Below are 576716 nucleotides of genomic sequence, written 5' to 3' on the forward strand. Positions count from 1 at the left end.
TTGCCACTACTCACAAAGACTGGAGTTTAACTGGAAGAAGGGTTTTCTCAACTAACCCATTTGGGCGAGCACATCCCAGGCTCTGTGCCATGTGGTCCCATGATGACCCACCTGATTCCAGAGGGGTTCTGAGGTTACAGGCATTAGCAAAAGTAGTTCTTGGAGCTGAGTCCGTAGTAGTCAACCATGGGCTTGACTCAGCAAGATCAAGAGGCCAAGAGGTTCTAAGAACACAACGGAGCTAGACAGCCTAATGCAAAGGTGTTCTTCCTCACTGCACAATGTCAAGAATAAAATTACCCAAGCAATGCAGCTAATCCACGCTTTTTACAATGCCCCAAACTCCCACCATTGTAGTTTCATATTAAGGTTGTGTTGTGGCTTCCATAAGGTCTCAGTGAAATGTTAAATGAGAGAGTTAACATCTCTCATTTAGAAAGGGCAGGATCAAATGGTCTGAAATCTCCTGAATCTCTAAAACAAATATTCCAGCCCTCCATTCTTTCATTCCAACTGTGTTTTCGTAATTACAGAGTAACAGTGTAATAACAAGATTAGTGCCAAGCAGTAGACTGATAAGCATTTCAAGACTATAGTCTAACGCAAGCCAATCTAGAATCACTTAAAGTTGTTAATCATTAAGCGCAGCCGAACGGACTTTGATAACCTTTGCATATAAAATGTTTAGATTATCCAATGAATGACACATGCAAATTTAACTTTAAGGCTCTTTAATACTTCATAAGATACCTTGCAGCTGGAAGATGCTTAACAAATGAAAACAATAATTAGGATTATCTAAGTACACTGGACTCAGCAAAAATACTACATTTGCTCTCAATTCACTCTCTCTGACTGTGGGCAAGTCACTTTACCTCCCAGGCACCAAATGCCTCATCTACCATAAGAAGGGATTACGGCAAGGTTATCATGACCTCTTCTAAAGGCATAAGAATTATTTCAACTCATTCAACCACCATTTAGTGGAGTGTTCCATTTCACATATAATGTATCCTGAAAAACATGAATGTTCTAAACGAGAGACATAAAATGCATGATAATTTCAGCTAGGTTCAGAAGTGTGTGATTTCCAATCACAACTCATCTTTGCTGTTAAAGAAAAGCCCCCCCCCCCCCATTAAAGTAATATTACCTGCAAAAGGGCCATTTTTGGTGGGGACAAAGAAAATACAGATAAGCAGTAATCCCATTACCCAAGGGCAACCATCACTAACATTTAAATAAGACTCACTTAGAGTTTTTTTAATTTATATAAACACAAACACACACACAAATTTAGAAAAAAATTAGTAAATCACACATACACACACACACCACCAATTAAATAGAATAAACAAAAAAGGAAGTACTCAAAAAAAGCCAGGAGGTCCTCAAAAGTGCTCAGGATGAGTCAAAACTTGACCGGGCTCCCACTGGCTAAACTGGAGTAATTCGAATAAAAATAATATGGATAATAATCAATAGAACTAAATGAGAAATCCTACTTGTGATTTCTGTCTGTCAAACAAGTAAATAAAATCTTTAAAAAAAAAAAACTAAATGAGAACTTCAGTGCCTATTCTGATATAAATAAGTAAATAAGGAAGGCTTTTTCTTACATTAGGATTCCAACTAAGAAGAGTAAAATAAGTGAAGGAATTAGAAAATTACCATTTGGCAAATACCTGAGTAACAATTATTTTACCCAAAAACCATCAATGGGTATAAAACTTATGAGCGAAAGTACAATGAGAAACGAGACTGAGATACTTACAGTTTCAAAGAAAATCGGCACAAGTTACTCATTAGTTACAAAAAGAAACACGATTAATTCTACAAAGGAGATCAACAGGAATCGTTCTAAGCCATGACAGGACGGACAGTGAGCCTCCCGATGAAATGCACAGAGAGGAACACAATTTCACTTCCACAGCATTTCTAACAAAAATGAATAATCTGCATCTAGTTAGGAGGAAAAGAGCACACAAATCCAAACTGAGGAACACAGCTAGAACCAACTAGCTTGAATTCTTCAAAACTGCCAAGGTCCTGACAGGTAAGGAAAAACTAAGCCACTCTTCCAGATTAAAGACTAAAGAGCCATGAGACAAAACTCTTGCGTGACCCGGGAACGAACCCTGCACCAGGGAAGGACTTTACTGAAACAACGGACAAGATGCGCCTAAGGTTTGTGAATGAGGTAATATATGGAATCAGTGCAATTGTCCTGATTTTGATCATTCTACTGTGGATGTAAGACAATGTCCTTGGTTTTAGCAAATACACGCTGCGGTATGTGGAGGAAAGACAGCATCATGCACAACTTCATCACATGTTTCAGGGAAAAAAAATCAGATGCTAAGAGATACAATATATAGAAGGAGAGGGACAAGAATGATATAACAAGTGTAGTAAAATACCAACTAAATAAGTAAATTAAATAAGTAAAATAAGCGTCGTAAAAATCAGTGTAGTAAATTAATAGTAACATTTGGGAAAGCTGGGTGAGAGGTACATGGGATTTTTTCGTACAATTTCCCAGCGTTTCTGGATATCTAACATTAAATATGTTTCACATATGTACACATGTACGCATGCGTTGGTGAAGGTCTTTCTGTGAAAAACAGACACATCTCCAAATCACTATCTGCAGAGGCTGTGGAGGACGCCCTGCGTTAATTCAACATCCCCAACTCCCCCACCCGCAGGGCCTCAATCTTCGACCACACGCCGGAGTGTACTGTTGCTCACAGCCAAATTCCCAGAATACGATTCCTCTCTTCAAACAGGGATTTTACATGAACTTAAATCAAGTTTCTGTCAAGATATCTAGAGACACCAGACAACCTAACATGTAACGTAAAAATAAATCAAGTCTTTCAAATGCCTCACCCTTACCCACCTGTCCAGCTCGCGGGGCCCCGATAGAGCAAGGAAGAAAAAAACTGATGAGGATAAACCTTTATACTGTTACCAAGAGACCGCATACGGGTCTTACTTGACTTCCCCTGACGGGCTTTAAAGACAGAATGAAGGGTGTCTCAGTAGGCAGAAAACACGACCCTGGATCTCGGGGTTGCAAGTTCAAGCCCCAACTAGGTGCAGAGATTACTTCAACAAAAGATATTTTAAAAAAAAGAAGAAAAAAAAAAAAGAAGAAATTGAAAGTGAGAGCAGAAATAGAAAGAGAAAACAAACTACCCCCCCCTGCTTCTACAGAGAATGCAAACTGGGTGACGAAACAGCAGGAGTCCTGTTCATTTGTAAAATTACACACGAGCCAAGAAGTCAAAAGGAAGAGGAGAGGGATGGAAAGGATACTGCACGGGTCTCCACACCTGAGTAGACACAGCCCACGGCCTGAACCCGGTGGCCTGCGGAGGGAGCAAACGTTCCTGCTGAAGTGCTGAGGAAGCTCGGGGAAGGTAAGACGGGCCCTTCGGAGCGGCCGAGGCCCGGGGCGTGGAGTCTGCACAAGTGCATCAGAGAACACGCAGTCGGGAGCACCTGGTGGTCCACTCGGTTGAGCCGCCAACTCCGCCAACTCCTGACTTCGGCTTGGGTCACGGTGGGGGGCGGGGGTTGTGGGATCGAACCCCTACTGGGCTTTGCACTCAGAGCGGAGTCTGGGATTTTCTCTCTTCCTCTGCTCCCCTCCCCGCTCACACACGTGTGTGCACCCGTGCTCGCTCTCGCTCGTGCACGCTCTCTCAGATGATAGATATGGATAAAATCTTTTTTTAAAAAGGAGCACCCACTCAATGGTGACCATGACTTTCAGGAGGTTCAGAATTCTCATCATCACATGTAGTATTTGTGGGGCCTCTGAGAATGTAAGTGTAGTCTTATTCCCCAGTTTCATATAAATTAGCCACATAAACGTATGTGGAAACCATCCAACAGAAGCTCGTGTCAGATGAGGTGCCCCGAAGGCTGGTCTTACATCTGCCAAGCACGGGAGTGCCTAACTGGCTACATTTTCTGAATGACATATAGTAACATCTCTTGGTTGTGACCATGAGAATGAGGTAATGATGAATGATTCCACCATCTGAAAATACTATGTTGAACATAAAAGAACCAGCTTCAGAATTCAGTCTGACACTGCTTTTATAAAAGGAAATGGTTAATTTTTTGGGTGTTCATACTCTCAAAGTACACACAAACAGAAAATCTGGCAACTTATCAGTTAGAATTTAAATTTCACTAACCCCCCCCAAAAAGCAGTTAAATTTAGGAATATATACTTGCGTTATTCTATCTGTATGTGTGCCCATTGTATACGTTCCCCTAAAACAAAAATGGAACCAAATAACAGTACTGATTTTTAAGTTGCTTAATGCACTTATAGTGAACTGCGTCACGACCTATTATTATAGTAGTTATTATTTCAATGACTGCATAAAATAGTTTTAATCAAAAATATGTATCACACAATAAACATTAATTCAAAATCATTATACTAATAGAAGCTGCATGGAAATGAAGTTTAGACAGAATCTCCCAGTCTGAACTCCTATAATTAGAACTACGGACACAGATTTCTGAGTTATTTCCCAGCACTCATTCCTATCACCAGTAGAAAGCTTTCTAAAACACCCAGAGTTCTCAAATCCCGTAACCTGCTAAGAACAATTACATGGCATTTGTCCTTAACTATGATCACTCTTTCACCTTCCAAGTAAACTATGCTTTGCAAAGTAATCACTTCTCATATGCAGACTATCATGAAAATAAATCAATACCACACTCGAGTTTTTAAAACTCTGATTTAAAGGGTGGTCCAAATTAAGCTCTGAGGATGGGTATTGTCTACAGAGAATTTGGGTTCAACGGAAGGAATAACAAAGCAGATCAAGTCAGTGAGTTGATGCCCTTCTGTTAGGCAGAACTTGCCCTCTTCTAGTCTTGGCCTGTAAATGTTCACAGAAAGGCCAAAGACACCTGTTTAGTCAGGGTCCCGTGACATTCATTTTATTCACTGCCTCATGGGCAGTTCCGATTTACAAAAACCTGGTGTCCCGGCACAGTTATTAACAGCACTCCCTTTCATTCTCAAAAATATTCTGGTTTGTACAACACATTATCTGGTAAGTGACTTTAGGCTTCCAAGAAGTTACTAGGGACACTTGTTTTTTTTTTTTTTTTTTTTTTGTTTTTTTTTTTTTTAAAGATTTTATTTATTTATTTGACAGAGAGAGACACACAGCGAGAGAGGGAACAGAAGCAGAGGAGTGGGAGAGGGAGTAGCAGGCTTCCTGCTGAGCAGGGAGCCTGATGTGGGGCTCGATTCCAGGACCCTGGGATCATGACCTGAGCCGAAGGCAGAGGCTTTAAACCACTGAGCCACCCAGGCGCCCCGGGACACTTGTTTTGAGGTAACGCCTATATTACTGAGATAACGTGTATGTTACTGATAACACGTGTATGTTACTGTTATTGTTAATGCTAAATGGGCTCCTCTTCTCTACAAAACCACATGATCTCCAAAGATTAGATGAATCATTCTCTCAGAATTTCTTTTTTCACATTAGGGTACATTAACACCTAATTCTAGTTTTTATTACCATTTTAAATTCCTTCCATTTTTTTTCACATCTTTGATATGCCAACATCCCGGTATGTTGAATATAAACAAAAAAGAAGGAGGAAAAACACCAGTAAATGAGCTATTTAGGGTAGTTATTGAATACAGAGAGGTTAATCAATAAAATCAGGATCTCACCGTGGAGAAGCAAGGCTACCACTTCAGGGAGATCTACAGGTTTCCACTGCTGACCCACAGTAGAGGGTGCCTACGAAACCATTCACACCCCCAAATGGTGTAAAGCAAAGCAGCAATGACCATTTTGTAAAAGCCAAGATCCTCTTCCAATTTCTTTCCGCCAGCGAAAACTGGTCCTTTAAAGCAGGTCTTTCATAAAAGACAAGTGGTGTAACACGAACTTTCTGAGAGCAAGGGAAACCTGTACTCAGAACCTCAAGACTTCTCTCCTGGTAAATGTTCTCTCCAGACTGCAACTTCCCTGATGCGGCTGACTTCTCTGAGTCCTGAGAACGGTCTACATCGTGGGAATGAACTTCCTTACTCATTCCATGACTTAGTCATTTTTGAGAACAAGGTATGATAAATTACACCTACATGTTAATGATGAAAATAAGTGGACAGTTTGCTCTGCCCCTTTTCAAACTTGTGGTGAAAGAATTCTAAGTGCACACTGCAGGGCCAGAAAGTGATTTGTGGGCAGCAACTCACTTCTAATTTCTAGAAAAGTCATTTCTAAGTCCGGGGGTGCGGAGCGCAACATACCTATTTTCCAATTAGCTCTAACTGGCTTGATAAATGCTATGACAACTTGAATATCCAGGCCCTGCACCCTGGGGTGGGACTCAGATCCAGATACGCAGGGATGGGGCTGAGGGTCGACACACTATCACGGTCAACACACCACGTCACCAGGGCCTCCAGGTCCTTCGTCCCCCTTGAGGCAGGGCAGCAGTCCTGCAGAAGCTGCGGGGGAGTCAGCCTGCCCTGCCCTTCTAGGAGAGCTAGCTGGGCTAGTTAATTATAGATGTATCAATCTCAGGAGAGGGGCACTGTTACCTAATTCACCAGGGAAATCCTAGAAACACTTGTGGGGATACAAACTGATTAAGTTACTAGGCAGTGTTAGCTGGCTTTCTTTCCAAAAGCCACAGGTGTCAAAGGAAGAGCTGTGTATCTAAATTTGTCCTGAGATACTTGGGGAGTAGACCAGGCCAACCATTCACTTCTGTGCGCGGAGGAATTTTTTTTTTTAAATATTATTTATTTATCTATTTATTTGAGAGAAAGAGTGAGAGAGAGAGAGAGTACAGGAACGGGCAGAGGGATAAGCAGGCTGAGCCTGACATGGGGCTCGATCCCAGGGCCCCAGGATCATGACCTGAGCCCAAGGCAGATGCTTAAATGACTGAGCCGCCCAGGCGCCCCAAGAATTTTTTTTAATTTAGTGAGTTCTTCCAAGATAGAGGAACCAGGTATTTGCAAAGGCCCAGAAGCGCCACAGGTCACTGCCCCAGGCAAGTGGGTCTTCAAATGAATTAATAAGGGACAGAGAAGGCAAATTAAAGAAATATTTTTGCTGAAATTTCATGCGCCTGAAACATTTAAACAGGCAGGAACTGAGTAAAGCCAATACGCCAGCCTCCAAGAGAGCACGAGTGTCTACAGAAAGGCCATGAGAACGAAGCTTCCAGGGAGCCAACACCAATCTCTCCTCTGGCTCAAGTCTCCTACAGAAACAGGCATTTTGTTTTCCCACACTTTTTAAAAGTAATCTCTTATCAGCAAAGAGATACACCAGTTTTTCAAACATTTGTGTAAGTTGCTGACTTTATGCTTTTCCTTTTAGATTGCCTGAACTTGCTATTACATCAGTCACCAGGCTTCCTGACACAACCTAGTGGGTTTTCCCGCGAGCTGGCTGGCTCTGCCTAGTGCAGGCCTCACTCTGACCAGGTACCCCGTCAGGGCCATGTGTTTGCAAAGACCACTGGGGAAAAGGAAACAATCCCTTTAAATAGTCATCTTCCCTCTATTCAAAATGTGTAGCCTATATTAGATCAAGCCTGTAACTTTCCTTGTCATAGATTCATTCACTAACTACTATGTAAACCAGCTTCTGTTGACCAAAAAAGGCCAATCGTCTGTGCCAGATATGAACGAACTTCTGAACATGCTCAGAATGGCAGCGTCTCAGCTCTCTGCAATCCCAAATGAACTACAGACCTCCTTAAAGCCCAGGCTGGCAGAAATCGCACCCAATACATTCCAGAGAGCACGGAAAGGAACGGCACTCACCGTGAATCTATCCAGTGCCCTGGTCATGTGTCAAGCTAAGATGGGAATTACCCAAAGTTCTCCAAGACCACATACTTAGGATAAAGAGGAACTGCTAGGGGCGCCTGGGTGGCTCCGTGGGTTAAAGCCTCTGTCTTCGGCTCAGGTCATGATCTCAGGGTCCTGAGATCGAGCCCTACATCGGGCTCTCTGCTCAGCGGGGAGCCAGCTTCCTCCTCTCTCTCTGCCTGCCTCTCTGCCTACTTGTGATCTCTGTCTGTCAAATAAATTAAAAAAAAAAAAAAAAAAGAGGAACTGCTATTTGGGGGTTTTTCGGGCTTAACCCTTTCCCAGCTCTCTCCAATCCAATTCGTCAGAAGTACCAGGTGCTTGGGAAAAGATTAACAATTTCAACATTCCACTTGCAGCTGGGCTAGGGATTTTAGTCCAGATTTGGTAATAAAAACAGCACCAAGTATTAAACTGCGGAGAAGTCCCAGACTTTTATATGATATTCCAAAGTAGACAAAGGCTATATAAGTCCTACACCAACATCCTCACTACAGAATCATTTCACATATAGATACTTCACAGTACCACAATGATAGAGGAAAATACTAAAATTAGAAATAAACGTAATTGTAACATCTGTAGTAAAAGCCCAAGTCCAACATTAAAGAATTATTCATGGAAAAACATTTTCACTACCATGAGCCGAAGCTCAAGCGCTAAAAATACATGTAGTGTGCACACAAGTGCGCGTTACAAGTGCGCGGGTTTACTGAAGTATTCATTTCCCAGGACTTCGGCTGGAACTACACCACTGGATGTAGTTCCACCCAACCTTTCCAGGCTAAATAGCAACATAGGATTTGATCCACAGGACAAACCTGGAAACTGGTGAGGAATTACAGCGGAAAAGCTGAAAAACGGCGCCAGGCGAAGGAGCTGAAAGGCATTACTGGATGGGACTGCCTCCTTCCTCTCCTTTACCATCCCTGTTTCTAAGTGATCCGCACCGGTGCGGCGGAAAAAGGATGAAAATGAAGGCAGAAAGAGCATTCAAAAATAGGAAACACCTTTCAAAACGTAAGAGTCTGTGTAAGGAATGGGAAAATAATGGGTCTGATTTTACAGATCACCAAAAAAATTAACTGTATTAATTTATACTCATATCTACTGAACTGTTTAATTTAAAAGTTCCAGCTGAGGGGCGCCTGGGTGGCTCAGTGGGTTAAAGCCTCTGCCTTCGGCTCAGATCATGATCTCAGGGTCCTGGAATGGAGCCCCGCATCTGGCTCTCTGCTCGGCAGGGAGCCTGCTTCTCCCTCTCTCTCTGCCTGCCTCTCTGCCTACTTGTGATCTCTGTCTGTCAAATAAATAAATAAAATCTTAAAAAAAAAAAAAAAAGTTCCAGCTGAGCAGAGGCACCCAGGTGGCTCAGTCAGTTAAGAGTTGACTCTCAATTTCCGCTCAGGTAATGATCTTGGGGTCATGAGATCAAGCCCCAAAGACACCCAGCATGGAACCTGCTTAAGATTCTCTCCCCCTCTCCCTCTGCCCCTCCCCTCACAGGTGTGCTCTTTCTCTCACACAAAAAAATATTTAAAAAAAAAAAAAATTTTAAGTTCTAGCTGAGCAGTTAGGATCAGGGACCAGGAAATAGGTTCAAATCACCCACCCTTAACCAACTCTTGCCTTGGGCTGCTTAACTACTCTGTACCTCAGTTTCCTCTTTTTCAATAAGTGATAGCCACAAGGAGCCCAGCAGGTGGCACAGCAGGGACAGCCAGGAAGGGTGAGGGGCCCCAAGATCACCAGAAACTGCATCAGAGATTTACTCAACTCCAACAAGTGCAGTCTGGCCTTTGGTCACTTAGCAGAAGCCACAAATAAAACACCAGTGATTTTATAAATTTTGTATTCACATATTAGAAATTACAGTCCCTCCTGATGCTTCCAGTCTAACTTCTCAGCTGGTGAGGAGAAAAGCGAGGCTACAATTCTGAAAAAAGCAAACATGGATTCAGGCTTCCTATCAGCAAGCTAAAAGATCAGGGTCTGCTCCCAGCTCCACCAGGAATGGCTGAGCCGCAGAATAAAGATTTCAATGACAAAACACACTCATCCCGGTAAGAAAGGCAAAGCACTCCTTTTATTATTTTAATAATTCCTCCCCTCCCCTTCCCCTAGGTCTCTCTCTCTCTCATTGTTTTACAAGAAAATACATCATTTTAATAATCAGGAAACCACAAAATGTAACACCTAAATAACAGTAATTCCTAAATAACAGTAATTCCTTGAAGCATTCCCGTCCGTCCTCTCTTACTCAACTGCAGTTCTATGTGGACCCTCTTTTAATAAAAATGCAAATCCCGGGGGCGCCTGGGTGGCTCGGTGGATTAAGCCGCTGCCTTCGGCTCAGGTCATGATCTCGGGGTCCTGGGATCGAGCCCCGCATCGGGCTCTCTGCTCCGCAGGTGAGCCCGCTTCCCCCTCTCTCTCTGCCTGCCTCTCTGCCTACTTGTGATCTCTGTCAAATAAATAAATAAAATCTTAAAAAAAAAAAAAAAAAAATGCAAATCCCAATCCTGTCCTTTTTTCCTTCCTAAATTCAAAAATTCTAACAACAAAAGAAACAATTTGTTCAGATTAAACAGGACTGACTGTGATTTCTATACACACACTCCCGGGTACAATGATCTTCAAAAGCACAGACTCAAACCTACATCCCAACCAACAGCCAACTAGATGCCACATGTAGTGCAAAGGACTGTGGGTGATAAAAGTGAGTCAAACAAAGCCCATGACACACGTTTACACAGAGAGAGTGGCAATTCTCTTTGCACTCTAGAGCCTCAAACACCAACAAAAACTGCCTGGTAATTTTTACCTTTTCTTAAAAATCCTTCCCGCCCCAGGGAAGGGTTCGTTGGAGAGTAGACCTCCAGTCCTCGCTAGTCCTATATACTGCATTTTGAAATGGTGGGGGGAAATAACATTTAATACATTCCAGAACTTACCAAATTACTGCACTTTGACATCATAATTACACACATCATAAGAAAGACCAAAACTGGCATTCCATAAAATACTATCGCGTTCCCATTCGTGAAGCGAGGCTGCTCTGGCCAAGGAACTTCCATCTCATGACTTTCCCTCATGTTAGTATACGTCTTGCTATTACCAAGCACTCATGCTCCGATCTGCTCACATATTACTGAACATGCATATAAACCTGTAGCCATGGTCTATTCGCCACGAAGGCACGACTGGCTCACCCTGGCACAGCAGAACCATGAGTCTCTAGGTCCTGGAGCTGCAAAGAGCAGATGCTAGTCACTGACATACAAAGGACAGGCCACCACTTCAGAACTGGATGCAAGCAAACCCACGTGCCTCTGTCCAGGTGAGGGTGACCCTGCCTGCTCTGTGGCAACTCGACGAACCATCAACCAGAACGTTCCATCAGGACACCACGGATACAGCCTTTCACTTCAATTTCAAATGAGCCCAAATTTAGACTGTGCTCTGGAACAACATGAAAAACTATCTTGAAGCATGTTTTTATAGTTAGTTCTCTAATATCCACTGGATGACTCACAGTTATGTATCATAGAGGCCAGGTACTTTTATTTCTAAAAAAGGAATATGTTTGAGTGTTGGAGCGAAGGGAGGGGGGCAGCCTAGTGCTCTAAAGCTTGGTGACTAGGCAAGAAAAACAAGAGAGAAGCTGGTTCATCTCCTGCTCAGGAAAAGTGATTTTAAGGACCAAGGGCTTATTTAAAATGTCACACTTAACTCAAGTTTGCAATTTATTTTCCAGCATGGTCTCATGAATCTAGTCAACATTTAAACACTACTCAGTAGTGCTAATTGGTTCTACCTCTTAAAAGTCTGTTTAACAAGCTATTCAAAACTCCCCGGTCCTGAGTTGCCTAAAACAATATTTTGAAAGCATTTACTAGGGCACAACTAGGAATCAGTTTTTCCAGCAGTTCCTCCCAGGGTGAAATACTCAGAAGAGCAAAACTGTCTTCTCTGACTGAGAGAAGAAAAACTTCGCACTCCCCACCTCCCACTCATGTCTACCACCTAGAAGGGGTACCTCGAAGGGGTCTACTCACTGGGGAAGGTTTCAGAAGTTTCAAGGAATCATCAAGGAAGTAACAGTTGTCTATCTCACTTTACAAATGACAGAAACCGACCCTTTTTTTTTTTTTAAGATTTTATTTTATTTATTTGACAGAGAGAGATCACAAGTAGATAGAGAGGCAGGCAGAGAGAGAGAGAGAGAGAGAGGGAAGCAGGCTCCCTGCTGAGCAGAGAGCCCGATGCGGGACTCAATCCCAGGACCCCGAGATCATGACCTGAGCCGAAGGCAGTGGCTTAACCCACTGAGCCACCCAGGCGCCCCAAACCGACCCATTTTTAAGAGGAACAGGACAGATGTGTGCCTTGCAGTTAGATTTTCCAGAGATGCATACTCCAACAACGGGATTACTCCCTAACTATCCATAGTTTGGTTGATCCCATCAAAGCGCTCCTCATACAGTACGTCAAATATATCGCTCTCTTTGCTAACTCAAATCACCTGTAGGAAAGAGCAATTTATAAAACTATGAACAAGCCCTATAAGTTATCACATAAACCCTGGAAACAATTATAGCTCCTGTTAAAAGTTCTATTAGTGGCTGTGAAGTACTTCACACACACTCATAATTTTAGATAAGGCAACATAAAATGTTAGTGATATTAAACGCAAGGCTTAAAAACTTACCTGGCAAAAGTGAAGGCTACATAAACAGGCAAATGCTTTTTTGCAAGTGGCAATAAGAAAACACTTCATTTGAATTTGTTATGAAAATACATGTCATGAATTAGCCAAATTCAAGCAAGTTTACTTCTAATTAATTAAATCAGCTTCCAAATATTTTTTTTTAATTTCCCCATGTACCCCGGAAGTCACCTTCCCATCAGGTTGGTGTTCTTCCCCCTCCTTGTTCTCCCAGTTGTTCTTTCCACTTTTCTTTCAGCACCTCCTCACCCTTGCCTCGTGTTTGGCAGGAGAACAGCAATTCCTTCCTGCTCCTCAGCCTGGAAGCCGTCTCTGCAGCCACAGGTGCAGCAGGCAAGTGGCACAGGGGCAGGAGAGCAGGGGGAACAGGGGCAGCCGCGAAGCAGAGGAGGGGGCAGGAACACAAGGGTGGCGGGTGCGCACGAGGCACAGGTAGACACGGAGGTGGGGGGCAGGTGCGCATGCGCAGCAGGTGTGCACCTGGCAGGTGCGCAGAAAGGCCACATGAGCGCACAGGTGGATGGCAGCTGCACACGGAAGGCGGGTAGCACGGAGCCAGGTGTGGACAGTACTCCACCAGGAAGTGGTGGCCAATCTGGGCCTGGAAGCTTGCTCAGAGCCCAGCACACCTGTGCTTAGTGCCATGTTTAATAATTATATGCCAGTCATGTCTTTCAGCTGCTCGTGAGAGCTGGCCCACCATAAACAGAACGTCTATCCCACTTAGGACTGGGAAGGACATGCACTGCCAACGTTTTTATGTAGTTATTCTTCAGCTGACATCAACAGTCTTCAGGATTCAATGTGGAAGAAAACAGGACCAAGCTCTCCCATAATACTCCATAACTTCACTTTGTTTTGGCTTAAAGTTTGAGAACACTCGCTATTAGCCTTTTCAGTGGGGAGGACAGACAGAAAAGGATGGGTAAGAAGGCAGGGAGAGGGTGCCCTAATTTAATGGCAAAAAGGCGGAAAGATCCAGGTGTTCTGGATTCAGTCTCTGAAAATGACTAAAGTGCCTCCAAGATCTGGCAGCCCACTTACATTTTAGTAAAACGCAGCCACCCCACTCTCCCGTACACACACACAATCTCTCCACTCCATTATGTATCGATCATCTGCCCGAGAATCATTCCAGGGGCAGGGTTAAGCAGATTGCTTCATTCTTCTTCAAAGCCAATCATTTCAACAAATTAATTTTTTATCTCTTTGAGTAAGGATGCTATAGAACGTAGGGTGCACTAAATGTTTAATAACAGTTTTTGACTGGGAGGGGAGAGGATATTAACACGTTAGATAAACATCTGTATTGAAAGATGCACAAAGATTTCAGAAAGTTAGGGTAGGTACAGTTACTCACCACCTCAGATACTGATATAGATAGACACTGGGCTTATAAAAGTATTGATAAATTTTTAGAGTAAGTTTTATAAACACTAGAATTCACAGCAATGACCTAATGCGTAGAGCCAAGAAAATCTAAACTATAGGAATCGTGGGTGTAAACATCCTCCATCTGAACACTGGGAAGAAATTTTAAGTATATGGGCCAAAAGCAGCTCTTAAGTTTTAAATCATAACAAAAATCACTGCAACTTCTACAAATAATTATCATTAATGGTTTTAAACAAATGATCTTTCCCCCTTCCAAATGTCTGTATTTATCACTTCACTACACTCATCAACACCTATGAGTCCCTTAGGTATTTTTTCAATCACACACTCAAAACCCAAGACCCAATAGTCAAAAAAAAATTACTGTATTTTAGGGAGCACTTGGGTGGCTTAGTCATTTAAGTGTCTGCCTTCCGCTGAGGTCATAATCCCAGGGTCCTGGGATGGAGCCCCACGTCAAGCTCCCTGCTTGTCAGGAAGCCTGCTTCTCCACCTCTGTCTGCCTGCTGCTCTCTGTCTCTCTGTCAAATAAATAAATATTTTTTTAAAAATACAATAATTTAAATTCCAAACGAGCTTTATGATGTAAAAATGCTGAACCACCAAAGGCTACAGGGAACACTCACAGAAACAGACTGTGATGCCTACCCCTCCGTCCTGGGGTCCATTCCCAACAGCAGGACAGCTCTTGCACGTGGAGGCCCAACACCCCAGTGGGCCAGGCATGACTCAGGGGCCTCAACACCCCAGTGGGCCAGGCCTGACTCAGGGGCCTCACTGAGCAGGCTGCCTGAGGAAAGGAGGCTGCTCGCAGGACAAGCCTGACTTTTGGTTAGGATTCAGAAGAGCAGAAGTGGTTAATGAACAAGAAGATGACAAGTGATGTGGAAAAACAGGGAGATCGCAGGTAAAGCACGGTCGTGCCTGAAGAGTTTCAAAACGGATGAAAACTGACCCCCAAAGTGTCCGTTCTCACTCCCACTAACCGAACTTCAATATTCTCCTGAAACACCAAGAACCTGCCACACGCAATTTGGACTGAAAAGAGAGAACAAGGGTTTTACAACAGAAGTTTATTTCAGGAATATTTATAAGACACTAAGATGCAATTTTTCCTCTCCAACGCACATATATTAATCATCTGAGGATATAAACAGCCAAGGAAAGAGGCCTCCTCCAAGGCACTGAACCCCTGAACCCTAAGAGAGCTAATATTGAGTAAATGAACACATGATCCAGTCCAGTGACACGTTCTAGCTTTCTCAACATGACAAAAATCACAAGTTCAAAGCCTCAACAGCATCGTCAAGTACCTTTAGTACATCAGAGGACGGCGAAAGGCACCTTGCAGAATCGAAACTCTGTGATCCGAAGACTGGACAGAGGCCATGGAGCAGGGGACAGCCTTGCAGCCACGGGACACGGCATTTCCAGCAGCCGCCAGCTGTCTTTTTGCCGAGGGAACACACAAACAGTGTGCGGTATTCTCTTCAGCATCCAAAACGTTGCTACTGCTGCTAAGGTGAGCAGCAAAGCTCTTCCAACAAAAACATCTCAAAATCCCCAAAGGATCAAGTCTGCGAGGCATTCAGTTAGCAACGGGCTGGGTTTGTAGCAGACACGGAACCCAGCGACCTGAACACAGGGCATGCTCTGCGACGACTGCCCGTCCGCCTTGGGGGATCTAAAGTCAAGGTCAGTGAGAAGTCCTCCTCAGTAAAGTGCAGAGCACACAGAAGGCCGGACTGAGAACTGCGCATTTTTTAATTTGGGAGCTCCAGCTTTCCCTTACAAGCCATATCCTCTTGGGTAGTATTTTTTAAAAACAAGTGAATCCAAGTGAAACAGCCACCGTTTGTCTAAGGCGAAGCTGGCAGCGTCCCACAGGACCCCAGCTCCCCAGCAAACAACCCTCCCGAGGGGCTGAACGGTGCGACCGGAACGGCCACGGCTGGCCCTGTGCACCTTCCTCAGCAAACGGGAAGGGGAGGTGGCGCTAAGCTTTGTTCCACCCAAGTTTGAAACCGACGCCATCGTGGAGGAGAAAAGAGAAAGAAAGACTCTGGTGGTTAGCTAGCTAGATGTGATGAATTCAACTTTTTTCTCTTTTTAATTATTTAGGGTATCTTCAGGGTTAGGGGTGTTGGGGAGTTTTTTATTCGAATAAAGGAATATATAACAAATACTACTTCGTTTAAACTAGTAACTTTCCTTCTGAAAAAACACATTACATTTTTTAGTAAATTGATGGCTTTGTAACAGTCTTTTCAGATTTTTAAAAATTTTTTTTTTATTTGACAGAGATCACAAGTAGGCAGAGAGGCAGGCAAAGAGAGAGGGAGAAGCAGGCTCCCCGCTGAGCAGAGAGCCCGAGGCGGGTCTCGATCCCAGGAGCCTGGGATCATGACCTGAGCCGAAGGCAGAGGCTTTAACCCACTGAGCCACCCAGGCGCCCCTGTAACAGTCTTTTTAAAGAGAGGTCTCTAAGAACATTATCTTTTCCTGACTTCAATCACCACACACGTACAACGAAGTTCCACGCAGGCGCAGGCGCCCAGACACTGAGTCACAGCTTTCAGTCAAGGGACAGTAGGGAAGCTCCACTGGGACTGCAGCTTTACGACGTCTGCAAGCGTCCAGCCGACTGCCCTGGCCCGGAGGGAAAGGCCACAGAGGACAAGGCCTGGTCCCTGAACACACCTGTATTTGTCATCTCGGCTCTGAAAGGAGGTAAATGGCAAAGCAGAGGATCTCAGCAGTGCTTGGTTCCCACCTTCCTTACCAATCCTCTAAAGCATCAGCGGAGATTTAATTTAAAAAAATCATCCGAACTCCAAATTCACACCCAGAGACCACTTCACCTACCAGGAGAAATTAAGTGAATCCTTAAATTCTAGTGAGTTTTCCAATAGGTAATTTCCTACAAAGAAAAAAATGCAGAAATCTCATAAGACTTAATCATAGAGAAAAGGACATAAAGATTAACACTGTCCTTTCTAACTAGTGCTATTTTCTCACAAACCAAGCTCCCACATTTGACTTTCTCACCAATTTTTACACTTCGATCTTTATCAAAATTAAGGCATAGAATTTATACTACCATTTAATCGTATTGTATTACAAGGGAGCTTTTTAGCCCACTCTACTGGCAAGTGAAAAGGAATTGCATTTTATCTGATAAGCTAATCACATCTAAAAGGATGTCTCCTCGCTTTGAAAATTCCACTATTTCATCAAGCTCCACAACTGTTTCTATCAGCTCTAAGTCTGCCCCGAAGTTGAGGGATCTCCATCCAGCATTCCTCAGACTGATAATAAGATCCACAGGACCAAAGTCCTGTTTTGGTCCAAGATGGTACTGGCACAAGTCAGAGGAGGTCAGCTGGTAGAAGGTGTCCCACTTCTCACAGAGCCTCACCCAGGGGACAGGGGACAGCAAACAGCAGGTGCCTATACATTTCACTGACAGCCCCTCTACTTGGCACTTGCTAGCAGTGATTCAGATATTAATACAGAAGAGTCCTAGTGCTCAGACCTGCAGACCACACAACTCAGGGAAATCACTGCTGTGTTGGGTGGAAAAAAGTACGATCCAACGATCTGAACAGGAACAACTGAAAGAAGATGAAATTCAATGATATGTGTGAAGTTACATTTACACTCAAAATATGTATTTCTTTTTTTTTAAGATTTTATTTATTTATTGACAGACAGAGATCACAAGTAGGCAGAGAGGCAGATGGGGGGCAGGCAGAGAGAGAGAGGCAGAAGCAGACTCCCCGTGGAGAAGCAGGCCCGATGCACGGCTCGATCCCAGGACCCTGGGATCATGACCTGAGCCGAAGGCAGAGGCTTTAACCCACTGAGCCATCCAGGCACCCCGAAATGTGTATTTCTTAAATACAAAATCAGGAAGGACCTGATGAAAGGAAGGAGATGATGAAACAAAAAACACCAGGCATTCTGCAGAGTTCCAAGAGCCAGAACTCTGACAGCCACGGGTTGGAACAGTGCATTCTCTACAAGGTTCACAAAAGTCAGACCTGGGACCCTGTGAACCCACCTCCGTGCCAAGTGTGGAAGCTACTGGACAGTGAAGGAAAGTGTGGGTGTCTAAAGAAAGAGCACAAGGCCAGGAGGCAGCTGCTCCCACCTTCATACACTTCAAAGGCTCAGCAGAAAAGAGCTTTCGCAGTTCCGAACACTTGGGCACCAGCGGCCAGAACTAGAATAAAGTGAAGCTGTGGAGAAAGAGAGTCCAAGTTCTGGTGAGTGTTGAGTTGGGAGGGACAGGAGAGTAAAAATAAGGGGTAAGGGGACTGAAAATAAAAGGTTATGCTTGTATTTAGGAATGTCTTCCCCTGCAAGTTGGAGGCTATCTCTATGGCCCGCCGGTGATTCTTAACACGGAGCCCTGAGCCTTGGGTCCACCAAGGGGGTGAGACTGCCTCGCCTCACTGGTGTGCCCTCTGCCTGGGGCTCAAGACACGTCTCCAAGTTCCACAGTTTACAGAACAGTTTTCAGTCCGGCATTTCTACTCACCCTTTCTGTTGCCCCATTTCACAAGAAACCTCAGGCCCCTTTCCATGCAAAGTCAGCTCACATGTTACCCTTTAAACCATATGATCGTCATGAGCCCTTGAAAAAACCATTAAGGATACAACCGAAAAGAGAAAGACCACATAATTTTTTGAAAACAAAGCCAAAATTGGATAACTTTTCCTAAAAGGCTGTAATCACAAAAATGTACACACAGCCCAAAGTTCATGAACCAAAATACATTTCTGCCAAAATTGAACATGACGATTCTACACCAAGAATAAGGTAAATCCCAAAACAGAATTTCAGCTTCAGAGCCCTTCGCCTGGGCTGCAGAGTCAGCCTCTCAAACCTGCTCGGTGACCCTGACCGCACGCTCACTCTGCATCCCCTCACGGTGAGCACCACGCTTATTTTTAAAAAATGCTACCCAAGAGGATATGGCTTGTGAAGGAAAGCTGGAGCCCCCAAATTAAAAAATGCGCAGTTCTCAGTCCGGCCTTCTGTGTGCTCTGCACTTTACTGAGGAGGACTTTTCACCGACCTTGACTTCAGAGTCCCCAAGGCGGACGGGCGGTCGTCGCCGAGCATGCCCTGTGTTCAGGTCGCTGGGTTCCACGTCTACTACAACACAGTTCCAGAAAAAGAACACAATAAGCTTCCGAGTTAGACGAGCCAGCTCTAGATGCAACACTTCCACATCTCCTTGCCTCAGCGGCCTCTGCAAATTAAGTGGCTGAATGTCTGTGAGCCTCGCGTTACAGCCTTCTCGCGGGTAAAATGAAGAGCATGACGGCATCCGTACAGCAGACAGAATGACACACTGCACGAGAGGCTCATGCCGGGGCTCCACACGGACAGAAAACCCAGGAGCAGAACCTCGGTCCTCGCACTCCCAGGAGTGCGCGCTCCGTGAACACAGTTACCGGGTAACACGCCTTGAACCCCACAGCCAGGCCACTGCCCTCTTCCGATTTCCTGTTCTTTCCACCGTGCCCAGTTACTACTCTGCTACCTGTCCACTCGGACTCTGGGCTAAAACCTCTAACTTGTCTTTAAATACTCCCAACACTGACCTAAAGCAAAGTGAGGACGAGGGGGCCAGGGCGCTCCCTGTATGCTGGAACGGCCCTCCGAGAGGGACCTCGGCCAGCTGTGCACCTGTGCCCCATGTGAGGGACCCGTGCGCCATCTCGAGGACCACCTGGCCCAGAAACTCTCCACACCTGATCACAGGCTGCCCACAGCCCTCCACAAGTGGGTGCGAGGTCCGTCATAGATGCTCAGCCTGGACTGATCGATCACAGGATGACTGTGGGGTGCTAACGGCCAGCGCCAGGATCTCTGGGAGCCAGCGACAGTAAATGGGGACAGACACCTAGCTCCCAGGCTCACCCTCACTGAGGGACGCACCTCACTGCCCAGTGGTTTCCATAAGGTGTGGAGTGGCGCTCCACCTTCAGCCCACACCTTTAGACAAGCACCAACACCATCTCAACCGGGCCAATACCTGAGACGCTGTCTCCTTTTCCGTGTCCTCTCACATGCTTTAGGGCGTCTAAGAACAATCTAGTATCTTCAGAAATATCAACATTCATTCTATACCCCTTAATGAAGATGCCTTTCTTATTACTTGGGAAGGCTGGGGTGCCTGGGTGGCTCAGTCGGTTAAGTATCTGCCTTCGGCTCAGGTCATGATACCAGTGTCCTGGGCTCAAGCCCCGCATTGGGATCCCTGCTCAGTGGGGAGACTGCTTCCCCCTCTCCCCCTCCCCCCACTCGTGTTTGCTCTCTCACTCAAATAAATAAAACTCTTAAAAAAAAAAAAAAGGGAAAGGCTGTAATGTTAGCCACATATCCTACAAACAGTAAGAGGCTGAAACATAATAGAAGAATCAAACCAAAAAAATGCATTGCATATTCTACAGTCAATTTTTTCATAATCCATATACTGGAACCAAGGAAAATTCCAAAAGTGAGTGCGTATAAATACTATTTTCTTGCATGTTTTTTACACCTTTGGGGTTTTTTTTTTTTCCCTGAATATTTCACTGGACAAAATTATATATCTTAGCATATACAAAAATACTGGCCAACTCAAATTACAGATTTTATTTTTTTTAAATATCTCATTTATTTATTTGACACAAAGAAAGAGACAGCAAGAGAAGGACACAAGCAGGGGGAGAGGGAGAAACAGACTTCCCACTGACCAAGAAGCCCAATGCAGGGCTAAATCCTAGGACCCTGGGATCATGACCTAAGCCGAAAGCAGACGCTTAACAACTAAGCTACCCAGGCGCCCCTCAAATAATAGATTTTGGAAGAAAATTAAAACTATCTGGATTCTCATAGTCAAAGATCAGACAGTTCTAATATGTCCTACTTTTGAGATTTTTTTTAAAGCTAAAAATGAAATTCTAAGTCCAATTTAGGTTATATTTTTAAAAAAAACAAGCAAACCTTATTTATTTAGGTAAAAATACTGACAGTTTCCATGTAACTCAATACTCTTTGCATAAAGAAAACAGAGTGGTAAACTCCATTACCCTCTTTTGCCCCCTTCCCTTCAAAATAATCTTTTTAAATCCAATGAGAATAGAAAGCTCCAGGCAGTATGTAATGATGAGTTTGGAGATTCAGGCCACACAGACTGAAAATATCAGCATGTAACCAGCTTTTTATCTAGGTTATTTCAAGAGGCTGCACCAGAAAACTAGGGACTATAATGCACAGGCTTGACTACATCTGTATTACAGATAACAGTCATTCTACCCAACACACCTTCCAAAACCAAGTGAATTTGAAATATACAATATGTACAAAATTCCAGACTTTAAAAAAAAGATACCTTTTAACACATTACTTCCCTATTTATCCAAGTGCTTATACTACTGAAGAATTCAGAGGGCAAAGAAAGTAGAAAGAATATATTTTTATTTTAAGGTGGTTAAAAATGCATTTAACCGGGCGCCTGGGTGGCTCAGTGGGTTAAAGCCTCTGCCTTCAGCTCAGGTCATGATCCCAGGGTCCTGGGATTGAGCCCCGCTTCAGGCTCTCTGCTCAGGAGGGAGCCTGCTTTCCCCCTCTCTCTGCCTATTTGTGATCAATCTCTCTCTCTTAAAAAAAAAAAAAAATGCATTTAACCTAGCATTACAGAACTGCCCTAACGTTCCGTGAAGCAGTCTTGGGGGCAGGGGGGGGGGGTCCCTACTCAGGGAATGTAGCTGAAGAGGATTTTTCCCTCATTCTGGGACACAGACCCACTCAGGGGGGATCTCGAGGATGCCGGCCAAGAGGAGGAGAGGACTCTGACCAAAATAACTTCACTCATTCAAAACAGGAACGCAGTTAAAAAGCCCTTTTCACCACCCTTCTTCTGTGATTAGGGAGGGGAGGGTAGCACAAAGACCCCCTTCTGAGTGCGTGTAAAGAAGAGCGGGATGCGGGCCAGGCCCCCAGTGTTGACAAACCCTGATTCACTGCTCAAGTCACACTTAGCTCGCGCATAAAATAGGCAATTCACCCCCTGAGGCTGCGGGGCGGGTGGAGGGGGGAGGAGGGAGAGGATCTCTGAGCGCACCCCACACAGACCACTATTGACAGGAGTTCTGACTCAGCATCATCTCCTCGGACTACCCTTCTCTGCCAACTGTCAATGCCTTTATGTGTCCAATACTGAGTTAAATATCATTTGATCCAAGTTAGGAATGGGCCACGAAACACTCATCTCTGGGAGTCATGAATATCTTAACATGCCTCTCATCCTCTGTAGACCGAAATCACAGGCCTGGGGTCACTGAGTGACCATATATTCTGTTTCTACGGGGACAGCTCCAGTCCACACCTATTGTTCCAGAAGAAAGATCAGTAACACACTCTTTCACTCTCAGAAGCATCTCTTTAGACCACAGGTCAGCCTACCAATAAAAAAAAATAGCAAGCCAAGAAAGCATCCACATGTGATGGCAACACCTGTCACCTTTTAAACATCAAGCAGGGCGGTGGGATTTTAACCATGGCACAGAGCACAAAGTAACAACCTTAGGGTTTCTAAAGTTGAAGCTTGAAGCTTAGCAATAATCGCATCAGCCAACTTGAATGTTACTCATTTTCTCTAGGCTTTTAAGTGGCAACATTGCTGTGCCCACAAGTATCACCTACAGCGACCTCTCTTTTGAGCTCTGGCAGCATGAGGAGGCCTTTGCTGTGTGGTCTTAGCACAACACACACACCTCATCGCTCCACTTGGCAAACAGAGAGCATTAAGGGCCAAATGAAACCTCTGCCCTAAAAGAAGTGGTTTTAAGGAACAACAGTTTCAAGAAGTAGGGAAATGAAGAAATTCTTCATGTACCAGGAACATCATTGGGTAGAAGAGGAGTATTTGTAAAAAATGGAAATAAAAACAAGCACCACCCAGTAAGCAATAACCTACGGTATTTTTTTTTTTAAAGATTTTATTTATTTATTTGACAGATAGAGATCACAAGCAGGCAGAGAGAGAGAGAGGAGGAAACAGGCTTCCCGCTGAGCAGAGAGCCCGATGCGGGGCTGGATCCCAGGACTCTGGGATCATGACCTGAGCCGAAGGCAGCGGCTTAACCCACTGAGCCACCCAGGTGCCCCTAACCTACGGTATTAAATGGTAAATAATATAAATAAAATGGAAAAAGAAGACAACATTGACAAAACCCTTGCAGTGGGTTAGAAACAGAGCCAAGCCAGCACACAGCCAGAGCTGATTTTTGTTTTTGCGTTTAATCTGCAATAACGGGCCTGTGGAAATTCCAGGGAGCGCCTTCCATTTGCATACAGATGCAGAGCAGCTCTTCCTCATGCCTCCCATGAAATACTCTAGAGGTAATAACGCGCAATGAAGAGGGAGAAAAACTCCTCTGCGACCACCCGCAGTGAGGCGCAGTGAGGCCGAGATGCAGGAGGGCTCTCAGGAAAGGGAGCTTCTTGGGTCTCAGCCAACAGAGGGGAACCATTAGTCCCACAGTATTTACCTTCTTTTCTTTCTTCCTATCTCTTCCTCTCCTGCTCCACTAACTGTATTTTCACTTTTACTTTTTATTTTTTTATTTTTTTTAAAGATTATTTATTTATTTATTTGTCAGAGATCACAAGTAGATAGAGAGGCAGGCAGAGAGAGAGAGGGAAGCAGGCTCCCTGCTGAGCAGAGAGCCTGATGCGGGACTCGATCCCAGGACCCTGAGATCATGACCTGAGCCGAAGGCAGCTGCTAACCCACTGAGCCACCCAGGCGCCCTCCACTTTTACTTTTTAAATTTCCATTTGTTAGTAAACCAGCAGCAGCATGCCTAAAGATGTCAGAATCTTGGGCTGTTACAATCTCCAGGTTCTAGGCAGGAGCTCCAGCAAGGAAGGTACACTGCTAGTATTTGCGTATTTCAGAGCAAATACCAAGAATTAACATGAAATTCACACAAATACCAGAAATGCATGGCATTAAAAAGATCTATGTTTTTCATAATAAAAATGTTTAAGGGGCGCCTAGGTGGCTCAGTGGGTTAAAGCCTCTGCCTTCGGCTCAGGTCATGATCCCAGGGTCCTGGGATTGGGCCCCACATCGGGCTCTCTGCTCATCGGGGAGCCTGCTTCCTCCTCTCTTTCTCTGCCTGCCTCTCTGCCTACTTGTGATCTCTGTCTGTCAAATAAATAAAATCTTTTAAAAAAAAAATGTTTAAGGTACCCACTCATATTCCAGTTATTATCAAAAAATGGATAAATGGGATGACTACACCTTCCATAGTAAGCACCGAGTAATGCACAAAATTAAGTCATTACATCACACATTTAAAACTAATATAACATTGTACGCCCACTTCAACTAAAAAATAACATTTACGAAAAAAAATTAAGTTTGACCTTTAAACTTTGAGACCTTTGAGCTTGTGAAATACAAGCCACTAGAAACCCAATGTAAAATATGGCAATTTATTAATGACAGTTGTTTCAACATGCAGATGAGTTCCAGATAAATCATCTGTCCCACTCAAACCTCAGGGCACAGTTCATGGGACAGAAAGTGATATACAAAAGCAAAGTACCCTGAATGGGCTGTTTGGACCTACCTAAAAATACTCTTGTGAAAACTACATTTTTTTAAAGATTTTATTTTTAATCTCAACACGGGGCTCAAACTCACAACCCCAAGATCAAGAGTCCTGTACTCCACTGAGCCAGCTAGGCACCCATGTGAAAACTAAATTTAATGATGTTTCAGAAAACCACTACATTTATAAAATGAAGGTACCTAATATCAATCCTGTAAATATGTGCATAAAATGTCCAAAAGCCATAAAAATGAGTCTTAAAAACCAAATTTCAAATGACCTTTTTTTTTTTTTTTTGAGAGAGAGAGAGAAAGAGAGCGAGCGAGCAAGCAGTGGCCGGTGGGGGGGGCAAGCAGTGGCCGGTGGGGGGGGGAGGCGGGGTGCAGAGGAAGAATCTTTTCTTTTTATTTTTTAAGATTTTATTTATTTATTTGACAGACAGAGATCACAAGCAGGCAGAGAGAGAGGAGGAAGCAGGCTCCCTGCAGAGCAGAGAGCCCGATGCGGAACTCAATCCCAGGACCCTGGGATCATGACCTGAGCCGAAAGCAGAGGCTTTAACCCACTGAGCCACCCAGGCGCCCACAGAAGAAGAATCTTTTTTTTTTTTTTAAGATTTTATTTATTTATTTGACAGAGAGAGATCACAAGTAGATAGAGAGGCAGGCAGAGAGAGAGGGAAGCAGACTCCCTGCTGAGCAGAGAGCCCAATGCAGGACTCGATCCCAGGACCCCGAGATCATGACCTGAGCCGAAGGCAGCAGCTTAACACACTGAGCCACCCAGGCGCCCCCAGAGGAAGAATCTTAAGCAAGTTCCCTACTCAGCCCAGAGCCCCACATACAGTCGGTCTCAAGACCCTGAGCCAAAATCAAGATTGGGACACCTAACCAAGTGAGCCACTAGGGCACCCCATCTATATAGTCACGATAAAGTGACTATACTTTAAAGAAGAATTAGGGGCGCCTGGGTGGCTCAATCAGTTAAGCATCTACCTTCAGCTCAGGTCATGATCTCAGGGTCCTGCGATCAGTTCCTGAGAGGGGAGCCTGCTTCTCCCTCTCCTTCCGCTTGCTGCTCTCCCTGCTTGTGCTCCCTCTCTGTCAAATAAATAAATCTTTCAAAAAAATAAAGAAGAAATAAACATTTTGGCTATCTCTGCTTATTTGGCATTAAGTAAAAATGTTACTTTTGAAAGGCTCAACATCCCTAACCATCTTTAAAAGCATTAATGGGAATTTTTAATCCCCATTTTATAACAAGTTGTATTGCTAAGTTTTTTATTTATTTATTTGACAGAGAGAGAGAGAAAGAGCACAAGCAGGTAGAGCAGCAGACAGAGGGAGAGGGAGAAGCAGACTCCCCACCGAGCAGAGAGCTGGACATGAGACTCGATCCCAGGACTCTGGGATCATGACCTGAATGGAAGGCAGATGCCTAACAACTGAGCCACCCAGGCGCCCCCTAAGGATGGTATTTCTAAATTAGAACAATGCTTGGTATTTATTATCCCAAAAAATGCATCAATCCCCAGACATTCTTCACAATCATTATTTCTGATGCAAAGACAGACTCTTTTACTATAATGTGACATTTTGTGAACTTTTCTTTCATGAGCTTTGTCTCCCCAAACCCAGCACACAGTGGTGTAAGTATCCCTTGTGTTTTCATGACTCTCCTAAATGATGCTAAGCTCATGCTAAATGGATTGACAGCACACTACCTGAGAGACAGGCTACATTATCATCACGGGGCAGTTTCCAAAATATTCATGTAATCTTCAATGTGATAAAACTAGTTTTATTTAAAATGCCCTGGTACAGTTATGTAAACTCTCATCACCATACCTAATCTTGAGACACACAGGCTTGTAAAACACATCTTACTCCCATACTTTGAGGTTATATTCCAAGATCTAGTTTTACCCTGGCGTATCTCTAAACTTTAATAATGTAGGGCACCTGGCTGTGGAGCATGAGGCTTTTGATCTCATGGGGTGGTGAGTTCAAGCCCCATGTGGACATGGAGCCAATAAAATAAAATACTAAAAAAGAAATACTGTAATTTCCCGGAATCCTCAGCTCCAAACAATATACAACTTATGCAAAGGACAAACAAGAAATGGAATCCATTACTAGACTTTAAAAGATCAAAGAAGGGGCGCTTAGGTGGCTCAGTGGGTTAAGCCTCTGCCTTCTGCTCAGGTCATGATCTCGGGGTCCTGGGAGTCCCACGTCCGGCTCTCTGCTCAGCAGGGAGCCTGCTTCCCCCCCCCCTCTGCCTGCCTCTCTGCCTACCTGCAATCTCTCTCTGTGTCAAATAAATAAATAAAATCTTAAAAAAAAAAAAAAAAATAAAAGATCAAAGGAACTAAGAATTGTGAAGGGGAGAAAGGACTTCTAAGAATAGGGAAAACTGGAAGGAAATTGGAAAACTCTAGAAAACATCTGAATCCTGACAGCCATCAGAAGAACACTGCAGTCTCAATTCCAGCCAGCAATCTTTTAGGAGTTACTGTATTTCTAACTAGTGCCAGTTGGTGAAACTTAATGGACCTCTTCTCAGAATACTGTTTTTAAATGCATGAAATACAGAAACTTGGGATGCCTGGGTGGCTCAGTTGGTTAAGCAGCTGCCTTCGGCTCAGGTCATGATCCCAGCGTCCTGGGATCGAGTCCCACATCGGGCTCCTTGCTCGGCAGGGAGCCTGCTTCTCCCTCTGCCTCCATCTGCCAGTGCGCGCACACTCGCTCTCTCTCTCTCTCTGACAAATAAATAAGTAAATAAATCTTTAAAAAGAGAGAGAGAGAGAGAAATAAAGAAACTTGTACAGAAACCCATTTTTTTTTAATAAATTTACCAAAGATTTGAAAACATTCCTTCTTTACGGTAAGTAAAGAGACCTAGCAGTCAGCCCAGTAACGACTGCTCATTTTGCAGGAGCGATGAGTGAGAACAGTACTTTGAGAGACAGGCAGCAACTCGAACAGAATTTGAACACATCTGCAGTACCCACTGGAGACATCACAGACACTGCAGTACATTCATAACAGAAGGAAACACACTGTACGGAGTCCGAGAGCTGTGAAAATGAAGACGGGATTCACTTTCCCCACCCAAGTCCATGGGTCTCCAGACTCCTACTCCAGACACTCTGTTACTCATTTGGCTTTCTGATCTCTGCCTTTGGAGGGAATGTCTTAAGAACGTCACCGACAAACAGGTTCTTAACCGGGGACCCTATGCTCCACCGCAGAATCTTCTCTCAGGCAAGGGTTCGGGGCCGCTCCGCGTATGCCCCTGACCACGGCTGACCAACTGCTGGGAGCCGCTAGTCCACCTCCTTCTTGCACGATGGAAGTGAGGGGGAGGTGCGCTGGGCACACAGACAGACAGAAGCAGGCCTAAGGGGGACACGGGAAGCAGAGACAAACTCCGAGGGGCTCTAAGCAGCAGCGCCGGAGCCCCCACTGCCTGCTGCTCCTCGGGGCACGGTGAGGCCGTAGCCCTCCTCCCTCAGGTTGGCTGACGGGCTCCCCTACACTCAGGACGAATTCCCCCTTTCGTTCCTGCAACCAAAAGAGCCCGCGAAGTGTATGGTGCAGGGGGTAATGGCTCCAGGGCAGACCCCCCCCCCCCCCCACTCCACACCGATCGGCAGCGACAAGGGCTGACTTCGCCACGAATCAGCAGCACCAGAAAGCGAAGCTTCCTACTAACGCCAGGAACATCCACACCCTGGTGCAGCGGGAGCATCGGCAGGCGCAGTTCTCGCTCACTTCCCCGCAGCCCCTCGCCCGAGCTTCCCTGGGGCAGCTGGTGTCGCTGCCGGGCACGCGGGCGCATTAGCCGCACCTTCACGAGCCAAGCTGTGCAGTGTGTGTGGCTGTGCGCTGAGGGCAGGAGCTGCAGACCCTTGTCACTGACATGTGCAAGACAAAACGAAAACAAGACCCCTGTGCTTTGATGTTCAGTGTTTTCTTTTAATTAGCAACAAGCTAATTTCTTTCCTGTTTTTCTGATCTAAAGGGGAGGAAAGAAGTCTCCAACCAAGGAATATCCAGGAACAGCAATAGAACTAGTCCTTAAACCTTGTCAGGTTTCAGATACGTTGAGGGTCTACTCCAAAATTATGTTGGGGGGCAGTCAGTCAAGCGTCTGACTCTCGGTTTTAGCTCAGATCGGGATCTCAGGGTCATGAGACGGAGCCCCACATCCTACTCTCCGCTCAGCACACAGTCGGCTTGGGATTCTCTCTCTCCCTCCCTCTGTCCTTCCCCCGCCTCACTCATGCTCACTCTCTAAAAATAAATTAATTAATTTAAAAAAATTATTCTGGCACATGGGGCATCTGGCTGGCTCAGTCAGTGGAGCACATGACTCTTGCTCTTGGGGTTGTGGGTTCCAACCCTATGTTGGGTGTAGAGATTACTTGGGAAATAAACTAAAATCTTAAAAAAAAAAAATATCCTGGAGCAATCTATCTGTACCTCTGTGGGTGACTCCTACCTGTTCTCTTCCAAGTGATAAGGCAGCCTTAAGCACGGCTACTGGCTAAACCCTGCCTTTGTCTTCTATTATCCTTAATAATTTAGATTGTCTACTTTTGACCTCAGGCTTCTCGGTTTATGGTCTACATTCAAACGCTACAGAGTCTAGCTAGCCAGCATTACCTTAAATGGTACAATCTCAGTCCTTCAAATTCTGAGAACTTTAGATTGGCATTCCAATAGTTTTAGTCAAAAGTATGATTATTTACAGGGACCAATGAGAGATTTCGCCAACGGCCTTTTCTTACAACGGCACTATGTTGTTGGCAAATGTTATAAAATATTTGTTTCCTTTACAAGGATATAATTTGCTGTGTGTACAGTTTTTGCTGAACATAAGTCAGTTCTTTGTGGTCACACAAACTGAAGCAGTAACAAACCAGATGTTTCGTTTATTTATTTTCTTCAACAAATCAGGCCTGGTTCATTCTGGACAGTCTTTGAATCTTTAATACTCTACATTGTAAGACTTTCCAACCCTTCCCCAAAATACCTCCATGGTTCTGGTTTTAGGATAATGCCAGATATAATTTAAGAACTGGAATGCTAAAATAGGGTCAAGGTCCAGGAATTCCTCATTACCATAAACCTCCTAATAGTCTGTCTTCATTTTATCAAGTGCTGAAATTGTATGTCAAGCTGAACTAGGTATTTAAATTTTTAGGTTTTTAATGCAAAAGGTTGGAAAGTGACAAAATATGTGTCTGCATGTGTAATATTCTCCTTTAAGAACTTCAAATCAACTTCAAGGGAAGTTTTACTTTCAGTGACTACACGGAGGAGCTCATAGATGTCTTGTGCGTGAGTGAACGAGCACACGGTAAAGACTGTACCAGACAGTGATTAAGGTAAAGGGTAGGACTGAACAACCAGCTAAAGATTACCAAAGCACATTTCGAACTTCTAAATAAAACCCAAACGTTCTAACCACAGTATATACAAACTACTACACTCTCTGCACTGAATGTAGTTCTGTAATTTTAAGAAGTTAATAATAAATACTATAGACATCATAAGCTATCACGAAGAACTTTTCTATTATCAACTCCCTTGTATGTGTCTCATCTGAAACTCAAAACAGACTTCCAAACATGTTACAGCAACAGGAATCTCCACCAGTCTGGGTAAAATACAGAAAGCACAGCCAGGAGTATAAATGAGTTCTAGAAAACATTCCCTTAAGTCCCTAACATCCTCCTAACTCCTTCTCCTCTCCCTCTCCCCAACTTCATCTGCTTCCCATTTAATCACCCAGAATCCTGCTTTTCTCAACTGTTTTTTCTTTCGCCTATAAAAAAAATGGCTGCAAATTGTTTTTAATAATAAGCCCTTTCTAAAATGCTAATTACCAAATCACTCTACAGCTGGTGATAACACAATTGTATGATCCCAGCACTATCAACTTCCAGATATTTCCAAGCTAATCCTACAATACCATTAAGTACTTATCGCTTTTTATTTTCCAAAAGTAGATTTGAATCTACTGATGCGCAATCCTTTAAGAACCCACTGTGATTCAAACACAAAAAAATCATAATTAAGAAGTCTAGATAACAATTTTATTACCACCACTGCAGAGTAAACACAAACAGGTTACAATGCATTTCACCGATACACATTTTACGACAGTAACTCAAGCACTCCAGTGGAATAAAACAAAGAACATCACAGGCTTGATAATTATCCACAAAAGAAGCCAATGTATAAATAATTTACGAAACAAGGCAGGTTATTTTCTGGGAGTTAGTGGTAAAGCCAGAGCAGTAACCCAAAATTTCTACCTTTGAAACAAAATCTCTCATTTTAGTCACAAGTAAGACCTACAATCAAAAGGGAGATATTCAGACATGCCAATTAGCGATCACCAAAAATGACATCGTCCTACAGAAGTAAAGAGTATGGGAATGTGGGAACACTTTATTAAAAATATTAGTGTTGTAATGTCAAATAAAACTCTATGAGGGAAGAGCATGATGTAAAAATAAAAACGGGGACCTCCCCAACTGTAAGAGAAAAAAGAATGAAAAAAGACAGCCTTAATCCCCATTAACAATGTGACAGAGGTGATGAAGGAAAGTAGCCCAGGCTGTCTTGAATGTCCCTTTAACTCTGTCCTACACAAAGAACAAGAAACTTAATCCAGGCATTCACCTCAAATAACCTAATTAAAAAGAAAAAATCAAACAGTAGGAGTCAAAAGTCTCACCCTGTAAGGAGTGGCTCTGAGGAGGACAGACTGCAGAGGTCACCTAATGACCCTGAAGGACTGGCTGTCAGATCTGGACGGTGAAGTTGGCAAGGCCTCCCTGTTCCAAGGCTCTCTCCGCCCACTGAGGGTGGAGAGGCCATGGCGTGCCCCAGGAGAGGAAACCAGACAGCCTCAGATTTCTCAGTGACACTTCCAACAACAGATCTGCATTTAACACCGGTTACTCCAAAAATCAGGCTTCAGGGTCGATCAGTAATTAAAATGAGAAAGATAGGGCGCCTGGGTGGCTCAGTGGGTTAAAGCCTCTGCCTTCGGCTCAGGTCATGATCTCAGGGTCCAGGGATCGAGCCCCACATCGGGCTCTCTGCTCAGCAGGGAGCCTGTTTCCCCCCTCTTTCTCTGCCTGGCTCTCTGCCTACTTGTGATCTCTGTCGAATAAATAAATAAAATCTTTTAAAAAAATAAAAATAAATAAAATGAGGAAGATGGAAATGGAGGAACCTGAACTTGAGTATGTCTACTGCAAACGGGAGCACGAACTCACAAGCCCTGGCACCCACCAACAAGTCCAAAAAGCCCAAGAAACCAAACAAAGTGAAGGCTAGTTCCAAGGGCAACCTTCCAGATCTGGAGGAGGAGACAATATGCACGCACAAGCACTTCGAGCACTACAGAGCAGTCCGCAGAACAGCACAAAAGCAAGTTTTTCTGCTCTGGGGAAACAATAAATTGGATTAACCCTCTTCAAAATCAACTACAAGGGAAAAATTAACAGACTTACGCCAGGCTGTGTAAGCCACATTCTGTTGCCAGATCATTCGGATTCACCGGAGAGTCTCCCATTTTAGAGATACAATGAACGACGTATTCATGGAGAGCGTCCACCTATTGACCCGTGTGGGACTCCCCTATTCGGGGACCTCAGCATAGACTCTAAGTGTGTGTCTTGCCTTAGGCAACGTTAACAGTACAGAAAAGCTGGTTACGAGTAAACAATGGCCCTCCTCATGGACGGTGACACGAGCCCGGGACATCAGTGATGAAGCATTCACTGACTCCGGATGGCGCGCTGGCTGCGATGCCGTGAATGTGTACGCCTGTGAACGCAGCCAGTTTCCACAGCGATCCGGGTTCTCTTCAATTTTACGAACCTAACGGAGCCCTAGAAACGTCTCCAAGGATGATGCCAGACACTAGTACCGTTCTCGAAGGGCATCTACTCTCAGTAGACGTGAAGAACCCCGTGCAAATGCCTTCATGATTTCTCCTTTCCTGACTTGAGATGGCTTCCCGGGACCACACTGTCACCAGCTGACTTTACCGTGTAGGCAAAAAGCACAATCACCAGCAAAAAGAACTTACAGGAGAGATGTAACTCATTCTCTACAAGCCAGAAATGAATGTTTAGTAATTAGGTCAAGCAAGAGTAGTTGTCTGACTGAGAAAAAAGCTGTCTGGACTGCCCTCCTTGGGCAGAAGGCTGCTGCCAAGGGCTCCTCACGGCACACGCACAGCGTATCCGGCTGCTCCTCGAGGAGCAGGAGCTCCTAACAGTTTTCTCTCCCACAAGCTCCCAGGCCTCACGCCACATCCGGCCCCCAGCAGCCTCGCGCTGTGGCACCTGGTAGTTCACCCAAGGGAGGTCCCTGAAATCAGCATCCCCTAGTGCTGGAGTCTCATCAGGCCCTGGCCAACACTCCTCGTCTTTCCTTAAAATACCTTCTTTAAAGGATAGAGTATTTCTGAATCCCTTACTTTGTAGAAACATGTTGACCTATTTATGAAAAACTGGGTTGGCCTCATACTGATGTGTATAATTTTAAAAGGCCCTGTGGCCTGCTTTCAGATTCATGTAAATAAAGCCTTAAAGGGAATGGGTTGGGGATGGGGGGGGGTCCCAGAAATGGAAGTGAAGTATGGAAAAGGGACCTGAAACACTCTTAACAGGCTAATGGAAAGCCCTCCTATAAGAACATTCCCACGAGAAAATCTTACCCGTGCACTTTGCCCAACATGACCTTTCCACAATGTACTCAATGAGAAATCAACTCCTGAAAAAGAAGAACACTCAGAGGGGACTAGATTTTCAGTCTCAAAGGAAACCTGATCCAAGATGCCCCTTCACCGTCCACTGGGACTGGCCAAGCCCTGGAATCCTTCAGCAGATTCTGATGGGCCCCGCAGGGAGCAGCCTGAGGCCGGGGACTCCACGGAGCACAAGTCCCCAGGAGAGCAGCCGGGGCCTGAGTGCTCCCAAGTTCCTCCCGTCCACAGCAGCAGGCAGACCCAGAGCAGCAGCACGAAGCCGCCGGGCCGCACTCCATCAGCACACAAACACACCCCAACAGCAAGAACGTGGGGCTCTCTTCTTCCTCCTCCTTCTCCTCCTCCTCCTCCCACCATTTGCTACTGGAGAGGATGTTAGACCCTAAGAACGTCTGGGCCTCCAGCCCATGTTTGCCAACTTAATAGTTACCATTTCACGGCAGCCTCCTGCCATTGGATATGGGGGGGTGGGGGATGGGCATCCACTTTCTCATTCATTCAGCAAACATCCAGTAAGCACCAACTGTGTGCTGGGCGCTGGGGGTACACAAATGAGTAAGATTCAGTCTCAGTGTAGATGACAGCTTAGAAAATAAACTCTCAAAGGGGAAATTTTATGACGCGAGGGCCACTGTGAGTCAATGGAATTATGAGGAATAATGCACCACAGTTTAGGGAGAGGGATTAAACTACCCCCAAAATAAGAACCACCAGAATTATCTGCTAAAGCAAGTTTATTAGAATCATCATAAAATGCAAATTTTCCATTAGATGACACTGTGGAAAGGAGCAGACAGGATGGGACTCGGAGCAGACAGGATGGGTCTCAGAGCAGAGGAGGAAAGGGGGGCCGTCGGGGCTTTCCTTCCAGCTGAAGACTGCATTTAGGGGGCCAGCGCATAATCCACTCTCCACAGGGAGCATCCTGCCCCGGAAATCAAACTCTGCTCTCTGACTGCCTCCACCCTCCAGTCCAGCAACGGCCAGGAGGGACATGTCACTCTCAACTGGTCAAAGAAGGTAAACGAGAGGAATGCACGATAAAAGGAAGAAAAAGAGGGATTAAAAAGGGAAGAAAAGGGGCGCCTGGGTGGCTCCGTGGGTTAAAGCCTCTGCCTTCGGCTCAGGTCATGGTCTCAGGGTCCTGGGATCGAGTCCCACATCGGGCTCTCTGCTCAGCGGGAAGCCTGCTTCCTCCTCTCTCTCTGCCTGCCCCTCTACCTAGTTGTGATTTCTCTCTGTCAAATAAATAAAATATTTTTTTTAAAAAAAGGAAGAAAAAAGAAAAAGAGGGATTAAAAAGAGAAAGATAAGAAGCCCACTTAGTAAAGAAAGGCATTTGTCCATTTTAACAAGCCTGGAATCAGTACGTGCACCCCTCGCAGCCACCAGGCACCCGTTCTAACTGACTCGACCGGCTCTGGAAGCTAGAAACCCAGAGGCTGTTGGTGAGAGTTCACACAGCCTGAATGAGGGCACTTGACAGCTATTTATAGGATGCAGGGCCTTTCTGAAAAGCTCACTTCTGGGCAGGTGGGGCTGTGTTTGGGAAGGGCTGAGGCTGAAGACTGACCTCCGGGTGAGTCACTCCCCAACAGAGGAAAGTCCCTGTGAAGGGCACACAGAGACTCGAGCCCCAGGAAGAAAGATGGAGGGTCCACAGGAAGAACACAACAAAAACAGAGCTCCTGGGCAGTTGAGGGGGCACTGCTTTCATTCACCTGTGCTTCTTGAGCGCACCCTTCCTTCATTGAGACGGCTCACTCCACAAACACGGCACGTCCAAGGGCCAACTGGGAAAGGCCAATCTCTTCTGCGGCCCCTGCTTTCGGGGCCCCGCAAGCACTCGGTGCATTTAAGAAGCAATTCAATGAGCAAAACGACAGTGACACCAGGGCCTGGGCCTGCGTGCGAAAAGCTGAATTTGGTTTTACCATGCAGACACTCCAATGAGGAAACACCTCCCGCAGAGACAACAGACAAGGTAATAATTTTAGAAGATGATTAAGAGGAAAAAGACACTCACACCAACACCAATGGCTTAGCTGAGACAAAGGATCCGTGCCAACTCTGACCAAAGACAAAAGAGCAGACCTCCCTCCTAACGAGACACAGGCTCATGGAAAGCTGCCCATGGACTCTAAGATCCAGTGGGCTGGGAGGTCATGGTCCAAACCCTTGTAAGAAGCATCTCAGGAAAACAAGATCCTGAGCTTTGACACCAGGAACCTTTCTGCCCTTGAGGCAAATCGTATTCTGAGCAGATTCTCACTGTCAGTCTCATCTCCCCACCATGGCAGGTGGTTTTATGGGGCCAAAGAACCTCCCCTCAAGCCACACATTCTGCTAACTGGATAATCTTATCCCAATTCACTCAAGCCAGCGCCAACAGGCTGTGCGGCAGGCGCCCAGCAGACCTTGCTCAGCCCAGGCGATGGTTAGCAAAGGAAGTCAGCCTTCGTCCCACATGTTTTTCCTTACTCCTGTAATGAGTACACTGATAAGATGATTTTTCTGAATCAATCATCCCAAAGAAGGAATTGCTACAGCCAGTGGAGTCAGGTTCACAAGGGGCCCCTGTGTCCCACTGCAGGATGGCATCAGAAACGGCCATCCAGGGGCGCACGGGTGGCTCAGTTGGTTAAGCTGTTGCCTTGGGCTCAGGTCATGATCCCAGGGTCCTCTAATCGCGTCCCACATCCAGCTCCTTGCTCAACAGGGAGCCTGCTTCTCTCTCTGCCTCTGCTTGCTGCTCTGCCTGCTTGTGTTCTCCCTCTCTGACAAAATAAATAAATTTTTAAAAATCTTTAAAAAAAAAGAAAAAGAAACCGCCATCCACACAAGCAGCACAGGCTAGTGAAAAAGCACTCGGAGAAAAATCCAAAGACAGGTGCCCTGTACAGTTGAAAACACACATTTACACACAAACAAGTCAGGAATTGTCTGGAAGCTGCAACACTTACTTGTTAATTTCCTTTGCAAGTTACTATTAATGTATGGCACATGAAAAATGAGACTCAGGAAAATGCATGTAGGGGCAGCCTGTTCAGATTCCTGAATACCTGAAGAATGTGAGACTAAAGCAATCCAAAAATTATGTTAACATATGTGTAACTACAAGAACCTAAAAACCAAGGTAAGTTTTACTGAATCTTTAAACTACCCTAATGGGATTATCATTCCACTAATATGAAGTAGGTTAGGTGTATATCCACCCTGGTCATTTACACAATGTGAATAATAAGCAACCCTGTGTGTGTGTGTGTGTGTGTGTGTGTGTGTGAGAGAGAGAGAGAGAGAGGAGAGATGTGTGTGTGTGTGTGTGTGTGTGTGTGTGTGTGTGAGAGAGAGAGGAGAGATGCCGAAGGCGAGTCAAACTAGTTTCCCCAGAGAGACAAAAAGTCACTGTCCTTAACGAGGGATACAATCGAAGAGTTGCACATCAGTCCACAGATGAAAACAGGAAAAAAGGAAAAAATTCCAAAGAAATGTCTTACAGAAAACATCCTTTATGTGATCACATCTCAAACACTTTGAAAATGGGTATATTGTCAGAATCTACATGATCTTGTAATATTCCTTTGTGAGCAAAGCTCTGAGACCACAACTGAATTACCATCAAGCCAGGAGATATAAATTACCCCTGACTGATACCATCAAAATAATAATAGAGAGCATGAAATCTGGAACTGGAACTGAAAAAACACAGCAAATCACACATGGGTTCCAAAGCAGAGGTAGACAGGCCCCTCTGGTGCTTTCAACATTCTCCCCACCTCCCATCATGCCATCGTGTACTGTGTGTGACATATATTACAGACCCATTTTAAATCTTGGTATGAAGTCTGCCATTTTTACAGGTGAAAGAACAAAATAAGAACTGATATTTTTAAAGTGTCAGCACAAAGAATACGGGCTAGAGGAGTGTTAGATTACAAGCCATCTGCTCTGATAATTTACGATGTGATTTCTCTAATCTCCTTCAACACTACACAACATCTCTATGGCAACACAGTAACTTCAAATTCAAGTTTGGAGGGCTAATTGTGCCTTTAGTCTGTTCACACAGCAGAAAGGCAGACTGGTTGGCAAGCTCCTCAATGAACCAGGATCTTCTCCTTCAGGAAGGCTGTCCCTGTCACAAATGAGCGACACTCACTTTCTCTGTTACCGCCAGATACATGAATAAGACGATTCTGCAAACTGCACAGATCATACCTTCTACAGAACTGGCCATGGCCTAATAACCCACAACCAGTACGTATGCCTTGGCATAACTCAGTGGTCCCTACACAGGCTATGCACCTGAAATACCAGGACTTTCTCCAGGCACAGATTCCAGGGTCTTATTCTAGAACTATTAAGTCAGGGATTTAGGGATTCTGTCATTTTAAAAAAACTTTCCAGATGGGGCGCCTAGCTGGTTCAGTGGGAAGAGCACTCGACTCTTGATCTTAAGGTTGTTGAGTTCAAGCCCCCATGCTGGGTGTAGAGAGTGCTAAAAATAAAAAAATAAAAAATAACTTAAAAAAAAAACACCCAGCTTTCCAGGCAATTCTGATACAGTCTAGGTTGAAGAACCACAGGTATAAATCACAAGCATTTGTCATGCCTCTATTTGTGGTCCCTCCTGCTATGACAGCCCAGCAGCTCACACTCACAAAGAATTATCACAATCCAAAGACACCGGAACCAGAATGAGGTCTACACAAAGTGCCAGGCCAACACTGACAGCCCTTGAGGCCAGGAGAGGCCCTCCTCTCCTGGTGGTTTCCCCAAAGGAAGTGATCCTTGAGTTGGGTCAGGTAAGAACAGCCAAAAAGAAGAGGGAACACCCAACCCAGAAACAGGTGCGAGAGCACAGACACAGAATAGGGGGGCCAACGGGGACCAGAGAGGCTGACGGGGGCAAGAAAGACACTCCAAAGCTCCCCTTGAGGCTGGCCCAGAGAGCCTGGATGGACTGACGGGGTGGTTTGAATCTCAGAAACGCGTGTCTATGACTCATGCATGGCCTTGGTTTCTAGACCAGGCAAAGAAAAAGAAGAGTGTAGGTCATGGAGAACCTAGGTCATGGTTTCTGCCCTAGTCTTTACCAAATCCTCATCTATGACACAGGGAAAACACCACGTACGTCGATACATGACGGCTAATACACTGTCTTTTTAAGAGCATCTCAGACTTCATTTTCACCTTGAGAGCAATTCCAATTAGATAGACTTGAGCTAGTTGATCACCTCTTATAATTTTAATTTCTACATTATTCCCTGGCACATTTTTAAAAGAGGCCAAAAAGAAAATCTGCCTTATCATCTTGCCTCTTTGGAATACAAACTCCCACTGGTCAGAATATTATTTTTGTCTTCTCCAGCTGTATGGCACCTGGCATGTTGATGCTGCTCAAAGGATAAACAGCTCATTCATTACACAGTGCCATGTAGACTGAATAATGCCCATAAAGTCCTTTGAAGATGAAAGCCACTTCAAGTGCTAAGTAATTCTGAGCTGGGCGTTTGAGACTGGGAAACCAAGATGACAGACCAAACACCATAAAAAAGGTCACCGCCCAGCGGGAAGGCTCTTGTTCTGCCAGACCTCTGGTTCCTTTGCGGGCCTGCCACACAGCAGACCAAACCCCAACCTGCTTTACGTGTTTTTAATGTATATAATCAGGGGGAAAGAACAGAAGTCTTCAGTGGTCGGGGATAGGTAGAAGGCTATTTTCTAACTTTGAAACTGTCGTGTCAAACAGTGACAACAAATGAGCCCTCTTAAGTCTTCAGTGTCCCTTTCTTTCAGGGACTATCCCCTCAAGTCATTTCAAAGCCCCACAAATTCTTCCTTCTGAGAAGTCTCCTTTTGAGTGAAGCTAAAGTACTGTGCATGGACGGTCAGCCCAGCTCTGAAACAAGCACAATGAAAACCGCAGCAGAGCGTACGCGATTTTATGCAAATTCATACTTTCTGCTCAGAGTCCAACAGGTACTCTCTTCCTCAGTTGTGCACGCGAGTGAGCAGAGCGGCTGCCCGCGTTCACCAACACTGGACTCCCGCTAGCAGGCACACCCGGGCTGCAGGTTTTAATGTTACAGTCATGTTCAGTAGGAGCCCGGAGAACGCAGCCTCTTCCCTCAACTTCCCCAGCCTGTTTATTAGAAAGACTAAAGTACCACCAGTCTGAACTATGTCAGGTGCGCCCTCTGCTATCCCAAAATACACCATCCATGGGGAAGCAAAAGGTGCCCTTTCCTTTCTGATGGAAACTCCCTAAAACTTTCACCATGATGGTCCATCCAAAATTTCCCAAGAAATTACCAAATATACCAACAAATCAAGACGGAAACCCAATCAGATCTTAGCCATAATGCTCTCTTTCTAAAGTGATTTCCTTCTTTTCCCTCCCTGACACCAAAACAAAGCAAAACAAAACAGGAAGTAGAAAGCTCCCTAAGGAGCCAAAGAGCTCAGGGTGATATGCACAGCAGGACAGGGGAAACCATCAGCAGGCGAACCCTGTGTTCACCCAGACACCCAAGCTGCAAAAAAGTCACTATGCACCTGGCATCTTCCTGTCTGTCCCTAAGAGCTACCGGATCTGCAGCAAGTTAAAAAGCCTGGGCTCCCTTCCTCACTTATCAAATAGACGTCACTGTCTACCTAACGGGGGGGGGGGGGGGGGGGGGGGGGGGGCTAGGAAATTTAAATAGCTTGTGTGTAGCAAGCATCCCATAAGTGATGCTGTTTAAGAATATGAAATGTGGGGGCGCCTGGGTGGCTCAGTGGATTGGGCCGCTGCCTTCGGCTCAGGTCATGATCTCAGGGTCCTGGGATCGAGCCCCGCATCGGGCTCTCTGCTCTGCAGGGAGCCTGCTTCCTCCTCTCTCTCTGCCTGCCTCTCTGCCTACTTGTGATCTCTGTCAAATAAATAAATAAAAATCTTTTAAAAAAAAAAAAGAATATGAAATGTGGGGGCACTTAGATGGCTCAGTGGGTGAAGCGTCTGCCTTTGGCTTAGGTCACGATCTCCTGGCAAGTGCTTTCCAGTAAGTAGCTAAAATCTTTAAACGAAAAAATATGAAATGTGTTACCAATTTAGCCATGACCTTTTTTCTTGATTGATAAGTAACTTAGATATTACAAAATTCACCCATTTAAAGTATACCAGTCAGTGTTTTTTAGGATATTCGCAATGTGGTACAACTATCACCATGACCTAATTCCAGAACACCCTCATCACCCTAGGACTTTCCCCGGAAAGCCTGACCCATTAGCAGTCATTCCCACTCTCCCTAGGCATGACCTTTTATTCTCCAAATTTTCTGATTATCAAAAGCCTCTCCTTAAAATATTAATAAGCAAATTAAGATTCTTCTTTCTTGCTAAAATGTCTAGCTGTAGGAATTCTAGAAGTACAGAGGCTAAATTTTCCAGAACATGATCAAACAAGCATGAGGACATTTACAGGAAATACAGACATAATATATGAAATAGAGACTATCTCCCAAAAATCAAGGGTGTTTTTGTCATCATTTAACGGAGAAAAACACCAAATAGCAATTACTCTATCTGTAACCCAAGATCTTGTTCCATGATTTCTAGAACTGAGTACTCAGACCCTCTTCCAGGAAACCCGCACTAAGGCAGAAAGTATGCAGCCACGTTAAATTTACTGCAGGTGGGTTTCTGGGAAGAAACATTTAGTCAATGAAGGGCAGCAAGCAACAGTCACCCGAGTCATGACTCATGACTTACTCCAACTTGGGAACTCCGCTCCTTCCCCTGCTCCCTGATGTGCTGGCTCCCAGGATCCCACCATCCCCAGCCTACGCCGCGTCCTCCAGCTCCTCATTCATCCTTTACCTCTCAACGCTTTCCTCTCTCTGCCTCCGTTCCGGCAATTAGTACATTGCGATGAGGACGATAAACTGTCTTTCCCACAACAGGTGTCATCTTCATAAACTGTGCTTATCAGAAATTAATCTCCCTTTCTTTTTTGGCAACTCCTTATTTTTCAATTCTGTGCCTCACCATCATCAGAAAGTGAGCTGCTGATGGAGTCTGGCAGCTCTTTCCTTAAACATGCCTCTGGGGAGTTCCAGCGCGTGACTTCATCTGTTTTCTTTGGATGATTAACTGACAAAACTCTGAGCTGCAAAGCTGACCACTGTCAATTTGAACAGTTTAAACTTGAAGATATAGGTTCGCTTCTCGCAGTGCTGTGGCCGTGGCCTGGAACCCAAGGCGTGAGTGTAAACTCATGGTTTTTATTTTAGACAGATGGGAGCAGAAAGAGAGCGCTGCGTGCGCATATGAGACATGGCATGTGCGGGACTGCACATGCACGCGTGTGTGTACACACGTTCCTAGCTCTGTCCACTGAAAGGTTATAGAAACGATGAACACAATGAGGCCCCGACTGTTTCTAAAGACCATTCTCTGCTAAAATGAGAAACGGATGGTCGCACAACCACAGTAAGAAAAGTACAACATAAGCCTGGACCATCTTATTGTGTCAGAAAATAACTTAGGTGCTCAGAAAATAGTGGGGACAAGTCACAAAAGATAAAGGAGCCAGTCTGAGAGGACTCCCACTGGCCAAATCTTGGAAAATTTGAGCATCCAACAAAACAATGACGGCAAAGAATTATAACCCACTGAGTAAAACAGAAATCCATGAGAACATATTTATATAAATAAGTAGGGCAGAAGGAAACAGGGACACATAGAAGAAATAATGAAGTCAGAAAAATCACCATTTCACAACCAACAATGTAATCACTGATTCTGGCAAAAATATCAACAGATGCTACAAGCAGCAAATGAAAGTCAGAGAAGGAACACAATTTTACATGGTCTCAAAATTATCTCCCCACAAAACACTAATTACAAGGAAAAACCAGTGGAGAAACCTGGTAGTCACCACCTAAATGACCCACGCGGGACCCCTGACAGCTGCGCCCCTGACAGGGTGCTCTGGGACCTTCTGCCAGAAATGCATGACCTGGATCTCGTCAGGAGGAACCTTAAATCCACACATAGGGACGGCCACCTGAAGAACTGACTGGAACCTGCAAAACACCAAGGTAACGAGAGACTGGGAGAATGTTCCAAATTAAAGAAAATCTAGGAGACACAACAACTAAACGCTGTCTGTGGTCCTGGACAGAAGGCCAGACCATCAGTACCTTTTAATTGCCAAAAAGGACATTTCTGGAATTGGCAAAATTCTACTGAAGTCAGTAGATTTACATAATACTATTGTATCACACATAATTTCCTGATCTGGCTCATTACGTAGGGGAACACGTCACTGCTCTTAGAAAAGAAAACGCTTAGCCAACCACATGTAGAGGTAAGGGCATCATCACCTTTGCAACTGAACTCTCTCAACTGCTTCAGAAACAAAATACTATGTAAACTTTCTATGCATATAAAATGGACACACACACATAAAGAAGGGCAGGGAACAGTGAACACACATGCATAACAGCCGGGGGGATCCGAATCTGAGTTCTTGCAGTGTGAACAGGAGTTCAAAAATGAAACAGACTTACCTCGCCCCCCCGCCAATAAACCCAGCAAACTTTAAATTTTTTTTTTAAAGATTTATTTATTTGACAGAGAGAGATCACGAGTAAGCAGAGAGGCAGGCAGAGAGAGAGGAGGAAGCAGGCTCCCCGCTGAGCAGAGAGCCCAATGTGGGGCTCGATCCCAGGACCCTGAGATCATGACCTGAGCTGAAGGCAGAGGCTTAACCCACTGAGCCATCCAGGTGCCCCAACCCAGCAAACTTTAAATGTAATCAACAGTGAAGACAGGAACCAATTAAATAGCCAAATATAACACAGCAAATCTCAATTTAAGTTGATAATGGATTCGAGCTTGGTACCTCCTTTGTGGTTTAAAAATCAAAGATAAACTGTAGCAACATGTCAAAACTAATGCACAATCTCACAGTAAACAGCAAACCAATCCTATTTTTTAACTCTAGAAATTCTTAAAAACAAGAATTAAATAGGGGCAACTCAGTTGGTTAAGCATCTGACTTGGCTGAGGTCACGGTCTCAGTCAGGGCCCTGGGCTGGAGTCTGAGGGGGCTCCCTGCTCAGTGCGGAGCCTGCTTCTCCCTCTCCCTCTGTTGCTCCCCCTGCTCAGGGTCATGCTCTTTCTCTCTCAAATAATCTTTAAAAAAAAAAAAAAACAAAAAACAAAAAACAAAACAAACAAACAAAAAAAAAAAAACAAGAATTTGGGGCATCTGGGTGGCTCAGTGAGTTAAGGTTCGGCCTTTGACTCAGGTCATGATCCTGGGGTCCTAGGATGGAGTCCCAAGTGGGGCTCCCTGCTCAGTGGGGAATCTGCTTCTCCCTCTCTCTGCTCCTCCTCCCACTAGTGCTCTATCTCAAAAAAAAAAAAAAAATCTTAAAAAAAAAAAAAAAAAACTACTAAGAATTACAAAAATTAAATAACAATGAAAAAACCTGAAACGTGTAGAAACTCTTTGGGCAAACCAGGAGGAAATAAAAAGTGTGCATTTTTAAAGAGCAACACGCCTTCTGGTTATGTAACGTCTACACTCAAGACCCCAGCATTTCAATCATCCCCTGACTGAACTACACTAAACATCTAAGGAGACACGGAGTTACTGAGACACACGCAAAAACAGAACATGTTCCGGGTGTGGATATGACGCTGGGAGTTCCCTGTGGGGATAAACCTGACGGAGCACCCCGTCCGATCAGGCTCCAACACTGAGGGGCCCAGATGAAGTGAGATGGACAGAAATGCACCCCACAGACAGAAGAATCTGAAACACACGCCGAGTTCCCTCGCTAGCAGAGGACGGTGGAAAACAAGCCTATTCCCCAGGACCACAGCACATCATCATCTACGTGCACATTTCCACAAATAAGAGCAAAGAAACGAGAGGCTGGAACGAGATCGCTACTGGAGAACCCAGGAGTCACCTTATAAAACTGTCCCCAAAAGAGCACTGAGCAGCTTCTGCCCCCACCCCCGGCACCTCTCCACCCCAGTTCCCCTCCTCAGTGAGAAAGGAAGCCCCGGTAATCTTTATGTGTCAGCCACCGCAGCCGGCTGACAAACCTCCCTCCCTGGCCGCCTCCCCGCACCCTTCCCACACTTCCCTCTGGCCACCCCGACCGCCGCACACATTTCCCACCCAGCCCTTCAGTCCACGTCCACAGCAGCCCCGGAGGCCGAGGACCAGCATTTCCACCGGACGTCCCCCAAGACCGAGACGGGTGAAAGCCAGTCAAACTCACACAGCTAACACGCCTCAAATGAAAAGCTAGGTTACGAGGATTATTTATTTAAAAAGGAACATCACTTTTAATTAGGTGAGAAGAGGAACAGCATAGAAACTAAATTATAGGGCCCAGACCAACATGAAAAAAGAAAAAAAAATTGCCGGCTATATCCTGGAATCTCTCAACTCTGCCTGTGTGACTTGTAAGTTACAGCTTCGATCATCAACACACAAGGGCATCCGTCTTCAATTTTAAAGATCTGAAAATTACAACACAGAATCCTGTGGGAAGCTGTACAGGGTGAGGGTCCTTTCTACCCTCTCCCTCCTTTAGGGAAGGCAAGGGCATGAGGGGCTTCGTGGTCGAGCAGCCGGGGCGTCAATTCCCACTCAGACCCTTACAGGCAGCACAAACCAGGGCAGGTCATCCAACCTCCCCAGAGGCTGAGATCCTCACCCTAAACGGAGCATCCACCTGCTGAACGCTTGAGAGGGGGAGGGGGGCAGGAGGACTTGATTTTAAACAAGAAAACGTATACGAAACACCCTGCACAGTATCCAGAACCAGATACTCAGATGTCAGTCAGTGCTGGCAGCAGGAAAGACAACAGTTAACAGAAAGACTTTACCAGGTTTTCTGGAAGGACAGGATTGGCATTAACAGTATTTGAAGGAAAAAAATAAACATGATATTTTAAATATCATCCCCGACCTTCCAAGCAAGTTACTGCTTTCTGGATGCACTTGTTTTACTCTCTACGGAACAGGATTCCCAGGATGCTCTCTGAGCCCTGTCGACCGGGAGTCCTGGACCCTCATACCAGTCTGGCAGCGGCCGCTCAGGCCTCACACTCCAGAAAGAGCAAGGAGGGCACAGAGGAGGCAGGGCCGCTGCAGGTCCACCATCTCGCCAGCTTCCCAGACATGGCAAATGGCCTCATGTCCCCAAGGAAGTTCTCAGAGGAAATTTATGATCCTGCCTCAATCCTGGGACCTTTCACAGTCAAAGGGTCCCAATAATTTGCTTCAGGAGACAGGTGTCATCAGGGACAGGGGCTGCTCCCTCCTGGGAAGTCGGCAACCTGCAGGGTTCACGGGCACGGCCTTGAGAAAGGAGAGAAATGCTTAACGAGGAATCCTGCAAAGTTTCTGTCCTGAGGACCGCAGTGAAATACTGGCAGAGAAACAAGTACACAGGCCAGCTAACAAAATGCTGAAACTTCACGACTGCCGTGACGAGCTCGCTCTCCTGTGAGGGGCCATATGAACTCAACCGTCACACGAAGAAAATGCATGGCCTGGAAACCAGCAAATTAGCACCGGTTCTCCTGAACCCAAGATATATTAGGACAAGTGCAGCAAAATTTAGATGGAGGTGGAATAACTCCAAAATAAAGGTGCAAAATATATTCGGCCTCTGTGCAGTCTGGCTTTTCAGTTAGCAGTGGTCCCGACCGTGCCGACGACCGTCACTGCGGTACTGCAAAGGGCAGTGAGGACTGGAGATCATTTCTCGACTGCAAAGGGGGGTAAAAAAAGCTACCTACAAACAAGAAACATCTCTATGTCTAGCACTTGGCTAATGAGAAATTTATTCCAGTTATCTGGATGCCAAAAATATTAAATAATTTAAACTTTAGAGATTTCACAACGCGACACTAGTGAGAAATATTTATAAGAACGTTCTAGTCAAGTATTGTTTTCCCAGTATCTGTGTGTGCCTTCAGAATAAATAATAGAAGAACTGTTCTTTGGGGCCCTTGCTAAAACTAATAAAGTTACCCAAGAACTAACAAAATGTACATATTATTCCTGCAGATCCTAGCACATCTGTCATGCAGAACACGGACTAAGTAAAAGTAAATGCAAGTAAGAAAACATAAAACTTTAAGAATTCCAATGAGCCAGGAGTACCCTCCCACAGGTTTGCAGAGGTGGTGTTCCAAACACCTGGCAGTAAAGAAGGAATCCTTGAAGTATGGACCAATGTCAGAAAAGGAAATGGTGTAAAAGGAATAAAAATGGAAAACCTCTTATAACATTTCACATGCATAATTTGCAAATTAAAATTAAAACACTTTGCCCTAGGGGCACCTGGGCATCTCAGTCGGTTAAGCATCTGCCTTCAGCTCAGGTCACGACCCTAGGTCCTGGGATCGAGCCCCCATAGAGCTCCCTGCTCAGCGGAGAGCCCGCTTCTCTCTCTCTGTCTGCCCCTACCCTCACTCGTGCTCCGTCCCTCTCCCAAATAAATAAAATTTTTTAAAAATAAATAAACAAAACACTGCCCCCTAAAGCATACATGTCGTTTATACATGCCACTTCATATATACTAGGGAACCTGCTTTTTTTAAAACAGATTTCAAGTACTCGTCTCTGATACAGTCACTCATTCGCTCCTTCCTGCACTGAGACCAGCTCTTCTGCAGAATCCCAAAGTGAGGCGTTCTGTCACTTTTCCAAGACCACGCGAAAAAAAAGGACACCAAGAAACCTTATCTAGGGCGCCTGGGTGGCTCAGTGGTTTAAGCCGCTGCCTCCGGCTCAGGTCATGATCTCGGGGTCCTGGGATCGAGTCCCACATCGGGCTCTCTGCTCGGCAGGGAGCCTGCTTCCCTCTCACTCTCTCTGCCTACTTGTGATCTCTCTCTGTCAAATAAATAAATAAAATCTTCAAAAAAAAAAAAAAAAGAAACCTTATCTAAAAGTACTCAAGGATTATACTTTCAAATTTGAATTGTGTTTTTCTTAAGTTTAAGAATAGTTTTATTGTGCAGTTATGAATCTTCAATGTGGGGACTAACACTTTATAAATTCCTTCATTAACTATCAATACCGCAAAATCAGTAGCTGCAAAGTCAATTACATACATGAAGGCCCAAGAACAGAGGGCAAATGACCTCACACAGATACAAACGCAGGAGCACCACGGTCTCCCCGCAAATGGAACTCAGCCCTAGGAATTCCTTCCTCAGCCCAGGATTGCTGAGACAGTCTAGACCATCCTGCATGTACAATTTTTCTATTTGGACAGCGACAAAAACTCACCAGAGTGGGAAAATCTGAAGAAAAATGGTGGTCTTCATACCTAAAGAGAGGGTTTTCTTGGGACGCCTGACTGGCTCAGTTGGTTACTCATCTGCCTTCAGCTCAGGTCATGATCCCAGGGTCCTGGGATCGAGTCCCGCATCTGGCTCCCTGCTCAGCAGGAAGCCTGCTCCTCCCTGTGCCTCTCACCCAACTTAGGCTCTCTCTCTCTCTCTCTCTGACAAATGAAGTCTTGAGAAAAAAAAAAAGACAGGGTTTTCTTAAATCAGCAGACTTTGACTTCCATGCCATATGGATTGCTCAAGTTAACCCTTCTTACAGAACCCAAGGAAAGGATCTTTATTTTCTCATAACTATCTCTGACGTTACCCTAGGAATTACAGGGTTTGGTCCCACCCACTGGCAGGCAGAGTGACTACTGTTATCTTTCAAATCAACAGAAAACCTTTCCAAAATAACTGTTTTGTTCTAGTTTACCCAGAGAAATAAGTTGTGCTGGATTTTGGTTTTGTTTTAAAACTATTCACATATCCTTGATTACTGATGCAGCTGATACTTGTTTGTTGTCCTTCTCTGAATTATCTGTTTGGCTATTTTCCTTATAGATTCTCTTACTGATGTGAAGAAGCCCTTTTTTCTTACATGTACAGAATTCTTCGATTTGTAATAAACGTTTGCTCCCAGTTTGCTGTTAGTCTTTTTTTTTTTTTTTTTTTTGGAAATGGTATGTTTTTTTGTTGTTTTTCTTCTGTGTGTGTGGTTTTTTTAGATTTATTTATTTCAGAGAGAGAGAGAGAGCATGAGAGGGAGGGAGGATCAGAGGGACTCGATCCTGGCACTCCAGGATCATAATCTGAGCCAAGGCAGTCGCTTAACCAACTGTCACCCAGGCGCCCCATTGAATGGTACGTTTTAAATTAACACACAGTAAAACTGATGGGGGGGGGTACGGTTCTATGATGTTTAATACAGACAATCAGCACCAAAGCCAAAATACAAAACAGTTCCATCATCCCCCAAAACGCCGCTCATACTGACCCTCTATAGCCACACCCTCCCGAACCCTAATTCCCAGCAATCAACCAATCTGTTCTCTGTCACGGTTCTTTTTGAGAACGTCACCTAAGTGGAATGAGTGCGTGGAGACTGGCTTCCTGTACTCAGCACTGACTGAATGGATGCACCAGTTTACGTGTTCACACCTACATTGTCTGAATGCTAACAGCCACATCCGACCGCAAAGGGCCTCCAGTCCTTCCCAGCAGCAGCAGAACAGAGCCCATACCATGTACTTCTTTTCTGGAACTGCAGGGAAGGAGGGGAGGGTTATGGACCTGGCAGGATGCTGCAGAAAACCCTCCTAAAGAAAAACCAAGTGCAATTCATCACTGTCCATAACAGGCTGATTAGCTCACATGAACGCCACTAACCCGAAGTACCCTAGACCTGGAATCTATTCTTCACTTCGACTAACATCTTCATTAAAGCTTTTTCTGTCAGGGTAACTACTAAATGCTATTAATTTATGACAAAACCCAAACAGAGTAATGCTTACAAAATACAAGATTTGCTCCACAGATTTTTCCACATTCCTCACCAACCAGACAAGCGGAGACATGTGGTTAATTAAAATAGTCAGTAATCTAAAAGTCTAGTATATTTATCACCAAAACGGAGTTCTTTATTTCCACGGTACATCTGGCATTAGACCAAATATTACAGAGTCACCGGGACAAATCCCCAGAAGCTACACCCTTCCTCCAGCTTAACCATCTACACCTCCTGCTTGCAAAGTCTACACTCTGCTCTCCCGCCCTGGTCTTATAACCTTTCCAGACGGCAGGTGGTTAATAGTTTGGGTTTTGAGGGGCTCCCTCCCATGGAGAGTTAACAAAAAAGAGGAGATCAAGGTAACAACTAGTCAGTAAGCAAACTAAATGTCCCCACGGGTGAATGAGAAGTGAAAAGGAGTACTTAAGCACTTGCCAACCACTGAACAGGAGAGAAAGAATTTCCCAGAAACAAGAATGTCTGCAAGAAAGGCTCAATAAGGTCAAAAAGTTGGGAGACAATATGGGAAATTCTAGCCAGATGCCTCCTTCTCCTCGGCATTAACTGGCAGGGCCAGAGTGAAATCGGGGCCTTGCAGGGGCTGGGAACGGTGGTGAGTGAGGAGGCAGAGGTCCCAAGAGGAAAGGCCTCCACCACGGGCACAGGAGGCCCAGAGACGGTGGAGAGAGGGCAGATGGGAAGGCAGCAGCAAACCAAAGCCTTGCAAGGTCTTGTCCCAATCTCTACCTTCTTTTCCGCTCTTTGGTCCCTTTCCCTCAGCGAAGAGGTACTGCGACAGGAAACCCCAGAGTGGCTGCAGTCGAACGAAGAGCGCCTCAGCCAGAATCCCTAAGTGCCAGGGTCACTGGAGCAGACTCCCCGTCCGTACTCGTCTCCTTGCACACTGCTCTGCCAAACAGCTCGTCAGCAGAATCTGCAGCAAGATGGGAGAGAGCGAGCGAGAAGTCCGTCTCACTCTCGAATCTCTCCTACCCCCTCTCCAGCTGTGGGCCACCGGATCACTGCCTGTGATCAGCTTCCACCAGACTGAGAAGCGAGGAGAAGATATAAAAGCTGCATTCTTCCCCCACAGGGCAAATAACAGTCACCCCTGGCAGTGCAACCAAGTCCACGCAGCTGAACACTTGGGACAGGAAGGACAGGGAAGGGACATCAGAGCGAGCCACCACCTCCCACCCCAACGCACTGGGATTCTCGCTCAAATCCGTGCCTTCACTGACCATGGAGGAGCGACTGTTCCTACCAGCGGCACTACGAAAATCTGTCAAGACAGTGCACTTGAGGAAATAAAAACCAATTCATTATAAAACTGAGGAGGGAGGAAGGGGGTTGGTAAGACTACTTTTTATAGTAATACACAATTCATCCCTATCAACAGAAGTGATTTTTACTAGGCAGTAAAGTGTGGCTATTGATTAAGAATTTGACTTTTTTCTGAAATTCTGCCAAGGCTGTGAGATAAAATTTTATTTTCTCAGTAGAGGAATCAAGTAAATAAACTTAAAATAAGTGTCAGATGCGGCTGATTTACATTGTGACAGGTTCAAATACATCTTGCATTTTCAGTTAGAAACAGATCCCAGGGGCGCCTGGGTGGCTCAGTGGTTTAAGCCACTGCCTTCGGCTCAGGTCATGATCTCAGGCTCCTAGGATGGAGTCCACACGGGGCTCTCTGCTCAGTGGGGAGCCTGCTTTCTCCTCTCTCTGCCTGCCTCTCTGCCTACTTGTGATCTCTCTCTCTGTCAAATAAATAAATAAAATCTTTTTAGAAAAAAAGAAGCAGATCCCAAATTTATCCCAACATTTAAAAGGTCTCAAAAGACCACCCTAATCACTTATTTTTAATATACATTTGAGGAACATATTTAAACCACAGGCTTCATTTTGAACAGAACCACTTGTCACTTGTATCTTGGTTAATCATTTAAATCATTAAATGGCTTCATTTAAATCTTCATTTGAATCTTGGACGGTTAAACTGCAAAGGGAAAAATACAATATCCCATGTCAATAAGTCAATTTACAAGGTCTCAATGAAAAGTTTCTTTTAATGATTGTTTTACTGCTCTTTGATTTCCTGAAAGTCACTTACAGGATTATTTTTAACTCTCTCTCTACTTTCTTCTAAAATTGTGCCTCACTGCCACAGAAAAAGAAGAAACTGACATTCACTCTCAAATTACATTTTCTTCAACTCCCTTTTTCAAAATATTGAGGGTAACAAGGACCAAATCTGGAAAACAATCATCATCGGTGCTCACAAAGACCAAAGCTGCCAGACTTCTAAATATACAGACGCAGCATGGCAAACGTGCAGGCCAGCTGAAGGCCTCTCCACTCATGCGGTGTTAGAAGCATAAATATAAAGAAAAGCTTCCCTCAATGATCCGTGAGGAAATCATCATATCAAAATACAGAAAGACAAGCACGCTGCTCTGTCACTAAGAAACAGACTCCGTTTTCTTCCTGTATTCCACTGGGAACAAAGGCTGTAGCCAGGAGTCCAGAATAAGATCTACTAATGAAAGAAACCCAACACGATGGGCCGTGAGCTTCAGAATAACCACAAACCTTTATTCTCTGCACATTCATCTAATGCCAACCTAAAACATGCCAGGCAGGTTAAAAATAATGCATTTATGTAAGCACCCCCCCGCCACACACACACACTCTTGCAAGGTTAAATAGAGAGCTCTGAAAGAATGATTTATTGCCACAAGAACAGAGACCCAAAATAGATTGGCAATAAAAGTGATTGGTCCCAGTGGGGTTGAGAACTAATGTAAGCAAAGTCCTGGCCATGAGAGGCCTCCAGGAAGAGCTGGGGGGAGGGGGGAGCATGACTTCCGACCCTGACCCCACCTCGACCCTGACCCCACCTCGACCAGAGTTCCACATTCCACTCTGAGGGAGGCAAGCCTGATTCCTTTCCTGGAAAAACAAAAACAAAAAACAAAACAAAACACCTGAACCAGCGAGTATCTGTGATTCTCCACCCCCCCCCCTTTTTTCCCCTTTTAAAATCTGCTTTATCTTTTCTGGAGCTGAGGTCTGTGCAGAGGAGAAAAGTGAAGTTCAAAACACACAAACACGCAGAAAATCTCAGCTGCCATTTAACACACGATCACCACCTACTTCTGCTCAATCCGATTTGACACTAATTGACCTGCTTGCTGGTGCCAGGTTTATAATAAGGAGAATCAGGACTGTCAAAATGGATAGGTGGTTCCTGTGCCAAGGACCCGAGTGGGGGATGGAATGACAACAGACGAGGTGAGGTAAGACCTTGAGCAAGGGGACGCTGAGTGCCACCAAGCCGAAGCCCTACCCAAAGAAAAGTGGAGAATAACCAGTAAGTGCTGGGGGCTCACAGGGAACCACAGAATCTGAGAGAGGGAAACAGCCCCTGAGCCACTTCCCCCCTGGCCCCTCTCCAAATGCAGAAGTCCGAACTCCAGCACCCCACTCAACTTCGGCAGGTGGCAGCACCCCAACTTGACACTTCCAGCAAGAAAAAAAAAAATCACACGGCAGCCCATTCTATTCCTGAACTGCTCTGATTGTTCAAAAAGTTCTATTAAGCTAAAGTCTTTCTACTTCTTTCATCCAACCATGGGTACCAGTTTTCAATCATGACTACAAAGTTAAAATTTAATGCAGGACTGGGAAGGAACAAAAAGGACGAAAGAAAATAAGGTAGCCAAGCAAAGAGTTCCAGGGCTGAGAAATGAAAGGCAACCAATAGAAATGCTTTGTCTAGGACACGTTGGCAATGTGCTGCCAGGTTCTTTTTGGGAAAATGTTCACACCCTAATCTGTCCACTGCAGTCAATGAGAACCCTTCTGTGTTTCTACACCTTAGAAAAGAATTGTCAGATTTTACTGATGGACTTGGCCTCTCCATTCAGCCGTCTGTATTGAATCCAAGTGGCCGTAGAGCCTCCCCGCCCAAGCCCCTCTACCAGGTGAGGAACCTACCCACATTCCTCCAGCTTCATCCGTCCTGATGGTCCAAACACCTCCCCACCCCACCCCCACACATCCAACCAAACAGTCCCTCTCTACTCTCTGCTAGACATCACTGTCCTACATGCTGCAGTCAAGATCTAGGTCAGGGATTCAGAGCTGCCCAAAGGAGGGAAAAAAACACTTTAAAAAGATGTTCCAGACTACCCCTGGGACAGGCCAGGGCAACTGCTGCTACTGAAAATCCGCTCTGGCTCCTGATTCCAAGTGAGACAACTAAAAGCATGGTTTGTCAAATCATTTTGGAGGGTGGAAGAAAGGAGCAAACCGGTGAGAGCACTGCCTGCTTTTGCCCAAAACTGAGCATGAACAAGAGCCAGGGCATGGAAACAAGCACAAGGCAGAGCCATCAGGCATGGCCATCAACGGATCGACCGCCTCAGATAAACCCTGGGAGGGCGAGTTTTCTGTGGGCATCCAGTCCAACCTGATGTCTTTGGGCTCTTCTGAGAGAAAGAAGTAATTCTCCACTGTGCATAATAAAGATGTAAGAAAGTCTGGTCTCACAAGCACCAAAAATTCCATCTCCAGGGCACAGGAGCCTTTCTAACAGAAAGGAGCTGAATTCTGCTCAGAAATCTATTATTCTGTGACAGGTGGTAGAGACAGAGAAAAGACAGGCTAGACTTTAGCTTCAGGGCATGAAGGGAAGACGTCCCAGTTCTGCTATTAAGAGGTAAGATGAGGGTACACTATGGGGCTAGTTGCACCCCCATCCCACCCCCGCCCCGAAAAAAAAGGCTTTCATTTGAAGGAGTTCATGTTTCCCAAAACCGTTGCTTTCTGCAAGGACCTCACGCAGAGAGGGAGCACTCCCAAGTATATTAACCCCAAGCTGACACTGTGGAGTCGGTCTATGTCACTCCCAGCCACATCCAATCTGCTAAAATGACTCAAAATACAACCCCGTTTGGCAAAGATCAAGAAAACGAGGGGAAGACAGTACTACACCAGGTACCTACTGGCACGGCTAACTTCTGCCTCTGACCATCGCCCTCCCGCAGCAAACCGCTCCTTGTGACCCGGATTACCGGATTTGAAAGGGGCCATGAAAAACCGTGAGCCACCGGCCACTGGCGCGCGCCCCATCCCAGGCCGCTCCCCCGACGTCCCAGCCCCACTGTCCTCCCCTCCCCGGCTGCCACCAGCGCCCAGCGCACGCCCTCCCCTCGCCCGCCCCTCGCCCCGGCCCCGGCCCCGGCCCCGGCCCCGCGGCGGACCTGGCCCGCCCTCCTCCGCTCTCCAGCGCCGAGTCTGCATCCTCCCAGCCCCGCGCTGGCCCGCTCGGCAGGCGCTCCGGGTTGCGGGCCCCCGAAGCTGCCGCCGCCGCCGCCTGCTCCTCCGCCGCCTCCCGGACGCGCGAGCACACCGGACTAGGCGGGGAGGAGAGGGGGGGCGCGGGGGCGCGGGCTCGACTCACACGGGATCTGGGCCCGGCGGGGGGGTGGGGAGGCGCCGCCGCGGGGGTCCCGGGGACGCCCCGTCACGCCCCCCACGCCTTCTCCTCGCGGGCTAGCCGCCAAGCTCACCTCTCGGGCGGGCACCCCCTCCTCGCCACTGAGGCACCGGGCCACCTGGCACTGCCTCCACCTCCAAACCACCCAGGCAGTGCGCCGGGAGCGCTGGACGCGCGCCGTCCCCCAGGGCCACCGCGTTCCCAGATGTCCCACCCGGGCCGCCCCCGGAGACAATGGCTCACCCACCTCCTGGCCGGCCGCGCTTCACCTCCCCCCCTCCCTGGGCAGCGGGTGCCATGGCTGCCCCGTTTCACAGAAGCGTAGACAGAGGCTGGGGAGGTGACAGGCTAGAGGACAGAGCAAAGAAACGCGGCTGCTAATGGGGCCGAGGAAGGGCCAGGCACAAATCGGCCACTAAGACCGGCCCAGACGAGAGCCGCTTTCCGGGTCCAGCGCCGCCACCCCAGTCCCGGGCAGGGGCCTCCGCCCTCACCGTCCCCGCAGCCGATTCCTCCGCTCTCCCGCGAAAGAGACAAAGAGCCGGCGCCCCAACCGTAGAGCGGCGGCCGCCGGGGGCGGGAGACGGTTAGATTTCACCCTGGAAAGAGGGGCGGGCGCAGGGAAGGGCGAGTCGGCAGCGTCCGGGCCGAGCCACGACCCGCGGGGCGGCGCGGGCAGCGGACACGCCGGTGAAGGTCCGGCGGACCGGGCGTGGGGGTGCAGGAGCCCGGGCTAGAGCGCGCCGGGCCCGACGGACGGGCGGGCGGGCACCGGGTGCGCGGGGACTCCCGGACCGCGCCTCCGCGGAGGGCTTGGCCGAGAGTGCGGGCAGCGCCACAGCTGCACTCACCGGATCGGAAGAAGGCCGCGATGTCGGCCAGGTCCTTGGCAGCCTCCTCGGCCCCCTCGCCCGCGCCGCCCCCGCAGCCCGAGCCCGCCGCGCTGGCCGTGGCGGCGGGGCCGGAGGACGCGGCGGGGGCGGCGGCGCCGCCGCTGCTGCCGCTCATGGCTGCGGCGGCGCCCGCGGCCGCGCCCGGCTCGGGCCCCGCGCCCCTAGCGCCGCGTGCCGCCCGCTCCGCGCCGGGCCTGGCGGCGCCGAGCACCCAGCTGCCCGCGCCCGGCGCGCGGACGCAGAGCCCCGGGGCGGCAGCGGGCGGCGGCGGCGGCGGCGGCTCGGCCAGGGGAGCGCGCCCACATAGACGAGGACTCCGCCCGGTAGCCGCGAGCCGGCCGCGGGGCGGGGACGCGGAGCCACGGCCTCGGCGGCGCCGGCCGGAGCGCGGACAGCAGCGCGCGCCGCGCGGGACACGCAGTCGCAAGGGCGGGGGCCCGTGGCCGGCAGGAGCTCCGGGATCACGGGCGCCGGCGGCAGCCGCGAGCCTCCATCTTGATTTCAAATGGGGAAGGAAGGAGGGGGAGGGGGAAAATCACGGCCGAGGGAACCCGGGTGAAAGGAAAAGGGAGAGCAGGGAAAGGAGAGGAAGGAAAAAAAAAGAGGGGCTTCGGGAATTTCCGGCGAACATCGTCAGGGGCCCGAGCGTGGGCTCGGCGGGTGGGCGGGGCCTGGCGGGAGGGGCGGGGCCGCGCCCGAAGGCCGGACGCGCGGAGAGCCGGCGGGCGGCGGCGTGACGGCACAGCTGTGCTTCGTGTCCTCCGCCGGGGCAGCTCCAACCTTGGGAAGGAGTCGGAACGTTCACACACCAGCTGGGGCCGACCTTTCCAGCAGCAGGCACCGTCCTCCGAGCGCTCGAGCTGTTTGTTACCGATCTCGCCCGCAGAAACGGATGACTCGGGCACGGGGCTGGCAGTGGCACCTAGAGCGGGCTCCATAATAGTTGTTGAATGAACAGAGCTCTTGGCAACAGTCCCAGAGGCGAGTGGGGGCAAGCCTCGGAACTCCTGGGGGTACAGGTCTTCTCGTCTGTAAAATGAGATTCCATATTACAGCTCCTCTATCCTTAATCCACCAAAGCGTTGAGAAGGAGGAAGGTGATGGGGGCTGGGAAAAGCGAAGGAAACAGAATGGGTGACACCCAGCTTTATGGAAGTTCTGTGTCAAACCAGAATCGAGTAAAAACGTTCCTGACGTGACTACACGAGGAGGGAGCAGGAGGGATGGATGTCAGAGGTGAAAGGAGCCAATGCTGGGGAAAACAGGAGAGGCAGAAAAAGATGATTTTTTTTTTTTTCTTAATGGACGATAAAACCACTGTAGTGCATACCGGAAAGGAACAATTAGATAGATGAAAGGTGGATGGTGGACAGCAGGTTTATCACCGTGGGGGGGGGGGGGGTTTACAGGTAAACAAGAGGAGGCGGCTGGAATGAGCCCTGCGGTACTGGGTTATAGTTGGAGACATCTATGCTACCTCTATGAACCCATGATGAGCTTGCATAGACAGCGATGGAGAGATAAAAAGACGTACAGATATCTGTATACATGTGGGTTAGTACACATGAATGTAATTTCCCTGCTGTGTCAGCTGAGTGGACTTAGAAATAACCTCCAGGAACAAGGACTACGCCTCTGGCACTGAGCTCTTGTTTTTGTTTTTGTTTTTTTGTTTGTTTTTTTGGGTTTTTTTTAAGATTTTATTTATTTATTTGACAGACAGAAATCACAAGTAGGCAGAGAGGCAGGCAGAGAGAGAGAGAGGAGGAAGCAGGCTCCTTGCTGAGCAGAGAGCCGGATGCGATGCAGGGCTCATCCCAGGACCCTGGGATCATGACCTGAGCTGAAGACAGAGACTTTAACCCACTGAGCCACCCAGGCGCCCCTGAGCTCTTGTTTTTAACACCGTTCCCCAGTGAAAGGAGGTCTGCTTGGGGAAATGGACTGACTGCAGCAGGGGATCTACAAGCTGCGCCTGGAGCATCTTGTTCTGCCAGAAGGTAAGGAAGTGGTCAAAAAAAATTTTTTAATCAACAACAACAAGGAAGGAATCTGCCAAAGGGACACAGGAGCCAATTGAAGGAGTTCCCAGTGGCCAGAGCTGGAACAATTTGAGCAGCAAAATAAATAAAACAAGACTCGATTGTAACCCAAAGTATAATATAAATATCCACGAGTCCACACTGACCTAAATGATTAAATAAGTAAATAAATGGAGAGATCAACTCTCCTGTGAAGAATTTCAAATCATTTATGTAGATACTCCACCCTCAATGGGATTAGTAATTGAACTCTCCTGTCCTGAAAGCTGGGCGGTTCATAGTGATTTCCTTCCCAAGAGTAAAACATGAAAAGAGGGGAAAGTGACCTTACAGTGGAAAAGCCTGACAAACACTAATTTAGTCAATGATCAAAATTAACATCAATAGTGAGAAACCATGTGGATGTAGCCTTGATACGATGTGAAGAAAATGACACTTAAACTCTGTGGTCTAACTCCCAAGAATATATAAACCCCGGTCTAGTTGTGAGAAAAACATCACACAAATCTGAATTAAGGAACATTCTATAAGCTGCATGACCAGTATTTTCCCAAACTGTCAAGGTCATCAAAAGTAAGAAGAGTCAGAAAACCATCACAGTCAAGAGGAGTCCAAGGAAACATGACAACTAAATGTAATATAGTATTTGTGATGGGATCCTGGAACCAAAAAAAAGAAGAAAGGAAGAGAGGGAGAGAGGAAGGAAAGAAAGAAGGAAGGGAGGAAGGAAGGAATAGATTCAGTAAAAACGAAGAAATTTTGAGTATATGAACTTTAGTAAATAACATGCCAATATGATTTATTAATTGTGCATAATATGAGAAAAAATGTTGGGTATGGGGAACTCTAATATCTTCACAACGTTTCTGTATATTTAAATCTATTTTAAAATAGGAGTTTATTTTTAAATATTTTTATTATATGTGCAGTATCTCAAAAAGGAAGAATGCGATAGGTCCAAATTCCACATGCCATCAAATGTTTCTTTTCCCTGTTTTTCTGTAGGGTGATTTTTGTCTCCATCTCCCATTCTTCATGGCAGAAGCTTAATCCTAGTTCAAGGAAAACTTGATCTCTGGAAATGTTCTTTGTCGTTTGAGTGCTTTCCCCCTTCTGCCCTCCCCCAAAGACAGCAACCAACCTCCGAGATGTGTTCGTGATAGCATGGGGCTGGGGAGGGAGGTTGCATCTGGTCCTTGGTCATCATGGATTCATCCTGACACCAGGGCAGATGGGTGTCCCATTTCCGCCCCTCTCTTTGACACTTCTACCCAGACTGTGGGCCATTGCAATGACCTTGCTGCCTTCTGCTTATGTATGCTGCTCTCCTAACCATGGGGCATCTCCAGGTTTGCGGGTAATCCACACCCTCCTGAGATACTTCCAACCATGCAGGAAAACAGTCAGGTGCTCACTGGGGGGCTCAGACCCATTTTTTCCCCCCCACTCTGTCCCAGAAAGTGAGGCCAAGTCCTCTCTGCTCTCAGATCCCTCAAGCCTACCTAGGCGTAGACTGCCTTTCTCAGAGACATCAGGATCTAATGCTGTCCATCTCCTCTCCCCCAAACTGCAGAATCATTTTCTCTGAAGGAGTAAATCTCACTCCAGTTTCATCATGCTTTCTTCCAATCTATCATTTTTGGCATAACCTTTGTGTTCTTAAGGAAACTCAATTTTAATATTCAAAACCCTTTACCTCTGATGATTCCTTATGCTATGGGTGCCAGAGTATACCTAGAAATTCAGAAGCCAAGTGCTGATTTCTTTCTTTTCCTTTGCATTCCACCCACAGTAACCCTCCCCTGAAGGTAATGAATACAGAGCCACCACCCCTCCACCCCCACCTAAATGGTGGGGAAAGGTAAAAAATTCGAAAAAATAAAAACCACTGGGGTGGGAAGCAGATTGGAAATCGTGCAGCCACAAAAGGATCAGCAATACCTCAGTGCTGGTACCCTTGAAGGAACAATTGGAAAAAGCTAATTCTGTTGGAAGGTTCTTGGGTGGAGGCAAACTCTGGATGTTGGAAGTTGGCCTGACAGGGAATGTGCCTACATGGCATTGACCGCTAAGGGTGTGGGGAATCAGAGTGGAGAGGGAATGTATTTGGGCAAAAAGATCTCTCTAGGGTTGAGCTCCAGGTATCCACCAACTCCATCTCAGGTAGAGACATTCCCAAGAGAATGGTACCGAAGCCCTGTGACTAAGTATGGGACATGCATGAAGGCTCACCCAACTTGCAGTAAGGAAAAGAGGCTGCGCACAGGTTTTTCCCTTCTGCCATCCGAGTGTGTGTAGGGGGATCTAAACAGGGTTTCATGACAGCTGTTGTTGATCCTACCCAACCTTCAAAATTCAGCTCAAATTTCACCTCCTTTCAAGAAGCTCCTACAGCGCTCAAACTCCTCTCTCCCTTCTCTCTATTCTGCAGCCCCAGGCGTGCTGGCCTTTGAGCACATGCTGCATTATATTATTTACACGCCTCATGTTTAATGTCTTGCCCGCAAGACGAAGAGCTCCTTTGCAGCCAGCGTGCAAGCATCAACATGTCTCCCGTGTGCCTAGAACTGAGGCACAAAGGTGTGAAGCAAAGACAGGGAGAAAGCCAGCTGGGCTGACTCTGCAAGCTATCTACTCACCATCTTTTCTCCTTACCGGAACCCATGGCTTGCTGAAAAACCCCACTTCCCAGCTACGGTGGTTTTGTGACAGGGTGCTGGCCGATGAGATGTAAGTGCAGGGGACTGGGCTGGGCTCACAAGAAGGAGCTTAGATCCAGCGTGTGCACACCCTTTGAGCCTTGTCCTCTCTGGAACACAGACGAGATGCTGGAGGTGAAGAGGCCACCATGTGACTCCGAGAGGGTGAACATGAGGACAGAAGCACATGGGACAGATGACTTGGGGAGCTGCCCACATCCAGACTCCTTGTTACATAGAAACACACGAGAAAAAGAAGATCCTGAGTTAGTTAAGTTGCATGTTCAGTTTTGTGCCCCCAAACCAGCACCTAAAAGATAGCCACAGCTGGTCTAAGAGAGCTAAGTGCTTCTCACACTTTTCCAGCAAAGAAACTCTGGAGAGGGAGGAGGGTGAAGAGGATGGCAAAAGTTACATCCTGGAGAATCTTGTGCAGAGCCCAAGCAGCCCCATAAGACGAACACGTCCTTGAAATCTCTGACTTTTTCTTAGAAATGCATTTGAGTTTTTCCTTCTTCTTATACTCGGTATTTATTTTAATACATGGTTAATGTCTTAATTTATTTACCAGTTGTTTGGGGTTTACTTGTGCCCCCCAAAACACATTGATGTATTAGCCCTCGGTACCTTAAAATGTGGCAGTCTTTAGACATAGGGTCATTGCAGATAGATGTAGTTAATATGAAGTCATATGGCATAGGGTAGCCCCAAATTCAATATGATTGTTGTCCTCATGAGAAAATAGCCATATGAGGACACATGGGGACAGTGACACATGGAGATGGAAGATGGGAAAGGAGCGCCAAAGGTTGCCACCAAACCACCAGAAGCTAAGAGAAAGGCGAGGAAGGATTTCGCTACAAGTTTCAGAGGGAGCATGGCCCTGATGGCAACTTGAGTTCAGACTTTTAACCTCCAGAACTCAAGCAAGGAAGCCCTATTTCTAATACATATCTATTGTCTTAAGCCACCCAGTTTGTGGGATTTATAGTTATGGTGGCCCTAGGAAACAGACAACTTAATCCAGTCCTCCAAATTTTTGAGAGAAAATTCTAGAGAGAAATTTATACATTGATCTTATAGATAATATTTGATGGATGCTTAAAAGAACAGAACCCAGGGGAATGTGGAGAGTTCCAGTTTGATTAGCTGTGGGGGTTAATTAATATTAATGAGGGCATACCATGGAAATGTCCAGATGATAACCTGAGATATGATGCTTGACCTCTGGCCAGAGTTGAAACTCAAACTCTAAATTTGAGCTAAAGAGCATGAACATACTTGGAGCTTTAGACCTGAATGGGTTTGTGAAGGGGATGCGTGTAAAAAGTAAGTAGGGTATGGGACCAAGGATTGAGTTTTTATGCTGTGCAGTGTGTAGCATTGGATGGAAGTGTGACTTGAAATGCCCAGAGAGACCCCAGTTTGTCTTGATGCAAATTAAGAAGCAAATGGAAGGGGGAAACCGGATTCACGGGGCCAAGGCCTCTAATTCAACAGACAACCAGGCTGTGCTAAGTTGTCTCACAAATGACCATACATGAACTCAGTTTCTTGGATTTCTTTGATTTGGAGGGACCACCAGAAAGGTCCAAGCCAGAGCCTTACCTTACTCCAAACCCGTATTCACAGGCATTGGGCCCCAGGAATTGCTGACGGGCCTTGAAGATTGATTGGCAAGAGTCTCTTGAGCACCTTCACTCCAGGATTTTTCCAGTCATTGAGAGAGCACTGTGGAAGGTGGAAGAGGGAATTCAATGGAATAAGCTGGAAAAGAAACAGGATGGAATTTGGGAGGATTTGAGAGAGATGGGGGCAAAAGATTGTGTGTGTGTGTGTGTGTGTGTGTATGCACATCTGTGTATACACGCGTGCCTTTGCCTGCCTGTATTTGGAATGGGTGTTGATGAAGATCTTGATCTGCTAGGAAGGAAGCCCAAAAATACAGGAAGAAAAGTTAAAGACAGACTCAGCTTTGGAAAGAGCTCAAAATTGAAAGTCGCGAGGTTTTATTATTACTGATCTATAAATGAGAAGGGTATAGAGAAGATAGGGCAGTGTCTGTATTTGCAGCCTTGGCTTCAGATTGATCGATGTTTCAGGCTCATTGCTTAATAACTGCTTTCTGTCTTTCTGTTCCTGGCCGGGAACTCCAAGAATTCTAAATCGAGCCCCCAGCCCAAAATATACAGGTGAGATTTACGGATTCCGATCCCAGCCAACTTCTGGTCTTGAAGATTTCTCTTTAAAGGATAAGTACTCCTGGGAGTGCTAACACCTTAAACCTTTATCACTTAATGCCTTATAGAGAGGATTAGTGGATTAGCCCAGTGTTGGCCAGAGTAATGAGGGATAAAAGAAGGAAAAAAGCAATGGAAAGCACCAATAGGGGCGCCTGGCTGGCCCCGTCAAAGACTGTGTGACTCTCGATCTCGGGGTTGTGAGTTTGAGCCCCATGTTATGTGTAGCAGATACTAAGAAAATAAACTTAAAAAGGGGGGGGAACCAATAGAAGACATGCACTTTGCTTTTTTCTAGAGCCGGTCCTTTTGCTTCAGTCTAGTGCAGACCCTGAGAAAATTCGGACCTCGTTCATTTGCAGGGGTGGTCAGGAGCTATATTTTAGCGTCATCACTTATTCACTGGAAGCCTCGTATTGCACCCAGGAAGCCAGGTAAAGACTCAATGTCCAGTTTGGGGCTGTTCTAGAGGTCTCAGTTTATTCATGCAGTAAACACTTATTGAACCCCTACGATAGGGCAGACACTCCTTTAGGCTATAGTGACAAAACAAGCCAAAACGCTTGCCCTGGGGCACCTGGGTGGCTCAGTGGGTTAAAGCCTCTCCCTTCGGCTCTGGTCATGATCCCAGGGTCCTGGGATCGAGCCCCACATCGGGCTCTCTGCTCGGCGGGGAGCCTGTTTGCTCCTCTCTGTCTCTCTGCCTGCCTCTCCGCCTACTTGTGATCTCTGTCTGTCAAATAAATAAATAAAATCTTTTTAAAAAAACAAAAACAAAAACAAACAAACAAAACAAAACACTTGCCCTCAAAGAGTTTGCCTCCTGAAAGACAACACATAAATAAGTAAAATGCATGGTGGTCCGATGACAAGAAGCACAATGGAAAGGAATTAGGAAATGGGGAGAAGGTTGGGACAAGAGGCACTGAGCCATATCCAATGTGACACTTGAGCGATGATCAGAGCGAGAGAATGAATTGAGTGGATGTCTGGGGGATGGGGAGCTAAGGGAGAGGAAAGAGCAAGGGCAAAGGCCCTGAGGCAGCCCAGTATTCTCAGCTGCGTGAAGCATATGGGGAAGGCACTGGGATCAAGTTGCAGCGGGGTAGGGGCAGGGAATAGGAGACCCAGTCAGCGAAGTACAGGAGCCTCATCATGTAAAATCTCACAGGGGCTTTGTAAGGACTCTGCCTTCAAATCAGAATGAGATCGCAGATGTGAATTCTTGTATGAGAAGATTCTAAGTGCTTTCAGGTTGAAAGTGGGAGGTTATGTGAACTCATCAGGAGGTTCGGAAATACAGCAGAAGTTTGTAAAATGCGTTGTAGCACAGACATGCCCACCTGTGAAGGGAAAGCGGGGGACCCCTGGGTGACAGGCCCCAGCCAGCACTGATCCATGCATTCTGGAGCCATGCTTTGAGGACTTCTTTCCTCACAAGCTGAGGGGCCTGCCCATGCCTTCCTTCCTTCTCCCACCCACTCACCGTGCTTAGCGACCTAGAGCTGAGAAGAGACAAGGAAACCCCTTCTTAGAGAGAAACTGCACAAAGCAACAAGGGATCCCAGTTAGTAGCTTGGGTTTCTTGTCAAAAGCAGTGTAGTTGAGCGTGTTCGGTAGTAGACACAGTCACAGAGGGAAAAGCAGCGCCGACAGGAATGGGTTCTCAGTAGCAGCACTAACGCCCACCAGCTGTGGGATCCTGGACGAGTGCATGGAGAAAGGAATGTTGTCTGCCTGCTTCAGGCGCCGCCCTTCCCAGGAAGACCCCACATGCAGTCATTGCATCTCCCAGGTAGTCTGCTCGCTCCCTCCTCCGTCCCTACATTTCTTCATCAGAGGGGCAAGAAAACATCTGCAGACAAGTCAGACTGAACCCATTCCCACTGGAATTAGGAAACATGGGGACGGGAGTCAAGCAATGGGCATCTGGACAGCCAGGGGAGGGCAGGGAGTGATGAGGGAGGGGTCCCAGCCTGGACCACTGCCCTTATTCTGGTGCAGGCGCCTGTCCCCTTCCCTGGGCTCCTACAATAAACCCTTTTCCTGAGATCCCCTGGGGGTTCTCTAGTTAGAAGCACCTCACTGTAAAGAAAAATGAGTTCCAGCTTTTCACAGCCTCAGAGAACCAAGGAGAAGAACCAATACCTATTGATGGAAATCTATTATCTGGATTTTTCCAAGGTGGTGGGACATGGCGTTTATAAGCCATGCTCTTTCATCCACTTCCCTCCTGCCCAGTCCCCACCTGGGGAACATCTTCTGGGATCCCTGGTTTTCTTGCCTTCCTGTGTCTTCCACTCTCTCTGATATTACCTAATTGCTATCCCTCTATATCTAGTTTCCTGAGAGAGGATGAAGGAGAAGCCGATGATAAGATGAAGGTGAAGCTGTATGGATGGCAGGGAGGCAGCAAGTAACACACCCCTGGACACCCCGAGAGCAGAACTCCAAAGCCACTCTATACAGAGTATGTCTGGGTTGTTGTACCCTGGAATCCTACAGAAATCAGGAAGATTTAACATGACATGCTTTGCCTTTATTGGGACTCCTCTGCATTCGAAGATGCTAGCCTTATGTTATTTAATTTCCCTTTAATAAATAAAGACCCATGTGTTAGCCGTTTTAGGATTTGGTAGTACGAAACTTTGTCTCTGCCGACAGATGGTTGTGCTTCCTTTTATGAGCTAATGCAAACTATGGAACTCACCGTATTTCTTTTTATTCCTCGGAAGTCAAGATGCTCAGAATTAAGTGACATCCTTATTTGCATCAGTTTCACAATAATCTACTTGTTACATGGCTTTTATTCTTCTTATAGTTTCTACTTCTCTCTTTTTTAAAGTTCTCTTCTTTTTTTTTTTTAAAGATTTTATTCATTTATTTGACAGAGAGAGATCACAAGTAGACAGAGGCAGGCAGAGAGAGAGAGAGAGGGAAGCAGGATCCCTGCTGAGCAGAGAGCCCGATGCGGGGCTCGATCCCAGGACCCTGAGATCATGACCTGAGCCGAAGGCAGTGGCTTAACCCACTGAGCCACCCAGGCACCCCTAAAGTTCTCTTCTGAAGAAGGTTGGTTGGATGGATGGGTGGATGGATGGATAAGTAGTTGGTTAGATGACATATAGTTAGGTAGACAGACAAACAATCAGACTGAATTGTAGGAGAGAGACTGACTCCAGTACAATTCCATTCCTTCCTAATCTTCTTTTATGCCATAGACCTACCTTCTCTTTCAAGATTCCAGTGCTTTCTATATTTATAAACCTTCTTGAGAGGCTGTGTAGCATGGTAACTAAGAGTATGTCTCTGTAATCCAAGTCAGTTTCAAATTCCAAATTAGTTACTGTATCTGTGTAAATATGAGAAGCTTACCCTCAGTTTCCTCATCTGTAAAATGGGGATAATAGCATTTCCTACATTGTACAGTTGTTCTGAGGTCTCAGTCAGATAATACATGTAAATTGCCGAAAATGTCTAGCTAGCACATTGGAGAGGCTCAGTGAATGTTGTCATTATTATCATTATTATGAACTATTATTATTATTCAATTATGTGACCTCCTTGTCATCTTCAACGCTTCCTTTCCATGCTTTCATTATTGTACTTTCAGTCTTTTGCAGTAGCCTTTTAAATCGTCCTCAAATTAAGAATCTTACAGCCAAAAATGATTACCTAATTCAACACCCCCATTTTACAAATAGAAACTAGAGACTTGACAAGAGAAATGTTGTGTCTGTGTGATATAGTCTCATAACCTGGATTTCAGCAGATGGGGGTGCTTAGCTCGTCCAGGTCTAACCGGTGAACCACTGGAATCTTCCGTCTTTAAGCAACCACCAGGGAAGGGAGTAGAGCCGTAGGCACAGCTTGGGTATTTCTACGTACGGGGTGAGTGGCGTGTTGGTAGAGCTTGTCTGAGGATCCTCAGATGCCAGAACTAATCTGCAGGGGAGAAGAATCCAGGTGTGAGGAGCTTGAACTGGGAGCAAAACTGTGGGCAGAGAGTGAAAATTCAGAGAATGGGCTTCAGGCCAGCCTCCTGGATGCAAATCTGGCTCCCAAGTCTGACCAAAGCAAAAACTGAAGGCTCCGGTGAGCAAATCCGTTACACGTTCGAATTCAGGTAGCCGGTGGCTACGGGCCTGGTTCAGGCCAGAGGACGATGGTCGACCCTCTTCATTCGGCTGCAGGCCACACTCTTCTGGCCCTGGCCTTCCAGGGCTCTGGCTGGTGACTTCAGAGGTGGAGCTTCAAGAGGGACAGTGGCACCAGGTGAGATGCACAGGACAGCGTCAGGGCCTGCCAGAACCCAATGAGAGGGGACATACATCGGTGAGATCCCCTGGAACTCCTCCCCGTGCTTGGGGCAGGGAGCTTTGCTGCCTTGCAAGAACTTGAGACTCTGTGTGATAGTGGTGAGTTCAACAAGCCAGTGAGAGTTGAACTTACACAATAATGGAACATGATTGGTCTCTAGGGCTAGAGGGGCTGTGTCACGGTGGCAAATGGCTGGGGGAGGAGGCGTCTGTCTCTGGGCTCTTTCCCTGGACCTTCTCCACATTTCCGTGTCACCCCTAACATTGCTCCTTTGACCATAATCCCACTGATCTTCTTGAAGCAAAAGTGGATTGTGCCCCCCCCTTCTCCAAAACCTCCAATTCATTCTCTGCCCTTTAGAACACTCTTCAGACTCTTCGCATGACATTAAAGATCCACCTTGTTAGGGTCCCAAACCTCAGAATCTCCTGGAGCCTTTATTTCAAATTCACATCTTAGGGTTCCTGCTCCAAGAAGGTCTGACGGTGTCCCAGGGCCAAAATCCCAATATCTGTGCCTGGTGTAGGATCTGGGCAGGAAGGCCTCTTGGAGTGCCATGACCCAGTCAGACCAGCCCCTCAACCATTTATCTGTACCGGTCTGGAGGGCTACATCCAGAGAACACACACCATTCCAGAGTCTTCTACTAAACCCGCACTCACCACAGACCTTTGCTCTTGATGGCCTGGACCAAGCACCTCTCACCAACATTATGCTAACTTCCTCCTCATTCTATCTATAGTCACTTCTCCTTATAACCCAATGAGACGTTTAAATGACTGTCTTTCCCACTAGCTCCTTGAGCTCAGCCCAGTCCATCTCTGCCTTGTGTCCTTCACTGCATCTGCTACGCTGCTTTCCACATCCAGTTAATGTTCAAAACATACCCAATGAAATAATGAATTGCAAAATTGGATGTTTTGTCACTTACTTTTTTCAGTAGGAATGTTAGTCAAGCTCCTGCCTCCCACAAGACAATTGAAACCTTTTCTCCAATTATGCAGCTGAATCTTTTAAAGAGGTTCCCCACATGAGCCTGCACCGAGGTCTGAGAAGTCCTGGAGGCCCTCTCCAGGACCAGGGGAGCCACCCCACCATGGTCCAGCATCCCTGTAAGCCACATCCCCTTGGAAAAGAAAGGAAAGAGCAAAGTAAAATCTACCAAAGCAAGACTTCTTCATGGTTTTCACCCAGCCCAACCCCTCTCCTTTCCTAAGCTTCCCTCCTTTCCTTGCCCTTGATGATGGCCTCCAAGCCAGCAGCCAAAAACATAGGATGTGGGAAAACTTGAGTAAGAGAGCAAAACCAGAATGTTTTCAGCCTTTGGGAGAAAAGCCTTTTGTTGTCTTCTGCGTCTTAAATTTCAAGATTTAGTGGGCACCAGCTGAATTGTTCCATAGATATTTATTAAACCTCACTCCCTGCTAAGTATTGTGTCTCTAATGATTTCATGCTGTGGACCGTGATGTCCATTTCAGTGATATTTAGCTCTCTTTAACTTAAACATTTGTGCCTTTCTTCAAGGCCAGGGAGGAAGCACCTTCCTGATGTGAGGGTCTCATTCTGTGATGGATTCTGCTGGAGCTCTCCAGTGTTCACTTTTCCCTGCTTCAAAGGCCCCCAGACTCTAATTCCCAGAATTCCGTGCTGTTAGATGGGGCCACGTGACTCTATTCTGTCCAGTGAGATAAGGACACCCCCCTTTGTGAACTTCAGTTCTCTGTTCCCCATTCACATCAGCCTCGGGGGCCACAGGTCCTTCCTGGTGAAGGTACGAGATGGAGCAGACCCACCTGAGCTGTGATAGAGCAGGTAGAATGTGAGGGAGTCCTAATTTTACTTTTGCTAAGCCACTGAAACTTGGGGTCTTTTTAGAAGCACAGCTTTTTGAGTAATATATGCTCTTAATTCAGTTTAGTGGTACTTTCTTGGTTTGTTTGGTTGATTCAAAATCTTTCTGAAAAAGGGTTGCCTGCCTGGCTCGGTTGGTAGAGCATAAAACTCTTGATCTCAGTGTTGAGCTCAAGACCCATGTTGGGTATAGAGATCATTAAAAAAAAAAAAAAAAGTTTTCTGAAAAGCTCTGTATCCTTTTTCTCCGTTTTGTGAATCTGGCTCAATGAATAATCTTGAGAAAAAAGACACATGCCCTGAATATCAGTGGTCTTTCCCAGCCTGTCATTGGCGTTCCCTGATCTGACCCCCCGGTCGAGTCTCCCTGGTAGTATACTGGCTGCAAACCTCACAAAACATATTCCGTGATTTATTTCTTCTGTCTTTCCCTGGGAAGTTCATCAAGACTGTATTTCAGCTCCTCAAGCTTGAATTATCCTAAAATGTGCCAGTGTGATGAAACCGAACTCTGTCAACACTAGCCCACCCTAAAGGACGCCATTGTAGTCCCGTGGCCTGGTTGGCATCTGCCTCACGTGCTGTTCCAGCCCTGGACTGCTGCAGTTGGCTTTTCCTCCCCACCACGCCCACGGAGCTCACTATCACCCAACAGACATTTTCCAGTCCTCAACTGTAGGGGTGTGAATGGGAGGAGCAAGCAGACATGTGTTCCCCAGTCCCAGGGTTTCCTTCCATTCGGGCGGACCTACCTGACTGGTGACTTCGTGAAGGGAACCGGGCAGGTCCAGTCTTGCTGCTCCCTGTTTTTCTCTTGGGAGCAATTGCTGCCAGAGGCTGGCATTGTGCCCAGTTCCTCATCTACACCTGAACGAGGAGGCCCACAGGGCTCAGTACTGCTGTGCCCGGGCTGGTTAAGAGTCAAAGTTTCAGTACTGGGGATAGTTCACAATGACCACACTGAAGCCACAGTGCTGGCCGTCAGCTTGATCAATAAGGAAGGTGGTAGCCTTCAAGTTCATATTTACTTATTTATCTTTTATCAGTTCAGAATGCGCTTAGGGAAAACCAGAAACTTTTGTTGAGCACCCCAGTATAGTTTACCAATCTTCCTTTATTATCACTCGCTTCTCTTGGTTTGCATTCACCCGTATTTTCTTGCTTTTCCGACTAACAACCCAAGTCTTCTCAGGCTCTTCTGTGAGGCACCTCTCCGATCATTCCTTAAACTTAGATGCTGCTTATAGTTCTGGTAACTCCAGGCCGCTGTCTGTTCTCACTGTTCACGGAAATCTGTGGGAGGCTCCGTCTGCTCCCAGGACCTCTATTCCCCCAGGGGTGCAGATGACTCCTCTTTAGTGTGTCTTTGGTGCAGTGATCACTCCTGAGCTCCACAGCCACATGGCAGCCGCTTGGTGGTCATGTCCTCCTGGACATCAACTCAACATATCCATAGCTCAAGTCATTCTGCTTCCCTCTGCCTTTCGCCCAAATCTATGACATCTCAGTAAATGCCATGGTCATCCATCCAGAAACCTGGCCATCACCCTGACTGGTTTCCTTGTCGATACATCCTACTTCTGGTCCACCATCTGATTCTCCTCATTTTGCCACCTGAGTATCTCTTGGCTCTGTGCCCATCCTTCCATCCCTCCTGGTCACCATTCTCTCCTGAGTGAATGACCTGAGTGAATGACTGACCTGGGTCACTACAACATTCAACATTGTTGGCTTCCCCTAGAGCTTCCCCTCCCCTTTATTCCCTACACTGTGTGTATCTCAATCTCTTGAACTACACTTCTAATTACGCCACTGTCTTGCTTAGAATCCTTCTGTGGCTCTCTACTGCTAGCCTTAATCTTCTTCAGTTAGGGCGATGAGATCTGGCCCTTTTTTCCCCTGTAACCTTGTCTTTCCCCGTCGCCCTGAGCTACTTCTTCTCTGACCCTTTTCCTGTACGCTTCCCTCTTGTGTCACTTAGCAGCATCACACCTGTCACAGCTCAGCACCATGAGATTTTCCCCAGAGGAGCGTCCCTCATCCCCCAAACTGTGTACAATAAGTCAGTTTGATGACTACAGAGGCCCTGTATCTAACCCCGTGCCAATCTGATCACAATGCATTATGATTTCCTATGGATTTGTGAGTATCTCTCAACAGGACGGTGTATTCGTGGGGGGCTCTGCGTTGGCCATCCAGATCTCCCTCAATGACAGATTGGTTGCCTCAGCTGCTGAGGACAGTGACAGCAGGTGTCTCCATTGCCAGAAACAGTCATGCCTCTGCCTGGGGAGCCTGTATCCACATTGATCCTGGGGTATAAGGGCCTGGCCATCTCAGCCAAACTTAGGACAATACTTCGGGGCCATTCTAACTCCTTAAAATGGTTGAGACTGTCCTTGGGCTGGCCTTGCAGATGACGAATAGGACAGTCTTTCGTGTGACTAGTAGATGCACAGCGTCACTCACATTGTAAAAGGTCATTCTCTCTGGATGTAGGACCTGAAGGTAGAGGGACGCCTGGCTGGCCTTGTCAGTAGAGCATGTGACTCCATCTGGGGGTCATGAGGTCAAGTCCCATATTGGGCATAAAACTTAATTATTATTATTATTTTTAAAGACACGATGGGCAACTAGGTGGCTCAGTTGGTTAAGTTTCTTTCAAATAAATAATTTTTTTTTAAAGCATGAAGGTAGAAATAAAGAAACTAGTGTTGCTATAACCATCACGTGATCCTCAGATTAGGTAAAATTAAGTCTGCACTAAGCATTGCTCTTGTGAAATAAAACAGATCTGTTCTACCTCGCAACAAACTAGTTTCGAGGTAAGAGTTAAGAGCTCTGAGCAAGGTAAGAGTTTCTGCTCTGGGTTCTATATTTTGGGACACGTCTCTGTTACTGACATCCATTTGACTTAAATACTGTAAGTGACTTGGTAAACTTTATTTTTCAAATATCCGTAGGTGAGGAGTGTGTTCAGAGGAGCTCACTTAATGAAATAACAGATGTTGCCATATTAAGGGTGATCATTTGAGGGAGGGAAGAAAACCATGAGACTTCTTCTTTTTTTTAAATTAATTTATTTATTTTAGAGAGAGAGAGAGAAAACAGGGGGAGGAGCAGAGAGAGAGGGAAAGAGATCTCCAGCAGACCTCCCCACTGATCCTATGATCCTGAGATCATGACCTGAGCTGAAGCCAAGAGATGAGGCTTAATCGACTGAACCACTTAGGCGCCCAAAACCATAAGACTCTTAGTTAACGATAGAGAACAAACTGAAGGTAGGTGCAGGGAGGTGGGCAGGGGATGGGCTATAGGGTGATGGGGATGGAGGAGGGCAATTGTTGGGATGAGCACTGGGTATTGTGTGCAAGTGATGAATCACTAAATTCTACTCCTGAAACCAATACAACACTGCAGGTTAACTAACTAGAATTTAAATAAAATTTGAGGAGAAAAAAAAAAAGACTGATCATTTGATTTGAATCCGCTTTTTATTTTTTATTTCTTTAAAGATTTTATTTATTTATTTACTTGACAGAGATCACAATTAGGCAGAGAGGCAGGCAGAGAGCGAGGGAGAAGCAGGCTTCCCACGGAGCAGAGAGCCCGATGCGGGGCTCGATCCCAGGACCCTGAGATCATGACCTGAGCCGAAGGCAGAGGCCCAATCCACCAAGGCGCCCTGAATCCGCTTCTTTTTAAAGAGAAATCAGTTCTGGGGCATTTGGGTGGCTCTGTCTTTAGTTGTCCCACTCTTGGTTTCGGCTCAGATCACAATCTCTGAGTCCTGAGATCCAGCCCTTCGTGGGGCTCCTTGCTCAGCACAGAGTCGGCCTGAGATTTCTCTCCTCCCCCCTCCCCGGTCCTTCCCCCACCCCCACATGTTTGCACACTCTCAAATAAATAAAATAAATTTTAAAATAAAATCTTTTTTTTTTTTTTAAAGTAACAAGGTCCTATCAAATGGAAGACGAAAACAAATGCAAACAAGGACGACGATGCGAAACCTGGAAAACAAGGCTCCCCTAAGAGTTGAGACGAGTTGGCAGCACAGGCGCCCCGGGCGTCTCCCTTAGAGTTCTAGCTAAAGACACATTCGGAGAACTTCCCGTCCGAAGTAAGTACTTCAGGGGCAGTCTGGCTGATTGCGTCACAAATAATGATGGAAATGAAGGACCTTCAAGAAACGCTAACCCCAGTCGGCTGCGGTGTGGTTGAGGCCCCCTCGGCAATCTTGGCGCAGACCTAGGAGGACTTCTTCCTTCTGATGGAGGGTGTTGCATGGGGCCTGCAGGGTGTCCTGCTTTCCAGAAAGTCAACCTAAGAGCAGAAAGACGCTGCTTCCAGGCTAGGCTTCCGGTTAAAATTGAGTCAGTGCTTCCCTCATATTTCTACGTGTGTTGGCTTCTGGGTGATGTCCCTATGGGTGCTGCCTTTTAATGTGAACCCCTGTAGGTCAAGAACCAGCTCGGCGCCCCCACACTCAGGCACGCCTTCCCTCAACTGCTTTCTTGGCATCTGCTGTGTTGTGTTGTGTGCACCCTGCGTAGAGTGTAAAAGAGAGAAGATCATCTCCCACACTCATTCATTCATTCATCTGATGTGAATGCTGTGCGTGACGTGGATGGGATGCAGGGAAAAAAAAACAAAAGATTATTCAAGGATCCTGATTTGAATGAGGTTAGTGTCCAGCAGGGGGAAAAAACCTAAGTACAGATCAGTAATGGATTGTAAGAAGAATGTGATCGTTGACACGAGACAATTTGGAGGAGATGGAGTCCGTCTGGCCAATGGGGATGGAGATTCTCCAGCAGGTGAATGGAGTGTGGCCAGATCGCATCTGAAAAGGAGATTTCCTGACACTTGGGGAGACCAGCTTCTCTCTGGAGGGTGACCATTGACTTTCTCCTCAAACTCCTACTCTGGAGGGTGCCTTAGGAGAATGCCTCTGGCACCTTGGCATTGGGCACGTTCTAAGAGCTATTGTCTCAGCCCTCTGTGGCTGGAGGGATCCACAGGGGTGGGGTTTGTATGCGATAATCACTATGAACTGGGCAGGTTGGCCCCTGGAGAGGCCCACTCTTGATTTTCAGCAGTGGCTGGCTGGTGGGGGGCAAGGTGTGGGGGAAAGAGGAGTAGCAGGAGGGTTTGGAGCAGCAGCCCTTTCCCATCGGTATGGAAGCATGTCATTATTTTATTTTATTATTTTTAAAGATTTTTAAAAATGTATTCATTTGACACAGGGAGAGAGAGAGAGAGAGGGATCACAAATAGGCAGAGTTGCAGGGAGAGGGAGAAGCAGGCTCCCCACCGAGCAAGGACCCCGATGCGAGGCTCGATCCCAGGATCATGGGATCGTGACCGGAGCCGAATGCAGATGCTTAACCGACTGAGGCACCCAGGCGCCCCGATTTATTTATTTTTTTTTTTGAAAGATTTTATTTGACAGAGAGAGACAGCAAGAGAGGGAACACAAGCAGAGGGAGTGCGAGAGAGGGAAGCAGGCTCCTCGATGAACAGAGAGCCTGATGCGGAACTCAATCCCAGGACTCTGGGATCACAACCCGAGCTGAAGGCAGAGGCTTAACCCACTGAGCCCCCCAGGCGCCCCGAGTGTCATTATTTTAATAACAGATGAAGCTTCAGCAGACCGTGCTTTGCATATACCGGCCCTGTGTATCAGGACACTTGCCGAGACTCTTCCGTGCTAAATGCCCTTTATGTTCCTGCATTTTGCCGTGTTCTAGATGGCCAGCTCTGGCCCTCACCCCTCATGGTGCAGGCCAGCCCCGAGCCATGGCTGTGGGGAAGCCGGCATTAGTGAGCTGCCCTCACTCCAGGTCTTCGGCCTGCAAACCAGACTCTTCCGACAGCGTCCTTCAGGCGTGTCTTTAACCGAGGCGCTTCAGATATTCGAGGCCTAGAATTCCACCTGTGGTGGGAGAGGGAACCTTTGCGCCTGTTAATTCTGTCTTAATTCGCTATCACTTACCTCTTAGGAGTTTCTTTGTTCTGTTTGTTTGAGGAACCTTCCCCTCCCAGCCCTGAGTGAAAATAAGAAAACATCAGGCTGGGCCCATCCAGCGTGAGGTCATTCCCAACTTTAATCCTGGCGAGCACTCCCTGGACCCCCGTCCTTGCTGACCCCCGTCCGTGCCAACCCCCCGGGCCTGCCCCTCTGCCCCAGTGGCCCTTTTCAGGGCCTGTAGCACCTGTCAGGGGAGGGTTTCTGAGGAGCTGCAGAAACCGGGACGAGAAGGCTGCGGACGGCAGCTTGGAGTTGGTTTTTCTTTCTGATGCTCCTACACCACCTGTTTGTCTCTCCCACACGCTCGTCCTCTCCCTGCAGAGTGGCTCTGCCTGTGGACATCAAGCATCCGCCAGAGGCGGTGACATGGCCTCGGACCATGAGAGCGACACCTAGTTTCAAATGGTGCATCTACATTCAGACCTTGTTCTCCTTCCTCTGGGCCTTAGGGTGCAGGGCGAGGGGGTGGATAAGAGCCGCCGGACTCTGCACCCGCTCGTCCAGCCCGGGGAGGCCTGCAGGTGGCTGCCGGGAAGGCTTCCCCGCCGCTTGCTCGGGTTTGCCGGGAACTCTGGATGGAGAGCGTGGGACGCGGGGTAAATGCCAGCGCTGGGAGGGAGAAGCCACAGAGAGCTAATGGCCCATTGTTCACGCCTGTCGTGTGGTCTCTTCAGGGGCCAGGCCCTCTCCAGACAGAGCCCCGTTTCTTGGCAACAGTCCCTCAGCTGCTCCATCCGCCACTGGCAGCCACTCCCGGGGACAAGGCACTTCTGTGTCCCTCCCCACTAGAACGCTGCCACGGGCCAAGAGACTGACCCCGGAATCAGCAGCGGCTTTCAACTTGAGCCTTTTGTAACTGAACAATGGTTAACTCTGGCTCTCAGAGGACCTCCTTTCACAGTGGGATTTCCTTCCTTGTGGGTTTTCCCAGCTGTCTTTGTCTTGGGTCATGTCTAACAGATGTCTGTGGCCTTGAAGAGCCTTCTGAAAACCCAGTGACAACTAGACCTGGGGCCCTTCCGGGGTCAGCTGAGGCCTTGGCAGGAGCAGCCCTGGCAAATCGCAGGGAGAGATGCCTCTCTCCCCGGCCCTGTCCTCTGGGAGCGACAGAGCACGTTCAGGGAGATTGAAGAGGTAGATTCTGGGGCAGTCAGATGGAGATAAAAATCAAATTCCAAGAATTCCTCTTCCAGGGTCCTCCTGTAAATTTATTAAGAGCTCCCTGAGCACGAGAAGTATAACACTGCAGCATGGGTTTTAAACCGACGTGATAAACCTCGTACATTCAAATCAGAGCGATCCTTTGGAGACCTTCCCCGGGAATCAGAGAACGCGTTTCATACATACTTGAATCTCCTCTTTTGGAACTTACTTGATTCACTACTTACGCGTGGAAAACAATGCAAACAACCCGAAAAGCTAATAGCAAGGAATGAATGAGTAAAGAAGAGCACGTTATATGATCATTAAAATCTTGTTTATGTAGACTGGGGGACTGTGATTATCGGCAAAGTATGAAGTGAAAAAAGAATATATGAATATACTTTGGTGATTTCAAATTTATAAAAAAGTAAAGCAGGGCTGGCTGACTCAGTCGGCAGAACATGTGAATTAATCTCAGGGTCATGAATTCGAGCCCCACATTGGGGGTAGAATTTACTTAAAAAAAAAAAAAATGAGCAGACAAAGAAAACACAGGAAGAAAATCCCCCCCAAATGCTCACAATGAAGTCCGATGAAGCCAGTGGAATTATAGATGTATGATTAATTTACTTTTTTCTATTTTCTAAGTTTTTGGCTGCCTGATTATGTTCTTATGTAATCAAAAAATGTATAATTTTTAGAAGTCCTATGAAAATCATTGTCTCGGAAAGATAAGGTACAGACTTAGGAGAAAAATCACTATTATTAATTTATAATTATAACTTAGTTTAGGTAAAAATTGCTATCATATAGTTCATTGCATCTTCTCTGACTTTGGACTATCTCTAAAAATCAGATCTGCTTTAAAAAGTGGTAGAATTTGCTACCACTGGATATTTCCAAGGATTTTTGCCTGTTTTGCTCAGTGATACATTCCCAGGTCCTCGCCTAGTGCTTGGCACATAGCAGGACTCAGTAAGTATTTGATATATGAATTAATAGGCTGGAGGTTGTGGAAGGAGCTAGAATGAAAGACAGAGACTGCGGACCGTAGAATGAAAAGGCCAATAAAGATAAGAATGACAAGAATTGTCTCACAGAAGACAGCTGTGACACACACTCAGGACTTCCCCAGCTCCCCAAAAGGACCTTCTGTATCCCTGTTCCCGCCTCACAGCCCAGTGTGCTCTTTGTTTCTCAAGGCCCACACCTGCTGGTCTTCTTGGAGGACGGCCCTTGTGCTGCTGACTTGCCTGTCAATGAAGAGAGCCGGCAGTGCCCGGGAATTCTTTCCCCAGGGAAGCCCTGTGCCCTTGACGATGGGCGCCCACTTTCCCAACTCCCTGTAGGATGAGGCTGCAGCGGCCCTCCTTGCAACTCTGACTATAATTAGATCCCTCCTTGTCTCCGAGTCTGCTTCTGAGAAACGTGACCCAAGGCAACAAGGATTCAGCAGCAACAAAGGAAGCTGAACCTTTACGGGCTGCTCATTATGAACCAGGTGTCGGCTACCTCATTGAAATCGGGACTAGTATCTGCATTTTCCCTCGAGAAAAGGGAGCTGCTGAGTGCCCAAATGACTCACTTTCTGTGCATTTGAAGACTCAGGCCCACCTTGAAATGGATGTTTCGGGAAGTCCTTTTGCTGTCCTTTCTCCTGGTATAAAAACTGACCTGTATGAAAGCCGAGACTAACTTGGCGAGCAGAACAGGTTAGGAGCAGCATGGGAAGCATGGACAGGGCCCCCCAGCCCCACAGCGGATGAAGCAAAACCTGAATCAGGAAGGGTCGGTATGGAAGTATCCTCATCTGTGAATGCCATCAGAAGAGGCAACCCTGGAGGGCCGGTCCCAGGTGTGGCTGCTGAGCACATCCCAGGAAGATGGCGGAAACCAGCGTCCTCCTGCAGAAGCTACATTTGGGTCTTCGTGGACCAAATCTTGGTCTAGCTCCAAGACACATCTCTTCTGGTCTTCAAGGAGCTGAAATTGGGGCCAACGTTGACACACGATGCTGCTTTCCTTGGTGAGTTAATTTTGCTTGTGGACCTGGGATGATTGACTAGAAATCCAGAGTTCTGTTAAAACATTCTTTTGTTTTAGCTTGGGGAACTATGCCCAGTCAATATTTGTTGGATTAATGAATGGGTGAAGGAAGGGGTATGCCTGAACACATTTTCCTGAAGGCGAGTGGACCCTTTTAGAGGCCTAGGCCATTAGAGACAATAACAGTCTAATGAAAATGACATACCTAATCGCTCCAATTCAACACATGCCAACACGGGAACACCTGTGATGTGGGCGCTGTTGTGCTGACTTGTACCGGGACTGGTTGCAAAGGTAAGGGGAGGGAAGTAGGCAAGCCCGAACAGGACTGTGACTCCAAGAGACAAGGCAAGAGTCGGAGAGGTTCAAAGAAGAGCAGAGTTACACACATTTGGCAGGGAGTCAAACTAAAGGAAGTTGAATTTGCTGCGAAAGAAGTCACGTTTTGATAAATGGAGGTATGGGAGTGGCATCTGAGCTGCGGTCGGGGAAACGGTGTGTCAACAGAACAGACAAGGTTGAAAGACACAAGGTGACAAGTCCAGTTTGATTGGAACATGGTGCTGGTGGCAAATATTGGAAAATAGGATCTGAAAGACAAGTTGATGGTGAACTTAATAAAAAAGAGAGTTACTGTTGGGATGGATTTGAACTCATCTAATTGACATCTTCTTGCCTGATCCTCCTTAAGGGGCTGGGAACACAGGCATACACAGGTCTACTGCAAACATAAATCAAACAGTGGTGGCTTCCCCCATGCCCTGGGCCCCACGAGGACCCTTATCAGTGGGCCTAAATACGTGTTTGAATTAGAATAGCCTTAGGAGGTATAAAAGGGTATGAGCTCATAACAGTTAAGGCCCCAAATGTAACCTTGGCAACAGTTAAAAAAATAAATTGAATATTACTCTGTGCCCAATTAAACACAGAGTAACAGTGTGGAAATGGAAATTTATCTGCAGCTGGAGAGCTTCATTACAGGTTAATGACAGAACTGTGTACGGTAGATCATATTTTCCAAAAATGGCTTCCATCCCACATGGTTTTCAGCGATGTAACCTTCCCGCCCCCTCCCCCAGGAGGAGGGACACCTTATTTCTCCACACCGTGGAATCTGGGTGAGCCCTGTGGTTGTTCTCATCAGTAGAATACTGTGGAAATAATGTCATCACAGTTCTGAGTAAAGCCCTTCCCTGGTCTGGTAGCTTCAGCTTCCTACCCTCAGGGACACTCACTCCTGGAACGCTCCTCTGGAAACCCAGCCACCAGGCTGTTAGAAGCTCATGTCACGGAGAGAGGCTCCCACAGGTCAAGAGCCCCAGCCAGGTCATCATTGCTGTGGGCTGTTGTACGCCATGACAGGACCTTTCACGGTGGCCGGCCCAGTCGAGTCTTCCGGTGACCTCAGCCCCAGCTGCTGTGACACCGGGCTGGGGACCTTGAGCAAGAAGCACTTGGCCGAGCCCAGTCAAACTCACAGAACCATGAGAGATAATAATAGATTGTTCTTTAAGCTGTTGTATTTCAGAGTAGCTCAGCACTCAACAATGGGTTCCCCGAACACTAAGATTAGGGACCATACCGTGGGCCAAGGATAGCCGTAAATGGAGGCCCTGGGGTCATGAAGGGAATGGGGCAGTGGAATGTGAGTAGTTAGGGGACATCTGACCTCACAGAGCACAAGACACCCCAGGATAGATGCCCGCGGTGGGGCGGTGAGTGAGAGGACAGGAGACTGGTTTCTGGCTCTCACCTCAAGCCTCAGCTTTGTCACCTAAGGGGAAATAAATCCTACAGGGTGTTAGGATTAAACAAAAAGGCGTGAATGAAGGTACTTTACACTCTATGAGCCTTCCCCAGAAGGTATCATTACAATTTCCTACAGATGGTCGGATGCTAACAACTTGTTCGTATCTGAAGGTGGCGCATCCCACGCGGCTTTGTCATGAATGGGTTTCTTCTTGGAATGGTCTGCTCATAGCAACCCCAAGGAGCAATTCCTAAATCATAGTCATACACGCCCCCCACCAGGGCTCTGTTGAGTTCTCCACATTCATTCAGTCCGTCTTTCCTTCCTTCCTTCACTAATTACTCGAGGGCCATGCGGTGTTGTAGGCACTGGGCATAGAGCAGCGAGCAAAACAAAACACCCCTTCCCTGGGAGGGCCCTGCTGTCTAGCGTCAGTGTTGGTGGTATGCGGTGCCAACAGTTTTAAAGTTCTGGGGGCAGGATGGTGTGGGACTTAACCGCATGACAGAAACCAGTTCAGCCGTCGGATGGAACTGGGTTCACATCCAGATTCCATAACCGGGAGACGGGTCACAATAATGTCATTAATTATGAGTATCACTATCTTTTTTTTTTCTGTTGGAAAATAGTTTTCCTATAGCTCTTCTTGTTTTATGATTAATAGTATGCTTTGTTTTCCTTTCAGGGTGGTCATTTCCTTCCTTCCTTCCCTTCTTACTTGCTTTCTGTTTTTTTTCTTTTTTTTAAGATTTTATTTATTTATTTGACAGACAGAGATCACAAGTAGGCAGAGAGGCAGGCAGAGAGAGAGGAGGAAGCAGGCTCCCCGCTGAGCAGAGTGTGCCCGATGCGGGGCTCGATCCCAAGGCCCTGGGATCATGACCTGAGCTGAAGGCAGAGACTTATCCGACTGAGCCACCCAGGCGCCCCTGCTTTCTGTTTCTAGTGTGAAAAGGATAATAGATGGTTCATGATATTCGGTTACCTGCCAAAATCATACACGGCTTTCAGGTTTGAGAAATATGGCTTAAATTAGTCCCTCATAAGTTTGTAAAGCCACTGATTGCATTAATGATTGTTTGGTCAATATTTGAATCTAAAATCACCTTTTTACTTATTTCCCTGAGGATGTAACCCCAAGAAGGTCAAGAGGGAAGCAAGAAACTCTATGAAAGCAGGGGAAGCTAGGATTGTAGGGTCCAGTCAACCCTATAACATTGTAGTCCGTGTGAGAGGTGTTCACTGGGCCACAATGTATATGGTGTCCTCTGGAGTTATGGGACATGGAGGCCTTAATGGAGCTATTCTATAAAGTCAAGGAAAGCAGTGCTGACCACACTTCTTCAAGAAGCAAAGGCAGTTTTAAAGAGAAAATAAAATTCAGGGCACTTCACTGGGTCAGTTGGAAGAGCATGTGTCTCTTAATCTCAGGGTTGTGAGTTCAAGTCCCATGTCGGGGGTAGAGCTTGCTTGAAAAAGAAAGAAAGAAAATAGAGTTCTTAAACTCTAAAGTCATTGAGCTGGCTATATTAATGAGTAAATAATGAAAACCTTAAGTAAGAGACTTTCTATTATGTAAAAGAAATCCAAAGGCAGACAGTTTGGGTGTGTGACAACCACATTATCACCAGATGTGTAGGTTCCCTTTTTTTTCTTCCGCCACCCGAAGAGTGTGGTCTCCTTTCTCCATGTCTACCTTGAAGATACACAACGGCTGCTGAAACTCCAGCTGTCATGTTCCCATTCCAGGCGGGAAGAAGGAGGCATGAGAGGAAGAGCAAAAATGTGCCCTTCCTAGCTGAGTCAGCCCTCTTTAAGAACTTTTCCAGGGACTCTGTCCAACGAGTTCTATTTGTACATCACCAGTCATTTTAGAGTGGAGATATTGTCCCTAGGGTGTCACACTCCACTGAGGACAATGTTGAGCCATCTCTGATGAGGCTGAATGTTTTGGGGAACTGCAGTGAAAGCCCTGTGTTGGCTGAGACCTTGCCCTCAAAGTTCCTTTGTCAAAGTCAAAACCCATCAGGTACAACAGAAAATATCTGAAGTACTTAGTTATCATGACACTTTTGAAAGTAGGGAAACTTTCTCTGATTTCAAATAAAAATCATAAATATTTAAACAGTCTTTGTCTGCTCTCCTTTCCTAATTCCCTCCTACCCATTCTCCCACTTCATCCCCACACCTGAATTTCTTTTTTTTTTTAAGATTTTATTTATTTATTTGAGAGAGAATGAGTGAGAGAGAACATGAGAGAGGAGAAGGTCAGAGAGAGAAGCAGACTCCCCAAAGAGCTGGGAGCCCGCTGCGGGACTCGATCCTGGAAGTCCGGGATCATGACCTGAGCTGAAGGCAGTTGCTCAACCAACTGAGCCACCCAGGCACCCCCACACCTGAATTTCTGAACTAAATTTTTGTAAAGATCGTTCAGGGAAGAATCTTAGCTTCTATAATTTTTGTTTCTAAGTCACTATATTTCTTCACGCATTCCATACCTGGAATTTCAGATGATGCTTTTGGAGGATTTTTGGTATGAATTTTGAATCATAAAACCAGAAAAGTTAGTATTTCCCCTGAATGAGCACAGGACTTTCAAGTTCTGATCCAAATGAAGTCAATCACTTTATTTATTGAATTAGAACTTACATGAATGTATTCCTGAGTGGCCTGTAGGTAATTTGCAAAATTAGGCATAATTAAAAATAAAAATGTTAGGGTTAAACCAAAATAGATAGATTTTAAAAGGCAATTACCTTTCTTTTCTCTGACTTGTAAAAAGGAAATTACATGATGCTCCTTTGGCATACTACTGTGTTGAAATGTAATGAATATTTGCCAAGCGCTTTGAGGTCCACTGAAAGGTTTTATAAGCTTCAAGTGCCCCAATTACTAAGCACCATCATTTTAACACAGCTTTTAGCATTTAAATCCTACCTCTGATGTCATGTGAGCTGTAGGCATCATCTTTAGACTCAAAGGACAAATAACTTCCTAATATAATGACACATCCTGGCTCTTCCCTGACCTGCTAAGTAATTACGGCAGAAATGAATAGAATGTGCTCAGACCTATGCAGTAGCTAGCATGGATGGGCTTTGCTTTCTTCCTTTGCAATCCCTTCACAGGCACTTCTTAAAAGGTGCGGATGTGACTGCCTTCAGAAGCCCAAAGCCTGGCCAGCTCCTTAGGCAGGCATTATTTAAGCCAACCTGGTGTTTGCATTGCCTTCTTAGACTATCTTTAAAGGACGTGGACACACAAAAAAGAGCCTTTTAAGATACCATCTCTTGCTGACACTGCAGGTGGAGCAATAAACGGTGTTTATGGATGACCAGTGTCCTACAGGAAACACGTCCAAAGGGGTGGATTTTAGTCTCTCTTTTTTTCACCAGCTGGCTGCGGTCTCTTGAAAAAGTCACTCTGATCTTACTTTTCTCATCTATGAAATGCACCGGTCCTTCCAGCCTCATTAATTTATGAACTTATGAAACACTGAACTGTGTTAATTCTCCAGGAGCTCCATCTGCCCAGGTGGGAGAAGGGGCGAGGCTTTCCTTCCTCCCTGTGATGTGTCACAGCTTGTCTATTTCATGACTGTTCCCTTCCGGTTTGTAATCAGGGCCAATCAATGATTAACACTTGAGTCAAGCTGAATCCTGGGGTATCTTCAGTTGAGTACTTAAAAAATAACTGTCATTTGGTCAACAGTTACATTTTTTAAAAAATTTAAATGGAGGGAAGACGTAGGTGGAGATGGGAAAAAAGTGGGCAGGACAGGGTTTACTTTTCTCATTTGTGCTCATGAAACTTGAACTTGGGGAAGGCAAGACATTCAACCATGTATTACTGGCTTCTGATTCAACAGCACAGACCCAACACCCAGTCTGTGAGTACACTGTACTACTTTTTTAAAATGGGGGTGCAAATAGAATGAGGTCCTTCAGAGGTAACCTTTAAAAATGAACAGGTTGTGTTTAAATCCAAGAGATTAAAAATGTTCAAGTGGTTTTTGTCTTTGTTATTAGGCTGAAGTTCCTGTGCTTTCGTTCGTTAGTGGGGTTACTCATAGCTTGTGAGTGATTTACAGAAAGAGATAACTGAACTGTTTATTTATTTCTTGATCGGTGGGAGGTTTCTGTAAACATATGGCTTCTTTAGATTCTCCAAGGCTGCAGAAAAAGCCCTGGACCTAACAGGAGATTATGGGCACACCTCCCCCTACTGGGCACAATTTGCAACTGCTTACTTGTCTCTGCGGGCAGAGGTGTGTGGATGGTGGAGGGCTCCCTTGTCAACAATAACCTTGGGATTCTAACTCTTGTTCAGGAGGCAGGGGAGAATAAAGATAGAAGTGTGTGTGTGTTCGGGGCGGGGGGTGCACGTGCGCTTTCTACCAAACAGGAAAAAGCGTAGATAAAGGCACGGAAGTCAGCAAATAGACTAGTTTAGCTGGGGAAGAGGAGTTGTGTAGGAAAAAGCATGAGAATGCAGCTGGACGGCCAGGTTAGAGCTAGCCATGGAAGATTTTGAATAAACAGCTATACAATGGGAAACCACGGAGGCTCACTTTGAAGGGAGGAATTCACTTGCTTATTTATCTGCTCAGTGGCGGATTGCCAGCGTGTCCCACAAGCCAGCTGTTGTCTAAATTCTGCACACTGGCAAAGATAAATCTCGGTTGGTTCCTGACCTCAAGCAGCCTAGAGTTTAGGAGTTGAAATTAGGTATCTAAGTAACCATAATACAAACCAGAAAGTGATGTATCATCTCAAGTAAAACTCGGAAGCAAAAGGATTACTTTCAGCCGTGTCCTAGGGCAAAGTTTAATAGAAGCTTGTTGTGGTGAAGGGAAAGCTGACCTTGGCAGTCAGAACGTACTAGAGGCTGGAGTGAGAGAACCCACTTAAAGGGGACTGATTTTTTAAAAAACATTTTATTTATTTATGTTTTAGGTAATCTCTACACCCAACATGGGGCTGGAACTTACAACCCTGAGATCAAGAGTCCCAGGCCCCACAGACTGAATCAGCCAATGCCCTCCCCCCTCCCACTTTTGTATGTCATATCTCCTATGGAATATATACACTTACACAATGCAACAGTTAGATTATATGTATGAAATGAATGTGGATAAAGAAACTGGGATATATTCATACAATGGAATATTATTAAGCTATAAAAAAACCCCAAATACTGATTCATGCGACAATATGGATGAATCTTCCAGACATTATTCCAGACGAAGAAACTGGGCGCAAAAGGACAACTACGTGATTCTGTTTCTATGATAGAATTCTAGGATAGTCGGAACAAAGTATGTTCATAATTCAGATCGGTGGTTGACTAAAGGGTGATGGTAGAGTGTTGACTGAGTGCAAACAAGCAGGAGGAAACCTTCTGGAGAGATCTTCTATTTCTTAAATGAGGCACTGGCTACACAGATGAATTCAGAATTCAGCCATTTCCACTTAAATATGTGAATACTTCCCCTTAAAATATGGACTTTTATTGTATATAAATTACACTACAACAAAGTCTACTTAGAAATTAGGAAATGGTAGGGTACCTGGCTGGCTCAGTCAGAGGGGAATGCAACTTTTTTTTTTTTTAAAGATTTTATTTATTTATCTGACAGGGAGGGATCACAAGTAGGCAGAGAGACAGGCCAAGAGAGAGGGCAAAGCAGGCCCCCTGCTGAGCAGAACTCCATGCAGGGCTCAATCCCAGGACCCTGAGATCATGACCTGAGCTGAAGGCAGAGGCTTAACCTACTGAGCCACCAGTTGGATGTAGAGATTACTAAAATAAATAGATAAATAAACTTAAAAAAATTAGGAAATGGTGAAACATAAGAACTCACCATGGTAAGCAAGTTATTTAATTTGTAATTGGTCATTTCTAAACTGTAAATTAGGAATTGAAATGTAATTTACTTTAATAAAGTAAATAAACTCACTTTAGTAAAGAACTGTGTCTTTATTCAAAACAAAGCAAAAAGAGACCTAGTGGAATGAGTCATTCTCACACATTTCCTGAAGGGGTAAATAGATAGACGGAAGTAATGGGAATATTCAAAGAAATAATGATTAGAGAATTTTCCAGAACTGGTGAAAGACATGAAACTAAAGAAAACGTAGCATACACCAAGTATGGTTGATTAAAAATGCTTATCTTCATTCATAGATTAATCTGCCACAGAAAAAGAAGGAATACTAGGGATTTTAGTGGAAATAAAAATAAAAACAGACAAAACTGGAGGGATGGAGAGAGCAGAGCGATAATAAGATATGCAAAGACTGATCAATCATTTCTCCAATTGAACTTTTCAAATGCTTTCTACACCTGCCCAAGTTTTCATTATCCTTGGCACTTCTTTTGAAAACCAAAGTCAGATTTTCTCTGGTTTCTTAAAAAAAAAAAAAAAAAGTCCCTTTTTCAAATGCAGCTTGAAAGGAGTATGAAATTGTAAGAGAGTTACTTACCATGCGTCTGAAGAGCAGTTTGATTTTGCTATTTCAGTGGAAGTTGAAAGAAAATTCCTTGATAGGCAAAATTTCCCATAAAATCTTGCTTATAGAAATGACTATAGCAGAATTTTTTTTTCCTTCAGTATTCAGGCAAGCTCCCTATAAACTAGGAAAATGTTATAAAAATGAAATGGAGATAAAAGACCACAAGTAGATTTGAAGCTGCTTAAAAATAGAATGGGGAGCCTTGCCATGGGTTAGTGGTAATGGAAATCATCTACTCTGGATATCTGATGTTATTATTCTATAATCATTTACATAACTATCTGCTTAAGCCATGCATTTATACATGGTCCTCTCATGTATTCAGATTTAAGGAATAACTTTGTTTTCTAGAAATAGATAAGAAGGGTGAGGAGACATGAAAAAGAGAACACTAAATTCAGGTGCAAATTATCTTCCTTCATCCTGCCTGTGTCCATCCATATCCTTGTCCTCGTTCATCCCGCCATTGGCAGAGAGCCCAGAGACCACAGGTTCAGTTATTAAGCAAATTCCTTACTGATGACTCTTAGAAGGGATTTTGGTTATGTCTAATCTGGGAAAAATGTGGTAATTTCCATTTATCTGTTCAAAAGCTCTACCAAGGCTCGTGCCTATCAAGGTCATTCAGCGCTCTATGAGGAGTCACTTGCCCCATTTTCTCTCAAACAATTAAGCTTCAGAGCACTACCTGCCTTTGAGCAGATCAATCTCTCCATAAAAGTGGGTGGAGATCATTTCCTTTCCCTGAAAACTGGATCATGTTCCCCAACATGTGATGTGTACCAAATGGAGACGTTCTGGATCCTGTGTGAACAGGCTCACATAGACCCCATTCCATCACAGACCTTGGGTCAGTTTCCTTTACTTCCTGTTCAAGAATTCCAGTTTCGTTGCTCATTAGTCAGTGGGTCATTGTGAGAAGTTCACATAACTATACTATCCCCCTGGAGGCCAGGGAGAAGTGAATAAAGAGTAGGTTCTCCTCTTAAGAATAAACCCTTACAGGATGCCTGGGTGGCTCAGTGGGTTAAAGCCTCTGCCTTCGGCTCAGGTCATGATCCCAGGGTCCTGGCATTGAGCCCCACATTGAACCCCACATCGGGCTTTCTGCTCAGCAGGGAGCCTGCTTCCCCCTCTCTCCGTGCCTGTGTCTCTGCCTACTTGTGATTTCTGTCTGTCAAAAAAAAATAATAAAATCTTTAAAAAAACAAAAAAAAGAATAAACCCTTACAGAGCTATACTTTTCTTACTGCTGTGGAAAGATCATGGCCTGTACTGGTACCTTGGACCCAATTTTTAGAAAGCATTTTATTGTTTTACTCTTTTTTTAGTGTTTGGGTTGTTCAGTGCCCATTTGCATTAGTGAATGTGATCAATTGTCTTTTTTTATTCATTAAGTGACTTTTTAGTGTAATATTTTAATTCCTTTAGTGGTATTTTTCACTTTATTTAAAATTTTAAGGGTTTTTTGGGTGGTTTCTCCAGAATTTGCTCTACACATATTAATTTAGAATTGATTTCAGTTTCAGACTGATTTCAGAATTTTGAGGTATTTTGGGGTGGTTTCTCCAGAGTTTGCTTTATACATATTAATTTTCGAATTGAAATCAGATTTCAGATTTATACTAACTTCATTCCAGTTAGATATAGAAATATTACTCTTAAAGAACTCTATTCCCAGTTACTTTCTTTTTGGCTATTATATCTATATATACATATATATAATATTTATATGTTATTATTTATATATACAATATATTTATATATAAATATTAAATATATTTATTATACATCATATAATATATGGTTATATATATTTATATATTTATACATAAATAATACATATATATTTGTGTCAATATATATTATTAATATCTATATTTATTATATAATATAATGAATAATGTGTTCTATATAATTTTATGTCTTTTAAAGAAACAAAGAAAAGGAAAGCAGCATATTTATTGTTTGTTAAGTTTACCTTTTTATTTGTCATTTCTGGTTCTCTTTGTTTATTCCCAGGGGTTTATATTACCATCAAGTGTACTTTCCTTACTCCAATATAACTTTGCTCTCACCTACCCCTTCGTGTTGTTATTGTCACAAATATTACGTTCCTTTATTTTGTAACCCAATACACATTATTTTGTATAATTGCTTTTTGAGTTAAGAAAGGAGATGAAATATGCATTTATACCATTTTTATTACCTTTATCTGTATTGTGTATGTGCGCACGCCTGTGCGTGTGTGTGTGTGCATCTTTTTGAATTACCATCACAGTCACTTGCTTTCAGCCTGAAAACTTCCTTTAGTATTTCTTGTAAGGTGGGTCTGCTAACAACAGATTCTTTCAGTTTTTGTTTATCTAAGAATATCTTTGCTTTCATTTTTGTAAGGTAGTTTTGCTGGATATCACATATTTGGTTGACACATTTTTTTTGTACAGCAATTTGAATACATCACCTTCTAGAGTCCCTTGTTTCTAACAAGAAGTTTGTTGCTAATCATATTGGAATTCTTATATATGAAAAATTGCTTTTCAATCACTGCTTTCAAGATTTTTCTCTTTACCTTGAACATTTTCTCTTTCAAGAGAAGTTTTCTAACATCTTTAGTATGGTGTATGTAGGTGTGGATCTCTTTCTGTGTATCCTACTTAAAGTTGAACTTCTTGAATGTGTAGGTTACTTTTATTTGAAAGCAAATATGGGAAGTTTTCAGTCTTTATTTCTTCAGATTTTTTTCTTCTGCTTTCTCTCTCTTCTCCCCTTCTGATTCTCTGGTTCTATGTGAATTGGTATACCACATTTTTACGAGGTTCTGCTCCTTTTCCATCATTCTTTTTCTCTCTGTTCTTCAGATTGTATAATCTCTATTGATTTATCATCAAATTCATAGATTTTTTTTTGTTATGCCAGTTCAAAACCACTGTAATAAATTTTTCATTTAAGTTACCAAATTTTTTAACTCCAGAATCAGGATTTGTTTCTTTTTTAAAATAATTTCTCCTTGTTTATTCTATTTGATCAGACATTGTCATCATACCTTCCTTTGCTTCTTTTTTTCTAAGATTTTTTTGTTAAAGTAATCTCTGCACCCAACGTGGGGCTTGAACTTACAACCCTGAGATCAAGAGTTGTGTGCTCCACTAACTGAGCCAGCCAACAGTCCCCCAACCCTGACCCCTAGTTTTCCTTCTTTAAGCAGTATTCTTTAGCTCTTCCAGGATATTTGTAAGGACTGTTTCAGAGTCTTTGTCTGTTACATGTAAGTAACATCAAGATGGAGGCAGTTTCCGTTGTCTGCTGTTTTTTCTTCAGTACATGTCACACTTTTTGTTTCTTTGCATGTCTCAGATTTCTTATTCAAACCTGGAAATTTTAGTTAATGTCTCGTAGCCACTCTTATTATTGATTTTCCCCATCCCCTGGGTCATGATGTTGTTTGCTTGTTTATTTGCTCAGGGTCTTGGCTGGACTTTTTTTTTAGTGAAAAAGTGAAGTCTACTTTCTCTGCGGTATGAAGCTTCTGATGTCAAAGGGTATAGCCTTGGACATGTACTCAGTCACCCTAGCATGGTAGTAGTTTTAGCAGAGCTCTTTTTGTCTTTCATTTTCCCTAGTATCAGTCAAGCTGTCTGCCCCTGTTGGTATCACACTCAGCTGTTAGATTCCACTAATAGCCAGTCCGAGTGCTCTCTTGTTTTTGACAGTGTCTTAGATGCATAAATTGCTTATGGCTTGAAAATTCAGTCCTCTTTCCAGGGGCAGTTTTGAGGCCAATCTTGGAAGTTTGTTGTAACCCTGAGTGCTCTATTAACTGTATCTTTCCATGGTTTTCCTGGGGAAACTAGATGAGTCCATGGTTTAGCTTTACCTCTCATGAACCTATCAGCCTCCTCTTAATTGCATCCACCAAAAATCTCTCTCTCTCTTTTTTTTTCTTGAGAATGCTCTTAGGCTTTTACTTCCCCACATTCTGTTTCAAATAAGGTCAGTTCTTTTGGGGAGAACTTCAGAGCTCTGTTTTAATAGCCTGTGTCTTTTCCTTGGCAAATTCTGAGCTGTGGCTCCAGAGCTGAAGGCAGGGAGAGTGCCATACTTGTCTCTGAGTGACACCTGTTTTTGGAGCAGAGGGTTGGGTAGGGGCAGGAGCCTCTGATCCTCTCAGTTTACCTTTCTAAGTGTGGAACTTCTGACCCATGAGTGAACTGGGACGAATCCAGTCAGAGCTCCTATATTCTCAGTCTACCACACTTGAGGTAGAGCATTTGCCCTATGAGTGGGGTCTTGTGGGAGGAAGAAAGCCCTTGACCTCTCAGCCATACTTGCCTGGAATTCAGCCTCTGTAATATAGACCTTGGGCTGGAATGAGAAATGCTTGTGATCAGCCCCTCCCAGAGAGATGCCATAGCCTTGACTGGGAGCTGGAGGGAGAAACCTCATTTTCTTGGCCACATTCCCTTGGGATAGAACTTCCAATGTGCTAAACTGGCTGGCGTGTGGGTGGGGGAGCAGATTATAGTTTAGTCCCCTAGATTTTTACTATTCTTACCCAGGTTTAGGATATTTTTCTGATACATGTTTCCTAATTCCCTTAGTACACTTCTTTATGACAATTTCTTGAGACTTTAAATGGTTGTTTTGTTTTTCAAAAAATTTTTTCACCACTTATGGTTGTTGCACTGATGAGTGGGTACATGGAGCTCACATTGCTATTCTGCAAGTGGATTGCCCAATTGTCTTTTTAGCATAAAATTGAATTAAAAAAACAAGTTACATCTGCCTCTGTGCCATTAGTTCTACCACAGAATAAGATTTGAGATTGTCTCAATATTTCAGCTAAATTTTGCATTGATTTAGGTGAAATTGTATTGCTTAGGGCAATTTTATACACACACACACACACACACATATATATGCATATATATATAAAGAATTAGGTCACAATTATGAGACAAGTGTAAATCTCATCCTTACAGATTTATAAATTTGTGGCATTAGCAATTGTAGATATTTTCACACATTTCCTGACTTCTATTAAGCCATTTAAAGAAGAGAAATGATTTTTTTCCCCAGAATTATTAAAATGTCTGCTTTTCTATCAGGATTTATTTCTTGTTCACTTCTAAAATAATTCATAAAATTTTCTTAAATGGTGAATACTAAGATATTGTTGAAATTTTCATGAAGAATTAGATGAAACCAATTAAGATCTGGCTTCTGGTTGTCAGTTTGAGCCAGAGTTAACAAAGTTATAAAATATTAACATATCTGGAAGCAGAGCTGCTTGATTTTATCTTCTGTATGAAAATGAGTCTGCGATCATAGACGTTTTCATGTGAGAATTAAGAAACCTAAAATGTAGAATTTTATGAATACTCTAGTCTAGGCCCTAGAGCATGCCTGCTAGAATTTTTGACAGGTGACCCTTAGGAGCACCTTTGCTTCCTAACAAAGGCCAGCAATACTCTGATCGTTTCATGTGTAGAAGTCATTTCTTCTATTAGGCAAGATGCTCCCTTCTTTGGCTTTCACTGACAGTGGTAGGCCTGTCTTCAGAAAAACTCAGATTAGTTTCATATCATCTCAACAGGAGCACTCATGTAGAACTGAAAATGTAATTTTGTAAAAATTCACAAATAAGCCCACTTAAGAGGAAATATATCGATTAGCAGGCTCGCAGTCACATTGAACAGCTATCCAACACAATGTGGTTTAAACAATGGGGCTTATGAACAAATTTTATGAGAACTCTGGAGATAGGTGGTTCCAGAGATGGTTAACAGAGATGGTCATCTTCCTCGTGATTGTGCACCCACATGGCTCACTTCCTTACTAACAAAAAATCCAGAAGCAGGGAATGGAGGGATCTTTGTTTTTATCCAGGCCTTTTTATTCCACTGAGACTCTCAGCAGAAGATTCCCATTTCTCATCAACAGCCAGGGCTGGTCACTTGGCACCCTGGAACCATTCACTGTCACTTGATCAGTGACAATGAATCGACTAGGAGCTCATGATTGATGAGGAGTTCTGTCAGTCACTGCTACTTACCTGGGGTCAGGCCCACTGTTGCTGCCTCTGACTTGGACCAAACTGGGATTCAACTCCCAGAAACAAGAATGGTTGTTGGGTAGTCAACTCAGAGTGTCTCCCAGGGTATCTGAACCCAAACTTGAAAATTAAACCCTATGATAGATGCTTTTTAAAAATATATATATATTATTTATTTATTTGACAGAGATCACAAATAGGAAGAGAGGAAGGCAGTGAGAGAGGAGGAAGCAGGCTCCCCGAGGAGCAGAGAGCCCATGTGGGGCTCCATCCCAGGACCCTGGGATCATGACCTGAGCCAAAGGCAGAGGCTTCAACCCAGTGAGCCACCCAGGCACCCCTAGAATGCTTTAAAAAAAAACCTATGACAAAATACATTTTTATAAGATTTGAGATATATTTCACACACCATAAAATTCACCCATGTAAAGTATACAGTAGTTTTTTTAGTATATTCACAGGTGTGCAACCATCTTAACTTTATTTTGGAACATTTTCTTCCCCCAAAAAAGAAATCCCGTACATATGAGCGGTAATTCTTTACTCTCTCCCTCCTGCCTTAGCCCTGGACTCCCACTATCTCTTTTCTGTCTCTATGGATTTGTCAATTTTGGATATTTCGCATAAACGGAATCATATAATTTGTGGTCATTGGTGATGGGCTTCTTTCACTTAGTATAATGTTTTCAAGGTCCATTGATATTGTAACATGTATCAGTAGTTGGTTCTTTTTTATTACTAAATAATATTCCATTAAAAAATTTTTTATTTTTATTTCTAATTTTATTTATTTATGTATTAAAATATTTTATTCATTTATTTGACAGACAGATCACAAGCAGGCAGAGAGGCAGGCAGGGGGCAGGGAAAGCAGGCTCCCTGCCAAGCAGAGAGCCCGATTCAGGGCTCGATCCCAAGACCCTGGGATCATGACCTGAACCGAAGGCAGACGCTTAACCTACTGAGCCACCCAGGCACCCCTAATTTTATTTATTTTTTAAAGATTTTATTTATTTATTCATGAAAGACAGAGAGAGAGGAGAGGGAGAAGCAGGCTCCCCAATGAGCAGGGAGCCTGATGTGGGACTCAATCCTAGGGCTCTAGGATCATGACCTGAGCCGAAGGCAGGGGCTTAACCCTCTGAGCCACCCAGGCACCCTATTTTTATTTTTTTAAAGATTTAATTTACATATTTGACAGAGAAAATGACAGTGAGAGAGGGAAAACAAGCAGGGGGAGTGGGAGAGGGAGAAGCAGGCTTCCCACTGAACAGGGAGCCTGATACAGGGCTTGATCCCAGGACCCTAGGATCATGACCTGAACCGAAGGCAGACACTTAATGACTGAGCCACCCAGGTGCCCCCAAAATATTCCATTTTAAACAAACTTACATTTTTTTTTTAGTAGTCTCTACACCCAAAATGGGGCTCAAACTCACAACTGAGATCGAGAGTTTCCTGGTCTACCAACTTAGTCAGCCTGGTGCCCCAAACTCACACGTTTTTATCATTCATTAGTAGGTGGGTATTTACAACCACTTTTTGGCCAACATGAATAATCCTGGTATAAGCATTTGTGTGCAAATTTTTGTGTGAACATGTTTTCAATTCCCGTGAGTATATACTTAGGAATGAAATTGCTGAATCGTATGGTAACTCTATGTTTAGCATTTTGAGGGATCGCCAAACTATTTTCCAAAGCAGCTGCACCATTTTACGTTCCCACCAGGAATGAATGAGGGTTCCAATTTTTCCACATATTCATGAACACTTGTTATTGTCATCTTTTTTATTTTAGCCATCCCAGTGGGTGTGACATGTATCTCATTGTGGTTTGTTTGTAGGGTCCTTATAGCTAATGACATTGAACATCTTTTCATGTATTTGTTGGCCATTTGTATCTTTTTTCGAGAGAAATACCTATTCAAATCTTTGCCCATTTTTAAATTGGTTTATATGTCTTTTTATTGTTAATTTGTAAGAGTTCTTTATGTATCCTGGATATAAATCCTTTGTCAGATACATGATTTATAAATACTTTCTCTCATTCTGTAGGTTGTCTGAAGCACAAAAATTCTTAATTTTCACATAGTACAATTTGTCTATATTTTCTTCTTTTAGTGCCTGTGCATTGGGTTTGTATTTCAGAAATAATTTTTAATCCAAGATCACAAAGATTTGCTTCTGTATTTTCTTTTACCTTCTTTTTTTTTTTAAGATTTTATTTATTTCTTTGACAGAGAGAGAGACAGAGAGAGAGGGAACACAAGCAGGGGGAGTGGGAGAGGGAGAAGCAGGCTTCCCACTGAGCAGGGAGCCCGATGCAGGGCTTGATGCAGGGCTCCATCCCAGGGCCCTGGGATCATGACCTGAGCCGAAGGCAGACACTTAACAACTGAGCCACTCAGGCACTCCTACTTCTGTATTTTCTCTTAGGATTTTCATAGTTTGAGTTCTTACATTTAGATCAAAGATTAATTTTGATTTAATTTTTTGTGTAGTGCGAGGTAGGGTACCACTTAACTTTTTTTTTTTTTTTAACGTGTGAATATCCAGTTGTCTCTGAACCATTTGCTGAATACATTCTTTTCCTGTTGAATTGCCTTGAAGTCCTTGTTGAAAACCACTTGAGCATGGATGTAAGGTTCCATTACTGGACTTCATTTCTCTTCCATTGATTCATAAGCCTATCCTTTTGCCAACACTGCAAGCTTTCGAAAACTTGTGTGCCCTTCAGCTTTGTTCTTCTTTTTCAGAACTGCTTGTTTATGCTGGATGCCTTCCATTTCCATATGAATTTTATGATCAGTTTGTCAATTTCTGAAAAAAAATGCCTCTGGGATTTTGATAGGAATTGCATTGACTGTGCTGGTCAACGTGGGAAGTATTGCCGTCTTTACTGCATTAGGGCTCCTTGATTCATGAACATAGGATGACTTCCCTTTACTTAGAACTTCTAAAATTTGTTTCAGCAATGTTTTGTAGTTTTCAGAGTATAAGTTTTGCACATCTTTTGCTAAATTCATCCCAAATACTCTATTTTTTTATGCTATTGTAAATAGAATTGTTTTCTTTATTTTGGGGTTGTTCCTTGCTAGTGTCCGAAAATACAGTTGACTGTTGTGTATTGATTTTTGTATCCTACCACTTTGCTGAATTAGTTTATTAGTTTTAATCATTTTCTAGTGGATTCTTTTGGATTTTATATAGACGAGATCATAGCAGCTGTAAATAAAGATTATTTTACTTCTTCCTCTCCAGTCTTTTCCCTAGGACCTCTAGTACGATGGAATAGAAATGGTGAGGTTGGAGATCTTTGTCTCATTCTTGGCCTTAAGGGGAAAGCTTCTAGTTTGTCTCCATTAAACATGATGCTAGCTGTGGAATCCCATTCTCGGGCGCCTGGGTGGCTCAGTGGGTTAAGCTGCTGCCTTCGGCTCAGGTCATGATCTCGGTGTCCGGGATCGAGTCCTGCGTCGGGCTCTCTGCTCAGCGGGGAGCCTGCTTCCCTCTCTCTCTCTCTCTCTCTGCCTGCCTATCTACTTGTGATCCCTCTCTGTCAAATAAATAAATAAAATCTTTAAAAAAAAAAAAAGAATCCCGTTCTCAGCTGGAGGAAGTTCTCTTTTATTGCTGTCGAGTTTGGTTGCCAAAGTACTCTTTAGCTACCCTTTATAAAGGAAAGAAACAAAATCACTTTCTCTCTTCAAAAAATTTCCCTTTGTCCCTCATTCTCTTTCATTTACTCAGAAAATGTTTATTGGGCCTATATACAATAATAGAGTAATTTTAAGAAGTTACTCAAGAAACGAGTTGTTTAGTGGCATACTCTCCTTCTCTACCCTCTTCGGGCACCAGGATTTCTCTCTCTTTTCCCTTCCTCCTCAGGATGAGTTACTAATAATTCACTTACCTTAGAGCTAAATGACGTATCATTGACTAGGGAGATTGCATTAAAGAACCTTTGTCTAAAAACAAAACAAAAACAAAACAAAAAACAAAAAACCTTTGTCTAATTGATACATGAAAGGCATTTTCCAGTTATGGACCCTCAGGCTTCAGTCGTGGTCGCTGAGGCTGCCACCTGCTCTGGTCGAAGAAAATAAACCGATGCTTGCTACAACGTCGTCTTTAGCAAAATGGTAACACGGAAGCTCTTTCAGAGATGCCCAGAGCAACTCAGCTACTTCCTTCTGACGTTCCATTTCCCATCTGTTCATGCCAGCGAGTTTTTGAAACCAACATCCTGAGCCCTGGGTTTGGGTCCAGTAATAAAGTTTGGGTCATGTTTGGTCCAGAACAAAAGAAAACAGTGGCCCTGATGAGGGGGGCCAACCAGCTCTGTTTCCTCAGAGAGATGCTTCATTTATTTACATCCAACCTTCTTTCAGAAAGAATTAATGCCCCTTATATTAAGTGGTGAGGAAACTGGGAGGCCGGGAAGTGAGAACAGGTCTGTAGGTCTGTAGGTCTGTCCGGAGGGCAAACCCTGCCTGGGCTCCTGGAAGATGTTGCCTGTCCCAGAAATAGTTTTTCCTACCCTGCTAGCCAGGGGTGTGCAGGGCGAAAGAACATCCCCTCCTCAACTGGCCCAGAGGAGGCAGTTTGAGCCTCTTGGTACAGAGACACAGTGGCTGCTCTCCTAGGTCCCGCGCATGAGCAAGAGCTAGCAGATTCTTAGAACCTACACCTATCAGTAGTATATAATGAAGGTAATAAAACTCCAGTGCCCAAATGTCTACCAATTCCCATTTCATATCTACCCGTTTCCAGATTAATTCTGTTCTAGCATCATGAGAGTATTAGGTACGGAGGTCTGTGTTCCACATTACATATGTGACTACTGTTTCCTAGTTTGTTATTATAAACCGTACTAGATTATTCCCACTAAAAAGATTAATTCACGCTACCAATTGGCTAGGAGCTAGAAATATGAATTCCAGATGGTCTAATGAATTCTTTCTCTTAGATGTGTTTTTACGACTTCTTTGATGTCCAAGGACGCTGATGTTGATCTACATAACACTAGTTCCCCTGGTTTCTTAGTGCATTTCTTCCTAAGACATGTTACATAATTATGGGATAACTTACGTGTTTTCTGAGTCTTTGATGAGACTCCTGTCCGGCTTCATGAAGCAGTCTGCGGATGCAAATTTGCTGCCTCGTCACCTCTGATATGGTTTACATCTCATTGAAAGTTTCAACGTTTGGGAAAGATCATTCCACTGCAAAAGTGGTAAGGTCAAGAACTCACTTCCTTTCTTACAAAAATCAAAATCAACACGGCCCTGGGTCCTACTAGAAAAAAACTGGAGGCGTCAAATAGGGTCAGAGCTTGACTATTACGTCAAAATTGCTGCCATTATGCCTTTTTGTTTGTTTGTTTATTTCTTACCGAAGAGGCTTCTTGCATGTGCCGCAAAGACAAGTGAAGAATGAGGAGCGCCCCCCCCCACCTCTTTGGGGCTTCCTCAGGCCTTCTGTGAGCAGTGGTTTCGCTTCAGTCTTTGAAGCACCGTCTCCCTCTTCCCAGCTAAGATGGCGGACGAACAGGACTTTTCTTCGTGAGCGTTTAAGAGGAGACTATATCATCTAGCCCCTAAAAAGACCTGACATCTCTTTACTCTCTTACTGAGGCTCCATTCTTGGGAAATTTGCTCAAATTTTGACTTGACTCTTTCATGTCAGTGGGAGAGTTCTTCGCATTCTGATCTTCTAGAAAGGTTGTTTTCACTATTTCACCCCCCTCTTTGCTTCTCTCCTTAACCAGAACATGAAACAAAAAGAGCATTTTTCAGCTTTGTGTACAATATCACCACAGCTATTTTAAACTTCAGTTTCTGCAAATAATCTTCCTTTTTTTTTTTTTTTTTTTGTACAGGAGGGAGAAAAATCAGGCTTTCCTATTAGAAAATAGAGTTGTGTTTTAGGGAGTTGATCTTAATGTGTGTTTACCAGAGGTTCTGGGGGAGACAAAACTCCGGATTCTCACAGCATTACAGTATTATATTTCCCCACACCGTGCGTGTTTGCGAAAGCTGACGACTGAGCATTAACTTTTCACTTGTCCCCTTATTACTTTTTCTACTCTTTCCTCTCCCTCTCCCCTCCCCGCTCCCTCTTCATCTCACTTGAATGGATGCTGACAGCATTGTCCCAGAAGAATTAGCAGTGGCTAATTCTTTCTAGTGGTTCATTCTTTCTAGTGGTTTCTTTCACCAAAGTATGACTCTGCTTACCTCAAAGTCAGTCTGCTGGGAGACCCAGACACGGTGCAGTACCGAGTGACAGTCACAGCGTGACCCCTGTGCAACCATTCTCGGCATCTGCTTGTCACAGGATTCGGTCTTGAGGTAAATGTAACTTAGACAAAAAAAAAAAATCTCCTTTCCTGAAAAAAATGTCTCTTTTATTGTAAGAGAAAATGTTTCAGTAGGCAAAATTCAATTGGCAAAAATGTAGGAATCTCTTTAGTAATTGAGGAAAACTAACAAACCCAACGTAGCTTTAGGTTTAAGTGGGAAGTTTGCTTTGGATCCGAAATTTAAGAACAGGTGTAAATTTGCATCTTGGGTTCTGAGGAACGCTAAAACCAGAGAAGCAAAACACCTAAAGAAATCTATTCTCCTCTGTTTTAGGACACAGATGATTAAAAACCCTTGCAAGAAAATTCTCTCTGGTTTTTACAGCATTGATTTTTCCACCTGGCATTAGAGACTGGTGATTATTCAAACAAGGCCTCTACTTTGTCGCACTTGAAATCCATGTTTATTGAATATTTCTGATGGTTATTAAAGTTGAAACATAGTAGCACCATTTAACCAAGCTGGTAAACAGGAAGGTTAATTAAATAGGCCATGATTATCAATTAGTAAAACATGAAGATAAAACATACTTGCAATTTTTGCTATAATCATTTTGTATTTTATGATTCAGAAAGTATCTTAGGAGTTTTCAGGTCATGAGTTACCATTATGAATAATAGCAAGGCTATTCCTATTTGGAAATGCCCCCCCTGCCCCGCCTTTTTTTCCAGGGAGAGAGAGAGAGAGAGAGGGCATGAGCTGGGGGAGGGGAGGGGTAGAGGAGACGGAGAGAGAGAATCTCAAGCAGGTTCCACACTGAGCACGGAGCCTGATGCAGGGCTCGATCCCAGGACCGTGACATCACGACTTTAGCTGAAATCAAGAGTCAGAGGCTTAATGGACTGAACCACCCAAGCGGCCCCAGAAATACTCTTTAATAAAGGAGTGGTGTGAAGCACAACAGTTCTTGGTTGTTGAGCATCTTGGTTCCAACTTTTATTCTACGTGTGATTTCAGACACATTAGCTCTATCCATTACCTGTTACCACCCTGGTGTTATGTGACCAATGACCCTAAGACCCAGTGACACCTGATACCATGGACCCATGGGCTTGTTGGTGTTGGCTGATCTAGTCTGGGCTCAGCTGGGGCCTGTCTTCAATCTGTGAGTTAGGTCCGGGCCTACTTCACAGACTAATCAACCTCCTTGGCCCAGCAACACCCACCAAAGACACATTTTTCGTAGAGAGATGACAGAAGCTCGCAAGCGCAAGCCTCCCCCGCCATGCGATCTCATTTTAAGCTTCTACTCGTATCTTAGCTATGAACAGTCCTTTTCCCAGAGTAAGTCCCCGGCTGCTAGCCCAACAAATACAGGGTGGGGAAAGTAGATGTTCCTCACGGAGGTTGGGTGTGTGGGTGTGAATATTCCCTGAGTCGTCATCTAATCCAACGTTACTTCAGCTTTCTAAACCTTCATTCTCCTCATCAGTACAACTGGGACAGTAGGAAGCTCCTCAAGGACTGTGGTGAAAATTCCACGAGACTTTGTACCGTGAACTGTGGAGAGCAGAGAGGATGACCGCTAGGGCTTCCTGAGATGGAGCCGCTGTCACCATTAGACGGACTGTCGTAGACACACCGGCCAGCACGTGGGAGGAGAAGTTCAAGCATCATTTAATAATCTCAAAGGCACAGAGGAGCTGCAAAAATAGTACAAAGAATTTTTTTTTAAAGAGAGAGAGAGAGAGAGAGCATGCATGGGAGTGGCTGGGGGAGGATCAGAGGGAGAGGGAGAGAGAGTCTCAAGCCGACTCATGCCCTGCTTGGAGCCTGTTGCGGGGCTCAATCCCAGGACCCTGAGATCACGACCTGAGCCAAAATCAAGAGTTGGACACTTAGCGGACGGAGCCACCCAGGTGCTCCAGCCCAAGGAACTTTTGTCTTTCACCCAGATTCACCAATCGTTAACATTTTGCCACATTTGCTTTTCCTGACCCATTTGAGACTTAGTGGCAGACGTTATGGTCTTTTGTCCCTAAATGCCGTCAGTGTCTGTTTCCTCAGAGCAAGAACAGTCTGTTAAATATTACGTAGCTGGCACAAATACCAAATCAGAAAAGTTAACATGGATTCAATAATTATCTACTATATAGTCCTTATTCAGATCTCGCCAATAGTTTCATTAATTTTACGGCCATCCCTGTCCCCCCACCTCCCCCTCCCGTCTGCTATCTAAGAACCCACTCCAGAATCACACTCCGTATCTAGTCTTCAAGGTTGTTGTATTCACCTGTAATCTGAAACAGTTCTTCAACCTATTTCCTGTGTCATTGCTTTAAAAAAGATCAGTTATTGGGTCGATTGCCCCTGGGTTTGGATTTTCTCTGGTATTTTCTCAAGATTACATTACATAATGCAGCTGGGGCAAAACCCTTCACGAGCGGGATGGTGGGCTCCCAGCGCATCAGGATCGGGATACACGTGATGTCTGCTTGCCCTCTTACTGGTGAGTTTAGCTTCCATCCTCTGCCTGAGGCGGTGTCTCTCAGGTGTCTTTACTGGAAATCACTATTTCCCTTTGCAAGTTATGAGAAAGCTCCTATGAAAAGCTTTGGGACGATACACATACCCTACTGTTCTTCAGACACACCCTACTCCGCAGCCATTGGTGATTCTTCCTGAGTCGGCTAGCACTCCGGCGGTTATGAAAGGTTGACTTTTGAACTCCATTGTGTCTCCTACATTTACTAGTTCGCACTTTGCTATAAGGAATCACCTTCCTTTCATCCCCATTTGTTAATCAGTATGGACTTGTGGATTTTTATTCCATTTTGTGGATTACAGGATACAAGACACACACCTTTTATTATGTTTGGATGTTCAGATTGTCCCATATTTGGCCAGTTTGGGGCCCCTTCGAGCTGGTTCCCATGTCCTTTTGATCACATCCTTATTTTTTGGCCTAAAAGTTGTTGCAGGGCTCATGCTGTGCTCTTTTTGCTCCAGTTCGGGAATGAGCCATTTCTCCAAGGAACCCTGGTTTAATATGTTCTTTTGCCTTCAGGCTGAGTCCGGTTAATTCAGATGAAAACTCAACCATAAACTCAGTAACACACGTTTAATAATATGATCAGGAGCACTCTGAGGAACATCCACTCAAACGTTTTACTGACTTTTACAGAAGAACTGCAAGTTGATGATGTTATAAAATAGTAGAATTTGGCAAACTGACTAATGCACAAAAATCGCATTATTCATTAATTGACCATGCCAAGTACACTTTGAAAAATTATTATTTGTGTGTGTGTGTGTGTGTGTGTGTGTGTGTGTGTGTGAAGGTCTCTTACTGGCCTGGCTTCCATGAGTGGCCCCACCAGGGGCTCAGAGTAGGGGAACCGAACAGTTCAACAGCATCTGTCTTTGTCATTTCCACAACATTCCAGAACTAAATAGACAAGCACAGAGTCACTATTGTGGTTAGAAGTTGGCAGCATGGGAAAAGGGAGGAACAGGTGGGGAGTTGGGGTGTTGTTAAAAAAATACAGCCTTCCCCTGCAAACTGGGATGCCTGGGGGAGGGGAACTTGGTTTGTTTCAACCTAAGAGGAGTCAGAAGATCAGAAGTGGTTTGGGGAGGCCAGAACCCTCAGAGACTGGGGGAGGACAGAGGTCAGAGGAAGAGAGAGAATTATAAGCAGGTTCCATGTTCAGCCTGGGGCTTGCTTGATCTCAGGACCCTGAAATCATGCCTCGTAGCTGAAACCAGGAGTTGGAAAGCTCAACTGACTGAGCCACCTAGGTGCTCCCCTCTCTCTCTTTTTTAAGGGTAATTTATTTATTTTTTCTTACTCTCTACACCCAACACGGGGCTCAAACTCACTACCCAAGATCAAGAGTTGCATGCCCTGTTGACTGAGCCAGCAGATACCCCTCTTTCTCACTCTTTAAAAAAAAAAAAATCACAGTTAAATACAGTAAAGAATCTGGACATTGTCTTGACTGTTGTAGGAGAAAGGTGGGGTCTGTCTGACTTTAGTGACCGTATTAGCAAAAATAGGATGGCATGAATTAGGAACTCAGTAGGCAGGCCTATTCTTTAAAGCTTCCTACTAGCCAAACAGCCTTTTCGTGGTGAAATCCAGACATTCTGATGGGTTAGTCACTTATGAATTGACTGCCTTCTGCCTCCTTCTACTTGTCCTCTTTTCTAGTTTTCTGTCTAGATTCCCAGGGATGTCAAACCTAGCACGCTCTCTCCATCTCACATTCCTGAGGATGCTGACTTCTCTAAGAGGCTGGGTTTCTCTGGGTCTCTGCATGGGGCAGAACACTTCGGTAGTCATCTGTACATTCTCGTGTGACTCCAGAGCCACCCAGATAGTACGAGTGTTTCGACGGGGCCAGGAGCAGCAGCAGCAGAGAATCCAGCCCTGGCCCAGCTGAGGGGCGGCCCACCAGCATCATGTTACCAGCCTCCAGTGAGGGTGGGCTGCGGACTTGAACTTGTCTTCAGGCTGGGGCCGGGTAAAGAGGGTGAGAGAGCGTGCGCACATGCCCATAATGCTTTACCGTGGGCACCACAGTCCCTACAATGCCATCTCTTGGTGCATAACCTCGTGAGACCCTCCTTACTGGTGAATCCTAGGCACGTTTTTAGGGCTTTGTCTGCAATTGACATAATATGGTTAATCGAGTTTATATTATTGGTATGCGTGTGCTTATCTGTCTGCTTTCCAGATTTTTAGGCAAGGACCTTGAGATCAGGGATGTTTCCAGCTCACCTTCACTTACTGCATACGGTCAGTGAACAATGAAAGCGCTGAGTAACTATTTGTTGACCTGAAATGTGATGATCTCCTACGTCCCCAATATCTGACCGTTAGATGCAATCATCCACAGGGTTTTGTGCCCGCAGATCACTTCTCCTTAAACTGGCAACACTTAGACCACCACTTTGGCCACATTTAGGTCCAGCTTGGACTCTTACCACTTATGACAGATCACATTGTTTAAAACTGGTGATCAGAGATTGGAGCTTGTTTTAATAAGGGAGCACATTCCACACTCAAGAGGGCGCTATGGTGGCGGGACTTCCTGCTGGGGCTGGTCTGAGCCACCATTCCAGTGGGAAGGTTCCACAGAGGTTCACAAATAACCACCTTTCAGAATTAAATGTCTCATTGATGGTTCTAGAATAACGGCCTATTTATTTATATCTGTTTGATTAACTTCATTAAATCTTTAATCCCCAAAACATATGTGTTTAACATGCTTAGTCATTTACATGAGTGATTAAAATAAGAATTGAAGCTCTCTCTCTTTTTTTTTTTTAAAGATTTATATATTCATTTTGAGAGAGAGAGAAGGGGCAGGGCAGACGGAGAGGGAGAGAAGCAAACTTCCTGCTGATTGGGGAGCCCCATGTGAGGCTCAAACCTATGACCCTCATGAGATTGTGACCTGAGCTGAAATCAAGAGTCATTCGCTTAACTGACCAACCCACTCAGGTGCTCCAAGATTTGGAGCTTATCTTTTCTTTTTTAAAAAAATTATTTTTATTAACATATAATGTATTATTTGCCTCAGGGTTACAGGTCTGTGAATCATCAGGCTTACGCAATTCACAGCACTCACCATAGCACATACGCTCCCCAATGTCCATCACCCAACCACCTTATCCCTCCTCCCCACCCCTCTGGCAACCCTCAGTTTGTTTCCTGAGATTAAGAGTCTTTTATCGTTTGTCTCCCTCCTGATCCCATCTTGTTTAATTTTTTCCTTCCCTACCCCCCACAGCCCCCCACCCTGCCTCTCAAATTCCTCATAAAAGAGAGATCATATGATAATTGTCTTTCTCTGACTGACTTATTTCGCTCAGCATAATAGCCTCTAGTTCCACCCATGTCATTGCAAATGGCAAGATTGCATTTTCTGATGGCTGCATAGTATTCCATTGTGTATATATACCACATTTTCTTTATCCATTCATCTGTTGATGGACATCTAGGTTCTTTCCATACTTTGGCTATTGTGGACATTGCTGATATAAACATTTGGGTGCACGTGCCCATTTGGATCACTGCATTTGTATCTTTAGGGTGAATACCCAGTAGTGCGATTGCAAAGGTCAAAGGGTAGCTCTATTTTCAACTTTCTGAGGAACCTCCATGCTGTTTTCCAGAGTGGTTTCACCAGCTTGCATTCCCACCAACAGTGTAGGAGGGTTCCCCTTTAGACTTGGAGGTTCTTTCTTTCTTTTTTAAAATATTTTATTTATTTATTTACTTGACAGAGATCACAATTAGGCAGAGAGGCAGGCAGAGAGAGAGGAGGAAGCAGACTCCCTGCTGAGCAGAGAGCCCGATGTGGGGCTCGATCCCAGGACCCTGAGACCATGACCTGAACCAAAGGCAGAGGCTTTAACTCACTGAGCCACCCAGGCGCCCCATCGACTTGGAGCTTTTCTTAAAAGAGAAATAATAGTTGAGTATAAACCAGAAATACAAGTTTTGCTCCCTCAGCTCATTGTCTCTGAATGTGGGACCGCTCCAGGGCAGGCTCTGGAGACCAGCTGTCCTGCTGGGACTCTCAGCTCTGCCACCCGAGTGTGCAGCGGGACGAGCTCCTTACCCGCTCTCTGCTTCTACTTCCCCATCTTTGAGATGTGCCTTATAGCCACTCCTCTAATGCTGTAACATCGTCGTGAGGCTTAAATAAGCCAACATGTATTAAAAGCTCCCGGTGGAGCCTGGCTTGTGGCAAGCTCCGGTGACTGTGAGCAGTTTGGTGAGACTAGAAGGTGTGCGGTGAGCATACATGACAAGGATCCTTCAGGGGCACTCAGCCCTTTGGAGCCCATTTTCGTTCTTCCCCCAATAGTAAAAACAGCTGAAAGCTTTGCTGATTGTTGAGGGATGGCTAAATTAGCCTTTGGGGGCTCGGAAGTATTTCTGGGCTGAGGTTATATGTTTGTGGAATAGAGTTCCCTCCCCTTGGGTCCCTAAGACTCTGGGATTCTTGGAGGATGCAGCTGCTACCTCACTGGTGGACAGCTGCCTTCCGAGAGGACTCACAAGTGAGGGCAGCCAGGCCCAGGGATATTTGGATCAGGGGACTCATGAAGAAGAAAGCCACTGGGAGGACAGGCAGGAGGAAGGAGGGCCAAGGTACCAAATGTCAGGCTTTCAGCAGAAGTAGAAAGATGCTGCTGATGACATTAGCAGGAGCCGGAGCTTGTAAAGCCTTACTGACCAGGCTTAGGTGCGCATTAGGCAGGTGCAGGGGGACTCTGAAGGGGAGTGAGTGTCAAGGAGGCCGTAAAAGCTCATTTACAGGGCTCTCTGCCCGCCCACTAACATTGCCTGGTTTCCCTTTAGAGAGCCTTGTGACATCTTACCCTGTGCTTTCCAAATGGGGGCTTGCCCGACCGTCGCTTAGCAGCCAGGGACAAGTTAAACCCAATGCCCGTGAAAGGGAATACGGCACTAATATGGACGGGGGTAGCCTTCTGGCCACTGGCCAAGCCCTTCTGGTTTCTCCTGTGTATTTCCTTGGGATGCTTGGCAGTCTATAGTCTGCCTAAGGAGACCACTCCTGGGATATTGGGGCCCCAGATATTTGGAAAAAACCTGAAAACGGGATTTGATGTTCAGGCAGTTCCACAGTGAGTGAGTGGCGCGGGGTCTGCCGGGTTATTCGTTGTAGTTTCATTACCACGCTCATATTTGTTTGTTTCTCTTTTGACCTGTTATGCTTTAGTGTATTTTGTTTCAGTTCCCAGGCTTCCTTGATCTATACCCAACATCTCCAACACTGTGGAATAATTAAAATCAAATATTGCCTCTCTTCCGTAAGAAAAGGGATACATGCATTTTTTTTTTTTGAACAAATCGCGAGCACATTTACCTTGGCGCTCTCTGCCTTTGAGAACACCCATTTCCTTCACCTCCCATCATAGGAAAAAAATGAACACTTTGAATCCTACAGCAGATTTGTGGAAAGGTTTCTAATTCCACAATGCTGAATTGTTAAAATGGCATGGCCTATGAATGATCTCATGTCACTAATACAAAATGAAAATCCCCGCAGGCGACTGCTTTTCCTAATTCTGTTTGATTTTCTGAGAACAGACACCATTATTCAAAGCACACATGAAATCATGCACCTGGGCATTTAAATTTGGGACTGAATCTCCTACAGACTTGAGCTTGAAAAAGGGTTTCAGGGAATTAGCATTTCCCAGTAGCAGATTTAATAAGCCCAAAAAAAGATTTGTGAACCCTACTGTCCATCATGGAGCTCAGTTAGTTTAAAGCGCCATACAAGGGAAATAGATTTTATTAAGGGGATTTCTGTTCTACCGACAAGGTATTTGAAAATTGTAATAGACATAAAAAACCAATCATGTATTATGAGATGATTTGGCAGGTTTCTGCTAAGGTTTTTTTTTTTTTTTTTTTTTCCTGGTTTATGCTATTTGGTGCTGCAAATAAGCAGTGCTAAAAAAGAATGTCTTGGATAGCAGCTTGCTTTGGAAAAATGCAATCCAATCTGTGTGGAATCTAGAAAGGAAAGCCCCTTTCTACCATGACTGTGCTTTTTCCTTAGGCATCACTCATTCTTTCGCTCCTCATTTGGGTTCCATGTTGCTTTCCATGTTAAGAGCAAAATTCATGGCCCTTAATGGCTTTTGTGAGAATCTGGAAGGACAGCTGGAACGTCTTTCTCTGGTGCTTCCTTTTCTTATTCTAGGATCACTTGTTCATGTGCTTATATATCTGTAGAACCTTCATCTTGTAGGGGAAATTGCATCTGTAGCATGCTGGGGGGCTGGGGTGGGGCAGGGCCAAGGGAGGCAAGAGGCGGCTGCAACTGAACCACGGCACTTGGCCATCCAGCGGTGATCCCACACAGGACAAGGCTGTGATTTCTCCAGACCCCTGGGACTCAATCTCCTGCGGGTGAGGAGGCATCATCAGTAGAGCTCCTGGATTTTCTAGAATGATTGTTGCAGTTCCTTGCTTTGACTTGCTACTGGAAATTTCAGCAGTGTGCATTTTATGTGATTTTTAAAATTTATAATCACCCATTTCTTCACACAACAAGTATTTGTTGAGTATCTACCATAGGCTAGACAGGTTTCTGGTGCTGGAGATACGATAGTGGATACAATTCCAATAATAGAGATGCTGGTTTAGTGGGAGGGAAAATATTAAATAAAGAATAAGTTGGGGGGTTGGTGAAACAGGTGAAGGGGTTTAGAGTACACTTATCATGATGAGGACTGAGCAAAGCAGAGAATTGCTGAATCACGGTATTGTACACCTGAAACTAATACAACACCGTATGTTAAGTATATTGGAATTTTAAAAACAAAGAAAAATTAAAAAAAGAAGAAACACAAAATCCCCCATGATCTCAGTGCCTTATTTGAAACATTTAAAAGAGAACACTAATATATAATTACAGCAGGGTTTGGCTCTCAGAAAAAGAAAAACAAAACTGTGTGCACTGAGCGACTCTAGCAGGGGAACCTGTTTTAGAGCGGCGGGGACCAGAGCAGCCCTCTCTCAAAGCAAATTTAGGTCGAGACCCGAAGAATGACTGGGCATTGGCCAGGCAGAGAGTTGAGCACAAGAAGGTTCACGGAAGAAGGAACAGCATGTGGGAAGACGCTGTGTCAAGGCAAAGGAAGGGCTAGTGGGATGGGAGGAGAGTGAAGGCGATAGATGCTGTTGGCCGTCCCCAATCAAGGTCGTGTTATGCTTGTTATGCTTCCTCCAGCAAGGTTCTGGAACTCTCCATCTGACCGCACGTCTGGCATGCTCATCCTGTGTAATTCAGGGCGGCCGGGAAGTACGGGGTAGGGGAGGTCCTCACGAGCAGCCATTAGCCATCGGTGACTAGAGTCAGAGGATAAATGCCTCAGCTTCCTCATCCCTCCGGCTGGATGACTTGGAGCCATGTCCTCCTCCACTTCCTCACAGATCCCAGCAGGACTGAGCCCCGGCCATCTGCAGCGGTGACAGCTCATGTGCACGCCATGCACTGCTCTCATTCTTCAGGCCACTCTCCCATGGCCTTTCTGGTACTGCTTGGGGTCACCTCACAAATAAACTACTTGCCCTTGAATCCTTGTCTCCTGGTCTGCTCCTAGGGAAGCCCAACATAAGCTAGTGAGGGAGGAGGAGGCTGAAAGGAAGGCAGAAGTCAGAGGATAGAAGGCTGGGGTTCTCAAACATGGTCCCTGGCACCCCAGTGTTGCCTGAGAGCCTACCAGGGGGCATGAAAGCTCAAATCAATTTTTTTACAACAGCGCTGAGATGGTACTTACCTCTTCCATCAGGGTGATAGCTCACTGTCAAAATGCAAACCAAGCGTAGGTAAAACCCACGGAACTTTAGCTCACATCAAGGTTGTCCTACAATTCATATTATTTTCCACATGACATGTTTCCAAAAAAAAATTCACAAGTTTTATTTAAAAATGTCCTTGATGAAGCTGTAAAAATGACTCCTTCTTATTAAATGTCTTCTCCTGAGTATACTTAAAAAAAATCTGTGTAATAGAACGGGAAATATTCATACAGCGCTCTGTGAACACCACATGCAGTGGTTGTCTTGAGGAAAAGCTCTTGAGTTGCGAGCCGAACTAGCCTTGTGCTTCAGGGAGCACCATTCTTGCTCGAAAGAATGATTGGTGGATGATCAAACGATGATTATTCACACTTGGATATCTGCCAGACACTTTCTCAAAAATGAACAAAGTGACGTATTTGTTGCCAATAATAAAACGTGAGCTTCCAAGTGGAAACTAGCATTTTGGAAAACCTGTATCTGTCATGATTAGGTTGAGAGCGTTCTGATACGTAAAGTCTTTTCTGGGGTGATGCGTGGTGATACTAAAAGTGTGATTCCTTGGATCCTATATAAATGCACTATGGCAACCATATGGAAGATATGACTGACTGAGTGAACCAATATTTTCCAAATTATCAACCTGTGGTGGTTCAAAATCATACATGGTGATGGGGCACCCGGCTGGCTTAGTTGGTAGCACACGAAACACTTGTTCTCATGGTCATGTGTTTGAGCCCCATGTTGGGTGTAGAGATGACTTAAAAAACATCATTATGAGTGAAAGGTCTATACAAATGACAAGAGAGCCCAGTGAATTTGAGCATAATAGAGTATGAAAAGGTCGCTGATACGATTTCATATTCCACATTGCAACTAAGCATTAAGAAGTGACCACATGCTGTGATTTGGTGTAGCATCAAAAAAAGAATACCCATGGGCTGCCTGGGTGGCTCAGTAACCAGCTATATCTGATGCTTGATTTCAGCTCAGGTCATGATCCCAGGGTCATGAGATTGAGCCCCATGTCGGCCTTGGCATTCAGCATGGAGTCTGCTTGAGATTCTCTCTCCTCCTCTTGCCCCTCCTCCTGTTCAAGGTCTCTCTCTATGTAAAAAAGATCTTTCACAAAAAGGAACACCCACAGTGATCTGAAATGCCTCTTAAACAGCCCATTTTCCAACTGCATGTCTGTATGAAGCAGCTTGTCTTCAGCTTATCAACATAATCTATCACAACAAATTGAATGCATATCTGAGAATCCAGTTCTCTTCCATTACGTCAGGCACTGAGGACATTTGCAAGTGTGGGGGCACGCCTGGATAGCTCAGTTGTTAAGTGGTTGACTTTGGCTCAGGTCATGATGTTACAGTCCTGGGATTGAGCCCCACATAGGGCTCCCTGCTCAGTGGGGAGTCTGCTTCTCCCTCTCCCTTTACCCCCCGCCCCCACTCCTGCTTGTGTTCTCTCTCTCTCTCTTTTTAAAAAAAGATATTATTTATTTATTTGACAGAGACACTGTGAGAGAGGGAACACAAGCAGGGAGAGTGGGACAGGGAGAAGCAGGCTTCCCACAAGCAGGGAACCCCATGTGGAGCTCAATCCCAGGACCCTGGGATCATGATCTGAGTTGAAGACAGCTGCTTAATGACTGAGCCACCCAGCCACCCTTCTCTCTCTCTCTCTCTCTCTTTTTTAAAGATTTTTTTTATCTATTTGACAGACAGAGATAACAAGCAGGCAGAAAGGCAGGCAGAGAGAGAGGAAGGGAAGCAGGCTTCCTGCTGAGCAGACAGCTCCATGCGGGGCTTGATCCCAAGACCCTGAGATCATGACCTGAGCCAAAGGCAGAGGCTTTAACCCACTGAGACACCCAGGCAGCCCTCTCTCTCTCTCTTTTTAAGAGATTTGCAAAAATAGGAAACAACACCACCCTTTTCACTAAACATGGTTTGCTTTGGAAAATAGAGTTAGTCTTCATAAACTTGTTATCTGTGTAAATCATATGTACCATTTATATTTATTTATTTATTTTTTTAAAAGATTGTATTTATTTATTTGACAGAGAAAGAGACAGCGAGAGAGGGAACACAAGCAGGGGGAGTGGGAGAGGGAGAAGCAGGCTTCCCGCTGAGCAGGGAGCCCGATGCGAGACTCGGTCCCAGGACCCTGGGATCATGACCTGATCCGAAGGCAGATGCTTAATGACTGAGCCACCCAGGTGCCCCTATATTTATTATTTAATATGCAGTGATGTTATTATTACATAAAACTCAGTCATAATTAAAAATAACTTTTTCTCAGTTTAATTTTCTAATATGGTAAATGTTGATGGGTATAACCCACACACATAAAAATTCTTTGAGGTCCTTGATACCTTTTAGAAGTGTAAGGGAATTCTGAGATTAAGAAGTTCGAGATCTTCCGTAGAACTTTGCCACTGAGGAGTTTTAAGCAGGTGAGTTCAAGTTGAAGCAGATTTTAAAAATCCTTAACCTTGCACGTGTGTCTGTGTATGTGATTATGATCTGTTAACAATTTCTGCAGCAATGGAAGGCCGACAGACCCTCATGCGGGAGCCTAGACTCTGTTCCAGCGGTCCCTGCTCACCAGAGACACTTGTCTGTCCCAGTCTCAGGCAGACGCACACAGGGGTCAGCCCCGTGGTCCGCGAGGCTGCATTTCCGAGCCTTCTATACCCGCCTGCAAGCCACGTGAGGCACGGCCCCCGCTCAGTGAGCTCAGCCACTTGGCAGATGCCCGGGAGGAGCACTGTGGTGTCTAAGCTGGCGGAGGGTCCCTGAAAAAGATGATACCAAGTCCTCATCCTCGAAAAGTCTGAGTTTCAGGAAGGGAGAGCAAATCAGCTTTTGGAGGTGACCAAAAGGTCATCGTCCTGCCCTCTGTCTGGCTTGCTTCGACCCTGTGATACTGTGTCCTCCTAAATTTCTCCTGACCTTCCTCTGCGCTCTGGAGGCTGTGGTCCCCTTGAGCCAAAGGAGGGGGAGAGAGGGAATTTAAATGGGAGAAGTTGGCAGGAAAAAGAAAAAAGAAAAGGAGAAAGGCTTTCCGGCGAAGGGAGGGAATTGTAGGTAGCAAGGCTGTGTCGCTCCACAGTGGCAGCTAACGTTCTGGATGATAGCACAACTGGGTGACAAAGAAAGTGGGAGCTAGCGTGAACAGGGGCCACGCCAAGCTGGGCTCCGACAGGAGCATGAGCCCACTGGTCCCCCGCAGCCACAGACCTGGAAGGGGTCTTTCCCCTCACCTCCTTTCACAGCCCAGACGGCCCCTCTTGAACGAATCGATCCCTTTCAGCGTTGCGTTCAAAAATCCTTTCAGGGATAAGAGGCAACCTCTTCTTTCTGAGTGGGGAGCAGAATGGGAAGCAAGTAAGTGTCCAAGTTCCCTGGGCAGGGATGTGCAGAGGTGACCGCAGTGGGCGGTGGGGGGCTCCTGCCTCCCAGAGAGCTACAGTGTATCTGGTGAGGCCCAGAGCAAGTGTGGGCGGGAGCACAGAACTGGCACACGCGTTCCCAGAAGCCACCACGTCCAGCAAGGCTCTGCTGTGAATTTTTGTCAGTCCTGGAGCTTCTCTCTCGCTTCTTGCAGGAACAGAATGGGACTCCTGGCGCTCTCCTGCAGCAGAGTGAGAGCATGAAGCCTCTGGGGTATTTTTCCAAAATCCAGTCGTTTCTCTGTGATCCCTTTGCAAAAGGGGACTAGTCCCAAAAGAGATGTTTCTGGCTCCAGTTTGCACCTTCACCTCATTTCTAGGCTTCATTATGTGAAAAGACGTCATTAGCTCACGTGAGATCTGCAATAGGGACCGTTTTGACAAAATGATCTTGTTTTGGAGGTTTTTGCCTTGTGAAACTTGACAAACTCTTCAGAAGAATTTCTTCCAAGCAAAACGTATTCTTTTAATGTCATGATGTGAAACAATTGTTAAGTCAGGAAAGTGATTCCCTTTCCTTGCCCTCTGGCTGGTGGTCTAATTCTACCTTGGAAGATTTAATCAAACATGTTTCCTTTTCTCCTTTCCACTATAGCCTTGTTGTGGATCTTCAGCCTCTGCCCTCTGGATTTCTACAGCATCTTCAGTGAGGTCTACTGTCCTGAATCGTTTTTATCTACACCCCCCTACCAGGGATAGTCAGTAGTGGGGGTACTGATTGGCTGCTGTTTCCCACTAGGTTGGAGTGGGATACCCTTTTGGGTAGAGCACAGGCGGCTGCACATTTTTTATTAACATATAATGTATTATTTGTTTCAGGGGTACAGGTCTGTGAATCATCAGTCTTACACAATTCACAGCACTCACCATAGCACATACCCTCTCCAATGTCCATCACCCAGCAACTCCATCCCTCCAGCAACCCTCAGTTTGTTTCCTAAGATTAAGGGTCTCTTATGGTTTGTCTCCCTCTCTGGTTTCATCTTGTTTCATTTCCCCCCACTTCCCCTATGATCCTCTGTCTTGTTTCTCAAATTCCTCCTATCAATGAGATCATATAATAATTGTCTTTCTCTGATTGACTTATTTCATTTAGCCTAATACCCTCTAGTTCCATCCACGTCATAGCAAATGGCAAGATTTCATTTTTGATGGCTGCATAATATTCCACACTACATATGCACCATATCTTCTTTATCCATTCATCTCTCGATGGATATCTGGGCTCTTTCCATAGTTTGGCTATTGTGGACATTGCTGCTATGAACATTGGGGTGCACATGCCCCTTCAGATCACTACATTTGTATCTTTAGGGTAAATACCCAGTTGTGCAATTGCTGGGACATAGGGTAGTTCTATTTTCAACTTGTTGAGGAACCTCCATACTGTTTCCCAGAGTGGCTGCTCCAGCTTGCATTCCAACCAACATTGCAAGAGGGTTCCCCTTTCTCTGCATCCTTGCCAACATCTGTCATTTCCTGACTTGTTAATTTTAAGGCTGCACACATTTTTCGCATTCTTCTGAGGTCACTGATAGCCTGAATGAAAGGAAATGCACACCAACGGAAGCCATGGAGCTGGCCTTTGGCCAGGTGGGAAGTGAGTTATGTTTGCCTCTCCTTTTGGCATTCTAGTGACCCTCTAGTGAAGTTGTCTGTCTTCCTTATGGCCCTCATTGGTCCCTCACTTGTCTGTTAGCCCCATCCTGGCCTCTGGTGCCTAGGAATCACCCTTCCTTTTCCTATCCTATATCCCCAGGTGCCTTCTGGCTACTCACAGTTGGTTCATCTGTACACCAGCCTCTTACCCAGAGAGCCTTGATGATGACCCCGCTGCCATCCTGCTTCTTCAAAACTTTGTTTGACATCCCTAAGAGTCTGCTGACCTGCTCAACCGAGTGAGCCTCTTAGAAGCAGAACACTGGCTTTCTGGTGTCGATTCACCTGCCTTTTTGGGGCACAGCAGCAGTCCTGAGGGGATGAGCGCCATTGGAAAACACTTCTGTTCAGAAGGCTCTGCCCTCAGCCAACCCAGCTGCCGGATTCCACAGATTAGAAATTCATTTGTGTTTACAAATTTTCTTTTTTAAATTGATTTTATTTATTTATTTGAGAGAAAGAGAGATGGAGATAGTGAGAGAGAACAAGAGCAGGGAAGAGAGGGAGAAGCAGGCTCCCCATTGAGCAGAGAGCCTGATGCAGGGCTCGATCCCAGGGTCCTGAGAGCATGACCTGAGCCAAAGGCAGATGCTCAACAGACTGAGCCACCCAGGCGCCCCTACAAATTTTTTAAAACGAAATGCCTGCTGGGAGGATTGACCCTACACATGGTTATTACTCTAGTATCTGTGGTTATTATAATGTGGTCATTGGTCAGAAATGAAACTCCCAACTACAATATTGCTATTACGGGAAAGTTCCATCTATCTTACAACATTCTTCATATATGGTTTCCAGAAAAATGTTGTTGGGAAAGGGAAGGATTATTGTTTCTCAAAAATAATCTTCACTTCTCTCAGTGACCTACAATGGACCCATTATCTCTGAATTTCAAAGTCCTCCTAACCCTCTGTATTTTTGTTTGGCCTGCATTATCACCAGTATGTAAAACGCTTTCTTATCCAAATACTGGTTTCTGACTTGGACATTGTGGCAAGGGGTATAATTTGGGGGCATTCTGGGTATAAGCAACTTTGATTGGGACGGGGAGGCACACCCATAGTATGATTGAGAGGCAACCCAAGTGCTCCCCCTAAACCACAGTCCTCCCCCAACCCTGCATGTGTCCCTGAAATGGCCGTAGTGTTCATTCATTGGCTCAGGCCTTGAAGAAACTTGAAGGGGCTTCAGTGGTGGTCTAACTTCCGGTCATCATTTTTATGGAAGGGAAATCTGAGGTCCTTTGAGGTTGGTGTCTCTGCTAAGCACACGCTGATGTAGTGCTGGCTCTGGAATTCCAGTCTCCTCACTGGACAACTGTGCCCTTTCCACCCTGTGACCCTTTTAGTAAGGATCGTGCGCTATCAATGGCCATGGTCACCAGGCAAATACCATCTGAGAGGAGTAATACCTAAAACTGCTATTATCCACCCCTTGGCAGCATGAGGTTAATGTAGGAAAGGAAAAAGAAAGTCAAGGAGAACCACTACTGGAAATGAGTCATTGGATGGAGAGAGGCACTGCCCCACAGAAACATAATGCATGCCACATGTGATTTTATTTTTTTTTTTTTTGATTTTATTTATTTAGAGCATGAGCAGGAGGAGGGGCAGAGGGAGAGGGAGAGAGGGAATCCTAAGCAGGCTCTGCATTGAGCTCAGGGCCTGATGTGAGGGCTTGATCTCACAACCCTGAGATCATGACCTGAGCTGAAATCAAGAGTCAGATGCTTAACCAAGTGAGCCACCATGTGCCCCCAACATGTGTAATTTAAAATTTTCCAGTAGCCACATTAAGAAAGTAAAGGAATTTAAATAATGTATTTTAATTCTAATTATACTTTACTTAATTTTAATAAATATATTTTATTTAACCTGACACACCCCCAATATAATTTCAATATAAAAATTATTAATGAGATATTTTCCATTCTTTTTTTTGTACTAAATCTTCAAAATCTGGAGTGGTTTTTTACATATTCAGCAGAACTCAGGACTAGCCTCATGTCAAGTGCTTACTAGCACATGTGGCTATTGGCTACCATTTTGGACAGCACAGTTCTAGAGCAGTCTATGCTGAGTCACCATATCTGGTCACCTCTGTTTGCTGTGTGGGGGTCTATAAACTGGGAGGTTCAGGGAAATCACCCTGATGCTTCATAAATAAGAGTATCGTAAAACTTATTAAGTGGTCTTTATAACTATAATGAGACTCATATCAGAGGAGGCTTTGGCCATGTCCCTGGATGACAAGGTTGTCATAGAAATCGGCAGGTAGCCCTGGGTGGCCAGTGGGCAGCTTAAGAGATGGAAAATGCCTGAGCAAGACAGTGATGAGGCATCAAGGGGCCCCTGGGCAAAGTACTTACAATTTCATCCAGGATGCCAGAGGCTCTAGTCAACTGTGGAAGTACAAAAGAGAGGAAACAGGGCCACCTGGGTGGCTCAGTCGATTAGGCGACTGACTCTATTTTTTTTTTTAAGATTTTATTTATTTATTTGTGAGAGAGAGAGAGCACACAAGTGGGTTGAGGGGCAGAGGGAGAAGCAGACTCCCCACTAAATGGGAACTGATCCCAGGATTCTGAGATCATGACCTGAGCCAAAGGCAGACACTTAACCAACTGACCCAGCCAGGCACCCCATAACTCTTGGTTTTGGATTGGGTCATGATCTCATGGGTAGTAGAGTTGAGCCCCATGTTGGGCTCTGTGCTCAGTGGGGAGTCTGCTTGAGGATACTTTCTGCCCCTCACCACACCCCCCTTAAGTAAATAATTCAGTCTTTTTTTTTTTTTAAAGGGAAACAAATCTGAACTGTACAGTGAAAACTTTATGTCATACCTGAGAGGAGTCCCTGGGTGAGAAGGCATTTCTTTTTTCTTTTTTTTTTTTTTAAGATTTTTTTATTTATTTACTTGACAGATAGAGATTACAAGTAGGCAGAGAGGCAGGCAGAGAGGGGAAGGGAAGCAGGCTCCCCGCTGAGTGAAGAGGCCCGATGTAGGGCTCGATCCCAGGACCCTGGGATCATGACCTGAGCCGAAGGCAGAGGATTTAACCCACTGAGCCCCCCAGGCGCCCCGAGAAGGCATTTCTGACACTGGTATTATTAGTGCTGTGTCCCTTCTGGGGGAAGGAGCGTGCGTCCACTTCATCCAAGGCCAAGACCCACCTGCTTCAGGAAAGGAAGATAAATTAGCAGACATCTGAGCCCCCTCCAATTTTAGATCCCCAGATAAGATTAAACTATCGGTTGTTAGGAAATGTTCCAAAGATGAAAAAAAATTTTAACCAGATGAAAATTTGTTGTAAAAATTTGTTAGAGGGTAAAGCATAAATCTTGAAGAAAATAAGAAAAAAAGTCAATTTACATATTTGTAGTGTAAAAAAATGATTATCATATTTTATTTTTATAAGGTTTAAGAATTACCAAGAGAAAGAATCTTTCCCAGCAGGTTTTTCTCACAAATGTTACTTAAAAAACAACACAACAGTTTGTCTTGGGTATATATCTAAAGGAGATGGTGCTATTTCACATATTAAATCAAACCAAATATTTTCAGTTATAAGTTAATTGCTATTATAAAATAATACCAAAGCAAACATCTACATTATGCATCACATTATTCAAAAGACATTTATTTTCATGGATTTTTCACTTTAAATTAACTAAGGTTTTCATCATTTTACAACAAAAATGGTATTTTGGTATTCAGCTGATAGTCATCAAAATGGGTAAGATAATTTCTGCCAATTAACAGCAGCTGGTGAATGAGAAATGACCTGGCTGATAGGAGATTGGGATTCCAATTCCAATTTCGATCACACTACCAATGTGATGTAGAGCGAATTGCTTATCCTCTTGGGGTCTCCTCAGGGCTACAGTATTAGGAGCCTTTCTGCTGGAAGGGTAGAAACAGGAATCAAGATGGGTTAAGCAGGAAGGACATCTGGAATCTCACATAGGAGGAAACCTGGAGGCACAATGGCTCTAAGGAGAGTTGATTCTGAATCACCAAGACCAGATTCTCTCTGTCTCTCAGCTCTGCCATCTTGTGTCATCATCTTTCTCAGGCTTGTATTGGAAGAGGAAGGCTGTGGAACTTCCAGACGTTCCATCCAGTCATGGTGACATCCAGTGGAGCAACAAGAGATCCTTTCTTCCTGTAGTTTCTCTTGGATCACTCTTAAGATGTTTCTTCACATCTGATTGGCTAGTTTGGGTCACGTGTCTATTTCCGAGTCACTCACTGGTCGGAGGAGTGGGGTTACTCTGATGAACGCAGACAAATCACCTGGGGTGGAATAGATGATGGAAAGTCAACAACAGTTTCCAGGGGATGGTGATATCGTATGGTGGTTGAGAAGACCACCAGGGGATGGACACATCATAAATGGTAATAAAATCTAAAAATGCTAGGTGTCATTGTTATTTACATATTCTTAGTGTAGTTGTAATTCAGCTAAAAATCCCATAGTAATACAAGAGGATGCTTTAGAATGTCCAATATTTGTCCATTAGGAGAATATATGGTTCTAGATTTTCTTTCCCTGAAAATCCTTCAGGAGAGGATCATAATTTATAATGGTGAGATCAAGGAGACATCATATCACCCATCACACATCAGAAGGGAGTAGAGGGACATCACATCTTATACTCTGGTCTTGAATATGGTGAGGTTCAGAGCCCCAATATGTGGTTCTAGTCTGTTACAGTAATCAGCTCAGAGGCACGTAGTCAAGAGTGGCAGAATAAAGACAGTGAGTTGCTTGGGTAGACAGATGGGGACATAAATCCCAGTAATCCCAGATTTTCACACAGATCAATTCACTTAACCTCTTCGAGCCTCTATTGCCAGGTCTGTATAATGAAGCTAATAATATCTATTTCACAGAGTTGGGGGCATTTCATGAAATAAAGCTGAAAAGCATTCATCACAGTGTCTATCAGAAGAGCAGCTGCTCAACAAATGATAGCCATTTGGAGGTGTTTTCAAATGATTATTTAGTAGTAATGATACGATATCTCAGAAAACAAGTCTCAACAAATTCAATAAATTTAAGTCACTGAATATTCAATAAGCATCTACTCTTGGGTGTGAAAGATATTGTGTCACGTGATACCACATCCTCAATTTATAATGGTGGTTCATGCCTACAAATGCTAGCTTATGGCTTCTTCCATGCTCTTCAATCTAGATTCACAGCATTGGCAGATACATGAAATGATGAGAGTCTCTTTGATTGGCAGGAGTGGAGGAGTGGCAGGGGAAGCAGGGAGGTGAAGACTGAGCCTATGAGTCAATTAGTGGGGCCCATGACAAAATAACTAGATGTGGTTCTATGATTCTATGGACAGGCAGAGTGAGTGTGTGTATGTGTGTGGTGTGTGTGCACACTTGTATTTTCATATACAAAATAGATATCTTTTGCTATTTATTTATTTAGAGAGAGAGTGGGGGGGCAGAGGGAGAGAGAGAATCTTTTTTTTTTTTTAATTTCTTTTCAGCGTAACAGTATTCATTGTTTTTGCACCACACCCAGTGCTCCATGCAATACATGCCCTCCCTAATACCCACCACCAGGCTCCCTCAACCTCCCACCCCCGCCCCTTCAAAACCCTCTGGTTGTTTTTCAGAGTCCATAGTCTCTCATGGTTCACCTCCCCTTCCAATTTCCCTCAACTCCCTTCTCCTCTCCATCTCCCCATGTCCTCCATGTTATTTGTTATGCTCCACAAATAAATGAAACCATATGATACTTGACTCTCTCTGCTTGACTTATTTCACTCAGCATAATCTCTTCCAGTCCCGTCCATGTTGCTACAAAAGTTGGGTATTCATCCTTTCTGATGGAGGCATAATACTCCATAGTGTATATGGACCACATCTTCCTTATCCATTCATCTGTTGAAGGGCATCTTGGTTCTTTCCACAGTTTGGCGACCGTGGCCATTGCTGCTATAAACATTGGGGTACAGATGGCCCTTCTTTTCACTACATCTGTATCTTTGGGGTAAATCCCCAGTAGTGCAGTTGCAGGGTCATAGGGAAGCTCTAATTTTAATTTCTTAAGGAATCTCCACACTGTTCTCCAAAGTGGCTGCACCAACTTGCATTCCCACCAACAGTGTAAGAGGGTTCCCCTTTCTCCACATCCCCTCCAACACATGTTGTTTCCTGTCTTGCTAATTTTGGCCATTCTAACTAGTGTAAGGTGGTATCTCAATGTGGTTTTAATAATAAAAAATATTTTTTATTTTTTTTATTTGACAGAGAGAGAGATCACAAGTAGGCAGAGAGGCTGGCAGAGAGAGAGGGGGAAGCAGGCTCCCTGCTGAGCAGAGAACCCGATGCAGGGCTCAATCCCAGGACTGTGAGATCACAACCTGAGCTGAAGGCAGAGGTTTAACTTAATGAGCCACCTGGGCACCCCGAGAGATAGAGAATCTTAAGCAGACCTCATGCCTAGCACAGTTTGATGTGGGGCTCAATCCCATGATCCTGAGATTAGGAGCTGAAATCAGGAGTTGGATGCTTAACCAACTGAGCCACCCAGGCACCCCTTTGGCCTTTATTTTTGAGTAAACTTTGTTGAGATATGATTTACATGCATAAAATGCACCCATCTTAGGAATACACTTTGATGAGTTTTGAAAAACATATATACAGGCCCTAACACCACCACCACAATCAAAATATAGGGAAGTTCCTTCATCCCACAACGTTCCCCAGTTCTCCTCTCTGCCAGCTTTAGGCAACCGTCATTTGTCATTGTTCCCATACTGTGCTGAACTACCCTGGGACAGCCTGGGACAATCTCATAGGGACCATGAACATATTAAAATTTTGAGGGAAGCATGAAGACTTCTGTTGGGCACCTTGAGGACTTCCACTGTGAAATTAATTGGAACCAACTACTTAATAAACAGAACTGTTAGGTATTATTTCCTTTTCTTTTTAATTTATTTATTTAGTTTAGGTGGGGAGAGGCAGGGGAGAGGGAGAGGAAGAGAATCTCAAGCAGGTGGGGAGAGGCAGGGGAGAGGGAGAGGAAGAGAATCTCAAGCAGACTCCCCCACTGAGCATGGAGCCTGTCACAGGGCTTGACCTCATGACCCCAAGATCATGACCTAAGCTGAAATCGAGTTGGATTCTCAACCGACTGAGCCACTCAGGTGCCCCTGTTAGGTATTTCTTTTGGATTGGGTGCCAAGAAAAAGTGACTGGGACAACTAGCAATAACGTCCCCTAGCCTTATCCACACCCACGTCACTGTCCTATTCCTTTATATCGCTGAGCACCTGACTGCAGCACAGTTTCTCTGAAGAAAATCCCTCTGAACGTTCACATACAAATCTTGTAAGTACGTGTGTTTTCATTTTTCTTGGATAAGAATCTAGAAGCAGAATTTCTGGGTCACATGTTAAGTGTATGTTTAATTTTTTGAGAAACTGCCAAACTGTTTTCCAAAGCACAATTTTACACCCCCAGTTGCTCCATTTCCTTGCCAACGTGGTATTGCCAGGCTTTTTAATTTTAGCCCTTCTAGTGGGTGTCTGGTGTTAACTCATTGTGCCTTTGATTTGCATTTTCCCAGTGACTAATGATGCTGAGAATCTTTTCATGTGCATATTGGCCATTTGTATATCTCTTTAGGGAAGGCGGGTGCGATCCTTTCTGCCCATTTAAAAAAGTTGGCTAGTTTGACTTCTGATTGAATTGTAAAACTTTATATGTTCTTAAGACAAGTCCATTGTTTCCCCCGGTCTGAAGTTTGCCTTTTCTTCGTCTTAACAGTATCATCTGGGGGTGCTGGGCTGCTCATTTGTAGGAGCAGGTGACTCTTGATCTCGGGGTTGTGGGTTGGAGCCCCATGTTGGATGTGGAGAGAACTTAAAAATAAGATCTCCCCCCCCAAAAAAGCAAAGCACAAAACCCCCAGTATCATGCAAAAAACAAAAGCTTTTAATTTTGATGAAGTCTAGTATATCAATACTTTCTTTTATGATGTGTGCTTTTCTTTGTCCTAAGAACTTTTTGTCTATGCCAAAGTCACAAACATTTTTTTTTCTCCTTTTAAAAAGATATTTTAGAGTTTGAGTTTCTACTTTAGGTTTGTGACATGTAAGGTAAGGTTGGAAGTTCATTTTCTTCTTTATGGGTATCTGGTTGTTCAAGCAGCCTTTCCATGGAGAAAGACTATCCTTTCCCCATTGAATTACCTTGGCATCTTTGTTAAATATTAATTGCCCGTATCGATGTCAGTTTCTGTTGTTTCTGGACTCTCCCTTCTTTCCCATTCATCTTACGATTATCCTTTGCCAATACCTACACTGTTGATTACTGGATCTTTATAGTAGTCTTGAAATCTAGGTAACATAAGTGCTTCAAGTTTGTTCTTTCTCAAAAAGGTTTTGGCTAAATTATAAGTTCTTTGCATCTTTATATGAACTGTAGAATCAATGTGACATTTCTAAAGAAAAGCCTGCTGGGATTGATAGAATTTTCCTAGAGCATAAATGAGGCCGCCATGTTAACTTATGGTGTTTACAAGACTCAGGAGTAATAAAAAATAGAATAAAAAACATTAATGGTATTAACCAAAGATGGGTTGAGATGAGAAGGACAACGATAAAGTTGGAAGACAGTGTTCGTGAGGTAGAAAAACCCACAGGTATGGGAGCCAAACTGTTGGGATTCATGTCCTGTTCCCCCCCTTTTGGGCCATTTGGCATTCGGCCAATTGGACCACAAAATGGATTTTACAGTTTGCCATAAGGATGAAACACGACCTCTCCAGCTGCCACCTGGGGATCACAGGTACCTCACTTCCACGGAGTCCAAAACCGAACCTCTTGTTTCCCTCTAAACCAAGTCTTCCTACGGTTTTTCCTGTCCTAGTGACCAAACCCTCACACCCCACCAGCTGCTTCATACCAGCCCAGAATCTTAAGAACTCCTTTTTCACATTTTGATTCCTCCTCCCCCACATATTACTCAAACTTAAATACAAAACCCAACATTTCCCAGCGTCCTTCGGGGCTAGGACCAGACACATGACTTAGGGTCGACCATTCAGATGCAGCAGCAGGGACTTTGCTTCCCAGGGATGTTGCATGAGGGAAGATGCAGGATAGGGCATTGCCATCTTGATCAGTTTCCTTCTGGGTCTTGCTTGCTGCCTTCTCCAGACTGTTGTTCCTTGCAACTCAGCCTAGAACTTGATCCATTCTTCCTTCCAAGGATTCTCTTTGGTATCTAACACCCCATCATAATCCTCTCCCTTTCCAAACTAGCTACACCAGATTCTCTTGCTACAATTCAATCTCCAGAGAAGCATCCTGTAAACAATGTACCCTAAGGGCTGAAGCCTGTGCCCTGCCCTGAACCCTTTCTCTTTCTCTCCTTCGTAGCTCATCAGTTACTAACTCTTCCTCATTCTGCCCCTGCCACTCCATACTTCTGTATCTGTCTGCTTCTCTCCTTCTCCACTCTCCTAGTCCTGCTCAAAGCACTGCTCTCTCCCCTCTGGACCTTGACACTAGCTTCTTCTGGGTCTCTCCTTCCATAGTCCCTACCTTCCAGCCTCATCCTCCCACTGTATCCATAGTCGTCTTTGAAAAAAGGCAAATCTAACATCATCAGACCCTTCAATGGCTCCTTATTGTTCTTAGTGTAAAGTTGAAAGTAGCTTACGCAGCTCTGCCTAATCTCTCTCTCTCATCAGATCCGTCAGGCACCATTCCCTCTTCCCTCTGTCTCCAGCCACACTGCCTTGTTTTTTTTTTTTTTTAAGATTTTATTTATTTGAGAGGGAGCGAGAGAGTGAGCATGCCCGTGCGAGCATGAAGAGGGGGAGGTACAAAGGGAGAGGGAGAAACAGACTTCCAGCTGAGCAGGGGACCCCATGTGGGGCTCCATCCCAGGACCCTGGGATCATGACCTGAGCCAAAGGCAGAGGCTTAAGTACTGAGCCATCCAGGCACCCCCAAATAAATAAAATCTTTAAAAACAAAACAAAACACGTGCTCAGCCAGTGTTTGCTATTAGTATTACTTGTTTGATTTCTTTCTTGTTAGAATTCAAGCTGCCCAAGGACAGGAACTTCATCTCTCTTGTTCAGTGCTCTGTTCTCAGTGCTCAGCTTGGCGACTTGTACACAGTAGAGGCTCAGTAAGCACCTACGTAAGGAAGGAGTGACTACAGCAAGGACTTAACCTGGAACCAGGGCAGCGCTGGTGTTCAAGCACTGTTGGTTTTCTTCGCTCCCTCTTGTTTAAGAACAGTACTATGAACTCATTCTTAACAGGGCATATGTTTTGAGAGTCTCTTCAAAATTAAAAATGGGGGGACTTGATTTCCTTGGCATAGATTTTCAACAGCAGAATTTCCTAGCTAACCAGCATGAGCTTTATGGCTCTTAATACATGATACTAGCATTTTACATTACAGTAACAATATCTAGAACTTACAGGGAGCCTACCAGGGGCTAGATGTTTCAATGTAACCCTATAGTCTGCACCAGAACCCTAGCAAGAAGATGTTCCCCACTTATAGATGAAGAAACTGAAATTTGGGAGATTAACTATGTGGCCAACATCTAGCTGTCAGACCCGGAAACTGGATGCATGTACATTGGCTCCAAGTTCTGTCTTCTTTCTGCGAAGCCGCACTGCTCCTCGTGTGACCGGATTGCGTTCCACAGGTGCTAAGAGCAACGCCCCCTTACTAGATCCAGGTGCTACCCTTTCAAAAACATCGCTTCCTCACTCATTTGGCAAAAACCCATAACCATGAAAACACAGCGCAGCTGCTATGGTAAGCAGTTTGGACATTCTTTGGGGAGTTAAATACAGAATTAGCCTCTCACCCAGCGATTCCATTCCCAGATAGCTACCCCAAGCAGGTGAAAACAAGCGTTTTCACAAAAACGTGTAGAAAAGGTTCACAGCAGTCTTATTCACAATAGTCAAAAAGTGGAAACAACCCAAATGCCCGTTACCAGATGGACGGGAAAACAACGTGAGGCATAGCCGTGCCATGGAATATTATGTGGCCATGAAATGGAATGGGGCTGATGGATGTTATGGCAAGAGCGAACTTGAAAGACCTGCTCGGAAAAAAGCCAGTCATATGAGGTCACATCTTGTGTGATCCCCTGCATATGACATATCCAGGATAGGCAATCCATGACGACAGAAAACAATTCATGGTAGCTGGGGAGGGGGAGGTGCGGAGTGACTGCTAGCAGGCTCCTGTTGGAGGTGATGAGCACATTCTGGAGTTAGCCTGAAGGTTGCACAACAGTGGGGATGCAGTCATGCTGCTGAACCATACACTTTAACCTGGTCAATTTCATGTGCATTTCACCACAGTAAGGAAAGTCTGTAATAAATACAGAATACAATAGGGAAATGATTTTTCAGAAATATCAACATCTAGGCACTTTCTTACCTCTGCTCACCCCATGCCCTCCCCCCAAATAGTTAGCTTCTCTTACTTTACACTCGGGGGTTCAAATGGCCGGCAGACAACCTTTGTGGGCTGTGGCCTTCGGTGTCCTCTGGGCCTGAGAACACGGATGCTGCTTCCCCTGGCCATGACCACCCTGTTCTTCTCTGTCCTAAGGAGATCGGCCAAGCTTTAGCAGAGAGAAGCAGGCTTTCTGCTGATCCAGGAGGCTTTCTCACAACCACATGGCTTAGCTCTAAAATACCCTGTGAGCCTCCTGCTTGCTTTGTTTTTCCCCATGACGGGAGGGAGGACAGAGTTCTGTGGGCCACTTCTGGAGTCTGCGCCGACCCCCCATGACAATCTTTTTTTTTTCTAACCTGGAGGGTTTCCTTGGCAACCAAATGAATAGTCAGTCAGTCACCGCTTTCAGCACTTCAACTTATTAATGCTTGTTCAGTTTTGAACAGTTTGTCTTACTTGAAAAGAAACTGCAGAAGCTGCACTTTCGTTGTTGCTGATTTTTTTTAAACCTGGGTTCCTGCCAGGCTGTTTAAAGGGCCCATACAGATTTCCCTCTGAACATGTGAGCACACGCTTAACACACACCACAAAATTCTACAGGCTATGTGTCGGGCTTTCTGTTTAGTCATTCCTGCACCATAAGCCCCAAGATAGATGCAATTATTATTCCTGTTTTACAGATGAGGACATTGAGGCACAAGGGGGTCAAGTATCTTGTCCAAGTGGCAGGCAGTACCATTTTTAGACTATGTTGTGATTTCCCACACTATGTGGATAACTGCACTTTTATGAGAGGCCCTGCAGAAGAGGAAGCCTCAACACGAAGTGGGGGTCTCACAACGGGGAGCAATGGACATCGTTGTAGGGTGGAGGAGGACAGATTTGGGGGAAAGGGGCCTTTCAGCAGAGCTCCTCACTTCCCACTGTCTGGGTATCTTGAGGACCACAGCTAGATGGTCCCTGCTTTGACTGACCTTGCCATAGGACAGACAGGTTTCACAAGCACAGACTCTGGGGTCAGGCAGAGCTGGGAACAAACCCTACGTCTGTCACTTAGTCACTGGGCAAATGGCCTTGGAAATTCTTAAGCTGAAGCTGGCTGAGGCAGGAGGGAGTTTTTCTGAGGACAGGCTTGACCGAACGGGGTTTTGGATTGGACTCGGGTTTCTCAGCCTTGACGCTGCTGACATTTGGGGCCACGTAATTCTTTGCTGTGAGGGGCTGCCTGTGTGTTGGGCGATGCTGAGAGTTACTCTGGTTTCTACCCACTAAATGCCCAAAGGAGCCTCTCCCAGTTGCAACGACCAAATGTCTCCAGCCAAAGCCAAATGTCCCCTGGGGGCTAAACATGCCCCTGGTTGAGAACCACTAGATTAGATGCCCTAAAGCCCATTCAGAGATTATTTTGAATCTCTCCTATGACCTCAGCATATAGAGCTATTTAAAGCAACATCAGCCCTTTGACACTGAGTAGGATTGGAATTCAGAGGCACCATTCAGATATGCAGAAGGGTAATCAGACTTCTGGAATTCGTTAGAAGCAGCCTTTTCCTTCCAGTGGGAACAATCTCCATTAACAATCTTGCCCCGTCTCCACTCAGAAGAGCCACCTCGCCACTCAGAGTCGTTCTGCATTTTCTGGTTAAAAGCAAAAGTCTCTCTTGGGTGAATTTCTCTATCACCTCTAAGTTCACAGTTCCTATCAGGCCCTTTTCCACCTACATAACCTCTCCTCTTATCTTCCTCCTCCCTGAGAATTCCCTGGGGGCAGCAAGAAGCTTCTGGAACATCAGGGCACCCATGGTGGGCAACTAGTTCTCCTGAGGAGGAGAGCTGTGACTTCCTGCTCGGTCCCTGGGTGGGGCCTTGTCTTACTTTCCGGGCACAGTGATTGATCCTGGGAGCTCAGATTCCTCCCCCTGCTGCCTGGGCACCCAGCCACGGCCTTCTGGCTCCTAGCGCGGGGCGGTCATTCCTGGCCATCTGCATTCCTTGCACCAGTCCAGATGACCCCAACAGGCCCCAGATGGAATTCTCAGTTGCTTCTTGGCCACTCCAGAGCTATGGGAATGTCCCTGGAGTTCCATCGTGCTGGGTAGGGTGTGGTGGCTCTCTTAGGCCATCCTCTCTCCAGACCTACCCTGTGACCTTTTCTTCATGCATCCTGTTTTCCTCCCATCTCCCATCCATGTGTTCTCAGGCTGCTTCCTGCCTGGGCTCCAGATCAGAAGTGTGGCAGAGCTCACCCTGCTTGCAGAGCTTCAGCCTTGCCGTTCTGGAGAAAAACGGAAACGTGGCTGTTTTTGTATTTATCTTGCATAATGTTGACTTGAAGGTGTTTGGAATTGACTTCATTATTCCCTCTAGTGCCCGACTCCAGCAGTCCTTCAAGACCACGAGGGCCACAATCTACTGAACACCAGTGGTTTACCTCATGCTCATCTGGGGCCCTCACCTGCCTCCTTACCTGACTGAAAGTCGACCCTCTGTCAGGCTTTTCCAGAGAAACAGAACCACCAGGATGTGCATACATACAGAGATTTATTTTAAGGAATCGATTCACATGATTATGGAGGCTGACAAGTCCGCAGTCTGCAGGGTGGCCTGGCTCATGTTCAGTTCAAGTACAAAGGCCACTTGCTGAAGAATTTTTTCTTGCTCAGAAAATGTCAGTCTTTGTGCTTCAGGGCCTTCAACTGATTAGATGGGGCCCACCTACCTCATGGAGGGTAGTCGTCTTACCAAAGGTTGCTGATTTAAATGTAAATCTCATCCAAAAACACTCACACAAAAACATCTAGAATAACATGACCAAATAATCCACCAAATATCTAGCCACGGGAGTGCTACTAAGTTGACATAAAATTTACCATTACAGTTGCTTAACCTTGTTGAACCACTTGCTACCTGCTCTGAGCCTGTCCTCACAAAGTGGGAGGCAGAGGGGGCAAGATGCTCACCAGGTCTCCTTAGAAATGAGTGATCAGTTCAGTATCCCTCACAGCAGTCAAGCAGTGTGTACTGTATTCCCTGGGCCAGTCCCACCCCGCTCCTAGACGGCTGTTTCAAACCTCTTCTGCAATCATCGGTCTTGGGGGATGACCTTGCTCCCGGGGTCTCAGAGAGAGACTTTGTAGGTCCTCACGGAGCATCTGCCCAGCGACAGGCTGAATCCATGCTCGCACGCTGTCCCTTCTCCCCTCTTATGGCAGCTGAAATGATCTTATCTCTCTCCTCTGCTCAGGGTCATTCTCCAGCAATTCCTTCCTCCCTCCCCTGAATCATCGATTTTTTCTTTCCTTGTTCCTTCCTATCAGTGCACTTATTCATGACCTTGCTCAGAGCTCCTGCTTTATTTTTCTCCTATTTGCAGGACGACTGCCATGTTTGCCTCTCCAATTTCTCCCTTCCTGTTCACTTAAATATTGTTTTTTGTGTGGTAAAATACCTACAACATAAAACTGACCCCTGTAATCATTTTAAAGTGCATCATTTGGTGAGGTTAAGTACATTCACGGTGTTGTGCAGCCATCACTGCTGTCTGATTACAGGACATTTTCTTCCCTCCAAACGGAAACCTGGTACTCATCAGGCATTTCCTTCCCATTCCCCTCTCCTCCCAGGCACCCCCAGTCTCTGGCAACCACTATACGCTTGGGTATTTCTTTGAATTGGCATCACACAATATGGGGTCCTTTGTGACTGGTGCTACAATATTTTCTTTCTTTTTTTTTTATAAATATTTTATTTACTTGACAGAGAGAAATCACAACTAGGCAGAGAGGCAGGCAGAGAGAGAGGAGGAAGCAGGCTCCCCGCTAAGCAGAGAGCCCGATGCGGGGCTTGATCCCAGAACCCCGGGACCACGGCCCGAGCCGAAGGCAGAGGCCTCAACCCACTGAGCCACCCAGGCGCCCGCTACAATATTTTCAAGACTCATCTATGTTGTAGCATGTATCAGTACTTCATTCCTTTTTAGAGCTGAATAATATTACATTGTATATGTCTAATTTGGAGAGAGAGAGAGTGTGTGGGGATGGGCAGATGGAGAGGGAGAGAAAGAATTTCAAGGAGGCTCCATGCCCAGCATGGATCCCAACACGGGGCTGATCTCATGACCCTGAGATCATGACCTGAGCTGAAATCAAAAGTTGGATGCTTAACCGACTGAGCCACCAGGCGCCCAGACCATATATATATATTTTAAGGAATCTCTACGCCCAACCTGGGCCTCGAACTCATAACCCTAGATCAAGCAGCAAAAGCTCTACCAACCAAACCAGGCAGGTGCCCCACAGACTACATTGTATAATCCAGTCATCTTTTGATGGACACTTGAGTTGCTTCCTCCCATTCTCTTCAGATCCTTTCCAGCCAGGCTCTCATTTGGCCAGTCGACCATAGCTGCGCTTGTCCAGATCCCCAGCGGCCTCCACGTCACTAAATCTCTGCGCTGCTTCTCAGTAGTCATCTAGCTGGAACTATCAGCCGTGCTTGACCTGGCCAGTCTCTCTCTCCTCAAGCAGCTCTTCACTAGAGTAGCGGCCACTTTCCCCTCGCTGGCAGGTCCTTCTTCCTCCTCTGCTGGCCCCTTCTTCTCTCGGAACTCTTCATGTTAGCGTGTGCTCCTCGGACCTCTTCCCTGTCTACTCTCCCTCCCCTGGTCATCTCGGCCAGCCCCGTGGCTCCCAGGACCATCCATGCATTGACAACTGCCAAACTTCTATTTCCAGCCGCCATATTTCCCCTCCTCCCGACTAACCTGTCCTCCTGCCTGCTCACTGTCTCCACTGGGACACCTGAATGTAAAAATTTGCCTCAGATCTCAAAATTGTTGAGATCTCGCGGTCAACCTTGATTTCATTCTCTCTCCTACTCTGTATCTAATCCCTTAGCAGATACCTTCTGTTCTACCTTCACACATATTTAGAATCCAACCGTTTGCCCCCACTTCTCCGGCTGCCACCTGGGCCCAGACCACCAACATGTCTTCCCTGATGACTGTGTAGTCCTCTTCCTGGGCTCCCTGATTCCACCTGTTTCTTCCAGTCTAGTCCCAACACGGCAGTGGGGCGTTTCTGTTAGTGCGCAGATCAGACCACGTCCCTCCTCTACTCCAGACCTTTCCTATCTCACTCAGAGTGAAGGTCATGTCTTCCTCATGACCCCTCCCAAGTCCAGGCCAAGACACTGTGTCTTGGTCTTCGTCCTGGTAGCCAAGACGCATTGTTTTTTCTTAGACCATCCCAGAGGCCTCAGTTCCAGATCTCCACCTGGGACAGACCCGAGGCCTCTCCTGTCCCTGTGTGGCCATTCAAACATGAATTCCTGGACACCTGGCTGACTCAGTTGGTAGAGCGGGCGACTCTGGATTTTGAGGTTGTGAGTTTGAGCCCCACATTGGGTGTAGAGATTACATGAATGAATAAATAAATAAAAACTTAAAAAAAAAAAGGACAAGTGTTCTCCCAAAAGGATGGACATGGGGGGAGTCAGAGTGGAGAGAGAGGGCCAGGTGGCAATGGCCAAAGAGCTTGGAGTTATGTGCTTTGAAGACAGAGGGAGCAGTTACAAGGCAAGCGATACCCCTGGCTTCTGGAAGCAAGAAAAGGCAAGGAAGCAGATTCTTGCCCAGTGCCTCCAGAAAGATCGCAGCCCTGCAGGCAGTGACTTTATTCCAGTGAGACTCATTTCAGACTTCTGACCCCCAGAGCTGTGATATAACATCTGTGTTGTTCTGAGCCACTAGGTGTAGGCTAAACTGTTGCGTCAGTAGAAAACGAGTACACAAGGGTTCAGAGCAGCCACATGAGGGTCTAGATCCTCGTTCCTCCACGTTGGCTCTGCCAACAGTGTGAGGGAGCTGACCAGATGCTGGACACTGGCCTGTTGTTCATTCAGGCTGTCCTGGTCTCAGACGCCCCCAGGGCAGGACGCGTGCACTTGGCGTTGGGGCCTGGCTAACAGTGGGTCTGCTGCCAGTTCATCACCGGAAATGAAGGCGGATGAGAGCTGAGCCAGGAAGGGGGCCAAGTGAAGCCACCAGCTGGAGGGCTTCCGTGGGGGCCGTCCTGGCAGTGGGGAGGGATGGTCAGGTACGTGGCGGCCCCGACCACAGGAGGTAGAGCAGGTGGAGAGGGGACCTCAGCGTCCACGACTCTTCCAGGACCTGCTTTTTCTTTTCTTCTTCTTTTTTAATGTGCTGAAATACACATAGAACATTTACCATTTAAACCATCTTTTTATTTTATTTTATTTTTATTTATTTATTTAGTTTTAAATATTTTATTTACTTACTTGACAGAGAGATCACTAGTAGGCAGAGAGGCAGGCAGAGAGAGGAGGAAGCAGACTCCCAACTGAGCAGGGAGCCCGATGCGGGGCTCGATCCCAGGACCCTGAGACCATGACCTGAGCCGAAGGCAGAGGCTTAACCCACTGAGCCACCCAGGCACCCCTAAACCATCTTTTAAAAAAGATTTTATTTACTTTAGATAGAGAGTGAGAACATGTGAACGGGGGAAGGAGCAGAGGGAGAGGGACAAGCAGACTCCCCGCTGAGCACGGAGCCGCACTGAGCGAGGACCCAATCTCAGGACCCCGAGATCACAATCTGAGCTGAAAGCGAGAGTCAGGCGTTCAAACGACAGAGCCACCCTTAACCATTTGTATGTGCGCCGATCAGAGGCATTAAGGACATTCACAAGTTGTGTAAATATCGTCACCCACCATCCATCCATCTCCAGCGCTCTTTCATCTTCCCAGACTGCAGCTCTGTACCCATTAAACAAAAATCCCCATTCTCCCCTCCCTCGAGCCCTGGCATCCACCACTCTACTTTCTATTCGTGTGAGTTTGGTTATTACAGGTCCCTGTGTAAGTGTGGTCTGACTGGCTTACTTCGTTTAACATAATGTCGTTAAGATTTACCTATGGTGTAACGGGTGTTAGAATTTTCTTTTCCTTCCTCCCTCCCTCCTCCCTCATTCTTTATTTCTTTTTTCTCTCTCTCCTTCCTTCCTTCCTTCTTCCTTCCTTCCTTTCCTTCTTTCCTTCCTGTTCTTTCTTTCTTTCTTCTTTTCTCCCTCCTTCCTTCCTTTCTTCCTCTCCCCCTTCCTTCCTTCCTTCCTCCTTCCCTCCCTCCTTCTTTCCTTCCTTCCTTCCTCCTTCCCTCCTCCCTTTCCTTTCCTTCCTTCCTTCCTTCCTTCCTTCCTTCCTTCCTTCCTTCCTTTCTCTCTCTCTCTCTCTCTGTCTCTTCAGTTTTTTAAAGCTTTTTAGATTTCAGAATTGTTGGATAGAAATTGTGGACATACAGCAAAGTCTGTGAACATAAGAACTTACATAAAAAAATCAATGCCTTCACTTCGAATTCATTGCTGTCCCTTGCATGTAGTTTACCTCCACAAACATTTGGGAAGGATTAAGTGGTCAGTTCAGGGAAGCAAGGTGATCTAACTGAGAAAGGTGACTCCGTATTTGGTCAACTCCATCAGAACGGCTGGGGAATATTATGGGCGACACATCATCGCGTCAGTGGGAGTTGGGTGAACTTTTGACAAGCAATAGGGAGGAAGTGAGACAGGCTATGCCAACTATTTGAAAATGAAGATTCAGTGCTGTGGTCAGAGATGTACTCATAGCATTCATTAAAGAATGTTAATCAGAATGTAGCTGATGGTCTTAGCTTCGATGCACAGGATGCCTTGAGAAAATACACTCATTTTGAATTTAACCACCCAGTTGGGTTGGTTACACCATTTTTGAGAACTTCTTCTATGTGAAGCTTTGTATTGTGCACTTTAGATATATTCCTTTATTTAAACCTTGCAAAGCCCTGCAGTGTGTTTTTTCCTGTTCCTAAGACAGGCTATGCAATTTGTGGGGCCAAGTGAAAAATGAAAACGTGGGATCCCTTGTTTAAAAAGTATTAGGGGGGCGCCTGGGTGGCTCAGTGGGTTAAGCCTCTGCCTTCAGCTCAGGTCATGATCTCAGGGTCCTGGGATCGAGCCCCGCATCAGGCTCTCTGCTCAGCAGGGAGCCTGCTTCCCGTCTCTCTCTGCCTGCCTCTCTATCTACTTGTGATCTCTCTCTGTCAAATAAATAAATAAAATCTTAAAAAAAAAAAATAAAAAGTATTAGGAATTTCAAGATGGCGGGGCACCTGGCTGGTTCAGTTGGTAGAGCATGTGACTCCTGATCTTGGGGTCGTGAGTTTGAGCCCAACTGGGTGCAGCGATTACTTTACAAAAGTAAAATCTCAACAAGAACAAAAAAGTTCGAGATGGCAACAACAGAGCCTTGAATCAAGCTCAGGGCCCTTCTAAGTTTGGAACCTTATGTCACAGCACAGGTTAAAGGCTCTGAAGCCAGTTGTTATCATCCCCATTTCTCATCTGAGGACATCCAGTGTGAAGAGGCTATGTCTTGCCCACAGCTTCAGTGCTGAAGGCAGAAGACAGGGTGGGTCTTATTGGTCATGGTTCCAACGTTGGTCCAACGATGGTCAAAGCTCAGTGAGCATTAGAGGACAGAAAATCAAGACAATTCAGCAAGTACTAAGGAGTTCCTAGGACTTTCGTAGGTGTTCTTGGGAGCACAAGAGAGATCATGCTAAAATCTGACACCATATGTTGAAGGTTCATGCTGGTAAATCCCTGCACATACATAGGAGAACCCCCGCCCCTGCCTGGTTTCGCGGGGCTGGTTTAATTCCCCTGGGAGAGTAACGTGAACCATCTAACTCGTGAAGATTTCTCATTAAACAATTATTTGCCTAACTGGGGTAATTCGAACTAAATGCTAATTAGTATCTTCCAAAGAGTAAAAATAGATCTTTAATCACTCACATCATTGCCGAGCACAGAGTGCACCAGGGAACTGTGTTTGCCGAACCCCAGTATCGTTTAACGTGTTCAGGCCCACGCACTCACCCCACATGGCAGAGGCAGGGCAGTGGCTGACACGCAGCTGAGATGCTTGACGTGGTTGCTTTCCAGAGGCTGTTATCATGAGAAACCCAGGCCTCAGCGGCCCTCCTTGTTCTTGTGCAACTCTGACAAGGAATTTCCTCCACGATTATGTGGCTAGGGTTATGCCAGTGAAATTCAAGCAACAGCTGAAGACAAGATGGAATGAGAATGGCCGAAGGTATGACAAATAGTTATACTGACCACATATTGCAACTTGAGGAATGGCTTTGGCAGATGATGGCACGTTAAGACTTCTGCGTCCTGCGGGATTCCAGTGAGATGTTTCTGTGACAGCTGACATTTCCAGCTGACCTTTTACCTGAGGTTCCTGGCTTTGTTGGTCTGAAGTTAAAACCCTTCTTTTGCCTATTACTGACATGGATGTTCTAGAACATCTTGGGGCTCACTTAGGGTGCTCCAATGAACATGGCCTAAAGAATGGAATGGGGGCCTCTCTTCTCCTTCCAACAAGAATGAAGGGAAGGAGCCGGGTGGGGTTAGGGCATTTTGGGGATGTCACCAAGGACCTGCAGGTCTTCCCACGTCTCTACTTTGACATCCCCAGCCCGTTGGCTTAAGCTTTGTCCTCTCCAAGTGCAGGACATAAAACTTCATAAAAACTCTACGAAACTGTGTCCAGCCAAGGGTATTGTCTTATTTTGGACCCCCCCGGAAGGCAGAGCCTGATATCATTTATTTGGGAGCTGATCCAGGAAGCAGAAGTGAGGGACTGGGGACATGAGACAGGAAAGGAAGAAAAGCCAATATTCAGGTGTGTCATCGACCTGCTGCTGTGGGCACGTGGGGCTAAGTTCTGTGGGATCTCCCACAAGGCACACAGAGTATGGTCAGGATTGTCCACCGGGAAGACAAGGCCCCCGGAATCTTCGCCCATCGCTCCTGTTCCCCGGTGGCCGGGAGAAGCCACGGAGAGAAGACTCAGAGAAACAAATTAGGAAGCTCGGTGTGTGGGACACGGTCAGCTCCACCTGAGTGCGAGCTTGCCTAACGCCCACCAGTGTGGAAGGTCCAAGATTAAGGCTCAGTATTTTTTTTTAAAGATTTTATTTATTTATTTGACAGACAGAGATCACAAGTAGGCAGAGAGGCAGGCAGAGAGAGAGGGGGTGGGGTGGGGGAAGCAGGCTCCCCACGGAGCAGAGAGCCCGACGTGGGGCTCGATCCCAGGATCCTGGGATCATGACCCGAGCCGAAGGCAGAGGCTTAACTCACTGAGCCACCCAGGCGCTCCTAAGGCTCAGTATTACGTGCTGTCTCAGCCTCGGGAGCTGAGAGGGCAAGTCTCCCTCCACCAACTCTGCTTCCAGGAGTGAGTTCCCCGAGCCCAACGACCTCCTTATCACAGGACCAGCCACCGCTCCTGCTCATCCCTGAGCGCTGGCTTTGGTTTCCTACAGGACACAGAGTCATTCAAACAAGCTCTTATTCTCTGGTGGGAAGCAGGGGGACACCTCACTCTCTGACTAGGACAAGCCTGCCTCCTACAGCCCGCTCGTTCACTCCGCTCCCGAGGGCAGCCCCCTTCTTCCCTGGGGTACGAGTGGGTGTGGCTAGTAGACTGCTGCCAGTCTCATCTGTCCAGGGTCAGGTGTCCTTGTTCAGCCATCCCCATAACCCTGGGACAGTCCCTCCCTCACAAACAGAGTGGGGAGGAGGCGCTCAAACAGCTGTCACCAAGGACGGCCACGTGGCTGGGGCTGAAATCAACATGGCTGAGACATGAGATGCCAGGAACCAGATGCATTTCCTACCATAGGGAAAGTGGTCAGTGTTTCCTTTCTTGCCCGTCTTTTAAGTAGGCTCCATGCCCAGTGTGGAGCCCAACGCGGGGCCTGAACTCACGACCCTGAGATCAAGACCTGAGCGGAGATCAAGAGTCCAATGCTAACCGGACTGAGCCGCCCAGGTGCCTAGTTTGTTTTTTTACCAAGGTTGAGAATCGCTCCCAGAAGCCTCCACCGGTTGCCCCTCCTGTCTCACTGGAAATAACTGGGTTGCATGTCTACCTCTGAGCCAATCACCAGCAAATGGCAGTGGTATTACGGTGACTGGCTGGGGACTGGGTCACACGTGGTCCCCTGTGACAGGGGGAGGGCCCACGTTCCATGAGCACATTTTCACTCCATGCCTCTGTGAAACCAGAGCTTTATTAGAAGGAAGCAAGGGAGGGCTGGCTGTCGGGGAGGCAGCCACCGGTGTCTATTCTCACATTAGAGACCAACCACCCAATGGCTTAGTGCCAGCAACAGTGACATCTTTAGCATATTTTAACTCTGGTGACAGTTCAGAAGAGAGACTGAAGGGGCAGGAGATTAGGGCCGGCTAACCCATTAAGGGGCAGCTGCTGGACTGAGGACAGTGACTGTAGCAAATGGCCAACAGCGTGGGATGTTCACCACCCCGAGGAGGTGGAAAATCCCAGCGACTGCCTTACCTTGGCTCTTAACCTTCAGTTCTCAGCAATCCCCTCGGCCCCTTTCCAGGGATTCTGATTCCTAAGTTCTGGGCTGAAGCCCAAGAACGTGCAGTTTTAACTCCCATTCCCCAAGTGACTCTGAAGCAGGGGCTTGGTGTCCACACGTCGAGTATCACTCCCCTAGGGAGTTAAACACCCTGGACAGAGTTCCTGTGAACGCCGGGGCACTCCTGTAGGGGCAGGAGGCAGCCTTGACTTTCCTGGAGATTCCTGCAGAATCCAGGATCCGGGTCCGGGCCCCTGAGCCGGCGTTGGGGGTCTCCGTCGGCACAAGCTGTGCGGTCACAACGACAAACCTCTTAGCCCAGCTGGAGTCCTCCTCATGCGGCCCGGGGGCCCCCCCGTGTCGCCAGCGACCTTCATCCTCGCTGCATCAGATGTTCGGGCCTGACTTTCACCTGCTGCCTGACTTTTGTCCGCCTTCCTACCGAACTGCTTCTCGGCTGACTTGGCCGGAGCCAAACATCATCCTACACATGAGCCACTTCCTGCCTTCGTTCTCGAAGTGTTTATTGAGCAGCCACGTGCCAGGCATTGTTCTAGGCCGGGGGGATCCAACACGGAAGCAACCGGGGAGAGCGTCCCTACTCACGACACCTACATGCCGTGAGTCACGCAGGGAGCAGACGGACACAGAGTCTAACGGGCTGAAAGCTGCCTCCCTCCTACTGTGTCCAAGTCCTGCCTCCTGTGAGTGTGATCTTCTTTGGGAATAATATCTTTACAGATATAATTAAGTTACAGATCTCAAAATAAGACCTTCCTGGGTTTGGGACGAGCCCGGAATCCAATGACTGACATCTTTGTAAGAGCGAGGAGAGGGAGGTTTGGGCCGTAGAGCCCAATGGAGCAAAGGGAGGCAAACAGAGGTGACCCACCTGCAAATCAAGGGACAGCTGGATCCACCAGAGGCTGGAGGAGGGAGGAAGCAGGGTCCCCTGGAGTCTTCGGAGGGAGTGCAGCCCCCTGACGCATTCGGTTGAAGACTTCGGGCCTCTGGGATGTGGGAGCATACATTTCAGCCGTGGAAGACGTGGGTCCGCAGACTCTGTCACGACAGCCCTAGGAAGCTAATGCCTGCGGGAGTCAGGTCATCATGAGGCGGAGAAGGGACCTAACGCAGGGGAAGAGGACGGCCAGGGCCGGAAGGGTGGAGGAGGGGCTCCTCTAGGCAGAGTGACCAGGAATGCACCGAGCCTTGCTTCCTGCGTCTGCTTTCCCTGACCACAGCCTCCTGGACTTCATTTTTCTCTCACCTCCGTGCGTTCTCATGCCTTGGTCCTGATCTTACCTCACGCTCATCTGAAGACGGCGGCTTGGGAGGACCTACCCTCGTGGGTAGGTGCCGGGGTCACAAACTCTAGCGAGGGCCTGGGTGGAGGGCACCTGCCCTGCACCAGCGGACTGTCGTGGGCGGAAAGCCCACACTGCTGCATCTTCCCGCTTCTTGAGAGAAGCCAGGATCTGATAGACGTCTCCATGTACTTAAAAAAATTGAGGTGAAATTGACAGAGCATAAAATCAAACCATTCTATTTATTTATTATTTATTATAAAAGGTTTTATTTATTTATTTGACAGAGAGAGAGAGAGATCACAAGTAGGCAGAGAGGCAGGCAGAGAGAGAGAGAGAGAGAAGCAGCTGAGAGTCTGAGGTGGGGCTCGATCCCAGGACCCTGAGATCATGACCTGAGCTGAAGGCAGAGGCTTAACCCACTGAGCCACTCAGGTATCCCTAAAATCAAACCATTTTAAAGTGGACAAATCAGAGGCGTTTAGTCCATGCTCGGTGCTGTATGATCACCACCTCTATCTAGTTCCAAAGCATTTTCATCATCCAGACAGGAAACGCTATGCTCATTAAGCAGTCACATCCCCCCCCCCCCCCCGGCCCCAGGTAGCCGCCAGCCTGCGTCCCATCTTTATGGATTTACCTACTGTGGGTCCTTCATGTAAATGGAATCGTATACTTGACTCCAAATGTCTACAACAATCAACAACAACAACAAAAGACGCGACATGAACCAAATAAACTAGCCCTTGGATGTTCGGTTTCTGACTTCTGGCTTGGCCGTTGATGGGTAGCCCCTCATATCAAACCGATGGGGTCATTTGGAAACTGTCTCTCTGGCCAGTTAAGATGCTGAGGACACCAGGCTGGGTGGGGAGTGACTGGGAAGGCCTGCCCCGGGCGAGTGGTTTTGGGGGCTGTGTTCTGATCCCAGTGTTGTACTCAAGAGGCATCACGGCTGTGACCACTGGGGGTTAGAAAGGTTGTTTCCCTCTCCTCTGTGGCCTAGACTTTATGTGCTTCTCGGAGCGAGAGACAGCTCCCAAACGGCATCTGAACAGGAGGAGAATAGAAGGAACCTGGTGGCAGCATGGGATTCAGATCTCACAGCCGCCTGGCCCGTGTGTTCAAGAATTCCACTTTAGAGCCTGGAGTTCTGCTTTGGAGAACAGAACATGTACTGGTTGGTTGTTTTCCCCCAGGGGAGGTGAGGTCATACTCTTCCTTTTAGTTTAAAGCAAAAGGAAAAACTTAGACGTCAGCGTTGCAGGGCTCTGCTCCCTCTCCCCCAGAGTGGCTCGTTCCTTCAGTGCGTGGTTGCTGAGCACCTGGCAGGTATCCGGTGGGATGAAGATACACTGCCTGTCAGCCCACAGGTTTATTACAGGGTGACGGACAAGTTAAAAAAGAATGTTGCCAAGTGTCAGCAAGAAACAATGCGGGTAGGAGTAGGAGGAGATAGATTCTACCGGGAAGAGGGGGAGGGAAGCATAAAAGGTTTCATTCACATTCAAGTCTTCTCAGGTCCTGGGATGGTTCTCCGCACAGATGCTGGGGCAGCAGTGGCGGGGAGGGGAGGCTCAAGTGGAGGGCAGGAGGGAAGGGGAACCGAACCCATTTGCTCTGCTCATGCAGCTTGGCACACAGATTTCTGCCCCGAGGGGTGCTTTTTCCTAAATCCTTTGCCCTAAGAGGCCACCTTGGCACAACGGTGTTGGATAACCTGGGCTTCGGGCTTTGCACAGTTCTCGCCTTCCGTTCATACTTCGGGCTTCAATGTCGCAGCACCTTTGTTGTTGTTTTGGGAATATAGATACGTACAGGAATGGGCCTTATTACTGTTGCAAATAATCCTTCTCTGGCCAGCTTGGTAAAAATGATTCCTTCTCTTCTGGCAGGAGTGGGCTAGGTGTGGTGCTGTCTAAGGCGCTGAAGGACACAATGACTCACAGAGGTTCTTTTCCAACTTCTGATTCAATGAGTTAGGTTTTCTTCGAGCCCATGAGTCATTTTCCCTGCTCGGTGACTTGCATGACAGGGTGGTGAGATAACCAAGAACTCAGGGAGCCAACTGGTAGGTTTTAGAAAAGCTTGTAAAGAAAAGTAGGTTTTTATCAAAGACCGGAGGGAAATCCACAAGTGTGGAAAGCGCAGTCAGCTAAGAATACGGTTCCCCAAACAAGGAAAAACAGCTTCCAACACTCCTGTAATTTGTCGCCTTCTCACACTGCATTTTTGCCTAAGAATGAGGTCTGACGGGGGCGCCTGGGTGGCTCGGAGGGTTAAGCCTCTGCCTTTGGCTCAGGTCACGATCCCAGGGTCCTGGGATCGAGCCCCGCATCGGGCTCTCTGCTCCGCGGGGAGCCTGCTTCTCCCTCTCTCTCTGCCTGCCTCTCTGCCTACTTGTGATCTCTGTCAAATAAATGAATAAAATCTTTAAAAAAAAAAAAAAGAATGAGGTCTGACATCAGCCATGGGATTCGCCAGGTCGGAAAGGCTGTGGAGGGCCTTTGCCAGCAACTGTGGTCTTTGGGCTCAGCCAACTGAGCCGTGTGGGTGACTGTTTTGTCCACTGAGGTTCGAGCGATCCCCCTGCCCTCTCAGCTCCTCAGAATCCCTGGCTGGACTGTAAGACTGACCTAGAATCATAGTGTCATTGTGTCTTGGCGTCCTCAGAAGGTAGATGCGCACCACGTGAGAAATGACGTGTGTGCAAGAACTTGGGTATCTGCGTGTCAGTGAACGTGTGTCAGGACAGTGGAGCAAAGAGATGTTACCCCTTGTTTCCTTTTCAGCTTTGCGTCCAACAGTGAAAAAGCTGTTGGGTGTCAAAAATGGGAACGGTAAAATCATCAGAAGAATGTCTGTCCTCCCTGTCTCAGGCTGTGCTCTTGGGGACCTTGTCCTTTCTATCAGAGTCTGGTAACTCTCAAAGGAAGAATTATTTTGTGGGGGGCATTTCGAATGGGTCCATTGTTCTGTCCATTATTCTGCCTATTGTTCTGGTGTTCACTGAGGCTGCTCGGGGATAGGCAGCTGGTAGATGGGCTTAACTGGAGGGTTTCAGGCCTGCTTCGCTTGAGTCTGGTACCTCAGTGGGACAGCTAGAAGGCCAGGCTCAGTTGGGACCATGGACTGGAAAATGTGACCATCCGACATGGTGGCTCAGTGCTCCTGGGGACCCAGGTGCAAACATCAGGCTTCCTGGAACCCGCCCCCCTCGGAAGTTGGCAGCATCATTTTCCATGTGCCTCAGTGTCTGGTGCAATCCAAGTCCAGCCAGATCCAAGGGACATAGATACCTGGTCTTGATGGGAGGAGGGCCAAAAATATCTGGCCATCTTTCGTCCCCCACATGGTATAAGAGGTGTAGTTTTCACCCAGGCTCTCAGAATACTTGAAAATCCTTATACTTTATGCAGATTGGATCCTACCATAACCACAAAGCAACTGCTTGAGACATTTTCTACTTCGCTCTCTTAAGTATTTAGCCCAACACCTCCTGACCAGGAGATGTCTTTATTCCTACTTTCCTAATATAATGTGAGCTGTTAGGTAAAGGGGGAAAAAGCATGGAGTTTTGAGACAAAGAACCCACATTCAAGAGTCATAGGTCACACCCTTAGTTGCATTGTCTGCAGAAAGGGAACAATACACCTACAATCACTGGGCTGTCACTGATACTATGTGTACACAAAATGCTTTATACAGACTTAGTAAGTGTAATTTCAAGTGTAGATGCCTTTGAGCCCCATTCTGTCCAAACCTGTCTTGAGCTGAGCTATTTTCCTGACCCTGACATTTATTAGAACAAATCACTAAAACTCTGAGAATTTTCATTTTAATTACTTACAGTGTTGAAGAGATGATACCATAAAATGATGCCCGTGAAACCCTCTGTAGCTGTCCAATGACTTTAATGATGAATAACATATCAACAGCATCGGCCTCACGATCAACTCATGGTTTTATATGCCGTGTGGCCAGACACGATCACCCCTTACTCCGCCCAGCGCTTATTGTCAGGGGACCCCTGGTGTTGGAGAGACTGTGGAATGAGGAAGAGAGGAACGAAACTTTTGCAAGGGTGGAAACAGACAACCAGCACCTTCTATAGTAACTTATGTAGAATAAGCATATGTGCATAATTCACTATCGTAATGAAATAAAACCCAACCAAGTTCAACGGACACATCTAATGAAATACATAATCCTTGCTGTTACCTCATGGTAATTAGGCATAAAAAATAAGACTTCACATAAATAACTGTAATTAGTATCACTGGGATGCCACCAAAGCAAGCTTTTAATCTATTCTATCTTTTGGTATTTCTTTCTAGTATCCTTCATTAGCAACCATGCAAATAGTTTTCCCTGATAACCTGTACGGTTTAGTTCTTTTCATTCATTATTCATTCATTCATCAAACATGGATTGGGTGCCCACTGTATGCCAAGCTCGGCGTTGGGTTATAGATACACACATAATGAGGACACTGACAAGACAAAGGGATTATTTCGATAGTGTTAACCCTCCCCCAGCAGGGCAGTTCAGCACTATAAGAACATAAAAAAGGCACATAATCCAGCTTTGAGACTCCAGAGAGGACTTCCTGGAGAAGGGGAATTCTAAAATAATATAAGAAGAACAAGGGATCCGGTGAGGGAAGAAAAGCAAGAGAACACAGTGTGGTGCTTTGAGGTCAGTCAGTGTGGTCAGGGAGGAGTTAGGCAGGGCCAGATTAGGAAGCGCCTCACTGGCCACATTCAGTGTTGTGATCCTAGGAGGGGAACCAAGAAGGAGGTAGAGCTGGGGACTCACTGTGTGTGGGGCTGAGGAGAAGGGGAGCTGGGGAGGACACCCATGATCTTAGGGGGTGAAAAAGAGGCATTTTTCTGAGCACTTGTGATGAGCCCCGGAAGTGTGGAATCACTATATTGAACACCTGCAACTCCTACGACCCTCTACGTTAACTATATGAGAATTAAAGGGAAAGTCTCACAAGCCACTGAGAGGGCATGGAGGAAAAGGGCTGAAAAGAACCTACAGGGTTTAGGGACGCCTGGGTAGCTAGGTTGGTCAAGCATCTGCCTTCAGTCATGCTTGCTTCGGTCATGGTTCCGGGGTCCTGGGATCAAGCTCCGCATCTGGCTCCCTGCTCAGCAGGGAGTCTGCTTCTCCCTCTCCCGCTGCCTGCCCCCTGCTCATGATAACATCTTAAAAAAGGAAAAGAATCTACCGTGTTTGGCAACAAGGGGGCTGTTGGCAAAGACTATTTCGGTAAATGTAAGGGCAGAGGTGAGACCAGGCTGGGAATGAACAGTGAATGTGGAAATGGGGACAACTATGGTGGGAAGGAAAGAGAAAACCCATACTGAAGGCTTGCAGGCCAACGACAGGGCTTGGTCGCAGGATGTGGCATCGAGAGAGGAGGAGAGGAGATGTGGGATGGGAATACTTAGTGATGCTGTGCCCTGAGCTGGCACTCAGAGAAGAGAGCTAACTTTTTCAGATCTTCCTGGACACAGACCAGAGATGGTGTCCTTTTTGCTCCCTCAAACTCTGGCTGCAAGTGACTCCAATTTTTCACCTCTCGCACCGTCCAGGGACCACATCTCCCGCTGGAGAAATGTTAATTAAAGTACTTAAGACTGACACCTTTTGATGTACCCCCCCCCCCCATTTATTATAGACCGTTTCAAACATGCAGCGAAGCAGAAAGCATTTGACATTGATACCCACATACTACTGCCACGTGCTCTCCAGTGGCTCACCTCTCTTGCTAGTTATTCTGTGCATCCATCTATCCTCGGCCAATTTGTCTTATTTTCTTGATCGAGCCACTCTTTTGGATATTTCCTCATGGGGGTAAATGTATCAGTCTTTCAGTTTCCCGATTCCATATTCCTGAAAGAAGACCGGCCATCCAGGTCCAAGGTCACAGGGGAAGCCCACGCGTCTGTTCCTTTTAGCTTTGGTAGCCACCTCCGTGGTGTGATCACTGTGGGGGGTTATATGGAATCCTCCAGTCTGAGTGATCCCTGTTACCTCGTTGGCAGGGCTGTGAGTGGGGCCATTTCCATTCGGCGGCAGCATATTACAGTGGGCACGTTGATACTGCTGGCATAAGCTGCCAAAAGGTGCAAGAACTAAGGGAGGATTAAGGTAGAGAAATGATAGGCATGTCAGTTTTGTACTTGCTGGACTGCAGGTGTCTGGGGAATACTGATGGGCACTGGCTGTCAGGAACTTGGAAACACTATGTCTGAGGCTGAAAGTAGAGGTAAGGGGTGGGCATGTAGACTGGGAGTCATTTGCATTTGGTGGCAGGCCCAGTGTATCTATACAGGAGGGGTAGGAATTTGGCTGGAAGTAAGACAAGGGCACCACATTTGCCCAGCTCCTTACATAAAACAAAAACAATGTCACTTTCCTGTGAACAGAGGGGGAACTGATATGGATTATCCTCAGGCATAGTTATATTTAGAGATGACAGCTGGTGCTGAAAGGGTGAGGAAATTCCTTATAGATTTGTTGTGACATTTGTTGTCCAAACATGAGACACTTCTGTGATTGGAGATGGAAGAGTAGATATCAACTGGACCAAGAACACGGGTCTGGAAGGCCACCAGATCCATAGAGGATGTCCAAGTCAATAGACATTGACGGGACCAAAAACACTAGTTTGGAAGGCCACTGGACCCACAGAGGGAGTCCAAGTCAATAGACATTGGCTGGACCAATACCATTAGTCTGGAAGGCCACTGGATCCATAGAGGGAGTCCAAGTCAATAGACTTTGACTGGACCAAGAACACTAGTCTAGAAGGCCACTGGACCCATAGAGGAGGAGCAGAGAAGAATGAGGGTCATGACCAGGTATGCAGAAGCACCTGCAGTATGCCTACGCAGAGTGGCAGCGAGGAGATTAATGCTGCACGGGTCAAGGGTAGAAGGGAGTTTTAGGGAGACAATAATGAACGTAGACGAGTCAGTGGGGTCACGTAGGAAGAGAACCAAGACACGGTCCGTGAGTTTGCCCTTTAGGAGCTCCTCCAAGAAACATATCCCTCATAGAAGCATGAGGAGTGGGGGGCAGATTACGGGGCACAGGGAAATCATTAGGAAGGAGGAAGGGGCTGACCTACAGATCACTTTGGAAGGAGTTGGCTGTGAAGAGCGAGGGATAGAGAAAACATTGTTTTCAGTGCAGGTGTGCAAGAGAACACCATTCTAGGGAACTGTTAGCAGGTGCTCCGCAGATAAGAGAATTTGGGCAGCACCTATGTGACATTCCCATTTGAAGACTCACAAATGCTAATAAAATATTATTGATGTTAATGCACAATAATTACAATTAATATACAAAATACAGTACACATTAATATGAATACACAGTGATAATAATCACGAACATTTACAGAGGGTTTATGTGCCAACACTGTCTTAAATTCTTTACCCAGATAAATTAAAATGTATTATATCCTTATAGTTGCCCTCTAAGGTAGGTACTCTTATCAGCCCATTTTAGAGATAATGGAACTGAAGCACGGAGAGGTTCATCCTTGCTTAAGGCTGTAAAGCTGGTAAGAGGCTGTCCCAGGATTCGGATCTCCATCTCCCCAATAACCCACTTATTCTATAAGTGGTGGAGGCTGAGCCCCAGGGATGTTCAGGATTCTTCCCTGCAAAAGACCAGGAGGAGAAAGGGTGACCCAAGACCGAGCAGAGGAAGGGATTTGGGAGCTGAAGGAAGGGATGCCGGTGGAGTTTGCAGCCCATAGGTCTCTTAATTTTGCTGCAGGTGAAACCACTGTGGGGAGGGAAGGGGGTGGGGTGGAGGTGGAGAGCTGAGAGGAGGGAAGGTTTGTAAGAGCTGCAGAGAGAAATGGAAAGGAAATCATGGATGAAAAGGAATGGAAAGGATGTGAATTCTGTACTTAGGACGTCATTCCCTGGGGAGCCTGGGGCCATGGCCAAAAGCCCAGGAGGAATGTCCGCAGGGAGGAGCAGGGTGGGAAGAGGAGAAAAAGGAAGATAAGGCAGTCCCTTGTTCCCCCAGGTGCCAGGGCACCCCAAGCAATTATCATCCTGTGTCAACCTCCGTGATAGTGTCTTTCAAGGACATCCAACAAAAGATCACAAGCACTTGGTTTTGAGGCAGGTTAAGCTAATCCACCCTTCCCGCCCGAAGTAAAGGAATTTTACAGGCTTTGGCATGGGGTAGAATGTAGGAGTGCTGTTCCTTGTGGAGGAGTCCAGTAAGAGAGCAGACAATGAACCCACAGAGGAACAGAACCATTTCAGGGTCAGGAAGACATTGTTGGTAGGTCCCTTGGGGGTTCCCATTGTTTTAGGCTGACTGCTGATCCAGTCCTAGAGGATAAATAAAGTTGGAACATCAAGTGAGAGGTATCTGCAAATCATAGAGACTCTACAGCATGGAAATGACATCTGGGGATGGACCAGATTGAGACGGGAGGGTTACTGGGTACACAGAAACACCCGCTAGAACCAGCATGAATTGGGATGACAAAAAAATCTGGCTGTACCAACACAGAAACCATTTTGTTGCTCCTCACATAGTTCCTAGTAGGGAAGTCAGAAACTACTAACTCTGAGTTGATTTCCTCCTACTCTATATCATTATCGTCTGGGGTGTGTAATTATGCTTAAGTCAACTGTATTGTAAACTACACTTAGTTTTCATTCCATGGTGTGAATTCCGTCATTCTTACCCAAACCATAAGTATTGTTATGGATAATTTCATGATTTGGGTGGCTCCTTCCTATCTATCAAATTCAAGATTCTAATTCCCAGAATGGACCAAACAAGGAAACCTGTTGCCATTAGAAAAGGTGGCTCTTGGGGTGTCTGGGTCATTCACGTGGTGAAGCATCTGATGTTGATTTCGGCTCAGGTCATGATCTCAGGTTGTGAGATAGAACCCCCCGTCAGGCTCTGAGCTCAGTATGGAGTTTGCTTCTCTCGCTGCTCCTCCCTCTACTCTCTCTCTAATAAATAAATAAAATCTTAAAAAAAATAAGGAAAGTGTTGTTCATATGATGTTTATTTCTACTGCGGGTGTTATTCATAATGTTACTATTTACATTCAAGAACGTGTCTAACTAACTTGACCTTAAAGCATAGGAAGTATTTCCCTCTCTCTCTTTTTTACAACTTTATTGATATTTATATTTCATATACCATGAAATTCACCCATTTAAAGTATACATTTCAATGATTTTTAGCATATTTGTAACACTGTGCAGCCATTATCACAATCTAACTATAGAATATTTTGAACACTCCAAATAGAACCCTCTTCCCACTAGGAGTTGTTCACCATTTCCCTTACTCTCCTCCCCTGCCTGAGGCAGCCACTAATCCACTCTGTCTCTGAATTTGCCTAGTCTGGAAATTTCACCTAAATGGAATCATACACCATGTGGTCTTCTGTGACTGGCTTCTTGCACTTAGCATTGTATTTTCACGATTCATCCATTGTCCAGTGTATATTGATGGTTCTTTCCTTTTTATCACCAAATAATATTTCATGCTACAACCGTCCCACATTTTGTTTATTCATTCATCAGTTGGCTGAATAACATAGCATTTCTGTACAACAAAATACTATTCAGAGACTTATGTCATTTCCACTTTTGGCTATTATGAACAGTTGTGTCCAAGGTTTTGTCTGAACACATATTTTTATTCTCTTGGGTCTACATTTAAGAGTAGAGTAGCTGGGCTGTGCCTGGTTGGCTCAGTCGGTTAAGTGTCTGCCTCTTGATTTCAGCTCAGGTCATGACCTCAGTGTTGTAAGATCGAGCCATGTGTTGGCCTCTGTGCTGGGTGTGGAGTCTGCTTAAGATTCTCTCTCTACCTCTGCCTCCCCTGCCCCACCCAAAACCCACAGTAGAATAGCTGGGTTTGGGGAAACTATCAGACTGTTTACCAAAGCGGCTGCACCATTTGAAATTCCCACCAGTGCAATGAGTGAGGTTTAGAATTTCTCCACATTCCTGCCAGCACTTACTATTGTCTGTCTTTTTTATTTTAGCCATTCTGGTGTGAAGAGCTATCTCACTGTGGTTTTGATTAGCGTTTCACTAATAATGAATGATACTGAGGTCTTTTCATGTGTTCCTTCTGTCTCTTTATCTTCCCCCTCCTACCCATGTTTCTGAAGAGACTTCAATGCATAAAGCATGGGTGACAAAATATCACATTCTCCATGATCTTACAGTCTTGTCAAGGACACAGGAAAGTGGCCAAAGATTCCCAAGCACTAAAGGGATTAGAAGTTCAGGAACATGGGTGACGTATGGGAGCCCAAAGGCTGAAAAAAGACGATGGGTTTGAGAATCCAAAGGATGGGGAGTATATGGACAAGGCAGGGAATGAAATGATTTCCCTAATTTTGGTTCAGGTGAAGTAGTTTATGTTTACCTTTAGATGCCACTGGGAAGCAAAATCTCCATGCCTAGATCATCAAGAATAACTTGTTTGTTTGTGTATTTATTTGTTTATTCCATACTTATTTAATGCCTTGTGATTTCAGTCATCATAGGAAAAATTTGAGTTAGAGAAAATTAGCCCCGGATTTATTTATATACACCATGTGCTGCTCTCCCACCTAAACTAATTTACAGTCTTCCACCCAACGGATAACAGATGTTCAAACATCTTTGCCTCGTTATATAGATGTGTTCAGAACTAACTTCCCATTTTCTAATGTTCTTGTTACCTTCTTTGATCTCTGTACCTTGCATATATGTACTCGTATTATTTAAGAGTTTCACTATTTTTTATTTATTGACAGACTGTGGGTTTTGAGTCTGTGTCATACAAGTCCTAAAAATGCTGAATTACAACGAGGAGTCAGAGACAGACATTATTCTGCTCAGAAGTTAAGACAGAATTAAACCCTCTGTTGAAAGGCATCTCCTAGGAACTGGGAAACAAGGAAGAATTTTTTTTTTTAAGATTTTATTTATTTATTTGACAGAGATCACAAGTAGGCAGAGAGGCAGGCAGACAGAGGAGGAGCAGAGAGCCTGATGCGGGGCTCGATCCCAGGACCCTGGGATCATGACCTGAGCCGAAGGCAGAGGCTTTAACCCACTGAGCCACCCAGGTGCCCCACAAGGAAGAATTTTGATGGTAAATTGTTTTACTGACATTGATAGGCTCACGAACATACACACAGACTGATGGGCAGTTCCAAGGTTCTCCAGTGTAGACACATAAGGCCCAGGTCCTGAAGTGCCTGATGGAACAAGAGAGGATCCTGGTCTTACTGGGGGGAGGGCCAGATAAGGCAGGGGCACCAAGTTGGCTCAGTCAATAATACATGCAACTCTTGATCTCGGGGTCATGAGCTCAAGTCCCAGGTTGGAAGTAGAGCTTAATTAAAAAAAATAATTAATCAGGCAAACAACAAATAAGATAAGGCACTCAGTGAGGCAGAGGAAAAGCCCAGTATCTACAGAACAAGAGTGAAGCCGAGCAGGGCCAAGGCTTAGTTTTGGTCTGGGATTCCTTGTGGTTCTTCTAGTGATTTCGAGGTCTGGAAGGCGCTGCAGGTGGGGCGTATCCATAGGCAAGAGTGTAACAGGCAAGACAGAGAAAACAGGTGGAATGTATAGAAAGGAGCAGTAGTACCAGGCAACCCCAAGGCAAAGGGCTCACTCTGGCTCTAATAGTTGACTCATTGCCATATTGTCAGACATGAAAGGTCAAAGGCACTGCTGATTCTGACTTTAACTATAATGTGTAGGTTCTTTCCCCCACACCAAGCAATTCTCGGACATCAGCTATGTGTCCTGCAGTTCAGCTCAATTCTATCTCCCTGGAGGTGGTGTGAGATCCCACAGGTTCAAGGGCTCAGTCCCACAAGACTTGCTTGCCCCACCTTCCTTTTCTTCTGAGGCCAATCACAAGTACAGGTTGTTGCTTGTGCTTCTGACCAGCTGGCTGGCTGTAGTTCAGAGGTTCCAATGATCCCCCTCTTGGGATTTGATTAATTTGCTGGAATGGCTCCCAGACCTAGGAGAAACATTTTGCTTACTAGATCACCAGTTTATTATACAAGGATATAACTCGGGAACAGCCAGACGGAAGAGTTACATTGAAGAGTTGCCATTCTCTCTGCATCTCCAGTTCACCACACTGGAAGGTCTCCAAATCTGTACTTTTGGGTTTTTATGGAGGCGTTGTTGCATGGGTGTGATTGATTAAATCGTTGGCCATTGGTGACAGCATTCACCAGCCCCTTTCTCCTTCCTGGAGGTGGGAGTAGGAGAGTGGAGTGGGATTGAAAGTTCCAACCTTCAATCACATGACTAGTTCTCCGGGCCACCAGCACCTATCGTTAGGTGTTTCCCCAAAGTCATCACATTAACATAACAAAACACACATTTATCCTTCTCATTTCAGGAAATTTCAAGAGTTTTAGGAAAGAAGACCAAAAATATATTTCTTATTATAAACTACAATATCACAAAGGGTCCTGGAAAGCTCCTCTAGAACGAGTGAGGAGATGCTACTGAACTTCTCTCCCTTTTTATACTGCTTTTTAAAGAAGGATTTTATTTATTTGAGAGAAAAGAGACAGAGTGACAGAGAGCACAGCAGAGAGGAGAGAGAGAAGCAGTCTCCCCACTGAGTACCGAACTTCTCTTCCCTCTGTATACTATTAAATTCTGCCGAAATGAGCAAAGAAAGTGGAGAGGATGAGTCTTTCACAGAATAGACCGATGTGTTGTTGAACTATGATGTCATCGGCTATTAACTTCTTGTTCCAAAAAAGACACACAAAGCAACAGTATAGTGAATGCTAATCCAAATAGTATTTGATGTTTGTAATTGGGCTGAGCACTCATATGTGATCTTTCATCCATCACAATTCTTACACTTAATCAGCCATCTGTGTTTCTCCGGATTTTAAATCACATCTTGTTAAAATATGCACAAAGTAGCTTGAACATTAACCCTCTTCTTCACATCCCCTATTGTAGTGCAGCCTTTGAAGCAAACTGGAATAATTCTCTGGTAAATTGAGAGCCTGGTATACACATTCTAGTACCTTCAGCCTGTGGAATTTGGGAAATAGGTCTTGCTGCATTTCAAGGGACACGTGCCATTTGGTATGAATGAAATTGTTATCGGAGGACACATGTTTCTTAGAACTAGAAATTCTTTGGAAATCCATTTACTAAAAGCTAGTTTTGAATGGAGTGATATAATCATTGCATTTCTGTCATGACTCTAAGAATGGAGGATCCTTGGGGAACCTGGTTCGCTTAATCGCTACAGCATGCAACTCTTGACCTTGGGGTCCTGAGTTTGAGCCCCACATTGGGCACAGAGCCTACTTACAAAAATTTAAAAAATAAAAATGGAGGATCCTTTATTTAACTCAAATCAGGTCTACAACTTCCCAGGATTTGGACCCTCATTAATTATTATTCACATTGTGAAATATAGACAACCACCTCTGCAATGATTTCAAGGAAAACAAATGAACATTTTGGAAGAGTGAAGACTAACGGAAACATTGTATGCTCATTGTCCAGCAGCGAATTTTCCCAAATACTGGCTTCATTCAGTAACTTAGTTTTTAACAAAATTTTAAAGGGACCCATATTGATTTCCTACACCAAGAAATGAAAACAAAATAAATAAGAGGGGCGCCTGGGTGGCTCAGCGGGTTAAAGCCTCTGCCTTCAGCTCAGGTCATGATCCCAGGGTCCTGGGATCGAGCCCCGCATCGGGCTCTCTGCTTGGCTGGGAGCCTGCTTCCTCCTCTCTCTCTCTCTGCCTGCCTCTCTGCCTACTTGTAATCTCTATCTGTCAAATAAATAAATCTTAAAATAAATAAATAAATAAGAATAAAATTTTTAAACAAAGGAAAACATTTTAGCTGCCCTTCTTCAAACAGTTCAAAGAAACGGTTAAGGGAGCAACTGGAATGGCTCCGAGTGAGTTACTCCGTGTTTACCTGCTATGTTTGTTTTCAGCTGCTTGAACCAATGTCATCTGTACGACTAAGACTGCTAGAAGCCCCAAAGAGGCCTTGGTTGCTTGAATTTCACCTTCTCACACCTGCCCTAAAGGTAAGTTGGAGTTCAAGTGAGGGAAGAATTTCATTCCTTTTTTGGGTGGGGGGAGGGGTGTGATTCTGTCACTGGAAAACATTTCTCTTAGAAGGTTCATTCATCTAGATCGCTTTTGAGCTATCTTTTGAAGAAGTGGTCAAGGGCTCCCTGAGTGCTCCCCAAAACAGCCTTGAGCGTTCCAGAAGAGTTTCTCCCAGAGCCTCCTCAAACTCAGTGCCCTTTCCTGCTGTCCTCCAAGGGCCCTCAGCTTTCTGGAAAAAATTCTCAGTCTGGATCCAGAATTCCTTAGGGCTGACTAACTCGAACTTCCCCTCTGTGGCTCTTTGGATGTCAGCTTTTCTGCACTTTTGTGTTCTGCCCTCTCCGCTCTTGACCCGGGTGTCTCTGGGTTCCTGCAGTCTAGAGCAAGCACCTCAGCCCAGCTGCTGGCCGTGTCGTGTCCTGGTTGGCTGGGTTCCCCGTCCTCACTCCCGCCAAATTACTATGAGAGGGACAATTGAAATAAGGGAAACCGAGAGGAATTTCCAAATATTTACAAACACAAAACCACACACATCTGTATTTTTCACTAAGCCAGACCAATGAATGAACATTGGCATGTTAAAAAAAAAAAAAAGAAGTACAGTGTTTATTACTTTTAAATACACAAGCATTTAGGCCCAAGAGAGGAAAAGTATTAGCTAGCAGGAGTCCCGAGGGAATCATATTTGATAATATATAAGAATGCTTTCCAGTTAACGAATCAGTGATTTATGAATACATAGTTCTCTGTGGTACTTACAAATATTTGAAAACCATAATTACGGAAGGATTCAATAAGCTAATTTCTCCACCTCAGATAAATTTTGTATACACCATTTATTTACACAGCAGATGCCTTCTTTATAAACAATGAAAGGACAAGCTGGCGCCCAGCCTTTGTTTACGTTACCCTAAATGTCCAGTTTGTGGAATCTGAATCATGAGACTTTGCATGTCTACAGTCTTGAGGTTGGGGGTCAATCCCCAATTTACCTAAATGCGTTGGATTTCTAGGGTCATTTCTGAAGAAGCAGCATTTCCCCAAGATCTTATCACATATTCTTGTCTTGGTGAGCCAAACCCAAGAGACTGGACTGTGATGGACGGTGATGGTTTCAACAGTCCTAATGATGAGTGGCCTGAAATGAGATTCATTTAAGTTTTTTAATTCCATTAAAGTAAAATATTAATTTTATTTAAGTCTTTATTTACTGCCTAAGTCTCTTAAAGTCCAACTTTGTAACCAAATTACTTTAAAAAACCATTTTTCTGTCCAGATTGACCTTGATTACCTTAATTTACAAGCCCCGGGATATAGAAGATGCTAGTTGCTGCATTGTTGGTCATCTGCAGTGGCCACGTACAGTCTCGATGGATCAAATAAAGTGCTGGTTTGAGAGAAATCTGAAGTTTTAGTGTGTACAGCCATTCAGGAGAAAAGACATACCTTGAATCAAAAATGTCTTTATTTGTTCAAGGAATTCAGTGGACTTTACAAATGTTCCCTCACTGACAGTTAAAAAAGGCAGGGGTTCTTTCTTATTCATCTTTCTTTTTCCCCGAGTACAGCTGCTGGCACATGGCCCAGCCTCATTACATGTTTGATGAATAAAACGATACGCAGATGAAGAGAGATGGAATGTTTTGGCATAAGATGGAGTCTGAATGAGAAGAAAGTTTTCGCATCCTTGAAGAGGTCCTTCTTGGATGGTCCAAGTAGATACCTGCTGGGTGTCTTCCTGTTTCATGCCCGTCCTTGCTCCAGTAGGGATGGGATCCTAGGTCTTGTCGGATCCACTGGCCAGAGCTGATCGGACCATGGTGCATGCTGGAGCTAAGATTCTCTGTCCAGGAATTGGGGTTAAGACCAGCATGTCAGTCTGCATAGTGCTTGAACTAAGGACTATAAACTCGGGAGTCCTGGGGCGGCAAACTGCTGTGTGCACAGAGAGGCAAAGCCCCGTAGGGAGAGCCATTTAGCGAGAGGTAGAAGCCATGTTGCCAGGTCCCATCTCCTGCCCCAGGTTCCTGAGATAACCCTACAGCCTTCCTGTCCCTCATCCTCCCTGCTTGTGCCCATTAGCTTGGGCTTTCATTACTTTTCACCAAAGCAACTTGACAAAGATGAAGCATTTTGAGTCATTTTCTCTTTTTGGTTTGAGTTTTCAGAAAGGACAATAAAGACAATGAAGCATGTCAGAGGCGTGTGACGAAGTCTCCTCTTGATTGGCAGGAGAAATTTTTAAGTGCCCAATTCTAGGAATTCATTAGCATGTACTCTTCCTGACATTCCTCGCCCAGGATAATCCAATGAAAGAGTGTAATTCTATGGTTAGTTCTGTCAATTGATGGTAGCTGGTATACATTAGCATCTTCCAAATTCAAAATGGCAGCTGAGACAGAAAACTGTCCCAAGCTACATCTGTTACAGACAATTTTTACAGACATAATTTATGACTCATTCTGGGAAATCATTCACATTCTTTTTTTTTTTTTTTAAGAATTTATTTATTTGAGAGAGAGAGAGCATGAGGGGGAGGGGTCAGAGGGAGAAAAGCAGCGCACTGCTAAGCAGGGAGCCCCATGTGGGACTCTATCTGGGGATTCCAGGATCATGACCTGAGCCAAAGGCGGTGGCTTAACCAACTAAGCCACCCAGGCGCCCCATCATTAGCATTCTTGAGCAGTTTTCTGATAGACTTTAAGGAGCTTTAGAAATCCTTCTGAAAAGTTATGTGCCCACCTACCCACTCTCTTGACCGTCTGGTTTTTGAGGAGTCTGATGTCACCAGGAATATTTTGCATTCTATCATACCATTGTATAATTGAAAAAAATCTCAAAGTATGACTCTCATATAAACATAAGACGGCACAGGTCAAAGATTTATTTAACTTTAAATGAAAGATACAGCTAGTTTAGAAAATTACCGGAAATACTGAACGCCATCAGCGGAAGAATGCCGAAGTGAGAATGCAAAGTTAGACACAAACTTGGCTAATGTCCTACGTGACAACGAAACGGCAGCTCTTGTGATGACCTTTGCTCCCAGACAGACGTCATTTTCATTTTCACTGGACAGAAGCCTGCAAGTTAACCTGTCCCTTCGGAGACTGTACCATAATCAGTGGTAAATAATAACTCAAGCAGCGGTGCATTTCCCTGAAAATTAAATAATCCTTGAGCGGATCAGTTATTAAACAATGCCCCAACATGGGACTAAAAAGTCATGCAAGCTTCTTTCTCTCTTATTTCCAAGTGTTGGAAAATTTCTCTTAACCACCATTTCCTTTTTTCTGTAAACATCTCTAACATTCTCTTGTGGAAAATTTGAAATGACATTTCGACACACGTTCTTTTCAATTTGGCTAAGAAATTGCCTTAACTCTTCAATATTAAAAATTATTAGGGAGTGCCTGGCTGGTTCAGTCAGCGGAGCGGTGGGCTCCTGATCTCGGGGCTGTGAGTTCAGGCCCCATGTTGGGCGTAGAGCTTACTTAAAAAATATATATATTTTTGGTAAGGTCATCCAAATGCCAGAAAGTAGCTCTTTCTTTGATAGATTGTTTCCTTTGTTTTTGATGATCTGAAGCCATACCTAAAGGCTCAAACTAAAATATACAATGTAAAGGTAGTTTAAGTAACAGGGAGCTCTTCCTGAATTTTAACCATTTTTATGTTTCATCGTTAGTTTTTTCACTCATTTAAGTAATCAATTGACTCAGTTCACATATGGGTAGAAAATCTTGTTTTGATCTATAACAAGGTGTTATATGCAACTGATGAATCTGAAACTAATGAGGTACTGTATGTTGGCTAATTGAATTTAAATAATAAAAAAAGAGAAAACTTTATTATTTTATTAGAACATTGTACCCTGGCAAAAAAATGTAATTTTATTATATATATATCTCATGCTAGCATTTAATACTTACAGTAACTGCATACCTCATGTTACGTGTAACATTTCTTTGCTAGGTGGTGAGGTCTGTTTGTTGTTTTGGTGGGTAATACTTTCTCCATTTTTGGACAGAAATACTTTGGCAAACCATGATTCTACAAATATTAAATACAATGGAAAAGTCTTTTCTGTTTCTTTTTTAATGGATGCCTTTTTTTTTTAAGTGAAATCCTTCTGTGGCAATTTTATATTTGCTCAGACAGATAAAAAAGCATTTATCCCGTGTGCTTAACTTTTTTTATTTTATCAGATTTTATTTTTGGTGGAAATCAAAGTTTTAATTATGAAAGAATTTGTCTCACTAAAATTTTGCAAATCGTGCCACTTGAAAATATATCTCCCTTGTGTTTGTTTTTTATCAGATTACTATTGAACAGCGGGTAATTGTTTAAAGGCCTTAAGAGTAAAGCTGAGCCTTCCATGGGAAGGAAGAAATTCTGCCTGGGGGACCGAGACTTCAGCTCCAGCTCAGGTGTTTCCAGCCTCATCTTCCTGAGAGCGGGCCCTCCGGATTTCAGACCTGCCCGCCCCCACAATCTTGGAAGCCAATTCCTTGGAACAGACCTCTTTAATATACATAATACATAGAGTGTGTGTATATATGCGTGTGTGTGTGTGCATGGACTTCCATATGTATGTGTATGTATATATTCTACTGGTTCTGCTTCTCTGGTGAAACTCTGATTGCTACATTTTTTTTTTTTTTAATTAAAAAAATTTTTTTTCTACACCTTAAACATCAGTGAACAAGGCTAAGGAACTAGCAATTGTTCCTCTTTTCCCTTTAAGGAAACTCCCTTTGAAGAGCTAAACTTTTTATTTTATTCATTCATTCATTCATTCATTCATTCATTCATTTATTCATTTGCAAGAGAGCACAAGCGTGAGCCGGGAGTAGGGAAGGGGTAAAGGGGGAGGGAGAGAGGGAGTCTCAGGCAGGCTCCACGCTCAGCGCAGAGCCTGACATGAGGCTCGATCTCACAACCCTGAGATCATGACCTGAGCTGAAATCAAGAGTCTGGTGACTGACTCAGTCAGCCACCCAGGCACCCCAAGAGCTTAACTTTTTAAAATTTGCCCCCCAAACCTGAGAAGGTTGTATTTACTAAGCTACTTTGAATCTTTATTTTCTTACTTCTGTAATTCCTCTGTTCACTAGGATTTCCAAACTTTAATAAATTTCATCGCATACCCAAAAGCCCCGTGTTGATGTTGTTAAGGGAACTTCCAGGATGGGCGATACGGAATGTGTCGCTGTCTCCATCAGGGTTCTTAATCTCAAGCAACACAAACTCACCTACAACAGCTGGTTGAAGTAAGAAAAAAAAAGAGAGCGAGCGAGAGAGAAGATATTGAGAGGATATTGGGCAGCTCAGAATAGGTGGGAAACATGGACAGTGAGGCTTGGAAAGTGGCTAGGAGATCTACCAGCAGGAGCCAGGAGCGGGTCAGACATGCTGTATCAAAACCAGCCGGTGGGGGATACACATTGCTCCCTCCCCAGCTGACTGCTGGCTGCACAGGCGGGAGGCCACCTGCCATAATTGCCTCAGACTGTATTCCCTATTGTCCTGGGTTTTGAGGTCACCAGCTCCTGGTTCAAGTGCGAGTTTGGTGCAATTGATTAGTTTTGCCTAGTTGACCTCTTGATGTCCTGGCAGTAGCAGGATCTGAAAGAGTATTTTGGTGCTTTTGGGAAAGAGGGGCTCTGCTTGGTGGGAAATTCTCCAAATATAGGAAAGAAATCAAAGAAGACAAATGTCTAACACAGTGGCTTCTGGCACTAGCCCTCTGGGGAAGCCAGCATCACTGCGGCAGCGGAAACTCCACCGGCCGCTCCTGCTGGGACCCCGGGCTGTTAGCAGCAGGGAAGCAGCACTGCATAATGCAGAGAAGCAGCAGAGAAGCCAAGTGGCTGGAGGGCACCTGCGGATGGTGTCCTTGGGCTTTGTGGACCATGGAAGACCAGAGGGAAAAAGGGCATCTACGGAGTTGCTTGGCTCACACCCACAGATCTTAGAGGAGCATCTCTGAATGATGAAGAGGAGCCATGCCTGCAGCCCTTCTCAGTACCATCAGAAAAAAGCATTCCAAGGATGACTGGCCACCGGGCATCTGCTCATCCTCCAGCAGGACTGATACCCACTTGAGCTGGGAGGCTTTGTGCAGCTCATTAACCTACATGGGGTAGACATCCCTATGATGGTCTCTAAGCCCTCTTGTAAGCCTTCTTATACTCTACTTTTGAAATAGGGGGGTTCTGGCCACCAGGAAGATGGTGGCAGTCACAGAGTGGACATGACGCCACCACCCAGCGCCCGTACTTGGGTGGCTCTCGGCCAAACCAACTGGAAATTCTATTCACAGATCGTTGGACTCCTGACACCTCCTCTTGGGTTGGGAGTTACCTCTAGCTTGGGACTGTCCCATTTATAACTCTTATATTTATAAGAGAAAATCAACCCACAAAAAAATCTAATGGCTGACAGCTGCCATATCACGTAGGAATGTTTTCAGTTGCAAGGAACAGAAAACACACACAAAGCTTTAAACAAAGAGAGTTTTTTTTTTTTTTAAAGATTTTATTTATTTATTTGACAGAGATCTCAAGCAGGCAGAGAGAGAGGAGAAAGCAGGCTTCCCACGGAGCGGAGAGCCCGATGTGGGGCTCGATCCCAGGACCCTGGGATCAATGACCTGAGCTGAAGGCAGAGGCTTTAACCCACTGAGCCACCCAGGTGCCCCAACAAAGAAGGGTTTAACTTCTCACATAACAAGTGGTTCTAGGGTGGCGGTTACTACTGTTGGTTCAGAGACTCAAAGATAGAAACGCTATCATTTCTGTAATTTAAAGGGCTTTTCCCTCATGGTCATTACAATGGATTATTAGTGCCCCCCTCAACTTCCTCTAGTAAAACCCTAATCCAAATGTGATGATATTAAAGGATGGGGCCTTTGGGAGTAATTAGGTAATGGGAGGCGGGGTGGAGCCTTAACAGATGGGATTAATGTCCTTATAAGAAGCGGCCAGAGAATGAGCTAGTTCTTTCTGCTGTATGAGGATACAATGGCAGACCGTACCGCAAAGAGAGCTCTCACCGGAGCCAGATGATACCGGCAGCCTTACCGCGGACTTCCAGCCTCCAGGACGATGAGAAATACATTTCTGTTGTTTCGAAGTCACCTCCTCTACGGCAGCTTGTGATAACAGCTCGGACTGACGGAAGTGGCCCTAACGTGGCTGATGGCAATGGCGTCGTGCCTCATGGCTGTGATCCGGCTGAAGAAAGCAGCAAAGGGACAACTAAGTTTGTGTCTTTCATGAGGGAAGCAAAAGTGTCCACGGGAGTCCTAGCAGTTTGTCATTTATGGTTCATCAGCCACACCATGTCCCCTGGTCCCCTATAACTGCAAGGAGCCTGGGAAATATTTACCACTTCCTGCATATGTAGGAGAGGCAGGCAAAGAAGGTGACTGAAATGTGAGGGGGTTAGCGAACCAAGAGTCACTTCTTCTAGTGCTGGGTTTGATCAATTACATTCACACTGATTCGCGAACTGCAAATTCCTTGACTGGCTATTGTTGCTTGCTTGCCCACAGCTTAGGACGGACAACGAAAGTTTCCCCCCCAAATTAGGGAGCTAAGATAGTCAATAAAATTCTACCCAGAGTAGAATTTTTTTTTTAAATCTATTTTTAAAAAGTAAAATTAGGGGCGCCTGGGTGGCTCAGTCGTTAAACGTCTGCCTTTGGCTCAGGTCATGATCCCGGAGTCCTTATATCGATTCCTGCATTGGGCTCCCTGCTCGACGGGAGCCTGCTTCTCCCTCTCCCACTCCCCCTGCTTGTGTTCCCTCTCACTGTCTCTGTGTGTCAAATAAATAAATAAAATCTTGTTTTAAAAAAAGGTAAAATTAGAGGGGCACCTGGCTGACTTATTTGGAAGAGCATGCGACTCTTGATTAAGGGGTCATGAGTTTAAACCCCACGTTAGGTGCAGAGATTGCTAAAAAAACAACGACAACAACAAAAACCCTTAAAAAATAAAAATAAAAATAGAATAGTTATTTTTAACTACAATATAAATATATTAAAATATATGTATATATATTTTAATTTATATTATAAATAATGTATTATTTATTTATATTATAAATATAAATCATATAATAATAATAGTTATTATTATATGATTTTAGTTAACAAATAAATCAATTTCATAGAATGCTACCCTGCTGACAGAACACTATAAAGCAGTGTGATTTTGAAAATCAGACCCAGAGAAGGAAATGTAAGATTTTTAAGTCTTTAAATATATTGTGAAACATAGTACAGAAAAAATATTTTGTTCTTAGTCCTGTCTCAGTCAGGAAATAGCTATATGGCCTCTGGTAAGTAGGTTCTTTTCTTTTACATAAAATCATAATCTTTTCTACAAAATGAAACCATAGTTGACATTGGTTATCATGAGATTTGGAAACTTAAAATCCTATGCAATTAGTCCTGATGTCTTTGATTCTATGTGGCTGGACAATAAATAAATCACCATGTGTTCATTCATTTGGTCTTAAATTCAAGAGCTATTTTTTTGAGCACCTACTGTATGCACTGGGCATCAGAGGCCCTGGGGATGAATCTCCTTTTAAAAGACAAATTTAACTGAGAGGTTTACTTTAAAATGTTTTAGGAAAAGAAAGACATTTTGTTTTTCCCTGAAACTGGTTAGCCTAATTCCTTCCATGGTGCGATCATTTTCGGCTATGGTCAGAGCAGGCAGGATCTAAGGAAGCTACAATCTCCTTCAGCTTAAGCATCTTCTCAGCTGCTCTGTCATCTCACTCAAGATTGCCATCACTGAGCGGACCCCTTCTCCGGAAGGTCAAGTTTGAGTGCGGCTGTGGGAGAGGGTGGAGAGCAGGCTGAGACAGCTACCTGCTCAATAACGAGTAGCTGCTGGAATGGCAGTCAGGAAGCCAGGAGGGGGTTCTCAGAGGGTGGTGCCCAGGGGCAGAAAGTCCTGGACCAGAATGCTGGGGAAGATCTGGGATCCAGGCCAGACCCAAGAAAGTCTGCTTTAGCTTAAAGGTTTTGAAAACATACACTGTGCTGGGAGCAAAGAAGAGTTTTTCCCAGGAAGAGTAGACTAAAGACAAATGTTGCCTGAGATGACGTGGACCAAAGAACTAGGGGGCGGTACTGACTGTGTTAGCCCTGGCTTTCTTTCTGGAACTAGCCAGATCTGTGCTGGTGTGCCACCATCTTGGAAGCGTCCATTCTTCCTCCCCGCCATCGCCTCACCTTTCCTACCTTCTGTCATTCCCTTATAGTCTAGAGGTTAGATACCAGTTGGGGCCAAATTGCCAGGGCTCTCAAAATCATTCTACTCCTCCGGTAATGTGGTTCTGGGCAACACTTCATCTCTCTTTGCGTTTCCTCTGGGGACAACCCAATGATGGCCTACTATAGAAGGTTCTTTTTTTTTTTTTTAAGATTTATTTATTTATTTGAGAGAGAAGGAGAGTGAGAACGAGAGTGATAGAGAGAGAGAGAGCAAGAGTGCGGGAGCACAAGCAGGAGGGGCAGAGGGAAAGGAAGAAAAAAATCTCAAGTAAATTCCGCACTGAGCGAGCAGCCAGACACAGAGCTCGATTGATCCCATGACACGGAAATCACAACCCCTGGGGAAACAAGAGTCAGACTTCCGCTGACTGTGCCACGTAGACACCTCTAGATGGTGTTTTAAGATAAAATACCTTAATGCACAATAATTACCTAGAAAAGCGCGAACTCTCGTTTCCCCTTCTCAGACCAACCATATAGGGACACCCTTTTCCCCTGGGGCTGTCTTCCATGGCCAAGCTGACTTTTCACCTCTATTAAAAGGATAACTTTTTCTTTGAGGGCCTCGTCCTAAGCTCTTCTAAGGTGATTAATAGGGTGCACAATTAACTCTGACATATGCTAATGAGAGAGGATGAAGACACAGGGCAGTCCGTGAGAACCGACAGTCCCAGGCCAGCCTTCTCCTAGGCTAACTGGCAAAGCATCACGGGGCAGAGAGGCCCATTTTAGGCAAAGCTACACAAATTGCCAGAAAATCAGATGGCTAAAATGTCATTTCTTTCTGCTCAGTATTGTAATCGTGAAACTACTCTGAAAAATACATTTTATTAATTAGTGAGAAAACAGATAGAACCATGGGGCGCCTGGCTGGCTGGTGGAGCACGCTACTCTTGACCTTGGGTTGTAAGTTTGAGCCCCACGCTAGGTGTAGAGAGTCTTAAAAATAAAATCTTTAAAAAAAAAGAACCAGAAGAAAAAGGTCATTTCTAGTTTTCTTAGTTTCTGAAGAGTGTTGAGTGTACAGTACTTGAGTATTTTTTTCCTAGTGAGAATTTAACCATTTGTTCATAGAGCTCATCCGTATTTCACCTTATGAGCAGACGTAATAATCCTTTCCCCCCTAAGGAGATTTGGGGCTGGTCTTCCTAGAATTTACAGTCTAGGTGACCTGCTCTGCCTAACGCGGTGACCACCAGACCTACGGGCTATTGATCATTTGAAATGTGACTAGTCTGAATTGAAATGTGTTTGTATTATAAAATATACATAATATATACAAAATATACATTGTGAGGACTAAGTATGATTTTTGAATGAAAGCTATCTCATGAATAATTTTATGTTGATTTGTAGAAACAATATTTTGGATATATTGGATTAAATGAACATGTTATCAAAATTAATTTCACCGGTTTCTTTCTACCTTTTAAGTGTGGCTTCTAGAAAATAGAGATTTACACATGTGGCAAATATATTTCCAATGGACAGTGCTAGTCCCAGTGAGAGAGGAGAGACTGCAGAAATGAAATACTTGTAATTCTCTTTTGTAAGGTCCTTCGAGGCAAAGTTCACACATGCCGACACAGGCCTGGTTCCGACAGGCACACAGTGTTTCGGAACTATGTTGCGTCACCGCCAGGTTAAGACTCAGAGTTAAGGGGCGCCTGGGTGGCTCAGTGGGTTAAAGCCTCTGCCTTCGGCTCAGGTCATGATCCCAGGGTCCTGGGATCGAGCCCCACATCTGGCTCTCTGCTCTGCGGGGAGCCTGCTTTCTCCTCTCTCTCTCTCTCTGCCTGCCTACTTGTGATCTCTGTCTGTCAAATAAATAAATAAAATCTTAAAAAAAAAAAAAGACTCAGAGTTAAAACTTCCCACTGAGTTCGAAGCGGAAGAATCGGCTCTGAAGGTGCTCGACAAGGAAGCAATGGGCGAAAGCAGCATGCCTCGAGATTCCAGAAAGATGTGCGAATGAAGTTCAAAACTCCCTTTCGAATTTTTTTTTTAAAAGATTTTATTTATTCGACACACACAGATCACAAGTAGGCAGAGAGGCAGGCAGAGAGAGAGGAGGAAGCAGGCTCCCTGCGGAGCTCGATCCCAGGACCCTGAGATCATGACCCGAGCCGAAGGCAGTGGCCCAACCCACTGAGCCACCCAGGCGCCCCCGAATATTGTTCTCCTTAAGCTGGAAGCACCAGATGTGGGTATTTCAACTAAGTCCAAACCAGTGGGCGTGGCTGATGCGAAAAGTAACCCTCGGCTGAGCCCTAAGGGGAACGTGGGGGACAGTCGAGAGGCGGCGGCTGCGGCTCGGTGGCCCGGGCTCCGGCTCCCCAGGGGCTGCGGTGTCCGTCGCTCCAGGCGGGAGCGCGGGGAGCCCGGGGAGGGAGCCGGTCCAGGCGGGGCTTTGCTCGTCGCCATGGCAACGGCGTGAGCCGCAAACAGCCGCGCGAGCCGGCCGACCCGCGACCGGAGCGGACGCCCGCGAGAGCGCGGCCGGGGAGCGGCGGAGCAGCACGGCGGGGCCCAGCACCGGCCGGCCAGCCTCCACCGCCGCGTGTCCCCGAGGGGAGACGGGGCGCCGCGCCATGGAACAGCCGGTAGGGAGGGTGCGCGCCCCGCTGCGCTCCGTCCGCGCGGCTCCCACGCCCGCCGGCCCCCGCGGCGCATGCGCGGCACGGTGCCGCCGAAGCTCCGCGCGGCCTGCGGGGGGTGCGCGCCGTGGCGGGCCGCGCGCTTGGGCTCCGGGCTTCAGCTTCGGGGCGGGGGCCTGAAAGGGTTTACGGGAGCTTGTGGGGCTGGAATTGCTGGGTGTTGAGTTTGGCAGCTTTTCGGGGGCGGGGGGGTGGTCAGTCCTGTCCGTCGGGGCTCCCGTGACCTGCAGAAGCCGTGGGTTCAGGGAGAACCTCCTTCCTGCGCCTTCAGCTTGTCCCCCGCGCTCTTGCTGTGGAAGGGCCACTTGGAGGCCAGTGACGTGGCCCCGAGCAACCCGCTGTCCCACTGCGAGCATCGGACATATCCAGGTGTGGCGGAGGCTGCTTTTGTGCGGAGTTTGTTGGCTGTTACCAGCTCCCAAGGGCCCTCGGGTCTGGACACAAGCGGACGTTCGGTTCCCTTGGTGCGGGCGGGGCGAGGCGGAGGGAGAGGGACGGGGTGCGGGGCAGGCCCGGCGGGTGCTTTCCTCCCGCCTTTTACTTACCTTTGCCTTGGTGCACAACACGTGAGATGTCCGCGCGTTTGAACCAGCTTTCCCTTAAAACGGCTTTGTGTTCTCTCTGTCTCCCCCAAATGAATATTCTAAGTGCGAAAAACAAAAAGAAAAGCAACCCCCCCCCCACTTGTTTCTGCATTTACCTTCAAGGGAAGTTGTGTTCTTATGTATTTTTCATTTACACTGTAGCTCTCTATAGCTAGAACAGTCTATTAATGCTAATCATAAAATATGCACCCTAATCAACAAAATATGCATCACGATGAACGTAATGTGTACTTATTTAATTAAGAGCAATGTATGTAGTTTATGCATACTTAAACGTTTTCCTCCTCTCTGTGGTTATTTACCTTACTCAGAATTAGCGGTTTCCTTCTTATGGTATTCGTGGTGGTGTTCTTATTGTCATATGATTTATATGTCATAAGTACGTGGAGTTTCCATTATATATCTGTTTTGTGTTTCATCAAGACAAATTCTCACTAGTTCTTTATAGTCTTTTTACTGACTTCCCCTCCGTTTTCTGTAAAAGAAAAGAGGGACCTTGAAATGACAGATGGCATTGCTGTATGTAATACCAATAAACCAATGACTTTTGTTGAGTCTTAATTAAAAAAAAACATGTTGTATAATCTTACATAAATGTATCAAGTTTTATCCTCTCAGCATATAAAGCATAGCTATTAACCTTGTATCATGTTCTTATGATTTATTAATTATGCTTTTAATATTGAAAAATTCAGTCACTAAAGCAATATTCCAAATTTTAAAAAATATTTTATTTATTTATTTGAGAGGGAGAGTAAACGAAAGAGAGTGCGCAAACAGGGTGAAGGGCAGAGGGAGAAGCAGACTCCCCGCTGAGCAGGGAGCCCGATGTGGGACTTGATCCTAGGACTCTACATGACCTAAGCTGAAGGCAGACGCTTAACCAAACGAGCCACCCAGGCACCCGATATTTTTCCAATTTTATAAAAATAAAAAAAGGTGTGTAAATATGTATAGGAAATAGAGTAAAAGGACACACACCAAAATATTGGTACTGATTATCTCTGGCTGGTGGCATTGAAGAATAATTTAATTTTTCTTTAAACATTTTCCTTATTTTCATAGTGAACATACATACAATAAATATGTAAATATTTATACATTTAAATATAAATCATTGCATATTTAAATTCTTTTTTTTTTAAAAGATTTATTTATTTGACAGAGATCACGAGTAAGCAGAGAGGCAGGCAGAGAGAGAGAGGAGGAAGCAGGCTCCCCGCTGAGCAGAGAGCCCGATGTGGGGCTCGATCCCAGGACCCTGAGATCATGACCTGAGCTGAAGGCAGAGGCTTAACCCACTAAGCCACCCAGGTGCTCCCAATCATTGCATATTTAAATATAAAAATTATAGATTTAAATAAAATATAGATATATTGTTAATTACAAATTATAAATATTTACATTTATATGAATTTTGTAGTTAGAAAAACTTATAAGGAATCATGTCCCTTAAATGCTTACACAACTTTCTTCTCCAGAGACACACTGAGCATTCCTTTGGTAATTATTCCTGCTCTCAGTGCACAGGGATCCCCTTGTAAACACTACTTTGTGTGCTCTCTCCCCCAGCTAAGGAGCAGCCTGGATTTTATGTAAATTAGAAATGGAAGGTGGTAAATGAGCGTGCCCAGATCCATGCGAGGAGCAGCAAGTACGAAACACACGTGTGCCTCTGTCAGCCCTAAACAGTTTTCTTACCCTCATCCAGGCAGCTTATTGCCCTAACCCCACGCTCATGTGGAAAGGACTTTTAGCAGCCGAAGTAATTTATCATGGAAGCTGCAAATATGGTTTCTGTGGGAGAATGGAGACAGGTAGATACAGAGGCAAAGTATAAGGTATACAAGTTGTTACATCTGTGAACTGTGACCTCAAAGGAACTTTAAATAGCAGGGGGGAAGGAAGGGGGCCCTGCTTTTCTCCCAGGTGCAGGTGAGGGCATGCTTGAGCCAGTACCAGCCGCAGAAAGAGGCTGCTAGAGTGTGGATATTTCGAAGAATTGGTTCCCGCGGATAAGGAATGCTAGGAGGAAGTTTACCGGTTACGTTTTCTCCTGTCGTCATGCTAAGCTCTTTCCTGGCACTGAGCTCTGTGGCTGTTTATTTATACCTCTCTGCTGTTTGCTTTTGGCTTTACTCTTTGTAGCCTTCCTTTTTACAAACAGAAAAAAAAAAAGGCGGAACAACTGTTCACTCATTACTTTGTTTAGGGATAAAAGCCAGCAGCTTCAGCTCAAGAGTAGCTGGCCTGTGGAGGGGCTCGTGGTCTCCCTGACGGCTGAGTTATTGTCGTGCCAGGAGACTAGCGTTGGACACAGTATCTGGGTGGATTTGCCCTCCCTCTCCTCTCAGGGACAGCCCCACCCCCTGCCAGCTCCCGGGCGTGGTTTGATGGTGTGGAATCTCCTGGAGGAAAACATCCTTTGAGCATTCACTCCCTAGAGCAGATGCTTTGAGTGAGGCTGGGGTCGGGAGGTGGTGTCTAAGATGCTTGAGCAGTTCGGTTCTATTCTATGAGGACCTCTTGAGGGACCCGCTGTGTTTCGAGCACTGTGGGGAGAGCACTGAGGAATAGGAACTTTGCTTCTTTCCTCCCTTCCTCTGTGTTTCCTTCCTTCCTTCATCTCTTCTGCCTGTCTCCTCCTCTCGTCCTTCCTTCCTTTCCTCCCGTCCTTCCTTCCTTTCCTCCCACCCCACCTCTTCCTTCTTTCCTCCCACTGTTTGTATCGAGCGCTTTCTCCGTAGGTCTGCCTGGCAGGGGATGGGTCATTCCCTATGGAGAAAGGAGCGTGGACGTGTGACACTTGTCAGATTCCTAGGAGGAATCTGTCCAAAGGCTATGCTATTTTAATAAGTCTGTTTAGAAAAACCCCGCCATCGTACCTACCGTGGATGGGGTAATAGAATTATGACTGGCTTCGCATGGGCCGGCATTTCTGCCTCTAGGGAGTTAGTATGTAGAGTTCAGAATGTCTTTCTTTTTGGAAGCAACTTCCAGATAGAGCCAGTAGGGTGTGGCTGTGGGATGTGGGCCAAGACCCCTGTGTTTGTCCCCATGGAAGTGGTTGTAGGCGTCCTTGGAATACTTGGACATTGAGGAAAGTAAAAAAATAAAAGAAAATCATATTCGTGGAGGGCCAAATGCGGTGTGGGCAACTTCTGAACATTGTTTCGCCTATTTGGGGTAAAGAATGGAAGGTGTAACTTTTGTAGCAACATGGAAGGGACTGGAAGAGATTATGCTGAGCGAAATAAGTCAAGCAGAGAGAGTCAAGTATCATATGGTCTCACTTATTTGTGGAGCATAACAAAGAACACGGTGGACATGGGGAGATGGAGAGAAGTGGGAGTTGAGGGAAACTGGAAGGGGAGATGAACCATGAGAGACTATGGGCTCTGAAAAACAACCTGAGGGTTTTGAAGGGGCGGGGTGTGGGAGGTTGGGGGAACCAGGTGGTGGGGAGTAGGGAGGGCACGTACTGCATGGAGCACTGGGTGTGGTGCAAAAACAATGAACACTGTTACGCTGAAAATAAAAAAAATAAAAAAAAAAAGAATGGAAGGTGTGAAGCTTTGGTGTCCTGAAATGTCCACGTTATTGTTCATTGCAAAGAAACGCAGGAAAGCCTAGCTCAGAGGAAGCGGTCATCACCTACTCCGGCAATGTTCCCCAAAGGGGGTCCCCTAAAGTGACATGAACTGTGGTGGGGTCTGGGGAGACATTGGGGAACAAGCAGACCAGGGTCCTCACCTGTGTGTGAAGCTGATAGCCTGGAGGGGCAGACAGTGTGAGAGGGCACGCAAGGGGGCCGGCGAGAGGAGGCAGAGGTCAGGCAGACAGAGCTCTCCGGCCAGACGACATGGCCCTGAAGACCAGAGCCCGACGGCCAAGGTGGAGAAGAAGCCAGTGTGGAAGGAGGCAGGAGGCAGTGCTGCGTTGGTAGAGACAGAGTTGTCAAAAGGTCATTAAGGTCAAATGAGGTCAAATAAGTGGGGCCTAATGCAGTGTGACCCTTATAAGAAGAGCACATTAAGACACAGACACGGAGAGACCCCAGGAGGACACGGTGAGGAGACTGCTGTCTGCAAGCTGAGGGGAGAGGCCTCGGGAGAAACCAGACCTGCCAACAGCTTCGTCTTGGACCTTTGGACTCTGTGACTGTGAGAAATCCATTTCTGTTAAGCCTCCCATCTGTGGTATTTTGTTACGGTAGCCCGAGCAAGCGTGCTGTGTGCTAAATGGCTTGGACAGATTATCTCCATTAATCCCAATTATGGCATGGCGAGGTGGGTGCTGTCGTGATCTTCACGTTCACAGACGAGAATGTGGACGTGCAAGGTAACCGTCTCACTGGGAAGACGGGCATGCCCCACGCCGAGGGGAATCCTATACAAGTTGAAATGAAAACCCACTCAGCCCACAACGCCTGCGATCGTCATGGTGGCAGAGCACAGTGGTGTCAGTGGGAGGGGGTGGAACCTCCACTGGCCCCTCGGAGTCCTGTCTGATGTCGGCCGTTGGACAGGGAGCTCCCGGAATGTGGTCAGTGTGGCTGCATCGACCCGAGTTCACTACCACGTGTGTGATGGACGGATGCTGCTGAGGACGGAGCGTGGCCATGAACCTGTTCGGCTCCTCCATCTGCACCTGAGGAAGTCAGCAGCCAGCCACACAGGGAGATGAAACGTTGCAGGTGAGCTGGTTATGGCAGCAGACAGAGGAATTAGGGGAGCGACAGTCTTGGAGCAAAGAGGCAGAGGCTGGTGAGAAGCTTTCAGATGGAGGTCCTTCCTCTCCAGCCAGGTTACGATTTTCCATCCGAGCTTGTGCGTGAAGACGGTCAGACCTTTGGTGGCTCCGTTAGTAATGATGCTGAAGAGCAGGAAAACCTTGTGTTCTGTGTCATGCCAGTTTTGATGGTAGGAGGTTGTTGTGTCTGGGGTCTGAGGTTAGGTGTCTTTTCATAGCCGCAATGTATAATGAGTCATTTTTCTGCAGGATTTTATTCTTTCCTCTTCGCTTTTTATGGTACAACGGGCTGTTTTGCTGACATTTCTTGTAGTCAGGGTTTAAAAGGTCTGTATTTCTTTCATGTATCCTACATTTTCGGCTGGTGCAGAATTGAGGATGGTACTTTTCCAGGAAGGTCAATATAAATAATTAATGATCTCAGCGGCAGAATTCCTTTTCAGGGAGGAAATTGTCTTTGTTTGGGAAAAACAAACAAACTCAGTTAAGTCACTAGAGAAAGGAAATGAGGCCTGAGGGGAAGCTAGAACAAGGCAGGAGAAGGCTGATGGCAAGTTCACTGTCCGGGGGTGGTGGGAGGTGTGGGGTGGAGGGAATTTGAAGTTTCTAGAGGGAAGGCTGGGGTGTCTGGGGATAGGCAGGTGTGGAGAAGTCATAGAAGGATCCCCCGGGCGAGGAAAGCTTGGAGAGCTTCCCCCCTCTGACCTCTGGGGAGGTGGGCTTGATGCATGAACCATTTTTAGTTTCTGGAGTTTGAGCAATGGGCGGTGTTGGACGTTTGCCCCCTGGGACCCGGGAGGAAGAAGCTCAGAGCTGGAGGTGATCCTGTGCCCTTCAGCCCCTTGGGGTGAGGGGGAGGGGTTTGCTGAAGTCTTGGGGAAGGCCCAGAATGGGTACCCTTGCCAGGTTCACCTTGATCTCAAGAGGCTAACACCTGACAGCTGACCCACTTCTGGGTCTCTCATTGCAGGGATGTGACTATGAATTAGTGAAGTGGATTCCAGAACCACCCATGAAGCAAATCTCTTTATAACCAAACTCATGCTTTTTTAAACTTTTTTTTTTCATGCCAGACTCTGCTTTTTTAAACTTTTTTTTTCATGCTGGACTCTACAAAATTCATTTTATTTATGGTCATATGCTATTAGGGGAGACACTTAGGTCTATCTCTAGCTCGATGCTGAGTATAAGAGACAATTAAAAATGTTTAACTGAAGAGTCTTTTCATGAGATCAAATTCTATGTAATGCACAATTTGTTACCTTTGCAGTTAACAATAGAGCGGGTGAGATATTTTATTTTCTTTTTGCTGAGAGAATTAATCCCAGAACCCTTGGCTATTTAATGCCCTTTCCCCAGGCTTGTGTACACCTGGAAACAGAACAATGAGAAGTCCTTCCCATCAGTTCATTTACTTTTAAACTATGTTCTACCTGCTTAAAGAGAAAATGTAGAGAGAGTAACGCACAGTATATTTAACTTGTTTTCAACCGTGTTGCAGCGTCTGCGTCATGATTACATTTGTTCATTAACTTCATAATGACTTAAGGACCTGATTTCATCTTTGTTAGAATTTTAAATTCTCTGTTCGAAAGCTGAGCATGTGCAGACAGGCGCCACTAAGGAAGCAGGTGGGCGCCCGCTGCCTCTTCATCGAGGATGTTGATGTCCGTGTTTGTGACTTCCCACTGCCCCTTCCCCAGCTTATACATGCTTCCAGGGTGTTAATGAAGAGCAAAAATAGATTTCCACTTCTCAAAAAAGAGCTTCAGTGTTTCTGGGATAATTAAGGCCTCGAAAGATGCAATTGGGCCACCGTCCCGCCGTCTCTGTGGTGGTAGTGGGTTTAATAGGGGACTGAGAACCCGGCTAACCTTGGGAGCGTGATTATATCTCCGGGACCGCTTGCGAATTTCCACCGGCGAGCTAAGATTTTCAATCTTATGATAAGATCTAAAAATGGCTAATAATGTACTCATACATCCTTGATCTGCTCTTAGTTTTGGGCAATCACATCGGGTGAGCGTGTACACGGAGCCTAAATTTCTTCATTCAGCACGGGCTGTGCGCACCGCGCCGCAACAAGGGAGTCCCCTGGAGAGAGAAGTGCATTCTTGCCGTGGAATTTCTTACAGACTTTTAAAGTCCAGTTTTTAGGCCACTGGCACCAAAGTGGTAGGAGACAGGGCCCAGCACATCACCAGTGAATCGGTAAGCGCAAAGAAATAAGGCTGAGATTTTTAAGCGTTTTTGTGGAAGGCGAAAGAGCAAAGATTAGGTGCAAATGATCTGTTGAGACAGTGATAACGACAATTCTGAAAAGAGATGTCACCGGCTTTTTTTCCTTCTCACTTTCTATCGATCCTTCTCTGAATTTCTTCGGTGCGCTCTGTGCAGTTTTGTGGGTAATCTGGGACTACAGTGGGCGTCGGTTGGGGTCTGAGGTTCATGGTAGGACCAGTATGCCAGCAGGGGAGAGGATGCCCGGTCGTCTTCGGGAGCACATCGGGGTTTGAAGGATTCCAGGTAGCTCAGAGCTGCTCAGTTCGGTAGCCCCCACCCAGCCAGTGTCCGGGGATGCCCACCAGACAAACCCTTCATCCTCTGGAGTTGTCCAGACTCCTTTTAACAAGACCCGCCGTTTGCAGGGACATGAACAATATATTTTAAAACTGTTTAATCCCTTATAAAAAAAAAAAAACCAAAAAACAAAAACCGGTTTAGTCCTTGACTGTTTAGAAATAGCTATTTCCCGGAAGGTAGGTGAGCAGGTGAGCTGAGAGGACCACGCACGCGTGTGGTACTCGTGGGTTTGCGACACCACCATGCCACTTCGGGGGCGGGGGTCTTCATTTCCCAAAATTCAATCTCCTATGTTGAAATTCCCACTTTGGGTGCTGGAGGATCCTTGCAGTGAAGCAAAGGATTTTGCTCACTACTTGTTTCCTATGGCACCCGGACTTCTTTACAAAATTTGGTCCTTGCCATGCTTTTGAGACGAAGATACATTCACCACTTTTGCAGATGGGGATTTTTGCCCGAAGTTGTGCTGCACGACAGAGGAAATAAAGAAATGGTTCTCTTCCTGTTTTTAGGCTTCCTGAGTTTCCACCGTGTTTGTGTCCCCTTCCTCAGCTCGGAAACTCCAGCCCTGGAAACGTGAAGAGCTTCCTGTCACTCCCTGCTGACTCCTGTTCCCCTCCTCCTTTGCCACAGGCTTCTTTCTATCACTTCTGCCCCCCCAAACCTGCCCTCTTGGCTCTGGATCTCCCTGCAAAGCATCAACCCCCTCCCCCCAGGTGGGGTCCAAAGGATTCAGGGGATGTCCCCTCCTCTCTCTGTGCTGAGCGGAGCCGAGCAGCCATTCTGGCTGAAAAGATTGGTTTGGGCCTTTTTTGTGGCACAGACATGTAGATTTCATGGCTTCACTTTCAGCCCTAGGTCTTGAAGAAGACACACTTAAAGAGGGCCAGCTAGCTACTATTTAAGGGTTGTCATATTCTCAGCTGGGCATGACACCTTCTCCAGTCTTTTTTTTTTTTTTCTAAACACAATTTGGTTTTCTTTTACTTAGTTAAAAAAAAATGAGAAACAAACTGAGGGTTTTGGAAGGGAGGGGTGTGGGGGGTGTTGGGTGAGCCTGGTGGTGGGTATTAAGGAGGGCACGGATTGCATGGAGCACTGGGTGTGGTGCTTAAACGATGAATCTTGGGACACTGAAAAAATAAAATAAAATAAAATTAAAAAAAAAATGATGCCATTCATGCAAGTCAGGTTGAGGCATGCTTGAGAGAGACACAGTCCAGACTTGTAGGGTAGAGATGGGAATCCAGCCCCTAGACACCTAATGTGCTCTGAGAGGGGAAGCAGCTCGTGTGAAGTAAGAGGTGAAAAAATAAAAAGGAAAAAAGAGCCTCTTATTTAAGACATTTCACTTGCATGTCTCTGGATTCCTTTGGTTAATTTATTCAGGATTAACCGTTTCCATGTTTGCTATGCATTCTTCAGTTTACGTTTTTTCTTTTTCCTTTTTAAGAAGCAAGTTCCCTTTAATAAGAACATTAAGACACATAAAATGATCTTTTTAAGTTTGTTAGAACAAATGTGTATTGTTCCTGTGGCACACGGTTTCCTTCCCTCTCCTACCCCTCTGCTTTCATCATTCCTTCCTTTCTTCCTTTTTTTGGTTCCTTTCTTTTTTGTTATGCTTTTTATTTATTTTTCTCTTGTTTTATTAGTTAAGAACAAAGACTCTGGAGCCAGATTTCATGGGTATGTTTCCTGGCCGTACTGTTCATTAGCTGTGTGACCTTGAGTTGGTAACTTGATCTCTCTGTGCTTCAGGGTTATAATCAGTTAAAAAATGGGAATAGTAATAGTAACTACTTCAGAGTCATGTTGTGAGGATTGAGTTGATATTTTTAAAGTGCTTAGAACAGGGCCCAATAAAGAGTAACATCAATAATTAAAATTAAAAAAACGACAGATTTAAACCCAGGAAATATAGATAAAAATAGCTTAAAAATAATATGTAGGCCTACCTTTCAGTCTCAGGAAGGTATCAATAGTCATCTCCCCATGTGTATGACCGTGTAATTTATTTTTATTTTAAAATTTGTTTATTTTTGAAACATATTTTTAAGTAATCTCTATACCCATCGTCGGGCTTGAATTCACGGCCCTGAGGTCCAGAGTCACGTGTTCCACTGGCTGAGACAGCCAGGCGCCCTGTAATTTATTTTTGTTTTGAAAAAAATTTATTAACAAACATTGATTCCTACTTTTGGAGCCTGATTTTGTTTTCCATTTTATAACATATCATAAACATGTTTCTGTTTCATTAAGATGCTTCTTGAGGGGCTCCTGGGTGGCTCAGTCGTTAAGCATCTGCCTTTAGCTCAGGTCACGGCCCCAGGGTCCTGGGATAGAGCCCTGCATTGGGTATTCCCTCGCTGGGTGTCTCTCTCTCTGTCAAATAAATAAAAAGAATCTTAAAAATAACTAAATAAATAAAATGGGGGCTGCCCAGATGGCTCAGGCCTTGAGTGTCTGCCTTCAGCTCAGGTCATGATCCCAGGAAGCCAGGGGGATGCCTCACCACCTGTTGTTCCAGATGCCGGCTTGTGTTCCCTGTCTCACTGTGTCTCTCTCTGTCGGAAATAAAATCTTAAAAAAAAAAAAATGCTTCTTTAACACAATTTAAAAAAAAGTTATCTCTAGATCCAATATGGAGCTTGAACTCATGACCCCTAGATCGAGAGCCACTGACTCGGTTCCACTGACTGAGGCAGCCAGGCACCCCAACACCAGTTTTAATGGCTGTGTAGAATTCCGTTGTACAGCTCGACAGCAAGTTATTTTATGAATTTCTTATTGTGAAGGTATAAAGTATTTTGTTATAAGTATTCTCACATTAGCAATGATAAAGAAATGACTATATATGTACACACACGTATGCATATATCTGGTGACCACGAGATGTCTCTGCTTCTCCCAGCCTGCACACAGCACGTCCTGCACTCCTGGGCACTTTCTACCTGCTCGGGGTCTCCAGTGAGCCAGCTCAGTATTCAGCCTGTTTCTGCCCTGGCTTCGTCTGAGAAATGCTACTTACTCTAGGACAGGTTTGAGTTCATAACACCTTGTTTAAACAGCAAACACACAAACTCCTCCAAACTAAAGTAAAACGGAACTAGAGACTCATCAAACCCTCTATGGTAAGAAATGCCTCCATCTCAAGAATAGGAGGCTTAGAAGTAGTAACCAAAAACACGTGGCTAATGGACAAGGAAAAAGTACTCTCTGATTTAATAAAACAATTTGCAACTCTCAAAATTGAGAGATTTCTTAAGTTCTCAGGTTATTGTGAATAACCGTCAGTTTGTCAGAATAGATTCTTACCGACTGGAATGAGGGCAGAGCCAAGCCTGGAGTGAATCCTTTCCCAGATAAGGAAATCAACGGATGGTTCAAGCTCGCCACCTAGTGGCTGCTTATGAAGCGGCTTCCTCGAATTGGGTGTTACTGGTTGTTGTTTCCATGGGACAGGTTTATTTCGTTCACCGCTGTGTTCATTTTCCTCCCGGCAAAAGTCATCCTTATTTGAGGAGTCCTTTGAAGCCTCTGATTACATTCTCTCATCTTTGGTGGATGATGATGCATTAAACTCCGTATATTTGCTAATAGGATCTTTTGTGTGAGAAATGGGGAAGGAAGGGGAGTCAGCGCGAAGCTGTGTTTATTTAGTTGGCTGCTTCCAGGGTCCAGCCTGGTGGGACTGTCAGCCACGAGGCCACATGAGCCTCAGACAGTCAGTCCAGGGGAGGGAAGTGAGGGAGAATTTATCTTGTGCTTCATTTCCCCACTGGGGGATGTTTGCTTCATTGGCTTTCGTTCCCTGGGTCTTCTGGTCGGGCATCAGGGCCAACAAGCCGACTGCAGGTGTCTGGAAGTGAGAGGCGTGGAGCCCAGGCACCAGCAAGAGATGTTGTGGGCAGTGCGTAGGAGAAGGTGCAGGCATCCTCTAGAGCGGGATGCAGCAGGGACAGCTGGGGCAGAACCAGTGGCCCAGGGCCCCAAGGACAGGGGAGGCTGGGGGATGAGAGATGGCTGATGAGAGGGACTCGGGGCGCCTGGGTGGCTCAGCGGCTTAAAGCCCTCTGCTTTTGGCTCAGGTCATGATCCCGGCCTCCTGGGATCGAGCCCCACATCGGGGTCTCTGCTCTGCTCTTCCCCCTCTCTCTCTGCCTGCCTATCTGCCTGCTTGTGAGCTCTCTCTCTGTCAAATAGATTTTTTGAAAAAAGTGTGGGACTCTACCACCTGGCTTAGTGTGTTCACCCCAGATCCTGCTCACAGGAGCCTGCCGAGGCACTGACTGAATGCTGGGTGTGGATTTTCATATGTGTTCTAGAAAATGTTTCCTGCAGGATTCCTGCAAGATCCTTTTGGTTGCAAGAAGCATGCACCCACTAAGGCAGGAAATGCAAATGGGCCAGGAATAGGCTGGGGTTGTGTCAGGGAATCACGGAATCACCATGTGGGTGGTGATGGTTCTTGGAACTGAGAAAGTTGGCAGAGTCAGGACCGGCAGGGAACCTTACTCTGATCTCTGCACTCGTGGGTGTTTGCTTCACTCGTGTTCCTCTCTTTCTGAAGACTGGCTTTGTTCGCGTCCTAGCCTGCCTGGAGGCAGAAGAAGCCAACCCATGGTTTCTGAGCCCCCACATGTCAAGCAACTCAAGAGACAGATTCTCTCTTAGCTCTAATTCTGAGTTCCGAGGGGGCTGATACATTGATTGATACACGATTTTCCATCCCTGGGCTGCTGGGCTTCTCAGAATGGACACACATACTCCTTCCGACATTCATTCCATACGGGTGCATGGCCCCTCCTCCCCCAGGAAAAAACCTGAAGCTGTGTCCACCTTGTGCACCTAGTGCTCATGTCTCCAGGTCTCCTGGAAGTGGTCACTCTGATGTGGCCATGATCCAGGCTAAGGGAGTGTCTCTATGGCTGGGGACAAAGGACTAAATTATTAGTTATTCTCAAGTCACCTGATGTAGCATGGTGTGGGGTGGGGCACAGGGCTGCTAAAACCCAAATGCCCACGAGAAAAACACTGGAAGGTGTAGAAGCCTCAGTGAAACCACTGCAGATTGGCCTTCGGTCCAGAGCATAAGCCAGCGGACAGGCAGAGACGGGGATGGTGGGCCTGGGATTCTGGTGGCATCTTGTTGCTGGCTGGCGGGTGCCCTGAACCCCTTGCTGGGTTTGATTCTGCCACGCTTCACCCATAGGAAGGTATCCTCTCCTTCAGGATCCTTCTGGGCTGTTCCTGGTAGGTGCAAAGCTCAGAGGCTGTGCAGCTTTAACAGGCGAGTTAATGTCCTGCGGCTGTTGTAACAAACAACCACAAACCTAGTGGCCTAAAACACCAGTTTGTTACCTAAGAGTCTGTAGGTTGCAAATCTGATGTGGGTTTCACTGGGCTAAAGTCAAAGCATTGGCAGGGCTGCATTCCTTCCTGGAGGCTCTAGGAGATACGGTTCCCTCGCTTTTTCCAGCTTCTAGAGTCTGCTCACGTTCCTTGGTTCCTTGGTTGTAGGCTCTTTGAGACAGCAACACCATGTCTCTGATCATTTCTCAGTCCCGTCTCTTTCTCTGACCCCCTCTCCCGTCTCTGTCATCTACTTTCAGGGGCCCTTGTGCCCTTGTCGTGACCCTGAGCTCACCTGCAGGATCCAGGATATGCTCCTTATTTTAAAGTCAGCTGATGAGCAACCTCAATTCCATCTGCACGAATTCCCTTTGCCACGCAGGCTAATACACTCGCAGGTTCCGGGGTTCGGGTGTGGGCATCCTCCGAGCTGTTATTCTGTCTGTTCTATGGGTGTTTTTCTGTGGGTGCTAGTACTTGGGTCTGACGTTTGTCCAGGGGATTGACCCGATTGATTGCCTTGTAGATTTCACGTCCTAGGACCCTCCTTGCTTCCCACAAAGGAGGAGCTACCGCCAGCAGGAATGCCTGCCCCACAGGAGGCCTGGGGATCCTGTCCGTTCTCCTGCACAGAGGTTCTCTAAGTATCGTCAGGGATCCCTGGGCGGGGGCACTCAGAATTGTTCCAGGGAGTCCCTGAGGCCAGAAGCACGTGCATACTAGTCCTGAGACATCTTGCACATGGAGCTGCTTTCCAGTGGCTTCCTGCTGTGAGGCAGTGTTGTTGCTGGGACAGTCGATGGATCGCGTGCTGGAGTTTTCTTGTGTTTTCAGCACGTCTCAGTTTTGATTTCGAATGCAGTAAGCATCAGTAGACATAACGCACAGGCACACAGGCTTTGGGTTCTTGGGGGTTTTTAAGAGCATAAGGGGTTCCCGAGACATAAATGTTTGGGAACCACCACCCCAGCCTACTTATGACTTCAGCTCTCAAGTTTGGATGGGAGCCGACGGGGGTGGGGGGGTGTCACCTGGGGGCTGCACCTGCTTGTAAGCTCAGTTGAAGGGGAGTAAACTCATGGAACGTGTCCTGGCCTTTTTTGGGTCTGGGCGGGGCTGGGTCTGTCCCCACAGCCCTGTCCCGCTGGTGCTGGGAGGCGGCAGTGGTAACTGGGACTAGGGAAAGGTACTGCTTCCTGGGTCCTTTGTGAAGTGGTGCTGACTCATGGCTTCACAGGAGGCTTGAGAATCTGTATTTCTCTGCAGCACCGCAGGTAACTCAAGTGCCCTCCGGGTTTGGGAATGACTTCCGAATCTGCCAGAGGTACCTGGTTTGGAAAAGCAGGAGATGGAGTTTGTTTACACAGACACCCAAAGTCTGAGCTGGCTGGGGATGGGACAAGGTGGAGAGAAAGAGAAGACGGAGCGGGGTAGTTGGGGAGCGAGGGGCTGACAAATAATCGCTCCCTTTCCCGCCTTCACTCAGAAGGCTTGAGCGAGCCTGACGCTGTCGGACTAATGAAGACGGAAATTTTTTTTTTTTAAAAGATTTTGTTTATTTATTTGACAGACAGAGATCACAAGTAGGCAGAGAGGCAGGCAGGGGGGTGGGAGAAGCAGGCTTCCTGTGGAGCAGAGAACCCAAGGCAAGGCTCGATCCCAGGACCCTGAGATCATGACCTGAGCCAAAGGCAGAGGCTTTAACCCACTGAGCCGCCCAGGCGCCCCTGAAGATGGAAATATTTACCCGCTGTTACTGATGAAGGTGGTGGGCAGCGGCTTTCTGTGTGCAGCCACTCAGGTCTCCCTGCTGCTGGGTGAGGGATGCCTCCCTTGGAGCTGCCCCTTCCAGCAGGGACGCAGCAGCCTTGCAGAGGACAGGGAGGAGGATGGAGAGAGAGCCAGCATGATCCTCTTCCCTCCAATTATGTAGGTCACTCCTCCCCGAAGGCAAGAAGGAATGAGGGATGGGGAAGAGGCCAGGAGTGGGCATCTGCCTGATGTCCTTCCACATGGAAGGAGGAGGTGTGGGGAGTAACTAACGTTCCTTGGTCTCTTCTACAAACGTTTATATGATCCAGTCCGAGCTGGGCATGGTGCTGGGGCCCCGATGCAGCTGGGAACAAGATAATCCTGGCTCCAGGGAGCTCACGAGTTGTCTTCAGAAGCATATTTCCTAGACCGCTGATGTCCAAATCATCCGAATGTTCACTCTGTTGTGTGTTTATTCAGCACCTGCTATGAGTCAGAAGCTATTATAGGTTCTGGGATTCAGGAGTGGACTCCAAATCCCTGCTCTCCTTAGCTTCTATTCTGGGGGGATAGCATGGACTATGTTAGCCGCTGATGGACAAAAATCAGTGAAGCAAGGGGGCTGAGAACTCTGTGGTGATGATGTGGTAAGGATTGTTATTTTGTATAAAGTGGTCAGGAGTTGCCTCAATGACAAAGGGCATTTGTCCAGGGTCCTGAAGGACTTAAGAGAATCATGTGGATATCTGGCAAACAGGGCACCAGGGAAGAGGAACATCATATGCAAAGGTCCTGTGGCCTGAGTGTGACTGTTATGTTAGTGGAATAGCTGAGGGAGGTCATGTACCTGGAGGGTAGAGGACAGAGAGGAAAAGGGGGTTGGGGATGAAGTAAGAAAGATATGGAGAGTTCCTGGGGGTCCGAGTAGGATGAATATGTTTTGACCTCCATTTTGGGGGGGACAGTTCTGGCTGGTGTGGGAAAGTAGAAGCATTTGGTAGCTCTTGTCATAATCTGGGGAGGGGGAGGTAAGTGTGGTCTGGGCAGGAGTGCTAGTGTTGGATGAGCTAAGAGATGATCAGATTCTGGATGAGTTTTGGAGCAGAGCTGGTGGGATTTGATGACAGATTAGAACTGAGAGGAGGTAATGAGAAAACACAGTCAGGGTTGACTCCATGTGTTTCTGCCTTAGTGCCTGTAAGGACAGAGTTTCTCTCCCCTGAGGTGGGGAAGACGCTGAGAGGAGCATGTTTAGGAGGGAAATAGGGCATGATTTGGGAAGTGCTGAGTTTGACTCCTGCGTGGAGAGCATGGCTGTCTATTGCTGGAGTTCAGAGGAACAGTGAAGTTTGGAGAGAGGAATTTGGAGGTTCAGTGAGGTCATCTAGAGATGAGTGTTAGTGGAAATGAGGATTGAAGTCTGGGTTTTGAGACATCTTGACCTTCCCACATCTGGGAGCCAAGAGAAGGAGCCGGTGGTTTAGGGCAGAATTAAGAGCAGATCCCGAGTCAAGTGAACAAAGTGTTTCAAGAAATGGTGACCAACTTTGTCACATACAGCTGCAAGTGAAGATGGAGACAGAACTGCCCACTGGACTTAGCCTCATGGCGGCCCCAGGGCCTTTGATTAGCTGTATTGGGAGTTGAGGGGCCAAAAGCCAGATGGGGTGTGTTCACAGGGGAATGAGGAGGAGGGGCACAGTGAGAGAGGACAAGGAGAAGCCATTCTTTAGAGGTAAGATTGGATGAGAGAGGGGATGTAGCTGGGGTCAGGTGGTGACATGGGAGCATGGCACTGGGAGTCTGAGTTACGTCAGAGAACCCAACCTAAGTGTCCTCACCCTGGTGCAGCTTCTGTTCTAGTCAAGGGAGACAGTAAACAGTGAGATTAAAGAAGCACATTTCCTTGATATGTTAGAAGATGACCAATGCTGTAGCTTCAGAGGAGAGAGAAGAGTAAGTAGCTCCAAGTGTGTATGTTGGGGGGCGGGGGATGGAAATTTTAACAGCGCGGTTGAGTAACCCTGACGATGAAGGTGATGGTTGAGGGAGGACTGGCAGGAGGTGCAGACGCTGGCCGTGTGGACACTTGGGGAAGGACCATTGCAGCAAAGGGGACAGTGAGTGCAACAGCCTGAGGCTGGGGTGTGGTTGGTGGGGAGATGAGTTGGTGAGGAGATGGGACACAGGGGTGGTGAGGGGCCAGGAGGTTTGTGTAAATGGGGTGGGAATCCTGGAGACCTTTGTGAAGGTTTTGGCTTTTACTGAGTACAACAGGGAACCAGTGGAGATCAGAGGAAGTTGGCTGAGTGAGATTATCAGGTTCGGTGGTTGGGGCCAGTAGTTGTACCAGGGTTCTCCAGAGACACAGAACCAATAGGATAGATGTATCATCTATCTACCTATAGATCAAGAGAGATTTATTTTAAGGAATTTGCTCTCACGATTGTAGAGCCTGACACGTCCAGTATTTGCAGGGTCTGCCAGCAGGCTGGAGACCCAGGGAGAGAGGGTGATGTGAAGTTCAAGTCTAGAGATTTAAAAAAAAAAATAGTCCAGAGGAATCGTTCTCTCTTCCTTGGGGCGTCTCCAGCCTTTTTCTCTTGAGGCCTTCACCTGATTGGATAAGGCCCACCCACAGTATGGAGAGTAATCTGTTTTATTCAAAATCTACTATTTAATTGTGAATCTTATTGAAGAAGTACCTTCACAGCAACATCAAGGCTAGTGTTTGACCAAATATCTGGGTTATGTGCCTAGCCAAGTTGACATATAAAATTTATCATCACCATAGTGTGAAAAGATGTTGGCTGCTGGTACCCAGGCATCTATCTCTCTAGGTTCTGAGAACACGGCTGGGAGATAGGTACTGTCACAAACTAAAAACCATGGTGTGTCTGTGCATGATCCTCCTTTTATGAAGGATGGTGCTCAGTCCCATCAAAACTGTATCAGCGGGGCGCCTGGGTGGCTCAGTGGGTTAAAGCCTCTGCCTTCAGCTCAGGTCATGATCTCAGGGTCCTGGGATCGAGCCCCGCATCGGGCTCTCTGCTCAGCAGGGACCCTGCTTCCCTTCCTCTCTCTCTGACTGCCTCTCTGCCTACCTGTGATCTCTGTCTGTCAAATAAATAAATAAAATTTTAAAAAAACTTAAAAAAAAAACTATCAGCGGTTCCCCTCAGTTCTTAAAGAATCCCCATGGAGCTCATGTGCAGCCCCTTCCCACAGCCTAAGCCATGGTTTAGGGCATGAACATTATCTGGGAGAGTTGTCCTTCCGATCTTCCCTCCCTGGCTCTCCTCTGCGATTCTGTGGAATCTTCAGTGATCTTATTTCTCCATTGTTCAAAATGGGGGAGAGAGAAGAAACCCCCCTAAAGTCCTTATGTAATTCAGCTCTTATGAGTCACCATCCCTGAGGAATTCCCCATCTTATTTCAAACATCCAGATGCCATATGTGTTTGACTCCCATTTGGCTTGAGCTGGGACCTGGGATCTCTAAGGACAGATCTGTGCCAATGGCATCCACCGTCCAGGGAGACTTGGAGTTGCCAGCCTGGCAGTGAATCAGAGAGGCAGGAAATGGGTAAGCATATGTAGCTGGAATTAGGAAAGAGGGAAGTGGGAGAGGAGAGAGAGGAGCTGTGGAAGTCTGTGTGTGAGGAATCCTGGAACAGCACTGGGGTGAGAGAATGGGGCAGCAGAAGTTTGAGAAAAGTTTGAGAAACTTTTCTATGGGCTATGAGTTGACTCCCCTTTAATGCTCTTAGAGATATATAGGCAATAATTGGATGTTTTCAATTACTGAAGTGTAATTGACATATAATGTTATATTAGTTTCAGGTGTATAAGAAATAGAATTTTTTTTTGGAAACCACTTTTGGCTCTAGGGCTATGATATTTTATGTGTAGGACTCCATGGGGAGATGGAGCCATGTTGCTTCTAGCCTTTTTTTTTTTTTAATATTTATTTATTTATTTTTGGGGGAAGGGGCAGAGGGAGCAAATCTTTCAAGCAGACTTCCCATCAAGTGCAGAGCCCACCATAGGGCTTGATCGCATGACCCCTGAAATTATGACCTGGGCTCAAACCAAGAGTTAGACACTCAACAGACTGAGCCACCCAGACGCCCCTGGGTTCTAATTTTTTACACAGGGTTATAAATATCTACATATCATGTGTGGCAGAAAAGTAAGAAGGCTTTGTTGTCAGACAAACTGTCCCATTCCAGCTAGGCAACCAAGAGTGAGTGGGCAGAAAGGGTGCCTGGGTGGCTCAGTCGGTTAAGCGTCTGCCTTCAGCTCAGGTCATGATTCCAGGGTCCTGGGACAAACTGTCACATTCCAGCTAGGCGACCTAGAGTGAGATGCTGCTGATTCTTCCCCTTTTTAAAAAAAATTAAAAAAAAAAAAAAAAGTAACCTGTGTACCCAACATGGGGCCCAAACTCAACCCTGAGATCAAGGGGTCATAGGCTCCACTGACTGAGCCGGCTTCTCAAAGCTGTAGTTTGTATCTTCTGTTGGGTGGGGTGATTCAAGCCCCCTGTAGGGTCACTGCCAGGATTCAATGAGGTGAGGCAGGCAGAGGCTTTCCCGGCATAGGGCTTACCGTAAGCCATCCTTCCGTCTTCCTACTTTCCTGCCTCGCGTATCATCGACATAGACTTGAATAGATTTTCTGCCTCCCCTGAGTTAATGGAGATCTTCTAAAGACCTCTGACTCTTGTCGTGGCATTTGCTTCTGAGGGGATCAGGGGCTACGGGGTGCCAGTAGAACAAGGACGGAAGAGCAGCCGGCTTCCCGTGCCCTTCACACTGGCCTTCCCGGCAGACTCAGGAACTGGGAGATGGAGAGGGCAAGCCTGGGCTGGAAGACCGTTTCCTGAATGAGCAGAAGCTGGGAAGTTACAGCTCCTCATATAGTGCTAGAAATATTTTTCCTCTATCTTAATTAATGATTCCTAGAGTTGCTGTTAATGGGCGAGCCTATCAAGAATGCTCATGGGAGTTACACTTTGCAATCAGACATTTCCAAATGCCAGCACGCCTCTCTCCTCAGCAACAGAATTGCTTAGAGATTAGCCCCACCTTGTGGAGAAGCCTAAAAATAATGAAGTGACATATTGGTTGAAGGTGAGGAATTGAGGCAAAAGAAGCTTGAATTTTAATTTTTTTTTCAGAAAATACCTATAAGTTTTACATACTCAGACCATTGATTTTTGTGTGAAACTTATAACTATATTTTTAAAAAAGTTTATTTTTGGGGGGGGCTCCTGGGTGGTTCGGTTGGTTAAATGCCCAACTCCTGATCTGGGCTCAGGTCTTGATTTCAAGCCCCATGTTGGGCTCCAGGCGGGTGTGGAGCCTACTTTTATATATATATATATATTACTCTACACCCAATATAGGGCTTGAACTTGTGACCCCAAGATAAAAAGTCTCATGCTCATCTGCCTGAGGCAGCAAGGCACCCCTTTATAAATATTTCTATAGGTGATGAAGTCACTTCATCAGGTGATATTGACCTGTAATTGCGCTACTATCTTAAAAAAACAAAATAAGACCCCTCCACATAGTTTAACCTTAATTTCTTTTAAAATTTTTTATCTATTTATTTATATTATTTACTTTATTTTGGTTTTTCATTGAAGTATACTCTAATCCCTCTGTAATTAAGAATCTCTTTCTTGGTTTCTCTTTTTCCTTTTGCTTATTTGTTTTGTTTCTTCAATTCCACATATGGATGAGATCGTATGGTATTTGTTTTTCTCTGACTGACTGGTTTTGCTTAACATTGTATTCTCTGGCCCTATCCATGTTGTTGCAAATGGTAACATTTCATTCTTTTTATGACAATAACATGCACACATATACGAATTACACCACATCTTCATCCATTCATCTGTTGATGGACACTTGGGCAGCTTCCATATCTTGGCTGTTGTAAATAGTGCTGCTATAAACATAGGGGTGCATGTATCCCCTTGAATTAGTGTTTTTTATTTTGGGAGATAAATACCTAGTAGTTTGATTACTAGATTGTAGAGTAGTTCTATTTTTAACTTTTTGAGGAACCTCCACACTGTTTTCCACAGTTTACATTCCCAAAAGCAGTGCATAAGGGTTCTTTTTTTCCCCACATCCTCGCCAACAACACTTGTTTCCTGTGTTTTTTATTTTAGCCATTCTGACAGGTGGGAGGTGATATCCATTATAGTTTCAATTTGCATTTTCCTGGTGATGAGTGATGTTGAGCATCTTTTCATGTGTCTGTTGGCCATTCTTTATGTCTTGTTTGGAGAAATGTCTGTTCATGTCTTTTGCCCATTTCTTATTATTATCTTCTATTATTTTTAAAAAGGATTTTATTTATTTGACAGAGAGAGAGAGAAAGAGGGCACAAGCACAGGGAAAGGAAGAGGGAGAAGGAGGCGCCCTGCAGGAGCCTTTCCTGGGGCTTGATCTCAGGAATCTGGAATCATGACCTGAGCTGAAGGCAGACGCTTAACAAACTGAGCCACCCAGGCACCCCTTCTGCCCATTTTTTAATTGGATTTTTTTTTTTTTTGTATGGAGTTGTATCAGTTCTTTATATATTTTGGATATATCATTTGCAAATTTTCTTCTCCCATTCTGTTGCCTTTTAGTTTTGTTGATTGTTCCCTTCACCATGCAGAAACTTTTTGATGTAGTCCTAATAATTTAGTTTTGCTTTAATTTCCCTTGCCATATCTAGAAAAAAAGTCGCAGTGGTCGATGTGAGAGAAATTACTGCAGGTGCTGGTTTCAGGTCTCACGTTTAGGTCTTTAATCTGTTCTGAGTTTATTTTTGTGTGTGGTAAAAGAAAGTGGGCCAGTTTCATTCTTTTGCCTATAGCTCTCCAGTTTTCCCAACACCATTTGTTGAAGAGATCACCTTTTTCCCATTTTATATTTATTCTTCCTTTGTTGAAGACTAATTGACCGTATGACTGCGGGCTTATTTCTGGATTTTCTTTTCTGTTCTCTTGATCTGTAGGTCTATTTTTATGCCAGAACCATACCATTTAATTACTACAGCTTTGTAATATAACTCAAAATCTGGAATTGTGATACCTTCAATTTTGTGTTTCTTTTTCAAGTTTCCTTTTGCTATGTGAGATCTTTTGTGGTTAGGTGAAAATTTTAGGATTGTGTGTTCTAGTTGTGTGAAAACTGCTGCTGGTATTTTGGTAGGGATTGCATTAAATGTGTACATTGCTTTGGGTAGTACAGACATTTTAACAATATTTGTTCTTCCATCCATGATCATGGAGTGTCTTTCCATTTCCTTGTGTTGTCCTGAATTTCTCTCATCTGTATTTTATAGTTTTCAGAGTGCAAGTCTTTACCTTTTTGGTTGTTTATTCTTGGATATTTTGGTTCTGGTGCAATAATAAATGGGATTATTAATTTCACTTCCTGCTGCTTCACTCAGTGTGTAGGTATTTGGGTGCTCCTGTGTTGGATCCATAAATATTTACAATTGTTATAGCCTCTTGTTGGATGGCCCCCTTTATTATTATACAATATCGTTCTTTGTCTCTTGTTACATTCTTTGTTTTAAAGTCTATTTTGTCTAACGTAAATATTGCTACCTCGGTTTTCTTTTGACATCTGTTTGCATGATAAATATTTCTCCATTCCCTCACTTTCAATCTGCAGGTCTCTTTTGGTCTGAAATGAGTCTCTTACAGATGGGTATTGTTTTTTTTTTCTCCACTCTATCACCCTGTGTCTTTTGATTGGAGCATTTCACCCATTTATATTCAAAGTATTTGTTGATAGATATGTATTTATTGCCATCTTGTTATTTATTTTGTGGTTGTTTCTATAGATTTTCTCTGATCCTTTCTTGCTCTTTTTCACGGTTTGTTGGCTTTCTTTAGTGATATACTTGGATTTCTTTTTCTTTATTCTTTGCATATCTTTTGCTGGTTTTTGATTTGTGGTTACCATTAGGTTTTTATGGAACATCTTCTGCACAGAGCAGTCTATTTGCAGTTGATGGTCACTTAAGTTTGAACCCATTCTTTACTCCTCTCCCCAAACATTTTTGGTATATGGTGTCATATATTTTATACCTTTTTATTTTGTGAATCTCTTGACTGATTTTTACAGATATTCTTGCTTTTCCTGCTTTTGTGTTTTCTACTTTTCTTACTCTTACTTATGGTCTCTTCTTTTCACTCAAAGAGTCTCCTTTAAGCTTTCTTGTAGGGCTAGTTTAATGAACTCCTTTAGTCCTTGTGTCTTGGTGGGGACCTCTTTGGGTTGAATTTTGGGGGAGATCTTGGGGGAGATCACAGGGGAGCCTCCTGGATCTGGATATATGTTTCCTTCCCCAGATTAGGAAATTTTTCAGTCATTATTTCTTCAAATAAATTTTCTGCCCCCTTTTCTTTCTTTCCTTGTTCTGAGAACCCTATAATGTGAAAGTTATTATGTTTCATGGATTATGGGCTTACCCTTAATTTCCTGCATAAAGAATTATTTTCACAATTCTAATGTATTCCCTTGTGTCAGTTTTTTAGCAAATCTAGGACAAAGTGTGCTTATGATTACCCTGGACTTGAGGAAGGATTCCTATAAGCTCTGAGAGGCTAAGTAAACCATCTAGGGATAGAGACAAGAAGCAGAGAAGAACTGATGGGAAGGTTTTGGGTTACATAGTCAAAGCTTCCTCTATTTTTGTAGAAGTGTAACAATGTTGTGAAATGCAACAGACTGATAAGTTTTCTTTCTCTGGGTCTGACAAGTGTCAAGGAAGGGGCTGAAGCAGGATGCAGAATCCATTCTTATTCAGGAAACTTAAACCAACTCTTTACCTTCAGATATGCTGAAAGACCACGAGTAAGGGGTCTTAAGTTCTTGCCCTAGCCAGTCACCACCTGCCTTTATCATTTTGAGGAAAGGACTAAACTTCCAGGCATGAGTTACCTAATCTGTCCTGTTAGGAAGTTGGGAAAAGAAGATCTTGTAAGAGTCCATCTTTTAGGTTCTAGGATTTGGGTCAAACCAGAAGCATTGCATGATGCACGGGAGGAGGGACAAAAGTGACCTGCCTCCCAAGAGGTGCCAGGTGTGGGTTGAGAGAGAACAGTTCACAGGTGTAGGTTCACTGGGAATGTGAGCTTCCTGCTCACAGAATTTACCTGTGCCTTCGGGATCTGGTGGACCCTCATTGTGTAAGTCTGAATTTGTGACCTGAAGGATCAGAAAACACTGGATTCATAATGCAATTTCAGGTACCATGGATACTATGAGTTTCTGTCAGACCTAGTAGCAAGCCGGGAGCTGTTTCAAAAATGAGTTATTTCAGGGCACCTGGGTGGCTCAGTGGGTTAAAGCCTCTGCCTTCGGCTCAGGTCATGGTCTCAGGGTCCTGGGATCGAGCCCTGCATCGGGCTGTCTGCTCAGCAGTGAGCCTGCTTCCTCCCCTCCCCCGCCTGCCTCTCTGCCTACTTGTGGTCTCTGTCTGTCAAATAAATAAATAAATAAATAAATAAATAAATAAATGAGTTATTTCCAAAATAGGCAATATGTTATGATTTTTTTTCCCCCTGAGATCCTCTTCCCCAGAAACACAAGCTAGGTTAAATGTTCAGAAAGTTTTGCACCAGCTGGAGCTGGGGCTTGACCTAGGCCACTCGAAGCTGGGAGTCTTAGACGTTATTGAGTACATGGCAGGAACAGTGTACCCCAATATGGGACATACTGCCTCCAAATCCGAAGAGGCTCAACAAGAGTTGTGTTTCTTTCTAGTTCAAGAAATCCCACTTGGAACAGCAGCTGTAACTGGAGTCAATCCCTGATGGATCTTCTTTCACATCGTCTCAGTGCTTCTCTCCCAAGAGCAGTTTTGGTCCCCAGAGGACATTTGACAATGTTTGGAGACATGGTCACAAGTGGGGAGGCTGTCCTAGTGGCATCTCGTGGCTAGAGGGCAGCGATGCTGCAACGAATTCCACAGCGTAAGACTTGTCCAGCCCAGAATATCAATAGTAGCAAGATTAGCGCCCTGCACTCTTCCGGCTTGAGATAGGTCCTAGCAGAAGAGGCAGTTTTAAAGGACTTGTGGTAGGGATTGCCACCTGCATCTGTCAGGTCTTTGACTGTGGCCCGTTTTCTGTTTTCACGGGAAGAGATTGTTCCAGGAGAATCTGTACCTGGAAAAATGGGGGATTCTGCCATTTGCCAAGGTTATCTCTTGTGATTATACACTTAGGCATTGTGGAAGTGACCACAAGATATGTTCACCTATCTACTGGGTCACAGAATGAGTTTATGTAGCTGCTGGGTCACTGTGTGGTAGATACAGTTTCAAACACCATTTATCACTAACTCAACGCTCCCCCGTTTAACTGGTAGCCCACACCGCGTGCTTTGCCAGCTCAGAGCTGGATCCGGTGATTCCCAAAGGTTTGGGACTCTTTTTTCCCCCATGCACTATCGCATTGCTTGGTGGCTGCTAATGACAGATCTGTATTCTTCATGTTTCCTGTAATTGGCAATTGCAGGTGGCCTTGGGGCTTCTAAATCCAGGGGCATTCAATGTCAACTTCATGCCAGGCAATGAAAAATGACAGCTTAAGCAACTGATTGCCCCCGTGGGCCGTGACTGTCAGTGTCCCAGTGTCTGAAGGCAACTGGATACAAGCCAAGCTCAGATTCCAGTTCCCGTGAGGAGCTGTTCTCCGAGTTTACTTCTGGTACCATTTGGCTGTTGTTCTCAGTTATAGATATCAGTATTCACTTTAGTTGTTTGAAGTGCGATGGACTCTTTTAGAGGAAAAACTACCAGACTGAATCATTAGAAGTTTTGAATGAAACAAACCTCGGCTGATCTTCTGAAACCATACTATAGACCTGGGCCACTGTGGGAAATGACTTCTCCCTGATTAGTGAGCTGGCTGGGTCTGGCTCTGGAAGCTACTGCCTTGGCCTTAATTTGCACTAGCAAAAGGGATGTCCCACACCCTACCTTGCCCCGAAGCTCAGTCTGTCTAAGATCTCCCACAAGTTTGTCTGAATGGAAGAACCTGAATTACATATGTACCTCTGGCTGGAAGAGAGCTACAGAGCGGTTCTGTGAAATGCAGTTTTTAGCTTTCAGGTTACTACAATGCAAAAAGCAAGAAGATACGGTATATATATATATATATATATATATATATATATATATATATACATATATATACACACACACACACACACACACACACACACACACACACACTGGAATATTATTCAGCTTGAGAAAGAAGCAAGTCCTGGTATTTGCAAGAACATGGATGGACCTTGAAGATATTATACTAAATGAGGAGTCAGACAAAGAAAAACAAATACTGTAAGATATCACTCGTGGGATGTGGGATCTAAAAAAAAATTCCAAGTCATAGAGAAGAAGAGTGAAATGGTTACTAGGGATTGAGGTTGGGGGATGGAACAGACATTGTTTAAAGGTACAGACTTGGGGCGCCTGGGTGGCTCAGTGGGTTAAAGCCTCTGCCTTCAGCTCAGGTCGTGATCCTGGGGTTCTGGGATCGAGCCCCAAGTTGGGCTTTCTGCTTAGCGGGGAGTCTGCTTCCCCCTCTCTCTCTGCCTGCCTCTCTGCCTACTTGTGATCTCTGTCAAGTAAATAAATAAAATCTTTAAAAAAAAAGTACAGACTTGCAACAAGTGGTAAATAAGCCCTAGAGAGCTAATGCGCAGGATAATGAATGTCAAAAACAATACAATACAATACAATAGTATTGTAATCACTAAACTAGCTAAGAAACTGAAAATATCGCAAACGCGAAAAAGAGACGATTATCATCTAATGTGACAGAGGTGCGAATTTTGTGATCATGGCAATCGTTACCATATATAGATACAGCAAATCAACATGTTGTATACCTTCAATTCACTCAATATTACAGGTCAAATAAGTTTCAATAAAAAGTAAATATGAGAAGCCCAACAAAAATTCAGCAAACAAATACGAGTAGTGGATTGGCATGGGTGTTGAATGAGCCCGTTTTCAATATCCACTTCGGTATGCAAACCAGAATTTTATGTAAGGCGGAGATGAGTGAGCGCGTGCTGGTATAGCCATACTAGTTACTGGAAGGTTGAGTGCCTTCATTTCCTATGTAAGTTACCCCTGCCTCAGAATCCCCAGGGCCCCATTGTTGCCATGGTCACCATGTCCCCTCACTTGGAATCCTCGAACTTCTTCAATTTTCCAGCAATTTAAGGACTACTGCCTGGCACAGAGCTAGGGGCTGCCATCTGCTCTCTTTGTGTGTGTGTGTGTGTGTGTGTGTCCCTCAGTGTCCCTATACTTCTGCCTCTTGGATGCCTGCCATTTGCTCCCTTCTGTGGACTCCAGAGGGTCGGTCGGCTCCACCGATGGTCACCAGCTCCTGGGAAATCCCCCTGCAGCCTGCCATAGGGATGCCCTATTCCCTGCAAGCGTCCTACCTGCCCAAGCCAGCTTACCATAGCTTCTGGGCCATCCATGTGTCTCCTTCTGGCCAGGCGGGCTCAGAAGTGGTGGGGAAACAATGATGGTGGTGCTGGCACCCCAGTGGGCAAGTGCCTGGTGCCCTCTGGGCGGGTAAGCCTGTGGTCGTGGGCTCTTGCAGAAACTGTGTTCTCCTGAGGACTCTGGCTCTCAGAAAGCTGGGGTAAGACATAGAGCATTGCTCTGAGCCAACCATGTTCTAAAAGAAGATTTGTTTGGATACTATAATTAGTATCCCGCGCCCCCCCCCCCCCCCCCGCCTCATTCACAAAGGAGGACGCTGAAGCCCAGAGAAGATCCTTTATACCAAAGCTCCAAAACTGTCCTTAACCACATGAACGCACCATTGCTTATGGAACCTGAAAGGTTGGGTTTGATTTTCAATATGACATACCAGCAAATACCCTTGAAGACTTACTTGCTTATTAGTTTTCTCTTGCTGCTATAACAAATGCACAAACTTGGTGACTGAAAACAACCCAAATTTATTTTCCCACTGTCTTGTAGTCAGAAGCCCAAAGTCAGTTTCACTAGGCTCAAATCAGGGTTTGGGCATGCATTCTTTCTGGAGCCTCTAGGGGTCAGTCCCTCTGCTTTCCCGTTCCAGCTTTCGTTAGTGTATAGGTTGTTAAATATTATTAATATCCCGCAACAGCAAATACTTAAAGGGCTCATTCCAGGAGAGGAGGTGAGTCATGGGAACACATGATTACTCTGTGTTGTGCTCTGCGAGGTTGGAGGGAGGTAGAGATGGAGACCAGGAGTGACATTCGGGAAAGCTTTACTGTGGAGGTGGGTGAGTCCTAAGCAAGCTGGAAGCAAAGAACAGGAACTTACCAAGTGGAAAAGGTACAGGGCATTTTTCATGAAATAGCAAGATTGGAACCCCAGTGTGTTTGGGGCATTGTAGTATTACTAGAGCAGATGCTGACGGGTGTCAAGGGAGGAGGTTTGGGGTTAGGAGTGAGAAGAAAGCCTGGAGCCCCAGAGCAACAAGGCAGTGTGGTGTCTGCTCAGTTTACAGTATTCACACCAAGCTGTCACTCTTCTCAGGCCTTATCCTACTTGGGCTGTGTGTAGCTTGAAACACTATAAACCCCTGAAAAATTCTTAGTTTTTTATTATGGAAAATTTGAAGAATACATGAAAGCAGAATCATCCAATGAAACCCCTGTATTACTGATCACCCACCTCAACAGTTAACCACATTCTCTGACGGTTTTGGAGAATGGTTTTATTCTTCTCCGTTGTTGTGGCTGGATTTCTTTTTTTTAAATTATTTTATTTATTTTGAGAGAGCAAGTGAGAAAGAGAGAGAGAGAGAGAGAGAATGAGCAAGGGGAGGGGCAGAGGAAGAGGGAGAGAGAGAATCTCAAGCAGAGTCCAAGCTGAGTGGGGAGTTTGACATGGGGCTGGTCCTACGACCCTGAGATCATGACCTGAGCCTAAATCCAGAATAGAACACCCAACTGATTGAGCCACCCAGGTGCCCCATGGCTGGAGGATTTTAAAGTAAATACCAAACATTACAATTTTCCACCCACAAATACATCCATATGTAGCCTCCTTCCTCCCTCCCTCCCTTCCTCTTACTTTTTATTTCATAATTTCTCAGTTCATTTCAGTAAAAACATAATAACAAGGTATTGCCTCACTCTTTCTCTCCTGGGGGTGACCCATCAAGACTGTCAGTCTGGGCGGCCCCAGTGGTTCATAGCTCATCGAGGGATATGTACAGGGCATGGACCCATAGATCTGTTCAGCTACAAGAACACTTGTCTTTCACGTCGTCAGCCTCTTGGGAATAGAATTCAATGAGTTCACCCTCCTACTCCTCCACAATACTCTCACTGGCAAATTTGAGAGTTCCCCTGATGTCTGAATCAGTCCGGATGGCCTCTAGGTCCAGTTCATTGGATTCTCCATTTTGGTGCACTCCATGGACATAGTTCTTGCAGTGGGTGGAAGGGTCAGTCTGATCGCCATGCTCCTGCAGCCGGTCAGCAGCTCTGTGAGACGGGCCTCTGCACGAGCAATAAGGCACCTTCACCCCTGACTGTGATCATCTGGGTTGATTTGGAAAGAGCCCATCTGAATGGTCTTCTTGGGCAGTTTCCCACTCTAGTTCATCCATCAGGGCCCTGCAGCCTCCACAGTGTAGATTCTGGCTCCTCTGAGCCTCCATTACTCCCAGCGGGGCCCCTAGAAGCAGGGCCAGCCAACCCCAATCCCTTTCATCTGTAACCTAATGGGGTTGCCCCACCTCTGCTCCTAGGGCCGCCATTGTGGCCCAACACTGGAAGACGCAAAACTCACTTTAGCTCCCAACCCTAGCACCTGGAGTATGTAGCTTTGGTAAATAAAGATTTAAAAAAATACATTTATGGTATTATACCCATCCAGTAATAATTTCTCAATATCCTTAGTATTCATTCCATGCCCACCGCCCTTTTTTTTTTCAGAAAGAGAGAGTGTGCACACCAGCAGGGGTGGCAGGGGAGGGGCGGATGGCAAGGGAGAGAAAACCCTAAGCAGACTCGACCGGCCCAGCACAGAGCCCAATGTGGGGCTTCGTTTCTCTATGCCGAGATCATGACCTGAGCTGAAATCAGATGCTCAATGAGCCACCCAAGTACCCCTCCATGCCCTTTTGATTTGAACGTTTAAAAAAAAAGTGTCAGTTTTTTAAAAAGCGATTCCTAAAAATGGGAAATAAATTGAAAAAGAAGTAGCTCTAACTATGTCTCAGGTTAGTGGCTTTAACCACAAACAGAAGAATTATTTTAAGCAACTCAAAATGCAGTAAAATATTTGTGCATATCTAAGATATATCTTAAAGACTGAAAAAAAAATAAACCACAAAGTACTAAATTGTTTTCAGTGATAATTTGCCATAAGGATTAAACAAGATCTCTCCAGGGGCTCCTGGAACTCACAACCCCTGATGAGGTCACATTGGGTTCCCTGCTGGGCATACAGCCTACTTAAAAAAAAATAAAAATAAAACTAGAATTCTTCTCTAAAAACAACTCTCATAAACTGTTTGATGGCTGTGAAATGCAGTTTGCTCTGGAAAAGCAGGAACAATGATTTTTTCCCCCTTTATCAGTTTTCAAAGTAGGTTGGTGCCCATTGCAACCACCAGAAGTGACTAAAATGTTTTTTGTTTCTGTTTTTTAAATATCAGTATGAAATCATGGATCTTATATATTTTTCTGTTTAAATCTATTGCAGTCATTTTGTTTTTATTTACTTACATTTTCTCTTTGGTCCATGGAAGTCACTTCAGGTTGGCTCCTGTGTCCTTTGGTATGATCCCACTTGTCTTTGACTGCTTCCTTGCCTTCTGGTATGAAGATGCGGCATGACCCTCTTGTAGGTTTCCTGCCCTACTCTAGAAATTAGTGACGTCCTTAAGGAGCTCTCCTTCTATTTCATGGGAGATGTAGCTAGACACTGTAATCTGGGTGCTAAGGGTGTTCACTGCTACTGAGCTGATCATACTTTATTTCCATTTCATTGGATAGAGCAAGGAAAATAGAAAATATTTTAAAAAATATTTTATTTTTAAGTAATCTCTGCATCCAATGTAGGGCTTGAACTCAAAACCCTGAGATCAGGTGTCCCAGACTTTTTACACTTGATCTTAGCCAAAAGGCTGAGAAGAGATGCCTCAGACTTTTTAAAAGAGAAAAATACTTCATGAGTTCATGATGATATTTTCAACTCAAAATTAATCAGTTTTTACTTACTTGATTTTTATGTTTGTATCCCTTTTATTTTATACTGAAAATTCTAGTTCCCAACGATATTAGCCAACTTAGTTATTTCGTTTATCCTACTATATGGTAGGACATATATTATTCATTATTAAAAATAATAATCCCATTATTACCAACAATATGGTTGCTGAAAACAACTTGCCTTTTTTTTCAGTCTTTAGGATATATCTCAGATATGCAAAAAACTTTACTGCATTTTGAGTTGCTTAAAATAATTCTTCTGTTTGAGGCACCTGGGTGGCTCAGTCATTAAGCCAATGTCTTCCATTCAGGTCATGATCCCAGGGTGCTGGGATTGAGCTCTGGATTGGACTCCCTGCTCAGCGGGGAGCCTGCTTCTCCCTCTCCTACTCCCCCTGCTTGTGTCCCCTCTCTCGCTGTCTCTCTCTGTCAAATAAACAAATAAAATCTAACAACAACAAAAAAATTCTTCTGTTTGTGGTTAAGCCACTAACGAGACATAGAGCCACTTCTTTTTCAATTTATTTCCCATTTTTAGGAATTGATCTTTTTAAAAAAATGATACATTGTGTTTTATGATTACTATCCAGTGGTCTTGAGTTGATTCTAGTTGTTTGCAACCAGGAGTTATGGTTGAGCCAAGTGGTAACAGGAACATTAGAAACAGAAAGAGGGGGAGAAGGTTGCTGAGTCATTGACATGGCAGAATACTTGGGTGTGGAGAACGATCCCTGTTCCCACAGCCTGACCACTGAAGACAGATGCACCCCCAGAAGCCTCTCGCTGTGAGGCTGGCTGAGCAACTACTGAGACAGTTTTTCATTTGCTTGTGTATTCTTAAACTCCCATACCTGTGACAGGGACTCCTTCCTTGACCAGATGTTCATTCATCAGGTTTCTGAGCCCTCTCATTGACTTGCTTTGTCATTGGGCCTGCCAAGCCCAGGTTTTGCAAGAATCCTTTTGAGACACTGTACCTACCCTTGATTTCTAATTAAGTTCCTCTATTAGTAATTTTCTACCCATTGAGCCCTGCATGTTGGCTATAGATCCCCAGCTGCACAGGCTGTATTTGGAGTCAGGCCCTATTCTACAGAAGTCTCTCTTCTGTACTGCAGTAGCTTGAGTAACATCTACTTTGCCCTTTCCAACGAGTGTCCATTGCAGTTTTTCTTTAATACCTGTGTTTATAAGTGTTTTTCTATTCTTGGGGCAAGTGGGTGGCTCAGTCAGTTGAGTTCTGACTTTTGGTTTTAGCTTACGTCATGATCTCATGGGCCATGGGATCAGCCTGGCGTCATGCTCTGAGCTCTGGAGGAAGTCTGCTTGAAGATTCTCTCCTTCTACCCCTCTCCTGTGCATGTGCCCTCTTTCTCAAATAAATAAATAAAATCTTTTAAAAAAATGCTTTTCTGTTCTTACAAAAAAAAAAAAAAAAAAAGCCTTGGGATACCTGGGTGGCTGAGATGGTTAAACATCTGCCTTAGGCTCAGGTCATGATCCCACGGTCCTGGGATCGAGTCCCACATCAGGCTCTCTTCTCAGCGGAGAGTCTGCTTCTCCCTCTCCCTCTGCCTCTCTGCTTGTGCTCTCTCTCTCAAAAGAATAAATAAAAAATAAAAAAAAACCTTAAAAAAGTTCTACAGTATTAAAATTAAAATCTGAACACATTGAATGTGTTATTAGATGCTTACTGTTTTCTAGGAGATCAAAACAATTTTTCATTATTTCTTTTAGTCACTTTTTTCTGTGTAAAACCAAAATTATGAGATATAAATGAGAAAATATAATTTGATTTCTGAAACCCATTTTACACACAGTAATTCTGATGCTTGTCTTTTACATAAAAGTATCTGTACATTGGCACCTGCATTGAATTCAAAACAAATACATAAACAGATAACAATATAATATAAACAAACAGTGAAAGTTCTAAGGATTGACTTCTATGTAGAAGAACACTCAGGGTCAGGAGATGGTGTCAGTCAGGGTATCCTCCTTGGAGGAGGTACGTTGTGAGTCAGATGGCAAGCTAAGTTGAGAGTCAAGAATTAGTAGAAGGAATGAGAGAAGCAACTTTAAGAGAAGACTTAGAACGCTGTGTGTGAACAGGGAGACACTCTGTCTTCAGGCTTCTGACAAGTCCCTTTACCTTTTTGGCTGTGATTCTTCACGTTTTCTTCTTCATGTTTTCTCTTCTACTCTGAGCCTCATACTCAAGTGAGGTATGGCTTGAGTCCAGATCTGGGATGCATTTCTTGGAGAGGGTAATGAAGAACCTTGATGGAACACACCTAGAATTCCAGAGGGAGGTCCTGGGAACCAGGTAAGGGATGACCGAGGAGATCTTAGATGGTTGCACCAGTTCCCACCTGTCTTCTCTGCCCTGGACCCCCCCTTTGTGTGCCATCCCTTCTCTCAAGCACTTGGGGTGCTCCAGGACTCGTCTTGGGTGCTGAGCTGGTCCTGAGAGACTTGCACTCAAAGCCCCAAGGGTCAGAACCCCTCAGGGGTGGTTTGGCCAACTCAGCCTGACTAGGCACCCCCCGCCCCCCAACACTCTCTACCTGCCTTTCTCAAGACCCTGGAAGTGAATCCACATATATCCCTCTCAATTTTCATGTTTATCAGTCCTCTTGGGTCTTTAGTAGGATTTATATTCCAAATGTCTTGTTATTTGCAGTTTGGAGTTCTGCAAGGATCCAGTAGTAATTTACAAGAGATTTTTCTAAATTGTTTTTTTAAAAAGATTTTTTGATTTTTAAGTAATGTCTATACCCAGCATGATACTCAAACTTACAACCCCGAGATCAAGAGTTGCAAACTCTGTTGGCTGAGTCAGCCAAGTGCTCCAAAATTTTTCTTAAAGTAGTCAAGGGACATAGAATTCCTTCATGATTAATTTGCAATATATAACATTATTGTAAGAGATTGTGACTTGTGTGACTTTTGTTCTTTACAACGTATTAATGTTTCCTTGATCTAACTAGTTTTGTTAACCATCTATGGCACTATGGAGGAATAGTATTATTTGGGGACTGTAAATTTTAATATATTTCAATTAACACATTGTTTAGAACACCCTTTTATTATTGTTTTTCTGTTAATGTTGCCTCTTTTTCTAACAGGCTTTGCTTATTTTATGTCAATACTGTTTTTTTGTTTGTTAGCTTTTTTTTTTTTTAAACACATAGATACTCTATACTCATAGCGGATTATACCTTTTATAAAAATGAAGTATATGTCTTGGTCCAAGTCTTTAATTCTACTTTATATGATAGCTTGAAGCTGCTATTCATTTTCTGTATGTGTGCTGTATCTTTATCCAGTCTTAGAAAGAGCAATTACAAATCAACAGAAAGAAAATTACCAGGAGAAAAATAGGAAGAGATAGAACTGGAAATCCACATACATACAGCCCCTCCCCCCACCAAATGTCTAATAAATAATTTGTTCAGCCTTATTATTGCTAAAGATTTACAAGTTATAGTAGCAATGAGGTTACAGTGGCTTATCATTTTCCACTTCTCATGTAGGCAAAGATAAATATATTTCTTATGAGAACCAAAGGGTATAACTTTTAGGGAATACTTTTTTCTAATAGCTTATTGAAAAACTTTTTAAAATTAAAAAAATACATATAGATACATATTTTTGAATCAATTTTTTTAAGAGAATGGGAGAGGTGGGACATTTCTCATAGAAAACAGACTGGCAGAATATATGTTAATAGTGCTCAGGTTTTATTGATATTTATTTTTACTTTCTTATGTTTTACTTTCACTTTCTTATATTTTCCACAATAAATGTGCACTATTTTAATAATAAAATAATCCAAAGGTATTAAAAGTAGTTCGTATTAGAATTGTTCATATTAGAGTAAATTAAGGAGTAAGTGAGAGAATGATATTACATTTTACATAACAGAAAATGATCAAAATCATTCAAAGTGAGTTTGCTATGAAACTATCAGGCTTGGGATCACTATATGGATAATTTCATGTTTTTCTTCTTTAGAAATTGATATAAATTTTTTTTGTCTCTCTGATATTCCTTCTTTCATGCAGTCGGGTCTATTTTATCTTTTATAATTATTTCATCATTTAGTTTCATTCATATGATACAGGTAGGTGAAGTTTCTAAATTGGGGATTTTTGAAAGGGAAACGAGTAAAGATAAATTTCTTATGGCTTAGAATTAGAGAAGAGGAGACTTTGGCTTCTCTCCCTTTAAAGCATTTGACAATTTCCCCATCTTGTTTTTTTTGTAAATATGGGATGGTAAATGTAAGTTACCGGGGCCTTGTGGTCACGAGGCACGGGTCCACTCTAAACTTCCTTCGCTCTTCTGGTAAGTGAGTTCTGTTTCCAGCCACTGGATGGCAGCTAACCTCCATCCGTAGTAAGCTGTTTCCAGAACCCTCTTCCATAGAGGAGACCGGCATCATTTAACGTATTGTGTTTGAAAGGAAAAAAGGAAAGCACTCAACATGTAGTACCTCTGGATTAATCTCATTTTATTAACCTCCAGACGTAAGATTTTATAGGGCATAAGATTGACGTGCTCCGAGTCTTGTAACTGGAATTCTGAGGATTTCTTTTTAAAAAGGAAAGAGAAAAGCCAGATAAACCTAAGCCTGTTGATTGCAGGCCCAGTGCTCCCTCCATGAGTCTGGAGATCCGTTATTAATAGTAGAGCTTTGCCATTTTGACATCCCACACTACAAATAATATTGCAACAACAGTCCCCTATAAGGAAATGTTTGTCAACCTTAGCTGATCGCTAAGAGCAATGGTAAGCGGCTGCTCTGTATACTGAAATTCATTCATATGAATAATTCAGTTCACAAAATTCCGGTTTGCAATTCTGTCCCATCTGATAATCACTCAGTAAAATGATAATGAAGAAGAGCACCGGCTTGTATATTCCAATGCAAGAAAAAAATGTGGAAGTTGATCATGGTGTATCCCTCATGCTTCAGTCTAGGCTAATAGAGGAAAATGGAAATTCAGAACAAGCAAGTGTACGTCCTCTATTCGACTAATGGCACAGACCAGACAAGGTGACATGTATAGTAGGGGTTGGAATTTGCCCTTCCCTCTCACCAGTGATTCCTTGTACCGCACACCCCAGACACCATGATCACGACCTGTTACCAACAAGTTAAAAAAGAAAACCAACACCAAAAATGAGAACAAAAATGGTGTGAAAAAGGAAACCTTCAAGAAGATTAAGAAATAGAAGTATTGCTTAACAAAAAATACTATTTTGGTTTGTTATAGAATAAGTGATTTAAAAAATGATCCCTTGGGATATATATATATATATATATATATATATATATAATATTAACCTATTATGTGTCAGATGCTGTGATAATCCAGTTATTCAAAGGTATTGTTGAAAAAAATCCTAGTACAATTTATATTTCTAAAATGTAATTATTCAGGATGAAAATGATTCAATTTAAGGAATGAGCAGTAGAATTTCAGAGAAGGAGCTTCTGAGACTTCACAGAGGAAAGGACTTGGGAATAGAGTCTTGCCACATGCATGGGAATTTGTCCTGCACAGAAGGAGGGGAGTGTGTTCTGAGACACCTGTACCCCTGTGGCAGGAGTGGATGACCAGTAGAGTCCTTGTCCCAGCGGGTGTTTGCAGGGAAGGGCAGGAGGCAGCTTGAGGCTTTTTTTTCAATGTTGCAGGCTCTTGGCAAGGACCTTTCTTCCTCTGTATATTAGAATAAATATAGGTCTTGCCTTTTCCTGTATATTGTAATAAAATTTTAATATTTAAATAAGAGTTTTGAACTGAGGTTCACAAGCTTTAATCTGTACAAGAGTTGGATAGAACTAATTAGGGAAAAATGAACTCTAAGGCAAATGCTTACCATTTGGAAAACTTTCCACAGAACAAACTGCTGTGATTTTAAAAATGTTTTCCATTTCATTAATTTTCTTTAAAAAGAGAGAGAGAGAGAGGAATGTAATTCCCAAATGGGGATAACAGTTTGGAGAAAAATTGCCTTCAGCTATCGTTCTTTTTGTGGTAATTACCTTAACATTTTCTCTTAGGAGACTGCTGTTTTGAGCTTTGTGTATTTCCTGGATTAGAAAAGCGATAGATTTTCTTCCATTGCTCTAGATCACTCAGTGAATTAACACCTTCAACTTCTGTTTTTTCCCCATTTTGTTATTATTATGTGATAAGCAATGGGATATTCCTGTTTGCATCCTTCCACTGTTTGGTGGAGGACCCCCCCACCCCCCACCCCATCACTGCTGGGCTCCCACAGTCGGCCTTAGCCTCAGGGTTGATGGTTTGGTCCTCCTTTGTTTCAAAATGATGCTCTGAATGGCAGGGAGACTGGTGGTGATGTGAAGGAGATTGTGTGAGATTTGGTTGGGAGATGAATTTCCTTTAGGCTTTCCCATAAAGAAGGAGGGAGATTGAAGCCCAAGGGGAGGTTCTGGGAGAATGAGGGTGACCAGGAAGTAGAAGGTGGAATGGCCCCACTGCCTTAGGAAGTAGCAGTGATATGGTGGTTCGCAGGGTGGGGTGGTGCGCAGGGAACAGGGAGACACTGTTCTAGAATGTTCCATTGCAGCAGATTCAAATGTTCACCCTTTACTTTGGGAAAGGGGAAGGAAAAAAGTAAAAAATCAGAGAGGAAACATTTTGTTCCTGGCCTGCTGTAGCTCACTTTCAGGACACTTCCCTCAGGAACATATTTCACCTTTTTTTCTTAGGTTATGAAAGGAAAATAGTAGAGACTTTGTTTAGCTTTTTAGTTTTTCCCTTTTTTGTGTGTGTGCTATTGGTCTGAAGTTTTTTAAAAAAATATTTATTTATTTGACAGAGAGAGAGAGAGATTACAAGTAGGCAGAGAGGCAGGCAGAGAGAGAGGAGGAAGCAGGCTCCCTGCTGAGCAGAGAACCCAATTTGGGACTTGATCCCAGGACCCTGAGATAATGACCTGAGCTGAAGGCAGAGGCTTAACCCTCTGAGCCACCCAGGCACCTTGGTCCAAAGTTTTTAAAAGTGATATAAAGTAATTCCAAAACTGAGTTTTATGAAGTGTTTTAAGTTTTAAATCTTATTGCATATTAAAGGTATATTTTAATTGCATTGGCTCATGAGCTTTATATAACCACCTGGATTCTTATGTGCCTTGATAGGTCCTTATAGTTTAGTACTTTATTGTTGACTAATGATGGTTTTATCTCTTTTGCTAGATTATGAACTCTTTGTATCTTATATTTGAATAACATTGTGCTGGGCATATCAGAGAAGCTCAATAAATACAATGGTGGTGGGCTTTGGTGAAATTAATGAGCTATACTAAAACATTTCCTTAAAATATTTAACAGTTCTTCTTCAATCACATCTAAAATATAGAATTAATTTCCTTCACACCTAGAAAAGGAATTATACCACAAGATTTGATCCTTAGGGTCTTTCTTTGTTACCTTTAGTTCTTTTTGAAACAAGAAACCTCCCACATTTTTGATGGTGAAAGTTAAAATAATCCCAAGAAAGTAATTGTTCAGATTAATTTCATGTCAAATACTAAATCACCAGTAACAGCTATGTGCTAAAAAAATCTTCTCTTATCCTGGCCTTTGTGTTTTCACACCTGGTATATTTATATCCCCATGATATAATCCAATTCACTTCAATCTATGGAAATTGATTTTTATAACTAACTATACCAGTTCATTTGGATACTTCAAAGTATAAGACCTGATGTTGACAGTTTTCCGTGGAAGACTTAATAATAGAGAATCAGGAATCTGGCAGTTCTTTAAGAAGCGGAAACTAGATGTTGCATTATGAAGCATTGTTAAACGTACTTATGATAAGAAATGTATATATATGTTAATAGTAATTGGGTCCTTTTATCTCTGCTGTCAGGAAAGTTGTGCTGGTTTTGGTACGAAGTAAACACTGAGGCTGATCCTTACAGAAGCTTTGGAAGAACGTTTGGTCTGCAGAGTTTTGTTAGCAATAAAACCAAGCAATAAAAACCAATTTATTCTTTACATATGCAGTAATAGACTTTATGTTTATTCTCTGAAATGATATTTTAGCATTTTTGATACGGAAAGAAACACCAGTGTTTGAAATTTGCCTTGTGAAATCTGTAGGTAGTGATGATCTTTATTATAAATTATGTCACGGTCTTTAAGAATGATGAGATGTAGAATACAGTAACAGGTGAATACGCTGGGTTATTTTTGTTTTCCTTGGCAATACACATTTTGCTTTGTTGATAGCAGAGTAACTAATACGTAACTGTGGGTTGGTTTGGGGTTTTAAGAACTAATTAGCTCCTGAGTGAGGTTTAAATAGACTGTTCTTCGTTCACTGAATGAAACAGTGTGAAGACCCACAAATCCAGTTGCGACAAGACAGATGCATTGCTGGTCTCTAGGAGCTGGCAGCGGTGGTCAGGGGTGACCAGAAACAAAACATCTCAGTTTCCCATTGAAACTCCGATCTGCCAACTGTTCTCTTTCCAAGGTGATCAAATCATTTTTGGCTCTGACTGGAAAATCTTCCTTTGATGTCCCCCCCAAGTTTATCCTTAAGCTTTTCCAAGAAGGGCAAAACATTCTTTCCAGAAATGACTGCTTGGCTTCAGTTGCGTGGATTTTCTGTATTTGATCACGTGCTTGGAGTCAAAGCTTTTCGGTGTTACAAGTCAGTGCATCTCACGTTACTGCCAGACTCCTTGGTATGGTTGTGACTGCTAACCTTTGGTTAGCATATTTATAAATATGTCTTGGTTATTTTCATGCGTTTATATTTATGATAAAAATCAGAGTAACTGGGTTTGCAATGTCAAGCTATCGTAAGTGGGGGAGTTCCTCTGCATGGCAGTTATTAACATGCTACCGACAGGAGGCTGGTTGAGGTCCCGGGCTGGAGTTACTCTTCGTTGCCTCTAGCGTCAATCAACTAATAATTTCTAACATCAGGACTCGATTTTACACTGAATGACATTGGATTCACTTTTCTCGTAAACATTTCTATAGAAAAGGGACAGAATTTTGAGGTTACCATGTTACAATATTTTGGCACAAGAGAAAAGCTAAAGAGGGACTGAGTGCAGTATTAAATGAGGTTTTGTTTGTTTGCTGGTGAACCTAACTCTCTACATTCTCTTTCCCTGTTGAACCAAAATAAACACAAACAGCAGACATCCTCAACATGACCCCCCAGTGAGACCTGGGCCCCGGGGCCTCATTTCTGCAGCTGTAGTCATGGACTCCCGCGGAATTGTATGTGCCTGTTGTTGGAGTCAGCAGGAGCAGGCGGATGTGAGTTGAGGAATTTCTCAGTAATATTTATTGCTCCTAGATGTCTTCGATGCTAGAGATCAGATCTTAATATGGGCAGTGACTTATGTAAGGAAATACAGTTTCCTCCTAAATCCATACCTGGTAAACTAAATCAGAACCAAAAAACTGGGGCCCTGAGTTAGAGTTTTTGTTGTTTTATATTTGGAAAACTGATCATGCCTTTGTGCCTTCGGTTGCCTATGATGAACCATAGCAACTGAAAGGTAACATAACAGTAAATATCACTTGCGTCTACTGTTTTCACAAAGCAAGAATTATCACATTAGTAAGGCTTCTCTTCGTATCTCTGTAATTAATACTGGTCTTCTATTTGCTTGGACCTTGAATTTCTGAAAAAACAAGTAATTAAGGATCATTCTCAAGCGGTTGATTATCATTTAGATTATAACCATAAACAGAGTCTGATTAAAGAAGGGTTATTTTTCTCAGTTGTATGTGATATGATACTGAAGGTTTGGTCCTAAACGAGGACTGACTGGTGTAACTGAGCTAGGCCATATGGTCTGGAAAGGCTCAACATGAACAATTATAACCATGCTAAGCAGTCAACCCAAAAGCCCAATGCTAGAAGGACTTATCATAAGGAACTCCATGATATGTACCTAAAACTTGATTTCCATCTGTCCATTCAGAGTTCCTGAGCCTTACGTTTAGGTTTGGGAGAAGAATTTTTTTCAAAACACTGTAGCATTAATACACAAGGAACTAATAACATGGCCCAGGGAGCATCATTTGTTCAAGCTTTGGACATCTAGAATGGAAAAAAATTCCTACAGGGAAACACAATATTATTAAAATGTCTTAGCACTGCAGTGTTAAAGTGATCAAACTCATTTCATATGATTCCGGTGATAACAGAATTTCCCAGTGTTTTGTATGACATTGTTATAAGATTGTGCATGAAGAATTCATACTAAGATAACATTCCGGTAACTTGAAGCGTGCTCTGTGCATGAGGTCCCGGGGACAGAGATCACTCACGTAGGCCGTGCATTTTGTTTGGAGCTAGCTGGAGCCTGCAAGACCGTCTGGCCACCTACCTCATGTTGCTCATGGGGAAACTCCGGCTGGTGTGGCTGCTGCGGCTGCTGGTTTATCAGTGTCGCCCATGTGGGAGTCGCGATCAGAAGTGTGGCTTCCCAAAGCCAGGACAACGCTAGTCCTAAGGAGCGAAGCGGAAGTGTCAGCAAGGAAAAGACAAGAAAAGGCAGGAGGAAGTTCCTGAGATTCTCTTTCCTTTGGCATATCCCTCTTCTGGTCCCGAAAGTTCCTAATTCTTACACTTTCGCCTTGAGAGGCTCTGTACGGAACGACATAAGGAAGGGACACTCAGCACAGAGCCTCCGTCCTCCAGGCTCTGCCTCCAGAACCTGGATGTTCCTTTTAGCGTGTGCCTGACTCTAAATGGATCAGCTTTCTGAATCCTCCTCTGGGGTTTTTTCCTCCCTTCCTCTCGTTTGAACTTTGGCAGATGAAGCTTTCAGTAAACCTATGCATCTTTCTTAGGTGTTGCTGTACAATTTCAAGCCATGGAAAAGGGGGCAAAACCAACAACCCATACCACTTCCTTTGAAACTTTTAAGATCATTTATCTTTGAGGGGAGGCAGCTCAAATGATTATCGAATGAATATATTTTTAGTTTCTTTTTATAAAGAGTTTTTCTCTTCTACTGTGATTTTTAAAATTATGATAGAATCAAGACAAAAAATATTGATGGTTTCCTCTTGCAGATACAGAGTTTGTGTTTTGAAGATGAAAAGCACCATAAGAAAAGTAAAGAATGAGAACTTCATTACATTTCTTTAGTCATCCAGTCTCCAAAATGTTCTTTCTCTAGATTTCCCCATTTCTGTTAGAGTTATTACGGTTCTTCCCTCCACCCATGCTTGACAAAAGAGAACACATCTCTGACACCTGGGTCTTCAAACCATCCCTGACTGTCAAGGGATTCTTCAGTCAGGATTTCTATGGAGAAATAGTTCGGGGGTAGCAACGTGGAGGCTGGGACAAGAGGACTTGCCTCTATTTATTTAGCTGGTTCGTTTGCTTTTTGAGTAACTTGGGTGACCCCTTGCTTCCGCCCCTCTGTTAAATCCTGAATTTCCTCATGCCCAGCGCGCTTTCAGTCTTCTTCCATCCCAGTCCTTCCTACATACAGCTCTAGCATAACCTTCCTAAGTAGGGCTTTAACCAACACACTCTTCAGTGACTCCCGAAGGCCTGCTAGGGCCAGGCCAGCCCCCTGAGGTTGACACCCACGGTTCAGCCTCCAAATACCTGTCAGAGATGAGTCAGTCATGTTTCCTCACAACTGTAACACTGGACAGGCTCTCTTTTGAGTTCTGACCTCTATGCTTTGTTCGTGATATTTTCCACATGTTCGGCCCTACCTTTTTCAACTTGAATTTCACTCCTCTACAAGGCTTGACTTAAATCTTATTTTCTTCAAGAGCTTTTCTTTTTTTTTGAATTTTATCTATTTATTTGACAGAGAGACACAGAACGAGAGAGGGAGCACAAGCAGGGGGAGTGGGAGAGGGAGAAGCAGGCTTCCCGCTGCAATGGGGGGCTGGATCCCAGGATCCTGCGAGCACGACCTGAGCCGAGGGCAGACGCTGAACAGCAGAGCCACCCAAGTGCCCCATCAAGAGGTTTTCTTTGATCATTAGGTAACATAAAATTGTTTTTCATCTGATCTAAGTCAACATCAGATACAAGACGTTCACCAGTAAGACGGGAAAACAGCCGTCAATTAAACTAAGATGCATTGCTTTTCTAGAATTTTAATTTAATTGAAAAAGTTCTCTTACTTAAACGCAGATCAGAAAACCATATATCTCTCTTGTGCATCCACACAAAAATAAGGGGAATGAATTGACGAAGAAATTTCTAAAACTTCTTCCCATTCAGGGTGTGACTCTTCTGGGATTCTTTCCCTCCACGGTCACTCATTCTGTAAGTTGGGATGCTGGTGTTTTCTTGATCTTCCCAGAAGGTGTCAGTGGAAGATTTTCAGAAAACAGCCAGGACATACATTCCTTCCTCAAATGCGTCTCCAGTGGTTTATTCGCATCGAGGTGCTGCTGCGGCCCCGTCACGCCACCCGGAGTGACAGCCGAGTCTGCACAAACTCTGTAATGACAACTGTCATGATGGTGGCCGATCAATGGCAGTAACAAGGCTGCCTATCAGATGCACCCAGTTTCCATACAGTAAAAAGTGCACAAAAGGCGCAACTCAGGATGGGTAAAATATGGTACTTTCTCATCCCACTGAACGCATCCGCCCTTCTTATATGCTGTCCCCTGTGTCGTTGTTTATAAGGTCCTTAAACTGATGAATGCGTTTGGCTCTGCTGGCCTCCGTAACACATTCCTAGGGATGGAAATCTGCGAAAAATATGTAGATGGTGACTGATAAAACGGATCCATTCTTGTCTTAGAAGCGACTCAGAAATCAAGACCAAATTTTTCAAGCAGCACTAGACTGGAATTTGTGGGTTATGTTCAATTCCTTGTGAATTTTCCCCCATCTTGATGTTATCACTAATTGTAGCTGTAGCCTTTTTGCAATTAAAAAATATAGTTATATTTTTCATCCACGAGGCACCTGTGAGATTCCAGGGGTTCATGTCGAATTGAATTAGAACATATTTCTTGGGCAGGTGGGTTTATTTCCTACTTTACAGCTTGGGAAACAAAAGCTTTGATGTCCTCTTGCTGGAAGAGGACAGAGCTGGGGCTTAAATCCAGGTCTGTCTGACCTCAGTGCTTGGACTGTCCTACATCACCGCACTGCATAGGTTGTACACACAAAGCCGCAAAGCCCACGGTAGGTGACCCTCCATAACTCAGGGGTGGAGAGTTCAGGAATTTAAGCACAATGTGGTCATAATTCAGAATCCAGATCCCGCTGAAGTTTGCACCATCGTTTCTTTCTCTAAGGCACGATTCACAATTTATAATTATGCCTTATTTATCACTATGGGTTTGTCATTATGTTATTTGTTTACTATTTTCCCTCAGCGAAGGCAGGACTGACGGTTTTTCATTGATTCTGAGATGTACATATTTCACATTTTAATATCTGTGATTTCAGAGTGCATCTTAAAATTGAGGTTGTGTTTAAGCTTAATTGGCAGCATCTTATCTTTCTCTTTGTTCCATAAGATAATTATGCACGTCACAACTAATTTTTTGCTGTTTGATTAAGTGTGTTTTAATCAGCTGCACTATACTTCGTGTGTAGTATAGTTGTCTTGCCCCGTATAAAGCATCACAGACCTCTGTGGAGTGGAATGGACTTATAAATGAAAGAAAGTGGAACTTTATTTTATTTATTTATTTAAAGATTTTATTTATTTATTTGACAGAAAGAGACACAGCGAGAGAGGGAACACAAGCAGAGGGAGTGGGGGAGGGAGAAGCAGGCTCCCCACCCAGCAGGGAGCCCGTTGTGGGGCTCAATCCCAGGACCCTAAGATCCTGACCTGAGCCGAAGGCAGCCGCTTCATGACTGAGACCCAGGCGCCCTGAAAGTGGAACTTTAAACCTTGCCTGAAGGTATTTGGATTTCTGGATGAAGTCTCCTGCCTCCGTAAGGCCCACTGTCCACTCTCATTTTCTCATCATGTCTGATTTAAGATCTGTTTATAGCCGGCATTCTCAGCCTGGAAGAGTGCCTTGTCTACTCAGCTAGGGCTGGAGAGACTGTGGCCTGGGAGTTCCTGTAGGAGGGGCCTTGCCCACTGCTGCCTGGTGGAAACTACTCATACGGAAACCCTTGAGGCTCCCTCCAAGTAATGTTGGGTAACTCTTCTCCAGAAATCAATTTTATTTCAGGCCAGCTGTGAAGGGGCAGATGGTCAGATGGAGATTCAGGCTGGTGCTTTGCCTTGTTTGTGCTGCTAATGACAATTCTCAGGGAGCCGCCTTCATTGGAGGGAAGCCCTTAAGACACCTGTCTCTGCCGTGCCCAAGGGGGTTGGAATTCAGCCACAGAGGTTGGAAGACTTTGCAGTTTACCACGAAGCCTCGAGAGAGCCCTGGTTACGTCTGCCAAACACAGAATGAATGCCATCAGCCATGTGTGGAAATTTTTCCAGAACGTAATTCTCCCCAAAGAGTTACTGTTGTAAATGGGCTGCTGGAATGAGGACGGAGCCTGACATCCCATTAGGGAAGAGCCATGTCATGTAACTGATGAAAAGTAAGCAGACATATAAGGAAGTGCGACCTCTGTCCCGAGGTCACACGTTGACTGAGGATTCTTGGGACGAAGATGCTGAGCAAGGGGGATGGGAAAATGCTGCACTTTGCCGGTGACCTTCTAACACCACGCAGAGGAGAATGACTCGTAGTCTGGAAACCGTTTCATTCACGATCAGAACAGGGAATAGACGCTCACCAATACCCAGAGGTTGATTTTCAAAATGTCCCATACAAACTCTACCTTCTTATGCTCTAGTTTTGTGCTCACCAAATACCCTTCAGGTTTGACTGCTGTCTCTTGTGTTAACCCTACATGTGGAGGCCCCTCCCTAGTGGCTGGTGTTGATGGTGACGAGGTGAATCTCCCAAGTTCAAGTACCAAACCAACCTCCAAATGAGCAGTAGGTGTTTTAAAACCAAATTAGCTTCTTCGCTTTCCTGTTAGTCTTATAAGGTTAGTTAGCGGAGTATTAGCAGGATGAGTCCCCTATTTCCTGATTGTCCTTGGGATTTGAGTTCCCGAGACTTGGAACTCCAGGGTCTAAATCCTAGATTTGACATGCCTAACCTTAAGTGTCCTGCCTTGTATTCTTCTCGATGACAGAAACCATCCATATTGGATCTCTCAAATCACGCCGGCTGTGGCTTCCCATCCCTGTCCTCCCAGTAAGGATGATCAAGATGTTTAGTCACACAGAATAAATTACCTCGGTTTATTTGTATGTGCAACTGGGTGAGCAAAAGTAATTTATGGACATCATTTGCTATTTGCATTTGAAAGAGGCTTCCGTTCTTTATGGAGAGAAAATGGCTCCTTTGGGTCACAATTAGCCTATCTGACAATTAGTCACAATTAGTCACAATGCTGGCAGTTAATCGTGCACACAAAGTTGTTGAGGCGAAGTACTCCTGAATTTCTTGACTTGAGCAATTTATTCAGAGTGGCATTCTCTGCTTTCTATTTTGATACGGTTTGAAGTTTCTCACTGTTCAAAGAAATTATTCAAATATCTCTATTGACTCCGAGCTTACTGTTAGGCAGCGTCTAGAATTAAAGGAACCTCAGGAGTGTTGTAACCGAGCAGTTACGAGGCTTTGATTGGCTCATAAACACACCTGAGAGTCACGGTCAACCTGCACGGCTGTCAACAGTATCTCCCTAACAACACAGGCTTTGGAACCGAGGGGAGGTCCCAGGGGAGACACTCTAGAAGGAGACCTTGACTAGTATAGGTGTGCTCGGAATTTTTATTCTGTGCGTACGGCGAGCGGTACATGCAGAGTGGAAATGGGGGGCTGAATTTCTGGTCCTTCAGAGAAGCTTGAGCTCGAAAGCCTGTTGGATGAGGAGTAGCCCTCCCCGGGTTAGAGCATCCCTTCAGGAAGAGCTCGGGCCCCTGCGTGCCCTGAACAGACCTCGGGGATGTTTCGGATCGGTAGGAGACAGCTCTGGAAGCAGAGCGTCACCCGCATTTTATCGGTAAGCAGCGGTGGTCCGTATACTTGCAAGGGGGTCTTGGAAGATCATATTTTGCGCCCCAGGGAGGAGGGGAATACCTAAACACAATTCAAAGTCATGTTCTCATGAATTTGTGAGAAACGGGTTTGTTTATTAGTTTTTGGATAGTTCATAATGCTATTATGAATTTGACATTTCAAATACGCAAAAAAGGGGACTGTGTCTTTCGGCTCTTGTGCACATTGCCGCCCAATGGTAACTACTTGTAGGGATGCCTGCTACTTCTTTGGGGCCAATGCTCCTCTGAGGGGGAAAAACGCCTTCAGGGCACGTTGGTGACTTTGCATTCTTTCACACCTGGAAGGTTTTGTTGGTAATTGGAGATAGTTAAGGCCGATTCTGGGCGGCAGGTCTTCTAGGCTCTTTGGAATCATTCCCCCTTTTCTGTAGGCCTGGAAATGAGGTCACAGACCATGAGAGATGCAAGGCTGTGCCTTTGGAATCACATTGAAGAATCAACTTCCCTGGCAAAGGGCTCAGTTCTGCAGTTTTTATTATGCAAATGCAGAGGTGGGTTTGGAACCTCTTCGCTGCCAATTGATGTTGGGAGAAAGTGGAGGTTGCTATAGGACTCTGTTCTTGACATTAACCCATGCTTCCTGAGGGCCGGATCTCTGGGTCTGCTGTGCAGCCCCAGGAGCCCAGATGGTTCTGGCCAGCCTTGCAACCTCCTCTTTCACCACCAGACAGCAGGGATGCGGTCTCTGCATTGTTCAGCAGTCCGCCACCGGCCACCCCGCACTTCCCCAGCCCCCTATTCTGGTACATCCTTGCCAAGGTCAACATCTTCCAGCTGAGCTCTGGAACTTGTTCGCCTGCACTCATTCTTTAAGACCAAATGCCAGCAGCGCCTCCTCTGAGAAGCCCTCCCAGCACTTGGCTTCTGCATCTGCCAGCGCTCTTGTCCTGTCACTGCAGGGAGATGACATTGGTCTACGTATCCCCTTCTCTCACTAGACTGTGCGTTCCTGGAGGATAGCGGTGACGGGCTTTCCAGCTTTAGAGAGCCTTCCCCAGCGTAGAGCCTGGCACTAATAGGTCTTAATTTTATGTTCAGTAAATACAGTGAATGAGTTAAACTTCCTACGTGTCTGACTCCTTTTCCTGTCTCTTTTTTTTAATTAAAGATTTTATTTATTTTATTTGACAGACAGTGATCACAAGTAGGCAGAGGCAGGCAGAGAGAGAGGAAGGGAAGCAGGCTCCCTGCTGAGCAGTGAGCCCGATGTGGGGCTCAATCCCAGGACCCTGGGATCATGACCTGAGCCGAAGGCAGAGGCTTTAACCCACTGAGCCACCCAGGCGCCTCTCCTTTTCCTGTATCTTACTACCAAGTTGTAAACATTAAAATTGATGATTTTGTATCTTGACCCAGATATGGTTTAAGGAATTATATTCTTTGGCACGAGCTACTGCTTGGGAGTAAGCTTTTGGGGGGTCTTTTATATATATATATATATTTATATATTTTTAAAGATTTTATTTATTTATTTGACAGAGAGAAACACAGTGAGAGAGGGAACAGAAGGAGGGGGAGTGGGAGAGGAGGAAGCAGGCTTCCCACCGAGCAGGGAGCCCGATGTGGGGCTCGATCCCAGCACCCTGGGATCATGACCTGAGCCAAAGGCAGACGTTTAACGACTGAGCCACCCAGGTGCCCCTCACTTATATATTTTGGGTGCTGTTCTGTTCTCCACACTGATGAGTGAGATTAATAGAATTACCTCAATAAGGTTGCAGTGCATTTTGTAAATAATTGTACATTTTCTATATAGTACACTGGTATGACAATTTATTAAATTATAACTTTGTAACCTAAAATAATCGATGACCAAGATTCTCAGGTTACTTAACATAAAAACGATAAATCTCCAGAACCTTTGTCTGGATCCATTACTGCAACGATGCTATATTATAATATAATAACTGACTTTATCCAGATTATACATACAAATAACAACCAAAGGTACCAAAAGCTCCTTGGTTTAGAAAAGTGAAGCCATACATCCTTTCTGTTGTATGATAAATGCAAATGCTCTCCGTGAAAAAAACCTCAAGTAATTCTGTACAGATTCACTCATTTACAAAAGTATGGCCCAGGTAGTCTGCCTTCTTTCTGCTTTTCTCATAGATGAACGATGTTCAGTACAAACTTACAAGTGTACAATAGGCATGAGCTCCAGACTTTTGGATTCTGTTTTCTTCCCTTTGTTAAAATGAACTGAAATATGTAATTTTGCTGGTTGGCTTCGTCGACTTTCAGAAGAAAACTCGAAAGATTTGTGATGGTCCTCTTGACTTAAATTCACCTGCTTGCAAGGCTGACTTAAAATGGAAAAGAGGGGCACCTGGGTGGCTCGGTGGGTTAAGCCTCTGCCTTCAACTCGGGTCATGGTCTCAGGGTCCTGGGATCGAGCCCCACATCAGGCTCTCTGCTCAGCAGGGAACATGCTTCCTTCTCTCTCCCTCTCTCTGCCTGCCTCTCTGCCTACTTGTGATCTCTCTCTCTGTCAAATAAATAAATAAAATAAAATAAAATGGAAAAGAGTTCTCTCCTATCTGCAAGGAAGTGTATTTGCCCTGTACATACTTGTGCGAGGGAATATTGTTGCTCATCGAATTTCAGATTGCTAGGCTTCTCCAAACAGTGATTCTCCATGGTAGAGACTGGGGGAGGGGGGTAGGGAAGAGCAAGGGCAGGCCCCTGGGGGGGGGGGGCGTAGTGCCTTCCCTGCTGAGAAACTCTGCAGGTGAGGCCACCTCTGTTCCCCTGGGAGTGCGTGGGTAGAAACCAAGACAGAAAACCTTTGCGCTCATATATCTTTTGAAAGCTTAAAGGGTGTGGGTTTTGTTATCCTCTGGCAAAACAGCCAAACAGGTCTCAGTGTCCTCTGTTCATCAGGCCCAGACATGTTTGGCTGGTGAACGCATTTCACACACACAATACGGTCTACAATATGAAAACAATTCTCTAGCAGCTGCGGGAGGTAAAGGGCTCTAGGATTCAGCTGCAGAGGGGGGAGGGGACAGGTGCTGCTGGCTAATGCTCAGGTGCGAGTATTCCTGAGCCAGAAGGAGTTAATGCTCAAGATGCCCACATCATCATGATGCCATAGCTAGACCCTGGGAAGGTGCGGCCGGGTGGAAAATCCAGCCATTCCACGAACACCTGTGGAACGCCTACTTTGTGCCAGTGCCGCTGTGCTCCACGAACTACCTGAAGTTTAGAGCTGAAACTACTGCTAACGGTCAGTGTTGGCATCATGCCCGTAACGAAGAAGGGGAAAAAGCGGTCTAGAGTTGGTGAGATTCCAAGTTAATGCTCCCGGACTTTCTCTGCTAAGGTCCTACCTCAAGTGAGAACCTGGTCATGCTCATCAATGATGATCAATTCATAAAATGATTTCCTTTGGGGCGGCGTTCTCAGCTGAGCTGTAGGTCAGAATTGCCTGAGAGATACCCGTGCTCAGGCCCCCCGTGGGACAAGGCCAAGAGTTTGGGGATGAAGGCAGGCATCAGTAGTTTAAAACTCCCCATGACTGTAATGAGCAGCCAGCTTTAAGTACTCTGGTTTATTGCGATGCAAAAGGGAATTTTTGAATTTCGTTCCTGTGCCATAGGTAAAGTGAATGGTGGCATCATATATATTTTAGCTTGTGGGTGAAATTACATGGCTACTTGAATTATATGGCCCCTGCGGCCAGAGGGAAATCTTGGAATTCTACAAGAGAGGTATTCCTGATTCGGAGTAAAACCACCGTGGGATGGGAGGGAAGATAGAATCTGTGGCCTTGTGCAGGTCCATTAAGGGCCTTTGATCAGATCCCAAGGTTTAGTGTACAGAAAACAAGACTAAGAATGTGGATGATGGAATGTTGGGGGCAGAGATGGTTGTGGATCCTTCCAGCAGGTTTTTGGATCGATTTACCACATATAGTAAAAGGTAAAGAGGGGATTTTCTTTTTTAAAGATTTTATTTATTTGACAGACAGAGATCACAAGTAGGCAGAGAGGCAGGCAGAGAGAGAGGAGGAAGCAGGCTCCCTGCCTAGCAGAGAGCCCAATGCAGGGCTCGATCCCAGAATCCTGGGATCATGACCTGGGCCGAAGGCAGAGGCTTAACCCACTGAGCCACACAGGCACCCCAAGAGGACATCTTTTACTGGCCTGGAAAGAATGGCAGATAAGGGAATGAATAAATGGGAGCAAAAATAGACAAGATTCCAGAACTTACTTTTAGGATAAGAAGGTCGATGGGATCTTCTCAGTTTAAGTGCGGTCTCTTGGCAATGGAGTGGCGCGCACAGCTCTTGCTGAATAGAGGACTTCACTGTAGCACCTGCTGTGAGTGGAATTAGCCACAGTGGAGTGTCTTTCCTTCCAGAAACCACTTTGCTGGAGTGCTCTTTGTGTGGGAAGGATGTGTTGCCCTTCCTCTGCGGGTGTGGTCCTTCACCGGGAGAAATGAAAGGAAGGGGTAAGAGAAGGCAGGACGTGAAGAGCACAGTTAGGAGTGGGGAGTTCCTGGGCTCTGGGTCTCCCAGCCCATTAGTGATCAGGTTTGGATGCTCCAGGAATCACCACGGAGTAGCCGTTCCCAGAGGAAATAGGGCCCTGTGGGTCAAAAAGAAAATGCTGGAAAAGAGGAAGGTTTTTCTTTGTTTGGGAGACATGGAAAGTGGGTTGACTTTGTAGAAAGATCTCTACATGGAAGTAAGCAGGAAGACCTCTGCCTCTGTTTTCATCACTCAACACACTGAAGTAGGCTATAGGCAAAGTGAGCTTAGTCATATTTGCTGTAAACTTGAGGGAGAGAATATTCCACACTCATGGTGGGGTTTTGTGCAGTGGTTTATACCCGGGACACAATAACATTGAAGACCTAGGAGCTCATTCACTGAATTCCGAGCCTGCAATCACGGGCTCAGGCTGCACTAGAATAAAGTGTTCCTGCTCTTAATTACTTGAGAGTGGCTTGTAAATGATTGATTTGGTTAATTTATCCTCTCATTAGACAACAGTTGACGCTCTACTATGTGCCAGGGACTGTTCTAGGCACCAGGGATATCGCAAAAATTAAAATACAAAACATCCCACTTTGTGGAGCTGCTGCTCTTACGAGAATGATGAGACTGAGTTGGTATTTATTTTATTTTAACCCTCAAGAGCTAAGAAGAACAAGTTATACACGTGGAAGATTACCAATAATGAAGCATTTCAGCTGGGCATACGCTTCGAATAATTTCTTCATCCCTTCGTGGATTTGCCCTGATTCATCCACAGTCGGGGAAGATGATAGAAAGTGAGGCTAACCGGCCCGAGATGATCAAACCCATGTTCTTGGCCTCTTTAGTACTGTTTCATCAAGGGATTAATTATCTGTGGACTTGAAGGTGATATTGAGAGCCAAAGCAGAATCAGTCTCAGAGGTACTTACTTTGTGATTTAAGATGAGGGGTTTCATCTGTAATGCCTGGACTCACCTTTGCAGTTATCTCCAATGAGGATTTTAATCTCGTTTTTACGCTCCTTTACCATATTTGTTACATTGCTGCATGAGTCTGTATACATCAAAGAACGAAACATCCAAATCAAGAAAGTAGAAACACATTCATTCAAAAGTACGCAACTGACTTTCAGCAAAACAGATCTTTTTCTCACGTTCAGACTTGCAACAGGGCTGATCGTGTCACCTGGAAAAACTTTTTCTTTTTTAAACAAAATTTTTTTTGGCTGCAGAATCCATTCTGTGGCCCATACACTTTGCTGTGCAATGGTGTCCTGTGAAGACCTGGGGTAGACAGGATGACGTAGATAAGAGTGAAGTTGTTCAGACAAAACCAGCAGCAGCAGGGAAAGCATAGAGTCCAGCCTACTGGCCGCCCAAGCAGGGACCCCACCTTGTAGGCACTCTTAGGAGTTGAGGAAGGAGGTTACCATTTGGTGGGACACAGGAGTGCAATGAGAGAGCTGGACTCAGGGCATGCCAGCTGGAAGCCAACTGGAACCAGTCTATAGTGGCACTAAATGTCTCTGGTATAACTCAGAAAATGGTGCCAGTTAACCCCTGTTTACACATACACATACACACACACAGCTTCTTCTCTAATCCATGCAATGTATATGGGGACTCCCCCCCCCCCCAAGAGTGCTGTAGATGATCCTTGAGTGGAAATTTAAAGAAATAATGTTTATGGAATAGCAATTTGAATGGATGCAAAACTCTAAGTTGCCTAGGACAACCATGTATTGGCTTGGTCCTGAAAACACGACAGAGCTTGGTTTCCCAGCCCTGCCACTTACTGAGCTGTGTGCCCTTGAGAAATTGGTAATGGTCGGTAGTCTCTGTTTCCTTGTGTGGAGATAGGAATGTCTGCTCATGGGGCTTCTGTGACAATGAAATCAAACCACAGTACGTGAACGATGACTAGCAGAGCCATAGTTGGCTGTCACCAGGGCAAACAGAGCAAAACGTACTCTGGCATTGTCGCTGCTCAGCCACAAGGGGGCTCCTAGACCCGACATTCACTTCCGGCTGCCAGTGATGTCAGTGGGATAGATCTGAGTCCGAGACACACCTGCCAAGGGAGCCGGGCTTCCTAAGGGTGGAGGGAGTTTAAACATTTGCATAATTAAGACATCATTATTGAAACAATTTCTTCCTCCTGAATTTTGATGTCCAGGGTCAATGCCTTGGTCATACCATTTTGATTCAAGTGCTGGTTGACTTAATATTATCTCAAGACTGCTCCCAATTTCATCTTCACGATTACCTTTCAGGTTTGGACGTGTATCTTCATTTTACTACGTATAGTTGGGAATTGTCCACCTGGAGCCAAAATGAAGCGTGTGTGGTCTATATACAGGCAGGCAGACTTATGCTTAACTGTAGAGTCAAAGGCAAAAGTCAGTATATTAAAAAAGTTGAATGGGTAGTTTTGTCATGAAAAAAATGTCATAGAGTTTTATTATGAAAGCACACACTTTGGGTCTTTGTTGGGATTTGTATTTTAAAATCTCAAGTCTCTTGTCTGTGTTAACTTTTGATCCAATGAGAAGGAGCTCATGGTAGATGGTGGATGGTAGAGAAGGATTGGTGCTTAGTTGTCAGCTCGTCTAATGCTTGGATTCTAGAGTTCAGGAAATGGAAGTCTAGAGGTGTTGACTGACAGATGCAAGTGCCATAGCCGGGACTGGAACCCGGGACTCTTCTGACAACCAGGACTCGTTGGTCCACATGAAGTCGGTGGCCTTAAGGCTGCGCTTGTTTCCTGTGAGCTAGCGTATTAGCTACCCCTTTCTTCTAGGCTGGCCACAACATACCTTGTCACCAAATGGCAGAAATGTTTGACTACTTTCTAGATTTCTTTGGCCATCAATCCAATAGGTTTCCGGGCTCCTCCCTGCCTCCATCCACTGGTGCTTGCTTACACAACACGGAACAATTTTAATGTGATTCTTGGAAAAAATATTCCATTGTCTACCTCTTGCTGTTTTCATCCCCTTCCACCCTCCCACACCAAGTGTCCTCCATGTTGAAACATGGCAGCTGACAGGACAGCCACCTCCAGACCACCGATCACCTGACTGCTGGTTGCTGCCATTCCTTAGTAGCCAGAGAGCTGCAGGCTCAAGTGTATGGGCTGGCAGTGCTCCCATCTGGCCACTCAGTACTCGTTTGATGTTACTGACTTCTTGTGGTAGGAAAACCCCAACTCCCTCATTGTACCAGGATACCTTAGGATACTGCAATAAGAGCTAACATCGACAAACGTGTGGTCTTTCCTTTCCACGGCTCCTTGGGCTTGCTTCGTGTTACTTGTCTTTAGAGAGACAACAGTCATTTTATGCAAGACCATACTTGTTGCTTGACATGCTTTTTAGTGTAGCTCTGAAAAATTTACTTTAAGAACACATTGATAATTTTCTTTGTACACGTACGTGACACTTCTTTGGAATTTTTCTTCCTACGTGATAGTTAAGTAAAAATAGAATAATTAGCGTTTTGTTTTAGGGAGCAATCTCTCCTTTCCGCCACTAGAATATACATATATATATATATATATATTTTTTTTTTTTTTCCCTTTGGAGTCTTATAAAATCAGGTCGTAGAGAATGTGTTGTCATGGTAGAGTCTTATTTCAGTTTCTCTATTCTTCGGAAGCCTTCAGTTACTTCACATCCGGACTCTTCTTGTTCTCCAGTTCTTTTCTTTCTTTGTTGCTACCCAGCATTGGCCATCTTGTTTTGATGCCTGATTCCCGGCTCCCCTGGTTGCCCACCATGTTCTCAAGCTGCTGAAGCCATTTAGTACAAACCCTGAGAGTTCACTTTGAAAAGCGCTTTATTTCTCCCTGCCAAGAAGGAAGAAAACAGTTGAAACAACAGGACATTGTCCTTGTTTTAGCCACATTTGAAAAGAGATTTAGAATTCTTTCTGTTTGATATTTATGGAATGTGTACTTTGTGTTAGGACCTGTGTTGGTTCCTTTAGGGAGAAATGGCAAGAAAATAGGTTTATTGTTTATTGTTTTTTCAAACTAATCCCCCCTCCCCAGTTCTTCTTTGGAGCAGTCCCTTCAGGTTCTGAAAGGCAAATGTTAATTGCATGGGTCCAGGGATGGCCTTTCAGTGCCTCTGAAATCCCCAACTTTTTCTCATCACCGTTTTTTAAGTTCTTTTTTGTGTGTTAAAAATTTCTTTCTTTTTCTTTTTCTTTTTCTTTTTTTTTTTAGAGAGAGAGAAAGAGAGAGAGAGTGTACATGTAAATTGGGGAGGAGGGGCAGAGGCAGAAGGAGAGAAAGAGAATCTTTTTTTTTTTTTCTTAAAGATTTTATTTATTTAGGTGTGCCTGGATGGCTCAGTGGGCTAAGCCTCTGCCTTTGGCTCAGGTCATGATCTCAGGGTCCTGCAATCAAGCCCAGAATCAGGCTCTCTGCTCAGCAGGGAGCCTGCTTCCCCCTCTCTCTCTGCCTGCCTCTCTGCCTACTTGTGATCTCTCTGTCTCTCTTTATCTCTCTGTCAAATAAATAAATAAAAATCTTTAAAGATTCTATTTATTTATTTGACAGAGAGAGAGCATGAGGGGGGAAGGATCAGAGGGAGAAGCTTGCTTCCTGCCGAGCAGGGAGCCGGATGCAAGACTCAATCCTGGGACTCCAGGATCATTACTGAAGCTGAAGGCAGTTGCCCAACCAAGTGAGCCACTCAGGCACCCAGAGAAAGAGAATCTTAAGCAGGCTCCATATCAGTGCAGAGCCCGATGGGGGGATCCAGCTCATCAGCTTAAGATCATGACCCGAATTCTTTCTTGATTGTAAATTCCCCTCTATCTACTAGTGCCACACCTCTTTCCTTTATGGTCAAGCTTCTGGAAAGAATAGTTTATATTCAGTATCTTTATATTTCTCTTCTCTCAATTATCTTTTCTCAAGCCTACATCCAACATTTGCTTTCTGTCCAATCAGTGAAATTATTCTACAAGGATTACTCTGTTATCTACTTCTGCATAACAAACCACACCAGAACATAACGGCTCACAGTGGCAACCACAATCTATTATTATCTCTCTTGAGTATGTGGGTGATTGGGCTCAACTGGGTGGTGGTTTTGTTTCACATGGCATTGGGCTGGGTTGCAGTCATTTGCAGACTTGACTAGGTTGGAATGTCCAAGATAGCTTACTCATGTGGAGGAAAGTTGGTTCTGGGGTGTTGGCTAGGTTGGCTGGGGCTGTTGGCCAGAACACCTTGGATTTTCTTCCCTGTGGTCTTCCCATGTGACTTGGACTTCTCACAGCGTGGTAGCTGGGTTCCCAGGGGGAATTCCCAAGCACAAAAGCAGAAAGTGAAGATCTAAGATCTAAGGATTAGCCTAGACAGGTTTGTAGTCTGCACTTTTTTTTTTTTTTTTTTGGTGAAAACTGATCATAGGGCCAGCCAAATTCAAGAGGAGGGGAGGTTCATGTCATGGTCATATTGCCAAAGAGCTGTGGGATGCTACAGCTACAAACACAGTTAGTTACTAAGGATGTCCTAACTGGTGTATCCATATTGTTGAAAATTTTCCAGCTATCACACAGATATGAATAACCTATATTCAAGTAGAAAAAGGTTTGTGCTGTATTATTAAAAGAAAATACACAAAAAATTTTATAGTAGACTATAGAGATGTGTGTCTACATCTGTGTATGTTAGTATGAGCATGGTGCAAATGGAAGGATATACTTCAAACTGCCCACATTGGTTCTATTGAATATGCCTTAATATTTTAACGACTAATCAGTTTAAAGGTAAGCAATGGTACTCAGAAATCGATTTCAAGACCAGATAAAATCTGTAGACAAACAATAAAGTTAGGAGGTAATGTAGGAGAATATTACTTTAAAGGCTTAGGGAGTGTTTATAAAAAATAAGGATCTCTTTTTGCATGTCTGTTGAATGTTTATATATGCCTAGAAATAAATCTGTAAAGATTTAGAACAAAATAATTACCACAATAATTTCTGGATGACAGATGATTTTTTTTTCCTTTTAGCTTCTCTGTATTATACAATTTTAAAAACAATGAGCACATTTTATTTTCATGATAGAATAACAGTATTTCTGAAAATGGAAGATAGTACAGAAAAACTGGTACCATTCAGGGGTCTGTTACCAAATACTCAAGACTTGAAAAAGCAATAGTGACATGAAATTATCATAAAATGAATCCATTGAGAATAGCAGTTGTCATGTAACATTTTTGGTCCTTTCTTACAGCAAAGACTGAAGGAAGAGAAGGAAGCCAAACGGGCACGTTTGGATGGTAGGCATGCCTACTTATTTGCAATTGTAGCTTCCTGCATAGACCTGGACAAAACTGAAGTGGAAGATGCCATTCTTGAGGGGAATCAGGTGAGATGCATTTGAGTTCTCACTGACTTAATTATGTAGGGCACAGAGAGTCTATTGACTCAGTCCTATGGCAGGGTCTGTGCTGGGCTGTGGAGGGGGTGTCTGTTCTAAATGGCAGGACTCCATTATGATGGTAACAGGTGATGGCAGATTGACTTTAGGGCTCTCCAACTCTTTATGTTGAATGGGGTACTTATAACTGTCATTGAAGTCCAATGATTCTGACAGCAATTCTATATATTTCTGAATCCAGTGAAGCTGAGTTCAAGCGCCATCTTGGAACCTGAATTTAGGAATGGAATCTTCTCTCAGCTTCTGATTTATCATGTTTTGCATCTATCCTGTTCTAACCTGGGTGGTTTAATTGTGTCATAGTTCCTTGGCTTTGACTTTGGTTTGGCAGCTGAATCTGGTTTCTTTTGTTCCCGAACTTAACTTCTATTTTCTACCATGATTTCTTTCCCAAATCTGGGGTATAATTTGATTTTGGAGAGGGAAGATCAAAATATGGGAGGATATAATTTCCTGAGCACCAAGGAAGGCATATCAGGAGCCCTATAATAGTTGCTAAATGGTTTGTTGTTGTTGTTGTTGTTGTTGTTTGTTTGTTTTTTAGGCACAAAAATGAAAGGGTGAGTCCTTTCTGTTGATAGAGATGTCACAGTATTGATAATGTTATTTGGTGGTCCACTTTTAAATGTTTAACAACCAGCTTTGAGGAAGAGGGTAGAGGGAAGCACCATTTTGAGTGTTTGCTGATTCCTGTGGTGTTAATAATTCCACCATGGCTGATTCCAGACTATCAATAAGATGTTCCTAAAGGCTTAGTTGGAAAGAGCTGTGATTAGTTGGCTGTCATGACGAGTACGAGTGGTCTCCAGCACTCCACTGGCTGTGTTCCTTCCTCACATGTCACTCTGGTGGGTTCACTAGGAGGCAGTAGAACAGTTAGGGGTGGAGAGCACAAAACAGCCCCCCAAAATGGAGGCATAAAAGTAGACAGAGTCTACCTAGTTCAGTCTTGAAGAGATTGTTCCACAGGTAAAACGCTTAACTCTGCCCCACTCCCCAATTCAGACATCTGGATTTGGGATTGCACAAGTGGAATGAATGAGTAGAAGTTCTGAACTGTAGGAAGCCCAGTTTAAGCTGCTGTATCATCTGCAGGACCAGGAAGTTCAAAACCTGGGGACTGAAATAAAACATCCCGGCTTGGGCTCACAAGCAACGTAGAGGGGCAGAAGTTTCAATTGGAAGTACCTCCTTCACATTCTTGGCTTGGAAGTTCATCTCAATGAGGGCCTCCCACTTGGCCCCAAAGCATCCTCTATCAAAGAAGTCTAATGAAGGAAACAGGGCAGCTTGCTCTTCCTTATTTATTATAGTTTTGTCTATAATATGGTAGAAATTGAAGGGGGCTTATTTATTTCCATAGTTAAATTTTCAGGCTAGAGTTTTTCATTTGGAAACATTTTATTTTAAATTGTGGTAATGACATAGGATATAGAATTTACCATCTTAAACTTTTTTTTTTTAAGTAGGCTCCACACCCTTTAACACTGAGATTAAGACCTGAGCTGAAATCAAGAGTCAGACGCTTAACCAACTGAGTCACCTAGGCGCCCCATTAATCATTTCTAAGTATACAGTTCAGTAGGGTGAAGTATGTTCACATCGTTGGGTAACGAATCTTCAGAACTCTTTGTCTTGTGAAACTGAAACTCAGTATCATCAAAAAAAACCATTTCCCTAAGCCCCTGAATCCCACTATTCTATCTTCTGTCTCTATGAATTTGATTACTTTAGATACCTCCTATAAGTATAATAATACAGTATTTGCCTTTTTGTGACTGGCTTATTTTATTTAGCAAAATGTCCTTAAGGTTCATCCATGTTGTAGCATGGGTCAGAATTTCCTTCATTTTTTAAGGCTGAATAATATTCCATCATCGAATATGCCACATTTTGCTTATCCGTTCATCTGTTAATGAACAGTTGGTTGCTTCCATCTTTTGCCTGCTGTGGATAATGCTGGGATCAGCAAGGTACACAAATTTCTCCGCAAGACCCTGCTTTCAGTCCTTTTGGGTATATACCCAAGAGTGGAGTTTCTGGATCATAGAGTAATTCCATTAATATTTTGAGAAATCACCATACTGTTTTCTATAGTGACTGTAAAAATGGTACACTCACCAAAAGTGTACAAGGGTTCCAATTTCTCCACATCCATGACAACATTTATTTTCTAGGTTTTTTTTTCTTCTAACAGTAGCCATCCTAATGGACATGTAGATTTTTATCCTTTTTCCTCTAATATGAATTTAAAACTGTGCCATTGGTAGTAGGCCATCTGGTAGACTTCTAGTTATACGGCGAAGCTCACGGACTAAGTTCTGGACTGCTCTTGGATGGAGTGAAATCATGTGTGTTCTTCTGGCATTTTTCAGTGATTATTACAATTTAATATTAATTGTCTCTAGTGCAGTGGACTGGTTTTTAAAAGGTGTTCTCTCTTTCTGATCTGCAATTGAGTGAAAACAAAGCACCTCTGTATTTATCTCCTTTCAACAGCTCAGCACTTTCAGAAATTAGCAAAACTGGAGAGACAGTCTCTTTTCAAATGTGTATAGGTAGCAAATATTTTCATGATTAATTGAATTTGTTCATTGAATTACATTTTTATTATGGTGAGGCACTTACTCTCTTTATTTTTATGTCGCAAAAATATGATACCTTCTCTATGGCTTGCATTAGGTGCGGTTTTATCGGAGAAAGGAAGGTGATAGCAACTGCTGCTTCAAGTATGGTTTCTAATTCAGCACGAAGTTGTGACCTTGCCTTTTCTTTTTCGCAGATTGAAAGAATCGATCAGCTTTTCACTGCTGGAGGTCTTCGTCACCTTATATTTTATTATCAGGACGTGGATGTAGCAGAAACAGGTATCCAGACTTGGTGTTATGTTACCCACAAAGGTGTTGCTAGGTTCATCCAAGGATGGCATGAAGCTGAAGGCCACCCTTGGAGCTGACATTTCCACCTTGGCCCATGGGACAAATGGGCCCGGGTGAGGCCCGGTTTCCATTTTACTTGAAGGAGAAGGGACAAATAATGATAGGTATGAAGCCTGGTTGTTCTAAGTTTATTTGAGATATTTGGTTTCCCATTTCAGGTTGTGCTGGTGACATTTTGAGGCTTCATTTCTGTCCATGCTAGTCCTTCTATGCAGTTATGTTCTAGAACTTTTTATGGACATCTGCTTCTTTTCTATATAGACACCATTTATTTTTAACATAAGAATTGTTGCCAATGAGCATAATGAGTTTTCTGGTTAAATACCACATTATGTTTATTTTCTACTGTCGATGATTCAAACGAGTAATATGGAATGACAAGTTTAGTTATTTTCACTTAAGAAAAATTTGCAAATCTTTGTGTGGATTCAACTGGCATAACCCATTCCACTTTTATGTGAATTCAGATAATTTTAAAGCCAAACTAGGGACATAAACAAAAATATTATGATTATATTAAAATATTATATTCATCCTTTTATGACCTTTTTGAAGAAAGGGAAAGTAGTTATTGCTGTTGGCATATAGTATGGTTAATGATTTTTTTGTTTAAAAATGGAGAAAATTATGAATATGTACTCAAAGTGATTGGCATTTTTCTAGAATTATTCACCTGAAATTTTGTGGTCAGAAAGTTCATTACACTTTGAGTGAAAAGTCGAAATGCAGACATTTCAAATTCTATCCCAGATTGCAAAACATAAAGTCAAACGAAATGTTGAGTTTGTCCATGAAATGTGTGCTGGGTAAAGTAGGCCTTTGTGTGTAAATATGACCTTGAACAAGAAGGGTTCATAGGATGTAGACACGACACAAGCTTATTTTCGTTTCCCACTCTCCCTCTAAATGTTTTTGGTGGGACCGTCTTTAATCTTTTGACCTTGGATTAGAATTCCGACCATTCCATGACTTTCCTGGATATTCTTGGGTAAGAAAAATTCCTATTGTTGCTTCACGTTGTGAGTACTACCTCAATTCAGAAACTAAAAAAAAAAACAAAAAAAAACCATCCAGTTGATCAAAATTACTTGGTCTAAAGTTCAGTCTTTTTCACTCCTGGTCCTCTCCCTTCCTCCCACCCCAGCAGGGATCTGAGGAGGTCAGTATTTGCTGCGGGAGAGAAGCATTTGGTCCTCCTCTGCTTCTTCAGCTTATCCTTCTGGAAACTCCTGTCCACACTATGTAAACCACAGTTGCTGACTGTGTCGAGTTTGAAGCAGAGCAGGGACAAGAGCGGACACGTGGCAGGAGAGCTTTGACTTGACTGACATGGTCACTGTCACAGTTGGCTGAACTTGATTCTCTGGATCTTTGCTCTTGTGGGCACGAGGTGGATTCTCCAGAGAGGGCCACTGGTGGCTGTGCATCCCATGGTGAAATCCTCTGGTTATTGCTATTGGACGCGTTCACCGTCAAAGCCTCAGTCCAAGTCCCCAGCCCAGCGCTGTTGGGGGAGAGTCTAGGAGAGGGTTCCTCTAAGAGGTTCTAGTCCCAGGGTTTTAGGATTCAACTTCCAGTCCATGTCCTTCCCCAGATCTCTCCCTTGGCACTGTCCTCCTCCCACCCCAGTAATCTTGCTTGAGCTACTGTGTCACACGAAGAGCTAAAACTTCCGTGGGCAGTTAAGAGCACAGTGGACTAGCTCTGCATACTTCAGTGGTCCGCTCAATGAGCTGCGTGCTTAGATGACCAAAAATGAATTTAAAATAACAATACTGAGAACACTTAGCGAGCAATGATTTGTATGTCCTTTTCTAAGGTCTTCACACGTATTAGCTCCTTTAATCCAGATGCTTAGATCTAGTATTAGTATTTGAATTTTTCAGATGAGAAAATTGAGGCACAGAAAGATTAAGGAACTTGCCCATGGTCTCATGGCTGGGAAGTGCAGCCCAAGTCTCAAGCCTTGGGAGTCTGGCTCCATTCATCACAAGCTCTCCTGGGTCAACAGTGTCCTGACTCTAGCGCCATACTGACGGGGCAGCAGGGGTCTGGAGTTTTACAGTCAGAGCTGGTTTCTGATCTGGGTTCTGCCACCTGTTGGCTGGGACTCAGGGCAGGTCACAGCTGCCTTTAGGGTTGTAGTGACTTCAGTAACGTCGACAGGGTACCAAGTAGGGGAATGGACACACAGCATGTGCAGTAGATGCTGTCCCCTCCCTGACTCACCCCTTCTCAATGGCTCTACTGTGTGACCTGGTGGTGGGTGGAAATGCCTTTTGTAGCTTTGGCAAGAATCTACTTCAGACCAAACTCTCATTTCTGGACCTCTCATTCCTGTTTTTTGCTAGAGCAATGATTTTGAGATAAACCTGTGATCTGGAATCACTCAGCTCCTTTTGGATCCCTTCAGGCCTTTGGCTAGAGACTGTCCAAGCAGTGGACCTTCCAGGGCACATGGATGAGTCAACATGACAATATTTTCCCGAGGAGGCTTCATTCCAAGAGGCAGGCACATGGCTATAGATAGTATTGGTGAAACTAAAATTCTTCTGCCCTTGTAGGACAGCTTGGCGCTCCAGGGGGAGTAAATCCTCTTTCTGAGAAGATTAAAAAACCCAAGGTGTTCGTGACCGAAGGAAAAGATGTTGCTCTTACCGGAGTATGTGTGTTCTTCATCAGGACTAACCCTTCCAGAGCCATCACCCCTGAGAACATCCATCGGGTAAGGGGCAAGAGCAGTCCTTTACCCCAAATTGCCAAAACTCACATAAATTAAAAAAAAAAAAAAACCCTCCCTAGAGAGTTAACCACTGTGTTCATCAGCTATCTAAAACTACTTTCAAAGAAATATTTCTAAAAGCCTTCACAGCAAACAAGAGGATGTTTCCTTTAAATCTGTTGAGTCAGAGGACTTCATGTTATTATCACAAATGGATATGATATTATATGTATGCGTGTGCATGCCTGTGTGTACGCGTGGGTAAAATAGGGAAGTCTTGCCTTTTAAACATAATTTCCCGTACATTACTTACTTAATGGCAAATTTCACACATTTAAAGTAAGACTTACAATGATGGATATATAATTTTATTTTTTGTGCGAAGTAAAGTGTAAATCTCCTCTGCCCACATTGAGAGCATTACCAGCTTGGAGCAAATGAACTGGTAACGTCTCGGGTTCTGTTTAGTTCGTGATTTTATTTTGAGGATTGAAATTTAGAATAGTAGAAAGCTTACATCTTAACCAGGGTATCAGAAAAGTAATTTCCTGGACTTAGAGACTGAATCTACGGCACAATTCAAGGCCAGTCCGTATAGAAAACAGAATGTTGACCTCCAGCTGGCAGCCACCTGCTCAGAAACCAAGCCCCTTTTCTAGGAAACAGCCCGGGTGGCCGGCCTGCACCGTGAGACTTGCAGGAGGCCAGCGAGAAGGCAAGCAATAGTCGCGCTAACGATGGGCCAGCATGGTCAGGACCTGGGTCATGACTGCCAGCCTCCTTCCCTCTGTCTGTAACAGCATACTTCCCTGGGGCCAACCAGAGAAAGCCAAAGATATGCCCCTCAGCCACCCCACAGGATGGCCCGCTTCTCGGAGCTGCCTCCAGCTCCCCCACAGCTGCAGCTGTCCCTTTCCGCCACCAGGAGGATTTCCTACTCCCCTGCCTGCTTCTGAGCCTCTGCGGACATGCAGGCCATGGTCACCGACTCTTGCTGGGGCCGGCTCAGAGCTTTTGCTCTTCTCTTCTGGTCCATCTTCATTTACTTCGCAGAGTGGATGAACGAACAGCATTCAGAAACGACTCGGCAGCCATGCTGCCGTTGCAGGTGATTTTTACAGCAGAGCGTCTCCTAACTGTTTTCCAGGAGGTGAGCTTTAATATGCTGGACACCGCGGATGGAGGCCTGCTTAATAGCATGAGGCGTTTGCTGTCCGAGATCTTCATTCCCGCTCTCAGGGCCACGAGCCAGGGCTGGGGTGAGCTCGAGGGTCTTCAGGAAGCAGCCAGCGTTCGGCAGGAGTTCTTGAGCTCTCTGGAAGGCTTTGTGAGTGTCCTGTCAGGTGCCCAGGAGAGCTTGAAGGAAAAGGTAAGGGGGAATAAGTTATTCCTTCAAAAGTTATTAGGTGGTGAAGAAATCAGCATGTAAGTATGTAAAGCTTCCCTTCGATGGTCTTAATTCTGTTGCCCAGCAAGTCTGGAAAAACATTTTGTGGGTGTTTTTATTGCCCCTTCAAGAGGTGGTGGTGACTAGATTTAAGGGATCAATGCATTAGGGGGTCCCTTAGAAGGGTTGGCCATGATGGAGGGTTTTAGTCAGTAATATCAAGCGTTTGACTGCAAAGAGGAGCACGTGGAATGCTTGTGGCATCGTTCTGCATCCTAGAAGGAAATTTGGAACCGGGGTGTGTGGCACGTGTCTGTGTGTCCATGTGTGTGCACGTGTGGGTGCGGTGGGTGGGGGATGATGGGTTGGCTTGGAGGAAATCCCGAAGATGAGACAGACAGGAGAGAGGAGTTGCACAGCTGGAGGGAGCGGATTGAGTCCTGTGGCTCAGCCTGTGACCAAAAGGGCCTTTAAGAATAAGTTGGGCAAAGGTCAGGTTTAGCTTCCATAAAATTTGTGTGCTCTACGGTAAGCCTGTGTTACCGGCTCCTTGGGGCAGAAGACGTTGGATGCCAAACCGTGGCGCCAACAGCCCAGATCAGGCATGTCTGGGAGACAGAGAAATGCAGCCTATGATACCAATGACAATGTATTTTTTTTAAAGATTTTTTTTATTTGAGAGAGAGAGAACGAGCAAGGGGAGGGACAGAGGGAGAAGCAGACTCCTTGCTGAGCAGGTTGCCCAACGTGGGGTTCATGCCAGAACCCCGAGGTCATGACCTGAGCCAAAGGCAGATACTTCACTGGCTGAGCCACCGAGGCGCGCCCACCAATGACAGCGTATCACTCACTTTTCTCCAGAGAATGCTGAGAGTTTTGGACTTAGTGGAATAGTGCGGAAGGGAGGCATTGGGCTTTCCGAAGGATGTGGAATGCAGAAGTGGAGTTACTTTCATCCAGACAGGAGTGGGATGATCGCATGTCATATCCGAGTTCTATCTGCAGTGAACGTTGATGCAGGCCATAGTGAGATGCAAGTTGAAGCGACTTAAGTTGCTGTTCTACCTAAAAGAGCAGTGCTTTCATAGGGTTCCACCTCCTCTCCTCGAGATATTCGGAAGCGTAGGTGGACCGCCACCTAGTGGGGAGATTGTGCCACTTCATGAAGTACAGAGCCCGCCCCTAGGAAACCAAGGATCTCCTGAGATGCGGCAGGTGGCAGGTGCTGAGCGGGAGAGGTCAGGGATGGAGGTGTGCTGGGGAGGTTCTTCCAGACTGGGGACAGCGTGAGCACAAGCCCAGAGGAGTGGGGCAGGTGCCTGCCCTGGTGGGTTTTCAGAACTCTGCTGGAGTGAAGCCAAGTGAAAAACACAGAGTGGGGAGGCTAGGTTCTGGGAGAACAGACTGGTGTCTCTGAGCCCCACGTAGATGGGACAGACATAGAGCTTCTGAGCGTGGGAGCCAGGGCTGGAGGCCATCAGATAAGGTTAGAGCTGGCAGGGCTGTGGTAGGAAGCAAGTGAAGGAAATGGGAAAACTCTGGTTCTGCGTTGGTTACCAACAAGCCCTTAGGGCCTAGGCTTTGTCTTGTGGCTCCTTGGCCATATTGGCATTTGAGGGTGACAAACAGCCACACGCCTTCCTGCTGGTTCTGAACCAGTTGAGAGAAATGTACTTGTTCTGTGGTTGGTAAAAGCCAGTTGGGCCTGACACCTGTATTCAGGTGTTTCTAGTGGCAGGTGTACGTTTACCCAAAGGAAATGCCCTTCTCAAATATTGATGTCCATTTACGTGTGCCGGAAAATGCACCGTTTCTTTGTGCAGTCAAAACTGAACACACCTCCTTCCCTAAGCTCATTTTCCTCCCTCCCCTGAAATGAACCCATGTACTTGCCATTGAACTTGCTAACTATAAGGATGTTATTGGGTAAGGACATGAGAGTCTTTTCATCTGGTTAGTGTCAAAAAAAATGTAATGGATTAGAAATTACTCTCCCTGCAGTCAATTTCCTTGAAGCTCTCTCTCCCATAATTCTTTGGTTTGTGAGTTGACTCTTTAATTTCTAAGTAATTTCCAAGTTCCTTGTTAATTCCCAAATTTTGTGATGTTATGATGATTCTCTCTTTCTCTAGTACACCTCCTTCCCCCCCTTTATTGTTTGTTTGGACCCAAAGTCTGCTCTCTGTCATCTCGAGTGGCACGTCGGTTCGTAAAGGAGGATTGAGCTGCCAGGGAACAGGGTAGTTTAGAGAAAACCTTGAGACCCTTCTAAGCCTAGGGGTCAACAGAAGTGTGTGTGTGTGTGTGTGTGTGTGTGTGTGTGTGTGTGTGTGTGTGTGTTTTAAAATTAACATCATCTTATTATTTAACTTTCATTCTAAATTAGGTGAACCTTCAAAAGTGTGACGTATTTGAACTGAAAACTCTGAAGGAACCAATAGACTACATGACTCTAGCTAATAACCCTGAGACTTTGGAGAAAATAGAAGGTTGTGTGAGAATATGGATCAAACAGACAGAACAGGTAATTTCCAGAAACCAGAAAGAACAGGTAACTGCCAGAAAATCTTCAGTTTCCGATGCCACGCTACTGAAGTAGTCACTGGAAGAGCATACCGTATGCTGTTCCCTTTTTCTGGAGTACTTAACCTCAAGCCCCTAAAAGGAGAGAATTTCAATGTAATTTAATTTATAGTCATTAGTTAAGAAGATAGAGTAAGAATTTGAAGAGATGAAAGCAAATGGCTTTAAATACTTATGTCCAAGAAGACTGCACTTTGCCAATTGTTTTCTCAACGTGTATTTTACTTGAGATAGGACATCTGTAGAAGAACAAGGAGTTTTCCAAACACTGTGCCCTCCGAAAGGGAGCTTGAGACTTAACTTAAAAAAGAAATATTTTCAGAAAAGTCCTTAGTGAAGGTGGACATTGAGTTGGAAAGTAAGCACAATGAAAATTAACCCACTTAGGGCACGGGGGCTTTCCAAGGTTCTGTTGCTCGAAGATTAAACAGTAAGGGGATAGTCAAGGAAACTTTGTGAAGTCAGGTCCTGCAAAAGTTCATTCAAAAACTACTTTTTAAATAAGTAGTTTTCAGTTAGAACAAGTCAACTAAATTTTTGGTGAAGCATTAAAAATGGATACAAGTAGAAGGCTGTCATTTGAAGCATGCATGTGAATGAAAATATATCATGATTCCAATAGCATAATTGACTTATTTCCTTATTTTTCTTTGTCTACGTGTAACTTTCGTACTGCCAGTCCAAGTCAGAGGTCCAAGGTTCTGCTGTGCCTTTTCAGGTCCTTGCGGAAAACAACCAGCTGCGGAAGGAAGCGGATGACCTCGGGCCCCGAGCAGAGCTGGAGCACTGGAAAAAAAGACTGTCCAAATTTAACTACCTCTTGGATCAGTTAAAAAGCCGGGATGTGAGGGGTGTGTTGGTCGTGCTTGCTGCCGCCAGGTCGAAGCTTCTGAAGGTTGTCAGCCATTTCTTTTTGCTTTGTGCCACGGGAGTGAAAACTCTGTGTGCATTTTCATCTCGGGGAGTAACTAGGCACAGGAAAATGTTATTATATGTTTAGGAACAAACTTTAAGATTGGATAATGTTGCCCTTTTATAATTCTGTGGAAATAGCCTTTAAACCAACAGTATCTCTTGGCCGCCGTCCATGTAAGTATACGTGTTATTAGAGGGCATTGCACGTAATTAAGATGTAGCACAATATCACGATTATATATATTTTTTGAATTTGGACCAAGCAGGAGTAGTAAAATAAGAACGTAACTTGAATATGGGTTTCTTTTATTTTTTATTTTTTGCCCTAGAGTATTGCTTTTCTATCCCTGTGTAACAAATTACCCTACAACTTAGCAACTTAACACTGTGGACATATATTATGTCACAGCCTGTGGGTCAGGAGTTGGGATACAGCTCAGAGGGCTGCCCACGACTCAGCATCTCCCCTGACATTGTGGTCAGGGTCTCGGCTCATCTGAGGCTCGCCTGGGGAAGGACCTGCCTCCAACTTGCTCGTGGGCATCTTGCTGGGCTCTGTTCCTTGTTGGCTCTTGGCTGTTACCATAGAAAATGTGGGATTGAGGGGCCAATGGATCCAGGAGCTGGGGGAGGAGAGAAGGAGTGGATTCAAATGGGGCGCCACCCTCTTGATGCTGTTCTAGTTACTGAGGAGATTTTGCAAGAGAAAGCCGTGAGGAGATCCCTTTAAAACTTCAATCAAAAAAATCTACATTGTTCTTCAATGTGGCAATACCCCTCTGTCCTGTGGCTTCAGCTTCCTGCAAGCTGCAGAGGATAAACTAGAAGTCTGACACAGGGGACTTGTGGTGACTTTTAGCAGTTGTCCTGTTGGAAGTTCCTCTGTAATCAATGCATTAACAGTGCTTTCCTGTCTTGCCTCAGACGTGGCGGGAGATGGATATTCGAGTCACTGATGCAGCGAATGAAGCCAAGGACAATGTCAAATACCTGTACACACTTGAAAAATGCTGTGACCCCTTGTACAGTAATGACCCTGTGAGTTAAAGGTCTCTACTTGCTTCGTCTACTGATGACCCTTTTGCCCTGGCTGAATTGAGTGCGGAGTTTGGTTCATTAATATTACAGTCTATTGGAAAAGTCTTTGAAATATATTTTTACTCTCAAGAAAATTATATATGTAGACAGTTGACCCTCGAGCAATATGGGTTTGGACATTGCAGGTCCACTTACGTGTGGATTTTTTTCAATAAACACAGTATAGGGTTGTAAATGTAGTTTATCTTTCTTAACTATTTTTCTCTCTCTGGTGTATTTTATTGTAAGAATATAGTATATAATACATGTAAAAAACAAAATATATGTTAATCAAGCTTTCATGTTATTGATAAGACTTCTGGTCGACAGTAGGCTATTAGTAGTTAAGTTTTTGGGGAGTCAGAAGTTAGGCCTGAATTTTTAACTACATGGGGGTTGGTGCCCCTAACCCCTGTGTTGTTCAAGGGTCAGCTGTACTCATGTCTATCTAGATCTGTCTGTCTATCTGTCTATGATGGATAAGAAATATTATATTTTAAAAACCTTTATTGTATATTCCAGTTTCCATTGAGTATTGTAATTGATATTCTGGATGATATTCAAAGAAGTGTGGGAAGCGTTTTGGGCTGGTGTTTTATCTTTTAACTTTAGGGAGTGCCTGTTTTTATTTATTACAAATTCACCATTAACCTTATCATTAACAGAAAGTTAATGTTTCTTGCATTGAAACAAAAGTTGATTAACTGCATCTGACTAAATAATACAGGGGCGCCTGGGTGGCTCAGTGGGTTGAGCCGCTGCCTTCGGCTCAGGTCATGATCTCAGGGTCCTGGGATCGAGTCCCGCATCAGGCTCTCTGCTCAGCAGGGAGCCTGCTTCCCTCTCTCTCTCTCTGCCTGCCTCTCTGTCTACTTGTGATCTCTCTCTCTGTCAAATAAATAAATAAAATATTTAAAAAAATACAAATAAAACTACCCTTGAATACATTTATGTGAAATGTCACTTAATATGTTAGTGGGAGTGTTAATAGTGTTAAGTTAGTTGTTTGTTAGTAAGTAGTTCAATAGTAAGTGTTTAGTAGTAGTTCGTTAGTAACTAGTTAGTAGTGTTGTTAATATTTTAAAAATTAAAAAAGCCTCTTAGCTAGAATTTTGCTGAATTTGATACTTGTTTCTTTGAAAACTTTTGTGGTGTCTTCCAGATATCCATGATTGATGCTATTCCTACACTTATAAATGCAATTAAAATGATCTATAGTATCTCTCATTACTATAACACCTCTGAGAAGATCACATCTCTGTTTGTAAAGGTGAGTGGATACCATAGAGTCTGTCCGTGGTAACATGCATATTTTTGGCAATGGTTAATTTTTTAATAATTAGAAAATATTACATTGGCATAATTCAGCATGTATGGATCCTACAATGAAAGAAAAAAATTTTAATCTCTCAATAGAGATACAATTTAAGTGTATTTGCGAGGCTGACTCTCACAAATCATAAAGCATTTTTTCCAAAGATAATAAATATGGTGTTATTTATATAATAAAATGAAAAAATAAAGATTCTCTTTGAATTTCTTTCCCTGTGTTATTTAGCAACATTATTTATTCCTATTGGGTAAATTTTAATTAAGAAAAACTATATTTAACTGGCTTTCTCCTGCTTTATATTTTATGTGCCTCTTTTCCAAATTTATCTGATGCCACAGTTGTTTACTTGGTGTTATTAGAACAGTAATCATGATAATAAAAGCCACTTGCAACGTTTCAGTAATCCATAAAGCAATTATAATGATTCTGTCAAAAAACATAGCGATCTTTAAACCTTATGTCCTAACTCGTAACTGTTTATGGTGAGCACTGTTGTTTTTCCCATTTTGAACAGTCTCTGAGAAGTAAATGACTTTCATTCCCAAGGTGAAGATTTTAAGTGTTGTATTAAGACGGAGGCATTTGTGCCTCATCTGGGCTTGTGTTGTGAATGCTAACGTAGTAGGAGGCACAGGTCTTGCTGGGAAGGGGGACGTCCCCTGCAAGAGCTGGAAGGGAGACTCCCTTTCTTCTGCTCTCAGTCAGGCACTTGGGTAGAAAAGGAGGGAAATCCGCGAGCTTCTTGCCACACTTCTTTCCACGTGCAAAGGACTTGTTAGGGTCACGAGGGGCATTCCCTGGAGTAGGAGACTCAAAAGTCAGCTTGTGTCATCACTCCAGGCTTCATGCATCTTACCCACAAGGCCTGTTTGTGAACAAAATTGTGAAATCATCATTTATCTAATTTTGAAAAACCTTGCCCTATGGAAATTTGGAGGCAGGTACAAAAGGAAAGAGAATGGTACACCAACCCACCAACCCCCCAGGTACTGGTCCCCCAGGTTCTGCCACACGCTGTCCATTGTTTCATGCGCACTGCTGACCTTTGCATACACGTCCCAGACATCATGTCTTTCTACGTATACTGTTTGGTCATCTGACTTTCCTTTTAATCTGTTAAAAAAAAGTCATAGGAAAATTCTGAAGAAGTTTTTACAGTTTGGAGGGATGGATAAAATGTGAGTGGAAATGGATGTTAGCTTGACTCCCTGCTGCTTCTGCTTTTGACATTTCTGCTCCAGCTCCTGGTGTCATGAAATGACCAGGGTGGACAGGCCTTCTCATGGCACTTGGAGACTGTGAGTGACATGTTCTAGCAGGCTGCCTAAGGACACTGGGGGAACCCTTAACAGATAGGGAAGTGAATCAAGCCCCGCATCGGGGTCTCTGCTCAGTGGGGAGCCTGCTTCCCCTCCTCTCTCTCTGCCTGCTGCTCTGCCTGCTTGTGATCTCTGTCTGTCAAATAAATAAATAAAAATCTTTAAAAAAATTTAAAAAGAAGATCAATAAGTTCTGGGGGTCTAATGCACAGCGTGGTGACTATAGTTAATAATACTGTATTGTGCACTCAGCAGTTGCTAAGAGAGCAGAACTTAAGTCTTTTCAACACAGTAACTGTGAAGGGGTAGATGTGTTAACTTGATTGCGGGAATCATTTCACTCTGTCTATGAATATATATTTAAGTATATAAATATAAGTATATATATTAAATATATACTTAAATAAATACATATTTAAGATATCATAGTATATATATTAAGATATTCATAGATATCAGGCATCATGTTGTGAATCTTAAATATATACCATTTTCGTTTGTCATTTATACCTCCATAAGGCTGGGGCAAAAAAATGTTGGTGCTGGGTCATAGTCGTGGTGGAAAAAAGTAAACCTAATGTCAGGTTCACAGACTATACTTGGAGACGTAGAGGAGTCAAGGATCCTCTAGCCCAGCTGGTGACTGATGACTGTTTTATGTACTTAATGCCATTTTATTGGGACATTCCAGGTGACTAATCAGATGATATCTGCGTGTAAAGCCTATATTACCAACAATGGAACTGCTTCCATCTGGAGCCAGCCACAGGATGTCGTGGTGGAGAAAATATTATCCGCAATTAAGCTTAAGGAGGTAATGGTCAGCTTAATAACATATTTAGCTAACGTTTTATCCTTTGTGTGTTGTTTTTGCCGATGCATCTTAAATCACTGGGCGGTTACCATATTATTGGTTGCTCAAAAGTCATTCTTTTCGTAAAAACAGTAATTCTTTATTGTTAAGAAAATTGAATGTTAGCAAATCTGCTCTCACAATTTATTCACTTATGTTACTGTTTTGGGGTCCTGTTAGGTCCCGACACCATACTCAGTAGGAGAGATGCAAAGATGCGGGAGTTTCTTCAGTTTCTTAGGACGAATGGGGAGCTAGTCATGGAGTGAGGCTACTGTTGGCCGGGGTGACCAAGTGGAAAGGCTCTGCCATTGAGTTAGATCATGAATAATTAGGAATTTGTCAGATTGGGATTTGGGAAACGATGACATTCCCAGCTGAAAAATGGGTACACACAAAGGCATGAAACTTGAAGGGTTTGCAATTCTGCTCTAAATTTGTGGCTGTCTCCACTTAAGAGAATAAGGTTGATATCTCTGTTCTGTTTCCTGCCTAATATTTTGATTTTTGATTTTAAGGAATACCAGCACTGCTTTCACAAGACGAAACAAAAGCTTAAACAAGACCCAAGTGAAAAGCAATTTGAATTTAGTGAGATGTATATTTTTGGAAAATTTGAAACTTTCCACCGACGTCTCACCAAGATAATAGACATCTTTACAACCTTCCGGACATATTCAGTCCTGCAAGATTCTAAAATTGAAGGGCTGGAAGACATGATCACTAAATACCAGGTTCTAGTCTTTCTTTCTTCTTCTTTTTAAAGATTTTATTTTTATTTTTAAAATTTATTTATTTATTTGAGAGAGAAAGAGTGGGAAAGGAGCAGAGGGAGAGGAAGAAGCAGACTCCTTGCTGAGCAGGGAGCCTTGATCTGGGGCTTGAACCCAGGACCCTCGGATCATGACTTGAGCTGATGGCAGATGTTTAACAACTGAACCACCCAGGTACCCTAAAGATTTTTTTTTACACCCAGCATGAGACTGGACTTAAAGACCCAGAGATCAAGAGTCTTGTACTCCACCAACTGAACCAGTCAAGGCTCCCCCCCCTCACCCCCCATCCCCCGCCCAGGTTCTCTACCTTAAACTAAATTTGCTACCCTCATCCATAACTAAAACTTTGACATTTTGTGCAAATATCTATATTTAGAGTGACTCAAATAATCCATCTGTAATGTTAGATAGAGGCTCATGGCCCTTGAACAATAAAGAATTAAATCTATTTGAGAATTGTGTAATGGTGCTAATATGTTCTTTTCAGGTATGTGATTTCGAGAATGACCTCTCAATACTCTAAAATTAATCATCATTAGTAAGAGTATTTTCATTAGGAGCACAAGAAAAATGTTTGACTATAACTTATTATTTCATCTATTCATGCAAGAAATATTTAATGAAGCATATACTGTGTGTCAGGCACTAGCTAACACCAGGTTCTGAGTGTATCCAATTGTAGCCACACTTAGCATTTTATTTGGAACTATGTCAACCAAATAAAGGGACCAGATTTTAATTTAGCTCGACCGCTCCCAATTATTTTTATTTTTAACTGCTTTATCATATAAAGGTATATCTTAGTTTTTAAAGTGGGCACAGTGATCTAATACTGTTTTGAAGATTTAAAAAAAAAACCAATTTACAAACAAAATGGGTTTTAGATTCTTAGTCTAGATACAGTCAAGTCTCTCTTGTTTGGGGACAGGAGTATGTACTTGCATTTGAAAGGGATCATAACATTTACTGTCCCACGTTGGTTTTTGTCCTCTAACCGCTTAGGCTAATATCAGGGATCTTTTTCATGTCCCGAGTAGACCAGATTTTAGGAAAAGAAGAAAACAGACCTTTGTTATACAGCAGGAAACATTTCAGGTGGGCTGGGTGTTATCTCCCAGTGGGTAACCTGAATCTGAAACGACAGTTTTGCAAAACAAAGACAGAATGTGTTCATTTACTTTTCAGTTCGGAATTTATTTATTTTCTATTCTTAATGAAAAAATAACTTTGGAGCATATGTCAAAGCTTATTTTTGAGGGAGAAGTTGAACTATACATCTAAATGCAGATAAAGACTGTTCTAACCTGATAAAAATACTGGGGAGAGAAATAGCTTTGAAACTCTAAAGTGAGATAGGGAGAAATGGATGTTCCAGAGAGTAGTGACATAAAATGCAGACGGTGCATGAAAGCATCAGGTGAGATTTTTGTGTTGGGACCGGTGTCAGAAGTTCAAAATGGTGACCATGGAAGTGAAACTCAGGCTCCTTGCCTACCTGTCAGGGTCCTGTCCACGCCTCCCACCTCCTTGCCTGCCTCTGTTCTTCGATGTTCTCCAGACACAGGTCAGTTCAGTTCAGTCACGCTAGGGCTTATAGAACTTTTTTTTTCTGGAAAGTTCTGCCTCTGGATCTTCACATGGTTATTCCTTCTTGGCTTCTAGATTTTCATTTAAATGACCCTCTCAGTAAAGTTTTCCTTGATCTCTGTTCCTCTCAATCACTCCATGTCACATTGCTCATTTACCACGGTGTGAAATTAACATGGTGTGAAATTATTTGTGCTTTACATAGATTCTGACCCCCCTCTGCCACCCAGGATGGACGTCCTCTGAGGGCAGAGTTGTTTGTTCCGTTTCTTCCTGTGTCTTTAGCGTTCACTAGTGTATAATAGGGGTGCACTAAGTATCTGCCAAGTAAATGATTAAGTAGATCGAGCTTGATGAGTTGGTTTTAGGTCATGATTAATCAGTTTATTAACTTAATACTCTTAAGTGACCATTTATATACAGGGCACATAACATGATGGGCGGCATTATATGGATACAGTGTCTTCATGGAACTAATTTTGTAACTATCCAGCACGGAAAGCGTAGGTTCTAATTAGTAAACTTGACTCAAGAAGTTACGCAGTTTATACACTTTTGTCTACTGAGAGATTTGAATTGATGTTTAAATGGAAATGACTTTGAAGAGGAGATGATGGAAGGAGGCTCAACTGTCTTCATAAAAATTATATGCCTGTGTCAACAGTGCGGGCACCTGAGTTTGGGGATGGCTTAGTACTTGGTTAAGAATGATCCTAGAGCACGATAGCTCATTATTCTGAGCAAACAAAACGTAGGATAATAGTATTCTCAAGGAGATGAGTTGCCAGATTTGTACTTTTGTAGTCACAGACTGTGGCTTTGCAGGGTGGGAGGAAGCAGCAGTTAATTCTGGAGAGTCTTTAAATGGCAGATTGTGGTTTGATGTTTTATTTCAGGCATGTGAGGCTCGGAAGATAGTTTTTCATCTCTAGATATTACAAGTGTTTTCTTCCTGGGCTGTTTGGGTTCTGTTTATGTTATTTATTTTCCGAGAAGGCTTAAACTTTTCAATGAAAAATGTTTTAGTAAATTCTACTCTGGGCTTTAAAAAAAAAATTTAGGTGTCATTAGTAAGAAATTTTTAGAGAAAACATCTCTCCTACTTTTCAGATGTGATTTTACTTTCTGTTTTTCTTTAGGAATATGTAAAACCTCATGAAAATGCTTTCTAAATGATTTCTTTGGATGCACTAGGCAACATTATATTGCCTCTGATAAGCATGAAGCAATGCAAATAATTAAAGAAATAAGGCTCCTTTTAAGTTGGTTTTTGGGGAATGATTATACAGGTTCTACATTTAAAGGTTATATTTAATTAAATAATGCAAGAATATTGAAATATTGTCTTACTTCTCTGATAACATTTCAGAGTATGGTGGCTACCATAAAGAAAAAGGATTATAACTTCTTAGACCAGCGGAAGATGGATTTTGACCAGGATTATGAAGAGTTTTGCAAGCAGACTAATGACCTTCATGTAAGTCATGTAATAAAATTCCCGTTGACAGTTGTGTGTTTATTTTTTCCATTCTGTATAATGCTGCTAATCATTAACCATTCAGAAGGGAGAGGCGTCTTCGTCACAGAGGTGACCGATTGTAACCTCAGTCTGCATTTTGTGATTTCACATTAATAATTGAAGGCTCTTTTTCATGGATTAAAGGGTCATAAATATAGCTTTGGATAATGATCTGTAATCACAGACTTCTGCATGTCTTCCATCTTAGTTCTTAGAAAATTAACTTTCATCCTCTGTTGAAATGTGGGGTTATTAGAATATAGAAATTTGTTTCCATTTGTTTGTTACTTTATAGCTATGATTCTGACCAGCTGTCTGGTAGATTGCAAAGGCAGGGTTGCAGCTGGCCTTAGAAACAGTGGTACCAGGACCCACTCAGTGGTACCAGGACCCCACCTGTGTCCCTCTTGGTCTGCAGCCTCTTTCTCTTTTCCTTCTCCCCCCAGCCCCCACCCCTACTCACCACAGACCAGCCATCTTGACTTCCAGTCCATATGGGCAATGAATGCCCATTAGCAACTTCTGAGAATATATATCAGGACCAGCCCCAGCTTCAAATCCCTAAGGAAGGGGTTGGGTTGGCCAGTTCTGGTGGAGTGTCTAGCCCTGGACCTGTCACCTGTGGGTTCTGTGGTGAAAGTAGGGGGGTTGGGACCTCTGGGTGGGGGGTAGGTTGGGAATGTTTGTCGTTAGAGGAGGAAGATCAAAGAGGGTGAAGGGGAGATGACCCCGTGGCTGCCTACCATAGTTCGGATTCAAACTTTTTTTCATCCTAGTGAAGTGCTAAGTGTATGCCTTTCTGATTGTGAAAGGAAAGTGGTCATTCTGTTACTTCTTTCCCAACATTTTCGATTTGAAGTCAATTTCTGCACTTGAAGAAAAAAGAACTCTGAGGGGGTGGGTTCAGTGGTAAAAGGAATTATAATAGAATGAGCTAATTCTGTATGTTAGGTATTGTCCTAGCACTTTATGGGTGTCGGCCATGTAATACTCACAGTAATCCTTTAAAGTGGGTACTGTTATTACCCTCATGTGCAGAAGAAGAAAAAGGCATGAGAGGTTACATGACTTGCCCAAAGTCACAGGGACAACAATTGGGAGAGTCAGGATTAAATCCAGGGAGTCTGGCTAGAGGATTCACGTTTTTAACAATTATGTTGGAAGAAACGTTTCAGTTGATGGGGAGATACAGTGCCTATGATAACTTATGCAGTCATCTCTTTTGCGGCTTGATTCAGACATAGGGATATCGGATTTTTTTTTTTAAAGATTTTATTTGTTTATTTGACAGAGAGTGAGAGAGAGCGCAAGAGAGAGTGAGAGAGCACAAGCAGGCAGAGGGGAAAAGGAGGGGGAGAAGCAGACTCCCTGCTGAGCAGGGAGCTCAATGTGGGGCTTAAGCCCAGGACCCTGGAATCATGACCTGAACCGAAGGCAGATGCTTAACCCCAGATGAGCCACACAAGGCCCCAAGGACAGTGGAACTTGATCTCTTTGGAGACCAATGGGCAGTGGCAGTCCTGATTCTCTTCTCCCTCTGCACTTCCTAGCAGTTTCGGATCATGTGGTAGTTCAGTCAGTGGCTTGTATGTGGGATAGAGGGGGACAGCGAACACCTTGCACGGCGGGAGTTATCTTCATTCCTGTTTCTGTCTCCAGGGCACCTCACGTAACTGGAGAGCAAAGAATGTTTGCCAAATTATTGTGTGAGTCATGAGTTAATAGCAATTAGATCTGCTGCAATTAAACAAGTATTTACTGCATATCAGTTAGGCATTGTGCTTCTATGCTGTGGGTTACCAGGACAGAAATAACTCATGTAGATTTGCCCTCTGAGTTCACAGTCAGACAGAGGAAGACATGTGATATGACTAAAACGTACATATATGTTCGAATAAAGAACACGTCATTTTAAAAAGGGTGAATAGTGGCTAAAATAGGTGAATAGTGGCTAAAATGACCAATATAACAGTGTAATATTCTGATCTAGTCCTGGAAGTGAAGATTCAAAGATAAAAGGACATATTCCAAAGAAGTCCTAAGGAAGCTTACTGGGAGGACAAGCTGTAACACAGGATAGGATCATTGCAACAGCAGGTGAGGGTAGGATGGGAGCCTAGTCTACCCTCTGCTCGGCTGGGATTAGCAAAGGCTTCAGAAAGGAGGCTGTACCTGATGCTGGAACAATACGTTGTCCAAGTGCATGGATGGGGGTTGTGAGAGGAGTGGGGAGACCTTGTCGAGACTGTGCCCACTTTGTGTAATACCAAGAATACAATTTTATTCATGCCCTACAGCCTGGTTTTAAGGCATTCGTTACAGATGCTAGTTCCTATTCTCGCTAATCTTGTATTTTTTTTTTTAAAGATTTTATTTATTTATTTGACAGATAGAGATCACAAGTAGGCAGAGATGCAGGCAGAGAGAGAGAGAGAGGAGGAAGCAGGCTACCCGCCAAGCAGAGAGCCCGATGCGGGGCTCGATCCCAGGACCCTGGGATCATGACCTGAGCCGAAGGCAGAGGCTTTAACCCACTGAGCCACCCAGGCGCCCCTAATCTTGTATTTTTTGAAGTCAGCGCTATTGTTTATCTCATCTTACACCTCAAACATGGTCACCATGTCTCTTTGGTTGGATAACCAAAGTTCCTTTGACTTCTTTGTCGCTTTCTCCATTCTCTCCCTCTCTCTCTTTTTTCAAAGATTTATTCAGTTATTTGAGAGAAAGAGTACACAAATTGAGGGGAGGGGCAGAGGGAGAGAGAGAGAGAGAGAGAGAAGCAGACTCCCCGCTGAGCATGGAGCCCAATGCAGGGCTTGATCTCATGACCCCAAGATTATGACCGAGTCAAAATCAAGAGTACAGTGCTTAACCTTCTGAGCCACCCAGGTGCTGCTGCTGCTGCTGCTGCTGCTGCTTCTTCTTCTTCTTCTTCTTCTTCTTTTTTGAAGATTTTTATTTTTAGGTAATCTCTACACCCAATGTGGGGCTTGAACTCACAACCCTGAGATCAAGAGTCATACGCTCCACTGACTGAGCCAGCCAGGTGCCCCTCCATTCTCTTTCTCTTAATCAGCCCCTTTCTCCTTTAAATTACTCATCCACTCTCATGAATTCAGCCCTTGTCTATATAATCAGGGTGAAAATACTGATCTTTTCATAGCTCTGGTTGGAGTTAAGGGCAGAGGTGGTGAAACTTGGAGACAAGGGATGGAGGGAACCAGTAACCGCGGTGTCTCCAAGATAGAGACTGGAGCGCTTGTGGGTGGGGTAGGGGTAGGTGAGTGGTTTGGATCAGGGCTGTGTCCAGCACTGTACTGTCCAGGGGATCAGAGCCCGGAGTCCTACCCAGGTTGAGGGTTCCCGCTGGTGCTAATCGGTCAAAGAGAGGGAATGTCTTGGAACTAGGTAGAGTGCTGGAAGTCTAGAAGCATAGTTACTCCAGCAGGCAGATAAGGCAGTATTTAGTAAAGTATGAGCTGTTGAGATGTCAAGCTGAGAGGAGAAAAAACTGAGCAGGATCTGAGAGCCCAGAACTAATAAGAGGAGTAGTGTGAAGATTCCAAGACGAGACTCCACAAGACTAAGACAGGACGTAAGGACGAGGGGAAAGAAGACGAGTTCAGTGTCTTAGATGTTCATACAGAGCTTAGTCCAGGCCATTGTGAAGCCACAGGGCAGAAATACAAGGAAAACCGGGTACAGGTGTTGGGGTTCAATAAAGTTGCTGGTGTCTGAAGTTTGAGGGAGAGGATGGAAACATTGCACTTGTTCTAGTTGTGCGTATTTATACGCAATTTTTTTTCTGTGAATGTGGTGGCCACATTTGAGTGTTTATTTAGGTAGGGTAACTCTCCTGTCCTTGAGTGCAAGACAATTTCTGAGTCTTAGGATGTGGTCTTTGCAGAAATAACATCGATCAGTCAATATATATATATTTATATATTTCCTATATATAGTTTCAGTGGGAGTAGTGAGAAGGACTGAGAGCAAAAATGTATTATCGTAAGTATAGTGATCCTTCAACTTTGGGGCTCTGCTGAATGGGGCAGGGAGCATTCCTACTTCCCTCAGGTAGCAATGTCTCTGCAAATGTTGAGTGTTTCCAGTGGTGTCCTGGATATTTCTAATTGGTTGTCTTATCAAATTACTTGCGTACTATCATGCTCATCTTGGTACTAATTTTCACTGCATATGAAACTGGCTTCCTGGTTTTATCACTACGCAAGTTAATGATTCCTTTAGAATGGTAGAGGCTCAAAACTTCTGTCTGGTAAAATTGACAAAAAAAAAAAAAAAGGATTGATTGAAACTTTATAATGTTCCAGAAAATAATGAAATAATTTTTCTGTCTCTGATTTACTCAGTTTAAATTTTTAAAAAAAGATTGCATTTATTTATCTGACAGACAGAGATCACAAGTAGACAGAGAGGCAGGCAGAGAGGGGGGAAGCAGGCTCCCTGCTGGACAGAGATCCCGATTGTGGGGCTTGATCCCAGGACCCTGAGATCATGACCTGAGCCAAAGGCAGAGGCTTAACCCACTGAACCACCCAGGTGCCCCCTCAGTTTAGATTTTAATGACAACTGTACTAAGTCTTACAGCAAACAAAGAAGTAATCACATGCTTCATTTTTGGGTGCAATTTTATTTTTGAACAAAATTATACAATAGTATAAGATGTGTGAGGTCCTCAAGACAACCATAATAAAGAACATTTTGGAAAACTGATTTGAGGGATGTATGAAAGAGGTATTTCTTAAAACTTTGATATATTTAAGTCATTCCTTTTGAAATTCTCAGGAGTTATTTTACCAGTTTTTCTGTACTGGTCTTGTGGTCCTGGGCTATGGATGTGTTTCCATAGATGAGCTTTTTGCTTTCCTTCTGCTGGGGCCCCAGTGGTTTTGGCACTCCAGACTACCTGTTATATTAATTTCTTAGGTTAGACCCTCCCATGTCATGCATAGTCTAAACTCAGACTCCTCTCCCAAGTGCAGCACAGACACAGGATTTCATTTGCTCTAGGGCCGAGGTCAGCAAACCATGCCCAAGGGCCCGATCTTGCTCTGTGTCTTTTTAATGAATTGTCTATGGCTGCCTCTGCATAAGTGGAAGATGAGTAGTTGTGAAAGGTACCTGCTGTACAAAGCTGAAAATAGTGGCTGCCTGGCTCTTTATGGAGGAAATATAGGATCATGATGGCCTGTTTCATCCATTCACAGCTCTGGGCAGTTGGCAAGCCCCCTTGCCGCTTTCCCCACCTTGCGGACAGAATCACTGCTTGGCCTGGGCTGCCTTTAAAGGGCCCTGGCTTTCTGCAGGGATCTCTGGAGAGTGTTAAGGCCCCACAACTTCTCTGCCCACCCTGTGATAAGACCCCAGTGCTAACCCCCAGGCCCCTGGAGTCTGCCATGGTGCCAGCTCCAGCTCCTGTGACAGCTCGGGCTTTCAGGTCCCTCTTTGTTCTGACTTCTGGGCATTTATCTTTCAAGCTCAGGTGAATATTAAGTTTTCTGTTGTATTTTGTCCTATATTGTATGTGTTCATAGAGCATGGGGAACTCTTTTGACTTGCTGCTCAATAAGACTTTTTTCTCCCTAATATTGTAATGATTTATGGTGACAGAGGGTGACTACACTTACGTGGGGAGCACTGAGTCATGTGTAGTGTTGTCGCATCAACGTGTTGTACCTGAAACTGACGTGACGTTGTATGTCAATTTCACTTTCATATAAAAGGCATACTCTAAAATTTTTTTTTTTTTAAAGATTTTTTATTTATTTATTTGACAGATCACAAGTAGGTAGAGAGGCAGGCAGAGAGAGAGAGAAGGGAGGAAACAGGCTCCCCGCTGAGCAGAGAGCCCGATGCGGGGCTCGATCCCAGGACCCTGAGATCATGACCTGAGCCGAAGGCAGAGGCTTTAACCACTGAGCCACCCAGGCGCCCCTAAAATTTTTTTTTTAACAGGGCATTTCTCAATGCGGATTCACTATTTACAATCAGACTTTATTCTATTTTAGAATGAGTTGCAGAAGTTCATGGATGTTACCTTTGAAACAATTCAGAACACAAATCAAGCTCTAAGTATGTTAAAGAAATTTGAAAGGTAAAAATTTGAAACAAATTCTGTTCTGTCTTCTAAAATGGGGGTCATATGAGCATAGATTAGTTTATTTCATTCTTATTATTTTCTCATATTCGAATGGAAAGAAAATCCTTTCTTGTCATTCTGCATAACAAGGTCTCAGTTTTTAAGTTCTTAAGATACTTAAGAATTTGTTTTATTTCCTGTTAGCTTTGAAGTACCTTGTGACTGCTTCTCATATTAATGTTTAAGTAATTTGAAAAAATTCTTACCGGGTTAATGGTTTTGCCTAGATTTTAAGGATTGACACTTTTTTTTCTTTTTTTTCTTTTTTTAAGTAAGCTCTGTGCCTAACATGGGGCTTGGAACTCACAACCCTGAGATCAAGAGTCATATCCGCTACTGCCTGAGCCAGTCAGGCGCCCCAATCCTACTTTTTAAAATCACTTTATTGAGATATAAGGGATGGATTGATGCTATTTTGTTTTTTTTTTAAATGCCAAATAAATACCTCATTCTTTTCCACTACCTTATATTTTTTAAAGGTTTTATTTATTTATTTATTTGAGAGAGAACGAGAGTGAGTGAGTGGGGGGAAGGAATAGAGGCAGAAGCACAACAGACTCCGTGCTGAGCGTGGAGCCCAGTGCAGGGCTTGATCTCGTGACCTTGATCATGACCTGAGCCGGAACCACGAGTCAGACACTTAACCGACTGCGCCACCCAGGCGCCCCTCCATTACCATAAGTTTTTTTTTTTGTTTTGTAAAGATTTTTTATTTATTTGACAGAGAGAAATCACAAGAGAGGCAGGCAGAGAGAGAGGAAGGGAAGCAGGCTCTCCGCTGAGCAGAGAGCCCGATGCGGGACTCGATCCCAGGATCCTGAGATCATGACCTGAGCCGAAGGCAGCGGCTTAACCCACTGAACCACCCAGGCGCCCCGACCATAAGTTTTAAAATAAGTCTTAATAAAGAAGGTTGCTAGGTATCTGCTCATTAATTCAAAACATTCACTTTTTAAAAAATATCAGATTGAACATACCTAATCTTGGTATCGATGACAAATACCGGCGTATTCTTGAGAACTATGGGGCTGACATTGACATGATCTCCAAGCTGTATACAAAGCAGAAATGTGATCCTCCTTTGGCTCGAGATCAGCCTCCCATCGCCGGGAAGATTCTGTGGGCCCGTCAGCTCTTCCACAGGATCCAGCAACCAATGCAGCTTTTCCAGCAGCACCCGACTGTGCTCCAGACGCCTGAAGCCAAGCCCGTGATTCGCAGTTACAACAGGATAGCCAGAGTGCTCCTGGAGTTCGAGGTTCTGTACCACAGGGCATGGCTTCAGCAGGTGAGTCTCTACATGTGCGCTCTTCCAAGACGTCTTCACTGTCAAAAGTGGGGGCCCCTCTGCTAGCACTGGACAGTTTCATTCCTGTAGGAAGTTGGATTTGTGGGTAGATCCTAAGGCAGGTTTGATTGAGTGTAGATAATCAAAGAGTATAATATGTCTATGAAGAAAAATAATGATCAATTTTGAAAAAATAATTATAAGCCAGGTAACAGAAACTCATTTTTATTTAACTTGCAGACTCCTAAGGGAGAAAGAAGATCCTGTTTATTGGTTCTTTTACCTAGTTGATTAGGATTTCTGATTTTTTTTAAAAGATTTTTTATTTATTTATTTGACAGAGAGAGATCACAAGTAGGCGGAGAGGCAGGCAGAGAGAGTGAGAGGGAAGCAGGCTCCCTGCCGAGCAGAGAGCCCGATGTGGGACTCGATCCCAGGACCCTGAGATCATGACCTGAGCTGAAGGCAGTGGCTTAAACCACTGAGCCACCCAGGCGCCCCAGGATTTCTGATTTTTTTCTATCAATTAAATTCTGTAATGGGTCAGTGAATACTAGTATGTCTCTGTTAAGTGAAGTCTTAAGTTTTCTTTGGTTATACTAGGTTCGTCAAATTGTATTTCATACCCTCCCAACACTTGTATCTCTTTGTAGATTGGCAGGAAGTATTTTGGAGGATAGAATTCAGACTGACAAAGCCTCTAAAATGGTGTCTCATTTTCCTGGTTCAGCTTTTGGTGCCTGAGCCTATAACAGACATGTCTCCATAGTGGTATTCACTGTTTTTCCAGATAACTGAAAACGGAGTTTAGTAGATTTTATGAAACTTGTATTAGGAAAAATAACTGAGTAGGCATGAAGGTACCACAGAGCTAAATGGCTTTTGAGAAGCCATCACTATTTCCGTGTCTACTTACCTGTTGGGTGTGAGAGAGTCACAACCCAGCTGTTCTGTCAGATTGACTGCGTGGCCTCACTGCCAAGAGCTTGGCCCTTTTCTGAAAGTGACCTTAGAAGAAGAGTGTTGTTTTTAATTTGAGAAGAATCCATCCATGAAACAATACTTACTGGTCATTGTTCCCAGAAATGGCTGAGCTAGATACCCTGTGTAGGCACTGAACTTTCTACTAGTAAAAATGTTGATCTCTTCACACAGATTGAGGAAATTCACAGAGGACTCAAGGCGTCTCTATTGGTGAAGTCTCCACGTACAGGGGAATTGTTCGTAAACTTTGACCCTCAAATATTAACCTTGTTTAGAGAAACAGAGTGTATGTCACAGATGGGTCTAGAAGTTTCACCATTTGCAGCCGCCCTGTTCCAGAAACGAGATGTATACAAAAAGAACTTCAGTAACATGAAGGTATGATATTTTAATTTCTTTCCCCTCCTTTCTGGCTAGCCCCAGTTTGTACTAAAAACAAAAACGTGGTGGTGTGTCACTGTTGAGGGGCAGCAAGTACTCAGGATGGCTGGACTAGAGACAGAGGGAATGAGACGGTATGGTCGACAAAGGCCATGTCGTCACCGATCTCATAAACCCAGGGTGTAAGTCTGAATGCACCAGGAAGCCATTGTAGGAATTGAAGCAGGAGAAAGAGGGAGGCTGCTTTTTTTTTTTTTTTTTAAAGTAATAAAATTTGTTCTTATTCCTGGTAGAGAATAGATATTAGGGAGACAAGAGTGTCAGAGTGAAGGCGGCATGCAGGCTGATGTAGTGGCTCAGGCTGGAGATGAAGGTGGGTTAAAACAGGGTGGCAGCCGAGGAATCAGCGGATCAGAGAATAATGCCAATAGCAGGTTATGAGGGAACTCAAGGATGATTCCTTTGTTTTTGATGTGAGCGATTCAACGGATTTACTAAAGTAGGGTGATTATGTATTACTGTGTAGGTCATTTTTCTGTACAATGTGCAGTGGCCCAGAATGAAAGTTCCATTTACAGAGATGGCAAAGACTGGGCCTACTGTATTTTGGGAGACAGGAGGGAATGAGTAATTTTCCATCTGAAGCATAAGATGATTTTTAGAGCTGCCTGGTGTTATCCAGGCAGATAGATATGTTAAGTCTGGAGTTGAGTGAAGAAGTCAGAGTGGAAGGCATAGTTTGAGAGTTTAATTTTATTTTTTATTTTTTAGATTTTATTTATTCGAGAGAGAGAGGGGGACAGAGGCAGAGGGAGAAGCAAACTCCCTGCTGAGCAGGGAGCCTGATGCGGGACTTGATCCCAGGACCTGGGATCATGACCTGAGCCAAAGGCAGACACTTAACCATCTGAGCCACCCAGGCACCCCAGTTTGAGAGTTTTAAAAATATAGTTGGCATTTAGGGGCACCTGGCTGGCTCAGTCAGAAGATTGTGCAACTCTGCAACTCTCTCTCTCTCTCTTTTTTAAGATTATTTATTTGAGACAGAGAAGGAAAGAGAGAGAGCGCATGAGAGGGGGAAAGTGCTGAGGAAGAGAATATCCAAACAGACTCCTGCTGAGCTCCTGTGACCCAGGAGTTCAGGATCTGGCCCGAAGCCAAGAGTCAGATGCTCAACCAACTGAGCCATCCAGACATCCCATGAGCATACAACTCTTGATCATGGGATCATGAGTTTGAGCCCCATATTGGGTACAGAGATTACTAACTAAAAAAAATAAACTTGAAACATAGTTGGTATTTAGTCATGGTCCTGGGTGAAATCACCAAGGAAGAGAATAGAGGTAAAGAAGAGTAGAGGGTCTCGTCTAACCTCTGGGTTGTCTCAGTATTAACAAGTCTGACAGAAGAGGATGATTATGCAAACAAATTAAGGATTGGTCATTGAGGTGGGAGGAAAGGGCAAGAAAATCCTCATGCAGGAAGGGATGATCACCAGGGACAAAGGCAGCTTGAAGGATGGCAAGATGAGTGCAGAGATGCCGCTGTGATATTTGATGTGGAAACCCTCGTTACCATCTTATAGTGGATAACCTCATAGGATAAGACCAGTGAAGCCATGCCTTTGCGTAATGCTTTACATTTTAACTATTCATTATTCCATGTGATCTTATCCATAGCCATGGTAGGTAATTGGGATAGAATACTATTATATTATCTTCTGACAAAACCATGACTCAGAGTAGTTAAATGACTTAGCCAGGGTTTTATATCTAATAACTTGCAGAAGTAGAACCTGAACCAGACCTGGAGTCTATTGTTTTCCACTCCTTCATGTTATATTAAAAAACTGATATTGCCAGTGGACCAACATTCCTCAGGGGTGGCGCCGTCAAATATGGGTCAGCATGTTGAGATTCCCCTTTAGTCTTTTCTTGCCTGTTAGGAAAACCACTTAGTCAATTTACAGATTTGCAAAAAAAAAAACTAGTATTTTTTACTGAGAAATAATATTTATCAGAATATAAAGTTGCTAAAATAATTTTGTTCACAGAATGATTATTTCAGTGTTCCATTGCAGGTAACAACCAACTTCAAAATACAGTGGCTTAAAACAACCATTTCATTAGATTTCATAATTTTGTGGGTAAAGAATTAAGCAAGTCTTGACTAGGTGATTCTTCTGTTCTATGTGGCATTGACTAAGGTTATTTAGTTTGGCTTGCAGGTGTGTGATCTGGAAGGTCCAAAGTGACCTCATTCTCATGTCTGGTTCTTTGGTGGGGAAAACTGGAAGTTTCACTCAGTTGGGACTAAGGATGGGCGCATTTTGTGTGGTCTTTCAGGATGGAGGTCTCGGGGTAGTAGAATTTCTTATGTGTTCATTCAGGTCTGAAGAGAGGGCATTGCAGCAAACACGAAGGGATGTGCATGGCTTTTGGGAGAGCCTCATGGGTCTTACATCACTTCTGCTGTAATCAGATGGGCTCCATAAGTCGACCCAGATTCAAGCGGAGGACATAGATCCTACACCATGAGGGAAGGAGGGTCAAAAAAATGTTTTAAAATGTTAAAATGTCATATAAATGATAATTTGGGCAAGTAAATTGTTATCTGACTGACATTTATTCTATCTGAAGGTTGAAAGAGTGAAAGGTCCCTATCCAACATGAGTGGCTGGTAAGAATAGATCTTTTGGCATGTTTCGGGGACCACCCCCCAATTGCAGAATTATTGTGTGGACTATTTAACAGAACTGTCAGGCTCCCGCAGATATACCAAAGTAGCTGAGAGATTGTTTTCTTCATCTTTTCCTTGGAATGTAGTTCAAAAAGCAAAGAGCCTGCCTAGACTAATAGTTACGTGTATACATTCTAAAGCCAAATTGAACTGGATACAAACCATTATCTTTGGGCAAATTATTTTACCCTTCTAAGCCTCAGTTTCTCATCTATAAGATGAAAAATATCTCATGGGGTTAAGAAGGATTAAGGGGAGAAGTAGAAGGCCTGCTGAGATGCTTCCCAGGTAGAATAAGGGATGGACATTGAAAGAAGCTAAGCCGTGGATAAGCGCTTCAGCACATGTGTCAGTGGGTACTAATAGAACCGCCCAACGTAGGCTTTTCCAAAGTGGCTTTCATGGAAATTGAAAGCATATAGAGAAATTGTGGAAAAGAATTGTATGAGGAAAGGATTATGTGGTCCATCTGGGAAATGTTGGGTTTAACAAAATTCACAAACATCCTTTGGGCTTCTTACTTCCTTCTTGCAGTTTTCTCAGAATCATTAATATTAATTGTGATTGTCCAAGAAGGGAGATAGTGTATACAGTGCTTTTCCAAACTTTCCCATCCGGGGACCTTTTATCTTACAGGATACCTTAGGGCTAGTATTTCAGGGCAAACCCTTGGGTAACCATTGATCTAATGACAAAGTAGTACCAACATGCACATTACAAATATGAACTTGAGAAAAACTGTATCTGAGAAGTGTGTTGAAGGTACTTTCTTACAATTAATTATCATTATTATTTTTAAAGATTTTATTTATTTATTTGAGAGACAGAGATCACAAGTAGGTAGAGAGACAGGCAGAGAGAGGAGGAAGCAGGCTCCCTGCTGAGCAGAGAGCCTGATGTGGGGCTTGATCCCAGGACCCTGGGATCATGACCTGAGCCGATGGCAGAGGCTTAATCCACTGAGCCACCCAGGCGCCCTTATATTTAATTATTATTAATACAAACATTACCAAAAAAGGTAGGCTGGAAGTGCTTTTAGTCTTATTTAAAATGATAATATATGAAAAAAATACTGACATAGTTCAATATTGTACAACCTGTAAACTTCAGTGTAGGAACAGAATCCATGAGTTTCTAATCACAAATGCTCCTGATAACAGTTAATTAATAAATGAGGGAAATATTGATTGATCATATCCTCTGTGCCAGGTACTGTTTGAGGCTCATTGAACAAAACACACAAAGTTTCTTGTTCTTACAGAAACTCTGGTCCCTATATTCTAGTTGGCTTAGACAGCAAATAAACCGTGAACAGTGCCAATATGTAAGTTACACAGTCTATCAGAAATTGATGAGTATACAGAAAAAATAGGGCAGGGCAAAGAGAGAGAGTGTGTAGGTGGTTTTTGGTGATGGTTTACAAACTTACAAACTTAAATAGATATTTAGCATAGGCCTAATTGAGAAGAAGGCATTTGAGTAATTATTTGAAGGGGATGCAAAGTCCCTGAAGCTAGGGACCAGCAAGGAAGATGGTAGGGCCAGAGTAGGTAAGGGATGAGAAGAGTGATTACAGATGAGATCAGAGACGTAATGGGGTGATCTTTGCAGCCTCACAGAAGAACTTGTAGCCCTAAACGTGATGGGAAGGCATGTGGCCATGTAAGCAATGGGGTTAATAGTCTGATCTACATTTCGAAAGGATCCCTCTTACTGCTAAATTGAGCATAGACTGTAGGGAGCATTGATGGAAGCAGGGAGACAATGGTAGATCACTAAAATAATTTAAAATAATTTAGAGGAGAGTCAGTGATGGTGAAAGCAGTGCATATGGTAAGCAGGTCAGATACAGATCTCTTGAATATGGAGCAAACAAGATATCCTGATGGATTGCCTGTGGGTGTGAAGACAGGAGCCATCAGTGGATGGGATGGAGAGTGCTAGTGGGCAGAGAAGGTTTGGAGATGCTAAATTTGAAATGTCTTTTGTATTCAGTTGGAGATACTAAATATTCTTTCACCAGATATGAATCTAGACTTTAGGAGTGAGATATGAGACGTGAATTTGGTTGTCTTTGGCGTATGCATGATACCTAAAGCCGTGACATTTGCTGACATCAACACTGACTCCTTTTATGCTTTGGGTCTTACATCAAAACTTGGCCTTCGATTTCAGCAGTGGCTGAGGCGGACTTCTGGTGACCCCAACACTTCAGGTGATGAGTATGGTCCCAGGAAGTGCCCAGAGGAGCAGGCAGGGCATGGTGCCCGCGTACAAAGCTGAATGAATGAGCCTCGTGATGCACAGGCTAAGGCATTGGTAACTTGGTTTAGAAAACTCACTTGACCTTAGAACTTTTCTCCCCTTTTGGACTGGGTAAGGGGTGAGAAACTCCTACTCTTAAGTTCTTTTTTTCCTCTTCTTCAGCTGTATCTTATTGGATTAGGAATTTTTGTTTAGGGAGTGATTTCTCATCTTCTATTCTTGTTTTGTTTTTGCCCCTGTAGCTGCCAGGCTGCTCTTGGAGCCCTACAGCTGGACGCTAAATAGAGGCCATCCTTTTTGACCAGAAAACCCGAGATATTGAAAGTGTGATATTAATTGATCCTTTGACCTCCATTGCATTACAGATGATGCTGGCCGAATATCAGAGAGTGAGATCAAAAATGCCTCCCACTGTAGAGCCACTGATGGCCCCTCATCTGGCTAAAGTGGACGAAGCTCTCCGGCCTGGCCTGGCTGCCCTTACCTGGACCTCACTGAACATTGAGATGTACTTAAAAAATGCTTTTGCAAAGATCAGTAAGTCTGTCTGAATGGTTATTATTTCTCATTTTGAAAGGCTGAGTTCTTAATGTCTACCGTATAATTTCTTCTAGAGAACTGTGATGTAAATAATACAATGGGAGGGATATTCTTAAAGTGTTCCCAAGGGAATTTTATCAAACTACATGAACTTTTTGATTTCCTGGAAACTAGGTATATTCACTATTTAATTTTATCCCCAGAGATAAACTACATTTAAAAATTATTATTATTGGACACTGGACTTTAAATATAATGGGCAATTTAAAGTTGGAAAACTGTGATCTAGAGATGCTGAGTGACTTCTGATGTGACAGAGATAAAGCAGAAAGGACGAGTTTGGAACCCATCTCCCTTGCCTCTAAACCAATAGTCTTCCCAAAATACATCTTCCTGGGAACTAAAACAGGAGGAAATAGGCTAACATTCTAGAAGGAGGTATTAATAGAAGGCATAAAAACTTCATAGAGAGAGTTTTCCAAACCAAATTAGAATAGGCTACCAAGGTAGACTTCAGTACTATTCTCCCTAGAGAATATTAGGATTAGAATGTTTACACTTGAATGTTTTATTATAATGTTTGTTGGAGACAGGAGCTAGTTTCTAAAGTTCTCCTTAGTTCTCTGATTTTGTTTTCTTTTTGTGATTTGAGTGAAATATCCAAGATGGAGGTCAGAAGTCCAAAATGACTCTTTGAGAGTTAAAAATCAAGGTGTCAGCACAGATGGCTCCTTCTGGGGGCTCTAGAGGAGAATCTTTTCCGGTGTCCAGAGGCCGTCTACATCCTTTGGACTCATGGTCACTCCATCCTCAGAGCTAGCCACATATTATTCTCAAGTATCTTTCTCTCTGTTTCTTTGCTTTCCTGGGTAAATTGTCTTCTGTCTGACTCCAACTCTCCTACCTCCCTCTTACAAGGACCCTTTTGGCTGCAGTGGCCCCACCTAGTGTAGATAATTCACACGTAGACAATTAGGCTTGATCTCTACATCTCACATCTGCAAAGTCCCCTTGGCCATATCAGGTAGCATGGGGGTGTGGTGGGTCACAGATGTGCTTGAAGGAGCTTTCAAGAATCAGAAGAGGGAAGAATTATGTAGAGCACGCATGCTCATGTAGAAGTCTGGCTCTCTTTTAGTAGGAAATAAGCTTACCAGGCAGAACTTTTTGGTATCTTGGTATTAGCTTAGAGATGACTGAAAACTTTTAGGGCCTATTTCTTGAGAAAGCAAAGGTATTTATTTAAGGGAGTATTTTATGCCTTTGATACATTATGAGCATATAACATGGATTCAATTTTAACTTCATTCCCCGACAAAAGCCATATCAGAATGAAAGAGAACTCACTTTATGGTATCCGTTGAAATGGTATCATCCCTTAGCTGGAGCTTTATTAACCATCATTCCGACTTTTGACGTAAAAGTGTTAATTTCCTCTAGAATTAACCTTTCTGTCCATGGAACTTAGTGTTCAGTACTACTTCAGCACAATTCTAAAAAAGGTTCCTTATGATAGTAACTGTAAAGGAAAAATTGAAGAAATTTCACTTCGATAGTATCTGCTGGGGTACCTGGCTGGCTCGGTCGGTACATTCGGCGACTCTTGGTCTCGGAATTGTTAAGTTTGAGCCCGACGTTGGGTGTAGAGATCACTTAAAAGTAAAATCTTAAAAAAAGATCATCTGTTGGCTGCCTTCTGTGGAATCAACTCTTGAGGAATCAAGGATGACAAAGAGGAATTCCAGAAGGAAAGACATGTGACGAGTCCATGAGGAGGCAGTATGGTACATGCGGCGATGGAAGGATGCTCTTGGGTCAGTGCCAGGGCAGAAGGATGGGGGCCGCGGGAAACAAGTGCAGATTCCCAGGAAGCCTCCTGGTGGTGCTGCATCTGAGCCAGCTCTTCGAGTCCGAGTCAGAATGAGGGAGGTGGAGGGAGCCCCAGAAGGAAGGAAGCTGGTTAGAGGAAGGACAGTGTGCGGAAACCCAAGTGAGAAATAGTGGTCTGGAGTGACTTTAATCCTGATTTCACTACTGCAGTTTAGCCAGGTGGATTTTTTAAAAAGGTTTATTTATTTAGTTTAGAGAGACAGAGAGAGAGAGTGCAGGAGAGCAGGGGGGAGGGGCAGAGGGAGAGAGAGAGCAGAGCCTGGTGCGGGGCTTGATCTCATGACCCTGAGATCACCACCTGAACTAAAACCGAAAAGGAGGCTTAACCAACTGCCTCCCAGGCCCCCCAGTCATGGGCATTTTTAAAAAACAAAATGCTTAATCTCTTTTATTCACTTTTATTTTTCCCAAAGAGGACCTGGAATTGCTGCTTGACAGGGTCAACGATCTGATGGAGTTCCGCGTCGATGCCGTTCTGGAAGAAATGAGCAGCACGCCGCTTTGCCAGCTCCCCCAGGAGGAGCCACTTATCTGTGCAGAGTTCCTTCAAATGACAAAGGTTATCAGGAAATCGATGTGTTTTTTTCTTTTTTTTTTTTTGAGGGAGTGAGAGGTGGGGGAGGGGCAGAGGGAGAGAGAGAGAGAATCTTGAGCAGGATCCACACCCAGCACGAAGCCATGACCTGAGCCAAAATCAAAAGTTGGAAGCTTAACCAACTGAGCCACACAGGCGCCCCTTTATTAAAATTTTTAAAATAAAGGGCATTTTTTGATGCCAAAATTACATTTTTTTTCTGTCTGTGATTGGTTTGTGATAGTTGTGATCAAACGCTGAGCCTTCTGACAGTAATTTGAAACCAAAGTGGAACATATAAGGCATCACCTAGACATGAGGAACAGACTGTTTCTTTTCATATCAGTAGGAGAGAAATTGTTATGAGACACATTTCTCGTTTTTCCATATTTTTTGAAGAATCGAGCTATTTTGTTGAAGTTTCCTGTAAGCTAGTGTTAATTAACAAGACATTTGTTTTAAATCTCTTCGGGACAGCATTTCTTCTTTAAACATTTCTGGAGAACACCACTTCCCAAACTGGTGTTCTGTGGTACACAGTCCTGCAGCCACTGCCAGGAAACCCAGAAGGCTGGGTCTATGTTCAGACTGCTCAGGGTAAAGACTGGACCCTCCTTTCCCCTTGCAGAGTCTTTACATATTAACAGTTAAAATAAAGGGCGTCAGAAAGTCTCTTACGTAAGAGCCCATTTAGCTTTCTTTGGCCCACTATTTCTCAAACTTTTTTTGCAAAAGGAACCCTTGCTCCCCTATGCTGGGATTAAGATCCTAGAAACTGTGCTGTCTCCATGAAGCAGCCTTTTGGGAATGTCATTTTGGCATCATCATTTGCAGTGTCCTGTTGGGCATCCTGAGTATAAGAATTCATCAGGGATGATTTTAATATGGCATGTCAGGAGTCCCTAAGGCAATCACCACCAGAAGGATGATTTATGAGAATGGTATATTAGGATTTAAGATAACATTTTTAAAAAAAGATTTTATTTATTTACCCGACAGACAGATAGGCAGAGCAACAGGCAGAGAAAGAGAGGAGGAAGCAGGGCTCCCTGCTGAGCAGAGAACCTGATGCGGGGCTCGATCCCAGGACCCTGGGATCATGACCTGAGCCGAAGGCAGAGGCTTTAACGCACTGAGCCACCCAGGCGCCCCTAAGATAACATTTAATCTTAGATTAATCTTTAAGATAACATTTAATCTTAAGACATAAAATTTGTAAGAAAGTCTCCTGGAACTCAGCATTTAGTTGCACTGAGGATTGAGATTTACTGCAGGGATGTGGCAAAGATGCTCAGTCAGTCAGTCAGGGAAACGAGGTAGGAGTTGGGAGGACTGCTTATGTAAGCTTCCTTGCGCTGTCTTGCTATCATGCGGGGCCACAGCGAGTTTACTCTCGCCCCAGCATCAAAAATGTAGCAACGTGCTTGCAACACTTCTGCACAGGGAAACTCAGTGCCTGGGGTTTCTAAAGGGTCTGGCCACATAGGCGCCCTCTGCCTAGGATGGACCCAAATTCCAGATACCCAGAAGGAAGACAGGTCGGCAGCATTAGCCGCACCATTTTCACAAGCTGTGTAAGGCAGTGTGGGAACCTTCATGACATCCAGGCCCCCAGACACCAGCTAGAGACCAACCTGGCATGCAGAGTTTCAGTCCCAGGCCTGTCCTGATAACCCTTTTCTGGATATGCAGTAATCTTCAGTTTACATTAAATTACTGTTAGATAATCAAAATTAAATGTCTACATTTTAGAAATTCCCATTTCCTCCTTTACTCAGATTTACAAACTCTGTCCAGACCCCAAAATCCCCCGGTCTCCCCTGCTTATTTGTCATGATCTTGCCCTCTGGGCACAACTTGGGTCCATGGTTTTAATATTGCCCCTATTCTTAGTATTATTTTATAAAAATGTTCCTTTTCAATGTAATCCCAAGTTTTAGAATATTTTTAAAAATGGAAAGAAGTAGGATTTTTATCAGTTAGACCGCCACTGTTATAATTTTGGTGTATTGCCTATTTATATATGCCTCTTAATAAAGTTGCAAATAGTGTTTTTCTCTCCCACTTAACATCTTTTCAAGAAATATTTTTCATGTTGCTATGTGGCTTTCATAGTCAACCTTTTCAATGATGCCTTCAGAATATTCTATTGAGCTTATGTGCTTTAATTTACTTACTCGTTCCTCATTGCTGGACATTTGGATGGCTTCCAAAGTTTTGCTGTTTTTGCCAAGAGCTATAATGAATATATTTATATGTACCATGTTTTTCCCCTCTGGGAGTATTTCCTTCTTCAAAGTAAAATTATTGCATCAAAGAATGTGGGTTCATATAATAGCTCTTAATATTTGTAGCCAAATTGCTTTTCAAAAGGATGGCATCAACTTACAATGCCATCAGCAATATGAGAGTACCAATTTCACTATCTTCCAACAGATACTGTTTTATTGTAATTGTAATGAATTGTAATAAAGATTTTATAATGAGGTATATAATAAAACAACTAAATTTATTGTAATAAATAATCAGAAATTCTAATTTATTAATTTTAGTTTAAGTAGTAAAATCATAGAACCTAATTTTAATTTGCATTTTGATTACCAAAATCAGTGATTACCGATTAGATGACTGCTTTCCCTTGAATTTGTTTATTTTTTATAATTCATTTATTCCTCAACAATTTTTATGGTGCTTCTATGCAAACCACTGCTTGGGGATACAGCTGTGAACAAACAGATGAAATTCCTGCTTTCATGGAGCCTTTTTCAAGTGCAGGATACAAAAGAGCAAATAAACAAAAATTGCAAAAAACCAACAATAAGTCAGGTGGTAATAAGCTCAATGGAGAAAAATTAAGAGGGTAACGAAGAAAAGGCATAACTGACAGAGAGTTGTGATTTATGCTGATGGACAGGGATGACTTCTGTGATTACATTTGAGCAGAGGAAGTGAAGGAGCAAACCATGTGAATAACTTTGGGGAAGAGAATTCCAGGCAAAGGGAACAGTAAGTGCAAAGGCCCTGAGGCAGAAACTTGTTATGATAGTTGGAGGAAGAGGGAGATGTTGCATTGAAGTTCATCTAGTATGTTCTTATGCTGAGGGGGAAGGAGAAAAGGAATGGTTAGTAAGCATGGTATCTGGGGAAGCAGATGAGTCTGTGATTTAGAACTCAGGTTATGGGATAATTCTTAAAGAGAAGGGGAAATACTGTACTCACTGAAAAGGGGTTAATGAGAGAAGCCAGTTTGTCTTCAGGGTGAGGGCATGGGGTCAGGGAGTTGGGTGAGTCCCTGTGTCATTTGCTTTGTGCTGTAGAAATCAAGGCTATTAGCTGAGTATGTGGGAGAAGATGGTGTAAAGATTTGAGGATACAAGGATTTGAGCATACAGCTGACATGGGACCTAGTAGAGGAACATGACTGTGGTCAAGTAGAATCATTCTGGGGTAGTGTTGGGGGCCTGACTGAATGTGGGGAGCACGAATTCCCAGTACAACACCTGCATTGCTTTAACTTGTGTATGCAGGTGGAGAGGGTTGATTACCTGGTTCATGTGGTTTGGGCTTCTCCTGAGTGGGGCAGTGGAAGGCTGAGGGAGTGATGGAAGTAAGGATATTTGCAAAAGAATGGTTGAACTGAGAAACCAAGTCATTAGGAAACAGTGTGTGGAGTGAGGGATTTATGATACAGATTTTAAAAAACATAGAGTGATCTCTCAGAGGATAAGGAACTGGTTTCTGTGGCATGAGATGAACAAGCCTGGGCAAATGTAGGTCTTGTGATTATGTATGATTTGCTGACAAAACAAATACTTTCTGAATACTTACCAGTCTCTGTTCTAGTGTTTTATGTACATTATCTTACGGAATATTCCCAACAACTTGGTAGGTTCAACCATAGTCACCACTTTTCAGATTGGGAACCAAGGATTTCCCAAATCATGCAGAGCTAGGATTTGAACCCAGGAATTTTGGTGTCAGAGTCTTATATCTTATAGACTTATAGACTATATCCAGTCTTATTACTGGATGGTGCTAACTCTATTCCATGTCTTACCCAGTCTCCAACCCACCTTTTTTTCATGATGGTCTCAAGGCTAGGGATGGAGTTTGGTAGTTGGGTGAAGTTCTGAGTTGGGAGTCAAGGTCTTATATTTTATTTGATGATAAAGAAGTTTAATAGTTTATTTCAGGACACATCAGAATGTTCCTATGTCAATGGTATCAAAACACCATGTGCCCTGCAGCAGTAGAGTGGAGGAGAAAGTCATTGGTGATGAGGAGGTAAATGACCCACGAAGCTGACGTTTGGAGTAGATGGTCCACGAGCACATTAGAAGAGTCTCAAGATGAGTGATGGTGGGGCTTGGAAAGGAACTGGGGCCTGTGACCAACTAACAGAATCTATTCTTGCATGGGCTTATTGTCCAGCCCGGTGGTTAATTGCTGACTGTCTGTATCATCTGTCTCTATCTTCATCCATCTGTCCGTCCGTCCATCCATCCATCCATCCATTATTTATCTGTCTATCTGTCTGTACAGAACTGATTTCAGTGCCCCAGTCATATTAGTTTATATTTGTTAAAAATAATTCTTGAAAAAAATGGGCTCTCCTGGGAGGGGAGAGGAATCTGAAATTAATTAGGGGCTGACTATGGCTTGTTGCCAAAGGTGAGGAGAGAAGGAAGGCTGGCTAGAGCAGACTGATGTGAAATAAAGGACACTTCATGGAAAAAGAGGCTGCTGATAAACTTTCAGAGGTATTTCCCCCACTGTTGGAGAAGTAAGTGTAATTTTGGTCTGTCTGTGCTGTTTGGTTGGTTCCCTATCTTTGATGTGTTCCTTTACAGGATGCCTGGCCCAGGTTCATGTGAGGGGTGTGGCCAAGCATCATTGGAGGCCAGAATCCCATCTAGAAGCTGAATCTATGATATGACTATTGTTACTGTTGTGGTCTCAAGAGCTAGACATATATGACACCATGTTCTTTTTTTTTTTTTTTTGACAGGACCTTTGTGTAAAGGGTGCTCAGATACTAAATTTTAAAAGCTCATTAGTGGAGGAAGCAGTGAATGAGCTAATAAATATGTTGCTGGATGTAGAAGTTCTATCCAAAGAAGAAAGTGACGTAGTGTCTAATATGAATAGTGCTGACTCAAAACACGAAAGTTCAGGTAAGAGATGGAAGGGTCTTATTTTTCTAGGACATTACTGAAAACTGAAATTTCACTTTCTATGTAGTGATTAATTTCACCCCTCTGTAAACACTCTCCTAATTTTATAAGGATATTTATAAATCTGAAATTATGATTCTGGGCATATTGTCACACCATTATTTTTGGTTAAACTACACACATGTACCTTATCAATAGAGCAGGATGGTTGATGGGTTGGAATTACCATCGGAGCACCTCTGCCTATACTAAAGCAGAACTTCTGTAGGACTGATGAGGACACTGAGAGGCAGGGAAGGAAAGTGATTCTCCCAAGGCTTTAATGGCTATTGATGGGGGGAGAGAGAGCATCAGAACCCAGGTCCCTGAGGTCTGGCTTTGCCTTTACAGCCACAGCTCCTGTCTCTCCTGTTTCCTCACATTGAGTAAGAGAGGCTTTCATCAGCCTATCACGTGCCCCAATTTCTTCTTCCTATTCTTTGATGGACTCACCTTCTAGGAAACCTGACATTTAAGTATTATTCAACTTGCATATAATGATCTGAGTTCTCTTCTCTTTAATTACACTAGATGGTTCTCTCTTTCTCCATCTCTCTCAATCTTCTCATCTCGTAATAGCAAAGAGAGAAGAAGGAAAGTCAGACACCTTGACACCATCCCGCAAGGCCCCGGCAGGCCTCCTGCCTTTGGGGACAATCCTGAGAAAGAAGAAGGAGACTGAGATGTTAGAGGAGGAAGCCTGTGGGCTGCTTTCCCATTTCAACCACCAGAACACGGATGCGCTTCTGAAAGTTACAAGGAACACACTAGAGGCCATCCGCAGGCGTATTCATTCCTCCAACACGACGAACTTCCGGGGTAATAATTCCGCAGTTTGCCTCCTGGCAGCCCAGCTTGCTGCTTCAGTGTGTGTGTGTATGTGTGTGTGTGTGTGTGTGTGTGTTCCTGTTATTTTTAAATAATTTTAAAAATCCACCATTTATTGAGAGCTTCCGTGTAAGTTTATACTTTATGAACTTTGATTATCCCAACACTTCTGTGAAGTAGATCTTATTAATCCGTACCCTTCAAAGCAGAACATTTCTTTACTACTTTGGTGTCAATTTAGTACTTCCAGCTGGTTTGTTCCTTCTTAATACAATCATTTTCTCGACAGCAAAATTCAGAAATGGGCGTTGCGTCTCCCAGATGAGCCACAAAAATCCATCAAATCTAGAGACATTCTGAAATTAAATTTTCAATTAAAAACAAATTGCAAAATGAAAGGGTAATAAACCCTATTTATTTTGAATATTGGCTTTTCAGGGGAACTGTCCCTAATATTTAATTAAAAGTAGAATAAAAGTGGATACATTGAAGAGATTTTTGATTGGTAGCACGGAACAGAAGATAGTGCTTTTATCTAACAAAGCGATATTATTAGAACTTGTCAAACATTGGTTGATGTGCTGAATATTAAATCACACATCTTCCCCAACGTTATATATTGCAGGTATTTTCAACTATATAAATTTACACGCACATGTATGCGTGTGGACAGACACACACACACTCTCACACATTTATGTATTTATGCCTATACCAATAGTTATACCTATATGCAACTTGAAAAGCCCCTTGGATATAGATGGTGAGTTACACTTTATTTCATCTTCACTCTCTTAACCGCTCCCAGTTTGGGTTATACACACTGTGGTAGAAAAGGTATATGTTTTATGCGAAATTCCAAACCGGTTCTTTGTTGTGAGGTTGGCTTATTCTGACAACTCTTGTTATTCTTCATGCCTCGCTTCCTTACTGCACATGTAACTAATTCGTTGGGAGGCTGGTGTGTGGACAGCCTCATTTGAGGTGTTTTAGATCAGCAGAAACTGTTGAGTTCCACTGAACCGCGTTACATTGCACAGAATGAGTTCCTCCGTAGCTTTCATTCATCCCCCAAATATTTGTCTGATAATGTATGTCCTATGTGTTGTTCCAGGTGCTTTAATTTTCCTGGCTTAAAAGAAAATAAACCCCATTTTAAATTAAAAAAATTGTAAGCCTTCCCTCTTTTGTGTTAACCCAGACAGTAAGAGTGCATCTAGGCTGAAGCAGAACAGCCTGCCCATTTTCCGGGCAGGCATCACTCTGGCCATCCCCAACATCGCCATGGTCCCCGCCCTGGAGGACATACAGCAGACGCTGAGCAAAGCCGTGGACTGCATCGTCAGTGTCTCCAAGGGGGTCAGACAGTGGAGCAGCGAGCTGCTGTCCAAGGTGGGCATGGGGCGAAGGCATCCCTGCATAGGGAAGGTGCCGCTTTTGTAGATGGGACTGAGCTGAAAAATATCCTTTTACTTTGTAGAAAAAGATGCAGGAGAGAAAAATGGCTGCTTTGCAGAATAATGAAGACAGTGATTCTGATGTTGAAGTGGGAGAAAACGAACCTCAAGGTGAATGTTCCTTTGGTTCTTTTGAACCATGCATCAAAAACCAACGTTGAAGGAGCTCAAATGGATTTTTCCCTCCATGCAATTTGTAAATCAGTGTTGATTGGAATATTAATTTACGAGCCTATTTTAAGTTAATGTAGTATAAAAATCCATGTGTTTTAATGACTCCATTATAAATTGTGTTTCTTTAGTGTATAAGTCCCAGATGTGCCTGCCTCCCTGATTTCTGGTCCAATGTAATGCTAGGAACAGGGGGATAAGAAGGACTTTAGTCTCGCAGTTTAAAGAGAAACTTGTCATCTCACAATGAATGTTTTCTGAGATTGAAGACACATTTTGTATCTTAACCCATTATGTGCCCTGTTGTGCTGACGTGTTGTGATTTTTGCTATATATCTCATGGTTTTCATTTGTAGTCTGTCAAATTAGAGAACATATGCTATCCAAGTCGCTAATGACATTAAATGTTGCCCTTAGTCCTGCAAACTCTAAGGCAACCCTGCAAAGGCAGACCCCATATAACTTTCAATTTTTGCTTATCTCCCTGTATGATAAATCAATGAACCATGAGAAGAAACTGAAGCAGGTTTCTCTTTAAAATTGTCTGTTACTGAGGAGGATGAAAATAGCTCAAAGCAACTTTGCCCACAACTTATGGAATTATTTATTTAAGCCAAAAAAGCAAATGTTATTGTGTTCATTTCAATTTTTATATTATTTGGAAACATAGCTTCGTGTCCTAGAATAGTTTAAAATTCAGAATTTTCTTTTCTTTTCTTTTTTAGATTTTTATTTATTTATTTGACAGACAGAGATCACAAGTAGGCAGAGAGGCAGGCAGAGAGAGAGGATGGGAAGCAGGCTCCCTGCTGAGCAGAGAGCCCAATGTGGGACTCGATCCCAGGACCCTGAGATCATGACCTGAGCTGAAGGCAGAGGCTTTAACCCACTGAGCCACCCAGGCGCCCCTAAAATTCAGAATTTTCTAAGCTCAAACAATGCTCAGTCAGGAGTTATATCTAAGATTGCAAAGAAAAAAATGTTTAATGAGAAGCTGTATATATATTTTTGTCATGACAAAAGAGAGTTAAAAAGAGAAATTGTCAAAATTTATGAAATGCAGTTAAAGCAGCACTTAGAGGGAAATTTATAACATTAAATATGGAAGTTACAAAAGAGGAAATACCTCAAATCAATAACTTCATCTTCTATCTTAAATTATCTTCAAGGTTACTAATTTTTTTTTCTAGTGACAAATCTGCTGAGGTCCTCTCGAGAATTCCATTTATGTTCTCCACCTCAGAATTTGCAGTTGACGCTTGTTTTTCTGTTTCATTACCAGTATTCTCTATTTTGTGAGACACAATTCTCACGCTCTCCTTTAATTCTTTAGAATAAGTTTTCTTTCATTCTCTGAAAATTTTCTAAAAGCTGATATAAATTTTGTCTAGTAATTCCCATAGTTGGGTTTTCTCATGTATAGTTTCTGTTGAATGCTGTTGTTACGTGTGGGCCCTGCTTTTCTTTATCTTTGCATTGCTTACTGGTTTTATTTTTGTTGAAAACTTGATATTTATTTATAAGGATTTTATTTATTTGTGTGTGTGTGTGTGTGTGTGTGTGTGAGCTTCCCACCGAGCAGGGAGCCCAATGCGGGGCTAAGGGGACCCCGAGATCATGACCTGAGCCAAAGGCAGATGCTTAACCAACGGAGCCACCTAGGTGCCCCCCAAATTTGGTATTTTTTTAAAAAGATTTTATTTATTTATTTGACAGAGATCACAAATAGGCAGAGAGGCAGGCAGAGAGAGAGGGGGAAGCAGGCTCCCCACTGAGCAGAGAGCCCGACGTGGGGCTCGATCCCAGGACACTGAGACCATGACCTGAGCTGAAGGCAGAGGCTTTCACCCACTGAGCCACCCAGGTGCCCCCCAAATTTGGCATTTTAAAGAATATAATGTGGCAGCTCTGAAAATCTGCTTGTTTTAACCCGCCCCCAAGAGTCTGTTGTTACTGTTTCATTACTGACTGCATTGACTTTCCTGGACTATTTCTGTAAGACTGGTCTTTCCTGTGGTGTGCACTACTGTAGACTCTGGCTGGCTAGTTTGAAGGTCAGCTAATGATTGTACCGCGACTTGCTAATCCTTTCAACTGCTAAGGCTTACACCCTTTGCCTGGGAACTGTATGGGTGCTGGAGCACCCTGAAAACTCAGGAAGTGTTCAACACTGCCTTAGCTTTTATTTACTTGATTGTGAAAGGCCCAAGTAAAAGACTGGGGCATTTCAGGGCTTTCCTGGGCATGTGGGTAGCTCTGTACAAGATGCGTGACTTTCTAGAGCCCCAGGGGATAAGTCAGGGCTTTCCAGTGCTTTCCTCTGTGGATCTCTCATTCCCCAGATCTTTAATTTTTTTGGTCAGCCTCTTGTTTGGCTCAGCTAATATCAACGTCACAGTCATCTGTGAAGTTAATTGTTGCTGATGTTTTCTAACAAATGCCTTGTTGATAGGGATTCTTTCCCCGCCTTTACTCAGTGAGTTCTGAGTCAGGTCAAGTAACAATAAACTCTGAATGGGTCTTTTCCAGAGAACCTCTCAGTGGGTCAAAGAGTGACAATTCTCCCAATGCAGTCTGGCCCCTCCGGTGACTGCTAGGTTGTCTAGGTTGCGGCTGTGTTTCTCAAGGCTACCACATTACCAGGGAGGGGGCCATGGGCCTAAGGAAGTTAAAACACCTCAAACTCACCATTGTTACCACAATTTTAGCATTTTTTTTTTCTTGAATAAAGAAGCACCATTTGGCTTGTTGCTAGCTTCGGTTAATGTCCAGAGTTCTGAAACACTGATATTGACAAATGTTCCCCATTTTCAGTTGCTTTTGCAAAGAAGCAGACTGTCAGAGGTCCTTCCTTTACAGAAGTGTCTTCCTTTCAGAAATCCCCTTAGTGTTTTAAAGCATATTCTCTTTGCTGTTGAGATAAATGTTTTTCTTTCTCTCTCTCTCTTTTACTTTTTTTTTTTTTTGCTTTTAGATACCTTCGAGGTAGCCTCTGTAAACTTACCCATTCCTGTACAATCCAGGAACTACTATAAGAACGTGTCTGACAACAAAGAGATTGTGAAATTAGTCTCTGTGCTGAGCACAATCATCAACTCCACCAAAAAGGTATGTCAAGGGGCGCCTGGGTGGCTCAGTGGGTTAAAGTCTCTGACTTTGGCCCAGGTCATGATCCCAGGGTCTTGGGATTGAGCCCCACATTGGGCTCTCTGCTCAGCGGGGAGCTTGCTTCCTCCTCTTTCTCTCTCTACCTGCCTCTCTGCCTACTTGTGATCTCTCTGTCAAATAAATAAATAAAATATTTAAAAATAAAGGTATGTCAAGAGGGCTTGATGTCAGAGCCCTGTGCTTTACCATGTGTGCCTGTGTGAGGTCAAAGGTCACAAGCTTGTCCTACACACAGCCTGGGGATTAACCACTGTGCCTTCAGGGCCGGCAGGGAGGGAAGCTAGGGAACCTGGGATGTGGTCAGCAAATGTTCGTTTTAACTTACGACTTTTCTTCCTAGATTTCAAACTGAAAAAGAGTGATTATTCCCACATTTCACATTGTGTTCTGTCTAATGCTGTAAACCTGTGTATTCACTGATTTAGTACTCATAGACCTAGTTGTTAAACAGCTTGGTACGTTTCAAAGTTGCAATTCGCTTTCGGACAATCAGTGATACCAGTAGTGACTAGTATCATTTGAAACCTAGTAAGATTTATCGTCAGTTTTTCAGATGCGTATAGTCAGGTAAATCTCATAAACCATCAGCTGAAAATTTGTGTGTGTTGCCACGTGGAAATAAGAGAATACAGAGGATAGAGCAAATAGTAGTGCTGTTGGTACAAACTTACACTCAACAGGGGTGTAAATTCAGGTTAACTTTCTCCCACCTGGTTTTCTCTCAGTTTCCCTGTTTTTATTCAGGCGAGTCGGTTCTTGTCAGAAGGGTTCAAAACCCTGAAGTCAATTTCTCCTTAAAAACAGTCTATATTCACATTACCCCCAAGACCTGTTGACTCTTTAAAAACGTCTCTCAGTATTGTGGGAATGGTTGTCACTCAGCAAATACAACTTTTCTGTTAGTCAGTTCGGAGAGAATGAGCTTCGTTTGTTTGGAAACATTTTGAAAAGCTGCCATTGCTCTAACCATGTGAAGAAATATGATTAAGTTTAATTTTAATGTGTTCCTGAGGGAACCGGAAGCTTTTACATGTATGCATTTTCAATTTTCCTTTCTTAATATATCGTTGATCCTATATTTAATTTTGCCCTAGGGACAGTGTTCACATAATTCAAGTTAACAAATATTTATCTAGTGTTTACTTTGTCAAGCTCCACAGAAATGATAAAGGTAAGTAGTCTATGATGATAAGAAACCTTCAGATATATTTTTGAGTGTTGCAGTAATCATGGAAAATACAATAAAATAAATCAATAATGAAGCTCATTACTTTCACTGAATATAAGCAGCCATGATTATGAAAATCTCAGGGTAAGTCATCGCAGTCGAAATTAGCATACTGCTGGCAACAAAATGGTTATCTTTGTGTTATTTCTGTTGCGTTGGCTTTTCTATTATATGAAGGAAGTGCAAATCTTAGGCACTTGGAATAACTCGAAGGACTTTTTCTGGATTGACGAGATGGATGAATTGCTTCCGGAAGAGTAAATGCACACTTGGTCATTGTACTAGACATGGCCATTTCCCTGCAGCCAAGGACCCCTCTGGGTGATTCTGCCTCAACCAGGGAAAATCCCACGATCACAGCCCTTTTCTTCTTGCCACAGCTGACTGGATCAGAATGTAAATCTGACCTACTTTCAGCAGATCCATAAGCCAGCCATCAACTTACAACCCTGCCTGCCTTGAAAGGATGAGCAGGACTGAACCATCGAAATAACCTTGGCAGGAAAAATAAGCAGAACAGCCGTACACATGCAGTGCAGGCAATTCTTCCTTAAAGCACCAGGTTACCTCCCCTTTCTTTTATTTTTTATTTTTTTAGAACTTTTGAAACTAAGTTTTTATTTTAATTCCAGTATTGTTAACATAGAGTGGGTACCGCCACTTTAAAAACTTCCGATTTAATAACGAGTGACACTGTGAGAAAAGATAAGTGAGAGTCTAAAACTTAGTTAGGGTATATTCTTAATATTATAAAGATTATAGAATGTTGAAAGAACTCAGGGTTCTGGATTTCTACCCATATTCAGGCATCTTTGATAATCTGTAATTCATTCACCAAGACATCATACACTTGTGAAGTCCCCATGCTATGGCACTTCTTCCTGGGTTTGCATGTCAACGTCTCAGCCCGTGCCGGGGGACTGGTTTGGTGGGGTTAAGTAGTGGCAGGCTTAGCTATGTGTATTTTCATGAGTGGGAAGTCCAGTAGCAGTTAAACCTGAAGCTGTGAGGGACATTTTGGCGGCCTCTGGGGAGTGGTGGGGTGAAGCTGCTTGGTTTTCTTACAGGTTGGTAAAATTTGCTGAAGTGATTGGGCCATTGAGAATGCTGTTGGTAATGTCATTTTTTTTTTCCAAATAATGGCATTAAAAAAAAAGATTTTATTTATTTATTTGACAGAGAGAGAGCACATGCAGGGGGAGCAGGAGAGAGAGAGGGAGATTCCCCTGCTGAGCAGAGAGCCTGATGCGGGACTCGAACCCAGGGCTCTGGGATTGTGACCTGAGCTGAAGGCAGATGCTTAACTGAGTGAGCCACCCAGGTGTCCCAATACTGGCATTTTTAATTCCATCTCAGTTGAGAAATCTTTTTCTCATGTAGATGTAACGTTGAAATTATAAGCCAGTAGGAAAAGTTGATTCCCAACAGGTATAAACATTAGCAATGAGGAGCCAAATCTTTAATTATTCATAAATAATGATTTTCTGTTATGTAAATTTGTGAGGCTAATCTGAAAAAAAATATGGCTCAATGAGAGTTAAGTTAGTTAATTGAAATTATAGGCATTTCTGCTGTAATACAATAAGTGTATTCCTGAAAATCCTCTTTTGCAAGATTGCACGTTGAATTTAACATGGATTATGAGAAAAACAGGCTTGAGGATGACCATCGAAACCAGGAAATTTTGTTAATCACTATAGTTACAAAACTATGACAATCACAGTAAAATATCCACCCATTTAATAAGGGTAGAGTAAGTAAAGAACTTCATTATCAGAAAGTGAAAGAAACTTGGTAAATGGGTGGGTTTGAGAAAGTGTTGAAGCTGCTGTTACAGATACAAGGATACGATATAGAAAGACCATGTTGGATTGTGCAAAGGATATTGTTGAAATGAAGTGGTGATCAAATTGGCCCCAAAGGAAAACATGGTGTAAGGACTGTGGCTCACAAGATTGTGCCCCTCCTTGGCTGCTGCTTTAGCTCGTACCGAACAAAGTGCTGGGAAAAATAGCATTTGATGTGACCTCTTCATCATGTTGGCCTCTTCTCTGGTTACAAAATGTGAGTGAGCCGGTTCATCTCACAGCACACTTCATAGCAAAGAGGACTGTTCATTAAAAAATGAATTTTGGGGGTGCCTGGGTGGCTCAGTGGGTTGGGCCTCCGCCTTCGGCTCGGGTCATGATTTCAGGGTCCTGGGATTGAGCCCCGCGTCGGGTTCTCTGCTCAGTGGGGAGCCTGCTTCCCCTCCTCTCTCTGCCTGCCTCTCTGCCTACTTGTGATCTTTCCCTCTGTCAAATAAATAAATAAAATCTTAAAAAAAATAAATAAAAAATGAATTTTTAAAACTTACATGCCATCCATAGTCAGTTATAAAAATAGTGGAAAAAGGTCCTGTTTACAATAATCATTTCATTGAAAAATACCTAGGAACATACATGATAAAGAGTATGTGAAGTCCCTATGAAGATTCCTGTAACAGTTAACAAGTAATTAAAAAAATTAGAATATTTGGAAATATATACTACGTTCCTGGATGGGAAGATTTAATATTGTACAGATGCCAGTCGTAATCCAATGGGTGTATACATTTTATGTGATTCCATGCAACCTTCCAGTGGAGTTTGATGCTGGATATATTCTGTTTGCCTCCCCAGACCTTACCTCTGCCCTCTGACCTTGGGGAACAGATTAATAGATTTCCATGGAGGCTTCCAATAGACTTGACGAATGAGAGAGTCATGGGGGAGGTCTGATGCTGGTGGAAGTGTGGAGGAAGAGGGAGGGGAAAGAGTGACCGCAGAGTGATTCTTCCCATAGCACCTTTGGTGTGGCATGATTTCCAACAGTGGTTTCTGAACGGAAGGCCAGCTCCAATCAAGAGGCTTTTGTCCAAGAGTCTTCATGGACTCAATTTTTCTAATTTCTAGAAACGATCCCCCTCTCCTTTTGGCTAGGAAAGCTAATAGTTTTGTCATTGCTGCTCTTGACTTACCGTGTCCATGCTGTACCTAGTTCCAGTTCTGTGGCATTTCTAACTACCCACACAGCTCACTAATTAAGGATTGTAACAGACTTGTGGGAACCAACAGCAGCTGACCAGCATTCACATATACATCCATTTCCACATCTTTCCTCTCAACACAAATCTGTTATTTGTATTCTAGGAAGTTATTACATCTATGGATTGCTTTAAACGCTACAATCATATTTGGCAAAAAGAGAAAGAAGAAATGGTTATGACGTTTATTACGAAAAACCCCTTGCTCTCTGAATTTGAATCTCAGATCCTCTATTTCCAAAAGCTAGAGCAGGAAATTAATGCTGAGCCGGAGTGTATCTGTGTGGGTGCTGTTGCTCTGTACACAGGTTGGTTCATTTTCTCTCATAAAAATTCAACAGTATTGTTCTGTCTCTTTACCAGATTAGCATTCCAGAGAATTCTAGCTATCTTTAAGATTGACTTTCCTTTTATGGTCTTTAAGTTTAAGACCAATTTGTAGATTTGTTTTTAATTCCCTTCTGCATAATTATATATTCTGCACTATTTTGAACACATTGCTGCTAAACCTTGAAAATAAATGCTAATTCAGAGAAAGAAGGTATGTATGTTGTATTTGGAATCAAAATTTACCCTTCCTTTAATAAATAATTATAAACAGTTGAGGCTTATCTCCAATGGTTTTGTTAACGTACTTTTTTCTTTAGCATTTCGAAATATGTTCCGAATTGTTGTAAGACAAACTTTATAAAATGAATGAATACATAATGAGTAGGAAAATCTGATTTTTTTTTCAGTTTAATTTTCTTATGTACTACAAGGTAAATTGCAAAGTATTTATTATTGGTGAACAACAGCACTCTGTCTTTTCTTACTGGTTTAAATTTTTCAAACTGATCTGTGGACATTTGGGTTTTGTAGCTGACTTGAAGTTCACTCTGACTACTGAGACAAAGGCCTGGATGGTTTTCATCGGCCGTCACTGTAACAAAAAATACAGGAGTGAGATGGAAAACATTTTTACACTTGTTGAAGAATTCAGTAAGAAACTGAATCGTCCGATTAAAGACCTAGATGATATTCGGATTACTATGGCGGCACTGAAAGAAATCAGGGAGCAGCAAATCTCCATTGACTTTGAAGTAGGACCTATTGAGGTAACTGATAATCATTTGCTCATTTTGGAAATATCTTCACATGTTGAGTGATATTAGCTGAAGTATTGTCTAGGTCTGGACTATAGTTACAAATGGATGTTTAACTGAAGAACAGTTTTGGTAATGACAATATCTAACTTTATAGGGTACCTTCTGTGGGTCAGTTCTGGTCCTTTATGTGACATCTAAGCGTTCTAAGTGCAGAGCCTGGGATGGGGATTTCTGCACAAGTAATCTGTTGATGCGCGCTCACAGGAAAAGGGGGTGAGAGAAACAGGAATGATGAGGTTGGGTGAGGAGTAAGGTAGCTAAGTGGGAGTGTGATATTAGCTGTAGCCTGATTTCTGCTTGATCCCATGAGGTGCTCTAGAGCATGAGTTATATCACACAGTCCTAACTTGAGGGAAGGAAGACTGCCCTTTATACCCACAAGTCAATTTGTCATTGACTGTAATTTTCCCCTGAGGAGGCTCCCACTTAGTGGAGAACAATTTTGCAGGGAAAGAAGCGCTATGATCTCCACAGACAGCACTCTAGCAGTCTGTGATAGGAATACCAGCTGGTTAACAGGACCTGGATGGAGCTGTAGGGGAGGAAAAATTCATCCTCTACCCTTCATGGTGTTCTAGCTGATTTTAGAATAAATTGACATGAGACATCATCAGGAGAAAAATCAAAGTTTTATTATTTATATGCAGAGGCCCAATGATGAAATTATTAGTAATGAAATTATTTAGTAATGAAATTACTAAAAAAATGAGCAAGACAGGCAGTTTTTATGCTTTTTAGGCAAAGAGACAATAAATCTGTGAAGAATTGACAGATCAAAGAAAACTTTGTGAACTTCAATTAGTAAGGAATTCTAAATGGCATTTGGTCTGTGGTAGTAAACCAGTAAGAAGTAACAGGGGTTGTTTACATAGTTTTTTAAGCTCTAACTGTCCTATTTTGGTGATTAGGATGTCTCTTTACCTCCTGGTTCAGAGAGAGTACATTTCACACAGAGGACTGATTTTCTGCTTTCTGGTGACAAATTGGGACGGGGTCAGAGTGTTCTTTTTGCATTAGCTGATTCTTAAGTGACTCCGCTTTAAAATAATAAATGTGGCAAAGTGGCACATTTTGGGGTAGCCTGCTTTTGGTCCCTACAGGTGCTAACAGTGTCTGTTCATGTATTTTGTATAGTCTCATTTAATCCTTACCAAACACCTACTTTAACATAAGGAAACAGAGGGTCAAAGAAGTGATGCAGATTAGTGTTACACATTACTTTGGTAGTTTTACTGTATCATATTTTCTCTTCTATATGAATATGTTTGCTCAGGAATGGTTACTGTGTTATTCTTTTTAAATGAGACCACTATGATTGTAGCATTAAAATAATTCTAGAAAAAAATATCTCTTTATCACACCATAACTTAAATGTCTGGACTTAAATTCTGATGGTGAGGATTGTATACTAGTCTTACATTTTCTGCATCCCTCTTTGAATTTTGGAAAATTTCAAATTAGTGTGAAAATGAGTCAGATGACCATGTGTTTGCACCATTGCTGTGTTGGGTCAGGAAAATCATATGGTCCTCTGTGCCCTTTTTGGGAATTGAAACATAAGGTAAAGAGTCCCTGCTTTAGGTAGAACCAGGAGCATTGCTGGGGGTTTGAAGGGGAAGCAAAGTAACTGACACCTCTGTTTGCCCCTCTCTGTGAATTCGGACAGAACTATAGTCAAGTCAAGATCAAACAAACAACTGTCATCAAGATCAAAATACAATCTTTATTCCTGATAGAATTATTTGGAAGAAGATGTGACTTACTTAGTGTACAACTTCCATATTCCCATTACCACCCAAATCCACACACATGCACAATGGGCTTGTGAACATTATATCAACAGAATTGAAGAAACTCCCACATCAGAGGCAGAATTGGAAAGCTGCAGGCCTCTCTGTTACCCTGCTTTACTTTAAGGGTCCTAAGGTGCAGACCATGGGGATGCATTCAAGGAACAAGAAGAAAGAGGGAGAAAGGCACTGGGCTAGGTTTGTCCAAATCAACAGTCTCTTCCCCAAATTAATGCTTAGCTCTTCATTCCACCTGTATGGGGAGAACTAATGGTGGGAGAGTAGGGCAGGGATATTTAGGGAAAACCCTTTCTCATGAAAACCAGTTTTTATCTTTTACCAAGAGAGTAGTTTAGGGTTTTGCATCTTGAGGGCAATGACTTGGCTCAGGCTTTGATGCACAAGTTCCTTCTTTTGTCTTAATATTGGAACCTCTTGCCAACACAATGAAATGGGATAGAGTTAAAGCCCTGATTTATTTTATTATCCTCATATTAGCAGTTAGATTAATTTATATTTTTTATTTACTTGGTATAATTTTGAAATCTTGAAATACAGTTTAGGGGCCTAAGTAAAAATACCTTTTACTTGTATAATGATTTATAGTTTTTATGGTGTTCAAAATTCATTTAAATTGCTCTTTTTTGATATTTGCAAAAATCCTGTGAGGCAGTCAGGGAATTCTCCCATTTTGCAGGTGAGGAAACAAGCTTAGGAGCTCAGTTGCTCATTTCAGCTTTTATCATTTGCAAGAGGAATTGAAGAACTTTTGGGGCAGTTTTCCAAGCATTCTGGTCTTTTCCATTTTAATGTTTTAAATGAGCGTGTGTGTGTGCATCCGACTGGCAGAAATTAAATTTTCCTTCTTCTGTGTAGGAATCCTATGCCCTGCTTAACAAATATGGGCTTCTGATAGCAAAGGAAGAGATGGACAAAGTTGATACTCTGCGTTATTCTTGGGAGAAGCTTCTGGCACGTGCCAGAGAAGTTCAGAATGAATTAGTCTCACTGCAGCCTGGTTTCAGGAAGGAACTTATCAGCACCGTGGAGGTCTTCCTCCAGGACTGTCACCAGTTCTACTTGGACTATGATTTGGTACAACTCCAGCTTTTTCTGTTTGTATTTTTGGGGAAGAGTGAACAGAGCATGAAAAATGTTCAAAGATTTATGTCAAGTTTAATGAAATTCCCCAGGAGTGGGAATTTTGTTTTAATGAGAGCAATCTAAGAAATGAGAATTTTAAAAGTGCTGTCCATGTTATATCATTGGTCTGTTCCTGAGGTTGTCTGATAACTTTCTAAACTTGTGTGGGCAAATACTATTCACATATAGTTAAAACAGACCTATAGCTTTCCTTGGTTCTGCACATACTGCAGAGTTCCATGCATGTGCCAGGCACTGTCCTTGGTGCTGAAGACAGTGCACAAGGCAGATGGAGTTCATGTTTTAGTCATTCAAGAGTTTCAGTGCCAACTCTCCTACTGGGAATATGCTGTATAATAAGACACATTTCTAGCCAATTATAATATACTACAGAAAGGAAATATGTAGAGTAAAGGGTACAATTTGTGCCTACTATATAGGAAAAACACACCAAACCACAAAGTTGGTGGAGTTATGAGATTGGATCCATGAACTAACTTCATGGATGAAGAAGTGCAGAAGTCCACCCATTGTAGATGTTTAATGTAGGAAAACCTGTTGGGAATGTTAAGGTTATAGGTCACTTTGCAAATAGATATGAGAACCGTTAAAACACATTAGGGTTTTAGTTGAAAACCAGACATATGGGCTTCTTATCGAGTGCTTATTGACATTTCTTTGCCTGTGTCTCCTAAGAAATGAATAGTACTAGTTTTTAATTTTCAAAATTTCTTGAAATTTAGAGTTTGTGGTATTTGTTGTGGTATTATTTAGAAGTTGTGATTTTTTTAGACTTGAAAATATTTTCAAATGAGACACTTTCCTGAGTCCTTTTCTACAATTAAAAAATGAAGTTTCCTGTCATTGATGTGACATGCATGAAAGCTAGCTGTCATACACAAATACTTTGAGCTCATAAAACCCATAGGCAACACTTCATTCTATTTTATATTTAACTTTTTGTTTCAGAATGGTCCAATGGCCAGTGGCTTGAAACCCCAGGAAGCCAGTGATAGGCTTATCATGTTTCAGGTAATCTTTTTCGTTTCTATGACCTTCTAAACAACCAAAACCTTAAGGTGTTTTGGACACATACATCCCCCCCCCTTAATACAGAAAGGTCTATTGTAGAATATCTTTAAAAATGTGATTTGGGATGATTATAATTGGAGTTAGTTTTTATGTAATTAGCTATAGTTATTCTTACTTGTCTGTGCTCAGAGATCATACATGTTTGCTTCTTTGCCAAGATTTTGAAATTTACATGTTTATTCATGTGTCAGTCATCTCGATGAGTTTCCTCTTATGTTTTCTTTAGAATCAATTTGATAATATCTATCGGAAGTACACCACCTATACTGGAGGAGAGGAGCTTTTTGGGCTGCCGGTTACTCAGTATCCTCAGCTTCTTGAAATAAAGAAGCAATTAAATCTTCTACAGAAAATATATACTCTATACAACACCGTCATAGAAACTGTAAATAGCTATCATGATATCCTTTGGTCAGAAGTGAATATTGAAAAAATCAACAATGAACTTTCAGAGTTCCAGAACAGGTGAGAAATTAAATGTTTAGCACGCCCAGAGTTATTGAATCTCAAATGCTTTCTTTTTTGATAGGCTGTCAAGTTCTCTTCTCACCCCAGATGTTTTGCAGGCCCATCTCGTGCTGCCTTGCTGTTGTCTGTTGACATCACCCCTGTCAGACACTATTTATTAATTACCCCTGTGTGTGCGTGGTGAGACAAGCACATCCTTTAAACCTGGATGAATCTGGTCAAGGGCTTTTCTGCATCTTGGAGGGAGATGATCTCTATTTATGTTATACTTAACAACATTTGAAGTTTATGTGAGATGACTTCCTATAATAAAAACAGGAGCCCTCTGATTTGTCTTTATTCTTTTAAGTGTTGAACCCAGCGAAAATAGAGGGTTATTTGTTACATTTTTTGGTTGACAGCCTGATACACTCTGTTGTGCTTTGTACTTAGAAGGCTCTTAATACCTGTTAGTAGAATTGAGTTGAATTGGAGTCACCTCTATCCTTTAAAATAATGGCTTTTTTTTTTCTAGTTAATTTTTATGAGGAAGTTGAAAAAAATCTTTCCTTATTGGGAGGAATAATCTTCTATGATGTATAAGTTTGTTATATTAACAGATATCCTCTTAGTCATAAGATTTGAAAATGTGGTAAATACTCAAAATGACAGTTTTTGATAGAAATGCTTGGAGAGAGTCTTGGATGAGATACAGCCAGGCTCATCTTTGAATGACTGCTCATGGTGACTTCACTTTGCAGGTGTCGGAAGCTGCCCCGAGCCTTGAAGGACTGGCAGGCTTTCTTGGATCTGAAGAAGACCATTGATGATTTCAGTGAATGTTGCCCACTCCTGGAGCACATGGCCAGTAAGGCTATGATGGAGAGGCACTGGAAAAGGATAGCTGCTCTCACTGGGCATAGTCTAGATGTGGGGAATGAAGCCTTTAAATTAAGAAATATCATGGAGGCACCTCTTCTGAAATACAAGGAGGAAATAGAGGTACAGTTGATAGAAAGCATGATGCAGTGGGGGGATTAAAAGGTCCTGTAGGATTTATTTTGATAGTATTCCTACATTACAGAATGTTGGATCAGTAAACCATATTAAGTCAATTAAAATGCTTTTCAGTGCATTCAGCTCTTCATTCCTTCAACAAATGTTTACATGACAGGTTCTGTGTTAAGTGCTGGGAACATAAGGATGCATTCCTGCTTTCATAGATCATTAAATAATTTGTGTAGTGAAATCATTACCCAAATAAAGGTATAGTTACAAGATGTGGTAAATACCATTGAAGTAAAAGTATCTGCACTAGGACAGCCTATAATAATAAGCTTAACCTCTTTGGGGGTGGGGGGTGATAAAGTAGGGAATGTTGGGGTGCATATCCATGACTGCTGGGGAGTATGTGTCCATGTGCTTGTGTGGTAGGGCAGGGAGAGGTTTGGAAAGTGCCAGAAGTCAGTGTCAGGCAGGTGAGGCAGCATGTGTAAAATGTCTGAGGTGTGTTTGAGAAACCAGAGGAAAGCCAGCATAATGAAGGTGTGTTACCAGTTTTGGTCTTTGGACCAATGGGGAGCCATCTGGGAGACATATTTTGAGCAGAGATGGCATGGTTGGGTTTGCATTTTGTAAAGATCGCTATAGTAAATGCATGGAGAAAGGATTGAGGGAGGGCCAGTGGGAATGATGGGACAGTCAACTGAGGGTTATAAGAATATCTCAGACAGGAGATAATGGTATCTTGGACGAGAGGGCAGGTAGTGAAGCTGGAGAGGAGAGAGAAGATTGAGAAGATCTTTAGAAGGCAAATCTGGGTAGAATTTGGTGAGGGGGGGAACATGGTAGGAGAAAAAAGGTTAAGGAGGGACCCTAGATTTCCTGCTGAGAAATCTCACTGGATGAATGTGCTAATCAGTGAGATGGGGAATTATTGGAATGGAATCAGTTGGATGACAAGGTGCAAAGAACTTAGGGCATAAATTTGATATTTTACAGACAGTGTTTGGGATTCTCTTGATAGATCGAAGTACAGAGGCCCAGTCAGCAAATGGATATGGGTCTTATATGGAGACACAAAAGGTTACAGGCTATGGGCATAGATGAGCTCACCCAGAGAGGGAGTGCAGCATGACAGGAGAAGAGGGCAAGGACAGGGTTTGACTCATAATCCAGAAATAAATGTGGCTGCAGAGGAGTCTGGGATAGTCAGGTTTCTGTTAATTCCTCCTCTCATACTGCATCGATTTGGCTCTAGAGTTAAATCAGATACACAGTAAACTTTGAGTCTTTGACTAGAGTTTCAAAATTTAAAAGGTTTTTACATGATCTGTTTTTATCCAAATGGAGAGATAATTGACATATAACATCGTATAAGTTTAAGGTATATCATGTATTGAGTAGATACACTCATATTGCTGCATGACTGTCACTGTGGGTTAGCTAACACCTCTGCTCGCCACATAGTTACCATTTCGTCTAGCAGTGGTAGCAGTTAAGCTCTAGTCTATTAGGAAGATTAATATTTGCAATATAGTTTTATTCTCTATAATCCCTATCCTGTGTATTGGATCTCCAGGCCTTATTCATCTACTGGTTGCAAGTGTGTACCCTTAAACATCTGCCCTATTGCCGCTCCCCCAGCCTCTGGTAACTACCATTCCCCTTGGTTCTTTTTTGAGTTTGGTGTTTTCAGATTCCACATGTAAGGGATATCATAGAGTATTTGTCTCTGTCTGACTTATCTCAGCCTAATGCCCTCAAGTTCTGTCCACGTTGTTGCCAGTGGCAGGATGTCCTTTCTCATGGCTGAATAGCATTCCGTTGTTGCATGTCTTTTCTGTCATCTTTCTTTCTGGTAGAGTTTGATGGGAAGTTTTCCAACTTAAGGTTCTGTTGTTTAGTAATAGCTCCATCTTCGTCTCTTTCCCTAATTGTATATCTTCATACACATGCACCATTTCTTATATTGCATTTTATAGCTGGAAAAAAAGTATAGGAATGTACGAGGCAAATAGTGAGGTCAGGACCTTTGCTGAATCTGGACTGTTGACGAAGGATGTGTGACTTTCGTGTGATCCAACGAGAGCTTGCAATTTTAATAGGACATCTGCATCAGTGCAGTGAAGGAGAGGGACATTGAGCAGAAGCTGAAGCAGGTGATGAACGAGTGGGACAGCAAAGCATTCACCTTTGGTAGCTTTAAAGCCCGTGGAGAGCTCCTCTTACGGGGAGACAGCACCTCAGAAATCATCGCCAGCATGGAGGACAGCTTGATGTTGCTGGGCTCCCTACTGAGCAACAGGTAAGAAATCCATCCGTCTTTCCCCTGAGATTCAGGAAACACTGGAACGAACATTTTTTTTTTTTAAAGATTTTATTTATTTATTTGACAGAGAGAGATCACAAGTAGGCAGAGAGGCAGGCAGAGAGAGTGAGAGGGAAGCAGGCTCCCCGCCAAGCAGAGAGCTCGATGCGGGACTCGATCCCAGGACCCTGAGATCATGAACTGAGCCGAAGGCAGCGGCTTAAACCACTGAGCCACCCAGGCGCCCTGGAATGAACATTTTTAAGGGAAATTCATTTTTAAGACGCATATCATTTAAATGTTAATCCCCATATCATTTAAATGTTAAACATCCTTGTTGTAATTTTCGCCTCTGCCCCAGCACGTATAATCCTGTTTTTATTACATTATCCCCTGTTTGTGCGATGTGTCTGAGACTGTCAACTGTACAAAATAACACAACATGTAATTAGCCATTCGGATCTTGCAGAACGTTTCAGCTTTGCTGCTGACAGGCCTCGCTGCACAGCTGACAGCTCGACCGGCTCCGGAGTCCAGGGGAAATTAGGCTGAGTTTCAGAATAATCATCTACTTGGGAAATCATTGTGCCAACATATGTGGACTAGAAACTCTTAGTTGTGTCCATACTTTAATGAGATGACAGATTAAGATGGAGAAGGGATTTAATTCATAAAGAGAAGTGAAACAGCGCAGTCAGATACTAGTCTAACACTTCTACCTGACACTTCCCAGCAAAGCCTTCACACTTTGGACACAGGAGCGTTAGACTCATGAACTGAACATTTCTTTGGTTCATTGCTTGCCTTGGCTCTTTCAGAAATAATTTCTTGTTCTCCAGCATCTTCTCAAATCTTTGGTGATAGGATATCATGTGGGTATCTTTGAGATATGAGTTTTTGCATTCTTTCTTTCAAATACCACTCTACTCTGTGTACATATGTGTTTTAATGTAAGGGTTAATAACCCCTTAATACTGCTTGCATAAAAATTTCTCTCCTTCATATTTACTTGGTGACTTGAGTGTTTGAAGTGAGTAATCTGGAATATACAATTAGATCTTAGAGATTTAGACCACTGGCAATCTTGACTCTGAACTGCTCAGGATTTGAGGGTTTTAATGAATTTGGTTGTGATTCATACCGAAGTAGGATAAAGGATAGATGGAAAATAACACTCCTTAGGGAGGTAGAAAATGTAGACTTATAAATTAAGTAAAAATTATGTATGTTAAGTATCGGTCAACTCTCTTTACAATGACATTGAATTCACAGACAAGAGTTGTGTGAGGAACACATATTCAGTACAAGTTTGTTGAACATCTACTATGTGCCCTGTGCTCTTCTAAGTGCTATGGAAAGAAGAGTGAATAAATCAAAGACCTCTGTTGCTGTGGAACTGCATTCTAGTGAAAAACATAAATACCACCCCCCGAAAATGTGCAAGAATATTAAAACAGTTTACTTAACAATTAAGACTATGGGAGTGAAAATTTCATTCATGAATATGACTCATATTTGAGAAGACTTCAAGTCCATAGCCTGTTGGAATAGGGGTGTCAATAAGGGAGAAGAAGAGGGAGAACAGTAATAGGCAGTGGAATCATTTAGAATTTTATCTGCGAATAATAGAGGCATCACATACAACATTATGTGTGTCAGACTGAGGTTTGTGTGTCTCTCACATAAAGGAATCTCTAAAGTTGATGAGAAGCTCCACCTCATCATCAGGGACCTAGGCCTTGTCTGGCTTCCTTTTCTGTCTTGTCCAAGAGTGGTCCTTCTCTACCGTAATTCCCCTTCTGTCCCGTGCTGCTACTGCTCATCCAGGAGATTGGTTCTCAGAGTTGGCTATAAGCTGGACACACCTAGGGAACTCACATCCCAGTGCCTGGGCCACATCTCAGACCAGTGGAATCAGAGTCTCCAGGAGGTGGGGTCTGGGAGGGCATGAGTAGTTTTTAAGGTCTGCTGGATGATCCCAGACTGCAGCCAAGGTTAAGAACTACTGATGTGGAACTTAGTCCTGGGACTGCACGCTGCTGCAGAGGAGGCTGGGAAATTCAGTACTGTAACTGGGCAGTTCTGTGTCCAGGGAGAAATGGAGTTCTCTATCCAAAGAGAAGGAGACAAGACATTGCAAGACCATGTCAGTTTCTGTCTCAAGGAAGGAAAAGGGGAGCTATAGGTTAACTATAAAAAGTGGCTTTCAGAGTGTACACGTACAGATGTGTAAGCCCTAACACATGCACACTTGCGTGTGCACACACACACGCAATCATGAGTGGGTGGATATGAATGAGTGGGAAGTTGGAAAGAGACCCAGAAAAGGGGAGACTAGAGAGATCGCAGAGGTTGTCATATTTGAAAATTGAATTTGTTGTTTGGTTTCCACCAGTGTCTCTGTAATTACTCCATTTTATATGAAAAACCAGAGTTCCTGGAATAAGCACAGAAGGTCAGCAGAAAGAACATTATGCTCTTGACTGTAGCAACACTGACTCGAATTTTATTTCTCTAGAAGTTGGGTGGAGTCAAGTCTAAGTTGCTAACAAGTTGAGCAATGTCCAATAAATAGTGATGAATTCGTCACTTGGTAGCATCATTTTAGAAGCCAGGAACAGGGAGCAGCTGGCTGGCTCAATCTGAAGAGCATGCGACTCTTGATCTCAGAGTTGTGAGTTCAAGCCCCACGTTGGATGTAGAGATTACGTAAATAAATAAAACTTAAAAAAAAAAAAAAGCCAGCAACATAAAGTCCTAAAGAAGTGGGTAAAAATTAGGATAAAACAAATCTTTCAGTTAGAAAACTACAACAATAAAAAGAAAATACTTAAAAAACAAACAAACAAACACAAAACCCACCCAAATGCTGAACATCTTTTCCATTTTAGGTACAATATGCCATTCAAGGCCCAGATTCAAAAGTGGGTGCAATGCCTTTCCAACTCAACAGACATCATTGAGAACTGGATGATGGTACAGAACTTGTGGATTTACCTAGAAGCTGTCTTTGTCGGAGGAGATATTGCTAAGCAGCTGCCCAAGGTTTGAATATTGTCCTCAGGATTTCATCAGAGCTTTAGCTTAGAGAATTGTCCACTAACTAATAATTCCTTTAAAAGTGCAATAATATCTCAACCTCTCTTGAGCCACACCCCCCTTCAATCTTTTTGTTGTTGCCTTTGAACTGTTTTTTAAAGAGCAATTGTGAAGAAGAAGGGATGCGATTGCTAGATGACTGGGCCATTTTGTAGGAAGCGGAGGGTTAAGAAAACAAAGGACAGATGCCGGCATAATTGATACGTTTCTTCAGGTAATTTGAAGGTAGAATTTGGAACAGTGTAGAATTATGGAATTGTTATCTCGACAATGGTAGGATAATTTCTTCTGCTATTACTGACAGTTTAAAACAACCATGCTGAACGGTGTACCCAATTATATCTGCACTGGAAAACTGGGGGGTAGAAACAGGCAGGAAAAATCTCTAGAACAAAAAAAAGACTTCTCAGGATTGTGGATCATGTTTCTGTCACCACATTAAATCTTCTCACGGGGATGATGGAGGGTAGTATTTTGAGATTTTTATTTAAAAAAAAAACATTTCTACCAAATCTCAAGGATTCTTATTCAATTACCTTAAATTGTTCGCAAAATTGCAATGTTTTAATGATATGCTTGGGTTTTAGAAGCACGATTTTGTTGAGCGCTCTCTGTGCTTGGCCTTCCTACTTTTCCCTGTGACGAGTTTTCAATGTCATTATAGAGGACAGATCTGTTGGCCTATGTATTTTTTACCTACCAGTGAAATGTTTTCGCACACTGAAATGTTAAGTATTTATATTTATTTTTGTTTTTATATTTGGGCATGAGTTTCTTCTTGCTGGGTGGAGGTGAATCTCAAATTGGACTTAATAGTAGAAACTTGTCACATACAATATTGAAGGAACTGGGTGGGGTGTCTGGGTCTTCTATTCGACATTACATGCTTATTGGTAAATTATAGAAAGTTTTAGGGAAGAAAAAATTATTTCTACTCTCTCAAAGTAATCTCTGCATTTTCCACTTTTTTCTTCTGAAAAAAAATCTACGTTTAAAAATTTTATAGCATTAGGGTTATACTGTAATTTTGTTTTATTTATTTATTTATTTATTTTTAAAGATTTATTTATTTGAGAGATAGAGTGCACACAGATGGGGAGGGGCAGAGGGAGTCTTTTTTTTTTTTTTTTTAAAGACTTTATTTATTTGAGAGAGAGAGAGAGCAAGAGAGGGGTTAGGGGTAGAGGAAGAGGGAGAAGCAGATTCCCTGCTAAACAGGGAGCCTGATGTGGGGCTTGATGTGAGGCTCGATCTGGGGCTTGATCCCAGGACTCTGAGATCATGACCTGAGCTGAAACCAAGAGTCAGAAGCTTAACTGACTAAGCCACCCAGGCATCCCCTAATTTTGTATCTTATTTTTAAATGTTTGCCTTGTTTCCTAGATATACAAACAATTCAGTGTTCACAATAGAAAAGTTGAAAAACATAAAATTCACTTTATTTAGAGATAACTGTCAAAAATGCCTGGGAGTTTCCCTCCCAGGCTGTCTTATATTGTATTTTCATTTCTGTATCTGTCTTCTTTTAGTTAACATAATGGGGGTATCTTCTTTAAGGAAGGGGCTGGGATGGTGCAGACAGAGAGTTGAAATAGAACACAAGGGACATTTCAGGCATGTACAGTTGGGCTGTCCAGACTGGTCAGGAATCTGGTCTCAGTGGAAGGTCTGTGAGATGCTCTGACCTTGAGCTCACAGATGTGTCCAAGCGTGTGTTGTTACCTCATTCTGTAGGAAGCCAAGCGCTTTTCCAATATCGATAAATCTTGGGTGAAGATTATGACTCGGGCCCATGAAATGCCAAATGTCATTCAGTGTTGTGTTGGGGATGAGACCATGGGGCAGCTGTTACCACACTTGCTGGACCAGTTGGAGATGTGCCAGAAATCCCTCACCGGGTAAGTTAATTGGCCCTGGGAAACCTGCCTTAGCATCCTAGAGATGAACAGGACCAGAGGGACTAGATAGCATTAGGGACATTGATTTTCTTTTGCTGAAACTTAGTTCATGTCTGATGTTGTTGTACAGATAAAACTGGCGGCTGCACCTCATGTTTTGGAATAATGGGACTTAGGGCTTCTTCCATTACGGGGTCAAGATCTTGCAAACATGCTCAGGAAGCTTTTGCTTTTTAAAATTAATACACCTACTTTTCCAGTTTCGTCTTGTAAGAACATCTGAAGAGACAAAATATTTCATTATATGCAACCAAGAACAATATGAACAGTGTAATACACACACGTAGTCAAGATTATATAGAAATGAGGCTTCATACATCTGTGGTGTACACACACCACACACACACACACACACACACACACACACACACACACACGTATAGGAAGCAGGTTGGGTGAATCCCAGGAGCAACAGATATTTTTCTTTTCCTTTGGCTAGTCAAGATCAAGTCACGTGAGCAGAAATATGTTAAATAGTAATATTGTAAAAACAGTTAACTACACATGCTTTCATTTATAATTTATTCTTACTGAAGTATAGTTGACACAACATTACACTAGTTTTAATATACAACAAAACTACTTGCAAGCAAATCCTCCAAAATAGATTTTTTTTAGAAAAAATAGACTCTTGGGTATGAATGATTTGATACATTTTATGAAATTGTTGAATGAAAGCAAGTGACTGTTGAAAGACATTTGATGAAAGGACTTTTGTTTTCGAGTGATCATGTACCATTCTTTTTAACCATAATGATTAGCACGACCAGCCGTGTTGCAGCACCTGGAAAGGTTCTTGGCTGGAGACCTAGCTTGATGGCCACGCAGTCTACCACCAGACGCAGGCCAGAGGGAAAGAAGAAAAGGATTAGAAAGCTTCCATGCTCTCAGAGCTCTTCATGTTGGAAAGGCTGAGGGGCACGAATCACTAGGACATCATGCAGGACTCAGTTGCCCCTGAGAAGCTTGCTGAGGAGTCATATCCCTGGTCTTTCTGCAGCTGAATTTGTTGCTTTTCTTTGCTTCCTCCTCTCCCAACCCTCCATTGTACATACACACTCATGCACGCAAACACACTCCTTTTTTCCTCTTTTCTTTTTCATTCTTTTTAAAATTGCGATCTATCTCTTTGACATTGTTTTGTAACTCCTTGGAGGAATAAGTCCACTCTGAAATTATTCATAGTTTTTACTGAGCTTTTCATGACTTTTGGTTCCCTAAGGGTTATAGGCCAAAGCACATAGTCCTTGTATAAACACTGGAGTATTAATGTTTACACAAAAGAACACTCTTCCCAGCTGATGAGGGTGTGCAGCAATTAGAAGGGACTTCTGACAGGTCCGGAATAAATTGTCTTGTCTACTCTGTCACAGAGGTTTGGTCGTCACGTACCATGTGCCTCTTTTCAGCCTTGTCTCACGGAGAGACATTACCTGATTCCTCATCAGAATCAGACTAGGTTACTGTGAAGGGTACAACAAGTAAGGGGGACGAATTGGTAAGAATGTTTTTACTCTTACCAATAAGAATAAAGAATAAGGAATTCCCAATTCTCAATAAAGAGTAAAGATTAAGCTTCTACGAATAAGATAGATTGGGATATTTAAAATAAAATTGGCCTGTTAGAGTAAGGAAAGAAAAGTTAAAACAAACAACATAAAACACTCTGAGCATAAAAGTAAGACTTTAGGAAAATGAGGAGTATGGAAACAGAGACTCTTGGGTGGTCTTATTCTGTCCCCTCTCTGAGGCCAGACTTTGTATTTTTTTTCACATGCCCGAAGTAAATAAATCCAGATTGCCAAAACGGTCTCTTTTACCGAGTATTTCATGAGCGTTGAGGAGTAAGATTACATTGCATACAAAGCTTGTCCATTTCTGTCGCTTTAGAGGCACCTCACTTCCACAGTCTACCCTTCTGTCTCCTTCCTTTCTTTGCTTCCTTCAGCCTGTGAAAAAAGTCCTCTCTTTTGTCTTAAGGAGTTTAGCTCCTGCCCTCATGCTGGGCCTCCCACCCAATGACACACAGGTCTAGCATTAGACTAAGTGTAGCCGGCCAAGCGTGGTCTAGAGGGTGCAGCTGGCTTGGCTTCTGGTCTGCACCGTCCTTAGTAAAAACTCTACCTTCCTATGAAGGGACTCTGCCTATATGCGCTAAGAACATTTCCCCCATGATTTTACACAGGAATGAAACAATAATACACATGACAAGGAAGGAACAGAAATTTTAAAAAAAAAGGTAAAAGTTTAAAAAGGATTTCTGGTAAGATTTTACAATGTAAGGAATTACAATGAAAACTGCAATAATTATATGGAAGTATGCAAGGAAATGAAGTTACAGTGGTACTGATATGAAAATAACAGAAAAATTATATCCATAGTGTAAGGGGTCGCCATAAAATAAATAGAGAAATGAAAGCACAGTTGAAAGCAGAGCAATGACGGGAACATTTGCCGGGTTTCAGTACATCCTGGAGCAGAGAGCAAACCCAGAACCTCTTCACATGGTTTATTCAGAGCTGGATTTTACTTCTGCTTGGTGATAGATTCATTGTATTCTTTAAGATGCAATCCAAGAATGAGACGCAGCCTTTCGCTGACACAGCACTGTGCTTGCAAACAAATCTAACCCCCCCCACCCCCCCAGACTCCCGGTGTGTAATTGCTCCCGTCCTCCACCAAGAAAGTACAGTTTTCCAGATGAAGTCAAATGTATGCCTTACCCTTGTAAAAACTGAAGAAATTCACCTATCAATCCTGTAAAAAAAAAATTTCTCGTCCAAATATGGAATGTTACTTGGCAAGAGGAGGAATAAAACAAAACAAGACATTGAATGGTATATGGGAAAATGAGATTGTCTCAAGATCTTTCCCCACCCAGATTAATTTATTTCTAGAAAGGCCTGCTGTGTGTGCTTATACAGTATCTCTTTGGCTCTCCCCACACAGGTACTTGGAGAAAAAACGGCTGTGTTTTCCTCGGTTTTTCTTCGTCTCAGACCCTGCGCTCTTGGAGATCCTGGGGCAGGCGTCAGACACACACACTATACAGGCCCATTTGCTGAACGTGTTCGACAACATCAAAACCGTCAAGTTCCACGAAAAGGTTCTCCTACTTCGAACTTCTGGCCAACACTTGCCATTTCTTATACTTTCACTGTCTTTATGAAGTAGCTCTCTTGTCGGTACAAAGGGTGACTTCCCTGTCTGTTCGCGCTCTCAGCCCGTGATGAAAAGCGAACTTTTGGGCCCCACTTGCCTTCAGAGCTGTGTGATTTCTTAATCTCCAAAGTGTAAATTTGAGTAACAACTAGTTTGAACATGATTAGGAATGCACTATATGTAACAGTCACGGTTTTGCGTGCCAAGCTAGGTGTTTAGAAATTCGACAAACCAAGAAAGCATTGTTCAGAAAATAATGCCTTCACTAAACAGAATTACCTCAGTGATTGGATTGTTTTAATCAGCTTTCAGACGTTTTTGGCACGATTGTAGTCCCTGTTTCTCATCATGCTTGATTGAAACCTTTTTTTTTAAACACTTCCAAGAAGTTTCTAGAATCATGGAGTTGCAGGGAACCTAAGAGAAGCCATTCAACGTGAGGATGTTGCCATTTGTACAGCTGCCAGGGGATGCTACCTGATCCATCCCGTCGCCCACAGTTCCCTGAGACAGTGACCCTTCTAGTTTGACAGTGTGTTCTGTCGTCCCCTGGGGCTTCCTGTAAACCCTCATTTATTCATCCTGGTGTGCGGTTTGCTCTACTGAGCAGCCTCCGTGTGCCAGACGGCGTGCGTAACACGGGAATACGGAGGACTCGGGGAGCTGTGCTTGGGTGGGGTCTTTCTAGAGCGCGGTCGCTGCGGTGGTGGGCCCGTCGCATCACAAACAGTCAAAAGCTGGTCCTGTAAGTTCACACCGCTGGGTATGTGCCAGGCATGGTGCTCGCCCATGGGATCAACATGATTATGTTGATCATAATCAACACTGAAGGCATTTTTATGCAATACAGCATTCATCAGACATTTGACAATTTAACAGTTGATAATTATCGATTGGCTGCGCTTGTGCACAGAGCACATGGGGATGCTGTTCGGGGCCTTCTCCTGGTAGTGTAAGGGAAGGCTTTCCTGCAAAGAACGTGGTGCTTGAACTGATGATTTTAAGTGAAACACAGCTGGGCAGATGGGGAGGCAGAACATGGACCGTTCAGAAGGAAGGGCAGGCGCAGGGGTCTGAAGATGGGGGCAACCGGGGTGTCAGAACTGTGAGGAACTGTACTAGTTTGCTAGGGTTGCTCCTGATTGACAACAGAAATATATTCTCTCACAGTTCTGGAGGCTGGAAGTCTGATCTAAGGTGCCAGTGGGGTTAGTTCCTACAGGAGGCTCTATAGGAGAGTTTATTCCATGCTTCTCTCCTACGTTCTGGTGGTGCTTGCCAACCCTGGATGTTCCTTCACTTAGACACCTGTCACGTTGACATCTGCTTTTGTCTTCCCATGATGTTTTCCTTGTGTGTCTGTGTCTTAGTTTCCTTCCACTTGTAGGAACACCAGTTCTTGGAGTAGGGCCACGTTCATCTTACTTGATGACTTCTACAAACACCCTATTTCCAGATAAGGTCCCATTTACAGGTACTGGGGCTTAGGACTTAAACATTTATTTTTTGGGGTACACACTTTAACCTGGAAGAGGCAGTGATGAGCAAGGGGAAAAGGGGAGAAGGAGATATGGACCAAATTCCAAAGGGCCAAGTGCACCACACTACAGAATTCCATTTCATCGTGAACTTGACGGAAGGCATGGGAGGTTTTTACATAGGGAAGTGACCTGATCTATATTTCAGAAAGATTCTATGGCTCAGTGTAATGGGGGTGAATAGAAGGGGGCACATGGAAACCAGTATCAGAAATGATAGCACAGTAAGGATGGAAAAGACTGAGCTGCTATGACAAAGCCTTGAGAAGGAGGGTGGGCAGAGAGGAAGGGAGGACAGGGTGGACTTAGTGGTTGAAAATCACATTTTTAAAAAAATTTTTTTAATAAACATATAATGTATTTTTATCCCCAGGGGTACAGGTCTGTGAATCTTCAGGTTTATACACTTCACAGCACTCACCATAGCACATACCCTCCCCAATGTCCATAACACAACAACCCTCTCCCTACCACCCTCCCCTGGCAACCCTCAGTTTGTTTTGTGAGATTAGGAGTCTCTTATGGTTTGTCTCCCTCCTGATCTCATCTTGTTTCATTTTTCCTCCCTACCCCACAAACCCCCCACTTTGCCTCTCAAATTCTTCATATCAGGGAGATCATATGATAATTATCTTTCTCTGATTGACTTATTTAGCTCAGCATAATACCTTCTAGTTCCATCCATGTCATTGCAAATGGCAAGATTTCATTTCTTTTGATGGCTGCATAGTATTCCATTGTATATATGTACCACATCTTCTTTATCCATTCATCTCTTCATGGACATCTAGGTTCTTTCCATAGTTTAACTATTGTGGACATTGCTGCTATAAACATTTGGGTGCACATGCCCCTTTGGATCACTACATTTGTGTCTTTAGGGTAAATACACAGTAGTGCAATTGCTGTGTTGTAGGGTAGCTCTGTCTACAACTTTTTGAGGAACCTCCATGCTGTTTTCCAGAGTGGCTGTACCAGTTTGCATTTCCACCAGTAGTGTAGGAGGGTTCCCCTTTCTCTGCATCCTCGCCAGCATCTGTTGTTTCCTGACTTAATAGCATTGCTTTTTTTTGTCCTTTATTCTTAACCATAATGTATCTACAACAAGGGGCAGATCCTGTTTTTGTGGGTCCTCACTCTTATAAAATGATAAATACAAATTTATATTCAGGACTTGGAAAGGGACTGTTTAAATGACAGGCCATAGAACGTCTGTCTTATGAGCTTCTTGGTAGATCACGTCTACAAGTAGGGAGGGTTCATTAATATGGTCCTAACTCGAAGCTCAAGGGAACGATATTCTACTTAGTAAAGAATGATAGTGACAACAAACATTCATATTTACTTGATAGTTTGCCCTATTTGATGTACTCGTCATCAGCCTGTGAAGTGAGTGGGAAAGCAGGACAGGCGTGGTTTTTAATGGACTAGTTATAAGCGTGAATTAGTCTCAGAGATGTGTCCCCCATCACTGCATGGTCAATGAGTGGCAGAACGCCATTTGGGCCCATATTTTAGTAAACAGGATTCTATTCTCAAGAGGCCATACTGCGTGGGGGCTGGCGTGAGACGACCAGTTGAAGAGCTGGGTTTGAATCAGAAAATGTTCTGTGCTGCCAGGAGCTCTCCTAAGGAGAACGGCATTTCCTACAGGATTGGGCTTACCTGGTAAGGTGTTTGCATGGATCATACTGACCCCGACATTGCCAATGTCGACTTGGTAAGCTTGTGGTGTGGATGGCAGGCTCTTACGGTGCCCCATCTCATTTGGGGGAAACTAGACGTCTTTCGATCATCACCTTCGTACTGAGTGTTTCTCTTAGAAAACAAGCTTTCCCCTCTCAGGTATAGACTGTTTGGAACTGATTTAGTATTCCCTTCTAGATTTCATGGGAAGCTTCTTTTTGTTGGCTTGAAATTGATTTTATATCATCTTTTGCCTTTTATTTTATAATCCATAGCTTAACTTCCTTTGGGAAGGATAACATTGCCAAGAGAGCAGCAGAGGTATTCATTCTTTATATGAATATAGCTGGGTTTTTTTTTTTTTTTTTTTTGCTTCTACCATAGATCTATGATCGCATTCTGTCAATCTCCTCTCGAGAGGGGGAGACCATTGAATTGGATAAACCTGTGATGGCAGAGGGTAATGTGGAAGTTTGGCTTAATTCTCTCCTGGAGGAGTCTCAGGCCTCCTTGCATCTTGTGATTCGTCAGGCAGCTGCAAATATTCAAGAAACAGGTTTCCAGCTGATTGAATTTCTTTCTTCTTTTCCCGCTCAGGTCAGTGTATTGAAATTGGAAAGTATTTTCTACAGAATAGTCATTGGAGATCTCATACATTGTCTGTTGTAAGCTACACAACTGGCTATAATTTAAGACTGGACCAGAATTAAGATTTTCATAAGGATTTTTTTTTATGTAGATAAGCTTAAAGGTTTCAGCTACAGATTATTTGGTTATATATATGTCATATGTATAAACACATATTGTCTTATGTATGTTTTTGTATATGTTTTCTTTATATTTTTTTAACTTAAAAGGTTTTTTTCCTTGCTGAATGTCATTAATAAATAAATCACAAAAAGGTACTGAGTGTATGGTTTACTGGAAAGACAAGAAATGGATTTTAGCATTAAAATGGAGAAAATGTTTTCTTAGCTATTATGATCAGTAAAGATTTTGTGAGTATTCACCATGTGTAGACCTTGTATTAGTTCAAGAAAAACAGGTTTAAGACATATTCTTTCCCTTCTAGTAACTTGAAGTATATCTAGCAAGGAAATACGACTTTAACGGTAAATGATTTAAAATTATAAGGAAAACATTGTGGACACCTCATGAGTCTCTATGTACGTAATCACCAGGTGGCTGGTATGAATAGAATTTCCATAGGTTTCCAAATCATGAATCAAGTTGATGTAATCAAGGATGGCCTTATATTTGCATACTAATCACCATTATCCATGGTATTGTAACTTCTATTTAAATATATTAATATGCCATAAACACTCATAAAGACTTTTTTGTTTCCAAAAGGTTGGATTATTGGGAATTCAAATGATATGGACACGGGATTCAGAAGAAGCCCTCAGAAATGCCAAGTTTGATAAAAGAATCATGCAGAAAACCAATCAGTCTTTTCTGGAGCTACTAAACACATTGATAGGCATCACAACAAAGGATCTGAGTTCCATGGAACGGGTCAAATATGAGACTTTGATTACTATTCACGTGCACCAAAGGGACATCTTTGATGACCTGGTAAATGCTTTATAAATGCTATGGCATATACAGAAAAGCAAATACTAGGTATTTTCTGTGTTTACTCGTGGGAATTGGTTTGAGTGAATTCAAAGAAAAGGTCAGGCAAACAAAAGAGTCAGGCAAAGGGTCAACGTCATGATGAGACATCATTGCTCAGATTTTCTTTTTCAGTCCCATTTTGATGATCTCTGCTAAGATGTTATTGAGCAATTCAGATTTCTTTTTAAAATTCTTTATGTGATCACTGTTAACACTAAACTGCCAGGTAGCATCCCGGAAAACCTTTCATTTGTCTTATGCTCCTATAGTTACTAGGCAAGGATTACCAATTTCTTGTTATAGAAAAATGAGTAACACTGCTAGTACAGTGGCTTTGTGCCTCCTCCAAGGCTTTTGATAAATCCTATCTTGAACAAGTTTTGCTACCTTTTGTGTCATTGATTGCCAGTGGCCTTTCCTAATATGGTTGGTGACATTCAGGTGATATGCAGAGTTTTGCCTTTAAGGAGAGGACAGAGGGGCAAACAGAGTTCAGTAGCGATAGAAAACAGGAAGTGTGAAATGAAATTTGTCCTCTACTCTAAAATAGAACACTAGATAAGAGGCAGGAAGCTCTTATTTTCATAGTAATTTGCTGGATCGTGTCTCACCCCATTATGTAAAAAAGATCATAAAAGATTGATTTGGATGTACTGGGAAGAAGCTCTTTTAAGCTGCTGTGGTCTAATCTCTCTTAACAGTTAAGCACAGCATTTGCTTCTCTGAGAAATAAAGGGGTCTGGATAATTTTGGATTTATTATTTGTCAAAGAAAACGATTAAAAGGGCCTAAAATTTTGGTTAAAAAAATTAAGGGAAAAACATTGCTGGACAATAACCTACCATTTAGATGGTAGACCTTTTGGCCTGCTGCAAATCCTAGGAAAAATAATGAATGGATTCGGGAAAAAACCCAACAGTGTACTTTGTCATAATCATAAGAGATGCCTTTTCCCCAATGAGATTGTTTGATTGTATGCCAAAACATGGTTTTTGTAGATTGTAACTTTTATGGCTATGGAGGGCTGCAGTAAGGGCATTGCAGAAACGTGCAATGTGAGAAATGAGTATCTTACTATGAAAATACACCCTGCTACTTAAATTGGTGGGCACAATTAGGGATTTCTCTTGAATTTTTCTATTCCCATAACTTCTAAAGTGTCCTTTCTGCTGATCAGTGAATGAACAGATTGGTTGGTGATGTAGTTGACGTCTCCGAACCAGTGGGGTTGACTCTGAGTTCCATTTGCATCCCATTAGGATCTACAGGAGTGCTCACGTGCACACTTTACACGCGGTTCTCATCTCAGCTGTAACGTGTATCTTTTGCATTTCAGTGTGACATGCATATCAAGAGCCCTACAGACTTCGAGTGGCTGAAACAGTGCAGATTTTATTTTAACGAAGATTCTGACAAGATGATGATCCACATCACAGACGTGGCTTTCATATACCAGAATGAATTTTTAGGTTGCACTGACAGGCTTGTCATAACTCCACTCACAGACAGGTGATGGAAGGATTCTGTGATTCTACAACGTCTCTCCCTCCGCCCCCTCCCCGACATTTTTATTCTCCTGAGTTCCTCTGGGAACTTCTGCTTAATGTCTCGTTAGGGTTTAGAGGCTCTTCGATACCAGTCTTTGAAATTCAGTATTTTTAGCTGTACCCACGGATCTTTGCTTGGGATTTAGGTTTGTGACTGAAACGCTTTGCTTCCTTTACCTTCAGTCTTAGAGGGTCCACGTTTAAAGGACCTCAATGGACATCAAATGGGCAAGGAAAGGAATTAATTGTCACATGTCAATAGGTACAAATCACAGATGGCCTTCAGGGCTGCTTTGGGGACGGTGGCACCTACTGTTATTACAAAGAATTAAGATGGTGTTTTAGCAGGAGTAAAATTGAGTATCAGCTCAGGTGAAAAGTGATGGGGAGGATGGTGGCTTGGACATCTGGCACTCTTCTCTGTCCTCTGCCTGTTATGTTAGCAACTGTGCTAGCCAGAGACGCCTCACACCTTTCCGAGACTCAGTGTCCTCATCTGTGAGATGAACTAGGTTGCCTGCGAGAGTCCTTCCACAGCTCTGTAACTCCCTAATCCCTTTCAAACTTCAGGGCATCTGCTAATTGTGCAGACACTCTGCTCAGGGAGGCAGCGGATACCTGTTTTGGACAAAAGGGCTGAGTGCTAAAATCAGGATTTGGCCCAAGTAGAAGTTGAAGCTGAATCTCATTCATTTTCATGAAGTGAATCTCTGGGCCATTAGATGAAAAGTATCAGACCAAACATAAAAGTATAACATAATACCCCTGTTCCTTCCCAGCTGCTTGTTCCTCCCGCTTGTTTGTGATGCTAAGTACAGTGCTGGCTTTCAACCGAGAGATTTTTATCTTCACTCTCCTCCTCCTCTTTCTAGTCCTTTGTATGCCTGCATTGAAGATGGTTTACACTGGATGTACTTGGATGTCCTTTGCGAGTGTTTGTCTCTGTTTTGAAGTGCAGGGGTGGCTAATCACCAAATGTGGCAAATCCCTTGAAACATCTGTGGCTCGGGCAGTGATTTCCCACCTTTTGCCTCCTCAGACCCCCAGCACTCCTTTCCCTCCCTCTCTGGTGAAGACCACTTTTCCTGTTTGAGGGGGAAGGTGCTGTCCCAGGAGACACCGTGCCCTCACTCCCCTCTCGTGCCTCTGCTGACCAAGGTGTCTGCCTTTGTGCAGTCAGCTCTCCGGGTGGACGTTCTGTGCCATCCTCCAAAGCCAACCTCTCCACCGACAGTGGTTTTCTCTCTGGGAACATCATCGGTTTTCATTTCCAGCTGGATCGTTCTCATCATCGTACAAATCTGCTGTAATTGCTCTCAGAAAGAAAATCCTACAGTGAACCCTCGGGGTTTCTTCCCATTTCTGTGCTCCCATCGAAACTCCTCAGAAATACCTGTTCCTCTTCACCTAGTTTATTTTGAACTCACTCCAGTTCGGCTCTCCGTCATTTTCCATGGATCACATAATGGCCCACCGCAAATTTGGAAGGTCGAACAACACAAATGGATGATTCTACGGTCTGCGTGTTACAAGTCTGACCTGCGTCTTTCTGGGCTGACCTCAGGTATCCACAGGGCTGTGCTCCCTCCTGGTGTCTGTAAGGCAGAACCTAATTCCTGTGTTTTAGGTCATTGACAGAATTCCTTTCTTGGCAGTGGAGGGCCCCCAGCTGGGTTTTCTTGCTGACCGTCAGCTGAGGACTGTTCCCAGCTTTGGGAGGCTCCAGCGTCCCTCGGTTCACAACCTGGTCCTCCATCTTCACAGTCAGCCGCAGTGGGTTGAGACCAGTTTGTGCATCGACTCTCTCCTCTGGCTTCAGTCCTGTGTCTGACCCAGTCTTCTGCCTCCCACCTCACCTCTGAAGGACTCGCGACGTTAGATTGGGCCCAACAGGTAGTCCGGGATAATCTCTCGCCAGGCCTTCGACATTATAGCTGCGAAGTCTCTGAGTCATTCAACGGAACCTATTACAGGTTTCAGGGATTAGAACGTGGATCTCTCTGCTAGGGGCAGGTTATGCTGCCGCTCACGCTCTCTCCCCTCTCTGGGCAGACGCCACGCAGATCTTCAGGTTGTTCCATGCACTGGTCATTACGCATTCTCATCTTTCCCGGTCTGTCAGAAAACGCAGGTTTGCCCAGGTGAGCACTCTCTTTTTGATCCACTTTCTCCACACACTTCTAGGACACCACACTCTCCTGGCTCTTCGTGCTCTTCCGGTTGTCCCTTCGTACCCCTTCTTCGGGTTCCTCTTTCTCTTCCTCGTCTAAATGTAGAACATGCCAGGACTGTCCATCTGTGTTCACTGCTCCGGTGATCTTATGCGGCTTTAGGTGTCATGCAGATGTGGACTCCCTAGTCCGCACCCAACCAGGGCCTCTCGCCTGAACTCCAGACACATATATCCACTTGCCTGTGCAACCGTGCTCACTTGGGTAGGTGCAGGGAATTTACACTTACCACGTCTGATCGTCCCCCTGCAAACCCGCCTTCCTGTAGTCTTTCCCATCTTAACAAACGACGATTCCGTCCTTCCATTGCTCAAGCCGAAATCCTGGGAGTGTCCTTGGTGCCTTCCTTTTTCTCTTGCTTCCTCATCCCATCGATCATCAGGCTCGCTCGGTGCCATTTTCAGAAATCGTCCAGGATGTGACCAATTCTCACCTCGTTGCTGTTGTCACGCTGTTCCGAGCCACCATAATCTCCAGCCAGGATTATTGGGGCAGGCTTTTAACTGGTCTCCCTGCTTCTGCCATCCCCCCCCCAACCCCCTCAGAGTTTGTTCTCAAGTCAGACACCGGGACATAAGTCATATTCTGTCCCCTCTTTGCTTCGGTCCCCCCCCACTGTCTTTCTCTCTCACCCCAAATGAACGCCAGTGTCCTCATGTTGGTTCGCGGGGTCTGGCATGAGCTGGCTCTGGCTGCTTTTCTGTTTCTTTGTCCTCATTCAGCTTCAGCCACTTGCTCCTTGGCTGTTCCTTGAGTAGCGCACCCTTGCTTCAGAGCCCTTGCACTTGCTGTCCCCTTGACCTGAATTCTTTCTCCCGTCAGTACCGGCAGAACTTGCGTCCTCACTGCCTCCCGCGCTCTGCTCACATGTCGTCCCAGAGCTGACTTCATATCCCCTCCCTGAAGCGGGGATCCCCACATCCCTCGTCCTCCCAGCCAGCTTTATTGTTTCTGTTTCCTATTTTTAAATAACTTGTTTCCTTCCTTTAGGATGTCTGCTGAAAAGCCAGCATGGACGTCCCGTGATTGATTTATGGTCCTAGAATAGTGCTGTCACATTGCAGGTGCTGAAGAAGCATTTCCCGAATCAACGCAAGAAATGCTTATTTTCAGAGTCACAGCTTTGTGGTGAAAAATTTAAATAGGACAGAAGAACATACAATTGAAAGTATGAGAGTAAAATTTCCCGTTTTTTAAAAACAGTTTATTTCCTTTCTTTCTAGAAATGTCTAATGCTTGTATGTTAAAATTCTTTATTTTTCACATATAAGTCTCAGACTATACAAACTTCTCTGCACCTTCATTCTTTCACTGTGTTCATTGTCTTGTACATCTTTCTGTATCAAAAAAACTTGAGAACTTTAAAAGCAAAGTAGGTGTCTGTAAGTTTGTCTCAGCCTGTCTCCCCCTAAGTGTTCATTTGCTTATTTTTCTTCATCTTGATTATGGGAGAAGTGAGTCACCATTTTGTTGCTGTTGTTGAACCCTGGGATTCCACGGCGAGATTTGCTGCCCTTTTACCGAAGAGCCCCTCACTAAAATGAATACTTACAGAATAAAAAACCAGAGGCATTGATCTTCTTGTCAGTCTTTTCCTGATTGTCCTGTGGCAGTTCAACAATGTTGGCAGCTTTAGTCTCTGGGAAGTTCACCATGAGGTGGAAGGAGGTGCTGATAATCCAGATGATAAAATAGTTGTTCTAATGCGCTAAGAATATGTAGCGCCTTTCTCTGAAAGCTCATGGCGTTTTTTCATGACCAGTCCTTCCTTCCATTCTGGGCACAAGCAGAGAAGACAGAAGTCATCTTTGCTGCCCCTGTCACTCAGGCAGAGGGCGGCGGAAATCAAAGGCTGGTAGAAGCTTCTCGTCTGCTTGGTAAGAAATGTAGATGGGTCTAAGCAACCTGCGCCTTTGTCTCAAGTATTCTCACGGCTCTCATGAGTCACACTTGCATGTTGAGCCCTGGACTCTGCCCACCACAGCTGTGTGGTCTTGGCCAGGACACCTAACCTCTCTGATTCCCTTCTTTTGGAATCACTGTGTGGACTAGAGGTGATGGATGTACGTACCCAGGCCTGGCACCCAGTAAATGTTAGTTATTATTATTGTTGCTATGACTATGCTTTCTTTTAATCATCAATATCAATGTTTCCCTTTGTTTCTCCTTAAGCATGTTCTATAATCAGAGTCTATAACCAAACCAAAGAAAAGGAACAAAGAAAAACAAGTTCCTGATGTCTGTCTCCTTGCCTTAGGAGGTTTTTAGCATTTGGGAATCAATACTCTTTAAGAATAGGAGCTGAAAACACTATGAATGTTGGTTTTTATGGTTGGATTTGGTTAAACTGAATTCCATCATAAGACCTGGGTCATGGGGCTGGCCATTGTTGCTTTAACGTGATAGTCAAATTCTACATCTCTCTCTCTCTCTCTCTCTCTCTCTTTTTTCTTAAATTTCTTGATAGATAGGAAGGAATGCAACTACAGTTGCATTCTTTGTTTATAAATAAAGAATATTCTTTAGAATATTTATTCCTTATTTATTTTAAATATTCTAAAGAATATTCTTTAAAACATTCTTTATCCTATTTATTTATTAAAGAATATTTATTATTAAAGAATATTTATTCTTTATTTTTTTTTTTAAATTAGGCTGCATGTCTAACTTGGGGCTTGAACTCACAACCCTGAGATTAATAGGCACATGCAATATCAACTGAGTAAACTGAGTGTCCCCACATTGTACATCTCTAATTCCAGTAGCTGTTGGGAGAGGAGGAACCAATTAAGACTGTACAGCTGGGCTGGCACAAGTCATTTATTTAATAAGAGTTCATAGAGTACTGGGTGCCAGGTTTAGGGAAGTAGTTGAAGGTACAAGTATGAACGAGATCCCATTCCTGAGAGCAGAGAGCTGAGGGCAGTCTGCTGGGGAGATAGAAGCTGCAGAAAACCACTAAGCACATAAAAATCCAAATCCTGTTCCTGAATGATGAGATTTTTTAAATCAGCCAAGAGACTGGAAAGGAAAGTAGGAAAGAGGAGGAGAGGTGCATGTACATCTAGAATACTTGCGAACATCACATGAATGTGGACATGAAGATCCATGCTTGTCTCTGAAAGGCAAGTCCTAGAGGAGTCTGGGGGTCAGCCTAGCAGCTGGGCTGAAGCCTCACCCAGCAGAGGAAGGAAGGGATCAAGCACCTGGCTTTCCCACTTATTTTTCGTGTAAGTAGGATGCCTTTAAGGCACCTTAACAACTTGCCGGTACTTCAGTAATATAGACCCAAATGATCCCAGTTGTAAAGAAGGGTTTGCAAGACGGAGTAGTGGGTGACTAGAGTCCCTGGAGATTGATTCCTTACATGATAGGGTGGACATGTTCTAGAACCCGGCAGTGTCAGGGCTTGTCGCCAGACAGGTAAGTTGGAGTCTCAGCTCTGCTGCCACAATCCCGAGGAAAGGAATCCCATCTCTGGGAGCCTTTCCCCTCGTCTGCAAAATGGGAAGAACAACAGTAGCTTCCCTGCAGGATTCTCCGCTCCGGGATTATGTGAGATCTTGTAGGTGGAGCCCATCACATGAACTATTATTACAGAGACGTCTCTGCCAGGGATAACAGAAGGTCAAGACGAGAAAGAAAACCTTGAATTAAAAGGCAAAATCAACGTGAGCTTGGGAGTCCTCCTGAGTTTACATTGTCTTCTCCCTCTCGGGCTCTGTGTACTTTCAGGGCTCAGCCATTTACTAGCCTTTTTTAGGAGCCCACTTCTGATAAAATACAGACTCTAGAGGACCTCCAGTTGGTGTGCTCACTGTTTATTTCCACCCTTCACGCTGGACAATCACTTTATATCCTTTGAAATATTTTTCGAGTCCAGATGAATGCTTTACAGAGTTCAGCCACAAGAAAGCCCTAAACTGCATCACTTTATAGACTTCCTTTGACAACACAGTGGGTTGCTGGGGGATCAGGTAATTCATCAGCGAGTTATCAGGTTAGTTTTCTCCTTCCCAGGCCCTCTTGTATTTTCTTCCAGAATCTTCTGTTAATATCAGGCAGTAAGAGACAGTAGAAGGTATGTGTAGGGACAGTAGTTGTTCCCAGAAATAGATCAAAGATGTGATTATTTAGCAATGTGTGATTCAGATATCAAATATCATGCCCCAATACATCAAATTATTCATTAGATTCAAAAGGGGATTAATCTTTAAAAAAAAAAAGATTATTTGAAGCGGTCATGCCCATACATCAGATCATTCATTAGATTCAAAAGGGGATTAATCTTTTTTTTTTTTTTTTAAAGATTATTTGAAGCGGGTAGGGGCAGAGGGAGAGGGCAAGAGAGAATCCCAAGCAGACTCCACGATGAGCACAGAGCCCCACGCAGGGCTCCATCTCACGAACCTGAGATCATGACCTGAGCCAAAACCAAGAGTCAAATGCTTAACTGACTGTACCACCCAAAAGGCAATTAATCAAATGATGTCCAGTCTGTTCTATAGAATACGATTCTTTAAAGGTTGGTAGGTTTTTGTGAAAAAGTTGCCAAGTAAGTTTTGGAAATGCTACGTACTATTTTTCATGCTTGGAGAATCTCACTATACATTATCCTCAGAAAGCCCGTTGGACCTTTTTAAGAATTTTCAAACTTACTTGGCCGTAGGCCATCCTCTCCTTTTTCCTCTACACATGTTTATATCTGTAAGAAAAGCATGTTAAGATGCAGTTTGGGAAATGTTATGTAGGGACAGTGGCTTGAGTTTTCCCTTTTTAAATCTGGTGCAGGTTTCATTTTACTGTGGTGTCTCAGAAGTGTCTTCTGGGTGCTGGTGGAATGGTTCTAGTGATGTGTCTTTTCCTCAAGGTGTTACATCACATTGGCTCAGGCTCTGGGAATGAGCATGGGAGGCGCTCCCGCCGGACCTGCAGGAACAGGGAAAACAGAAACGACGAAAGATATGGGACGATGTCTTGGGAAATACGTTGTGGTTTTCAATTGTTCTGACCAGATGGATTTCCGAGGCCTTGGACGGATTTTTAAAGGTGATGGTTATAATTTTTACTTGATGAAAAACTTAAGCTAAGGTGGAATATCTTGGTAAGATTTATTTTCTTCAACCACTGGCTACATTGTAGTGTCATTTTTCAACTTTGTGTAACTTTTTGGAAACTGAACCTTGCAGTGTTGTGGGGATCAAATGTCCTCCTCACTCGCCTTCATCCCCGCAGGTTGGCTGTTTCCAGATAAAGTACCACATGGTGAGTCATTTTGGGGGCACCCTGTGCATAGTCTGTTTGTTCAAGTTTATTTTTGAACAGACTTATCTCTGGCTTGTCTTGGCAGCTGCAAAGCGCCCTTTTCCCTGGCTTTTTGAAATTACATACTAATTGGATTTTCTATTTAATTTCCCTTCGAAGGACTGGCACAGTCTGGATCCTGGGGCTGTTTTGATGAATTTAACCGCATCGATTTACCAGTTCTGTCAGTGGCAGCCCAGCAAATTTCCGTCATTCTGACCTGTAAAAAGGAGCGGAAACAGTCTTTTATTTTTACCGATGGAGATAATGTGACTATGAACCCTGAATTTGGACTTTTCCTGACCATGGTAAGGAACCACAGGGAGAGCTGCTGAATGTCAGACTTCTTATCGCAGCTTTCATGCCTTGCCCGGGTCTCAGGGCCCTTCGTTTCCATGGACGGAAATTGGGACGGTATTTTTATCCCCTGTGTTAAACACAGGGTTCGTTTAACCCTTGGGTGTTAAACAAAGGTCATCGTAATAACCTGTGATGTTGTCTCTCCGGTTAAAAGGGGAATAAGATAAGTAAATGCGTTCTCCAGTGATCAGTCCAGATTCGTTGCATGCGCTCGATGAATCTGTTTCTGGCATGCTGGTGGGTGTGTACTGCCCATGACCGTGTCATTCACCCGTGGTGTTTATTTCCGTGTAGAATCCTGGCTATGCTGGGCGGCAGGAGCTCCCTGAGAACCTGAAGATTAACTTCCGCTCCGTGGCCATGATGGTGCCCGACCGGCAGATTATCATAAGGGTGAAGCTGGCTAGTTGTGGCTTCATTGACAACGTTGTTCTGGCCAGGAAGTTTTTCACACTCTACAAGCTGTGTGAGGAGCAGCTTTCTAAGCAGGTGTGAGGTGCTGGGGGGCTCTCTGAACTTAGGCCCATTTAGTTCTTCTCTTCTGTGAAATTTGCTCATTTTGAAAAATTGTAGACTGGGGCTGTTGGCAGATTACGTTAGTGATACGAAGTTGAAAGTCATATCGTTACAAAATTAATTTTATATGCGTAGTTTCTTTAAGTGCTTTTAAATAAATTAATATTTGTGGTGTAAGAAATGAAGTAAGTACTTTTGGAACTGATTGAAGTGCCAAAGAATTGTAAATATGAATATTTGCTCGTTATCCCACTGGTATCTTAATCATAATATGTGCTGTGTGTCCTCATGGTTTTCAGGAACCTCTTAGTCATTGCTCTGCTCACTTCTGAGTCCCCTCATGTCGCAGCCATGCCTTGCTAATAATAGTCTATTTTATCTACTGTCACTTTTTAAAAAATTTATTTCTCATTTTTATAATTTAAATGCCATTAACGTATAGTGTATTATTAGATTCAGAGGTAGAGTTGGGTGATGCATCTACTGTAGCTTTTTTAAAAAAGATTTTATTTATTTATTTGAGAAGGAGAGAGCATGAGCAGGGAGGAGGGAGAGGCAGAGGGAGAAGCAGGCTCCTGGTTGAGTAGGGACCCTGACAGGGGGCTCCATCCTAGGACCCTGGGATCATGACCTGGGCCGAAGGCAGATGCTTAACTGACTGAGCCACCCCGGTGCCCTCCTGCACTGTTTAGAGTAGCAGTTTCTGACATCATGCAGTTTTTCAATTATGAGGCATGAAATTAATCTTACATTACTTTTGTAGGAGTTAATTTGCCAGCTTAAAACAATACATAATTAATTATTTCGTGTTTTCTGTGGGTCAGGAGTCCTGGTCCATCTTGGCTGGGTCCTCAGCTTATAGGATAACAAGGCTTCAATCAAGCCTTGGGCCCGTTCCTGACTGGGGGAGGACTTACTTTTACGCTCACTCCAGTTGTTGGCAGGATTCTGTTCTTGAGGTTGGAAGACTGGGGGATTCGGTTTCTTCTGGCTGTCAGCTGGACAAGGCCACACCATCAGTTCCCACAGGCTGCATGCTGTTGTCTGCCACAGGGCTGCTTGCCTTCTCAATGCCCATGAGGGAAAGAGGTTCCAGCAAGATGGCTGCAACAGTCTTGTATTGGGATTCTCCAGAGAAACAGAACCAATATGATACATTCATATATACCTATAAAGAAATTCGTTATAAGCTATTGGGTCACACGTATGTAGGTAGAGAGGTCCCATGATCTATTGTCTGTAAGCTGGAAACCAGGGAAGATGGGGGTGTAGTTTGAAGGGATGATGATGTAGATTCTAGTCCAGGTCTGAAGGCCAGACAACCGGGAGCACTGAGGACAGGAGAAGGTTGATACCCCAGCCCAGCAGTAGGGCAGAGTGAGTGAATCCAACCTCTTCTGCCTTTTTGTTCTATTCAGGTCTCCATCAATGGGGTGGTGTCCACCCACACTGCGGAGGGCCATCTTCTTTATTCAACCCACCAGTTCAACGCTAATCTCTTCCAGAAACTCATTTAGAGACACATTCATGGATAATGATCAATCAGCTACCTGGACATCCTGTGGCCCACTCAAATTGACACATAAAATCAGCCATCACAAATCTTAAGTAATGTGACCACAGAATCACATATACACAATCACATATGACCTGTCACCTTTGCTGTATTGTGTTGGTTAAAGCACATCACCACACTCAAGGGGAAAAGATCACACCAGGAAGTGGGGATCATGGTACAGATTGTTAGGACATATAAATAGAAATTGCCAAAAGCACACACCAAATAATAAAACACTAAAATAAGCATAAAACTATAACACAAATAAAATTTTCTTAACATACATAACTTCTGTCCTTCTCTTCACTTGCCTCCGTTCCCAACTTCCTTGACTCTATTTTTTTATACCCCCAGCCTCTGTTAAATTACGCCTTCACTAAAAATATTCTTGGTTTCTTCTGCTTATTGCAGCCTTTACTCACTCATTCTTCTTCCTCTCTCAAGTATTTTTCCATGCTGTTTCTTGCATGTAGAAAACTCCCACATCACCTACTCCGGTCTTCTTCTCTACTGTCTCCTTTCTGTTTCCTTCCTGCCCACAGCCCTGCTCACAGGGTCATGGTCCGACAAAATGAGTCAATGCACCCAAAACAGTTGGCCTTGTCCCGATCTCTGGGTGAACATTTTGTGAATCTCACCTCATGCCCACAAATTAAATGAGTCCAGTTCTGAGAAGTTTTCCTTAATTAATTCCACGCCAGCACTTTCAAGTCATTGTTACTTTTTGGTGAATTTGCTTACATTTTTATCATGTTACCTCTATTAGAATTTAAACTCCTTGAAAGTAGGAACTCCATCTGAATATTTTTCTGGGCTCCATCCCCCATTGATGAGCATGAACTGATGCATACAACTCCAGTCACCTTAGCAAATAATTGTTGTTTTTCACGTGATAAAACATATATAACATTAACTTTACCACCTTACCCATCTTTAAGTGTACAATTCAGTAGTGTTAAGTGTATTTACAATGTGGGACACCTGAGTGGCTCAGTCGGTTAAGCTTCTGCCTTCGGCTCATGTCATGATCCCAGAGTCCTGGGATGGAGCCCAGCATTAGGCTCCTTACTCAGCGGGAAGCCTGCTTCTTCCCTCTCCCTGCCATTCCCCCTACTTGTGCATGCTCTCTCTCTCTCTCTGACAAATAAATAAAATCTTTTAAAAAAGGTATATTCACTATGCTATGAAACTGATCTCCATAACTTTTTCCTCTTGCAAAACTGAAACTCTAAACCCATTAAATAGCGATTCCTCTCTTATTCTTACTCTCAGCCCCTGGTAACCCCCCTTCACTTCTTGTTTTTATGTATTTTACTGCTTTGTATTTTACATGAGATACCTCACATAAGGGGGATCATACAGCATTTGTCTTTTTTTGACTGGCTTATTTTTGCTTAGCATGAGCCTCCAGGTTCATCCGTGGTATCGGGGGTGACAGAGGGTGGGTTCCTTTTTATTATTGAATAACATTCCACTGTACGGATATGCCACATTTTTTCTTCCATTCATCTATCCATGGGCATTTGAGTTGCTTCCACTGCTTGGCTACTGTGACTGCTACTGCTATGAACATGGGTGTGCAAATATCTCTTTGAGCTCCTGCTTTCGATGACTTGGATCTATACCTAGAAGTAGGATTTCTGGATCATATGGTAGTTCTATTTTCAATTTTTTGAGCAACTGCCATACTGTTTTCTATAGTGGTTGGTAATATGGGACACCAGGGTGACCCAGTTGATTGAGGGTCTGACTCTTGATTTCAGCTCAGGTCATGATCTCAGGGTCATGGGATCAATGAGCCCTGCATCAGGCTTTGTGCTCAGCTTGGAGTCGGCTGGAGATTCTCTTCCTCTCCCTCTGGCCCTCTCCCCACTTATACAAGCTCTCTAAATAAATAAATAAATAAAATATTTAAAAAAATTTATAGTGGTTGGATAATTGGGTTTTAATTATTCACTTTACATGTGATGAAATTTGGTGTGGTTGAGCTTTTTTAAATATATATTAAGGGAATAACAAAGCTGGGGGCTTGGCTTTCTGATTTGTCCTTATTTCCCAGTTGTATGTAATCCTAGAATGTAGCTACTTTTCTTCTTCCTTAATACCTTTGTCTTTTTCCTATCATATAAAAATATATACACTCCTGGTTCAGAATTTTAGCTTTAGATATATGAGGAAATTTTTCTATGGATGACTGATTAAGAAGAGGCTCAGGGGGACGCGTGTACTCCAAGAGGAACTTTGTTCCTTTCTCCCCGTCAAGATATATTTATTAGTTCTGACCTAAGAGCTTAAATTAATGGTCGTCTATGAGAGGACTCTTTTGGATATTCTCTATTTGCTCCAAAAATATATTGATAAAAATTTATTGCTCCACTAGCTGTACAACTTTTTTTCTAAAGGAAAATTACAGTTTATTCATTATTGTGAATAGGTCTTTTGTCAAATGTATAGTTTTCATGCATAAACTAATGTTGAAAATAAGCCCTGTGTACCTCATGTGCTCCAGGTACATTATGATTTTGGTCTGCGGAACATTCTGTCAGTTCTGCGAACACTGGGAGCAGCCAAAAGAGCCAACCCCACCGATACGGAATCAACGATCGTCATGCGCGTTCTCCGAGACATGAATCTTTCCAAACTGGTAAGATTCACAGATGGAAATATTCCACCCACTTAAATATCAGCTAACTAAGCACAAATGAGATCTAGACATATTTATTTAAAATACTCATTTAAAATGCTTAATTATCAGCTAAAAGTGCTGGAGAGCATAACTTTAAATTAGACTTTTTCGGAAGTTATTTTTGCGGTAACTCATATCTAGTATAACATACGCCAATTTCCATAGAATTGAAATGGATTTTTAAAAATCCACATGTTAAGTTTCCAAATACCTTGAAATACTTTTGGATTTTAGAGCTAAAATCTCACCTTCTTTAAAGTCTGTAGAGCCCAGCAGGAAATTATATGTAAATTTAACAAGTGTGTAATAATTTCACACTCTTTCATTTCACAGTAGAGACTGAAAATCCTTTGTTCAATATCAGCAAATCTATGAACAGGGTGACAGAATGATATATTTTTATTTCAAAATAAAAGTGTGAGGCAAATTCTAATTCCTGAATTTGTTACTATCTCTTATTTAAATTACTTTTTAAAATACAAATTAGAAACTTGTAGGTTATATAGTAACTCCCCAAACTGGTTATTTTATGGGGAGTTTGTTCTGTAGGCAAATTTTTCCTTTCATCTACTTCTTTCCATTTTCTTTTTCCTCTCCCCCCTTTCTATAAATAACTAGCTTATGGGTAACGTGAGAAAATATTCCTCAACTTCAGCGAAGGTGGTATTTTACATTTTAATTAATTAATTTATTTTTCAGCATAACAGTATTCATTGTTTTAGCACAACACCCAGTGCTCCATGCAATACGTGCCCTCCCTATTACCCACCACCTGTTCCCCCAACCTCCCACCCCTGCCCCTTCAAAACCCTCAGGTTGTTTTTCAAAGTCCATAGTCTCTTATGGTTCGCCTCCCCTTCCAATTTCCCTCAACTTCCTTCTCCTCTCCATCTCCCAATGTCCTCCATGTCATTTGTTATGCTCCACAAATAAGTGAAACCACATGATACTTGACTATCTCTACTATCTCTGCTTGACTTATTTCACTCAGCATAATCACTTCCAGGCCCGTCCATGTTGCAACAAAAGTTGGATATTCATCCTTTCTTTTCTTTCTTTCTTTTTTCTTTTTTTTAATAAACATATAATGTATTTTTATCCCCAGGGGTACAGGTCTGTGAATCACCAGGTTTACATACTTCACAGCACTCACCATAGCACATACCTTCCCCAATGTCCATAACCCCCTCCCCCTCTCCCAACTCCACCTCTCCCCAGCAACCCCAGTTTGTTTTGTGAGATTAAGAGTCATTTATGGTTTGTCTCCCTCCCAATCCCATCTTGTTTCATTTATTCTTCTCCTATCTCCCTAACCCCCCATGTTGCATCTCCACGTCCTCATATCAGGGAGATCATATGATAGTTGTCTTTCTCCAGTTGACTTATTTCACTAAGCATGATACCCTCTAGTTCCATCCATGTCGTCGCAAATGGCAAGATTTCATTTCTTTTGATGTCTGCATAGTATTCCATTGTGTATATATACCACATCTTCTTTATCCATTCATCTGTTGATGGACATCTAGGTTCTTTCCATAGTTTGGCTATTGTAGACATTGCTGCTATAAACATTTGGGTATACGTGCCCCTTCGGATCACTATGTTTGTATCTTTAGGGTAAATACCCAGTAGTGCGATTGCTGGGTCATAGGGTAGTTCTATTTTCAACATTTTGAGGAACCTCCATGCTGTTTTCCAGAGTGGTTGCACCAGCTTGCATTCCCATCAACAGTATAGGAGGATTCCCCTTTCTCCGAATCCTCGCCAGCATCTGTCATTTCCTGACTTGTTAATTTTAGCCATTCTGACTGGTGTGAGGTGATATCTCATTGTGGTTTTGATTTGTATTTCCCTGATGCCGAGTGACGTGGAGCACTTTTTCATGTGTCTGTTGGCCATCTGGATGTCTTCTTTGCAGAAATGTCTGTTCATGTCCTCTGCCCATTTCTTGATTGGATTGTTTGTTCTTTGGGTGTTGAGTTTGCTAAGTTCCTTATAGATTTTGGATACTAGCCCTTTATCTGATATGTCGTTGGCAAATATCTTCTCCCATTCTATCAGTTGTCCTTCGGTTTTGTTAACTGTCTTCTTTGTTGTGCAAAAGCTTTTGATCTTGATGAAATCCCAATAGTTCATTTTTGCCTTTGCTTCCCTTGCCTTTGCCAATGTTCCTAGGAAGATGTTGCTGCGGCTGAGGTCGAAGAGGTTGCTGCCTGCATTCTCCTCAAGGATTTTGATGGATTCCTTTCTCACATTGAGGTCCTTCATCCATTTTGAGTCTATTTTCATGTGTGGTGTAAGGAAGTGTTTCAATTTCATTTTTCTGCATGTGGCTGTCCAATTTTCCCAGCACCATTTATTGAAGAGGCTGTCTTTTTTCCATTGGACATTCTTTCCTGCTTTGTCGAAGATTAGTTGACCATAGAGTTGAGGGTCTATTTCTGGGCTCTCTATTCTGTTCCATTGATCTATGTGTCTGTTTTTGTGCCAGTACCATGCTGTCTTGATGATGACAGCTTTGTAATAGAGCTTGAAGTCCGGAATTGTGATGCCACCAACTTTGGCTTTCTTTTTCTATATTCCTTTGGCTATTCAAGGTCTTTTCTGGTTCCATATAAATTTTAGGATCATTTGTTCCATTTCTTTGAAAAAAATGGATGGTATTTTGATAGGGATTGCATTAAATGTGTAGATTGCTTTAGGTAGCATAGACATTTTCACAATATTTATTCTTCCAATCCAGGAGCATGGAACATTTTTCCATTTCTTTGTGTCTTCCTCAGTTTCTTTCATGAGTACTTTATAGTTTTCTGCATATAGGTTCTTAGCCTCTTTGGTTAGGTTTATTTCTAGGTATCTTATAGTTTTGGGTGCAATTGTAAATGGGATTGACTCCTTAATTTCTCTTTCTTCTGTCTTGTTGTTGGTGTACAGAAATGCAACTGATTTCTGTGCATTGATTTTATATCCTGACAATTTACTGAATTCCTGTACAAGTTCTAGCAGTTTTGCAGTGGAGTCTTTTGGGTTTTCCACATATAGTATCATATCATCTGCAAAGAGTGATAGTTTGACTTCTTCTTTGCCAATTTGGATGCCTTTAATTTCTTTTTGTTGTCTGATTGCTGAGGCTAAGACTTCTAGTACTATGTTGAATAGCAGTCGTGATAATGAACATCCCTGCCCTGTTCCTGACCTTAATGGAAAAGCTTTCAGTTTTTCTCCATTGAGAATGATATTTGCGGTGGGTTTTTCAGAGATGGCTTTGATAATATTGAGGTATGTGCCCTCTATCCCTACACTTTGAAGAGTTTTGATCAGGAAGGGATGCTGTACTTTGTCAAATGCTTTTTCAGCATCTATTGAGAGTATCATATGGTTCTTGTTCTTTCTTTTATTAATGTGTTCTATCACATTGATTGATTTGCGGATGTTGAACCAACCCTGCAGCCCTGGAATAAATCCCACTTGATTGTGGTGAATAATCCTTTTAATGTACTGTTGAATCCTATTGGCTAGTATTTTGGTGAGAATTTTTGCATCTGGGTTCATGAAGGATATTGGTCTGTAGTTCTCTTTTTTGGTGGGATCCTTGTCTGGTTTTGGGATCAAGGTGATGCTGGCCTCATAAAATGAGTTTGGAAGTTTTCCTTCCATTTCTATTTTTTGGAACAGTTTCAGGAGAATAGGAATGAGTTCTTCTTTAAATGTTTGGTAGAATTCCCCTGGGAAGCCGTCTGGCCCTGGGCTTTTGTTTGTTTGGAGATTTTTGATGACTGTTTCAATCTCCTTACAGGTTATGGGCCTGTTCAGGTTTTCTATTTCTTCCTGGTTCAGTTGTGGTAGTTTATATGTCTCTAGGAATGCATCCATTTCTTCCAGATTGTCCAATTTGTTGGCGTAGAGTTGCTCATAGTATGTTCTTATAATTGTCTGTATTTCTTTGGTGTTAGTTGTGATCTCTCCTCTTTCATTCATGATTTTATTTATTTGGGTCCTTTTTCTTTTCTTTTTGATGAGTCTGGCCAGGGGTTTATCAATCTTATTGATTATTTCAAAGAACCAGCTCCTAGTTTCATTGATTTTTTCTATTGATTTTTTGGTTTCTGTTTCATTGATTTCTGCTCTGATCTTTATGATTTCTCTTCTCCTGCTGGGTTTAGGGTTTCTTTCTTGTTCTTTCTCCAGCTCCTTTAAGTGTAGGGTTAGGTTGTGTACTTGAGACCTTTCTTGTTTCTTGAGAAAGGCTTGTACCACTATATATTTTCCTCTCAGGACTGCCTTTGCTGTGTCCCACAAATTTTGAACCATTGTGTTTTCATTATCATTTGTTTCCATGAATTTTTTTCAATTCTTCTTTAATTTCCTGGTTGACCCATTCATTCTTTAGAAGGATGCTGTTTAGTCTCCATGTATTTGGGTTCTTTCCAGCTTTCCTCTTGTGATTGAGTTCTAGCTTCAGAGCATTGTGGTCTGAAAATATGCAAGGATTGATCCCAGTCTTTTGATAGCAGTTGAGATCTGATTTGTGACCCAGGATGTGATCTATTCTGGAGAATGTTCCATGTGCGCTAGAGAAGAATGTGTATTCTGTTGTTTTGGGATGAAATGTTCTGAATATATCTGTGATGTCCTTCTGGTCCAGTGTGTCATTTAAGGCCTTTATTTCCTTGTTGATCTTTTGCTTGGATGATCTGTCCATTTCAGTGAGGGGAGTGTTAAAGTCCCCACTGTTATTGTATTATTATTGATGTGTTTCTTTGATTTTGTTATTACTTGGTTGATATAGTTGGCTGCTCCCACGTTAGGGGCATAGATATTTAAAATTATTAGATCTTCTTGTTGGACAGACCCTTTGAGTATGATATAGTGTCCTTCCTCATCTCTTATTATAGTCTTTGGCTTAAAATCTAATTGATCTGATATAAGGATTGCCACCCCAGCTTTCTTCTGATGCCCATTAGCATGGTAAATTGTTTTCCACCCCCTCACTTTAAATCTGGAGGTGTCTTCACGTCTAAAATGAGTTTCTTGTAGGTAACATATAGACGGGTTTTGTTTTTTTATCCATTCTGATACCCTGTGTCTTTTGATTGGGGCATTTAGCCCATTAACATTCAGGGTAACTATTGAGAGATATGAATTTAGTGCCATTATTAGCCTGTAAGGTGACTTTACTATATATTGTCTCTGTACCTTTCTGATCTACTACTTTTAGGCTCTCTCTTTGCTTAGAGGATGAAGGTGGTATTTTATTTATTAAGAGTTATGATAAAATAATTTGGTATGTTCAGCATTTTCAGTTTATCTGTACATCGTGCCAAAATAGGTTTCCGTTGCTTTTCTCTTTTAGATTGATGAGGATGAACCCTTATTTTTGAGTTTGATTGACGATCTCTTCCCAAATATTCTTCTGGACAAAGCAGGTTACCCTGAACTGGAATTGGCGATTAGTAGACAGGTAATACATTTCTCAGGGCATCCAGGCCTACATCCCTCCCGTCGGAATTTCATGGGCATCAGGAGGCACTGATATATTCCAGCTCTGTGGGTTCCAAGAACAGCCCCCAGGGCTGTGGCCAGTGTTTCAGGACAGGCTTTTACTCACCACTGACAGAGCTCCTCCAGCCAGGGAGTCCCCCACCATCCCCCAGCCACATGTTTAGTTGGCCATGTGCCCAGGGTCCCATTATTGATGGAAACTGTTCCACACCAGATTCCGAAAGAGATATGATGAGGGAGTGGGAGGAGTGGGGCTGAGCTGGCTGCCTTGCCTGGCCCGGCTTGGCTTTGTCTGTGGCCCTGGTGTTTCCACATGGCCTTGATCTCTGACTCCTGCCCCTGAGTGTCATACACAATGATCTCATGAGGTTCCTCACCTGTCATTCTTTTCTCCCAGGCCCAGGATCACTTGCAGTTTCTTCCTGGGGCCCTGGGGGATCTACCACATTATATGTATCATTATGCGTCTGGATTTCCCATGACACTTGATAGAGCTTTGCTTTCTTTCAGTTTTCCTAGGAGTGAAAATGAACCATGTAAGCCTTATGCTTCTGTATCTTTTCCTACAAGGAAGAGTTTGGAAAAAAAAATTTATGGAAGTGGCGATTAGCTCATATTTATAAAATACATTTGAATTCTTTGAAGATATTTGTTAACAAAAATCAAATATGATAGAATTTAATGGGTATTTTCCTTTTAAAAATCAGTATATAAAAATCTTTATCTCCGGACCCTGTGGATGGTCCAGTTAAGCGTCTGACTCTTAATTTTGACTCAGGTCATGATCTCAGGGTCCTGAAATAGAGCCCTGCGTGGGCCTGTGTTCAGGAGGAGTCTGCTTGAGATTCTGTCTTTCCTTCACCCTCTGCTCACCCCCTAAAATAAAGAGATAAAATCTTTAAGAAAAATCTTAATCTCCCGATCAGCTAAGAGTGATAATTCATTTTGCAAATGGTTTCTTCATCATATGGCTGAATTAATTATAGCATTGTCTTAAATAACTTAGTATAAAGTAATTTATAGGGTGACTAACAGCATAATTTGTAGCATATGAACAATTTGAAAAACATAGATACATGACATAAAATGATATATGATTATTATCCAACAGTTATTTAAGTAAAAATAAAAGCATCGTTTATAGTGTGTTTAAGCATAACACTATAGTACAGACCATAGAGCTGAGTTTCCTGGGCTCACATCCCCACTCTATCTTTATAAGTAATAATCTTGGGAAAATTGCTAGGTCCCTCTGTGCCTCAGTTTTCTTCTCTGTAAAAGAAAGATATCGATAGGACTAATTTTATAGTGTTATGAATATAGATCTTAGAATAGTGTTTGGCATGTTAACTTTCATGCATGTGTGTACAGATTAAAACTACTCAGTAGATTTATAGACAGTTGGAACTTTCTATGGAGTATCAGTCAACTTGGTATGCTGTAAAGTTTTTCAGTTACTGAATATCACATTTTAAATTAAAGATTCAAAATGTGTATTGACATTTGAGTCTTTATTCTTAAGTTGTTCCTAGGCATATATTCAAGGATATATTAATATAAATGTATTCAATTGTCAAAGGCAAATGCAGATGTTTCTTATTGGCTTGGGATAACATTTTGAGTGTTCAATTTGCTCTTTGACTTTGTATATATATATTTTTATGCAATATATATGAAAATTTTCTATTTTAAATAAACTCCATGCTGCACTTGGGGGTCGAACTGACAAGCCTGAGATCAGGAGTTACACTGACTGAGCCTTCCAGGGACCCCAGCAATATATCTTTTTTTGTGGTAAAATCCATAACACAAAACTTACCATTTAACGATTTTTAAGTGTATTTTCCAGTGGCATTAAGTACATTCACATTATTGTTCAAAACGTCATTACCATCCATCTTCAGAACTTTTTCCACCTTCCCAAACTGAAACTCCATGCCCATTAAACAATAACCCCTATTTCTCTCCCCACCCCCACTCAGTGTCTATGCTTGTTTTGAGCACAATGGTAAGTCCCAGTTGCTGTTGATGTGGCCCAATGTGGGGCTTTTATGTTTTCAGGTTGAAGAAGCTGGTTTAATCAACCACCCTCCTTGGAAACTGAAAGTCATCCAGCTGTTTGAGACGCAGAGAGTGCGCCATGGGATGATGGCCCTGGGGCCCAGTGGAGCAGGGAAGACCACCTGCATCCACACCTTGATGAGAGCCATGGCCGGTAAGGGGGTGGCCACGCCGCATTGCTCTGGGTGACCCATTTAAATAGTTGTGACCCATTTGAATATTCCAAGAGGGACACAAAAGTCACATACATTAATATATTTGTGTAGGAGAGAATACTGCTTTACTGATTATTGGGTACATTTTAGACATAACATAATAATGAACTAGAAGGGAAAAAGCTTTTTCAGCTTTATTGAGATATAATTGACATATAACATCATGTTTAGTGTGTACAGTGTATTGACTTGGAACATTTGTATGTTGCAAATGATTACCACCATGAGATTTGACCCCCATCTTGTCACATAGGACCATTTCTTTTTTGTGGTGAGAACATTTAAGATCTACTCTTCTAGCAACATTCAAGTATATGATACAGTATAATTAGCTATAATGACTCTACTATAGTAGGCTATAATGTACATTAGACCCCCATACCTATTTATCCTTTAGCTGGAAGTTTGTACCCATTGCCCAATATCTCCCCATTTCCCTACACTTCAAATAGTGGCACCATTCTACAATCTGTTTCTCAGAGTTTGGTTTTTTTAGATTCCATATATAAGTGATACCACAAAGTATTTGTCTTTCCCTGTCTGACTTAATTCATTTAGCATGACGTTCTCAAGGTCCATCCATGTCATTGCAAGTGGCAGGATGTTCTTCTTGCTCATGATTGAGTAATAAATAATTAATTATACATATATAAAAATAAATATATGTATATATACGTACACACACACATACACACACACCACATTTTCTTAATCCATTCATCTATTAATGGACATTTAAATTGTTTCCATATCTTGACTTCTGGGAATAATGTTGTGTGAAAAAAATTCCTGAACAGTGACTTTACATATTGTGTTATATGTTTTACTCATGTCATTTAATTTTCACAATGATCTTGAGATGTGGCTATTACCATCCCATTTTATACAAAAATTCAAGGCTCAAATTCAGAAATGCTCTGTGTTGCAAAGATGGTAAGTGATAGGATTCGGAATTAATGTCAGGGTCCACTAATGAAAAGCCCAGACTTTTTCCATTATAATTTGCCACACTTCCCAGTATGACTTAGTACAACCTCCCAGTACATAAAAAATCATTGCAATTTCAATTCCTAAAATCATCCTAATCACAAACTAATTTCCTACCTAGAATCAGATGTTTTTCTGGTGAAGTTAAATGAAGGCATTTAATTTCCAGATCTCCCTAAGCCTTAGATAGCTAAGTTCCTACCTAGCGCTAGGTCGTCTAAAGATAATACACATTGCCACATTTGTGATTATTCTTCTCTTTCCTGATTGGACATTGATGTCTCTCATACTGAAAGTACTGTGTTGGCAGCTCTTGGCCATGGCAGATTTGGGTTCCCAAATTGCACAGAACTCTGGCCGTTGGAATGCGCAGACATGGTCCCACAGGGAAAAGGTGCCGGGCTGGGTTTCCAGGCAGCTCATGCAGCCCCAGTGCACCGATCTTGAGTTTATGGTTGTGGAGACTGTTCTATATTGCTCTAGGGTCCTGCACGCATTGGACATAGTCTAGGTATCCTCAGCGATTGAACCCGGTGAATTCTGTACGTCAACACTTCAGCAGGGAGTCTCCACATTGAGAAAGAACTGTGCTTCCGGCTCTCACTCATCTTGCCAAAACTGAGAGCTCACACCTGCAAGACTTATCATGTGCTTTTCACGTGCTGTTAAGATTGTGTCTGGGGATTTTTATAGTGCTTTGAAATGATGTGTTCTCTCAAATTATGCCTAATAATACTTTCTTGTTGCTATGTAGCTGCCTTCTGTTTACAATAAAGTACAAATGCACCTGGTAAAATGGCTTGAACAAAGGAGTACTAAATATTAAACAATAGTGATACATTATGTATAATACGTCTAAATTATGTAACCCATATGGCATCACTGGTTTTGGAGAAGTTCTTTGCAAAGATGAATTAATCATTAGCTGTTGATTAACCTATTCTTGGTTTTAATATGTAGGGAAAATAGTTATTATTTTAAGCAATGCATTGTTTCTTGCTGAAACCATTCATTATTCCAAAGATCGAGAAGGTAATTGGGTTGAACTTATACTAGGCCTACGTATATTTGTTTCCTGATTCATCAAATTTCTCTAATGTTTGAGGTCCTGCTAGTTTCGGTAGTGGAAATGGGAAAGCAGGCATGAAAACAAAAGGCTTTGTCTTCAAGGAACTTATAACTTAATGGAGTAACACAGATAGTTATTAGTCAACACGGAATTGCTTTGAGGAGGTTTGGACAATTACATAGTGAGCAGAGGCAAAGGAGATCAGAAGCTTTTTAAAGGAATTAGAGGAAGGCTTACAGAGCATGTGCTAGGTTGAGTAGCATTTGGATAAAAGGTCTTCTTCGCAGAATGAAGAGCCCATGCATGTAGGGGGAACTGGAGAGAGCATGGCATACCCAGAAATTGCTTTGGTATGGATAAAAGTTATTTGTGTGTGGGTGGGAGTAGGGGAGGTCTAACAGAAGCTACTGGAACCCAGCACCTCATCCCTTTGGCCCTCTCCTGGTACAGGTGCGGCTGTTGGACAGCTTCTCCCACAAATGCCAGTGGTGTCCCCTCTACCCACAGTTTGGTAACTGTGGACATTGTGCTATGAACATTGGGGTACATATGGCCCCTCTTTTCACAACATCTCTATCTGTGGGGTAAATGCCCAGTAATGCAATTGTTGGGCCATAGGGTAGCTCTATTTTTAATTTTTTGAGGAGCCTCCACATTGTTTTCCAGAGTGGCTGCCCCAGTTTGCATTCCCACCAACAAGAGGGTTCCCCTTTCTCCACAGCCTCTCCAACATTTGTTGTTTCTTGCTTTGTCAACTTTTTGCCATTCTAACTGGTGTAAGGTGGTATTTCAATGTGGTTTTGATTTGAATCTCCCTGGTGGCTAATGAAGATGAACATTTTTTCATGTGTATGTCAGCCATTTGTATATCTTCTTTGGAGAAGTGTCTGTTCATGTCTTCTGCCCATTTGTTGATATGATTATCTGTTTTGTGTGTGTTGAGTTTGAGAAGTTCTTTATAGATCTTGGATATCAGCCCTTTGTCTGCAGTGTCATTTGCAAATATCTTCTCCCATTCCTTGGGTTGTCTCTTTGTTTTGTTGACTATTTGCTTTGCTGTACAGAAGTTTTTTTTCTTGATGAAGTCCCAAAAGTTCATTTTCATTTTTGTTTCCCTTGCCTTTGGAGAATGACTTGAAAGAAGTTGCTGTGGCCGATGTCGAATAGGTTGTTGCCTATGTTCTCCTTTAGGATTTAGATGGATTCCTGTTTACATTGAGATCTTTCATCCATTTTGAGTTTATCTTTGTGTATGGTGTAAGAGAATGGTTGAGTTTCATTCTTCTGTATATAACTGTCTATTTTTCTCAGCACCATTTATGGAACAGACTGTCTTATTTCCACTAGATATTTTAAATTAAAATGATGCAATTCTACCTACTACCATAATGAAATAATTTTTGACAGTTTTTCTTATATGGGCAACAGACCAAATCCAGTTTTTACCTATGACACTGTCATACTGAGAGTTTGCTGGCCTTTTATAAAGTGTGATTAGCTTAAAAAACAGTTTTGCCTGTCTTATGGATATCATTTATTGAAAAAGCTGAATTGTGACTCAGTTTAACTTCAACATCATAAAGTATTGCAGATAATTACTCTGAGTCTTTTTGTGATTTCAAAAAGGAGAACTAGGGGTGCCTGGGTGGCTCAGTGGGTTAAAGCCTCTGCCTTTGGCTCAGGTCTTGGTCTTAGAGTCATGGGATCCAGCCTTGCATCAAGTTCTCTGCTCAGCAGGGAACCTGCTTCCTCCTCTCTCTCTGCCTGCCTCTCGATATACTTGTGATCTCTGTCAAATAAATAAATAAAATCTTAAAAAAAAAAAAAACAACTAAAGTGGTATCTGGGTAGCTCAATTAGTTTAGCATCTGCCATCGGCTCAGGTCATGATCCCAGGGTCCTGGGATCAAGTCCCACATCCAGCTCATCTCCTTGCTCATCAGGGAGCCTGCTTCTCTCTCTCCCTCTGCCTTTCCCCTGCTTGTGTACTTTCTCCCCCTCTCTGTCAAATAAATAAATAGAAATCTTTAAAAAAATAAAAAAAGGAGAACTATGGTTTAATTTTCTAAATAGGTTTAAATATTTTTAATTTTTTATTTTTTAAAAGATTTTATTTATTTATTTGACAGAGAGAGAGAGAGAGAGATCACAAGTAGGCAGAGAGGCAGGCAGAGAGAGGGAAGCAGGCTCCCTGCTGAGCAGAGAGCCTGATGTGGAACTCGATCCCAGGACTCTGAGACCATGACCTGAGCCGAAAGCAGAGGCTTAACCCATTGAGACACCCAGTGACCCTGGTTTTAATATTTTTTAAAGATTTATTTGTTTATTTAAGAGAGGAAGAGCGAGGATGAGAGAGTGAGAGAGCAGGGTAGGGGGCAGGAGATGAGGATGGAGCAGAGGGAGAGAAGCAGACTTCCCGCTGAGCGGGTAACCCCACAGAGCTCATGTTGGACTTGATCTCCTGACCCTGACATCATGATCTGAGCTGAAATCAAGAGCTGAGCACTTAACTGGCTGAGCCACCCAGGTGTCCCAGTTTTAAAGGGTTTTTAACACCTTTTTCAGAGTGCCTGGGTATGTATGCTTGCCTGTGTCCATCAGTTTTTCACACAATATGTAATATTTTAGCATCCATTTTTATGATTTTGTACTTTAAACCTTATTCTTCACCTTTCTGCTTATTAACCACAGTCCCTTATGTACAGCTGGTGCATTCAGAGTGGTTTTAGGGTTTGAAGGATCAAAGACATTTTTCTGAGGTCGGCCACAAAGAAGAAGTCCTCAATTCTTGCAGGATTAGTTTAATGGACTTTTTCCAAATGAACAAGAATACATCTCAGCAAATCGAAGCCAGTAATGGAGAGAATGAGACATCTTCTGGGTGACATTTCCGGGACCAGTCTTAATCTGGTATACCATAAATCAGAAGATTTCTGAGCTGTGAAATTTGAAAGATTTCCAGGTCATATTAATTTATTCATTAGTACCAATGTGGTATCTTTCCCCCCTTATGTTTCCTGAAATTTTCTTCTACAGAAGGATAAAAACAAAATTATGTTAGTCCATAAAATATGACAGTGTTAATTATGATAACTTGGCATGCAGTAAGACATATATTCTCCGTGTAATTTTGCCTTTTTCGTATTTTGAACACCCACTGATGGTACATTGCAAATTAGTTCAGTGTTACCTAACGATGGTTCACTCTACATGTGAGTCGTTTAAAATCTGGATTTACTTGGTACAGATTGTGGAAAGCCACACCGGGAACTGAGGATGAATCCCAAAGCGATTACGGCCCCACAGATGTTTGGTCGGCTTGATGTGGCCACGAACGACTGGACTGATGGAATATTTTCAACCCTTTGGAGGAAAACACTGAGGGCTAAGAAAGGTAGAAGATGAAGTATTATTTTTGACATGTCCTTCTAAATAAAATCCTTGGTGCCTATTTAGAATTAGTAGAACATGTTCTCCATATAATATCTGAGCCAAGACTAAGGAGTCCTAAATCAGTATATTTGATTAAGGTATTTAAAATCCCCCATCTCCCACTTTTTTCCTTTGTTGTTGTTACAAAGGGAATTATTTCCCTTTTGAATAAATATTTCTGTTTCCCTGTGGTATCTTAGAATAAAAGAGAAAGAAAAAGCTGTTAAGGAAAATTGATGGTGTTGAATAAAGTGATTTTACTACAACTATTTCACTGAATCTTTTAAAAATGTTACTTTTATTTAAGTTCAGGTTATTTTTAGAAGACTGATTCTCCTATAAAATCACAGGAGGAAATGGTCTTCTTTGGGAAGAAGATTACGTATACCAAAAATGAAGTTTATATTGAACTAAGAAATTATTCTGTTTAGTTATACCCTGGTGTTTGGTTGTCCTGTGAACCAACTTGTTAAGGGCTATTGGTTCACTCTAAATTTATGCTTATTTATGGAGTCTGGAAATTCAGCCCCTTGTTCCTGGAATATAAGCTCAGACGGAAGAGGTGACATTAACTCTGCTCCCATCATGCTTCCTCACTCCCGAATAAGGAGGAGAAAGGCATAGGGAATGCACTTGAAGAGAGAAAGAAGGATCCAGGAGAAGGACAAGACACTGGGCCTATTTCTTCAGGAGTCTTTTTTGGAACACTTTCTACTGATAAATCTTTAATGTGGTGACATCCAAGTTCTCAGGGAATGGAGCTCATCAACCTAAAATCAGTTGTAGAAGAGACGTGAAAACTTGGGGTTTCAAAAGTGTGTTCATATTTGGAATTATTGCTTTACTGGAAATCAAATTTTGTTTCTGACCTAGTTTCAATAGTCCTGTGTAAACAGAGACCCAGTGTCCAGTACTCCCAAGAATGGGAGCTCAGAGAGGTGGCTTCTTCCCTTCCTAAAAGGGGCAACATGCTTTTTCTAAGTGACCTTGGTGTTTAGATCATCATTTTACTTAAATTCAAGTCAAATGAGCATAATGAAGATTTTCAAAGCAGTTGATTTGACATTGAATATATTATAGGTATTACACAGTAAATAAAAACTAGAGTCGCAAACTTGGTCATGGTGTCAATAAAGAGAAACTAGAGATTAGATGATTAAGAGGAACTATTAAGCAAAATACCTCAATTTATCATGGCCTTGTGGTCGACCATTCTGCTGCTGCTTGTCACTTTCTTTATTTCCAAATATCTCCATACATGACTCCCATTAGCTTTTGTCCCCAGTGGTCCTCCAAAATGACTCTTTCAAGGCCACTCAGATATAAATGGTCAGTTCTCAGGCTAGTCTGGCTCTCATAGTACTTGGCATGGTTGATCACTCCCCTTCTTGAAACTCTTCCCTTGCTTGGCTTCAGGGAAACTTTACCTGTTGGCTCTGCTTCTACTTCTGCCTCCTGAGCGGTCTGCCAGGGAGAGAAGCCAGCAAAGGAGATACTACCAGGAGTCTGAACATCGACATGGCTTTGTCCTCAGACCTCCTGTTTCTGTCTACTTTTACTATCCCCCAAAAAACATACCCAGTCTATGGTTTTAAATGCCATCTCTAAGCTGGTGGCTTCTACATGTTCATCTTCAACCCTGACCTCTCCCTTGGACCTCTAGCTCAATGACACTATGGGATGTCTGTGGGACTTCTCCAATGTAAGACAAGCAAGCAAGAGTTGATTCTGTGGTTCTGCCAGTCCTTCTGACTGTACTCACATTCTATTCCTTCATCTCTTCTTGCTTACTACGTTCAACTTCTTGCTCTTCCTGGGACACCCTGTGCTTACACTCACTTTGAGACCTTTGCACTTGCTATTCCTACTACCTGGAAGATTCTACCTCTAGATCTGTCCATCAGTTCATTCTCCTGAAATATTTTATTGACTACCTTATCTAAAGCAATGCCCCATCCTCTTATCCTTCTTAATTTTTCTTATCTTGCATATTTCTTTGCTTATTGGTTTGATTATCATCTCTATCCCTTAGAATGTAAGCCTTGTGAAAGCAAGACATTGTCTTATTTACCACGATATCCCCAGACTCTAGAACAGTGCTGATTATAGAACATGCTCAATGAATATTTGTTCAATAAACAAATGACTGTTTGCTTTGATTATGTGCTTTAACAATCGGTATATAAAGAACTGGAAAAGTCCTATGGGATAAAATAAGATAATCATGTCTATCAAAGTTTAATGACAATTACATCAAGTTATAGTACTTCTTCAGGTATAATAGTTATGGGTCTACGTATATATGTGTATGTATGCTTTCCCCCCCACCTTTGGTGGAATATTGTAGGCGAGCATATCTGGATAGTTCTTGATGGTCCAGTTGATGCCATTTGGATTGAAAATCTGAATTCTGTTTTGGATGATAACAAAACTCTAACCCTTGCCAATGGCGATCGGATTCCCATGGCTCCCAACTGCAAGATCATTTTTGAACCCCATAACATTGACAATGCTTCACCTGCTACTGTCTCAAGAAATGGAATGGTTTTCATGAGTTCGTCTATCCTCGATTGGAGTCCTATTCTTGAGGTATGAGTGGAGTCTGTCTTTTGTGCTCTTAGAGTAGAAAACGGATCTTTAGCATTCGTGTAGAGCGCGTTCCTATAGAGTGCGTGCTAATTTTTTCTGCAGACCTGTGGTGTTGTTGCCTCTCATCGCTGTTTTTTGTGGCAGCTCCTTGCCTGCTCCAGGACGTTGGAACCCTGACTGTCCCTTACAGCTTCCTTAAGCGTTCTGGTGTCTGCAGGGATCTTCTCATCTCTGTAGACCTGTGATTTCCACTGTGGGTCATGGAGTAATTGCCAGCCATCACTGAATCAATAATCCCGCCAAACTGTGAATAAGTAAAATTTAATTTGATCACTTTGGGACTTCATGACATTTTAAAAAATACTCAGTCATGTAAAGTTTGGGAGCGATCATTTTAGATATCAGCTTGAAGAAAACAATTTATTGAAATTCCATCTAAGGGAAAAATTACATACAAGCAACTTCTTTGAGATCTAGTAGTCATTGGTTTTAGGTTTGTTCTTGGAAATAGTATTTTGGATAATATCTTCAGTTCATGAAAAGGTATATTATTTTCTTATCACTAATACATTCTAGAGTATATTGATTATAATCAGATTATAGTTAAATGCCTAGCACACTTAGATATTTTACTAAGTAAATGTTATAAGGCAAAATGTTTATTAGATAAGCCAGATGTGAAATCTTTTTTGACATTGTTGGTGAAATTTATTATTTTATTTACACATTTTTTTGAAGAAGATTTCGATTGAAAACTTACAAAATATAATTTAATTAAGTAGATGTTTGCTTTATATTGTCATTGTTTTGTGCTTCTCTTTCTCTATGAATATATACTAGCTTTTAATAATATCTTCTCAGAATTTACAGAAACCTGGGTTGCAAAATGGTTTAGGTTTCGTAAAATGTGAAGATATGAGAAAAGAGGGAATTATAGGGAAAAATGATACTCATATATAATTGGATATGTCACTAAATATGCTTCTAAAGATTTCAGATTTCACAATCAAATTATCTGCCCATTAAGGAGAATACAGGGCAAGGGCTCTGAACCCTGGCTTTGCAAGAATAATCATCATCGACATTCTTTAAAATACAAATGAAGGGGTCATACCCCAGTCTACCAAATTAGAATCTCAGAGTGGGGGAATGTGGTGGGGGGAGGTTCAGGAATTGGTTTGTTTTTGCTTTTTTTTTTTTTTTTTTTTTAAAGATTTTATTTATTTATTTGACAGATAGAGATCACAAGTAGGGAGAGAGGCAGGCAGAGAGAGAGAGAGAGGAGGAAGCAGGCTCCCTGCCAAGCAGAGAGCCCGACGCGGGGCTCGATCCCAGGACCCCGGGATCATGACCTGAGCGAAAGGCAGAGGCTTCAACCCACTGAGCCACTCAGGCGCCCCTTGTTTTTGCTTTTGTTTTTAAAAGCACCATAATAGGTCCAGATTTGGTAACTACAGCTACAGCAGCAAGCTCCAAGTAGAAAAGTATTTCTGTGATTTGCCCCAAGTACTTCACATTCACAAAGGCTTTTAAAGAATGCTTTTATGTGAGTAGCTAATGAATATTTAGACTTTGATATTTATGAAATAAGCTTCTATTATGTTCTATGTTGAGGCTGAATAAGGTTCCTACATTAAAGCTACACTTACTGGGGGCACCTGGGTGGTTCAGTGGGTTGAACCTGTGCCTTTGGCTCAGGTCATGATCTCAGGGTCCTGGGATAGAGCCCCACGTCGGGCTCTCAGCTCAGCCGGGAGTCTGTTTCCCCCTCCCTGCCTGCCTCTCTGCCTACTTGTGATCTCCGTCTGTCAAATAAATAAGATCTTTAAAAAAAAAAAAGCTACACTTACTGAAGTTTTGTTTTTTTTTTTAAAGTGGGTTCCATACCCAGCATGGAGCCCAACATGGGACTTGAACTCACATCCCTGAGATCAAAACCTGAGCTGAGATCAACAGTAGGACACTCAACTGACCGAGTCACCCACGTGCCCCTTACCTAATTTTTTATATGTACTTATTTATTTATATATTTATTTTTTGTGGCTCCAATTTTGAAAGTTTATTTTGCTTTTTTTTTTTTTTTTTTGGTGAAGTGTTCAACGATTCATTATTGGCTTATAACCCAGTGCTCACCTTAAATAACGCAGTTTCTTTTCACGAACACTTAGCAAGAGGCAAGACTGACAAAGAATCAGACTGGAAGTATTGAGAGCCGTTCGAGGCAGCTCTGAGGAAGTTGTTAGAGGTAGATGGGTGGGAATCTGTCTGCTCCTGGGAGCCAAGCTGATTACTTGACCCTGTGCTATGACATAGTTTTTGGTTCCATCAACTTGAAAGTGCTACTTTCTGTTTTTGTGGCTGTGGCACCCTGGTAAATTCATGAATTGATGAGTAATTTGGAATCAACATTTTATTGTTTCTGTGTCTAAGAACGAGCCAATCTCTTGAGGCTGAAGGAACTTGCCTCAGCTTCAGAGAGTATTTTGTGTCAGTAGTATTTTGTTAGAAATCACACACACCTTTCTAATAGTGTATTCACTAAATGACTAATTTCTCCATTTTCTGGAATATTCTTGGATATTTTTCTACACTGGTTATTAAGTTAGAAGACATGAAAGGAAACAACTAACTTGATAAATCCTTCTCCCCATTTAAAACAATGTGGGTGTGGATTTCCTTTGTTCTTTTATTCCTTTTTCTTTTCTTAAATTATTTCCCTATAAATGCCTCCATATTTTGTTCTAGAATATTTTCTTTTTTCTTTTTTTTTTTTTTTTTTATTTTTATTTGTTTATTTACAGCATAACAGTGTTTGTTCTAGAATATTTTAATTAAGAGCTTAAGACTTTTTCTCCCTCTCCACCTAAGCACACGTATAGGGAGGTAACAGAACGTGTGTGTCTGAATGTTGGCCTTGGCACCCACCAGCTGTGGGATCCTGGATGCATTACTTCAACTCTTTGGGCCTTGGTTTTCCCATCTGTAAAAAGAAGATAAGAATAACGCCTACTTCATAGCGTTATCTTGAGCATTAAACAATTTAATGAATGAAAGCTTGGCTAGCGAGGCCTGACATCCTGTATGCACTATTATAATTAACTACCATTTAAAAAATTATTGTTCCATTATTTTTCCAAAATGGACATTCTCTTGGTGTGCTAGTAAGTTTATTAATGCATTCATCTGTAAACGAACAGGGTTTCCTTAAGAAACGTTCGCCTCAAGAAGCTGAAATTCTTCGTCAGCTCTACAGCAAGTCTTTTCCTGACCTCTATCGCTTCAGTATCCAGAACTTAGAGTACAAGATGGAGATCCTTGAGGCTTTTGTAATCATGCAGAGCATTAACATGCTTCAAGGGCTCATCCCTCCAAAGGTAAATTGTTCAACTTTCTAGAAGTTTCTCTCTTAGAACCATGTTGTACAGAGAGTACAATATTTGAAATTGGCTCTGTTAGACCCGTGATTGTTTTAAACATGCACATGCATCTTTTGCATTTTTCTCATCTCTTTTTTCACTTAGGAAGCCATTACTCTGTAATTTAGTGGCAAGTTCACTGTCATCTAATAAGCATCCCGATTTATTTTGGAGACTGGCTTGGTATTCCTGGAGATCCATTTTGTATTTGTTCCCAGTTGCATGCATCTTTCCCTTGTTCTTATCTTGGGGAAAACCGTTGTCCATTTTACATATTTGTTATTTTCATTGAAACCTCAGAGTAAAATATTAGTTGGAGAATCAAGCATTAAAACAAAATGTTTCTTTCATGCTCAGGAGCAAGGCGTAGAGGTTACCCCCGAGCACATGGGGAGACTGTACGTCTTCTCCCTGATGTGGAGCATCGGCGCCTTGCTGGAGCCAGAGGGCCGGCGCCGGGTGGAGCACTGGCTGCGCTCTCAGGAAGGGCTGACCTTGGATTTGCCACCTCTGCAGGGGACGGAGGACACCATGTTTGACTACTACGTCTCATCCACTGGTGAGGGTCCTTGCTTCCATGGCCTCATACACAGCACATGGGAACAGTTTTTTTTTCCACTGGCTAATATTTACATAAATTTTATTTTTCTAAATGGCAGTTAAAATACTTGGCTGTAAAATTAAAATGGAAGTTTTCATGTGTGAAGAAACCTAATTGTTTCTTTTTTGAAATTGTATTTCACTTGTGTTCCAAATGCAGATCTTCCCCTTGTTAAGTATATCGCTTACTGAACTTTCAATGAAGTAAAAACAAACTGGTGGCCCAGTGGGTTAAGCATCTGCCTCTTGATTTCAGCTCAGGTCATGATCTCAGGGTCCTGGGATCCAGCCACTAGCTCACTCCTTGCTCAGCGGGAAGTCTGCTTGAGGACTCTGTCTCTCCCTATCCCTCTGTCCTATCCCCCCACTCATACTAACTCTCTCTTTCTAAAATGAATAAATCAATCTAAAAAAAAAACAAATTAGAGAAATATCTCTAAATCAGATCTGTTTCAGTCATGTAATGATCAGCAGTTATATGAAAATTACAAAATGTGGAGTATATTTTTACCAAATATGTGCCTTCATCTACACATGCATATCTACATATCTATCTGCATATTCTTCTAGTTTATTTAATGTGCCTACATATATATAAAGTACATACTACTAAGTATATATATACACACACACACGCACCTATACACATACACACACATACACACTATATATATATCTTGTATTTTTGGTTTATAATTAAGAAAGTGTATAATGTAAAAAAACAAAAAAGTGTATAATGTGGGGCACCTGGGTGGCTCAGTCATTAAGTGTCTGCCTTTGGGTCAGGTCATGATCCCAGGAACCTGTTCCGCAGGGAGCCTCTCTCTCCCTCTCCCACTCCCCCGGCTTGTGTTCCCTCTCTTGGTGTCTCCCTCTCTGTCAAATAAATAAAATCTTTTAAAAAAATGTAATGAGGGGTGCCTGGGTGGCTCAGTGGGTTAAGCCTCTTCCTTTGGGTTGGGTCATGGTTCCAGGGTCCTGGGATTGAGCCCCACATTGGGCTCTCCGCTCAGCGGGGAGCCTGCTTCCTCCTCTCTCTGCCTGCCTCTCTGCTTCCTTGTGATCTCTGTCTGTCAAATAAATAAATAAATTCTTTTAAAAAAATGTAATGAAAACTTGTGAGATTAGGTATTTTTAAATGGCTTTAGGTACATACTGCTATCACTGCATTCTTCATTTTTATATAGACATTATTAAAGCCTGACATATTTAAAAAGAAAATTCCAGGGTGCTTCTTAATATTTCCTAACAAGACCACTTTGGAATTGTTCCTTGGGAAATTTTGACTTGGCTAACACATTTAACTACCACTTAGATCTATGGTTTTAATGATCTTCATTTCATGGAGAGTTTTTGAAACCTTCATGAGACGCCAGGGACGTCTGCCGGTTCCAGGTCAGAACTCAGGTGTTCGCAGGCATGAAAACGTACGTGTTCTCTGCTCATCTCAGGTGAGTGGAGGTACTGGAGCGCGTGTACTGAGGAGTACGTGTATCCGCCTGACGCCAGCCCGGAATATGGCTCCATCCTGGTGCCCAATGTTGACAACGTGAGGACCGACTTTCTAATTAAAACCATCGCCAAACAGGGCAAGGTGCGGCTCCTTAACTTCCACTGACAGTAGCATATTTTAAAATGTCTTTTGAAAACACCAGGCCTCTCGCCTTAATCTTGGAATGTTTGGTTTGCTGTTCGAGTAAGTGCAAGTATTACCCAAATTAGTATATTCTTTTATTATTCTCCAGTAACAGTGTTAAGAGTGGAGTAGTTCCGGCGCATGATCAAGTCATTATTTCTCACATACTAGTTGAGAGAAAGCCAGCTTTGACCTGTTTTTTCCAAGGAGAAATCCTTCTCTTCTGACGACTGTGTTAGTTTGCTGGGGCCGCCATAGCAAAGCACCACAGGCTGAAGGGTTTAAACAACAGGCATTCCTTCCCCCCCCCAGTGCTGGAGGTCGGGAGTCCAAGATGGAAGGTGCCGACAGGTTTGATTTCTGCTGTGGCCTCTGTCCTTGGCTTACAGGTGTCTGTCTTCCCACTGTGTCCTATACTCTTTACCTGTGTGACTCCCTCCGTGCTGTTTCTTTGTGTATGTGTATCCAGATTTCCTCCTCTTCCACGGATCCCAGTTAGACTGAACGAGGGCCCACCCGAATGGCCTCATTGTCGCCTGATCATCTCTTAGAAGATCCTGTTTCCAAATACAGTTAAATTCTGAAGTACTGGGTGTTAGGGCCTCAACATGGGGATTTGGGGCGTTGGGGGGAGCCCACAGTTGAGCTCATACTCATCGTATTGCATTCCTTGAATTTCTTTTTCAATGTCTCTTTTAGGCTGTGCTGCTGATTGGTGAACAAGGAACAGCCAAAACAGTCATTATCAAAGGATTTATGTCGAAGTACGATTCTGAAAGTCACATGGTCAAGAGTCTGAATTTTTCTTCTGCAACCACCCCATTGATGTTTCAGGTACTGGCTCTTTGGTGTCACCATGAAGACCAAATGTGTGATCAGCTGTGGCAGCTCAGCTCTCCGCACTATTCTGCGCGTGCCCGTGAGCTTCATCTGCACTTTCCCGGTGGTGATAAATCCCCTGCGTATACCTTCCACTATTCACCTGCAGCAGAATATCTCCCTCGTCGGATTATACTGTATAATCGTATATTGTGGAGACATAAGAAGCTTATCTAGGGTGTTAATAGTCTCAGTAGTGTTTAAAATATCTAGCAAAGCCTGTGAACATGTAAAATCCCAAACTGAAAGGAATATCATTTATTCCTGCATCCAAACCTGCATGCTCTCCCTACTACCTGCTTTTCTGTGGGCGTTAGTATTATTCTAGGCTTTAGGCTAGACACATGGGTCATCTTTGATGGGTCTCTCTTGAATCAAGGGCTGTTGGTGTGGCTAAAGAAATACTTTCCGTATCTCCTTTCTTCTCTTCGTTCTCCCTGTGAACCTCTGCATAATTCACATCCTCATGGTCCACACCAGGGAAGTCGCCTAGAAAGACCGCCAGCTGGTCCAGTCTATTTCTCTTCCAGTCTTGCTTTCATTCCTCTTCCAATCTCTGGTTCTGGTATTTCCAATTCATCTTGTTGTTCCCTGACTGAACATTTGACAAAGACTCCTATCAGTATTGCAGGAATAAATCTCAAGAGTTATTGTATTGACAATTTTAACCTATCATATCATTGGGGAGTAACAGAAAAAAATTCCCGCAGATTTCCTTTGCTTTTGTCAATGGAACTGCCAAGAATGACCTGGGTTTGCCATGGTGGTCTGGTTGTTTTCTCTTATTTCCAAGTTGTCTAAGACCCTTCTGACTCTGGGGAGGGAATCCTGTGTGTGCTCTCATGCTTCAATTGTTTTCAAATCATCTCTCATATCTGCTAGAACATTAATAACACATTTATAAAAAGGACACATTTCATAACATTGAAAATGGAAGGGACATTTTTAGGAGAATGCCAACCCAAAGAACTTGGCTCTTGTCTAACTTTGTTGTTCTTTAGTTGTTGGAATTAAAATATCAAAGAGCTGTGAAAATTGTTGACGGCGTGGCTAAATCATGACTTTGTATCGCTTAATGTAATTGGTGACTGCGGAGTGCCAAAAAGCTAAGACCATTGATTAAGTTTCTAAATAAGACTGTCAACTATATTATGCTCCTCTGTTAGAGATGGAATTTCCAATACCGGCTGGCCTTCTAGCAGATGAATGCCATTGACAGTGTGGTGATGGGAAGGAAGGTGTGAATGGAAGGTCAGCCGCAGATTGCAAAGACTCAGCTGTGGTATTTTTTCGTTTGGGGAATAGCACATTAAATTACCCTAAGCTGGCAGGATGCTAACATTTTACACATTTCTTTGTTACTAACATTAGCCACTTTCCCTCAATATCGTTTTACATTAAAAGAACTTTTGTTAGTTTTACTTTAGGAGAACATCCTCTTAAGGTTATAATTTTAACTTTATCGGTCAATGCAGGTTTTAAAACCTTAAATCAAAGTGTGACTTTTTTTCCCCCCACTATGTGGGGTAATTATCTAGCTCTTCACGTTTCTTGAGACTGGATTATGTCTTTAGCATTGTAATGCAATCCTGGCAATAACTGCCTGGACCTACTAAAGACTTCACAGGTGAGGGGTTCAGCCCCCACAAGCCTTCTCTCACTTCAGATATCTGTCCCGCGTCTGCGTTTCCAGGCCACCAGCACTTCTGAAGAACTGGCTAGAAATTCAGGGATTCCTATGACTTGCGGTTTCCATAATTCACCAGAGTGACTCTCAGAATTTAGGAAAGTGCTGTGTTAATGATTATGGTTTTATTATAAAAGATATGAATCAGGATGAGGCAAAAGAAGAGACACAGCAAGTCAGTGGTTGGCAGGGTCCCAACTGTAACCATTCTGTGTCCTCAGAATGCATTGTTCTCCAGGCCCATCAGTGTGTATCCCCAACCAGGAAGCTCACCTGAACCACAATCTCCAGAGTTTTTACTGGGTTTCATTACATAGGCATGATTGATTGAATCATTGGCCATGTGACTGAACTCAGTCCCCAAGTCCCCTCCCTTCCTAAAAGGTCAGCCAATAGCACGTGGTTCAAATTCCCAAACCCCCAATCACTTGGTTGGTCCTTCTGGCAAGAGTAGTCTGAGAAACCCGCCATGAATAACAAAGAAAATCCTGTTACTTAGGAAATTGGCTGGTGTTTAAAGGCTCCCTCCTGGGAACCGTGGTCAAAGACCAGCCAAATTATTTAGTGTATAACAAGACCTTGTCACTGTATTTTTATTAGTAACTCTGGTATTGTTTACTCCATTAAGGTGGTGAAATCTGTAGGCTGTATCTCTTTAACATGAGACATTTATTAATTTCCTGGAAAAAGGTATATTTTATGTAGAAAGCAACTTGTTTGTTGATATAAAAACTCATAAACTAATAAATTTCTAGAAGTCATACCACATTGAAAGATAATAATTAGGACAATAATAAAGCAGGCTTTCAAAACACAAACATCTGTGTTCTTTAGGATCCCATTATCTGATTCGCAAGTACATTAGCCCTGTTCCCTTCTACGTGGTGTGAAGGGGGCATTGACAGTTCTGCTCGGAAGCATCGTATGATCGTGTACTGTTTCGTGCCTCTTTGGACTGCTGAGTAGCCAAGCTTTCTACTAAGCTAGACTCATTAATTTTAGAGAGCTTCCAATTAGCCAAACTGCTGGAATTAACTTTCTCGCTGTAGCTTTCAGCCGTTCATGCTGGGGTGAGTTCTGATAGAGACGAGCATTTGTCTCGAGATCTCCCACTTATCCGGATCCAAATGAAACTGAGATTGTAGATGGGAAGACAGATACTGGGCGTCCCAGCATGTCTGTGGGACCGTGATGGCCTATAGTCCAGTCAAGGCCACACGTCTGTTTTTTGACAGTTGTTTTCATTCGGGTTTCTTTTGTTTATCCACGGGGTCACGTTCACATCTTTCATCAGTAGGATGACTGACTGTATGTCCCCTTTTCTCTGGGAAAATCTAGCTTACTTCCATTGTCTTGGACTAATAATGGCATCCCCGTCACTATCAAAAGTGAGTAGTTTGGGCAAAAATTGTACGGTCGCCTTATTGTTTTGGATGAGGGAATTCAATTGGTCTTTTAAGAGAGAGATCTTAATTTTTTCCATAACAAATATCATTTTAAGGGTTTTTCCTCCTATTTTTGAAAGTAATCTATACATATCTTTAAAAATGTGAACAATACAGAAAGGTAAGAAGAAAGTTTCTTTACAGAATTTCTGAAAAGATTTCTTTTCTAAAAATAATCTTAAAGTGTTTTGAATAAAACGATTTTATAAATTGTTGCATAGCAATAGGTTTTGTTTTTAAAAAATGAGAATCATAGAGCCTCGAAAGAAATTCCACATTTTTTTTTCTTAGAACCACTTCTCCCAATGAAATCTTTTTTTTTTTTTAATATTTTATTTATTTATTTGACAGAGAGGTCACAAGTAGGCAGAGAGGCAGGCAGAGAAAGAGGGAGAAACAGGCTCCCCACTGAGCAGAGAGCCCGATGTGGGGCTCGATCCCAGGACCCTGAGATCATGACCTGAGCCGAAGGCAGAGACTTAAACCACTGAGCCACCCAAGCTCCCCTCCCAATGAAATCTTATGCAGAAGACTAAGCTATAGAACAGATAACCACAGATTTGCTTTGATGGCATTGAAGCTAGGCTCCTGAAATCCTTCCCAGCTTTATCCTTGCTTCCTTCAGAGGCCCCTATGATTGCACAGATTTCTTTTGACTCCTTAGAGCATTATTTGAAGACTAGTTTCCAAAGAAGGATCACAAGAGATTATACGTGAAATTATTTTTCCAGGGTAAAGTTCTCTAAAAATATCAGGTTCTACTGTTACTGTTATTGCAGTCAGGTGGAGGGAGATCAAGTACTTCTTGGTGTTCACACGGTTAGCTGGTACCAGACCCTGGCGAGAAACCGGGTTCCCATATGTTTTACTGTGCTTTTCCAGTTTACCCCTATGTCTCCTTCCAATGGCTGTCCTTTATCCACATTAATATTTAAAAAACAGTGATTTATCACTTAGTGCTCTTGTTTTATTTTTAGCTTCTATTTATGTGTTATTGTATTTTCATGTTGTTTTAGATATTTTATTTTTTTTAACAACATGCTGTTGAGCATTTTAAACTTTATTAATGGAAGACTGTTTTCATTTGGTTTTAGTAACTTATAATACAAGGGGAAGATCTTACTTAGGCAGTAGATGTCTTAATAAAGTACACAAGCTCTCAGTTTTTATCTTTTAGCTAAATAGCAGATATACAGAAGCCTAAAATTGAGCATACTTTATTTTTATTTATTTATTAAAGAGCAGATGGAAACCTTTATTATTCTCAGAGTTCTAAGGTATTGTAAACATGAAATAAAAACAGGGTGCTATAAAAAAAAAAGCATAGAATACCAAAGAGAAGTTACACAAATGTCCAGTATTTTCTTATAATATCTTTTTAGCTTACTTTTTACATTTGTATCTTAAAATATTTCAATTTAATTGGGTGTAATATGTATGAAAATGATTTAAATGCTGATATATGGAGATACCTAAAATAATAATAAAATACCTTTCATCTTTGTAATGCATAAGCTCATCGAATGCTTTCACATATATCATTTATGGATAATACTCTCTTGTGCATACACACACACACACACACACATAAGTATTTGTTATTTAAATATCTTTATATGCACTCCCACTTGTGACCATGCAGGTTATACAGATCTGTGATATGTCTTATTCACAGAGATAGTGGTGTGAATGGTAAACCCAAAAACTGGGCAGTGTACAACCTCCACAACTGCACGTGGCCCGTCAATATCCCTTCCAATGCAATGTTCCTCCTTCTGTGTGGTTAGGGAAACAGACATATATACAATCAAGTATAACTGATGTGATAAATGTTAGTTATGGTGTAGAGTCCAGAGGGGGAAAACAGTAGTTCCTTTAGAGGATTACAGAAATCAATGTAATGAAAGAGTTGACATTACTTGAAGAAATTCCATATTTTTATTATACCAATATGATATATTTTTTAAGGAATTATAGAGGCTGAATTGTCTACCAAGAAATTAACTCAGAAAATTGGTTATCTCTGGTTTTAGGGAGTCCCAGCTTAGAGTGGACAAGAGCAGCTTGCCTTATCTGCCTTCCCGAGTCTGTCTGGATTTCTAACCCTCTCGTTTTTATTTCTTAAAATGCCACTGTCACTACTTGGGTTAACCTTGATATTCTATGTGAGTGTGAGATAGATAGACAAGAAGATCAGAATCTTTTCTAGGTTCCATAGATTGCTTAAGATGATATCACACGGACTACCATTCCCTGATTTCAGAGTAAAGTTTTTGTTTATTCTCAGAGAAGAGCATAAACCGCCCTTAGTTCAAGTCCTTGCTAGAGATTTCAATTTTATTACTCAATAGCAGGGTTGAGAGAAATGATATTTATGTACCATCATTCATCTGAATCAATATTTGACAAATTGTGTTTGGCTGAGGCTAATCATGAGAGATTTTTTGGCCCAGAAATGACTACTCTAGGAATATGTAAATAAGGATCTCTTAATCTTTTTTTTTTTTTTTAAAGATTTTATTCATTTATTTGACAGAGAGAGAGAGATCACAAGTAGGCAGAGAGACAGGCAGAGAGAGAGGAGGAAGCAGGCTCCCTGCGGAGCAGAGAGCCCGATGCGGGGCTCGATCCCAGGACCCTGAGATCATGACCTGAGCCGAAGGCAGCGGCTTAATCCACTGAGCCACCCAGGCGCCCCCAAGGATCTCTTAATCTTAATGTGCATTAGCTGGTGAGCTGAGCATCACTTTATGGTGTATGTCTTCTTGTTAACTGAATATGAGTGAATGAAGACTACAAGGGCCAGGACAAAGAGACTGAGGAGGGTTTAGAGGTGAGACTGGACGTGTTAAGTGGGGACATCATGGAGTTCCTTGTAAGTCACTCCTGGGGAACCAGTGGAGTTGTGTGGGGTCACACTGCCCTTCAGAAGGTTCATTCTGGCTGCAAAGTGGACGAAAAGATGGAAGAGATATGGGTGTCCTCAGAGAGACCCAGAAGGAGAGGAAGGATGGGCTGGGCCAGGTAACAAAGGGCAGAAAGGAAGCAGCATGAGGATGAATTCAAGTTGTGATCAGGAAGCACAACCACTGTGGGCTAGGAACATGTGGTTAAAAGAGAGGGACAGAGGGAGAGCAGGAAGTCACAGATGGCCCCCAGGTTTCTTTTCCTCATTTACTATGTACTACATATATGGCTTTAAAGATTTATTTATTTCAGAGAGGGAGAGAGAAAGGAAGAGAGAGAGAGAGAGGGTGTGCGAGCAGGGGCAAGTGCAGAGAGAGAGAATCTCAAGCAGACTCCACACTGAGCATGGAGCCTGACTCAGGGCTTGATGTCATGACCCTGAGATCATGATCTGAACCAAAACCAAGAGTCGGACACTTCTCTGAGTGAGCGTCCCTGTATCAAATATTTATAAATCAGTACAGTGTGCCAGAGACCTTTCTAGACACGGAGGAGGCAACGATGAGCAAGATAAACACAGTGCCCTCCCTTTTCACATTCTACTGGGAGAGACAGACAATACTCAGATAAACATATACTTTTTTTGTTGACTGGACTGCGGTTATATCACCAAAATGGTGGTTGGTGGCCTCCCCCAGATGAAGGAGATCAGAGAGAGTGTGGGTGGTGGAACACTACAAAGATTAGCAGTGGTTCTTTAGATGAATTTTTTGGGGGAGGGGAGACAGAAAATTCTGGATAAAATTGTAAATCACACAATGTAGACAGTGTATATGTTTTTTAAAGAAGTTTCCAGGACTTATTGGAGGAGGCCCCACTGGGGGGGAGGGCCGTTTAAGAGATTGTGACATTAATTCCCATGAATTCCCAGGACAAGTAACAGTCCTCAGGCATATCACTGTTCAGGGAGGAGATACATTCAATAGCAATATTGACATTTTAAGAGAAGGGATGTATTGATGTTGGATGGAGAAATGTTCAGATGGGGCATTTGGGTGGTGCCATTCCCTCAAATGAGCACTTAGCGGGGCGTGCAGATTTTGGGGTAGGAGGCATTTATGTTCAGATATATTGCTTTTGTGATTAAATAAATCTTAAAAAATTAAAAATACATATTGATTTTTTGATGCTATGGATCATTCATGTGGGGAAGTCCAGCTGGAGAGACCAGTCACTTAATGTGGTTTCCCGGGACATTTTCCAGTAGATAAATGATGGAGTAGAAGGTGCAGTTATTGCATTTCAGGCCTTTAGGAGGTGTCCCCAAACTTCAAATCACACATTAATGGGTAGAAGTTCTAAAAACAGAAAGGTCTCAATTCCAGGGTCACAAGGCTATTTCATGTCACCCCTCCCTTGTTTTTGCTTTAGTCAGCTCAGCTCTTTTATGACATAGATAGCTTCCTAGTAATTTCCCCCTTATTTGGAAAAAGAAATAGGGTTACAATGAAGGGAAAGCAAGTGCACATATGGGGCTATTACTCCATATTATCCCACCTATGGCCTTTTAGCTCCTAGACGGCCCCTGAGACATAAAATCTTCATGTGCCTGTGAGTTCTCATTAACAGACAAGGGAATGTCTGGAAGGCTCTGGCTTGCTGTAGGGAGGTGTCGGGAGATTATTAATTGCCTTATGCATTTAAATTCATTGAAAAGCAGAGCTAAATTTAGCCTAGTACATTACTTTAAACAGTTTGCTTTTATGTCAGGGGAATAGGAAATTCTTTCTGCCGTTGCACTGTTGTCTTGAGAGATTTATTTTGTAATTGAATGAGTTGTGATATATTTATATATCTTTATATTTGGAAATGGTGAAAAACTTTTATGTTTCTTGCCATTATTCATTAAAATGGTGATGGAAAATTACAACTTCAAATTACCAACTGCAAAGATTTCCAAGGACAAATATATAGATTTTTGCTTATATGTTGGCCTTATTTTGTGGTTGTATCTTGGATTATTAAAGTCATTCTTAGCTGATTTGCTCTTTATCATGAAATAACTAAACTTTTTTTGGATAGGAGGAGAATGTATTTTATTGCAATAAACCCCTGCTTTCTCCTACATTTATACGTCACCTTTAACAGGACTTAAAATCGTGAATCAGTAGATTACTACAGTAATAGGAACGGAATGAGGCTGAGTTTCTAGGGGCGCCTGGGTGGCTCAGTGGGTTAAAGCCTCTGCCTTCAGCTCAGGTCATGATCCCCGGGTCCTGGAATCGAGCCCCACATTGGGCTCTCTGCTCTGCAAGGGAGCCTGCTTCCTCCTCTCTCTCCGCCTGCCTCTCTGCCTAGTTGTGATTTCTCTCTGTCCAAAAAAAAAGACTGAGTTTCTAGAGCATGAGAACTGTGAAGTCTTTTCTGTTTTTTTTTTGTGGCCCTAGCTCTGGTTACTCAGTTCATGCATTTTGAATGATGGTTGATTTCTAAGCCACATGGTACTCTTATGGAAATGATCATACCGTGATCAATAGTCTGGATCAATCAATGAATGGGGAGACTGGGTATATTGATTTTATCTCCCCATCTTCCCCCGTACCTCTTCCAACACTCCTTCCATCCGTTTTTCTTTAAATTGAGGAATAGTTGACCTGTAACGTTACATTAGTTTAATCAATTGTCAAGTTCTTTTTCATATTGCTAGGGAAGATTTGTTGTTATTTTTAATAGAGCACAGTGTAGTTTTCTTTACCACCTAAGCTGAGAATGGAGCAATGAGAGAGACACAGATGATGTAGTTTGCAGTTTTGTCTCAGGGGCTGAGCGGGCAGGGGATTCACTGTGATTCCGTCTGCCCCAAAGCACTGAATCTGGGTTGTGTTTGGCTGCAGAGCCACTGGCAGCTTCTCAGTGGAGAGCAAGCCGTCTTCCAGTGGTGGCAGGCTGTCTGGCTCAGAGCACAGACCCAAGAAGCTTCTTGGGCAGTGCAGGGAAACTTGTGGAAGGGCTAAATTATTCTTTGAATAATGGGGTTGGGGGATACAGTGTCATCAACACAGGAACAATAAGGTAAAAATCTGTAGAAATGGGACCAAAGAGTCCCATCTCACTAAAATATCCACCAGTTAGAATTCCATTTACTCCTAAATTAAAGCAGATTTTCAGGGGTTAACATTATGGCAAGATAATTTAGGTACTTCATGTCCTGGTTTCCAGAACTAAAAAGAGTTTGGGGAGTTTGTGAGTAATTCACATCAATTCCAGTGTTCCTAGATTTAAAAATCATTTACCGTGCCTTAGAGGGTATTCTCACAGATCTTTCTGTTGGTTTTCTCGTTTCACAGAAGACAATAGAGAGCTATGTGGATAAACGCATGGGTACAACATATGGCCCTCCTGCAGGAAAGAAGATGACTGTTTTTATTGATGATGTGAATATGCCAATAATCAATGAGTGGGGAGATCAGGTATATTGATTCTATCATGTGGTTCATTTCAATTCAACATTGATTTATGCCTTGAGGAGTAAATACTTTCCCACTTTTTCAATATGCAGTTCCTCAATTCCAATAAATTCCATTTATCTGGAAACACTCAAGGAGTTAGTTGCTGGGATGTAAAGGAGTGGCCTTTTAATTCTGAAAGTTGTCTTTCTTAGGTTACTAATGAGATAGTACGACAGCTGATGGAACAGAATGGATTTTATAACCTAGAGAAGCCTGGGGAGTTTACCAGCATCGTGGACATCCAGTTTTTGGCAGCCATGATCCATCCTGGGGGTGGACGCAATGATATACCACAAAGACTCAAGAGGCAGTTCTCTATATTTAACTGCACGTTGCCTTCTGATGCTTCCATGGACAAGATCTTCGGTAAAATGGTGTCAGGGGGGCTTGGGGAAGCAAGAACATCTGCTTCCATTCCAATCAGAAAATATGCACCCAGAAGTCAACACTGAAGGGGCATTGGGTGGGTCCTTAGTCTTTACCCTTATCACTCATCAGTTGTGTTTATTTTTATTTTTAATTTTTTAAAGATTTTATTTATTTGACAGAAAGAGAGAGAGAGAGAGATCACAGATAGGCAAGAGAGGCAGGCAGGGGAGGGGGAAGCAGGCTCTCTGCTGAGCAGAGAGCTGGATGTGGGGCTCGATCCCAGGACCCTGAGATCATGACCTGAGCCAAAGGCAGAGGTTTAACCCATTGAGCCACCCAGGTGCCCCGCCAGTTGTGTTTATATCAGGATTTTGTTTCTATAAGGCTTTATTATATCCTGAATTGGGTGCCTAGGCAGATCTTTTCTACTTTTGTTCTTAAAGTAACTGTTGCTGGCTTAGGCAAGGAGGTGAAACATTAAATGAACAAGGAGATGATGAGATTGTTTCCTCATGGATATACCTATATGAGGTCCGGATTGATGGAATACCGTTCCAAAAGTTTGTGTACTTTCACCAACCCATATAATGATTTTGGCCAAAGAAATAATTTTGCCTATAGCAGAGATTAGCCAGAGTTTTATCTCAGAGTAATTTATAAGATTGAAATCAGGTTATTGGTTGATTAATTTGGTAGTATTTCAGAAAATATCATTGAAGAAACACTGGTCCAGTAGGTAACTATGATAGTTTAAGAAATGAAAAGAGTTTGTAGGGGCGCCCAGGTAGCTCAGTGGGTTAAGCCTCTGCCTTCGGCTCAGGTCATGATCTCAGAGTCCTGGGGTGGAGACCTGAATGGGGCTCTCTGCTCATCAGGGAGCCTACTTAGCTCTCTCTCTGCTTGCTTCTCTGCCTACTTGTGATCTCTCTCTCTCTGTCAAATAAATAAAAGAAAAAGAAAAGAGTTTATAGTTGATTTTGTAGTTAACTCTTTGCAGAAAAAGAGTGTAAAATTAGGTATACATCATGTTAGGTATTAATTTACCACTTCTGAAACTGCTGCTGAGAGAAAACTCATTAGGATTACCCTAATTAATTTCTGGCAGACTAAAATGTCCTCTCAGCACCCCGAGCTACTGGAGTGTGGAAGTATCTGCCTTTGATTGCGGGAGTGGGCAAAAGTTTGGAAGCCAAATGATATGTGAATGATCTAAACCTGGGAAAAGTATAACGGACCAGAAAAAATGACTATTATCAATTTTAATTATTCTTCTTTTTGCCTAGAAAGTTTTACATATAAAGCAAATTAAAATATTTTATAACACATGGAAAGGCAACAACAGAATGGAGAAATCTTAGGGTTCATGAGACCTCCCTGTCTCTTATGTCTTTGTAAGGCAACTTTATATATTTATCGTCACTCACTTAATAATACTGAATTTGTTCAGCTAGAGCTTGCAGTGGTAATTCTTAACCTGCCAGTAGTCAAATGCTAACTGACTTGCACCTGTATCTATTTTTTAGGTTAAAAAAAGAGAACATTAATATAAATTTCTTTGCTATGTGGCCATCTATTAAAATGTGTATAATATTTGTGCTAACTCTATAATGGTTTTCATTTTAATTTCACTGTCTTGAACCATCACTCAAAATGTTAATGACTTTGTTCCTCTTTCAGGTGTTATTGGGAGAGGCTACTACTGTGCTCAGAGGGGATTCTCAGAAGAAGTGAGAGATTTAGTGATGAAATTGGTTCCCCTGACACGCCGACTGTGGCAGATGACCAAGATCAAAATGCTCCCTACACCAGCAAAATTCCATTACATATTTAACCTTCGAGATCTTTCCAGGATCTGGCAGGGTATGCTGAACACCACCTCGGAGGTTATCAAGGAACCGGATGTGAGTGATACATAGGGGAACAAATGGCATTGTTATTTATTCTATGCCCTAAATACTATTCATAATGTAATTTTTGTGGAATGATGAGATATTTTGGGATGTTTTAGCATGGATATTAATTTTTTGGGTTGTTTTCAACTGATATAAAAAAGGGAAAAGTATGTCAGAATTTCTTTTAAAAATTCCATTAAATTAATTTATGTTTAAGGAAACAGCATACACAGTTATTTTCTAATGAATGGAATAAAAAAAGCAATTGATCTTATTTTCCCATTAAAAGCTATTCTCCTTATGCTAAATAACAGAAAGAACCACTATTGATTTTATTATGTAATAGTCTTCATATTTTAAACTTGACATTTTTAACTTTAAAAAAGTAGCTATCTTTATAAACACTCAGAGTTGAAGAGACCATTTTATTGTTCTTCATCCTCGATCTTTCCTTTCTAAGTAACTAGATGGATTAAAAGAATTACGTCTCTTGGTATAACTGAAAAGAGGCAGAAAAGTAGAAAGTTCATTTGGCTGAAAAATGAGCATTTATACACACACTTGAATATAAAAGTTCCTAGCATTAATAGAATTCTCTTCAAACTAGGAAACTTGCGGGAAAATCCAGTATTTTTTTTACCCGCCGAAGCACGGCCGGTGTGCTCAGGCATGGGTAATGTCGGCTTCTCTAATAGCTTTTCACGGAATGGAGGGGGTGGTTAAACAAGTAGGTTTTAGGGCTTTGTCCGCATAAACACACAGGGAGAGTTGAGATATCCACCAGACTATCACTGGGCATACCAAGTAGTGGCTATAAAAAAAACCCCAACGTTGCCCCAGATGCCCACAAAAGTAGGTAAGAACAGCGACCGACTCCAACACCAGACACTCCAGGGAAAACTCGCTCCTCATTACCGAGAACAGAGAGCCATTTTACCAGCAGGGAACATTTTATCTTGATTTTTCCCCCTCAAATTTATTAACAAATTAATGGTAATACAGAATGCATGTCCCAAATATTATTTTCTTGAGTAGCCAGTTTTGATGCTTACTTTAAATTACCATAAATAGTTCCAGCAATCATTGAATATATTTTACTAAGTTCCTTTAATATTTTGGTAAGCAAATAACACTTTATCATTAGTAATCGAAAAGCTTAAAAAACCTCCTAACTTGCAAAGTGCTAGCAAGTTAAGGAATTTCCACCAGTCTTTCAACTCCAATGAGCTTGCAACATAGAGGGGTGGGTAGAGCAATCAATTTCCTCAACTTCCAGTTAACTTTGAAGCTTGGATTATGGAGAATAGGTGATTGCATTGTTCAGATAATCCAGATTTTTGCCACAAATTTCCTTCACATCATGGTAAGTAAATATACCTTTGTAATATCTCCATTGTGTACATGAGAGTTGTTTATATACTATATTTTATATTATGCTCTGGCCACATGAATATAGGTGTCTTATACAAACAGACTCATTTATCACAGACTTAAGACTTTCACATAAAATATTACCTTGTTGGTTAATCAGAGTGGTTTTAGTAATTTGTCAAGGGATGTTTTCATTTTAATTTAAAGACCGAAAATGAATAGACATTACTCTCTATTTGATATACTTGAATGAGACCAATATGAAATGAAGTTAAGTATGTTTTAACCTCAGGTTTTTAAAATATAATGTCTTAGATCAGGAAGGATGGTGCTCTGTAATTCTGTCAACTTGATTCCCAATTGTGACAAATAGAAACGAGTAACACATTTTAATTATGCTTTCGACAGGAACTGTTAAAGCTGTGGAAGCACGAGTGTAAACGTGTTATAGCTGATCGTTTCACGGTGTCCAAAGACGTGACCTGGTTTGATAAGGCGTTAGCCGGTCTGGTGGAGGAGGAGTTTGGTGAAGAGAAAAAACTCTTGGTGGATTGTGGAACAGATGCTTATTTTGTGAATTTCTTGAGGGACGCACCTGAAGCTACAGGTAAACTATTGAGTGGAATTTGAAATTCTCCAAAGGGATACCTGAAGACAGAAGGTTCAGTTTAGGCGTGTTGAATTTCTGTCTAGTAAGCTTCACTGAAACAAGCCAGGGACATAGTACACGCTCAGTAAATAGAGACCGAGTGGATACTTACTGAGTTCAGAGGTTAACTATTTTTTATGCATATTAATCTTTCCTATTAAGGTAGATTTGGAAGACAAGACAGGGTAGGAGAAAGTGCCCAGGACTTAGAGCGGTCACACAGTGGTAGGTTTGAGGAAGGGATCTACCACATGGTAACTGGGCGAGTCTATGAACTTCCTTGAACCTCATTCTCCTCATTTATGAAAATGCAAATATTAATATATGCACCCTGGGGCACTGTGGGGAATAAATGAAATGTTATCTGGAGAGTGGCTTTGCAGTCTGCCAAATGAAAGGTAGCAAAAATAATGATAATTATTATTCAGGTCATCCTGACTGTTTGAAAATAGATAAACCTCAGGTATCTGAGAAGACCATTGACTATAATTGCAAAGAGGCCATGTGGACAGAAGCTTCCGTGTTTATGGTTCTATGAAAAACGAAGATGTATATTACTTTTCTTCTTAGGAAAAGAAGTAGTGCTCCAGTTACTTCTTTCCCTCAGAAATAACTGAGCTTAAGTAGACTATTTTCTTTCATTTAATTACCTCTTTTAATACTGAGGGTGAATTTTAAGTTAATTTCCATATTTAAAAAGGCGTATTTAAATATATGCTATTGATATCTTGTATATGGTTGAAAATGATCAGCAGCGCCTTTCTAGTTTGGTAAGGATGTATATGATTTATCAAAAGTTTCTGAGCAACTGTTGCAAAAGGAGGATTCCTGCTGGCTGTGCAGTTGGAGGGATCCTTCTACAGAAAGAAGCTGACACATTTTATTTTAAACGAGGTCACACACATACAAAAATCCTGTAAATGTAAGAGCATTTAAAATTAGAATTTATGTATCTCATTTCCTCTAATTCACAAGGATAAAAAATTAGAATTTATGTATTTTATTTCCTTTAATTCAGAAGGCTAAATAATTAGATGATGGTTTTCGAGGAGCAAAACACAAGTGCTTTTTTGTGGGGCAGTTGCTTTGGAGGCAAACACATAACCTTTTTTGACTTCTAAGCACTTTGTTTCTCGAAGCTTGAGTTGAATATTTATGAAACACTGAAGTGACTATTGAAATTCAATTAGAGAGAGCTTTGCAAATAAGCCAATCTTCATGATTATGTTAAATCAGTTTTCTTGCTTTGTCATAATAAGGCTAATATGCCATTTTATCAGGACAGGGTCAATGGAAAATAATTATGAGGTTTGGAAGAGCCACTCCCTCTTCTAGTACCCAGCGAATTCCTAAGCTGTTATTGGGCATATTCAACTCATGAATCACTTTTTTCCTGTTACTAATGTTAACTGCTTGTGAACTTCTCTATGCCCAGTTTAGCTTTTCTTTTGGCATTATGCCTTGTAGTCAAAGATAGAATAGCATTATGCTGGTGTATTAGGTGTTTCTAATTCTTTTTAGAAAAGCATACTGATTTTGGGGCATCTGGGTGGCTCAGTTGGTTAAGCCGTTGCCTTTAGCTCAGGTCATGGTCCCAGGGCCCTTGGATCGAGCCCTGGATCAGGATCCCTGCTCAGTGGGAAGCCTGGTTCTTCCTCTCCCATACCCCCTGCTTATGTTCCCTTCCTCACTGTGTCTCTCTCTGTCAAATAAATAAATAAAATCTTTTAAAAAAAAGTGTATTGATTTTAAGACATCTTTTCCCAGTGACATAATTCACTATGTTTATTTAGGAAATCACTATTCTGTTTTCTCTCAGCCCTCTCCCTCCATTCCCCAAATTCACTTTTGTCTTCACCATTAGCCTGAAATTCCTGATTCATAAGAATTTCCTAAGTAAATACAATGACCTTTTTTCTTTTTCCTTATTGAAAAATCTTTTAACTCTTGACCTTTTTAGCTGATTTTAACATTAAATCCCTACTTTTTCGACCTTCATTTTGACCATTAAGTGAATACCTCGAAACTTCCTTGAAATGCCAATATTCAAATATAGATTTGAATTAAATTCAATATATATATATAACTTTATTTGAAATTGGCCCTTTCTAGACTGTAAAGAACTAAGACTAGGTAGGATGACAAGAAATCCAATGCTTTTACTGTTGTTTGCTTACTTTCTTTCTTTTTTAAAAAAATTATTTATTTGAGAGAGAGGGAGGGAGGGAGGAGGGCATGCAAGTGGGGGGAAAGCAGAGGGAGAGAGAGAATCTCAAGCAGACCTCCCACTGAGCATGGAGCCCACTGGGGCTCTGTCTGAGGACCTGGAGATCCTGACCTGAGCCGAAATCAAGAGTCAAACGCTCAACTGACTGAGCCACCTAGGTGCCCCTGCTTTCTTTTCTTTTCTAAAAACATATAATATGGCATTCAGATGAAATCAGTATCATTGAGTGTGAAAATGTTGAGTTATGAGTATATTAATTTAGGTTGAAGGAACTAGGAAAACCCAGTGATTTGAAGAAAGCAAATTGTTTTGCCCCAACCTAGGTGAAACGTCCGAGGAGGCCGATACTGAAATGCCCAAAATTTATGAGCCAGTTGAATCTTTCGATCACCTGAAAGAGCGTTTGAATATGTTCCTGCAGCTATATAATGAGAGCATCCGTGGCATGGGCATGGATTTGGTCTTCTTCCAGGACGCCATGGTTCACTTAGTCAAGGTCAGTGGCCACACCCAGTACCCCTCCCCAAAGTAATGGATGCTTGGCTTCACACCAGAGTTTTTTCTCTCTCCTCTTTCCTTTCATCTCCTGGAAGAATATTCAATTTGCGAATAAACTTAATGCCATATTCCAATTCCATTTCCAAACGGAATGCACCATGTCACACCTGTAGGCTGAAAATCAGCCGGAATATCAGAGCATGGATACTTTCCATGTGTGATATAATTTTATTCAGTGTTGTTATATGGCTTCCAGCTCAGTGTTTTCACCACATTGAATGAATGCAGTTGACATCTGAGTTCAAAGCACAGGCAAAAAGTCTACTTATTTTTTTGCATTATGCAAAAGAGAGCTGTAAAAAATAGTGTGCGAACTTTGAAGACATTATGCTCAGTGAAAGAAGCCAGTCACAAAAGGATAAATACTGTTATGATTCCACTTATTGGAGGTACTTGGTTTAGTCAAAATCATAGAGATAGCAAGTAGAATGGTGATTGCCTGGGGCTTGGAGGTAGGGAGAATGGGGAGTGTTTATGGTCCAGAGTTTCATTTTTGCAAGATGAAAAGAGTTCTGGAGATGGTTGGTAGTGGTGGTCACACAGCATTGTAAATGTGCTTAATCCCATAATCCCATTGAACTATGCACTTAGTAGTTAAGACAGTAAATTTTAGGGGCGCCTGGGTGGCTCAGTGGGTTAAAGCCTCTGCTTTCGGCTCAGGTCATGATCCCAGGGTTTTGGGATCGAGCCCCGCATCGGGCTCTCTGCTCCGCGGAGAGCCTGCTTCCTCCTTTCCTCCTTTCTCTCTGTCTCTCTGCCTACTTGTGATTTCTGTCTGTCAAATAAATAAATAAAATCTTTAAAAAAAAAAAGACAGTAAATTTTATGTTATATATATTTTACCACAGTTAGAAATGATAATTTAAAAAGAATGCATAAAAGATTGAGTTTGAGTTGGGTAAAAATTCTGTTAGAATAAAGTCTACCAGGAAAGTACATTTTCCTTTCTACTTTGTCACAGGAGTCATTCCAGTATCTATTCATAGGATAGTTGACTCTCAAAGGTTGGAAGTAAAATATGTTATTTATTTGATAACTTATGTGACCTAATTTATCGGTGGATAATGTCATTTTAAATCTGTTGTTGATATTCTCATTCTCTTGATGTCAGTTACTTTTTTAGGCCACGTCCTTTTAGTTAGAAAGGGGGTAGCTCGAGACTATCTTCCATTACTTGGGTTTATCCATAAGGAAAAAGTCTCATACTTACAAAGTGTCACCTCTGATAATTACTGAAGCTAAAGTTCATCTAGTCGATCCTTACTCTGAAAGTAGAATAGGGTGGGGAAGGCTGGAGTATGTCAGGGAGAGGGAGGAAGACAGAGTGACTGTTGTAGATTGAGTCTCCCCGAGGGCATATAGCTTGGACATTCTAAATTCTCAGAGTCTGAAACATCTCTACTGAATGGTGAGCACAAATGTTCTTCCAAATATAAATAATGATTCTGTCATATTTAATGATTAAGAGGAAGAAGAAAGAAAAGAAAATAAATAATACCAAAGGCAACTTTATAACTAATGTCTTTTGGAGACAAATCTGACTGGCCTAGGATTTCATAATTGCTCAGATTAAAGATGAGACTTTATGTTAGTCTTATGTTTGAGGAAGTTCTCTAGAACTCTCTTGTTTCTGTGTTTCATGAACAGACCATGAAGTGATGACCATTTCTTCACAACGTGGGGACATGACATTTGAGGCACATATGACTTAGCATAGGGTCTTTGACTGCTTTCCCTCAACTTCCCTCTTAGCCTCTTGTGTCTGCTCTGGAATTGGGTGAGGAATTCATGACTGGAGTTTTTAAGTAAGGTATTGATTACATTCCTCATGGTCTCCTAGGCTGACCCTCTCTTTTATTCTTCTGTTTCCTGGGACAGTACATCCCAGCTGTGTTGTGTGAATGTGAACCTTGAAATGTGTGACTTAGTCATAAGACATGACAGAAGCCAAGAGACAGAATTAAGATGAAAACTGCCGCAATATAGTGTATGATATGAGACCAGACATATTTCTTGGTTCCTTTCTTCATTAAAATAAATATTTTCTTTCAAAACACAGAGTACCTCTGTGATAGCTCTTTTGCATCTTTGGTAAAGATTCAAACCATGGTGCATGTGGCTTTTCATGGTCTAGCCCCTGTGTAGCACTCTGGCCAGTGGCTTGTACTCTGCTTAGCATGTAATCCGGAAAAATCGGCTATCCCTGATGAAGCACACCCTGTTTCCAGAGCACTTCACCCATACGCTGACTTATGTGAAATTTGTCAGTGTGTGTGTTTGTCTTCCTTATTGGGCAATAAGCTCTGTGAGCATGGGCACCCAATTTATTCACCTCAGTATTCACAAGATGGAGAATAGGCACACTTGAGATACTAGATAGATTGGTTTGGAATTTAACCCCATCCCCGGTGTGGCCCTAAAGCACCCTTTGCTGCCTCATCTCCTGATATTTCTTTTCTTTCTTTCCTTTTTTTTTTTGTGCTGGGAATACTTATTTATTTGGTCTATTAACACCAAGATCTGCAAAAAAAAACAACTTCTAAACACAGGATAAGAAAACTTGAACATTAACATTCTTCAATTTCGTGTAAGCTCTGCAGTACGGAAAATATACAAACTTCAAACAGCTGCAAAAATAGTGTCTTTGGGAGAAAATAGAGTTTCTACATCGATACAAGAAAAATAGGCATTTTTCTAATCCACCTCAGTCCCAGGGCAGGTGGGGGGGGGGGTGTGGAGTCGCCACTTGCCACCGGGAGGAACGCCAGATCTCCCTCTCCGCCACCACCCAACTGGGGCTGGGCAAGCCGGGCTGCCGCTGAGGACAATCCTAGGGTGAAAGCGAGATGAAAATGCCACTTGGGAAAAACGCTTGGTTCCCCCCTCTGCCAGCAGCTGGATTGGTCAAGTGTTTTGGCCCCTTTAGGGCTGCTTTGGTCAGCTCCTCCAGTGAGAGGGAGGCAAGGGGATGGGGGCTGAGAGGATGGGGCTGTCTCTTTTCAGATCTCCTCTTCCATGTCTGTGGAGGAGAGGGAAGGAAATCTGTGGGGGTCTCTCTCCTTCCATCATGGCTAGCTTGCTCTATGACAAGGTCAAGGGCCCCACAGACAGTCCTTTGGACTCACACCCCAGGGTGGGATGACTCAAGACCTTCAGGTGAATTTTCCACCAAGTGAGAGAGGCGGCAGGAACACAGGTGTGACTTGTGAGCTGCCCAGCTGCTAGTGGAGAAGGCAGGTCCCCTCACATTCGGAGGGGCTGGTGTCCCTCAGGAGGAGGACACAGGGCTTTGACACAATCAATGAAAGTGCTCGAAGGCTGCGAGGGCCTAGTACCTCGTACTGGAGCTCCATTTCTATGGGGACACTTCAGCCCTTTTGCTGATTCTGAGACTTACTGTAGCCCATCTCTTCTTCTTAAAATGTAGCTCAGCTCTTGCCCAGCATGCCCCCTTCTTGATTTCAAGTTATATCAAGATCCAGATCAGTCTCCAGCTCCACACCCAAGACTTGCCTCTACCCAGCAGCACTGTTTCCTTCATTATAGTTCTTACCTGTTCCCACATTCACCGTGGACGGTGCATCCTCACTTTTCTCTTAATAGGTCTCTCCCCTGCTAGCATGTGAGTGCCTGTGGGGCAGGATGGGCATTATTCATTTTTAAAATATTTGCTAAAAGAATTGAAGAATATTTCTATCTCACAGTTTGTATAGAGTAAGACGAAAGAGTCCCATTTAAGTCCCATTAAAGGTTTTACTCAATTGTGTTTTCTCATTTAATTTTAGTTTGTAATTAGATTATGAGTTTTTGAGTCTCTTTTAAACCCTTCTACTGTTTGTTCACATCTACGTTCATTTGTTGTAGAGGGTTTTTTGTTTGTTTGTTTGTTTATTTACAGCATAACAGTGTTCATTGTTTTGGCATCACACCCAGTGCTCCATGCAGTACGTGCCCTCCCTATTACCCACCACCTGGTTCCTCAACCTGCCCCCCCCCTTCAAAACTCTCTGGTTGTTTTTCAGAGTCCATAGTCTCTCATGGTTCATCTCCCTTTCCAGTTTCCCTCAACTCCCTCTCCTCTCCATCTCCCCATGTCCTTCATGTTCTTTGTTATGCTCCACAAATAAGTGAGACCATATGATACTTGACTCTCTCTGCTTGACTTATTTCGCTCAGTATAATCTCTTCCAGTCCCGTCCATGTTGCTACAAAAGTTGGATATTCATCCTTTCTGATGGAGGCATAATACTCCATTGTGTATATGTACCACATCTTCCTTATCCATTCATCCGTTGAAGGGCATCTTGGTTCTTTCCACAGTTTGGCGACCGTAGCCATTGCTGCAATAAACATTGGGGTACAGATGGCCCTTCTTTTCACTACATCTGTATCTTTGGGGTAAATTCCCAGCAGTGCAATTGCAGGGTCATAGGGAAGCTCTATTCTTAATTTCTTCAGGAATCTCCACACTGTTCTCCAAAGTGGCTACACTAACTTGCATTCCCAACAACAGGGTAAGAGGGTTCCCCTTTCTCCACATTTTGCTAATTTTGGCCATTCTAACTGGTGTCAGGTGGTATCTCAATGTTGTTTTAATTTGAATCTCCCTGATGGCTAGTGATGATGAACATTTTTTCATGTGTCTGATAGCCATTTGTATGTCTTCGTTGGAGAAGTGTCTGTTCATATCTTCTGCCCATTTTTTGATATGATTATCTGTTTTGTGTGTGTTGAGTTTGAGAAGTTCTTTACAGATCCTGGATATCAACCTTTTGTCTGTACTGTCATTTGCAAATATCTTCTCCCATTCCGTGGGTTGCCTTTTTGTTTTGTTGACTGTTTCCTTTGCTGTGCAGAAGTTTTTGATCTTGATGAAGTCCCAAAAGTTCACTTTCGCTTTTGTTTCCTTGGCCTTTGGAGACATATCTTGAAAGAAGTTGCTGTGGCTGATATCGAAGAGGTTACTGCCTATGTTCTCCTCTAGGATTCTGATAGATTCCTGTCTCACGTTGAGGTCTTTTATCCATTTCAAGTTTATCTTTGTGTACGGTGTAAGAGAATGGTCGAGTTTCATTCTTCTACATATCGCTGTCCAGTTTTCCCAGCACCACTTATTGAAGAGACGGTCTTTTTTCCATTGAATATTTTTTCCTGTTTTGTCGAAGATTATTTGACCATAGAATTGAGGGTCCATATCTGGGCTCTCCACTCTGTTCCACTGGTCTATGTGTCTGTTTTTATGCCAGTACCACGCTGTCTTGATGATCACAGCTTTGTAGTAAAGCTTGAAATCGGGTAACGTGATGCCGCCAGTTTTGTTTTTGTTTTTCAACATTTCCTTAGCAATTCGGGGTCTCTTCTGATTCCATACAAATTTTAGGATTATTTGCTCCAGCTCTTTGAAAAATACCGGGTTTAAGCATTTACTGTGTGCTAGAGACTGGGAACAGAAAATTTTAATATAAGACCTAGGACTAGTTTCAGGAAAAGATGTGGGGTGGAGGTTCCCAATACCTAATTAATTAACAACAATTATTTAAACCCTTACCATATTCACCAACACCACTGAAAGGAAATGGTTATGACAAAATCTTTATATTTTGAAAAATGTTAATTAAGGAAAGACACAGAAGATTCTCATGTGGTTTTCAGTAGCTCCTTACCTGCCGTATCTGTGACCCTTGAAGGAATATCAGGGAAATAATACAAACAGACATTGGCAAAATCATTCTTGCCAGTACCGTTCCTCCCCTGCCTATAACAACTTTACAGAGAATCACGAGGGCATGCCGAATAGGAATGCCATGGGGGTATCCCCCACCCGGTCCACAGGCTCTCAGGTCCCCAGGAGAGACAAGAAAATGGTCTCCATTTCCCATGCTCACACTAAGCTGGGGGAAATAATCTAAAAGACAAGCATAGTCCCAACATTTTATTAAACCTCAATAAGAAGAAAATAGGAGACGTCCCCAAAAGAGGGAAGTATAGCCCCTCCCAGAGGAGGTAATCCTGAGAAAGGGTGTTTAGCAATCCACTGGCAGAATACAGAGCCCGGGTTACCCCAGGGAGTTTCCACCAGCTGCAGAGAAGTGACTTTCTCAGCCCTGTCTCACGCTCTGTCATCAGTTTGCAGACAAGGGGGTATCACGGTAATTCCCCAGGCTCAAACTGTAGTTAGGAGGGGAAGAGAAATAGTTATCATGTATGGAGATGGAGAAGCAAGCATCAAGGAGAACCCTATACTGAATCCCCTCTAGATGGGCGTTAGAAGCTGGGTGGTAGAAGCAGTTCATCAATAACAATAAAGGGAAAGAAACATGGACTTCTGCCACGAGGGGAACTTGAGCTAGTCTGGGGCTACTGACTCGCCCACCCATATTCACTTCTTGAGCAATTCCTTAGGTCTCACTGTGCCAAATAATGGGACGGTGTTTACGCTTGTTTTCTTCCTGTTCCTCCTCCTCTTCTTTTAAAAAATTCCATCACCTATGCCACACTTTGGGACTTTAATTCCCTTCAATTTGAGCTCTCAGCCATTTTTCAAATGTTGAGGATATTCTCATCAACCGTGTGTTCTGTATTCCAAGAATACACATTGCCTTGAAATTTCAGTCTCTTTCCTGTCCCACTGCAATAGGTTGGGAGACTAAAAGGAAACCTCCACGTCCTCTTTATTTCTCTCCTTTAAAACTCAGAACAGGCCATAGGGGTAGCTTGGGTTGACTTTTCAGTACTGGTCTCCTCTAGTTTCCCAAAGGCGCCCCCCAAAACACACCTTCTTCAAACAGCATTCTCTTTCAGAAATAGCCTCCTTCGTCCAGCCAATGTATCTCTCCATGCTGATCCTGAGACACTTATGTCTTCCCAAATGCTTATATAGGAAAGAAATGGAATATTTGCACATTGAACAATGATATGTCCCTTTTCTATTGCACATTCTAGATCTCACGTGTCATTGGCACGCCCCGGGGAAATGCCCTCCTGGTCGGAGTGGGCGGATCAGGGAAACAGAGCCTGACAAGGTTGGCTTCGTTCATTGCCGGTTATACTTCCTTCCAGATCACTCTGACAAGGTAACATGCTTTCACTTTAATTAACCTGAAATGGGTTTTGATAGCAGGTTTTCAGAGGCCACTTGAGCTAAAGAATGCATTTTTCTTATCCATGAGGAATCAATCACTTCCCTTCCTAAATGTAGACTTATTATCATCTCCTTTCAACTTTTATTATAGATTATGATATTTTCATATTAATAATTTGCTTTTGAAGTATTTCAACCTCTCTCATTGTAATGAATAGATGCCCCCTTGTTTTTATGTTATGCATGACATGAATATTATGTGTGTTCCTTGTGGTGTATTTCAGAAGAAATTTATCTCTACTAAATGTTACTTCAGATTTCAAGAATGTTAAGAAACTAGAAAAGTATATGGAAAATTTATATCAATTCACTCATTCATATATTTAGAAATAGTTATTGGACACCAGCCATGTGTCAGGCACTGCCTAGGTGCTGGGGAGTTCATGGTGACCAGGATAAACCTGACTCGTGTCATCACAGAGCTTCTAACAGTCAAGGGGGTCAGGCAGAAGAGCAATTCATTCAGGAAGGTGTCATACATAGGTGCTGTCTATTGGAAAAGAATAAATGAAGACCAACCAGCTCCTGCTGTAACATGGGGGAGGGAGTCCTAACTTAGTCTGGGTCATGGTCAGAAAAGGCTTCCTGGAGGAAAAGATGTTTAAACTGAGACCCAAGTATGAATAGGAATTATCTCAGAGAAGAGGTGAGGTGCAGAGTGTCCCCGGCAAAAGGGTCAGCACACGTGAAGTCACATTGAGGCCCTGGAAGAAGTTAAATATGGCGGGGTGTGTGGCGTGAGACAGCAAGTGGGAAAGGGATAGAAATGGAGGCTATTGAAGGTATGATAAGGAATAGGGACTTTATCCTAAAACAAGAGGGAACCATTAATGAATTACTGTTAGGAAGGGCCTGTGGGTTTGTAGGTACAGAATACGGATGGAAGGAGCTAAATGGGAAGAGTTACAAGGCTGTCTCAGGGATTGAGGCAAGAGATGATGGGTCAGGAGTGGGGGCAGTGAGAACGGAGAAAAAAGGACAGACTCAGGATCAATGGAAGTTGAACTTTTGAACTTGGTCCGTCCTAGTTGTGGCTTGGGAAACTAGCTGACTGATGTGTACAACTCATCAACGTACAACACCCCCTGGGGGGGGGTCGTCCTTGGTCATAAGTGTGTAGTGTGGGTGGAACAGGGAAGTGAATCTCTCTCAGCATGGAGAGATACACAGGGGCGACCCAGAGAGGCTGAACAGAATTTCAGGATTAATCAAGATGAGAGGCAAGAAGCCAGTTTGGAAAGTTTAGTTGGGCTGAGAATTACTAGAGGTTAACTTGTGGGTGGGAACAGGAAGTCTTGCCTCCTGGCCTTGCTGTAGAGCTTTGGCTTGGCCCAGTCAGGCAAAGCATCCCTCCATCTGTTCCTGATGGAGGCCCGTAGATACCCGCTAGGACAATTGGTAACTATCAACGCCACATTTAAGATCCCGTTGTCTGGGTTGTCACACTTTTAATTTGGTCAGAATTATAGGCTTCTGCTTGGAGAATAAATCCAAAAGGTTGCTCTTTGTTTTTCAAGTACTAGGACAGAGAGAAATAATTCTCATTGCCTTGTGTATAATTCTGGGAGTTTGTGGATAGCAGTTGAGTTAGGTAAAAGATAACCCATGCAGGAAAGAGACTGGACTCTGACATTTTTGTTCCTAATATTCATATAAAGCCTTACAGTTTTCAAGGCACTTTTATATGCATAGGCTAGTTTGGTCTTCGAAGGAACTTTGTCAGTTAGCAAGGCATATAGTAATATTAGCCTATCTTACAGCCGAGACTCAGAGGCTATCACTTATCTGAAATCCCACATCTGCCTGGGAATTGATCACAGTATTTCTGGTTTCTGGTCTGGCTTGACCTTCACCATACCGTACTGCCTCAGGAAAAAATGTCTTATGGCTCCTCTCTCAGTGATCAGTTAGTTTCTCTGCATGTCATTAAGGGTCATAGTCACCACCATTACTGATGAAGAGGAGGGCCAACTCCTTTGCCTTTTCACACCTTCAAGAGACCATCTTACTGTCCAAGCCCGGGAATCACTATGTGGCCAAGAATCAGGAAGCAAGAACCTCCCATTTGGGAAGCACAGCCATGTGTTAGAGGGCTGAGGCCATTATTTGAGGCAGTGGGGCCTTGATCCACAGACTGGGTTGAAAGTTTTCCCAAGTCAGGAAGAGCTGATGTGAGGTCTTTTCCTTTCTCTCTCTCTAATGGGGAACTGCATCTTTGAAATTCTTTTCTAATCTCTCAGATCACACTTCTGCAGACATTTTCTTAAAATATTGATGCATTGTGAGGGTTTTCTGGTTCTAGGATTTAGGTTTTAGATGATCAAAAAGCACAGAATATAGAGTTAAATAGTAGCTTTAAAAAAAATCAGAAGGCCATTTGCTCTTGTGCTCTGAACTCTGAGTTTATTTAATGCGGAAAATTCAAAATTCAAATAATGTTTCAGTAAGTCTGAATCTCCAGGATTGGAATATCTTTATTTTTACTTTCGGTGGTAATGAGCTACTCTGTTTTGGGACCTCTCTAATATTTCAGTACTGCAGGCTGATTTCCACTAAAGGATTGCTTTTGACAGTGAAAGAAGATTTAGAGTGAGATATTTCATGTTTCCAGCTGTTATATTACATATACTGATTGCTCAGAAAATTCTTACAGGGAACTCAAAGATGCAATGAAACTGTTTTGGGGGATGAGAGGCCACCATTTTTTTAAAAATATTTTATTTTACTTTTTAAAAAGAATTTATCTTATTTATTATTTTTTAAAGATTTTATTTATTTATTTGGCAGACAGAGAGAGAGAGAGAAAGAAACAGGCTCCCTACTGAGCAGAGACCCCGATATGGGACTCAAACCCAGGACCCTGGGATCATGACCAGAGTCGAAGGCAGAGGCTTTAACCCACTGAGCCACCCAGGCACCCTAAAGGTTTTATTTTTAAGTAACCTCTATACCTAGTGTGGGGCTCAAACTTACAAACCCTGAAATCTAGAGTCATACGCTCTTCCGACTGAGCCAGCCAGGCATCCCAAGAGGGCACCATTTGAATTAGAGCATCTTCCTCAGCCTATATAATTAAGGCCGGATATGATTTAATTTAGATTGATTTATAAGGTATTTTCTAAAATACCAGATGCAGGGACACCCGGGTGGCTCAGTCGGGTAAGCATCTGCCTTCAGATCAGGTCATGATCCCAGGTCCTGGAATCGAGTCTCGCATCGGGCTCCTTGCTCAGCAGGGACCCTGCTTCTGCCTGCTCTGCTTGCCACTCCCCCTGCTTGTGTGCTCTCTCTCTCTCTCTCTCTGACAAATTAAAGAAAAAATCTTAAAAAAAAATACCAGCTGCAGACAGGCACATAATAAGCATTCCAATTAGACTCTCGTGTTAGCCTTACCAACGAATATTTTCAAAATGAAACAAACCCATTCGGATGACATTTAGTTGTGGTAAAAATGGTATTTTGGTTTCAGGTTGACTTTTCACTCTAGATTTTTATTTTGCATGTAAAAAATTAATTATAACAGTTAATGAAATCTGGAGTTAAAAAGCCAGTTTCATATTTTCAGGTAAATATAAAGTTACTTGACTTGTTAGCAAGACTTATTTGTGATCATTTTGCAATATATACAAGTATGGGAATACTATGTTGTGTACCTGAAACTAAGATAATGTTATAAGTCAGATATTCCTTAATGGGAAAAATAGCTCTTAACTTTTGTGAATGGTGAAGTACTCAAAATTTTACCAAGATGTACCTCTATTACTCTCAAAGAAATAGCTATTAGAAAATGAAAGAAATTTTTTAAAAATCAGTTTCATCTTTGTAAGGAAATTTGATGGACGAGTAACATTCACATACAATAAAGTTCTTATCTGATGAAACAACATCCGTATTTCTTTTGATTAACCAAATGGCATAAAGCATTGTTGTAAGGATCTTTCCTCCCCATCAGAATAGTTTAGCTAATGACACAATGACAATATCTCTTTAGATCATACAACACATCAAATCTGGTGGAAGACTTGAAGATTTTGTATAGAACGGCGGGGCAGCAAGGCAAAGGAATCACTTTCATCTTTACAGACAATGAGATTAAGGATGAGTCATTTTTGGAATACATGAACAACGTTTTATCGTCGGGTGAGGTAGGAGCTCATTTATCTTCATGAATTTTGACTCTTCAGATTATCTCCAACTTTAGAGCTATTTCCTTCCATTATTAGGGTTTAGAAAATCAGTAGTAGGAAGAATTGATTTTTCTATTGGGGTTTAGAGAATAAAACGACTGATTGGATTTTTGATATGTCCTTTTACCCCTTTAAAAAGTCATGAAAATGATAGAATCATTTGTGTATCATTTGTGTATTTAAAATCTGGGGTATCTTATCTTGAGGACTTTGGTTAGTCTTTTTAAAAAAAAAGATTTGCAAAAGCTTGTTATTTTGTTGTAGTCCCCAAAGTTTATTTTTGCTTTTGTTTCCCTTGCTTGAGAAGACAGACACATCTAGAAAAAAATGTTAGCATGGCCGAGGATAGAGAAATTATTGTCATCGTTCTTCTAGGAGTTTTATGGTTTCAGGCCTTACATTTAGGTCTCTAATCCATTTTTGGTTTATTTTTGTGTATGGTATGAGATAGTGGCCCATTTTCATTCTTTTGCATGTCACTGTTCAGTTTTTTCAGCACCATTTATTAAAGAGATGGTCTTTCCCCATTACATATTCTTGATTCCTCTGTCATAGATTAATTGAACATGTAAGTGTGGGTTTATCTCTGTGCCCTCTCTTCCGTTCCATTGATCTGTAGGTCTGTTTTTGTGTCAGCACCATACTGTTTTGATTATTATAGCTCTGTAGTAAATCTTAAAATATAGTATTGTGATATCTCCAGCTTTATTCTTCTTTTTCAAGATTGCTTTTGTTATTTGGGGATCTTTTGTGGTTCCATACAAATTTTAGGATAATCTGTTCTAGTTCTTTAATTATTTAATAATTTAAATATTTAATATTTAATAATTTAAATATTTAATTTAATAGTTCTTTAATTCTTTTAACCTATGAGTGTGGAATACCTTTCCATTTGTTTGTATCATGAAGACTTTGGTTAATTTTCTAAAGATGAGTTTAAGAACATAAATGGAGGAAAGATATCATATGTACTAAGCTATGTATTTTGGTCTCTTTTCATTTGTCTGTCCTGAATTTGAATGTCTACATTTCTTTTGAAGGTCTCCAACCTATTTGCTCGTGATGACATTGATGAAATTCATAGTGATCTCCTATCTGTCATGAAAAAAGAATACCCCAGGCGCCCTCCTACCAACGAGAACCTGCATGACTACTTCATGAGTCGGGTCCGACAGAACCTTCACGTTGTGCTCTGCTTTTCACCTGTGGGGGAGAAATTTCGAAATCGAGCATTGAAGTTCCCTGCCCTTATTTCAGGATGCACTATTGACTGGTTCAGCCGGTGGCCTAAGGATGCCTTAGTTGCTGGTTAGTGTGGTGGAAACTTTGGTTAGAGTTTTTGGTTAACTGTGTGTGTGTGTGTGTGTGTGTGTGTGTACGCGTGTGTGTGTGTGCGTGAGTGCATGCGTGAATTTACTTTCTATGCTATTATCTGGACTGAGCCCACATTCACTTTGTCCAATATTTGAGGATTTTTGAAAGATGGTGCTCTTTTACCAACGGGGCAAAAATGAGGTAGCTAATTTTTTCCAGAGTGCGGTTATCAGACTCTGGTCTTTTTTTTTTTTTCCAGACACTGGTCTTCAATGTCATACTCCCTTGAGTTAATTTCCAGTGACTGTAGTCTTTTCAGGGATGCTGGAAGGCTTTGTCTCAGTTGGATACTCAGACATGTTCCAGGATGTGCCAGGAAGGCACTGAAGTTTTAACTACTTTGATAGCATTTGTGTTCTTTTCAGAGTGGGCTGGTCAACCTCAGAGTAGTTAAAGTCGATTGTCTCTTGGACATTTTGTTCTTGTGGCTGCAGGGCTGGACCTCAAAGAAGAACACCTTACCCGGCAATGCTCTTGCTGGCTTCTGTCTTTGAAAGAGGATGTGATACTGTTCTGTGATTTGGGTCCTTGATCATTCATCCTGCAGAACATGAATGTCTGTCTCGCTCTAAATGAAATTGAACATGGATGTGGTAGAGGAGATGTTAGAGATCATTTTGTTTATGGTTGTCAGCTTTCGGTGAGAAGTTACTTGTGAGTATTTTAGATGGTAGGGATGTTTAGGAGTCTCCCCTGACCAATTGTATCAGACCCTCAGGGGGTGTCCTGGTTCATGGCAGTGGTTTTCAAACTTTTTATCTCGTTATGTTTTAATAATAATTAGAGTCCCATTTCTCAGTAAAACCTTACAGTAGCCCTAATAGATAAAACAAGGAAAAGCAGAGGTGGGGAAGAGTTCTGGAGCCTCCCCCTTAGCCCACATCTGTGCCATGTCCACATCTGGCTCTCCAGGTCCATGGAACCCACCGTGAGAACAACTGATTAACCCATCTCCTGCCCTTGATAGATGGAGACATTGGGGACAGCTGAAGCTGAGGAGATTGTCAGAGATGTAAGAAGCCATAAGGATCAATACTGGGGCCAGAACCTGGGTTTATTATGTATACGGATCTATTCTTAGCCTCTGGAGACATTCTCTTCTCTACATACTGCTGTTGACAATCATGGTCTTCCAATCTGTGGCTTTTAAACACAGAATATTTAAACATGTTTGAAATACACATATACAGTTTTTTCTTTTGTCTTATAAAGTTTGAGAAAAGGCCAGTGACTTACAATTTTAAGTCCTATTAAAATGTGATTACAGCTAAAGGTAAAACTTAAAAATTCTTTGAAATAGGATATAAATGCAGAGCACAAAATGACAGAATTTCAGAGCTATATTAAAATTAACTATGAAAGATGATAATTAGTGTAGAAGTACTGTGTGGAGTATCATGTAAGGCATTATTACAAACAATAAAATAACAATTTCAGGTGACAAACATTGTAATATACCATAATTAAGATGATTTAATTTACATACGGAGCGCTTCCTGTGAGGTCTTTATTTCAATCATCTCTTCTACTACAAGATAAAGGCCTTATTGATCTTCCCTTTGTTAATTTCTCATAAATCTGCCCCTTTCTTTAAAATTTCATTGTAAAAAATAAAATAAAATAAAATAAAACAAAATCTCATTGTATCAAGCCAAGCCAGGATTACATGGAGGTCAGGGAAACTTTCATTTCTATGTCCTTGTTTCCTAGCAAGTGTCCTGACTTCCATGGGTGCCTCTCCCTGTTTGTTTATTGAGATCGTATTTATTGAGCTCCAGGCTATTTCTGGAACCAGGCACAGGGAGGGCAAAGCAGACTCCTTTCTCCACTCCAATCTTCTTCCCAGGCAAGCTCATCCTCAGCCTCCTGGGTGATAGGCCCCATCAGCTTTTCTTTCCAGTCTGGCCTGTCTTTTGGCTTGAGATCTGTGCACTTGGCTTGTCCGGCTTGACCAGGGTGGTTTCACAGATGCTACTCCAAGTGCCTCACACCGAACTTCCTTTCCTCTGGTCCTTCGTCCAGGATCCCGCCATCATCCACTAAACTACACAATCAGAGCTTTGTCTTGAACATCTGGGCCTCCCTCAGCTCTCAAGTCGGCTTGATCTCCAAGTCTCGTCGACCCTATCTTTCACATATTGGAGGATTGTCTCTAGCACTTTCCCTCTCGCAGGCAGACTTCCTAGGCCAAGCTGTCATTGTCGCTCACCTGGAAAACCCCAATAGCTTTCTGATGACCTCTCTTCCTGTTTCAGCTGTCTGCCATCCAGCTCACATTGCTGACAGAAGAACGATGAAAACACAGACCCAACCACACTGCTTTCTACTTCTATGACCATCCGTTGCTCCTGGGAAAAATCCATGGTCTCTAGCCTGGCCTTGAGGCTGGGAAGAGTGGCCTGGCCCGCCTCCCCCAGCTTCCCTTGAGGTTGCTTTTTCCCCTGCTCTGTTCTTCCCGATCCTTGAACAGGCTGCTTTTTCTTCCCATGTGATGTCCTCCTTCTCCATCTGACTGGGACCCTCCTCCCTTTGTTTGGGTGATCCTGGCTCAGTCAAACATCCCTTCCTCAGGGGAGTCATCCCCTTTCTCTTTCTTCCTATGGAGCCTGTTTCCATGTTATCACTTCCTAGTACTCTGTGATCTTCCTTCCTGGGGCTGATCACAGTTTGTGGTTTCTATACTTAGTTGTGTGTGAATTTGATTAGTGCTGATTTGTCTGACTCAACTCAAAGGTCCATGAGGTCAAGGACTACCTATTTTTCATTCACAATCGTGGCTGCTACCAAGTGTCTGATGGTTGTAGTGTTGAATGAATGAGTCAGTCTGTTGAAATTCATTGTCCTTCTGTAGTATGGCCACGACTTACTTCCTGTCTTCTCTAACCAAATGTAAACCCTCCCTCTCTTTTCCCCAGATATACCTCTTTTGTTTGTGCTCTGAACCTGCCCTCCCTTCCTCCTTCCCTCCCTCCCTCTCCCTCTCTTTCTTTCTTTCTTTTGCAGGGGGTGGGAGGAGCATGCAGTGGGGAGGGACAGAGGGGGAGAGAGAGAGAATCTTAAGAAGACTCCACACCCACTGCAGAGCCTGACCAGGGCTGGATCTCACAACCCTGAGATCATGACCTGAGCTAAAATGAAGAGTTGGATTCTTAACTGACTGAGCTGCCCAGGTGACCCTGAATACACTTAAATCATCCTTATCCTCCACACATTAGCCCACTTAGATCGAGAACATTCTCTTCCATCTCCTTTGTTTATCTACATTCCAAAGCTTAATCAGAACTCATCACATCCTTCACTCTTTCTTTGTTCCCTTAGGAATATTTGGTTCCCCCCCCGACAGGCCCCTTCATGGACCTCCTGTATCTATAGTACTTTATATCATGCATCTGGGTTTTGAAATGTTCTTAAACCTTTGATAACCTTTAATCTTTTGTGGTTACATCTCCAGTCTAGTCTGATAAGTGTTTACTGCGCTCGTCACAGTAGTGGTTGAAATAATTATAAGATATGAAACATAACTCCTTTATGCAAGAAATATAAAATCTATATATCTATATACCTAACATTAACCTAGAACCTGGCTAGTGTTATTTTGAATGAATACCATCTGTGGGTATTGGAAATACTTAATATACTTCGGGATTTAAGTGTTATTTATTCTTTTTGGAAAATTAGTAACAAGGTTTCTGGAACCAACCTTAAGTTGTCTTCAGGATGCTGATTCTAAAATAAATTATTATATTCAGCCATATTAGTAAAGGAAGTATACAATTTTGTTTGTGTTAGTATATTTAGATTCTACGGAATATTTCCCATAAAAGTACTAAATTATTATAAATTTCTAAAATTAATAATATTAATTAATTTATAATTTAAGATAGATTTTAGTTTTGTTTTTAATCCAGCTTATTGGGGTATGAATGATATACAAAATAGCGTACATAATTAAAATACACAACTTGATGAGTTTTGAGGTAAGAGAGTACCCACGGGACCTTTGTTGTAGTCTATGCCATAAACATATCCATCACCTCCAAAAGTTTCCTCCTGACTTCTTCAACTATTATTGTTATTATTTTGTGATAAGAACACAGCCAAAGATCTCTTATAGCTAATTTTAAGTTTACAAACAGTATTGTTAGCTATTCTTGCTTTACACTAGACCTCTAGAACTTACTCATTTTGTATAACTGAAACATTGTATTTTTGACTTTTTGACTGGGAGGAGAGGGAAGTGGTACCTCCTTCCCTTCCCTGTGGCAGTCAGAGGTCTACTTTCTGTTTCTATGAGTCTGACAATTCTGATTTCTCCTGTAAGTGGTATCATGTAGTATTTGCCCTTCTGTGTCTTGCTTACTTCACTTTGCATAATGTCTTCCAGGTTTCATCCTTGTTGTTGCAAATGGCAGGATTTCCTTTTTTTTTTTTTTAAAGCCAAATAATATTCCATTGCATGTATATCCAATCGTATATCAACAAACATTTAGGTTGTTCCCATGTCTTGGTAACTGTAAATAATGCTGCAGTGAACAGGAGAGTGCAGACATCTGTTTGAGATAGTGATATTATTTCCTTTGGATATGTGCCTGGAAGTGAGATTGTTGGATCCTATGGTAATTCTATTTTTTATTTTATTTTATTTTTTAATTTTAATTTTTTTTTTTTTTTTTAGATTTTGTTTAGTTATGTGGAGCGGAGAGGGGAGAGAGAGAGTGTGTGAACATGCATGGGAGCAGGGAGTGGGGCAGAGACAGAGGGAGAGGGAGGGAGAATTTCGAGCAGACTCCATGCTGAACACAGAGCCCCACGCAGGGCTTGATCCCACAACTGTGAGATCATGACCTGAGCCAAAATCAGGAGTTGGATGCTTAACCAACTGAGTCACCTGGGGCCCACCTACTTTTTTTTTTTTTTTTTTAAGATTTATTTATTTATTTGAGAGAGGGTGGGGAGGAGCAGAAGGAGAGGGAGAGAGAAACTCAAGCAGACTCTGCGCTGAGTGGGGAGCCGATGTAGGGCTCAGTCTCACCACCTTGAGATCACGACCGGAGCCAAAACCAAGTTGGATGCTTAACCGGCTGCACCACCCAGGCGCCCTCTATTTTTAAGTTTTTGAGGAACATCCACACTGTTTTCCACATGGCTCCACCAGTTTGCATTCCCAATAGTGTACCTGGGTTCCCTTTTCCCCACACTCTTGCCAATGCTTGTTATCTTTGGAGGTTTTTGTTAACATTCATCCTGACTGGTATGAGGTGATATCTCACTGTAATTTTGGGTTGCATCTTCCTGGTAACTATTGATGTTAAGCACTTTTTCATATATCTGTTGGCCATTTGTATGTCTTCTCTGGAAAAATCTCTTTTCAGTTCCTTTGCCCATTTTAATCAGGTTACCTATTTTTTGTTACTGAGTTGTAGGAGGTCTTTATTTTGCATATTAACCCTTTATCAGAGGTATGGTTTGCAAATATTTTCTCTCGTTCCATGAGTTACTGATTCATTTGTTCTTTCCTTTGCCATGCAGAAGATTTTTTTAGTTTGATGTAGTCCCATTTGTTTTTGTTTCTGTTACCTATGCTTTGGTGTCCTATCTAAAAGTCATTGCCAAGATTGATGTCAGGGAGTGTTTACCCGTTATGGTTTTTTTTCTAGGAGTTTTATGGCTTCAGGTCGTTAACTGATTTTGAGTTGACTTTTGTATATGGTGTTGGACAAGAGCCCAATTTCATTCTTTTGTCTATAGATACCCAGTTTGCCCACCACCATTTATTAAAGAGACTTTCCTTTCCCCATTGTGTGTATTCTTGGCAGCCTTGTTAAAAATCAGTTGCCCACATATATATGGGTTTATTTCTGTCTTCTGTTCCATTTTCTATAGGTCTATTTTTAATGCCAATATCATACTGTTTTGATTAGTGGAAAATTGTAAGATATTTTGAAGTCAGAAAATGTGATGCCTCCCCCTTTGTTCTTGCTCAAAATTGCTTTGGCTATTTGGGCTTTTCTGTTGTTCTATATGAATTTTAGGATTGTTTTCTATATTTCTGTAAAAAAGTCATTGGAATTTTGATAGGGATTGTACTGAATCTATAGATTGTTTTGGACAGTATGGATATTTAAAAAACAATAATTCTAAGTATGTGATATCTTTCCATATGTTTGTGTTTAATCTCTTTCATTAGTATTTTATAGTTCTAGTGTACAAGTCTTTCATCTTCTTTCATGGAGTTTTTTCCCATGTATTTTATTCTTTTTGATGTAATTCTAAACTAGATTGTTTTCTTAATTTCTTGTTTGGATTGTTGTTATTGTATAGAGTATTTTTTTCATTTAAAGATGCTAAGGGGGTTTCTGCGTGGCTCAGTCGGTCAAGAGTCTACCTTTGGCTCAGTTCATGATCCCAGGCAACTGGGCCTCCTGCTAAGCAGGGAGTCTGCTTCTCACTCTGCCTCTGCCCTGTCCCCATGTCTCCTCACTTGTGCTCTCTCACTCTCTCTCAAATAAATAAAATCTTAAAAAAATAAAGATGCTCAGAAAGCTAATCCTAGATTTTGTAGTATTTAATGACTAAAGTGCTATTGGAAAAAAATGTAGGGTTTTTATATATGTGAATTTAAATTAACTAAGTCTCTTGATGAAGCATTTAAAGAAAAATATGCTTTGTTTAATGTTGTAAAAGCATGTCTTTTCCACCACTTAATAATCTCCATTTTGGCAAATCTTTTTTTTTAAAGCTATATATGGAGTTGTTTTGAATTAATTATTTCTAAGTGTCTTATTATCTTCATTCTGGTGGTCCTGACTTGTTTTTCTTCTCCACCCCCCTTCTTTGGTCCTTCCTTGTTGACCTATTTTAGTCTTCATTTCTTTCTTTTTTTTTTTTTTAAGATTTTATTTATTTAGGGGCACCTGGGTGGCTCAGTGGGTTAAGCCGCTGCCTTCGGCTCGGGTCATGATCTCAGGTCCTGGGATCGAGTCCCGCATCAGGTTCTCTGCTCAGCGGGGAGCCTGCTTCCCCCCCCACCCACCACCTGCCTCTCTGTCTACTTGTGATCTCTCTCTGTCAAATAAATAAAATAAAGAAATCTTAAAAAAAAAAGATTTTATTTATTTATTTGACAGAGAGATCACAAGTAGATAGAGATGCAGGCAGAGAGAGCGTGTGTGTGTGTGGGGGGGGAGAAGCAGGCTCCCTGCTGAGCAGAGAACCCGATGTGGGGCTCTATCCCAGGATCCTGGGATCATGACCTGAGCCGAAGGCAGAGGCTTAACCCACTGAGCCACCCAGGCGCCCCATATTTTAGTCTTCATTTCTAAGCTGGTTTTGTCTTTTACTTTTTACTTCCTGAGTTCGATCAATTCTTTTTGCATTTCTTCTTGGTACATTATTTGATCAGTTTCTTTTTAATTTTGAATTTCTTTTTTTTAAAAGATTTTATTTGTCAGAGAGAGAGAGAGCATAAGCAGGAGGAGAGCATGCAGATGGAGAAGGAGGCTCCCTGCTGAGCAAGGAGCATGATGTGGGTCTCAATCCCAGGACTTTGGGATTATTACCTGAACCAAAGGCAGACTCTTAACCGTTTGAGCCACCCTGGCATCCCTAATTTTTGAATTTTTAATTTAAAGCAGTTTCTCCTCTTTCAGAGGCTTGTTTGAGGATATTGTCATCAATTTGTAGTGTTGTATTACAATTTAATTTGTTTTTGTTTTTGTTTTTTGAGACTGAAGGGCAGAGGTTTCTATCTGCTGAGGCATTTTGATTCTCCTTTTGTATTACATTTTTTATTAGGTTTTGTCTTTTAATTCCAGCATTGTTAAGATGATAGTCCTGTATTTCTTTTTTTTTAAATTTATTTGTTTATTTACAGCATAACAGTGTTCATTGTTTTGGCATCACACCCAGTGCTCCATGCAGTACGTGCCCTCCCTATTACCCACCACCTGGTTCCTCAACCTCCCCCCCACCCCCCTGCCCCTTCAAAACCCTCTGGTTGTTTTTCAGAGTCCATAGTCTCTCATGGTTCATCTCCCCTTCCAGTTTCCCTCAACTCCCTCTCCTCTCCATCTCCCCATGTCCTCCATGTTATTTGTTATTCTCCACAAATAAGTGAGACCATATGATACTTGACTCTCTCTGCTTGACTTATTTTGCTCAGCATAATCTCTTCCAGTCCCGTCCATGTTGCTACAAAAGTTGGGTATTCATCCTTTCTGATGGAGGCATAATACTCCATTGTGTATATGTACCACATCTTCCTTATCCTGTATTTCTTAATGATATTCTATGATTCTAATGTTACTACTAAATCCATGAACTTCATTTAGATTTCTCTAAGGTAGAGGCAATTTTTAATGTTCTTCTAGATTACATTTTAAACCTGTCCATTGTTATGAGAATAGGCCATCTTCACTTGAAAATGAAGTCTCAAGCAAAATCAGTAACACTTATATGGCATTTTTTTTTCAAGGTAGGCCATTTTAATTATGTAAATAAAATGGCCCTCTTTGACGATTATTACTTGATAAATGATATACAAGATTTTGGTCTTATGAGTTAGCCTTCCCTGCTTCTGCCCCTGCTGGCCACTAGCGAGAGAGCGTAAAAGAGGCAAGGACACCTAATATACCCCTCAAAAAGTAACACCAACCACAATAGTACCCGTGGTTTCCCAGAAAAATTAGCACATTTTATTTATGAAGCACAGTAGTCAATAAATGTTTTTGAACTTTTAGTTGGCTGCAACTAAACACGTTTCCTTAGACTACATAGTTTGGTTCTCTTTAAATTTCTCTTTGAATTTCTGCATCAAGGTGACGTGGACTTTGGAGTCCATCACTCTTGGGTTAGAATCGCACATCTGCCATCTGCAAATAAACTTCTCTAAGCCTCATTATTCTTATCTACAAGAGGTACATATTAAAATTCATCACTTAGGGATGTTGCAAGGATTAACTGATACGGTTCTGTGATTTAGGATTTGCCAGGATCAGACTTGCTTGCCCTCTGACTGTATCGGTTAAGATGTGTTTGGCTGTAAGAGAAAACCAGAGAAGTCATTGCTCAAACAAGTCCTTTTTTTTTTCTTTTTTTTTTTTTTGCCTCTCCCTTTTTCCTGCAACCAAGAGAATGCAGAGCTGTGCAGTCCAGGATGATGCCTTTGGGGGACCTCGCTCTCATCCTCGGGGTGTGGCTCTTACTCTTACAGGCACAAGGTGGCTGCCGCATCCCCAAGCACCATGTTTGTCAATGCCGTGTGAAGTTTGCCTTTTGTTTCAGGACAATGTTCTTCCTCAAGAGCTTTTGTCTGCATGTCATTGGCCTGAACTGAGTCACCTCTTCTTATAACAGAGTCCAGGGAATCGAAGGATTCTAGTTGGGCAGATTGTTACCCTGAGCAAAAAAGAGAGATTCCTTTAGTAGCAAAGGCAACCAATGTGCCTTTTTCACTTTGTGACTTTAGTTCTTCTAATCTAAATGAAGTAGAAATCTGAGGACACCAACATTCAGTGATGGAGCCCAGCATTCTCTTCTCTATGCCACTCATCCCCTACTTCATTCCCATCAGGTGATATGAACATATATGACCAAATACAACCCACACCAACCTCAAGCATCAGTCTGAAGGTGGGCCCCCAAAACTGGCATTGCTGCTTTGGTAATTGGATAATGAAGATGACCTTGGAAGGGTTTTCCGAGGCCTCTTGCTTGAGTCTTAGCAGGTGTAGGCCACTCTAAATGAAAGTCTGAAAGTCTGAATTCTGATTCTTTTTGTAACCTTTCTTGCACCAGAGATTGGGGTCTTTGGAAAAACATACTTTGAATCCACACCATTTTTATTCTCTTTGACTGTTTGGAGAGATAAAAAGAATACTTGCTATATAAAGAAATAAGTTAGCATTCATGATATCCTCTGTTCACATAAAAAGGAAAGAAATCATTACATGGTAAATACAAGGGAGATTTCAGAAAGTGGGAACTTCGCTGAGGATACAGCATAATGCAAGTAGCGCACTTAATACCATGTGTAGTACATGGTGAATATTGCATCTGTTGGACTGAATACCTATAAAAACGTCATCATAAGCAAGGATTTTTCCGATGTTTCCAGTGCCTAGACTTAAACTTCCTGGAATTTAAAATATTCTTTGTAGAGGTTGCCTAACTCATGAGAAAATATGACTTCTGAGTCTTGATTTATTGCCTTTCACTGTATATGGTAAACTATGTTTATAACCAAGCTGGTAGAGGGTACCCATTATTTACATAGATGTAAATACTGCTCCACAATGACTGCATTAATAAATTAATTTAGCGAGTGATTACTGATCATTTTTTATATCTTTGCCAACTCTCACCTGATAGGTTTACTTGATTCCTTCTCTTTCCTTCCCTTTTTATTGGTCATCGTTCTATCTGCAACCCTTATGTACATTATTTAATACTCTAAGTACTTTTCAAGCAAATCCATAGGCAAATTTTTCCAAGCTATGTCAAGATGGTTATAATAATTCTTAACTGCATCATGCGTAACTTTCGTCAGTTCTTTAGGGTTGAGACCACGCTTCATACTATAGTCTCACTTCGTGGCCCATCACGGGGTGAAAGGGCAGCAGATGCCGATGTGTACGTGGTGATTGATGAGCTCTGACTTTATGGCCTATTCCTATAATAGGAAATGCCGCCTTAGGATTGGTCCCATGATTGGTGCTGCTGGGAAGATAAAGGTCTCCAACAGGAGGTTTTTACCCAAACAATTTTAAAGGGCACTGTAAATTAGAATTGACTGCAAGTGGCTAGCTGCCACTTTTGAGAACAAGATGGCCCAGGCATATAAAAATTTAGTGACAAACATTCCACATACCAAATGCAGTCACGGCCTGGGGGAATTAAGGGTATGACAGGTTCTGCATTTAAAAATAAATGTGTTTGTTAAATATGAGTACCAGGTGGGCACTGATTTCTGAGTTATTTGTACCCCTTGGCCCTTCTGTATAGAACAGCATAGAATAGTTTGGCTACTGGGCAGAACCCGCAGCCAGGCAGAAGAGACCTCTTTGCATATGTACCAGAAAACAAAGACTGATGGCAGGCTTGAGTGCTGTGATAGTTTGTATATGAAAGGGAAAATAAAATTGTTGAAGTCCTAGGCCTGGGGCCAAAAATGTCAACAGATACCTACCTAGCTGGAGCTAATAAAATGGTCTGCAGTCCTGAGAAATGTCAGAATCTTTCAAACATAATTAGTTAACTCTTAAAAGGGTGATTCACATTCATATTTCACACGCTGCCATCATTATTCTTTCTAGTGTCTGAACACTTCCTGTCCTCCTATGACATTGACTGCGGTCCAGAAACCAAGAAGGAAGTGGTCCAGTGCATGGGCTCCTTCCAGGATGGGGTAGCTGAGAAGTGTGTTGACTATTTCCAGAGATTCCGACGCTCTACTCACGTGACTCCCAAATCGTACCTCTCCTTTATTCAGGGATATAAGTGCACATACAGAGAGAAGCGTGTGGAAGTGCAGACTCTGGCCAATAGGTAAGTGTGAATTCAGGTCAGATACAACGTGATTTTACAACAGTGCCTCTCGACGGGGGGCACATTTGTTCCTAGTGAGCGTTTTGCAATGACTAGAAGCATTTGTGTTTGTTACAGCTTAGGCGGTAGGGGCTGGGAAGGTGTGCTACTGGCGTCAAATGAGGGGAGGACAGGGATGTTGCTGAACATCCTATGGTACATGGGATAGCCCTCCACAGCAGAGAATCGGCCAGCCCCAAATGCCAGTTGTGCTGAGGCTGAGACACCCGCTCCTCAGGCCTATTCAAAGGATTATTCCGTGATTGCTAGGAGCTTTATTCTTGCCCGGTGTTTATGTGGCCTACCATTTTTTATAATACTGAGTGACATATGGTAGCGATGCTTCCTGCCTCCCTCCTCTCATCCTTCTCTTCCCGTCCTTTCTGGTGTCTGGCTGATGCTGATGTCCACTGCATATTCACCACACTGAATACCCTACTTCACCGAAGCCTGTTCCAGGTTTCACTGTTCTGCCTGCTTTTTTCTGAACACTTCTAGCTTCTTCTGTGTATGGCCAGGACCAGTCGGCTGCTCCATAAGGCACCCTGGATGGAAGATTGGACTAGCTGACTCTGAGTGCTCTGGTCTTTGAGGGACCATTATCTCAGGTCCAGACCGTGAGCGGTCCCTTCACAGGCTTGTTCCAATGACTTCAGACTGGTTTCTTCCTTGATCCCAAATCTTTCTTCTTTTAATTTAATTTGTCTTTTTTAAAAAAATATATATATAAATTATTTATTTTCCTTCTTCTGTGGTAGGGCTTCAAGCATTTGAAGTCTATTGCCATTTAATTAAACTTCATTAAGCATGTATCCTTCATGATACAGCTTCTGGACCCATTCTTCATGTTCTGCAGGGTTGTAATGAGTTCATGCTCCCATACGCGGTCTATGAAAAAACATACACATGGGCTCAGTCCAGCATCAACCCTGGGTGCATATTCTTTTTGTCAAGCCCTCTGGGATTTGTTATTTGCACATACCTCATTCTTCAAATATGACCATTACTCTCCATATTAATGGATCAGTGCTTGGAAAATGTGGCCAAATATCACACATTTTAACATGGCTTGCTTGGCTGTTTAATCCTAGAATGAATACTGGATTGGAAAAGCTAAAAGAAGCCTCAGAGTCTGTTGCAGCCCTGAGCAAAGAACTGGAAGTGAAAGAAAAGGAGCTCCAAGTGGCCAATGAGAAAGCTGACATGGTGCGTGGGCCCTCCTGCTTCGACCGTACTGCAAGGTGTATTACCGGGTTTACATTCCTGGTAATAAATATTAACAATGTACACATCTTCACTACATTGTATCCATGAAAGGATACATTATTTCCAATAGAACACAGTACTCTTCATTTTCCATGAAATCCCCTAGAAGTGGGCAAAACCAACAGATCAAGGGAAAATGTACATTTTCAGCTTGACGAGGTATGTTTGACAAGATTTTCTTGTTTTGTTCTATATTGAATTAGGTCTTAAAAGAAGTGACAATGAAGGCGCAGGCTGCCGAAAAGGTCAAGGCTGAGGTACAGAAGGTGAAGGACAAAGCCCAGGCCATTGTGGACGGCATCTCTAAAGATAAGGCCATTGCCGAAGAGAAACTGGAAGCGGCAAAACCAGCTTTAGAAGAAGCAGAAGCAGCCTTGCAGGTAAATCTGCGCCATGTGGCAGATGTCACGTGTAGTGCCTGGGACGAGGGACGAGGGCAAAGAAAAGATGTGTAACAGCAAGGAAATGCTTGACTGCTTCAGACCCACTGAAACCATTCCAAGCAGTGTTTTCTGCAGGGAGGTGTTATTAGCCCCTTAGAGATTTTTCACTTGCTGCTTCCCATTTCATTTTCTTCACTCATGAATGCTGGGCAGCGTCCTATGTTGACGGTCAGGAGTCCCAGGTTCTCATTTCCACCCTGTCGACAATAAGCCACGTGGCATCGGGAACGTCCCATGAAATTTCTAAGATAACGTTTCCCTCCTCATTCATTGAGGTCACTGGAGCAGGTCTGTGAGATGCAGTGTGTCCTGTGTTTATCTGTGAATTACCCAAATGCAGAACCGCTGACGTCGGGCAGCTCGTGAATGGTGGGTTTTGAATGGCCTCTGACAATTCTTCAGTGCAGTTGTGCGGCAAGAACAGAAATGGGGAAATTAGAGAAGGTTGGATTCTGAGAAAATATGATGAGTTTGGTGAAATGGGCCAAACTTAAGGGGCTGGTTGAGTGTTGAAGACTCACTGTAAGATTTCTTGGGACTCAATTTAAGATTGCTTTTACTTCAATCTTAATCCTCTGTGGCCCTCTGTTCCAGGAGACAGCTGGAGAGATGAAGCCTGCTGCTCTGTCCACTGCTAATTCAGGTTCTAGAACCTCAACTGAGCGTCCCTCATTACTTGATAATGCAATTTTTTAACCCCTTCCTGATATCACTGCCTGAAACTTCTCAGTCTTTTTGACCCAAGTTGAGTCTTTAAGTTTCCTGAGTAATAGACAAATAGGAATTTCTGCTCTTTTGAGACAGTGAAGATAGCCTTCTCCTGTATCTCTCCAACTTTCCACACTACTCTTACCGGGGTACATCTTCACTTATTGATCCTCTGTCCTTGTGCTGTCTAAACTGGGCTTCTTGATCCCCGGAGCTCTGGGGGGTCTGCAGGAGGTTGGGGTCCTCCTCATCTCCCCCGACCCGTTTTTAAGACAAATTTATCGGCACACGATTGGTGTGTAAGAAGCCGGGCATGTGTATACACCTCGGGGAGTGTGGGAATAAGTGTGTACCTGTGAAACCATCCCCACTTTCAAATCCACTGACATGTCCACTACTTCTCAAAGTTTCCCTCTGCTCCCTTTAATGTTGCTATTATTTTATATGCTAAAGACATTTAGCATAATATCTAAAATCTACCCTCCTCACAAATTTGAAATATTTAATACAGTATGAACCACAGGTACTGTGCTCTGTAGTAGATATCCAGAACTTTTTTATTTTGAATAACTGAGAATCTGTACCCTTTGACCATCAGCTTCCCTTTTCCTCTTCCCACTAGGCCCTGACCACTGCCATTCTACTCTCTTCTTCTATTCTTTTGTTCTATAAAATCTTGACTATTTTATATTTCATATAAATGGGATCATACAGTATTTGTTTTTCTGTATTTAGTTTAACTTACTTGGCAAAATGGCCCCTAGGTCTATCCTTGTCTCAAATGGCAGGGTTTTCTTTTCTTTCTTTCTTTTTTTTTTTTTAAGCCTGAATATATTCCATTGGACACAGGCACTCACACACACACACGTGTACATACACACGCACACACACACTGTGCATATATATGTGTCTCACATTTCTTTATCCACTCACCCACCGGTGGACCCTTAGCTTACTTATAGGTCTTGGCTATTATAAATAATGTTGCAGTGAACATGGGAGTGCAGATATCTCTTCAAGATCCTGATGCCCCTACATTCCACTTTTGGGGACATCTTGGCTTTAGACTGAGAGTCTCTGATCAACAGAGAGAATATATTGATAGTGTAAAGAAATCTCCATACCTAATGGCATCATAGAAACAGATCATATGGCCTCTTAGATCATGCTTAAAGGTAGACATTTTCCCAGGATTTTAAAAAACCTTGTCATCCTTTTGATATTGTAAAATATTTTCCTTTATCCTCCTAAGTTCATATTCTCGACCACTAAGATATTCTGCATTATATAATTAATTTTCAATGCTGAAATGGGTGGAAACAGGGGTGACATGATGAAGTATTGGAGAGATTTTTAACAATTTCCTTTATTGATTCTGCCTCCATTTTATTGCTTTTTTGTGAGCTTTTGAAATTCTAAAATGTAGTACTACCGACATATTCTAAGAAGTTCCAGACCCAGTCAAACTAACTTTTTGGCATCAGGTCATATAAATCTGTACAACAAATAAGGTAATAGCCAAGATTGTTTCTTATCCTATCTCAAAGCTAATCTGACTCCATGCAATCACACAAAATACCTCCAGATGTTAAATAACTATTATATTGCAAGGATATCTAGGAAATTCTGTGGCAAGCATATTGCTTTGCCTGCAGAGTAAAAGCAGAGTCCAATACTTAGCTGAAATAGGTTGGACTTTAGATATACCTTTTCCTCCAGCTCCTTTTACCTTGGCGCCTAACATAATTGAGCCCAATTCTGTTTGAGAAGGCTCCCTTTTAAAGCGAAAGTAAAATAAGCATGTCCAGCTCTTACAGCTCATACAACGCTTATTCGACCCTACTTTCCCCACTGGCTGCTGTATGTCTCTCCTTTCTTTTCTGGGCACACATCTCCTGTCAAGATCTACCTGCCATTGCCAGCTCTTCAACACAAATTCTCCTTCACTTCCAGTCATCTTGTGTTCACAAAGACTAATCCTGAAGCAAACATTTTCAAAGTAGTTACATTTCTAATTAACAAGTTCAGTGGTTTTCATCTTCATTTTTTTTTCTTAATCCTCAGAGAAAAGATTAGTAGCTTTGATAAGAAGGTCATTGGTCACCTTCATTTGATGGGGGGTTAGACACACGCAAATAAGATCTGGAAGGAATGAGTGTACACTATTTATTCTAGAAATAAGACTATATCAGATTCTCATAGTTTATATTTTTCCAATACTTATTCCATAAAGAGACTAAGAGATAGAGCAGTGATTAACAATCACAATCATTCTATGTGACTATTAAATAATTTATTCTTTTAGAATCTCCATACTAGAAGTGGGACAGGACTTTTCTGACTTAGTGAAATCCGTATTGCTTCAGTTCCATAAGTTAAAGGTCATTTCCCAGCTCTGAAACCTCTAATTATTCAATCTGTCAGCCCTGGGGCTACCTGCGAGGGTTAGTCCACCGTGACAAGTCTGGGTTGCTAAAGAGAGAGGCAGATTCTTGACCTACATAACTAATGAGTAAAAAGCACTGCACCAGCCTTGAGTTTTCCTGGTTGAGAATTCCTCATAGCTCCTTAAGTGCTGAGTATTCTTTTTCTTTCAGATTATACTCATTTTTTTCTGACACAAAGTGGGCTGTATAATTTTAGAGAAGTCACAGCTCCTTAGCTGCTCACCGACATTTCCCTCACTGTCTCTCCTCTTGCTGCCAGTTTGAATTGTAAAAGTTTGAACTTTTGGGGACATGGCGTTTCTTGGGGTTTAACTATGCATTTAAGCTTTATGACTTGGCATCTAACTCAAAAAATGCTTGCTTTCCTCTGCCCAAGTAGCATTTAAAGATGAAAAGTTGGTCCACATTGTCTTATCTGAGGTGGGATGATGACCTCCTGTCATCCCGCAGACCATCAAGCCTTCAGACATCGCCACTGTCCGCACGTTGGGCCGACCCCCTCACCTCATCATGAGGATCATGGACTGTGTGCTGCTCCTGTTTCAAAGGAAAGTCAATGCAGTGAAAATTGACCTGGAAAAAAGCTGTACAATTCCATCGTGGCAGGAATCTTTAAAACTCATGACTGCAGGAAACTTCTTACAGAACTTACAGGTTGGTAGTTCAGTAACGATGGGTTGAGTGAGAAGGGACTGAGACTTCATTAGAGTGTCTGAGTCCTTTAGTAAAACAAATTTCAGAAAAAATTTCACAGATTTTTACTTTTTCTAAAAAAATTTACATATTTTTACTTACTCAGTTTTTTGCTATCTTTCTTGAGGTATAATGACATATAAAAGTTTACTCTAGTGGGGTACCTGGGTGGCTCAGTGGTTTAAGCCTCTGCCTTCGGCTCAGGTCATGATCTCAGGGTCCTGGGATCGAGCCCCGCATCAGGCTCTCTGCTCAGTGAGGAGCCTGTTTCTCCCTCTCTCTCTCTGCCTGCCTCTCTGCCTAATTGTGACCTCTCTCTCTGTCAAATAAATAAATAAAATATTAAAAAAAAAGTTTACTATAGTGATCTAGTAACTTATTTTACAAATATATAAAACAAAGTTTCCAAACTTACATACATAAAGTTTCCCTGCGTGTCTCCTAGCCACCTCTGCCGTCCACACTGTTAATCCCCAGTCCTTATCTTTGGTACAGCCACTGGGTTGGCATTAGTGATTGGCTACCTTCAAAATTCTCTTAAAGAGTTTGAGAGAGAATATAGATTTATATAACATGTATAAAAGTTTTCTGAATGGCAGGATTTCCTGGGTGGCTCAGTTGGTTAAGTGTCGGACTCCGGATTTCGGTTCAGGTCATGATCTGAGGGTTGTGGAGCCTGCTTGGGACTCTCTCTCCTTCTTCCTCTGCCCCTCCCTCAACACCCCTGCTCACTCATGTGCTCTCTCTCTCTCTCAAAAAAAAAGGGGGGGGGAAATTCTCTATATTAAGGTGTACAACTTGATGTTTAGAGATTTGTATTTATGGTGAAATCATTGCCACAGTCAAGCTAAGGTTTCCATGACCTCATGGTCGCCATTTTCTTATTTTGTGGTGAGAACACTTAGAAAATTTGGAGTATGCAATGTTGTTAACTGTATTCATATTGCCATGCATGAGGTCTCCAGGACTTACTCTTCTTGTAACTTGATACTTTCTAACCCCTTGACCAACATCTTCCCATTTTCTCTTCCCTCACCATTGGCAACCACCATTCTACTCCCTGCCTCGAGGAGTTTGACTATTTTAGATTCTACATATAAGTGAGACATTGTAGGATTTGTCTTTCTGTGTCTCTATTACTTTGTTTTGCATAATGTCCTCCACAAATGGCAGGATTTCCTTCTTTTTCAAGCCTGAATAATATTCTACATACATATATTGAACACATAATTAAGTATTTTTTCAGAATAGAATTTTCTCTTTCAAAACCAAGACTTTAAAGCTTTAAAAACAAGCATTAGAGCCTTGCTTGACAGATTTTAGACATATTAAAGCATCATCAGTGATATATTTCAATAAAAAGTTTAAAAAATCATATTAAGGGGTGTCTGGGTGGCTCAGTTAGTTAAGTGACTGACTCTAGCTCGGGTCATGATTCTAGAGTCCCGGGATCGAGTCCTACATTGGGCTCCCTGCTCTGCAGGGAATCTGCTTCTCCTGCTGACCTCTCTCCTCTCATGCTCTCTTTTTCTCTCATCCTCTCTCTCTCTCTCTCTCTCAAGTAAATAAAATCTTTAAAAAAAAATCATATTAAGAAAGCAATGCATATGTGCATATATTATATGCATATGAATACAAATGTATGCATATTTATATGTTGCAAGTCTCAATAGTGATTTTTTTGGGGGTAATTTGTAAGTTTTTAATTTTAATGTAGAATTTACATATGATAAAATGTACATATTTTAAGTAAATAGATTAATAAATATTTACATATGTTTATACCTGTTAATGAGCCCTGAAATCAAGATTTGTATTTCCAGGCCCCAGAAATCTCTCTTCTGTCCCAAGCCAGTCAGTAACTTTCCCTAAGATAACCATTATTCTGATCTTTATCCTGATAATTAATTTTGTTCATTTTGAAATTTATAGATATGAAATCATGTCATGTGACCTATTTTGTTTTGATCCCTTTTATTCAACAAGTCTTTGAGATTCATTCTTATTTTGCAAGGATAGTATTTCATTCTTTTTTCATTGCTGTATGGCTGTTCAGTATCCAGAGCGGTAGTATGTGGTAATTATTTAAAACAATTGTTTCTCGGGGGAGAAAAAAGAAAAAAAAAGAGTAAGAAGTCTGATTCGTAGTGTTTGCTAATTTCCATGGTGTAAATATGCCCACAATGGCCAATTTCAAACTACCAAAATGATCTTGTTGAATGGAGAGCTGGGGAGAGGTACATAGTAGAATAGTAGCAATGTACCCCCATATACGTATGATAGATATAAATGACCTGAAAACATAGGGAGTAAAATGCAATAAAATGATAGACAGTGATTACTTTGACTATGCATTTGAAAATGCATTTTATTTTAAATGAAATTTGTTTAAGTGTAAGTATATATAATATATTTTTAATAACTGTTCTATTTAACATGCAGTTTATAAAATTCCTGAGAATTTAGGAATGATTCCTCATGAGTTTGTATGAACCAGCACAGTGTGAAATGCTATCATATGTTTTAGTTTATTTGTCCATTGTACTGTTGATGCGTTTCTGCGTTGTTACTGGTTTGGGGCTATTATAAATAAAGCTACTATGAATATTGGCCTATAGGTCATTCAGTGGGTGTATCTGCATTTCAGTTGGCTTTGTACTCAGGAATGGAATTTCTGGGTCTTAGGTTCTACATTCTTTAATTCTGTAAATTTTTTTGATTGAAGCATTGTTGACACAATGTTAACATGAATTTCAGGTGTACGAAATACTGATTGGACAACTCTGTACATTGTGGTATGCTCACCACACTGTAGCTACCATTTGTATACATTTAAGCAGCTTCATAGATAGTGCCAAAGAATTTTCAAAAGGAGCTGTGTCAGTTTATACATCTGTGAGCAGAGTTTAAGTTGTTCTATGCCTTTAAAAAAAATTTTTTTTTGTGTTAAATTCTATTTGGTTAACATATAGTATATTATTAGTTTCAGGGGAGAAGTCAATGCTTCATCAGTTTCACCCAACACCAGTCCTCATCACATCACGTGCCCTCCTTAATGTCCATCACCCAGTTCCCCATCCCCCTCTCCCCTTCAGCAACCATCAGTTGTTTCCTAGAGCTAAGACTCTCTTATGGTCTCTCTCCTTCTCTGTTTTCATCTTATTTTATTTTTCCTCCCCCTCCCCTATGTTCAGGTGTTTTGTTTCTTATAGTCCACATATAAGTGAAATCATATGATTTTTGTCTTTCTCTGATTGCTTAGCGTTTTACCTCCTAGTTCTACCCATATCATTTCAAATGGCAAGATTTCACTCTTTAAAAAAATTTTTTTTTTAAATTTTATTTATTTGAGAGAGAGTGAGCACAAACAGGGGAGAGGCAGAGGGAGAGACAAAGGGAGAAGCAGACTTTCCACTGATCAGGAAGCCTGATGTGGGGCTTGATCCCAGGCCCCTGGTGACATGAGCTGAAGGCAGATATTTACTGACTGAGCCACCCAGCTATCCCAAGATTTAGTTCTTTTCGATGGTTGAGTAATATTCCACTGTGTATATGTATACCACATCTTTATCCACTCATGTGTCAATGGACATTTGGACTCTTTCCATAGTTTGGCTATTATGGACATTGGGGCTATAAACATTGGGGTGCAGGTGCCCCTTCGAATCACTATGTTTGTATCCTTTGGATAAATACCTAGTCATGCAATTGAAGGGTCATAGGGTAGCTCTATTTTTAACTTTTTGAGGTACCTCCATACTGTTTTCCGGAGTGGATATACCAGTTTGCATTCCTACCAGTAGTGTAAGAGGGTTCCCCTTTCTCCACACCTTGCCAACCTACATCTGTGGTTTCCTGACTTGTTGATTTTAGGCTATTCTAAGTTGTTCTACATCTTAACTATTTTTTCTTTTTCTTTATTCTGATGGGTTTTTAGTAATGTCTTATTATTGTGCATTTAGTTTGCATTTCCCTGGGGAGTAATGACGTTCAGAATCTTTCATCAGTTCATGAGCCTTTTGGGAATTCTTCCATTAAGTGCCTGTTTAGGTCTCTTGTCCACTTAAATTTTTTATTAATGGGTAGAATTACTTTCTATAAAACATGAGTAACTTGCAAATACCTTGTTGTACTTTCTCCCTTAGTTGTTCATTCTGTTAAATGTGTCCTTTGATTCACAGACATTCTTATGTTTAACATAATCCAGTTTTTCACTGTTTTCCTTAATCGTGCTTTCTATGGTGTGTTCGGGAAATTTTTGCCTCTGAGGAAGAATAAATGGTTCTGTGTTTTCTTCTAGAAGTTTTATCTTTGATACTTGGATCTTGCCATAACTACCTGTGAATACCAAAGTCACTTCTATTTCCCAAGCAATGACCTTAGCACTGCCTTTCACTCAATTTTCAATGCCATATTGTCCAAGTGCCGTGTGACTGGGCCATCTCATGAGGTACCTTCCAGCAGCCGCGGTGGTGAGCAGCTTACAAACTGGTGGCCGTGCAGGCCTGCCCCAGATAATTAAAATATGGGGCTTTGGGATGTCAGTAGCACCAAGAAGGAATAACACGCTATTTGTATGGAGGGAAGGTTGCGATGAACTCTGACTGAGGGAGCTAGGTGACAGAGGAGACTTAAGAAGCTTTCACCGAAAAATGTCACAATGGAATTGGACTGCACAGAGGATACTGGCAGGTGACTCGAGGCTCCTGGGCTATGTACCTGGTGGCAGGGCCCCTGGTCTTGGAAGCTCCCTTGCCATTTGCCATCACTGCTGCCCTTCCATGGCTCCCAAATATTCTTCTGGCTCTTCTTCTGACTTCACTATTTCTCAAGTGTCATCAAAGAAACTTGTAGTGGAAGATGTCTGAATGAGAGTGTGGGTTGCACCCTACCTCACTGATGTTCTGTGAAAGCTTTTATGCAGGTGCTGCATTCCTGTCTACTTGGAGAAGATCTAGTCATCTTCTTTGAGAGGTGCAAATACCTCTTGAGAAAGGTCCAGGTTCGTTGGTTGGGCAGTTGTCTCTTGATGTAAGAAAGCATTCGTAATCCACTTCTGATACTGTTTTCAGTATTATCCCTTCAGAAGATACCAGTTCTCCCACATTCTGGATAATTTTATGATTAAAAATTAATTCAGTGCCCTCAAGACCTAATGTCCAGGTTGTTACTTTGTAATTCAGATGAGTTTAATAGAATCTCTCTTTGAATGTATTAAGCATTTAGTTGCTGCTAAATGCTAAATAGATTTTATCCTTAGGCAGAGTATACCTGACTGTATTTGTTTTCCATTATTGATTTTATGGGCTTACAATTCACCTATTTAGGATTAATGACATGAAAATGTTATTGCTTTGGAAATTTTAGCAACCATATTAGTATTCATCACCTAAATAATTTACTCTTTCCCTGGATCCCAGAACATTTACGGGGGGTTGGTATCTCTCGTTCACAGAAGCTAAAGTTTGCTCTGACTTCTTCGCTGTCACTGCTCGCTCTTGTTTTCACTCTCAGGACTTTGGCCCCATATCCTGAGATATCAACAGAATATGATGTCATTCATCCTTTCTTGGTTGTTCAATAATTGCAGTTGCATTGTAAGCATCGTGGGAATATGACTTCATGGAAATAAGTATTTTGACTTAATTTTACTCTTTTCTTTCATAGCAATTCCCCAAAGACACGATCAATGAAGAAGTAATAGAATTTCTGAATCCTTACTTTGAAATGACAGACTACAACATTGAAACTGCTAAGCGTGTGTGTGGGAACGTAGCTGGTCTCTGTTCCTGGACCAAAGCCATGGCTTCCTTCTTTTCTATCAACAGAGAAGTCTTGCCTCTGAAGGTGAGCCTCCTACATAGAACCACATGTTATGTGCCTGTGAGAGCCCTCGAGGTCAGCTGGTCTTGTCTTTCCATGTAGCACAGGAGCCTTTGGCCTCTGGTATGGTTGCATGCAAGTCCACGGGGAGAGCGAGTGACAGAAAGGCTGAGCACAGGATGTTTCTCTTCTCCGTAATAACCACTGCAGTCTGAGTTGTGCAAGCCTTTAAGCATGGACTCTCAACAAGGATGCCAAGTCCACTGTGGGCTGTGGATATTCTCCCTCCACAGTGTCAACTTGGAAAAAAGAGACACAGAAAACGATAGCATAGAATCCCCCGATAACATCCAAGATCTCCTGCCAGGGAATCTTATGACTAAGGCAGATCAGCACACGGCTGGTGGCTGGTCTTGGTGGTAAGGTATTACACAGTACTCCTGTTCTCCTTTTCCCCTCAGGAAGGACATTGAATGGCATCTGTTCTTTAATGTAATTGGAGAGTAGGACTGTTTCCCTTTGAGTAATTGCATTTCTAGACTTCATATGCACACCCGTGCCCTCCCCCCCACCATCAGTGACCGTCTTCAGCAGACAGAGAGGCAAATACTTGCTTTGAAAATGGAATACCGATGTCTCAAAGAGTGCACGTGTGGCCTGTTTGTTATTTTGCTTTTGTAGGAGTCCGATCTCTCTCAACATCAACTGAAATCCACTAATGCTTATAAACTATGTGAGGAAATTAATAATCGTGATACAAATAATTTAGAGTGGAAAGAAGATAGGGATCAACTTGCAAGTCCCATTTCGTTTTCTATTACCATACCAGGGTCATTTATTCAGTGGCTAAAGCCCCTTGGGGTCTTAAAGCAACTTAAAGAACAAAGACTCAATTGGTTTAGGGGATTTCAGAACCAATGATTGATGTCATGCTGTCAACATTATGAATTTTGGGACCGTTGGAGACTCCAGCATAGCTCCAAAATGGGCCTTCTGATACTGGCTGAATTGGAGCAACCTTATCAAATGAAACATGCAGGACCTCCTTTGCAAATTTTTCCAGTGAGTGAGCATACAGTGTTTTTAAGGGAATTACTGTTGAATTCATGATGGACAGCTTTTATGTCACTATAACTATTCTAAATAAAATGAGCCAAAATCGATACTAAATAATGGCCATTCTGAACAAGGTTTACATAAGAACAAGGAAATCCCCTCCCCTATTCTATGACATTTTAGCCTCCACCTGGTCTTAGGACACCCTTGATCCTGCAGTAGGAAGTGAAGGGAACACCGTCAGAAGGGGGTATGTTTTACTGCTCCTAGAACCTCTGTTTCTCTTTCTGAGAAGTCAGTCCCGGAAGTGACCTCCTAATGTCTTATGAGCTCCCAGGCCCTGGGAGGCTTGAGTGCATCAGGTCCTTCTGAATGTTCTGTCATGAACAGAAGTGCAGTGAGAGCCTACACAGTCACTGCTTCGGAGAAGGCAAAGATGGAGGGGGAGTGCAGGTTATTGCTGGGCAACTCTGCTAATGGATGCAACAACCCTGACCAAGGCCTCTGATTTTGCGTGTTCCCAGAGGGGCTTCCCTGCTTCTGAGTGAAGACAGATTAAGGACACTCCTTACACTCCAGCTGGAACCTCCTCAACACTAAGCAGTGATGAGGACCCTGAGGGGCTCTTCTCCTTCGTCCGGAGGACACCCCTGTCAATGGGCCAAGTGACATCTAGGAGAGAACGAACTTAAATACCACCTAATAGCAATTTAGCCTCCATTCAAGTTAATTATAATGAGATTTCTCTTTGAAAACCATGAAAACCAGTAAATATCCGTTCACAGAAACAGGATGTTTATAACAATAGAGCCTTAAATACTCAACTCGGACAACAACAGCTGTTATTTATTGGATTCTTGCTCTATGCCAAACGCCAGTGGTGTGTTTACATGAGTTATCTTATTTAATCCTCTCACACACACATCGTAGGAGGTAGATCTTCAGCATCTTGTGGATAAACCGAATCTCACAGAATGTAAGCGATCTGCATGGAGGCCCACAGTTCCCAAGGCGAGACGCTAGACTTGAAGGATTCTATGCCTTTTGGTTGGCGACTTTCGAGAGCTTCATGAAAAATTTTCTCAATTTATTTTTTTCTGAGGAAAATTCTAGAAAATATTCAAAATCTCTGGAGCTGTGATGTTTTGACATCAGTGTGTTGCTTGAGCGAGTTGTTGGGCTTTGTTACCTTGCTTTTCTTTTATGTTTATACCATAGCCACAGGTGTGGTTTACAGCAGACCAGAGAAGAAAATGTCCCAAGAGTTAGATCCTTTTTAAAGTGTAGTTGTTAAGCCGTGCTTTTGCCTGTCATTGGTCCTAGTAAGTTATAGAACTTAGGCTTTCCCTTAAAGAGTTATTCTTCCAAAATTTGGGAGCCTGAGGTTTTCAGACAGGAAAATAATTTATTTCAAAACATTTTTTTCAGATAATCTTTTCTTCTGAAACACCCCAGAGAGAACGTGGCCCTAATAGTGGATTATCCCCCATGAAAGTCAATTTTAACATCTTAGAGACTTAAAAAGGAAAAATTTGATTCCAAAAAATTGTTTAAAGCATCTAAATTCCTGTAAGCAAGAACTGATTTCTATATCTCCTCTTTTGCTAATACTGCTTTTGAATATGACTTTTGAGTCAAATTTAGTAGCTTCCTTAAAAATAAATATTTTTGATTAGTCACAGCTCAAGGTACCAATTCTTTTATGGAAGGCAAGCAATAGAGGAAGACTACAAGAACAACATCAAGATCAACACAGCTCAGAAAATCTATATTTTATATTTTCAGTGAATAATTAGGTTCTATTTTTTATCTAGTTTTAACATCCTCATCAATAGTGATGAGTCTTACTAGGCAGATGGTTATCAATATTCATTTTTTTCTTTTTCTACAATAATCTTACAATGTTCTGTAAAGTACCTATGTGCTTTTAATACCACAATGTCTGCAGACCAAATCTAGCTCACAACCTCTATGTGTACAGCTTGTGAAATAAGAAAAATTTTTACATTTTTAAATGGTTTTTAAGTAAGTGCCTGAATAATAGCCTCATTTTTGCCCCTCGGCCCAAGACATCTAAACTATTTATTATCTGGCACTTGACAGAAAAAAGGTGCTGACTTCGAATGAATTACAATTTTCTGCTTATAAACATTTATGTCAAGTCTACACTGAAATTTGGTCTTGACTTAATGCCAAGACTCTAGGGGTAGAGCAGAGAACAGGTATGAGCATGGCTGAGATCTCAGATGAAATGCCTGCTGTTTGGTTGGCTGTGCCTGGTCCCTCATTCACCCTGGGTATGTCCTGTGCAGGCCAACTTGGTGGTACAGGAGAATCGTTACGTCTTGGCCATGCAAGATCTGCAGAAGGCCCAGGCTGAGCTGGATGACAAGCGCGCAGAGCTCGACGTGGTGCAGGCTGAGTATGAACGGGCCATGACCGAGAAGCAGGTAACTCCTCGGCACGGAAGGGACGGTCATACACCAATATAGCTACTGTAAACCCTTCCTTTGCTCCTTTCTCTCTCCAAGGGTTTGGTTCCCAGCAGGGATTGATTCAGTGTATACATAGTACATAAACAACACCGCATCCCTCACTAAGCCCTGAGGACCTTGGTGAGAGGTCAGGATGGTCAGCCAAGCTGGGAGTCAGTTCTGGAACATAAACATTCTGAGTCCCCTCAAGGATGGTGGTGAAAACAGCCCCTCCATGGAGCATTTTCTGTTTTTCAAATCATGTCTTCCCTCATCTCATTTAAACTTTAAAGTAATCTTACAGGGTAAGCAAGATGGCTTTTTTAATTGTCATTTTGGAGAAAGGAGCTGAGGTCCAGAGGACGGCTCCTGGTCGTAGGGCTGGGCAGTCAGAAGTAGATCTTGGTCTTCTGGAATCCACTTCAGGCTTCTCTGCTGGACCAGTGTTATGGCCACATGGTTGCATCTGATGACAGTGACCCTCTATGGTCTTCTCAACCTAGGCTGCAAATAGCAGCTGTAGAACCTTTCAGAATCTGGGTTCAGACACTTCTGATTCACTGGGCAATAGGTTCTTTATCTTATTTCTATTAATTCCAGCTCCATAGGGACTTCTTTCCTCAGGAAATTCAGGCAGCTTTAACACACAACTAATGTAGCTTAAGCCTCAGAGCTTCTCATGTGCACAGGGTGCTAGGTGCTGGGGATCCTGGGAGTTGTAGGGTGAGAGGGAGGCCAGGTTATGGTTGGCAAATATTTGCATGTAAGCATTTGGATAAAATGCCTAGAAATTTCAAACGAAAGGTACCCAAGTTTCTAAGACACCAAGACTTTTTTTTTTAAGATTTTATTAATTTATTTGACAGAGATCACAAGTAGGTAGAGAAGTAGGTAGAGAGAGAGAGGGGAAAGCAGGCTCCCTGCTGAGCAGAGAGCCTGATGCGGGGCTCGATCCCAGGACCCAGGGATCATGACCTGAGCCCAAGGCAGAAGCTTTAACCCACTGGGCCACCCAGGCACCCTGACACCAAGACTTTGTAGTGTTTTTTTTTCCCCTCTCAGTCTAAACACACATTCACCTGGGTGTTTTGTATTCATGAATCTCTAATGATTTTCTTAAAGCGACAGATTATGTTAGCTTTTGGCCCCACAAAGTCTGTATCTGGCTCTGGTAAATCCTGTGTTTGGTAAATAAGAGATAGAGAGAGACCCTTTTCTTTCCTCCATGATTTTATGGAGTTTTCCTTCTGCCGGCTCTCAGTCTTCACCGGTCAGGATTGTGGTTCCCGCTCTGATAGTCCAGTTTCTTACCGGAGTCCCAACAAGGGAAATTAGATGAACGCTTAAATTTTTACTATGTAAGAATGTGTGATACTTCCACTCCGGAAAGCAAAAGAAGAGCCTTTTAGAAATTTTAGAGAAGTATTTGTATATCACCTATTTGGGTTTGTATATTATGCTCTTTGGGATTCACCTATCATCACCTAAAGAGAAAATCAGCCTTGCAATTTGAAAGAATCTACTTCAGAAACTATGGTGAAGGTGTGATAATTATTTGCCATGGGGGACACTCCCATCCATTTGGAGGCGCTACTGAATACACTGGAAATATTTTAGTCCCATGTTGTTCTGTTTCAGTTGGAACATTTTTGCATCAGTTCATTCAATATGCTTTTTTGGTTTTTGAGCATCTCCTGCTTGTTAGGACCATACAAGAAGTGCTACTGTGAAGGCATGGCTCTGACTTTAAAACTGGTTTTGACAAAGGTCAAGTTTTTTTAATTAAAAAACACAAAATCTGTCTGTGAGTCCACCTGCCTCCCACATGTTGGAGTGAAGATGACCTTTAGTCATTCTGTGGCTCCTTCCCCCTCCATGAGCGCCATGCAAGTCCCGGGTGCTTATGGACTTACAGAAGATCGGAGTGGGGGCAGGGACCTTGAATCCACAGTTCACCACGGTGGGACCCATAACCTCCTGCCCCAGGTCTGTGCTGTCTGCTGAAGGAGCGTCTGCCCCGCTCCTCTCTGCATAGGGTGGTGCCTTTGTGGGACCTACTTCCCTAGGCCTTTTGGATGTCTAGTTATCCCCTGAGAACATCAACAGAGAGTGGCCTGGGGCCCTGCCCAAGGAACCCAGGGAAGTCCACTCATTGCCCCAGCCAGGCTTGGAGGGAAAAGCTGCTCCTGACTCCTGTACTCTCCGACCTCCTCTCTCTGTTTTTGATATTCCCATCCCCTAAATAAGCGTGGGCTTCCAGGAAAAAAAAAAAAAAAAAAAGCTAGAGAGGAGGGTCCTGGCCATTTTCTTATTTGGCCAGTTGGGAGTGGGATGGGGGAATTTTGGGAAGACAACTTAGTCTTTAAAATATCTTTTATATGAAAAGTTGGTTTCAAATGTAGGCAGAAATAAGTGATTCGTAGGATCACACTTCCTAGCTGACATCTTTCTTCTTGGGGAGAAACAAGCAAACAAATATGGCCAACATAGATGTGGGGGTACACCTCAGCTGGGCTTTTAGGTTTCCTGCATTAACTCTGGGGGAAAAGGAAACAGTAGAATAGAGTCTCAGAGAACAAACTAGAATAAGTATCTTACTTTTGAAAAACACTGTGTTGTGTTATTATTACAAAAGCAACTCATGTTCTTTCTGGAATATACACATAGAGAATCCTGGAAATGAACACTAAAAGTATTTGCTCTTTTTCATTTCCTATCTGAACATCTTCCTTGCTTTACATATATTTTAAAATACATGTAAAATATAACATTTAAATACATAATATAATTCAATGCATACTGTTTATAAATTAAATTTTTAACTTAGTAATATGAATATTTTCTTGGTTATAAAATCTTTATAAGATAATTTTAATGGCTTTAGAGTATTCTTATTCATTGGTACACCATAATTTATATAAACGTTTCTCTATCATTAGACATTTAGCATATATAACATAATTATATATTATGTGTAATATACACATATGTTATAAATGAATTTCCAGTGACTGGTCCTGTAGCTAAATCTTTTCTCTCCCCACTGTTATTTCATACATACACATTTTTAGAACTAGAATTAGCATTTGTCTTAAGGAGAAAGAGGACCATTTGTTTTTAAGAATGGAGACTTGCGTGGCAACAGCGTGTGGAATTCTGGTTCAAGGTCTTTTACTGATGCACCGAGCACCAGAGAGGGACCTGCTGAGTCAGGTGTCACCGGGATCTGTGAGTGAACCTCAGAATAGCACAGTCTGAAGATAATATAAAGTTTCACTTCAAGTCAAAGGAGATGTGCACTTACATGAAGTATTAATGATGCGAGAACTGTAATAGGAGAAATATTCCCGATTTTCAAGTAGGATATGTATTTTACTTTTTCTTGTGCTATATATTAGTAAGTGCTTGTATTTTATCTCTAGTTTTCTTTATAGCGAAGTCATAAATGACGCAAATTTCTATTATCTTCTAGTTATTAACACCTGGGGAGAGTGTGACCCGTGGGCTCAGGACCCCACGTAAAGGTTTAAGAGCTGGGCTTTGGCTAACACAGGCACACAGGAATTGGATTTTATGCTTCCTGTGAGATAAATGGCTCACAGGTCTCAGAAGGGCAGATAATATATAATGGTTTAAAATTATATTCCTCAGCCAGAGGCTGTATTTTTCTGAACAGAGTTTTCTTCTGATTCTGGCCTTTTTTTAGACCCTGCTTGAGGACGCGGAGCGCTGCAGACGGAAGATGCAGACGGCCTCTGCGCTGATCGGGGGCTTGGCGGGAGAAAAAGAAAGATGGACGGAACAAAGCAAAGAGTTTGCTGCACAAACAAAAAGACTTGTAGGTATGTAAAGTCTTATATTAATCAGATTATGTGTTGACTCTGTTAGGGGGTTAGGAAACTGAACCTTTTATCAGAATACAAACCAACCCTCTAGTCCTTCAAATTCCTGTGTGTGTGTGTCCAGATATTTCAGAAGGATGAATACTGGTCTGGCATCTGTGCAGCCCTTATTAGAGAGATGTACTATTGACCTTCAAAGGGTCACTTTCAAATTTTCCCATGAGTGAATGGTCTTATTGATCAAGGTCACTTAGAATGGAGGCTCTGTCTTCTCAGGATTTGCATCCCTTAAGCTCCAAAGTCATACTCTCATATCCAGCAAGAGTCAAAATAACCTAGTTGTCGATGACTGGCTGGTGTTACTTGGTGGACCATTTGGACCCTGTTTAACAATGAGCTACTGCTTATTCACCAAGACATAGCAACATGTGGTCACGGTCTGGTTTCTGGAAGTTAGTTTAAAAGAGTGGTTGCCTTCAGAAAATGTTTAAAATTCTGCACAATTACAAGGCTGATTATAAAGTATTTCAGTGGCATTTTGTTTTCTCTTTTAGGGGATATATTGTTGGCTACAGCTTTTCTATCTTATTCTGGTCCATTTAACCAAGAGTTTCGCAGTCTGCTGCTCAATGACTGGCAGAAGGAAATGAAAGCCCGGGAAATCCCATTTGGAGACAACCTAAATCTCAACGAGATGTTGATTGATGCTCCCACTATTAGTGAATGGAACCTCCAAGGTCTGCCAAATGACGACCTGTCCATTCAGAACGGAATCATTGTCACAAAGGCATCTCGCTATCCTTTGTTAATTGACCCACAGACTCAAGGGAAGATCTGGATTAAAAACAAAGAAAGCCAGAATGAACTCCAGGTAACTTGTGTTTGAGTCCATTCATGCTACCGAGAAGTTTTATTGCCACAGATGAACAAGAGTCTGAGAAGAAAGGAATATTTGAAAATAGTAGCAATTGTAATCCTTGATAGAGCAGTAGCAGATGCAAGCCTAAACTCTAATATTAAAATCTTTTCTAAAAATTGTGTTCACATTTGTATGGATCTCTACTAATGCCATCTTTCAAAAGTTTCAGATTCCCCTGTTAGAGCCTAAATCCTTCCTTGATGAACAGAGCAGGGTGGAGTTGTACCACGCCATGTGTGTAGCATTGTACTAGGACGCTTCGTGATTATTCCATTATTATTTGTCACAAAAATGGTGGTGATGAGGAGAAGACAGGTTGCACTGGGGAATGACAGTTTGCGAAGGAAAAGGATGGAAACAGTTTAAGCTTCCTGTACAATCTCACCCACTGTGGGTTCCAGATAAGGTTCTCTAAAGATCTCCGTATTTGTGTCCCATGACAGAATGCGCAGGCGCCATTTAATGTCCATTCTCTGTGTGCGTGACATCGTGATACTGTCAACAGCAACCTTTGGGTCTTATTTCTAGATCACATCTCTCAATCACAAGTATTTCAGAAACCATCTGGAAGACAGTCTTTCTCTTGGAAGGCCCTTGCTGATTGAAGATGTTGGGGAAGAACTAGATCCAGCGCTGGATAATGTTTTGGAGAGGAACTTCATTAAAACTGGGTCTACCTTTAAGGTAGGTTAAACCTGTTGAAAATAATGTGTGGAACCATTAGCACGAGGCCAGGTAAATGTGACATAGACATAGATGAAATTTTGTCATTAGGCAACAACTGAAATTTGAGTCATGGGAAGAGACATTTGCTTTTCTTTTCTACACTTCCTGAGTTGGGATTAAAGTTTTAAGAGTAGTCCTTTTAGAAATATCTACTTCTTTTGTGTGATGGAATCTGACTCCATTTTGATTATTGACTGTGGGGACATCTTTCAAAACCCATCACGACCTTCACCCTCCCCGTCTGTCTCAAATCTGGGCAAGCTGATGAGAAAACCTGGGGCTTTTGCCTTTGACAATGGTGGGAAAATCAAACCATACAATTCTCTATTGATGCCTTGTGTGGGAACCTTTATCCCAGCCCAACCTCCTAATCACCATAAAACCCTAAAACAGCTACTTTTCCTTACTCTCTCAATCAGTTTTTTGGACTGGTTGGAGACGTACTATAATCTCTCCAGAAATCTCATTATGTGAGTAATAAACATTTTAATACTCTTTGGTACATATGTGATATCATCAGTCTTGATCTCTGAACCAAATTTTGGATGGGTTATCCATCTCACTTCTGTGGTATGAGCACACCAATTTTGGTGCTAAATTCTAATTTATGGTATATCCTGGCATACATTGAACTTCCTCCCTCCTTCCCTCCCTCCCTCCTTTCTACCCACCTTTCTTCCTTTCATCCTAGCGGTTTGAAGCCCTGTGAATGCCTAATGATGACTTCTTTTTCAGTATACAAAGATCTCCAGTTATATAATTACTTAAAGCAATGCTTGATCCTTTGCAGAAAAGGACACAGGAAGATGTATGACTGTTTTATTACTTTTGACTTTATTTTTATAATAAAGGTGAAAGTTGGTGATAAGGAAGTAGACGTGTTGGATGGCTTCAGACTCTACATCACCACCAAACTGCCCAACCCCGCCTATACCCCCGAAATCAGTGCTCGGACCTCTATCATTGACTTCACTGTCACCATGAAAGGTCTGGAAGATCAGTTACTGGGGAGAGTCATCCTCACAGAGAAGCAGGTGAGTGAAGTGTGACCACCTCCTTTTCGGCATTGTGTTGTGATTCTTTCATTGACGAAAATAATATGATGAAAGTTTTAATAGGATTAAGGCCCCCCTGCCTTTTATTCCTGTGGTTTTTTCCCCCATTATTCATTCCCAGGTGTCTTGGGTAATTACTAACCGATTACCCTCTATGTTTCATCTGTCTCATAAATCATATATATCCATTGATTTTGTGGAGCCTAATGACGGGACTATGAGAATATCAGTCTCATGCCCGGCATCATTATTCTGGTCTTACATTGCTTCATTTTTCTGAAGAGTTTGCGTGATCGTGAGTTGTTTGCCTGTTAACTTTTAGGTTTCTAGGATACAGATAGGATTTTTTTTTTCATTCAATTCATTATTATGCTTCTGGAGTATAAATGTAAGACTAGTGACTTCAAACCACTGGGATTAAAAACAGCTAACAGACAACATTCTCAGGTCTTCTTTGTTGCCTATGAGAGAGCTCCGTGTGTGTTGTGATGGGACAGACATTTGTGACTCTGGAACTTCCCTGAGCACCTTCTGGAGGCTCTGGCTTGGTCATGTATCTGTTTTCTCTACTTCTATTTGGTGGAATAACTTAATGATCAATAAAAAATAGCCAATAATTTATAAACCTCCTTGTTTTGAGTCACCCTTCCTCTAGGGAACCTGTGAGTCTTAAAGAAATCTAGAGGATTTTAATATGACTGTTTTGGTAGAACTGCCTGAACTCTAAGAGTCGCCATTGATTTTCCCCAGTAGCAAGAGGAGTCTACGTTGTTTTATAGTCCCCTTTTAGACTGACTTCAAGATTTATTTAGGTTAAAACCTTTGGCAAAATCTTTGGAATTTGTCCTTCCTATGATTTTGAAAAAACATTTTTTGTGTGTGTGCTTCATGTTTGGTCTTGGGAGTCCTTCCGTATGTTTATCTCTTGCTTCTTCACTACTTCTTCCCCTCCCTCCTTTCCTTTTTTATGGATAGTCTCTTTAGTCTCTCTCTCTTTTTTTTTTTTTTTTTTAGTTTAGAATGCATGAATCATAGAGTCCTATGGTTGGAAGTTTTATTAGGAGCATTAAATTTGACTTTGTAGATTCACGTAGTTAGTGACCTCAGAATGCCAGGAGCTGAAGCCGGAGTTCCTACCACAGACTCGCTGCTGAAGTAATAGCAGCCTTCAGAATATGTGCTTCTTTATTTTGCGAGTCTGAGTCGAGCTGGTTGAGGAAGCCTAGCACTGCCATATCCTTACTTAGGAAGGACTGGGATTCTTGATCTGCCACATGCAATATCGAGCAGGGAATCCCCCAGAGTCTTTGGGGGCAGCAGCCATTACCCGTGTGTTAGGCTCTGCTTTCACCTGTGGTGTTGGCTTCGGGCAGATCAGGAGTCCCAACAGCAGTTTGAAACATAGGCTTGTCTTTGGTTTTCTTACATTCAGCTGAGATGAATATAGTTTCCTTGGAAGAAATAATTTGTTCTGACAGATTTTATTTGCAGCAAAACAGCTCCAGCACTGAAGCCATAATTGTTCAAACAGAAGTTTAAGAGGATGTGAGGGGCACTTTAAACTCCTTTGTAAAGGCTTTCAACAGCCTTGAAAAGCCAGTATGGATCCCAGGCTGGGCTTTTTCTTACCCCCCCGAAAAGTGCCTTGAGTGTCTTGAGAAAAGATACTCCTTTACTGTTGTCTCATAATCAGAATACATTCTAGGCTCCGAGTAGATAATTCTTGGGAAAAGTATGGCCATACGAATGAGACCCTCACTCTCTTAGAGTATTCGAGGGTCCTCTTACCCTGAAGCACATGATTAGACAACACGTAACCTGTATTTTCTTCCCTCTAACACAAGGTCTCATGCATGAAGTGAGCTGTTGAACTTACTTTCGAAGGCTTTTCAGTAATATACATCCTGCAAAGCCTTTTCTTTTGTAGCATCTCGTCTTCCCACCACACTCCTGAATTCACTCACATTGCAGAATCGCCTTAGCCTGGGTGGTGGCAAGTAGTCTGAGTTGATCTCTGGTGCTTTCTGGAGATTGAGTAACTCATTTGAAAAGAGCCTACAGGTTCAAAACGTGTTCCTTTGGCTTCTGTGACAATGCAGTCTCTCTGACTCTGATCTCTTCTTAGGGGATTACTGGGTATACACCATCAGTATAACATGCTACTGAGCCAAGGGTGGGTATTGAAAGCAAGGAAGACCCCGCGTAAGAAGCTGGTGTTGGAAAGCATCTAAGAAATTCCCTAACGCATGAGCTGAATCCAGGTGTGGGTTCTCTGTAGTCAGGATGAATCCAACCTTTACCGGTCTGTCGATTCTTCTTCTGAAAGGTGGCTGGGAACAATGACTTATGATGCCAGGGAAAGGCTGTTCTTCTCTGAATCCATAAATTCACCAACTGTCCAGTGTCTTGGAGATACTGGCAGTGAGGAGCCTTGTTATATCACGTGGGATCTGGTCTTGTCAGTGCTCTGCTGTATAGACTGCTGGTTCTCGGGGTTTGTTTCCTTTCAGAAACAGATGCAAATCTCAGAGCACAGGAATGCAGGGAAGGCAGATTTTTAATGATTCTACATTTTCTGTGTGCTGCAAAGCAGTCGTTTTTTAAATGTGTGAGCTGTTCAAGGTCGCATCAAGGCCATATTCAATTGCTGACCTGGTGTCCCTGTGAGTAGATGCAGGCCGCCTGCTGTTGCCACCGGAAGGCGAGGTATCAAGACCATTTTAAACAGGCAGCAAACCAGTAGTTCTCCAGCAACTATCTTTAAAATTTTTTTTTAAGATTTTATTTATTTGACAGAGAGAGAGAGAGAGAGATCACAAGTAGGCAGAGAGGCAGGCAGAGAGAGAGAGGGAAGCAGGCTCCCTGCTGAGCAGAGAGCCCGATGTGGGGCTCGATCCCAGGACCCTGAGATCATGACCTGAGCCAAAGGCAGAGGCTTAACCCACTGAGCCACCCAGGCGCCCCTAAATTTTTTTTTTCTTAGGTTCACCCTTACCTTGATCCCAGAGAACAAGACAGAAACTCAAAGAGAGCTGTATACTATTAGGAGAAAAATACTAATCTAGATTAACAACTTCTATTGATCACACAACACAAGGCCTCAGGGGTCACCTTGTTCAAAATCCCAGAGGAGTCAACAGATGTGTGATTTCCTTTGGGGGTGGAAGCACCCAAACTTGGTGGATCCAACAGAAGAAATCATTTAATGAGGATCCGTAAACAGATGTCGTTCTCACCAGCTCATCGGTATAGAGAAAAAATAAACCCGGATGCTATTGTTTAATCTTTCTATTTTAATTGCCATGGAAGGTACAAAAGAGAAGGATCTTTGGATGAAAGCCTGGGTGATCTCTTAGAACTGAGAACTCTGAAAGGCTGTCACCGGTTTCCTTTTACTGATTTCAAAACCGTCGTGACAGATGCAGTTTAGGTACACAAATAATTTTCGTTGTCATTTGCATCTTTGTTGAGCTACTTAATTTTTTTTTTAAAGATTTTATTCATTTATCTGGAGATCACAAGTGTGCAGAGAGGCAGGTGGGGGGTGGGGAGCAGAGAGCCCAGCGCGGGGCTCGATCCCAGGACCCTGGGTTCATGCCCTGAGCCAAAGGCAGAGGCTTTAACCCACTGAGCCACACAGGCGCCTCGAGCTACTTAATATTTGATCACTTAATAAATAGTGTGTTTCCTGAAATTGTTCTGAATCACTACTGTACTTTTTTACCCACTTTGGGTATTATCACAGTTTCTATAAGAAAATTTACATGGCAGCCTTAGTAAATAAAATACGTAGCAGAAATGTTTATGTGTGTGTGTGTGTGTGTGTGTGTGTGTGTTGAGGTAATCCCTTTGATGGGAAAATGCCTATAGACAAAATGATTTTGATTAATTTTACTCCTTATTATTAATTTCAAAAAGAACTATCTTCTTATAGCTTGGGGGACCTAAAGTCATAGTTCAACAGAACCGTGTTTAAATCAGCCATACATGTGAGCATACACCGAAAACCTTATCCCAAAGTAGGTTTTCCGTCTTAAAATCCTGAATGAAAAGCAAGTCGCAGGGGTGCATGGGTGGCTCAGTTGGTTAAGCATTGGCCTTCTGCTCGGGTGATCTCAGGGTCCTCAGATCCTATAGGATTGAGCCATAAGCCTTGCTTGGGGCTCCCTGCTCAGTGGGGCGTGAGCTTCTCCCTCCCCCACTGCTCCTACCCTCTGCTCATGCTCTATCTCTGTCAAGTAAATAAAATCTTAAAAAAAAAAAAAAAGAAAAGGAAAAGAAAAGCAAATAGCTGTTGTTTTCCTTCAGAGATTACTTTCTTTTTTTCTGTAACTCTTGTCCCATTGTAGTGATTGGCTATTTACCCACTATTTAGTATACAGGTTGCTTTCATAATTCCCAATTGCTTTAAATTATGCTGTTTACTTTAGGGGATATTATTTTATCAGTTTCAGCCTTTGGGAGAAATGTACTTCTTAGCCTCATTTTAATCCTTTAGGAATACAGGCAGTTACTTTAATTGACAGATTTGTTGGTGTTAACAATGATATTGAATTGACTCCAACCATCTCAATAGTGTTCAAGCTTTTACTTGCTATTTTTAAACTCAGGAACTGGATGATTTGCCCCTTTGTATACATTATATTAGCTGTTTATTTTGTGAATAACAGTTTTCGTGAGTCACATGGGGCTGTGATTTTAGTACTGATTCTGTAGTTCTCAGGTGGAGATGAGAGTGGAAGTGTAGGTTATAATGAGTCTTGTAAACTATGTTAAGAATGTTGGACCTTTCAAAACAGCTGAGAGAGATCCCCAAAGGTCTAGGAGCAGGAAAGGGTGTGATGACGGAGAAGAGGGTCAGCAGGGAGACCAGTTGTAGTTAGACTAGTCCATGAGGAATAACGAAAGGCGAAACCAGGGCCCTGGCTATGGGTTTGGAACCCATAGATGGAGGAAAACCTACGGTGCTGGAAGAATCTGTAAGACTCGGTACAGTCTGGGATTTGACAGCCCATGTTCTCATCCTAGCAGACATGAGACCTTGCATCCTTAACATAAGTACAGGATTGGAAAGTTCTCTTTTGTCCCATTTCAGCCACTTTATTAGGCTATTGTAATGATATGTGAAATTCTAAAGTAGGGTTTATTTTGTGCCAACCTATAATTTTATTTTCCATACTGCTTATTTCCCCAATAACTATTATAATGCTTCTGAAAAATCCATGCTTAGAATGAGTCAAAGAAAGGGAGAAAAGGGAGAGAGACGTCTTTTGAGCAGTTATCGTGATTCAGTTTCTGTTGTAGCTGCTTTACTAGTTATATCCTGACAATCACTGTCTGAGCTGTTTCTATATCCATCTCACACATAAGGAAACTGAGGCTCTAGGGTTATATAACATGGCTAACACCACGTGGCTGATAGATCCCAGGGGCTGTGATTCAAACATGCCTTCCTGTTGTCAAAACCATCATTCTCCCCAAGGCTTTACATTCTTTCCCTTACCTATCTTCTTCAAGAGGTGAGGATATTTAGACCTATTTAGGATATTTGGATAGATATTTAGGAACTCAGACACGATAGTGGTAGTGTGGGAAATGTGGGACTATGACAATAAAAAATACTTGAATTTTTTCCCTTGAACTTTATTACTTTATTTCTTAGTGTAACTGTAGCGTAAGTTCTCTTTTTTAACAGCAGCTTATGGAGAGGAATTTTGCAGGTGTCTTAAATGTCACTTTCTGTATTCATTTTTTTGTTCGTTTGTTTGTTTTTTTAACATTTTCTCCAATTTGAGATTCTTATCTGGTGAATAAGTGAAATGAAAATAACCACGAAGGAAGCTTTTCAGTGTAACAGTAAAAGGAAGCAAAGGCGATAAAGGCAGGTTGTGCTGGAGTTGCTTTGTCTCCAAGAATTAAGCAAGTTCTGAGATTTTGCTCCAAGTCTAGTAGGGTTCTACCCATCGTAACTGTTGGGTCAACGCTGATTAGCTGGCTAGAACATAACGCAGTGGCCAGTGGCCATTGTTCTTTGTCTTCATGCAGTTTTGTTTCTACCACCTTTATTTTAGATCTGTGGATTTCAGTTACAGCCACTGGGCTTTGTGCTGCCTTTGGCTTGTTCTGTGTCATGGCCGTGCCCGCTTTCTCCATCCTCCCCAGTTCCATCCTTTTTTCCTTCTGTTCCACAGACTCTCCCTCTCCCAACCACCATGAGGAAGAAGTAGCCAGTAAGGACAATAACCTTCCAAAACTGTTCTCTCCCCAGCTGTTCATAAAGATCCTTCAGGAAAGATCTAGAACTTTCCTTCTCTTGGAGAGAATAGCACATTTTCAGGCCAAAACCGTTTCCCATGTAAAGGTACTTGCAGCAGCCATGTGGATTGTTTGCCTAAGTTTTTTGGACACTTGCTTTTTAGGGAATTGGATACCATTTCAATCAGCTATTTGACAATAATCACATTCAGATAACGACAGAGCTCTTACAAACAGAAACTAAACAGAAGAAGATGTATTTAATCCGAGAGATCGATATGCATCTTCAAATATATTCCAATATATTCTCAACTATTTTTCACCTTCAAAACAAGCTTACATATAATCCCAGAAGTCACTTAAAATGATTTGACTTTAGGAAACAGATAGATGGTCCAGGGATGTTGGTAGTGTTTTTAGCAAATTTCTTGTTATTTGCCATCCATTCTTCCTTCTTCTATTCATTCTCCTCCTCTTCTTAATTTGATGTATTTTCAGCAGTCCAGTATGATAACTACAGTGGAGGAAGGCAGCCCCATAGGTTAACTTTTTCAGGAATGGCCAAACAATAGTTGTTAATTAAGGAGGAAAATATCTTTATGCAAATTCACAGGAATTGGAGAAAGAGAGAACTCATCTCATGGAGGAGGTAACCGCAAACAAAAGAAGGATGAAAGAGCTAGAAGATAATTTGCTTTACCGACTGACGAGTACCCAGGGGTCCCTGGTGGAAGACGAGAGTCTCATTGTTGTGCTGAGTAACACAAAAAAGACCGCCGAAGAGGTGACACAGAAGCTGGAAATTTCGGCCGAGACAGAAATTCAAATTAACTCAGCCCGGGAGGAATACAGACCTGGTAAGTTTGGTAATGAAAGACAAATGTCACAGGAAAAATGAAGAGAGAAAAAAATCTGAACATCTGAGAAATTAAAGGAACGAAGGACATTAATGAAAATGGCGGCACGAGGCGGGGTGGCCATTCGCGTTTTGTGGCATCACTTTGGGACGGATTCGGTAAAACTGAGGTGAAAAAAATTTGCAATGGTGTACATTTTCTAGGTGCTTATCGTTCCTGTGAGTTGGCAAATTCTTTACACTTAGAAAGTAAAGAGGGAGGATTTTTAAAGAATGTCTGACAACCGTTTTGAAATCTGAGGTGTTAGTGCAGCATTTATGGGCTGTTCACTAGTTTTTCATCATTTGGTAGCAATCAGCCAGTATTCTGTTTGCAGTCTTTGTATTAAGAAAGTAGCTCCTTGGTCTTACCGGAGTGCTTGAGTCTTACCCAGAAATTTGCAAATCAGTGTTGTTTATGGGTTACAAGAGGGACCTGCTGAAAGCATTGTTTCCTTTAGAAATATATCATTCTTCTTGGAGAAATAATCAAAGTGGTATCATGTGCGGGTGGAGAGTCAGAAGCATCATCATTTCCATGCCTTGTTTTGCCAACCTGAGGCCACACATGGTTGGGGCTTCCTCTGGAGCATAAGAAGAGGTCCGTAAGATGCCTACACAATTTGCCGGGTGTTACTGTTTTTGCTTTGCCATCGATTGCCTTTTCTGCCAATGAAAAAAGAGAGTAAAATACATTTATAAGGGATCTGGAAGTTCTAACATGGAAAATTCCACTTGATAAACACCAACAACAGACTGCTTCCACAAAACTTATGAATAAGAATTAATTTATACATCATGAGACTTGCGCCAGACTCCCACTGCTGGTAGATAGTCATGGATAAAACAAAAATAAGACCTGTTTTCATTTAGAGTTTAAGCTGGTCTGTGCACGGGTCATTCACTGTCCAACCCCAGCACATGCAAGCCTCTTCTTTGTTTTTCAGTGGCGACGCGAGGCAGCATTCTGTATTTCCTCATCACTGAGATGCGCTTGGTCAATGAAATGTATCAGACCTCGCTCGGCCAGTTTCTTGGCTTGTTTGACCTTTCCTTAGCCAGGTATGTCTGTACTCGGGAAACCAGGCTGAATTTTCTATCTGCGGGCTCCAATGATGACCTTATAACTTCTTTTCCCTTTGCTACTGAGTCTTCTTTTTTTTTTTTTAAATCTAAGCCGAGTGTAATTACCAGCATGTTGGCACATCATTCTCATAAATCCTCTGATGCTCCGAGACAGCTCTACCTACTCTTCATCCGTAGATTGATTCCTTGAGTTTCATCTATTTCTGTTAAACAAGAGAATTCCCAAGACCTTGTTGTGAATGATAATACCCTGCGGGTAAAATTGATTTAGACAACATTGAGGATTCTGTTGTGTTACTTTATGTTGAGAGAACGCTTGTTATTTTCGATTTAGGATGCTTATTCTTATGCGTCAAAAAGAACTGGCCTTCCAAAGCTACCTGTTCCCCACTAAAGACACTTTTATGGGCAATGGAAAAGGGGAGTGGGATAAGCCTGATTTGAGTCTGGTTCTCCCCACCAGGTCTGTCAAAAGCCCAATTACGAGCAAGAGGATTGCTAATATCATTGAGCATATGACCTATGAGGTTCATAAGTATGCGGCCCGGGGCTTGTATGAAGAACACAAGTTCCTGTTCACCTTGCTGCTCACCCTGAAGATCGACATCCAGAGGAACCGAGTCAAGCATGAAGAGTTTCGCACCCTTGTTAAAGGTCAGTATCACAATGGAAAGGTCCAGATGTAGGAATTACTTGAAAGTGCAGAGCAGCAATTTTTTTTTTTTTTGGCTCTAACAGTTGTCTTGCATTTCACTGAAGATTGCATATATGTGCAATATTTTATTTGTTCATTTATTGCATAAATATTTATTGAGAGCCTCCTGTGTGCTGAGTCACAGACTAGATACTAGGCACATCATGAAACAGTAAATTATGTAGTATGTGGGAAGCTAGTAGGCACGATGGGGAAAAGAAACAGAGCTCGGTAAGGGAGATGGGGAGTGAACAGTGTATGCAGAGTTGGGCAGGTGAACAAAGGCCTGGAGGGGGAGGGGGCGCTGGCCCTGGGGGCAGGCAGAGGGAGAGTGTCAAAGGGAGAGGAACGGGCATCAGGGTGCCAGTGAGGGCAAGCCTGGTGTGACAGAGGTGGGAGCCGTGGGCGGGGCAGTCGTGGAGCTCATCCTGTGGGTGTTTTTTCTGTATCCCTTGAAGCATTGCTCACAGGCAGATCCCTTGTGCCACTGCACACTACAGCCCTGGGAAGGCTGGAAAACACATTTGCTGTCACATTCTTGAATGTCTGGACAAAGCACTAGTGGAAATGTTGCTGAGTCTAAATGGCTTTATTTACTGTATCTTTCTAAGCAAAGGTTTATCTTTACAGAGGAGACATAGTTTTCTCTACAGTGGGTGGGGAGAGATTTGCACGTTCCCTTGGAGGTAGACTTGCAGAGGAACTTGAAGACAACCCTGAAGGGGCAGGAGGGAAGGGGGGTGGCTCTGCACCTGTCGTGCCCTGGGCGGCAAAGGTCTCTGTCCAACGTGAACAAATGCGTATTCGTGTTTGCATAAATATGCATTTGCATACATATCTTATAGAAACAACCAAGACAACATTTGGTTAGACTTGAACTTAGGAATGTATGAGTTACATCTTTTTCTCTCTCTATTCTTTGTCTCTAACTCTTGAACTCTCACTCCTTAGGTCTCTTTATTTTCCAGGTTTTCTAAATCAGAGCATGTGGATGATGAATGAATTGGGGAGACATCCCTCAGGGAGATGTGTAGGTGTAGGGGTTGACTTCTTCACTGAGCCCTTCAAATAGCTGACTCGTGGTGTCATTGACTGCTCCTCCGGCTGATGGAGATTTCCTGTGGCAAGTTGTCCCTGACATCTCAGTCCAGGCATGAAGTGCATTTCCTCATAAAATGCATCCAAGTCTGGTTAAAATATTGGGAAATGTGTTGCCATTTGACGTGGTCATAGCAACGTGGGATTTAGGGTTAGGATGACTCCAAGTGAAAATAGTGGCTTTGCTTTATTTCTTGGTGAGTGTCTCAAGCACGTTTTTCAAACTTTTCAGGCTCCAGCCTCCTCTGCTGTAAAACAAGGGTGGTCAAGTCTACACCAGGAGATTATTGAGAAGTCACACGATTTGTGTAAATGCTGGCACGTAGGATATGTTCAGCAAATGATAGGCATTGTTATATTATCTGTAGTATTATATTTTATTTTTTTATTAATCTGAGGCTCACATATGCTGGACTGGTTTTTGCGGGGTTTTGGCATTCAACAGTTTTGTGACCCTGCTTTATGAAACAGAGTCGGAGGAAACTTTGCAAGGCAGCTCTGTCATAAGATTGCTCAATGAGGGACTGAGATGTTGGTGAGAAGGACCCAGTGAGGGAACTTCCTCTGCAAGGACTTTAAAATCATTTGTTTGAAAATCTTATTTAGAGAGTGACAATGTTTGGATACTGGTCTTTTAATTTTCTCATCTCTAAGGTGGAACAGGATCAGCCCAGGTGACTTTCTAAATCTGCCTTACCTATACCACTTTATGATTGTGTGATATCACTTTAGAAATATTTTGTTGTAAGAACATACCATTTTTTTACAAAGTGTTATGGTATAAATTCAAACTTACTTCTTCCCAGAGTAAGGGTTCACAGAATGAAGGCAATGGTATAACTCTCAATCACCTGGAGAATTTATTTTGAATTATACCTATTCCAATTGTTCATTCATCAGAAGTACATTTAATCTGGTGCCATATCATCCAGGAATATGTCTGCCCCACCCAATACCATCATCCTCTGTGGCCCGTTGTACAATTTTGAGGCAGGAAAAATATTCATGCCACAGTTACCCTCTGCTAAACCATGAATAATGCTTTGGTTGCAAGGACCACCCTTTCCTTCCTATAAATGGCTTCTCCCTAAGTCTCTGGTGACTGTCTTATTCTTTTGAGTTTGTTGGAAAATGGACAGTTTCCATGGAAATTGGTATGACATATTTCAACACAATGCCATTGTCCTCAGGTCTTTAACTGCTCTCTGCCATTGCAGCAATCTGTTTTGATTTGGTGACTTAATGATCGTATCAAAATTGCTTCAAGGCCATACTTTACCTTGTTGGAAATATACTAAGATGGATTTGGCCAAAAGATAGTAATTTAGTAGGGTCCATGGCACCTGGATAAAGTGGATATTGGTTCAATAAATATCTGGAGTATTATTATTTGTCCTTGACCTGCTGTGTTCAAAAAAAGGATTTTAACGTTAGCCAAATGAATTGGTTATATCCTTTTAAGAATTATACTTAGAGTGTATTTTCCTTGAAATATTTTAATAGATGGTGTTTATTAAACAATATATTTCATCCTATAATATTTCTTTGACTTAAAATATGATTGTTTACACATTTAGTTCTTCTGAGATGGGCACAATAACATTTTAAGGTGTCATTTATTTTATGGTGTCGTGGGAGTTATATGAGTTACGTGAGCTTAGGTAAGTCAGCAGCAGCGAAGTAAGAGTCATTACCCAGTGGGGGCGCCTGGGCGGCTCAGTGGGTTAAAGCCTCTGCCTTCAGCTCAGGTCATGATCTCAGAGTCCTGGGATCAAGCCCCGCATCGGGCTCTCTGCTCAGCGGGGAGCCTGCTTCCCTTCCTCTCTCTCTCTGCCTGCCTCTCTGCCTACTTGTGATCTCTGTCAAATAAATAAAGTCTTAAAAAAAAAAGGGTCGTTACCCAGTGGAAAGGTTTGCTGTGGTTATATTGACCAAAAGTAAATGACAGAGCGCAGGATCCTTGGGTGTGCTCGAACGGATATAGATAATGCACTGATTCATAGATGAGACCCCTTTAAACACGTGGGCACTGCTGACGTTTCTAGATAAACCCTCTCCTTGAAAGAGCTTGTGCCAGTGTTGACAATAGCTTTTCATTTAGTGACCCTCTGCTGTAGTCTTGGTCCTGTTTCCTGTGCTTTACATACATATTTTCTCTTATTCTATCACCATCACAACACCCAGGCTTCTTTAATCCTTGTGTACCAATTTGGAAACAGAAACCCAGGTGATGAGCTGCTTCACACAAGATGACCTTGACCACACAGAGCTAGGACAGAATCCAGCCGCCCCCTGGTCCATACCTGTGTTTCTAATTCTTTTTTTTTTTTTTTTTTTTTTTTCATTTCTGCCAGAACTTTTTTTTTTTTCCATTTTATTTATTTTTTCAGCGTAACAGTATTCATTCTTTTTGCACAACACCCAGTGCTCCATGCAAAACGTGCCCTCCCCATTACCCACCACCTGTTCCCCCAACCTCCCACCCCTGATCCTTCAAAACCCTCAGGTTGTTTTTCAGAGTCCATAGTCTCTTATGGTTCGCCTCCCCTCCCCAATGTCCATAGCCCGCTCCCCCTCTCCCAATCCCACCTCCCCCCAGCAACCCCCAGTTTGTTTTGTGAGATTAAGAGTCATTTATGGTTTGTCTCCCTCCCAAATGTGTTCTTCTAAAACCATCGATTCCTTTATTTGATTTTAAAGCTTGTTCATTACTATGACATATTTCTGAGCCTAAAAATTGACAAGGTAATGCAGTGCCTGGGAGGCTCAGTTGGTTAAGTGTTGGACTTTTTTTTTTTTTTTAAGATTTTATTTATTTGAGAGAGAGAAAGAGAACATGTAAGCAGAGGGAGCTCCAGGCAGACGGAGAAGCAGGCTCCCCACGGAGGAAGGAGCCCACACGGGACTTCATCCCAGGATGCTGGGATCATGACCTGAGCAGAAGGCAGATGCTTAACAGACTGAGCCACTCCAGCATCCCTAAATGTCGGACTTTGGGTCAGGTCATGATTGCAGGGTCCTGGGATCCAGCCCTGTGTCGGGCTCTCTGTTTTGTGTGGAGTCTGCTTCTCCCTCTGCCCCTCCCCCTGCTCATGCACACTCTGTCTCTCTCAGAATAATAAAACCTTTAAAAAATGTCAAGGTGGTAAATAATTAAAATTAAAAGTGTAAGAAAAAGTTGGGGCGCCTGGGTGGCTCAGTGGGTTAAAGCCTCTGCCTCTGTCATGATCTCAGGGTCCTGGGATGGAGCCCTGAATCGGGCTCTCTGCTCAGTGGGGAGCCTGCTTCCTCCTCTCTCTCTGCCTGCCTCTCTGCCTACTTGTGATCTCTGTTTGTCAAATAAATAAATAAAGTCTTTAAAAAAATGTTTCCGAAAAGGTTTTTGCATATAAATAGATTGTTTTAGAGTAAAGAAAGAACAATCTAGTAACTTTCTGTGTTTAATTTTAAAGGAGGTGCCTCCTTGGACCTTAAAGCTTGTCCTCCTAAACCAGCTAAATGGCTCCTGGACATGACCTGGCTGAATCTTGTGGAACTCAGCAAACTCGGGCAGTTTTCAGACATCCTTGATCAGGTAACTTGTGCTTTGAATAAGTTTACAGCAGTGTCCCAGGGAGCAGCTTCCTGATTCATCACTAGCTACATACGTATTTGTGGAGGAAAGAAGTTGTTTAATGTTGTCCCTCTTGCCCTGGTGCCTGACCTTCCTCCCACCCACACGCACTCTGATGAAGCAAACTCCACCACGTTGAAGTGGTGCCGTCCAGTGCCCTATGTCAGTCTCACCGACCAGAGAGCCATAAGTGGGAACACTGAGATTTAATGAAATCACTCGACATGTTTAAGAGGTTTTGCCATCTTCCTGAAGATTAACGAAAAGAAACATGAACAGCCTGCCTCTAAATGCTGGAGATGATTTTCTTGCCTCTTGTTCTTCTCTTCTTCCTCCTCTCTTGTGCTCCTATGATATGGCCTTAGCCAGGTGTCTGGGCATAAATCTGCTGCCGGTCCTTGGCCCCTTTTACAAGTCATTATCCTGTCATAACCAGCCAGTTCCTGGTGAATTGTCATGCTGGATCATGGAAGTTGGGTCTGGAGAGCTGAACTGGGACAAACTAGGGAACAGATTCTTGAGAATCAGATGAGCAGAGAGAAGTCACACTGAGAGCAAGGTGGCTTTATGCAGCCACAAGCTATAGGCTTTTTATGACCAGAAAACATGCTATTGTTGGTTCCTGACTTTCCCGGTTTCAGCTGACCAGAAACTTACAGTTCAGCTCTATCTGTATGTGTTGGCTTTATGTCTGGTGATCTGCATTATTTCTGCCATACAGTTTAACCCACTCTTTTGTGTTAAATAACTTTCATTTGGGAGGTTTTAATGCACTCGAGTGTGTTCCCCTATGAGATGACTCCGTGACCTTTCACCAACTGGTATCTGTTCCTGAGGTTGCCGTCCTCTGGAGATTGTCTTATGCCTGAAGTCCCTCCACATCATGTCATCTTTCACGACAGAGGGAGGTTTTTACTTTTTATTCTTACACAATACTTTCTAATGTGGATCTGGCATGTTTTTCCCTTTGATGAGGCCTCCAAGAACTAAATCCGGGGCTTTAATCAAGGGGAATATACCAGAGAACATTGGATTATATTTATCTGCAGACGTTATTTGTTCTGTGTTTTAGAGATGAATGCCCGTGGAATGCTGTCCCTGATTTTAAGTTCAAAGGATAATGGACTGTGTTCTCTTCCTCTTTATCAATCGCCTAAAGGAAGCATGTGTGTGTCGTTACTCATTGGATATGATATTAAGTCGTATATTTCAAAGTACTCTAGATTAATGGAGTATTGACCAAAAAGCTTTTCGCTCAATAATGAACATACATTAAATGTCTTCTTTTGTGCCAGGAGTGGCCCTGGGAAATGAGGAAACATACGTGAATAATGAGTGAATGGGTTCCTGATCATGAAAGGATTTCATGGAGCAGATCAGATTTCCTTAAAACAATGAAAATGAGTTTTCATTGATTTCTTTATTCCTCATAAATTTGTTAGCACAAAGGTATGAGAAGAAACTAAACAACCCAAGAACCTCCCTACTTCAAAAGCTACCGCACGCTGGCATTAATGCGGACTGACTTCAGAGAAAATCACATTTGATTTTAGACTGGCACACTTTTTGGTAGTGGAATATAAAATTAAAAAAACAAAACAAAACAAAATAAGGGCTATCATTCACACGTGTCTGGAATAGTCAGAAGATCTGATGAAAAATATCCGTGAACTACTACTGAAAGGTTTTTCTGTGCTGTGATGCAATTCTTATCCCCTGGTATTTTCAGATATCAAGAAATGAGAAAATGTGGAAAATTTGGTTTGATAAGGAAAACCCTGAGGAGGAGCCCCTTCCAAATGCCTATGATAAATCTCTTGACTGTTTTAGACGTCTTCTCCTTATTAGATCCTGGTGTCCTGACAGAACCATTGCCCAGGTAAAAAGTTGGTATTAGAAAAAAAAAGAATATTTTTAAAGGTGTTTTTATTATTTTTAAATAATCTCTACACCTATTGTGCGCCTCGAACATACTACAACTCTGAGATCAAGAGTCACATGTACCACCAACTGAGCCAGCCAGGTGCCCCCTAGGAGAATATTTTTCAGGAGAATTTCCATTTAAATTCCAAGAAATATTGAATATTTTAATCCCAGTCAGAATTGGAGGCGTCTATGGAATTTTCTGGCAATATCCATGTGACAAATGGAAAGTAAACAAATGTAGCGAGGTGTGCATTTGGGCTAAGTGATTTAATAATCTTTGGTCTAAATGGTACAAGAATGAATGAGAAAGCCGTGTTTTTAAGGTCAGCATATAGGTATGACGTAAAGGTAAGGTATTACTCCTCCATACCATTTTTATATTAACTCAAAAATGATATGGCTGCTCCATTTTGTTAGTAGTAAAAAAGTAGGAAGGATGTGGAATTCTGGGAGGAGAGGGAGATGAGAGGGAGGAACAGTATTCCCAAATCTACAGTTATAATCCCAGAAAGTCTCAGGAACCTTGATGCAAGAACTGGCCTAAAACTCTTTGAATTTTACATATGGTTTAAATGTGAATCCTGCCTCCAGAAGATCCATCTTCTCAAAGACCTTTAATCTGCTGGCCTCCTGTCATGGAAATGTCACTGCTGATAAGACTTGTGTCCTGCCTTCACAATGAAAAGTTTAGCTTGAATATTCAGCTCAGGTGGATTCCTTCAGGCCCTCCCCAAACAAGCCATGGAGTAACATAGGCTGGTTTATAATAGAGTGTGGGACGTGCTCCCCTCCACTCTCCAGACGGAGTGTTAAAAACAGGGAATAACCAACTCCAAATCCAGGTAGGTACCAAGGAATCATGAAAACAATGAGATTCGATGATTTATTGAGAAAAGAAAAATGAGTTTTGCAATGCAGGGCAACTGAGGTCACCCTTCCTTCAGTTTTTCTTCTCAACTTCATTACTTTTATCCCGCCCTAAAGAATTGTCAAACTGTTGCCTTAAGGGCAGTGTAGAAGTTTCAAGCAGTCCTTCCTTTCTCTATTTCTTTCTTTCTTTCCTTCCTTCCTTCCTCCCTCTCTTCCTTTCTCTTTCATTTCTTCCTCCTTCCCTCTTTCCCTCCCTTACCTATCTTTCTTTCTTTTTCTCTTCCTTCCTTCCTTTCTTCCTTCCTTCCCTCTCCTCCCCTCCCCTCCCCTCTCCTCTCCTCTCTCCTCTTTCTCTCTCCATCTACTCTCTTCCTTCCTTCCTTATGTAACAGTTCATTTGGTTCAATACTGAATTTAAGTCTACAAAGCTCCTTTGTAACTTTCATCTCCGTCCTAGTTTCTGTTGTTTATACATCAACTATAGCCATGGCTTCCCAACTGGGGTCTCCCCTTGTTCCTTCTTGCCCACTCTAGTTGATCCTGTATACTCTAGAAGGAATGGAAATATGGTTATGCTATTCCTTGCTTTTTGAAGACTTTCAGTGCCCTCCCAAGGCCATTAAAGCACGCAAGTCTTAAGATCTGCAAGGGCCCTCTGGAAAAATGCCCTCTCCTCTGAAATTCTTATGCTCACATTACATTCCTTTTGTGCTTTTCAACCAGACACCTTCTTGGGTAGCATATTTGAAGGTCTACAGCGTGGGTATATGCGGTCCCCATTCCCCATAAGCAGCATCAGGCTTGTTCTCAGTATTTTGGCCGAGCATGACTGCCCATGTCAGGGGAATTTCAGCTGCCTGGTTGTAAAAACAGACACCCTCAGAGGTTATCTCATGTCTCATACACATTTGTGTCTCAAAAACAATGAAGAGGGTTGGAACAGGTGCAGAGGTTTGTTGATTTTTTACCCAGACTCAACAACTGAGTCTGTTTCACTGAAATCAGATATTGAGGTAAAAATGTTCTGCACAGGTGTGTGAAGAGTAAGTTGTGACGATGTGGCCTTCTATTTCCATTCATGTCGCTGAGGTATGCGGAAGCCTGGATGTCCCACAGCTGAATCTTACATGAGTTATACTGGATGTCCTTCTGGCCCTTCTTGGTGACTTGCTTTTTTCTCTTTCAAGATCTCTGTGTGTATGCTCTCTGTGTGGAATGCTCACCACGCTAGCTCTCCTGCCTGTCCTCTTTATCTAGATAAATCCCGCTCATCCCCCAAAGATCTGGATGATTCTCTTACTGTGGCTACCACCTTCCCACTCTAACGTGCAGCGGGCAGACATGAGTGGGGACATCATCCCAATTTGAAAGCTCAGAGACCTGGAAGGTGACAATTACTTTGAGAACGCATAGTGCATAGCTGGATATTCAAAATGGAGGAAGAGCCTGTATTACTGACTGAAATCGAACCTTGGGTGTTTTTAAGTCAAAGAAAACTGTTGAACCAGCCCCACTCTCGCTTTGACCCAAGTCTTTCTCAAGTCTCTCTGACTGAAGGAAGACCATGACTACAACTGTTTTGTGTGTCTCCAGAAATGGAAGTGGGGTCCCGCCAAGGCCCATCTCACCAAGGCTGATTTTGCCCAGCCCCTGGAAAGGTTAAAAGTCATGTTGCACCCATAGCTGGGCTCTGATTATTATGTGAGAGAGATTCTTCTGGGGAATCTCATTGGGTACCCATGGGGTAGGAGAAGAAAACAGAATAGGAAATTTTTCTTTGAGGGAATCCAGTTTTTACCAGAGGGAGACCATAGACTAAAGATCATACTCACAATAGTATTTTATTGATTAATTATTTCACTTTGTTGGAAAAGGGGTGATGTTTTTACTTGAAATATTATATATGGTTGATAATATAGTTGAAAAAGTCTGTGATATTGTGAGCATGTATTTCAGTCAAAACAAAATTAAAAGGAGATGAGCCAAAAATGGAAAGGGATTCTAAGAATGATTAGGAGAATAACTATGGACTAAATCTTTAAAATATTAACTAACTTATTCAGTAAATATCTAGTATCTAATATCTAAATATCTAATATATTTTATTTAATTAGAAGTTATTCAGTAATTATCCGTTGATAAGTATCCATTAAATCCTAGGCGTTGTGCTGCTTATTTGATTATTAGAATGCATATGTATTTCCCTTAGAGCATTCTGAATAATACAGTGTCTTAATATGTTAAATTTCTTAGGTATCAAGAAGTAGCCAGCGTATAGAAACAGGTTCCAGACAACTGGTCAGCCAACTTGGGTTCTGGTCTTGAACTGTGTGATTGTGTGTTGGCAAAGAACACACAGCCTCTCTGGTATTTATAGAGTAGAGATACAATAAGGAAAATGTCTCTGTCCTACTTCCCTGGCAGAGTTACTGTGAACATCACAGACAATCTACCAAAATGAATTTTGGAAGCCACCTTGCATCATAACGCATGGAGGAGTTAGGATCCGTTTTGGTTACTCCTGTACTGTTGTTGGCAGGCCCGCAAGTACATCATGGACTCTATGGGAGAGCGCTATGCAGAAGGAGTTATCCTGGACTTGGAAAAAACGTGGGAGGAATCTGATCCACGGACACCACTCATCTGTCTCCTGTCTATGGGCTCAGATCCCACGGATTCCATCATTGCCTTGGGGAAGAGATTAAAAATAGAAACCCGTTATGTGTCCATGGGCCAAGGCCAGGAGGTCCACGCACGCAAACTCTTACAGCAGACCATGGCGAATGTGAGGCCAAATGTCTACTTTTATGTTATACTGTTATTACAGGTTATAGAATAGCAATGCAGAAAAGAACTTATGAATCATTAAGAGTTTAAATTTACATGCTTCGTGATGTTCACTAAACATGGAAAAGTTTAATACCCACTGGAAAAATTTTCATGGAAAAACATACAATTTTTTTCTGCTGAGCCTTGACTTATGGAAAACTTACCCAACTAGAGCATCTTATTTCCCAACCAAGTTGCATAATGTTAAGCCCCACTCTAGATCCCAAACCCTCAGTGTGCGGGGAAGGTCTACAGCCTTACCCCTTGTGCCATACACTCCAGGACCTCAGCCATGCTTCAGCTCTGCTCTTATAATCCCCAACACTCCAGAATCCACCACACCATGTCTTTCTTGAGTTCAGAATGTATACTCTGTGCCCTAGAGTCCCCTAGGCTTGGCCCAGACCCCAAAGGCCAGGAATCTGCTGTTACCCTGTGGTGGTACCAGAGATTTTAGGAAACCTGGCTTATTGCCTTCCAGGCTGGGGCTCCTAGAACGCGTTGTGGCTGCAAATTCTGTAGCATGCAGAGCATGCCATGCTCAGGCCTCACCGGGGAGCACTGGAAACCAAATGATAATCTTGCTAATAGGATAGTCAAGTCCAGAGCTGGGGCACTTCCAGGGACCTAAATTAACTGGATGCACAAGGCCTTCCATTTCTTCTCTAGAATTCCATCTCTAGGACAGGACACTGACGTGTTTATTCTGGTCTAGCCTTCTCTGGAGTGTCCAACTCTGTCTGGAGGAACCCTTGCCCCTGTTTCCCTCTGCCTCCACAGTTTGGCCAGGCAAGTGGGGCAGAATGACTTGGCTTCATATTCCTACTGGAGAACATGCGGTCTTGATCTAGATGCCTTTCTGGCCTTTTTCTTAGATCGGACCCTATTCCTCCTTCCCTGAGTTTGAGCTCTCCCCCGCCATATCTCAAAACTCCTTCTGTGCTCTCCAGGGAATCTCCCTGCTAAGGACAGAACTAGCTGTCTTCACACCACTCTCAGCCTCCAACCACGAGGCCCACCACGAAACCAGTGGGTTCTAGGTCCTGGCCACTGAATCTAGAACCTCACTATTGTGCTGCAGTCTAGTCTCTTTCCTCTCGTCTAGAACTGAGCCCATTGAGTTCTAGAACCTCCATATTTACCTAGCACCTCTTTAATCTCCAAGTACAATGTGCCCCACCCCCAGTTTTCATGAAGGTTGTAGGGAGGCTCACATGTGTGTGCCTCGTCTGAGCACTTGCTATGCAGTTGGGAGGGCAACAGGGGTGGACTGAAGTGTATCCAGAGATGAAAATATGCATCTATACTTAAGAATGCCAGATCAGGAAGGGGCACCTGGGTGGCTCAGTTGATTAAGCATCCAACTCTAGATTTTGGCTCAGGTCATGATCTCAGGGTCCTGGGATTGAACCCCATGTTGGGCTCTGTGGAGTCTGCTTGAATTCTCTCTACCCCCTCTCCCTCTGTTCTTCCTCCTGCTCATGCTCTCTCTCTATATAAAATAAATAAATAAAATCTTAAAAAGAATGCCAGGTCTGGTCTGACATGAAGGCTTAGTGGACTTCTACCCTAGCTTCTCCCTCCTTTTGGCCTCCTCTGCATTCTGTCCTCCTTCTTCTTGGCCTCCTCCTTTTTCTCCCCTCCCTCCTTTTCACTTCCTCTGTTTCTCCCTCTGCACGTTACTGTGCTTAGAACAAAGACACCAACAATAACAGGACACCTATTTAAGTCTAATTTAAAATAAATAAGTGTTTAATAATTATAGCTTCAGGCAACTAAATTGAGTGTAAGTGGAATAATTTTAGCCTTTAGTTTATTCATGTTTTCTATTTCGTAGTTTAGTAAATCAAGTAAAAGAAAAAAAAATCTTATTATTAGCATGCTTACAACTTGTCAGAGATACTAGGTTTTTTTTTCTTTAAGATTTTATTTATTTACTTGACAGAGATCACAAGTAGGCAGAGAGGAAGACAGAGGGGTGAGGGGGAAGCAGGCTCCCCGCGGAGCAGAGAGCCCGATGTGGAGCTCTATCCTAGGACTCTGGGATCATGACCTGAGCTGAAGGCAGAGGCTTTAACCCACTGAGCCACCCAGGCGCCCCAGAGATACTAGTTTTTTTAAAGTTTTGTATGAAAGATTGGAGGCAGGGCACCTGGCTGGCTCAGTCAGTAGAGCCCACTACACTTGATCTTGGGGTTATGGGTTGGAGGCTCATGGTGGACGTAGAGAGTACTCAAAAAATAAAATCTTAATAAAAGAAAAAAGGGAAGGTTTGAAGCACTATGACAGAATGAACCGACTACCCAAGACTAGCAATATGGATGATCTCCTTAACACAAAACATTTAATACAGAATATGGTAACCCCACAGAAACAGCCACAGATAACAGATACCAGGGGAGGGTTGAAACAGCCCACTTCTCACCTCAGATTCCCCAGCATGCTGGGAGACAGAGTGGCTCAACCCTTTTTGTGGTTTTTATGTTTTATATCTAATTTTTTTTTTTGAATTGTGAACGGTGCCAGTTGAATTTTTGAAGGGACAAAAAATAGTTTACTTATTCAGCAGTGCTATATACTCCTCAAGAAAATAGAAGGGGATATGTGAAATTTCACAGTGATCCGTTTTATACCAAGATTTTAAATTTGGTGCTTGGTTTGTTTCTCGGAAAGAGAAATAACTCGGGCTGCACTAGTCAAATCTAAAACCAGCCAAAGTTACAGAGTCAAGAAAACAACTCGAGATTATGATCTGGATATTATAGATCATTCCAGCAGAAATATTCTATAGATTAGGTATTGAGTAAATTATTACAACATGATCTAAAATATTGTCTCTGTTGCTTTATACAAGGAACATTCTTAGGCTCATAACATGTGTCATACAAAAGATAAATCTTCTTTTCTAAGGCTCTTGTTCTTAGGGTATGTAGATTCTCCCACTTTCTAGATGGTGTACATCCTGCCCAGAGTTTTGGGAACTCCGTGGGAGAAGGGATGAAATAGGTCTCGAAATTGAGTAGGTAGCCTTTCTTTCACCTGTCTTCAGTGAGGTTCCTAGACTCTCAATGTGCTGATGTCCTCCAGTCCAGGCCCTGTCCACTGTACCTTTCAAAGAAAATCAGCTTTCCCTCTTTCTTTAAGGGAGGCAGGAACATGTTGGGGGGCTGGGCTTTCGGTCTCACCACCCGCTCTTGTGTGTTTGGGGTTATGTGGCATAAATCAGGTTACTTCTTAGCTTTCCTTGAATGCCAGTTGAGGATTTAGCTTTCCTGAGTCTGTTTTAAATGTTACTGATATTGTCTTCACCCTCACTGTCCTTGTTCTTAAGAGCTCATGCCTTTTTTTTTTCAATATTTTATTTAAGAGCTCATGCCTTTAAAAATGTCCCTTCTTTGTACTTCTCATGGAACATGGGAGGAAGCTGAGGTAAATGGACGTTTCACTCAACCATCTGTACAGGACAGTGATGTTATTTCTTTTGACACCAACTCTGGTTATTTTCATGACTCCTACTATATATTATTAGTTGGCGTGCTAGTATGCTGTGGGACAAATGCATGGAACAAGAAAAAGACACACTTAACCTCAAGTCAATGTCATTGTATCTGTAGATTTGACCTGGACTCATTTAGTGGTTAGTGTGCTTCTCTGTTAAGTTTTGATTACCTACTTTCTGAAGAATATATTAACTTAAATCTCTGGGTGCAACAGGAAATAGTGTCTCATTTCCATTTACTGTTGTTGACTTAGGGAGGATGGGCACTTCTGCAGAACTGCCATCTGGGGCTCGATTTCATGGATGAGCTAATGGACATAATTGTAGAAACCGAGATGGTGCATGATGCTTTCCGCCTATGGATGACCACCGAAGTTCATAAGAACTTTCCCATTACGCTCCTTCAGATGGCCATTAAATTTGCCAATGAGCCTCCACAGGGCCTCCGGGCAGGCTTGAAAAGAACATATGGTGGTGAGTTGAGGGGACTTTTTGTGCTTAAATTTGTTGTCTTAAAGAAATTGCAAAAGCCATGAGTCAGGATAGAGCTGTAGTGAACTATACTATTATTTACCATGATGAGGAGAGGACGACACCTTGTCATGCCCCACATGGAATGCTCTCTGGTGGCCTTAGGACATCAGAGCTCATGGTCATCCCCCTTGAACTTTTCGCGTATTCCCTGTATTGCTCTGCCTTGGCCTGTGCTCTTCTCCAGCTAGACACCTGCCTTTCTATGTTAACATTATTTTGCCATTTATGGTCCTTCATACTTCCTACCTAAAGTTGGCCAATAGCCTCTTTCAAAAGCAGAGGCTGAATTCAAGTTATGACCTGCCTCCATTTCATGTGGCCATCTGAACAATCTACAGTTTTTATTGAGTTGCAAACAAGGCTCAAATGCTTGTCAGGCTGCGAGGTAATGTGAGGATAAATAGATGGGGAAGGATGAGGGTGGTAAAAAAATTCTAAGAAAAAAACGTACAAATGTAATATAAATACATAATAATTATAATAATAATTTTATTATTATGTTTTGTTAGTCACCATACAGTACATCATTAGTTTTTGATGTCGTGTTCCATGATCCATTGTTTAATGTACAACACCCACTCTCCATGGAATCCGTGCCCTCCTTGATACCCATCACCAGGTTCACCCATCCCCCACAACCCCCTCCCCTCTAAAACTCTCAGTCTGTTTCTCAGAGTCCACAGTCTCTCATGGTTTGTCTCCCACTCCAGTTACCTCCCTTCACTTTTCCCTTCCTTCTCCTAATATCCTCCATGCTATTCCTTATGTTCCATTAATAAGTGAAACCATATGATAATTGACTTTCTCTGATTGACTTATTTCACTTAGCATAATTTGGGGAATATACTCAGGTGTGGTGGGCTTCTAGACACACTGTCTTAATTGATATTAAATTGTGAGTGGTATATACTGAAGTTCATTGCAACTTGAGTACAGATTCCAAATAATGATAATAATAACAATAATAAATAATTAGTAGTACTAGCAGTTTTAGTACTAGCAGTTTTAGTTTTAGTAGCACTTATAATACTAATAATGGTATTATATTAAATGATATATTATTAGGTTACTAGTAATAATAAATAATATTAATAATAGCATTTGAAATACTAGTATTTTAGTAATAGTATTCATTTTACTGCCATCCTTCTTCTACCTCTAGTTTATCCCCACAATATCTTGTCAGACTGGCAGGAATTTGACCCCTGTTAAGTTAAGTTAAGTTAACCAGCCCCCAACCTCCTCACCCAATCTCTGCAGATTTTTCAGCGAGAAACACCCTCTGGACACCCAAAAGTTAAATTATAATTGTCATATGAATGTGATAAAAATAATTCAAGATAAATGAATTTTACTATCAGAAATTTACAAAAATAATAACTTATAAGTGTAATAAGAAGTCGAGGTGTGTGAGTGATGATACAGGTTTTCGCCCCACCGGCCGTGACAGGTGTGAGCCAGGACCTGCTGGATGTGAGCACCGCAGCCCAGTGGAAACCCATGCTCTATGCGGTGGCTTTCCTGCACTCCACGGTCCAGGAGAGGAGGAAGTTCGGTCCCCTGGGATGGAACATCCCCTATGAATTTAATCAGGCTGACTTTAACGCCACCGTGCAGTTCATCCAAAACCACCTAGATGACATGGATGTCAAAAAGGTACTGTGTGTGCGCCGCCCTGTGCTGCCAGTGCCTGTGGGCACAGGGCCTCCTCTTCATACACCTGCCCAGCTTGGGGACTGATCCTGTGACAGTGAGGGCCTTCTGTGCTTGCATAGTCCTACCTTTGAGTCATGCCAGCTGGGTCACACTTGCCTCTGGATTTCAGATGAAAAAAAGGAACCAGTTTTGTTTATCTTTGTATTTCTCAAAGCTGAGCTGAAATTACATGCAAGGCAAAAGGGTTGAATGGGGGGGGGATGAGAAAACTCGTTTTTTAGAATCTTAAAAAATGAAAATGAAAGTATAGGTCACTTTTGAAGCATGTGTTTTTTAGGGAGCTGCCTCAGTATTCTCCAAAACTAGCTTTTTTTTTTTTAGTTGAAATTAAAATATGAAAGCATAGGAATGCACCAAAGGGGTCGATTTCAAATCATGTACAGGAGCTTTGAGTAATCCTCAAGGTTCGTCTATGTCATTTTCTTCCTGCACTTTTAACATTACTGATGAAGAATGAATGAATGACTTTGGTGATCACAAATACACAGCTGTTGCTTGGTGGGGAAAACCAGGATGAACTGGTAATCAGTTCTCCACAACGGTTCTGTCCATGTCCGCAGGGCGTCTCCTGGACCACCGTCTGCTACATGATAGGAGAGATTCAGTATGGGGGCAGAGTCACCGATGACTACGATAAGAGGTTGCTGAACACATTTGCTAAGGTCTGGTTCAGTGAAAATATGTTTGGATCAGATTTCAGCTTTTACCAAGGGTATAATATTCCGAAATGCAACACAGTGGATAACTATCTTCAATATATCCAGGTTTGTCCGCTTCAGAATTATATGCATAGAGCACATGTCTACAGCCTAGTGACCATTTTGATATTTATTTGCACTGCAAACACTGCTTTTAAAATAAATTTTAATGGTGATGCATACTCTCACTGTAAGTGCTTTCTTCATATGTTTATATCACCTCATGATTGCAATGTTTATATTTGTTCTGAGTGTGGGTTTTGTATGAATTCCCTCTCTTCCTTCTCTTTTATTCTTCGTGAGGAATATTCTTTGGGGATATGACAGACTGGACAGATTTTGAACTAGGGAAGCTACATAAGTCCCCGGGAACTCTCGAGATCTCAGCTCCTTATGGTAGCAGGGCGAAGGCCACCTCTGGATTCATCCTGAGACCTCTGGTTCTCAGTCCTGGCCAAATGGATAGAACTGAGGATCTTCAGGAACCTTCTTGGCCGTGGGGAGCTATCTTGTGTCAGTAGGCTAGCAGCAACCCTGTCCTCTCCTCCCTAGATGTCAGCATCCCCCATCCAGTTGTGACAACCAAACATGTCTCCAGACATGCCAAATGTCCCTGGGGGGCAAAATCGTGCCTCGCTGGGAAGTGTTGCTCTAAGAGGGAATATGGTAGATTTTGACAGGAAATTTGCGGAAAATATCTGAATTGTGTTTCAGGGTAACTACATTTTCTGTCTCTATACCTTGAACTCATTAGATCATTATTTAGAAACCTCTTTTGGGACTCCTGGGTGGTTCAGTCAGTTAAGTGTCTGCCTTTGTCTCAGGTTGTGATCTTGGGGTCCTGGGATCTGGCCCCCCATGGGGCTCCCTGCTCAGCAGGGAACCTACTTCTCCCTGTCCCTCTGCTGCTCCCTCTGCTTGTGCTCTCTCGCTCTCTTGCTCTATCTGTCAAATAAAGAAATAAAATCTTAAAAAGCAAAAAGAAATCTCTTTTGCCTGTCTCTGAGATTCACCTCAGAGTGAACAAACTAAAACCCAGTGGCCCCAAAGGGCTCAATTTATCAGTACATTTAGAGGTTCTGTGATATATGAATGTAATGAGTTTATCATACATTACCATCTCTACACTTGTATTAATTCAGATCAACAAATATATTTGTCTTAACTGCTCTATAGATGTCTTTAAATCATTAGCACTGAATACAAAAGTGCCTGTGAAGATATAAATTTAGATATGCCCGTACATGAGTTTATTTACATATACTTCATTTCACAATGAACTTGAGGTGGTTCATGAGAAGACGTTATGTAAAAAGGAATAAAATAAGGGAGGAGATTGCAGGAAAAATATGAGACAATAATGAGGTTTAGGATACAATTCACACATTGAAACCCATGTCAGATTTAGGTACATTTTTTTTTTCTTTGAAATAGCTGTGTTCTTTGCCTGCTTATGCTGCTTCTGATCGTCTCTTGCTGTCTGCTTTTCTCTAGCACCTGGTCGCTCTCGGTATTCCTCTTTTCCTAGTCTCCATCTTTCTCCCTGGGAGAGTACAGTTCCTACCTGTGGCCCTCTTTGGGCCATAGTTGCTAAAACTATCATTTTCTGGTACCTTAAAACATAGAAACCATTAGTTATATCACATTTATTTAAAAGATTGGTTTAAATTAGACCTTCAGAAAACAAAATACTAATCCAGAGCTCCCTTTCTATTTCACATTTTCTAAAACAAGACAGTGTCTCTGATTAAACTTGCCGGAGGTGGAGACGGTAAGGACCCCTGACCTTACTGTCTTTCTCAGTGTTCATCCTCTTTCACGCCAACTTTTGACTCTTTTCTGGAGAAATTATTGCGACTGCAGCCTGACACAAATAAGACATATCGTGTAAATACTTATCTTTTTGGTGGTGGTGGGGATAGTATTTGATGTTATTTATTTATTTATTCATTTAAAAAGTCGAGTGTAGTTGACAGCCAATGTTACATGACTTATCTTAATAAAAACATTTCTTTCCTAAGACTGTATAATCAAAGGGGTGCTTGTGTCAGCAATGTGGGCTAATGTGGGGTACTTGTTGTTCAGAGCTTGCCTACCTACGACAGCCCTGAGGTGTTCGGACTGCATCCCAATGCCGACATTACTTACCAGAGCAAGCTGGCCAAGGACGTGCTGGACACCATCCTCAGCATCCAACCCAAGGACAGCTCCGGGGGAGGGGATGAGACCCGGGAGGCTGTGGTGGCTCGGCTGGCCGACGATATGCTGGAAAAGCTGCCCCCCGACTACAGCCCATTTGAAGTGAGTTGATGACATTCTGACAGGATGTCAGCAGTGGGAGGCATCTGTTCCGTTGGTGGGAGTGAAGAGTTAGGAAGGAGGGCAAAACATGATTTTTCTGAAACTAAAAAAAACATTCAAAAACTCACTTCCTGAAGAACCAGGAAAAGAAGTTTTTAAATCTATAAATGTGATCATTTTGAAATAGAAGCAATAAAGAACCCTGGCAAGAATGTTCATGTCGGCGACTAGGTTCTAAGTGTATACCGAGGGATTAGGATTGCTTTTCTAGAACTTTCCTTTGAGGTTCTTCACATTGTCATTCGTTCAAAGGAAAGTCATGTATTTTGAGAATCAGGCACCTGGTCAATGAAAAAATATTGTGTAATTTAATGCACATCTTAAAATTCAGGCCATCTTAATTTCAGGAATTATATCAGTAACTCTACAGCTTCATAGGTTTTGAAAATTGATTTGTCTTTTTAATATGTAAGTGACTTCTAAGCCAAATTTATGATTAGGAAAGTTCATTTTTTAGACAGTTTAGCAGATGTTAGTGAAAGGATTTACCCTGAAAACATTTTATTTTTTTTTATTTATTTTTTTTTAAAGATTTTATTTATTTATTTGACATACAGAGAGATCACAAGTAGGCAGAGAGGCAGGCAGAGAGAGAGGAGGAAGCAGGCTCCCTGCAGAGCAGAGAGCCCGATGCGGGACTCGATCCCAGGACCCTGAGATCATGACCTGAGCCGAAGGCAGCGGCTTAATCCACTGAGCCACCCAGGCGCCCCCTGAAAACATTTTAAAATCTTAGATAAAAGCACCAGTGACTGACTAACTTTCCATGTAGCCTTAGCAGACGCCCTGGACTAACCCTGGGACTCTCCTGTCACAGGACCCCCTGGCCCTTTATATACGGCCCTTCGTTACCCAGTTTTCAAAAAAGAAACCTGCAGTGTTTTGTTTCTTTAACATCTTACTATTTTCCACAAAGCAGACCCTTTTGGTTGCTGGTACTGTACACTGAACTCAAAGACCCATTACCAAGGGAATAATTTCCCCTCGAGAAAACTGATCACTTGCTTGGAGAAAATCAATACCATTATCAGCTTTCATAAGCACCTCTCATTGTAGTATCGGGAAAGAGGTCATTCATATCTAACAGTGGCTGAAATATTTATGAAGCAATAAAAATATCTAAAAATGGAATAGCAGTTCCATAAATAAACGTGGTGAGTAATGGGGTTTAGGAGAGTCTCCTTCCTTTGTGTTGCCTTGGGATAAAGCAACTCAGCCCAGCAAGATAGCTGATCCATAGAAGACGCTCTCGATAAATACTTGTAGGATGGAAATGGGTGGGTGGCTGGGGGGATGGTCGGATGGATGCTCTGATGGAAAAAACAGGAAGCTTTGAAAATAGGAGTCTAGTATTGAAGCAGCCAGCAGGATGGGCATGTGCATGTACACATCTGTTTTTTGTGTGTCTGTGTGTGTTTGCCAGTCTTAGGCCAGCAGGTACATGAACATTTCCCGACGAGCGCCGCTGCTGTTTGGAAGGCTGCATGGTTGCAGTCATGTGTTCCTATTCTTCTGGGAATGAATGGTTGCCTGTTCTCTTCCACCTGGGACGGGAAGTCAGCTGGTCCCTCCACAGATGTGTCCTTTTGTGTTTCTCCTTTGTTTTCTGGCAGTGGGAAAAAAAAAATTAAAAGCTTGCCATTAGCGGAATTGGACAATCGGGGGCCTTTCAGCAACCCCAGGGAACCAGTTACATAAATAGCCGTCACTGTCACGTTTGTAACACGTGCCGAATGTCTCCGCGACAGGTGAAAGAGAGGCTGCAGAAGATGGGGCCGTTCCAGCCGATGAACATTTTCCTCCGGCAGGAGATAGACAGAATGCAGAGGCTGCTCACCCTGGTCCGCAGCACCCTGACCGAGCTGAAACTCGCCATCGACGGCACCATCATCATGAGCGAAGATCTGGGAGATGCGCTGAACTGCATGTTTGATGCCAGAATTCCTGCTCGGTGGAAGAAAGTACGGTTACATGTGCTCCCTGTCTGCTTCCTCACTTTATTGTTGTCAGGAGTCGGGATTGGCAGGTGGAAAGCAGGCGAGCATAGTTTACTTAGAAGGGTTCATTTTTTTAGGGTCAGATCCTCTGTAGGCCCGTAATTGTAGCTTTTCATGTGAGAAGGAGACTACTTAGCATCTCCCACATATCGGGCCCTCTACTAGGCCATTTACACGCATGATTTCATTTAAATTTTTGCATTTTATAGACTTCATTTTGCAGGTGAGGGACTTGAGATTAGGAGACACTGAGTCTTTTCCCAGATCCCATGCCTAAGAAGTCCAAGGGTCAGAAATTAAACCCGGGCTCTAGAGCATCAAAGCCCATGATGTTAGCTTTGTAGAAGGAAGTTTTCTTACACACACACACACACACACACACACACACACACACTGCCAAAGTCACACCAAAGAGAAACATTTTTCATGGCTTTGCCTGTGGATATGTGAGTATGTATGTCTCCAGGTAATAAGATAATGATTTAACAGTATGCTTACCGATCGTGTGCTGGTCCTTGTGCTAAATGGCAGATACACTTTTGACAAATGCTTGTCTACTTGGAGAAGAAGAGGGAGTACCAGAGTATCGTGGTCCAGGGTTCCTGCATTGTGGCCGACGGTGAAGATCTGGGTGTATGATGGGAGCCCTGGGGAGGACAGAAAGCTGGCGCTGGGCCAGGCGGGGGAATGCACCGGGAGGGCAGCATCAGGAGGTGGGATTGGGTCAGGCAGTGACTGGGGTCTTGGCCTTCTGGAAGCTACTCAGGGAAATGGGAAGGTGAGACGTAATAGTGTTAGAACTGAAAGAGACTGTTTAGCATCGAGACTCCGGTATCTCACCCTGGGCCTTAGAAACCCAGATCAGCCTTGACCAGACTCCATCCTCTCTTAACCTTCTATGAATTCATCCCCAAGGCCAGAGAGTTTTCTATGTGAACTGACTGTCCTTGTTGCCAGGGACAGAGGGAGAACCTACCTGGGCATTAGTACCATTGCAGGTTCATTTCCCACCAAAGCAGCTCACCCAGCTTGGTCAGCTCCTGGAAGGCTTTGGAGCAGGGATCCTTGCCAGGAGGGACCCTCGCATGAATGGTTCCCTGTGCCCTCAGATCAAATGCAGTATAAACACATCTTTTTCAGTGAACACACCTATAAAGATAGGATGGAATGAGTGACCTAATTTTAAAATGATGATTTTTTTTTTTTTTTACCGTTTTTTTATTCTACTCAACTTATTGTCAGTCTTTGGAATCTCATTTTTTATAGGCAAATTAATTCTTAAGCATTTGAAATCCAAGCAATATATCTACACAGTTTGATCACTACATTCATTCATACATAAGGTATTCCAATTACAGTAAAATGATGTAAAATATGGTTTGGAGATATCTACTGGTAGAGTTACCGCTAACACTAATGACACACCCATGCCAATTGTAATAACGGAAGTTCCACGCGGGAATTCAGGTAGAACTCAATTCAGGCAATGAATACAATTAATTTGTTGGTGGTAAGGGACCTGTGTTTCCATTTCTGCTCCTTCATCAGAGGAATAAAAGTTCATTCTCAGGGACAAGAACTTCAGAAAATAACTGTTGTTCTTTCCTCATTAAAAATGAGAAGTGGAGGAAGGCTTCTATCATTTTTCATCAACAGAATATATTTCATTTTTTTAACAATATATTTTAAAGAGACCATGAGCACATTTATGGAAATGGAAACCCTGTTTTATGGTGTCGCTGTTAAAAAAGTAACTTAAGGAGAAAAAAATGTAAACTAAGGAAAAATAGTTGAGACCTATTAAATTTAATTCAATTAACTATTTTAGCTGCTTTATAGCAGAATTGGTAGTGAATGTATTTGTACTTGAAGAGCATACTGAGTGCTAGATTGTTCTGGAATTCATGTGATGATCAGCTGATTCTAGCGTATCTTAATGTCAGGAGGAGGAAGAATAATTTGAAAACTTAAATGTCAGAACCCAAGGGAAATTCGTGTCTCAGAGACTTTTAAGTTCTAACAGTGAACTTGGTGTTTCATCATTTTTTTCCTGTGCACATAGCTAGTCACACAGCAGAATGAAGCCTGTATTAATTAATTATTTCAATGTATGCATTTCAGGCATCATGGATTTCTAGTACGTTGGGTTTCTGGTTTACCGAACTTCTAGAAAGAAACTGCCAGTTTACCTCCTGGGTTTTCAACGGCCGACCCCATTGCTTCTGGATGACAGGCTTTTTTAACCCCCAAGGATTTTTAACTGCAATGCGCCAGGTAAGAGTTTTGACTTACACCAGGTAAGAGTTGACCTTACAACTTACACCTGTTGTGTTATTATGATTTTCTTTTACAAAGTTTTCTTCTGTCACTCTAGTTGTGAGACTATAACGAGACAGAGAATGGCTGTCCCTTTGTGCCACCAGCAATTACGTTGTCCTGAAAGGAAATCCAGCAGCTTGTTCTCAGGCTGCTAACTTGACTTTCAAAGAATTTATTTGTTATCTTTATATTTGATATAATTTGATATTTTTTGTAATATACAACGGTTGAATTAGGAGATGGGTATTGTTTATGAGAGAATCTTTTTAACTGTAAAAGTACAATTCTACTTTATCCAAATTAGGGTAATTGGGGGTTACCCTTTCATCCCTGTTACACTCTTTATGTTAAGATAAACCTCTAATCACTCTCTTCGTCCTTTGCTCTTGTTCTTGTCCTGAGCAGGAAATAACGCGGGCCAACAAAGGCTGGGCCTTGGACAATATGGTACTTTGCAATGAAGTCACCAAGTGGATGAAGGATGACATTTCTGCCCCTCCCGCTGAGGGTGTCTACGTCTACGGCTTGTATCTTGAAGGTGCTGGTTGGGACAAGAGGAACATGAAGCTCATGGAATCCAAACCGAAAGTGCTCTTTGAGCTGATGCCTGTCATAAGGATTTACGCAGAAAACAACAGTAAGTTGTCTTGTGCATTTAGGGATGGTTGGCATCAGACTGGATAATGTTATAAATGCAAGATCTCATATATTTGTTATCATGGCATGAAGATTTTACTATTTTATCAGCATTCGCATTCACACCCATGTTTAATGAGTGCTTGTTGATTGCTAGGTGATTTTTGGGTATTATGGGGAGGCCACGAATCTAGATCATTCTTGCCTATTTACGAAAGCAGGTCAAATATCTAGGGATACCCACGAAATGTTCAGTGATGAGATAAGAAGCAAGTGTTTGCAGGGTCCTAGGGAAGCTCTATTTTTAATTTCTTGAGGCTTCCCTATGACCCTGCAATTGCACTACTGGGTATTTAACCCAAAGATACAGATGTAGTGAAAAGAAGGGTCATCTGTACCCCAATGTTCATAGCAGCAATGGCCACGGTCGCCAAACTGTGGAAAGAACCAAGATGCCCTTCACTGGACGAATGGATAAGGAAGATGTGGTCCATATACACGATGGAGTATTATGCCTCCATCAGAAAGGATGAATACCCAACCTTTGCAGCAACATGGACGGGACTGGAAGAGATTATGCTGAGTGAAATAAGTCAAGCAGAGAGAGTCAATTATCATATGGTTTCACTTATTTGTGGAGCATAAGGAATAACACGGAGGACACGGGGAGATGGAGAGAAGGGAGTTGTGGGAAATTAGAAGGGGAGGTGAACCATGAGAGACTATGGACTCTGAAAAACAACCTGAGGGTTTTGAAGGGGCGGGGGTGGGAGGTTGGGGGAGCCAGGTGGTGGGTAATAGGGAGGGCACGTATTGCATGGAGCACTGGGTGTGGTGCAAAAACAATGAATACTGTTACGCTGAAAAGAAATTAAAAAAAATTTGGAAATACAAAAAAAAAAAAAAGAAGCAAGTGTTTGGAATAGTTAACAGAGGATGGGAAAGGAGGGGAGATGGGAGTGGGAAGAAGTGGTCAGGGGCTGGCTCTTAGGAGCGGAGCCTGGACGGGGCCCAGAAGGCTTGATAAGATGAGGTAGGACAAGTGGTGGAAGGGAGGCAGGGAGACTTTCAGGCAGGACAGCATAGGACCCCCCCGGAGGTGATGACTCTCCCAGCGTGGAGATTGAAGCCACGGCATGAAAGCCAGATCGAGTTCAGGGCCATTTGGCTTAATCCAGTAGCTAATAGTAAAAACCTGGGTTCATATTCCAGCCTACGAACATAATAGCATGTGTATGAAGCAAACATTACTGCACTTTGACAAAGTTCTGTGTGGTGAGACTAAAAACACCGAAACTGGTTTCCACCATTGGACTGATATGTTCTGGAGGCTTTTGTTTTTACATTTCACTCAGCTAATATCTCCTCTGCGATAGCCTCCTTTCAGCACACCTGGGACTTCCCTGTTCATCTCATTTTTTAAAAATGTATTTTATCTTTTTAATAAAAATTGCATATACTTAAGGTGTACAACATGATGATTTGATGCACACACACATACATGTGGTGAAATGATTGTTGTAAGCCACGCACTTTGGAGATGGCCGCGATAGTGGATTTCAAGGAAAAACTGATTTTGTGACAGAAACAATAGGTTTTTCTTTAAACAAGTAAGGAACAGACCATCTCTTTCTGAAAGACAGCTTCTAGGATTCCTATCTCTTAGATAAATATCACATTTGGGAACATGGGTCAAGGGAAGAGAGTTTATAAACCATGAATATTTATTTTTTAAGCAAGTATTGCTGGATGCCTGATATGGGCCAGCCACTGTCTTAGGTGCAGAGGACACAAAGATAATGATGAGCCAGATCAAGCCCAGAAGGGATTCCCTCTAGTTAGGGAGACTGCCAAGTAAATCAATAATTGAAATGGAATTTGATACATGTTAAGATAGAGATACACTCAGAACGCCTAGGGAGCCAAGAAGCACTTCATAACGAGGTGTGCTTTGACGCTAAGAATGAGTGTGAGAGGAGTGGGTGATAGACTTTTCTTAGCAGAGGGAAATACTTTAGCAATCAGTCATCCAGTATCTGTTTGGTATTGACCACGCGTGTCCTCTGCTCTGGTGCTGGGGATGCAACAGGGAAGAAAGACCAGGCAGCATCTCCATTCTTAAGGAACCCAGTGTCAAGGAGGGCAGGCAGGAAAAAGGAAGCAGATATAGCTGGTCCTTGTTACTCATGGATTCTGCACTTTGGAATTCACCTGTACTCTAAAATCTGTCTGTAACCACCGAATCCATGCGTGAGACATGGTCATTTGCAGGCAGAAGAAGGCTGTGACGTGCCTTATGGAGAAAATACGTGTCTAACACAAGTTTCACTGAGGCGTGAGTTAAAGTACCATGAGTTCAATGTTCATTAATCAACAATGTATATTAAAAATGTGTCTTTAAACAAAAACACATCTACAATAAGGTTATGTATTGAGGGGTTGATGAACATATTGGGACCAGAGGCTTGTAGGAAACCTGCCCTCGGTTTGGAACCCCTTGGAACAATGGTTCAGTAGTTGCTAATTCCCTGTTCCTAGAGATTTTATGTACTGAAGTCCCATGATAATGAGAATCGACTCTAAATTCACATACTGGTTCCAGATAGTTCTTTTCTATGAAGGAAACACACTCGTGTCATGCTAGGGAACGGGTAGTTTAGGGGTTCGGGGAGAGGCTCACTGAGGAGAGAACATTGAGCTGAGATCCAGGTGACGGAAGGCAGCTCTGCGAATATCCAGGAGCAAAGGTGAAACCCAAAAGCGCAAGGTAGCGGTGGATATGCTGTGAGTGAGGAACAGAAAGAAGGTGCGTGAAGGGAGAGGAGCCTGTGAAGAGAGGACGGCATCAGACAAGAAACAGGAAGGTGCTCCATATACCCCAAGGGAATCTGACAGGATAAATGTGTCTGGCTGAGCCTAGGCAAGCAAGCCGCCCGTGGCTTCAGATTTATTGGTTCTTAGGGTGCTGTGAAGACCTGGGGCAGTGGTTACTGTGTAGAAATAATCATTAAGTGGTCTTTTAACCAAGATACTATTTTAGAAATTTTGCTTGATATATGGTTGAGCCCAGTCAACACGTTGCAAAAATGTTTCCCTTATAAGGTAAAAATAAAATAAAATAAAATCTTCTTCACATTCACTTAGGTGTTACTTTTATATATCTTATGACTAAACTATAAAACTCCATTGCAACATGATTTTGAACATCTCAGCATGGTATCAATAAAATAATAATTTCACAATACAGGCCGTTCTTTATTGTTTAAGAACACATTTTAATAGAAGAACTGTACTCACCCTGCTGGGAATTAGTCAGTGGTGATGTTCATTAGCAGCAGGTTAAGCGAGCAAATAGAATAAGCAAAGGAAAAAGTGACTAATTTCAAAGCACTGAAAAAAAAAAACTTTCATTCTTTTTTTCTTTTTCTTTCTCTCATTTTTTTTTATTTCAATAGCAGTTGGTGGAAACTTGTTTTGCCAAATAGCTTTGTTGTCAGAGAAGTGTTTTTTAGTGATGAAAAGCTAAAATTCCATTGCTGTTTTCATACTTTAAACTTAATTTTCATTTAATTTTGATAACTGAATAGGGCTCTATTTGAGCTAACGGGGTATAGCCTTGTTAATAAAGCTTTAAAGTTTAAGGTTAAAATTCTTTTTTTTTTTTAGGTCTTCTTTTTTTAAGGTTAAAATTCTTATAGTAAATTGTTTTTATGTTGACATGAAGGGTAACTTTTAGTTTAAATAATAGTTTAAATAATTCACCATTGAATTTTCCATATAAGACTGGTTTGTTTTAAAAAAGAAGTCTAGATATTTATTGTAACTTTAAAAAATTGCATAATGTGTCCCCAAATGCTTAGGACATCATAAGAATGTCACCCAAATACTATGAAATTCACCAAAAGGGCAAAGCCTCCCATATCAACTCTAGCTCCTTTGCTCTCAAAGGAAGTTGCAAAGAGACAGACATAGGAAATGTCGATCTCCCTGTGGATTACATATAGATAGAGTGATGCTTCCCCATGAACTTCAGTGCTGTAGGCAACGTGATGGGAAAATGGTAACTGGAAACTTTGGGGGGGACAAAGCAAGACTTAATATGTACCTTTGGGCATCAGTAGGGTGAGAAGGATCTCAGGGTCTCTGCAGACAATGAGGAAGAAGGTGTTTCTAGAACACCCTGTGAGGCACCCTGGTCCAACACTGTGCAGACATGGGGCCGGGGGTGGGAATAGCCCCATGCCGGGACCAGGAGGTGGGGGCCTCCTGACTCTTCAGCCCCATGGAATTTAAGCCGCCTTCAGTTTGTAAGCCTGGGACTCGTTTAGAGTCGTGGGAAAGGTGAATCGGGGGAATTTTTTTTTAGTAAAAAGATAAAGGTGGGTGTCGATTTGTGCGTGTGTGTGTGTCTGTGTGTGTGTGTGTGTGTGTGTGTGTGCATGTGTGTGTGAGGAGAGAGAGAAAGGAGAGATCTAGCACACCTTGGGCATCTGCCGCATTTCAAGTATTATGCTATGCTTGGGGGGTCATTCCCATATATTAACTTTTTTAATCTTTACAACAACTCAGTAATCTATACCATCCCTGTTTTGCAGATGGGAAAGTTAAAGGGTAGAGACATATGAAATTGGCCTAGGGTTTCCAGCTACCAAAGCTGGTATCAGAATGCGGGATAGGGGGCGCCTGGGTGGTTAAAGCCTATGCCTTCAGCTCAGGTCATGATCTCAGGGTCTCTGCTCAGCGGGGAGCCTGCTCCTCCTCTCTCTCTCTCTCTCTCTCTGCCTGCCTCTCTGCCTGCTTGTGATCTCTGTCTGTCAAATAAATTAAAAAAAAAAAAAAAAGGATGCGGGTTAAATCCAAACCTCCGGGAATTCCTGTGTTCTACTTAAGACTATGAATTTAGGGAGTCTCTCTGGTGTCTGGGTTGAAGTTTCAAATTAAAGTCTAAATTACAAATGAGGACAGCTTCTTTGCATTTTGAAGTCATGAGTTTATTTTTCTCGGGTATATGGTGAAGTAGACACAGAGTCTGCCCATTTGGATGAGCGCTCTCACTTCCTGTGGCCTCCTCCTCTGCATGCTGCGGGCTAAAGGGCTAAATGTGGTCACCTCCCCTGCCAGGTGGCAAGGGTTGGAGGGGTGGGGGGGACACATGGGCTCAGGTAAAAGGCAGTGAGCCAGGAGCCTGGATATTTGAGTTGAAGTTCTGATTTTATCACTCCAGTAATTAGTCATGTGGCTTAAAAAAATTTTTTTAAAGATTTTTTTTATTTATGTATTTGACAGAGAGAGAGGGATCACAAGTAGGCAGAGAGGCAGGCGGGGGCGCGGGGAGCAGGCTCCCTGCCGAACAGAGAGCCCAGTGTGGGGCTCGATCCCAGGACCCTGAGATCATGACCTATGCCGAAGGCCAAGGCCCAACTCACTGAGCCACCCAGGTACCCCAGTCACATGGCTTTGAAGGAGTCTCAAATATGCTTTAAATGAAGTCAGACACCTAATTGTCATCTCCAGTTCATTTTCACCTCCTCCTGCTAAGACGTAGAGGTACACACACTTACAACATTCTGACTATTGCTGAGATTAAGGGCATAGGCTCTCGACCCATTCTGGCCAGGTTTGGTTCCTATCACCGACAGGTTTGTGACCTTGGATGAATAGCTCACCTTGCTGTGCTCCAGTTTTCCCACCTGCAAAATGGATTTCGTAATGGTACCCATCACATAGGGCTGTTAAGAGTGTTAAACTGACAGGTGGCTAGCACCCAGTTAGCATACAATGAATCATTTTGTTATTATTGCTGTTATTAATATGCTAACTCACATGTTTGTTGCAGGATTAAAATACACATTTAAGAGTCCCCTTTTAATCACTTCAATGTTACTCACAGAGAGGAGTTAAACAAAGGAATGATTTAAAGGTTATATAGGGAATCTCTACGTACCTTGTTTGTTTTGGCTATTGGAAGGAACCTACGATGTAGTGATATACTAGCACTTGGATGAAAAGTGTAGGCTAGAGAGGGAAGTGACATAGTTAGAAAGTGCAACTCCCTCAAGGTGTTTAAACCTTTCAGGTCCGAAACCATAGCCTCTCCCCGATTTAGACAGCCTCTTGTCTCGGATCCTCCTTCTGGGACCCTAAGGCTTTCGACATGATTAGCCGATTTGCTTTCTCTACCTAGCATGTTTATTTTTGTCTTCAAAGTTACTTGTCTAACTAGGGCTAATGGCTTTGAATCATTTGTTGACGTGGGTGTTTAGCATCTGTTAGCACTTTGACCCTGATATGACACTTTGAGCAGCTTCTAATCCTGCTGCGGAAGTTGGCTGCCTGCTGTAGTTTGGCTTGGGCACCATCAGTTCTGCAACAATTACAAATAAACAAAATTGGATAAATATCTCAGAGAACTGTTCTTTACCTGTCTATTGAAAAGAATGTTATTTCCCACCCCACCCCCCAATTTGTCTTTGCTTTTGGGATTAAAATCCAATAGTCCTATACTTCCCAAGGTGTAATTATTACAATTACGTATATTTATTATTACATACATACTATAATTACATTTGCGCCAAATGTGAGACTACACTGGGTTCCTTCAAGACTTATAATGTTAGTCAAATTTGCATCAAGAAGAATAATAGTTAACACTTATTGTATATTTACAGATCCTAAGATTAAAGGATTTGATGATATCAGTCAATACTGTTAGTATTAACTATGCTTCATGAATTCACTGTGATTCATTTGTTTCGTCAGAATTTTTAATATATTTGCCTAATAATTATTATGAGTGATAGTCTCATGGTAATTTAAAAAATAACACCCAGATTTAAAAATTACGTGTTAAATTAATTTAGATTCACTCTCATGATTAATTTCATGGGACTAAGAAAACCCATAGTTTTAAAGTAGTGTAAAGTACCCATGAGTTTGTTTTAGAACAGGGTTCCCTGACCTTGATATTACTGATACTCTTTGGGGGGATGCGGGGGTTGCTGTCCTGTCCATTATAGCACATTGACCGCATCTTTGGCCTCTGACAACTAGATGCCAGTAGCTGTCTCACAGCTGTGGTAAACAAAAATATCTCCAATTAGTCACAAATGTCCCCCACGAATGAATTCATCCTTGGTTAAGAATCACTGCTTTAGAATATATACTTTATATTGAAACCTAATGTATAATATCATCATATTCAAGTGTTTAATTTCTTCCAATAAATTAATTACAGTGGAGGTATAAAAACACATGGCAAAGCAGGTAGGAGGTTTTACTGGGTCAGAAAATGAGATCTTAACTTTTGAGAGTGACTTGCTTTTGGAATTTGTTAGAAAAAGATAAATTGTCATGCAAGTTAGTTTGGGGACATAAATTCAGCAATATATCAACATCTCACATAGAGCATTGGGAGTTACTGCTTCCAAGTTTCACATGCGTGCATCACACGAATTCACCAAAGCAATGTTCTCCTCTTCATTAAACCTGCTTTGGTCTGAATGTTTATGGGAGGGTCATGTACAAGGTTGGCTTTCCAGAGGGGCACAAGGATGGGCGCAGATACCATGTTTGTGCAGAAAGAGTTTAGGAAGAGAAGAGAAAATAATGTACTGCTTCCTGAGATGGACGTGAGGAGACGGGCAGATAAATTGTGCGGGCGGTGTAGAGTGAAGGAGAAGCTGATGGAGTTCATGTTCCAAGCTGTTCCATGCAGAGGCTCCTCCCAAAGCCTAATTTAGTATTTGTAAATTTTTACTCTTTTTCTTAAAGGCTTGTGCCACCTGTAAGACCTGCCCCTTGATTATGGGGTTTCCAAGACTGGAGAGAACGTGAAACTTTGGTTAGGGATGAATATATTAGCAAGCGTCTTTGAAAAATGGACATGCATAAGTTGTCTTTGTTGCAATAGTTTGGAAACTGTGTGTTCATCTACTCCAAAATAGTAGATTGCATCTCAGGGAGATGAACTGTGCCATGGCTGTTTGCTTCCCAGCCACTTCTCTTCCTCTGTACACACGGAGAACTCACAACCCCTGATAAGGGTGGGGAAGATCCCCTGTCCTGTGATTTCGAATATCCTTTAGACTATGGGTCAAAGGCAGAGATTTGAAATCATATTCTTAATATAATGAAATACTAGTGAGCCTTGGTGCTGGGCGTCTGATTAAAAGTGACAGGTGCCTTGTGTCAAAGGCAAACCCTGAGAGGAAAATGGAGAGGGTGTCCGTACACAAGATGGGGTGAGGAAGTACAGGAGAAAGAGTGGAAGGGCCGCGTGGAAAGGAAGCAATGGGAGGTCCATTGTCATTTCATGTGGGCAGGGATTATCATCAAGAACAGGGGACAAGGGGGCAGTGGGATAAACTTGAAGATGTCTGGGTGTTTCGTTATACTCCCTGGAAACCTGCAGTTAAGTCTGTCTCACATCTAGGGACGGACTGACCTCAGGAAGAATCTCTCTCGTTCTACCCAAACTTTGGAATGATCTTTAAAATGCACAGATTTGACTCTGCGTGCTGTTGGGGCTGCTTAACTTTGAAATTCACCAAGTTTTTTTTATGGATTTTTTTGTAGCTTTAAGAGATCCTCGGTTTTATTCCTGCCCCATTTACAAGAAGCCAGTTCGAACGGACTTGAACTACATCGCCGCTGTGGACCTCAGGACAGCCCAGGTCCCTGAACACTGGGTGCTCCGTGGGGTTGCCCTTCTCTGTGATGTCAAGTAACATGGGGTGTGTCCCTACCGAAAACTTCAGAAAATGCAGGGTCCGAATTACCCTTACTTGTCTGTGAGTGTTGAACAATGTTGATTACGCAGGTTGATCACACAGCTAAGGAGCTGTGGTTTTCCCTACTCCTGAGTTGGACGCTTAATTACTTTTAACCTGCTTCATCCTTAATGACCAACCCTTGTGTTTATTGAAAAGTTATTTGGTGATTTAAAAGCAAAACTTACAACTTCCTAATGAAGTGTGACCTGCAAATCCACAGTAATGCATTCAGGTCCAAAGACAGGGTAGGTCAAGCAGACATTTCCTTGAACGGATTATTCTTCTGCTAACGTGGTTCTGGAAACTGCCCTGTTCACTAAGGTAACAGGCAGGTTTGTGCTGATTTTGCTTCTGTGGCCTTTTGCATTTAGGTCAGGTTAAGCGATTTGTTTTCACAGCTCAAGCAGCCATTTGGGAAGACCTTTTTAAAAAATGGAAGGAAATAGACGACTGGGTTAAGAATGTGAATCGATGAATAGACCATTCATGTAATCCTAGAGAATGAACATATAGAATGATGTTCAACCCCACTGATAATTAATAATGAGATACCGATATTTGTTATTATAAAAAATATGGAGGCTGGAAATGACTTGTGGTGAGGTCTTTGTAGAAGAGATTAGAGATTCCTAGAGCGATGGAAATCAACCCATTCTTTTTGTCAAATAATTAAATAGCCAAGCACAGAAAGAGCCATAAAAATGTTCATATGCTTTGAGTCTTATCTTCTCTCCTGGAAATCTATACCAAGAAAGCAATTGAAGAGGCTGAAGTAATTTATACATCAAAATGTATTTAATAACAGAAAACAGTGGGAGCCCCCTGCGTGTTCAATACTAAGTCTGTAGTTATGGAAATTCGGGGATGTGAGGCAGCCACGATAAACAAGATCAAAGCTTTCTTAGCATGGAAATGGAAAACATGTAGTATGAGGTGAAAGATACACCTCAGAAAATATCGGTTGACTTGAAATGGTGTAATGATTGGAAGACCAGGCAAAGAATAGAAGTCAGTTGGTGTGCAGGCCTTTTATTAATAAAGAAAATACTATCTGTGGAACTCTCCATATGTTTTTATTTTAAATCCTGGTTGTGAATTATAAACTGCTTCATCGATGACTTATTGACTAGAAAACTTGGTCAGAATTAAATTAGAGCTGTGGTCTGCAAATGATTTCTTAAATTCGTGCCTAACTTTGTGTTTCTGGTGATAAACCATTTTATAGGAAGGAAGGGCTGCAAGGAAGCAGGTGTGGGTCCCTCTCATTTTATGTTAATTATGGTCAGAGCTAGGCCTGGGGGGTTCATGGGAACCCACCCATCTTGGACAATACTCTTTTCATTTGAGAAGCTTCTGCTGGTCTGAATTACTATATACTAGTTGATTGTGGGAATCACAATCAACTTGTGAGTTGATTTGACATCAAATTGTGGGAATTGTATCTTGAAGAACAAATAATAAGATGTAGAAATGATGTGAATTAATAAAGAGCTGTTAATGAATGTCAAAATTATAACTGCTATTTCTCAGCCAGGGAACAAGTGCCATTGAGTATCCAGAAATAAGCTTTCAAAACAAGGTTTCTTATCAAGTTAACTTGTTGAAAATGCATAATTCATCTAATTCATCTAATTTTGTGAAATGAAATTGTTGGTGTGTTTGTACAAGTCTTTGAGACCCAAAGTGGGAAAGGACACCATGGGGACAACTAGAAATTTTTAGGGACAAATTCAATAAGGAATGTTGTTGAGGAAGTGAAGAGCCAATGATGCCCCTTTCCAAACCACCTCCAGCTCTCACCCTGCAGCTCCCACCCACAGAAGGTTCTCGGCTTCTACGGAATTGGGAGTGGGGGAAGAGACCAACTCATTGACTCTTCCCAGTGATGGAAAGAGTTGCCAACTGCTTGCGTGAGGAGAAAACAACACCTAGTGAGGGTACGGGTATCGTTGCCGAGTCTTTGTCATCATCTCGGTATTGATTTACTTAAAAAATTACTTCAGTGTGTCTGATTCCTGTGTGTCAGGAACAACGGTGGGGAAAAAAAATGCCCACATTCCCTGACTTCAAGGACTTCACGTAAGAGGACTAGACACAGAAAATTAGCGACTATTCAGGTATGTAACTTTACATGATCTCAACGTATGAATGTATAGTATGACACATGTATGAGATTCATAGAGGGACGTATAGAGGTTGGAGTTCTGCACTCCGAAGGAAAATGCCGGGTGCTGGGAGCGAGGGAGACCACAGCCATTCAGGTGTCATGGATTAGTAGGCAGAAGCCATACTACAGCGTCCCTGTCTAACAGAAGACACCAAGTGTACCAGCAGCAAGGAGCTCCCCTGAGCCAAAGCAGCTGCTGTCTGACTTTTCCTGGTCCCCTGGTTCTCCTGGGCAGGGGGCAGGTATTGGTGACTCTCTTGATGCAAATGAAGTCCTTCCAGAATTGAGACAAAAGAAAACACTTTGCCACATCAGAACTGTCCTGATGTGTGGGGCTTTCCACTTACCTCTGTCTCCTCTGAGCTTCCCTTTAAGGGAGCGTTGGCAAGCGTCGAACCCATTTAGCAGCAGCAAGGCCAGGTCCCCATCAGGGGACGTGGCAAAGCCACAGCCCAGGTGTTCTTGAGCAACCTCTCTAGCATGGGTGGTTTCCCTCCAGAGACCTCATGGGACTGGGCCCTAAGGAAGGGCAGCTCTGGAGAGGTGACATCTAAGTTTAGATCTGAAGGACGAGGGAAAACCTCTCCCAGCTGCCAGCACTGGCGAGTCTTCTCTTGCTCCCTAATGAGAGGAAGTGAGCACAGGAAGGGTGACAGGAAACCCAGCCTGGGGTGGGAGGGCTGAGGAGGGCTGCTTCCTAAATGGAATTTCCAACCTTGTTTGACTGCTGCCAGCTACAGAGCAGTGGCCCGTGGAAATCCTGTGTTCCCAAGTCACTAGAGTGAGAAGCACTTCTTAGTGTTAAATGCTCTTTGTGATGGAAAAGTCTTGTCAAGAATTCGACAGTAGGAGACAGGATGAGGCCAATCAGGAGTGTTATGTAGTAAAATGGCTTGCAGGAGTCTCCAGTACATACTAAATGCACGGCATCGGCGACATCTTTATTAGTGATAAATTTGCGCTCAAAGGTGTAGAATTACAAAAAAATTTGATATGTTACTGTATACTGATAATGTAGTTGACAGACTTTTTTGCAGCACAGAAATCTTTAGTAATGATAAGAGTAGTAAAATACATACGTGAGCAGTTTTCTCTGAAAAAATGCAATTTCCACTCCCACCGAGATCTGCAACATATTGTTTCCTATGTCAGACCCCGCTGAAGTGCATAATTGCTTTCACATTTTATTTTATTCATTTTTTAAATTAAATTTAAATTTCTTTCAGTGTTCCAGAGTTCATTGTTTATACACCACACCCAATGCTCCATGGAAAATGTGCTCTCCTTAATACCCACCACCGGGTTCACCACCCCCAAAACCCCCCAGTTTGTTTCTCCGAGTCCACAGTCTCTCATGGTTTGTCTCCCCCTCCGATTTCCCCCAACTCCCTGCTCCTCTCCATCTCCCAATGCTTTTACATTTTAAATACTTTTCTCTTGCAAGTGCTCAGAGTGATTTTTTTTTTTAAATATTTTTTATTTATTTGACAGAGAGAAATCACAACTAGGCAGAGAGGCAGGCAGAGAGAGAGGAGGAAGCAGGCTCCCTGCAGAGCAGAGAGCCTGATGTGGGGCTCGATCCCAGGACTCGCTCAGAGTGATTTTTAAAAAATTATATTGTGTAACTGATGATGTTGATGGGAAGCCCTCAGCAGCCCATCAAAATAATACCTCTTAAGGGTAAACAAATGGTCTACTTCTATTCACAATATGGTCCTCCAGATTGGGCGAATGCTTTGGAAGACCAATAAACAAATCAGTAACTTGTGAAAACACAGGGACATCTAGTAGTTTCAGCTGGTAATTTTTGTGGCTTTTATTTGTAGTCATTTTTGCAGTTTATGCATTCTGGTCAATTGACTGATATCTGTCGTATCCAGAATGTGCATTTGAAGAATCTGCATACACCACCACGTTGAAGAAGAGGAGAGAATTCGAGTCAGCTTTAGAATCAGAGAGGAATTTAACTAAGACCCCGAACCCATGAACAATTCTTATTTATCTTAAATGGTGAGTTCCATTCTGTGTTGCATGTGAAACCCAATGAACTTGACCGAGGCAAGAGCAGAATATGTTGTCGACCCAGTCTGTACCCGAGGGCCTTCTTGGTTCTGTTCATCAGGCTGGAACAGCCTTACAGCAGAGCAGCCCGACAGACAGTACTTATGGGCTGGATCCTACTCTCTCACCTGGATGAGAAGACACGAAAAAATAGAGATTCAGTGCGAAGGAAGGAACCCGGGGGTGGGAAGAAGTAGCCTGAGTGGGGCGGGGTGGTGGATAAGAAGGAGGGTCAGGTTTGTTTACAGACACTATTAGAATGCAATTATTAGCAGTAATTCTGGTGATCAAGACAATGAACGAGTAAATGGCCCTTTAAAAATTTGCTTTTTTTATCCCTTGGATTTTAAAGGTTTCATTACAAAATGCCAGTGGTATGATGATCTAATTTTAGAATTTCAGGGCCTCAAAGGGTAGACTCTGAGATTTTATAAAAGTCCTATCCGCTCCCACCTCTTAGGAACACTCATCAAACCACTGTGTGAATTTGGCTAATGAGTCTTCTTCCTAGCCTTCTTTGTACCTTCTCTGATTTAAGACTCCATTTAGTTTCCCAAGGCTCCAGATTTATAGGCAAGCTTAATTGTTTTCAAGTTTGAGCTTATGTTGGGCGCGTATGGGGCCAAGATCGGGAGCCTTGTTCTGTCTTTAATTTGTATGCCAAACGCCATTTTTCACTGGGCTCTACATTATTGTTCCTTGCTGTGTGTCGTGTGGGTAGAGCCAAGACATATTGTGCAGCGCGGAGCTCTGCCCCTGCTCTGGTAAGGTCTTATGATTACTGTTAATACCTTTCTTCATGTATTTCTTCACTAGGCTAATACGTGTAACATTCATATCAAATGTAATCACAAACAGAGTTGCCTGGAAAGCCAATTAGGTTTTCCCCACGACTTGTGCAAGAGTCAGTTTTAATAAGGCCACATACAGTGTTCATGGGTACTTGAGAAGGGAGAAAGATTAAATGCGATGAAAGATGCCCACGAGATTGCCTGGAAAGTCACATGATGGGGAGATTGGGAAAGGATTAAGAAGCAAAACCTGTGTTCTGGGTGGTGGTGAGCACTCCCCTTGAGTGTGGTCGCACTTTCAAATTCTTTCTGTGGCGCTTCCTTTCCCTCCACTCAGTCTGCGGGGGTGTATCCACTTATCATTTATTTATGCAAATACTGTATTTGTAAGACCTGTAGAAAGGAGCTTATAAAACATTTTTGTGTTTTATCATTTGAAAAGTGATCATTTGCATGCCCCTCTGAAAGTTTTTGCTATTCTAGCAAATAGTGAAAATGTTCTCAGTGTCTCAGGAATATAATAAATCACTATTGTTCACATCTTAAATCCCCTGATACATTATACCTCTGATCTTGAAGATTTATTCACGTACAAATGAGGGTCATTATAAAAGACTGTAAAAGACACTGTAAGCTGAATTATATTCTTGCAAAACAAAAATCTAGGTATTTTGATTGTAGTAGGAGACAGGCCACTGCGCATTAATTGGAATATAGTTAATGCATATGTCTGTTGTGCTTTCCCCTACTTTGGTTTATTTTTGTTTGTTGTTTGTTTTCCTAATCGGTTTCCCCCATGCTACTGTCTACTATAGTCTTCAGTGGAAAAAAAAAAAACCAGCATACATTATTTGGCCCATATTGATACCATGTAAGGATGGGGAATTTACAGGTAAATCTGGGCTGTGCATAAAGCAGACAACTTTTCAAAGTTGATATTGAAGGTGTGGAATCATTGCACATTAAATTATTTTGACCCCTGCTAACTTTAATGTGTTCGCTCTAGATGTAAGTAAACTATTATTTGTGTTACTACTATTATTTGTGTTACTATTACATGTGTTACGTACAATACATAGAACAAATATGAAAGGTTCTAAGATCATCGTCTTATCTGTGAATGAAAATCAACTAGCTGGTTTCACGAAAGTTTATATCCCTCTTTTATATCGTATGACTGGGTCTTTAGGTGAATAGTAAAAGAGAATGAGGAATCATCTGGGGATTAAATAAACCTTAGCAATCTCAGTTCACACCAGCCTCTTCCTAATCAGTAACAATACGTCTCATGGGGAAAGAAGACACCAGACAGAGCCCGTCATACTGCTGCGTGGTGTGGGTTTGTATGTTGATGTGGTGATGCCCTCATGGTTCTACGGGGGCACAACCCCCCAGTGCACAGTGGGTGCTCCAGGGAAGCTTGTATGGGGAGTTTTGGCATTGCAGGATCTACAGTCTCTAATACAAATCCCAAAGTGGTTTATAGTCTTCTGTAGACTGGGACAAACCTTTGCCATGCTGTGAAACCTCCAGATTGTGTCTTGGCAAAAAGACCCTTTCCTCTACCTTGTGGCCACCTTTAGTTATATCCTTGGCTCTCAGCAGCTTGAACTGCTAATGACTTAAGATGAGCCACCCTTGGAGGAACTCTTCCATTTAGACAGAAAACTGGACTTAAAAACACTTTTGCGGGGCGCCTGGGTGGCTCAGTGGGTTAAAGCCTCTGCCTTCAGCTCAGGTCATGGTCCCAGGGTCCTGGGATCGAGCCCCGCATGGGGCTCTCTGCTTGGCAGGGAGCCTGCTTCCTCCTCTCTCTCTGCCTGCCTCTCTGCCTAGTTGTGATTTCTCTCTGTCAAAGAAATAAAAATTAAAAAACAACAAAAAAAAAACCAAAAAAAAAAAAACCAAAAAAACACTTTTGCATGTGATGCCTCACTGGCCTAGACTATTCTTTCCCCCTCCAGCCAAAGTTTTCATGGAGTCATCTTTACAATGTGGGGGGACATGGTTGACCCCCGGTTATGACAGGTTGTCTTTCAAATTTAACCTCATGTTAAAAGGACAACTCTGCATCTCATACACGGAGACCATGACAGAAGCTGGGGGTTCAAACCTATCCTGGCCTATTTCAATAGAATTATTATTACTGCTATTTTGTTCTAAAATGAGAAGTTCAGGAATGTCAAAATCAAATGGCACCTCAGGATAATAGTTGTAAACCTGAAATCTCCTGGCCTACTCAATCACTCCATTTGGTCATATTATTTAGGCTCTAAGTACTTCACTAAAGGAGGCTGTGTTAACCATGAGCATCTTTATTTAAATTCAGTTACCCAACATATGGTACATCATTAGTTTCAGATGTAGATTTCAGTAATTTATCTGTTGCATATAACACCCAGGACTGCCTTTCTTAATGCCCATCACCCAGTTTCCCCATCCCCCTACCCATCTCCCCTTTTGTAACCCTAGGTTTCTTTCCCATAGTGAAGAGTCTTTCATGGTTTGTCTCCCTTTCTGATTTCTTCCTATTCCATTTTCCCTCCCTTTCCCTATGGTCCTCTGTGCTGTTTTGTATATACCTCATATGAGTGAAACCGTATGATAATTATCTTTCATGAGCATCTTTATACATAATCATGACACTAGTCAAAGGCACAGAGCCTACACTGTGACAAAACGATCACAGGAAGAAGTCAGAGTTCTAAGTGAAGATGCTAATACCCGTACCTCCATATCAAGCCCTTACTTCCAGCCCTGCTCAGCAGAAGCTTCGTTTTCCCACCTTTACCATCTACTTGCCCAGTTCAAATCACCTGGTGGTGACTGTCATCATCTGGGGCACAATAGGAACAGGAGTGTGAATAACTAGGCTCTGGAGGTCCTGCCTGGAACACTTCCTCTCTGAGACACTCCCTGTCCCCAGCTGGCTGCCTGGGCATGCTCTTTCTTGACCACTCAGGTGCCTGGAAGATGGCAGGGTGACCAGAGAAAGGGGAACATTTGGCACCCACAGACTGGCTCAGACTCACAGATGAAATCAACCACTTGCTAGCTGCATAACTCTGTTGGAGTCGATTAGCATTTCTGAGGCATCTTTTTCTCATCGGCAAAATGGGTATACAGTACCTTTCATGGGAGGCTGTTGTGAGGGACAATAGTGACAGACAACCAGAATGTGCACAAAACAGGAGCACTCAGCAAAGGAGAGCTCCTCTCCTCTGCCTGTTATAGGTCAATTCACACAAGGAAGAGTGGGGTGGGCGGCCACCACCCAGCCTGAGGACATTTTAAGGAGATGACGCTGATGTCAACATCCTTCTACATAAGCCATTACACCCTTTAGCTCCGTCAATACTATTCCCTTTTTTTTTCAGTTTATAAGAGAACTGATTTCTTGGGTTTCTTTCATCCTTACTGTTTTGCTGTGAGTGTGTTTGAAGGTCAATTCCAAACCAAAGCTTTGCAATCTACAATTTTTCTCTGCACGGTATGTCATAAATATACTAAGTGTGTATACTAATATGCCATTGAAGGCTGATGTCTGATGCTGTTACTCACGCTGTAGTTGTCAAGCAATACCGCTCGTTCTTTGTCATTGTCCGGACTAGTGCGAAAGATCTTTATTTCGTTCACCAGTCAGTTGTGAAATGACAAAAGGAAGAAGTAAAATGAACAATAGATACTGGGTTGAAGTCAAAGTTACTAATTTTGTGTGTTTTTTTTTTTTTTTTAAAGAAACCTCAATTTGTGGGGCACCTGGAGGGCTCAGTTGTTTGAGTGTCTGCCTCTTGATTTTGGCTCAGGTTGTGATCTTAGGGTTGGGAGATCAAGTGTCCCTAACAGACTCTGTGCTGGGTGTGGAACCTGCTTAAGATTCTTTCTCTCCCTCTGCCTCCCTTGACTGGTGTGCATGCACACTCATGCCGTTTCTCTCTCTCAAAAAAAACTAACAAAACCCTTAATTTGTTAAAGTATTTTTTTTTTTAACCCTGGGTGTACAGTAGAGTCATTTGAGGACCTTTAAAAACCTGTTGTTGCCAGGGTTTCACTACAGTCTATTAAAATCAAAATGTCTAGGAGAAGGGCCAGGGCCTCCTGTTAAAGCAGCTTGGAATCAGAACCACTAGCTGAAGGAGAGAATGACTGCGGACTACCAATGCCCATCAGTAAAGCAATGAGGAAACTTATGTTTGGGGTTCAAACAGCTTAGAGCAATTATGTAACGGGAGAGTTGCAGTGCTAAAAGTACCTTTAAAATATGATATTAGAATGTTTCTTATTTTTTAATGTTTCCCCTATTTAAAACATTTTTTAATTTTTAGTTTATTTCAGAGAGACAGAGAGAGAGAGGAGGTGCACCAGCATGAATGGGGGAGGGGCAGAGGGAGAAGCAGACTCCCTGCTAAACAGGGAGCCTATCATGGGACCTGGTCCCTGGGCCCTGGGATCAGGACCTGAGCCAAAGTCAGATGCTTAACCCACTGAGCCACCCAGGCATCTTTAATATTTCTCCTATTAATACTCTTTTTTTAGTCTCCAACTTTCAAATCTTTATTATAAAACATTGCTGCTGAATTCTGTATCCTCTATGAACCCAAGAAGCAAAAAGATTCTTTTCTAAAAAATTTAAAGAAATTGTAATTATTTGACTTAATTGTTTATAAGTTTATTAAATGGTTTTATTTTTATTTATTAGAGAGTTTGTGGCAGAATATGTTTTAATTGACTGTTTTCAGCTTTGTTGAGGACTAATTGACAATTAAAAATTGTGTCTCTTTAAGGTGTAAAACTTAATGAGTTGGTATTTGTACACATTGGGAACAATCACCACGATCAAGTTAGTCAACCTGTCTGTCCTCTCACAGAGTTAGCCTCTTTTTCGTGCCTGTGGGAAGAACTGCTGTGAAAATATACCACCTGAGCGTTTATTCTTTATTAGAGTGTGGCATGAGGCTATCCGCGTTCTTAGACTTCAAAATGCACTCAAGTCACGTGGCGATCTTGTTACCAATGTAGATTAGAATCAGTGGGGCTGGGAAGAAGCCTGAGGCTCTGCGTGTCTAGCAAGCTCCCCGATGGTACCAACGCCGCCGACATGACAGCATGTATCTCCAAGTGGATTTTGAAGCTGTTTTTAATACATATGAATTTAGCTTATAAGCTAGCTTGTCATTTGACTGGCTGCGAGCATGGCAGCGTGTGGAATCCTGTAAGAGGAGCTCGGCTTCAGCCCACGTATGCCACAGTCCTTGATCATAAGGGAACTATTTCCGTCACCCAAACCTCCCTCGGCACGTGAATTCAGGTCTCCCTGGGGCACAACCCTTCTGTTGGCTCAGAGTTCATGTTAGGTCTTCAACCCTTGCTGTATTCAGATCCATTGGGGATTGAGTCTACTTTTTCAGCCATCCTTGTTGAAAGCGGCGCCAGTGATCCAGTGTTAGGGCTCTGTCGCGTAAACTGCTCCTTCTTCTCGTGTTTTTATAAAGGGCTTCTCTCTGGGCTGGACCCTGTTCTCACACATATAGAAGATGCTGCTGCGGACAATTAGGACCTTTCCACCTTGGGTTCTATAGTAAGGCACTGCCCTCAGCATCACCCAAGTGTTTGTTATTTGGGGTTTAACACACGCTGGTTCATACTAATAAATATTGTAAGTACCCCCCCCCAAGAAAGATACGTACTCATTTAGGATCACTGTGTCTTTGCAGTGAGTTGACTCCATGATTATGTAATGTTTTTCTTTAATGTGGGTAATATTCCTCCTCCTGATGTTTCTTTGTTTGATACTAATATTCCCACTCAGACTTATTTGGATTATGTTTTTCTATCCTTTCTTTTTGACCTATCTATGCCTTTACCATTTTCTCATGGTAAGAACAGGGACAACTTTCTTTAAAGCTTTCTACCTTTGACATAAGAGCAGAATATAGGTTTTTTTCTGATTTCTTAAAGTAAAATCTCAGTGTTAATATGCCTTCAGTCTTTTTATGCTTTCGGTGAGGGTCAGGACCCTTCTTTCTGCAAAGACAAAGTAATTTGCTGTGTTAAAATACTTAGTTTTCGAGGGTTTGAAACCTCGCTTGTGTATATATATGTATATATATATATATATATATATATATATAAATAATTTACTTAAAACCAGTTACTTTCATTTCCCATGAAGGTGGAAACAAATTACTACAAATGTGGTGACTTAAAACAAAGGAAATATATTCCCTACAGTTCTGGAGGCCGGAAGTCCAGACTCTGAGAGCCGGCAGGGCTGTGCTCCTGCTGGAAGCTCCGGGGGAGGATCCTTGTTTGCCTTTTCCAGCCTTTGGTGGTTTCTAGCTTCCCTTGGCTTCTGGCCACCTTACTCCACTCCCTGCCTCTTTTCTCTCTCTCTCTCTCTCTCTTTTTTTTTTTTAAGATTTCTTTGAGAGAGAGATAGAGAGCAGTGGGAGGGGCAAAGGGAGAGGAAGAGAGAAAATCCCAACCAGACTCTCCACTGAGCCGACACAGGGCTTGATCGTAGGACCTTGAGATCATGACTTAAGCCAAAATCAAGAGTCAGATGCTTAACTGACTGACCCACCCAGACACCCCGCTCTGCCTCTGTCTTACCTTTTCCTCTGTCTCAGTCATTTCCTTATAAGGACACTTGCAATGGCATTTACAGCTCACCCAGATAATCCATGGTCATCTCATTTCAGAATTCTAAATGGACTCAAAGGCCCCTTTGCCTTATGAAAATATATCTCAAAGACCCTTTTTCCTTAAAAAGTAACATTTACAGGTTCCAAGTCTTAGGACCTGATGTCTTTGGTTGGGAATACTCAGCCTACTGCCCAGTGTTATTTTACTTCTAGAGTATACAAACTTTTCTTAAGCATCACGGTTCCTGAGGGTTAATGGTTCCAGAGGCATTCCATAGTTGAAAGGAAGGCCAGTATGCAGGGTTCTTTGATATGGAGTTTTTAACGGATAAAAAACCATCATGATAAAGTGAAAGCTTACTGAATATTTACAGTGTGCCAAGCCGGAGACAACCTCTTTCAAGACTGGCTACTAGAAAGATCGTGGTAGTGCCAGCAGCACTCAAACACCTGGGAGCCTCTTAGGAATGCATGATCACATCTGCTCGGTCAGAATCTGCATGTTAGCAAGATTCCTATTGATTTGCTTGAACATGAAGTTTTGACAAAGTTCTTTTCTGTATTAGTGCCTTTAGCACTCATCATTATGTAGGCATTATTGTCAGTACCTGTTTCACAGACAATGAACACAAGACTTAGAAAGTTTGGGTAACTTGCTCAAAGCCACTGAGTCAGCAGGGGTGGACCCGATAATCTCGGCCAGATCCGCCTTTCGCACCTGGTACCATTAACCTTACCTGATGTCCTGCCTCTTCGTACAGCAAACAATGGCTGTTGGCTCATTAGAAACACAGGGAAAGCTACCTTCTGGCAGCTCTTTAAGTCCCAAGAGTTTCTAGTGTACTCCAGGGTTTTCCACGCTAGTCAGTTACGTAATACCGTCCTACTGGGTTCCCTGAGAAAAGCATTTCTGGATAGTATCATCTTAGATAAATTCTATAGATCTGCTAAAAAGAGCAGTTAGTTAATTGCTTGCATGTTGTTTAATGAAATGACTTTTATTTCGTAGGAGAAAATGCCAATTAGAATTGGAACAGGAGTGGAACCCTTGCCATCTACTTCCTGCTCATTTGCGTAGATAAGAAAGAGGACAGGCAGGCACTGCCAGAAGAGAGTGGGATCTTGCCAGTGGTCTATGAACACACTTACAAGGGCTCTGGGGCACTCTCTGTCTCTCAGCAGCTTTGTATTGACTGATTTAAATGAATCACTTCTCATATTATGTGGGATGCTTCTCAGATAACATGAGTGTTCCCTTCACTATCCTCTGAGCATCAAAAATGGTTTTCCTTGGAGACCTCCTTCCACATAAATTGTGGTCATGAATTCTCCACATCATGTTTATTAACAAAAACACTGTTCTTTGAACAAATATTCATGAAGAATTATCAATCCTTATTTGTAAACATTGCATTGTAGACTTATTTTATTCACTGGGGATGACAGTAAGGGAAAAACTCACTCTGCCAAGTCAGTTTACAGGTGTTTTACCCACAGTGTCTCATTGAAGCCCAGAACAACCCTCTGAGGTTAAAAAGTAATATCTTCCTTTTACATAAGAGAAAATGAAGAGGCTAAGAAGCTCACTTTGCCGCAGGCCAAGATGACACGTCCAGTCAATGGTGGAGTGCTCCTGGCTCTTGAGCTCATGGACATTCCCTAGGAGCTCAGGATTCAGTCCCATAGCTCCTTCATTGATCTGAGCTAGTCCTCATCAGCTTGCCCTGAAAGTCAGCTTGGACACAAATGCTTCTCTGTCGGTTACTCCTTGACCTTCATGGGCACTCAGGGTCAAAGAGCCTACACGGCTCATTTCTTAGACGTCCTTTGGCCTTGCGGAGTCTCAGCCACAGGTTGCTTGTTAACTCTAGGAAAAGTAGTCTTAGAATCACTCACTCAAGGAAAAGGCTGTTCTTACATTGTGATAGAGGAAAAGAAGACAGTTGCAATGGTACATGTTATTAAAAACATAAAATCCCTGATGATGAAACTCTTCAGTTGAAGACACTCCCATGAGTTCAGCTCAGTCCTCATTCACATGCAGCTGTTTATTGTTCAGAGTTTTCTCGGATCGGAGATGCACAGAGTCCTCATTCAAGAGTGCTTATCTTTTATACAAAGGGTTCACATTGAACAAAATGAGTACACAATTTTTGGAGGCATTGCTGATGATGAGAATGACAGGTCCCTTCTGGAATGGCTTGATGCTGGGATAGAGCTGAGACTTTGATGTATTATGAAGTGAGCCCACAACCAAGCAGTTTGGAATCCTTCCCCACTGGAGAAGATTCATATTAAAGATGGGGAAGTGATCTTACAGCAGAAATTCATGGTTGAAAGTTCACCTTACTCGTATTCCCCTGGGTATGCAAAAATGTGATGTGAATTAAATCACCCTGAAAGGAAAAAGAGCTCACACATTTATCTGAGGCAAGCAATATGAATCTATATGCTCTATAACTCATTGTTTAGACGTATTTTGAAGTCATGTAACAGGTTAAGAAAATGCAACTAAGACCAAGTTCTTTTGCCATTAATATTTTAGTACAATTTGAGCAATAATTGTATTATCTGTTTTTGAATTTATAATAAGAATTGCAACCTGGCTGGTTTTACCTTGTCCCTGAAGATTCAGTTAAAACTAGCTTAAATTTCATCTTACTTGCAGTGTGAAGTCCAACATTTCTTGCAATTTATTGGATGATTCTTGGTTGCTTATGGCTCAGTCAACTCTGGCTTTGATTTCTTGATCTTCTATTTTGTACCTGTACCCAATGCTTTCTTCTCCATCTCCGTAGTTTTTTCCCTAATTTTTCCAGCACTGATGGCTTATGGTTGCTGTGTACAGTAGATTTTTGCTGATGAGTTGGGTTATATGGTGGTAGAAAAACAAAGTACAGCATATATTAGAAATTAAAATCAAACAGATATTGCTACTATAAACCTGTTTTAGCCACATTTCTACAATACCTACTTTTCTGCCTCCCATCCGTGTTCTCACTCACCACTCCAACTCTCTAATTCTTATCGATTTCTGACATTATTTCTTTGAATATATTTCTCCTCTCCTTCTGGTACTTCCTTTGTGCATACATTGGCCTGTTTTCTAATGCCCACATTTCTCTGAGGCTTTGTTCATTTTTCTTATTTCTTTTTTCTCTTTGTTCTTCAAATTTCACCATCTCTATTGATCTGTTTTCAAGTTTTTGGATTCTTCCATCAGATCAATTTGTTTTTGCACTCTGTTAAAGGTTGAATTATGTGTATAAAGTCCTAAACCTCCGGTAGCAAAGAGTGTGACCTTATTTGGAAATAGGCTTGTTGCAGATGTCATTAATTAAGATGAGGTCATGGTACAATAGGGTGGGTCCTTAGCCAATATGTGTGGTGTCCTTATAAAGAGGGGATATTTGAACATTGATACATGCCACAGGGAGAACACCACGTTAAAGTGAAGGCAGGGACTGAGGTGATGCAGGAGAAATCAAGGAACAGATTGCCAGGCAACCCAGCCAGCCACCAGAATCTAGGAGAAAAGCATGGAGCAGAGTTCTCCTTCATAATCCTCAGAAGAAACCAACTCTATTATACACTGATCTCGACTTCTAACCTCTAGAACTGTGGGACAATAACTTCCATTGTTTAAGCTTCTCAGTTTGTGATTTTCAGTTTGGTTCTTCTCAGTTTGGTTTTGTTTTGTTTTTTTAAGATTTTATCTATTCATTAGAGAGAGAGAGAGAGAGAGAGAGTACAAGCAGGGAGAGAGGCAGAGGGAGAGGGAGAAGCAGGGATATCTTTTTAAGGAAGCCCTAGTAAATGAATACACACTCCTTTAGTAACTCCCCCCCCCCATTTTAGCATTGTGCCTTTCAACTCCATAATTTCTGTTTGATTCTTTAAATAATTTCTGTCTTTTTATTGGTATTCTCTATTCAATGAATTTCTTAATGAATTTTTATACCTTGCTTTAATTGTTTAAATAGGGTTTTCTTTATTGATTTAACATATTTTCAATAGCTGCTTCAAAGGCTTTGCTTTTAAAGTCCAATATCTGGATCCCCTCAAAGGCAATTTCTATTGCTTACTTTTTTCTTCTGGGTATTGGGTTAAATTTCCTATTTCTTTGCATGTCTTATAATGTTTTTCTTGAAAACCAGACAGTTTTAGATAATAAATTGTGGCAAATCTTGGTACTGACTCCACCTCTTCCCCACAGGACTTATTTTTGTTGTTTGTCTTGTCACTTGATTATTTGTTTAGAGACTTGGCTGAACACATGCTGTGCAGTCTAATTGCTCAGGAGCATGTAGGCTCTGAAGTCCCTGCTTAGTTTTTTTTTTTTTTCTCCTTGTTTTTGTCTTTGAGCGTAGATACCTAGTAGTTCCTGAGCCAGTTCCTGAGTCATTGGATGAAGGCTGGGCTTGAGTTCCTCAACCAGTTAGAATTTCCTTATTGTATGTGTATATAAGGCTTTATCATTGCATTTCTGTGTGGCTTGGAGACAGCGTTCACAGTTTAGGGATTTTATAGTTTTGTTCCACATTCAGTCAGGGTCTAGACATTTGCAACCTCCCTCTCTAGTAACCTCTGAGAGGGTTCAGCTTTGAGCATGCACACAGTTTTCCAGATCACCCAGGAGTGCCATTTAGTTTTAATTTAACTTCCTAAATGTTGTCTCTGGGTCAAAAGAGCTTATTTTTTAGTAAGTGTTTGGTCAGTTGTAGAATCTCATCAGCCTCTTGAACCACTAATGTTTCTGCCCTTTGCTGATGTTTTTCTGAGTGGCTTAGGGAATACCTTATCCCACATGCTGCTCTGATTGCTCCCTGAGTAGTTGCAATCTGTTCTGTGCATACAGTATTTCCAACACCCAGAGCTGAGATCCTTGCATTCTCCTTTGCTGTATCTTTCCTTGGCTTTGTTAACCTTCTGTGCTCTTCCATTTTACTTATTTTACTATCATGGAACTACAAGTTCTCCTTAAATACTTACCACCAATATCTGCATTGCTTTTTACACATTGGTATGCAATTATTCATGCTGTGTTCCAAATAAATATCTTAATATATCTATATCTAGATTTATATCTATATCTGTATGTATTTATACATAAAATAATAGGTATATTAGCTCATTTAATCCTTAAGCAACCACATGATACTGGTATTTTAGCTTTTCCATTTTATTCATGGGTCACTGAGACTTTTTCAAGGCCATGTGAATGGCATATGAAATACCATGAGTCTGGCTGCCATACTGCCTCTCATGATGGGTGAGTGGGTCCAACCTATCTTGAAAGAACCCACTCAAGACAGAAGCTTCCTGAGATGAGGGAGCTGTAGGCTGTGAAGAAGGAGAGATGAGTAGGTCTATCACAGAGGTCAGGAAGGAGGGCATTGCCTAGTAAGTAGAGGAGAAGAGTGAAAGAATGAACCACACTCTTTAGCCCACTGGGGGTTTGTGGATAATGGGTCAGGCCTGAGTAAAGAAAGAGGAGAGGTTTTGAATTAAACATAGTATTAGACCCTAACTCTAATGACGAAATAATTGGGATTCAAGAAGGCAACACTGAATTTCTCTCCTTGTCTGATTTCTGTCTGCATCAACTGATGGATTGATTCAAAAGTTGGACTGAGGGAAATTTAAAATACATCATTTCAACTTTTTGCAAATAAAACTGGTTGGAGAATGAGGCTTCTGTTGTGCCCCCACAGAGCTTTGCCAAATGTTATCCCAGAATCAACTCCCCACTTAGTCACAGGCAGTATTGGGCAACTGCTCTGCTATTCAAGAAGTAATGAGGGCAGCAGAAGAGACAAGTGAGGGCTTCCTTCAATGGACGTTCTTCCACCTGGGCATGAAAAGAGTGCGGAATGAGTGCCCTTTAACCTGAATGAAGTTGTTAAAACAAAATGACTAAAAAATGATGGATTCTTCCACAAATTCTAGCAAAAGGCAGGGACATAAATGTGGACAGAATATCTTTGAGGACAGTGGTTTATTGGTGTAAAATAAAGCGTTCCCTGTAATAGGAGTTCAGCCCAATATTTTCACATGAGAAATACCTTTCTCGCATATGAAGGGAGGACACACAGCACTAATTTGTTTCTATAGTTTCTTCTCATTTATTTCACTTCATTATTTATTTATGCTATTTATGCTTTCCCCCATTCCAGTTCTCCTACTGATTGCAATGCTATTCAAGTTAATCTTCATAAATAAATTATTCCAACAATGGATTAAGTAGAAATTAGTTGACATAATTGTGCATCTGTTTTGGTAACTACAGAATGTGATGTTAAGTATTTTATTCTAACATAAGCTCTCAGTTTCTCTGATCATTAAAATTCTCTAAATAGTAATAAATCACATCCTCCACATTATCCTTAAGGTTCCATTAAAGTCCATGAATTTCAATAGAGAGTGATGAAGGGAAATGAAGAGTTCTTAGCGAGACTCCTGTATTGGATACAACAAAATGGAAAACACACACACTCAGCTTCCTTTCTTAATGAAAGCATTTTTCATTCCCATCAGTAGGCCATTTTTTTGCTTTAATTTTGACAGACTTCCCAATACAGCAAAATTGGATATAGCCATTTAAAGCAGTTCAACCCTCGAAAATTGGTAACTCCCTTCTGTTCTATAATTCAAAATAATTTTTGGGTTCAAATACCATCTCAAGGCTAAAACAATTTATTTCAAAGATTTGTTGCATGGGGAAGATTCTTGATCATTGCCTTTCCCTTTTTCTCTCTCATCTTTCATTTTCTTCCTTATCTTTCCTACCATCTTTCCCGCTTGAACTCTTCTCTCCTCCCCCTCTCCCTTCGCCCCTTTAGCAGATTCGGACTTACAAAATCTTCAGTTCCCAAGACCCTGAAGAGGGAGTCTTTTCTCCCAAGAATTCCAACAAAGGCTCTGGAAGACTTTGTCTGGGCTGACTCAGGTTACATGCCCATGAATGTAAAGTGATGTGAAAGACGTGGCTCTGATGGGCCAGGTTTGGTTTTGATCTAGAACTGGAAGGTAGGGTGGTGAGTCATGGTCACTGAGCAATAGGAAAAAATGGTGCCTGAAAGCCTCAGAAGTCTTCTTTTACTAAAAATAGGAAGGAAGGATCACTGACAAGAAAGGACAATAGAATATCTCTGCAGTTTGTGGGCTAGTGTGTGTGTATCCCTGCACTGTTTACCTAAGTGATATGCTAAGAAAGCCTTTTCACGATACAAGTGTGTAATATTTTTTCTGTTTTTATAATTATATTTAATATGATAAGAACTTGTTTTTGGTGTGAAATAGAGCTATCTTTTGAACCTATTTCCCAGAAACTATTGAGTAATTTATTATTCCTCAACTGATTTAATGGATATTATTTTTGAAATCTAAACTGCCATTTGTACACACAGAGCAAATAGAGGACTGATCTCTCCACTATTTGTTACAATGCACCCCATGTCATGAGAGCTTTATAGCTTCTCTAGTTAGCCCCCTGGATTGGCTCTCACAGCCCCTAAGGAATCTATGGATCCCAGTAGCCAAGAGCTCATCTTGAAATCTGCTGTCCCAGCAGACCAGTGCCATGGCCACATTTGGATAGCCAAGGACCTTTTGTTTTTTATACATTCTTTTTTTAAAATCCATGAGTTATTTAAAAAAAAATGTGTAATTGTGCAGCACGCACTCACATTCTTCAACTTAAAATAGGCATATGTATAAGCTTTTTGACCAACTCCAGCAAATCATATCTGTTGGAAGCAAAGATATTTCCTTTAGATCTTTTAGGACATAAGAAATTAATTTAAAATACAAATATTAGGTAGAGATTTTATGATGGAAATAGCACTAGGTATAAAGTTAGAGAACTCCTACTCATTATCTGCCAGACCTTGGGCTGGTTACCTAACTTCTAAGCATTGGTTTCCTCATCTATAAAGCAAGGGTAATACTGTGACTTACAAGGTTATTTGGAGATTAAATGAACTTATTGAATATCCATTACCAATCTGGCAGTATGCTAACATGGCTGAGTCAATGCTTAATTAGTTGTAACTCATCTTTAGAGCCTACAAAATTGCTTTCACATATTGCTATAGCCAAACTCTCTCAATATAGGAAACAACCACACATTGCTTCGTTTTGTTAATAAAACATTCCCTACATCTGTTCTAGTGCTGTCTATGGTGCTAGTCAAATCCAAGCCCATGAATTCCAAGATTTAATGGAGGACAAATAAGTTGACAAAATTGTAAATGCCTGCCTCATAGTAGAAGCTTCTCAAATGTATGTTATTTTAAAATGTAATCAAGAAAATTGAAATAGGTGTTGAAAAATGTGCTATATTTGGTATATTTGGCTGTACTTCCTATGGAAGAATTAGTTTTAAGACTCATAACAGTCATGTGTCTGTAGGGTTCATGCAAATAGGTTTATTTTAGTTTGTTCTCTTTTTTTTCCCTCCAATTTTGTAGCTGTTTTGAAACAAGCTTTCCTCTTCCATATCTATCATCTTTCCCTGAAGAGCATTCACAACCCCATTTTAGTGACAGAAATATTCTTGGGGCTTTTGATGGTTTCTGGCCAGTGGTCCCTTTACTCTGGGACCCTTCACTGGAGCTGTTTCATTTGTGGAAGCGTACAAGCAGCACTACCTAAGTGTTGTTTTATATTCCATTAGACACAAACTTACATTTTCAAGGCAAAATTATACATATGGGTGCTTTTCTGTTTTAAAATGCAAGGTGTATATAAATGTGAGTTTGGTATTTTTAGGTCTGTTTTGTGGGGTAAAGATTCTAGGGTGGCCCCCAAGATCCCTGCCTCCTGGTGTTCTCTTTTATGTAGTTAGGACACATTATTTGATTCTAACCAGTGGATTGTGGCAAAGGAGATGAGATGTTTGTGATTACATGAGCACCACATGTTCTGTGGTGGTCTCACATAAAATTGTAGCACTGTCTTGTGGAGTGTTGCTGGCTTTGAAGAAGCAAGCTTCCATGGAGTGAGCTACTTTGTTAGGGAGATCCACATGACAAAGAACTCTACGAAGTCATTAGGAACCGAGAGCACTTTCTGTCCTATAAAATAAGAAAATGAGGCCTTTGGTCCTATAGCTACAAGGAAATGAACTCTACCAACAGCTTGAGAGATTGTGGAAGCAGCTCCTTCCCCAGTTGAACTCTGGTGAGACCATAGCAAGCCAACATCTTGACTTTAACCTCAGGAGATCCTGAGTCAGAAGACCTAGCTAAGTTGTATTTTGACTTCTGACCTCTGAAAATATCTATAGAAACTATAGACAGTTAGTAGATGTTGTTTTAAGCTACTAAATTTGTGGTTATTTATTATGCATCAACACATTTTCCCCCAAATTTGTCACCAGATCATATGCCCCATTGTTAGCATCTAATCAATGAGTTGAAGCAAGGAATGGTGTTGATCCATAATATAATGCAAATTGTCGCTCTCACAGGATAAATAGTAAGCCTACCTTTAGGGGCCAGAGATAGAGTAGATACTGCATGAAGCACTGGCTTGGGATTCAGGTTCTGGCTTCTAGGCACAACTGATGTTTCTTGTAATTCCAGTTCCTGGACTCTCCCCCTACTATCTGTACAACTAAAAAATTAAATGTTTAAATAAATTTTAAGTTTTGTTGTGGCTACACATTTATTAACAACTTTAAAATTATAGCTCTAGGAATTACAGCTTTATTACCTCTATTAACTATTAAATGAAACTCTTACTTGCTTTGGAATTCCCAATGCTCATAAATGCTTGTTTGGGATTCAAAAGACCTTATTAAATGACTTAAGAGATCACATTAACTCCTGATTAGAAACCAGTGGATTAATTTCAAAATATTTTTTCATCTCATCTGTTTTGTTAACCTGGAAGATCTACCAGCTATGACAATTTAGATATAGCTTGTTATGTACAGATTTTCTCAATTCATTATTGTATTAAAGAAAAGTGATACCATTTCTTTCCAAGCTGAAAAGCTGGAAATGTTTGACCTTTATCCATTCTCTATCAAGAGAAAGAAAGAAAGAAAAGAGAGAAAGAAAGAAAGAAAGAAAGAAAGAAAGAAAGAAAGAAGAGAAAAGAAGAAAGGAGAGGAAAGAAAAGGAAAGGGAAGAAGGGGGGGAGGGCAGGGGAGAGGAGAGAAGAGAACAAAGGAGAGGAGAGGAGAGGAAAAGAAAGGAAAGAAAAAGGAATAAAAAATTTAACTTGTATACATACAAGGAGTTTAAAAATTAGTTAATCCCATCCATTTTATTCTTTGAAAAAAATAGTTCATGTATCATAATTAGAATAGAGAATCTTTATTGCCTTACTTGTGCTATATGTTTAAGAGATCCTGTCCAGTAGGTGTCAGCAAAGTAATCTTAAAAATAATCGTGGGGGCTTCTTATATTAGCTTCATAACTACCTTAGGTAAGTTATCAGAACTTTTCTCTGTGCAGAGGAAGGTGTTATTTTAGTGTATCTACAACCAGAAAGAAAGAAAAGGAAAGAAAGGAAAAGGAAAGAAAGAAAAGAAACTTTTGATTTAAAAAAAGCTACTCTTTTCTCCCCCATGTAATAAAAAGCTCATTCTGAAACATCAAACTTAAAAGAATGGAAAAGTTCTGAAATAAACAACACAACCCTGTATCAACATCATTTTGAAGTATGTAACATATGAGAGGAAAACAGACCTAATGTGTAGAAGGCTAATCTAAAGTGAACCATGGTAAGGGTTGTGGGAAAGTCCAGCAGAGCCAGAGGGGGTTTCCTGTGGGAAGCGGAGGGTGGGTGTAGGAGATGAAAGCTGCTCTCTAAGGGGCTATGTGTAGACTCTGAGGGCATCCACATTCTGGGAGAGGGTTTGGGTAAAAGCCAGTGTGTCCACCAGTTCACAGGGCTAGGAGATGGAGCAGGGCAGTGGGAAGGTGGAACACAAAAACAGGAAGATGAAGGGAAGAGAGGCAGAGTGGGAATGGGAAATTCATGTCTTTTTTTTTTTTTTTTTTACTTTTTGTGAGTTTATGTTAAAATATAATATAGGTCAAGAAAGTGTACATGTTGTAACTGAGGAACCCAATGAAGAATATATCTGCAAATATAAATATGTAGTATATAAATATATAGCAATAAAGATAGAATTTGCCCTGCTGGCAGCTAGACTGTAAAGGGAATATTAAGAATTGAAGGAGAAAAACCAGTTTTTCAAAAGGTGTTGCACTATAACTTGCAAAAATAGATAAACTGGACCAAACCAAGTTAAGCCAAACTCCGAGCTCCATCATAGACCAAATTCAAATTCCTTCCTCCAGTTCATTGAAATCTTTGCATTCCAACATAAGACTACAGATACTGGTTGAATAGTTACTCCAAAAGGACTCCTGTGATCTGCAGATAAGATGCCTGTCTGATCCAGAAATTCCTGTTTTAGTGATTCTGTCAGGGTTCCGAAGTATCTGCTTGTGGATTTACTTTGCATTTCCCTGATGATCAATGATGTTGAGCATCACTGCACACATTTATGACCCTATTGGATTTTTTTGGGGGGGCAAATTGCCTCTTTAGTCTTTTGTCCATTATTCCGTGGGTTGTCTATATTTTCCTAATAGGTTTGTGGGAGGGATGTGAAATCTAGTTTTCAGTTAGATGTATAGCTGAATCCTGGCTTTGTTAATTGCAAGCTGTGTGTTATTAGACTGGGTAGACCACCAGTCTACCACAGGGGCGCTTAAGAGAACACATGTTTTAAACAGTCTCATGTATCATTTCAATGCTGATATGAAACATCATTCTTTGTTATGAACAAAGCAAGTTCCAAAAAATTATCTATCTGGCAGAGCTCCATGAGATTTTTCTTTACTGAACCCTGAACACATTTGTTCTGAATATTTGCTCCCTAACAATCTGTAGAAGTTTCTGATGGTCTGTGAGGTTGTTGTAGCTCCTGTCCTTCTCCCTCAGGTCTATCTTCCTCCTAACTTCTGCTGATCAAGAAACTGAGGTTAAGAGATGTGGAACAATTTGTCTGAGGTCCACCATTACTAGGAACTGGTAAGTTGAATAACCCGTCCTGCTAGGTCCAAAAGCAGCAGACTGACAATGTGCTAAACCATGCTGCCTCTTGATGAAGTCTTAAGGTTTGAGTTAGAAAAGGATGTTGTTGAGCTACTGCTAAGTTTGAGACACACTGAGGCCTTGAAAGAACATGCTGTGGTCTCTAGTCCTTATGCCAAGTCCTCTTTCCTAAAATTTGCATTATAGAAATACTAAAAATCACATGTGTGCTGATTGACTACTATGGGTGTGAGGGATACAGTGATGAGTAAGACAGACATAATTCCTGCCTGCCTGGAGTTCACTATACACAGCTATTGCAAAGGAGCTTGACAAAGCTCAAAGATCAGTGATATGATAGATGTATAGCTGTGATTTTGGGGGGCATGAATACAAAACCAAGGACTGATGAGCTCAGGTTCCTATCCCTTCTTACCTCTTCAGAGACCTTATTCAGTTGATTGTTCCAAATAATTCTTTCCTATCTGTTGGCTCCTTCTCATCAGAATTTAAACACCCAACCCTTTCCTCTCTTTAGGTGAACATGGTACCAAGAGAAAACCTCCTTCCATGACTTAGCATCCTCCTTCAGCTCCCAATCAAGTCACTTCCCCTCAAGAGCACACTTTCCTCCCCCTTCCTCATCTTCACCCCCTTTTCAGCATACTCACCGTGCTGTTGCTACTGGTTTCCTGAAACAATGGTGGTGGTTCTCCATTTGAAGAATGCTTCTCAGCCTTCGGCTTTGTCATTTCTTAGCATTGACTGTGGCTGCCTCTATTTTTCTTGACGATTTTCCTTCCCCCATTCTTCCCATGACTTCTGAGTCTCCCTGGGGGTACTTTGTCTTCTGGTTGTCTCCCTGAGAATTGTCCTAGAGGTCCTCTCTCCACATACTCTCCCTAGGCATCTCACTCCATGATGACACCACCTGGATCTATCTCCAGCATAGAGGACTCACAGCTGAAATCCAGATTCACAAATCCAACTGGCCATTTGACATCTCCGTGTAGACAGCGGACTGGGCATCTCAGAGGCCACATATCCCAAGTTAAATTAATTATCCCCGCCCTATTCTGCTTCTCTGTTCCCAAAGCAATGAGTGGCACCCACATCACAAGAAATCGAGCCTTCCTGAACCTCATCCCTCATTTCCCACATCCGGCCAGTCACAAATTTTACCTCCTCCACCTCTCACATCTTTCCATCCCTTGTTATTTCTTGCCTTCTTTATAGATATCGACTCCTAAACGGTCTTCTGGCCATCAATATTGTTCCAAACCAAACTGATTTTCCTCATAGCGGATGGAGTTATCTTTCTGAAGGGCAAGTTGATCACATCCCTGCTCTCTTTAGAACAGAATTCTAAAGAGTTCAATAGCTGCCCATAATCCTCAGGAGCAGTTGCAGGCCCTTTACCTGACTTGTGAAATCATTTGTCTGCCCCCTGACTTACCTCTCCTTCTCATCCCTCACCACTCTGCTCCTCTGGACTCTGCACAGCAACCACAGTAACCTGATTTCTGCTTACCAGCTCTGCTCTTCTCTTGCCCTTGGGTTTTTCTCTGTTGTCACACTCATCTTTTCTCCCACGCTTTATCATCTTGCTGACTCCTGTTCACTCCAGTTCTCGCTGGACTCCCACTTCCCCTGGAAGTACTCCGCCTCTTCCCCAGCCGGCTGGATTTAAGTGACTCATCCCTTTGTCTTTACAGCTCCTGAACCTCTTCAGCCCACAGCTACCTTGCTGCGAATTACACCTGTGTGATTAGCCATGAGGACACCAAGAGACTCTCGTGTCAGACCCACAGTTTCCCACCTAGCATCTAGCACAATGTAGAAAGCATGCTGAAGAATTACAGTCACATTAAAACTGGTCAAATATTTCCGTAAAAACTTTTTTTGAGTCAAACATAAGTGTTCCTAAAGTTGGGAGGAAGTGCTTCCATATAGTGGTGTTGCCCCAACATGACTGCCTTCTGGCTTCTGCCATCCCCCTCCTTTGGGGCGCCTCTTTACCCTTGGTCTTCTCCAAGTCGTTCACCGTTAGAAATATGTGTGACAAATTACAGCACAAACAAGTCAGTGTATTTTTACATTCTCAGAAGCAAAATGGGAGGGAGACAGTATTCTCTATCTTCAGAATTTCACATGAGCAGCACGGAAGTGCCAGTCATCAGCAGAATCCCAGCTGCATTTCATTTCTCTCCCTTGCTGGGGGTTTGGAGGCTCTTCGGTTTCTCTTTTGAGAAAAATCATTCCATAAAGGATGAGATACCAAAAATGTTGTAAGATCTGGTCTCTGATGATGACACCAAGGTTTGTGCTGTGGACAAGTTCCCTGTACGTGTGCGCGTGCACATACGTGGTGTCACATAATTGCATTACTGCACTGGCCCTTAAATCTCCACGAATTTGATCTCTCACAGTTAGGAGCAAGGTTTCTCTCCTTAACTTGGACTTCCTTGTAATTCCTAGTTGTGACTGTTCACATTTTTCCTCAGATCAGAACTTCCCAAAGATTTTTCTATGAAAACTAGTCCCTTAATACTAGACTGTTACACTAGACAAGCCCCTCCATCTAGACCCTATGTGTGGGTGAAGGTCCTGTATTTAATACGCTTGTGGGCTGCGTGTTTGCTTTTCTTTTGGAGAGTTGCAACCCACATCTGCCTAACACAGGCTCTGTGAAGTTCATAGGCATCTGTTTAACTCAGCATTTCTTATTCATATTAACCACAGAAGCCTTTTTCCTTAAATTTATTAATTTTCTGCAGAGTGCAGTTTGAGAAATATTGGTTGGACCCCTTTGGTCTTTTAATTTCTGATGTCCAGTGCCTCTTGCACTAATTTGATCTCTATATTAATTAGAAATTATATAAAGCAATGATAGCAAAAATAGTTAACACTTACTGAATGTTACTACATCCCAGGAATTATTCTAGGTGTTTTATAAGTATTAGCTCATTAATATTTCCACAAATTTTATGAAATAGATATCATTCTCCATACCATATAGATAGAACTCAGGCACAGAGAAGTGAAGTATCTTGTCCAAGGTCACACAGCTAGTGAGCAGTGGAATTGGGATCTGAGCCCAGGCAGTTAGGTTCTCAAGAGTCGGGATCAGTACCATTCTTGGTGGCTTCTCTAGTTTACCTTTTACTGAATCTCCAGAGCCTGGCCGGGAACAGTGCCTGGCAAAGGATAGGATTTTAGGAATGTGTGATGCAACAGGAACCATCTAACATTGTGTATTTCATAAGCAGGCCAACTGTTGTCTCATCTATATCATGCCTAACAATGTAACTGCCTAGAATGGGCTGAAACAGTGACACCCCCCTCCCCCCACCCCGCCCCTACTCTCTCCAAGGGCCAACTCCGCTGGCTCGTTAGGGAAACAGACAGGAATTATACTGTAGTGTGAAGCCAGCACATGGTGGGCATCTTCAAACAATGTGCCAGAACACAGCTTGAAAAACATGCTACAGTCCTGGGTCACAAAACAAACACAGACATCACAAAACAGACTGCCAGAGGATGACAAACATTTGAATATAAATTAAAAGAAGCTTTGCAGACACAGCATAACAAAAAGCCCAATTAACAAAACCAACCATATGCTCCTACCAGAATGGTTGGACACAGTGTAAAACACACACGCACATTAAATGCAAAGAAATCTCAGATGAAACAGCTTCATCAGACAAGCTGGAACCAGTGCCAACCGGAGATGCTGCAGTGATAAAAGAGACTCTCCAGAGTCACTCTAAATGTCCCCCAATAAACTAGCTATCGAAGGTATACACACCCTGGAGCACTGAACAGTCGTAGAAACTAAAGCAGAACAATACACTTTTGGATCTATTTTATTTTTTTCGTCCACATTGAATTACTGCAGACCTTGATTTATTTAGCAACATTTTTAAGGGTATTATAAAGTCGGGGGGAAGAGCATGAACTTTAGAATCAGACAGGCTGGGCTTAAATTCTGGCTGTGTGAAATGCTAAAGGTGTGAATTTTGCAGGATAGTTTCGTGTCAGTTACAGCATATGCAAATGAGGATAGGAGTACTCACTTCTTCCTCCTTTTGTCAGGCTCAAAACTGATGATGTATGTATGAAGTATAACACAGTGTTTGGCCCAGAGTGAACCTGGACTCTATAAATAAGAGCCATTATTATAAGAGTCATTATTATTTATTATTTAAAGTTATACATATGCTAGGATGTAAAATTGGAATCTACAATTTAACTTGTGTATTGTCAGCTTTAGCAAATAGAAGAGAATTCTGTCTTGGGCCTTTCTTTTCTAGGCATTATATTCTTGCAATCATAGTGACAGTGATGGGTCATAAAACATTCATTTGTTCCCTTGCTCGTTCATGTGTTTTTTCTTATATTCCTTCATTCAACAGTCCCTGAACGTCCTTTAGGCTCAGGTGAATGGTCCTAGGTGCCAAAGATATAAATCTGATGGAGAAGCGACATCCACCTTTAAGACACTCCTAGACTGGTTGGGGAGACAGTCAGAAAGGGAAATAATTATAATAAACATGGAAGGTACTAAAATAGATTCCTGTTTTGAACACTATGAGAAGGCTATTGATTTTGTCTGGGGACTTCACTAGAGAGTCATTTGAACTTAGATATTGAAGGATCAATAGTGATTTTAAGAGGAAATAGGGATTTGGAGATGTATTAATCTGCTTATTTCACTTACTGAAAATATATTGGGAGAATGATAGACAATTGTTCTGTAGGACTTTTCATCTAACTTCTAATTGCTCTACACAGGAAGGAAGAAGTTTCCAATTTTCTTAGGCTTATTCCTCCCCTCACCCTCTAAGCTACACAGAGCACGGTTTTAGAAATGCAGATATTTTAAAAAGAATGTGATCTTTGGGGTTTTCTACACCTGAGTCTGAATTTCCCTGATCCTTTCTAGATGTGGGACTTAAGGAAGTCCTTTAACTTCTTTGAGCTTTTATATTCATCAGTAAATTTGGATATTATGCGTACCTCATTAAGTAGCAGGTCATATGTGGCTATGAAACTGGCTCAAGAAACGGGGAAGTGCGATGATAAAAACTGTTCTTGGAGAATTATGAAACTAATATGTAATATTTTGGAGCAACATCCCATGTAAAAACCAAAGCAGGGATGTTTGACAGGGAATAGTCCCCCTCAGCACGCATTTCAGAACTATATGGTGGTAGTGGTGGTGAAATTTTCGGAGTGAAAGAAATAATGTGTGCATTGGTCATGGGAGGTGGCCAGTCATGGATTCATAGAAAAAATGCAAGTCATTTGATCAAATCCTAGCAGTGCTTCCCTAGACCTCTTTGGCAGTGCTCCCCGTATTTATGTGAAAATCCAGTCTGCCTTCCTGTGACGTTCGGTGCAGTGAATCATATGTTCTTGTTATTACGTTCATCTCTTACGAGGGAGCAGACCCAGTCTGATGAGCTGTGGAGCACTGAGCCAATCCCATTTTGGAACCATCAAGATAGAAGGCGCGAGGAAGCTGCGCCATGGAAAATTCAGCCGGGCAGGTGCCACATGCTGGTTTCCGCCTGGACAATCATGCAGTCTTCCCACGTCACCTACAATTTGCACATGCTTACCTTGACATCTCCACGGGGATATCAAATAGACATATCAAATAAAATATGTCTGAAGGCAAACCCTTCATTCTCCACTCCTCCAACAAACCTTCCACCCTGTCTTTTCTATTTTAGTACATGAAAGCTTCCATTCTTCCAGTTGCTTGGGCAAAAGATGTGAAGTCATCCAGGCCTCCTCTTTTTCTCTTACACTTTCTCGGTTGGGAGACATAACCTGGGGTGTCCCCCGTGATTTCTGCTCCTTAGTATGCACACCCTGTGCACTCTCCTCCCCTTGTGAGTGGTCCTGATGACGTGCTTCTATGCTATAGAAGATGGCATAGTGTATGGGGTATAATTTCGGTGATTATGTTATGTTATGTGGTAGAAGTAAAAAGAGAAGATCCCTTATAAGTCCACTTTAGGTTGGTCAAAGGGAGAGATTATCCTGGGTAGCCCTGACCTTGTCAGGTGAGTCTGTTATTAAAGAAACTAGACATTTCCTGAAGTCCGAGAATTTAAATAGTTGAGATTCTGTCGGTGGTGCCTTTGGAGAAGCAGGCTGTGGCGAATTCGACAGCTGCGAGGAAAGTGATTCTGCTGACAACGTGAGGAGGCTCTAATGTGGGTCTTTCTTTTGTTGAGCCTTGAGATGGGAATGCAGTCTGCCAGACACCTTGATTTAGGCTTTGTGCCGTCCTGAAGACAGGGCTCATCGAGCCACGCCTGGTGTCCCCATGCACAGAAACAGAGATAAATGACTGTCGTTTTAAGTTGCTAATTGTGTGGTCATCCCTTGTGCAGCAACAGAAGGCGAATGCACGTATCAAGTTCAGTCCATCAGCAAATCCCGATAGCCACCTCCTAAACACATCCAGAATCTCATGCCTTCTCTTCCCTCTGACCCCCTTCTTCTCATATTGCGGCTGCCAACATTTATTTTTTGGATAATTATAGCAGATTGCTGGTTGGTCTACCTTCTTTTACTGCCACATTCCAACTGTTTTGTTGTTGTTATTGTTGTTGTTTTTTGTTTTTTTTTCCTGCCAATAATAGCCAGGGTTATCCTTCTAAAACACAGACCACGTTATGCCCTTCCCCTGTTCAAATCCTACAAGCTGTGGCCACGTTGCTGGCTTTACCACGCTCCTCACCACATCCTACAAGGCTCTATATGATCTGGCCACCAGCCACCACTCTGACCTTCCCTCCTCTTGCTCTCCTCTTGTCTCTGTCAGTAACACCACACAGAGCCCCTGTTTCCTAACCATAGCAAGCGTGCTCGTATTGGGCCCAAGTGTGGTTCTTTACGAATCTGCTTCAGGAAATAATCTCTTTGTATTGACTCTGGCTTCCAAAGGAAAAACATTTAAGGACACATGCAGGTGAAAATATATTAAGGAATTTTAGCTGGGCATTTTTAAAAAAGGCTTCAAGAAACCTATATAGAGGTTCCATGTTATTTCAACATATATGTTAAACTGGGCATTCAGATTTTGTTGCAATGCTATAGGGAAAAGCAAATCGAACATAAACAGCCATACTGACAAACCTCAGGGGACTGATGCTGGACGAATTACTTAGAATTACTGCCCTTCAATTTCTTCCTCTCTAAAATGAAGATTATTCCATTACTAGCCGATTGAGCTGTTGTGGGGAATAAAATGGTTTAATTCACGTGGAGGGCTCAGACCAGTGTCTGGTAGAAGAAAAACACTCAGTCTCCTCCTGCTATTAGTTTAGGAAATGATTGTTAATTAGGGTTAGAAGTAGAATCTAGAAAACAGCCCCTCTGAGAACAGCGCGGGGACGAAGTGCTTGCTGCAGCAACGCTCACACAGACGCAGGAAGAGCCAAGGAAGGGAAGGAGTGGAACAGCGGAGTCGAAGAACGAGAGAGGCGGTGAAGGGACTGGTACAAAGGGCAAATTTCAGCAGTTTCCAGGTAGTTTCGGAGGATTGGAAAGGATCGCTTTTCCTGCTGACTCTGGCGAGGTCCGCCTGCGGGACAAAGCAGGCAGCTTTAGCCTCAGACGCAGGTGTCTGCTCTTGGGCGCTGCTGCCTGCGTGGGAGCCCCGGGGACTGAGGACTGCGAAATAGGGGCTGCGCACAGCCCTCATGCCCTGTAGCAGCTGACCTGGTTTCTGAGCAATTGGGGCCACCTGCTAACCTCTCGGCCCTTACCCGGGCACAGGCAGGAGGCACCCAGCCAGAGGGAATGACACAGGCTGCTGGCTGTAGGGACTGGGATATTTTGTGGCCCCCGGGGTCATAGGCGTCTATCTTGCCCTGTGGTCACTACGTCGACTCATGCTTTCACTCTCTGCCTCTCTTACCGGTTCTGCTGCCACAGCCCAACTCCTTGCCTTTTTTGCTCCTGCTTACCTGTGTGTTCTGTTGCTTCGTGTCCCTTTACTGCTTCTCCCCACGTATGTGTCATTTAGCTTCTGCCCCAGACAACACTGGATTCTGTTCATATGTCTCCTTCTTCCCAAGAGGATTTTTCCCCCCTTGGTTCAGTTAATTACAGTCATATCTGTAGAGCAAAGATTTTGCAGTAGGCTACCTTATGGGTCTCTCATCAGCCCATAGATCAACAGTTCTTGCACTAGGCTCCCTGCTCTGGTCAAATCCACCTTGACCTGGGTTCAAATCATGGGATCCATGGGAAAATGACTCTTCAGAAAGGACCTGGGTGAGTGGTAGCTGTTAAGCTTCCCATAGGACAAGCAAGGTCAGCATTTTCTATATTATATGTACCTACAGAAAGCGTGGGAAGTGCCAGGCACTGTACAAAATACCTAATATGCATCATTTAATGGGATACTCAACACAACTTTGTGATTTAGATTTTATTAAAATGTGCTTTTCTTGAGGGAGAACTGAGACTTCTAGAGGTTAAGGTCACGTATCTGGCATGTGCTGCAGCTGGAATATGATATTTTGCAATTGGCCTCTGTACTTCATACACTCTGCCAGCCCGGCCATCTATCTTAGAAGCATGATCGTGATTGTCTTTTATATCTTGTGTGAAGAGATATCTGAGATGGCTGTGTTGTTGGAGCAGCTGAAAACAAGCTAGGGAAAATCACACCTTTAATAAAGTCCTTCACTGGGGCAAATAAAACACTTGGGGCTATGGATTATTCTAGCCTGCAATGCATGAACTAAAAAAAAAAGTACACTAAAATTGAACCACAGCTTCCCTTGCACACCTAAGTAAATATCTTTACTTCTTATTCTTAATTCTAATTTGAAAGTCGGAAAAAAAAGTAGTGTAACCTCTCAGAAACCTCTTGCCTTAGGTAATTTTAAAAACAGCTCAATTTCTCCTTCACGAGGAAATGGCTATTGTATTGTAAATATGAAATGACTGAACGGAAATCCTCTGTGCAGGTCCCACCGCGTATCACAGGGCTTCCCCTCCAGAGGGCAGCACCGCGTGGCAGCTCTAATGGGGTTAGGGAGTGTGGTGGGTGTGCGGAGGGCTGCTAATGACAAAAAACACAATGTCCTACTATTTACTATGCATGTAAATCCCATTTGTTTTCTTTTCCCCTGTAAAAAAATATATTTTCCTTGTCTTTCTTCCATTAGCTCCCAGTCCTTCAGGCTGTCACTTGTTATACATGATTTGAATTATTTTACTGAAGAGGGAATGCTTTATCACTTTCAGAAAACCGAATGTTAGAAAAGACGTTCTTTCGTTGCTATTTGGATGTACTTATCATTCAATAATTAGCCACCCTTCCAGACAAGGAATTCAAAATGGGAGTTATGATTTGCCTGGGCATCTCAGAGTTCCAGCCATTAGTGTTCACCCAGCTGAAACTGGGAGACTAAAAATAATCCAATTAAATAACAACAGTGTATTTTGAATCAGTGCTGAACAGATGGCAAAGTATCCTCCATTCATCATTAATTAATGTTCATTTAGCGCCCACAGAGAATGACTCTGGGTTTACTGCTTCCTGAAGACAGAAACGAAGCTTCCCCTGCGCTGGAAGGTTGTACCGTCTTAGTGAAAACCACCTTCCAGGATCTGAAAGAGTTTTATAAAATACATTAACCCGGAAATGGGAGCAATGAGGGCTTTAGTAGATTTTATGACCTCAACAGAGGATCTCAGGAATAAGGAGCCTAGAAAGGATGAGTTATCTGGTTAAGGTCGTACTTAAAATTGCAAATATCTCTCTTTCCTTCCTCCACTCAACATGCCCGCAGAGATACTGAATGACTTTCTCTTAATATTGCCTCTACATTTTAATTTTATGAACACTTAGTTTACCTCTTGTATCTATTTTTTCCTCTTGAGCTCTGTTTTTGTCATCCCACAAATGTGTAACATTTAAGTTGGCAGAATGATATTCAAGCATCATAATCTCTCCTGAGGATTTCTGGACACCAGTGTTTCAGAGGATACCAGTTGGGTCCGCATTTTGTGGAATAGTTTCCCCATAACTAAAATATGTTTCTCTGCCATAGTAAGCATAGGGTAGATCCATGGCTTCTTGAGTGCCTCTTTGCTCATAACTATCTTGAGAGTCATATATTCAGTTGTATTCCCACATCAAAAAAAAAAAAAAAAAGGCTTTCCAAGTTTCCTTATTATGTTTCCAGTGATGAAATACTCCTTGAAATTGCTTCAAATTATTGGTTTCCTTTCTTATTTTAAATAGTATTTTTGTTACATACCTTTATTTTGTGGATAAAGTAACTGCCAAATTCAGAATTCCACTTCCAAAAAAACCTATCCATCTTCTTCATTTTCTGATCAAAAGCTATAAAAACGTTAACTATCTAGGGCAGCTAGTTGCCCACTCTAACCTCATTCTCCTCTCTCCCTTGATGAGCTCTTAATTTGGGGAGATGACAATGTATTTAGCTAAAATTCAACACTTCCTAACCTCTCTTATAAAGTAGGGATAGCCAATGATATATCAGAACATATCTTCGGAGGTTTCTCCGAAGGGCTTATGAGTGGCCTTTGCCTGGGATACAGGCATTGGCTGGAGTTCCAGCATTCATTCTGTTACCATGAGGTGGTCTTGAATGTAGAAGTCACAAGCTAATGAAACCAGAACAAAAACATAAATGGAGCTTGGGTTCCTAATACTGTGAGAGTCCTGGACTATTTGTCTCTGAACTGCATGATGTTATATATGAGAAAACTAACCCACAATTTTGGGAATGCACTCTTTTCTTGGATCAGCTCTCTATTCTATAGGAAACAGACTTTCAGAGCCAAAGTGGGTCCTTACACTGATCTGTAGATCAATAGGACCCTATTTGATGTGGTTTCCTCCTCCTCCTCCTATATATTCCTAACCTTGTCTCCTACCACTGTCTCTTGCATATACTATATTCCACTCCCATGCCTCTTTGTTATGCACATCAAGTACACTCCAAACTCCAAGGCTTTCCGCTTGCTGCTTCCCCTACCCAGAGCACTACTGCCTTAAATGTTTGCTAGCAAGTTCTTTTCCATCCTCCAGGCTCTTACTCAAAATCTCCTTCCCAGATCTTCTTCCTTAGTCTCTCCATCACTTCAACCTCCTATCCCCTGATATTTTGGATCTCCTTTTCCTGATTTACTTTTCTTCCATGCATGATCTAACATATGGTATATTTTACTTTTATGTCCATTTTATTGCCTGTTTCTCCCCTATAGTGTAAGTGTCAAGAGACAGGTATTTATGCCTACTTTATTTACTAGAATAGAGCTGGATACTAGGAGTGCACATCCATATTCGTTGAATAAATGAATGTGATAAAGAATTGGTTGACTGAGAAAGACGTGGAGCAAAAATATTAAGGTTCAGATACAGAAAACCAGAAAGCTAGTAACCCTTATTTGGCTTAAATAGCAGGAAATGGCCAAATTTGAAAGTTTAAGTCAAGAGGGAGACAATACATATTTCCAAGAGCAAAGGGATAAAGAGTAAAGTAAGGAAATACAGAAAGATGATAGGGAAAGAGCTCAATTAGAGGTAACTTGCAGTCAAAGGGATTGATGTGCTTTTCTTGAAAGCAGGGACAAAAATAACTAGAGATTTAATGCCAGACAGATTTTGTGGTGGCTAGAATGGAAGTGGAGGAGACTCAATTTGGACAGCCTTAACCTTCTAAGAACAAGATGCAGGCAATCTGCTGACTATAGAGGTGGAAGGATGGGGTGAGAGGGGAATGTTCTCTGACACCTGCCACTATGGGAAAGGGAAATAATGAGGAACTGAATGAAAACTGGTAGTGAGCATTTCTGAAATGGATAAATATCATGACCTTTTAAATAGGGATGAGAGAAAAATCTACTATAGTATATAGTATATATAGTAAATCTACTATAGTATATTATTCATATTATATAGATTGTATTCTTTTTTTAAAGATTTTATTTATTTGTGTGAGAGAGGGCAACATAAATCTGATTAATGAGATTAATCAAGCCAGTTGGCATGACTTTATTTTGTTTCTCATAATTCCTGACAGCTCAGAAGTAGGAGCGGGAAATAAACAAGAACATGTGATCAGCTTTCCTGAGGTCGGTAAATGGTAAGGTGGGCATGGTGGAAAGATGATGTGGTTGGTCATGGTTGGGTAGGTTGTAAAGTGACTGAAAATGGCATTCAAGTTGGAGAAGGCAAGCGGAGCTAGAAGGAAGATAGTAGTTGGGTGAAGGCAGGACGTGCCCTAAAATCCCAGGGTGTTCACAGACCATAGACTCCACCTTTTTATTCTTCGTGCCTATATCATACATAAGGTTTTTGTTCAAAAACTCAGAGCATTTTTAACCCCTGTGCCATTTGGTCTGATGTATAAATATGACCCAGCAGAAAACCTCTAGGTCAAGGTTTATGGTGCCCACTGTCAGGTACTCATGCCAGGAAAGATGGATAGGTCATCAGTGGAACTTTAGCGTGCAGCTGCAGGAGAATGCTGCCTGTTTCTGCTCAGTTCTAAGTGTGTGACCTTCACATTGCTCGTGCTGCTCCCGCCTCTTCTTTTTGTTCATGTGCTTGACACAATAGCAAGACAGAGAGGTTGGGAGTTGGGGGTGTGGGATCTGGAGTCTCATCTGGTATCCAGTTCAATTCTAGCACTACCTAGCTGTGTGATCTAGAGCAAGGAACTTTACCTCTCTCCAAACTGATGTTTTCATCTGTGAAATGGGATTGATGTTAGCACATACCATGTAGGATTGTTATGAGGATTGGTGAATTAACTATAAATTAGCTAGAATGGAGTCTGGCACATAGAACATGATTAATTAGCTATGATGGTGATGTTGGTGATGATTAATTCTGTAACTATAAGAAGCTGATGAAAGTGCATAAGGAACACACCCATCATATTTTTGGAGGTGGAGTGAGTGGGACTTGTGTTCCCTGAGCATGAGAAAGGTATAGCTAGTTATTAGAATTATAAACTATACAGGTCTTTAATGAGTAGTACATCAATTAATGTCTGGCCTAAAGCTTTCAACATGGTACCTTCACATGAAAAAAACATAAGCTTCTAAGAGACATCGAAATTGCCCAGTAGCCTTTAAAAATTTTCAGATAAAAAATATTGATTCTCAATTTGAATCATGGTAGTTTCATTGTAGAAAACATGGGAAATAAATAAAGCAAAAATATGAAAATAAGAAGAACTGTATTTCCACTATTACATATAATCATGAATAGTTACAAGTAACCAAGGATGTCTTGACCTTTGTGAGCCCTTTTCCATGTGTATAAATCTCTCTCTTCCAATTTAAAGGAATTTATTGCAAATATTAAAATGTCTAGAAATCCAGGCCAGGACAAGTAAAAGAAGCAAATGCTGTTGCTCATACTCATTAAGAATTTGCACGTGGAGGGGAAAAAATATCAGGTTCTTAAAAAATGCTGAATCCAGAGTGAACAGGAGAAGGATGTTCAGCTCATACATAAATGTTCTTTATCATTCTTTTGTCTATTGTCATGTCTGAAGATTTCTCGGCTTTCTTATATAGTTTATATGGTTTAGGGCAGACTTGTAGGATGGATGTAAGATAACTTGGTGTTCAAAAAAAGAAATTATAAAGAGCCTGGTTGTAGTGGGCTCTGGTTTTCTCTTCAGCCTACAATATAAATATCAATGCATTCAACTTGAATGGATAAATATCATGACCTTTTAAATAGGATGAGAGAAATCTATTGTAGTATATGATTCATATATATAGAAGTCACTGTAACCAGAGCTGTTACATTCAGCATCTACAAATGATTTGCTGGAGCATCTACTTAGTTTTCTTTTTTAAAATATTTTATTTATTTGTGAAAGAGAGGGCAAGAGAGCACAAATTAGGGGGAGGGGCAGGGGGAGATGCAGACTCCCTACTGAGCAGGGAGCCCAATGCAGGGCTCGATCTCAGGTCCCTGAGATCATGACCTGAGCCAAAGGCAGACACTTAACCAAACGAACCACCCATGAGCCCCTCTATTTATTTTCTAAATATGACATCATATGGTTCTGATTCTATGGGAGCTATGTTATAACTATTTGAATTGCAGGTAACTGGAAGCAATGTGAAAGAATTCTTATCTGCACACATGTAAATGAGTTGTAATATTAACTCCTGAAACTGGTTGTGACACCTCTCCAGCTTCCTCATTAATGAGTTAAACAAAATCTATAACGTGTTCATTTTTACACCTGTATGAGAGCCACAATTTTACATTTTTCTTTCCTGAAAAATTATCTTTTGACCAGGAATTTCTCTTTGCAGGAACAAGTCAGGGTAGATGTTTGTCCTCAATGGTCTCTCTTCCTGATGTGGCTAGTGGTGGAAGAAGTTGATACTGTTTCTTACTCACAATCTCATTTTAACTGCATTATTTAAAAGTTATAGCTCCTTGACATTGTAATGCGGAATTAAAGTGCCTCCTGACTTTTCCACAATGGTATACAATTTTCTCAGCCACTTTCTCTTTGTTGGTTTACTTCAGCAGAAAATTAGGATGATTTTGTCTTAGCTTGGGTTACTACTGGTATGGTAACAAAATACCATAGGTGGCTTAAACAATAAATACTTATTTCTCCCAGTTCTGGAGGCTGAGAATGTGTGATCAAGGTGGCAGCATGGTCAGATTCTGGTGAGGGCCCTCTTCCTCTTCCTGGCTTGGACACAGCCACCCGCTCATGGTGTTTGCATAAGGTCAAGAGAGGGCTCTGGTCTCTTCATCTCTAATATGGGCACCAATCCCATCATGGGGTCCCATCTCCAAGACCTCTTCCAAATTCAGTTACCTCTCATAAGCCCCACCGCCAAATACTGCCACACTAGGGGGCACATTCAGTGTGAAGCCAAATACATCCATTTGGTATATACCACATTCTCAAAGATCTCTGTAATTAGAGATGTAAATTTCCTCTTTGACCTAGGAGTAGTTTAGGAGATTTTTGGTTGTATTATAATCACTTAACTGTATTATTTTTGTCTTTTGAGTTTTCATATATATTTGTTCTTACGTTACTAAAATTAATGCATTGTGAGTTAGAAATATTTCTGCTAATGGGAATGTACTGTGAATTCCTTTACAGTCACAAATATGATCATTTTAAGCAAATTTTTTTTAGCTAGGTGAAAATAAATATGTCATCCATAGGTTATAAAATATATTGTTACATATTTTAAACATTCAAATATTTCTCAAATGCCCCATCTCTACCTTACCAAATTAACCATTCCACATAATTCGGAGTTCTGCTCTTTCTTCTCTTTAAAGATTGATTGACTAATATATACTTAAAGGAATTGGCTTACATGATTGTGTAGTTGACAAGTTCAAAATCTATAGGGAAGACAGGTAGAATGGAAATTTGGGTTATGTTGTAGTCTTAAGTCCAAAATTTGCAGGGATGGTTAGGAATTTGGGAAGCCCAAGCAGGGTTTCCTTTTTTTTTTTTTCTTCCTTCCTTCCTTTTTAGAGATTTTATTTATTTATTTGAGATAGAGTGAGCAAGAAAGAGAGAGAGAGAGAGAGAGCATGCAAAAGCTGGGGGTGGGGAGGCAGAGGGAGAAGGAGAAGCAGATTCCCCACTGAGTAGGGAGTCCGGTATGGGGCTCGATCCCAGAACCCTGAGATCATGACCTGAGCTGAAGGCGGATGTTTCACTGACTGAGCCACCCAGGAGCCCCTCAAGCAGGGTTTCTGTGTTACAGGTTTGAGTCAGAATCCCTTCTTCTTGAGAAACTTTAGTTTTTGCACTTAGGGCCTTCAATTGATTGGATGGGGCTCACTGCTTTAACACCAACTGACTATAAATGAAAATCATAGCTACAAAGTACATTCACAGCAGCATCTAGACTATTTGACCAAAGAAGTGGGCACCAAAGTGTGGTCCAGTTGATACATAAAGTTACTCATCACACTTCCCCAACTAGGACAGAACCCCTATGGAATGATTTCTGGCTACTTTAATCTTCCAAATTAAGAGTCATTAATACATTAAAACATAATGAAAATTGCTTTAATTTTAAAAATGTGTATTACACATTTCTTTTTTTTTTAATATTTTATTTATTTGACAGAGAGAAATCACAACTAGGCAGAGAGAGAGGAGGAAGCAGGCTCCCCGTGGAGCAGAGAGCCCGATGTGGGGCTCGATCCCAGGACCCTGGGATCATGACCTGAGCTGAAGGCAGAGGCTTTAACCCGCTGAGCCACCCAGGAGCCCCTACACATTTCTTTTTTTTAATGAATATTATTCTATGGTATTTCATGGGGGTATAGCTTGTCTCTGCCTCTTTGGCAGCTCTTTTGTGATATTAGTAAGTGACTTGTGGTTCCCTTGGAGTCTATTATATTTCTTCTCCCTCCTGTGCTTCACTATGTCCATCACTGGGGGTTCCACTGCAATCCAGGCAAGGAGGAAAATCAAGGCCTTGTTAGGTTTCAGCCTGATCTGTGTGGGCTTCACCAGGAATTTTGCTTTGGAAGTGTTTTAGGCAGTGGCTAATATTAATAAGGTGACTTTCATTTCCACTTTTCCTATTATTTTTAGCCTTAGTGAAAAAACTAAATAGGAGGATTTTAGCTTCCTGGAATAAAATATCATCAAACATCACCAGACTGAACACAGATTCCTAATGTCCCATTTCATTTCCTAACTGTATGTAAATCACTTGTATGTGCAACTGAATAGATTTTCTTTATTTCTAACTATAATGGGCATAAAGCCTTTAGTAAGTACTTAAAACATAGTTACCACTCAATTTTTTATAATTATTACTTCATCCTTAAATACAATAAATATTAGAGTATCATTTAGTTCTTGAAAAAATTATATATTATAGCCTCTCAAATAATTACTGTTGTGTTAGAATCTGGTTCTGCAGTTTCTTCGATGTTTCTAGTTTACCTGAGGTTTACCCACAAATGAAGTGAAATTACTTAGCCAAGAACCAACACCCACCAGAGGATTTACAATTATGTACCTTTCATGGACCTTTCAATATTACCACATTGTATTGTTTATCCTTTTGATTGAATTCCATTAGACATTCCACAACTTGCCACACCAACTTCTTGCTTGTTAAAGTAATACTCAACAAAGTTCGAGTTACTTTGATGACTTTAAGCAGGTTATAGCAAAAGAAAATAAAATGTCTAAAATATGACACAGTATAAGGAATAAAACTATTTTGAAATCCATAAATGAATGTTTACAAGTTTGAAAATAATAAAACTATGATGCTTTACATTGATATAGAACAATTTCTAACATTTATTTTGTTTTGTGATTTTAATATATCCATATAAATATTTAGCTATGTATCATACATTTCTATTTTTATGAATGTTATGCAATGATATTTTAGGTGGGTGTGGCTCATCTGCCACAATTATAAGTAAATGATGAAAAACAATTGACGGGGTGCCTGGGTGGCTCAGTGGGTTTAAAGCCTCTGGCTTCAGCTCGGGTCATGATCCCAGGGTTCTGGGATCAAGTCCCGCATTGGGCTCTCTGCTTAGCAGGGAGCCTGCTTTCCTTCCTCTCTCTCTGCCTACCTCTCTGCCTACTTGTGATCTCTGTCTGTCAAATAAATAAAATTTATTAACAAAAAAAGAAAAACAATTGGAAATACCTCTTAAAGTACTGAAGTTAGAAGAAATAGTAATAAAAGTAAAAATTTGTGGTTGCTATGCTTCTTTATTGATAGAATAAACCTAAATTCAAGATTGAACAATTAGTTTTGATCATTGCAGCACAGTTTTTCAAATGAATTAGAAAAAATTGATTTCAAATTTCTTAGGAAGTGACAGATAATATATATTAAAGGTAACTTATATCTGACCTAAAATATGAAGTGAGTTAAAATAAAGATTTTATAACCTGACCCAATATAATCTTACTCACAAAAGAGATTACTGTTTTCATGTATGATTTAATCAGACCACCAAACTACAAGGTATCACATATTTTCAAGGCTTTATTTTACTCATAGTGAGATATAATGTCAGTAATAATGTTTTATGGTATTGTGAAACATGCAAAATCTATCTTTTTTTCTCCCCTCCCATTTGACATCTCAAATCAGGCAACTTATCTTTTCTTCGTCTTCTTTTTCTTATTATTAATTTATTTTTTGAGACAGAGGGAGAGAGAACATGTGAGCAGGGAGAGGTAGAAGGAGAAGGAGAAAGTCTTTAGTAGGCTCCCTGCTCAGTGTGGAGCCCAGTGCAGGGCCTGACCTCATGACCCTGAGATCAGAACCTGAGCCAAAACCAAGAGTCAGATGCTTAACGGACTGAGCCACCCAGGTACCCCACAAATCAGGCAACTCAAGGGTGAAGGTCTTGGGGTAATTTCATTCATAATAGCCTTGGATATTCATTTCATCACTCACTTAAATAAAAATGATAACTTACTTTTGTGTAATCCTTTAAAAGGTAATAAATGCTTCATGTAATTTGTCTGGTTTGGTCTGCAGAAGAATCCTAGGAGGTTTGACTTGATTATACAGGACGGTGCCACATGGTGATCAATGGCACAAATGGTGCTGAAGTCCCTGGACTTGAACCTTCCCATGTCCTCCTCCCTTCCCTTGTGTCGATGGGCAAGTAGCTCAACTGCAGTTTCCATACCTATAAAGGGAGCATGGTCGCCTCCAAGTAGTGAGGACTGAGTTGCTTGGAGCGCCCCCCGACGGTAGCAGGCACTACCTCAACCGGGCTGCTCTGATGAGTGCAACAAAGAACAATGAATAATAAGGAACTGTGCTGAAGTTTAAGTCATTTTCAAGAATCATTTGTGTAAGAAAATCCTTCTGTCTTACTTACTTCTGGAATAATTTGACTTTTTACCTAGCCTTGGGAGGTGTACAATTACAAAAGAGCTAATACTTAAATGCACCAGCAAAAAAGAAAGCATATTTCTATCTATGAGAGTAAAAGACTTTCCTTAATGATGGATTATTTCTTGGATAAGGGTATTTAACACACATAGATACATTTCTGATGCTTTATTCTTAATTTGGTGACTATAGTTGATATTGATCATATAAACTACACAGATACTTTTTTCTTTTTTTTTCATTTTAATTCAGGTATATAATGTTTGTGTCCTCCCTAAATTCATATACTGGAATCCTAACCTCCAAGGTGGTTGGGACTTTGGGAGGTAATTAGGTTCTAAGGGTGGAGCCCTCCTAATGGTATTAGTGTCTTTGTGAAAGAGATGCCATAGAGTTCGCTAGGACCTTCCACGTCTGAGAACAGAGGGGCACTTGGAATCAGGCTCTCACCAGACACTGAACTGGCTGGTCCCATGATTTGGGATTTTCAACCTCCAGAATTGTGAGAAATTAATGTTGGTTGTTTAAGCCACCCTGATTATGGTAGTTTGTTATATCAGCCTGAATGGACTAATGCACAGTAATGGGACTTTCCCCTTCTTTTTGAGGGTTACTTTAAAATGGGGTAGTTGGGTATTAGAAAATTTGAACTGCTAGTCAGCATTCTATACACCTTAAAACTGATTTGAGTCATAGTCTGGGCCATTTATGGTGATAATAATAGATTTTTGGGGAAATATAATAACAACAGGTAGGGAAGCGTTGGAAGGCCGCAAGAGAGAGGGGTGTGTGTGGGGGGAGGAACTTGTCCAATTTTATTTAAACTCTTACCTTCTCAATTTCTAAATTCCCTAAAGTTTGGCTCAACTTCTTACCTGTTCTCAGCCTATGAGTCTGTTTTAACTAAAATTTTTAGTATTTTTGTATCTTACATACTAATTAATAAATATTTGTCTATTATACACGTGTACATATGCATATACTGATAAGCATATATACATAGACCCACCCTCTGATGTGGGCTTCGGTCAGTACCTTGAGTGACCTGAGTGACTTCACAACTACTCTTGTTTCACAGCACCCCCATTTATGCCAGGATCTGCCTTTCTTCTCTGCTGATACTTGCTTCGTAAAGTGTTATCCCCGCTTTTCAAAAGTTTGTTTAGGCCACTTGTATTTTACAGAAGACCTGCATTAGGAGTCTCCCTGGTGGGGCAGCTGGGTGGCACAGTGGCTTAAGCCGCTGCCTTTGGCCCAGGTCATGATCTCAGGGTCCTCAGATCGAGCCCCGCATCGGACTCTCTGCTCAGCAGGGAGCCTGCTTCCTCCTCTCTCTCTGCCTGCCTCTCTGCCTACCTGTGATCTCTGTCTGTTCAAATAAATAAATAAAAAAAAAAGGAGTCTCCCTGGATCTGGGGATTCGCTTCCATCATTTCCGTTGCTTACTGTCAGCCGTGACCCGGAAGCAGATGAGCCTCCTTCTGACGCAGCGTCAGGAGGTCAGTCGTAACCCACACTCCCTGCCAGCGGCTCCGTCACTGACCTCACTGCATCTCCTGGCTGGGCGTGTTCCCGTCTGTGTCACCAGAAGAAGGGTGAGTCCAGCACGTCAATCTTTTACTGCTCTTCATCTACTGTGCCCAACTTACAAGTTAAACTTTATCACAGACGTCTGTCTCGGGAAAAATACGTACTTTATAGGGGGTTCCGTCCCATCTGTGGCTTCGGGCGTTGACTGGGGTCTGTGAATGTATTCCCCGCCCTAAGGGGGCCTGCCGTACTGGTTTTGGGTAACTGAAAGAAATCCGAAGAGGCTTGTCATGTAAGGTGAGAGGTGGAAGCGGCAAGGGCGTGCAGCTTTGGCTGGTTTTGCAGCGAGCCTTGCGGAGGCGGTGCGCCTGCGAGCAAGCGGCCCCTTCCCCGGAGTGGCGCTCAGTGTCCTCGCCTCCAGCCTCAGGGCTTTGAACTGTGACTGTGAGCATCTGGGCTTTGTCTCCACTTATTTTTTGCGTCCGTTAGCAAGATGTGACCGAAGGTATCCGAAAAACCTAAAGGAGGTTATTTTTGGGGTCTGAGAATGCTCAAACTTTTCCCATCTAAATTAATGGAAATTGCGTCTTTCCTTATGCCATTTTGGTTTGGCAAAGGTTCATGAGAATGCTCCACTTTCAGACAGCTGGGGAAACCCTCTGTGGTTCCCTCATCGGAATGCTTTTTCTCTCCGTGTCCTCCTCCTTTCCTAACCCTATGCATGGGGCTCCTGACCTTCTCCTTTGGACTCCTGTATCAGTCCCTGCCTCAGATCTAATTTTGGGTTTGAATTATATAGGACTTTCTACTTAACCATCTCAAACATACCCATCTTTCCCCTTCACTCACACTAAAGACCAAGTCAGTGAAGATCACATATGTACTACCGCTATGTTAAGTACTAAGTGATTATTACCTGAAAGAATAAATTTCATCCAGACCATTTCAAATGATAATGAAAAGGAAATACTGTTGAATCAGGATAGTTTAAGCCTGTAATCTGTTAACCGCAACCTGTCTTTTGACTTTAACCTTCTAACCACCCGTCTACCTATCTTTTCTCCTATGCATCTGAAAGGCACCGAAGCTTCTCATCCCTATGTAAAATCCCACATTCAGATGTACTCACATTTATAACTACTTTTTTGGATATAATTCTTTACTTATTATCTAATTGTCTCATTGGACTATAGCTACATAAAGGCCGATATAATAGGTATTTTATTCACTACTGTGTTCCTCATAGCTACCAGAACAAAGGAAAGAAGGAAGACAGTAAGGGAAGGCAAGCAAGCAGAAAGAAAAGAATGAGAAATCTCCAGTCTTCCGCTAAAGCTTCAAAGGCTGTTAGTCCCCTTAGCTGTATGATTTGATTTTTCTTTGTAGACTGCACTAATATTTCCAAACAAAATTGCTTTTAAAATTTAACACCAAGAGCAATTTCCATTTCAAAATTGTGCCAGTTATTGAAAATGTCTTCAGTGGTGTTACAAATGGTCTTGAAGCTTTCCTGAATGTGCTAGGCATTTAGTAATGGGTGTCTGTGACTGTTTTCTAAAAATTGCTTATCTAGTTATCTCTAAACAAAAAAAGGAAGGGGGGAAAAAGCCCGGAGAAGTAATCATCATTCTGTGTGTAAAATAAGTGCAGCAAATAGCTCTATAAAATAATATTTTTCAAAGAGCCTTTTTGTTTTGTTTAATGTTCCAGAACTTTCCAACTGAGAATTAAAAGAAACTGCCATGGTGAGGAAAGTTGGGTAAAATTATTTCAGGACCAATCCGCAAATGCAGGAAAAAGAAATGGAGGACATCCATAGATGTGTACATCCTAAACAGGGAAGTATGCATAGATACCAAACTCTTACTCTGGGCTAAGTAAGAGGCAAGTTCCTCTCAAGGCAGTGGTCAAACAGAAGGCCTACCCAGGTCTGCTGGAAACAGCTTTCCATTATCACTGTCCACAGTATCCAGAAACATCTATTGCGAAATGTTTCTTCTAATTCTTGTGATCTATGATATCAGACAGATTTTCTCACTTCTATTAAAGAAGTTTCCCTCTACTCCTCCATGCTGGGAGATGATTCAACTATGCTAGTGTTTGTTCTGCCCACGAGGTCTTGCAGGTAATCCTTTCATCTGGGCCTCTCAACTTTGTGTGGGGAGTGCTTTAAAAATCAGAGTCAAAGCTTCACACCCTAGACAGTTTGTTTCAGTAATTCTAGAGTAGGAGTCCAGGAATTTGTTTTTATTTTGTTTTATTTTTAAGGTTCTATGAGTGAGGTTGTTTAAACATAGGCTTCATTGGTCCAGTTATATCTGCAGAGACTTAAACCATTTAGTATACTTGCTGTTTCTTCTTGGAGTTAAAAAAAAATTACCAACCCCCTTCCCTATTTTCTAGTGTAGTCTTTCCTTCTCTCTGTTCTTCCCTGGAGCCCGGTGTCCTTTCACCTCAGAGATCTCAGATATTTTAGCTTTACTAAGCAGTCTAATCACCTCAGTTCCTCTGATTTTGTTCTGCACATTTCCCTATGCATCTCATCTTGACATCTTTTCCCTTTCTAACAACTCTCAGCCTCTGGTATGTCCCCCTTTTTCCTCAACTAATTTGCATCTAGGACCACCAGCCCTCATTGTCTGAGAGCTCTGACTTCACAGTGTTTCTGTCCTTCAAGGCATTGTCTTTACTTGAATTCATATTTTCCTGCTTTTAAATCCATTTACATTTTCTCACTAGGGAGGACACTGTGAACTCTCTGTCACTGTGAACTCTCTATCACTTTGGGTTGGGTAGGGAAGTGTGACAATGAATGCTGATAGAGATATTTTCCTCTGTATTTGCTAATAATCCTCCTAAAACTATGTTTCCTACATCTGGTTATGATGGTTTCTCTGTGATGGTCTAATCAGAGGACAGAAACCATTCCAGATGGTTAAACAAAAGAAGTTTAGGGAATTTGTTCTTGGGTAGTGGAAGATTTGAGAAGCCAAGTGGGGTAGTTGATGCATTGAAAAGATTAGTGAAAGCAGAGATCTGGGCTCACTCATAGACTGGAGAGACAGTGGGAGGCAGTGGTATGACCAGAACTTGGGACCCAGGCTCACCTTCAGGCAGTGGCATGGTGAATCTGCAGTGACAAGAAAGACACAGCCACTGCTGAGGGTGCTGCGTGAAGTGAGCCCGGGAGGGAGAGATTCCTGCGTTCTACCCTCCTGCCCTCTGGTCTTTAGCTAGTGCCTCCCCCTGGCTGCAGTCATGTAGAATCCGGGTGCCAAGGGGGAACTTGGGAGTGAAATTCCGTAGAGGAAGAGTGGAAAATGGATTTGACAGCAGCCGTACAGCTGGCACAGTTCTGAGAGGACGATATCCTACCATATATGAAGTCTCTATTTTCTATCCGAGCAATAGTTAGTTTCCATCTCACGGTACTTGATTCAGTGCTGGTAGATGATAAATGAGGGACTAGAGAATAATAATACTGAAAAGTAACTGAAACGACGCCAGAGGTTAGACACCTGTAGCTAAGTTCTTTCTTCCTCCTCTGCGGTGCCTGGTAGAGGCCCATGTGTGTCCCCCTTACAGCTGCCATCTCTTGTCAGGGGCCCCGTCATCATCCTGCAGTAAGGGGAGCAGGCTGGGGGCTGTGGGGAGGGACAGTGTGGTGGTGGCCACAGTTTTTTAACATCTGGATGGGCAGCAGCTGGAGGGCAATGGGAGGCAAAGCAGGAAGCAGCAAACTGTCTTGGGAAACCGGAGGCAGACTGTGAGTCCCTGTTCCCTGTTCTCCAGCCCAGTCCTCCTGCTTCAAGCCTATGAAAAGGGAGCTGAGTGTGTATATCCCAGGTGGCCACAAAAGCCAGAATGGTCCCCTAAAGATACTTAAGTGGGAGCCAGCAGAGGGCACCCAGGAACACCAGACTGCAGGAGGGACCAGACCTGCTGAGACCTGAGATCTGAGATGCAGACCCAGGAAGAGACAACAAGCTGTCACACACACAGCAACTGTATTTGATACAGCTTACTTTTTCTTCCCAATGTAGTGATGCAGTATCACTGTTTCACACTAATGACTCATCACCCTTTCTACTCTCTTGCCTGCCTTTCTGTTTTCAGCCATTTGCAACTTGGCTTCGGTCAGTTCTGACTCTGAAAAAGTTCCCTCGGCATGACCTGCTCACTGCCAAATCCAGCGGTAACTTTTCTCTGGTCACTTATTTCTGTGGACAGTGGAGCAGCATTGAAACTGCTGAGCACATTCTTTCTCTTTGAAACTTTCCAACTTTCACTTGAGATAATGTATGCTTTTGGTTTTCCTCCTAAATTTTGACTACTCTTCCCTCTTTTCTTTCTCTAATTCCCTGTTCATCCTAAATAGCTGTGTCCCGGGGCTTCCAAAACTGGGCTCTGATCTCCTCCCAATCCACTCCTCTCTTCTCTTGATATGCTGTCCCTGGATGTTCTCATGTATGCATTCAACTTTAGTCTGTATCCTCCCTACTCACATCTCCTTCTTTAGACTAGAAGTATTTCCTGAACATCAGGCCTGATTTTCCATTTGTCCATACCTGGATATTGTACCGCAGAGGCAGCATATCCCAGACCAAACCTCTTACGTTCCTTCCTTGAGCAAATTCGTACCTCAAACAAGTTAAGAGTAGCATGTTAACTAGAACATCTACTGATATCTCGGACTTCCTCCAAGTTGGATTAGCAACAGCCATCTGTGCTACCATAACATGAAATGTATTACTTTCAATACTTAACTGCAGTGAATTCTGAATTCTGATTTGTCTCTTCTCTTCTTTTATCGGACTCTATCAAAAGCAGGGACTGTTTATTATTCAACTCTGAATCCCCAGGGCCCAACTCACTGCACAGCTGATTCTCATCATCTTCCTTCTCAAATATCCTGATCACCCTCCAAAAGAAAATTACACAATTTGTACAATTTGTACAAAGAGTCACTTGTTCAAAGAGGATTCATGTTATTTTTCAACTTCTTAACTGTGTTTAGAGCAGTTGTTTATGTTTGCTAATTCATTTTAGAGAGTTTGGACATAGCTATTTTATCTCCAGCTGCATGAGGATATGAATTCCAGCCACGTAAGAAAAGTGCAGGTTTTGGGCCCCAAGATATCAATTTGTCGAGACTCTGAAGCCCATTGTAATTGCGACTGCGCATGTCACGTATACTCTGTTTCTATAGTGTTGATGAAGAGAAGTAATGACTTTTGACAGTTTTTTGGTTGTTCACCCCAGTTTCAGAGATAGATCTTTGATTTTAGCTTTGTCGATTTTTTGAGAGTGAGTATTTATTAACACTGTTTGGAGTGCTTGAAGGAAGATAGTTAATTATAAAAATTTCCAAGGATATTTCTTTAATTTAAAATTGGTGAGTTTGTGTGTATATATATATATATATATATATATATATCCCCGTATTTCCCCAAGGACTTGACACACTTAATTTGAACTTACTCTTAGTTATATTTTAAGTCTAGAATTTGGATGAACAAAATAACTGAAAAATCAAGTTTAAGTGAAACTTTGTAGATTTTTAGCCTTGGTTTCTTAGAAAATAAGTCTGAGGCAAGGATTTAAAGTATTCATGTATTACTTAGGAGGTGCAACACTGAGGCAGTGAGGGTGAGGGAAAAGTAAGGAAAGATGTGAAGGGATACATTACCATACCAGCTGCTGCATCACAAAATGCTGTGAAAAGACACAGTTGGGCCCTGGAGGTGCATTTCCTCAGCACCAGAAGACAAAGAAACCCATGTGAGCAGAGTCCATGGAGTCCATGGACTGACCATGGAGTCCATGATGTGGTAGGATTTGGTTCCTCCTGTTTCCTTCTGACCATTGCTCAAAGTTGACTCAACAGAGAGTTAATTTCCTTGTACTTTGGGTTGCATTATTCAACTCTGCCTGTGGCCATTAAGGATGTCAAAGTCCATCCTGTCAGCTGGCATCCTTTTATTTCCCTGTTTTGTACAAGCTATATATACATCACCAGTGGCCTCATCTAAGCCATGTTGTTTGAATCCTGGAAGCACACAGGAGGTATACACTTCAACCAAGGCTGATGGACCAAGTTGCTGTGGTAATAAAAAGCAAAGGACTGGTTGGCCTGGAGGAGAGTCCAGGAGGCAAGAGATGCACACATAACTTGAAGAAGTGGCTGAAGTTAGTGTCTAATGGAACTGCTGACTCAAAACTCTTGCCTTCCAAGTTTACAGAAAGGGAAGGGGAGTAGAATACTTCAGTACAGAAGTTGCATCAATCACATACAAGTTGCCAGGAATAAGTCATCACAGATTTTTTTATTGAGATAAAATTGACATATGATGTATTAGTTTTTGAACAACATAATGATTTGTTATATGTATATATAGTGAAATGATCATCACAATAAGCCTTGTTAACATCCATCAGCACAGAGTTAGTGTGTGTGATGAGAACTCTTAAGATCTACTCTCATCATTATCAAAGATGTAATACAGGATTATTAAGTATAGTCACCATCCTCACAGATATTTTGACCTGGGGAAAAAAGCAGTGAACGCTACAATGTCCTTATACAGCACCTCCTCCCCCTACCCCTGTCTTTTTTAAAACTCCGGGTGTTATGCTTGGAGAAGTCTGGGCCATCCTTTCCTAGGAGGTGACCCCATGGAATACCTGTGTGAGTCTTTGGATGAAACTTTCTAGTGTGATTTCCTTTTTCCAAAGTGTATTAAGAGACTCTGTGTATTTTGCCACTGGCTCTTACTCTAATGAGTACAGGAAACTGGAAAAATGACCAAACTGTAGTTTTTTAGTGGTAAGAGTCAAGCATAGGAGAGCATTATTCTGAGGACTTCTAATTCTGCTATTTTGCTGAGTTTGAAGTATTTTTTTTTTTTTGAAGTATTGTTTTTAGAGAAATATAGCTCTGGCCCTGATTGAACTTCAGATTTTCTGTTTGTCTTTGGTTGGAAAACAGAACTAATAGGAGATGTTATTTTCATGGACCTTTTGGAAAGAGCGTCACCATGAGTATCTCGCCACCCAGCCACACATAGTCGGCTGGTTCATGTAGTACATTCACAAAGTTTTGACTGGAACCACTTGACCAGCCCAGGGCTCCATGTTTGGACTTTGGACACTGACTCCAAGCCTGACTAAGCCCGAGTCAAGGTGTTGGCACTTCTGACAATCCCCTTCAGCTGTGGTTAATGTTGCACCACTGGAATATATTTTTGAGACTCTTTCCACAAGGCCCAGGAATCCTCTCCCTCTTAACTTGAATTGTCTGGTCTCTACAGCAGTATAATAATCATCTTCTAGTAGTAACTGAATTATCCTCTCTGAAGTGCACTTCTGTTCTTTGACTGAAAGGAGTGGTATCTAACCGGAGTCTAAAACTGGACTGGGAGTGCTCCACACTGTGGGGTAGCTGATGTCCCTCAGGCACTGCTCCCTGGCACTTCCCGCAGTGTTGCTGCCTTTCAGCAACTGCCTTTGGGAATCTCTTCCCGGGAATTCCAGATGATCATTTGTGAACAAGAATAGTTGCGTGGAGTTGGTTGATGGACTTCCTGTAGCATCCCAGTCTACTTAGAAATAGCCAGTAAGTGAGAGTTCTTTTTAGTCCCTCTTTGTACAAGCTGTATCACTAGTGGCTTCAGCCATATGGCTTGAATCCTGATATGTACATCTCATCATTTTTAAAATCAGTGCAGAGTAATATTTTCCCAATATCTTGCTGACAAGGAAGAAGGCTTGATACAACAGCTTTCTTACCTTTCTTCCTGAAAGGATAGACTAATGCTACAAATTGTTGTCCAGCTTGACAGAAATCAATGAAATCCATTACCAGATATTCACATTTTTACCCAACAATGTGAAAAAGCAAATAAATAAAAAGTCTACTCAATTGTGTAAGTGCCTTGCAAGCTCTGTTTTGGAAGAAAGATAAAATAGGATGCCTTTGATGATTTAAAATTCATTAGGATGTTTCAGTCCAGGTTAGTTCATGGTTTTTTTTTTTAAATTATTTGACAGAGAGAGAGATCACAAGTAGGCAGAGAGACAGGCAGAGAGAGAGGAGGAAGCAGGCTCCCTGCGGAGCAGAGAGCCCGACGCGGGGCTCGATCCCAGGACCCTGAGATCAAGACCTGAGCCGAAGGCAGCGGCTTAATTCACTGAGCCACCCAGGCGCCCCTAGTTCATGGTTTTGTCATGGAGATTTCAGTTACCTTTACAGTCAATAGCTGAAAATTGTACCATACTCGTAGCATTTGTAAAAGAGTGAATAGTTTGGTTTTGTTGACCTTCCTCTAATATTAGTCTGTTTTCTGGCAGGCATTTTGCCAAGTATTGTGGGGGAAAGAAGGACTTGTTATCTGCCTTATGAGTAGTAGTCAGTGTGAGAGAGGAAAGGTGAATGATACAAAGATGATAATGTGCCATTAGGGATGATTAGGCTTGGACACCACAACAATCATGAATGGACATGGCTTTGCCCAAATTTATTAATTTATTGTTTTCAGCTTTATGGAGATATAACTGACATAAAACATTTTGTAAGTTTAAGGTGTACAATGTGTATTTTGTGAAATAATTACCACCATAGTGCTAGCTAACATGTTCAGCACATCCCATAGTTATTATATCTTTTTTGTAGGGAGAACCTTGAAGATCTACTCTCTTAGCAACTTTCAAGTATATAATATTTTATTATTAACTATAATCACCATGTTGTACATTAAATCCCTAGAACTTACTCATTTTATAACCAGAAGTTTGTACCTTTTTTACCAACATCTTCCCTTTATCTTCATTCCTCAGCCCCTGGTAACTAACATTCTACTCTGTTTTTATGAGTTCTCCTTTTCTAGAGTCTACATGTAAGTGATATCATACAGTATTTGTTGTTCTCTGTCAGATTTATTTCACTCAGCATAATGGCCTCCAGTTTCATCCATGTTGTTGCAGATGGCAGGATTTCCTTCTCATGGCTGAATAATTTTTCTGTGTGTGTGTGTGTGTATAATACATGTATTATTATATTTCTTCCTATATGTTACAGAATATATATATTACAGAATTGTCTCTCTATACAGTACATGTTCTTTATCCTTTCATCTGTTGACAGACACTTAAATTGTTTCCATATCTTTGCTGTTGCGAATAATGCAGTAAACATGAGAGTACAGATACCTATTCCAGATCCTGTTCTCATTTCCTTTGGATATATAAGCAGGAGTGGGATTGCAGGATCATGCATTGCTATAATTTACTTATTTATTTATTTTCATTTTTAGAGTTTTTTTAAAATTTAATTTTATTTTTCCAGTGTTCCAAGATTCGTTGTTTATGCACCACACCCATGCTTCATGCAATATGTGCCCATTTTTTAGAGTTTTTATTTAAATTCCAGTTAGTTAACATACAGTGTAATGTTAGTTTCAGGAGTACAATATAGTGATTCAACATTTCCAAACAACACCCAGTGCTCACTGCATTACCCTAAATTTAGATCTTGAAGGATTCTCCACTGATTGTCTCATTTGGCTAAAGTTGTACAGTAAAATAGTAAACTCTTGTCTTAATTAAAAGACAAGTGCTCTCAGAGTTATCTCATAAAGTAGTCATGTACTTGAAAACACAGAAATTATGAGTGAATAAATGACTAAGTCAACAAATAATTCTTTCTATTAAGATTGTGGCTTTAAACTTTATCTATATGTTTGAATGTTGGAAGACCCGCTTTGTGTCAATTCTTTTTCTATTCTTGCAAAATGCACTCATGTTTTCACAAGCAAACTTTATAGTTTTTGCTATTGATTTAGTTTTATTAGCTTTTTTTTTTAAGATTTTATTTATTTGACAGAGATCACAAGTAGGCAGAGAAGCAGGCAGAGAGAGAGGGGGAAGCAGGCTCTCCACCCAGCAGAGAGCCCGATGCGGGGCTTGATCCCAGGACCCTGAGATCATGACCTGAGCCGAAGGCAGAGGCTCAACCCACCAAGCCACCCAGGTGCCCCAGTTTTATTAGCTTTTTTTGCCCTGTGGGAAATTTAGTGTCTGTGGGGGATATTTATTGTCTTCTGTGAGCACATAATATTTAAATAAAGTTTGGCTTTCATCGGGTCATTTCCGGTTTATCCTAATTCATCCTTACTACTTTTTCCTTTGGCTCTATTCTTGACTCTATTGTCAGTTCCCCACATCTTCATTTTTCACTTCTTTTGGTTTTTGGGTCTATGGTAGGAGGCGAAGTCTTCTTCTACTATCTATCTCTAGTACAAAAACAAATCCTGAGTTTTCCCCCTCCTCTCCAAAGAGTCTTTTCTGCTAGGAACTACACTGAAATCCTTAAAGGCAACAATTACTAATTAAGTGAAAGTTTAAAATTTCCTAGAGATAAAGCTCCTGCAGGAGCACCCCAGAGCTGGTTCACAAACTGGTACCACCCAGCCTGCTCTCCTGCCAGCCCTATATACTGGGGGTGCATGGAGAGGAATCAGAGTGACTTGGTGCTTCTGAGAATAGTGTGAAATTACAGATTGAAGATGAAGCAAGAAAACAATTTGTAGATTTAATGGACTAAATTGTTGCTGGCATTCATTGAATATAAATAGCTGGGGCTCCAGGTAATCTGGTGAAAACAATATTTTTTTTTGGTAAAAACAATTATTGGAATGTATAAGACACTTTCGGGTGCACATAATGGATGCTTTTGAGTGGCTGGTGTTATGGATGTTCTTTATTTTCTTTTTGTTAATCTGAATATCCTGTAATTAAATACACTGTTTTTATAGTAAGAGAAAGTAACACTGTAAATGACAAAAGTACTCAGTCAGTTTAATTTAAAATATAAATTTTGTCAGGTATGTCTGCTCTGAATTATTCAGCAAAGTTTGTGTAATTTTTTTAATTGTACAAGTTGGAGAATAATTAATGTTGTCAACCACTAGTTTGTGTTTCTTTTTCTATGATCTTTGTTTATACTGTTTGTCCATCTTTTCATGTGGCTTATTATAATTTTATAAAATTAAGGTATTTCTAATACAAATTTCACAAAGAAGGAATAAAAGTGACTAGAAGTTGGAAAAAAAAGAGTGGGAAATAATGCTATGAAATGACATGAAGGGGGAAAAAATGACAGAAAGCATTAGAGAACTTGCTTATGATGCCCTAAGAATTTAGCAATTTATGGAAAACAAGTTCTCAGGGAATTTGCATTTTATATAAAGCCATCATTTTAAACTATTCTCTTGATCTAATTTGTTCAACTCTTTTTTTAGGGCTTTATATGTTTTTTTTTTTTTAATTTGAGTATAGTTGACACAATTTTGCAATAGTTTCAGGTGTACAACTTAGTATTTTAACAAGTTTGTATATTATGCTATGGTCACCACAAGTATAGCCACCACCCATCCCATTACATTGTTATTACAATGTCATTGACTGTGTTCCTTACACTCTGGTTTTTATTCCCGTGACTTACTCATTACATAACTGGAGGCCTGAATCTCCCTCTCCCTTTCACACATTTTGCTCAACCCCCTACTCCCCTGCCCTCTGGCTACCATCAGTTTGACTCTGTACTTATTTCTGATTATACTTTTTGTTCAGTTATTCATTTTTTAAAAAGATTCTATTTACAAGTGGAATCATATGGTATTTATCTTTCTCACTATAACGTATTTCACTTAGCATAATACTTTCTAGGTCCATTCATGTTGTTGCAAATGACATTCTCATCTCTTTTTATGGCTGTATAGTATTCCATTATGTGTGTCTAAGTATAGATATGTATGTCATACTTTCCTTATCTGTTTGTCTGTTGATGAACACTCAAGTTGCTTCCATGTCTGGCTAGTGTAAATAATATTGCAGTAAACATAGGGGTGCCTGTCTTTTCAAGTTAATGTTTTCCCTGGGTAAATACCCCATAGTGGAATTACTATATTATACAGTACTTCTCTTTTTAATTTTTTTGAGGAAACTCCATACTGTTTTCCACAGTGGCTCTACCAGATTACAGTCCCACAAATGGTGCAGAAGGGTTCCTTTTTCTCCACAACTTCAATGCTTGCTGTTTCTTGACTTGATTTTAGTTATTGTAACAGGTATGAGGTGATATCTCATTCCGGTTTTGATTGATTTGTGTTTCCTTGGTGATTAATGATGTTGAGCATCTTTTCATGGATCTGTTGGCCTTCTGTATGTTATCTTTAGAAAAGTGTCTGTTCAGGTCCTCTGCCCATTTTAAAATCAGATTGCTTGTTTTTTTTTTTTTTTGGTGTTGAATTGTATATGTTCCTTATACATTTTGGATATTAACCCCTTATTAGTTATATCATTCGCAAATCTCCCATTCATTAGGTTGTCTTTTTTTTTTTTTTGATGGTTTCCTTTGCTGTGCAAAAGTTTTTATTTTGATGTGGTCCAATAGCTTATTTTTGCTTTTATTTCCCTTGCCTTAGGAGATTTATCTTAAACATGTGGCTAGAGCTGCTATCAGAGAAATTATTGCCTGTGTTCCCTTCTAGGATTTTTATAGCTTCAATTTTCACATTTAGATCTTTAATCCATTTTGAATTTATTTTTGTATATGGTGTTAGAGAGTAGTCCAGTTTCATTCTTTTATAGGTAGCTGTCTAGTATTCTGACAGAAAAGACTATCTTTTCCCCATAGTATATTCTTGCCTCCTTTGTCATAGATAAATTGACTATATGAATATGAATTCATTTCTATTCTGTTCTGTTATCTGTGTCTGTTTTTGAGCAAGTATCATTGTTTTTGGTTACTATAGCTTTGTATTATATCTTGAAATCTGGAATTGTGATACCTCAGCTTTGTTCTTTTTCAGGATTGCTCTGCCTATTCTAGGTCTTCTGTAGTTGCATACAAATTTTAGTATTATTCTACTTTTAAGAAAATTGCTGTTGGTATTTTGATAGGGATTTCATTGAACCTATAGATTGCTTTGGGTAATAGGGACATTTTGACAATATAAATTCTTCCAGCATGAAATATCTTTCCATTTGTTTGTGTCATCTTCAATTTCTTTGATCAGTGTTTTATATTTTTCAGAGTACAGATCTTACACCTCTTTGGTTAATTTATTCTTAGGTATTTTTCTTTTTGTACAGTTGTAAATTATGTTGTTTTTAAAATTTCTCTTCCTACTACCTTGTTGTTAGTGAATAGAAATACTACCAATTTGGGGGTATCAATTTTATATCCTGTCACTTTACTGGATTCATTTATTACTTCTAGTAGTTTTTTGGTGGAATCTTTAGGATTTTCTGTGTATAGTATTATGTCATCTGTGGATAGTAATGACTGTTTATTCTTCTTTACCAATATGGATACCTCTTACATCTTTTTCTTGTCTGATTGCTGTGGCTATAACTTCCAGTACTGTGTTGAATAAAAGTGATGAGAGTGGATATCCTTGTCTTGTTCCTGAACTTAGATGGAAGGTTCTGTTTCTCACCATTGAGGATGATGTTAGCTCTGGGCTTTCTATATATGACCTTTATTATGTTGAGGTATACTCCCTCTAGTCCCATTTTATTGAGAGGTTTTATTGTGAGTCGTTGTATTTTATCATATTCTTTTTTGGTATCTATTGATAGGACTTTAATCCTTCATTTTGTGTGGTATATGACATTGATTGATTTGCAAATACTGAATCATCCTTCCACGTCAGGAATGAATCCCACCTGCCTAATCATGATAAATGATCTTTTTTTTTTTTAATTTTTTTTTATAAACATATAATGTATTTTTAGCCCCAGGGGTACAGATCTGTGAATCGCCAGGTTTACACACTTCACAACACTCACCACAGCACACCCCAATGTCCATAACCCCACCACCCTCTCCTGACCCCCTCCCCCCAGCAACCCTCAGTTTGTTCTCTGAGATTAAGAGTCTCTGATGGTTTGTCTCCCTCCCAATCCCATCTTGTTTCATTTATTCTTCCTACCCCCAACCCCCCCACATTGCATATCAGGGAGATCATATGATAGTTGTCTTTCTCCGATTGACTTATTTCGCTAAGTATAATACTCCCTAGTTCCATCCACGTCGTTGCAAATGGTAAGATTTCATTTCTTTTGATGGCTGCATAGTATTCCATTGTGTATATATATACCACATCTTCTTTATCCATTCATCTGTTGATGGACATCTAAGTTCTTTCCATGGTTTGGCTATTGTGGACATTGCTGCTATAAACATTTGGGGGCATGTGCCCCTTCGGACCACAACGTTTGTATCTTTAGGGTAAATACCTAGTAGTGCGATTGCTGGGTTGTAGGGTAGCTCTATTTTCAACTTTTTGAGGAACCTCCATGCTGTTTTCCAGAGTGGTTGCACCAGCTTGCATTCCCACCAACAGTGTATGAGGGTTCCCCTTTCTCCACATCCTCACCAGCATCTCTCATTTCCTGACTTGTTAATTTTATCAAGGTGAATGATCTTTTTAATGTATTTGTTGTATACAGTTTGCTAATATTTTGTTGAGGATTTTTACACCTATGTTCATCAGGGATATAGGCCTGTAGTTCTCTTTTTTTGTGCTGTCTTTGGTTTTTGTATCAGGGTAATGCTGGTTTTGTAGAATGTATTTGGAAGCTTTTCTTCCTCTTCTGTTTTTGGGAATTGTTTAAGAAGAATAGGTATTGGGGCACCTGGGTGGCTCAGTGGTTTAAGCCTCTGCCTTCGGCTCAGGTCATGATCTCAGGGTCCTGGGATCGAGCCCTGCATCGGGCTCTCTGCTCAGTGGGGAGCCTGTTTCTCCCTCTCTCTCTGCCTACCTCTCTGCCTACTTGTGACCTCTCTCTCTATAAAATAAATAAAAATAAAATATTAAAAAAAAGAATAGGTATTAACTCTTTTAAGTGTCTGATGGAATTCATTAGTGAATCCATTTGGTCTTAGACTTTTTTTTTGGTAGTTTTTTGATTACTGATTTAATTTCATTGCTTGCAATTGGTCTGTTCAGATTTTCTATTAATTCCTAGGTCAGTTTTGGAAGAAAGTATGTGTTTAGAAATTTATCCATTTCTTTAGGTTGCCCAATTTTTTGGCATATAATTTTTCAAAGTATGCTTTTATAATCCTTTGTGTTTCTGTGGTGTCAGTTGTTACTTCTCCCTTGTTTCTAATTTTATTTATTCAGATCTTTTCTTTTCTTGATGAGTCTGATGAAAGGTTTGTCAATTTTATCTTTTCAGAGGACTAACTCTTGGTTTCATTGATTCTTTTCTATTTTTTTTAATGCCTCTACATTATTTATTTTTGTTCTGATCTTTATCATTTTCTTTCTTCTACTAACCTGGGGCTTTGTGTGTTCTTCTATCCTTTCTTTAGGTCTAAGGTTTTATTGTTTATTGGAGTTTTTTTTATTGTTTCTTGGGGTAGGCCTATATTGCTACATACTTTCCTTTTAGAACTCTTTTCAGTGTGTCCCAGAGATTGGGGGCCATTGTGTTTTCATTTTCATTTATCTCCAATTTTTTCTTTGATTTCTTCATTGACCCATTGATTGTTTAGTAACATGTTGTTTAGTCTCTACATGTTTGTGTTTTTTTCTAATTTTCCCTTGTGATTTGTTTCTAGTTCCATACCACTGTGGTTAGAAAAGTTGTATGGTATGATTTCAGTCTTCTTAAATTCATTGAGCCTTGTGTTTTGTCCCAGTATATGATCAATTCTGGAGAATATTCCATGTGCACTTGAAAAGACTATGAGTTCTGTTGTTTTTGGATAGAATGTTCTGTATATATCTGTTATATCCATCCTATCCAGTATGTCATTCATAGATACTGTTTTCTTATTGATTTTCTATTTGGATGATCTGTCCATTGATGTGAGTAAAAAGTTAAAGTCCCCTCCAATTATTGTGTTACCATCAATTTCTCTCATTATGTCCATTAATACTTTCTTTATGCATTTAGATGTTCTGATTTTGGGAGTATAGATATTTACAATTGTTATATCCTCTTTTTTTTTTTTCAATAAATTATGTTTTAGTAACCACAGGAGCAAAGTGAAGAGGAATTAGTGGCGAAGTGAGAATTCGATGCTGCTGGGTTTTCATGAAGCCGAGAGTTGACATTTGAATCCTGTTTCCCCCGTTCATTTCTTTACTTGTCTCGTCCACGCAGCCGCATTTCTGATGGTTCCGCGACAATTGTTATATCCTCTTGTTGGATTGATCCCTTTATCATTATGCAGAACTCTTCTTTGTCTCTCATTACAGCCTTTGTTTTAAAGTCTGTTTTTTTCTGATATAAATATTGCTATACCAGCTTTTGTTTCTCCCTTCCATTTGTGTGTTGAATGTTTTTCTATCCCTTCACATTCAGTCTGTATGCATCTTTAGGTCTGAGGTGAGTCTCTTGTAGGCAGCATGTAGATGGATTTTTTTTTTTTCATCCATTCCACCATTTTGATTGGAGCATTTAGGCCATTTACATTTCAAGTAATTATTGATAAGCATGTGTTGCCATTTTAAAAATTTGTTTTCTGGTTTTTATAGTTCTTTGTTTCTTTCTCCTTTTGCTCTCTTTCTTTGTGATTGATGAGTACCTGTAGTGTTTTACTTGTCTTTCTTTCTCTATTTTTTGTGTATCTAGCATAGGTTTTGGGTTTGTGGTTACCATGAGATTCACGTGTAACATCCTAAGTAAATAACACTCCATATTTATTTTGTGGTCATTTACATTTAAACATATTAAAAAAAAAAAAAACAGAAAAAGAAAAAAAAGTCTTCTTTTTCTTTTTTCCGTTCTCTTCCCTTTTTACCCTCTTTTCTACATTTTATGTATATTCTCTTGTATTTTGCATCTTTTTTTAAAAAAGTTTTCTTTATGAGAGTGAGAGAGAGGAGGGGAATGGCAGAAGGAAAGAATCTCAAGGGACTCCCCTTTGAGCATGCAGCCCAATGGAGAAACCGATCTTGACCCTGAGATTGAACCCCAAGCTGAAACCAAGAGTTGAATGCTCAACTGAGTGAGCCACCCAGGCGCCCCACATTTTATATCTTTTTATTCATATTTTTCTTATGACCATTTCTTTTCCACTTAAATCTCTTCAACATTTATTGTAAGGCTGATTTAGTGTTGATAAACTCCTTTATCTTTTGTTTGTCTGGGAAACTCTTTATTTCTCCTTCAAATCTGAATGATAACTTTGCAGGCTAGAATCTTGTTTGTAGGTTTTTTCCCCTTCAGCACTTTGAATATATCATGCCATTCTCTTCTGGGCTGCAAAGTTTCTGCTGAAAAATCAGCAGAAACATATAAGTTTTCCCTTGTAGGTAACTTATGTTTCTCTCTTGTTGCTTTTAAGATTCTCTCTTTATCTTTAATCTTTGACATATATTTATTATATGCCATGGTGTGGACCTCCTTCATCTTGTTTGGAACTCTCTGTGCTTTTTGGATTTAGATGTCTATTTCCCTCCCTAGATTAGGGAAGTTTTCAGTTAGTATGTCTTAAAATAAGTGTACACTTTTCCCTCTCTCTTCTTCTTTTGAGATTCCTATAACGCAAGTGTTTGTTTACGTGATGTCAAGAGATCTTTTAATCTATTTTTATTTTTTAAAAATTCTTTTCTCTTTTTGCTATTCAGCTTGTGTGCTTTCCATTACCCAGTCTTCAGGATCACTGATACATTCTTCTGCATCTTCTAATCTACTGTTGATTCCTTCTAGTGTGTGTGTTTTTTTTTTTTTTAATTTCAGTTATTGTATTCTTCAGTTCTGATTGATTCTTTTTAATACATAATATTTTCTATTTCTTTATTGAGGATCTCACTGCATTTTTCATTCTTTTTTTTCCAGCCCAGTATCTTTACATTAATTACTTTAAATCTTTTATTAGGCATATTGCTTTTTCATTTACTTCTTTTTCTGAGTTTTTGTTGTTGTTGTTCTTTCTTTTGGAACATATTCCTCTGTCTCCCCATTTTGCTTGACCTACAGTTTTCCCTTTTGGCCAAATTAAACGCTACCAGTAGAGCTAGTTCCAGTATTTGTTTACTCCAGGTACTAGCAGTTCATCTTTAATTCTTATATTAAAGGAAAAACCAAGCTTTATTAACCCCTGTTCTTCTCTTTTAATCAAAGTGCTGTGCAGTGGTATGATTATTTCTCTGGTAAGGAAATATCCATTCCAAGATCTACCTTCTGCTTACCTCCCTTCTTTTCCTTTCCCCTCCCCTGCCATCCTACCTCTGGTCCTGCTCCATCTTCCCCTTCTCTCCTGTTCTTTTTTCCTGGCTCTACAGCTCTGTTACCATCTTTTCCATGTCTTTTCCCTTTTTGTCCTTCCCTTTTCCTCTGTTTTCTTCTCTGCCCCCCTCCCCACTTCTCTACCCTCCTTGCTCATCTCCCCTTCTCTTCCCTTTATTTTTAAAAAATAGGGCTGGAATTAAAACAAAATAAATGAAAATAAATACAAGTACTAATTATAGGCTTTTTCTATTTCTTATGAATGAATGGGAAGTTTCAGTTACATCCTGAGGGAAACTTTTAACCGTTTAACTCTTTCTAAACTTCATCCCTATGACAGAGATTAAATATCTCCAGGATGGTCATTGTCACATTTTGTCTTATTTGGCCAAGTTATAAATTAATTGAATGTTATGTTAAAAAGTCAATATATGGCTTTAATTGTACATAATCCTATGTTAATTGTTAATGGACTTTTGTGTCATATAAGTTAAAAAATTCATAACTTTATAGTTCACACAACATAATGGGATAAATATCAGAGTGATGAGGTTAACATAGGTTAATTAACATAGGTCAGGCTTGCTCTAGTTTGCTTTGTTTAATTTAGAAATTACCTTGAAACGATTGAATTTGTACAATAATACTTATTTTTTGTTTCAGTACCTTTATAAGCTCTCACTTCCCACACCATCTATTACTGCAAGATTCATTTTTTTTTTTCACTACTCTGTACACCCCTGGATCTGGCCTAGCTCATATTCCTCTCCACTTCCCCAAACTCACCCATTGTGCTCTCTTGCACAGCCTTTTTCTTGATAATTTCTTTCATCATTCCCCCCTGACTGAAAACTGGCTCTCCTCCAAGGACATGTCTCTGAGAAGGATGTGATTTCTTTGGGCACCTTAGGTACTCCGTATCTGATGGAGGAATCACTGTCCTCCTTGCTCTCTATTGCCGCTTTCAATTTTTTTTTTCTTTTTGTCCTTTGGAAATTTCAGTTCCTTAAAGTGTGGTGTATAGGACTTTTCCACTCATTTCACATTTTATCTCTGTCATCTGCTGGTCTCATTCATTGATGACTTCAGTACCTGGCTTATTGTCTCCTCCTCTGTCCATTCCTTCATCTTTCCACAGGACTTTCACAACTACATAGATGATCTGTCAAGGTTTTCTCAGCTCCACATGTATTGTACCCAACTCTCTCTAAACATCAAAAGTGGTGCTTTCCCCTGGCAGCTGTGTAATGTTCAGGGACATTTCACAACTGGGCATTTCAGACTTCAGACTTCAAATTCACACTCTCTGAGAAAACCACCCCATATATTTTCCGTTTCTCAATTCTAATACCTTCATCCCCTAGCCTTTCAGCTGATGTGTTCTCATTCTTCACAAGGAAATGGATTTAGTTGGACAAGAACAATGTTAACTTTCCATCCGTAATTTACTAACCCATGTGATTTGTAAATACCAGTTCTTTACTTCATTTTGCAATGAAGTGACCTGCAGGTATGCTGCCTTCTACCTGGGATCAAACTTGTCATGTGCTCTGGATCATGTCAACTCTTGATTTCTTAAGAACTTTGTTACCCTCTCACATTTGCCTTCTTCAGTCTCTCCTACTCTCTTTCCAGACCTCTTTTCTTCAACAGGTATTCCTTTTTACTGGCTCATTCCCCCCACCCCCCCCCTTTTTTATTTTTACAGATATGCCTGTCTTCATTAAAATATTTTTGTCATCACATTTTCCTCCACCTCTTCATTTCTCTCTTCCCTCAACAGTAATGAATTGCTCTCTGTATGTTCTCATCTCTTACTGTGTCTTCAGTCCACTCCCATTAGTTTTTCAACCCTACCATTCCTCTGAAGTCATTATTACATGCCCTCCATCCTTCTAGATCCATGGTCAGTTTTCTGTCCTGTGTACAACTGTGTACAGAACTGCTTAGCAGCATTTGACACTGTTGACCATTTCTTTCTTCTGGAAACTTTTTTTTTTTCCTCTCAGCAATGCTACCAGACAAAATGCTAGGATTTTATCCTAGATTCTTCTTTTCCATTTGTATTGTATGTCTAATCTATCAAGGTGTTTGGTCAGCTCCAAAAATGTATTTTTTATCCTGTCCTACACTATTTTATCCATGCTAGCCCAGCCTATCCCTCATATCATATCCTTGTGATTTTCCACTACTTCTCTGGTGTAATTCCTGTTTATTTTATATAAGTAGCAGGTAACCTTCTTATGTGTTTTCCTATTTCCCTTTAGTCTCTTAGAGCCCACTTTCTGTACAGCAGTCAGAATGATCTTTTAAAATGCAGCTTGTATCATATAATTCATTGCTCAACTCCCCCAACCCCCTGGTTTCAGCCTGGCCTCTAATCCCAGGCCACAGGTGGTAGTGGTACTGACACCAGATGGGTTTGGAAAACCCAGGAAGAGAGGAGAACCTATATCCCTGTTTTTAAGGGGAACTTGGGGAGGTGACAACATCCCAGAATCTCAGGAATCTCCTGGTGCTAATACAAAAGCCTAGAAATGGTTGTGTGCTGCTGGGACAGGAGAACCTTAGAAGTTTAAATCAGGTTCTCAGAGAGACATGGAAGCCCAGTATTTTCCTTTTAACAGAGAGGGACCTGCAAACAGCTGAGAGGCAGTTTGACTGGGAGAGTTCTCACAGTCAGCAGGAGAAGAATAACAGTGACCAACTTGGGCCAACAACCAGAACAATGATGTTTTAATCCATGTTAGTAAGACCAACAGGGCTCACAACCCTGCACTCATACACACACTCATGTTTGGCATCGTGAAAGCTCTTACAGAACACAGATGCTACTCTGGGGACTTGGGGACGTGGGCAAGTCCTTGAATTGGCTGCTATTTAGTTTATACCATCTGGTAGAGTGGGAATTTAAAATAGAAATTAAATACAGTGTAGAATTAAAGTTAAAAAGTTACATTCCATGGGTACAGAATTTGTGGGTTGTTATCTGTATTTGATGTTTCATAAAATTCAGTGATAATACATATCAGTGCAGGTTGAGGGAGAAGACTCTAGTTTTGACTCTATCTGTGTGTACTTGGTCTGACTTTTCTAATTAATATCTTTAGGTCTCATTTTTCCTTATGTACAAAATAAAGACATTGGGCTGTATGTTTCCCCTAGACCTCTCTCCCCCTTATCTAATCATTTACTATCAATGATTTGTCTTAGAAGAGTTATTTCACACCTACTAAGCACAATAATATATGTATTTAGATCTAGCCCATTATCCCATTCATAGTAAGAAGCTCTCCTCTAATTATAAAGTTTTGCTGGTTTCTCATTTTTATTTAAGGGATGTTGATTATATACATGTACATGTGCTTTCTGACCCTTTTTTACTGTGGCCACTTTAATCATCAAGGAAGTGAGAAATCAAATAAGTTTGGCAGCAGGATAGTAAGTATTCTAGCATATACAATAGAAATGACACCTGTATCTAAATAATCCTTTGAAAACACATATTTTGGCCCACCTGTATGTTTTAGTCTAGCTTTCAGAATAGATTGCCTCATCAGAAAATGTCAATGTTAAGTAGACAAATATTTCACAGATTGGAGACAAATACGTAAATGAGGCCCAAAATACAAAATCTGCAATAAAGGCTTATTTTTTAACTAAGCACAGTGCAATATTGGTGTGTCATGCTGAGCATAAATGATACTTTGGATCATTCAGCTTCATTTTTTAGCACACCTAGGGAAATTATCTTTATAGACAAATGCAGTAGTTTGGGATGCTTTTGCGTAAAAATGGAGAGATGACATATGAATAAAATCTAGCAAGTATTACCTCTTGACTTCTGGTTTTTTTTTTTTTTTTTTTTTTTTGGTATCTTGACCTTAAGAAGGCAGCATAATATTAATAATGCAAAACTCAATGGAAATACAGATGATATTTTAGAATTTCATTGAGCCTCATTACTGCAAATGTGACTTCTCAAAATATACCTACTATCCCTTAGTTTTTGTTCTTGGTTTTTTGTTTTTTTTTTGTTTTTTTGTTTTTTTGTTCTTGTTTTTAAATAGGTGGGAAACCACACCAAATGTTGAATGAAAGAGTTGAAAATATTGAATAAGTATGTTGAGTTCTGAATCTTAGTTCTGGTTCTATCACATGCTAATTGAACCCATGTTTCACTCACCTGGGCCTTAATTTCCTCACTATAAGATGAAGGTGCTGACAGGTGGTCTCTAATGGATATTCCAATTCTGATAATTAATGAAATGACATAACCAGAGTTTCTGAACTCCTGTAGGTGAGCCCATTGATGATTATATTCGATGAGGCTGTGTTTAGTTTATTTACTATGAAGAATCTTTGTTGTCTTACTGTTTTATGGTCACTGACACTTCCTTAAAGATTATCAATCTCCTCTGTCTACCAAAAACTCATTTTTCTTAAAATTTCAACCTTGTTTTGTCCTTTGTACCTAAAATACCTTGAACATTTGTCTGTTAATAAATGGGCTGTGCTGGCAAATTCGTGCCAGTTATAAGGAGTCCTTGTGGTCTCCTCAGTGACAGTGTAGTTCCCAGGATCATTATGGTCCTACAGGAAAGAACAGGTTTGGAGTTCCCAGGCCTAGGTTTGAATCCTGGTTTCAGTCTTTTGCCCATGTCATAGAAGGTTTTTTTCTATTAAGTGAAGCATCAAGAGATACTGGAAAAAAGTTCCAAAGGGAGTTTCTATATAGAGAGGAAAAATTCTAATGGAAACCAGAGTTGCAAATCCTAAAACTCACCACCTGTAAGAAGGGTATGAAAAGATTTAAAAAAGAAAAAGGAGAAGAGAACAGTTGAAAGAAGGACGCCTTTCAAGAAAGTTCTTAGAGTTCTGTGAGTCTCAACTCCCAATCTATTAATAAGATTATTTAGGGCTTTAATATGACCACTTGAATGGCATGAAGTTGGGCTCAGTGGCTTTGGATTGTCTCTTGCTTGAAGGATCTCTTGTCCCAGAAAGAGTGGCTGGCAACGTGTTCTGAGGGCTGCATTGATGGAAGAGGGGCTATCTTCGGTCTTCCCTGCGGTCCCAGTGTGAATTCTTCTGAAAGGCCTCTTTGAAGAATAATGATACTATAGTGGACAGAGCATTACTATAGAGTGAATCAGCAGAATCCAGGGTGGAGGGCCAAGAAACACCAAGAGGAAGGTATGCATCTCCTGGGTTTTCGGAGATGTCAGGAAGTCTTTGAAGGTGTGTGCTGGAGTGGACTCAGCTTTCTCATATGCCAGGTCCTTAGTAGAAAGCATAGGACAGGCCAGCAGGTAGGAAGTTCACTCGTCCTTTCCTGTTCCTGGTCAAGAGGAAGTCTAGAGGTAGCATGGTGTAGGTAGTAGGTCACTTGGTAGACAGGAAGAAGGGGAAAGAGCAGCCAGGAAAGGAGAAGGTCAAGGTTTTTCTTCTGTGTTTCTTGCTTAGGAAGGCAATCAGATATGATTACCAAACTGTGACTGTCAATTGGCTATAAGACTTTAATTTCCTTAGAGTGACCAACAAAGTCTTGGGAGTCTGCCTGACTTTTCATCCATTTTAAAGGGGCATTTTAAAAGGGCAGGGTGATACAAGAACAAAGTTGCATTTTTTATATCTCACAGGTGAGATTGTTCTGTCTCCCATTTACCCTTAGATGGTGCCATCTAGGGTGATTTAGCTGACCTGGTAATCTGTTTCCTTTTCCCTAAATTAGTGATAATAGTACTGTCTTTGTTAAGGATAAGAGTGATAATGATGGTAAAGTGTTTTACTCTTGGTAGGAGTTTGATCAATGCTATCTTCTTTCAAACCTTTTTACTTGATTCTAAATTCTTTCATAAAATAATAGTTTTGATTACAACCTTCTAGGAAGAGGAAGAAATTTAGGGTAAAAAGCATATTGAAATGCCTCAATTTCATTCTGATGAAAGGGTTTCTTCACTGTATTCACAATGCTTTTTAGTCTTCAACAATGGCAGGCAGGTAGTATGACACATTTCCCCTTTTGTTCTGACAGCCTAAGGGGAGCCAAGGGATTTCCATCCCTCCTTCTCAAAAGAGATGGGATCATGGAACCAGCTCATTTCCTATGAGAGCCGCTGGCAGAAAAGATGTCTGTTTTTAATATCCGTGGAAAGTGTAAGTTTTCTCAGGATTCTTCAGAGCAAGGGAAAGAGAAATTGTGATGTAGCAGGGTCTTAGAAACTGTCACCTCCTCCTCTGTTGGCTCTCAGGGTGACAGTAAACAAACAGGTGACCATAAAAGCAGACCTTCAACAATGGCTACAGTTAGATACCAAAGAGACTCAAGTTCCCCACGCCTCTCCATCTCCTCACATGGTGCAGAACCATCGCAAGTCAAATACAGTACAACCATTCATACTGAAGAATAGATCCTGTAGATTTCTTTTCGTTTGTTAACTATGAGAAGGAGCATATAGTTCTCTTTTGAGTTTGCAGCTATGTTGGGTGCAGATGTATGAGTAGTCTTCATATCAGAATTTCCAGGAGCTATAGAATTATTGTTCATTTCATTGGGTAAAGGAAACCTCTGTGAGTCCTCAGTGGTTATGAATGAAAAGTCAGCACAAGATTATTTAGTGAATATAGCTGGTATTTCTGCTGTTGTCACACTGTGCTGGGCAGAGCCCTCTCACCATGGGTCAAAGTAAAGATGACGCAGAATCTGGAATGATGAGACCTGGGGACTCATTTTGAGAAGAAGAAAAGCCCCTGCTTTCATTCTCAGCAGGGATTAATTTCTGTAGCACAAATGCTCAGGTTCTGTACGTATCAACCACATCTGGATAGTTTTAGTCCAAAATTAAAACCTTAGTTTCGTCAGAAATTCAGCAGAGTTGACTGTTGAAAGCCCATTTTGTTGTTAACATTTTTTGTTGTTGTAATATGAGTATAAAGATTAATTAAGTCAAATAGTACTGGAGGAGATTAATGAAAAACAGCTGTCCCTGCCCAAACCCCAGTTCCACTTCAGAGGGCTAACCATTTCTGAATCAATAGTGCTTTATTCCCTCTGGCATTTATTTCTTTGTTTCTAAAGAAAATGCTTATGCTTGCTGTTCTCATATATACAAATTTCAGACATTATCTTTTGTCTTATTATAGAAGAAAAAAATTTGAGAGATACCTTTTTCCCCCTGAGAATTAACCTGTCTTTTTAAATGATTTCACAGTTTAGGAGCTGTCTGGTTCTAAAATTCTGGGTTGGAAATCATGTTGATTTGAAATTGTAGGCCTGTTACTTGATCTCCCTCTGGTTTCCATTTGATTTCTAATTTTTTGATTGCAATAATTTCCCCAACCCCCTAACCCTCAGAAACTTAGAGAGTCTTTGTCCTTGGTTTTCTGGGCCTTCATGGTGATAAGTCTTGGTGTGGGTCTTCTCTTTCACTGGGCTGGCACTTGTCATGTCCTTTCAATTGGAAAATTATATTTTAAGATTTATTTGGTAGTCTCTGTTTTCTTAAATATTATAACTTGGGCAGATTTTGTTCCTACTTTTTTTTTTTTAAAATCTGGTGATGTTATCTTGGCACTTTTTCCTTCTACTTTTTCTAGTATGTAATTCTATTTGTATGATCATTAATTTCTAAGAGTGTTTTGGGTTTCTTTTATATATGATATTTTTCAAGTTTCACATGTGAACTAGCTCATTTTTCTGGGAATTTTCTTGATTTTTATGAATATTTAAGAATATTTTTACTCTTTAAATCTTCAATGAATATTTCTTCTGTATCTTATGTTGTATCTGTTTCTTCTCAGTTTTTATGCTGATTTGTGTTGGTCTCAGTCATGTCCCTCACTTGTCTGGTGGCCTGACCTGTCTATTTAGAAGCAAGATTGAGGTACTAAAAATCCCACTTGAAGCTCTGTGGATGTGAGTGAGCCATGTCGATTGGAGGTTTTTCTGGCTATTAATCCGTGCTTGTTGGACTTTTCGGTAGACAGTCCTCAGCTGGCTGCTATCTCTGGGAGACAAGTGAGAGAAAGCACCTGGAGATCTCCCTTTGTATTACTCCCTGACCTTGTTCTTCTGTTTTCTGTAAAGCACTTCTCTCCTAGTGTTTTTTCAGTCTAAAGCCCCATCTGGTTCAGTATTCCCACAGAATAACTATTCTCTCCTGTTAGGCTGGAGGAGGGTAGTCAGGGTGGGAGGATGTGCTGGGAGAGGGCAGTATGTGAGCCTCCTTATATAGACATTCCACTAATTCATTTGCTTTGAGCCCCTTGCCCTGTCCTCATCCCCTGTGTAGCGGACAGCTCCGAAACAGCCTTCCCGGGTTCTCAGGCTCAAACTGACATTCTTATCTTTGGTTTCCTCCTCTCTGCAGGTTCTTGGAAATCAGCTTTTACAGATCTACCAGGTTCTGTATATCACTCCATGTTCTAAAAGGTGTTGACCTTTCCCTGTGTCTCTCTTCGCCCTTTTATTTTAATTTCTATATATCTGTGTAGGTTTTAATTACCTTTTTTGGCAGTTTTTGTATATTATTTTAGGGGTTGGGGAAGGAATAATGATAAAAGCATTATTAATCACCCAAGTTTTGCCTCCTTCTTATCTGAGATTTCTTTACCATGGGGGTGCCTAGGTGGCTCAGTCATTAAGCGTCTGCCTTTGGCTCAGGGCATGATCCCAGGGTCCTGGGACCTAGTCCCGCATTGGGCTCCCTGCTTGGCAGGAGGCCTGTTTCTCCCTCTCTCGCTCCCCTTGCTTGTTTTAGTAAATAAAACAAAATCAATACATATAAATAAAATCTTAAAAAAAAATTTTCCTTGCCATGGAGTCATTCTGGCGTGAGACTTAGTCCTGCTCTGTCATTTACTGTTTATCTGTTCTATACCTTAATATTCCCATCTTTAATGTAGATGCAATAATGCTTACCTTATTGAATTTGTGGAAGCCCCACCTAGCATAATATCTGGAAAAATGTCTAACCACAGTAGTATGAAAACAAGTATTTCGATTTTGACTAGTTCTCCACTCTGTTTCTACTCACAAGTCACTCTCACAACCAGCTGAAACCCAGTGGCTCCCTGTGCATTTGGCAGACATTTCCTATTCCGATGTAGGCACTGTCCTTGCAATGGGGCTCTATAGGTAAATAAAACAAAGTCTCTCTCCTCCAGGATTTACATTCTAGGCAGGGAGGAAGACAAACAGATTTGTAGGAAAACTAGCAGTATGTCAGGTGGTAAGAAGTAGAGTAGAGTAAGGTCAGTGCTGAGGTATGTGTGGAGGGAAGCTATTGTTTCCATGTAGAGTGGGCAGGGAGAACCCCGTGGGGAATGTGACCTTTAATGGAAACCTGGATTAAAGAGGCAGCCCACACAGGCCTCCGGTGGCAGAACCTTACAAGCAAAGGGATCGGGTCTTATAAAACCCAGGGTGAGAGAGGCACCTGAATGTCTCAGACAGTAAAGCATGTGGCTCTTGATCTCAGGGCTGTGAGTTCAGGTCCCATGCTCAGGGCGTAGAGCTTACTTAAAAAAACAAAAACAAAGAGCAAAGCCCAGGGTGGGAGTATAATTGTCAAGTTTAAGGAGTAGCAAAGGGGCCAGTGTGGTCCAAGTGGAAGGAAATGAGCTCAGACTTGTAGGACCTTAGATCCTTTGATAATACTTTGTTTTTACGTGACTGGAGTTGTGAGCTATTGGAGGGCTTTGATCAGAGGAGTTACATAACTCCTTATGGATGGATGGTCCCCCTTTCATTATAATGTGTTATTTTTATATACTAATCAGTGGCATCATGTTGGCAGCATCGTATCTGTTGGGTCTCCACCTACTCATGCTGACGTTGGCTGTGACTTAATGTCCTGGGACCAGGCTCTTTACCTTGTTGATTTTGCAGGCTCAATCGGATCAGTTCTAGTTCTTCCCTATGCCCAAGCCTTCCTACTTCTCCTTCACGCATCTCACTCAGTAATGTGTTTCAAGTCACCCTTCAGTGTTTGCCTAAACTTGCAGCACCATTTTTGCTTGAGGGTAATAAGACTTAACATTTGCTTTCTTCTCCTGTCCCCTGTTTGCTAAAAGTTTCTGCCCACATGTACCCTAACTTAAGGAAACCTGTTATTTGATTGTATTATGTCTGACAACTCACATTAAGCCAGTCACTAAGACACGGTTGTGCTTTGGGATGGAACCAAATGGTTTCAGTTCTAAGCAGTATCTCCGTACAAGATCCTCTTACCTGAAATGGTTCTTCAAAGACTGTGTGGACTCTTGGGAGCACTGCTTGGCTACTTAACCTAGAAAAGCAGATGTGTCTGGTGAGATATGCTGCCTATCCAGTCTCGTGTTACACAACTTTAATGTGTTCAGTGTCAAAATCAGTGCAGACCACCAGGCATTTCTTCCAGCCAAGGCTTTTATGCACGGAGAAGCTACATGGAAGAGTAGAATGACAGAGGTCATGTGGTAGTTTCCCTTTGGGAAAGCCATGCCATGCTTCACAAAGGCACCATTCATGGAAGAGGACTAGTGTTTTGGGAACCAATCCATTTTCTTGGGTTCTTCATTGGTCACCCCTTTACTCTTAGTTTAATATGAATAATAATGCCATTAATTAGCCTTAAGTTTTCTGCTGGAGTCAGTGCTCCTGGTGGATGAGTCTGAGATCAGCCATTTTAGATATTTCAGGGTATAGACAGTAATTTTTTCCTTGTCTTAATTATAACCACAGATCCTTGAAAGAGACTACAATACTGAGCCTATAGGATAGTAATTTAGGGCTCAGGTAGTCACTGGGCTCCATACTTTGGACCTATATACCAATGCCTCCTTTGGGATTGGCTGACTTCTGGGCACATAATGCTGAACAAGGCATAGTCTTATCTTCAGGAAGCTTCCATGCTGGAGGTAGGAACAGACCAGTAAATGGGTGGAAGACATTCACTCAGGAAACTTACACTTTAGACATAGAAACTTACACTTTAGACATAGACAAGTGAATGGGTGGAAGACATGCACAGGTCTACACCAGAGATCCATGTTCTGTAGTGTAGGGTTGCTGCTGGGAGGTGGGTTATTGGCCTGAGACTACATTTCCCAGTCCCCTTGAATGTAGTTAGGAGCATATGGCTTGTTCTCATCTGTGGAATGTGATTGGATGTGATATGTGTTGCTTCACTCTCTCCTGCCTGTCTTTTCTATGGTCTCTCTTTCCATCTCCTGTGTGCCTCATAGTTTAAGTAACTCTGAAAGTGACATATTAACAATGATGGGGTCTCTCTCAGTCTGAATCCTACAGGACTGTATGGATCAGAAACTTCTCATTTTCTGCTTAACAGGTCACCAGCATCAGCTTTACTGTTGTTGTAGTAAGCACTACATTTACATTCTTTTCCTGACAGCAGGTGGAATTGCTCTAGATAATTCCATTGGTAATTTTGGAAACACATAGGAATTGACCCAGGCTTACAGAACAAGGAAAATCTTTCAAAATGGCAATTATCCTGAATACTGTTGAGCCACTGCTTTGATTTACAGGTTTGGAATATGCAAGGGTATGGTCCAGGGGTACATGTTTGGGGGTCTTCGGGATTTTTAGCTTCTTGATTCCCTAGAGGGGATGAAGTCTTTGGCAATGTACTTATCATTTCATTTGGTAGATATTTTGTCTCTGAATATAGTCCTTGGAATTTCGGAGTCATTTGACAGTTTTTGGCTAAGCACAGCTCAAATTCTTTCAGGTGAAAACTTGTCAGATGTATAAATAATAGTTAATGCTCATTGTAATGTAAATTTTGTTTTTTGTTTCTTTGTAATGTAAGTTTTAAGCCTGTATATCTGATGGAATTTTCATTGCTCTAAATACCATCCAGTTGTCTGCCTCCTTAGCATCCCCATTTGAATGTCTAATGGCATTTCAAATGCGTAATGGCCAAATAGAAATTTTAGATTCCACCACCCTCCAAAATTTCTGTTTCCCTGTCTCAGAAAATCTCAAGAACCTATCCAGTTGCTCAGTCACAACACCTGTAGGTCATTCTTTAGGGCATCCTTTTTCATCTTTACATTTAATCCCTCAGCAAGGACTTTAAGCTCAACTTCCAAAATAAACCCCTCTTCTCTCCACCACTTTCTTCTCCATTGGTATCACGTGGTCCAGGCCACCATCCTCACTTGCCTAGACCACTGCAGTAAAGTGCTAATCTGTCTCCCTGAAAAGTTTGTTGCCCTTCTAGCCTCCATTTTCCACACAGCTTCAGCATAGCCTTTTACAACTTAAGTAGGATCACTTTGATTACTTTCCTTTTGTAATTTTTCTATGGTCTCCAAGGCCCTGCACTTTTGGATTCCATCATTTGCCTGCTAGGACACAGTCATACTGGTCTGCTCTGTTTCACAACACACCCAGCTCGTTACCACTTTGGGCTTTTGCGCTAATCCTTCACTCTGCCTGTACTGCTTTCTCTCCATGCATTTTCACCTTGGGTCCTCTGTGTTGTTCAGATTCAGCTTAAAGGCCACCTCTGCCTCTTTGGGGATACCTTTCTCACCACATTCTGTGTGACCTAATGCCTCTACAGTATTTATCTCTATTTGAATTATCTTGTTCATTGGTTTCTTTACTTGTGTTTGATTTATCTAATTTAGGGCTTTTTAACTTCAGTACTGTTTACATCGAGGGTGATTCTTGGTTGGAGGGTTTCTCCTGTGCACTGAAAGATGTTTAGCAGCATCCCTGGCCTCAGCCCGCTAGCTGCCATTAGCACCCTCCTATCCCCACTCCATTATGACAAACAAAAGTGAACGTCTCCAGTCCCTGTCAAATGCCCCGAGGAGAGAATTCCACTCTCCTCTCCTATTGAGAACCACTTGTCGAACCCATGGGCTAACTAAATTTCCAGTCAAGCTGCTCTTTCCCAAGGCCCTGGGCGGGGTCTCACAGTGTGTTCATATGGGGAGTATGTGTAAAGTTGTTCAAAATAAGATACTTTAACCATCATCAATAGGGACAGAGTCTCTTTCCACCCTACATTTTCCTCCATTTCCTCACATGATACCATGTGTTGGTGTGTCCATATGCAGGTTGGAGATTGAGCTAAACTGGTTTAGTTGAGTTTAAAGGGATGTGTGAATGTGGTAACTTCCCTGAGGATGAAGTTATTTCTGGTGTCCTGGTGTAGGAGAGCCTTCCAGGAGTACTTCCACAGCCCATTGTGCTGGCTTACCTGGCACAGGCACACAGAGGTTCAGGGCCAGATATCATACCCTGAGAGAAACACGTCCTGTGGCACCCAGTACGAAGATTTGAAATGTATCAAGAACGAGGAAAGAGGCGAATTTGTAGAAAATTATGCCAGTTGTCAAACATGAGAAATTCTAAAAGGAAGATTTGCTTCTCATCAATTTTTAAAATGAGTATTCTCCCCTGTCAGGACTATGGCCAGTGATAAACCATATAGTATCTTCTTTTTGATGGTACTCTCACAATATGGAAATTTTCAGAATTCCTTCTGTTCATAGCACACAACATCTGGAGCAGAATTATCTCTAACAGCTCATATGTGAAAGAAGCTTGATAAAGGTTTTCTCCAAATGACAAGAATGCTAAAAATGTCATTCCCAATATTAAGTTGTGAAGCTGAAATAAACTTTGGCTGAACTATCAAATACAAACACAAATATTTTCAACCACACTAGAGGAAAGACTAGGTTATCTTCCTATTCCATATACAGGAAAAGATATTTAAAAGTCATATGAGAAGTAAAGATTATGCAGTCAAAATGTAAGGGAAAAAATACTCTGCTATGCATTAAGTAGGTAATTAATTAAAATGTTATACTGTTTTTCAAAAACTGTTATGTATTTTCCAAGATTCATGAGTTTTTCCAGGTTTTAAAAGTTGCAGATTTATTTCATTCTAAATTAATATTCACATTTGTTCCTAATTTTATATTAGTGACTTTTTGTACTCTTATTTTAAAAGGATCCCCTAAATTGGATAAGCTAGAGGCCTACACATTCTGGACCAAGCACTGGCCTAACCCTTCCAGAAAGGAGATTACTTGGAATAGGGACTTTGCTTGGCTTGTTTCCTAACGTACTCCTGGTTTTTAGGAAGGATACATTGCTTATTGAATGCACTCAGCACACAAGTACATGATTGCTATTAGGCATTTTGTGCAGGCAGCATTGAGTCTCTCCCAGAAATCTAGAAGCCTCTTTAACTAGCGTGTATGGTAGGTTGCCTACATCCTGGGTTGAGTGGGGTCAGCCTGGCAGCTTTCATGGGATTTGTCAGAAGTCATTTTGGGAATACCGATTCTGCATTTGTTCTCCTTCTTCTTCTCTTTATTTTTTTTTTCCCTCATAAATTTCAAAATGTTAAGATATCCTCCTTTAGGGTGCCTGGGTGGCTCAGTGGGTTAAGCCACTGCCTTCGGCTCAGGTCATGACCTCAGGGTCCTGGGATCGAGTCCCACATCTGGCTCTCTGCTTGGCAGGGAGCCTGCTTCTCTCTCTGCCTCTCTGCCTACTTGTGATCTCTCTATGTCAAATAAATAAATAAAATCTTAAAAAAAAAAAGATATCCTCCTTTATATTTTTGTGAGTTCCTCTATTGTCTCATCATATTTGTTCAACTAAATTAAAAAAAAAAACCAGTCTTAGGTAAACTATACAGCCTCTCTAAGCCATGGTTTCCTCAGTGGGGAAGTATTGATTTAAAAGTATGAACCATGAGAGACTATGGACTCTGAAAAACAACCAGAGGGTTTTGAAGGGGCGGGGGGGGGGCGGTGGGAGGTTGAGGAACCAGGTGGTGGGTAATAGGGAGGGCACGTACTGCATGGAGCACTGGGTGTGATGCCAAAACAATGAACACTGTTATGCTGTAAATAAACAAACGAATAAAAAATATGTATATATATAAAAAAATAATAAAAGTATCTACTCTATGGTATTTTTGAGGAGATTAAATGGGATAAAGTATGAAAGCTCTCAGTACAGTGGCTGGTATATAGGAAAAGTGGTGATTAAATCTTAGCTACAATTATTCTGATGTTATTCTTAGAGAAATTGTCTCTGCAAAGTCATAGTAACTGGTGGTATTGGTAGAAAGTCTAATTTGGTATTTCTACATGTTCAATCACAGCCCTACTACGAGGCTAATCACAGGTGGTGAGGGATTCATGTTACGGTTCCACAGACATTGAGGAACATAATCACAGTTTCTATTTAAGGTCTCTATTTAAGTTCTCTAGGCTAGCATGAGAGACTAAGCATCATGAGTTTTCTGAAGCAGGCGTACTGACATGTGACTCATTAGTGTCTTCAAGAGCAGTGCTTAGAACTCAGAATTCGCTGAATTCATTATCGTATGATGAATTTCATCATACATATCGAAGTAAATCATAGCACTTGAGAATAGATTTAATGTGTTGTCCAGCTGTCTTTTTATTGGGCCCCATTTTTGTCAGGAAATTCTGTGTTGGACAATTACAGAAGCAGACAGTGAGATTCTTTCAAAAACAATTATTTATTGAATCCAAAGCCACAAGGCAAATTCGCCTCACATTTCTGCAACAAAGAATGACAGAACCTAAAATAGAATAGAGACATTTAAAATCAAATGTTGTCATTTCTTCATTTTAAAAATGAACACCCCCTAAATTTCCTTTCAGGTTTAAATACTTGAGAATTGACCTTGAAAACTATAGTATACCTTAAATCAACACTGCCACGAAGATGAAGTACTGAAAACACAGTGATTTGTTAGAAATTAAGGAGCTAAAGCTTTGATGTTACAGCTTTGATTTTTTTCTTCCAGCAAGATTTTGAACATCAAACAATGTATCATTCCAGAATGTCAAGTTTCTACTTTTTTACTTTTTCGGTGGAAATTTGAGTCTTTAGGCTCTAGCATGGAAAGGCTATGTGGCAGAAAGTTGGCCTTCCTGAATTTTGCTCTTAATTAAGTTAAATAGAATTTAATCCTGTATTGCTGTTGATGCCCTGAAATAAGGAGATATTTTACAATTTAATATGAAATGCATTAATTAACTCAACAAATGTTTATTGTACACCTAGCTATTGCCACATACTGCGGCAGATGCTACAAAGTCCACTGCAAAACCTAATTCATCCTTTAAGGAGTCCACCATCTAGAAGGGGCTAGAGTATATGAACAGGTTCTTATAGCCCTGTTAGTTGGAGTAACGGGATCACTGAGTGTAAACAACAGAGTGATTAGTAAAGGCATGGAAGGGAGCTGTTCAAGGTGAGGCTTCATGGGGTCTTGGTGTTTTTCAGGTACCTGGGGAATGATATGGGGGGAAGAGGAGGGGTTGGAGAAGCAGAAATTAAGAGGTGAAGCAAGATTATGGAGGTATCTGGTGCCCATCTGGTGCTGTGAGAAGTGGGAAGCCCCTGAAAGGTTTTCAGGTACCAGAGACACATGATGGTGTTTGTAATGCAGAAAGATACTGCGGCCATGGGGTGAGAACAGGAGAAAGCAGCAAGGACAACCATGTTGGAATGTTGAGCTCCAGCTGGCTCATGGAATCAGCATTTGTACAAACGTTCATCATCTGAAAATAGAAACACACAAACCAATGATGAAAAATGAACCTCTATAAATTAAAATTGAGTGATCATTTGCATTTCAAAGCTGTCAGTCTCTTGATTTAATTCAAGAATGACTTTTCAGTACCTGGAAGAGAATTTGATCACTTCACTCACATTTTTAAAAACTGTTTGTCTTTCTCTCTCTCTTTTGTAAAGTCAGGTACATCTAGGCTAATAAACTATAAGCAAGGATTTTAGAAGGAACCCTGAGGGAAAAATCTAGGAAGGATTATTTGGGATGACTACATTTATTATTAATCTGTTATTCTGCAATTATTTTACTTTAACCTTCGGGGTAATCATTGATTGCTTTCCCCATTAAGCAGTTCCCCTGCTCAAACTCTCCAGGGAAAGCGCCCAACTTGGACCAGCTCTTCTACTTATATATTGCATTTTACTCAGGTTTTACTCAAGTTTCCCATTTCCCTTGTTTCTTCGCCTTTCTGGGAGACTCCTGATAAGGCAAAGACAAGAGACAGGGAAGTCGAGAACCACCAGGTATGTTATCATCCACCTGCACCGTGGCCATGCCCCCCAGCTGGTCCGTTTCTCCTGGGAGATGCAGTGAGGACAGGAGAGTGTGAAAGAGATTCAGGTTTATACAAAGTACAGATTTGAATGGCAAGCGAAACAGATTTACTCTCTGTATGGTAACCACAATCCCAGAGGGGCCAGTCCATGGAAGAAGTATTTGTTAGGGAGGTGAAGGCCATTAGGCAATTTCCCTGGAAGATGGAGTATGAGTCAGGGGAGAAAGCTTTGTAGTGGAAGCAAAATGTATTGGACTTGGAACGGAAATGGCAGCCCCTTCACTCTTGTGGACGATGCACACTGCTTGTGGCGCCTCGCAGTCTTTGCAAACCCTGCCACTCTCTGTGGCTCTGTACCTTCTCTGGCCCTTGACGCCATTTTGTATGACATGGCTCTCCTCTGGGATCACGTAGGCTGTCCTGAGGAGAGGGAGGCAGCTGAATTTTCCCTCTGCTCCAGCTCCCTTCTCAGCCATCTTCCAGGTCCATCCCTCAGCACCTTTCACAGGCCTCATGCTAAAAGCCTCTTGATAGCTCCTTAACTGGTCATGTCCGCTCTTGCCATGGACCTTCCTCTCCATTCTCCTTCCTTCAAGACTTACCCCTGTGTCTTGAGTCCGGGCTTCTAGAAGCAGAGCCAGGGACTCAGACGCATGCCATGTACCGAGGGCTCATGTCATGTACTGAGCTCTCAGGAGAAGGAGAGTGAGGAAGCAGGACAAGGTGTGGGAAAATGCTGTTGGATGTGGTGTTGGCTTGGAGGCTCTGGAGCATGACCTGCATCATAGGCTCACTTCATCTTGAGGTATGGGAGCCAGCCGTTTGTACCACGTATCAGTTAGTGATCGGCTCTGGGCTTTCCAAGCTGGTGTGAGGGCTGCCTAACCTTTCTGGCAAGGCTGCTGCCATTAGACTGAGGACTCTCTACAGGAGGGGCAGCTGTGAGCCATTAGCAGGCAACACTCAAAGCATCTGGAAGATGGGTTCACCTGGTGGATAGGTTAAGCTAGTTGCACCGCCTGATAGGGGTCTGGGTGGAACATCAACTGTATCAACTACCCGCATTCTCTGCTTTTAGGCCAAGGTTTCATACTTGACCTCCAGGGGATGGTGAATGCCCACCACCTCTTCTCTCCCAGGAGAGTTTGTATTGTGTCCTAGACTGGAGGAAAGACCATGATGGTGGAGCCACAGGCATGGCACCTGACTGGTGTGGAGAATGCTTTTAGGGAGTGGTTGGGACTGTTCTGGTATCTTCTTTTTTGTCATAGTCACATAACAGAACTGGGGTTCCAGCTGCAAGTCTGGTGGCTCTGTCGACGGCAAGTATTTCCTGGTAAACATTAGGGCGGCGTGGTTTGATCTGTGCTTTGTATGTGTCTTGACAGAGCTGCTCCTCCAGCCCTCCAGTAAGCACAAATCCATTATTGACATGCTGAGTTACACCAAATGTGGGTTCCCTGAAGCTAGTCTCTGTGACCCTTTAGTAGAAATGGCTGCCAGATTCATTCAATTCCTTCCATGCTGGAGGTGCAGATGTGATTTTAAACCCCCCCCCCCCCCCCCCCCCCCGCCACTGGAGCAAACACTAGGGAGGTAGCAGAACTTAATGAAGTCTTTCACTGAGTTTTTGTTAAGCTCACAAGCATCAGTGTGATGCAAGTTGATACATGATGAAGCCTGGTCATTTTGTTGCTGATGTTGTAAAACAATTCCAACTTTGCAAAGTAGCTCAGAAAATACAACAGAGAATGTTGATAACCTCTGAAATAAATGCTGTAGGAATGGACAATTCATTGTGTAGATATGATGCCTCAAGCTTCATATCTATACTTCTCATATTTTTAGAACACTTACGAGTTCTTTTCAAAATTCTCAATAGATTACATTGTATTATGTAATTCCTAGTTATTTTGTATCCGTGGACAGATATTAAATAAAGTCTTGAAATACTAATGTGCTTTTACCCAAATACAGACTAGGATTTCTCATCATTCGTATTGAGCTGGTTGACTGGCTTATTTACCAAGATAAAAGGGAAACATTTTAATTACATATTTGAGAAAATACATCATAGCTTCACAAAATCACTAGAACAATTACTTGTCTCCTCTGTGTCTTATGAAACCAAATTAGGAGAGAGGAAGTGGGTCTTTTGTATTAAAATCTATTTCAAAGTCACTGCTGAAGGCAACTATTAGAGACAATACACACCGAGGAAGTGGTGTTTCCAGTGTTCTGCAAAGATGGGATCCAGGCAAATGTATCAGGAAAGCAATTAATATAATTTTCCTTTCTTTAGGCAGCTGAATAAAGATCAAGAAGAGACCTCTGTTTTTTTGAAATTCTTACATCATTTCTTTATTTTGGATTTTGGATGCTAAGCAATTCACTTGCACAATTTTCTCCTCAAACAACATTAATAGACTAGATATTGGCAAAGTATTGCCAGAAAACTTAGAAATGAAGAATTTTTTTTCTCCTCTTTTTTGGTTGAAAATCTATAAAAGACATGTATGTTTGCTTATTGAAAAAATTCAAGCAAACAACATTAATATGGTAAAAAATAGAGGTTCTCCTTCTATTCTCTGACTACCTTTCCCATTCACCAGGATAATCACTAGTATCAGGTCAGTGTATATCCTTCTAAATATAGGATGTACAATGTACTATATATTATGATATACATTGTATATGGTGTATGTGATATACTATGTACTATAATAATTGTTTTATGCTGGTCTCAGCCTATGGATAATCACTGTTGTGACAGGACTGGCCTTTGTGGTTCTTATGATTGCAAGACACCCTCAACAATAACAATCAGGAAACATTGGGAGAAAAAGCTTTATTACTCAAAAGTCTTTGAAACTACAGAGCACACCTAGGGGCCACAAAACAAGGTCATGGAGAGAACTCATGGGACTGGGAACTCATGCAGCTGCTTTTATTGGGGTTGAGGGTGGGGGTTTAGAGTTTCAACGGTTTACTCTTAATTGGTGAATTTAAAATGGAGGAGCAGGAATTTCAAGTGTGAGAAGAGAAAAAATACGTAGTCCAAATGACCAGTTATGGAAATCAACTAAGATCTCTAAAAGAAAGTTGCTGAGCAGGTGGGGAGGAGGTGTGACTCTTGATGTAGTCCTGTGGCTGGCAATGTGCTTTTTCTAACTAGCCCTTTTTGAAGTGGAGGCCTCTTTGAAATAGATGCCTTGACTATCAAAGCTCAAGTCAGGCACTTGCATTACAAAAAAGAGAAACTAACTGTCAGGGGTTATATGACAATAATGTACGGTATATATTATATATGAATAGAATATATGAATAGAATATATATGAATAGAATATATGATAGATATATGAATAGAATAACTATACACGAGTTGTTTGTGGTTTTTTTTTTTTTTTTTGGTTTTAGAGTTTATTTATTTATTTGAGAGAGGGAGAGAGAGAGCAAGAGAGAACATAAGAAGGGAGGAGAGGGAGAAGCAGGCTCCCTGCCCAGCAGGGAGCCCCATGTGGCGCTTGATTCTAGGACCCTGAGATCATGACCTGAGCTGAAGGCAGCTGCTTAATTGACTGAGCCACCCGGGGGCCCCTACACAAGTTTTTTTGAATGAAGTATCTTTTACACACTTTTGTACCATTTGCTTTTTTTTTCCATTCAAGAACATCTTGGACAAATGACAAACTGAAAAATACTTATAGTCACAGGAAATGTGCTGATATCCCTAATATATATATTGCTCTTCTAAAACTTGAGAGGAAAATGAAAATGAAAAATAAGTGAGAAATATGAACCAAAGTTCCATAGAAAAAGAAGTGCAGATTGCCATTAAATGTGAAAATATGCTCAGCTTATTCATTTTAAGGTGGATAAAAATATAAATTAAAACTGTGACACTGTTTCTCACTTATCAGATTGATTGACCAAATTCTACAAATTTGACAAATCTTCTTTTGGCAGGCAAATGAGAAATGGGAATGTTTACACATTGCTGGTGGAAATGAAACAATAGACAATCTTACGGAAAGCAATTTGGCAATATCTAGTAAAAGTACATATGGCTTTACCCTTTGACCCAGCAATTTCATATCTATGAAATTCAGTGTCTCAGAAGATACACTGGAAAAAACCCACAAATTTACCTCTGAGGAAAGTGTTTATTGCAGCAGTATTCATGAGTGAAAGACTGAAAATAACACACATTTCTTTTCTTTTCTTTTTTTTTTTTTAAGATTTTACTTACTTATTTGACAGAGAGAGAGTCACAAGTAGGCAGAGAGGCAGGCAGAGAGAGGGTGAAGCACGCTCCCTGCTGAGCAGAGAGCCTGATGTGGGGCTTAATCCCAGGACCCTGAGATCATGACCTGAGCCAAAGGCAGAGGTCTAACCCACTGAGCCACCCAGGTGCCCCTGAAAATAGCACATATTTCTATTAACAAAGGACTAGTTGAATAAGCACACAATGCAGCTGTAAAAGGAATGAGTAATATCTTCACATAATGGTATATATAGTCTATAGGATATATAGGTCAGTAGAAAAAAATTATGGGCATAGAAAAACTATGTATATAGAGTATATTGCTTTTTTTTTTTTTTTAGTAATCTCTGTGCCCAACATGGGGCTTAAAGCCATGACCCCAAGATCAAGAGTCACATGCTCTACTGACTGAGACAGCCAGGTGCCCCTAGAGTATATTGCTTTTAATTTCAGGAAAGGGGGAAAAAACATCTATCTCTCTCTATGTATATAGAGGGAGAGAGAGAGAGAGAGAGATAACACATGCCAAAACCCACACCAGTGGCAGTTACCTATTTGAAGAGAGGGATTGTCATGGACTGAATATTTTTTTCTTCCAAAATTCATATATTGAAATCCTAACCCTTAATGTGATGCTATTAGAAAGTGGACCTTTAGGAAATGCTTACGTAGGTCATAAAGGTAGAACCTTCCTAAATGGGATTAGTGCCCTTATAAAAGAGACCCCAGAGCATTCGCTTATCCCTCCAGCCCTGTGGGGACACAGTGAGAAGATAACCACCTATGGACCTGGTAGAAGAGCTCTCGCCAGACACCAGTGCAGAAGGCACCTTGATCTTGGACTTCCAGCCTCGTCTGAGGCTGTGAGAAATAAATGGTTGCTTTAAACCATCCAGTTGATGGTGATGGAGTTTTTGTTAGAGCAGTCTGAGCAGACTAAGACAGGAGAAGAGAATAAAGAGGACAGTGGAAAGAAACTAGACTTCTCTGAATGTATCTTTTTATTTTTAAAATAGTTTTGACTTTGGGAGCATGAAAATGTTTTACATAATTACAAATAAAAATTAATTAAAAATTCAAAAGGCCATCCTTAAGTAGAAGAAAGATAGGAAGAAGAAAAGTAGTTTTGTTTTTTGAAACAAAACATATATATACATATATATTTTATATATGTATATATACAATGGTATACTATATATACAATGATATATATTGTATACAATGATATATACAATGATAAATATATATATACAATATATATACAATGATTTTTTTACGATGATAAATATATATATAATGATAAAGCAAAAATATAATTATATTAATGCCATTAGCATCTAATAATTTTGTCTTAAGAAAAAGATACAATAATAAAATGAAAAATATCACTCATAACGCATGATTTTTTCTTTGTCAGTGTGTATGTTTCCAGAGAAGAGAAACAGAAGTTGCAAACAACTCAGTAACAATGAGCATTCCTAACACTTGGACTCCATTTTCTAAATACTACATCATACTGAAGCTAACTAGAACAACTTGGGGGGAAATGTATAATTGATGGTTTGGGGCCAGAAAATGTGCAAGATATGCCTAGAACATCTTGTTATATTGAAAAGTAAGGAAGATACCGAGGACTGCTAGGGTTTGTGTCACAGGATAAAATTATCTTGAAAGGATGCCTGCTAGTCAAAAATAGGGCAACGTGTATATCAAAAAGAATAATGTTGGGGTGCCTGGGTGGCTCAGTCCTTAAGTGCTTGCCTTTGGCTCAGGTCATGATCCTGGGGTCCCGGGATTGAATTCTCCGTCGGGCTCCCTGCTCCGTGGGAAGCCTGCTTCTCCCCTTTCCACTCCCTCTGCTTATGTTTGCTTTCTCACTGTGTCTGTCTCTGTCAAAGAAATAAATAAAATCTTAAAAAAGAATAATTATGACAAAGGCTGGGAGTAAGATTCAATTCAATGGATTGAAATACAACGAATTCAAATAGGTTAAAAATCTAGGGCATCATATTGCTCTCTGGCCCCCCCTCCTGAAAAAAAAGCCTCATTGATCATCATTGGAGGTTATTAAGGCATGTTAAGGAACAACTCATTACTCTGAAAGCTGGCAAATAAAGGAATAACTCAAGCATTCATTAACTTTTCCTAAAATCCTGTATTTCAGGGGATCCAAATAGTTGATAAAAGACGGTTTGTTTTGGGCACCTGGGTGGCTCAGTTTGTTAAGCAACTGTCTTCAGCTTAGGTCATTAACCCCGGGGTTTCGGGATCGAGTCCCGCATCAGGCTCCCTGCTCAGTGGGGAGCCTGCTTCTCCTTCTGACCTCCCACGCCTCATGCTGTCTCTCTCTCACATTCTCTCTCTCTCAAATAAATAAATAAATATTAAATAAAAAAGGTTTGTTTTTCTGTTTTGTTTTGAGAAGAATTTCATTCAGTGTGTGACATGGGAATAATAGAGTTTAAGTATCATTCTTTGGAAGCTCTATTAAGAAAAAAAAGAAGCAGGAAAGTTAATTTAGAGGCCAGAGCATGGCCAGAAAGAACCAGATAAGAGAGAACAGAAATACGATACTCTGAAAGGAAAAAAAAAATCAGGAGTTTTGGACTTCTGGGTCCAGGTAATATAAGTATACCTTATAGCCTGTTTCTTGTTAGCAACAATGAATAGAAAAAGGTAGAAAATGTAGAGGGTAGAAAAATGTAGGCATATTGGGTGGGAATCTCTAGACCCAAGAATGATTTGACAGTGAATTCTTTGAATTTTCTTTTGCCTCCTATTTAGCTCTGCCTGGGTGCTAGAAAGACCTGAAAGCTGGAATTGCCAATGGGAGAAGACATTAAAGGCCCCAGAAAGAGCCAATTCTGTATAGCCAGATGACCAAGAAGATAAATTCCTATGGAACAGGACATTTTTTTTTTTTTTTTAATTTGACAGACAGAGATCACAAGTAGGCAGAGAGGCAGGCAGAGAGAGAGAGAGAGGTTGGAGGAAGCAGGCTCCCAGCTGAACAGAGAGCCCAACACGGGGCTCCATCCCAGGACCCTGGGATCACCTGAGCCAAAGGCAGAAGCTTAACCCACTGAGCCACCCAGGTGCCCCCCCCCCCCCCCCCCGGAACAGGACATTTTTTGACTTTACCTGACCTATTTGAGAAGAAGAGCAGCAAAGACATGATGCCTTGTCCCCCCATCCAAAGTTTCAGCTTTGGATCCTATAGGACAGAGCCCTGTGAACTCTTCCCAGCCTACTTTAGAAGCAGAAATGTGTTCTTCCCTCTCCCCACTGGCATGGTGGACCCTGTAGGACAAAGCCCAGTTGCCTGCACTGTTTACCAACACACCTCCCACCCCAACCCCTACATACACATTCTGTTCAATTTTAATAATTTATCTTTGACCTTGTGAAACATGAAAATCGTTTTAAAAGTTAGAGTTATGCAAAACATAATGCTCAGAGAATGTTACCCCACTTTACAATTTTACCCCGCTTCAAATTTTATCCCAACTCCATTTTTTTCTGATTTTTTCTACCCTGTTTTCACTCAGTCACCAATCACATAGGTTTCTGGTTTATTCTTTCACAAAAAAGCAGGTATGTGTATACTTTGTTATTTTCCTTTCTTATGTTTTTTGAAGTCTTTTTTGAGTAGAATAGAAGCACACTAATTCAGTGGGATTGATTGTTGTCTGGTTAACTGAAAAAAGAAATAGTGTTCACAAACAACAGATACAATATTTGGACCCATTTTATTCTAACAATATACACATAAGAACACATTTACGACTTTTGTTGTAGGGATAAAGACTTTTTATGAGAATACATCAACCATTTGGAGTTCCAAATTAACTATTTTTTTACCTAAAGCACTATGATTTGTAAGACTAATGGAGAGAGAGGTCCTTTTGAGAAGTACTCAAAAGTTCAAATTCTTGGTTTAATTTTTTGAGCTCACATTTTCCCTTCTTTTGAACAATTTCTACTCTCTTTTTATTATTGGCTTGTATTTGTATGTTGGTTTAGTTTTGGGGGGATACTTGTTCTAAGTTTCTGAGCTCAAGGCTTGTACTTTAGGCTGGGTCCCCAGAAGCAAAGCCTGAGATGGGGATTCTTGTCAGTTGGTTTGTTACAGAAGAGTTCACAAGAACCTAGAGGGAGTGGGGGAGCAGGGAGAGACTGAAGTCCAATCCTACTCAGCTTGATTCTGGAGCCCTGCAGCATAAATGAAGCATGAATCGTACTATAACCTGTTCTAACTTGGGGCAAAGATGCAGGACCTCTGTGTTCCAGTATTACATGTCGTCCCTCCTTATCCGTGGTTTTGCTTTCCATGGTTCAGTCACCTGTGGTCAGTCTCGGTGCAGAGGCAATGATCCTCCTCTGACAAATCATCAGAAGGTCAATAGCAGCCTAATGCTGTGTCACAAGGCCTACATCATTCACCTCACTTCATCGCATCAGGTAGGCATTTTATCATCTTACGTCATCCCAGGAAGATGAGTGAGGACAGCATAGCAAGATATTTGGAGAGAAAGAGAGGACCACCATATTCATGCATTTTTATTACAGTAAATTATTATTATAATTATTCTCTTATTATATTAGTTACTGTTACTCTCTTACTGTGCCTGATTTGGAAATTAAACTTTATCATAGGTATGTACATGTAGGAAAAACATGGTATGTGTAGGGTTCGATACTATCCGCAGTTTAGGCATCCACTGGGCATCTTCGAACATACTCCCTGCAAATAAGAGGGAGGACGACTATTGTCAGTCTTTGGCTCCAGTGGAGCCAGTGGGAACTGGGACATAACTCCAGGCATCTCTGGGGAGGCAGTCATCCAAGGGCACCCCACTGCAGGCGTGTACAGGTGTAGGTCATTAGGGAGAGCACACTTCATGGCTGATAAAGGATCCCTAAGGATCTGGGCAGAGAACCCACAGTATCTGTTTATATAGTTTATGCATTTCAGTCCTCCTTCTTGAATAATAAAGGCATTTAAAACGCTCCCTGGCTAAGAACCACTGAGATAAATAAAATATATTATTAAAAAAACACAATGAGATGTTTATTTTTAGCTGCCTCCCTTAGGTGTTGATATTTGATATTCTCATTTTTGTTAAGTCCTTCATCCTTGAGTACTTCCTGTAAGCCAGACAGTCTGTGAAACACTTCATCTCCATTATCTTGTGTAACCCCCACAATAGCTCATGAGGTAGATACTATTCTCACTTGCATTCTTCATTTGGGAACATTAAGGCAGGCAGCAGGTGTTGGAGGCTGGATGTGAATTCAGGCATTCTGACAGACAGAGTCTTCTGTCCGTCAGCCTTGACCATAGGAGTTACTCTCAGATTCTCTGTGGAAATGTCCTTTGTCTTAGTCCAGTCTTATCCTGGGTTTTAGGTTCTCTTTGTGGGCCTTTGTCATCAATTTGATTCCATCAGTTGAGAAATCTCTGAGAAATCTTTGTTTTGGTTTGCTGGTAAAGCCCTCTCTAATTCAGCTTTAATTTAGCCTCTGTAGTGTTTTATTTCAGCTACATCAGTGGGATACTGATTGCAAAGAGAGGTGAAAGGTTGTGATCTGTCAGCTCTCTTGAGCGTTTTTCCCCCAAATATCTGAATTAAATACTCCTTTAAGTTTTTGGTGGTACTGAACATTGCGCAGGAGACCTTCTCCTTGTGTGCTGTTTGAAACCTGTTTTCACCAAATTGTTGTTAAATTCCAGAAAGGCTTACATGTGGCCTTTCTTATTATTGGTTGAACTTCCAAAAGTCAGTATTTCAGTTTCTGTCTTGTCAACATTCATCTCAAAACAAAAACTCATCTTTGAAGTAATTAGTGATCTAGAAAACACTATTATGCCCTAAGAGGACACATAGAAAGCAGCTCATTATGGAAAGTGGCGGATCTCTGCATTGTGAAGATGAAGCCCTTCATCTAATTGTTTACAAATCTGTTGATCAATTAGGATGATCCCTGGTCTTGCTTTGTTGTTTAAACAAGATATGCTGGTTTGCTATTGAGATGGTGAGTCCTCCTTATAGAATACAAACTAGATATAACAGAAAAGAATCTCCTTGGCCTGTGGCTGCACTTTTCTGCTTTAACCAGTTTACTCGATTATTAACCGGTTAGTCACATTTTTTTTTCAATCTTCAGAATTTTTAAGCACCGTGCAGGGGGCACCTGGGTGGCTCAGTTGGTTAAGTATCTGACTCTTAGTTTCTTCTCAGGCCATGATCTCTGGGTTGTAGGATCCCTCCCCACATGGGGCTCTGCACCCAGCTTGAGGTTTGCTTGAGATCCTTTCCCTCTCCTTCCCTCCCCCCTCACATGGGCACCTGCTCTCTTTCTCCCTCTAAAATAAATACATAAGATCTTAAAAAATAATTTGTAAGTACTCTGCCTGTCCAGAATATTGTCACAAATTCATATTGCCCATCCTTCTCCATGGAGGCCGCTTTCATATGAAAGAAGATCTTGTGCTTTATCCTGCCGTTATATTAGTGGCAATACTTGATTTTACGAAATGCTCTATTACTCTTACATTTGGGAAATAGAATTTGTCTTGAATGTGTAAGCTCTTAAAACGTTTAGAGACTTTTTTTTTTTTTTTGCCTCCCTTGCTGCCAAACAAAAAATTGTCCTTCTGGTGAAAACCTGATGAAAATAATCCAAATCTAGACTAACGTTTAATTAAGACCTCAGCAAAGTATGGGTGAACTACTGTAGCTAAAGATTTCTTCACTTTTTTCTTCTGACTTTCGGGTGTTTGACTGCAAATTCCTTCTACTGTAGGTTTCCTTCTGCAATATTAATAGCTACAGCAGGTTGCTGTCTTCCCACTGCAGGGACTTGGCGCCAAAAAGAGCTGTGACGGCAGATGTACACTCTCCTCTCCCCACATAGAGCTCTTCCACTTTTCTCATGGAAAAAAAAAAAGTTCTAGGATTCAGAACTAAAGAAGGAATGGGTTTTTAAGAACAAAGCTCATACCAGCTGCTTAGCAACGGCTCACCATTCATTATAATACTAATAGAAAAGGATCAACACTCTATTTAATACGGCTACTAGTAGATAATCATGTTGCTTTCCATTTGGGGAATATGGACACGGGAAGAAAGCCATTCTCGCTTTGCTCTTTGGTAGTTGAGACTCTCTGTAATGTTGTTGTCACTGGCACTTTACAAGCCAGGTGCATCGGCTGGAAGCCTGTCAAGGAACAGAATTCTGCTCAGTGTGATCAACTAGAGAGATCTTAATGAGAACTGTAGCGCCCTGGCAAGGCTAAGGAAACTGAAAGAGGATTTGGGCCACCCAGGGGCTGGCGGAGGGAGAATTATGAAGGACAAATGGAGGGAAGAATCTTCCTGGAGTCCTCTAAGAACTAGGGCAGTGGAAAAAGCCTTGGTGTTGAGAGAATGCTGCCACTGTTGGAGCCCCAGAATGGAAGGAGGGAAAGGACGGAGAAGAGATGCACCGGCCCCTCCCTCTCCTGCTGGTGCCTTCCACTGGCTAAGAAGCAGAGAGCAAAGGAGCCCTGATGATGGAGTCTTTAAGGGTCAGACTTCTGGAGCAGAAAGCCAGCAGCCAATGGAAGAGAAAGAATGGGAGATGGGGGAGGGGGAGGGCAAGTGGAGACTCAGCAGCACACAGGGTAGTATTTTAGATGCTTTAAATTAAGTTCCCTTTGTCATTTATCCCCGGAACAACCTGGCAGGTTCTGTTGCCATTTATAAATGAAGGAAGTAGAGATCAGACCCCTTCAAATGTGTTCAAGATACATGGATAAGCAAGAGTGGAGCTGGAATGCACACCTAGATTTGTATGTCCTCAGGGATGGTGTTTTTAGAATCTGTGTAACACCAGTTTTAATACATTCTACATGGGACCATACTGTTTTCTGCTGTAATTATTCAGCATAAATAATTGTCTTTGAGATAAAAATCAGACTCTGTAGCTTGGCATGAAAGGACCTTCAGTATCTGGCCCATTTCTTCTTTCCTAGCCTCATCTTTCTCCTCATCCCAGCACATGAATCTGCTGGACAAATAATGAAAGGTGACCCTCAGGGGATAGGAGAAGATATAACAAGTTTTCAGTGATTTGGATAGTGAGTTAAGAGTGAGAGACCAAAGAAAACAAAATAAAACAAAACAAAAACAAACACCCCCCTCCCCCAAAAAAGAGCAACATATAAACTCAGAGGTATTGGGGGAGAAAAAGGAACAAATGGGCAATAAAAAGAGTCTCTATTAACTTCAGTGAATGGCCTTAGGACAGACATTTGATTTTCTCTCTTTCTTGCTTGTTCGTGTGCCTCCACTTCAAAAGGGCAGAGAAAAGGAGAGGAATTGAGTGAAGAGGTGAAAGATGGAATAGGACAGTGGATTAGCAAGAGAGACATGGACCGATGAGAAAAGCAAAACTGGGTGTCAGAACAAGGAGTCATGGAGGAGGTGCTCAGAGGGGGTAGAAGCTGCTGCACTTGAGGAGGCTGAGTGGCAGAAAGAGGAGGGGGTCCCAACTGTCTGGTTCTTTATCCTACTTTACTTAGCCATGGTCCCCTTAGAGTTTCCATGGAATCTTGGAGGCTAAATGGGCTGGAATAAAAACTGTGGAGTGTTATGTAAATGAGACCAGCCAGCAAAAAGACCCAGTGAGAAGGCAAAACATTTCTTGGAATATGCATTGACGCAGTAGTGAACGGAAAGATTGCATGAAAATAGCCCGTTTGAGCTATGATTAAAAGACCTATTAGGTGTTACAAAATTTTGCTGCTTAAATCTGCTTTTGGTTTCATGATTTCCCCAAGGAAATTAAAAATTAATGTTGTGAGCGTCAAGGTAAAAAAGAAGTAAAACTATGAAATTTTGCAAGTGTCTTCAAGTGTTGGGAACATTTTGTTATGTGGAATTAGTGAGGAACTTTGCTTGGCTAATAATGTAAGAACAGTAACAGCATATTTGGCATATGTGGGTTTAAAAATATTATTCATAGGTAGCATATGTCATGGGGGACTTTAGAATATGAAATAAAAATTTTACAAAATTGTGGCAGAATTTGAAGGAATTAAGATTTTCATTTGAACATGTAAACACCCCCATTCTTTCCCCCTAGTTATAGCATAAGGAGATTTGGTGTAATTATAGTCTGGTGCTGTTGTGGAAGAGAGAAAAAAATTAATGACCTTTTTTTTCCCTAAGAAGAGAAGGAAACATCTAGAAAGCTCGAGAGCTACTTTATGTGCCAGCAGTAATAACATATGTAATTTTAAGTAAAGTATTGAAAGCAACTTTTGCCCTCTAGTGAATAAAAGATTTTGCTGTGTATTTCGGTGTGGGATTCAATTTTTCATTTGGCAGTAGATGGAAAATGTGTGTGAAGCTTTGACAATTGTTCTTCAGAGGCTGCATGGCAGATTGGGAATTAGAGTCTCAGGAATCTGGAGGAGGCCACATGCCAAGAGCCTAAACTGCAAAGACCGGTTCTTTAAAATGTGTTAGCAACAGATTTGGAGTCAGCACTTAAACTTGGTTTGGAGAGTGGTAAAATGGAGCCTAGGCCATCCTATTTACCTCTTTATGTGTGGAAATGGATACTAGAAGATTGTTGGGTTTTTTTGTTTATGTGTTTCCTAATACATTATCAGTAGTTTTCTTAAAAGAGAGAGAGAGAGTAAGTGACTACAGAAAGGTATATTCTTTAATTATTCACATATTATTATTATGTTTTCCCATTTAATAGCATTTACCCATATCCCGAGCAAATAATGGGCATAGAAATAAAGGGGTTACTTTAGAATGAAAACATGCATCAGAATATAGGAATTTTGGAAATATTAACTACTATTTCTTTTCTCTGGGCAATTCTTGATTGCTGGGTAAGCCTTTAAGAGGTGAGCTTTGGACAAACAGGATGGGCTTGTATTCTCTTTTCTGCATTAACGGAGCCTAAGTCTAGATTTGAGTGTGAAGGTTGCATTGTACCATAGCTTGTAGTATTTCCCAAGGGTCCAAAAGAGAGATATGTATGCAAGAGCAATATCACATCAAGACACTATGAGCAATGATGATTTAAAATGACATGATTTCTTCATGAGAAACATCAAACAATTGAGAAACAATTTGAGAAACAATTGAGCAATTTGGTCTGTTTCTATATTGTACTTATTTTCTGACACAGGCATCAGCTTTACTAGACCATAAGCTTTTGGACTTCAGAGCCTATGTCTTATTCATTTTTGCATCTGTACTTCTTAGCCCAATTCCTAGAACATGTATGCACTTAATACAATTATTAGATAAAATAATGCCTGGTCATAGAGAAAAGGAAGCATGGAAATAGAACTGAGTGATGCACTATATGTTCTTGTTCACATGTAAGATCTCAACCTCTTGAAAAGGTAATTCCACCCACTACATCCCAAGAAGGTAGCGGAGTCTCCTTGCTCACCCACAGGCATACAAGTTTGGTTTCCGGGAACTCATGCGCACCTAGGGCAGTCCTGGAGGGAGATGGTGGATGGAGTCCCACAAAGACAGATGGTAGAAATAGTGGAAGTCCTGTGTAATTGAGTGGACTAACTCACGTCTGCAGTGTTGAGACCAGCTCCAGAAATTCTTGGGAGTGAAGTTTCAAGGGGGTTGAGATATCTGGGTTAATGATGTCAATTTAATTCCTTTGTACTTATGGATTGTGAGATATAGGAAAATTCCCAATACTTCATACTAGATTTGTTATTACTTCCTAAGGGCTAGACCGCACCTGTGGCATCAATTCAAAGAAACTTTCAAAGGGCAAATAAGATTCTTCTTTTAAACAGCAGTTTAAGCCTGCATTATAAAGAATATATGGGAGTGCCTGGGTGGCTCAGTCAGTTAAGCATCTGACTTCTGCTTGGGGCAGGATTTTGGAGTTCTGGAATAGGGCTCCATGTCAGGCTCCCCTCCCTGTAGAGAGTCTGCTTCTTCCTTTCCATCTGCCCCTGCCCTACTCAGGCTTTCTCTCTCTCTCAGATTATCTAGAATTTAATTATGGCACTTTGAAAAAACAGAAATACTACCATAAACATATACATGTGATGTGTTATGCATTCACAAACAGTAAAGTGTAAATATGCACTTCTTAGAATCTAGGCTATGTAAGTTAATTGCAGAAATTGTGGAGAACCTAACGAAATGGAGATCTATTCTATATCCTCGAGGGATAGACTAAATATAATGATGATATTAATTTTTTTCAAAATTAATCTTAAAAGGCAATGATACAGGAATAAAGACTAAGGAAATTTGCATGGAATCTGACAAACTAATGCTAAAGTTTATTGTAAAGAATAGCCAAGATAATTTGGAAATTTGAAAAAAAAAATCCTAGGGATGGGGAGGATGTCCTAACAGATTATATTATAAAGGTAGATTTTCAAAGAAAGCAATAGATAGTCACATAGGTTACAGAAAACAAAGTACAGAAATTGTGTGTGTGTGTGTGTGTGTGTGTGTGTGTGTGTTTGGAATATGGCAATTTTGTATGTGACAAAATTAATATTTCAAGTCAGCAAAGAAAATTAAGATTATTAATTAAATTAAATTATAAATTGAATTAAATTATAAATTAAATTAAATTATAATTAAATTAAATTATATTATTTAGTAAGTTTAAGATAGCTAGGTTTAAGATAGCTAGGCACTTATTAGGAAAGAAATTAAGCTATTATATCACAGATATTTACATTTTAGTTTCAAATGTATACATGTAAAAAATGAAATTACAAATATTCTAAAAGAAAATGTAGAGAGATGTTTATTTATTTATATTTATTGATTATTTTTATTGACATATAATGTATTATTTGTCCCAGGGGTACAGGTCTGTGAATCGTCAGGTTTACACGTTTCACAGCACTCACCATAGCACATACCCTCCCCAATGTCCATTAGCCAACTACCCTATCCCTACCCTTTCTCCCCCGAGCAACCCTCAGTTTGTTTTGTGAGATTAAGAGTCTCTTATGATTTGTCTCCCTCCCGATGCCATCTTGTTTCATTTTTTCCTTCCCTACCCCCCAAGCCCCCACCCTGCCTTTCGAATTCCTCATATCAGAGAGACCATGTGATAATTGTCTTTGACAGACAACTTTATAATCTTAGGTTGTGGAAGTCTTTCTTAAACATGACTGAGCACCAGAAAGATAAAACAAAAAGGGCTAATTGATTTAATTATTTTAAAATTAAAAAAAATTGTCTACAGTTATGTCTACATAAACAGAGTTAAAAGATTAACATTAGGATGAGATAAAATACATGCAATATATACCACAGATAAAGATTAATATTCTTAATAAAGTATTCCTACATGTAGAAAAATGAGAACAAAATGCAAATAATACTTTGTATAAGAATCACAAATGGCCAGGAAGTAAATGAAAAGGATATCAAACTCATTACTAATCAGAGAATTACAAATTAATGCAATTAAATTATATCTTTACTTTCCCTTTTGGCTTATCAAGATGCAAACGATGAAAAACCCTAATTACACACTAAGGATGTGGAAAAATGGGACATACTTGGCAGTGTTAGAAATCCACTTCTAGAAATATGTTCCACATAAATACTTGCTGTCTTATGGTTCCCCTCTGGAAGGACATGTTCAACCACCCACCCAAATGTGTTTCAGATGTTTAGACGCCACACATGTACTGAGAGATTTATTACTCACATAATCAGGCTTTCTAGGGACAACAGGGCAGACTCCCAAATTGAGAGAGCAAAGTGAAGTCAATGGCTAGCGTTTCTTATTGTAGTTAGTGGGTGGGACTGGGGAGAGGGTGCTTGTGTGGGAGACAGAAGGTGCATGTTTTGGACTTCTTACTAGCACCAGGGAAGGGAAAACATGGTCTTTTTTTCTCCCCCTCCTAAGATTGATTTATTTATTTGAGAGAGAGAGAGTATGGAGCGGGAGGGATAGAGGCAGAGGGAGAGAATCTCAAGCTGACATTCCACTGAACACATAGCCCCATTCAGGGCTTGATCTCACAACCCTGAGATCATGACTTGGGCTGAAGCCAAGAGTTGGCTGCTCAGCTGACTGCACCACTCAGGTGCTCTGAAACATGGCCTTTACTATTTGTTTCCCCAGAGAAGAGGGTGATGTGAGTCTTTAAAGTCGTCAGCAGTCAAACTTCAAAAAGTGGAGTCAGACTCTTCATTATGCTTGCACATACACTCATATATACATTTACCAGGACATTCATTATAACATTGTTTATGATAATTCAAGCACAACAACAAAGCCCGTGCTGGTCCTTGCATATTGTGGAATACTACACCATAAGAAAAAATATATAATGGAGTATGTCTGTGAGTCCTGACATGGGAAGGGGTCCACAATATATTATCAAGTTGAAAAATACATATAGGCGTATGTGTATGGTATGAACCTCTTTTTGCAAAAAATAAAAATAGAGTTTTTAAGATGATTTTTGATATATGATTAATGTAAAACCAGAATTACTCGGGGGCCTGCTTAGGGTTGGTATCTGACTTAAAGAAACATGAAACCCGGCATGCCAAAGAATGAAATAATTCATATCTTCACCGTCACCATTGGAGGGAAAAAACAAAGCAAAACACGAGTATGTGGAGATGAGAGGAGGTGGATGGTGCTTTTACAGCATTCAGTAACAATAGAGCAGAATTTGGAAATCTTTGCAATCCTTTACCCACCAATTTTTTCCTGACATTGTAGTGACTTTCTAATTTTTTTCTCCTCTCTCCTTCTTCTACTCCTCGAGGATACGCACGGCACAATGAAGCTAGCTAGCCAAATTCATTTAAATCTCTTTAGGAGCTTCTCATTTTTGTACATATTATCTCTTTCTCCCTTCAGAAGCTCACTTCTCTTCCTTACGTGGAAAATGCACCTACGTCTCTGACTTCTCTCTCCCTCACTTGTGACTCCTACCACCCAGACATAACTACCATGATGCTTTGTATTTCTAAACAAAATAGCCTGCAGAGGGAGAAGCAGGCTCTCCCCTGAGCAGGGAGCCCAATGCAGGGCTCAATCCTGGGACTGGGGATCATGACCTGAGCTGACGGCAGACACTTAACCAACTGAGCCACCCGGGCGCCTCATAGAATATATATTTGTAACATGGTTTCTGTTTTATGTTTTGCATTTTTGATTTAACATAGTAGTTCTCCCTATATCATCTAATAGCTGGCCATAATTAAAAACAAGTTGTGTGACTGTATTATCATAATTATATTATAGTGCTGCAGCCATAATCAGAAGAGAAGTCTTAGTCAAGCAGAATTTAAGTTAACTTGCCCAAAGTTGGGAAGTTGTTGAGGGGAGGAGCTGCAGCTGACCTTATGTAGTCTGCCTTTAGGACAAGGTTAGAAGCCTGTGCTCTATTCTTCCCTGGGGACAAGTTCCTACTCTCCTCCATTTGTGTTGGGAATTAGTTTAGGGATTTTTTAGAGAGTGTTACGAGGTGTTTCTGTTACTCATGACACCCCTCAGTTATAATTGCGCCCCTGCCTTTGGGCACCCCTTAGCAGTGACATGTGGCCCACCTCTTTTGGCTGTTGTAGTCTAAAAGACCGTGCATAGTGGGGCACTGGCTGACCTACTTTGTGCAAGACTCTGGAATCAGTATAGGAAATTCCTCTTGGGTAATAACAAGAACTCTCAGTTCACATTGCCAGTGAGAAGTACGAATTCTAATCCCAGATATGTGCCCTTTTAAGGGAGATTTGTTTTTATTGTCATTTGTTTTCGTTTTTAAATATAACCTTTTTTTTTTTAAGATTTTATTTATTTATTTGACAGACAGAGATCACAGGTAGGCAGAGAGGCAGCCAGAGAGAGAGGAAGGGAAGCAAGCAGGCTCCCTGCTGAGCAGAGAGCCCGATGCGGCTCGATCCCAGGACCCTGGGATCATGACCTGAGACGAAGACAGAGGCTTTAACCCACTGAGCCACCCAGGCACTCCTAAATATAACCGTTTTACCATTTTTTTTTTTAAATATAACTCAACAACCACAGGTCGTTATTTGGAAAATATTAAATAGTATAAAATGCTTACACCACATTCTCCTTTATATTTTTCCTTTGTTATTTGTTTAATGAGTGATACTCATGGGATAGTATTTACTTCTGCACATACAGAAAACACCAAAGTAGCTCTTTGTAAAGACTGATAATTTTTATGTACAGGCTTGCTTTTTGTTTCCCAAATTAACTAAAAACATACATACGCAATTTTTGTTCCTAGTTTTCATAATTGTTGTATACTATAGTATGGTTATAACTAACAACGTACCAAACTTTCCTTTCTAGCATAGTTTTTCTGAGGGTATAACTCAGTTTGTCAAATTTTCCTCCAAGGCTGAAATGTAACTGATTGTACTAGCTATTAAGCCCAGGAGCAATTTTTTTATTTTGGAAAAAATTAGTTTGACAATTTTTTTAAGCTCCAAGAGGGAAAAATAAATATGAAGGGCTTTTTTTTATTGCTGTTCTTTTACAGCTTTAAAGAATGGCTTTGTTACATTATATGAGTTATGCATCCATGTAGAAAACAAAAACAAATTCTTTTTAACAAACAGCTTTGTCTTTTCTGAAATAAAATACAGTGGAGTAAATCCATCCATAGTTGATAGCTAGAATCTTTTATTTCGATGCAGCCAGAGAGCACTAATTTTATCATAGGATTTAAACCTTCATTGGAGCAACTCAAGGAGCTGCTATGAATTACCGTTCTTAGACATAGGCAGAAAGACCTTTGATATCTGGGACCGAATGCAGCTAAGAAAGTGACAATTCATATTTCAAGACACTTTTGTTTATGTTAATTTGCCAACCTGTTTTTATAAGTATTAATTTCTGGTAAAGAGATTGCTTAGATGAAATGGACACAGGACAATCAATGTTCCATTCTTTTCCCAAGTTAGACATAAGTATCACTTAGGGACTACTTAATACCTTGTGCATTTCATTTAATTCTGTCCATCAGATACTACCCCTAAGCTGAATTTACGAAAGGATTCTTTAAAGAATAGGACCAGTAAGCATAAAAATCTAAGTTATGCATATTCACTTTCTTGGTTTAATCAGCTCCATGAAGGGGTACCTTCTAAACTCAGGGTTGTTTCATTCTGAATGTGGTGAGTTTTACTTCTTTTTCTATCCCATTTGTGTAAAGAAATACTACTTAAGAAACAAAGGAAGAAAGGAAGAAAGGCCAGTGTCTGTTCCAATCTAAACACTCTATAAACGAGATTTCCAGTTTATTTCTTGTTCACAGTGGAACACAACCTTGACTTAATTGTCAGAGCCAGTGGAGAGCAGAGTGAAGCCTGAGAGAAGTAGGGCTCTGGAGAGGTAGAGACCATGTTGCTGATTCTGGGTTGAGAGTTTGCCTTAAAAAATCAGTTGTGTCATTTCTGTGCTCTGGGTGTCAAAAGCTCTCAGAGGACCAAGGAAAAAAGATAAGGAACTAAAGGGAAGGACAGTTGAGGAATAAGGGCTATGCAGAGTGAAAGGGGATGTTTGGATGTTAAGACCCTTTGGCTTTGTTTTCTTCTTCCCTCCTTTCTTTTTTTTTCTTTTTTCTTTTTTTTTTTTTTTCTTAATGCCTCCTTCCCTTCCTTCCTTTCTTTTCAGAAGTGGTCTACCTGTTCCTGTAAGAGAAAGCAGGGGATGGCTTTGAAAGTTCAACTTTAGGAATGGAGCAAATTAGACTTTGATCTGGGGCTCATTTTTACTGTTTGTATCTCAGTTTATACCTAAAAATATTGCTGAGAATGGCTAACAGTCCCTGTACCCACGGATCGAAGATTACTCTCAACTTTGCTGTGAAAGAGAGAAGGCAAGGGGGATAACGCTCAGAGATGAAGACCCTTTGCTCTTCTTGGTTCCTGCTTTCATTGGTCCTCCAGGATAATCACCAGTCCTTACCACTGTTTCTCAAGCAGATGATGTGTGACAAGGGGTCTTACTGCCACTAAGAGGATTGTTTATGGGAAAGATTCGATATGCTAATCTGCCTGTTTTACAAAATATAGCCTAAGGGACAGTGTATACATCTCTTAGATCTCAGGTTGGCGGTTTGGGCTGAGAACACTTCCGGAAACTATGCAGCTATCAACAAACAAACAAACAAACAAACAACAACACAAAAACAGAAATCTTGCCATTTGCAATGAGGTGGATGGAACTAGAGAGGATTATGCTAAGTGAAATAAGTTAATCAGAGAAAGAATTATCATATGAGCTCTCTGATATGAGGAATTTGAGGGGAGGTCCTGGAGGGTAGGGAGTGAAAAAATGAAACAAGATGGCACTAGGGAGGGAGACAAATCCATGAGACTCTTCATCTCAGGAAACAAACTGAGCGTTGCTGGGCGGGGAGGGATAGGGTAGCTGGGACGCTGGGGAGGGTATGTGCTATGGTGAGTGCTGTGAATTGTGTAAGACTGAAGATTCACAGACCTGTACCCCTGAAGCAAATGATACATTATATGTTAATTAAAAAAATAAAAGAAATGCTTGGATAAAAAAAACAATCATTTGCCAGTTTAAAAAAAAAAAAGAGAAGGCAGGCTTTGGGAAGACCATTCCCTGGGGCACTACCCCAGGCTGAGTGGTGATGCAGGCCCTGACGTTCCAAAGGCCTGTGCCCTTCTCTGAAATCTTCCCTGCCCTGAAGAGCCTCTGTGCTACATTTTAGCAAGCCAGGTATGATGGCTGTTTTCATCCTCTGCATTAACCCCAGCAGCTGAACTGATTTCTTAAGGTTTCTTGATTTCTGAATGTACTTAATTAGTAGAATTTGTGATATAAAATAATATTTCCATATTTTTTTAAACTTCAGTTTTGTAGAGACATTGGTTTGAGAAGAGAATTTTGGTATTTCAGTAACATAAAAATACTAGTATCTCTTCTTTTATCCACTCATCAGTTAACTTATTAAACACATTTATTGAGTGCTTCCTTAGGCTCTGCTGATTCAGCAATGGTACTATGAATGGAACATTTTTAACTGTCTCATTGTTTCTGAAGGGGAAAGGTTGAAGTAATGGGCATGTTTCTGTTAGGCGTTGTTTGTATCAAAAAACAGACTTGGTCATTCCTGCTCAGTGAACTCAGGAGGGTCAGGCTATGTGTATTATGTGGACACATGTGGCAATGAGGGAAGCTGGGATGCTCCAGGAATCCCAGTGCAGAAACCTCGTGTCTTAGCCTAATAGAGGCTGGAACTCAAAGTGAGGCAGCTCTAGACTTGACTGCTCTCCATACTAATGTTCCACCATTAATGTGCTCTACTGGTCTTCACTTCGTGCATCTTCTTCTTCCTTGGCATCAGCATCTTCTGTATCCCCCAATACCGTAGGGCTTTGTAGCTTCCTTATTACTTTTGATTTCTCACCTTCTTCCAGCTTTAGCTCGTACTGCTTACTATTTGATTTCTTTATTTCCCAGTTTATTTCCAAGACAGAGTATCTGGCTGGCCCAGCTAGGTCTAGCAGTACTCTGCTTGGGAAGGGCTGTGGTGGAGTAAGCTCCATCATAGGTCCCCCGAGCCCCTCAGCCTTTGCGTCTTTCTGCCTGTGGCCCAGTTATGTCGCTGACTCTGGGTTATGGAAGCAAGGGCTCATTCTATGACATGTTCCTCATCAGGGCAACTTTGGGAAGGGGCATGCTAGTCATGTAATTGTTGAATAACAAGTATAAGGAAGATTATTGTCTGTATTGGAATGGATAGGAAATATTTGACATTTTAGATAGAAATTTGGTCTACTTCATGAAAGAATGAACTGTCTTGGGGTATAATGTAGAGATCATTGAGATTTGTGGTTTTTCCAAATTGTCAGTATATTGAAGCATCTACTTTTCTTTATACATTCGTATGCATATGATGAAAAATGTCTGCACGTTTAGCTTGTGGTATCATCTGAGTGTTGCTGGGAAGGTGCCTAACTATTTTGTTAAAGAACAACCTGACTCTGAAATTCTAATCATCATAGATGGTGTGCTTGGTGTGCTGCAGTAGTCCTAATTTCCTTTCTTATACAAATAGCTAAGGAAGGATACCAGTATTGGTCTGGAATGTTCTTTGCCAGCCTCATTGAATGGCTTGTTCATGAACAGGTTTCAGGTTTCAGAGCAGTCATTCCTGATCACCCTGTTCAGCTGGGTTTTCATCTTATTGTCTATTTCAGGTGGATCATTTTCTTCCTAGAACTTACCACAGTTTGTGGTTACCTTTTTATTTATCAGTCATATGTCTATTTATAGCTTTATTACTAGAATATGATAAAGTGAGGGTAGGGCTCCTGACAGTCTTATGAATGGGCCTATCCCAGCTGAGTGCCCGGCACAAAATAGCATGTAATAAACATTTGTGGGGCAAATGCATTGAAGAATCAGTGACTGAACACAAGGAAGATTGAGTCATATTCCCAGGGATTTGGGAGTACCTAGACGTAGACATAGACATTTGGGTGAAAGGTAAAGGAGTGAATCATCCCTTTTTGTGCCCAGTCTCCCCAGAGTGCCCTACAGTTTTCACATTTCTTCTGTGCTATTCAAAAGTATCTCTCATGGCATAATCCCCAACGTTGTCTGCTGCTTTTAAGTCATGAAGTCAGATTTCCTTGGAATGATTATTATAGTCACTGTTCCAAGTTAAATGCCCTACTGAGGACATGGTAACAACTCTACCTCATCTTTTACATCCTGTAAGAGTATAAGAATGTTCTATGAGATAATTTTAATATACACGGAAAGAATATCCTCTTGCCAAGCTGTGCTTGACCGTGCAATAAATCTAATGATCATTTTAAGTAAAATTTTTGAAGAGAATTTAAATTCATAAAATTCATAAAATTCAGTTTATTGTGTACAAAATGACTAGCATATTGAGACCCATGCAGGAATTTTTTTTTTTTTTTTTTTTTTTTGAGCGCGCGAAGTGGGAGGAGGAGAAGAGGTTAAGAGAGAGAGAGTGCTTCAAATGGGCTCCATACCCACTGTGGAGTCCAGCACAGAGCTCGAGCTGGGTCTTGATCCCACAACCCTGAGATCATAACCTGAGCTGAAATTGAGTCAGATGCTTAACTGACTGAACCACCCAAATGCCCCACCATGTAGGAAACTTTTAAAAAGAATTTATTACTATTCTTGGTGAAATAATTTAATTAAACTATTATTATGTAGGAGAATCTAGAATTTTATGTCAAAATGAGTATATACATATGGGTTAAGAGGTCAGAAGGAAAAAATATTAATGTAGATTAGAGTTGCTGATAGCAGTCATTTGAAGAATAAAGATTGAATGTTTTTTAAACGGAAGGAGAGAATGAAACAAGATGTGGGAATCCTGGTGAGGTCTGCAATGGTCAACCTATTATGGGTTGAGATCAGGGTCTCCTTTGAAATACAAAGATAATCCTGACACTGGCCATCCATTCTTAGAAAGGCCTATGGGATTCGGTCTCTCTTGTTTCACCAGGAAATTCAGATTGCCTAAATTCATGGCATTCTATGTTGACCCCCTCCCCTCCCCCCAACCTAATAAAGTCATGCTCCAGCTTTGTTTCAGCTAGGAGTGAGGAAAACATGGAGTTCATCTCCACTTAGGATGATATAAAATTGAAAGAAGCCCACTTCTGTGCTCAGTATGAGGACACAGTTCTGATCTGTGAGAGATTCCCAGGGGAATATGATTTTTGGCTTTCATTCAGGGACTCAGCCTGACTGTCCTTTCCCACCTGGACTGTTGTGTTTTGTTCCTAGTACAGAAGTCAGTGATGCTGTGCACTCTACCTATAACCAATTTGGGCTTTGCTTCCTCTATTGGATATTTATTTCAACCAGTAATTTTTGTCTTCTTTCTTATGATATCTGATATCTCATGTCATATCTCCCATCTGGTTACCACCTTCTCTCTGGCTCTTATGCTTCAGCCCATGTCTCTGTTGGCTGGAGCTACCCAAGCCTAGTGGCCTGTCCCAGGAAAGTTGGTAAGCTGTCTGCCTGCCTATCTGTAGCCTTGGATTTTGAGACCATGGGGATGGTGGAGAGGCTTGGCTTGACTTAAAATATAAACTCAGTGGTGTTTTGTCAAAGACTGTTACTAAGGTACTGGTACTCCCTTACAGGGAGGAAGATTGCATCTATCAGTTACCTCAGTATTTTACTTTTTGGTTAATTATATTTTTGTGTTATTATTTTATGTTTCTTATTTTATTATAATTCAGTGATATTCTAGAACATATCTGCTAAATTAATTTCACTTTGCTTAAGAAACATGTGGCAACAGTGTCCTAGGGAATGTCTGTATAATTGAGTGTGTATGTCTGTATGTACAACGCATATGCACCCACACATATTTTTGCCCATACTTAGAACAAAATCCCAATTATTTTTATATTGTGATAATTAGAAAAGATGACCTATATGGCTCTAAAAGAGTTTAATTTTCTTGAACTCCTTAGCCACAAAATGTCTTCTGATGTGTTTATCTATTGGCTTTTTGAAAATTATTTGGTTCTCTTGATAATGCCCTGGCCTTCTTATTTATCAGTTTGACATGAAGTAGATGGATTTCATTATAATCGTAAACAAATTTGAAACTCTGTATGAACAATGTTAGGCTGTAAGAAAGCCATACTGCTCATTTTTCCTTCTCTTCAAGATGGTATTAAATCAATAAATTTTACACTATTGATTTAAGTGGGATGGTATTTTAAATATCCATAATAAATTTTACACTATTGATTTAAGTGGGATGGTATTTTAAATATCCATGTGTATATGATGTGTATGACCTTGTATATATATTTGCCACCAGGTTATTGAACAACCAAAGTGACAGTTTAATATTGATGCCTGAAAGAGGTATAAATATTGCACTAATTCTTAAAGAGTGAAAGAACTTTCTATTTTACTAAGTCAGTAAAAGAATACATGCTATAAGAACTTTAAATACTTAAACCATTGTTAATCAAATCAAGCCATTTTTTAAATGTAGACTTAGTTGATCTACATAGACTTCTATCAATTACCCGATCATTTGCAAATTATTTATTGTTTTACATAACTGATGAACAGTTTCTTATATTTGTTTCAAATTTGTTTCAGTTTGAGTCCACTGTGGACAGCCAGTTAATACTTGATTTAGTGACCATAAGATTAGCTCAGTATGAAATTTCAGTTTCTTGTCATGTATGTGTCTTTTTCATAAAACTCTGGGTGACTTCTTCATTGGCAGTCTTTTTCTTCTTTTGTAAATCATCTGGATGTTGGTTTGTAAAACTAGATGTAGTTCCATCTACAACATGACAGATCAAAGTTGTAAAGACACACATCTGTCAAAATGCTGATTTAATATTTTAAAAACAATATGAGTGTTTTGCTGAATTCTCTGCATGGTTCTAAATTTAGCAAAACCGATTTGTTTCTGGGTAAAGTCTAAATCCTAATTCACTTTGTTACTTCTGATTTTCTTTTTTGACATGTTTGGGTACATTGGTTAAAACAAATTTCATGCATTTTATTGGATAAGAATGGAAGCTTCTGTTTGCCTTTGCCAAAGCCAATAGGTAAAGACATATATATATGTATATATGTAAATTTTTTTTCATATTGCCACATCTCAAAAAGCAATCAGACATGTTTGAAAATGTCTTTTAAAGTCTGTGGAAGCAGGAAGAAATGTTACGAATTTCACTGAGTCACACTTTTCTGTGAATGCCATGAAATGATAGAGTTGATTATCGACACTGAAGACATTAAATTTCTGTGAAAAACTTCTTATATAGGAGAGCTGAGAGACTTCTTTTATGTTGATAGATACAAAGTAGCCTTGGCAGGAATCTGGCTTTGAATCAGTCCCTGCTGCCTGAAGCTTTTTCCAATTTCGGCCTCCGTGGTCTGTGAGGATCACCTCAACGTGAGAGAATCTACTCACCGTCATTTTAATGATAAATATGGACTTGATCACCATATGAGTCTGGTGTAAGCTTTTTTCATTTAAATTTTTGAAGTTATTGTCATGATCAGCTTGGCTCTCTGCCTCAGAATAAGTTCCTTTGCTCAGAGCTTGGATTTTAAGACTTCTACTGGTATTTTTAGTCCTATTCCAGCCTTGGTAAAAGTCTTATTCTTAGTCACGGGGAGTTTTCAGAGCCTTTTTACAGAAGCTTCAGTGGGCTTCTCCTTGTATGGTGTCCTCATTCAGATAAACAAGCATCTCTCATGTATCTGTGATGATATCCTCTCACCGTAATCCCCCATTCCAGTTATGAAGTCTTATACAGCCATTCATGAAGTTCTGTTTCAAAAACATTCCATGACCAAAGCTCTATGTCTGCTTATCAGCATGGAGCTCATAATGGAACTGGTGCCTAGACTGCCTCTCCCAGTGCTCTGGTAGTCAGATGTCACCTATTACCTTTTCTAGAACATTCCTGATATCAGTGGTTTGCCTGAGGGTCATTTTTACTCCCAACATTCTCTGTCAGTGTAAGGTTAGGTTATACAGCAGCAAATTAATTTCAGTATCTCAACTGGCAGTACATGGAGAGTTTTGCTTGCTTATGCTATAACCAATACAGGTTGTTGGTGGTGGACAGAGACCCAGACTCCCAGAAGTGCCATCACGTTGTGACCCTCACATCTCAGAATGTGGCTCACTACAGCAGGGGACAGACACATGCATGAAAAACTCACACCCACTTTTATGCCTCAAACCAGAGGGAGCATGTTTCATTCCTATATATGGTATATTGTCTAGAATAGTCATATAGCCCTGGCTAACTGCAAGAGAACTGGGACATGTTGAGAAACACATGGATACCGGTGACCAATACATGTCTCTTTCCACACATCCTCAAGACCATGTCTCACATGGGTCGATGATCTCATTTTGCCTTTAGGCTATCCAAAGTAGTTGTTTCTGCTAGGGTTGATATTGTTTAGGGTCCAGACCATCCTGAATGGGCCTGTTCAAGTACATTTGCATTAGTTTCTATAAATACTGATCACCACACAAATAATTTACACGTATGGATTTTTATGCTTTGTTTCTGTACCTGCTATTTAGATCCTGGTAGCCCTAAAAAATGAAATTTTAGTAATTGCTTATACTTGTTAAAAGTATGGAAAAGCCAGTGTTTATGGTTCAATCTTCAAGGTTCTTACTGGTGAGGCACCTGATCCTGTGGCTTAGCCAGGCAAGTTTTCATTATTACAAATGTCCAGGCTGGCAATTCTTTATGCCATGCAGACTTACAGGTGAAATAGTTTCTGACGGAAGGTGCCAAGTTTTGATGTTTTGAGTCTGGCAGTGATGGATTCAAGACCAGGGAAACTCATTAAACTGGAGCCTTGGTCCTCAATCAGGTATAGGTTTTGCTGCATGTGTGGCAAAACCCAAAGTGTCTTCTGGGTTTGGCTGGATTTCTGATGGATTGCGTTGCCCCAAAGTGGAGCCGGGCACGTTGTTTTCCCATGGCACTGGAAGCCATAGATCATTCCAAATGAATGCTGTGTGTAGTAATCTACAACATTTGGGGTAGAGTTATTCCCAGGAAAGTTATGGCCAAACTTGGATCCGTTAGGGACATAATCTGATAATGACAGCAGTGACCATGAGGTTGAATGTCTCTATCGTTATAAGCCACAGACATTTTGAAATAAGTGCCCAATTCCTTGCACTTCACATTGGCTAACAGGCACATTCAGGAATGAAGTAGCACTACTTATTAGATCTAAATCTTAACTACACTTCATTCCACAAACAGAAAGTAATCACCTAAATTTTCCCGAAGACTGTTCAAGTATTATTGTTACAGCAGCTGTTCTGGGAACATCTGTGTATCATCCATCTGTTTGTTATCTAAATCTAATTTCACTTTGTGTTGTATTATTTTATCATTGCTTTAGTGTCTGAAGTGATACCTATAATATTTGGCTTGAAGAACTCTGTCTCTTACTCTAGAGTTGTTAATAAAAAAAAGATGATATTTTCTCACCCTTTGATATGCAATTTATTTTCCCCTATTTCTGTTTATCTCACATTGTTTATTTTCCTGTTACTGATGCCAACAGGAATGATTACTATGATTACTAGGAAGTGTATACAGCTTTATTCCACAGATTTCAAAGTTGGTGACTTTCAGAAAATATAAAGCATAATGTTCCATATTGGAGATGTTATTTCTAAATGAAAAAAAAAAGACACAAAATAGTAGCAATGAGATCAAATGAAAGAATTGATATTGAGCTTTGTTTTTGTTAAATCTCGGGGTGAGTACTAAATTTATTTGTTTATTGTAGTCTCTTAGAGAAGGACATACTCAGTTAACCAAAATCTAAATTCTAACATTTGTTCTGCACACCCCACTTTCTAATATCAGTAAACTTAAGAAATATAAAATTTATTAAATGGATACTTATAGATGAACTTTCACCTTTAATATCATAGTGATTCAACATGAGAAAAAGAAAGAAGACCCAGCTCAGGTAAGAAGTATTTGCTCAATATCTTATTTTACACCAAAAACTGCAGCAAAACAAAGTAAGGGCAAAGGTATTAGTTTATGAATATTCAGTAGTATATGTGGAATATCATTGTTTTCATGGTCCAGGATCTCTTCTAAGTCCCTGAAGTTTAGAGCTTAAATAGAATTTAATATAATTTGAATGCCTACATATTCTGTGCAGGAGATTCCTGTATACGTGAAGTGACAGTTATTATTAATATTGAATTAGTTATCTCATTTTAAAATGAGAGACCAGTTAAGCTATAACATGCCATTTTTTATTTCACATAAGTTTGCTTAGTCAGTTCTTCGTGAATCTCTCGGTGTAGTGTTCAGGGGCTTTTCATTCTTGTCCTTGAGTGAGAACACACTAAGATGGGAAAGAGGATATTATTTTTCTATTTCAAGGAAGTGTGTGAGATTTGTAATACCATTTGTGAGAGAATGACCTTTTAATGAAATGACCGCGATCTGTTGTTATTTAGTTTAATGTTTACCATTCAGGCAAAAGATTGATGCACGTTTTTTCCTTCTTTGGAAGTGCATTAGTTACTATGGCAACAATTTATTGGCAGAAACAGAGTTTTCAAAGACTCACACGTACAAACTTAATTTAAGCATTGGATTGGAATTTATACCTTTGTAGTTAGAAATGAAGACAATCATATAGAAATGGTTTCTTATATGGAGCTGGATCATTGCATATTTATAAATAATCCATGCATCTAAAACAAGGGCCTATGACCTACAGAAGGGAATTGGCTTCAAGTTGTGAAAATTTCTTCTTTATCTATTACCTCCAATTAAAATGTGGGAGGCCCTTCTAATTTTTTTTTGACCTGACAGATTTTAATTTTCTGCTCTAAAATATGACCAATTTTAGTCCCTTTAACATTTTTTTTCTTTGAGAACCTGTCTGAAATTATAATTTTCTGTCACTGACAAACTTTCCTTAGCTAGTAGAATTGTATCCAGCGTATTCTTCATGGCTGATTAGCCATTCTGCTTTGCTGGGCATGGCTGGCCATTCGTTAGAGCACTAAACAGTCGTGACTCCCAGATTATTCTCATGACATACAGCATGAAGTGGGTGTGGAAAGGAGCTAAGAGGGCTCTTCGGTGGGATTCTTCCATAGATTCAGTTTCTAACTGAAATAAAGCAGAAACATTCCAGACCTCAGGAGGTTTTAGATTTCTGGGAAGCTTCAGTAAAAACTTTTCTTCTTTCTCCTCCTTCCCAAGTGGCGGCTGGAGGGTAACATAATTGAGAGCAGCCAAGTTGGAGGATGTACTTCTGTGAGAGTCAAATGGACCAGAACCCCAGGACTGGCTATAATTACTCGCCCAGTGGGAGAAAATGCTTGATGCTACTTGTGCCTGATCTGTGGAATAGCAGCAGAGATGGTGTTTTTCTTTCTTTTTTTTTTTTTTTTAAATATTTTATTTATTTGACAGAGAGAAATCACAACTAGGCAGAGAGGCAGGCAGAGAGAGAGGAGGAAGCAGGCTCCCTGCGGAGCAGAGAGCCTGATGTGGGGCTCGATCCCAGGACCCTGGGATCATGACCCGAGCCGAAGGCAGAGGCTTTAACCCACTGAGCCACCCAGGTGCCCCGAGATGGTGTTTTTCCAACAGGGAGCTCGCACCCTAGAGGGAAAGGTGAAAGCTGACCTAAGTGGTCTCAGTATTTTCTGCCCAGTTCAGCAGTCAGGAAAGTCACACCACCTGTGTGGGGCAGAGTGGAGAGACCACCTGGAAGGCCGTACCTGAAGTCTGGCAGAAGTGGTTTCCCTAACGGCAGCTACCTGTATGGCATGTGCAGCCTTGCTGATCTCTGGGATTGCTCAGAATGCTGAGCCTTCTTCGTGTCTCTCTGTTCCACCAGCATGGGGGACTCTGACGCTTTCCTGCAGGACTCCACCTTTTGATTCTTACCTATCACCCTTCCATCTCCATCTGCCATCCCTGCGGATTTAGCCATTTCCTTTACCTTACTACTACTTCTTCTCTTCTTGCATGACCAGCGGTCAGCACCTAAAGATTGCTCTCTTCGTCCTGAACACTCTCCCTGCCCCCCCCCCCCCACCCCGACCTATATCGTCAGCTCCTTTGCCAGGTACCTGCCCAGGGCACTCTCTGCTTTCTCTGCTCATCTTGATTCGGCAGGCAGTCCTGGAGGAGGTCACAACCCAAGGCCAATTAGTTGACCTGGAAGAAAAATGACATTAATAATGGAGTAAGTGGTGAGGAAGAGGTTAGTTTCAATTAAACCCTCCGTTTGGATCAGTAATTCTTTATTAATGTCTAATTGATTCCCTTTTAAAAATTCCATCCCACACAGTGACGGCTTCAATCTGTTTTACTCTTTGCAAGACCAACTCCTACCCTTCTGTCTCCTTAAAATGACCTTACTTTTTCTACTTTATTGAAAAATTTAAACCCTCTAATTTGGTGTCTCCCAATTTTCTCTTCTGCACCTCAGGCTTCCTGCCATACTCTCTTTCCTTTCCTTTAGGAGAAGTGTAGGAGAAGCACTTATCTGTCATTTTCCTCAGCCTGTCCTTCTGTCCTGCTGCATGTCTTTGGGGAGTCTGATTCCTTGGCAGCTCCCTTCTCTTATGCTTCTCTGAATCACTTTCTGTTCACTGGCTCTTCACCCTCTGCCTACAAACATGTACAGATGCATTTTTTAAAATTTATTCATTCATTTTGGAGAGAAAGCATGTATGCACATGCACATGATGGGGGGGAGGGGCAGAGGGAGAGAATCCTCAAGCAGACTCCCTGCTGAGCAGGTGTCAGACAAGAGGCTCCATCTCATGACCCAAGAGATCATGACCTGAGCTGATGCTTAACTGAGTTAAGAGACGCTTAACTAACTGAGCCACCCAGGCGTCCCAAATGCATCTGTTTTAAAATGTTCTCTCTTTTTTTTTTTTAAAGATTTTTTTATTTATTTATTTGACAGAGAGAGAGATCACAAGTAGATAGAGAGGCAGGCAGAGAGAGAGAGGGAAGCAGGCTCCCTGCTGAGCAGAGAGCCCGATGTGGGACTCGATCCCAGGACCCCGAGATCATGACCTGAGCCGAAGGCAGCAGCTTAACCCACTGAGCCACCCAGGCGCCCTAAAATGTTCTCTTGACCCTCTGTCTTCTCAAGTGATCTCTTCTTGTTCACTGACAGATTGCCCCAAATTGTTCTGTGCTTGTTGCCTCTACTTCTTAACCAGTCAGTCTCCAACCTCTGACACGTGGGCTTGGTTTCAGCAACTCCCGGAGACATGTCTGGTGACGGGCCTCTTCCTGAGGCCATAGTTAGGACTTTCTCGCTTATCCTGTTCTTCAGCTTTTTACCCTCATCAAAGACCTGCCTTTTCCTGGGGTTCCCTTTTCTGAATGTTCTTACCATCTCTGTGGGGGAGATTTTCCTCTTTTTCTTAGTCATTTTCTATTATTACATACTTTCAGTGTTAATCTTACGACCACTGTGGGTTCAGTAATTACCTCCATGGAGATGATGCTGTGCTTCCATTCTGAATTCTGAGGCCCATTTTCTCATTCTCTGACGCTCGTCTCTAGCCGGGATTGTAGTGGTGCCTAAAGGGCCACAGGCTTGAGCATGCCATTTCCCCTTCAAATGCATTCCTTCTGATTTCTGACTTCTGTTACTGGCCAGACTTTCCTTCTGGCTCTCAAGCCCCGCTTTTTAACATTCCCATTCTTTCAGTTCCTCTTGCCCTACCTTCTGCCATGAGTCTTGAGACAGTCTTCCTGTTTTTATTCCCACGACAACGGCCCCAGTTCAGACTTCACTAGTCTATACCTCACATTACTCAGCAGCTGCCTGGTAAGTTTCGCTCCTCCAGTGCTGCCAAACTCCAGTCTTGCCTGCAGACACCCGGCGAGCCCTCCTGAAGCAAAACTCTGTTCGTGCTGTAACTTGATGTTTGAATGGAAGTTTCAGCGGCAAGGCACTAGACCATCCGCAGGTTTTCAAAGGCAGTCAGGGAATTGGCTTCACAATTCTGAATCTTCCACCCAAAAGGGAGATTTTGATGAGTTCAGAGACTGAGTTTGGGAAATAATTCTGAGGACGGATGGGAGTTGTGCTGTGAGCCCCACTTACCTGCAATGTTTTGGGATAGGGATGTCTTCAGGACTAAAGAACGATGCTGCGGTGGGGCCCTCAGAGGCCTCAAGTCAGTTGCAGCTAGAGAACACAGCAGGATGGCCTTGACTCCCGTGCGGAGAAGCTAAAGCAGCCTGTCAAAGCAGAACAGACAGCTGAGCCTGGATGCTGCCGCCCCTCCGAGCAGGAGTGTCAGTCTGGCGTGGTTCGAGAGGGGGTTCTGCCCAAGGGAGCAGGTGTCAGGTTCCGGGTGGGGGTTAAGTAAATGGTATGAGGTGTAATGCCAGGGACAGAGCTCACTGGAGAGGGGGAGGCTGCAAAAGGTGAGATCTAGCTCCCGACGTAGATTTTGTAGGCAGAGGGACACATGGGCAACTGGAGAAAGTACTCTGAGAAGAAATCAACTTTAAGTCGTTGCTAGGCCCAACAATGACTGAGCTACCTCACAACAGTGCTAGACAGGATGGATTCTTCCAGCCACTAAGCCTTTGCTTGCACCCCCAAGCCCCTCAGCCGTGGCAGGAGTAGAGACATCAGCTCATACGTGAAGGCCGCAGGAACACAGACCTCTGGCGCGGGCTGGACCCAGGCACTGGGCAGCATGTCTGCAGATGGGGGTGGGGGGGCGGTGAGGCATTACTTCTGCATGAAGGTTGAAGAGTTGATCTGTATTAGCCTGAACATTTTACATCACCGAATTAAGGTTATATCTGGATAAAGTGGTCTTTTGATTATGTAAGAGAGGCCAAAAACGCTATGAGATTTGGCAGAGTTTGCTTTCTCTAGCAGAAGGACAGCCCTGCTGAGCAAATATAAAGGCACAGTAAGAAACCCACCCCCTTGCCAAGAAAGAAAAAAAAAGTTGCTTTTATAATGACACACCACGAGTCCTCTTTGTGTAGTGAACTGGCTAAGATCACCTGTTTTCCGTGTCTACTGAAATAGAACAGAGCTTGCGTGGTGGTTTCCAGAGCACTCTTTCTTCAGCTTTATCTTTCATTTAGTTCATGCTTTTTCAGCAAAGATTTGAGTGCCACTTTTGCTACTCATAACTGTGAATTTTTGGAGAGGTTACATAATCTCCCGGGGCTTTATTTTTTTGTCCGTAAAGTTGACAGTAACCTGTACGCTCTAGGTTTATTGTGAAGATTAAATGAAAGAGTGTATCCAAATCCTCTAACACAGTTGTGGTAGTAATCTGTTGCACTGTAACACATTAGCTTAAAATTGAGCACAATAAAACAATGCACATTTATTATCTCAGGGTTTTTCTGTGAGTCAGAAATCTAGCCGCAGCTCAGCCGGGAGCTCAGATCCTCTGACAAGTCCACATCGAAGTGTCAGCTGGAGCTGTAGTCTTCTCCAGACTGTGCAGAACAAGGCAGCATGTCCAGGCTCCCTCCTGTGGCTCAGATCCTTGGCGGTGTTGGCTGGAGCCATCAGTTTCTTGTCATGAGGCCCTCTGACAGGAGAGCTCTCAGTGTGTAAGCTGGCTTCTCCCAGAGCGACCAAAAGAGAGAGGGAGTAAGATGGAAGCCACAGTATTCAAAGGTGGAAGAGACCTTATTTCATCATGTTGTGTTTCAATTCATTAGAAGTGAGTAATTATGGGCCACCTGGCTGCTCAGTCTATCAAGCATCTGCCTTCGGCTTGGGTCATGATCTCAGGGTTCTGGGATCTAGTCCAACATCGGGCTCCCTCTCCCTCTGCCCCTCCCCCGTGCTCATGTACTCACTCTCTCTCAAATGAATAAATATAATCTTAAAAAAGTAGTCAGTATGTCCTGCCAACAACCAAGAGGAAGGGTTTGCACGGGGCATGACTATCATGATGCGGGATCATTGTGGGCCATGCTGGAGGCTGCCTGTCATGCTCTGGGTCTAGAATAGGTGCTGTTTCCTCCTTACGTACCCTGTGTCAATACCCGCTTGTATGCAGCTTTCTCTTGGCCCTCCATCGAGGGCACTCTCCATCCTCTGAGCTCATGTAGCACATTGTGGCCCTACATTTGTTTTTCTCATCACTTTTTCTTTATTAATTAGATAATGGCATTCTGTTATATATGACGATACAGAGACGGATGAGGTATTTTTCCTTCTCCAGGAAGGACCGCCATGTGTTGCTCAGCTCCAGCGGAACTGGTTATGTTGTGTACAGTGTATGTTTAGTTCTGGGATGGAGCTGGCCCCTTCCCAAGGAGCTCCGTGAATAGCCAAGAATGGTAGATTTGAAAACGAAGAGCCATAATAGTGCAGTGCAAGAAAGAGAAAACTGTGTGTGGTTAAGCAGAGAAAGGCTGTATGAGCTGCGCTGGTAAAGTGAGAGAGGATTTGCAAGGAGGAAGAAAAAGGAAGGAAAGGAAGGAAGCAAAAAAGAGAGAAGAAAGCAGAAAACATTTTAGACCTCACGGTGATGAGTCTCTGCCATCTCCATTCTCTCTCCCACTCTCCCTGTCTATGACAGTGGTTGGCTAACTGGAGCCCATGGGCCAAATCCGACTTGATGCACTTCTTGCTACCCGCATGTAAATAAAGTCTTACTGGAACACAACCACACTCATTCATTCATGTATTTTTGGTAACTGCTTTCATGCAACAACAGAGGTGAGTAAATGTGACAGATTCTGTAAGTCTGAAATATTTGCTCCCTGCCCCTTTACAGGAGTTTACTGATGCCTGCTCTCTGATACACGCATGGTACAGAAGTAGGTGCTCAGATGTTTGCTACACTGAATGGCTGAATAATCTCCATCGGCTATAATTCCTTTGTACATGGCTGCATACAGAATCAGTCTGCTTTCAGTCAGTGGCTTAGATGATTCTTTATCAGTGATTCTTGACGAATGTTTTAACTGACACATAGCTCTCCATGATAATGAGAAAGCCTTTTGAAGCAAGAAATAAATAGCAACTGTGCTATTCTGTAGATCTGAGAGAAAATGATGTCGTTTTTCTAGCTTAGAAAATGTTATTTAAATGTTTTAATGAACTTTCTTTCATTTAAAAAATGGGCCAGCCAAATAAAGGATGGCACATGACAGATGTGACAATGGAACTCTTGCAAGTAAAGGATTAAGTCCTATAATATCATAAAGAAAATACCCAAGCGAATTTTATAGAATGTGCTCTCCATTGAGGCTGAGGAATATCTTTTATGTAACTTATAATTATACAAGAACCTCAAAGCATCAGCCACAAATTCAGCATCAAGTGACTTAAACAATTTTTGCAACTGTGCATGTGTCATTATTCATAAACATGAAGTAGCAGCACGGGCACATCAACTTTAATGAAATACAAGAAATTTCAGATATTTACATGAACTAGATAATGGGAATCTGTTGAAGCATTTCTTTTTAAAACCTTGGATACCTAGTAAATAAACTGTAGTAATAAACGCAAATAATTACTTGCATTTGTAGCAAAACTAACTGGTGATTAAAATTTCACCTTTTTGTCCAGTCCCTTAAAATGAAACACAGGTGTAAAAACTGAACTTAAATGTTTTGGGAAAAGCAAACTTCTGTATCCTCTATAGACTTGAATCATACTTCTGTACATTCCACTTTAATTACAGTGTTCGATGACCAGTTTGATGACCAGAAATTATTAACCTACTAATGCTCCAATGGTCGAGAAGGCAAATAGTATCACAGATACTTCGTAAATTATTGTTTAATGATGTTTCTGACTAATTTTTGGCCACAAAACCATGTTCAGTTTCTTGAGTTCTACAAAGCATCACTGCAATGATAGTACCTCTAAAACTAGTTCCTAGAAACCTCACCTTTGCCTCATCCATGGTATCAGAGATGAAGATAGATTCCCCTGTAGAGATGAGCATTGGTATTTGATGTATGGGGTGGTGGTGGTAAATAAAACTCCTGAGTTTGGGGGTGCCTGGTTGGCTCAGTCGGTTGGGCATCTGCCTTTGCCTCAGGTCATGATCCTGGGGTCTGGGGATAGAGACCCGCATCGGGTTCCCTGCTCAGCGGGAAGCCTACTTCTCCCTCTCTCACTCCCGCTTCTTGTGTTCCTTCTCTTGCTGTGTCTCTGTCAAATAAATAAATAAAATCTTTAAAATAAAACAAAACAAAACAAAAAACAGAGCTGGAGGCATCACGATTATGGACTTAAGCTATATTATAAAGCTGTAGTTATCAAGGCAGTATGGTACCGGCATAAAAACAGACACATAGATCAATGGAACAGAATTAAAAAACCCAGGAATGGACTCACAACTGTATGGTCAACTAATCTTTGACAAAAAAAGAAAGACTATCTGATGGAAAAAAGACAATGTCTTTATCATATGGTGCTAGGGAAACTGGACCGCTTTCTTAAACCATACAAAATAATGAATTCAAAATGGAAGAAGGACTTAATGTGAGACAGAAAACAATCAAAATCCTGGAGGAGAATACAGGCAGCCATCTCTTTGACCTGGGCCATAGCAACTTTTTACTAGCAATTTTGAGGTTTATAATATAATATTGTTGATTATAATCACCACGCTGTGCATTAGGTCTCTATGGCTTTTTAATCTGTTAGTTGCAAGTTTATATTCTTAAAACCACCCACAGCCTCTGTAATTATAATTCTATTCTGTTTTTATTAGTTCAGGTTTTTAGATTCTACATTGATATCAGACAATTTGTCTTTCTCTTTCTGATTTATCTCACTTAGTGTAATGATCTCAGGGTCTATCCATGTGTTGCAAGATTTCCTTCTTTCTCATAGTTGAATAATATTCCACTGTATATATGTGTATATGTATATACACATATACATACACGTATATGCACTGTATATATGTATATACATACATAAGTATATGTATATACACATATATATATAAGTATATGTATATACACATATACATAAGTATATATATATACACATATATACAGTGGAATATTACCCCTTCATCTGTTGATGGACACTGATTGTTTTTCTGCCTTGGCTATTGTGAAAAATGCTGCAATAAACATGGGAATGCAGGTGTCTTTTCAATATCCTGCTTTAATTTACTTTAGCTAACCCATCTAGGAGTTGGATTTCTGGATTATATGGTGGTTTCATTTTTTGAGGAACCTCTGTGCTGTTTTCCATCCACAGTGGCTACACTTGTTGGCCATTTGAATGTCTTCTTTGTTAAAATACGTATATTTAGTTACCCATTGCCTGCTTTTTAATTGGATTATTTATGGGGTTTTGTTGTTGTTTTTGAGTTGTATGAGTTCTTTATCTATTTTGGATATTTAATCTCTTATCTGATATATGGTTTGCAAATATTTTCTCCCAATCTGTAGATTGCTTTTTTACTTTATTATTATTATTATTTTTGCTGTGTAAAATCTGTTTTTTTTTTATTTTGTTGCTTGATTTGCTCACAATTTGGCTACTGGGAGCTTTTATGTTGGCTCTTAGGCCCTTTTGCAAACCCTATCATTGAATGTGTGTATAGTTTTTTTGTTTCCTCCTCTTTGTCTTCATCTCTTCTTCCTTAACACTGCCCTATTTTGCAGCACCACAAGATGCTTCAGGCTCATCATGTGTATTTCTGCTCTAGTACTAGTATCAGTCATTGTTCTCAAAAACCCAGGTTCCTTTCATTGGAAAATGGTATTAGACACCAAGATGTGGGCATGAGGTGTGCTCATTTTCACTGGGATGTCATTACTTCTAGGCCCTTGCAACTGAACAGAGCAAGGAAATATATGTCTGTATACTAACTGGTATGCACATTCATCTCAAGAAATACTTTTATGTGTAAGATCTATATCTATGTTAAGCTAAACATGAGTTTATACTAATGTCTCTGACTCTAATTCATTACCACAAGGACCAGTCTAGCCTCTTCCCCTTGTCTCTTTGTAACCTCTATGCCAATAGTAAGAAACCTGATTTCTACCATCTGCCATTTATTTATTTAATTTTCTAATTCTAGCATTATAGAATTATCATGATAGAATTATCATACTTTTGTATACAATTATCATACTTCTGAATCTGTATCTGTCATGGCAAACAAACTTTATGAACTAGAGTGCAGTGTTTATGCACAGTTTCTTCTGTGTTTAGTTTTATAGGCTCAACACTTTTCCAGTGTTGCTTAAGTCAGTATTTTTTCCCCCACTCTAATCAGTGAGGTAGTTTTACACATTTGTAATATAAGTTGTTTTGTCACATTTTGCATTCCATTCTGGGATCCCCAATCTCCTAAATGACGTTTTAAAAATTTGCATATGATTAAGAGTTACTCTCTCTGCTAAGATCAATAGATTTGGATATTAATTTAATATCCAAATATAGATTGGATATTAATTTAATGGATATATCATTATTGTATTGTACAGACTAATTTCACCATCCTAAAAATCCCCTGTTTCATCCATCCAACCCTCCCACCTTCCCTTAAATCCCTAGAAATCATTCCTCTTTTTACCATTTCTATAATTTTGCCTTTCCTGGAATGCTGTGTAATTGGAATCATATGGTAGTATGTAGACTGAATCATTTTAGTTAACAATATGCATTTACAATTCATCCATGTCTTTTTATGGCTTCATTCGTCATTGCTTTTTATCATTGAATATTACTCCATTGTACTGATGTACCAGAGTTTGTTTATCCATTTACCTATTAAAGAACGTCTTGTTTTATTGCAGTTTCGGGTGATTATGAATAAACTGCTATAAACATTCATCTTCAGGTTTTTATGTGGACATAAGTTTTCAGCTCATTTGAGTGAATATCTAAGAGTTTAATTCCTGATCATAGGGTAAGACTATGTTTGATTTAGTAAGATGTTAACACATTCCATCCCTGGGGAATAAAACAAGGGAAAACACAAAACAAAATTCTCTCCCATATACAGTTTTCTACAATGATAGCCATGGGTAAAAATAGCAGTCCAATTAGTATCTTTTGTAGGTGACTGGGATGGGTAGGAACTCAACTGCCTTTTCTACAAATGCTAAATGTTTTCAAAGTGAGAAAAGAAGCTCCTATCGTTGGTAAGCAGTTAGCAGCTGAAGAACTTAAGGAAACACATTTTTAGGGGCTGGTTATACCTGAAAATTATGTGGTTCACTTCTAACTGATTGCTATCTGTATGTGTTGTGTATGTGTAGTTGATATAATGACAGCTTATTCAGGCAAATCCTGATTTTCCCTGTATTGTTTTATTGAAACAAAGTGGAAGGTTAAAGAGGCATCACATATAGGTCAGTGTCCCAGGCAATAAGATAAGGTATTGTTTTATTGCCCAAAAGCTGGATCCACTGCACCGTACATGCAACATACACACACGCATATGTCATCAGAGAGATAAATAGAGAGATAAATAGTTGGCTAATTTGGTGAGTGGAGCAAAGGAGAACGAGGCTACTGCACCAGCTATTTTCTATGGAAGTAGACACTAGGCAACACAAAGAAATAGCTGGCAACCGTATGCCAAGGCTCTATAATCGTGGCTCAGAGAAAGGATTCCAGGTGTTTTTAATGCTGTGGCAAGGAGTAATTCCAATGAGATTAATCTGAAAAAAATGTGTACTTATGCACAACTGTGCCAGTTCCTCCTTTGTGGACCCCAGAGCCTGGTTTGATAATAGTGTGGTACTAGAAAAATCTGTACGGCAGTGTCCTCACTGTTAGACACACTGAGTCTTTCATCTTACAGTGAAACATACTGTTTCCACTGAAATATCCCGATGACCATCTGCACAGCTTTCTTACACATTTTTGGCAAGTCCCCTCCTTAGTGAACTCTTGGAGCAGCAACTTCTTCCTTATTCAGAACCATGTAGATTAAAGCTCCTGATTACTTGACAGTCAGCTCACTGAGCTTCAAGTGTATGCCTGTGAATTATGACCATATTCTACGGTATGAGTGGAATTGCTTCTGAGCCTCCAGTGAAGGAGAGAGCGCAGGGCTGGTGATTGGACTTCTACTATCCATTGAGTCACAGGGCTCTCACTGATGCAGGCAGGGCTTCCATTGCATCTTCTGATGCGTGTGTGGTTCAAGAGTTGAGTAGAGGCTTTCACATGGCAAAACAGAATTCTAAGGCTGGCTGCAGAGTGAACATTTGGGTCAGTGGGGCACAGAGTATGGAAACAAAAGCAAGTTCTTGTTAATGCAAGTATACCTGAGTAGCTCCATACTTTCCGTTTTTTTGGTTCTTTTTCCTAGAAGGTCTTTGCTGGGAAGCACTTAGAATTTTATTATTACATGTAATTTTGTTGTTACAAACCAAGAAGTAACATTAGGAAAAGAATGAATAGCCATTGGGAACTATTAGAACAGAGATGGAGCAATGATCAGTCCGACTCTGTATCAGTGCTGGGGCTTCCTCAGCAAGCCAGTCCTATCCTGGAACCAATATGTTGTTTTTAGTTTTACTTCTATTTACATACACGTTTGACTTTGGTTTCCTCTTATTTGCAACCAAAATAATCTTAGGAGACTAAGGAAGGAAGGGCTGACTTGATGCTTACATGTAAAGACATTAGGTTGGAGTTACACAGTAAGGATATGGAAAAATGGATTTAATGATCAGAAAGTTGTAAATGGAAGGTGTTTGGGACTTACCAGTGCATGTCGATCACATTAACCAGAGGATATATTGAGTAAGAATAGAAGAAGTTTAAGAGTAGAAGTTGAAGAATAACAGAGTTTAATAGGTAGGCATAGTAAGAAAAATCAGCTAAAGTTGGTGAGAAATCATAGCGAGAGAAGAAACCTAAGTCTGTAAATTTTGGATAATGTAGAGATTAAAACAAGGACAAAAGATTTTATTTTTATTTATTTGTTTATTTATAATAGAACATCTTTTTAAAAAAAATTTAAAAATTTTATTTATTTATTTGACAGACAGAGATCACAGGTAGGCAGAGAGGCAGGCAGAGAGAGAGAGGGAAGCAGGCTCCCTTCTGAGCAGAGAGCCCAATGCCGATGCTCTATCCCAGGACTCTGGGGGATCACGGCCTGAGCTGAAGGTAGAGGCTTTTTTTGTTTGTTTGTTTTTAATATTTTATTTATTTGACAGAGAGAAATCACAGCTAAGCAGAGAGGCAGGCAGAGAGAGAGGAGGAAGCAGGCTCCCTGTGGAGCAGAGAGCCCGATGTGGGGCTTGATCCCAGGACCCTGGGATCATGACCTGAGCCGAAGGCAGAGGCTTTAACCCACTGAGTCACCCAGGTGCCCCCGAAGGCAGAGGCTTTAACCCACTGAGTCACCCAGGTGCCCCAGGATAAAAGATTTTAAAGAGGATTTATCAAAATATGAATTAGTGCTGTGTGTCTTTGTGTATTGGGGATATGAATGGTTTACATCTCCCTGTCCTACCTTTTACTAATTTTCTATGAGGATTGCTTCTGAAATTAAAAAAAAACATTTTATATAAAATAAACTAAGCTTAAAAATATCCTTTTTATGGATTTTTCTTCTCTAGAGAAGAATAACTGATTAAGACTTTCCAAAGTCATTGAGTAAAGGGGTGCAGCTATAAAACCTGGAATAGGACACATTTGAAAAACTTTCAGTCTCTATGTCTGGAGAAGCAATGAGATGAATTAAAGAGAAGTTGCTTTTTTAAAGAAACTTAATTTTAAACTGACTAATACTCTGTCTGCTGCTTTGGCACTATGCCTGTGGTTTCCCTTTATTATTTTTTAAGCAACAGACTTAATAAATTTGGTGAATCATTATTCATGATCCTAGCATGTAAATATGGCAGGTTCATTGAGTGGGTTTTTCAGGCAATTCAAATAGTTATTGTTTGGTAAAAAATGATTTTTTTCTTTGTGGAATGCCGAGCTCTTTTGTAGTATCAGTTTGAAGACCACTGATCACAGGTTCCCAATGACCATTTATTTTTTTTTCTAATCCCATTGTGCTTTATAACTAGAGACAGTACTATATGTGGCTAGGGGAGTTCTATGAAAATTCAAAAGTGCAGTCAGTAGAGAATCAAGAAGCAATGAGTCCCCAGGATGACGTCCTCACCAAAGCCAAAACTCCCATTGTCCATTCTGCAGCCTAAGTCATTCTTGATTAGTGTGTAGCTCCATCCTGGACTTGAAGCTGGAGAACAGCCCCATTCTGACATAAAGGATGAGAGCTGCTGTCCCATGGGCAGGTCCCAGGGACAGGTTCTTGGGGAGGCAGGATGGGGCACACTCAGGTGCTAAATAAATCTTTCTGCAAAAGGGGCTTCCTGAACCTTGGACTCAGCCAAACCTGAATAAAACAGATGGCCCGGGAAAGAAAAATGCAGTGACCACAATACCCTTTTACAAACCAGCTGTTCAGCCCCTTAATTTTAATCAGTTAACCATTTTAACATACTCTGTTGACAATAAAGTAAGTGTTTACAAATGTCTGGAGTACTAAGATTTTGAAACATATTTCTAAGCTTAGTTTTGCATTTAATAAATTTTTTGTCCAGTGCTTTCTCCTCCAGTTCTTAAAATCTATCCAAAATACTGTTTGGGTTCTGATCAGTTTTCATCGCAGGAGCCTGATTATTTCAATAGCTAAGGCAATAGGACCTACAGCATGAATGTGGCGAGCATGTGATAATTCTTTATTAATAACTTTTCTCTTACTTATTTAATCTGAACCTCATAATAACAAATAGTGTGCCTCAATTTTTGATGGTTCTGTTACTCCGAGTCTAAATAAGACTCGGAGTAACAGAAAACCAAACCAACGTTGACTCAAAGCTAATAAGCCATGTACAAGAACAAGTTCAGAAGTAGAAGGTTCTAGGGCTGGTCAGTTCAGTATCTCAACAGATTCCTGATTCAGGTTATCTCTAACCTTTCAGCCTGTCCCGCTGACTTGTTCTTTCAGGCTCATTTCCCCAAAGGTAAGTGCCCACGTTCTAGGCAAATGAAATCAACAAAAGTCAGAAGCAGGAAAAGGAAGAAGTATACTAGTATGTCTCAGGATTTTTTTCATCACAAAAAATATTTCCAAAGCCCTCAGCAGATTTGCCCTCCTGGTTTAGTCCTTGGAATGGTATTATAGGCCCCCAGCTAGACAAATCATTAACTGGGGAGAGAAACGGTTGGCATGTTTCTCACATTGGAGCCCCCAGGGTCAGTGGCATTAGCATCGCATGCAAACTTGTTAACAGTGCACATTCTCGGGCCCCATCCCACACCTGCTGGGTAAGGAACTCTGGCCACACTCAGCAAACTGTTCCCCGAGCCCTGGAGTTGAAGCTGATGGGAGATAGAGGTTGAGAACCTCTGGCTGGGATTGATTGCAGTTTGTCTGGTGCTGGGGAGAAGCACGGCTTTCCCCAAAAGCTTGGTCACAAAACAGGATTTGGTTTACACAGAAGGAAAGAACAGTGATTAATGGGTTAATGACCCACATTGGAGACCTCAGTATTTAATTTTATGTTTGGTATGCAACATGGTAGTCCATTTTATAAGCAGGCTTTTAGAGATTTTTCTTCCTAGTGTGGTGGTTAGAGACATTTTAAGGATTGGACCATTATTAAATTGTGGTTGGATGCCTCTCAAAATGATACCTCACTTAGTTGGGAGCTCCAGTTACCTTCAGTTATGAACGAACTTTATTGCTTTTGCATAAAATAAGTCTTCTAATAAAAGTGTTCATTTTGTGATGGAGGCAGTTAGCTAAGGGCTAAACACATGAATGACTTTTACTTGTTGATGGTTAACTAAAGAGAATTGGAACAGTTTCACTGGAGTTTAGTTTTAAGGTAGCTTAATGAAGAATAATTTCTGTGATTATGATTAGCTATCTGTAATATGGGCAGTTGCATTTCTCCTGTGGGAGACAGGGTTCTTTTGTACATATAAAAACTATTCAGTCTATTTTGAAGTTTCTATTGGGATGTTTTCAGGTGGCGGGTGGAGTAATGGAAACAGATTTATCACAGCCAGCAAGCAGAGCTCTCACTGAGCCTAAGCATTGCTCACTGCACGCCTTATTTGACTATTTCAGTGAATTAGAAGAAATCATTTGGGATCCCATGATGTTGCCACAGCAACACTCATCATTGTAAAAATGCCCTGGGGACAGAAGGAGTGAGACACTAACCAGATCCCCAGGTGTGTTTCTCTTGACCCGGCTGTATGAAGGCTGCCATGTAGCGGGAAATTCTGAAGCACAGGAGAGAAGGAAGGTGAACCCCGTCTGCTGCTTACATTTTCCTTCCCCTCTCCTGTACGACCTCTGCCTTCTATCACTTCCTATGTTCTTTGTTGAGGGCTACATAACAAATACCACAAACTGAGGGGCTTCAGACAATATCCATCTATTACCTCACAATTTCTAGGGGTCAAGAGGCCAGACAAGATTAACTGGGCCCTCAGCTCAGAGTCTTCCAGACTGAAATCAAAGTGTCAGTGGGGGTTCAGTTGGATCCAAGGCTCAGGGGCCTTCTCTGGGTTCCTGGGTTGTTGACAGAAATGACTTCCCTGCAGTCGTAGGACTGAGGGATCCCCCTTCTTACTGGCTGTGACCTGAGGCTCACTCTCAGCCCTGGAGCCCTGCCACCATTCTCTGCCACATACATGACCCTCTCACAGACCCTCTCTACAATGTGGCAGTTGCTCCTTCAGAACCAGGAGGAGAATTTCTTTCTTATGCTTCAAGTCTCTACTCTAAGAAGGGCCCAGTCTTTTTTGAAGGCTCCTCTTATTAGGTCAGAACCACACAGGGTAATCTCTCTTTTGATGAATTCAACGTTAGTTGATTAGGGAACATTTATTATGTCTGCAAGCATCCCTTCACCTTTTTCCTGAAAGGTGACCTAATTATGGAGGTGATGTCCCATCATACTCATGGGTCCTGTCTACATCCAAGGAGAGGGATTTGTGTCCACTGGTTCTGGGAACCTTGCCTGACTTCTCAGAACTTTGCCTACGCCCCTTCCCTAACTTACCACCCATCTCGTTGTTTCAGTTCCTGTTTAGGGTGCAGATGCGTGGGACTGTGTATGTGCACCTCTGGGATAACAGTGATAAAACGCATAAAACAAACAGACAAACAGTGGCAGAATTTCTAAACACATCAAGAAGAAACATCTTGTGATTTTTCTCTGACAGTTTGCAGCTTATGAAAAAATTGAGAAGGTTGCCAAGTTCATTCAGATGGGCTCTTTAAAAACGATCTCTGTGACAGAGATCATGAAGGACCACACTGTCCTGGGTTTGACAGGCTACTCTGACATCAGCTAGGAGAGACGTATTAAGTTCTAGATGCTGGGCAGAGCAGGCAAGAGAAGCTGACTGCCGTTCAGTGCTCGTAGCTCAAATGTGTTCTTGGAGTCCGGTAGAACAAAGATCTCAGGACTTTCTGGATGCTGGTATTCCAGTCTGGCTCAAACTCTCATGGACGCCCATAAAAGAAGGGAGTCCTAATAGTTGGCTGCTTAATGCCTCTTGAGCACCCGCGGCACTGACTACCAGTATATTTCAGTATTGTGAGTCCTAAACAAAAGTCAAAATTCCTTCTTAGAGGAGTGCTGCTCATCCAGATCCATGCACAGAAATAAAATCCCGTGACAAATTGCTTCTTTGTGTGAGTCAAATAATTCATGAGATAAAGACAGAAGGTAGACCTTAAATTTTCAAAAACTGTATACAGGAACTGCTGCCAATTTGTCCATGAAAAAAATTATAAAGTTTAGCTTGCTATCTCAAAGAAGCAAACTTTAATGAGAGATTATATGTGTGCTTTTCTGAATTAATAACTTGTCAGCAGCATGTCCTATGGGTGGTGAAACTGGTAAATAAAAATAATGTAAAGTGTCTTAGGTTACTGTTTCAGAAATCTCCTTTTGGGAACGTGTGGTTAGTTCAGGTTATTAGATAATCTGATACAGACAGTGTGCTAGTTAGAGGCTGTGATACTTTAAAACAGGTATAGAGGCACCTGGGTGGCTCAGTGGTTAAACAACTGTCTTTGGCTCAGGTCATGATCTCAGGGTCCCGAGATGGAGCCCCACATCGGGCTCCCTGCTCAGTAGGGAGTCTACTTTTCCCCCTCCCTCTGTTGTTACCCCTGCTTGTGTTCTCTCGCTCCCATTCTCTCTCTCTCTCTGTCAAATAAATAAATAACTTTAAAAAATAGGTATAGAAATGTCATGGGTGTGCAACTCACTTCCCTTTTTTTCTTTACTGAATTTCAAGAGCGAGAATGGTTAACTGACAGTACCTGTGGATATGACCCTATCTGGAGATGGGGTCTTTGTAGATAATCAAGTTAAGATAAAATCATTAAAGTGGGTCCTGATCCAATATGACCATATCCTTATAAAAGGGGGGAAGTTGGACATAGAGACAGACACACACAAGGGAAGGTGACATGAAGATGCAGGGAGACACTGTCTACAAGCCAAGAATGTCTGAGGCTACCAGAAGCTAGGGGGGAAGCTTGGAACACATACTCCCTCATAGCCTGCAGAAGGAATGAAGCCTGCCCACATACTGATACCAGACTTCTAGGCTCCGGAGCCACGAGATGGTAAATTTCTGTTGTTAAAATTGTCCAGTTTGCAGTACTTTGTTATGGCAGCTTCAAGAAATAATACCTGTGGGTTCTTTAAATTTTTAAAATTCTTTGTACTTAAGTGATTCCCTACAATTGTTTCATTGATCTTGCATGGTATGATCACAGTATTTGATTTGAATGCTATTTTCTTTTGCAGATTTTTAAGTGGTTTTTAATCATTCTTCCCAGTCACAATGGATTTCTTTCGGATCTAGAAAATTCCCGTTTCTACTCCTAAGAGTTCACTTACTGTTGCTTTTAAGATACTATTTATCATAGTTGGAGATTTTTGCACACGGAGGATTTTTGCCTTCCCTGGGCATTTATTGTTGTTAGGAGCCTCATTTCCTCCTTTTATCAGCACAGAACCTGAAAACAAGTAGAACTGTGCTGGAAAATTTCCTCTCATACACAGTTATTTTGAAGATGTTTGGAGAGAGAATATAAACATGTATTCCTTTTTTTTTTAACCTGAGTCCGTAGGGGATGGTATCTGGTAGTTTTCCATGGGGAGGAAGGCCTGAGAGAGTGACCTCACCCAGCATGATGCCAGGCCTGAAGAAATACGTTTTTATTGTGGGTGTTTCTAAAAAAGAGAACTTTCAACCACACAGCAGGAGCTCTGTAATCCCAGTTCTGCTGTGGCAGAGAGGGCGGCTCTGGAAAGTAAATTTTTTACTCTTAGAATAATCGTAGACCATCTGCTAAGGCAATCTTCAGAGAGCACCTAATTGTGACTTTAAAGTAGATGTCATACTATCAAGTATTGTATATACATGTACGCAAATGGACAACGTGCGCATAATGAGGAAAAATTGCAATACGGCGGCGGTAATGACATTGGAGTGGGGAGTTTTAGTCTTCTGTTTCCTAAATTATCCAATACATACTCTAGTCAAGGTGGAAGTAGTACAGAATTAAAGAATTTACATTAAAGGAACTTGAAAGAATTTCCCCGATAAGCATCAGCACGGTGTGGAATTTGTCTTGTTTTCCCTTTTTAAAGTGTGACTGACCAGTCTCCTTTGGGACTTGGTCAACCCAGATGCCAAACCCATCATGCCTGTGGGGGTGAGCCAGCTTTACAAGGCACCAGGGACTGACAGGCCTCCTGTAAACTGAGCAAAGGACTGACAAGCAATGCCTGGTTTTGTTGCTATCCTACGTGCCTCATTGTCCGGATGCAAAATGGACTTACTACAAACTGAATTTGATATGCCATAATGGTCATGTATTGCAGGAGAAGCTGATGATTAGCATAACTTTGAAATTCACAAGTACTCTTCTTGGGCACACAAACCCTCAAAATAGCTTAAGAATTTATATTTTAACAATTTTCTCAAAATTAGTTATCTTGATTGAAGTTGCTGAGACGGATGGGTATAGTTAGAGTAATCAAGACCAAGGAGAAGGAAACGATGTTTCATTGTTGCTGTTGCTTTGCACTTGTGTGTGTGCGCGCACACACGCTGGTATTAAGCCATAGGCTGAAATATCTTGGACTGACAATAATGAGAGGGAAACTAATACTAAAAGGGTTATTGTGAGCATCCTAGTTGTTGTCCCAATTTTTTTCTCTCTTGCTTTTATTTAAAACCTATGGCAATTACAGGGGCGCCTGGGTGGCTCAGTGGGTTAAAGCCTCTGCCTTTGGCTCAGGTCATGATCCTAGGGTCTTGGGATTGAGCCCCCCATTGGGCTCTCTGCTCAGCAGGGAACCTGTTTCCCTCTCTCTCTCTCTGCCTGCCTCTTTGCCTACTTGTGATCTCTGTCAAAAAAATAAATAAATCTTAAAAAAAACCCTGAAACCTATGGCAATTGCAATCACTGTTGTATGAAGAGGTAGGTTTTATGTTTGTGTTCTTTATGTGCATATGTGTGGGGGAAGAGGGGGTGTTAGTCTGTTGTATTAGACTGACATTTTCTACTAATGTTCAAAAAGGAGAGTATCACAGAAATTTAACATTATTATTATTTGACAAAATTCATTGTAATAATTTTTGAAGGATTTCTATTAAAACTAGGTGGGAGAAGAATTGGTGGGAAGTGAGGGACACGGCACTATTGTGACAGTTCTTTACTGAGTGCCCCCAGTGTGCGGGGACCTGGGCTGCCAGCTTTTCTATGTTGTCTCATCTGCTCTCACAGCAGTGCTCCCGGGTAGATTTTACTGTCTCCGCATCACTGGTAAGGAAATTGAGACTGAGCACTTGTGTTCACTTTTAAAATCTATTAGTTAGAGTAATACCAACTGCTGTAACAAATAATGCCTAAGATTTCAGAGACTAAACGTACTAGAAGCAGCTTTTCTCATTGTGTAACGATTCAGTGTCAGTGCTCCTGGTCAGGCGTCTCCTTGCTGCGACTCAGGGACCCAGACTTATTTCATCCTGTGGCCCAACCACCCCTACAGCTTCAGAGTCCTGTGCATTCATCTGGCATAGAGGGGAAGAGATGGTGCCGAAGACAAAATTGCTTCTTGAACACACTTATCCAAGAGTGACACATGGCACATGGGTTCATATTCCATAGGTGAGATCAACTGCTTTATGCAACATGACCATCAGGGTGTAAGGGGGGCTGGGAATCATAGTTCTACTGGTAGGCACAATATATGTGGGGAAACATAAATTTTGGTAGACTGAAAATTATCTGTACCTCGTCAGTTCATTACTGTGACATTCCCCGTACACTAAATGGGCATCTGTGTTTTCCATATCACTATAATTTCATTAAAAAACTTACATGAAATTACTACTAGAGAAAAGGGCCAGATTTCAATGCAGTAATTCTTCATTGTGATAACAAAAATGATGTTAATTAAATTATCTTACACTTTAATATCTATGTGAGGTAAGAGAAGAAATTGAAGATAAATGGCAAGCCAACAACTATTTCACAGGGAAAGTAGATACAATTGAAGGGCATGTTTGTTTGGAATAACTGACTGTAATTTTTACTAGAAAGTTAGATATCTTTTCTAGGGTTTCTCATGGTGTTGACAAAAATTTGCTTCTGTAAAGTTTTGAAGACTACAGAAATATATCCCAAAGTTTTCTTTTCAACACAGCAAAGTGGTTATTGATGTCTTCCTCTAAACAAAAGGGGTTTCTGGGTTTACGCAATTTGCAGTTTATGATGGTGGAAGTGGGGTATGACGCAGTGCCTATGGTAGTCCTTCTTCCCACATGACTTTGAGATGAAGTTGTCTGAAATTTTGTGATTGAGCATTTTGATTGAGGGTATTTTGAGCACTTTGGTTTCCTCAAATTGTAACCAAAACTCAAGGACATAGCAGTCACGTAGTCAGATGTGTTAGCACTAAAGGAGGTGTTAGCAAGTCCTGCTCTACTTTATGCTTTTACAGATAAATTAATAGAAAGCTTCAAAAACTTTGGCATAGATCTAGTTAGTAATTGACCAAGAATTAAAATTCAGATCTCTTCTGTCTCTGCTTATATTACATATCACCGATTCATTTCCTTTTACCTTTACCGAGTTGAATTAAAGTATGGGGTGCTCTCTAGATTCCAGGCACTGTGTTAAGTTCTAGGGATGTGGTAGAGTCCAAGGTATACAGTGCCCTGTACTACTTTGTGAAAAATTGATTCTTGACTCTGACAACTAAGGCTCACTTACTTTGGATAATGAATAGAATTGTGGTGTCTCTTGCTTGGATCCTTGCTATAAAGTTACCCCATTTCCTGTTATCATAGTGGAACTCAAGATGATTTTTCCCCCCACTTTGGTGCCATTTAGTATCATTGTTTAATGTGTGTTAGAAGTTCTGTGGAAATACATCAATAAATAGACTTGTTCAGTATGAGTCCACCATTTTACCTACTACCACCAAGCTCTTTTCTAGAAACTCAAATTTCAAGGCACAGTTTTGACTTGTTACCATTGTCTCAGACTCCAAAGAGATGCAGCAGCCGCTGGACTGCCTGAATGACATATGGGGAAATCTGTGCACTTGGTCAGTGGCAGTTGGCTTTGAAGGTGGGAAATAGGGCAGTCTTTAATTCCCTCCAAGGCACCAGTAAGTAGCAGCCACATCAGGAGGTGGGAGGTAGTTATTGTAGAATAAAAACTCTATCTCTTTGGACCGGTCTCCCAGTTAAGTTTCTATAAGGATTTCCTTTTGGCTGGTTGGCAGTCATCTACTGCTTATTTCAAGACAAAAATGCAGTTTTACTTGATTTCTGATCTTGATGCAGATATGGCTGGGGATTAGGAAAACAGGTTGTTTATCTCATGTGTCCTCAATTTTGTCTTGGAGCACATTCCCTCAAAAATACATTTTATTGATTTTGAGTAGATTCTCAATTTAGTCCACCAACAATACCCGTTTACTTTCTATCCCAAATGGAAGACCAAAATAAAGTGTTATACTCCAAACATGGCTGGAATGTCGTCTTATACAACTGGGTTGTATGGGGTAGGATGATAACCATCTTTATTTACCATCATTTCTATTGGTGAACCCATTTCAAAATATGGTTTTGATTTATCAGCTTTCATATATAAAGTTATATAACAAAAGAAATCAGTCAATAGAAAAGAAAAAAAGCATTAACAGAAACTGGCAGCATTAGAAAGGAATTCATAGGTCTTTTTTTTTTTTTTTTTGATTCAAATGCTCATTTTACAGATAAGAAAAGTGAGGCCAAGAGAGATAAATGACATGACTTGGTTACATAATAAATGGGAGAAGACTAGAATCTGTATCTTAGCCTGGATCTAGTTTGCTTTCTATTAGTTTTAGTTTCAATGCTGAACTCTCAGGATGAGGGTCACATCTGATGCAGGATCCTTCTGAAAATAACTTCAAATACAGCTGAGGTGATACGGACCTACAGATCGTATTTTAACAAATACTTACCAAATGTTTACTATTATTTTTTTCTTTCAGGTACTGCTTGTTTTTAATTCCCCTATTGTGTGTTACTTGCTCTATTACCTATTACATGCTGACTGATTTATTTTGATGTGAGTTGTTCTAAAACCAGTTTAACTGTGTTCTGTTTTCAGTTAATGTGAATCATTTAATCAGTTAAAGCAATCAAACAGATTGTGTGTGTTCAAGACCCAGCTAGGCTTCTGGGAATGTCCAGACAGTATGTGTTTGATATACAGTTAATAAACATAAAACTCTGTTATACTTTGGCACTCGTTTTCATAATCACGGCAATGGAAAATTAGCAGGGAATTGATAGTGGTGAACAGTGTTGGTTTTTAAATGTGACAAAAAACTTCTTGATATTCATCCCATTGATAGATGGGTTGATGTCCCCTTTCCTTGAAGGTGGGTGGTCTTGTGACTACTTTGACCAGTAGAATTTGGAGGGAATAATTCCATGTTACTTTTGAGATTAGGTTGTAAAATGTTGTATAGCTTTTGTATTGTTTGCTAGACTGTTCTCTCTTTTAGCCCTGTGCCACCATGTAAGAAACCATGAGGCTGCCACACTGTGAAGGAAGACCCTTCATATCATTCTAGCCTAGGCACAAAATTTATGAGTGTAGAAGCTTCTGGATGATATCTGCCTCCAGCTTTGTTGAGTCATCTCCTGCTTTGGGGTCTTTTCTGCTGAATCCTCAGACATCATGGAGCAGAGAGAAGTCATTGATACCATATAACATTTGAATTCTGACCCACAGGATGCATGTGCATAATAAATGTGATAATTTCTTACATGACTAAGATTCAGGATAACTTTTTGCAGCAGTAGATAACTGGAATAAGACTGGAAACTGACGAGCTGGCAGCCAGTTGACTGGTGTAGGTTTTATTCCTTGAGAAGAAGAAAAATTCATCTTAGGCAATTTGGAGACATCTAATAATAGTTTACTTTCTCACTCCAAAAAAAGTTAATTTTATAGACTTATATTAGCAGAGAGCGTGCTAATCAAAAAAAACAAATAGATTGCAAACAAATGTCAGCACAGAAAAGCTGACTTTCCATGGCAACTGAGATAATGTCTTGTTTTTAAAGTTCATGCTGAAAGCAGAACAACTTTGCAACCATCTTCATAATCTTGAATTGATTTATACACTGTTTCCTTCCTTCTAATCAATCTTTCTCTCCTTTTATAAATTTTTTTCCTGAAATTAATGTTTATGTAATCTGATTTCTTGATTTTTTTTAACACAGAGAATTTGATTAGCCATAGCAGAATTTCTGTGAAGGATTTTATATGCAGAAGCATCTTGAGTAATTTTATCGATAAAGAAATTTGTATGGATATATTTTCTTTGTAATATTTTAATGTTTTCTTAGTGGTCTTATATTAGATTACCATTAAAAAAAAAGACAATTCACCTACAAAACTACCTTCAAACACCGAGTGAGTTGGATTTTGTCTAAGCCCTGAAATAATAAATTAATAAGGTAATTTGACATTGGATATCAAATATGAGCTAGATTAAAATGTAAAAATAAAATAACTATGATTTCTTCTGTCTAATATCTATATTTTAGGGAAGAGAAATAAGAATTTGAGTGGTCAATAGATAAAACGATCCTTAGTTCATTGGCCTATTCTTGAGTTTCGGCTTGAAAATAAACAGAAATATGTGTGTGTGTGTGTGTGTGTGTGTGTATGTTTATATATTCTGTATAAATTTGTTAATGACACCCAAATTTAAAAAGTGCTCACTTTTAATATTCTGTCCATTAAAAGTTTGTATTTTGTGGGAAGTAATAGATTCTCTTTACATCACACACATTACATTCCCCCTAATAGAGTGCATTTTATGACTCTAAAAATATTTCCTCTTCTGAAAAAAAAATAGGATTACAGCTTCTGAATATTTGAATATTTTGAATACTTATACACTCAGATATTTACTCTTACATCTTGTAGCTAAATGCTCTCAACTACTATAATCCTTGTAAGGAAACTATTTACGTGAGAAGGAAATTTTTGGTTGAAGGAAGAGTGATCTTAGCCTTAGAAATGAAATTATTATTTGAGATCTTATGTCCACAAAGTTCTTTTGCCCTCTGATATTTTATCATTTTTATTTATGGAGAAATCACAGTGCTCAGCTACAAATCTTGTACTGCAAAACCATTTCTAGTATGAAGATTACATTTTGAGATTCAGAAATGAAATCTAAAAAGTCAAAAGAGAAAAAGAATTGAATCCTGATGTATGTATATATACGTGTGTGTGTGTACTGAACTTAATTTTTCTTTCTTTTTTTTTTTTAAAGATTTTATTTATTTATTTGACAGAGAGATCACAAGTAGGCAGAGAGGCAGGCCGGGGGTGGGGGGAGCAGGCTCCCTGCTGAGCAGAGAGCCCCATGCGGGACTCGATTCCAGGACCCTGGGATCATGACCTGAGCTGAAGGCAGAGGCTTAACCCACTGAGCCACCCAGGTGCCCTGAACTTAATTTTTCACCTGAAATCCCATTGGTTGTTAGTAGACAGAATTCTGAGATAGACCCTACCCCCAATTCTCTTTCCTGCTGTGTACACGTACCCTTCATAAACCTCAGGATTATGATTTTGATGGATTTTTCTCCTTTGATTAGGTTATCTGGCATAATTGACAATTCTTTGGATGGGCCTGTGTGGGTGTCACATGCTGAGGCATGTGGCAGTCTCTGTGGACAGAGAATGGCCCCCCACTAACAGCCAGCAAGGAAATGTGTACTCCAACCCATCAACCTGAAGTCCCTAAATTCTGTCAATAAGAATGAGCTCGTGGGGCACCTGGGTGGCTCAGTTGGTTAAGCATCTGCCTTCGGCTCAGGTGATGATCTCAGGGTCCTACGATTGAGCCCCACTATGGGCTCTTTTCTTAGTAATAAGCCTGTTTCTCCCTCTCTACTGCTTGTGCTCTCTCATGCACACACACTCTCTCTCTGAAATAAATAAGTAAAATGTTTTTTAAAAATGAGCTTGGAAACAGATTTTTCTTAGCTTCTTCAGATTAGAACTCAACCCATCCGATTTCAGCCCTGAGGAGAGAGCCCACTCACACTTTGAACGACCTTCTGAGACCCGTGAGTTAATAAATGGGTGCTTTTCACATCTCTCAGTGCATGAACATTTGTTATGCATCCCTAGAATAAAAACAGAAGTGTATTTATCAAGGGTCTCTTTCTAACGTTGTTGTCAGCTCTTAAATCCATTCGCCAGTGTTTTATTTTTTGGTTCCTTTGCTTTGCTTTCTCTTGAGCGGGTCAGGATTTGACGGTGAGAAGCAGAATCGCAGCAAATCTCTCCAACCAGTGCTGTCAGTGTGTGGGGTGTTTTCCAGCAATGACTGAAAAAATTCATTAAATTCTCTTCTTCGTTAACGTCTGTAAGATTGTGTTTTGTGAAAGTGTTATAATGAACATGTCCTTGGTGTCTTTATTGCCATCTAAGTGTTTAGGGTAATTTGGTAGAAAGTTCTTCTGAGATTCTTGAAACAGAATTTTGAGCAAAAGATAGTCTGGGCCAAGAACTTGCCCATGGTGAGCAATGCTGTGCGAATAGCCAAGAAAGAAGTAGATTTGTGAGGTGACATATTTTCAGTTCAAATTCCTCCACAAGGGAGTTGTTGGCCCTGTGCTTCCTGATCATTTTTTCTACAGGATCAATAAATGCTAAAAACAAGTTTTAACTAAAATAGAAAGAATATACATAATGTGTGCCATAGAAACTGGATTGGTAAAAGAAGGGAATCAGGCAAACATTTTAAAAATAGACAAAACTGGCACACTTGGGTGGCTCAGGGGGTTAAGCTGCTGCCTTCAGCTCAGGTCATGATCTCAGGGTCCTGGGATCGAGCTCTGCTCAGCAGGGAGCCTGCTTCCTCCTCTCTCTCTGCCTGCCTCTATGCCTGCTTGTGATATATCTGTCAAATAAATAAATAAAATGTTTAAAAAAATAAAAATAGATAAAACTGCACATCATAGAAGATAAACTAGTATTTAATTATGGCCTAGAATTTTAGATTTTTTTTCCCTTCTCAGGGTTTGATAAGAAAGTTTGCAGCATTATTTAATCTAGTAAATGACCTTTCAGCAGACTCTATGGGTAATTCTAGCAGTGCTTTCCAGACTTCAGTGCATGTGCAAAGGAAATTTAGTGTTTCAAAATCTGTTTAACTGTGCAGTTGAGGGGCTTTTACCTAACTTTTGATTGGAAATGATTAATCGGAGACATAATGATATGCTAAGAAGCAAATATCACGAGAGGAATCGCATAGAATTCTATAAATGCCTGATTCCAAGTGATGAACATGCTGGAATCATATATTCATGGATCAGTATGTGGTAGTACCTGTATATGTGAAAAGATGTCTTTAGAGATAAAAATATATAAAATCCAATAAATTTTTATCATAGGAAACACTAATGTTGGAGTGCTAAGCAAAATATTATCCCCCTCCCAGAGAATTCCTTTCTCATTTTTAGGTCTGTATAACAAATGAAAGCTATACTTTATTGTTATTATTACTATTATTATTGTGCGTTGATTTTTGTCGATAAAAAATGTGGGAATTCGTTCTTTCCTGATATAAATTACCTGTAAAATATCTATAATTTTGGTAATTGGCCCACAACACCTAAGTACTTACCATTGGGGCCCCTTACAGAAAATGTGTGCCAGCCCCACATGGAGGACCATCTTTGTTCCAGCTCCAGCGGCCCTCCCCAGTCTTGTCTAACATCATTTCCCCCTTGCTCACTCCTCTCCAGCCACACTGGTCTTCCTGTAGTTCACCAAAGCTCTTTCTGCTTCAGGGCTGTGACAACTTCTCTGTCTTCTCTCTGCTAGCATTTCTGCATCCTACTGAGCTCAGTTTAAATGTCATTTCCTGAAAGAAGCCACCTGTGACTTACCCCCTCCCTGCCAGCTAAGGCTGGTTCACCTCTTCTAATTGCTTTTCAAATCCTTCACTGCCTTTCCTAGCATATAAGAACTTCAGATAGGTATTTTTTTCATACTAATATTTGCTTAATTTTTGGCTCACCCACTGGACCATACGCTCCATGGCAGCATGGAGTGCAGCTATATTGTTCCCTGATATGTCCCTGCTGGAGCATAATTAGCAATCCTATTTATGTGCACAGCCTGGCTATCATCGTTGGAAATCTGTTGAATGAATGTTGTGACAGTCTGTGGCTGGAAACTCAACAGTGACTCTTGTCATAGCAAATGTCAGGAATATTTCACCACAGCAACTTGTAAGGGTAGCCGCCGGCAAAGTCTCAGTGTTTGTTTTATGTATATATATCATAATCACAGTGATTTATATCTACCTTTACGGGGTGGCTAGTTGGTAAATATTGAAGGAAAGAATATGTTTTAAATCAAGTCTCTTCAGATTTGACTCATTTCATAGCTGATGGTCTATATTTACCAAGTTCTGATGAGCTGTTAGAAGGGCCATTGGTGTCAGCAAAATAAGAAGTTTGCTTGAAGACTCATAAAAATCATCTTTTCCCCAGACCTTGTTTATATCAGTTGAATTTCAGAGCATCTGTAGATTAACAGACTCTCATCCTAGGATTAGTTGTATTTCAACTTTGCCAGATATTAATATCTATCTGTAAATTAATTATAAATACTTTTTTTTTGATAAGGCAAATGGAATGGTTCCTGGGCTCATATAAAGGAGTAAAATTTGGGCGCCTGGGTGGCTCAGTGGGTTAAGCCTCTGCCTTTGGCTCAGGTCATGATCCTGGGTCCTGGGATCGAGCCCCACATCAGGCTCTCTGCTCGGCAGGGAGCCTGCATCCACCCCCCCGCCCCACTCCCGCTTGCCTCTCTGCCTACTTGTGATCTCTCTGTCAAATTAAAAAAAAAAAAAAGGAAAATGGAAATTCAGTTCTACCAGAATCTTTTCCTGATGCAGGCACATTAACACTTGTGGGAGCAGTGTGCAATCCAAAGGAGACCCATATCCCATATGTCTATATATTTAAAGTTATACATCATGCTAAAATATGTTAAATAAAGTGTATTCTCTCTTCTGACCTTGACAAATCTATCTCCATAACATTAAAAAGACCAGGTTCAAATTAGAATTCTTAGACTCCTTGGATTTTCTTAATGGAACATGGTGGCCCAGGGGAGCCATTCTCTTCCCACCTCCTTCTTCCACTGGGAAGAACTTACGCTTGTGTGCATGGACACAAAAGTTTGCATGTTCAAGAATAATCATAGCATGTCTGCTATGTAATAGGTAAGGAAGACAGTGAAGAGGTGGGCAAAAGGGGGGACATGACATGACTTAGCAGTAAGTAATGGTGCAGTCTGGCACTGAATCAGGTAGAGAAATGTGATATCCACGCAGGAGATAATGGACGGTGTATTGGACCAGAGAACTGGGGTGGGAGGCATTGAAAGTGGTCCGACTCTGGACAAAATTTGCAGGTAAAGCTAACAGAGTTGCAGATGGAGTGTGTACGAGTGTGAGACAGACAGGACTTACAGTCACTTTGTCTGGGGTTTCTTACACAGGGTCTGTGTTCGTTCCTAGGGCTGCCATAACAAAATACCACAAACCGAAGGGCTTAAAACAACAGAAATTTATTATCTCACAGTTCTGGAGGCTGGAAGTCTAAAATAAGGTGTTGGCAGGGCCATATTTTCTCTGAAGGCTCTAGGGGAGGATGTTTCCTTGCCTCTTCCAGCTTCTGGTCATTTCTAGCAATACCCTTCCTTCCTTCCTTCCTTCCTTCCCTCCTCTCTCTCTTTCTTCCTTCTTTTTATATTAGTTTTAAGTAATCTCTACACCCAGTGTGGGCCCGAACCCACAACCCCAAGATTAAGAGTCGCATGCTCACCGACTGAGCCAGCCAGGCGCCCTAGTACTTGACATTTCTTAGCTTACAGATTCATCAGCCCAGTCTCTGCCTCCATCATCACATGCTGTTCTCCTTAGGTATCGTGTCTCTCTTTCACCTTAGGGAATACCAGCATTTGGGATTTGGTGCACTCACCCCCCTCTTCCCAGCATGACTTCGTCTTAATGTGATTACATATGCCAAACCAGTTTTCATTCCCAAGGTTATATTCGTAGGTACCTGGGGTTAAGACTT

General features: G+C 42.2%; 1 protein-coding gene and 1 pseudogene across 1 annotated transcript; one reads left to right on the plus strand and one right to left on the minus strand.

The window, feature by feature from the left end:
• The first annotated feature begins 164205 nt into the window (after positions 1–164205).
• DNAH5 (dynein axonemal heavy chain 5) lies at positions 164206–437638 on the plus strand. Its single transcript, XM_046001046.1, has 79 exons — positions 164206–164457; positions 222687–222821; positions 225676–225760; positions 228397–228557; positions 229702–229923; positions 232328–232465; positions 233243–233419; positions 234364–234477; positions 235679–235786; positions 237860–237982; positions 238540–238755; positions 241754–241861; positions 247930–248015; positions 249027–249348; positions 250504–250710; positions 256083–256254; positions 258561–258706; positions 263730–263895; positions 264514–264753; positions 265964–266154; positions 266243–266330; positions 269365–269498; positions 273957–274158; positions 274712–274947; positions 277665–277883; positions 278901–278963; positions 279250–279488; positions 280232–280472; positions 282578–282777; positions 285672–285825; positions 287614–287777; positions 290787–290943; positions 294608–294820; positions 295577–295801; positions 297180–297352; positions 304492–304670; positions 305046–305233; positions 305580–305774; positions 309869–310003; positions 315399–315506; positions 317609–317762; positions 323127–323273; positions 325659–325900; positions 329098–329274; positions 329674–329875; positions 331368–331510; positions 332252–332386; positions 341818–341940; positions 342132–342345; positions 344026–344249; positions 346020–346218; positions 348811–348983; positions 355988–356118; positions 360178–360331; positions 361414–361681; positions 373060–373291; positions 374422–374536; positions 374800–374976; positions 378645–378848; positions 384555–384734; positions 388079–388216; positions 391947–392082; positions 392637–392953; positions 393530–393685; positions 394579–394761; positions 401651–401894; positions 402880–402994; positions 403482–403672; positions 408263–408384; positions 410153–410302; positions 413759–414004; positions 417802–418021; positions 419532–419737; positions 420358–420561; positions 422581–422796; positions 424605–424817; positions 426975–427127; positions 427578–427809; positions 436383–437638. The coding sequence occupies exons 1-79, from the start codon at positions 164446–164448 to the stop codon at positions 436532–436534; spliced, it is 13830 nt and encodes a 4609-aa protein (XP_045857002.1). The 5' UTR covers positions 164206–164445; the 3' UTR covers positions 436535–437638.
• LOC123939395 lies at positions 195590–195759 on the minus strand (annotated as a pseudogene).
• Positions 437639–576716: the final 139078 nt, after the last annotated feature.

The sequence above is a fragment of the Meles meles genome, chromosome 3 (assembly GCF_922984935.1).
Source record: "Meles meles chromosome 3, mMelMel3.1 paternal haplotype, whole genome shotgun sequence".
NCBI lineage: Eukaryota > Metazoa > Chordata > Mammalia > Carnivora > Mustelidae > Meles > Meles meles.

Bases quoted from the DNA above. Each gene is read 5' to 3' on its own strand.
- DNAH5 (XM_046001046.1), top strand. The intron at 249,349-250,503 runs GTGAGTCTCTAC...CTCTTCACACAG, and splicing joins ACAGGGCATGGCTTCAGCAG to ATTGAGGAAATTCACAGAGG. The intron at 287,778-290,786 runs GTAAGTTAATTG...CTCCCCACACAG, and splicing joins TGCCAGAAATCCCTCACCGG to GTACTTGGAGAAAAAACGGC.